The sequence below is a fragment of the Giraffa tippelskirchi genome, chromosome 2 (genome assembly GCF_054371585.1).
Source record: "Giraffa tippelskirchi isolate mGirTip1 chromosome 2, T2T-mGirTip1v1.2.pri, whole genome shotgun sequence".
Lineage (NCBI taxonomy): Eukaryota > Metazoa > Chordata > Mammalia > Artiodactyla > Giraffidae > Giraffa > Giraffa tippelskirchi.
Window position 1 is genome coordinate 147,141,464 of NC_137276.1, and position 576,716 is coordinate 147,718,179.

At 39.3% G+C, this 576,716-nt stretch overlaps 1 protein-coding gene and 1 pseudogene across 2 annotated transcripts; both read left to right on the forward strand.

Annotated features, from left to right (window-relative positions):
• The first annotated feature begins 33,383 nt into the window (after nucleotides 1–33,383).
• On the forward strand, nucleotides 33,384–34,211 carry LOC145526744 (basic immunoglobulin-like variable motif-containing protein pseudogene; annotated as a pseudogene).
• A 167,056-nt stretch (nucleotides 34,212–201,267) lies between these two features.
• KCNMB2 (potassium calcium-activated channel subfamily M regulatory beta subunit 2) lies at nucleotides 201,268–484,385 on the forward strand. Of its 2 annotated transcripts, XM_081570990.1 has the most exons (7): nucleotides 201,307–201,482; nucleotides 382,575–382,618; nucleotides 440,305–440,387; nucleotides 449,406–449,528; nucleotides 465,817–465,987; nucleotides 468,895–469,090; nucleotides 483,321–484,385. In XM_081570990.1, coding segments are annotated over exons 3-7 (777 nt in total). In that variant the 5' UTR covers nucleotides 201,307–201,482; nucleotides 382,575–382,618; nucleotides 440,305–440,385; the 3' UTR covers nucleotides 483,606–484,385. The 2 variants fall into 2 exon arrangements, with proteins under 2 accessions (XP_081427115.1, XP_081427116.1); XM_081570989.1 differs by lacking the exon at nucleotides 382,575–382,618 and having other exon boundaries at nucleotides 201,268–201,482.
• Nucleotides 484,386–576,716: the final 92,331 nt, after the last annotated feature.

Here is a 576,716-nt window from a genome sequence, read left to right on the forward strand (position 1 = left end):
TGACAAACTAGATGTGTCCCACAAATCTGCACTGGACAAGAGTTTGGATCTTCCTTGCTTCACATAAGCCCAAAGTTTATTTTACAAATTCATAGCAAGGACAGTCTATATCCCCATGAAGTAATTTATCTTCCCACAGACACGCTCGGGCTTTAAGAGCTGATAAAGAGTTGTGGGATAAAGTGAGCATTGGCCATAAATGCTTCCGGTGTTCCTCATTTGGGCACTATCTGACCTCCAGTGGCTTCTGATTCTGTGACTTGAGGTGGAATCACTGCAGGGGCACAGAGAAGGAACCGGAGAGGACATCGCAGTGGCTCTCTGTTCAGCTGATTTGGAATATCAAGAACCCAGGCAGCTAACTGTCCTTGGAGGATCTCTCACATGCCTGCTCACTTGACACACCTATACAATCACTAAAGGGAGAAAAGGATAAGATGGGGTGTGGCCTCCAGCTGACCAGAGGTGGGATGCTCACAGCTATCTGACCCTTGCTGACAGATAAGATAGTTCAGTTCAGTCGCTCAGTCGCGTCTGACTCTTTGCAATCCCATGGACTGCAGCACGCCAGGCTTCCCTGTCCATCACCAACTCCCGGAGTTTACTCAAACTCATGACCATTGAGTCAGTGATGCCATCCAACCATCTCATCCTCTCTCGCCCCCTTCTCATCCAGCCTTTAATCTTTCCCATCATCAGGAACTTTTCTAATGAGTCAGTTCTTTGCATCAGGTGGCCAAAGTATTGGAGTTTCAGCCTCAACATCAGTCCTTCCAATGAATATTCAGGACTGATTTCCTTTAGGATGGATTTGTTGGATCTCCTTGCAGTCCAAGGGACTCTCAAGAGCCTTCTCCAACACCACAGTTCAAAAGCATCAATTCTTCAGCACTCAGCTTTCTTTATAGTCCAACTCTCACATCCATACATGACTACCGGAAAAACCATAGCCTTGACTAGATGGATTTTGTTGGCAAAATAATGTCTCTGCTTTTTAATATGCTATCTAGGTTGACCATAACTTTTCTTCCAAGAAGCAAGTGTCTTTTAATTTCATGGCTGCAGTTACCATCTGCAGTGATTTTGGAGCCCCCCAAAATAAAGTCTCTCACTGTTTCCATTGTTTCCCTATCTATTTGCCATGAACTGATGGGACCAGATGCCATGATCTTAATTTTCTGAATGTTGAGTTTTAAGCCAAATTTTCACTCTCCTCTTTCACTTTCATCAAGAGGTTCTTTAGTTCTTCTTTGCTTTCTGCCATGAGGGTGGTGTCATCCGCGTATCTGAGGTTATTGATATTTCTCCCGGCAATCTTGATTCCAGCTTGTGCTTTATCCAGCCCACTGTTTCTCGTGATGTACTCTGCATATAAGTTAAATAAGCAGAGTGACAATACACAGCCTTGACATATTCCTTCCTAATTTGGAACCAGTCTGTTGTCCTATGTCCAGTTCTAACTGTTGTTTCCTGACCTGCATACAGATTTCTCAAGATAAGGATCACAAAAATAAGAGTATACTTTCCTGCCTAAGAGTGGCATAGTTTGCATAGCATTTTCAGATCTTCCTTAAGACCCCGTGAGGGGAGCAGGGCATGGGTTATTATCTCCATTTGTCAGATGAAGAAACAGGTTGATCAGCATTCTGTGGCTCTCTCAGAGTTGTACAGGTGCTTAGTGGTTGATGGATGGATGGATGGATGGAACAGGAGGATGGAACTTCAGAAGTTCCAACAGCTCCATCTTTTTTCTGTGCCCAAGCATGTTTATGCAATTAGCTGTTCATCCTGTTCTAGTCTTCAAATCACAGCAGCCTGTGCTCAGTCAAATGAGAGAGAGAGAGAGAGATCTAAATGATATCTTGGGATCCTTCCAGTGCCAGATATCCATCACCACACTGGTGCCATAGCCCTCTGAGAACCAATCCAAGAATTTAGGAAATGTATTTTCACATTCCTACCATATTACTTTGATAGGAGCAACAATTACAGCCTTTTAGTGGGGACCAAGACATCATACAGGCTTGCCAGGTGGTTCATTGGTAAAGAATCAACCACAATGCAGGAGACTCAAGTTCAGTCTCGGAGTCAGGAAGATCCCGTGCAGAAGGAAATGGCAACCCACTCCAGTATTTTGTCTGGGAAATCCCATGGACAGAGGAGCCTGGCAGCCTGCAGTCCCTGGGGTCTCAAAAGAGTCGGACACAGCTTACTGACTAAAACAACCACAACAACAACAAGACATCATACTCCATGAGGAATCATGAATTGTCATAACACTCAATATTTATGCATTTATTCACGTATGAATAATATATGCCAAGAGTGAGGCGCTCACAATATAACAGGGAAGACAAGCACTAAATGAATAAATGCACAATGATTTAACTCCAAACAATGATATTTAATAAATAACAATGCCATGGATACTGGCCAATATGGGATGAACTTCTTATCAATAAACAAACCCCAAGTTGTAGGAGGAAATCATAGAAGAAAATAAAGTCCCTTTTGTAGATAATGATTTCCACTATTTGTGGCTGCTGCTGCTGCTAAGTCGCTTCAGTCTTGTCCGACTCTGTGTGACCCCATAGACAGCAGCCCACCACGCTCCCCCGTCCCTCAGATTCTCCAGGCAAGAACACTGGAGTGAGTTGCCATTTCCTTCTCCAATGCATGAAAGTGAAAAGTGAAAGTGAAGTCATTCAGTTGTGTCCGACTCTTCGCGACCCCATGGACTGCAGCCTACCTAGCTCCTCCATCCATAGGATTTTCCAGGCAAGAGTACTGGAGTGGGGTTCCATTGCCTTCTCTGACTATTTGTGGAGCTGTCAGAAAAAAAAAAAATACTTAGGAGAGGCTACAATCTATTTTCAAAATCTTAAAAACGACCCTGTGGGCTCCATGCCACTTGGCCCTAAGCAATTAAGGGTTTCTCCAGACCCTTCTGTCACTCTGGACAGGTGACTGACTTACAGCTCAGGTGTGCATTTGCCTGCTTAAATCTGCCACTGTTCCAAACAGCTTGCCGTGCTCTATATATAGAGATGACTTCACCCTCTGTTGGAACTCAGCAGCTGTTCAGCAGTGCACACTGATATGCTACAAAGACTTGGGCCATATCTAATTGAGCACTTCAATACTGCAGAGATAGGCACCTTGGAAATATTTAGATAAAATGCCTTTAGCTAGATGGAAGCTGGCCAGGACACCAGGATAAAATCTTCCTCTCACAGAGCTGCCAGTACATCCTGATGGGGAGGGAGATCAAGAGAGATGCTCCATCAAGAGAGATGCTGCCGTGTCCCACCCACCCCTTCTGCTGTAAACATGACATAAAGAATAACAGGGGATGGGAGAAATTGGCACTTCGCGGTTTCCTCCTCTCTCCATGGCCGACCAAACAGAGCCTACCCTCTGTGAAAACAATCTGAATGGTGATAGTGCCCAGTTTTAAGATTTCCCCCACAAGAATGCCCCTCTCCCCCCACCCCCCGCGCCGCTTCCAGCTCACAGATTTCTAGCCCTGGAAGTTAATTGGTGAATATTGTTAGATCAGGTGTTGCCATCCCACTGTTTCTAAATGAATTAGTTGTTCAAAATACAAACTTATTTTTAAAGCTTAACAATACCAGAAAACATGTCAAAAAGTGATAAAGATTGAAATTAGTTTTTAAAAGGTGAAAGAAAATCCTTCAAACTAGGCAAAAAATTACTGTTGACCATTTGAACATCTTAAACCAAAAATGAAGCTGTAAAGTTTCACAGGAACTTTTTTTTTTTTTCACATCCCGTAAATCATTAAGTATTTTCCAAAGAAACAAGAGAACGCTACAAGATGAAACACATGAACAAAAAGAGCAAAACCTACTGTCGGTTAAAGAAAACATAATGGGGTTAATTATACTTAAAAGATCTTGTTATTGACACTACAGGAGGATGGACATTTATTCTTTCCATCACAGACTACCATTTGAGGTAAGACAAAAATAACTGAGAGGTGGATTTTCAATTATTAGGAACATATTTTGTGTCCACATATCCTCATGTATTAACTTTCAATTCTCACCAACACACTGAGGGATAGATATTATCAGATCCACTTAAAAGTCAGGGAAAACTCAGAAAGGTTAAATGGTTTATTCAAAGTCCTGGCATTTATTGTAGAGTCTAGATTTAATTCCAGACCACTTGATTCCAATATCCACCTGCCCACTGTCTATTTTTGTACAGCTGAATAGATTAGGCATTTTTTTTACCTTTTTATATAGTTGAAAGAATCATAAGAGGAATAATATTTTGTGACAAAAAATTATACGAAACTCAAATTTTAGTATTTATAAATCAAATTTTACTGGAACAGAGCCACTCTAATTGTTTTTACATATCTTCAATGACTACTTTTGTATAAGGGCAGAACTAAGTAGTTATGATAGATACTGAACAATGCAAGAAAGAAACAAAGAAAATAAGCATCTTCTTGGCTCAATCAAATATGGGCTTAATAAATGCAACATAATTAGTTCTTTATTTTTCAGAAAGGAAGAGTAGATGAGATCTAGAATACTTAGAACATCATAACAGTAATGACAAAGATGGATTCTATACTCAAGCCATAGCCATATGTTATTATAGGAAGAAAGTTCCCCAAAGAACACCCAATGCTTAAATAAAAGATTTCCTGCACTAAATTGGATAGATTGGCATGATTCACTATATCTTACTACCTTATCTCACCCAAACATTCAGAGATTTAATTTGTCCAAGCAAAAATTGTGATCCCTTGTCCGAGTTTGAGTAAACACACATGAACATGAAGGTGTGTGCATGCTCAGTTGCTTCAGTCATGTCCGACTCTTTGCGACCCCATGGACTGTAGCTAGCCAGGCTCCTCTGTCCATGGGATTCTCCAGTCAAGAATACTGGAGTGAGTTGCCATGCCCTCCTCCAGGGGATCTTCCTGACCCAGGGATCCAACCCATTTCTCTGTTTCTCCTACACTGCAGGCAGATTCTTTACCTCAGAGCTACCAGGGAAGCCTCAGCACTAAGGTAGATTAGTATAAACACTAGAACTGTAATAACTATATTCGTTTGTTGTTATCTATTTTCATTTTACAAACAGCTATTATTTTATGCACAAGTGACTATTTCAGGCAAGACATCAGATTATGACATGTGTGCTGCGCCATGCTAGGGGGCCTGATTTTATCTGACAGTGATGAAGAATGATTGAAGACTTTCAAATATGGGAATGACTTGGGGATTCTAGTAGGACAGTGGTCAGCAGATGAAGACCAGTCCACAAAGGCTCTAAGTATACAGGTAGAAGAGATAAATCAAATGCCATCAGAGAAAATGGATTAGAAAGTTCAAGAGGCAGAATAATAATAAGTGAAGTGAAGTCGCTCAGTCGTGTCCAACTCTTTGCGACCCCATGGACTGTAGCCTACCAGGCTCCTCTGTCCATGGAATTTTCCAGGCAAGAGTACTGGAGTGGGTTGCCATTTCCTTCTCCAGGGGATCTTCCCAACCCAGGGATCGAACCCAGATCTCCCACATTGCAGGCAGATGCTTTACCATGTGAGCCACCAGGAAATAATAATATGTAGTATCAAATGTAGCAGAAAAATCTGTAAGGCAAGAACTGAAAAATATCCATTGGATCAGTCACTTAGAAGGTCATTGGTGACTTGCGAAGGCTAGTTCCAGAGGAATGGTGAGGCCAAACTTTAGACTGCAAAAGATGAAACAGCGACTTAGAGGATATCACAGATTATTTTTACCAGAGTTTTGGAAGACCATAGAAGAGAGATCCGACAGTTCCTTAATGAAGATGCAAAGACAAGGGTTTTTCTTGTTTCATTTTCTTTTCTTTTCACTTTCTTATAAGAAATGCTCATGTTTATAGGCTGAGGAGGATAAGCCAAAAAAAAAAAGAAAACAGGAGATTAAAAGTATCAATTGAAGAAGCTGAATGTCTAATGTAGCATGTTGTACTACAAGTGGGTAAAGCTGGGGCCATAAACACTGACAGAATTTAGATCTAAACAAAGAGTAGGGTATCCTTTCTTCTGATACTAGACTGAGGAAGTGATTTTGATGGCAGATGCAAATTAGCCTGTAAAGGCTTTATATGAGAAGGACTCAAGAGTTATGGCTTTGGTTTTCTAGATGAAGGAGGCAGGTTCACTGACTGAAAATAAGACATGGGAGTTGAATGGGGGTTTGAGACAACTGGTGATTCCTGTAAAGAGCAGATGCTGCCAATATAAAGGCAAATATTTCCTTCCTTTAGTTTCCGGTCACTATCATTTGAACATTATGTTAGCATCCAAGAATTTCAAAAGTGACTTTCTGTCGGTGACCTTAAATATTTGTTCCTATTTTATCTGATGTTTCCTCATGACTTTCTTTTGTTTTGTCCTTTTTTACATTAGTTTCCACCTCCTGCTTATCATATATTGTTGTTCCCAAGATTATATAACTTTAGGGAATTATTTTCTTCATGTAATTCAGTTACCAATTTCAATCACTGCTTAATTGTCCCTGGACATTCTGTTTTGGATTATCTTCATTTTACAAGTGGCTTTTTGTGGTTAGAGTTCCTTTTTTCAGCTTTATGCAAGATTTAAATTTAAACACCTTGTTTTTAAGATCTAATCATAAAAAATAAAGACTTTCATTTTTAACATTATACTGACCTCTAGAGTACAAAAGCTTGAATATCAGTAACAGAAAAAAATAGCAAGATAATTGACATGGAAACCCTTATTTTTAAAACTCTTGTAAATCTTATTAGAAGTTTTCCACGTGGCTCAGTGGTAAAGAATCTGCTTGACGATGTAGGAAACTCAGGAGACATGAGTTCAGTCCTGAGTGGGTCAGGATTGTGGGTCAGGAAGATCCTCTGGAGGAGAACACGGCAATCCACTCCAGTATTCTTGTCTGAAGAATCCCATAGACAGAGGAAACTGGCAGGCTGCAGTCCACAAAGTCATGAAGAGTTGGACACAACTAAGCACATACTCATGCACAGTAACCCTTATTAGGGGAGTTTACATTCAGGAGAAAACTGTTTTTACTTAAATGCATAACTTAAATAATTGAATTTTCATACATAGTCACATAGGAAACATACCAAGAAAATCTCTACACCGACTTAGCCACAACGTAATATTTTGGAACAGGATTGACTTAGAAATATACAGCATAGCATTCTACTTCACATTTATACAGTGTCTTTTCTCTAAAGAAGTCAAGGGATTTCTCTGGTGATCTAGTGGTAAAGACTTCACCTTCCAGTGCAGAAGGTATGGGTTTAATCCCTGGTTTGGGAGCCAGACTTGGATTACTGTTAATGAATGGTTTGCCTTGGAAATGAACAGAGATCATTCTGTCGTTTTGAGATTGCATCCAAGTACTGCATTTTGGACTCTTTTGTTGACTGTGTGGCTACTCCATTTCTTACAAGGGATTCTTGCCCACAGTAGTAGATATAAGGGTCATCTGAGTTAAATTCACCCATTCCAGTCCGTTTTAGTTCACTGATTCCTAAAACGTCGATATTCTCTCTTGCCATCTCCTGTTTGACCACTTCAAATTTGCCTTGATTCATGGATCTAAAATTCCAGGTTTCTATGCAATATTGCTCTTTATAGCATCAGACTTTACTTCCATCATCTGTCACATCCACTGGGAAAAAAAGACTAGGGATCTCTTCAAGAAAATTAGAGATACCAAGGGAACATTTCATGCAAAGATGAGCACAATAAAGGACAGAAATAGTATGGACCTAACAGAAGCAGAAGATATTAAAAAGAGGTGGCAAGAATACACAGAAGAACTATACAGACCTTCATGACCCAGATAACCACGATGGTATGTTCACTCACCTAGAGCCAGACCTCCTGGAATGCAAAGTCAAGTGAGCCTTAGGAAGCATCACAACAAACAAAGCTAGTGCAGGTGATGGAATTCCAGTTGAGCTATTTCAAATCCTAAAAGATGATGCTGTGAAAGTGCTGCACTCTATATGCCAGCAAATATGGAAAACTCAGCAGTGGCCACAGGACTGCAAAAGGTCAGTTTTCATTGCAATACCAAAGAAAGGCAATGTCAAAGAATACTCAAACTACCCCACAATTGTACTCATCTCACACGCTAACAAATAATGCTCAAAATTCTCCAAGCGAGGCTTCAACAGTACATGAACCATGAATTTCCAGATGTTCAAGTTAGATTTAGAAAAGGCAGAGGAACCATAGATCAAATTCCCAACATCTGTTGGATCATCGAAAAAGCAAGACAGTTCCAGAAAAAAACATCTACTTCTGCTTTATTTGACTACGCCAAAGCCTTTGACTGTGTGGATCACAACAAACTGTGGAAAATTCTTCAAGAGATGGGAATATCAGACCAGCTGACCTGCCTCCTGAAGCAGGTCATGAAGCAACAGTTAGAACTGGACATGGAACAACAGACTGGTTCCACATCAGGAAAGGAGTACGTCAAGGCTGTATATTGTCACCCTGCTTATTTAACTTATATGCAGAGTATATCATGAGAAACGCTGGGCTGGAAGAAGCACAAGCTGAAATCAAGATTGCCAGGAGAAATATCAGTAATCTCAGATATGCAGATGACACCATCCTTATGGCAGAAAGTGAAGAACTAAAGAGCCTCTTAATGAAAATGAAGGAGGAGAGTGAAAAGTTGGCTTAAATCTCAACATTCAGAAAACTAAGATCATGGCATTTGGTCCCATCACTTCATGGCAAATAGATGGAGAAACAGTGGAAACAGTGGCTGACTTTATTTTTGGGGGTTCCAAAATCACTGCAGATGGTGACTGCAGCCATGAAATTAAAAGACACTTACTCCTTGGAAGGAAAGGTATGACCAACCTAGACAGCATATTAAAAAGCAGAGACATTACTTTGCCAACAAAGGTCCATTTAGTCAAGGCTATGGTTTTTCCAGTAGTCATGTACAGATGTGAGAGTTGGACTATAAAGAAAGCTGAGTGCCAAAGAATTGATGCTTTTGAACTGTGGTGTTGGAGAAGACTCTTGAGAGTCCCTTGGACTGCAAGGAGATTCAACCAGTCCATCCTAAAGCAGATCACTCCTGGGTGTTCATTGGAAGGACTGATGTTGAAGCTGAAACTCCAATACTTCGCCCATCTGATGCAAAGAATAGACTCATTTGAAAAAACCCTGATGCTGTGAAGGATTGAAGGTGGGAGGAAAAGGGGACAACAGAGGATGAGATGGTTGGATGGCATCACCAATGCGATGGACATGAGCTGAGTAAGCTCCAGGAGTTGGTGGTGGACAGGGAAGCCTGGCTGCAGTCCATGGGGTTGCAGAGTTGGACATGACTGAGTGACTGAACTGATCTGACCTGGGGAGCTAAGACCCCACATACCTTGCCAGAACAAAACCAAAACATAAAACAGAAGCAACATTGTAAAAACTTCAATAAGCCTTTTAAAAAATAAATAAATAAAGGAAGTCAAGATCTTAAAAAGCAAAACAAGAAAGGAAGAAAATTGCCTAATTTTATAGAGATATGAAGAATGGTAAAGGAGTTAGGACTGTCACATGAAATCAAGATTGAATAAAAGAAAAAGAGAGCTAAAAACTAAATTGGAGAACATTCTCTGTTACCATTTTTCTCCATCCTTCATTTTGTAAATAAAAATTTAGAGGCCCAGAGAGGAATTTTGTGATTTACAAAATAAGATCTCATAGCTTCTGGTTCAATATTTCCCTCATGTAATACAGCCTTCCCTACTAGAAGGAGAATTGGGAGGAGAACCACATAGTTTACCATTGACAACAAAAGGTAGTCCCAGTGATAATGAGAAGGTGTATATACATCCAGCTTAAGCTTCATGGTGCTCTGGGAAAATACTACTAAATGTAAAACTAGGGTGAACCATATGCTTTCTGAACTCTGCTGCCCAACAAAGCCCTTTTGCTCAGGGAGCCCCAAGGCCATGAAGAGATCATAGAAACAGCTTATATACTTCTACACAAGATGCTTCTGAAACAAACCAGAAAATTTCAGGTGCCATTTAGCGAAAAAAGTGAAAACATAGCATCTTGGTATACAAGCATGTACTTGTTTAATTTAGCCTTCTCAACAATCAAAAAGCTAAACAGCGATATCCCTGTTTTACAAATGAAAGTTTCAAGGAGTTAAATAATACAGGTTTCATACTGGCTTGAAATGGTTAAACTGGCATTTGAAGCCTGGCTATCTCATTTTAAGTTTCATCTACCCACTCTTCCTTTAGCAGGGAATACCTCATTGAGAGTATTTCAGCACTCTGGCAAGACATGATTAATGATGACCTGTTTAGTGGTAAGTTCTGTTGCTTTTCTGAACAATCTTTCATATTTACTAGGTTTGAAATCAGCCACTAGAAGAACTCTTAAACCACTGGGTCATTTATTGGCCTTGATGGGATACAGGGATTACTATTAGCATGAAGCAGTTTCCCATGAGTATACCCCAAGGCTGTTCCAGGAGCTTGGCAGTAGGAAGGCTGTTTCTCAAAATGCTGTCAGTTTCAAAGTGAGACATCACTTTAAAGTATATCTGATTTCAGTAAAACCACATACTGATCTTACTCTTTTCTTTCACTTCAACCATCAAATACCACACAGTTCACATCCCAGCACCCATACTCCCCTTCCCCAACATATATACCTTGAAATCACTCACTACATCCTCAGACTGGGAAACCATGAGCACAGGGTCAACCCTAGGCATGACCTGAGGTGGGAGACATGTTTATCTTCACCCTCTCTAACCTACATTTTCTCTCTTTTTCTTCCATATCATACCATCCAAGGTCTCATAAACCAATGCATTCTTATTCTGATCCCTATAAATTCATCTCACCAAAGTTTAAAATTATGTCAAAATATAAACGGCAGACAAGATCATCAGCTATTATCAACCCAAAATCTATATCTTACAGGTCCAAATTATTTCAGGCAAAAGGGAAAAAAATCCATAATAGTGATTGTGGCTTTTTTTATAGAGATGACAAGCTTTTATGTCATCTTCTACAGGAGAGCCTCTGTACAATGATCTCAGTGATTCCAGTGGGACACAAGAGGTCTATCCTCAAAATAGTGTCCAAAAGGAAAAAAAAAAAGATCTTGTTTTTTAAACTTAGAGAAGACAGAGGAAAGACAAGAATCCCTTACATTTGCCCTATATACTTCAGGGGGGAAAAGAGCAACCCAGTATTTATTGGGTAACCATAATAAGTCGCTCACTCTAATAATGCTCCCGTATGTGCTATCTGATTTATCTCATTTCACTTTTCCTTCAAATTCTATAATAGAGGTAATTTATCCCATTGTAATTTTTCAGAACCATGCAGGTTTTGAATATCAGAATTGAAAATGGAATTCAAAATGTTTGTCAACTCTCTTTTCACTAATGCCACCTATAAGTGAACTAATGGCAGAGTCAGACACAACTGAGCCCACAGCACACAAGGGAGCTAGTGGGTTTCTCTGTTGATAGCCTTGCATCTGAGAATCTCAGCACTATCTTCCAGAGTATTGGTTCTAGGCTCAAGCTGCCTAGGTCCAACCCGAGCTAAACTGGCATGACTCTGGGTGAGATACTTAACCTCTTTGAGCCCTAGACATCTTTTTTTTTTTTTTCATAGCAAAAGAGTGATACTTGTACCTACTTACAGGATTGTAGTGAGGATTAATTGCAATAAATCACATGAAATGATTAGCATGGAGGCTCAATATCTTAGCTTTTGTGACCATTACCCCCTGGTCGGATGATCTGTAGGCTTTTTCACATGCTTAGTCTTACTGAGTGGAGTGGCTGCAGAAACTTTGTGATAAGAATTCACAGGAGGCCTCAGGAGAAAGAGACCTGTGCCTGATTCTGCCCTCCGAGCAGGAAGGGGGTTGAAGACACCAAGTGTTCAACAAAGAGGCTGTCCAGGACATAGGTGATGACTATCTCTCCTAGTGTTTTGCACAGAATGGTGCCATGAAAATGACTCAATCAAATAAATAGATAAATAAACTAGAGAATCACTAGAAGACCTCCTAATATGGATCCTATATTAGCTGTAAGTGTTAATCACTCAGTCATGTCCAAATCTTTGTGACCCTATGAAAAACAGCCTGCCAGTCTCCTCTGTCCATGGAATTCTCCAGGCAAGAACACTGAAGTGGTTAGCTATTCCCTTCTCCAGGGAATCTTCCTGACTCACGGATTGAACCTGGGTCTCCTGAATTGGCATCCAGATTCTTTACTGTCTGAGCCACCAAGGAAGCTCTATATTAGCTAAACTTAGTTTCAAATTTCCTGACTCCTATTTCTCAGTTTTCTAACAAACTCTTTCTCTAAAACTTCAGTAGATCTCAGGGGAAAGGCATCTTTAAAATGCAATGTCTTTCTTAGCATACAGTGTGATAGGCCAAGTGGACTTTTGGCCAGCCCTAAAACCCCATGACTCTAAGGTTGGAACATGTTCTGCTTTAATCAGTCACTCCAAATGGAACATATTTGTGGGATGTTGGACGTGGCATTGTGCATAGCAGCAGAGCCATGTAATTCACTTTTAGAACATCAAACATGTGGCTTGTCCACAGTAAGTTCAAGCCAGAGTATTAAGTTTTCAATACAAAAATAAAAATCATCTTTTCTAGTCTTTGAGCTTTGTCTGCCACCTCTGAAAGGCTGCCAAGTTAGTTTCAGAAGCAGGTATATATTTTTAAAAGAGAAAAAAGATCTTTACTCAGAAGATGTATAAGTTTCAGACTCATGATGTAAACAAAGACCTTAGATTGAAGGGACTTGGGAAAGTCAAAAAGTTAGAAAAGTCGCTTATGAGCAACATTAGAGACAATTATTGACAATGCTATAAAAAACAAATCCAGCATTAAACAGCTGTTTCAATAAGAAAAGAATCAATAGACTAGAGCTTTAGTTGCTCTTTTTATTTCCTTTTCCAAGACTAGGAAAAACCAAATTGTTTCATATTGTTGTTGGTGTTCAGTCACTAACCATGTCTGACTCTGAGACCACATGGACTGCAACATGCCAGGTTCCTCTGTCCTCCACTATCTCCTAGAGTTTTCTCAAATTCATGTCCATTGAGTAGAGGATGCTATCTAAACATCTCACCCTCTGCCACCCTCTTCTTCTTTGCCTTCAATCTTTCCCAGCATCAGGATCTTTTTCAATGAGTTGGCTCTTCAGATTGGTGGCCAAAATATTGGAGCTTCAGCTTCAGCATAATTCCTTCCAATGAATATTCAGGGTTGATTTCCTTTCAGATTGACTGGTTTGATCCCCTTGCAGTCCAAGGGACTCTCAAGAATATTCTCCAACTCCACAGTTCAAAACCATCAAATTCTTTGGTGCTCAGTCTTCTTTATGGTCCAACTCTTAACATCCATACATGACTACTGGAAAAAACATAGCTTTGACTAGATGGACCTTTGTCAGCAAAGTGATGTCTCTGCTTTTGAATGCACTGTCTGGGTTTGTCATAGCTTTCCTCCCAAAGAGCAGGAGTCTTTAACTTCATGGCTGCAGTCACTGTCCACAGTGATTTTGGAGCCCAAGAAAATAAAATCTGTTATTTTTTTTCCACTTTTTCCCCTTCTACTTGCCATGAAGTGATGGGACTGGATACCATGACCTTAGTTTTTTGAATGTTGAGTTTTAAGCCAGCTTTTTCACTCTCCTCTTTTACCTTCATCAAGAGGCTTTTTAGTTCCTCTTCACTTTCTGCCTTTAGAGTGGTATCTTCTGCATATCTGAGGTTGATATTTCTCCTAGCAATCCTGATTCCAGTTTGTGATTCATTCAGCCTGGTGTTTCGTATGCTGTACTCTGCATATAGGGCTTCCCCAGGTGGTGCTAGTGATAAAGAACCTGCCTGCCAATGGAGGAGACATAAGAGACGTGGGTTCAGTCCCTGAATTGGGAAGATCTCCTGGAGGAGGGCATAGCAATCCACTCCAGTATTCTTGCCTGGAGAATCCCATGGACAGAGGAGTCTGGTGGGCTACAGTCTATAGTTCCGCAAACAGCAGAACATGACTGAAGTGACTTAGCACACGTGCACTCTGCGTATAAGTTAAATAAGCAGGGTGACAATATACAGCCTATACTGACAATATACAGTATACAATCATACTCCTTTCCCAATTTTGAACCCATCAGTTGTTCCATTTTTTTTCTAACTGTTGCTTCTTGACCTGCACACAGGCTTTTCAGGAGACAGGTAAGGTAGTTTGGTACTACCATCTCTTTAAGAATTTTCCACAGTTTGTTGTGATCCACACAGTCAAATACTTTTGTGTAGTCAATGAAGTAGAAGTAAATGTTTTTCTGAAACTGTTTTCTGGAATTGTTTTATATTCATTATTATTCCTTATACTTCGTGTGTACACCTAGAGGTGCCATGGTGTATGCTGAAGTTCAAGAGAGAAAAAGGTAAAGAGTAAATCAGATGGAAGTTAATCCAGGAAACATTCAGGAAAGACAACATATATACTTCTGTAATTGGAGTTGATACAAACAGATATTACTGTGCCTACAAAGGTCCATATAGTCAAGACTATGGTCTTCCCAGCAGTCATGTACAAGTTGTGAGAGCTGGGCCATAAAGAAGGCAGAACACCAAAGAATTGATGCCTTTGAACTGTGGTGCAGGAGAAGACTCCTGAGAGTCCCTTGGACAGCAAAGAGATCAAACCAGTCAATCTTAAGGGAGATCAACCCTGAGTATTCACTGGAAAAACTGAAGCTGAAGCTCCAGTATTTTGGTCATCTGATGAAAACAGACAACTCATTGGAAAAGCCCCTGATGCTGGGAAAGATTGGGGGCAGAAGGAGAAGAGGGCATCAGAGGATGAGATCGCTGGATGGCATCACCAATGCAATGAACGTGAACTTGGGCAGACTCCGGGAGATGGTGAGGGACAGGGAGGCCTGGTGTACTGCAGTCCATGGGGTCATGAAGAATTGGAAATGACTGAGCAACTGAACAACAACAAAGAGATATAGTTTCAGAACTATGTTGCAGAACTGTGAGCATCACAAAACAGAAAATTATGAGCCGTAACTCATTATTGACCAAGAAGAGCATCTGACAAGGCTCAGTGAGTCTACTGGAATAAATAAGTGTTCCTTCAAAGATCTAAAGCCCACTTTTCAGAGAATCTCTGTGGCATTAGTTTTCTATAGAGCACACTTTGGGAACCACTGATATATTTCTATATGAATATGATATTAAATTTCTATTGATATGTGAGGATAAAAATTATTATTTATATGCTTTTAGGGCTTATCACTCATTTTCAAGTGATTTTGTCATTTAATTTTCAAAATTACACTATTAGTTCAATATTAAAATATTAATTTCAAAGATACAGAAAGAAAATCTAAAAAAGATTAAACAATTTGCCCAAAATCTTTTGGGCAAAGTAATCATAGACAGAACCAAGACTCAGGGCTAGGCCTTTAGGATTAAATCCTGTGCTATTTCCAGCAATGACAGCAGTGACAAAGCAGGAAAAGAAAGTTTTGGGAATATATAGCAGCTTTCTCCTAAAGAGTATAACTATGTTATGTGCACAGTCTCATCACTCTCAATAGTTCAGAAGGAAGACAAATGATCACATTTTCATTTTGCAGCAGTCTTTCTTCTGTTTCCCTTCACATTAGACTCCAAACAATATTTGCTGTTCCTTAAAGAAAGTACATTCTACAGATCCAATTAAACTGAATGATCCTTTTGTCCACTGTTTATGGATTAAACCGGATGCCCCTGAAAGGTTGAAACAAGCAGTGAACAAATTGGTCACCCATGCTGATATTATTGACAACATTCACCAGCTGAATGGATGTATCTCTGACCTGCTTTAATTACTTGGAGTTAGATCCTGCTTCTGTTGTCAAAGTTCTCCAGCAGGAGAAAGAAATCACTAGGTTGAGTGTCAAATGACTTTAAATAAGAACAACTGTAATCTTTTTAAAATGGGTAACAAGGTAAGGCTTTTAGGAAAATAAAACCCAAACAGAATTAGTCCAGAAACATTTGAGGATTCTGTAACTGATGACCGGGTGTGCAACAAAAACCAATTAGAATGACCATTTCAAGTATTTGAGCAAACTGTTTCTCATCTCTGAATCCAGTTTCCCCTCTTTAAAACACAGGTCCTGATGTTGATTTACCTTGTGGAGTAGCAAAGATTAAGTGAAAGCATATATGGTACCCAGTAAATGTCCAGGACTCTCTTTGTTTCATTTTTCTTAATACATGGGCTCATCATTTGAGGATATTGTCATTGAATTTCAGGCAAATGCCTTGATGTGATGATGGGTTTTGCCTCCAACAGAAACTGAATGCTCTAAAATACTGCATGCTGGGGATGGAGGTGGGGAGTAGGGAAATGAAATGGGATTTTACATTGTTTGTGACGATACTTTTTCATTCTGATTTTGGAGTAGAGACTGTGGCATCCGCAAAGATTTTATAATCTGTTATTTCTTTGTGTCTAAGGTTCTTTGGATCTTTGAAAGCCATGAGTGTTTATATCTAAATAAGAATCTAAAGCTAGCCTGGAGAATCTGAAGCAGAAGGAATCAGTTTTCTGCTATTTAGTCTCCAGTGGGAACAGAGGAGCCCAGCAAACCTTTGCAGAATATTCTCTTTCCCTGATAGTGCAAAAAAGCAGAAAAATCAGTAACATGATCTTGAAACCTGAACAGTGACCTTTAGGAAATGTCAAAGTGAGTATGGCACAGTGACTATGGAAAGAGGGATACTCTTGTGAATGAGGTTTTTTCCCAGAAAGCATTACTTTGAAAGCATGAGGTTAAAGCAATGAGTTTTGTGATCACAAAATAAAATGTTTATGCCATGAGCACAGCATTAAAGGATAGACATGCTGAGAATACAGGAAATTTCAAAATATTATCCTATGTTTCTTAGTTATTAAGATACATGAATATGCATCTGATTACATAGAGGGTATAATTTCAAAATGCCTATAAAATGGATTCCATACAATTTATTTCCAAGCTTCAAAATTTTATATTTTTGCTAATTAAAAAATGAAAATGTAGGTGAAGATACATAACAGGTATGATTGTGGGGCTTGCTGTGACATATTATGCATATTTAACTCACTTTCAAACACAGCAAATTCCTCAGCTCAAAGTAATAGGATCCTACATAGATCCCAAAGTAGACCATTTTCTGTTTGTTTAGAAATGTTAGAGGTCAATTCATAGCTAGAATTAATGAATAAAGAGTTCTTTTACTTTTTATTTATATATTATTCAGTTCTTACGTATAGAGTAAGCATTGCTGTTTCTGCCTACCTTATCCCCTACAAATAAAGCTTCAAATATTACAAAACATTTCAAAATAAAAATGTAGATTTGTCAATTTGCAGAGTTATTGCTTTGGTGATAATAGATTCTTATTAAACTTCAAACCAGCCATCTCATTTCTGACAAAAGCCTCTGGCAATTATAGAGTATAAATCTCTGAAGGGGAAGAGAAAATACAGAGAAAGGGCTTCAAACCCAGTAGAAAAGGAAAGAGAGTGCAATGCCCATTATATCCTTTTTTTTTCTTTCTCATTTTAACTCAATTCCTCTTTGGTCAAAGGTTAAAGACATTTTCTTTGGGTGTTTAGGGTTTCTAAAATAAAGAATGATGAGTTAATTCTCTTACTTTTAATTATCACAGTGTATAAGTGCACATTCACAGTGATCTTACATGGTCAAAAGCCAGAGAAAGCACTGTTGATGTATAAGTATTTACTGTAAGTAAATTCAAAAAGTCTTATTTCTGTGTGCCTTGGATCTTACTTTCGAGTTAAAAGAATTTCAAGTAAATAAAATGTATATCCCTAATTAAAATTTCATATTAATGAGAGAATAGGACCTGCTCTGTTCCCTCCAGAACCCAGGACCAAAGCCTCCCACTGGGAATGTGGGCTGAGTTTCAAGACCATCACTGGGCTGTGAAGATCAAGATGGCAGAGAGAGCTCAGTTCCTCCCAAGACACATAAAAAATCCATCTGTTGATACATGTGAGAAACTTACAGAAAACAAACTGAAAACTGGCAGAAAGTCTCTTCTACAACAAAAGAAAGATCACAGAGGAAAGATCTATGAGGAAAGATCACAGAGTCAGTTAGAAGGGAAGAGAAATACCAGGTCAGAACTTGCACATTGCCCACCCCCCCAGGAGGGGACTCACAAGAGGAGAGGAATTACAAAGACTCCAAGATCCTCCCTGGGGAGTGAGGGGTTTGCCTCAGATGTTGGGATCCCATCCTGGTAATCCAACACCAGGATGGTGAGTCCCACTAGCTGGTATGAAAACCAGTGAGATTTACAGGGGGCTGGAAGATACCCAGGCTCCATTTATGAAGAGTGTACATGCACCCTCCCCATCCACCCCCCACATACATGTGTCTCTACAGTGTTCTCAAACAAATATTTTGTATTTTGTCCAGTTTTTTGTTTAATTTCAATAAGTGGCTTGGAAAGACCTCCACAGTCTGCCATACTGGAAGACATCAAAAGTTGCATGATTTGTTAAGCTTATATTGCAACCCCATGGACTGTAGCCTGCCAGGCTCCTCTGTCATGGGATTTCCCAGACAAGAATACTGGAGTGGGTTGCCATTCCCTTCTCCAGGGGATATTCCCCACTCAGGATCGACCCCGCTGGGTCTCCTGCATTGCAGGCAGATTCTTTACCAACTGAGCCACCAGACAAGCCCTAAATTTATACGAGCACAATATAATATTTAACTATAGTATTACCATTCAATGGTTAATTCCAGAAAGTCAGAGAGACAATCAAATAAAATATTACCTATTCTAATCAAATTAATTATATCATACACCTCAGTACAGCTTTTATTATTTTGACATATATATTAATTATGATTCTCATAAGAAAAGATATTTTCCAAAGCATTATATATAAATACTAGAGAGAAATTTTTAATGTAGATGTATCACAACCTACCCCTAGTATCCAACCTACATATGTTATGTATGTACTCTCATACATGAATTGTTATTAGATTTGCTAAAAGCTTGTTGTATAGATTTTTTTTTTCTGTCTTGTAGAAAAATGGCTCTTGTAATAACAAAGTCAGCATATTTCTATTGCTCTGTTCTTGTTAGTTTATACTTTTATCATTATTATTATGATCTTTTTGTTTTTCCATAAGTTTGAATTATTTTTTCTAATGTTGAGTCTTAACTGTTTGATTCACATATATTTACTTTTTAAATTTATATAAAAATTTTAATGCCTCAAACTAGTCATGATCACATCATGTCCATATCGTTAATTCCTAAAATAATTCATCATATTGTATGTTATATCTTACTTTTATATATTCTTTTCTAAATATTCTACAGTGATAATTGTGTTTGGTTTACTTTGTAATACGTGGTTAGGTTAAATTTAGAGTGAATATATTTTCCTCATTTTTCAGGCTCAACTTAAATATATAAGTTACTTTCTGACGGGCTATTGAAAACAATATTCTTCACATTCTGACACTCCCGACCCATGACTAAATGAGATTTACGATTATCATCTGGAAGTAGATGCATCATTTTGTTTAGCGGGTAAAATGTTTAGTTCAACCTTTCACCCTCAATGGCTATTTTTATTTTCCTCTTTTCTATTGCTTGCTCTTGGGGAAACCAGTGCCATGTTGTAAGTGAGCTTAGAAGTGGATCTGAGACCTTCCAATAGACAAAAAAGTGAGCTTGAAAATGGATCCTCTTTCATTTGAACCTTGAGATGACTGCAGACCTGACCAACACCTAAATTACTACCTTGTCTGAAACCGTGCACTGAGACCACTCAGCTAAACCAGTAAGGATTACTGACCCACACAATCTATGAGATAAAAAAATGTTTGCTTCTTCAAGTCACTTCATTCTTAGAGCAACTTGTTACATAGAAATAGATAACTAGTACATCTTCCATTTCTTTTTAATCAATATCAAATAAAAAAAATCCCAAGTGAGACAGCAATGTATGGGGAAAAGAGAATACGACTAAACCAAGTACAGTTAAAGCAAAATTGTGGTCAACTCTCAACTGTCTTTAAGTAGAGAAATCAGAGATGCTCGTCTCCTAAGAGAAGGTGATTAAGAACCCTGGCTACCAGTACCTCTGATTAGGAAGAGACAATCCAATGCTAGGAACTAGAAGAGATGAATGGAGTTAAGTGTATAGTCTATGGCCCCAAAACACTGCTCTACACATGAACGAAATCCACGGCCATAGCCTCACCTCCACAATCCTACATCTCCTTGAGCTGTCTCATGGAAGTGTCTCTGGCTTACTTACAGACTGTTGATTGACATCTGCTCTCAGTTGAGCTTCAGGTTCATGGTAATGCTCTGTGTTCCAATCAGTTCTGTCCTTACATGTATTTGGCACAAGGAATTATAGTTTTAATTGGATCTAAAAGCTGAAATTCTTGAGAAGGATATTTAGTTAAAACCACAAAAGAAATGCTATCAAATCCTTTGGGAAGAATTCTCAGGAGAATTACATTTCCCGTCATGTGCTTTATCTCTTTCACAATATAAAAGATGAGATTTTTTTTTTTTTTCCCTTCTGGAGTGTTTTAAGATCTCTGACATCTAGTTTAAAAGTGATGAACGTGCAACTCCAGTCATATCTTGCTTTAGTCGTGGGAAACATCAATTGAGGGAGCTACGCCTGTGATGTTCACACTAGTGCACTCTATCATAGCCATATTTTTCCTGTTAAAATTTGGATTTGGTCCTGTCACTTGACTTGTGGAAAATAGGTTATCTTGTTTCAAAAATATCTTTGCCGACTATCAGTCACCATTAGTGGAAACATCTTTTTTTTTCTTCCTGTTTCATCCTGTCTAATAATTCAATAAGCATACTTTCTCAATCACATCTTTGTTGTCTTTTCTTGGCTTATTCTGCTTCGCTCCAATTTTTCATCTTAGTGTAGTTGCTCCCAATGCTGGTGCCTTTTGAAAAATTGATATAAAGCTTCCTCCCCTCTCTGCTTTCATTCTCTTCACTTGCTAAGTCAGGAATCCTGGAGCCCAGAATAGATACCTTTATTTCCATTTGTAAAAGACCACCTATGAATATCTAGAGACGTATGATTATAAATAAGAGAGGTACTTGGGGAAATGTCCATCAGTCAGTTGCTCTCAAAAGGCAGTCGGGCAGGCTATTATGTAACAGCTCAGGTTTTGCCATGAGTGGACCTGGGTTTTCACTGTAATTTTGCTATTTAATAGTGTGGCCTTAGGGAAAATTTCAAATGCTTTCTGGGTATGAGATTCCTTACATATTAAACAGTATTTACCTAGATATTGCTTTGAGTTTTACATGCTCTAATGTATGTTAAGTGCTTTTAAAAGAGTCTGAAATATAATAAATGCTCAGTAAGTATCAGCCCTGCCTCCCTCCAGACAAGTTGGTTTGCCAGGTATGCTGTTATATTATAGGCTTTTCTGTAATAATGAGATAGATATTTTCTCTGTCGATAAATATACAAGGATGGAATTTAGCCTGTAAGACAAACATATTTAGGAAATTATGAAGCTCTTTTTACAGGATTTACTTCAGGTATTTGTGGACACACAGTTGGCTGATGAATAATGTACAACCACCTGTTATTAAATGTGTGCTCTATTATCAAGAAATGTATAATGTCTGATAGGTAGATAGTTAGATGATAGCTAGATAGATGGATAAAATCATAAGATCACAGAATTTGAAAAATTAGAAAGATCTGAGAAAATTAGTAATGCAACCCCTAAAGTTACAGATGGAGAGGGGAGGGATGAGGCTGAATTTACAAGAACACAGTTCTCCCAAATTCCATTCCTGTACTATTTCCACTATGCCAGTAGGTGGTCTGTAGATGTTTCCACAGAATCCTGCAATCAAATAACACCAAAGAATTTATAATCCTTTGCAACTATTTGTACAACAAAAAAACATTTAAAGAACTTGAATTTGTAAGTCTACTTACAGGAGATCATTACAGATTAGCTGCTTTTTTGATACAGCAAAGGATTTTGCCTGAACTATATACACTACTCATTTGACTCCTTTTGATCATTGTGGGTAGGACAATAAGTGGCCTTTGGAGATAAAAATGGATTTCCTACTTGAATCATTCAACCACACACAATCAAAATGTGTTGAAAGCAATAAATTCACTTATCAAGTAAAATTCCCAAAGTGTATAACCTTCTCTAGGCCAGTATGCTAAGCCTTTTGGCAAAGTTTATTAGCATTTTAAAAACACTAGAATGAAAAAAGAAAAGTCTCCCTGATTTCAGATTCAAGTAAAATGTACTGAATATCAACTATGTTTCAGGGACTTTAAGGGACACTTTTTACACACATAATTTTAATTAATTTTATAACTCTATGGAGCCAGTGGAATTTATATTTAACTATTGATGAAACTGATGTTCACAAAATTATTTATCTAGAATTACAGATATTCAAGTGAGAGAGCTAGGTTTCCAACCTGAATTTCAATTCCAAGTGCAATGTATTGTACTATAATTGCCCCATAAAGCCTCTTGGGATTTTTGTGTTTGTTTTTACCAAGAAAAAACAATATTAAAAATGTTCAGCAAAATAAAAACAAATCAAATACAATCCTATTACTCTGGTATACCTTTTCTGTGTTTTTGAGTGTATTTCCAAGTGATATTTATCCAAAAGCATTCATAATTTTATGCAGGTCTAATCCCAATGTCTGCTCATTTTTATTATCATTCTGACTTTTGAGCATGTCACTATGTTTTTGAAAGTGTTTTTTTACTATTTTTATGAGTGTATATTTAATCACTTTGTTGGACAATGATTTATTCTATATTCCATTAATATTGAATATTTAATACATTAATGAACAATTTGTGAATATAGTTTTTTCCTTTTGCTTGAATAATTTTTATGATAAATTTCCACTAATTAGAATCCTGAGTTTAAGAATATGGATTTTTTTCTCTTTATATTTATTGACATATTTTTGTTGTGCTGTTCAGTCCCTTAAGTTGTGTCTGACTCTTTGCAACCCCATGGACTGCAACATGTCAGGCTTCTCTGTCCTCCACTATCTCCCAGAGTTTACTCAAACTCATGTACATTGAGTTGGTGATGCTATCTGACCATCTCATGCTCTGCCACCCCCTTCTCCTTTTGCCTTCAACCTTTCCTAGCATCAGAATCTTTTCCAATGAGACAACTCTTCACATTAGGTGGCCAAAGTATTGGAGCTTCAGCTTCAGCTTCAGCATCAGTTCTTTCAGTGAATATTCAGGGTTGATTTCCTTTAGTATTGACTGGTTCAATCTCCTTGCAGTTCAAGGGACTCTCAAGAGTCTTCTCCAGTACCACAGCTAAGCCTTCTTTATGATTCAACTCTCACATCTATACATGACTACTGGAAAAGCCATAGCTTTGACTATATAGACCTTTGTCAGCAAGGTGATGTCTCTGCTTTTTAAAAAAAATTTATATAAATTAACAGAAGCAGAAGATATTAAGAAGAGGTGGCAAGAATACACAGAAGAACTGTACAAAAAAGATCTTCATGACCCAGATAATCATGATGGGTGTGATCACTCACCTAGAGCCAGACATCCTGGAATGTGAAGTCACATGAGCCTTAGAAAGCATCACTACGAACAAAGCTAGTGGAGGTGATGGAATTCCAGTTGAGCTATTTCAAGTCCTGAAAGATGATGCTGTGAAAGTGCTGCACTCAATATGCCAGCAAATTTGGAAAACTCAGCAGTGGCCACAGGACTGGAAAAGGTCAGTTTTCATTCCAATCCCAAAGAAAGGCAATGCCAAAGAAGGCTCAAACTACCGCACAATTGCACTCATCTCACATGCTAGTAAAGTAATGCTAAAATTCTCCAAGCCAGGCTTCAACAATACGTGAACCGTGAACTTCCAGATGTTCAAGCTGGATTTAGAAAAGGCAGAGGAACCAGAGATCATATTGCCAACATCAGCTGGATCATCAAAAAAGCAAGAGAGTTCCAGAAAAACATCTATTTCTGCTTTATTGACTATGCCAAAGCCTTTGACTGTGTGGATCACAATAAACTGTGGAAAATTCTGAAAGAGATGGGAATACTAGATCATCTGACCTGTCTCTTGAGAAACCTGTATGCAGGTCAGGAAGCAACAGGTAGAACTGGACATGGGACAACAGACTGGTTCCAAATAGGAAAAGGAGGACGCCAAGGCTGTATATTGTCACCCTGCTTATTTAACTTCTATGCAGAGTACATCATGAGAAACGCTGGGCTGGAAGAAACACAAGCTGGAATCAAGATTGCCGGGAGAAATATCAATAACCTCAGATATGCAGATGACACCATCCTTATGGCAGAAAGTGAAGAAGAACTAAAGAACCTCTTGATGAAAGTGAAAGAGGAGAGTGAAAAAGTTGGCTTAAAGCTCAACGTTCAGAAAACTAAGATCATAGATCTGGTCCCATCACTTCATGGGAAATAGATGGGGAAACAGTGAAAACAGTGTCAGACTTTATTTTTGGGGGATCCAAAATCACTGCAGATGGTGATTGCAGCCATGAAATTAAAAGACGCTTACTCCTTGGAAGGAAGGTTATGGCCAACCTAGATAGCATATTTAAAAGCAGAGACATTACTTTGCCAACAAAGGTCCGTCCAGTCAAGGCTATGGTTTTTCCAGTGGTCGTGTATGGATGTGAGAGTTGGACAGTGAAGAAAGCTGAGCGCCAAAGAATCGATGCTTTTGAACTGTGGTGTTGGAGAAGACTCTTGAAAATCCCTTGGACAGCAAGGAGATCCAACCAGTCCATCCTAAAGGAGATCAGTCCTGGGTGTTCATTGGAAGGACTGATGTTGAGGCTGAAACTCCAATACTTTGGCCACCTCATGCAAAGAGTTGACTCATTGGAAAAGACTCTAATGCTGGGAAGGATTGGGGGCAGGAGGAGAAGGGGACAACAGAGGATGAGATGGTTGGATAGCATCACCAACTCGATGGACATGGGTTTGGGTAAGCTCTGGGAGTTGGTGATGGACAGGGAGGCCTCGCGTGCTGTGATTCATGGGGTCGCAGAGAGTCGGACACGACTGAGCGACTGAACTGAACTGATACTTTATTATTGACCAATCTTGCTCTAATATCTACAAGGCTGGACGAATAAAAAATAAACAAAGAATAGAATGAAAATATCTACTCATTTATGGCAGTTGACACATGGAAGACCGCATACCCAGAAGGTTCAGGTGCTTGGTTTAATACTCCGCTGTTAATATCTTCAAAGTTTTAACAATTTCATTTTTGACCTTGTGATTTGAAAGTGAAGCCCAATGAGACAATAAAGCAAAAGAAATAGGATCAAAAGATGATAGCATGTCCGCAGTTCCTTGGCCCCTCATTTGCACATAGCAGCACATAGCATTCCCCATGTCCTATGATCACAAGGTTGTGATGCACCTACAATGTGTGGGAGCTACGTGAAATTCAAATAAAGGTAAGCCTGCTAAGCTTATGCCTGAGTGGGGATATTAACAGCCCTGAGAAATCACATCTTTTCAATCAAATCAGAATTTGCTTCAAATGCAGAAGAAGGCAGTAGATTTTAAGAAAGATGAGCCACCTAGGAACTCTATCATATCATTTCTTATCAGTGTTCCTTTCCTGTAATAGCCAACCATATGCACTGAAAATGATGATGGTAAGAAAATGAAAGAGACGTCAACCCACAGTTCTTTCCTTCCTTAGGTGTAAATAAGCTGAAGATGGTGTTGATAGAATGTGCAAATGTCAAGAAATGAAAAAAAAAGTTGCTTAGGGTTGTACATCATATTCATTCTCTTGGTAAAAACAATAAAAAATTGCAGGTATGAACTATGGAAATACAAATTGTGCAATTTTCATGAGCTGCGTATGAATCAAATGTTTTTATATTTATATATAAATGGTGAAATTCATGCTAACAACTTACAGTTTTTAATTTTCCATACTTAGAACAGCATGAAGTAGCAAATAAAAAAAGAGAGATGCTTTCTATTTTAGTACACTCAATGTCATTTTTTCCTGCTTTTTGAACCAGGAGCTCTGTATTTTCCCTTAGCACTGAGGCCTGCAAATTATGTAGCCAGTCCTGTCTTTAAGTATTGAGAAGCTGTCAAGTTTATGGTAGCGGATACATGTTTTCAAAATTCTGATTTTAACTTGAAAGCTCAATTTTTATCATTGGCCACAAATACTGCCAGTTTCTTGCCTTGAAGTGACAGGCTCACTTCATTCTTTTTTGAGAAAATGTCTGCCAAATACTCAAGTCTGAATAACCATAGCTTCTTTCAAGCAAGAACAGTATTTCGTTTTGAAATAAAGGGGAGAGTTCAGCTCTCAACAATTGCACAATGAAATAGCCATCACCTTTGGTATACAGCAGAGCTGCTTTATACATATTTTTTCACAACAATATTAAAAAGACTTGTACTCAAAAATTGAGATTGAATAAAAATTAGTAATTTTTACTGCTCCATCCAAGGCCTTTTCCCCCCTTTCCTGTATATGTATGACAATGAAGAAATGTCTACCAGTATTGTTTATTGCTACTACTTTGATTCCAAGTAAGACTACTACTTTGGTTCCAGGTAAACAGTGTATCCTCCCATGGTATTTGCATCATCTGTGTAAATGTCAACACATTTTTTTTAAGTACATGATTTTTTAGTATTATTATGAAAATTTTGATAACATGACCTCCAGAAAGAGCATCTCTGGGGCCTTCAGAGGTTTACAAACCACACCAAGAATAACTCTGCTAGTTGATTTGTTATAAAGGGGAAAATATCATATGTTATTTGAAATGTATTTTGTACTTAAATAAGAAAGTAAGCTTCACTAAATCTTTAATCTGCAAATGGACACCAGAACCCTCATTTTTGCATGTCAAATGAATATCTATCCCACATAAAAGGTAAAATATACTAAGGGAAGAATGAGATTTCCTCAGTCCAAAGAGCTTGACAGTGATAACCTTACTCTTTTGTTCTTTTAATAACCTTACTCTTTTGTTCTTTTACTCTTTCTATTTTGACTTATGATGTCAAGAGTGTTTGTCTATTCCGTTATGCTTTTGAGCTGGCTAATCCCCACAAAAATGGTCAAAGACCTTGAAATATTTCTGCCAAGAAATAAGAAGGTAAAACTAATAAAGAAAACCAAAGCAAACCGAAACGATAGAGCTGGCACTCCCACTCCTTAAGTGAGCTTGTCATTTGTCATGATATTAGGTTAAAATCCATGATGAACTAATCAAATATGATAAGAAGTCAGTCAAAGTGTTCCAAAGTATCAAAAAAACTATTTGATAGTGAAGGATGATCAAGCTAACCCTAAAATGTATATACTCTATTTGAAACTTCAAAGATATATGTATATATATAACACCTATATATAATTATGAGTGTTTTCACTTATAAAAATTAGATAAATTAAATAAAATTATGTAAATACAAGTAAAAAGATTATCAGTGATGTAGTGCATTAGGATCTAAGGATTATTATTGAATCAGTTCTACACACATGAAGTTCATAGAGAAGAAAGAAGAGTACACCAAGAAAAAAAAAGAAAACAAAAATCTAGTATAATAATACCAATATTAGACAAAATAGAATTTAAGAAAAATTATTAATAGAAGAACATAAAATCCTGATAAAAGAACAACTCATAAAGAAATACAATAATCATGAATGTGTATCACTAAAACTATAATCTTGAAATATATGAAGCAAAATCAACACGATAGAGAAATTGACAAATCCACAAAATGGGAAAATTTTTATATCTCTCTTTCTGAAACTGATAGATAAAACAAATTAAAAATAATCAACAACATTTGGAAAATGACCAACACTGTTAATAAGCAAGTGTTAATAAACTTGGTAAGGTCTAATAAAATTTGACATACAGTCGACCCTTGAACAATGTGGGGTTAGGGGTGCTGACCCTTTGAGCAGTTGAAAATACACTTATATTATAGTCAGTCCTCTGCACCTGTGGTTCTTCCAACCCCTTGGATCCAATACCTACACACCATGTAGGACTGTAGTATTTACAACTGAAAAAAATCTACTTAAAAGTGGGCCCTCACACAGTTCAAACCCATGTTGTTCAAGGGTCAAGTTTATTCATAGTTTTCTACCCAGCACTATGAAATGGGTATTCCTTTAACTATTACAACAAAAAAATTAAAACAATCTAAATGTTCACTAAAAAGAAACAAGATAAAAAAATACATTCAACCATTAAAAATAAATTTATATTGTTTCAATATTTTTAAGTGAAGAAAAAATGAAGACGGAACAATGCATATAGTTTAACGTGCATGTGTGTGTCTGAGCGTGTACTAAGTTGCTTCAGTCGTGTCCGACTCTTTGCGACCCTATGGACTGTAACCCACTAGGCTCCTCTGTCCATGGGATTCTCTAGGCAAGAATACTGGAGTGGATTGCCATGGCCTCCTCCAGGGGATCTTCCCAACCCAGGGATCAAACCCATGTATCTTACATCTCCTGCATTGACAGGTGGGTTCTTTACCACTAGTGCCACCTGGGAAGCCCATAATTTAACATGTGCATGTAAAAAAATATCACACATATCAACAAAATATGTTTGAAAATAAAAATAAATTTATGACAGGTGCTAATTAAACTATTGATAATAATTACCCTTGAGAAAAGACAAAGAAAAAGATTTACATTTTAATCACTTGCGTAAGCATTGTTTGAAATTTTTATGACAAGTATGTAAATATAACAGGTATAATAGAGACAGAGAAGAAGAAAATGTAGCTTTCCCTATCCTTTGGTAATGGTAGGATGCTGCAGCAGAAAGCAAGCTCTGTATTGGCAAGACTGTGGAGAAAGAGGTGTTCTCATAATGTGAAAATGTAAACTGATATAAGAGAAGGAAATTTGTTAGTATTAATAATCACTGACATCATCTAAATGTTTTCTGGTTAACAGTTGCATATTGAGCTGTGTTAAATCCAACTCATTCCTGATAGTCACAGAAATAAAAATCAATTTATAAAAAGTTACAATTGATGTCAGTAAAACAAAGAGGGTTTGTACAATTAGTAAATACATATAAGTTCTATCATAAATGTATTTTGAAGGAGCAGGGTAGGGAATGGTTCTACTGAGAAAAGGAATATCTCTGACATCATGCTATACAAATCTGATGAAATCTGGAATGATTATGCTTTATTTTCTCTGTAAATACTCTTTTAGCAGAAAGTCTTCATTGTTTCAAAACCATTACTCTCTTGGGCTCCAAAACCACTGTGGATGGTGACTGTAGCCATGAAATTAAAAGACACTTGTTCCTTGGAAGAAAAGCTATGACAAACCTAGACTGCATATTAAAAAGCAGAGACATCACTTTGCCCACAAAGGTCCACATAGTCCAAGTCATGCTTTTTCCAGTAATCATGTATGGATGTGAGATTTGGACCATAAAGAAATCTGACCACTGAAGAATTGATGCTTTTGAATTGTGGTGTTGGAGAAGACTCTTGAGATTACCTTGGACTGCAAGGAGATCAAACCAGTTGGTCCTAAAGGAAATCAACCTTAAAATACATGAAAAGATCTTTAGGAGAGTTGTGACAAACAGTGGTCCAGAGAAAAAAAATTGTAATATCACTAACATTAACCTGGCTTCAATTCAGTATTATTTCATTTAAAACATGATAAACTGGCAGCAAAGAGCTAGTTAATTAATTGGTCGATATTACACTAAAATAACTTTATAAATGTTTGAATCTGTATTTGAGGACTGTTAGAAAATAATCTTAAAGAAAACATCAAAGATATTTTGAGAAAAGGATTGAAAAGTGTGAGAAAATAAAATAATTATTTGCCTTTATAAATAGAGCAGAAAAAAAAGTTAATGAACATAAATCATAAAAAAAGAAAATAAGTTCCAGTACATCCACATAAGCCAAAGTCGTTCAAACAAACCGAAATTTCAAAGAACATTCACAGACCAAATATCAACTTTAGGAAAGATAATGAAATGTAATGACAACTAGCATGTGAAAAAAAAAGAACACCTTATTTTCCATATATAATGTCAGTTTAATCCCAATATATCCTAATATTTAAGAAACAAAACCTGTGAGCTTTTAAAAATAAAGATATGTAAAAGAAAATCTAAATGATACTTGGGAAAATTTTATTTTATATTATCAACAGGAGATGACACATTAGAACTTCATTTCAAGGAAACAGATTCTAATTTCATGCACAGATGTTTTGGAAAAATCAGTAGGTCACAAGCTGTTATTTGACTAAATTGGCCCTTTCTTTGAATTGAAAACCAACTGTTTGCCTGCCAGAAAGGAGGACTCTTCATAAATGAATAAATAAATAAATGGAAAAAGTAAGAATGGATGAATGTATGAAAATGAATATATTTTCAAGTTCAATTAGATATTAAATATAGTGGTCATTAAAAATAATGAAATTTTTTGAAATTGAAATAATAAAAACCTGTTTCTCTGATAAAAGTCCCTAAATAAGAACCAAAATATAGTTGGGAATACACAGATGGTACAGGGTATTAATGAAGTATACAAATAAATAGAGCAAAGAAAAGAAGTGATTTAAATATAAGGAGAGATTAACAGTTAGGCCATTACACAAAATAAAGGACACCGAGTTTGTAATCAACCCAAATCTATTTTCTTCTATTTAAATTCCAAACTAATTGAGAGTTAGGACTTCTGATGCAGTAATTGATGAACACAGATCAAAAGGATTTATAAGTAATGGGACAGTTCTGAGAGCCCAAAATGACAGCTGAATATGACAGAGAAGCCAAAGGAAAAAGCTCAAATTTCTTGCATCTCTAAACACTGAAATGGCTGACTGTTTCCTTCTCAACATGAGCATGTTTAGATGTCTGAGAATTCATTTCACAGATAGAAATATAATCCTTTTTTTTTCAGTTGGCATTAAGCAAGGGAGAATCTGTCATATAGAGCCAATTCTAATTTTTTAATCTCAAGGCAATGAGTCTTAATTATTTCCTGTAAATTAATTATTTGAGAAAAAAATAGCACGCACTAGTGTGGGCCACAGTCACTAGACACTGGGAAAAGTTAATGGGCAGCTGGCCTGTTACCAGTGAAGGAGGAAAGCCTTTGGCCTGAGTCTTTAAACTTTATGCAACTCACTTGTTAGATCCCGTTTAAAAAAAATCAGAGAAGCATGGAAATTATGTAGTACATGCAAAGGAAATATTTATGATACAGTAAAATTTCAAAACTAGTATATACACTATGATGACAAGCATTCAAGGACATCATAAAGGTGAAAAAAAAGACGAGAAGGAATTACAGAAAACTTGTTAACAAATGGACTGGGTTAGTAGGATTATGCAACTTTTTTCCTTTGCAGTACTTACCAAACTTTTTTGATGATGCAATGTCATTATTAAAGATTTGAATTTAATGAAAAAATCATTTTAAGATTATTTAGATTGAAGGAGACTATTTCTTGTTCATTAAAAAAATACCAGGGTGCAACTTGAATTCTCCCCAAAGGGTTTACGTTTTAAAACAGTTAGACAAAGCTAACAAGTGCATGTTTCCAACCAACAAATGACAGGATCTTGACCTGCTACCTGTAATATTATTCACATTGTTTAAAATAAAAATTAGTCAGAGTTACAGTTATTTTGTTTCAGCTTTTTATTTTGTCTTGCTGCAAAGCTAGAGATGCTAGACAAACTGGTAGACATCATAATTTCTTACCCATATAGAGGTATTAGAATAAAAGTCATAAAATAATAGCAAGCAAAGTGCTAAGCCTTGCAGTCCCACTGGAGAATAACACAGTAGCAAAGCTTCTTTGGGGCTCCCCAGGTGGCTCAGTGGTAAAGAATCTGCCTGCCGATGCTGAGATGTGAGTTTGATCCCCAGGTCTGGAACATACCTTGGACAAGGAAATGGCAACCTACTCCACTATTCTTGCCTGGAAAATCCCACAGACAGAGAAGCCTGGAGGGTTACAGTCCATGGGGTCGCAAAGAGTCAGACATGACTTAGTGACTAAACAACAACAATACAAAAAGTTTCTTTCACAGACTCTTTATCTATTAATTCCCATAGATCTGAGTGCCAGGGCAACTATGTCCATCACCAATAGATGCCTATGAAGTTGTGCCTAATCATTTTCATCTGTGTATTTATTTATCTAATGGCCTATAACACTTGCTGTGTTTGTGTTTATTTTGGGTGGTGTGTTACAAACATCACTAACTTTATTATAAGTTACACTAACTACTGTGCATAAAAAAAATAAGCTACAAAGATAGATTGTGCAGCACAAGAAATATAGCCAGTATTTTATAACTATGAAAGGAGACTATAAAGTTTTGAATCACTATGATGTACACCTGAAACTAGCATAATATTGTAACTCAACTATACATCAGTTTTTAAAAGGTGGTAAAAATATTGTAAGTTGTAGGAGGTGGTACTGATGGTGCTGTTACGATTTAGTAAATGGATTTGTGAATAGCCTTTCAGATAACCATCTATTAATAATAGAAAGACCTAATTAGATAGTATAGTTACTCAGTGAAAAAGGAATTAGAGAAAGGTAAGCTATGGCCTGGGAAAAACGGGAGATATGAGAGACAGAAAATAAGCTGGGGAAGTTAAATTCACACATGTAGGGTAATGAGAGAGGAAGACAGTAAAATCAGGGGGAGACCTATCTGAAAGTGCATTGAGCTTTTTCATTCACTCCAAGCATCGTATTTATAGGAGGACTGGTGATATGGAGAAATGGAGCATTTTTAAGGACAAACTGAGAAGTTTGTTTAAAGTCACACTGAATTTTTCAGTTTTGAAGAAACTTCCAGAGAAGCTTTCTTGTAGGATGTTTGAACTAAAGGGCTGGAGCTTGATGGAGAGATTTGGCAAAAGATTAGGATTTAGGAGCAACTGATTATAGATGAAGATTTAAAACAAAAATAGAGGACAGCAGCTTCTACAATGTGAAGTTTTAGAACAGAAGGTCAAGGGATAAAATCGGAATCTTCTGATTGTTGACAGACTGGAGGAGAACGAGGAGCTAGAGATAGTGGAAAGGAGTAGAAGAAAAAGTGAGGAGCAGGGTAAAAGGGAGTTTGGGAAGGACTGAATCTGTCAACAGAACAACAGCACTGAGCTATCAAGGAATATACAGCACAAGAATTATATAGCACAATGGGAGCTGGAAATCTTCCAGCCATCACCCAAGAAGAAGCTTTACATATTTAGGGCTTTCAACCTCCATTTGAAGATATCAGGTTCGGCCCCTTCACTGGAAATTCGATGCTTATGAGGTGGTTTAGACAAATTAATGACCACTTCCATGTAAAAGGATGTGCATATGTTCTATATAAGCCTCATGGGAAGAATAAACAGCTGGAGAATTTGCTTCCGGGGCCTTGTCGAAGTTAACTCATGGATTGAAAGATGAATCATTAGCTTATATCTATCATTGCCAAAATCATTATTTTTGTTCAATTGGCTTTGAAACAACCCCTGTTAAGGTGAATAAAGCATTTAGCAGGGGTCCCCTTATACCACAGGAAGCAGAATATTGGATCTTAATTGGAGAATCAAGCAGAAAAATCCTGCTATTCACTGTACAAAATGGGCAGATACTGTTACTGATCTATACACTCAAAATCCAGAATATTTAGATATCTGGCACCTAGAGAAGGGACTGCAGTATCAAAAGACAAAGAAGGCTGGAGGAAATTTGCATTGCATCCTAGCATTCCAGAGACTTGGCTGGCAAAGATTTGGCCTTTGGAACTTTCCATTTGGAACCATTAGACAGGAATCACAGCCTCTAACACATGCCCAGGGAATTGCCAAATCTGAGAGTGAAGACAATATCTCCAAGAAGCAGCACAGGTGCCTGGGCCAGTCTTTTCAGTGCTAGTTTCCATCAGGACTCGACATGGAAAAAGATGTTCAGTGTCCACAAGAGAAGGAACAGTGGCTACCTACCATGGTTACAGTGATTACGATGGGAATGATTGACCACGCTGGATACCTACAATGGGTGTCATATACACAGCTGGTCTATGCAGGACTGCGTTAAGGCAGTATGAGATTTTAAGTCTACGTTAAATAGGAACAGATCTTGTGGTGCAAAACATAACCTTGTAGTTCCTCCAGTAAATAAACTTGTGTGTATGATTGTGCTGTGCTGTGCTTAGTCGCTCAGTCATGTCTGACTCTTCGTGACCCCATGGACTGTAACTCATCAGGCTCCTCTGACATGGGGATCCTCCAGGTAAGAATACTGGAGTGGGTTGCCATGCCCTCCTGCAGGGGATCTTCCCAACCCAGGGATCGAATCCAGGTCTCCTGCACTGCAGGCAGATTCTTTACCATCTGAGCCACTAGGGTGATTTCAGACATATAAACAGATAAGCACAGATATTTTTGTCCTTTTAAAGTTAACAATATTAAACATTCTGGACAGTTTTGCAAAGTCCAATAAAATTACATATAAACAAATCAGCCACAGTTTCACTCAATACCATCACGATTTGAAATACTTAAGCATGAAGTGTTTTCTTATGACTAGACCCCCAGATATTTGTTGCAGTTCTATTCCTAAGCTCAGAATTTAAGGTTCTAACTCTCTGCCCTTAAAAAAAAAATTGGGCCTGTTGACTTCTAGTTTTTCTCTTGTGGTTAAAGCCCATTTAAAACAATTTAGTGAGTCTAGAAACTCTTTTTACTTGTAGCAGTATCTTGCCTGCCTTATATTTTTCCTTATTAACTTTGTCAATAAGAGGCAAAAGAGAAAAGACTCCAGGCACTGATCTTTTCTGCTGGTGCAGATGGGTGACTTAGTGCATCAATTCAGGTTTTCTGGACTTTCTTGGTATGTTGTTGTTACATATTGACAAGAACTTTAGGTCTTGACTTCTGTAAGCCTACAATAAACCTTGGTTTAGGGGTAGAGTAAACAAAAAAGTGGCTTTCCCTAGTGGCCCAGTGGTAAAGAACCAACCTGTCAATGCAAGAGACGTGGGTTCGATCCCTGGGTTGGGAAGATTCCCCTGGAGAAGGAAATGGCAACCCACTCCAGTATTCTTGCCTGGAAAGTCCCTTGGACAGAGGAGGCTGGCAGGCTACAGTCCATAGGGTCACAAAGAGTTGGATGCAACTTAGCGACTAAAACGACAAAAAGAACATCAAGGAATAAGGGGTTTCCCTGATGACTCAGTGGGTAAAGAATCTGCCTGCAATGCAGTAGACACAGGAAACATAGATTCAATCCTGGGTCCAGAAGATCCCCTGGAGGAGGGCATGGCAACCCACTCCAGCATTTTTGCCTAGAGAATCCCATGGACAGAGGAGCCTGGTGGGCTACAGTCCATAGGGTCGCAAAGAGTCAGACTTGACTGAAGTGACTTAGCATGCATGCACGCAAGGAATTCAGTGTGGCTGCAGCATAAAGTATGTGTCAGAAAATGTATCTGACAAAGAAAGCAAATGCCACCTTCCTCAAAAGGATTCTAGGCTAACGGCAGGAATAACTTTTGTTATTCACCCTAGTAATAGCTTCTGTGAGAGCGAAATCACTTTGCATGCTTCAAGACATGGTCCTGTATTCCTCTGCAGGCACCCCTCCCCCTCCACTGCACATGCTTGATGTGTATTGACAAAAATTAAGTAGAATTGAATCTTGACACAGCTGGCTGGGTGTAAAGTGCTTTCTATTATGCAAACTTCTCCCTGCCAGTGTTTACCCACCTAACATAAATTGAAGCTCTAGTTAAGCACTTATGTAACAAACAGAAGTCAACCAAGGCAATTCTGAATCTCTTTTTTAAAATATTTTTTAAACTAAAGGATAGCCTTATTATAATTATTTGGAGAAGTGTTCTCCAGCTTACACTTTCCTTTTAAATATATAATAAGGTGCCAAAGAGTCTTCTCTTGCAGATAAAATCAATGCTTCTAGCTATAAGATATGAAAGGTAAAGTTATTTTATTTTCTGTGAATACATTTGAAAGTACTGATACTTGCTGGAAATATTTGTTTACCAAGTCTCTTGCCAATTCATGTATATATTCATTCAACAACATTTTACTATATATTATACCACCTAAGTACCAGGAACCATGCAATATACCTGACATAACAGGCAGTGAAAACAGAAACAATCCCTAATCACGTTGAGCTCAAAGTTAAATAACACAAATAAATATATAGATAAACACTGAAGTCTATTGTAGAAAAGGAAAATGTGATTTTATGAGAGCATAACACATATATTAAAAAAAATTAACCTGATTTGGAGACTGGTGAAAGCTTTCCTTAAAAATTATATTTAAGTTATAATATAAATACCGAGTAAGCATTAACTTGAAGGAGAAATAAGACTCTTCCAGACCAAGTCTACTGGGAATTTGCTAAGACAGATTCCAGGTGCTCTCACCACACACAAAAACAGATAACTATATGAGGAACGAGATATTAATTAGCAATCATTTCATTGGGTGCTCAGGTGCTTCAGCACTGACTCTTTGCAGTCCTAAGGACTGCAGACCACCAGGCTCCTCTGTGCATGGGATTCTCCAGGCAAGAATACTGGAGTGGGTTGCCGTGCCCTCCTCCAGGGGATCTTCCCAACCCAGGGATCAAACCCACGTCTCCTGTATTGCAGGCAGATTATTTAGTGCTGAACCACTGGGGGAGCCCAATCATTTCATTATATATATGTAAATCAAACCATCACGATGTACACCTTATGTGTATACAATTTTCATTTTAAAAAGATTAAGTGGGGAGATGCTGTGGCTACAGGAAACTGGCAATGTTGTCTTTATGTACCTATCTTCATCATACGCCCTTGTAATTGGAGTGCAGAAGGATGTGGTAGAACTCCCTGCGGTCTTCTAAGAACGATATAAATCAGAGATCATAGGATAAATAGGCTTCACCTTGAGAAAGGAGTCAGATTACTTCCTGCCAGTAGATCAAGGGAGAGCTATCTTTCTTTAAGGAATTCTGTAAGGGGCCCTCTACCAACTCTGTTCCCTTGAAGTCTGCATTCTCAGAAAAGGAATGGATCTAGCAAAAGTCTCCCACCAGGACACAGAGAGCAGGAAGATTTCTTTGGCGGTTTCCAAAAAGGAAGATGTTAGTATGAGACCACATCAAATGACTGGTTTTAAACATCTAAAAAAAAAAAAAAAATAACCTTGTCCTAGACTAAATAAAAATGAGGCAGCATAAGGCCGTAAAAATACTTAACTTCCTCAGGTTTATGAATGAAGATTCAGAGCAAGAGAAGCAATGAACAGCCACAAAGATGTAGTCTAGGCCTTTTTATGCCAGGAGAACTCAGGCACAAGGAAACATATTATCCTTTCCTTGAGAGTGACAGAGAATGATATTTTCTGACTGCCTATTGAGTTTATTTCATTTTCTTAATGTAGCATCTCTCAGTACATGGTTTCACATTTGTTTACTCTCATGTAGCCAACTGTGTATTTTTACAGAAAGAGATCCGAGCTTTGAAAAAGAAGCAACATTTTTCACCAAAATGTAAATTCGTGAACAGATCGCTCTTCCCTGAAATATAAAATGTGAATAACAATTTTTCTTTTAACAATTTGTAAAAGCCTTGTAATGGTTATCTCTCAAGCAGCTAAACCCAAACAAGGTTCTCTCTACAGATCAAATCACTTTAATGAGCCAAGCAGGGCAACAGAAATGTCAGTAATTGCTATCCTTTTATCTGAAGTCCTGTCTTGATGCGTTTAAAAAAAAAAAAAAACATAGTAAATCAAACTAGTCTCCAAAATTTCGTCAAAGAAAATCAATCAAATGTGGTAGCCAAAATGGTATTACAGAATCTGCATTTTCATTTTTGATTAAAGTTTACATAAAGCTATTCAGAATCCAGACTTACTGCTGTCTAAAATTTTAAATCATCCAAATGCTGTTGTGTGCTAAGAGTGTGCTTGCACACAGATGGACAGTCCAAAAGAGCCATATTCCCTCTGACAACTTGATTCGATGAATTCTTGAATGATCACAAAGGAGAATTTTTGTTGCTGTCCCTGTGGCTCAAACCTCTACTGTGTGAGCACCCCATGGATTTGCAGCAATCAACTAGCCAAGTAAACCCCTGTAAAGCGTTCTATCATTTCTCAGAGTTTTCTTCTCCCTCACAGTTTTTTCCACTATTGTTTGATATCGAGAGTTTTTACGTCATTAATAGCTCACATTCAATTCTCATGCTCCTTTTGGTTAAGATTCTCTTGCATCAAGGCTGTTAGAAGGAATGGTACACATCAGGCAATGCCTGCTTCATTTCCTGTGAGCATCAAACAACTGTCATTCTGCTAAATGAGTTGTCATTAGCAGGCAGAGTTGTCTGGAGCCACATAGAAAGAAATCTAACTGAAGTAATGACTGTTGCAGGGGCCCTGATAGAGTTTAGAGGCTAGGGGTCCCCTTCCCCTACTTCCCTATCCAGTACCTTAAGCAGTCTTTCTAGAGTGGGGATGCTTGTCCTGAGACTGGTGACCTCACATTATCTCTGAAATGTGGCACAGTACTTCACCTCTAGCATGAATATTCCCTCCTCTCAGCCAGCATTATTGGCAGGCACCTCATACACTGCCAAGCATGTACCAGAGCTGGGAATGATGAATAAGTTAGGATGACTTGCAAATATAAATTAGTGATGGTTTCCTTAATTCACTTTAGAATTTCTGTGGGAAATTAGGGCCTCAGCTTCCTTGGTCTTCTTTTATATTTTTATTATGGTAATTGCAATATTAACCCCCAATTCAGACTTTATCGTACTAATTAATGTTCAACCCCCAGACACCTGTCTCTATTTCTTTCTTTCATATAAATGGTACATCCTCATATGCCCATATTTCATTTTCTCATGTCAAAACTTACATTTGGTGATTTATTGCTTTCCTATTGAACTCCTAAATTTGGACAAAATTTAAAAATAGTCATATTTGTGAAGTAATTGAACTTTTCTAGAGATGAAAAGGTTATCACGCATTGATTCAAAAAAGCATTAATTATTAATAGATCCCTCTGAGAGCAGTTGTTCCCCACTTGAAGTCTCTCATTACTTAGAGGCTCACAAAGATATTAATGGAAATCTTCAAATTACTTTAAATATTTCAAAAGTTAGTACTTATGTACTTGCCCAAAACAAGACTGCCTATAATGGACTAACTAAAATGTCAAGTTTCTTTCTTTTGGCTGGAGTTATATCATTCCTTCAACATTCCCAAGGTGATCTCAGCAATTTTACCATTCCTCCCCATGGATATATTATTGTATATAATATCTATTGATATGCTATTGTTGTTGTCATTTAGTCGCTAAGTCCTGTCCAGTTCTTTTGTGACCCCATGGACCATAGCCTGCCAAGCTCCCCTGTCCATGGGATTTCCCAGGCAAGAATATTGGCGTGTGAGCCATTTCCTTCTCCAGGGGATCTTCCTGGCCCAGTGATGGAACCTGCGTCTCCTGCTTGGCTGGTGGATTCTTTACCACTGGAGCCGCCTAGGAAACCCACTGATATGCTCTATATCATAACTAAATGAATCCTTGATTATAGCTATCTGCATTAATTTTCACATAATACCTAATAAACTCTAAACTTCATTACATAGCATAGTCAGGATGAGAACATTAACCTTGAATATAGAGGAATTTGTGAAAAAACAAAGTTTGCAATCCCTTTACAAGAGTCATCAGCTAGTTAATGAAGAGCAGAGAGCAGCAGTGCTGCCTGGAGATGAGGAGTTGGGCTGTCACCCCAGCTCCCCTGCCAGCCCCTTCATCAATTTCTCAATATTTATCAACTTCACAATATTCAATGCAAATATAAATCTAGGTAAAGTGACAGTCACTATGTCAGGTATCTTTATGAACGTTTATATCAGACTGGTGATAAGCTCTTACTGGCATTCACACTTTTTAAAAGAAAAGTGAGGAAATAAATTATATTAAATAAATGTAACTTGTTGAACAAAATCTTTCAGAGTATAAACTCCATTGATGAGGGATTAAGAATAACAAAAGGGGTCTTGGAAGGTAGAAAGCGTGAGATTCAGCATTCTAATCTATTTACTCATGACCATTTTTGTTTTTTATTGAGATATAATTGGCATGTAACATTGTATTAGTTTTATGTGTACAACATAATGATTTCATATATGTATATATTACAAAATGATTATTTTTGCATATTTTTTTAAACCAGACTACTTTAGCTAGCAAAACTTGCTTGCAGGTGCATAATAGATCTTAAATATTGTGGTTATGCATTACCACAATAGTTAACATTCATTTATCAGTTGTAATAGTTACAATTATTTTTCTTATGATGAAAACATTTAAGTTCTATTTTCTTAATAACTTACAAATGTACAATACAGTATCATTAACTACAGTCATCATGCTGTATATTACATACTCAGAACTTACTTACAACTGGAAGTTTGTACCTTTTTGACCACCATGGGATGAGTGAAGGTGGTTAATGATCATTTTTATCTTTAACTTTTGTTCTTGATAAGGTGGAGAAAATGCAGAAAACTACAGAGAGGAATATAACAGCCTATATTTAAACCCTCACTGAATTAATGGATGTTTATCTTTTGTCATTTTTTGCTTAACATATTTTATAAAATAATAAAGTTTTTTAAGTTAACATGAAAACCCTTTTTGATCTCTTCTTCAATCCCAGTTCCCACATTTCTTCTCCAAACTCAACCATTGCCATGAATTTATATCTTCCTAATGAAGTCACAAAGAGTCAGACATGACTTAGCAGCTAAACGACAATAATCTGTGTTTTGAAGCTTTTGTTGAATATATTCGTGTGTCCTTAAATAGTATATATTATTGCTTTATGTGAATTTTAAATTTTACTCAAATGCGATTATACTTTAGATATTACTTGGGACCTTGCTTTTATTAAACCCAACATTGTGTTTTAAATCACTTAGGTTTAGTTTTATTTTATTATTGAACACTAATTATACCACAATTTATCCTAATGTTCTTACTAATGGACATTCAAGTTATTTACTATTTTTCGTGGTTACCAACAATACTGCACTAAAAATAGTTATGTGTGTCTCCTGACACACATGTCTAGGAGACAAAATTCTTAGGCAAAAATACAACAAACTGAAAGTTTTCCAATGGTTCTAGGATAAAAATCCACAGGGTTTAGATGATAAAAAGAGCTCATTAAAGCAAGCATGGGAGGGAAACAAAAGGATCTCTTTTGGTAACAGAACGCTGTCTTGATGAGGAGGTTAATATGTTTTAGATGATGTCTTTACAAAATATATTTAAACAGAACTAAGAAAAAATACATTTAATTTTTGATTACAGAATACCACTCCTTTCTGTGAGAGAAAATCCTTCAAAGCAGCTAAAGTGATTACAGACATATTCGGTTTCTGACAAGAGAGTGTTCTCACCCCTGCATCCTCCCTTCTGGATCTGACCTGAGTTCTGAATCTTCAGCATCACCTCTCTCCAGCGTAGTCCCTCCACTCTAGCCAAACCGCCCCACTTACCACACTCTAAACAAAACTTCTATTGATATTTCATCTCTTCCGTGCCTTTGCTCCTGGTGCGCCCAGCCGGGAGAGCCCCTGCTCTGGTTCATGGTGTTTTTTCTTTCCTCTCCATTCCTGTAATCTTTGTCTGAACATCTCACTCATACTTAATCACTGGCATCCTTGTTGCAAGTGACATATGTTTTGACATAATGCAAATCAGGTCTTCAAGATCTCAGCCAAGCAGTTTTCAGATTCTGCTGCCTTCAAGTTAAAGGGTTGTATAACAATGATACATTTATCCTAGTCTTTTTCCTCAGAGGTGGAACTTTTCTTTCAAGGTTTTGTGAGTCATAACAATAGTACCCATGTTAATGAGACTACTGTATTATAATAAACATAACCAGCATTTGTGAATAGTTTCCTATGGATCCAGGTCTGTGCTAAATATTTGATATGTACTATCTCATCAATCCTTAAATGGCTCTGAAGAAATGAAAGGCGCAGAGAGATTAAATAAGTTGCTTTAGGTCACACAGCTGGTAGGCAGTTGAGTCAGGCTTCAAACACAAGTCTGTCTCAGTTCACAGCCTGATCACTTTACATTGCCTTCCACGTTAATAATTAAAGAAATATGTTCCCTTTCTCTACAGAAAGCTATAGTGCAATAGCTTTAGTGCAATAGCTTAAAAACTGCAATATCCAAGGGAGGAAAAGCAGTAAGGAGGAGTAAAAAGAGTGTTGAATCTGGATCCACTTCACCTTGAATTTAAATTCTACCTGTATTATTTACTAGCAGCATGGAAAGTTATTGCTTACAGTCCTAGTTTCTTTAAGATAGAATGTCCCCCAAGATCCTTGTCTATTGATACACAAATAATATGCAGTCTTTGTAGATTTTCTTATTCTGTGTTGTCATAGAATTTGTTGCATTTATTTCTCTGTTTCAGTAGCTACATTATATCATTCTTCTGCATATTTTTTATTATATCCATTTTTTACCTATTTGATATGTTGGGGGCTTCCCAGGTGGCACAGTGGTAAAGAATCTGCCTACCTAAGAATAAAACCACCATATGACCCAACAATACCACTTTTAGGCAAATACCCTGAGGAAACCAGAACTGCAAAAGACACATGTACTCCAATGTTCATGGCAGCATTATATACAGTAGCTAGGACATGGAAGCAACCTAGGTGTCCATCAGCAGATGAATGGGTAAAGAAACTATGGTACAGATACACAATGGAATACTACTCAGCCTTAAAAAGGAAGGCATTTGAGTCAGTTCTAATGAGGTGGATGAATCCAGAGCCTATTATACAGGGTGAGATAAGTCAGAAAGAGAAAAACAAATCTCATATATTAATGTATATATATGGAATCTAGAAAGATGATACTGATGAACCTATTTGTAGAGCAGCAATGAAGATGCAGACATAGGCAACAGACTTAAGGACAAAGGTGGGAGGGAGGAAGGAGAGGGTGAGATGAATGGAGAAAGTATCATGGAAGCATTTACACTACCATGTGCAAAATAGATAGCCAGTGGAAATTTGCTGTGTGACTCAGGAAATTCAAACTAGGGCTACAACCTAGAGGGGTGGGTAAGAGTGGGAGGTAGGAGGGAGATTAAAGACGGAGGGGATATGTGTACACCCATGGCTAATTCATGCTGATGTATGGCAGAAATCAAACCAATATTATAAAGCAATCATCCTTCAATTAAAAATAAATATATAAAAAAAGAATCTGCCTGCCAATGCAGGAGACACAGCAGGTGCAGCTTCAACCCCTGAGTCGAGAAGATCTCCTGGAGAAAGAAATGGCAACCCATTCCAGTATTCTTGCCTAGAAAATTCCATGGACAGAGGAGCCTGGTAGGCTCAAGTTCATGGGGTCACAAAGAGTCAGACATGACTAAGCATGCATGTGTGCACAATGCCAGGTACATGAACACAATGGTGAAATTCACACAATAGCCCTGCTCTCATAGAACTTAGATTCCAACAGAGAATGAGAGAGATAGTAAAATAAGAACAGATTTTTTAAAAATACCTTTATAAAAATATAAAGCTAGATAAATTCTATATAAAGAGCTAAAATCTGGGTGACAGAGAGCAATTTCTTAGCTATTTTAGACTGAGGAATAAGGAAAGACATCTCTGAGAGAGTGAAATTTAAGCTACTAAATGAATCACAAGAAGGATTTTAGCCTTGCAAATATTGGGTGAGAGGAAGTCTCAAGTAGAGGAAAGAGCTAGTACAAAGAACCAAGGTTCTTGCCCTACTAGACCATGAGCTGCACCCACTTTTATGTGTTTCTGATTGCCTCCCTATGGTGTATTTTAGCATGATGCTCTATTCTTTGTGTATTAATCAACCGCTGCTGAAATAATGTGTGCAATAAATCATATAATTTCTCTGCTTAAAATCTTTCAGTGACTTCTTATTGGATACAGAATAAAGTCCAAAACTGTAATGTGAAAGCTTTAAGAAAATAAGAATCACATATGTCTGGTTTGCCCTATCTCCAAGCCCTGGCATGAAGTAAATGCTGTATTCATCGAATAACAATAAACAAACATGCAAAAGAACCTGAGCTCTGTATCCCAGTCCTTCAGTTCCCCTCAAGGGATTATGACTCACTTTCCTGTTTATATTTTAAACCACTCACTTACCAGTGCTGGCCCTTTGCCATTCAGCATATGCATTTTTTTCTACCTGAAAAACAAAACCAACTGACAGTAACAACAAAAAATATTTCCATTAGCTGGCACATTCTTCCTTCCTAAGTGAAACAAGTTCACTTGTCATTCACACTTGGAATGTTGTTTCTATCCACATTTGTAAGTTGTCCTAACATACCGAGTGGTGAACTGGTAAAGAATCTGCCTTCAGTGCAAGAGACATGGGTTCAATATCTGGGTTAGGAAGATCCCCTGGAGGAGGAAATGGCAACCCACTCCAGTATTCTTGCCTGGAAAATTCCATGGAGAGAGGAGCCTGGTAGGCTGCAGTCCAAGAAGTTGTAGAGTCAGACATGACTGAGCAACTGAGCAGCCACATATAACACACATAACCACCTAAATCAATGAACATATTTTTTTCTCACCTTACTAGACTACTGGACTTCCTCTGATGCTGCCAATCTCATGTTCCTGTATTTCACAAAGCATTGCTTCTGATCAAGAAACTCACTTCACAGCAAAAGAAGCATGCAATAGGCCTATGGTCATGGAGTTCACCATTATATCTTACTATGATCTTCACCTCCCTGAAGCAGCTGGTTTAAGAGAATGGTGAAATGGACTTATTACAGTGCCAGTTAGGTGGCAATTCTTTGCAAGGCTGGCGCAAAGTTCTCTAGAAGGTTGTATATGCTTTGAATCAGCATCCAATATATGGTATTATACCTCCAATAGCCAGGATGCAGGGGTCCAGAAATCAAAGAATAGAAATGGGAGAAGACCATTCATTAATACCCCTAGTGACCCACCAGTAACATTTTTGCTTCCTGTTCCTGTGACTTTATGCTCTGCAGGCCTAGAGAGCTTAGTTCCAGAGAGACGAATGCTTCTACCAGGAGACACAACAATGATCCATTGAACTAGAAGTTAAGACTGCTCCCTGGCCATTTTGGAGCCCCCCTCCAAATAAAGTCTGTCACTGTCTCCATTGTTTCCCCATCTATTGGCCATAAACTGGTGGGACCAGATGCCATGATCTTAGTATTCTGAATGTAGAGTTTTAAGCCAGCTTTTCACTCTCCTCTTTCACTTTCATCAAGAGGCTCTTTAATTCTTCTTCACTTTCTGCCATAAGGGTGGTGTCATGTGCATATCTGAGGTTATTGTTATTTCTCCCAGCAATATTGATTCCAGCTTGTGCTTCATCCAGCCCAGCATTTCTCATGATGTACTCTGCATATAAGTTAAATAAGCAGGATGACAATATACAGCCTTGACATTCTCCTTTCCCGATATGGAACCAGTCTGTTGTTCCATGTCCAGTTCTGTTTCTTCTTGACCTGCATATAGATTTCTCAGGAGGCAGGTCAGGTGGTCTGGTATTCCCATCTCTTTCAGAATTTTCCACAGTTTGTTGCAATCCACACAGTCAAAGGCTTTGGAGTAGTCGATAAAGCGAAGTAGATGTTTTTCTGGAACTCTCTTGCTTTTTTGATGATCCAATGGATGTTGGCAATTTGATCTCTGGTTCCTCTGCCTTTTCTAAATCCAGCTTGAACATGTGAAAGTTCATGGTTCACGTATTGTTGAAGCCTGGCTTGGAGAATTTTGAGCATTACTTTGCTAGCATGTGAGATGGGTGCAATTGTGCAATAGTTTGAGCATTCTTTGGCATTGTCTTTCTTTGGGACTGGAATGAAAACTGATTATTTTGGGGGGCTCCAAAATCACTATAGATGGTGACTGCAGTGATGAAATTAAAAGACACTTGCTCCTTGGAAGAAAAACTATGACTAACCTAGACAGCATATTCAAAAGCAAAGACATTACTTTGCCAACAAAGATCCGTCTAGTCAAAGCTATGGTTTTTCCAGTAGTCATGTATAGATGTGAGAGTTGGACTAGAAAGAAAGCTGAGTGCCAAAGAATTGATGCTTTTGAACTGTGGTGTTGGAGAAGACTCTTTAGAGTCCCTTGGGCAGCAAGGAGATCCATGGACTGGGCAACCAGTCCATCCTAAAGGAAATCTATCCTGAATATTCATTGGAAGGACTGATGCTGAAGCTGAAACTCTAATATTTTGGCCACCTGATGCAAAGAACTGACTCATTTGAAAAGACCCTGATCCTGGGAAAGATTGAAGGTGGGAGGAGAAGGGGACAACAGAGGATGAGATGGTTGGATGGCATCACTGACTCAATGGACATGAGTTTGAATAAGCTTTGAGAGTTGGTGATGGACAGGGAAGCCTAGCGTGCTGCAGTTCATGAAGTCACAAAGAGTCGGACAAAACTGAGCAACTAAACTGAACTGAACTGGCCATTTTGAGTTCCTTATGCTTATAAACCAACAGGCAAATAAGAGTCATGGTGTTGGCTGGTGTGATTATTCCTGAATACTACAAAGAAATTACTGTTACTCCATCATGGAGATAGGGAAGAGTGCACGTGGAATCAATACAAAAGATCCCTTAGGACATCTCCTAGTATTAACATGCTCTGTAATTAAGGTGAATGGAAACCACAGCAACCTGATCCAGGAAGGACTGCAAATGGAGCACACCCTTCAGGATTGAAGATTAGAATCACCCTATCAGGTGAAGAAGCATGTTAGTTGAGGTGTTTGCTGAAGGCAAAGGGAATATAGAATGGGTAGTAAAGTTATAAACACCAGCTAGACTACGTGACCGGTCATGGAAATGAGAACTATAATTGTCATGAGTATTTCCTCCTTATTTTCCTATGCATATGCTTGCATGTGTGTATGTATGTATATATATACATATATGTATATGGCTTTCTTGGTGACTGTATGTATATGGCTTTCCTGGTGACTCAGACAGTGAAGAATCTGCCTGCAATGTGTAAGACACAAGTTTGATCCTTTGGTTGGGAAGATCCCCTGGAAGGGAATGGCAACCCACTCCAGTATTCTTACCCGGAGAACTCCATAACAGAGACTACAGTCCATGGGGTTCCAAAGAGTTGGACATGACTGAGCAACTGACACACTTATTCTATTTCTCTGGAAAATCCTAACATACTCCTTCTTTCCTAAACTTTCGATTTTCCTTTTATTTCTCCAGTTACCCATTAATCTTCCTCATAACTTGTTTGCTCCTCACTTTCCTGCCCTAAGTAATTTATGCTCACCTCTTTGTTCTTTTTCATTTATGCATAATACCTGAAGAAATAAACCCAAACTCATAGCAACACCTAATGCGTATATAACTATGATACTCATATCTTACTGTTAGCCTAGATATTGCCTGCATGTCACAGACCTGTATAATAATGGTCATTATTTACTGATTGCTTATCACAATATAGGAACTGAGCTTAAACTTTACATATGTTGTTTATTTCTCCAAACTTCTGAAGTAGAGGAATAATTATTTTCATTTTACACAGGAGGAAACAAGGGCTTTGATAGGTTAACTGTTTTGCCCAAGACTATACAAATAGTGACAAATCTGGTCTTTGAATCCAAGTTGCCTGACTTTAGAGTCCATGGTTTTAAACACCATATTACATTGCTTTATATTCAAGGGTTATTTAAGTTAAATTCTTTCATGCATCTTAATTGCAAATTGTGTTGAATATAATTCATAAGGATCCAAACTGAATATCATGTATTCAGAAAAGATTTTCCTAAAAATATGCTTCTGCCTAAGGAAACCTTATGTTTTACTGTTCTATTTGTTTAAAATTGCTTATCTGTGCATTTCTTCATGAAGCTTTTCTTGGAAGAAGAACCTTCGGGATAAAACAAAAGCTATTAAAGCACAGAATGTATCTGCTTTGATCAATGGTTCAAGGATAAAATTTCCAGCCTGGATTTTTGTTTTGTTTAGTTTTGTTTTACTTTGCTCTTGGTTAATGCTCTAGTGGGCTCTTTACACCAGGAAATGGTGGATAATCAGTTTATTAATGAATGGATTTCTTTTCTCTAAGGAAGTCGATGAGACAGTCATATGGAGAAGAGATGCTTAACCAGGTTACTAGACAAATGGATCAAGCATTCAAGTGTTCAAAGTCAAAGCAAAATGCTGAAACAGAGAGTGGGTAAGGGCGTGGGGCTGCAATTAGATATGAGTTCCGCAGCCACCTTGAAATTTGACCATGGGAAATCATTTACACAAGGTTGCTCTATATTTGCATGTGTCATATTCCTCATATATAATGATAGTAATAACTACCACTTAAGATTCTTGTAAGTGGTAATAAGATCTGCTGTGGGTAAGATAGTGCCTTGAAAAGTGAAAGTGTTAGTCACTCAGTCATGTAGACTCTTTGTGACCCCACAAACTGTAGCCTGCCAGGCTCCTCTGTCCATGGAATTCTCCAGGCAAGAATACAGGAGAAGAACCCCTTCTCTAGGGGATCTTCCCAACCCAGGGATGGAACCCAGGTTTCCCTCATTGCAGGCAGATTTCTTTACCTTCTGAGCCACCAAGGAAGCCTTACACACAGTAAATATTCAACCAAAGTTGGCTGGGTTATTATTACCTATGCTTTCTTAACATCCACCTACACGGAATGCTCTACCAGGAGATCACATGCCAGGCAGTCATGGCTGCTGTCCATAGTGTTGTAGTGTGTTCTATCAAACATGCCATCTGGTTTAGAGAAAGACATTAGTATATGTCTCTAATTCCACCTTTAAAGAGCAAGCATGCTAGTGAGCCATGACTGCTTAATGACAAGAAAACCACCTGGAATCCCTACACACTTAGCAAGGTGTTGCAACATTAACAGTTTGTGTGAAATAGAGAAAAATTAGACTTTATCTTCTATCAGTCTCATACCTGATTTAATCAAACTGTCTGAATATATTAACAGCATGAAGATTGAAAAGCAAGCCCAGGGAAATCTAGAGAAATATTTTGTATTTTTACATAGACTGTTTAATGGGCTTCCCAGGTGGCGCTAGTGGTAAAGAATCCGCCTGCCAATGAAGGAGACATAAGAGACTCCGGTTCCAGAAGACACCCGGAGGAGGGTGTGGCAACCCACTCCAGCATTCTTGCCTGGAGAATCCCCATGGACAGAGAAGCCTGGGGGGCTACAGTACATAGGGTTGCACAGAGTCAGACACAACTGAAGCAACTTAGCACACACACTTGCATGGTAAAAATAGTCATCCAAATTTATCTACAATAATTATATTTCACATCTGTATTTACTGTGCATGGTACTTTTTTCTGTACATAGTAGTAAATTTGATCCTTATAAAAATACTGTAGATTAAAGAAGCTATTATTTACCTATCACCATTTTATATGTTCTAAATATTTTCCTTCTTGGAAATTTGGTATAAATTTTCTGATTCCACGGTTAGTGTGCCACAAAGAGCATTCGCCCCAAAGTTTCCTCATTTAAGAGACTATGACTTTCTCCCAGGATACTTTTATGCTATAATAAAGTCCTCATTAATGGATTTATCCATTTACTGTATAATAATGATGACAACATTAAGTTATGCAAATCCAAGAGCTTTGTATTATTGAGAGTCAGCATGTATTTTCCTATTCTGTCCTACATTCTCCAGCCCCAAAACACTTTCAGTCATGAGCTTCACTATTAAAACATGATCTCTCAGGAAGTGCTTGCAAAACGTAAAAGGGAGGCACAGAAGGAGGAAAGAGGTAATTGATGGCTCAGGGGAAAATTGCCTAACTTCCCTTTCTCCTGTTGCACCATTCTTCCCATTTTTCCCTACAGAGGCCCTCATGTTTCCGAACCAGGTTCCTTTTGCCCAACACACAGCAAGAAGCCAAAATACTAAGATGCCGGGTTTGTAGCAAAAGAGGGTTTATTCACAAGGCAGCTAAGTGAGGAGATAGCAGTATACGTCAGAGACTTGGGGTATTTGTGAGATGGAGAATAAAGAAGCAGGGTGTCTGAGGTATGACGAGCATGGGAAAAGGTGATCAGAAAAGGTGCAGACTCTTGGTTCTACACAGGCATACCTAGGGACAGGCCCCTGCACATTCAATAGATCACTGTGCACACAACACATGCCCTGTTGAAGGGTCAGTGGTGCCATCAGCATTAACCAGCTCAGCTCAAACAAGACACAGCTGACTAACTCCAAGTTCCCAGGAAAACAACTCAGGCAAGCGTCCTGTTTAGGCTGTGTGCTGCTTGAAGGACATACGTGTCTTTTGTAGCAACAATTAAAACCACCTTGATTAGTGAAGGCAGGTTAAAGGTGAAATGGGTTTGACTAATGATTACCTGTGGTTTTACTCAAGCTGCCAGCATTCTAGCCATTCTCCTAGACCTGACCCTCCTTTAGCTGAAATATAAGATGCCCCTAAGTACAGAGTACGCATCACTGATTCCATGCAGTTCTGTAGAAACAGCTGACTAGGGACCATTTGGCAGGATTGTTGAAGATGCTCTTGGCAACGTGTTTGATATCTCGTCCCGGGAGCCCCCAGGTAGGTCTCTCTGGCCTGTGACATCCTCTTTCAATGCAGCTACGGCTCTGTGTCTCCCTTGGGGAAGAAGCACCTCACAACCAGCTGTTCCCTCAGTGCATCTCTGACCTTGATCTGGGTCACAGATCAGTGAACCAATCTTGCATCCCTCAGTGCCTCTAAGTTCCATGCACCCACACAAAATCAGGAAGAGAACTCAGTGTTCTTTCACATATTTTGAATAAAAATAAAACCCTCAACTTTGTACATAGCAAAAATAATGCAAATCTTCCCCAAATCTAATAAATGCAAATCTTTCTCAATCTAGTAAACCTATATTTGAGAGAACAAGTAAGTTCATCCAAATGGATGTTTATTTTCAAATCACTGAATGCACATGTAAAAATCATCATTTTTCCACACATCCTCTAGAAAATTCTATGATTAATATTATCAACATCATTGGGAATTCAAGTTTACTAATATGCTCCTTACTCTTGCACAAAAACTCAAAGTCCCATTCTAACAAGGTTGGAATTGCTTCTTTTGTAGAAGAGATTAATTATATTTACATAAGGAAAAAGAAAACAACATTAGCATGACATTTTTCCCTCTACTTTGAAGACTCACTTTTCATACAACTGTGACTGTCTCCTTTTAGGGGTCAGTGCAATTCTAAAAGATTTCAGCTGACTCAGAAAAAAAAGGTGTCATTGGGTTCAATCAAGATATGTTCAAATTAGCACACTTCTTTTCTTATCTCACTCTGTGTAATATGCTAATGAGTAACCCTGTGGGCTTTGGAAGGAAGTTCCATTTCTGGTTGTCCTCCTGCCATCACTATTGTTCGTACTATGTGTCTGGAAGTAAATGGAAGGGGGAGAAATAATAATAATAATAGAGAGAAACTGTTCTCATTCTAACTTCCAGACCAAGTACCCCCAGGGCATCAAATTCTGATTCCCTGAGAGTGACCCCACAGCCTCTGCCTTTAGGAAAGCAATGCTGGTTCAAAACTCAAGGAACCCATTCACCCACCTTAACTAATAAAACTGGCACATGTATAGCACTTTCACACAAATAGCTTTCACGTATATTATGTGAAATCTGTCCCCAAACCTAATGAAGTGGATATTTTAAACATTAAAAGTCTCTTACTATATGTCCAAGAAAGTAAATCGTGAAGGTGACTTATCAAGTCAGACAGCACATTAGTAGTGGAGATAGGATTCAAAGCCAGACATTCAGACTAAAGGAAAGGCCATCTTGCTATGGCCCTGCCCCCCTCCCTCTTTTAGAGTAATAACTTGCCTGAATGTAACCTATCATATCACTCTGTGTACTGATATTAAGTATTAGTCACTCAGTCATGCCCGAATTTTTGCTACCCCATGGACTGTAGCCCGCCAGGCTCCTCTGTCCATGGGATTCTCTAGGCAAAAATACTGGAGTGGGTTGCCATTTCCTCCTCCAGGGGACCTTCCCAACTGTACATAAAGGAGACTTCATTAATGTGCATTAGAGGATACCCCAGGTTAACCTGTTATAGAAAACTGTCTCTGTGTACTGGTTTATTATATCATTACGTACCTGCACGCCTGTGAAGTAGTGGATCATCAGATCTTCTGTGCAGAGAAACATGCATACATGCAAGCACAGACACACACACATTTGGGTATGTCCTTTAAATGTGCGTAATGCATGCACATATACATACCACACAAAATTCTACCACAAGATTCACTTTCTAAGAAGCAGTTTTCTTACAGATTGTTATTTGTATTATTATGAGATTTTTTATTGAATAGTGACCACAGTATGTGTGGTCAAACAACGTTTATGTTAAGTTTGTGCTAAGGAACCACCATCAGTAAATCTAGATCCCCCCTCCATATACCAACTACCCTTCCATTAACTGTACTGATCCAATTAAAGAATGTATTGAATGGAACTGAATCATATACAGTCAGTGGAGCATTTCTTTCACTTTCAAAAAGTGAAAGTTTTTATATTTTTCAGATCATTGTATCATTTTCATTGTTTCCTTGTGGGAAGAGAAAAAATAGTATTTGTTTAACATGTTCTAATATAAAGAGAACTTTAATGAGAAGGGAGGTGGGAGGGGGTTTCAGGATGGGGAACACATGTAAACCCATGGCTGATTCATATCAATGTATGGCAAAAACCACTACAATATTATAAAGTAATTAGCCTTCAACTAAAATAAATAAATTAATTTAAAAAAAGAGAGAACTTTAGCACACAATATCTGGTTCAATCTTCCCACTCACCAACAAAATTAAAAAGTAGCTGTTTTTTGTTTTTAATCCCATTTCCCAGATGAGGCCCAGATATCCTAAATAAATGGCCCATGTCCTCATACTGATAGGTGCCACAGTCTGAATCCCAACACAGGCATCGACTCTTGAGCTAATGTGTCTTTCTTCTCACCACCCCACATGCCAGGAGCATCCCAGAAGGAGCGAAAGGGCAGGAAGCTAAGCTGAGGGAATTGAGGAAGGCAGGCTTGACTTGTGCAAATCCAGAGCCAAAGCAAAACCTAGATTCCTGAGTTCTCATTTCTACTGTTGGGCTGTCTTTGCCCACCCTAACCTTGTCACAAAACAAGGGGAAGCAGATCCTGGAGAAGGAATAAAATGAAGGGAGATACCAAGTACTCAAGAGGGTGCTCTCTTAAATGATTTACTGTCTGGAACGAAGGCACAGAGTGGTGGATTAGCTAAAGCTGCTTCAGTTACCACGGTCATCTTTATCACCTCTTGCCCTCAACAAAGACTTCCCTGGTGGCTCAGACAGTAAAGTGTCTGCCTACAATGCAGGAGACCCAGGTTCAATCCCTGGGTTGGGAAGATCTCCTAGAGGAGGAAATGGCAACCCACTCCAGTGTTCTCGCCTGGAAAATCCCATGGACAGAGGAGCCTGGTATGCTACAGGCCATGGGGTTGCAAAGAGTCGGACATGACTGAGGGACTTCACTTTCCCCTCAACAAAAATACAATCTTTATTGTAGAAAATTTGCTTTATATTCAAAAACAGTTTCAATACAATCTTCTAGCCACACCCTTCCTCCAGTGCTTTCAATCAAATTATTACCCCTAAACTTCTTGCTATAGAAATGTGAGGCCATCACTTGTTCCTTTATATTGCAGCTAATTCTTCTTTATTTCCTAGGGAGGTGATCCACCCCACCCTGGTATAACCCACAGTATGCTATGTGGGTAGCTATGAGAGAGTGCAAGACAGAGATTCAATTCTCAGTTATGGACAAAGGAAAGTTGATACAAAAATTAGACTAAGAAGCTGAAGTAAGAAGTGGGGAGGAGAGTAGAGGAGAATCAGAGGAGTTATGGAATATTAATAGAAATATTCCTAATAAAACTCAAGCACAGATGTACAAGGTCAGATTTCAGAGGGAAAAATCACTACGAAAAAGTAAATAGTTTGAGGGGAAAAAAAGTTTAAAAATGGCTTCATTACAGTGACAATTTGGGGCAAAAATAAAATCAGAAGAGGAAGAGAGCTATCAGGTCTTCATACACTACAAAGCCTAAATTAGCTTCAGTGTGGGAGAAAGTACACTGACAGATGCCAGGTTCAACCGAAACGCCTCTGGCAAAGGCAGAAACACTAACAGAGGCAACCTGCAGCTGAGGAACAAATGGCTGGACATTAAACAAAGAGGCCCGTCCCCTCACACCAGCTCCTTCAAAAAGACTGATGTCTGTGCACTGGGACATCACAGGAACTTTCCACACGTAATGTGCCTTCATGAGATCCAGAGAGCTGCCACAAACCAAGCCTCTGTTCTACATCCTAGAACTATAAAAAATAAGATAAAATTTATATAGCACTCAAAGTACCTAAGCAAAATTTAAGCTTAAAATTTATTTAACCTGCCCTAGGATGATTTTTCCTACACACTTCAAGGAACAGGGGAATCTGCGCACAAGAATTTTGTACTGGTAAGAAAACACAACCTCAAAAACAACAGAATGAGTCAATCTTAAAGTAAATCAACCCTGAATACTCATTGGAAGGACTGATGCTGAAGATGAAGCTCCAATACTTTGGCCACCTGATGTGAAGAGCCAACTCATTAGAAAAGACCCAGATGCTGGAAAAGATTGAGGGTAGGAGGAAAAGGGGATGACAGAGGATGAGATGGTTGGACAGCATCACTGATGCAATGGACATGAACTTGGGCAAACTCCAGGAGGTGGTGAGGGACAGGGAGGCCTGGCATGCTGCAGTCCATGGGGTTGCAAAGAGTCTGACACCACTTGGCGACTGAACAACAAAGAAAACACAACCTATTCAGTAAAATTGTTACAATGGTCATAAAAAGAATCAAGTGTCTCATCCATTCATTTATGCCTTCAAATATTCAATAAACACCTACCTTGTACCTGTTGGGCTCTGTGCTAGGCACTGGAAATACAGAAACAAATATATCTGATTTTTCAAATGATTCCTCTCAGTAGACTCTATACTGACTGAATCTGACTCAGAATCTGCTTTTGATTTGGAGGCCCAGGTTCTGATAGACCAGAGAGGGAACCAAGAAAGTTTTGAGAATAGCATCTTGGGAGAACCGGTTGCAGGAATAGGAATGGGCAGCTTGGGTATCCTGTAGGCACTTGATCTCTTCAAACATTTAAAGAGCTAACTTGTCACATAGAGAGTAGGTGTGTACTGTCAGGTCCAGAGGACAGAACCACAGAAGTCATAGGGATATTTTGACCTAATAAAAACAAGGAGCAGACAGGAATTCCCTGGTGGTCCAGTGATTAAGGCTCCATGCTTTCACTGCCGAGAGTACGGTTCAATCCCTGGGTGAGGAGCAACTAAGATCTTGTGAGCTCACAAGGTAGACAACAACAGCAACAATAACAACAACACAGCTAAACGATCTAAGACAATAACAATAAATAAGGAGCAGAATGAGCTGCCTTAGAAAAGTGTGAACTTACTGACTCTGAAAACACTCAAATAGAAGCTGAATAACCATCTAATTAGAAATATCCTAAGGAGGCTTCCAGCTCTTGTATAAGGCTAGATTAAATCTATTAATCTCTGTTAGATTTTGGAAGAATCTATCTTATTCTTTTTATATTGACTGTCATAAGATTAGCATTTCATAACTTTAAAATTATGCTTTATTATCTATATTGGGAATTTTTTACTGATATGATTATAAAATTGTGGACTCAGGAAGCAATAAATACACTCACCTTTGTGGATCAGGAGGGAGTAGGTGTCTTTAGTTCTCTAAGCTCCTGGTGAAACCCAGGTCTCAGAAATTTCTTTAAAATCTGTTTCTCCTATTTTCACCATGAGTTTCACACTGAAAAAATAGCAAGGGTATCAATGGTACTTCCTCAAAGTGCAAGCTTAAGCATTCTTACAATAAGTGCAAGCTTAAGCATTCTTACAATTATGGACCACTTGGTCACTGCTTTTTAGACGGAAATAGCTCATTATCACTGGTTGGTCAAGAAATACACATTTTAAGTACTTTATGGCCAAGTATGCATCATTTGTATGAATGTTACCTAATTTAATTGAATGTCTGGCCAGCCAGTTGTTATTTTGGTCCTGGTATTATAAGCCGTCTTGATGGAGGCTATCAAATTGCTTTCCAAATCTGTTGAACTGGCAGTTGTTATAGGATTAACTGGATCAACAGAGTCTAGAGAATCTGAAGTTGAATCAGAATTGGATTCCTCTGCTAGATAATCTTTATCCTCTTTGGAATCATCCAAAAAATCTTTGATACTCCTGTTTCTCCTTATAAAAGTCAATTCTTTAACACTAAGAAATTTTTACTGTTTTGTTGGAGGTTTTCTGAACATTTTAGTCTCCTCCTATAATTGGATAAATAAAGAACACAAGGAAATGGCAGCCCACTCCAGTATTCTTGCCTGGAGAATCCCAGGGATGGCAGAGCCTGATGGGCTGCCGTCTATGGGGTCGCACAGAGTCGGACACGACTGAAGCGACTTAGCAGTAGCAGCAGCAGCATCCGTGTGCTCAGTCATGTCTGACTCTTTGAGACCCCTGGTATGCAGCCCACCAGGCTCCTTTGTCCATGGGATTCTCCAGGCAAGAATACTGGAGTGGGTAGCCATTTTTCTCCTCCAAGGATCTTCCCGACCGAGGGATCAAATCCTCATCGCCTACATTGGCAAGTCAATTCTTTACCACTGAGCTATCTGAGAAGCCCAAAAAGTACAGTAGAAACATATAAAAATGGGTAATGGGGTGACAGAGTATGTGTCAAATATTAATGTAGTTTAGAACTATAATATTTGGAAGGGTGATGTCAATCATAAGAACAGACTAGTCTGAAACAAACGTATGTGGAAAAGTTTAGAATATAATCAAAAGGTACCCCAATTAATGGTATTGGTAGCTTGGGGGAAACCTAGATTTCTACTTTTTGCCATTATAAATTTTATCAAGATTTTAAAAATTATATATAAATAGAGTAAGCCATATTGATAGTAGGAGAATATAAATTTTTCTTTTAAATAACATCATGGTGGAGAAAGTCTCTCTGGGCATGACACCAAAAGCAGAAGCCAAAAGTAAAAGACTGATAAATGCAATTACCTAAAAATTAGGTAAAATTATCCCACATAACGACAAAGATAATAATTAAATACAAACATAAACTGGGAAAAGTATTTGCAACATATTTGAGGTGAATACATAAGTAGTTCTTAAAATGAATATGAAAAAGAGAAAAAAGTAACCCCCCAAATGGCCTTAGGACATGAAGAAGCAGCTAGTAAAGAAGAAATAAAAATGGCCCATGTTTTAAAAGCTGATTCATTAATAATCAAATAAATAAAAATTATGAAGACAATAAAATGTAATATTTATCTATTAGAGTGGAGGATAAAAGGATAATATCCAAGAGGTAAAGAAATAGGAACTTTGATACTCTGCTGGTGGGAGTATAATTTTTAAAACATTAATCACTCAAACAATTAATTTAAATGTTTTAAAACCTTTCTTGCATGCAGATTGCAGAGTATATTGAATCAATTAATATATCCTTGACACAGAAATTCTCTTTCTAGGAACTTATCCTAAGGGAAAAAAATTAGATGTATGTAAAAGCATAAAGTGAAATGGCATCCATTAAGGATTACGATGTAAGCTTACACTATTTTCACAGAGAGGTATTTATGTGATTTCCAATAATTTCTTGTTTTAAAAGATACTGCCATAAATTTCCTTCTGTATATATTGATATAGTTATTCACAATGAGAGAGTTTCTTCCTCAGGTGAGATTAGCCATCCCACACCCTTACCTTCTCTAGGCATAGCTGTCTCATTTGTCTCACACAAATTCCAGATCTTCTCCCTTTGAATCTGTCATTGAATCTGTCTCTCTCTCTCTTTTTCATCTAAAACCTGGAATTAATGGTATGATCAGTGTGTTATTGCCCACCCTGTGCCATAGCCATCAGATAAAGAATAGTATTAGCTTTTGGATCAACAAATCCATTAAACCACATGCATAAACACAGGAGAAACACTTCTACCATTATGTCTACCTTTACTTTGGATCATGTAAGAGGCAAGTTGGGAACATAACTCCAATCCCCTAACTAAATAACCAATCCTCAGAGCCTTCCAGATGAGTTGTTGCAGTTCCTGGAGGTAGCTCAATGATAAAGAACCCTCCTGCCAATGCAGGAGACACAGAAGATGTGGGTTCAATCCCTGGGTCAAGACAATCCCCTGGAGGAGAAAATGGCAACCCACTCCAGTATTCTTGCCTGGAGAATCCCACGGACAGAGGAGCCTGGCAGGCTACAGTCCACGGGGTCGCAAAGAGTTGGACATGACTCAGTGACTGAACACACATAATGAGACATCATCCCTTAAGATTTTCATGTGTAAGAATCAGCCCCTTAATTCCTTACCTTCAGGTGTAATTTTCTCTGTCATTGGTAGAGGGACTTGGAGGACTTGAGGAAAGTTTAAAAAGTGGGAAGAGGGTGTTCCCTGGTGGCTTGATGGTAAAGAATCCACCTGCCAATGCAGGAGACACTGGTTTGATTCCCTGGCCCAGGAAGATCCCACAAGTGGCAGGGCAACTGAGACCGTGAACCACAACTTTTGAGCCTGTGCACTAGAGTCCAGGGGCTGCAACTACTGAGTACACGTGCTGCAGCTATTGAAGCCTGGGCACCCTGGAGCCTATGCTCCACAACCAGAGACACCACTAAGTGAGAAGCCCATGCACCACAGCTAAAGAGTAGCCCCTGCTTTCCACAACAAGAGAAAAGCCTGCACAGCAATAAAGACCCAGCACAGACAAAAATAAATAAATAAATAAAATTATTTTTTAAAAAGTGGGAAAAGATGATAAAAAGCTTACTCACCTTTCCACACTATCCATACAACATCTCAGTGCCTAGATTTAAGTCACCTACTGCCACTCTTCCTTTACCTCTAACCTCTGCTTTACCCACCTGTGTCTTCCTAGTAGTGAGAACTTTTATACCTGCATCTTTATTATCTTTGCCAAACACCTTAACCACCTCATGTTTTCTTTGAAGACAAAGTCCTGTCTCCTAGTGTTTCCTTACTTGCTGGCTAAAGAATGTTCCTTCTATATCCTACCACTTGGAAGACTTTGGAAAAGTCACATTTAAGAGTAAGGAGACATATAAGATATATCATAATCTCATGCCTTCCTATTAATAATGAGTTTTGCCATGGGAAAAAACAAGTATGAGGACAAAATGGAGCTTTTCTGGGGTGTCTTTTCTATAATACTATGTTAGCCACTCAGTTGTGGCCAACTCTTTGCGACACTATGGACTGTAGCCCACCAGGCTCCTCCATCCACAGAATTCTCCAGTAAAGAATACTGGAGTGGTTAGCCTTTCCCTTCTCTGGGGATCTTTCCAACCCAGGGATCAAATCTGGATTGCAGGCAGATTGTTTACCATGTGAGCCAAGAAGCTTAGGATAAACCAAACAAGGCACAAATGCATATGAATCTTAAAGCTCAGCAGCTGGGGTCCCCATTCCCACAAATTTATCAGGTAAAATTGTCTTTCTCTGAAATCGTCATTCTACTGTTCATCTATGATAGACAGAATTCTTGTCACACTTTTTAAGTCCAGACCCTACACAGACCCTGACATGCAATATGCACTTCATAAGGTTTAATGAATTAATTAATACAAAGTAATAATCTAAGCTCTCTCTCTTCTTTTAGGTCTCATGAGAGGAAATACATCCAATTTTGTACATATAAATATAAAATTTGTATATCTGGTAAAAAGTTCAGTTGTATCTAGAATCTAGCTTCCTTTCTCTGAAGCTGAAAGGCATCTGTTCAAGACCCAGGTGCCTAAATTTATATTAGATCCTATGTGTGGGTGCTCAGTCACTTTAGTTCAGTTCAGTTGCTCAGTTATATCCGATTCTTTGCGACCCCTTGGACTGCAGCACTCCAGGCCTCCCTGTCCATCACCAACTTTCGGAGCTTGCTCAGACTCGTGTCCATTGAATCAGTGATGCCATCCAACCATATCATTTTAGGAATCAGTGAACTAAAACGGACTGGAATGGGTGAATTTAATTCAGATGACTATTATATCTACTACTGTGGGCAAGAATCCCTTAGGAAAAGTGGATTAGCCTTCATAGTTAACGAAAGGGTCCAAAATGCAGTTCTTGGGTGCAATATCAAAAATGACAGAATGATCTCTGCTCATTTTCAAGGCAAACCATTCAGTATCACAGTAATCCAAGTCTATGCCCCAACCACTAACGTGGAAGAAGCTGAAGTTGAACAGTTCTATGATAACCTACAAGACCTTCTAGAACTAACACCAAAGAAAGATGCCCTTTTCATCATAGGGGAGTGGAATGCAAAAGTAGGAAGTCAAGAGATACCTGGAGTAACAGGCAAGTTTGGCCTTGGAGTACAAAATGAAGCAGGGCAAAGGCTAATAGAGTTTTGCCAAGAGAATGCACTGGTCATAGCAAAGACTCTCTTCCAACAACACAAGAGAAGACTCTACACGTGGACATCACCAGATGGTCTACACCAAAATCAGATTGATTATATACTTTGCAGCCAAAGATGGAGAAGTTCTAAACAGTCAGCAAAAACAAGACCAGGAGCAGACTGTGGCTCAGATCATGAACTCCTTATTGCCAAATTCAGACTGAAATTGAAGTAGGGAAAACAACTAGACCATTCAGGTATGACCTAAATCAAATCCCTTACAATTATACAGCAGAAGTGACAAATAGATTCAAGGGATTAGATCTGATAGACAGAGTGCCTGAAGAACTATGGACAGAGGTCCGTGACATTGTACAGGAAGCAGTGATCAAGACCAGCCCCAAGAAAAAGAAATGCAAGAAGGCAAAATGGTTGTCTGAGGAGGCCTTACAAATAGCTGAGAAAAGAGAAGCTAAAGCAAAAGAGAAAAGGAAAGATATACCCATTTGAATGCAGAGTTCCAAAGAATAGCAAGGAGAGATAAGAAAGTGTTCCTCAGTGATCAATGCAAAGAAATAGAGGAAAACAATAGAATGAAAAAGACTAGAGATCAGTTCAAGAAAATTAGGGAACATTTCATGCAATGATGGGCACAATAATGGACAGAAATGTTATGGACCTAAAAGAAGCAGAAGATATTAAGAAGAGTGGGCAAGAATACACAGAAGAACTATCCAAAAAAGACTTGAATGACCCAGATAACCATGATGGTGTGATCACTCACCTAGAGCCAAACATCCTGGAATGCAAAGTCAAGTGGGCCTCAGGAAGCATCACTATGAACAGAGCTTGTGGAGGTGATGGAATTCCAGTTGAGCTATTTCAAATCCTAAAAGATAATGCTATTTAAGCGCTGTACTCAGTATACCAGCAAATTTGGAAAACTCAGCAGTGGCCACAGGACTGGAAAAGGTCAGTTTTCATTGCAATCCCAAAGAAAGGCAATGCCAAACAATGTTCAAACTAACACACAATTGCAGTCGTGTCCAACTCTTTGAGATCCCATGGACTGTAGCCTGCCAGGCTCCTCTGTCTGTGGGATTTCCCAGGCAAGAATACTGGAGTGGGTTTTCATTTTCTTCTCCAGGGGAATCTTTCCAACCCAGGGATCCAACCTGGGTCTCCTACATAGCAGGTGAATTCTTTACCACTGAATTCTGAACCACTGAGGAAGCCCCATGAGAACCTATAGGGAGTTTCAAAGATAATAATAGACTATGTCTAGGAAAAGATGATAATCTACTAAGAGACAAGTGAACTTTAAAGACATACATGACACTGACATAAACTGAATAAAGAATATAGAGAAATATGCACATTCAAATTTAAAAGGAGGTTGCTGGAAAGATCAGGAAAGCTGATAGATGGTAGGCTGGAGCTAGTTCACACTTTGTATCTCTCCAGGCCCTGCTGCTTGGCTATTTTCCACCACAATTAGTTATCTGGCAATCTTGCAAGATCTTAATAAAAATAACTCATAAAATTTAGTCATATCAGGAAGGTCATCAAAATGAGTGATCATAAATGTTTTGAAAGGGTCACAAGCTAAGTCAGCATTTAGGACATTTAGGATATACTTTGGGAAAAAAAAAATGTCTTATCTCCTTCATCTCCAAGGAAAACATTAGAGGGATACTGTTAGAATCTTGGCACTCTTATTCTATCCTCAACCCCCAAATCTATTAATAGCACATTGTGAAATTTGTGCCATTGCCAGGGGGTTGATCAAATCCCACAGCATTTCTTTTTTCCTTTCTCAGAATACATTTTCTCTAATACTGTTCCACACATTGTCAGGCTTTCTAACCTAGTTCATACTGTAAATATTTTACCTGCAATTACTTCAGTTTTCATGACCCAGAGGACTTTAAAAAGACATAACTACAACATTTGTATTAAAAATTACACTCCAGAGATTGTGTCAAGCACCTCACAGTTCACAAAACCCATTTGAACTTAGTTGTCATGGCTTTAAACTTAAAACCACCCCATGACTTGTATGGGCAAATCATGGGATTTTTTTTTTTTTCCATTGTAAGGAGGAAAAAAAATTGCAGTTTAGAAAGGTTAAGGCAAATTCTCTAGGTTAACATAGCATAAATGATAAAGTGATTCTTGAAAATAGAGTGCCTGCCTCCAAAATTATGATCAGCTATATCTGTATATAGGATGCTCACCTGGAGAAGAGGAAAGCAATAGCAGAAACTTTCCAGCACCCCTAAGTTGCAGGTCCAGAGGTCAAAGATTTACTAAACTCAGCATACTCTCACAAAAAGAACTCCATTAATCACCTTTTCCTTGTTATTCTACCTTTCCCACCAGGAATGGAATGTCTCAGGTAAGACCAATTACATAACTGGGGGGACAAATGCCCTGTTCTTAAGGTCTTCCCAATGCAAAATGGAAAAAGATTGGAAAATAATTTTCGGAGATTTTATTATTAACACAATGTATCCTACTTAGTTCAGGGATATTTCTGTTCACCTCATACATCCAGACTTCCACTGTTACCTTGGGCTCTTACCATCCAGAACAACCCATCAGATCCACCTTCTCCAGGAAGAACCTTACACACTTTTCTGCCATCTTTCCCATGACACTAAAAGGAGGCAAATAAACGACTCACAATAAGACATTAATGGTAGTTATATGATGAATGGATTTCTCTTCTGATGGCAAAAGTATTTCTTTTGTGAATCCCTAATAAACTCACATCAGACATCAGTGACCAGCCACAGGGGGAAAAGGAGGAAATATACAGAAACAGTCTTACTAGCAATTCTAGCTTTAAGCCTCACCATGACTATAAATCTGGTATTCTCAAGTCTACAATCCTAGGTTTATATAAATACCTTATCCACATTGCTTTTAAATGAAATAATTACATTTCTAAATGTTTAAACTATCACACTGAAATACTGTCTCAATAAAAATAATGAACTGTCATTCACAAATACATGCTTTCACTGTCAACATGTTGTAAGAGAAAACTGTGAAAGAATAAAAGGATCAAATTCTGTGGAAGTCCCCCAATGGATCTTCCAAGATAAATAAAATGTCCTCTTTTCTCTGAGCCATTTTAAGCCTTGATTACATTAACCTTAAAAAAATGCACAGAGGAAATGCTATTTTAGAGAAGGTTCTGAAATTGCCATGTTTTTTTGGAACTCTGGTACCTCACGGATGACAGCATATGTCACTGTTAACCTTGTGTTATATTTCTGAACCAGTGTCCAGCACAGCTTCTGAGGCCATCTGCTTTCTATAGTTGTCAGCCTTGAAAATAACATGAGATGGCTGAATCCCTGAGACATTTTTCCTACTGTTTTGATTAGAAAAGCACTTCCACCCTCATCAGTCTCTCTATTTTAACTCAAGCAAGTATTTGACAAACTTACTAGGTTTGATTCCTTAGTATATATGGTAGAATTTAAGCTCCCATGGTGGCATTTGACTTTGGGGACATTTCGGTGCACATGAAACAGAATGCTAGTTACATTTGCTCTGCTGTCTGTTCATGGGAAGAAGAACCTGTGCTAAATAAAACCGTGAGAGTAGGGATATTAGGAAGCCCATGTCTTGGTATTTTCCTTAACACTTTAACCACCCTCCTTACTCATTTAGATGCTTCCAGTTACATAATTTTCCAATATCTATTATGATTTCTTGCCTCTCTGGAGAGCTCTCTAGATGGCTCTCCTACCTGTGTCTGATGATAGAGGCACACCATCTAAAACGTGTGCTCTAATGGTGAAAACAGAACATCTGAAAATGCAGGACTATTTCATGCAGATTTATGATTCACATAGGATCATCTTCGTCCCAGTTAGGCATGACTGCTTGAAAGATGGCTAAAGCACTGTATTTTATAATGAGAGTTTTTTTTTAATGTCCCAAATAGAGCAAAATGAAAAAAGAACATGGGGGAGATGCAGGAAGAACATTACTTACTAAAGTCATTGCATTTAGTAATCTTGGAGACACGTATTAAATTGCTTTGTTTCTGAATGCAATGGAGCTCTGCAGAAATCCTCCTGTGACTTCTTTCACTGCCTTCGTTCAATTTTAGGTTGTTTTGAAGGTCCAGGCAGAGAGGATATGTAATTGGACATTTGGTGAATGCAGAGGAGTGAAATTGTGTCCAAAGCTATTAGCTTATCTTTGTTTGACGGGCAAGAACATTTTATTTCATCTAACTTTTTATAGCAATCAATTAATCGTTTGCTTCAAGGATGACAACAGAATGCCTTTATTCATTCTCACAGAAACACTGACATCTAGTGGATCGCAGCATTAATGCAGGGCAGCTCGAAGGCTGGGGAAAAGACTCCCAGTGCTGGGATTGTTACAGCGTTCCCTTCATAGATCACAGACTTGTGGCGAAGGGGCTTGAGTAACTCAATGAAGCTCTGAGTCAAGCTGTATAGGGCACCCCAAGACGGATGGGTCATAAAGAAGAGTTCTGACAAAACGTGGTCCACTGCAGGAGGAAAAGGCAACCCTCTCCAGTATTGCCTCGAGAACCCCATGAACACTATGAAAAAACCAGACACCAGAAATGAGACACCAGAAAATGAGCCCCTCAGGTCAGAAGGTGTCCAATATGATACTGGGGAAGAGCAAAGAGCAATAACTAATAGCTCCAGAAAGAACGAAGCATTGGGGCCAAAGCGGAAACAATGCTCAGTGGTGGATGTGTCTGGTGGCAAAAGTAAAGTCCAGTGCTATAAAGAACAATATTGCAAAGGAATCTGGAAAGTTAGGACCATTAAAAAAATAGTTTTGGAATAGTCAATGCTTTATGCTCTCTTTGATTAACTCATTTGGCCCACTTACCTCTCTAGCTGGACTCTGCTTATAATTGTTGATAAAAATAATAATAATGCAAAGAAAGTTATAGAAAACACACAACACATCTAACCAAGAGCTTTCAAACACCCTGTAAATACATTCTTAAGGATTATTTTAGTTGAAGTTTTAATTATTATTCATATGAGCCAAAATTAGCAATAGTTCACTAAGCTTTAGTAATGAGAGAAGCTAACACTTAGTATTTAGAGACCTATTTAGTCTGTCACAGTAGTTCCTAAACTCTTTTTTTTTCAGAGATATAAAAAGAAACTTCTTTTTCAGAAATAGAAAGGAAGCTTTTTATTTTGGACATGATTTTGATTTTTTATTTCAAAGATGATTTTAGTACTCTGCCCTTCCCCAAAAAATAATTCTGTGTAAGTAGCCACACTAAGTTGTGTATACAATTTCAAGGGGTTCATAGAATCAGTGAACTCCTAAACTATTAATAAAGGTTGAAAAATTTCATATAGCTTTTACTAAGAAGAGAGGCAAAAAAGCAAAGGAGAAAAGGAAAGATATTCCCATTTAAATGCAGAGTTGCAAAGAATAGCAAGGAGAGATAAGAAAGCCTTCCTCAGCAATCAGTGCAAAGAAATAGAGGAAAACAATCGAATGGGAAAGACTAGAGATCTCTTCAAGAAAATTAGAGATACCAAGGGACTATTTCATGCAAAGATGGGATCAGTAAAGGACAGAAATGGTATGGACCTAAGAGAAGCAGAAGATATTAAAAAGAGGTGGCAAGAATACACAAAAGAACTGTACAAAAAAGATCTTCACGACCCAGATAATCACAATGGTATGATCACTCACCTAGAGCCAGACATCCTGGAATGTGAAGTCAAGTGGGCCTTAGAAAGCATCACTACGAACAAAGCTAGTGGAGGTGATGAAATTCCATTTGAGCTATTTCAAATCCTAAAAGATGATGCTGTGAAAGTGCTACACTCAATATGCCAGCAAATTTGGAGAACTCAGCAGTGGCCACAGGACTGGAAAAGGTCAGTTTTTGTTCCAATCCCAAAGAAAGGCAATGCCAAAGAATGCTCAAACTACCACACAATTGCACTCATCTCACACGCTAGTAAAGTAATGCTCAAAATTCTCCAACCCAGGCTTCAGCAATACGTGAACCGTGAACTTCCAGATGTTCAAGCTGGATTTAGAAAAGGCAGAGGAACCAGAGATCAAATTGCCAACATCTGCTGGATCATCGAAAAAGCAAGAGAGTTCCAGAAAAACATCTACTTCTGCTTTATTGACTATGCCAAAGCCTTTGACTGTGTGGATCACAATAAACTGTGGAAAATTCTGAAAGAGATGGGAATACCAGACCACCTGACCTGCCTCTTGAGAAACCTGTATGCAGGTCAGGAAGGAATGGTTAGAACTGGACATGGAACAACAGACTGGTTCCAAATAGGAAGAGGAGTACATCAAGACTGTATATTGTCACCCTGCTTATTCAACTTATATGCATAGTACATCATGAGAAACACTGGGCTGGATGAAGCACAAGCTGGAATCAAGATTGCCAGGAGAAATATCAATAACCTCAGATATGGAGATGACACCACCCTTATGGAAGAAAGTGAAGAATAACTAAAGAGCCTCTTGATGAAAGCAAAAGAGGAGAGTGAAAAAGTTGGCTTAAAACTCAACATTCATAAAACTAAGATCATGGCATCCTGTCCCATCACTTCATGGCAAATAGATGTGGAAACAGCGGCTGACTTTATTTTGGGGGGCTCCAAAATCACTGCAAATGGTGATTGCAGCCATGAACTTAAAAGACGCTTACTCCTTAGAAGGAAAGTTATGACCAACCTAGACAGCATATTAAAAAATAAACAGAGACATTACTTTGTCAACAAAGGTCTGTCTAGTCAAGGCTATGGTTTTTCCAGTAGTCACGTATGGATGTGAGAGTTGAACTCTAAAAAAGCTGAGTGCTGAAGAATTGATGCTTCTGAACTGTGGTGTTGGAGAAGACTCTTGAGAGTCCCTTGGACTGCAAGGAGATCCAATCAGCCCATCCTAAAGGAGATCAGTCCTAGGTGTTCATTGGAAGTACTGATGTTGAAGCTGCAACTCCAGTACTTCGGCCACCTGATGCAAAGAGCTGACTCATTTGAAAATACCCTGATGCTGGGAAAGATTGAGAGCATGAGGAGAAGGGGACGACAGAGGATGAGATGTTTGGATGGCATCACCGACTCGATGGACACGAGTTTGGGTGAACTCCAGGAGTTGGTGATGGACAGGGAGGCCTGGCGTGCTGAAGTTCATGGGGTCTCAAAGAGTTGGACATGACTGAGCGAGTGAACTGACTGATGTGCCAGACAGATACTGTTCCAAGTTCTGTTAATATATTAACTCATTTAATTGTCACACACAGCTCTTCTAAGTAGATATTATTATTAATCTTTCCTTTCCTCAAGGAAAGGGAAACACAGAGAGATAAAAATATTTGCCCAAAGCTACATAGGCACTAGTAGGTGTAATTAAGATTCCAAGCCAGGGAAGCTGATCTCAGAGACCAAGCTCTGTTCCTCTGCGTGGGGCCTCTCACAGAAAGGGCACTGCAGAGATGGCTAGCTGGACAGACAGAAACCTTACATGATGCTCTCAGCATGGCCAATCTCTTTAAGCTGTCTCTCCAGACTTCTTACTTTACACTCCTGGGTTGCTCAGAGTTGCATCACAATGCATAAATATGTACTACATAAGTGGGGAAGAAGGAGGCAGATGGAGAAATAAGATAATATGCCTTGGAGCCTTTAAAAGGGTGATGTAGTACAAGTCTCTAAGACCTTCAGGTCTCAGAGTGCTGGGCTGACAGCGGTGGGGCATATATAAGATTATATGTGATACTGTCAGTTCTGGGAGCTAGAGAGCTGATAGATCCTCTTGGTCCTATATGACCTTTAACCTTTGTACTCCATAAAGCTCCTTCAAAACAAACTATCTGGATTAACTTTCCTGTGTTCAAATGAGGAGAGAAGGGCTTCAACATCTGCTCCCTAGTATGCAATTCTGCTGGAAAGCAATGAGCTTATGAATCAGGGTGTATGTGCTGGATTCCCATCCTCCAAAATGTCCCTTAATCCAGCCCAGGACCATCCTACTGTAAGCAACCAGGACCTTTCTCCCATATCCTCTGCTTTAGCTCCTCTCTGAAGTACCTAAGTAATAGTATTTGATACAAATTTCCTGAGTTGTTTTGCAGATGCGAAAAACCCCCACCAACAAGAAGATATTAACTACTTGATGACCGTAAGCACAGAGCACGCAGCTTCCTGGAGCCTGAGGATTGATCATATTAACCCCTGTGACCTCACTCTGATGTAACCTCATCATCAATCAATCAGAGAGTTGTGCATGATCTGATCACATACATGGCAACCCCCACCTCTCTCACCTGGCTTTTAAAAAATGATTTGCTGAGGGACTTCCTTGGTGGTTCAGTGGTTTAGATTTAGCCTTTCAATGCTGGTGGTGTGGATTCGATGCCCAGTCAGGGAGCTAAGATCCCATGTGTCTTGTGGCCAAAAAACCAAAACATAAAAAACAATATTGGCAATATTGTTACAAATTCAAGAGAGACTTTAAATATAGTCCACATCAAAGAAGTCTTAAAAAAAAAAAGTTTTGTTTGAACCCTTCAAGGAGCTGGAGGCTTTTTAGGGCTTGAGCCTCCTTGTTTCCTTGCATGCGTGCTTAGTCACTCAGTTGTGTCCGACTCTTTGCGACCCCATGGACTGTAGCCTGCTCTGTCCAAGGCTCCTCTGTCCTTGGGAGGGATGGGATTCTCCAGGCAAGAATACTGGAGTGGATTGCCATTTTCTCCTCCAGGGGATCTTCCCAAACCAGGGGTTGAATTCACATGTCCTGTGTCTCCTTGCATGACCTTCCAATAAACCTTTCTCTGCTCCAGACTCTGAGGGTTCAGCTTGCTTGGCCTCACTCTGCATTGGGCACAGAACTTGTGTTAACACTACCTGCATCCTTTTCCAGAGTTTGCTAGGAGATGAGGGGAAGATGTTGGTGGAAGACAATAAACCTGCTTCACTAGAGCCCTCATTCCACACCTCAGAGCATTCAGTTGTCACTTGGAATCCATTTTCAGGTGGTAAGAGAGGGAGGTCTTCGAAAAAATCTGCCTGTTTCCAATGCATTAACAAAGTAACCTCCCTAGTTCTTTGAACTCATCACACATCTTTCCTTTGAAATGGAAACAGTGAAGACTTTAAAAACTTTGTCTCCTCTTCTAGAGAGTTTTCCCTTTTCCACCTTTGGCCCAAACACAACCCAAGTTAGAAAAAGGGACTGCATCACACAAATGCGAGGTCTTCCCTGGTGGCTCAGTGGTAAAGAATTCACCTGCTAAGCAGGAGACACAGGTTTGATCCCTGGGTCGGGAAGATCACCTGGAGGAGGAAATGGCAACCCGCTCCAGTATTTTTGCCTGGGAAATCCCATGGACAGAGAAGCCTGGTGGGCTACAGTCCAGGGGGTTACAAAGAGTCGACCACAACTCAGCAACTAAGGAACACACATGCAACTGGGTTTGTTAACAGAGAACTTCTAATGCAGGTAAAGAGGAGCAGATGTGAATGTCCATGGATGGTAGAATGTTTTCTCCGGGGTATCCTGATGAAGGTAAAAGAAAGGCACACATGTTTTCCAATTAAGAAAATGCCTGCCCAGCAATGGGAAATGCCATATGCCTAAGCCTCTTAAATGAAAATGAATGGCCAAAAGCTTTTTGATTAAAATAAAGAATTTTTCGTAATTGTGGCCTGGTATTCTGAACTTCCAAAATATCACCCTTGCATTTCGGCCATCTCCACTATTATCTTAAGTGTGCTTGGACTATTTGATAATGTTGTCTAATTCTACAATTAATTAATCTAGGAATATTTACCCTTATCTACTTGTCTTTAAAAACACCATTTTCTCACTTAAAGAGAGAACTTAGTGGATTTCCTGTACAGTTTTAAGTAGGTTTTAATATTCAGTGATAAAGGTCCACTGGACTATCAATTTTTCCTCACAAATTCCTGAGGGATCAAATCAAAAAGCTTTTGAAAAATCAGAATAAATTCCATCTACTAACTCACCTTTTCCTTAATCTTTTCTGAGAAATTTGAAAGACTTTCTCAATAAATATTAAAAAAATAATAATAAAGGTCAGAGAAAGTTCACAGTTAATTGCTAAGAGGAACATTTTCTGAAGTCCATCAAACTGGAATTTTCTAACTATAGGGGAAATAAGTAGCCTCATTAAGAGAGAATTCTGGTTTCATTTGTCCAGCCCAGAATTCTCTCTTAATGAGGCTACTTATTTCCCCTATAGTTAGAAAATTCCAGTTTGATGGACTTCAGAAAATGTTCCTCTTAGAAAGTAATTGTGCAAAAAAAAAAAAAAAGATAGAATAATTCATTGCAAAGAACTGAAACTTGAAATATAATGATAACCAGGCACAGATTATGACACATAGGACATGACTTATAAAGAATATTAGATTAGTTCTGAGACTGAATCCCTCTTTATTAGAGACCAGTGAAGCTCCTTTACCACTGAGATTAAGGGACTGAGCTCCCTTGGGGTCTCATTCCAACTCCCTCGGTGCTATAGGGCTATTGTTCCACTAGGGCTTTTGTTAAAATCTTTAAAATTCAGTTTGAGCTTTGCTTATGTACTTGCTAAACTAATAAAAACAATCTACAATGTTATAGTGTGTATATATCTATATATATGATTTTATAGTAAATGTAATATATATGTAATATCATCCATTCAGGTTTTACTTTCTAAGTGTCCTACCAAACATTGCATTTTTATTTCATTTAGTTCTCCTTTGGTAAAACATAAACCCCATAATGGCAGGGACATTTTTTTCCTATTCATCACTGTATCACCAGTGACTGAAATAGTGCCTGCTATGTAATTTGTCAAATGAATGTATGAATGTTGAAAATATTATGGTAAATATGAAGCTCCTTTACTTGTGAAAGAACTTAAAGCTCAGCAATATTACCTTGGCACAAAGCTATCAAAGAACAAGTCTCTTATCCAAGGTCAAATTTTTGAGGCTGAAGTATAACAAACACAGTTTTATCTGACTTCAAAAGCCAAAAGATATATTTCAGAGTATTAAGTCTACTGTTATAAAAAGAATTGCTTTTCTCCACATGATGAGAATTGTTAACCTTGTCCCACTAACCTGAGTGGGAGACTTGGTTTCTTGGTGTATTTTATAGGGGCTCCATTCTCTCCTCTGACATTAGGATAGGAAGCATTAAAGCCCTTTGTCAGAATACTATTCCTTCTTGATGCCCAGCTAAAAAGTGTTCTCCCACATGTGCAGGAAGGTGATACTTCCCACACACCACCATTATACACCACCTCACAGCAAGAGCTCAAGACAGTATATAATTTGTAATGCCAAATATCATGTAGCTTGTATTGGGTCCCTCCCCATTCTCTTGGTCACTTTCTGTTTCACACTGGATTTTTTTAATTAATTAATTAATTTTAATTGGAGGCTAATGACTTTACAACACTGTGGTGGGTTTTGCCATACATTGACATCAATCAGCCACGGGTGTACATATGTCCTCCCATCCCAGACCCCCTTCCCACCTCCCTCCCCATGCCATCCCTCTGGGTTGTCCCAGTGTACTGGCTTTGGGTGCCCTGTCTCATGCATTGAACTTGGACTGGTCATCTGTTTCACACATGGTAATATACATGTTTCAATGCTATTCTCTCAAACCATCCCACCCTTGCCTTCTCCCACAGAGCCCAAAAGTCTGTCCTTCATATCTGTGTCTCTTTTGGTGTCTCACATATAGGCTCATTGTTACCATCTTTCTAAATTCCATATATATGTGTTAATATACTATACTGGTGTTTTTCTTTCTGACTTACTTCACTTTGCATAATAGGCTCCAGTTTCATACACTTCATTAGAACTAACTCAAATGTGTTCTTTTTAATAGCTGAGTAATATTCCATTGAGTGTATGTACCACAACTTTCACACCGGATCTTTACAGTTTTCCTGCTCTTTTCCTAGAGAAAAATCTAGCTTCCTATCCTCAATTTTTAAAAACACAGGCTGCATTCAGAAACTGAATGATATTCATATTAGAATCTTGTGTTCAAGATTGAGCAAAAAACCAGGAAACAGTAGGACATGGATGGACCTTGAGGTATTATGCTGGGCAAAATAAGTCAGATGGAGGAAGACAAATACCGTATGATTTCACTCATATAGAAATATATAACACAAACAAAATAAAACACAAAATAAATGAACAAACCAAACAAAAACAAACACATAGATACAAAGAACATAGTAGTGGTTACCAGAGGGGAAGGGGTAGGGAGGAGGATGAAATAGATGAAGGGAGTCAATGGGTGGAACTGAAGTGAAGTGAAGTGAAAGTCGTTCAGTCATGTCCGACTCTTTGTGACCCCTATTCTACTGTCCATAGAATTCTCCAGGCCAGAATACTGGAATGGATAGCCTTTCCCTTCTCCAGGGGATCTTCCCAACTTAGGGATTGAACCCAGGTCTACCGCATTGCAAGCGAATTCTTTACCACCTGAGCCACAAGGGAAGTGAAGGAAACGATTTTTGCTGGTGAGCGTGGCCTTTCCAGGTGGCACTAATGATAAAGAACCTACCTGCCAATGCAGGAGACATAAGAGATGCGGGTTCAGTCCCTGGGTCAGGAGGATCCCCTGGAGGAGGGCATGGCAACCCTCTCCAGTATTCTTGTCGCCGAGAATCCCATGAACAGAGGAGCCTGGTGGGGGACAGTCCATGGAGCACGACAGCGACTGACACCCTGAACACCCTATGCGGCAGTGAATACAGAAGTAGGGACTTAATGTGGTAAGAATGAAACTTTTATAATGTTACAAATCAGTTACCTCAATAAAAAATAAAACAAATGAATAAAATTAGTGTTAAAAAAAGTGCTTCCTGGACTAAGTTTGTTTGTGGGTCCTTTGTACCCCATTCCTTGAGGAACACTCTGGTTGAAGGAGTTAGGGCAGGTGTTTTATCCTCAAAGCTTTAATTTCCTTAACGTCTAAATCTCAGGATTAGTTAAAACCTAACTTAAAGGCTGTTATTTGATCACTGAAAATTTTTAATTTGTTGTTGTACTCTGCAGGTAATAGTATCAGCACATGTTACAAAATTCAAGAATACAAACAATATTTAGTAAAAAGTAAATGTCCCACCCACCTTTGTCTTCCAACTCTGAAACTAAGAACTATTTCTTATGAGTCCTGCAGGAGAAATCCTTTGCATATTCAAGCAAATGTAATTTTTTATTAATTTTTAAACAGTACACCTGGTGTTTTGTCTTTTTTAAACCTACCAATATTTATTTAAGGCCTTTCCCAACTGGAGAGTTCACCAAAAGCTTACTTATAGTTTTGAAAAGCTGTGTGGAATTATTTCAGTACCTTAAAAAAAATTATCTTTCAAATGATATGGAAGAACAAACAGGTAAAAACATTCAAGGCATTTTGAAAAGAGAATAATAGTAAAGAGAGAATTGGCATACCCAGCTATCTAAAGGTTGAAATAAATTCTGAAACAATAAGTAATGCAGTGCAGTACTCAAGCAAAACAGACCACAAACAGAAAGACTATTAAAAAGACCTAGCATATATTAAAAAAATGGTATATGAAAAAAGCTATGCAATAAACTGGACATTTGGAAAAAGTTAAGTTATATAATTATAATGTCCCATATATATCCAAATGGATTGAAGAGTTAAATATAAAAGAAAAAAATGAAACCATAAAAGAAGTAAAAGAACATGTAGGTAAACATCTATTTAATTTTGATCAAATATATATCAGATCAAACTATAGCAAAGATCAAACTATAGCAAAATCAACTGTACCAAAGAAATTATAGCAGAATCAAAAGAAGAAACTATAAAGAAAAATGATATATTTCTATCATTTCTATTTCTATAAGTTTAATTATATGTATAGCAAAAATTTCATTACATGAAAAAAATTAAAAAGAAAATTATAAACAAATATTTTGGAACATCTATGACAGACAAATGGCTAACAATCTTTATATTGAAAGAGGTCTAACCAATAGTAAGAAAAATAAAAACCACCCAATATAACTGTAAGCAAAGTACATAAGGTGGCAATCCATTAAAGAAAAGCTTATATTACACAATGGCCAATAAACATTTTTAACCTATATATAACTTACCAATAATACAAAATGGTAAATAATGCTACATGAACAATGAAGTGCTTTTTTTTGCCATCTGTGAAGTTGAGAAAGATAAATGCACAATTCTCAGTACTAGCAAATGCTCAGTGAAATTGATGCCATCATAATGAAGGGTAAATTGGTATGTTATTCAAAAGCCTTAAAGTTGTGAGTATTTTGTGTTGTATTTCTTAAGTTATTCTGATAAAATGATCATATGTGTACAAAAAGATTTATGATTTAGAATGTCTATAGAACATGGTGAAAAGTTTCAAACAAATTATATCGCCATCAGTGATGTGTTATATATACATATTTTGCTACACTGGGTAAATATTAAATTTACATTTTATAGAAAATGTAATGAGAATAAAGTTCTTGATAAATACAGTTAAATGAAAAAAAAGATTATAAAAGTTTGTATCCAGTCCATTTAAAACATGTGTACATAAACATATACACACGTGTATATATGTTCTACAAAAAGATAAAGTTTTATATGAACTGCTACTTCTCTAAGAGAACAGGTAAAGAATAATTTTTAAAATTTTGTACAGAAAAGTATTATCTTTAGAATCAGAAAAAGTAAAACAATGTTATTTTTAAAATCAGAATCAGAGCAAACATCTTTGACTTATATCTATAATTGTGTCACAATATCTGTATCAGACCTTTCTGGGTGTTTCTTGAATATGCGTTTTCTTTAAAAAATAAAAACATGCAAACAAATAAATGTTATTTCAGATCATCTTCAGGAAGTCTCTCAGCTCTAAAATTAAAGTCCAAAACATCCCCTGGGAGGCTGTAAATACTATTAAAATATTTTTTATCTTTTATGTTTCTGCTTTGTGTTGAGGCCATTATTTAGATAAAAGTACTCATGTACACAAACACTGTTCAAACCTAATTAAGAAACTAAAATTCCAGTAAGTGTGACAATGTAGGTTGAAGGACTAGGATGGTTCCTGTTGTTATCTGTAGGCATCAGCCATGGAATCTGCAAAGATAAGTCTGCCTTAGCCAGCAAAAGCTATGATATCATATGTTCAAGTTCCAATATTGGCACATAAAACAAGGATGAGGCTGGTAATCTAGGCCAAAAATTCATTTCTGAACGAATCACAATTTTTTGTGCATGATTTGCCAACAATTTTTCAGTTTCTTTCATGGTTTTCTGAGAAAGTCCAAAGCCATGATTTAGCTACATCATTTGAATTGGCAACAAAGCTAGTCATGCACGAGACAATCATTCCTAATGTGTTTTAGCACTCTTCAACTTATTTCTGTTTCACTTTTCCCATGTTATTAGGACAATCAGCTCCACTCTACTGTTCCAGTACTTCTAACCAGGGTTCATTTCCCCAAGTCAAATGAAACTGAGGTCTCCTTTAATTATATAAAGGTCTTCCTTTCCAGATCTGCTGATGCTCAGTTACCCAAAACTAAGTCAGTACTAAGGGCAGAAATACTTGCAAGTCCACTTTACAATAAGTATTTCTTATCTGGCATTTCTTGAACTGATTAATAGCTGATATATAGCAATATCTATCAATCCAAAATTGACTGTGGCAGAGTTTTACTTCCCAGGTGGTGCTAGTGGTAAAGAGCCTGCCTGCTAAGGCAAGAGATCCCTGGGTCAGGAAGATCCCCTGGAGGAAGACATGGCAATCCACTCCAGTATTCTTGCCTGGAAAATCTCATAAACAGAGAAGCCTGGCAGTCTATGGTCCATAGGGTCACAAAGAGTTGGACACGACTGAAGCAACTTAACAGGAACAGCAGATTTCTACTTAAAAATGGGAATAAATGGGTTTTGGCACACTAATACTGCCACTGAGAACAAGAAGAAAAACCGAAAGATAGTAATCATCTGTTTGAAGTCAGCAGACTGCAGCAACAGAGAAGAGAACTGGAAGAGCCATATACCAGAGAGAGAAATGGACTTCTGCAGTCACTTTTACCCGAGAGGCATTTATATAAGATTACAACCCTGATCTTATTGATCTCATTCCATGGGTTTTTCTACCACACACTTTTCATATTTATGGTTTCTGTTCCTATAGTCAAAACTTTCAATTTTGGATATTTGTGCTGAATCTTTCAATGAAAAGGAACTTTTTACTTCAACAGAGATGCTTCATATTCATCTTTACTACTGCTTTTATCCAGGCCTATCATATTTGTCACTTTACTTCTAGCACACATTTCTATTCTAGGCAGACTTCAGGATTTCATCATTTGAGGTTCATTCTTTTATCAAAATCAGAGGAAAGCAAAACTTTTATAATTAAATAATCTGGCCAATAGGTCTTGCTATTCTCTACTTGAATTTGAAGTTCAGAAATTAGAAGACTGAGGCTGGGTTTTAAGTTAGTTAGCTAGTCATCTTATAGCGCAAATAAATATGGCCATTGTCATGGAGCTGGAAACAGGATCCAGATAGGAGGAAATGGGGACAGGAGAACTAGTGATGGGGCATATTACCCTACAAAAGGACAAAGCCCCGAGGGATAGTGGTAACAGCACAGAATACAATAAAATAAAATAAGTGTTGTCTGAAGTTTTTCCCAGACTTAACTGCTTTCCTTCTATTCTTTGTTTATATTTTATAGACTTCTGATGGACTGCTTCTTGAAGGAGAAGAGTTAAACAGAACTTGATAGTAAATAATTTTAGTAATTTCTTAAAAAATAGTTAGTTACAGAACAAAATTTCAATCAGGTTGTCTAACCCTGTCTATAGGAGGGGTCAGCAAAGTAAGACCCACAGACTAAATTTGACCTTCCACTTGTTTTCATAAATAAAGTCATATTGTCACACAGTCATTTCAACTTCATCCTTCTCATGCTTCCATAGAGATATTTTAAGCCACAAATTTAATCTTATACTTCTTACTAAAAACCTTATAAAGGCTTCCTGTTGCTCTAAAAATCCTCTATATAGCATATAAATCTATTCCTAATATGACCCCTGCTTACCGAAACAGACGCCACATGTATCACTCTCTCCCGTCTCATAGTCTGCATTTCAGCTGTGTGTTTACTGTATTTACTCTCTTGCCTCTGGGCCTCTGCACATATTTATCTTTGGCCTCAATTGACTCATCCCATTTCATTCTTCTGGTCCCATCATAGACATCATCATTTCCTGGAAAAGACTCAGACATCCCGAAGTTCCATATGTTTCCATAGAACCCAGAAAATCTGCTACCAAAAGAGATCGTGTTGTCGACTATTTTGTTTGTGGTATGTTATATATCAGGGGTTTGTAAAACTACAGCCCATAAGCTGAATCCAGACTGCTGTCTTCTTGTACAGTCCATGAGCTAAGAATAGTTTTCACTTTCTAAAATTGTTTTTAAAAACTCAAGAGTGATACTTCATGATACGCCAAAAAGTTGTATGAAATTAAAATTTCATTGTCCATACATACAATCTTATTGGAACTCAGCTATACTCATTTATTTACACAGTGCCATTCACTGGGGAAGGTGTTACAGACATAAGGATGAAAGAGAAAATATTATCTCAGGCCTCCCAGCCTTCAGCAGCCGCAATACCTTTCCCAGTGTGTGGCCCACAGAAAGCATTTAATAATTATTTATGGCTTTAATACTGGGTGAATAAGTAAAACTATTTTGCCTGGGAATCAACTGCAATTAAGCATAGAATCCAGTCAGAGTTTTCAGTTCCTAGCAAAATATTCTCTTCTACTAGGTCCATCTTCTTTCCCTATGATTTTAGAGCAATATTATTCTTAGAGTGGTCATGGAATTAAAATTCCTTCCAATTTCCACATAGTCTTGGATTGTCCCTAGAACTACAGGTTCTAATATGCTCAAGTTTCCTAAGAAAACCTCCCCTGTTATGCCCACAAAGAGCAAATAATGACAGAAGAACACTTCTGCTCCGAGCTCCTCTTATTTAAAGCAGCATTTTGATAAGCTCAGGCACACATCAAAAACACAGTTTATATGGGAAAAGTATATAAAAGCAAGCACCGTGATTAACCATATCCAGATGGGAGAAAAATGTGTTGACATTTCAGCAAGAACAGTTCAAATCAAGCCCCCCCCCAAGAAAAAACTCTATTTACACTTTCTAGTCAGCCAAAATTTCCAGCTGCATGGATTCTCTGGTGAACAAATAGGCCAGCACACAAAATAAGGTCACTGAAGAAAGTGCCAGTAATCACAGACTGTAATTAAACAGTAATGACCTCAACCTGACGCTTTCTTCAGGATTAATGAATACCTGAGAAGCCAGTGGCCTGAGGCAGCCCTCATTCCATCCAGAATGCACTGGGATAAAATAAGCACGAGCACTAGAAACAAAATGTGTTTCCAGCCTAAATCTTTCCCCAGGGTTACCTTTCCCATGGTTATGTCACAAGAGTTGGATTTTTTTTATGACATTCATTTTGAAAAAAAAGGCCAAGTTTAATCAAGAAGAGAGAAAGACGAGTTTGGAATTCAAAAACAGTAGGGGATTTCTTTGGAGTGGGGAGATGGAGGTGAGTGTGAACTATATTTAGTATTTGTTGTTCAGTTGCTAAGTCATGTCCCACTCTTTGCGACCACAATATTTAGTATATTCAGCCTCAATTTTCAGCTAATTCTGAATCATAGGGATAAGAATATTAATTATGTTTCAGATGATGTCCATGAATTTAGCACTTTAGTAAACATGAAGTGAAATAATGATTCATGTCAATAACTTGGCTTTATGTCTGGGCTTAACTAGTAGGAAGAGAAGGAACAAGCAGACTATGAGGTTAGTAGGTGACCATCAAAACATCAGCCATGTTTTACGTGCTACTTACTCTATGGCAGGCACTTAATGGCTTTCTCTCTCTTCCCTTAGAGGTTGAACATCATTACCTCCTTTTCATAAATAATGAATCTGAGAATCAGTGAGGTTAAGTGGCTTGTCCTAGGTCATTTAATCAGTGTAGTGGTTAGGATTCAAGCCTAGTTTTCTCTTACTCCAAGACTGGAACCTGAAATGACTGTGTGCTATGAGCTTGCTGATCTGAAAATTCTGTCAATCATTTAGAATAGGTTTATCAAGATAAGAATGTTCGTGGGGAAAGTGAACTGTGGTAGAAGATCAAAGTCATTAACAAGCTTCTGAAAGGCCCCTTTGAGCTTCTCTGGTGGCTCAGAGGGTAAAGAATCTGCTTGCCAATGCAGGAGATGAGGGTTTGATCCCTGGGTCAGGAAGATCCCTTAGAGAAGGAAATGGCAACTCACTCCAGTATTCTTGCCTGGGAAATCCCATGGACAGAGGAGCCTGGCAGGCCACAGTCCATGGGATCACAAAAGAGTTGGACACAACTTAGCAACTAAACAACAACAACAAAAGGCCTTTTTATGTGTATAGGGAATCTTAGTTGGGAAAAGCTCAAGAGCGATAGGCATTTTAATGCTGGAGTCTGCTCTTTCTACCATCCTCAGGGCTTGTTAGTGCTTCCAGGTCTGATATGAATGTAGGAGCCCCATTGTGACCATAGGTTCCCAAAAATACCCTTTAACCACACTAGCCCACCCCAGTCCACCAGTCTGAAATTTCTTCAGTAGAAGACTAAAGTTTTTGTTTTTTTTTAATGAGAGACTTAGTGTGTAAATATGCCTGAGAGAGTCACCCATTGTGACTTGATTTTATTCTGAGATGGAGAAAACTGCTGTTGGTAGTTTTCTTAAAGGAAAGAGCAGGAAGCTAGTCTTACAGCTTGAGGAATTAAGTACTGTATTATAAAAAAAAAAATCCTTTATGCCAATACTAAACTAAGGGAGAGGAGTTTTGGGAAAGGGCATATTTATTTGTCTGCTACAGATGAACATGGAAAAGATAAAGTAACCAGATACCTATGTCCCTATCCTCACCTCCTGGTCCCAAACTGGATATCCAGGGGTTTATTTTCCTTAGGATGGATGGGTCTGATGACAGAGAAGACATGAAAGGTGTTTTGGACAACTAGTTGACTGCACCAAACCTTTACTTTCAGGTATGTCTTATTCTTTTAGGAAAAATGAAACCACAGAGCCTCCTCCAAAGACACAAAATGTGACACATCTATTCTACTCAAGGACTGTTCCTCAGTGTGAGAAGCAGAACTGATCCTAGTGGTCCCTTTCTTCCTTGGTGTTACATCATTATGAGCTCAACTAACCTAGATAACTTAGGAAGACAACCCTTGGCAACATTCAAGCAAACAAATCTTTCTAGCCAGGTCTCAGATACTAAGGTAAAATTATGTTTGGACTATAATATGTTTTAAGCCAAAACATACTTAGGTCTTAAACAAAACTTTATATAAACTTCGTCTTACTTCTTGCAAAGGGAGAAGAATTTAAGACTATTTAGGAAGAAGGTCTTGATACTTGGAGGATATTGCTTTACTGTTCCTCATTTTCAAGGTCAGGTAATCACAAACACAACTAGAAACATCTCCCATTTGGCTATGATCTACCAGATCCAGAGAGTAAATTATAGTGAACAGAAAGAGAAGAGTGAAAAAAATCTATGAACATGGATGACTGCTGCTGCTGCTGCTAAGTCGCTTCAGTCATGTCCGACACTGTGCGACCCCATAGACAGAAGCCCACCAGGCTCCACCGTCCCTAGGATTCTCCAGGCAAGAATACTGGAGTGGGTTGACATTTCCTTCTCCGGTGCATGAAAGGGAAAAGTGAAAGTGAAGTCGCTCAGTCGTGTCCGACTCTTAGCAACCCCATGGACTGTAGCCTACCAGGCTCCTCTGTCCATGGGATTTTCCAGGCAAGAGTACTGGAGTGGGTGACTACCTTTACTTAATTTGCAATAAATATAAGCCTGGCAAACTTTTCAAAGTAACTAATTATCTTACATTCAAACACAATGGCAAGACTGGGACAGAAGAGTATCGACTTCTGAATGAGTAAAAAACCCGTTTGCAAACTGATGTGGAGGCAATAATTAGAGGAGAGGAGAAGGTGAAGAAGAAAAGAGTGTGTGTGTGTGTGTGTGTGTGTGCACGTGAGAGGAAGAGAGAGAAAGAGATGGGGGCTGAGAAAGGAAAAGTTACTGAATAAAGGGTTCAATAGAGAGTCACTAAATTTGACAACTTTTCTAAATGATGAATGATTTACATTCTAAAGTCTAGTCCTATTCAAGTCTAGTCTGAGCTCCCTGGTACAAAATGAGTGTTGAAAGAGGCAATGAAAAGGAGATAATAAAGTGCTTTCTCAGCTTCTGGTTATAGAATATAGAGGAAGAGAATTACAATGATTCTAGGCCTCTCTGCTGATATTGTTACCTAAAAGACATTTCCCTCACCCATAGCTGGTTAGCTGTTAGTTTTCGAAATAGCAAAAGACCCCAGTTGGGAATTAATTAGCTAGTTTTCCAGAGGACTCAGTAAGTAGATATTTTGTCATTTTTGCATTTGTAGGCAATTATTACATCCCACTTAACTTCATTCTCTAAGCTACTTCATCAAGCTACTTGGTGACTCTCAATCAGGAGTTTGCATTTGAACCATCTGTAAAACTTAAAAAAAGAAATGTATATCCTCTCCTCATTCCAGATCCAAGGAGTAAGAGTCCTGAGGAGGAAGGGTACCCATATGTGTATTGATTAAGATGTTGAGAGCATGGTATCAAAGCTATTTCAGATGAACTAAGTAATCACTTAACACTTTACCTCTTTCTAAAGTGAGAGGTCAATAAAAGAATTCATAAGAAAAAATAGGCATTAATAACTTGGACACTCCACAGGTCAGAATCACAGAATCATTTTATCCTCTGTGATATATCCTCTTGATGTGTGATGTTTCTCCTTTATAAAAAGTCATGCTAGAAAGATTTTATAGCTCTTAAGAGGAAATAGTTATGAGATTTACTATCATGAACCAGTTTATATCAGAGCCCTACTGAAACTATGCGTCAGTAATTTATTATTGAATTAAAGTAAAAATGATGCCACAGACCTTAATTTTCACCCATCCATCTGTTCAATCATTGGATAATTACAGAACACTGTGCATCAGAAAGGCAGCATCCTAGGCATGGAAAACAAAGTGATGACCAAGATAAACCTATTCCCTTACTTCAAAGAGCTAACAGTCAAATAGAGAAGACATATATTAAAGGACAAATAATTTAAAAATTATCCTATCTGGACTACTAAGAAATCCTTCTACATTATAACCCATTACTTTGACACTATTTGATAAGAAGTATCTTGTAAACATTGTTGATTTTCAAAATGTTTGTGGGAATGTAAAGAAACTAAAATTGTCTTAGGAGAGCACATCCTGGATGCTAAGGTGACTTGAAGTCATGCTGTATGAAGAACAAGAAAAAGAATAGATACGATTAATCTAGAGAAGATAGATATTTTAGTAATAATCAGATCTCTGATTGTCAACATATGGTAAAGAGAAATAATCTGGTTCACAGGGTCTTCAGGAGTTGAACAGAGAACAATGGATAAAAACAAGAGAAGGTAGATTCTATCTCAAAATGAAGAAATTTCTTTACTTGATTTTCCTAATCAGAATTATATCAAGATCCAATGGGCTTTTCAAGAAACGATGAGATTTCCATTAGGCACATTGTTTCATTTCTTAGCAATGAAATTGATCTCTGTTTTCTCTGCCTTTTCTAAATCCAGCTTGAAGACTAGCAGAAAAGATTTTCCACAACTACAGATATAAAAAAGAACCACAAGAAGACAGGTAGGAGGAGAAGAGACATACATTCATACCCCTTAATAAGTGACCCACAAACAGAAAGATAATCACAATTGCAAAGATTCTTTGCAAGCAGAGAGAGGTGACAGCCCCATAAAGGGATCTTCACCCTGGCGGTCCTGCATGGGAAAAATGATCTCAAAGAATATCTGGCTTAAGGCCAGCAGGGCTTGCATATGGGAGAGTCAGAGGACTGTAGGAACAGAGACTCTGAAAGGGTACCAACAAAACCACACACATTCCAAGACCCAGAAAATAGGCAGTAATTTGAAAGGGGCCTAGATTGGACCCACTGGCTTATTTGGAGAGCCTCCTGGAGAGGGAGGAGGCGACTGAGACTCCCCTTTGGAAACATATATGCTAGTGCAGGCATTTGGGGGACCTTTTCTAAGACAGGGACGTTGGTGCTGGCAATTACCATTTTGGAGTCCTGCTTCTGGCCTAATTGTGCTTCTCTAGTGGTTCAGATGGTAAAGAATCTTCATGCAATGCAGGAGACCCAGAATCGATCCCTGGATCTGAAAGATTCCCTGGGGAGGGGAATGGCAACCCACTCCAGTTATTTTGCCTGGAAAATCCCTTGGACAGAGGAGCCTGGAGCCTACTGTCCACAGGGTCACAAAGAGTTGGACACAACTGAGTGACTAACACTTTCACTTTCACTTTCCTAGCCTATTAGTGCCAAAGGCTTACCCATTCACCAGTGAGCCAACACCGGTCCTGGGTCCCCTAGGTTCCACAGTCAGCTGTTCCAGGACCACCAGTGGGACCACCATTAGCCCAGCAGCAACCCTTGAAAATCAGGCACCACTGCCAGCCACTCTAGGACCTGTTCACTAATGGGCCAACAGCCTCCACACAAGAAAGAGCCAGGCAGCCAACTGGGTCAGAGACCAGTCTTGCCTATCACTGGCTCCACAGTAGTAAGCCCTGACCACACAGCCAACATAGTGGGCACTGTATTATGATTGTATAAGTTGTCAACATTAGGAAAAACTGGGTGACATTTATATAGGAACTCTCTGCTATCTTTGCAAATCTTTTACATGCATAAAAAATTTTTAAATAAAAAAAATTTTTAAACTTCTATGTGCCCATAGAATATGGCAGGCAAAATATAAAATAAGCCTGAAGTATTCTGTAGTGCTAGAAATGTAGCTTAAAATAAATTGATACAGGACCCAATCTGAAAGAACTTCCAACAGCCACAACTTGAACATGATGAATAACAAAAAGTTGAATTACAAGCCAATGGATGAAATAAATGTCTATGTGCCAATACTAATATAAAGAAATGATTGGATTGATAACTAAATGGGGTTTATAGAAGAATTCCAAACAATAAATATAGAATAAACTGGGAAAATGGAAAACCACGAGAGCACCATATGACAATTGCTACAGACAATATTCACTGGCAAATGTTTATATTAGTGTTTACATCTCCAAGGAGAAACAGGATATTTTCATACCTGCAAAGTAGCTCCACAAAAATATTTTTAAATTACTATTATGGTTTTAACATATATCCACCAATTGTACTTTCCCTCTGAGGCTGGAATATGATTATTCTTCATTTGAGTGTGGCTAGAATTTATTTACTTTTAATATATAGCATATGAAGGTGGAGAGGGAAGTAACTTCATAGTGGAGAAACCTAGAAGAAACTATCTTAGCCAAGAGATCAAGTTTATAACATCAGTTATGTCATGTTGATATCATATACTTCCAATCTGACACAATGAGAAAGCATGTCAGGTCTGTGATATTTTTTCCAAAAATCTATAACTTAGTCCAATCATGAAAAAGCATCAGAAAAACCCAAAACAAGGGACAGTCTACAATATTCTTCAGAAGTTTCAGGGTCATGGGGAAAAAAAACAAAGATTGGACAAACAGCTAACACATTTGATTGGAAGAGATTAAGGAGACAGGTTCTGGATTGGAGGTTGCACCAGAAAAAGTAATATTAGTGGAAAACCTGGCAAAATCTGAATAAAGTCTATAGTTCAGTGAATAACATTATACCAATTTTAAGTTCCTAGTTTCAGTGAATGTACCATTATCATGTGAAATGCTGACAAGCGAGAGGCTGAGTGAAAAGTAGATGGGAACCTTCTGCTCTGTCTTCAGTTCAGTCAGTACAGTTCAGTCGCTCAGTCGTGTCCAATTCTTTGCGACCCCATGGACTGCAGAACGCCAGACCTCCCAATCCATCACCAACTCCGGGAGTCTACTCAAACTCATATCCATTGAGTCGGTGATGCCATCCAACCATCTCATCCTCTGTCGTCCCCTTCTCCTCTCACGTTCAATCTTTCCCAGGATCAGGGTCTTTTCAAATGAGTCAGTTCTTCGCATCAGGTGGCCAAAGTATTGGAGTTTCAGCTTCAACATCAATCCTTCCAATGAATATTCAGGACTGATTTCTTTTAGGATGGACTAGTTGTATCTCCTTGCAATCCAAGGGACTCTCAAGAGTCTTCTCCAACACCATAGTTCAAAAGCATCAATTCTTCGGCTCTCAGCTTTCTTTATAGTTCAACTCTCACATCCATACATGACTACTGGAAAAACCATAGCCTTGACTAGACAGACCTTTGTTGGCAAAGAAATGTCTCTGCTTTTTGATATGCTGTCTAGGTTGGTCATAACTTTCCTTCCAAGGAGTAAGCGTCTTTTAATTTCATGGCTGCAGTCACCATCTACAGTGATTTTGGAGCCCCCCAAAATAAAGTCTGCCACTGTTTCCACTGTTGCCCCATCTATTTCCCATGAAGTGATGGGACCAGATGCCATGATCTTAACTTTCTGAATGTTGAGTTTTAAGCCAACTTTTTCACTCTCCTCTTTCACTTGCATCAAGAGGCTCTTTAGTTCTTCACTTTCTGCCATAAGGGTGGTGTCATCTGCATATCTGAGGTTACTGATATTTCTCCCAGCAATCTTGATTCCAGCTTGTGCTTCATCTAGCCCATTGTTTCTCATGATGTACTATGAATATAAGTTAAATAAGCAGGGTGACAATATACAGCCTTGATGTACTCCTTTTCCTATTTAGAACCAGTCTGTTTTTCCATGTCCAGTTCTAACTGTTGCTTCCTGACCTGCATACAGGTTTCTCAAGAGGCAGATCAGGTGGTCTGGTATTCCCATCTCTTTCAGAATTTTCCACAGTTTATTGTGATCCACACAGTCAAAGACTTTAGCATAGTCAATAAAGCAGGAATAGATGTTTTTCTGGAAATCTCTTGCTTTTTCAATGATCCAGCAGATGTTGGCAATTTGATCTCCGGTTCCTCTGCCTTTTCTAAAACCAGTTTGAACATCTGGAAGTTCACGGTTCATGTATTGCTGAAGCCTGGGTTGGAGAATTTTGAGCATTACTTTACTAATGTGTGAGACGAGTGCAGTTGTGCAGTAGTTTGAGCATTCTTTGGCATTGGTATGTTTGAACATACTTCTGTTAATCTCCATTTTTTTTTCAAAATTATAAAATAATTTTAGGTATCCCCAGTCAAAAGACATTAATAAAATTTCATAGAAAATAAAAATAAAGGTAAATTGTCCAGTAACAAAACAGATTAACACCACTTATAGTAAGAGGAAACCAAATTAAAATTACCCAGAGATATCATTACAGTTGACCTTTGATCAACAGGGGTTGAACTGAGTGGGTCCACTAATATGCAGATTTTCTTCAAGAAATTCATGCACTAATACACAGTCTGTGTTTGGTTAAATCTGTAGATGTGGAAGTGCCAACACAGTGTGTTGACTAGGTACTTAGGCAACCATGGATTCTGATATCTGCAGTTGGTCCTAGAACCAACATCCCCACAGACACTGATGGTCAACTGTAGCTTACCTATGGAAACTCACATAAATGATGAAATTTAGCATCCTTAATAATGGAAACTTTTTACCTTATATGCCTCCTCGTGTAATGCAATATGAAGAACACCATACCTATAAAATGTTTTGCCAGTGTTTAATCTGAATTTAATCAAGACTTTAACTTCCAGTTTATTAATGATAAAGGAAAAAGAGAAACTAGTTAATGACCCAAAGAAGAAACAACCAGACAAATCCAGAATTGACGGCATTCTAAGAAAAAATTGCTAGGACTCAAAAACTCTACGTAATGGTGGGGGGTTGGGGAGGAAGTGAGGGGACCCTTTTAGTTTAAAAGATTCTAAGGAGATCAAATAAATACATTGCAAATTTTATTTGAGTCCTAGTTTGAAAAAAAAATAACTTAAAAAGACATTTTTGGTATAATACAATTTGAGTAAATGTGTATAGAGACTAAGCATTAACTACTACCATGTTAGTGTTATTTTTCTGAGGTTAGATAATGGCGTTACGGTTGAGGAGACTGTCATTATTTGGGGGAGATTCATGCTGAAATATTTAGGGGTAAAATCTATTGATGCTTGCAACTTAATATAAAATGGTTAAGCCACAGAAAAAGAGAGAAAGAGAAAGAAACAATGCAAAAATTGGCTAAATGTTAACTACTATAATCCAGGTCTGGATATTTGGATGAAAATGAAAGTGTTAGTTGCTCAGTCATGTCTGACTCTTTGCGACCGCCAGGCTCCTCTGCCCGTGGGATTTCCCAGACAAGACTACTGAAGTGGATTGCCATTCCTTCTCCAGGGGATCTTCCTGACCCAGGGACTGAAACCCAGTCTCCTGCATTGCAGGTAGATTCTTTACCATCTGAGCCACCAGAGGCTCCAGGTCTAGATATTTGGATATTTTTGTACTATTTTTCTCTCAACTTCTCTGTATATTTGAAAATTCTCAAAACTTGGGAAGAAATACACTAAACCTGAGGCTGGGAAAGAACAAAAATGAAGGGTTCAAATCATATATTCCCAATTTTTTAAGTTATAAATCATGCCAGCAAAATGTTGGGCAAATTATACACTATCATCCTACTTTAACAAGTGGTTCTTTATATATTTTCAAGGCCAGATTTGTATTTAAAATTCTCTGACTCCTTGGAGTTGTGCACTTGTAAGTTGTAGGTAGAAGTAGCCTTCTACCTTGACCTCTAGTTCCCTGTCTCACCTGCCTTCTCTTCTCAAGTTTGCATGGGAAGGAACCTCCCAGGAATACGCACTAACATTCCAGCCCAGTCCTTGTCTCTATGACTTTTACAAACAGCCACTCCTTTTCAAGCACCTTTTCAAGCCCACTTAGTGGTCCTGAGAAAAGACCCACATGAGTCCTGGAAGCAAACCTGGGGACATTTAGAAAGGTACTTACGGGTCCTGGGAAATGGAGGCATAACCTAAAAGTGAGGCTACATGTCAAAGCACTTGCCTTTGGCCTTATGAAATCATCATCTAGGAACTACATTCTTGTTTTATGCCAGGGTTGAAGGGAGGTATTCTGCTCAATTTCCAACAACTAGCAAGCAGTAGAATGATAGTCTAGAAGTGAGATCCCCAGACTTGTAGAAGACCAAGGGCCCTCATGACTGGGGGGAGTGGCTTTCACGTTGTGTGCATATACCCACTTTTTAGCTCTTACGTCTCTGGAAGTCACCCTCTTTGGGAGTGAAGCACAAAGTAGCATCCACTAACCTGGTTAACTCCTACAACCTGGTTCACTCCTACAACCTGGTTAACTCCTACAACCAAACTTCCACCTCCAAGAACACCAAGGACTCCTGTGCATATCAAAGAATGCAAATGGGCCAGTATCTTTCTGATAGCGTATACTTATTGGTCTTTGGGGGAGGAGGAAGATAGAATGCAATTTAAAATCTAGAAAAAAAATTAAATGAACGTATTATGTGGTGGATTTTTTTTCATTTATTTCCAGGCATATTATGTCACATTAACAAAACAATTTTGAGAGTCTTTCTGTTTAAAATAACATGAACAGAAATAAATCCAAAATAGCAAAATATCATTTCCTTTTTAAAAGTTAAAACATTGCTTTTTCATCTTATTGTACATGGATGTAGACATAAAACATGCCAATCATTTCAAAGCAATGAAACTGGTTCAAGTTTTCCTGACTGTGTAAGCTCTTCTCAGAACCAACTACCTTGCCTATATGATCTTTTTCGAGGCCTTTCAGCCAGAAATTGTTATAAAAGTAGGCTTTTAAAACAGCAAGTCTGTTTTATAACTTGAGCTGAAAACCAAACCAAACCATTTCCAACAGTCACTAAAACAAATAGCAGGTTACATTTTTATGCCCTTTATACTACACTATATAATTCAGAGATGTCAACAGCTATTTTCTATGCACAGTGTATGCTGCGTTGGGGTATAAGTATATCATGTGCATTATTTATGCAGGCAAAAAAAACCCCAAAAACAAAACTGGTTTCAGTACATCTCTGGGCTTAAGTAAGCATTTCAACATCTAAAAAGCATGCCTGTCTGTGAGCTCTATATGCCAACACAGATTGGAAATCAGGTGAAACTACAGAGGAAGAGGCCTACCTCTCTCTGTTGCCATTAGCACTGGTCTTCAGGGCATATCTTCTCTCCTGGGTTTCTATGTTTGTTTTACTGCCTGCTCTCCTGTTCCTCTGCTTAAGCCAGTTTTATGAATAAGCCAGAAAACGCTCAGCACAGAAGTCTCCCTACCACCTGAAAAATGGGCTTTAATTTTGAACATCACACAGATACAGTAAGGTAAGTCATTTTTAAAAAATGATCAGCAGGATGATTTTTAAAAGAACTAGCGTTACTGTGTTATACTTCTATTGGGATATTGGCTAACTTTTCCCATTTCCCAACAGGGAAATATAACTTAACTATAGTATGAAAACAAAAAACGGTGTGTGAGCATTTGGTGAAGTTCACAAAAGTACTTTTTCTCCTTTATTTATGTAACAAAAGTAAAAATGATAAGAAAACTTAAAAGCAATTAATGTGTTAATTATTTAAGCCTCAAACTTACAAGTTAGACTTGTAACATTTTACTTACTGTTACATTAGGTAAAATTGCTATTTGATAAGAAAAGTTGAATTTTTATTCTGAGGTCTTGGTTTTTGTATCCCATCATTTAATATTAGCAATAATCAGGTACTAGAACCAAAAATGACCCACATTATTAAGGAAGTGGCTACCTATTCTAGTGATGTCCAACCATGGCAAATAAATTCAGAATAGGTTTACTTGATCAAACTTTCTTTAAAAACATTGTCCTATGATTTATCTTGAATAACATTTGAAACAGTATTGAGAAGTTAGGGAAATAAATGTATTCAGTTAGAATTCACCATGAAAATTCAGGTAAATAAGCCCCAAACCAAAATTATGTCTCATTTTCAAGTCTTAAGACTGCATGAATGTAAATAAGGGCCTCACCCCCAAACAAATGAAAAGGCTTTTATTCAGTTTCTCCAGGGCAACGGAGAAGATCACCCCATTATTAACCTCCTTCACCATAAAACCCAGCAGGTGAACAAATAAGAATGGTCATTGTGGAAGAGCAAATGATAGATAAAAATGTATATTTTTGAAATGTGTATGCATATTGAAAATGTATATTTAGAATTGTCTCCAGTCTCCTAATAATTCATATCTAATATACTGCTGACAATATTCAGATGAGTTTACTTATGAAATTATGTGATGCCAGTGGGTCATAATACTAGACTTCAGTATCCATAATATTATAATTTGGATCCCTCCTTTATACAATGTTAGAGGCCACTTCTCCTTTATAACCCATATTCAAAGCAGCTTCCTGACATATAGATTCTTTGGGCAATCTTAAAATAATATGATACACAGTGAAACTAAGAAATTATCTACTGAATTTTAATAAATATTTTCTCTTTTCTGAAGCTAGATGTTGTTTCTTTATAACTTAGAGATGTTTTGCATAGAACATGATGTTATTTTCTGTAATAGTGTAAAACTGCTAAATGAGCTTTTTAAATTTATTTCTTAACTCTAATAAGAAGCCTACTAAAGAAATCATTTATAAATGTAAATCCCCAAATTGGCAACCCATAGAGTATAAATCCATCCTACTAAATTTTTGCTAGTGATAATCCACAATGAATCTTGATATAACTGTTTATACAGACAAAATTCGTACATTCTCAAATGCCTTCAAAGTATTTTGTAAAACATAGCAATGGTATTCTGCTTTAGTTTTACTTATGAATTCTTTCCTGAAAAAGCGAAAGAAATGCCCAATGCTAACACTTCAAAATATAACTAGACACACATTTTTTGAAATGGTAGTCTGGGTTGTTAAACTGGGCATTTAATTTAAAAAAATCCAAGTCTAGACTAATTGAGTTTTTGCTGGATTGAATTTCCCTAAATTGCAAATTGAGTCAGCTTTAAATAGTTAATTTATTCTTAAGCATGCACACTTCTTCTGTTATAAAGCCCCCCATCTTTGTTCATCTGTATATTTTGTTTTAAATAAGTGAAATAGAAATAATCATAGCTCAAGCTTCCTTTGTGTACCTCCAGAAGAAGAAAGGGGAACATTATGGTGCCAGTCTGGTAATAAATGATGAAAAAATAATCAAGAAAGAGCAGACACCTGTATTTGTTCAAGGAAACCTGATCCTACTAAGCAATATTTTATAGCCCTGAAGTCCCACTTACGGATTAAAAAAATCAATATACATTCCACCCAGCATGTTTGCTGTAAAACACTGCATATATTGTGGATAATGTACCATCACTTCCTCTTGCCTGCAGTGCTTGTTTCAAATATGTGTACATTTCTCTCTGAGCACTAAATAACAGAATCATTACCATCATAATAATCAGGTTAGGATTTGCTGCATGTAACCTGAATTATTTAGTAGCACATCCTCCAATAACTGTACTTTAATAGAGAGCATTCTTTTCTCCGAAAAATTCATTTTTAACATCAGAACTTGTAGTCACTAATGTGTGACAGCACATATATGACTTTTAATTATGAAAATTAGCATGTACACGAAGGATCAAAAGAAATCTTTCAGTAAACATGGATTTAGTTTCTGCATCTGGAGATGGATACTAAAATGTATCTAAATGTAAAGCATGATCCCCACTGTGAAGGAGTTTGTGATCTAGCTTGAGGAACTGAGGAAAACATATACAAAACAGTGAATAACAGGTTATGATAATGTCAGAACAAGAGATAACAACAGGAGTTTCAAAGGAGTTTTATAAAGTGCTGCACCTTAGGCATTTAGACACATTGCACCATCGGATAAATGCCTGAACAGAATCTGGAAAGACTGAGGAGAAGAGAATCTGTGCAAATGTCACCTTCACTTTCTAGTCTTTCCTGACTGCCTTGGACACAGCTATAGCTTCTTTATGTTCCCAACAAACACTTTGTAAGCAGTGACACTTATTTCATTGCATCATAATTAATTACTTATTTGTTCCCCCTCCTTAACTGCCTTTGAGCTAATAAGAGTAAAGCAGGATCTTCCTCATTTTTATATTCTCTTTCCTTGTAAGTGCCTAGTAAGTGTTCATTGAATGCATTCTTTGCATGACTGGGATGCCATACGAGCAAAGGTGGAGGGCAGAAATAAGCACAGCATGTCCAGGTTTTATTGAGAGAACTGGCTGTATAGAGGAAGGATGTTTTTTTGTTGCTTGTTTTGTTTTATGTTGAATAAAACATCAGTCTAAATAATTAGAGAGAAGACCTAGGAGGGACTTCCTTGGTCTGCATGCGTGCATGCTGAATCACTTCAGCCATGTCCAACTCTTTGTGACCCATGGACTGTGGCCCTCCAGGCTCCTCTGTCCATGGAATTCTCCAGGCAAGAATACTTGAGTGGGTCGTCATGCCCTCCTCCAGAGGATCTTCCCAATCCAGGGATTGAACCCATGTCTCTTACATCTCCTGCACTGGCAGGCAGGTTCTTTACCACTAGCATCAGATGGGAAGCCCTGGCATTATCTTCTCTTGGCTGGTCTCACAATCCTAGTTTCTCTTGGTGAAATAGGCTCATCATTGCCCAGCCCTCTGTGATTAAAAGACAGCACTAACCAGACTTGAGATCCTTCTAGGCCTTAGAGTTCATTCTTCCCAATACTGAGCCTGCACCATATACAAAAAATTAATTTTATAAGCATTAAGCCAGATGAGTACAAGATGAATTAGAGGACTAAGAGACCATTGAAAAATTCCTGACTAGAAAAAAATACCAGAGGAGGTTTAAAGGAAAATACACTGGAGAAGAATGATGGAAAAAAATTGGTATTGATACACTGTGAGGGAAGATGTTGGGGAAAGGGGAGGGATTAAGTATGACTCCACATTTCTGAAGGTAACTGCACTGTTGAAAGAAGTAAACCTAGGGAGTAACCTATAATGGGTTTGTTACAGGGAAAAGACGGTTTATGTAAGACATGTTGGGGGTGATGGTGAGATACGTGCTGAGATTATCTCAGAAATATGAGAGAGGACTTCTGGAAATTCAATGGCAATCTGAAAGCAGGGATAGTTGATGCTGTGAGTATGGAAAAGATTTCAAAGGCAGAAGAGAGCTCTGGACAAGGACTTGGAAAATATCTGGGTGTCTTAGAGTAAGTCACTCAATCTTTTCCCTTCTGCAAAGGAGGATAATACCTGGCTCTTTACTGCATGGGGAAGAAGTAAAGGAGGATAAGACTGCTAAGTGGTTTTGAAGACATAAGGCATTATGCAAACATATATTGTTATTTATCTCTACATTTTATTTCCTGTCCTCTAATCATTTTTCATAATAAAAATAAATCAACATATGATACAGTAGTAATTTTAACAACTAAATAATCACACAAGAAAACTCATGTACGTTACTGATGGGAAGAATTACTCTAATTTATGTTCTACCCTGTATCACAGAGACAGTGTAAGAAGAAATATGAAGCAATGTAATAAAAAGCATATAATTTTATTTCTGTAGTTTATTCTGTGCCAGTGTTGTGCACTGAGAATCAATGTGGGATATCTGACACAGAGCATTTAAGGAACTGTTCTATGGTTCACATAGCTAGCACCACATCATCTAATGTGAGATGACAGTACCATTATTGTTTTATCTCCCACTCATAGAGGACAAAAATGCAGCCAATTAAACTACAGTATTTCATCAATTCCAATTTGGGCTCCAATTTCACAGATGTTAAAGCACACGGGAAAGAGTACATCTTGTAATTGATGAAACACTGAAAGTGACAGATACTAAATGCTTTTTTTTTTCTAACCACTGTGCAATACCACCACTCATAGGAAAGGTGATTTATAAATCCCTGTTGCAGGGGCATCACCATTTCTCTATTGTGCAGTAGCACACTCAGTTAGGTTTGGAGTATGGGCCTATAAGTTTAAAGGCAAACAAGAAAGGAAAGAAATACTGCTTTCCAGCTATTCCCTGCTCCTTTCCGTGGTCTTTCCCATTAGGAAGAATCATGGCAGGATCTGAGGACCTTCAAGTTACCCTAAACGTAGGACCACTGCTGACATCACTCAGTGTTTGGCACTATAGCCTGGACAGGCTACTGTGATAAGAAATAACTAAGTGTTCTGGAGATTTTCAAGAGACTGGAAATTCTTCTTCACACGGAAGAGAGACCATAAAATCCAAATCAGCTGTAAAACAGACTGTCTAGTGGGCCTCGTTGAAAGTCTTGATCAATGAGAATTCAAGATGCATTTTATTGCCTTGCTAATATAAGTTTGACTCTACCAACATCCCCTCAAATAGAGTAAGTACCTAAATACTACAAGACATATTGTATTTGGTTCCACAATGTGTACTCAAAATTACTTCTGCTGTTTCACCCATATGTATCTCTTTAATTCAATGTTATTCCTCAAATTAATTAATAAATATAATACTGAAACCACTTATGAAACATGTTTTTCAAACCAGAAATTGCAGTTTCAGTAGCTAACAAAACACTCTTTTAAATGCATTAATTATCTTCTGTTCTCTAATGCCATTCCCAACCTCCAGTACTAAAGCCCTCTCTAAGGCCATATATCAGCATTCATATGATTAGCAGAGGCAAGTGTCACCTAAGAAGCCACCATTGAGCCCAATCCACTTTCAGTCCTTTGGATTTGAACCCCAAAATGCTATGTGACAAACCAGCAACCAAAGGTAAAGTGAAGGGAAACACATTCATCACAGTTTTTTGCACTGAGTTTAAAATTTTCAGATAGAGTTTTCAGTTCAGTTCAGTTCAATCGCTCAGTCGTGTCTGACTCTTTGCAACCCCATGAATCGCAGCACGCCAGGCCTCCCTGTCCATCACCAACTCCCGGAGTTTACCCCAACCCACATCCATCAAGTCGGTGATGCCATCCAACCATCTCATCCTCTGTCGTCCCCTTCTCCTCCTGCCCCCAATCCCACCCAGCATTAGGGTCTTTTCCAATGAGTCAACTCTTCGCATGAGGTGGCCAAAGTATTGGAGTTTCAGCTTCAACATCAGTCCTTCCAATGAACACCCAGGACTGATCTCCTTTAGGATGGACTGGTTGGATCTTCTTGCAGTCCAAGGGATTCTCAAGAGTCTAGTGGTTATTTTCACTAGTGGTTATCTGAGATAGTGAACCCATGAGGGCAGTGCTGGAACTCACTCATCTTTGTATTCCCAGAGCTTACCTTTGGAGCTGACACAATAAATGTTGAATGGATGAATGAACAAATGAAAAAAAAAAATGACAAATTAGTGTTTCTCCATAGTGTATTAGACATCTACCCAAGTTAATTAACCTGTGTCACACCTGGATCAGCTCTGGGGCAGTGTGTGTGCATGTGCTTAGTCGACTAAGGACTTTTCAGGTGGGACTGAGGAGGATAAATATACCATGCAGAAAGCCTAGCCTGTTCAAATCAGACATCATTATCCCCATTTACTAAGAGCTTGATGCCTAGTCAGTACATGATAGAGCTTGAAACTACTTCTGATTTTTAAGTTCTGTGTTATTTCCACTACTGTCTACTGTTTCTCTGGCTAACAGGGGGCTAAACAATCAGTCAGAATATCCTAAAAAATAGAAGCTGTAAAACAGCTACAAGTTTCCTAAGAAATAACTCCCTGGGTTTTAAGAGTAATATCTTTAAAAGCTAGAAATCCAAAGATAAGTGAAAATGAATCTGGAACACAACAGGAAATAAGGACCCAGCATCCGAGGCAACCAGCTGAAAAAGAAAGGAAACCTAGCACCCGATAGATGCCCTGAGCAAACATAGTAACAGTAATGATCCCCACAAGAATAAAAACACTTTATCTCCCACATTGGAACACATCCCAGAAGATTAAATTGGTCACCATGAAAACAGATCGTTTCTGATGCCACTAAAAGGAAACAAAAAGAAAACAAAGCAAGCCAGATAAATAACTATTTAAAAAGTAAAATAAAAAGAGGAAGCTGAATAAGACTAAAGAGGAAATTAGTACCTTAGAATCCTCTCTTCCAAAACGGTAAGAAACAATTTCAGACAGACTCATACTAGTTGCTGACTATAGCTGTGTAGAGGCCACAGGTAAGTGGAACAGTCCTACTTGCCGCGATAAGTGAAACTCGTATGTGCAAGTTGCAATGAAAACCTGTGTTCTAGAGGCCCAGGTCTAAAAATTAGAGCCCTTTGGCAATGACAATACCCTGTATGATATTGTAATGATGGATACATGTCATTATATGCATATGTCAAAACCCATACCGTGTACAACGCCGAGTGAACCTTAATGTAAATGATAGGCTTTAGCTAATAATAATGTAAAAATTGGCACATCGGTTGTAATGAATGTAGCACATTAATGCAATATGTTAATACAAGGAGAAACTGTTACAGGGGAGGGTACAAAAATTCTATAGTTGCTGCCCATTTCTCCATTAAAAATGGAGAAATTCTCCATTTTTAAAAATTCTCCTAAAACTGCTCTAAGAAATAAAACCTATTGATTTTAAAAATTAGGGCCAATTTAAGATTGTTGTGGGCCCTAAGGCTATATCTCACATTATGTCAAACTTATTAAAATGTCCCCACAACCTACAGTAAATATTATTTTTGCTATGAAATATTTTCAGAAAACATTTTATAATTTTTATAGCATTTTCATTAAATTACTTGAGCATGACTAACTCATTTATGATCTGCAATAATCTAGCAATCATGACACATACTCAAGTATTCTTGTGAAGAAATTTAACCTACTAATTGTTCAAATATAATAAATATTTATGAATATTAATTAACTATGAGTCTTGTTTATATAATGTTACTTTTTGAGACAATTAAATATTTTAAGTTTAATTTACCAAGATTTTTCATATTTGAGGGCCAATAAATTTTATCTTTCAACTCCTAAACATTTTGTAGACCCTAAAAAGCCACAGTCCCTGGCGTTTTATCTAAATATCCATACTGCTCAGAGAATAAAATGAACCTGCTTAAAGGATATATGTATATGTATATATAGTGTATAAATTTAAAGTAATAAGGCTAAATTACAGGCCCTGGTGCATAATATATTCTTCTATGTTATTATACTTCATTTATATTTATTATATTTAATCTTTATATTTTGCCTGCTCTCAGTAAGAAGTTTCTAATCTTAAGAAAAACAGCAACCAGGCATGTTACTGCAGCTACTTTTCCTATGGTATGTAACATTTTCAAACCTAGACTTGATCTTTTGTTATTTACATAACTGTACATAGGGATCATATGAAACATACAATGAGACCTGTCTTATTGATGCTTCCTAGCACAAACTGTTGGGAATTTAAGCAGCTTTAAAGTGGAGGTGATGGAATTCCAGTTGAGCTATTTCAAATCCTCAAAGGTGATGCTGTGAAAGTGCTGCACTCGATATGCCAGCAAATTTGGAAAACTCAGCGGTGGCCACAGGACTGGAAAAGGTCAGTTTTCATTCCAATCCCAAAGAAAGGCAATGCCAAAGAATGCTCAAACTACCTCACAATTGCACTCATCTCACATGCTAGTAAAGTAATGCTCAAAATTCTTCAAGCCAGGCTTCAGCAATACATGAACCATGAACTTCCAGATGTTCAAGCTGGTTTTAGAAAAGGCAGAGGAACCAGAGATCAAATTGCCAACATCCGATGGATCATCGGAAAAGCAAGAGAGTTCCAGAAAAATATCTATTTCTGCTTTATTGACTATGCCAAAGCCTTTGACTGTGTGGATCACAATAAACTGTGGAAAATTCTGAAAGAGATGGGAATACCAGACCACCTGACCTGTCTCTTGAGAAACCTGTATGCAGGTCAGGAAGCAACGGTTAGAACTGGACATAGAACAACAGACTGGTTCCAAATAGGAAAAGGAGTACATCAAGGCTGTATATTGTCACCCTGCTTATTTAACTTATATGCAGAGTACATCATGAGAAACGCTGGGCTGGAAGAAACACAAGCTGGCATCAAGATTGCCAGGAGAAATATCAATAACCTCAGATATGTGAATGACACCACCCTTATGGCAGAAAGCAAGGAAGAACTAAAGAGCCTCTTGATGAAAGTGAAAGAGGAGAGTGAGAAAGTTGGCTTAAAGCTCAACATTCAGAAAACTAAGATCATGGCATCTGGTCCCATCACTTCATGGGAAATAGATGGGGAAACATTGGAAACAGTGGCAGATTTTATTTTGGGGGGCTCCAAAATCACTGCTGATGGTGATTGCAGCCATGAAATTAAAAGACGCTTACTCCTTGAAAGGAAGGTTATGGCCAAACTAGATAGCATATTAAAAAGCAGAGACATTACTTTGCCAACAAAGGTCCGTCTAGTCAAGGCTATGGTTTTTCCAGTGATCATGTATGGATGTGAGAGTTGGATGGTGAAGAAAGCTGATCGCCGAAGAATTGATGCTTTTGAACTGTGGTGTTGGAGAAGACTCTTGAGAGTCCCTTGGACTGCAAGGAGATCCAATCAATCCATCCTAAAAGAGATCAATCCTGGGTGTTCATTGGAAGGACTGATGTTGAAGCTGAAACTCCAATACTTTGGCCACCTCATGCGAAGAGTTGACTCATTGGAAAAGACCCTAATGCTGGGTGGGATTGGGGGCAGGAGGAGAAGGGGACGACAGAGGATGAGATGATTGGATGGAATCACCATCTCGATGGACATGGGTTTGGGTAGACTCTGGGAGTTGGTGATGGACAGAGAGGCCTGGCATGCTGCGATTCATGGGGTTGCAAAGAGTTGGACACGACTGAGCGACTGAACTGAACTGAACTGAAAGTGCTCATTTAAAAAAAATATTAAATAAGATGAAACAAAGTAAAGTGAAATAAGAAAGGCAATCATTTTATATTTTCCAAACAATAGTCTGTTAGTAATCTTTCCTCCAGCCTTCGCCAATAGCTTTCTTCCAGAAGCACAAGGTAGGAGACTTTAACATAAGAAGGGAATTTAATCCAACTGTAAATGAAACTAAGTCTCACACCTCATTACACATCTGAGCATATTTTATGAAGGAGGAGGAGCTTTTCTCAAGGAAATACCTTATTCAGAGAATGAAGATGTTCAAGTTTGAATACTTTAGTGTCCTCAGTTTAAGCTAAAAAGCCAATTCTTATAAAACACCCAGGAAATCACTGTGTAGACAGGCATCAACCTAGTTATTTTATTTTCCTTCTAACTCTGTCTGATCAAAAATGAAACAACAAAGAAGTGGCTTGTCTGGGTAAATCTTTCCATCAGGCTTGTGTTGGAGCCCTGTAAGGTGATATGGGGATAAGGAATAAGAATTCAACATAGGTGATAATGGCTTGATTAGTAAATATTCATCTATTTGTCCATTTATTGCACATTGATTATAAGAATGTGCTCCATTCTTGACTCTAAGGATACAGAGATAAAAAGGGGACATCTTTGCTCTAAAGAAGCTCAAAATCAAGTAAAAAGCTATGAATAATTTTTTTATAAAATGTATATCAATATATTACAATAAAGAATCATGACTCGCAAACATTTGGCCCACACCAAAATGTCCTTGATTTTTGATTTTGATCAAACCATTAGGCATGGACCAAATATGCTCATAGATGTTTTTGATCGGACCAAATTTCAAGAACTTTTAGACATGGATCAAATGTTTTATGGACCAAATGTCTTGTGGACATTTTGAAAAGGCCTAAACATCCTACAAGGGAGAGGGATAAATATAAAGTAGAAGTATGTACAAAGTAAAGTGGCAGACCAGAGAAGGAAGAGACTAGTAACATTTGTAGAGAGTTAAGAGAATTGCTGGAGAGGGGATATTTGTGCTGGGTTTTCACAGATGAGTAAGAGTTTGCCAGATTGGAGAAAGTTCATTCCAGGTAGAAATAAAGAAGAGCATGTGTAAAGGCATGGGAATCAAAACAAAAGTCTTATATTGGGGAACTTATGCAGAGCTTGAGACTCCTGGAACTGGGAATACATGTGTCTATTGAGCACTTGAAATATGTGTAGTGTCAAATGCTAAAATGATAATATTCTGGGTTACCTGTTGTTGTTATGGGGTATTTTGTTCATTTGTTTGGTTTATTTGTTTTTCCTTTTTTAATGTGGCTACTAGAAAGTTTAAAATTATATATTTCTATTGGACAATGTTGCTTACTCTGTTGAAAACAAAGAATTAACTATAAGAGATAAGACTGGATAAATCTTCAGGGTCTAAGTCATAAAGAATATTTTGTGACATAGAAAATAGTCTTGACATGCCCTTTAGAAAAACCCCATCCAAATACAGCAGCTTCCCACTAGCTATCTATTTTATACATGGTAGTATATACATGAGGCTCCCAGGTAGCTCAGTGATAAAGAATCCGCCCGCCAATACAAGAGACACAGGTTCGATCCCTGGGTCAGGAAGATCCTCTGCAGAAGGAAAGGGCAACCCACTCCAATATTCCTGCTCAGGAAATCCCATGGACAGAGGAGCCTGGCAGGCTACAGTCCATGGGGTGGCAAAAGAGTTGGACATGACCTAGCAACTAAACAACAAAAACAGCAACAGTGTATATATGTCATTTCCACTCTCTCATTTTATTCCACCCTCTCCTTCCCACCCCCTGTATCCACAAGTCCATTCTCTATGTCTGTGTCTCTATTCCTGCCCTGCAAATGGCAATCTATTTTTCTAGATTCCATATAGACACATTAATAGCTCAGTGCTCTGTGATGACCTAGATGGGTGGGGTGGGATGGGAAGGAGGCTCAAGAAGGAGGAGATATATGTATACATATAGCTGACTGCATATTGTTGTACAGCATAAACTAACACAACATGTAAAGCAATTATACTCCAATTTTTAAAACAGAAAACAGAAAAAAGAAGAAAAAGCTCATATAATAATGAAGAGCAATCTTTGGAGGTGATGTGGTGGCAACTATAGGGAACACTGCAGGCCCAGGAAAAAGTGAGAATTCTCTTGGGGAGGAGAAAGGTGAGACTCCATTGCTAACCACCTTCACTGAGGTGAGACTCCAAAGCTAACCAGAATCCAAAGTCACTGTGGCAAAGCATAGAGCTGGACCAAAGAGAAATCTAATGATGTAGGAGGTTGGATCTACACTGGTGAGAAGAGGAAGATGGGTTCAACAGAACAACCAACAACCCAGAGCACAGCATACATTGTTTTTCAGTGGCTTGCATCACAAGCTCCCAACAACAAACTGGTTTCCAAAGGAGGCAGGAAATAGTGTCTGGCTGCCTCCTACACTGTAAATACAGGCTGCCCTGGACGTGGTAACTTGGCAATGTGACCTCACTTAAGGAGCACTCTTCCTGTCATTTAATACCCAACCTGGGGCAGAGCCTACCTTGGCCGGTATCTGATCCTGCTCTCTGGGAACAGCGGCAAAAATTTCAGTAAGTAATATATTCAAGGCAGCAGATGGCACTCTCCTATGCCTCAGTACTGAAAGTTTTAATGATAAGAGAATCTGTCTTTTAGAGAGACTTAAATAGTTAAAGACTACAGCTTTTTGCAGGAAAGTTAGGGGTACTTAATTCTAAAGCCTAATCTACATAGAAATGTTCATACCCAATTCTAGAAAATTATCCTAAGGAAATAGGATAGATAATAGATAAGGAGGAAGTAGGAAATATATGGGCAGAGATGCACATTGCAACATCATTTATAAAATTAGAAGCAATCTAAATGTTCACAGGATAATGAGGAGAATTTTGTCTATCCAATCTATAGAATATCATTCAATGATCAAAATGATAGATGTGGAAAATGCTTCTTGCTTAAGATTCAGTGGAAATAATGTAATTTAGGCAGGAGGTAGAGCCCCCTCCCTCCCTCCGCAGGTAAAGTGATAGGGGATTTATTCTATGAACACTGAAGCTTCAAGACAAGAATAGCAAGACAATTAAAGTAGGAGGCTGGACCCTGCCCCAGTCACATATTATTCATTCTCAAAGTCAAGAGACCTCCATGACCACACATGCACAGAAAGACTCCTTGGGGGTCAAAGGGGAGTGATGTCAAATGATATTAGGCTACCCACAGGTCTTTGCAATAGGACTCACCTTGGCTAAGAGATCCACGCACACACATGGGAGGATCCTGAGATATACCAAATACAAACGGTGAACCAGGCAAATCAAAGTGATGGGCCAAAGGAATCCCAGAAGAACTGTCCCATGAAAGAAATTCAAATGCCCGCAAGGGTGCGACTCAGGGACTCTGTCTCCAAGTCTGCCCATGTGTCTATCCACGTGTACTGTACATTTTTCCTCCCAATAAATACTTGCTTTACTACTTTCCGTCTTTCTGAAAATTCTTTTCTGCAAAGCTGAAGGGCCAAGGCCCTTGTCACTGACCACTGGTCTAGGGCTAGGATCTTGTGTTTTTGCTCCCATGACCTGGCCTCAGTCTCTGCCTGGGAACCCAAGCTCTGCTTCCGGCCGAGGCTACCAGAAATCATCATGGACAGTATGTCCATAATACAATCTTTGCTCTGTAAAATACATATAAATATATATGTAGACTAGAAATTCTGTACCAAAAACAACGTTGCTTTAGGGTGCTAGGATTAATAATATCTGTGCCTGTTTTTTACATTTTAAGTAAACTATCATTGTCTAGGGCTTCCCAGGTGGCACGGTAGTAAAGAATCTGCCTGCCAAAGCAGTAGATGCAGGAGAAAAGAGTTTGATCCCTGGGTTGGGAAGATTCCCTGGAGAAGGAAATGGCAAACCACTCCAGTAATCTTGCTTGGAAAATTCTGTGCACAGAGGAGTCTGATGGGCTACAGTCCATGGGATCGCAAAGGTTTGGACACGACTGAGCACGCATGTAGGCAGCATAATTGTCTAAGTAAGATATGACAGTTTCCCTTCCTAAGAGAGCCTTACCCAGAAATCTCCTGGGTAGCCTGTGCTTTGGCTAATTTTGAAATAAGGAAAGAGGGTTGAGGTAGCTTAAGACTCCCCAAAGCTCTGCCTGGTGGTCTGGCATTGGGAAATTTTACCTATTGTATTCTTTAGAGCCTATTTATTTTCCTAAACTTTTTCTCTGACACAGCATTCCTTATCTTCCTGAAAGTGAAAGTCGATCAGTCGTGTCTGACTCTTTGTGACTCCATGGACTACAGTCCATGGAATTTTCCAGGCCAGAATATGGGAGTGGGTAACCTTTCCCTTCTCCAGGGAATCTTCCCAACCCAGGGATTGAACCCAGGTCTCCCGCATTGCAGGCAGATTCTTTACCAGCTGAGCCACAAGGACTGGTCACTCTGAAGTGAGATGCTGGTGTTGGAATTCCAGACTTGTACCAAGAGCACAGGAGGTTGTAATGATGGCTGGCTGTTTGAATAGTCTTTTTCTCCCTGGTCCCTGCAGAGGGAGTTGTGACTCTGCAGTCGGAAGAGAGATGGTTGCTTTGCTCTCCACGGCTGGGCTGCAGAGTGACTCAAGAAAGAATCTGCTGCAGCAATTCCCTTTAGGAAAGACATGACATAGTCTCTATGATGCCATCAGGTTTCTTATCTTGTTTTAGTTGCTAAGTCACGTCTGACTCTTTTACAACCCCATGGACTGTGGCCCGCCAGGCTCCCTTGTCCATAGGCGTTCCCAGGCAAGAATACCAGAGTGGGTTGCCATTTCCTTCTCCCTTTAAAAAGATTAATTCTGTTAAAATGAGATTATTAGGGTGGACTCTAATCCAATATGACTGATGTCCTTTTAAAAAAGGGAAATTTGGACACAAAGATAGAGGGATAGTCACGTGAAGACACAGAGAGAAGCAGTACCTTAAAGTCAAGGAAAGAGGCTACAGAGAAATCAACCTGCCAACAGGTTGATCTCAGACTCCTAGCCTCCAGGACTGTGAGGAAACACATTTCTGTTGTTTAAACCACCCAATCTGTGGTACATTGTTACAGAAGCCTTAGCAAACTAATGCAACTATTTCCACTTTTCTTACGCCCTTAAAATAATTCGATAAGGAAAATTGATATCATTGTTATTTTTAATGATATACAAAACATGGCCTGAGAAGAAAAAACGGAGGCACTTGGGAGTCCCAAAAACATTTAGGTTAGTTTTTATAAAACAAGAGGATTATATGATGTCAGAGAACAAACCTTCATTCTAAATTTGATTCTTTCTTCTCTCTGAGGCTATGCCAAGCAAAATATCTTTAAAGCAGAATCACAGAATATTAGAGAATGCTGTTTGAGATTATCCTCTCATTTTATAGATGAATAAATAAAAGCCTGAGGAGAATATTTTTGTGTCTGTTGTACCAGGATTTATTCCTTCCTGCAATGCAACTGAAGGAACTATAAATCAGCAAGTATTGGCAGCTATATAGCTAATTAGCTAATTAGTTGTAGTACAACTCTTACATACTTCGCTGTAAACAGAATGGTCTTATTGTTTTCTATACTGAAAAAAATAAACATTAAAATCAAAATGCTATTCTTGTGTTATAATAAAAACTATTGGTCCATTACCCCCCCAATTCACAAAGAAGCACAAGGGTTTATAAGATCTTTGCAGAACCCTCAGGATCATCTTTTAAAATACTTAAATCTTCTACTGTGATTTTTTTCTATTATGTCCAGTAGGTGGCACCACTTTAACCACACAAAATGAGAGCTGTGAAAAAGCCACAATGCTTGTGATACAGATCAGTGATTCTCAAATCTTGGTCTCTAGACCTGCAGCATCAACATTGCCTGGGAACTTGACAGAAATGCAGATTCCTGTTCCCACCCAATTGAATTATATAATCTCTAAGGGTGGGGCCTGGAAATCTGTGTTTTTAACAAGTCATTCAGTGATTCTGTTGACACTATATTGTGAGTGAAAAGAAAAGTGACAGAAAGTGTTAGTGATATCTGACTCTCTGTGACCCCATTAACTGTGGCCTGTCAGGCTCCTTTGTCCATGGAATTTTCCAAGCAAGGATACTATAGTGGGTTGCACTCCCACTTCCAAGGGGTCTTCCCAACCTAGGGATCAAACTTGCATCTTTTACCCTGCCTTGAAAGGTGGATTCTTTACCACTAGCGCCACCTGGGAAGCCCTATCTATCCTCAATTAAGCATGAGTAATATATTTTCACCTGTTTGGTTTTAAGTAAAAAACTTTTTCTGCTTCAATAAATATTTACCTGCTGTATTATTTTGCTCTTTGACATTAATTTACACTTGGCTTAGCTTCACCTGTAGCTCAGACGGTAAAGAATCTGCCTGCAATGCAGGAGACCTGGGTTCAATCCCTAGGTCAGGAAGACTTCCTGGAGAAGGAAATGGCTACTCACTTCATTATTTTCGCCTGGGGAATTCCATGGACAGAGGAGCCTGGTGGGCTACAGAGTATGGAGTCTCGAAGAGTCAGACACGACTGAGTGACTAACACTTTCACTTTTCACTTTAGAAAGAAGTACTTTATTAAATATTAACTGTGACTCTTAAGAAACGGATTTCCAAATTACTAGTAATATCAAAAAAATGTATACTACCATGTCTTCATATCTGGGGGGCTTCCCTGGTGGCTCAGTGGTAAAGAAGCTGCCTGACAACGCAGGAGCCCCAAGAGATGCCAATTCAACCTCTCGGTTGGGAAGATCCCCTGGAGGAGGGCAGGGCAACCCATTCCAGTATTCTTACCTGGAGATCCCATGGACTGAGGAGCCTGGCGGGCTACAGTCTATGCGGTTGTAAACAGTCAGACACCACTGAAGCGGTTGAGTAAGTACATAGCACTTCGTATTTGGCCCACAGAGGTTCCCATTATGAAAAGAGTTTAGTGATTTCTTTATTCGCAGATCCCCAGGTGCTATTTTTCATAAATTAAATACTGAACAAATGTATGTTGCACTATTTCACTGAGTCTACAAGGTTATTAAAATGCATATTTATTCCCCAAACAATAATCCAGGCTTAAGTACTTGCATAAGCATCCCTCAGGGACCTCTCTCTCCTTTGTGCAATGGGAAGCACCTACGATAGGGGTGAGTCAGCATGAGTGCCTGTCTGGAAGGAATAGACAGCCGCTTATGCTAAGTCTTGGGGGATTTTTGGTCATTTTGTGCTATGCTGCCAGGACTCTTCAACACCAGTGGAGTCTTCAATGTCTTAGTGCCTCTCTGGAGGAGTTTAAGACTATTTAAAGAGACATGAGGGGTGGGGGAGTTAGGGACACACCATGCCATTCGACTCACTCCTCTACCAGGTTATTAACCATAGTAGTCCCCACTCTGGGCTGAGACGTGGACTAGATACTTAATATTTTGTCATTTTTTCCCTTACAAACCTACCTAAAAATATGTGTGATAAATCTCCATTTGACAGAGGAAAATAAAACCCAAGGTTAGTGGATGGAAAGGGGTATGTAACCCAGATATGTCTAAGCTAAAGTCAGTTCTGTGTTCACCAAAATGCACTACACTTCCCTATTCCATGTAAAAATGTATGTGTGTGTGTGTTTTAATCAATAGCAAAAGCACATGTAGAAGGAAGAGAAGAAGACTACAGTGTGTGGACAACTTTGGGCCTGAGTGTGGAGCAGTGTGGAGCTCAGAGCAAAGTCAGGCCCACCGGCAGTTTACATAAATGAAAAATGTATTTCTGCCTGTGCAGGTTAGTCTCTATTTGCACTGGGTGGGAGGCAGGGCCATTCTCTACCAGTCCTATGACAGCTTTTGTACAGAGTGATCTTCTCAACGACGTGTACACAGCAAATAGCCTTGGAAGGCAGAGACAGTGTCCCCCTCCAAGGCAGAGAGAAGGCTTGTTTTCTGACTAGGACAATGCCTATCATGTCTTCCTTGAGCATGCTGCTGGCATCCTCCGAGGGGTTTCCTGAGGTTGTTGTTCCTCAGCAGTGGCATAGCTCCGGTATCCACCAGGACCTGCTCCCACATGGCCCTCGTGGAACTTGGGACAAGGGTACTGATGCAGACAAAGCTCACACTGTCTGTAATGCCCTGAGTAATCAACTGTCTATCTGCACTTCTTGCTTCCTTACCAAGCAAATCCACACAGCTGTGCTGCCCACTGCTGCTGCTGTCACCATCTGTTCCTGCACCCCGTCCATTCTCCACACTCCTCTGTCCTGGTCTAATAACTGTATCCCCACCCCCACCTCCCATGCCTCTGGCTTCCTGTTTAGGATTGGCCAATGGGAGGTGCCAGAGGAGGTTGGATACAGGTCAGAGTATTAATTTCCTTACTCCTTCTCTGCCTCTCTGGCTATGGCTTCTGTTGGCAGTCTCTCTTTCATAGCCACATAGGGCTCTCCCTTCACCCTCAGACCGAAGGAGGTAAAGAGTGTGCCACTCTTGCTAGACCTTGAGCATGTCACCATCTCTTACTGGATCCTTAGAGCCTAAACCTATGGCTCAGATGATAAAGAATCTGCCTACAATGTGGGAAACCTGGGATCGGTCCCTGGGTTGGGAAGATCCCCTGGACAAGGGAACAGCTACCCACTCCAGTATTCTTGCCTGGAGAATTCCATGGACAGAGGAGCCTGACGGGCTACAGTCCATGGGGTCACAAAGAGTCAGACATGACTGAGCAACTTTCACACACACACACACACACACACACACACACACACACAGAGCCTGCCCAAGTCTCTGTAAACAGACTGCAGGAAAGCTATCTGCAGTTATACTCTTTTGAATGTGCCATTTTGCTTTCAAAAGTAATTCAAGGCAGTTTTTTTTAATGAATATAGAAAACATGTTATATATATTTACACACAAGACTACATTTTAACCTTAACTTACCTCTTCTTCCACATCTTACCAAGTCACTGAGCTACCTTGAACTTAGAGCAGCCAGGGACTTCTATAAAGGCAAAGATGTTTGCCTTGATTTCCAGCATTCTAAGAATGGTTCCAACTGAACGGTGTTACAAATGCCTCTTTTCCTATTCCTAGCTATATTGCTTTGACATAGAAGTGCTGTGGATGGGCATATTGGTAGACACTATAGAGATGTTCTCTTTGCCAGTATGTTCTCTTTGCCACTGCCCATCTTCTGGCAATAGTTATCATTCCCAGTGTGTATTTAATATACTCTAAGCTTTGGTTTAGTTAAATAAAACCACAACATAAAACCAGATCATTTGGGGAACTTCGGATCACAGTTTCTAGTTGGAAGAGCTTGTTAAAGATTTTAACAAAATTCTTTCATTTGATAGTCCATTTAATTCTGGAAAAAAATATTGTTTAAATTCATTTTAATTTCCTTCAAAATTCATTTTGCCTTTTTAAGTATTATTTCTACAACTCATCAGGAAAAAAAAGCTACAAGAACAGTTCTAAAATTCCAAACCAGTGGAAGAGTATATTATCCCAGTACCACATATAAGGAGAAACTTAGTAAATAAACTATTTCCTTCGGGTAATAATAATGATGACCTTGACTGAACTAGGAAGCTATGTTTGCTCTTTGTCTTCAAGTATGGGCAGGTGTTAGGCAGGAGGATGGGCTGTGCAAGAACAACTCAGGCAGAGGAGACAACCCAGGCCAAGGCCTGGAGCTGAGAGAGAAGTTAATGAAGCTCCTGGGAGCTGTATCCTGGCAGTTCAGAGTTAAAGGAGCAAAAAGGGTAAGCTAGAACTAGGAAAAACAGAGGAGAGAATGAAATTATCTGCTTCCAGCTGCACACCTTGGCTCTTCTCACTATAAATGTCAACCAGCTCAGGGCTGGAGAACAGCCATACTCAATGAAATTTAGGTTCCAATTGACCAAACAATCATGATCAACCATTTGGGGATCCTTGTCTCCATTTAGTCAAGAGTAATTTAGCATCTGTTATGTGCTAAGGACAATGATAAGTGATCCTATCAAAATCCTAAGTAATTTTAAGTCTAATTAAGTGGTCATTATGAACCAAGGTCAATGCATCTATTGAACCATCTCCACCACTGCTGTCCCTTCCAAGAACTGGTTTTTGATTCTCTTCCAGGAAGTCTAAATCCACAAAGCATCTAGAGCAATACAGTTCAAGGTAAAACTGGGCTCCACGCTGATGAATGTGAATCTAAACAAGGGATTACTGGCAGACAATTTAGCCCTTCCATTATCTACATCCAGTCCCATCACTTCATGGCAAATAGATGGAAAAACAATGGAAACAGTGACAGACTTTATTTTCTTGGGCTCCAAAATCACTACAGATGGTGACTGCAGCCATGAAATTAAAAGACGCTTGCTCTTTGGAAGAAAAGCTATTACCAATCTAGACAGCATATTAAAAATCAGAGACATTACTTTGCCGATGAAAGTCCATCTAGTCAAAGCTATGGTTTTTCCAGTAGTTATGTATGGGTGAGAGTTGAACCATAAAGAAAAGCTGAGCACCGAAGAATTGATCCTTTTGAAAACTGTGGTGTTGGGTAAGACTCTTGAGAGTCCCTTGGACAGCAAGGAAATCCAACCAGTCAATCCTAAAGGAAATCAGCCCTAATTATTCATTGGAAGGACTGATGCTGAAGCTGAAACTCCAATACTTTGACCACCTGATGTGAAGAAGTGACTCATTGGAAAAGACCCTAATGCTGGGAAAGATTGAAGGCAGGAGGAGAAGAGGAAGACAGAGGATGAGATGATTGGATGGCATCACCAACTCAATGGACATGAGTTTGAGCAAGCTCTGGGAGTTGGTGATGGACAAGGAAGTCTGGCGTGCTACAGTCCATGGGGTCGCAAAGAGTTGAACACGACTGAGCGACTGAACTGAACTGATCTACATCAGAATCTCCCCCCACCTCTCCTCCAAATAACCAACCACACAGGTAAGTAGAAACAGAATGCTTTTTATGCCATCACAATTTCAAGACCATCACCTATCACTCAACACAGTCAGACTGTCTTCTCTAAGCTTCATCTACATGGAAATGCTACCTAAGTATAATTTCTGCCTAAAATGTTGTTTTATTTCTAATGTGGAAGCTTTGAGGATGGGAAAATGGTCTCAGAAATTGGAATAAAGGTAAGAAAGAAAAAAAAAAGATGTTTCTGCTAGCCAAGAATTTATATTACAACTAGATACATTATTTTTAACAGTACTTAATAAGAGACAGTCATACAGGGCCCGTAGAAGGGCCACTTTTGGTTTAATGCACTACTGTCACCATTTTGAAACAGTTAATGATTTTTGAACAAAGGATCCAATTCCTCTTCAACTGGGCTCCATGAATTATGTAGCTGCTCTTGACTATACGTAACATAGAATCCTTAGTGAAGTGATCACTGAGTGCACAGTTGATCAGGGAAAGCAAATGGAATAAGACTTATACCAGGCTTAGAGTAATATTTAGGAGTCAAGTAATTCAGATAATATTCTTTCTGGGAAAACACTAAATAAATAAATAGTACAGATAAATTAAAATTAAATTCTGAAATAATCTCCCAAGATGGTTCCAAAAAATTAAATTAACCTGCTTTTGCTCTGCCCATTCTTCTTTGACTTACTGCTACTGCTGCTAAGTCGCTTCAGTCGTGTCTGACTCTGTGCGACCCCATAGACAGCAGCCCACCAGGCTCCGCCGTCCCTGGGATTCTCCAGGCAAGAATACTGGAGTGGGTTGCCATTTCCTTCTCCAGTGCATGAAAGGGAAAAGTGAAAGTGAAGTCGCTCAGTCATGTCTGACTCCTAGCGACCCCATGGGTCTGCAGCCTACCAGGCTCCTCCACCCATGGGATTTTCCAGGCAAGAGTACTGGAGTGGGGTGCCATTGCTTTCTCCGTCTTTGACTTAAGTAGCTGGTAAATTACCCTTAATCTATGTCTCTGGTTCAGCCTCTAGAAAGATTTAGTACCATAGAGAAACCAAGAAATAAGTGCCTAGTTGTCTGAGAATTCCACAAGGTGTCATCCTTGAGCTAAAATTATAAATCCAATACTGGAAGACAGTTTTCATTTAAAAATTGAAGATTCCAAGCCTCCATTTTGAACTCTGTGGGTTTGGCTCTACAGTCATACAGCAAGTCCCCCTTATTGAGTACTTAGTATGTGCTAGGCTCTTAACATACATTATTTCTAATCTTTTAAATAACCTTGTATTGATTTAAGCTGGCATTTTACAGTGGGAAAAGCCAAGATTTATAGATGTTAAGTCAGTTTCCCAAGGCACACATCTAATAAGTGCCAGAGTCAATATTCAAAGATAGAACTAGCTGACCCCGAATTCTGTTCAATTTCTGCTTAACTATACGGTCTCAAAGGATCAAAGAAAATAGGCAAAGGAGTTCAATGAATGAACAAACAAACAAATTCAGGAATCTCCCTCCTGTCCAGGCTCTATTCTACACCAGCTCAGTAGCAGCCGGCGTGCTGCATGGGCATTGACCAAGCAGGTGCCCTCTCCTGAGTTTGTGGGCACAACAGGAGCCCTCACCAGGACCAAACCCAGGGATATAAAGCCCTGAAAATGGGTGTTCCAGTACACCCCCACATGTTTTGACCATCATCTATTATTGTTACATAATGTCAGAGGTGATGTTCAGAATAAGCTATGGACATTAAAACTACTATTGCCTCCAGATGTTCCTAAGTGGGAAATCATCTGCATGGCTTCCTGCTGTCAGGAGCCTCTCAACATGTACAAACTCCACCCCCCCCCCGCCCCGCCCCAAAGCTCTGGGGCCATCTTCCATTACTAGCAAGATGATGCAGCATTCAGTTCACTCTGCTGGCTGTTCTGGTCAGCCCTGTAGCTGAGCCTTATCCCCAAGGCAAAAACTCCTCTTTATATCAGGTTCTTGTCATTTATATCCAGTGCCTTGTTGTCCTGAACCTGAGCCTCTTTCCTTAGGAAGGCAGTAAAAAGCACAAGGAAAAATATCTCGGGCTCCGAGTTTGCATCCTTGTACCATCACTTTTAGGGTGACCAACTATCCTGTTCTGCTTGGAACTGTCCTGGTTTTAGCAACAAAAATCCAGTGTCCCAGGAAATCATCAGTCAAGGGTGAACTCAGATGGCTAGTCACCTAAAATCCCTTCCTAACTTAGCCATTTTGAACAAGTTATCTAACCTCTCAACACCTGACGTGGAGAATGGGCAAATTACTAACATTTACCCCATCAGGTCATTGTGAAGATCAAATGAGGTATGTGTGCAGTACTTAGCACAAAATAATCATGTAAGATACCTTAGCTGATATTACTACTCTTGACCTACTCAGCCCATAATTCTTCTGGAGTATCCAAGACTATAGGGCTGCTCTGATCTTACATATCTCCTCCCAAAGACAGAATTCCTGCTCCAGAGCCTGAGACCTGGGCCCTTCCAGATCTCACCATCTCTTGCTTTTTCCATATTGCTTGTCCCTGCACCATCAGCCATCCTACTTAAAAAGCCTCTGAGATCTCCTAGTTTTTAAGCATCAGTAACCACTCTGACAGCTCACACTCCCAAATTCTCAGTGACCATGAGAATGTCCCTCTCAAGGAGGTACAGCCAGTGATCAACGGGACAGTAAGGAAGGTCTACCCTGTGTGTGCCTAAACCTTGAGTGTGACTGAAAGTACACCCTTGTTTTCATTCACTCGTATAACATGGATCTATCCTTGAGAATAATTTTTGTTGATTTGGCCAATAATTCTTTGCAATCCAACTGTATCTAATGTCCTGTGTAATTAAAGATCTTTCTCCAACCAGGCATTTAATGGCTGTCATGTTTGACTACACTTTGACACATATATCTTCATCATCCTTGCAAAGATTGTTTTTCACTACTTTGTAGAAGCACTGTGCATAATTAAATTCTGTTTAATATTATAAAATACATTTTTCTTTGCAACAAGATAAAAGAAAATATGGTTAAACACATTGCTTACTGTATTTTCTTTTTCTATCTTGTGTACACTCATGTTTATGTTCAAACACGTTAAAAAACACGTACCTATTGCCTTACTTTAGGACAGCCTGCCAAGACATTCAGGCCCTGTTACCTACCACCACTCATGAAATCATAACCAAGAATCTACAACCGAAAATGATATGCTTCATTTCTATCTTCTAGAGAGATACTAAGAGGTTATATATCATTTTCATAGGATACCATCTTCTAAATTTTTAGACTTCGCCATTTTAAGTAAAATCAATACCTTGAGACAATAATATCTGTATTCGTCCTTTGTCTTCTCATCCAAAACGTCTTAGTCATCAGCTAAATGCCTGATTTTCACAGGAGAGCTAGTCTGGATGATTTTTATTGTGGATTTCTGTGAAACTCAAGTATACCCTCTTCACAGAGCTTGACTGGTGTTCTCACAAGACTACACAGTAGACTTCATTCTCCCACTCCAGCCCAATCTCTAATCCCTCTCTGGAAGAGGAATACAAAACAGTACCTCTGAGAGCTGCAGTCCTCACTGACTTTGGGGGAGGGACATCCCCTGTCTACACAGCAGCTAGGCCTGTTCTCCCAGCTAGTTGCGTAGACCCAGTTGGAAGGAGCACCTGGGGGCTGGGGTATTAGTGAGTTCAGTTGTTGAGGCTTCAACTGAAGTGTGTACCTCTGGTGAAGCATCTGAATCTGGATTCCCAGTCCACATGTCACACAATTTAACAGAAACTCTCAGAAAATTAAGGTATTGCAATCTATCTCCCTATTAACTTCCAGCCTTCAGATTTTATGACACAGTAGTTTAAGTAGAGTGGACTAAACTAGCTAAATAACAATAGGCATGGTGAAGAATAGGTTTGTAACACTGCAATTATTTTACAATTAGGCTCTGGTTTTTGGAAGAGTCAATCAGGAAACTGCATAGCAAAGATAATGATGACATGAGCTTGAGGGTGAGGTGAAGGAAGAGGACTTCCAGCTCCTTCCCTTTGACATATTCCAAGCTGACTCTCTCAGTATAAATCAGCAGTTAAGATTGCCAATGCACTGTCAAGAAGACCAGAGGCAATAGAAAGTACCCACCCAGTGGAATACAGGCTTATAGTCTGATTCTAAGTCAGCCAATCAGTCAATCCATTAATTAAAGAATCCTATAAAAGTGATTTATCAACATCATATCAAGGTATATTTTCCTTGTTGTGAACATGCAGTATTTAGATATCTATGGAAATGAAGCTTCCTGGGATACAGAATTCTAGACCTTTAGAATATCAGAGCTAAGGACATCAGGTAAATCACTTGTGCAGCCCTCTCATTTTAAAGATGAGAATACAGTAAAAATTGTGAAATGCAGGTGTACCAGATAGGCCTTAACCTCTCCAGCAGGTTTCAGAAATAGAAGTCTTCATTATTAGAAAGAAGAGAGGAAGGACTTCATAGGCTTTAAATGTGATCAGCATCAGAAAAAATAAATATCCATTGCTCTTGATCTCTGAATTATTGGACCAGTTCCAATTAACAGAGGTCATATCATTAAGTTTGAACTTAAACCCAAAAGGGACAAAGAAAGCTACATGATCTCTAAAGAGAAATACATGAAAAATTTTCTAGCTCATCATGCATGACTTTTTGTGCCATTACACATTCACAAATCCTAATTTCACTCTTGTGACCTGTATCAGCACACTCCATTTGAAGTAACTCTCTTTACTAGCCTAGATCCAGCAGAGAGTGCCTATCATGCCTCTATTTCTAGAGGACATGGAAACTTTCTGAATGTCAGAAAGTTTTGTGCAATCTCACATTTGTCCATTAACATCGTTTCAACATCAGGGAGCCAGATGCAGGAAATTTACGATGTTTATATGTACAAATAGCTCCCTAATAGTCTCTTTGACTAGATAGCATGAAAAAAAAAAAAAAACCAAACACTTATTTATTGCCTAGCACCATCTTGCATGTGTGTCTGCTAAGTCACTTTAGTCATGTCCAGCTTTTCAGGACTCTATGGATCATAGCCTCCCAGGTTCCTCTCTCCATGGGATTCTCCAGGCAAGAATACTGGATTGGGTTGTCATGCTCTCCTCCAAGGGATCTTCACGACCCATGGATCAAACCCATGTCTCTTATATCTCCTACATTGGCAGGGGGGTTCTTTACTACTAGTGTCACTTGGGAAGCCCCAGCACCATCTTATCAATACTCAGAGGAGTTTCAACTTCTTTAAACTATTGCTCACAAGTGTTGTTATCCTGCCTATAGTTTCTTTCCTGAAGAAATTCCATTCCATTTATTCAGAAATTCTAACACTTTCATATACTCAATCTTAAACTCACCTCTGCTGGGAATAATTATTTAATAAGAAAATTAATTGATGACTCTGAAGAATAGCTTAAGAGTCTGGCAACACCAATTTTAACCGGTATCCCAAACTCTAACTCCATGGATTAATCACTATCAGAAAGAAACACAATCCCACACTGAATAACATGTAACTAACAATGATATAATCATGGTATAGATCTTTGTATAAACTTATTCCATTTTCAGATTTGTTATATGACTTATTGTCAAATCTCTGCCCACAAAATCAAAGTTGATAGCTTGCCCTCCAAAATAAGAACATCAAAAAAGCATTGGATCCTTCAAGGGTATTTATGAAATAAGTTCATGTACAGTAGAACTCCCTGATGCCTCAGTGGTAAAGAATCTACCTGCAATGCAGGAGACACAGGAGATGCAATTTCGATCCTTGGGTCAGGAAGATCCTCTGGAGGAGAAAATGGCAACCCTCTCCAGTATTCTTGCCTGAAAAATCCCGCAGACAGAGGAGTCTAGCAGGCTATAGTCCAAAGGGTCGCATAGAGTCAGACATGACTGAGTGATTGAACACAAGCACAGAGCAAAAAAAACCAAAAAATCAAAACTTACCCCCATTTGACTTAGAAGAAATTTTTACTTCCAGGCACCCATTTATTCATTGTTTAATTCATTTAACAAACTTTTAGTGATCACCTCCTCGATTCCAGGCACTGGGTCAATATTGGGAATTCAGACAAATGAGGTACATTCCTTCTCTCAAGAAGTTCATCATCAAACAGGTTAACAAATAATTACATTGCTTTACTCACATCTAAGGAGATCCAACCAGTCCATCCTAAAGGAGATCAGTTCTGGGTATTCATTGGTAGGACTGATGTTGAAGCTGAAACTTCAATACTTTGGCCACCTGATGCGAAGAGCTGACTCATGGGAAAAGACCCTGATGCTGGGAAGGATTGGGGGCAGGAGGAGAAGGGGACGACAGAGGATGAGATGGTTGGATGGCATCACCGACTCAATGGACATGGGTTTGGGTGAACTCCGGGAGTTGGTGATGGACAGGGAGGCCTGGCGTGCTGCAGTTCCTGGGGTTGCAAAGAGTTGGATACGACTGAGTAACTGAACTGAACTGAACTGAACTCACATCTATAACCTACGGTAAATGCACTGATGACTTCAACCTAGATCAACCTTCAACCCTTTCAGTAATTAGTGAATTGGTATTATAATCTTTGCATATCTTCTCAAAGTCTAACAACTTCACACTTTAGATGATTCTTTCAATAGCATCTAGCCTTTTATTAAAATAATCACCCCCTTACCACAAAAGTGCCCAAATTTATTGATCATCCAATTTCACATCTTACAGGAATTTATAACCCACCTCCCTTAACACACATCCATCTCTACACACACACACACACACACACACACACACACACACACACACACACACACACACACACACCGCCTTTGTCTCATAGCCTGTCTAGTGAGTGACTCTCTCGAGTGCTCAGATTCCTCCAGTCTTCAGTCACCACACTAACAAGAGTAACAGGCAATGAGTTCACTTTTCACTCTACACCCCCAGTATACTTTAGAAATGTCAGCTAAGCCTGATGACCTCAAGAAAACTGATAATAGTTAAACCAAACCCCAGCCATAGGACTGGGGTTTAGAGGCATGAATCTTTTACTTGTAGAGATGTTATAAGATCTAGGAAATAGTTATTGAGATCTTATTATGTGCCACACACCATGTGCTGAGTATTTAGCAGGCATTATTTAAACCTCACAAAAAAGCTACTATCCCCATTTTACAGATAAGATAACTGAGGCCAAGCGACTTGCCCAAGGCTGCTGCTGCTGCTGCTAAGTAGCTTCAGTCGTGTCCGACTCTGTGTGACCCCATACATGGCAGCCCACTAGGTTCTTCTGTCCCTGGGATTCTCCAGGCAAGAATACTGGAGTGGGTTGCCATTTCCTTCTCCAATGCATGCATGCATGCTAAGTCGCTTCAGTTGTGTCCGACTCTGTGCGACCTTATGGACAGCAGCCCACCAGGTTCCTCTGTCCATGGGACTCTCTAGGCAAGAATACTGGAGTGGGTTGCTATTTCCTTCTCCTGCACAAGGCTACACAGTAGCAAGTGGTGAGACCTTGACCAAAATTCTAACAAGCTGACTTCAAAGCCACTCTGTAAGAGGAGAGAGAAACTGCCATCCAAGATCTTAAGATGTCACTGACTTAAGATACCTGAATATTGAACTTAATACATTTCCTTTGAGGACAAGATTGTCCATAGACTGTGGTGAAAGCCTAGCATTATGGGAAATATTCATTAGTCACACTCTTTTGTCTTTGCCTTAGTAGAGCCTGATTTGCACAGACAGTCTGCTTCCAAATTCTGCTCTTTCTGCTGTACCATGATGCCTGTTTATAAAACATACCTGCATCACAGGTATAGAAGAGAGTAAAGAGTTATGAAAGGATTGGACTATAAAAATGAAGTAAAAAATAGATGTTCAAGTTTCATCATCACTGGCTTATTAAAGTTAACCAATTGCCTTCAACTAAATGTAGAATGTCTGTCTGGTTGCATTGGAAGAACATTTTTATTCAACTTCTGAAACTTGTAATATCTTGTCTATTAATGAGGATATCGTTCTGAGTGCCTCATGTTCAGGCTGGTACAGATCCCCATTCATTACCCTGAATTTCCACTAAAGTGAAGCCAAAGCTCACCATCTTTAGCATCCAGAAATGAGCCTCAGAGACACATAGAACTGTGTCTAACTGAGAGCTGTGTGTCAGACAGCCATGGGGCCCCACTATGATTAATGACACCAATATGAAGTCTCATGTCTGTCATTTGGGGGAAATGTTTGTGATGATAGCACATTCCTCCTTTCAATTCTCACTTTCCTCTTAAGGAAGACTGATCATTTATATCCTCTGAGGATGCTCCTTACAAGATGGATGTACCATCATATGTTTAAGGAGGGAGAAAAAAAGGCAATCGCAGGAGTTCAAGAAAAAAATGAAAGCTGAATCATTCCCGGTAATCTCCCAAATTTATATCCCTCAGTATCACAAACCAAATTACTCCTATAAACATTAGTTTAGAAAACCAACTTTTCTCTTACAGCTGCATGGTGAAGTGCCACATCACATCCATATAGTAAGGATTTTATTTTCAATCTAATGTGCCAATGGCAGTTTCCAATGGAAAAAAGCAATTTGTTAGTCTAGCCAATTACGATTTGTCCTTGGATGAAGATAACAGCAAAGTCTGTGCCTCTAGTTCATTGAAAACATCAGAAAGATATCCCCAGTACTCAGTTTGGTTCTCCATGAAGTTAAGCATTAAGGAGGTGATTAAAATTCAGTTTAACTTTGGCAGCAAATCAAAGGAAAGGCATTGCTATCTGATGGTAGGAGCCGGTTTTCAGAACAGTCCAAAACAGCAGTGGCCTGCATTTTAATTATGAGGACAATATTGAAGCTCTGTGCCTCCAGTTACATCCTCACTATGACACCTTTATTCTGTACCCTGAGGGTATTAGGACTACTTGAAGTATTCACACTACCACATATGGGTGTATTTAAACAGATAACCCTTGTTTTGCTTGATACCTCTGTTATCAAAAGATGACCCATGACTATGAATGAGAGGTTTGGAAAAATAAAACTCCTGACTATGCCATTGATTTCCTATGTCATGATCAGAAAATCATTTTCCTTCTTTTCACCCAAGCCATAATGTTAGAACACATCAGAGAGCTGATTTGTAAGGTTGTTATGATGATAGAATCAGATTTTAAAAAGCAGATCTGGGATATTTGCCATTAATATGCTTTTAAAGATGAGAAAACTGAACAACTCTTGAATAATTAATTATCCAAGTCAACACTTTTGAAGTTCATCTTCAGCTCTACCAGGTCATTAGTGTGAGGATATGGGAAATTTTGCTTGATAATTAAAGACCTTTCCTATATCCTGGCCCTGGATTGATGAACAGAATGTTAAACCTAAATTATCTCCTCCAGTTCAAGCATCAGACAAAAGTCCTGGGGAGAAGCATGATCTGGTCATTCATTTACTAATGTAGCAAATCTCCATTGGATGTTTACTCTCTCTGGCTCAGTTGCTCTAGAGGAACAAAGATGAGTAAGACTTGGTTCCTGCCTCAAAGGATTTACAGAAGAGTGAAGTGGATTTACCTGCTCTCAATGCCCTAAATGCCTGTACCCTCATTTGGACACTCACTCTCCATATGCCTGTCTACCAGCTTTCTGTGCTGGTCTCTCTGGCAGACCTACTCTATCTCATTCTTTACCTAAGTCACTTCTATTCATCATTTTAGCTTTATGCCTGGCACATGGTATTTTCTCAGTAAGGATTACTGAATTCATTATCATACAATATGAGAAATTCTTAAATAGAGGAGGAAGCAAAACATCTCTGGGACACAGAGACCATGGTAAGGGTGCCAAGGAATGTTTCACAGAAGGCTTTTGGGTTGGTGATACTTGAGATAGGTTTGAAGCATGAGTACAGGTTAACGGAGAATAGCGACAACATGAGAAAAGAGCTGCAAAGTGGTGAATCAGCATTAAGGAAAATCATACCAGACAAAGGGAACATCATCTGTACCTGCATGAAGATACTAACGAGGATGCAATGTTTGCAGTTTTCAAACTCAACGTAGATAACATTGAGTAAAGCACAGAACGGAAGGTACATTTGAGCTTCATGTCAAAGACCTTACATGTCATGGTTAGAAGTATAGATTTTTTTTTCCTGAGGTGATAGGCAGTTACTGAAGGTTTATTGGCAGGTGTGTCAAATGAGATTTAGAGGGAAGGTAAACACACACAGAAATAGTAAACACTCTAGTTTAAAGTGATAAAAAATAATTTATTAAACAATGTTAAGTAGAGCAGAGACATTCTGGAAGGCACAGAGAGTCCAAACTTGCAGGCTTTACCCAAGACCTCTCACCTCCACTGAGTACTTACTCCAGCAGCCACATCAATGACCCTGGGCACTAGTTGACCAAACCTCCACAAATCCTTTCAAGAAAGTCTGTGACCTTGGACAGAACTGAATTCCACACAACACTTCCCTTCTTACATTGTTGTCTTTCAAACCAAAGTCTCACACATATTCTTCTGAATGATGTAGCCCAAGTCACGTGCCAGCACCATATCTGCAAGGGAGACTGGAAAAATGAATTTCTAGCTTCCATCTGGGCGGGAAGGACCCATAATGTGGGAAATGCCCAAACATAGAAAAGATGTTCTAAAACGGCTTAGAGACCACAAATCATGAAACTGTCCCTACCATAGGGAAGAACATAATTAGACTTACATCATAAAAAAATTTCTCAGTGTTGACAGTGGACAGAACAGAGTAAACAGATAGGATATAAAATTCTAGAGAGCAAGGACTTGGTCTGCCTTTTAATTGCAGAAATAATAATGATCCCTTCCACATAGAAGGTACTCAACAAATTATTTTCTCTTTGTAAAATTAAGAAAAATTTACATATAGTAGATTTCACCTTGTTTGCAAATTTTGACAAGTGCATCCTATAGTATAACCATTACCACAATCAAGATATAGACTGGTTCCATCACTCCCCGAATTTTCTCATGCTGCTCCTCTATAGTCAGTCTCTCCACCCCAACTCCTGGCAACCATATACATGCAGTATGTAGCCTTCTGTGTCTGGCTTCTTTCACTTAGTGTAATACACTTGCAATTCATGCATGTTGTATATATCAGTAGTCCTTTTTATTGCTGAGTGGTAAGCTCAACATTCAGAAAACTAAGATCATGGCATCTGGTCCCATCACTCCATGGGAAATAGATGGAGAAACAGTGGAAACAGTGTCAGACTTTATTTTGGGGGGCTCCAAGATCACTGCTGATGGTGATTGCAGCCATGAAATTAAAAGACGCTTACTCCTTGGAAGGAAGGTTATGGCCAACCTAGATAGCATATTTAAAAGCAGAGACATTACTTTGCCAACAAAAGTCCATCTAGTCAAGGCTATGGTTTTTCCAGTGGTCATGTATGGATGTGAGAGTTGGACGGTGAAGAAAGCTGAGCGCTGAAGAATTGATGCTTTTGAACTATGGTGTTGGAGAAGACTCTTGAGAGTCCCTTGGACTGCAAGGAGATCCAATCAATCCATCCTAAAGGAGATCAGTCCTGGGTGTTCATTGGAAGGACTGATGTTGAAGCTGAAACTCCAATACTTTGACCACCTCATGCGAAGAGTTGACTCATTGGAAAAGACCCTAATGCTGAGTAGGATTGGGGGCAGGAGGAGAAGGGGACGACAGAGGATGAGATGGTTGGATGGCATCACCGACTCGATGGACATGGGTTTGGGTAGACTCCGGGAGTTGGTGATGGACAGGGAGGCCTGGCATGCTGCAATTCATGGGGTCGCAAAGAGTCAGACACGACTGAACGACTGAACTGAGCTGATTCCATGGTATGGGTGTACCAAAGTTTATCGATGCCCCAGGTAAAAAAATATTAGAGTTGTTTCCAGTTTGAGGGGTTACTAATCATGCATATTTTTGCATGAAGATAATTTTTCAATTCATTTGGATAAATACATAGGAGTCGGAGTGCTGAGTCACATGATAAGTACATGCTTAACAATAAAAAATTGAAAAACTCCTTTTCTAGTTTTATATCTACATTCTACATTCCCATCAGAAATGTATGAGAGTTGCAGGTGCTCCACACCCTCATAAGCCCTTGGTATTGTTATTTTTTAAAGCCATTCTAAGAAGTGTCTACTATTAATAGTACCTTATTGTGGTTTTCATTTAATTTTCCTAAATGTTAGTGACATAGAACATCTTTTCATATTCTTATTTGCCTTTAAGATATCTTTTTTGTTAAAATGTTCAAATATCTTGCCTATTATTTTTCAATAAATGTTTAATTAATTTATGAATAAACTGATTTAGAAATATTTAGAAAAATAAATTTATAAAGAGCTTCCCCAGTGGTTCAGCGGTAAAGAATCTACCTGCCATGCAGGAGGTGCTGGAGATGCAGATTCGATCCCTGGGTCAGGAAGATGCCCTGGAGAAGGGCATGGCAACCTACTCCAGTATTCTTGCCTGGAGAATCCCATGGACAGAAGAGTCTGTCAGGCTACAGTCCATAGGTTCACAAAGAGTCCATCGGGTCGCAAAGAGCTGGACACGACTGAAATGATTGAGCACAGAAAAATAAAATATCCTCCACCTGGTATAACTGGACATTGCTAATGAGATAGAAGGACTTCTCAGGTGGCACTGGGGTTAAAGAACCCACCTGCCAATTCCCACTTAAGAGATGTGGACTCAATCCCTGGGCTGGGAAGATCCCCTGGAGGAGGGCATGGCAACCCACTCCAATATTCTTGGCCGGAGAATCCGACAGGCTACAATCCATATAGTCACAAAGAGGCAGACACAACCAAAGTGACAGCACACAGTGAGATAGAAAGGAGGCATTGAGGATGATACCAAACTTTTAAGGTCAATATTGGTTAAAAAAGTTTAACTGACTGACTTAGCAATCATAATCAAAGGTGATTATTTCAATGCCCTCCAATTTGGGAGGACATTGAAATAGACGGTAAAGAATCTGCCTGCAGATGGAGGCTCAGACAGTAAAGAATCTGCCTGCAATGCAGGAGACTTGGGTTTGATCCCTGGGTCCAGAAGATCCCCTGGAGAAGGAAATGGCAACCCACTCCAGCATTCTTGCCTGGAAAATCCCATGGACAGAGGAGCCTAGTGGGCTATAGTTCTTCGGATTGCAAAGAATCAGACAACTTAGCAACTAACACTTTATAGGCTTCCCTGGTAGCTCAGCTGGTAAAGAATTGGCCTGCAATGTAGGAGACCCTGGTTCGATTCTTGGTTGGTAAGATCCCCTGGAGAAGGAAACAGCTACCCACTCCAGTATCCTAGCCTGGATAATTCTATGGGCTGTATAGTCCACGGGGTCCCAAAAAGTTGGACATGACTGAGTGACTTACTTTCTTCAATTAATTTTTGTCTTTCAATAATTTGCAGTCAAATCTAAAATACACAGAATAATGTTCTTAAGTTTTTGGCATCTGCGAAAACAAGTAAACCTCAATTGTTTTTTATCTTTTGCTTGTAAGAGAAATAAATAAATCTCAAAACCCAATCCTGTATTATCCCCCAGGAAATCCTGGAAGTGGCTCATTATTTCCCCCTTCGGAAAGAGTTCTAACTTAAATACCAAACCAAGAGAAAAAGGAATGTGAAACAGGAAGCTGTGGGCCCTGGAAGATAATTAAATGGCTGATCCTTTGTAATCACCTTCTCTACAGTGAAGAATGCTGAAAAGCAAGGTTGAGAGATGGTACTATTTTGCCTCCTGAATCACAGAAGGACCAAAGTCTCTTAGACAGTAGTGGGTAGCTGGTAGCTGATAGAGGAAGAGTTCCTTTCTTTCCATGCAACTGCCAGATTGTGAAAATAAAACTGTGAGTTGCATCTGAGCCAAGACAAATCAACACTCCATGGGGCCAGTTGCTCCTGCAGGGGTAAAGCTCACCCAATGGACAGAGCAGGTGACAGACTAGGGAAGCTGGAGCCAAAGGGTGCGCATAGATCTGCCAGGATTAGGGGACTTCCTCAAGGATCAACTAACCTTGGTCTCCAGTTCACATGGTTCTGATAGAACTTTAGACACCAGGGCAAACCAAGAGAAGAAAACAAGTTATGGAATAAGCAACAGAACATTACTTTAGAGAAAAACATTGGCCTAAAGAAACACACTGTGCCTTGAATAAGCCCAAGAAATACTATGAAAAAGCTGGTGGGTATAAATTCTCTCCATTCTCAAGTGATTCTTCCACTGGGGGAAACAATACTGAGAGGACCTCATTGATTCCAGCCTCCACCCCCTCAAAAATACAAATGACATAAGGTCATAGACAGGATTTATGACTCCCCCATACATGGGAAGTTGCTTAGTGGCATCACTGGCATTAGAACTTAGATCTGGTGATTCTACTCAGGCACTCTGTCAGCAATGTCAGCTGGGAAGAATGAAGCCTCAGCAGAGGTTCCAAGTCTGGCACTTCCCAAAATTTTGTTCAGGGCTTTTGATGAGGCTTTTGCTTTACCCCAACACCATCTCCGCTACCAAAAAATAAATGTTATCAAAGAAGTTATTTAATAATTTTTTAAATTTTGTTTATTTAATTGAAGGATAATTGCTTTACAGAATTTTGTTGTTTTCTGTCAAGCCTCAACATGAATTCAGCCATAGGTATAAAATGCATTTTATACTTAGTATGATGAAAGTTCTATCAATATTTAGTACTAAGGGAAGAGAAAAGAAAGAGAAGAAACAAAATTAATGGAAAAGAATCTCTATAGCACTGTCAGGCGCTACACTGTACACTGTACACTACAGTGTACAGAATCTCTGTGCACTGTAACACTGTAGCACAAATGACTGCTTGTGTCCGAGATTTGCCATATGTCAGCTCATGAACTTTGGAAAATTATTTACTCTTGCTGAGGTTCAACTGGTTTGCTTCTAAAATTGATGTAATAGTGGGCTTCCCAGGTAGCTCGGTAGTAAAGAATCCGCCTGACAATGCAAGAGGTGCAAGAGATGAAGGTTTAATCCCTGAGTCAGGAAGATCCCCGAGAGTAGGAAATGGCAGCCCGCTCCAGTATTCTTGCCTGTAGAATCTCAAGGACAGAAAGCCTGGCAGGCTCCAGTACAAAGGATCACAAAGAGTCAGACACGACTGGGTGACAAAGCACACATACACACACTAGGGCTGTTTGATGGCTTCTCTGAATCTCCAGGATGCAGAGGGCCATACCATCTGAGCATAGCATCAGAAGCCACTGCAAGAGAGAAAGTTCTCTCTACTCGGACCATCTGTTTTATTTTATATTAAGTAACTTTAATTATGATGATATATCAAAATAAATACACAGATAATGGATAAAAATGCAAAATTCAGAAGAATTTTGTAAATTATAGGATTTTCAAAAATTTGGAGGTCATAGCAAGTCACTTAGATTATGCCCTCAGACATACTCACTCTCCAACAACAGCAAAAAAAAATCACATTCCAGTGGAGTGTTGGTGGCTATTTAGTGAAAGGTTTTGGGAAAGGAAATGATTTGCTTAGCATGTGGCATCCATATGGTTTCTTTCCATCCTCTTGCAAGTTGTTCTAATGTGGGGGACTAGATGTCATGCATGAATTTGACACTGCTTGGAAATTATACAATTCATCAAAATTTCAAAATGACAGCATGAATGGAATGACAGGCCATCAGAGAGCCACAGAGGTGAGTGGGTGCCGTGGGGCCAGGACCAACTGAGAGAGAAGTGTGGTGAGCTTTCCGGCTGTTTTCAGACTGCACTGGGGACAGAATACACAGAGAGAAGCCCATACTTGGTACAGAAATGACAGTTTAAAGATCTACAACAGCTCCCTGTTACTGAGAGGGCACAGTTTCATATTCACAAGGGCTTGTCCCTGAACTAGATAACTGTCCACATTATTCTTCTTCAGTAAATCAAAGCCATCAATTACCACCTCCTAGTGCAGCTGCCTCAGGTGCTGTAGGACAGACAGGGCTGAAAAGGAAAATCACTGACCACGCGTGGCTCCTTCTGGAATTGTTTGCTGCCAGTGATGGTGTCAGACAACTGCTGAAGGCGCTGTTTAATTCCTGCCCTGTCCCGAGCTGGGACCCCAACCGAGCGCTGTCCGGGGCCTGCCATTCATCACTCGGCCACAGGCGTCTGGACCCAGAAGACCTCTGCAAAGCCTTCATGGAGGTGCACAAACAGGATTCCCTTGACCTCCTGCTGGCTTTGCAATAATTAAAGCTTCATTCACTACTTCCCCCATTAGTCTCTTGGTTTTAATGATACTACAAACACAGGTAGGTGTAATGACCAAACTCGGAGTATATGGGCTCCTACAAGCCCCAAAGGACCCAGATTAAGCTAGAAATTTCTAGAAGATAATTATGCAATGAAAGATTTAAAAGATATAGCTTTGTAAGTAGAGGTTTGAATTATTTACAAATAGTTTTTAATAACTATTAGAAATCATTTATTCAGACAATAAGTATTGGTTACTACTTTAATTCAGGCTTCCTGGCTTCTCTGGTGGCTCTGACGGTAAAGACTCTGCTTGAAACGCGCGAGACTGGGGTTAGATCCCTGGGTGGGGAAGACCCCCTGGAGAAGGAAATGGCTACCCACTCCAATATTCTTGCCTGGGGAATCCCATGGACAGAGGAGCCTGGCGGGCTGCCGTCCATGGGGTGGCAAAGAGTGGGACACGACTGAGTGACTAACACTTTCACTTTCACTTGAGTCAGGCACGTTTCTAACCTACACCCCAACACTCTTTGAAGATTATGTGTGGGGATTGAACCTGAAAGAATAAGTTTTATAAGTAAGCAATTTGTACATGCATGTAAAGAATAGGTACAAAATACTTGAGAAAATGAAAAGTATGTCTTTCCCATGACCATCACTCCCATCCCACCATTAGTAATCTATTAATTCTCCAGTAAATTTTCTCTGTGTGTGAAATGTGTGTTTAAATATAAACTAAGTGATATTTTTCCTTTTGACAAAATATTGTTACACATTTACTTAAGTTTTTCATTTAATACTATATTGTGGACATTTGTCCATAAATCATATACATCTTTTTGATTCTTTTATAACTATATGATGTTACAGTAAATTAATTTAGCATATTCAATTTCAGTTTCCTCTATCAATGCAAATTTTAGCTGCTTCCAATTTTTCTCTATTACAAATAAGCCATCCATGAGCACCTTGTATTTATAACTTGTGCACTTGTAAGACTATCTCTGCTTGATGGTTTCTAGAAGTGAAGTTGTTGAGACCATGAGTATACATAATTTAAAATTATTTTGAAATGTTATACAAAGAGTTCTAAATTGTCCCACCAAATATCATACCAATTTATACTCTGACTAATGTTACATGGAACAGTTCAATTCCTCCCACCCATTTTAACATTGGACATTATTCATTTTGTGAAAATTTTGTCAGTCAAAAATTATTTTAAAATACATGTCTTAATAAGCATTTTTGTTGTCCTAAATAATATTTTCTAATCACTATTGGAGGCTGATCGTTCTTGCATTTTGTAGGCCATTCTTATGTTTGTTCTATAAATTGTCAATCCATAAAATTTACTTAGCTCTTCCACTGGGCCCAGCTCCAAAGAACAAAGCTTTATCTTTTCACATTGATTTGTAGGAGCTTTTCATAGAAATATTTACCCTTAATCTTCCAAACATCTTTCACATGCTAGTTTTTCTTGTTTCCCCTATTAATTCATTTTCTTCTTATTCTCTCTTCCATGTTGTGTACTTTCAATAATGCTTGCTCATCATTGACTGTTCTTATTTCAAAACAAGTCATTTAAAACCAACTAGAAGCTCCAGGGGCTTCCCTGGTGGCTCAGTTGGTAAAGAATCAGCCTGTAATGTGGGAGACCTGGGTTTGATCCCTGGGTGGGGAAGATCCCCTGGAGAAGGAAATGAGTACCCACTCCAGTATTCTGGCCTGGAGAATTCAATGGATTTTCCATGGGGTCACACAGAGTCAGAGGATACAGAGGAATGGACTTCACTGTGTCAGAGGATACAGAGGAATGGACTTCACTGTGAGATCCTAAGGAAAGCTGCTTAGGAGAATCCCAAAATGTCAGTGCCTTCAGACCTTTTCTCTGAAGCTGCCCAGTTTTTCCAGAAAACAGTCTGTCTCTGCCTGAAAGAATGGGTGAGATCAAAGATTTTCACAAGTATCCTGGAAGCCCATCCAGAGAAGTGGGCTTGAGATTTTACTTTTCAGTATTCAGATTTTCATCTAATTCCCCTGTTTTCAGCCTAGGATCTCACCACTTACGGATCTCCCTAAATCAAGGGGCTCTCTGGTCTGTTCCTCCTTAAGGCCACCGTCTCCTACTGAACTGGGGAGGTGTATTCATCTGACTTCAAAGATGAGGGGTGGGAAGCTGGGGGTCTGACTATCCTGTTGGGGCCCTTCAATAAAATCTCTAGGATTCAGCCCACAATTCCTCTAACCAATATGGTCCCTGATGCCTTATTGCAGAATGGTTATAACATTTTTCAAGATGAATTCCCGTGGGTGTTGCCGCAACCTATTCTGAAAACACCTCCGTTTTTACCACTCTCCCAGCTGTCTTTCCATCTTCTGAACACTTACTAAAATGTCATGTCCACTGTTGTTGCCTCTTCTGATTCTTTCTGTTTTCATGAGTTTATGCCTTTTAAAATCCTCTACTGTTGTCTTAGTAAAATAAGGCAGGAAAAAAATGTTACAGCTCTGTGTCCAACCTTCCCTGTCTAACCGGAATTTCTCCATATGACTTGTCTTAAAAGCAGAAGTTCCTGAGAGTCTTTACTCAACAGAAGTCAAAAGCAATTCTCTTTAGTTCATTTAACTCATTAATTAATGTGGTTATTTTTCTCTTTGCTTTTTATTGAAGAATAACTGACTTCAATATTATATTAGTTTTGGACATATAATGATTTTATATTTTTAGACATTACAAAATATTCACCATGATAAGTCTTGCTACCATGTTTTACTATACAGAGTTATTAGAATATTATTGACTATATTCCCTATGTCCTATGCTATATTTCCATGACTTATTTACTTTATAACTGGGAAGTTTGTATCCCTTAATCTCCCTCATCTATTTCACTCATTCCCTTTCTCTGGCAACCACTAGTTTGTTCTATGACTCTGTTTCAGTTTTGTTATGTGTGTTCATTTGTTTTATCTTTTAGATTCAACATATGAGTGAAATCATATGATATCTGTCTTCATCTGACGTTTCACTCAGCATAATACCCTCCAAGTCCACCCATGTTGTGTGACAACTTTTCTTAAGGAATATTTAATAAATGAACAGAAACATTGGGACCAACAGAAAAAACTCTAAACTAGATTCAATATACAGGCTTTGATTTTGATTCTGCCAATAATTAGCCCGTATTTTTAAAGATGCCTCTTACAGTGTTTCTGCTTCAACAAAAATGGAGTTTAATTCCACAAGCACTTAGGTGATGGATATCGAATGAAAGATGTTGAGACTGGCGGCAGGATGTTTCTAGAACACAGGGCAGTTTTCACAGAAGGAAGGAACTCACAGGGCACTGCCATTTAGGATGCTGCTTCATAAGGAGGCAATACAATGCAGTAGAATTTGGGAATTTGTAATCACAGAGCCGTGTGTTTAAATCCTTCATTCATAAAATACGGCTGTGTAATAGTTATGCAACTCCTGACAATCTCATTTTCCTCACCTTAAAATGTAATTATAATATTTTATAGGAATGTTATGTAGATTAAGGATCAAAATATCTGACACATAGTATATAATTGGTAACAGTGGTTTGTTTATGTTTAATGTATCCTTGCTGATTGCCACTTGGAATTCTCCCTATAGCTACTTCTGAACAACTTTTCTGATACACCTCTGCTATCTGAAGCCTGAGATTCTCTCTCTGTGGCCTGATGCACAGAAATCCAACCTAACTCAAGTTGGGAGCTTGGTTGCAAGGTATGCTGGGGTGGGGGTGGGGGGGCGGGAAACAGCAAGTCTGTTGGCCTGGAGGTAAAGAAATGGATCTGGTGATAGAGCTGCCCACTTAGGGTCAGCATCCGAAGGCCTTGGCCAACCTGATTGTTCTTCTGTCAGCATTGAAAGGTCCAGTTCACTAGGTGAGGCACAACTGCAGAGGTACAGATGATGCATGAGCTATGGAATCACAGCAGAGACTTGGAGTAGGCAAGGCTATTTGGAGTAGTATAAGTCTTTCTCCTAATGTCGTGACTAGGGATTAAAAAAGCAATGCCTGAAGAGAGAGCAAGCAAGAACAAGGCAGAAGGCCAGGTCCCAGCCAAGTATGCTGAGGCTATGAAGACAGGGTTGTGGTTGTGACAGGAACTTAGAAGTTCAATAAAATAAACTGAGGCAGAAAGCCAGCCAATCAGGGTGGGCATACAAGACTGGGTTAAAAGAAGATGATGGCACATTATCCTTCCATGTGTCCAGGGCACCCAGCAGATCCATTTCATAGGGAACACGCAGCCAGGATTAAATGCAGCTTCCTCTGGGTTCAGTGCACCACCTGCCTGGCCCAGGATATTTCATTCGCAGCACAGGGCTGTATCACCTGGACGGCTGGGCTCGGCTGTGCCAGGCAAAGGACAGACAGAACCATTACACCTGTACTGATGTTCCTGCTCAAAGAGAGCTCTGTGCTGTGCTTAGTCACTTATTTGTGTTCGACTCTTTGCAACCCTATGGACCACAGCCCGCCAGGCTCCTCTGTCCATGGGGATTCTCTGGGCAAGAATACTGGAGTGGGTTACTATGCCTTCCTCCAAGGGATCTTCCCATCCCAGGGATGGAACCCAGGTCTCCTGCATTGCAGGTGGATTCTTTACCAACTGAATCACCAGAGAAGCCCAAAGATACTGAAGTGGATAGCCTCTCCCTGCTCCAGGGGATCTTCCTGACCCAGGAATCAAACCAGGGTCTCCTGCATTGCAGGTGGATTCTTTACCAGCTGAGCTACCAGTGAAGACCCAAAGAGAGCACAGCAATAGGTAATTGTACTTTACCAGAAACTGAGGGAGGACCCTGAGAAAGGACTGTGACTCTTTCAGATGTTGCACAACATACTTGAAAGAAAAATTGTTACAGGAGACTTCTTCATACTTATCTCTTGCCTAGTAATTCTCTTCTCAGAAAGAGAAGTAGCTAAATAAAGAAAATAGCTAGCTCGGTGTACTGAATAAGAAAATCTCAGAATTTGATATTCAGAGAATTTCTTGGAAGGCCATGATCCCTGGCTCTTTGAGTTCACGGAGTCTAAGCTCAGAAGCAGCCTGTCTGTCTGGGACCTTATCACAGGCTCCAAACATTTAGTTTTGTGGGCATCAGGCTTTCAATGGAAACAGAAAAGGGCACCTTTTTAAAAAAAAAAAAAAAAAGAAAGTTTCTTTTAATGTTGGTAATCAAGTTTATTAACATTCTCAAAGTTCATTTAACAATGGAATTTCAAAGAGCTGCTTCTTTTTCAATTACTCAAGCTGACAGGCCCATTTTTGACGTGTCATTTCTGATGGATTAGGTCAGTCAAATTGCGTTAGATTTTGAGTGTGGCTCAGCACAGCATTAGTCATATAATTGAACAGGACATACATATCAGTGATGAGTATACCAGAAATGCTGTTTTTCTGGAAGACTTATGCATCTAGATATCTATTTCTCATCTCTGATTGTTTTTCTCAAACTTCGTTTTCTCTGAGGTTTGCTTTTTCTCATATTTCTCTTAGCTTCTTGGGAGCATTTCCTGCATACTTGGCTTCCTCTAGTTTGTCCACCCTTCAGAGAGAACTGATTAGGGAAAAAGCTTCTTTTCTTGGCTTACCTTGCTCAGGCTCCATGTGAACACTGCAGTAGAAGAGGGCATACATGTGTGGCTTACCTTGTCAAAACTTTAATAGCATGATTGGAGTTTCCAGAATTTCTACTGCTAATCAACTTCACTTAAGGTTATTTCCCTTTAAACAACAAAAACTGATTCTGGCACTTCTTTTAAAGAAAAACTTAATGGTATAATATGGGCTACTTCACAGCATTGAAAGGACAACTAAAGAATCAGTCTTCAAAAAGAACAAAAGATCTCTTGCGGGGAAATTGACTCCCATTGTGGGGATGTGACTCTCATAAGAACTCAAGCATTTTCAGGTGTTGTGTTTTCTGCTCTATGTACTAATTCCAGAGGGAGGTCTGGTGGTCTTAGTGGGTCTTTTCCCATCATTTGGCTAAGGGTGAAAAAAGCTTCTTGATTCATCATCCTACCAAGTCTGTACTCATTGGAGGACAGGTGGTTCCCAAAGTGGTTGAGACAAGATGCTTGATCTGCAAACTCCCAGCTATTCACTGCAGCCCCAAAGGAGCTGATTCCCATGAAGCCAGATCTGGTAAACAAAATGTGCTAGAATCACAGTAGTGTTGTCACATGAAGCCAGTGAAGCCATTATTAAAAGTACTAAGTGATAAGAGAAGCTGAGGATGAGAATCAAGTCACAAACACCAAATGAGGACGATAACAACACCTACTTTTATAGAGGACATGTGAGGAATACATGAGATAATGCCAGCATGGTGCACACTGTAACACCCGATACTTAGTAAGCAGTCATGTGTGCTATCCTCTTTGATACAGTCCCCAGATCGTCAAGTGGACATTATTTCCCTACAGCTTATTCCTTTCTGATATTCTTATGTTCTTAATCTATCTCTTCTAGCATGGAAGTTTTTCTGCATAAGAGAAGATGTACTCAGAAGACACTGTTAGACATCTGCATAGTTAGGGTTGGAAAATAAAAGCAACAAAATGGTTTACTTTGCCCCCTCTACAGAAAACCTGACCATCACCATGCTAAATATACTTCCCTCCTGTCTGTCTTCACTCTGGACTTCAGGGCACCATATAGAGTAAAAATGTGAAATAAACATTTGAGTGAAATGGGAAGAGGGACAGGAGAAGAGGAGAAGAAAAGTGGATGAGATCAGGAGTGACATGCATGATGAAGCTGTTTGCGAGTCTGCAGATTCTTAGAAGCCAAGAGGGAAAATAAACCTACTCAAGAGCGCCCCTCACCCACAATCCTTAAGAGTCTAGCATCCTACGGTCAGGTGTTTTTTAGTGAGCAATTGTCATTGAAGGCATCAGACTTATAGGACCAAGACATATGGAGCTTCCTTGCTGCCCAATTTCAGTCTAAAAACTCTGCAGAAACACTTGGCTCCTCAGCTCCAATTAGCTTCAGGCTGTTAAAATTCTCTCTCTGCTGATTGGAGAACTGCTAACAACTTTCTCTTCTCCAAAGGCCATTTAAGCTTTTAGGAGGTTGTTTTTCTACCAGGTGAATATTAATTGGAGCTGGTGCTGACACCTGTAGATATCGGAGTGACAGGCATTGAAATGACTCCTGGTCTTCCTTCTGATCTTATCCAGAAACATCTTTCCCTTGTGACTAACAGTTCTTACCTTCTCTTTCTCTATGAATGATTATAAAATTTAGCTCATTAATTGTGTTATATGGTACTATAAAATATCTGGGGAGAAAGTTCATATTATAGTTTGTCTGAAACCCAAAGAATATAAAGCACTGTTACTGGCAGAGGAGAGATACAATTATAGTGACTGAATTCAGGAGACAGCATGTTTTTCATAGCCTAGGGAGAGAGTACAATCTTAGGCTTTATGAAATTTTAATTAAATGAATATATAGGAGCAAATAATATATAGCAGACACAAAGCATGCAGACTTAAAATTGATCCCCACTGAATTTTCTGTTCTTGAGATGACAGAAAGGGAAATACTTGACAGATGGGCCATCTATGCAACACATGAGGCTGATACCCTCAATTTGTTTTACATACTACAGGAAAGTTGAATCTTTAACTATAGTTATATGGATGTAATTGACTATGCATAAATTTATTTAAACAATATGTTTACATAATCAAGCGAACCCTAAACATAAGGCAGTTTTTAGACCTAAATTCCTTTGTCCAGGATTTAATGTTCAGCTTAATTCATAATAACGTTGCTATTTGAACACTTTTGGTAACCTATTTCATAGGCTGCATCTTATAACTGAATTGTAGATATCAAAACTTGGCAACTGTTATATCTAAACAAAGTCTCTAAATGAGGATCAATTCCCTTACCAATAAGAAAATTGGATTTTCCCCAAATTTATATAGGCTACCTGAAATCTTTCAGAAGGTTGACTTTAATAATTAATTAGACATTATGAAGGCAATCTAGTCTACAGAGCAACAAATATTAAACTCTAGAAATACTAAAGACACTGCTTATTAATCACTATCATTAATCCTCCTGCTTGAAAATGAAAGACATAGCCATATGTTCTAGAAACCCTATTGCTTCCAAACAGGGGCTTATCAAAACAGTATCTGGACTACTGAAAATTTCACCTTTTGTCCTAATATTTTGGCACTAGAAAGATAACCTCACATAATATACTCTGCAACTGCATCAACCCTGCCTCATTTCAGAAAGAGTATTTGTTCAGAAGTTTGGAGCCCCACTCAGTCATAGCTCTGACTTCCACTCCCAGTCACTTTGGATAAATTAATACTCCTCATCTAGGCCCTGCTTCCTTCAGCTCTGAAGGGAGATAATAGTACCTCCTCTGCTAATCTGATTTATGGTGTATGAGCCAATAGTACCTCCTCTGCTAATCTGATTTATGGTGTATGAGCCAAAAGTGATCATAGATGGAAAAGCACCTGACAGTGATTGCAGGCTGTAAAGCAAATGAATCTATTATACATTTGCAACCACAATTCCTAGCTGTTGCAAATCTCTCCAAATTGTCTGGCTACCCTATTACCATCCAATAGTGAGTGTAAAGCCTTTTGGTTTGAAAATCTCTTATGGTTTTTCATTTTCTCAAGAGATAATCTCTCCAGTCTTCTTGGTATGTCTAACCAATGGAATTATGACATTTCCTGGTATGAAGACAGTGTACCAAGTTTTATAAGGTTGTCTCCCAAACAACATTGACTTCTTTGCATCTTGCTCCTCCAGGCCCTGGCCCTCCTTCCTCTCAAATATCAATAGAACCTCATAATTCTCCGAGATGGAAAGCTGTCAGTGCTTTGCAATAGTTCAGGAGTCACAGTCACTTTATGTGTCAATGTGACATGTCTAGACATAACTGGCTTTATTGTTTGGATCTACCTTGGAGATGGGGCGTTGAGCGCCTTCCGGACAGGTGGTAGGTGTTAATGAATGAGATGGTTGCCATACAGATAAACTAGGCTGGCAGGGAGAACAATTAAAATGATCTTGCTGCAATGCCAATGTTATTTTAAAATTTAATCATGCTGTAGGGTGGCTTAATGGGAATTTCTTTTCCATAATAAAGAAACCAAGCCAGATGCCAGTGCTGTGAATGAGCATCTATCCACATGACACAAAGCAAAATGTTGTTTTGGTGATGAATCATGTTAATTCATAAATGTAGACAGTAAAGCAGCATAATTCAGAACCCAAGGTTGGGTTTTCTCACTCTGATTTAAGTTTGTACTTTAGCGAAGCCAACCCAGTAATTACGAAATGTCTTCACTTTTACTGTACAGACTCAGCCTAAAGAGGATTATACAAGGGTGAAAGAGATACAAACACGTGGGAGAACTCTAAGAAACCAACTGAGCAACTTTTAACTTCGAACCAAAAGAAAATAGTCCTAATAAGCAGTAACTTCTGATCATAGTAATTAGCGTGGTCCTAAGTGGAATAAGGGTTTCCCAGCTGGCTCAGTGGTAAAGAATTCGCTTGCAGTGTGGGAGATGCGGGTTCAATCCATGGGTCAGGAAGATCCCTGGAGAAGGAAATGGCAACCCACTCCAGTAGTCTTACCTGAAAAATCCCATGGACAGAGGAGCCTGGCAGGCTACAGTCCATGGGGTTACAAAAGAGCTGGACACAACTTAGTGACTAAACAACAACAAAGTAGAATAAAAATTAGTTATCTTTATTAGGTAACACAGTTAGTATAAGACTAACTGATTTTTCACTTTTCAGTCTGTGCAAATGAGTAGGAGCACAGAGGCTAGGATCTTTCCCTATAGAACAGGAGTCCACAATCTGTGTATGGCCTGAGGGCCAAGTGTGGCCTGCTGATTGTTTTTATACAGTCCATATGTTTAAAATAATTACTACATTTTAAAATGGCTTTTAAAAATCAAAACTAAATAATATCTTGTGACAGGTGAAAATTACATAAAATTCAAAGTTGAGTCTGTAAATAACAGTTTATTATAAAATAGCCACACCCATTCATTTATCTCCTTACTGTCTGGGGCTGCTTTTGCACTATAGCCGTTGAGTTGAGTAGCTGCAACAGAGACCACATGGCCAGCAAAGCCTAAAATATTTACCATCGGAAGAATTATGTAAATAGTTGCTAAACCAGTGCCCTAAAACCATCCTGCATATTGGCATGCGTTCTCAGTTGTGTCTGACTCTTTGCGACCCCATGGACTATAGCCCACCAGGCTCCTCTGTCCATGGGATTCCTCCAGGCAAGAATACTGGAGTGAGTTGCCATGGATTCCTTACCACTGTGCCACCTGGGAAGCCCTAAAACTATTCTGCTGAGGTTCAAAACCTGCTCTCCACTGATCGGGTGGGTATTCTTGGGCAAGTTAGACTTCCTATTCCTTAACTTCCTCATCTGTAAAATGAGAATTACATTCATGCTGCATAAGTTATTTGTGAGAACTAAGTAATTCAAAGGTGTAAAATGTGCTTAACATAGTAAGAATTCTATAATAGTTATTTGTCATTGCTATTACATTTTGTCTTCTACAAAGTTCAATGATTACATACTATGCAGGTCTGGAAATTGTTAGGAAAAGTCTTTATTAAGTGAGTAAATAATTGAAAATATGAAATTGATTATAAACATACTGTTTTACATAAGTTCCTCAAATAATAATGCATAGGAAAAAATAGTACATGTGTGTTTATTATTCATGCCATCACCCAGCAATGTTCTTAGCCAAAAATCCTAGTGTAATTCTGAAGACCATTGATCAAGACTGAAAATATAGTTAGGCAAAAACAGTTGCATTGGTGCATTGGCTATATTCCTTAAAGATAGGATTAAGGCTCCTGGAATTATTTCCCTAATAAAATACAAAATTAGGTATTGATTACTTGGCTAAAACACCAGCTGCAATTTAAACAGTTATGATCAGTTGTGTCCTCCCACTGTGTTACCTTAAATATTATAAAATATAGAACAAGTGCCTTGAAAACTAAATATATTTTAATTTCAAAATTTTGCACTAGAAGTCTTTAAACAAACACTGTTCTATCTTGAAGCAAATTTAATATAGGTTGAAAATATACATGTTTAAGAGAAAATAGCAAAGCAAAGGTGATGATAGAATGTAATGGTCCACATAAATAAGTCCTTTGAGATTATTAATGAATGGAAAGTTAAAACTGGATAGAGAATATGAATATAAATGTTAAGAAAGAATGCAAATGATAAATCAATAAAGAACATAAGTGGTAAATAAATGAAAAATAACTGCTTGAATGATTAAATTAATTCAGATTAACATATGAGATATTTGCTTATGGACTGGAAAATATCTTTCCTAAGTGATGATAATGCTGGGTACAATAATTACACAAAAGATCGATGCAATGTTTCCTGGAGACCGTATTGTCTTCTATATGTTTTATACATATCAACTCAAGTCAAGCTCAGAACAACCACCTAAATTCTGTATTATTATTAAAGATATTCTAACACTATTTTACTAAAATAAAAATAAGGGCCCCAAATCATATACCTAGTTGGAGACAGAGCTGGCATTTGAGCCCAAGCTGTCTGGCTCCACAGTTGTTGCTTCAAACCACTATGCTATTGGTGAAATGATATGGATACGCTCATACTTTTTCAGAGAAAAAAATATATACATTGTGAGCTAAGGACAGGTAAAGAGGGGAAAAGATGGTCTCCATTGATTTCCTCTTCAACTTAACCCCTTCTAAGAGAATATGTGTTCTTAATTTACAGTTTGTCCTGGGTCAATGGTAAATATGTTTTCAATTATATTTTTAAGACTATATAGCAAAAGTCTTGCCAAGACATATAGTAGTAGTTTCTGTCAAGTCAGACATGCTACACAAATATGCTCAGGTTTGGGGTCAGAAGAGCAATCATAAATTAAAGTTACAGAAGAGTGTTTTGTGTGTTGATATGCAAAAGATTGGAGGGACAAATATTTTTGGAGGATTTGTCAAGTTCTAAGAGCTTAATATGTGTTGACTTATGGTAATCTCATAACTCCATGAATTGAGTTATTATCTTCACTTAAAAAAAGACAGCTCAGATTAGCTGAGTTATTTAAACTTAACTAAGTTCACACAGCTAGAAAGTGTTATAACCTGGTTGATCTGAACCTAAGATCTCTGTTCTTTCTGGACACAGCATTTCTTCCTCTCTAACGATTATTATCTCAGTTTAATCTCTATACCATGAGGAAGTGGAATTCTGATGTGTGTTGTTGGGAGCTGGGGTATAAAACCAGGAGAGTGTGAAAGGAAGAACAAATGCAAGAGCTGGAAAGAGCATTGGAACAGAAAAGGGAGAAGAGGGCCTGGATAAACCCTGGGGTCAGGAAATAGAGCTCATAGTTGGCTTTACATGTTCCTTTAGCATGACATGTGAATAGAGAAGATCAAAAGGTTGAAGACAAGATACATTGCCTAAAATTTGTCATTAATATGTTGGGAAGCAGCATAGAGTGATTCCTAACATTTGAACCACTCTATAGCTGAAAGTTGATGAAAATATAAGTTAAAAACACCTATAAAAGAGAATGGAAATAAACACCCAGCCACTAGACAGAGCCACAAATAGGAGAGGGATGCAAATTTTCAAGAAGGGGCAAGACCCCAGCATGTGGTCAGAGATGGCTCATTAGTAAATCAGGCTAATGTTGGGAATCCTGCCTAGTCAGTACAATGGGGAGGTAGGCCCAACCAGCAATCAACACCAGAGAACCTGCTATGAGTGGCCAGGATCCCATGGTGGCAAGAATTTGGATCCAGATAACAGAACAAGAAGAGCTAACTCATTGAAAAAGACCTTGATGCTGGGAAAGATTGAAGGCAAGAAGAGAAGTGGGTGACAGATGATGAGATGGTTGAATGGCATCACTGACTCAATGGATATGAGTTTGAGCAAGCTCCAGGAGATGGTGAAGGAGCGGGAAGCCTGGTGTGCTGTAGTCCATGGGGTCTCAAAGAGTCAGACACAGCTTAGTGATTGAACAATAAGAGGTAAATGAAATTACAGGCTGATTGTTACAACTCTCTTAAGACACTTTAATAAGCTCTGTCCATGTACAATGATGTGTCTGGACACATCTCTCCCACTAGACTAGGAACTCTTAGAAAGCAGATGCTATGATTTATCCATCTTTAAGTAACCAGACCCTGACACTGTAGATTTTATATAAATATTTTATGGAGAATGGGGAGATGAATGAAAAGAATTAATTATATGAATTTGATGGAAAACCATTTACTATGATTGAGTCACAGAATCCAGAATAGTCTTAGCAGTCAGGCTGGCTGGTTGCTGAATCATAAGAGCTACCAAACCAGACCTCTTAAGGGTCTGTTGACTAGGGTCAGAGCTGTTGCAATGGCCTTGCAAGGGCTGGGTCCTCAAGTGGGGCAAGTGGGGCTACTGGGCCATACTAGTAGGATAGGAGGGCCCTGGAGGTGGGGAATCAGCATGTGGAATTTTGCCAGTTAAAGCCATTGCTGTTAACTGTAGATTAACAAAATAAACTGGAGCAAGTTCAGAGAAGTGAGGGCACAGTGGTGAGGGCACAGGAACCCATACTGGGATTAGGATAATGAAAAAGCTAGGGCCATATCTCTAAAAGATAGAATAATTTGTGGAGATAGTATAGCTCACTTCAAGAAGATTTTTTTTTCTGACTAATATTCTAGGGCATACCTGAGACCAGTAAGTGGCAAACAGACAGGTTGACTTCACTTGCTGTTAGCATGCATAAGCCTATAGCAGGGAAATTACAGGTGTCATTCCTAAGTGGACAAGAATTGGTGACATTTGCTTGTGGAACCACATGGCCTCTGAGGTCTTTTCTTATCCAGGGTTCTGTACCTCTGATTTCTCATGTTTTGAGGAAGCTCATCAAAATCTCAGAAAGACAAAAATCATGTTTCGGAACAACTGGAAAGAGAGAGGGAGAGTGGGAGGCAGAGAGAGACAAGAAAAAAAGAGAGAAGTATATGGCACCCAGAGCTGGTGTGTTTTTCTGCAGTTTTTAACCTGGATTCAATGTATATTAATAAGGCTCTCATTCTAAACAAGGTAAGCTTTCCAGAGCTTTGTGCTACTTCACTGAAGTAACAAGTTGCTGGTCAACATGTCCCTTATGCTACTCTTTAACTCTAAAAAATTCTGAATCTCAAATTTCATCCATCCATGTAGTAGTCATACTTTCATTTTCGAAATACTAATTTGCTATAATGATCCTACTCTTTACTCCCTTATATCTATAAAATACTATGTCATACAAATTAATTAGCTGATTCCCCATTGACAAATATTATCCCTCCCTCTCAATTTCAAAGCTAATTTTAATTGTCCAGAGTCACACTGAGTCAGCGGCAGACCCAGTACATAAACTTAGAACTCTGACATCCAAAATGGGTGCCCTGCCATTTAAGTGTAAGGATGATGCCAGGGTCTGCTGACAGCAGGATGTGACTTGATGACTTTTGTTTTCTTTAGATAATGAAGCTGTATATAATCAGCAGCACTCTATGACCCAATTCATTCATTCATTTATCCACTATGCTCGGCAAGTACAAGAGGAAAACAGTCTTCAGTTCAGTTCAGTTGCTCAGTCGTGTCCAACTCTTTGCAAACCCATGGACCACAGCACGCCAGGCCTCCCTGTCCATCACCAACTCCTGGTGTTTACTCAAATTCATGTCCGTTGAGTCGGTGATGCCATCCAACCATCTCATTCTCTGTCCTCCCCTTCTCCTCCTGCCTTCAATATTTCCCAGCATCAGGGCCTTTTCAAATGAGTCAGCTCTTCACATCAGGGGGCCAAAGTATTGGAGTTTCAGCTTCAACATCAGTCCTTCCAATGAACACTCAGAATTGATTTCCTTTAGGGTGGATTGGTTGGATCTCCTTGCAGTCCAAGGGATTCTCAAGAGTCTTCTTCAACACCACAGTTCAAAAGCATCAATTCTTCAGTGCTCAGCTTTCTTTATAGTCCAACTGTCACATCCATACATGACCACTGGAAAAACCATTGCCTTGACGAGATGGACCTTTGTTGGCAAAGTAATGTCTCTGCTTTTTAATATGCTGTCTAGGTTGGTCAGAACTTTCCTTCCAAGGAGTAAGCGTCTTTTGATTTCATGGCTGCAGTCACCATCTGCAGTGATTTTGGAGCCCAGAGAAATAAAGTTAGCCACTGTTTCTACTGTTTCCCCATCTATTTGCCATGAAGTGATGAGACCAGATGCCATGATCTTAGTTTTCTGAATGTTGAGCTTTAAGCCAACTTTTTCACTCTCTTCTTTCACTTTCCTCAAGAGGCTCTTTAGTTCTTCTTTGCTTTCTGCCATAAGGGTGGTGTCATCTGCATATCTGAGGTTATTGATATTTCTCCCAGCAATCTTGATTCCAGCTTGTGTTTCATTCAGCCCAGCATTTCTCATGTTTTCTGTATATAAGTTAAATAAGCAGGGTGACAACATACAGCCTTGATGTACTCCTTTCCCAATTTGGAACCAGTCTTCTGTTCCATATTCAGTTCTAACTGTTGCTTCCTGACCTGCATACAGATTTCTCAAGAGGCAGATCAGATGGTCTGGTATTCCCATCTCTTTCAGAATTTTCCACAGTTTATTGTGATCCTCACAGTCAAAGGCTTTGGCATAGTCAATAAAGCAGAAATAGATGCTTTTCTGGAACTCTCTTGCTTTTTCAATGATCCAGCAGATGTTGGCAATTTGATCTCTGGTTCCTCTGCCTTTTCTAAATCCAACTTGAACATCTGGAAGTTCACGGTTCACATATTGCTGAAGCCTGGCTTGGAGAATTTTGAGCATTACTTTACTAGCGTGTGAGATGAGTGCAGTTGTGCAGTAGTTTGTGCATTCCTTGGCATTGCCTTTCTTTGGGATTGGAATGAAAACTGACCTTTTCCAGTCCTGTGGCCACTGCTGAGTTTTCCAAATTTGCTGGCACATTGAATGTAGCACTTTCACAACATCATCTTTTAGGATTTGAAACAGCTCAACTGGAATTCCATCTCCTCCACTAGCTTTGTTCATAGTGATGCTTCCTAAGGCCTACTTGACTTCACATTCCAGGATATCTGGCTCTAGGTGAGTAATCACACCATCGTGATTATCTGGGTTGTGAAGATCTTTTTTGTACAGTTCTTCTGTGTATTCTTGCCACCTCTTTTTAATATCTTCTGCTTCTGTTAGGTCCATACCATTTCTGTCCTTTATTGAGCCCATCTTTGAATGAAATATTTCCTTGGTATCTCTAATTTTCTTGAAGAGATCTCTAGTCTTTCCCATTCTATTGTTTTCCTCTATTTCTTTGAACTGATTGCTGAGGAAGGCTTTCTTATCTCTCCTTGCTATTCTTTGGAACTCTGCATTCAAATGGGTATATCTTTCCTTTTCTCTTTTGCTTTTTGCTTCTCTTCTTTTCACAGCTTTTTGTAAGGCCTCCTCAGACAGTCTTAGGCCCTACTTTCCCTGAGCCCAAAAATGTTTCCCAATATTTAGAAAAGATGTCCAAGATCATAAGTTGAAACATGAGTAAAAAGACTTTTCTAGTTGGTGGAAGATTTAGCACATAACTAGATACATTTGACAAAATGTCTAGCTTTTGTGGCAAGGCATTTGTGTTATTGCTCAGTCCCTTATAATAAGACACAACTCTTTGTGACCCCATGGACTGCAGCTCACCAGGCTTCCCTGTCCTTCAATATTTACCAGAGTTTGCTTAAATTCATGTCCACTGAGTCAGTGATGTCATCCAACCATTTCATCTTCTGTTGCCCCCCTCTCCTCCTGCCCTCAATCTTTCCCAGAATCAGGATCTTTACCAATGAGTTGGTTCTTCAAAACAGGTGGGCAAAGTATTGGAGCTTCAGCTTTGGCATCAGTCCTTCCAATGAGTATTCATGGTTGATTTCCTTTAGGACTGACTGGTTTGATTTTCTTGCTGTGCAAGGAACTCTCAAGAGCCTTCTCTAGAACCATAGTTTGAAAGCATCAATTCTTTAGTACTCAGCCAAGACATTGTGATGATGCTAAATGGAGCTCAGGTTGAAGAGTGGTTTAATTGCCCCAGCACATTCTGAATCACTAAAAATTTAAAGGCCTTTAAACTGCATGGGTGGAGAAGGCAAAGGCACCCCACTCCAGTACTCTTGCCTGAAAATCCCATGAACGGAGGAGCCTGGTAGGCTACAGTCCACGGAGTCGCTAAGAGTCGGACATGACTGAGCAACTTCACTTTCACTTTTCCCTTTCATGCACTGGAGAAGGAAATGGCAACCCACTCCAGTATTCTTGCCTGGAGAATCCCAGGGACGGCGGAGCCTGGTGGGCTGCCATCTAGGGGGTCGCACAGAGTCGGACACAACTGAAGCGACTTAGCAGCAGCAGCAGCAAAGTGCATGGGAGCTCAAATTCTTAAGCCTTCACGACACAACTTTTTTCGTTTTTAATTATTTATTTATTTATTTTTGGCTGTGCTGGGTCTTCGTTGCTATGCTGGCTTTTTCTCTAGTTGTGGCAAGAGGTAGCAAGTAGTTCTCTACTCTTTGTTGCAGTGTGTGGCCTTCTCATTGTGGTGGCTTCTTTTGTTGTGGAGCACGGGCTCTAGGCTCTCGGGCTTCAATAGTTGTGTTACACAGGCTCAGTAGTTGCAGCTCCCAGGCTCTAGAGCTCAGGCTCTAGACTCAGTAGTTGTGGAGCATGGGCTTAGTTGCTCCTCGGCATGTGGGATCTTCCCGGACCAGGGACCGAACTCACATACCCTGCATTGGCAGGTGGATTCTTTACCTCTGAGCCATCAGGGAAGCCCCATGGCACAACTTTTCAGTTCAAACTACTTTTGAGTTTTTAGCGTATGACAGGAAAATTTGCATGAGTACTGCACTATATCCCCAAATAACCCACAAGCAATGTACGTACAGCCAAGAATCTCTCAGACTCCAAAAGGCAAGAACAAACTGACAGAGGTAGGATGGAACCCAGAGCTCTTGGGTTTCAAAATCCATGGCTTCTTCACTTCTCCCAGGGACTCTCCTTATACCAGGTTAACTACAATTGAAGTGGGCAAAGTACGTCTCCTGAAGTACTTGGCTTTAATGCTGTCTGATTGTAGTGGTTAATGTGGTTAATTCTGGAGGCCCACTGGGAGTGTGCTCAGAGCTTTGGGGCCACTCTAGGGGAGTGGATCTGTGTGCTGTTGTCACAGCAGCCAGGTTCTACTAACAGCTGGAGGAGAAGCAGACTAGGAAGTTGTTTACTTTGTGTTGGTACATAGGAGACAGAGGCATCCAACACCTTTACAGTAATCTACATTCAAAGGGGACATGTTCGAAGGGGATGTGATCTAATTAATATCTTTGAGTTTTGTAAGACAGCTGGACCCTGTGGAAAGGGTGAGAGTGGGTCCAGGGGAGCAGGCTAAGCCAGCAGTTGATGACCTAGGTTTAAGTCAAGCTCTGCTGGGATGCCAGTCAGTTGTGGGCTGGTTCCTTATCCATCCCTGTGCTTCTGCTCAGGGAAGCCACTCGACTGCATTATGCTTTGGGTTACACAGTGGACTTAAATGCATGGGAATGATCTGATGGCACCTTGAAATAAATGTAAACAATGCAAAAGCACTACACAAACCCTGGAGCATTATTTTTCCTTTAATATTTTAAGATTGTCTGTCAGATAGGCTTGTTAGATAGCAGCTCAGGAGGGTTTATTATCCATCCCAGATCCAAGCATGTGCTGTAGTCTGTACTGCAGCCCACCTGTGCATGCATGCTAAGTTGCTTCAGTCCTGTCTGACTCTTTGAGACCCCATGGACTGTAGCCTGCCAGGCTTCTCTGTCCATGGGATTCTCCAGGCAAGAATACTGGAGTGGGTTGCCATGCCCACCTCCAGGGGATCTTCCTGACCTAGGGATCGAACCCTCATCTTTTATGTCTCCTGTATTGGCAGGCAGTTTTTTTTTTTACCACTAGCACCACCTGGGAAGCCCATCTACCTCCAAATATGCATAGCTCATAACTAAGAATAAGACTTAGTTATCAGTATTTTCCATCTGACTGCATAATTATAAGAATTGATTAGAAAGTCTCTTTTTAGTTCATTCATATCCCCAGGGTAGACGGAGACAGGCAACCATAATTGCAAAGGCTAGAGAAAGCATGAGGCTTTGAATTGGTGTATATAAAATAAAATAAAAAGTTGTCCAGTTACATTACTGTGAGTTTTTATTCACTTGTTTTTGATTCTCTATTACAGCCTTGGAGGCTCATAAACAAATTTTCATGTAATCTACTTTCTCTCTTTCTCTCCACATGTGCATAAGGATGAAATTGTTATAAGGATGGAATTTCACAAACCAAGATTAATCTCCTAATATGTATTTATTCCTAATGCAATAACTGGCTAGAACATTAGAAGATTATTTGAGCCATACAGTGTGATCAAATGAATATGCAGAGACCTAAATATGCAGAAATGAAATCTTGATGTCTAGAAACTTCCTTCAAGATGTAGCTTCAAGAATGAATCATGGCCCAAGAAGCATAGAGAGTCCTAAGTATGTGGCAGAATTTGACCCTATTTTATTCTTGCTCATACCCTGTAGATTAAAATAGTATTTTAACTTGAAATAAACAAATACATGTATCTTCTTTATTTATCCCTACCCCCCAAAAGATAAGAGCAAAATAAAGTTATCTTTAGTCTGCAGCTGCTACCAGAACCATCAAAAGATAGCACCGGTAAATAATGCAGCCCATAAAATGCTTTGAAGTCCACAAAAATGTTCTTCCTTTGCAAGAGGTGGGGCAGCAGCATTAAGTGAACAGAATGAGAAACAATAAAGCCCATCATTTCTAGTGACGGTCTATGCATCTATCCACAACACAAGGTTCTTAGAAATGTGAGTCCCATTATTTTAGTTGCTCTGCTCACTAATAAATCATTAATTTAGCAAATACAAATGGGGTTTTACCCTGAACTAGATAGGTGGGTTTTAATAGCAATATGAGCACAGGGAAAGCAAGTATGTCTATCCAGGTAAGTCAGGGGTTTCTTAAAGGAAGTGATGTTTTATGTGAGCCTGATGATCAAGTAAACAAATGTGGACACATGTTCCAAGGAGAGGAGGCAACATGAGTAAAGTCTTTTCCAAAAATATTTATTTGTTTATTTATTCGGCTGTGCTGGGTCTTTGTTTCAGCACACAAGATCTTTAGTTGTGGCATGTGGATTCTTTAGTTGTGGCATGTGGGATCTAGTTCCCTGACCAGGGATCGAACCTGGGGCCCCCTGCATTGAGAATGTGGAGTCTCAGCTACTAGACCACCAGGGAAGTCCCAACATGAGTAAAGCCTTAAAGATATACAAGTGCATGGAAGACTAAAGTAATGGGTAAAAAAACTCCAGTGTAGCTGGAGCATAAGGTACTTAGCAGGGAAGGGTAGAAGATGGTGCTGGAGAAATACATGGGGATAGAAAAGTTCATATTGGAAGCTAAGGAATTTAAGCTTTAACTTGAAAGCTGTGGACAACCATTGGAGGTTTCTATACCTGAGGGTGACATGATCAAAACAGTGGGAGTTTTGTTTATTTTATAAATTGTGTTGAAGTACAATATAGATAAACTATAGATTATAGAGTAAGTGTACACTTGTAGGATTGCACAAAATGAATGCAGCCCTGCGACACAGTCCCGGTAACCAGTAACTATCTAACTAGTAACCAAATAACCAGTAATCCGGTCAAGACACAGAATACTGTCAGCTCCACAGAAGACTCCCCACATTCTCTTCCTATCATTGATAGCCCCTCCCCCTCCAAAGGTCACCACCATTCTCCTAACTTCTAATATTATTGATTAACTTTGTTGGCTTTTGAACTCCATATCAGTGGAACACCATGGTACATGCATTTGATTCCTTTTCCTCACTATTTGTGAGATTTATACATGTTGTGGCAGAATTGCAGTTCATTCATTTATGTTGTTGTACTGTATCCCATGCTACTAACATGCCACAAATTAACACTTGCAATATTGAGAGAACCATTTGGGCTATTTCCAAATTGAAACTATTAACAACGCTGTTATGAGCATCTCACACATCTTTCGGTATATGCATTCTTTCTGTTGAGTACAGGAGTGCATTTACTGGGGCAAATTGTATGCCATTAATCAGCTCTAGTAGATACTGCTGAACATTTGCCCAAGACCTATTCCAATTCACACTCCCCCCAGCAGTCTATGTAAATGCCCAGTTGCTCCACTACCTCACCAATCTTGGTGTTGTCTTTTTCATTTCAGCTTTCATCCATGTGTATGGTAGTATCCTGCAGTGTATTTTGAACAGTGTGATAGTGGAGAGAGACTAGCGGTAACCAGTTAGAGAACTGTGGAAGAAAACCAGGAATGAAGTATTGCAAGCGTGGACCCAGGACAGTGCCAGTAAGAAAGTCACATCCCCTTTTGTCACCTGTCATGCACACCCAGATGAAAGAGTATGTGCAGTAACTCCACGATTCTGTGTGAAATGCTTCTCACCATCTCATACATATCTGCATTTTCTACCTTCAATAAGATAATTTCCATTTATATGAGATCCTTAATCCCAAAGCCCTTTCAAATGAAGCAAAAGAAATGCAGCCCAGTCCATGTCAGTTAGCAGAAGAGAGAAAATAAAAGGCCCAGGTGTGCTTTTCCCACCAGCCTGGTCAGGGGCCAGGATGCAAAGCTTGCCAGGTTGGGGAGCGCCTGCCTGCACCCTCCCTTTGCTTGCCTGCACCCCAGGCAGGCTTGTGCCCAAGTGCCAGCCCTTCATCAGACATCCAGGAGGGTGGCAGAGAGCTTGTGGGGAGACTTAGGAGAGAAACTGCACCCAGCTAAGCCCCTTCACCAGGGCAACTGGCTGAGGACAAGGTGAATTCAGTCAAGGCACCTGACTTGAGACAGGGGATGTCACTGTCCTCTGAGTAACTTGACTAATGATGATCACTCGCTATGGCAACAGAAAGGGTTTTGTTTGTGAGTTTTAACCTTCAGTCCTTGGTGCTTTAAGAAAGTTTTCAGGAAGTTGTCAGGCCATAGAAATTAGAAAACCACTTCAGAGGCCAGGGTCTAAGAGGTGTCAGAGAGGCAGTCTGCTCTTGGACCGCACCCTGGGCTCCTGGGCCAGAGCAAGGCAGCACCCCCTCCTGTCAGTTCACTGTTCAATAATTTCCCCACCATCAGCTTCAGAAACCAGTTCTGCTGGGGCACATTTCTTTACCACCCACACAGAGGAGCATTTCCTGAGCTGATACCTGACACTCAGTGTCCTGCAGGGGGTCTCCTTAGGAAGGTCTCAAAGCCAGGCCCCTCTGGAATTGGAATAGTGAAGGACGTTCATAAAGGTCTTTCCTACTGGACCATCTTACTGAACTGAAGGGTATTCTTTTTTTAGATGCATGTAAAAGTAAGCTTCTTCTCTCTTCCTTTTTTTTTTTTGTTAACTTCTTTCAAAATGTATCTCTCAGTCCCTCAATGTGTTTTTAGCTTTCCTTGTGATCCCTAAGTAATTTGAACTCTCAAGTCTATACCTTATATTCTCTCAGCAAATCATCTCCTTTCTCAAATCTGCTGCTTTTCCTTCTGGGTTGCATTTCCTATCTCTACTAATAGCATCATTTTTGCCACCAGTCACTGACTCAGAACCTTGGGGCATCTTTAATTCCTGCTTCTACCTCCACCGCTGCCCACATGTTCCATCCAAGTCCTATCACTTCCACTTCTCACATCACATCTTACCTTCCTGCTTCTACCCTCCTGTCTCAGGTCCTCCTGCCTGGGAAGCTTGCTAGTCCCCAGACTGGAATGTTCACCTCCAATGTCACCATTCTGATTGTCTCACTGAAAGTTCAACCTTCCATATACATGTATAATTTATTTTCAGATTCTTATATTTATAAATGTCAAAGGTTCTTCAATGCTTCCAGAATAAAATGCAAACTCTGTTACATTATCTTCAAAGCCTTCTGAGTAAATGCTCTAACTCACCCTTCCCACATTTTCCACTTCTCCTCATAGGTACTTTAGAGTCTAGTCCAATAGACTTCAAATTATATATGTTTTTGGAACCCTAGTGTTTACCTAAATGCTATAGAATCCATGTCAGGAACTAACAGTGGGGAAGGAGATGCTGAACAGCTAAACTTCTGTCTCTAATTTTATTATATTTATTAAATTTAATATTTATATTATACTTAATGCATACAACTATTATACTTAACTCTTACATACAAAAGTTCCACTGTTTTAAAAACTAGTAATGAGTTGTAAACCACCACTCTCCTGTAACTGCAAACTTTTCAGAGAGAGCTCTGAACATCTGACCCCATGTAACCATCTTTCCCCACTGTGCTCTCCAGAACTGCCTGAACTGCCCTTCATTCTCCCCTCTGTTCCATATCCCCACATCAGCATCTCTTCTAAACCCATCTTAAATGCCTATCTTCCACCACTAATGCCAGAGAGCCCCTTTCGGTTTCCACTCTGGAGCCCTGAAGGAGAGGCTGCAGAAAAGCTCTGTATGTTGGCAGGTTTCTATTATGGTACACACAGGGATCACAGGCAGGCAGGCTGGAGAATCCCCCCAAAAAGACAAGAAAGGGAAAACCTCTTTGAAGCACTCTGCCTCTTCACTGAGGCCTCTCTACTTCTTTCAAATGACATTCTTAATGTTATCAACAGAGAGGCAAACTCTGTGGTCAGAAGGCTCACTCATGTGGCCATTTAGGAGACAGATTTCCAGCCAATCACCTTAATTTCTATCCATCACTCTACTTTAACTCCTCATACCCATCACCCTTTGGGGGGAGCATCCCTTGAAAAGAGATTCTTACCCTTATTATAAACTTTCCCTCCCTGTATGTGCTCTTGGCTATGGCTCTCCCCACCTATTTATCCAGCCATCTTTCCCACCTATCTTCCATAAATTCACCCAGAACCCTCCGTCTCAGTGTTTTGAACTAGAAATCTTCACATTTGATAGAATTCATGTTTTTGATGAAATAATTTCGAAGACTCAAGTATCAAATTGAATTAGGGAAGATATCTGAGGTCCAAACGGGTCAAGAGTTAAGGAAATTCAACAGATAGAAAGGACTGAGTAGGAAACTAAATGAAGAGCCAAAAGGAAGTGAATCAAACCTGTGTTGGACAAAATTGAAGACAAAGCAAGCAAAAACCCTAGGTATTCTGGAAGCCAAGACAGTAGCATGAGACATTAAAGACAAATATCTGAGCCTGATGTTAAAATGGAGGCAGCCCAGTCTCAGTCTTTTTCATGATTCTTCTGGGAATGAGCAGTTCTTACCAACAGATGTTAAAAGGAATGGCAAGGACTTAACCTGGTGTAACACCAAGTGTGGTAGCAGCAGGAAGTTCTATAATTCTTACACTACTTAAGTGAAAAAAAATATTTCCCACAGAGGCAGCATAGATGTCATTAACTTACTTCATTCAGAAAGATTGTGTTCAGATGTTATTAGTCTCTTTATACAACCACAAAAATAATGAGAAAGGCAAAGATATTTTCAACATGCAGCTGAAGTCTTGTCTGTATACCCAAACCAATGTGATGACTTTAATTGATAATCAGTTGAAGTCTAGGGAGGAAAAATGGTCACTTCATTCAACAAGCATGCACTAATCAATTAAGTGATGCATTAAAAAATAATTCCATAAAAAATGGTTGACATTGTGCCTGTCTTGCTGTATGTTTGTGTATGTATTCAACCAAAACTAGGAAATGTCAATAAAATAACAAGCCTTTGGCTATCATGGCCAGCCAGAATGCACTTAGATGCTCTTATCTATGACTTCTAAGGGCCTTTGGTCTTAAAAACAATGGAGCAGAGGAGAGATTTGTTTCTAAATCCACTCTTAGGAAAAATAATGAAAATAACACAGTCTAGAATAGATGAAGCTCTATGTGTGCATACGTGTGTGTACACTTGTCCCATTAGGGGTGAAAGGACACCAGAGCTCAGAAATGAATCAACACACCACCTCTAGAACCGAAGCACCTGCAGCCACTGAGTCTTTCTTTCCGTGGAAATGAGACAGTTCATCCACGCACAGAAATTAAAGTGTACAGGGGAGGAAAGTGCTAAACACAATATGAATTGCAATAGAATCTAAAATGCCAGTGGTTCTATTATTGTATGCTTTATGCAATCATGAGGCAAACCAGTCTGGGTAACGGCAGGTCACAACAGCTAAAAATCGGACCACTAATGGCTCAAATGCACTGGTGGGAAGCAGTGATCTCAGTAAAATGCAGCACCAGTGGAAACAGTCCCATCTGGAAAAGGCTGACATCTGTATTATAGGAAAATGGAGAGAAATAGAGAAATCTTCTCAGAAATCTATTGTTTCAGCAAAGAATGCCCTTTTTAAATCAGTAGTGAAATTTCTGCTACAAGAACTTGTGTCTAAATCTCCTTCTACATAGACTCTAATCTGACTTTCCATTGAGTGAATCAGCCAGCTGTGTCTGTGCCATTCTTGGGTATGGCGAATGTGATCAGCATGGCCACAAAATGAGAGGCTGTGGTTAAGTAGTGTGCAGGATGCCTGCTGAGGAAGAAAAGATGGCTCAAGTTAGGGCCAACCATTACCTAAAGCTTTAAAAATATTCAATATTACCTAAGGATCCCTGGTTCTCCCCGCATAGCCTGCATATACTCAGAGTGAGGCTAAAAAAGATTAGAGGGACTTTTCATGAAGACAACTTATTATTCTGAGGACCCTGAGGAGAACTGGGTTTAAGTAGGAGATGCCATGACTCCATGGAGACTTGGGAAGATCACTCAAGTGGGTTGGATGGCTTGCAATAGGAAAAGAAAAGACAGAGAGAGTTCAGGTAATTAGTGTATGTGTCCCTGCTCCCTTTCTACATAACACCAGAAAACAAAACTCTCCTGTTGCCCTCTGGCTCCTCAGACCCAGTTCTGTGGTCCTCTGCCTCCTCTGGACTAAGCATCAGACTTTGGTTCAAAACTGGGGATCATAAATTACAACTCTACAACAGTGATTGGAAACCAAGTGTGATCAGGCATGGGGATTATGTTTGCAAGGGAGCACAGGAATTTCTTAGCAAGGAGATTTCAAATTATATCAGCAACTGACTGGGCCCCCCACCTCCTCTGCACATCCCCTACACACACCTGGAATTCTGAAACGTCCTCTTGGAGAAGCCTGTATCTTCTTCACCACCCTCACAAGGAGGATTCAGGCCGTGACCAGCTGTAAGGATGATGGGAGTGTCGTTGGCTCAGGTGTGACTGGAGGCAGACGAAGACTGAAAATCAGTCAGCTGAATGTGAGGTGGTGTTGCTCTGCTCCCTGTTTCGAAGCCCAGAGAATAACTTATTCCACGTGGGCTATTGTCTCTCCCCCATTTTGAAAAGAGCGTTTTAGGATTTGAGGAAGAGGAGTCAAAGGATGGTTATCACTGGTTAACCAGTGAATTCTATTAAGAGAGGTATTTAATCCTGATTGTGTTGCCTTTCAATAGCTTGTGGAAACAACAGGGGAGCTAAGAGAGTAATTCACAAAACTAATTTGCCTGCTTTGACTAAACCCACCTGACTTCTATTTCTTCCTTTCAGGTATTCCTTCCATCTCTTAATCTCATCTTTCTCTTCATCTCTACCTATTCTTCACAACGACTTGCCTCTTCACCCAACTAATAACCATTTAAATAGTAAAGCAATAACTAAAATTTCTCTTTATGTGAAATTATCAGGTGAAAATATCATTCAAATTTAGACTCCAGAACATTCTGTGTGCTGATATGGAGATGAACTGCATATGTATACAAATTCTCACTGTCAACCAGAAGAAAATAAGAAAGAAAGAGAAGACTTTATCTGGGGTCCTAAGAATTGCAATTCAGGGATTCCCCTGGTGGTCCAGTGGTTAACTGGACCTTCACCTTCCAAAACAGAGGATGCAGGCTTGATCCCTGGTTGAGGAGCAAAGATCCCATATGCTCTTGGCCAAAAAACCAAAAACCACGAAAGCAACATTGCAACAAATTCAATAAAGACTTAAACAAAAAAGAATTGCAATCCAGGATACACAGATTTGTGTAAAACCGAAAAGAGTGTTCCAGGGAAGAGACAGGGTCAGGGGCTTATAAAGGCAAAAGCCAGGAAGCTATGCTCTGACACAGGAAAGAAAATATTTGTCTTTAAGGGATGGCTGTCAGGAGTTTTTTTAGGGTAAGTTCCAATAGGTATCTTGAGTTCCTGGCAGATGTCCTGGATGCCTTTTTTCGGAAAATATGAGGTCAAAAGGACAGATTCCATCCAGGCTGAGACTGCAGAAATCACACTTTCTCAAGGGCCTCCTGGCTCCATTTTAGAGAGTTCCCTTAGCAATACCAACTTCATTTTTATTTTATTTTCACATCACAAAGAACAGATGACTGAGTAAGAAATGAGTATACTGCCCATTCCCAGTATGATTCCACAAATGGCAGAATCCAGGAGATGGAAGGATCCATTCTCTTTTTACTTCCTAAATACATGTTCTTCTCTATTCTCTGTGTGCTCCTGTGTATATTTCACCATATTTAAAAAATTCTTATTTCCCATTCCCCTTTCAACTTACCATCATATATATTTCAGCAATTTTGATATATGGTAACATTTTACTGTTCAATTCACCATCTTTCTCCTGTGTGGAGATCATCATACTGAGTTACAGGGCATAATTTTTTACAAGTTTAGACTCTGATAAAAGTCTTCTCTGTCCTCTGCAAGATATAGCTTCCCTTCCCTCCCTCATTCTGTCCTGTCAACGTCCTTGCCATTATTCAAGACCTAGCTCAAATCACACATTCTCTAAGAAATGTCCCTAAATCTTTGAGTCAAAATTAATCTTTTCTTTCTATTTATTTTTATAGCACTATGGGCTTATATTTTTTACTCTCCCTTTCATCCAATCAGTCATGCATTCACTCACTGTTATGAACTGAATCGTGTCTCCTTCAGATTCACACATTGAAGCTCCCATTGTGATTACATTTGAAGACAGAACCTTTACGGAGGTAATGAAGGTGAAAAAAGGTCATAAGGGCAGGGCTCTAATTCTATAGGACTGGTGTCTTCATAAGAAGAGGGAGAAATACGGGGTGGGCAGGCCATGCGCATAGAGAACGTGGTCATCTGCTAGCCTAGGAGAGAAGCCTCAGGAGAAACCAAATCTACCAACACCCTGACCTTGAACTTCCAGCCTCCAGACTGTGAGAAAATGAATTTCTGTTGTTTTAGCCACCGAGGATGTGGTGTTTTGTTATGGCAGACCTAGCAAACTAATAGGATTACCCATCGTTCACTGTGAGCTTAGTGTATGTGAGGCGTCTTCATCATGGCCCCTAGAGGACACAGCCTGCTCTGCAGGAGTTATACTGATGCAGGAGACTTCTCTCCCCTGCCCAAAAAGAAGCTCTTTGTGGATAGGTCTGACTCAGAGCTGAGCACAGCCCTGTGGTAGACTAGAGCCTTACTCATCTGCTGAGTTCAGATAAAACCAGGCTCAACATCCACATCGGCTCTGGGGAAGAGCCAGGCATTCAGTTTGATAGATGACATTCTCTTTCCTTGGGGCGTGTCTCAGCCCCTTCTCTGAGCAGTCACACCGCACACTCCTATCTGACATTTTTTGCCTGAGCCCTCCCGACACCTGAACTAAGAAGTTTCTGAGCTCAGGGAGTACAGTTCACAATGAGCTTTCTGGCCATGGCCACAATTACTAGCTTTGCCTCCCACCCAGTTCACTGTCAGCCGAAGAAAGGCAACAGTGTTTTATGTCCACTACTTTTCCTCTCACGCACACCTTGCTTTCCTTTGTACTAATTCAGTTTTTCTCATTTGAAAAAGAAGAAACAAGATGTATAAAAACCCTCTCTCTCTTCACCCCTTTTGGCTCTTTACAGTTGACTGTGAAAGACTGTCCAAGTTCAGGAAAATTGATTTTTGCCATTTAAATAATCTAATCTTCACAAACCTTTTAGCACTCAAACAAAAACCATTTAAGGCACAGCAAGATAATTAATATTGAAAATAGTCTCCACAGGGGATCTGCATACTTACCCGCCCACACTTTGCATTTGGAGGAAGTATCCAGTTGTAGTTTTAAGTTTACGGAAAGGTTTGTCTCACCAACATGAATTCTATTTCAATAGAACTTTCTTTCCACGTACTTTACAAATTGATTAGTTTAACTGGCCAAATACTAATTAAAAATGCATTAGGAAACGGTTTGTATTCAACAACTTTGCTAATATTCCTGTTAATGTTTTCAAAGCCCATTGAGTCAGAAAATCAACACCATGGAGTCTATTGCTCGGCCGCAGCCTCCTGCACACACTGTACAAACTCAATGGTGCTGATGGGAACTGCACTGGGAGACGAGAGCCGAGCCAGGAGGAGGGGAGAAGTCATTATCTAAAGGCCAAATGTCACTGTAAGCATTACAAGCAAATTCAAGATGCATACAAGCATAAAAATATCCCTTCCCCTAGTATTCACCTTGACTTCCACAAATTGAGAGCTTTCAATGGAACTGGAGCAAGACTGATAAAAAAACCCTGCCTAGTAGGAACCCCCTGCCTCCCCCATCCTACAAACACTGTTCCTCCCCTACCTCTCTCTGTGCCAAAACCTTTTTTTCTGCCAGAGAGACAGTTCCAATTCATCTGTCCCTAAGACAGAAGTTCTTACTCTGAAGTTCATGAGCAGGCTTGTGCAAATCTATGAACTTCCAGAACTGGAAATGTATGAACATATTTCTGGAAAGAGGATGCATAGCTCTCAACAGACCTTTAAACATATCTATGACCTTAGAAACATCAGAAATAAGAAGAATCTCTTCACCCCACAGGGTGCTCTTTTCTCCCTTACTACGCTCCAGTTAAACTGGCTTATTGCCTTTCATAGACAAGGCAGTGCCTTCTCCCCATCGAGTCTCTGTACATGTGTGTCCTACACCTAGAATATTCTCCACATCCACTGTCTAATTCTCTTACTCATCCTTTGGATGTTTGCGTAACTATCAGTCTGACTGCCTCCTCCTCCACATTACTTCCCCTCTTTTCTTTCAAGACACTTATCACAGTCTATAACTTAATATCTGTGTAATTATATGACTACCATTTTGTCTCACATTAGACTGTAAGCTCCATAAGGATAAGAATCATGCCTGTCTCCTTCAACATTTTATCAGAACTTGGAACATTGTATACAACTCATAATATCTTCTGCGTGTATGGAAAATGCATAAATAATAAATGAATTAATAAGTATCACAAGCCCTACTTTTCACAAAGCCTCCTACATCTAAATTGGCTTATACAATCCTCTTAATTTTATGAAATTCTAAGTTCTCAAGCACATTGAGAGTGACACCATTTATTTGAACACTGTTTCTTGTTACCTGCTCTCTCATCTAAGTAAGTGTACTCAGCTGACCTAAGAGCTCTTTGGGGTGGAGATGGGCCTTACTCTCCTTTCATGGCTCCCATCTCACTTGGCTCATTGTTGAGAACATACTAGCAAATAATCAGATGTTGTCTGATACCCCAAAGTAAGTCAGCCAACTGTAGTTCAGCCAGTTCCACACTAATTTACAGTAATGATAAAGAAAACATGAGACTTGCCTCCCCGATGATCATCAGCTTCCTGAGAGCCTGGCTTTTCCTTCTCCCCTAGAACATACAGAGTGGTACAGGATCCTCAGCACATTCAGCCAGCTCTACAGAGACCGTAACAGGCAGCACAGGACTAAGCAGTTGGTAGACCTATTTTCCAGAGACCTTAAAAAAAGTTTAAATAGGAAAAATATTAAGACCAGTCTGAGTTTTCTTACCTCCTTTGCTTTTCCTGAGTTGCAACTTCGCCACTTCACTTCCCTGGTGGCTCAGTGGTAAAGCATCTGCCTGCAGTGCAGGAAACCCAGGTTTGATCCCTGGATCAGGAAGATCTCCTGGAGAAGGAAATGGCACTCCAGTTCTCTTGGCTGGAGAATCCCATGGAGAGAGGAGCCTGGTGGGCTACAGTCCACGGGGTTGCAAAAGAGTTGGGCATAACTTAGTGGCTAAACAACAAACTTTTCCACTCAGGAGACTGAAGAACATCACAATACCCCCCACTGGGCGACCTGACTGGGGATCCTTTGGGGCTCCTGGCCCCATGTCTTACAGCTATATTTGACTCAGTTAATTTGTATCACTCAGTCCTGGTGCCCCAACAATGTGTTCTTCTCAGTTAGAAGCCTGCAATATGAACTACAGGAATAGTCCATATCTTTCTCATTTACATCCCAGCTTCTGTTCATGTTCAGAACAAACCTATATACTTAATCTGGCAGTAGACTGACTGATGGGTAAATTCTGGACAGGTTAGGAAGAGAAGGATCAAGATGGATTACTGTGCCTGGATGCCCAGAGACTCAGGCAATGGGTATATTTCATAACTCAATCAACAAAGACCTGAAGGCAGCATTTGTTCTGTATCATTATTTATGATCAAGAAAGCAGGAGCAAAATGCACAGAGTTTGTGAACCAGAAGAGACCCTGTTAAATACCCTGAAAAGATATTAAGATATTATAGCAACTATAAAGTCGGGATTGTTCTTGTGCCTTGGGATATACCATGCACTCAGAATTAGAACAGGCAATGGTACACCTCCTTTGGGAGGTCACCATATTAAACTGTGTGTCTTTTTATTAAGGTTGGCCACATTTCTATCTAGGAGAGCAAATAGTAGCACCAATTTCCAGGTAGAACATCAAACATAAAAATTCTGCAAGTAGCGTACTATGTTTTGTCACAAAATTGCCTTAGTGTAAACCCCATGTATTAATTTGCTTGCACTGCCAGAACAAGATGCCACAGATGAGAAGACTTGAACAACAGAAATATATTTTCTCACAAGTCTAGAGAAACTATGACTTGGACTATGAGCTCAAGATCAAGGTGTCAACAAGTTTGGCTTCTGAGGCCCCTCTCCTTGGGTTGCAGATGGCCACCATCTCACTATGTTCTCACATGATTCTCGCCTTGGCCTACATGTTGTCTGTGTCCTAATCTCTTCTTCTTATAAGGACATCAGTCATGTTGGATTAGGCCCCACCCACAAGACCTCATTTTACCTTAATTACATCTTTAAAACCCCTGCCTTGAAATACTCACATTCTGAGGCATTGAGGCTAGAAATTCAACGCATGAATTTGGGAGAGACACAGTTCAGCCCATAGCACCCTTCTTCCTTGGACTAACATCTTCTCCTAACCAGTCTCTCCCACACCTTCAATCCCTTCCCCATCAAAGTCATACTGTGGTCAGAAATCCTTCTTAAACACAGTTCTGACCTCCTCATGCCCCTGCTTAAAAAGAAATTAAAAACAAATTGCCTGAAGACAATGGAATGAAGTCCACCCTCTAGCTAACTACACAGAGTTCTTTCTGGTTCCAGTCTCATGTGTGTCTCTTCCATTCCCAAACTAATTGAAAACCCCTCCTTCTTCTCTGTACAGGTCTCTCACTTTACAGCTTGTGGGCAGGTCCTTTGATCTAGATTTCTTTCTACCTGTAATACCCTGCCTCCCTCCACCTCCATCCGAGACAAATCTACCCCAAACATCCTCCACTACCACCACCTTCCAGCATCATTATCATCCATGCCATCTTTCTAAGTCCAAGTTCAGTTCATTTTTAGAAGAATTCTCAAATTCTTCTTTCTGAAGGTATTCTCAAATACCTTCTCCCAGGTTAATATTGTATATCTTGATACCTCCAATAGAAAGCAATGTCTCCTTCCAAACTCCTATTCTAATCAAATTAAGGCAACAATAGAATATAGAAAAAAAAATATGTTCTCTTCCTTGAAGACAGGATCTGTATTAATTTCCTGAGGCTTCCATAACAAATTACTACAAATTTGATAGTGTAAACAACATAAATTTATGTTGTTCTGGAGGCAAGAATTTTGAAACAAAGGTAATGGCAGGGCAGTGCTCTCTCTTGAGAAATTAGATAGAATTAGTTTCCTTCCTTTTCCAACATCTGAGGCTGTTAGCATGCCCCGACCTGTGTCCACATCATTCCAATCCCAGCCTCCTCTGCTCTCTCCCTCTGTCTGTCAAATCTCCCTCTGACTTTCTCTCATAAAGACTGTTAGTGGGTTTAGGGCCCACATGAATAACCCAGGATTCTCTCCTCTTTACAGAATTCTTAACTGTATCTGCAAAAATAATGTCACCGATTTGGGGAGTTAGGATATGGACATTTCTTTGGGGGGTCATCATTCAAACTACTATAGAATTCTCAAATCTGATCCCATCTCTATATCTAAACTGTGTCTAACAGTGTCTTATATAATAGAAGTGCAACAAATACTTATGGTGTGGATGAATAACCTGTAATTAACATGTTAGTTCAATCTTAACCATCGACAAATTGTTCATTGAATGAACAAACCATTAGTCTGAAATAACACAATCAGTGGATTGATTTAGTGCTGCCAAGATAAAGCTATTAAGCATCCCTGATGCAGCACTGAAGAATTGATGCTTTTGAACCATGGTGTTTGAGAAGACTCTTGAGAGTCCCTTGGACTACAAGGAGATCCAACCAGTCAATCCTAAAGGAAATCAGTCCTGAATATTCATTGGAAGGACTGATGCTGAAGCTGAAACTCCAATACTTTGGTCACCTGATGCAAAGAACTGACTCATTGGAAAAGACCCTGAAAATGGGAAAGATTGAAGGCAGGAGGAGAAGCGGACGACAGAGGATGAGATGGCTGGATGGCATCACTGACTCGATGGACATGAGTTTGAGTAAGTTCCGGGAGTTGGTGATGTATAGGGAAGCCTGGCATGCTGGCCCGCGGGGTCACAAAGAGTCAGACACAACTGAGCAACTGAACCAAACTGAACTGATGCAAAAAGGAAACGAAAATAATTGGTGGATCCTTGGTACAAATCTCTAAGTCAGATAAATTACTTATTGATAATTTTTACCTCCTTTTAAATTTTTCATCTAGACACTTTTTAATCAAAGAGAATTTTTTGTATGTTTTCATTACTGTTTCAGTGTATTCTAAACACTTTAGTGCCAAGAATCCTGAAATGTCTGATAACATTATTCTTATACAAAACAAAATAAAATTGACTCATATTGTTTTAATTCCTCATGTTTATGAACATTTCTTACAGAGCACCAGATTTGTATATTCCAATAGTAAAGTACAGATCATTAAAAATTTAAAATACAGCATCATTTTGCATGAAATCATCATTCATTTTGTAGGCAGATATTATAAATAGCATATATTGCAGCTTATAGTGGATATTTTAAAAAATAAATAAACTTTTCTTTTTATTTTAGCATATCTACATTTTTGCAATATAGAAAAAATCTTTTTGAAACAATGCCTTATGAGTGGGCAACACTTTATACCCTTCAACTATATTCCTGTGCTAATTTATCCCACTAAATCACTTAACAATCCTGAAAGGAAATTACAACTCACTTTATTCAAATACCTAATCACTGACAAGGTTCCTTTTAGATTGTAGTCTTGTAATAATAAAATCCCTTTCACAGAGAAGAAATATTCATCAGAACAATAAAGATAAAGAAAAATTTTTCTAGAGTTTCTTAAAATCCAAGATCTCTCCATTCTGTCCCAAGATAAAAAGACATGTGACTCAGAAAAAAATCAGTGGAAAAGATACATCTTTGGCATAACTAAATAACGACTTGTAGAGTTTCTGAAAGAGTCTTGGGAAACCGAAGAGCTCAGACTTAGTTGTATCTCTAAGGGGCTAAGTGACTTTTCCAAAGTCACAGGGTTCTTGGAGAATCAGAACCACAATTGGAATCATCTGATTTCCAGTCCCACGAGCACACAAGGACAGTCAGAATCTGCCATAGACTTCAAGGTACATCATCGGTATACCGCAGGGAACAGCCAGAAGATGAGATTGTATAGCTCTTGTGTGTTACTTGGGTTCAGGAAGAGAAGAAATGAAGGTGTGCTGAAGGTGGCTCCTATCAGCTGCAATAGTCCCTCGTTAGTATCTTCTCAGTTCTGTGTTCACTGATGTCAGATTGGTAGACTGAGTGGTCAGAGTGGGAGAATTTATACCATGAGAATCAACCAGTGCTACAGATTAAGCCTTTATTGGGGAAGAGGAAGAGGCTAACCACTTGTTAAGTTTTATCAATTCACCACTGCTAAACGCTCTCTTTCCCACCTCTATAAGAGCAGTGTGTACCTTTGTTTCCCTGGCACCACATGCATCCAGCCTGGAATGCCATTGTGTTACTTTTGCTACTGTTAGCCTGGTATATTGCTATTCATCTCCCAAGTCTCAGCTCAAAAAAGTCCTCTCCGTGTCTCTCCCTCACACACATACACACGCCCTCCAGTGTAGTCTTCTTATCCTCCCTACACTCCATAAATACTTCCACAAGGTCAAGAAAGATTGGATTGCAAACATGTTATATATCTTTCCCTTCTTACACACACACACCAGACTGTGAGCCCTTTGAGGGCATAGACACAGGAGTTTCTTCCCTATGATCTCGGCACCTCATAGAGGTAAACATCTCTTGTCTTAGTGGGTAGGTCTAGAGTCAGGCCATACCTGTTTCCTCCTGTGCACCTGCTCTGGGTTGATAACTGGAACTGGTCAGATGATAGAACAGCTTGGAGGGAACTTATGAAGGAACAAAGGAAAATAGATATTCAGGGCAGCAGAGGATCACATTTTACACATTGCACTCTATTCCATCAGGCATCAAGGAGGCAAGAAATTGCATGAAAGAGTATCTACTTGCTCCTATGTTAACAGTTATTATGCTGTCTTGTAATTTAATTATCTCTTTATTAAATCATAGTCTTTATGGGGTTTAGGACTGTGTGCTATTTTGTTTTGTGTTCCCAGATCCATCTCAATATCTAGCCTTAGAATGAGTCCTGAGCCATTGATGGCTCCAGCTAAGAGTCACTCTCCACTTTCTGTCACCATCCTGCAGTTACCCCACCTCCCCCAAGGAATTAGAGGGAGATGTATCAGGAGGCTTTGGGGAAGAGGTATTATGGACTGACTGAAGTGTGCCCCAAAGTGGGCCCTGTGCACCCCCTGAGACTTAAACTCCAGAAATGGCTGACCTTTTATCTCTGGTCAGCATCTGGAAATTTATCTTTGATTTTAAGGAGGGCACTGCATCTTGAAAAAGAGATCTGCCACCTTCAGAATTCTCAGGTTTCTACTGGGACAGGAGGGTAGCACAAGGGATGGGACAATCTAAGACATCACCTAAAAGGAAAGAATATTTGGCTCATCTCCCAACTTCAAAAAAAACACAAAATCCATCAGCCTAAAGAAACTTTAGAAGTTTATGATGCAGAAATAAGTAGCTTGTGTGTGACACATTTCCAACTTACGGCAAGGCAGCTATTAGAATGGAACGCTCTCCAATGGAGGGGACCAGATTAGACTCCATTGCTACCAGCCAAACACGGCTTGGGAAGATTGGCAATTGCATGCAAATGTGAAGTGATTAGTATTACCTCTGCTATTAGACTCTTCCCAATGGGAAGGTGACAGAGCATTCATTCGCAATAGACTATTAGAAAAAGCAGACATGTGTCTGGGCTTTCTTTTAAAGATGTCACTTTTTCTCTGCATCTTTTCCTGGATAGTGTTAGATTATTGTTTCATCATTTATTCAGCAACATTAACTGACCATCCCCCAGTCTCAAGCTAAGTGCTTTACCCTGTAACTCAAAAATAAATAAGATACTTACCCTCAAGGAGTTTACAGACTAGGAAAATAAGAGTAAATAAGCAATAGAAAATTACAGTAATGGAGGTATGCTCAGATGTTAGAAAGCAAAAAAGACAAGACCAGCTAAATCAGACTTTGCTCTTAGCAGGGAATGTAGAGGAGAAGTGTCCAGTGAGGTAGATAAGGTGTATGGTTTCTGGTGGAATCTGTTATTATGGTGAGTCCTGAAGTATATGCAAGAATTAGACAGGCAAAGGGAGGTTGGTACACCAAGGTGTGAAGGTGAGAGAGGGTCAGGCTACAGGCAAACCATAGCTCTTCAGATAGGATAGGGGAAGAGAAAAGGCATGAGCAGGGGAAAGGCAAGGATGAGGTGGCTCCATAATTCAATCCCCAGAAAATCTGAAGTGATTCTGCCCAGCTGAGAGTTTATTTTAACCTAAAGACAAAGGTAGTACTTGAAGTATATATTAACAATCTATTATCAATCTGAATGTGGAATTTGTATCTGAGGGGATGTAGTCTATTTTTCTTTGCTTGCTTTGTTTTTGTTGGGGAGAAGGAAAATAGATAGATACTATTTATAATCCCCTCCAGTATCAGTGTTTCTCATCTCTTGGGTATCAGAACTTCAAGGGACCTTAAAGATTGTTTAACTCAATCTTTCTCCTTATTTTACAGATGAGGAAACTGATCTCTACAAAGGTCAAAAGACTTACTCAAGGTCACATAAATAATGATAGCAATAGAATCCATTTCTCTTTCATCTCAAATCCTTTGAATCTGTGAGAAAAATTTAGAAACCAGCCTGATTCTTTGAGTGAGCCTCACTTCTCAAGAAGTTAACCTCTTCCGTTAACTCTCCATTTATCAGCTTTCACTTCAGGTGCTGCCCTTGACCTACATGTTTCTCCATATTCCATACTCCATGTTCCTTTAGTAGGTTATGAAGCATTTCCTTCCTGCCCTCACTCTGTCAGATCCACTTGGCATACAGAAAGCACAGAAATAAATCCTTATCTACTAGGCATGGCTCAAAGAGGCAGGTTGCCAAGATGTGGGGGTGATATGGCTATATGTGCTTCAGCCCTCATTAAATCATTTGGATGGGTCTTTTAATAAAATTTAAGTAATCATCTCTGATTTAAACATTCTCTGGAAATAGGAGACTACCAGACCAAGATCTCTGAACTGTTTCCAGCACCACTCAGGGATCTTATCCTTTTCTTTGGCCCTCACGGCTTTCAAACAAGAGGTTCAGTCTAGTAAAATGCAAATATTTCTTGATCTAGTTTCTTCATTTCACAACTTTGAGGACATCCTTATAGTCTTTGTAAAGTTTGGTTCTCTACCATGCTCATCATTAAAAGTGAATCAAAATACTTTTTAAAACAAATTTGTAAGCTAGGTGGAGCAGTGGTAAAGAATCTGCCTGCCGAAGCAGGCGATGTGGGTTTGATCCCTGGGTCAGGAAGATGTCCTGGAGGAGGGCATGGCAACCTACTCCAGTATTCTTGCCTAAAAAATCCCATGGACAGAGGAGCCTGGCAGGCTACAGTCCATGGGGTCAGAAAGAGTCAGACATGGCTGAGCTACTGAGCATAGCAAGCTATATTTTAAGGAAGTGATTCAGATAATGGAAAATTTCAGCTAGGTTGGCTTCCTTTGACAAATCTCATATCAGAACAGTGTTCAATAATAAAATCTAAAAGAAACCCTCTTGGAATGATGTGGAAGTGTCCTTGTTTCTTTCAAGATAAATGGCCAGAACTCTGGTATATGCATCACTTTTAAGATGGCAGCTGTGAACTTGACCATCAAAACCGGACTATAGCCTGCCCCACTTCATCCCAGCTAGTGAAGGCTGGAGAAAGTAGAATAGTTATCTATGCTTATATAGCAAGTTCAGTTATTTCTTCAAAGTTTATCTAACACATAGTAAGACTGTAAAATAAAGGAAATGAAGAATAAGAAGGAAACTCACCAGGCTTGAATCATCCTGACACGGAGGTATACTTATAAGCCTAGCATTACAAATGTGTCCCTTGGAAAATATATTTATGTAAAACATGTATCTTGAGATCTGGGAGTAAAATTGTTGCCATGAACTTCTCATCATGAACTTCAGATGCCAGAGTCAAACATTTGTGGTGGAAACTACACAGATGTTTTTAGGCCTGTTGCCCACAACGTCCCATAAGAGAAAATGTTATGCTGAGAGTCTGTGCACTCATGCTCTTTACCACTGAGACTTGGATCCCTGCTTTTATAAAATTCTCCAGGGAAAGCATTTGCTAGCTCCTTGGATTGGTTAATAAAATGGAGTACTTTAGGATTTTTCCCTTGGGCACTGTGTTCAAGAAACCAGGTACTGATTTGGTGGTTATTTTAGAAATGTGATTTCCAAAATTCTCAATGGGGAAGTAATATCTTGCCTGCTGCTGCTGCTGTTAAGTCGCTTCAGTCGTGTCTGACTCTGTGCGACCCCATAGACGGCAGCCCACCAGGCTCCACCGTCCCTGGGATTCTCCAGGCAAGAATACTGGAGTGGGTTGCCACTTCCTTCTCCAGTGCATGAAAGGGAAAAGTGAAAGTGAAGTTGCTCAGTCGTGTCTGACTCTTAGCGACCCCATGGACTGTAGTCTACAGGCTCCTCCGTCCATGGGATTTTCCAGGCCTAGGAGATGTTAATTTTTTCCACTGATACCTGGATTTAAATCTCGTCTAAGATCCAAGCTTCCTACCAAGGTAGAGACACTCTCAGGTCATTCTAAAATTAAAATAATGTAATTGTGCATGGTGACACAGAAAGATACAATTTAACATAGGGTAGCAATGAATACAGTGCCACATATTATGGAGTACTTATGGATATTTGTAGGGAGTATGGGTGGGGTTGGAAAGATGGTGAATGATACTACTGAAACATCAGACTGGGGCAAGAGCACAAAGGCCCTTGAAACCCATAAAGAATCTAGGATCAACTACTCCTGCCTTCATACTCAGTCTGTTCTGTAGTCAATGTCATCAGTGTATTTGGAGCACTTTATTGCTCTCATTTATTTATGTTTGTCTTTTTCCTACTAGACAGTAAGCAACATGAAGGCAGAGCCTGTATCCAAGTTGTCTTTTCTTCTCCAGTGCTAGCAAAGTGAGCAAGGTAACCATCCATAAACATTACCTAGTATCAATATTTCTGTTATAGAGATGCAAACCAAGGTTGTTTTAAGAACATATTTATTAGATAAATTAAGGTATGCTTTATCATTAAAAATGAATGCAAATAGATGCATGGGGAGAGAAAAAACTGGGAAAAAAAACCCAGGTATATCCATTTTTGAACTGGAGATTTAGTTAATAATGTATCCAAAAGTTTTTTAAGTTTTGAACTATTACTTCCCCAAAATCAAAGATTTAATTTTCAAAAGTAAAAAGTTGCCTACAAGAAATTTTAAAAGAAACTAAGTAGGGAAACTTTGAGAGGGTGGAGGTATTATCCCAGTGCCCTTGTGTCGGAAATATGAATAAAATTTAAGTTAATAAGCAAAAAATGAGAGGGAGAGAGAGAGTGAGTGCAGAGTCTGAGTACCTGCTGTGTTGGGGGTCGGGGGGAGTATCTGACGGGGTGGGACAAGTTTAAGCGTTTCTCACAACACCACCGCAGTATACATTGCTCTACAAAAGTGGATCAGAAAGGAAATTTTCACTGAACTCAGGCTACCTTGGTCACCATAGTAGTTCACTTTAGTCATGTGGGATGTACAGCAAAATTCCATACAGTAAAATCTCTTTGCTCATTGACTTTTACATTAAAAGTAGATTAAAAGGGGAGTTAATGGATTCTGCTGTGCTGCTTGTACTAACCAGCTCCTGGAGAGTGTCATTTAGGCAGATTAATCATATGGCTCAGTATAAAGTAAATCCATATAACATTCTAAACTGAATTTTACTCTATATACCGATACAAGATTCTCCTCAACCTTATGAAGTAAAAGCAGAACTTATAGACTCTCTCCCTTACAGGAAATGTTTCATTCTTAACTCAGCCAAAACAGAAAGAGTTAAGTTCTTTGACTTTTCCATATTTGGGATCTTTGCTAACAACAAACAAATAATAATAAAATAACAAAAACAACGATGATGTTTTTGTTCAGTCACTAAGTCGTGTCTGACTCTTTGCGACTCTATGCACTGTAATATGTCAGGTTCTTCTGTCCTTCACTATCTCCTGGAGATGGCTCAAATTCAAGTCCACTGAATTTGATGATGCTATCTAATCATTTCATCCTCCACCACCCCCTCTCCTCCTGCCTTCAATCTTTCCCAACATCAGGGCCTTTTCCAGTGAGTCGGCTCTTTGAAGCAGGTGGCCAAAATACTGGAGCTTCAGCAGCAGCATCAATCCTTCCAATGAATATTCAGGACTGATTTTCTTTAGTATTGATCGGTTTGATCTCCTTGCAGTCCAAGGGACTCTTAAGAGTCTTCCCCAGCACCACAATTTGAAAGCTTCAGTTCTTCAGGACTCAGGATTCTTTATGGTCCAACTCTCACATCCATACATGACTACTGGAAAAACCATAGTTTTGACTATATGAACCTTTGTTGGTAAAGTTAATACAGTCTAGGTTTGTCATAGCTTTCCTTCCAAAGAGCAAGCATCTTTTACTTTCATGGCTGCAGTCACAATTCGAAGTGATTTTGGAGCCCAAGAAAATAAAATCTGTCGTTGTTTCCATTTTTCCCCCTTCTATTTGCCATGAAGTTATGGGACTGATGCCATGATCTTGGCTTTTTTAATATTGAGTTTTAAGCCAGTTTAGTCACAATCACAACCACTTTCGAGCACCTGTTATGCATCAGGAACTTTGCTAGGTGCTACTCAATAAGAATATTATTCCTGTTTTCCAGTTAGGGAAGATGAGTCAAAACAAGTTAAAAGTATTTGCATAAGATCAGCTAGTAAATGACAGAACCAGGAGTAAATGCCTTGGTCAGTCTGGTTCCAAGCTTGAACTCTATCCATTATGGTACTTCCATTGTTGCACCCTTTTATGTCCTTTGTAACAAAGGGTTCTATTCAAGTCAACAAATATGGCCAGTATTTAATACAGGTCCAATCCCAATGAAGATACAGGAAAATTCACAAGCCACTGGCAGCAAGGATCTTGGTATGAGGAGTGAGCATGTTTGGGGTGATATTATGATAATCTTAGTTAGTCATTTGGCTTTATTGAATGTATAGGGGAGAAGGAGTTCATGAGAAACAAACCAGCACGGGGGAAAGCACAGGTGATTTCTTTGGCCTTGCCTATAATTTCAAAGACCATGATACCATCAAAAGGAAAAATAAAACTACCAATACATACAAGATAAATGGCAACCTGAGAGTATGTATGTCCTATGATAAGCTCTAATATACTTCCCCCAACAGATGGAGAATAGGGATTAGAACTGGGGGGAAACAGAGAAGTGTGTGAAAACGTGGTTATTATAAAGTGTGATAGGTTCCTGACTGATTAAATAAATGAAAAGGTAATTAAACAAAACAAACATTTGTCCATCATAAAGTAATATACAACATAAGGGACTATTTGTTATTTATTGTTTACTATGGGAGACATTAATCATGCCCAGCTTAGAAATATCTGTCTCTCATTCAATAAAATGATTTAAGTGACACTGTAAATCATTCATGAGGATTCCAACATCATCAAAACATTAGCTGAAAGTCAAAATTAAAATATAAAAGTATGCCTACTTTTTTGGTGCTGCATGTTTTAGAAATTCTTCTGCTACCCACTAGATATAATTATTTTTAATGAATTCTCAAGATATTTATCAAACAGTGATCAGAATTTAGATTCATTGTCTTTAAAGTAATAGGAAAACATTTAACTGTAAGCTAAAAACTGAAATTCTTCAGTTTTTAACTGCCTAAATAAAATGAAATTTGAAAGGGAGATAGTACAGGATGATATTTAAAGCATATGATTTAAAGGATATCAAAGAAGCCTCAACCCATCCATTTGTCCTCACCCGATGGCATCACTGACTCAATGGACATGAGTCTGAGCAAACTCAGGGAGATAGTGAAGGACAGGGAATCCTGACATGCTGCAGTCCATGGGGTCACAAAGAGTCAGACATGACTTAATGACTGAACAAATTTTCTCTCCTACTCTGATAACTTTTTACTGTCAGCAAGTTCTTGTTTTTCGTTAAATATTGTGCTACACCATAGTTTTCTTGCATTTTTAAAAATTACTGGGGAGACTCACATTACAACGTATGAAAACAAGCTGGAAAGAGACAACCAGCCGATTGACAAGAGATGACAACTTGTTTGTAACTAGCACTTAGGCTCAGACAGTAAAGCGTCTGCCTACAATACAGGAGACTCGGGTTCAATCCCTGGGTCGGGAAGATTTCCTGGAGAAGGAAATGGCAATCCACTCCAGTATTCTTGCCTGGAAAACCCAATGGATGGAGGAGCCTGGTAGGCTACAGTCCATGGGGTCGCAAAGAGTCGGACACGACTGAGCAACTTCCCTTTCTTTCACTTTGAATTGAAAAAGACAATAAAGCCAGACACTGGTTCTGTGGGCCCTAGATCCATGCCTGATCCATACCATCCATGACAAAAGAGAGGGGTGCACTTGTCAAGAGTCCCTCTCCCCATTCCAATACGCTCAGGTGAGAACACCTCAGCCTAGACTAACAATGGTTTGCTTCATGCCCCTCAGCCAACCTGGAGACTTGACAAGGACATTAAAAGCAAAAAAACATGGAGCTTTTTAAGCGGCAAGCACAACATTCTTTTACCTCTAATATATTTGATTTCATCTTATTACACCAATTATTTTTTGACCATATGAACAGAGACACTACGTAGTGGAAAGAGGTGAGGGGAAAATTGTAAAACCTCTGAAGTTTTGGGCAAATGGTTCTGTCTATAGTTGGTTGGCCCAAACTCATTATAACAGACTTTATTTCAAAAAGAAAACAATGAGACCCCAAAACACTGTGAACCCTAAGACAAACATATAAACTATAGGTGCCCGTGGAACATCATATTCTGAAATTATGGGGCAGTCTGTACAAGCAATCTAAGTAAATACAAAAAACCATTCTTAAGGCATTTCCCAGAAAACTGACCTATGGGATAAGCAGAAAATAAGTGGGAAATATTGCATGCCTCTGCTGCGTTGTCAAAGATGAAACATATGAGAGGAAAGTGTTATGAGGAAAAAGGGGGGGGGAAGAGGGGGGACCCTATCTCTGAGTTTAAAAAAAATAGTTTATTATTGATGTACACATAAAGGTCTCATATCCAACTTCTGTGCATGATTAGGTACATTAGCTGATTTTGCAAGATAGACTCCCATATCCCACTGTTGAGAATCAATTGACTCGTCTGATTTATTTAACAATAGCAATACACTTAATCATCTACAGGACTGACTCAGAGCTTTTCTAAGAGGCACACATTTATCCTGATTTAGAAAATCACAAGTCCTCAATTTTCAAATAGTGCTTTGTTTGCCTCCCAAAACTATTCCTAAGACTATCTAAAAATAAAAGCTGGCCCCCGTGAAGATGTTTGATTCATACATCCATGCACCAACCCTGAGTAATAAGTGACACAGAAAGAGGGGCCTTCAAACGCCCTTCTACAGGACATGCCCCAAGCGTGGCATGTTCAAACTGGTCACCTGGACAGGACAAATGCTGATGGGATACCCCAGGGCCAGTGCTTTGTTTACCTTCCAGAGGGGGGCCTTTATAAGAACAAAGACGATATTGACAAGAAGGAAAAAACTAAATTCTCAAATGTAATATGTCCCCACAATCTTTTAGAATGTAAGTATAAGCATTGCAAACATAGCAACATGCCTAATATGAGTATTTAATTTGAAGTATTAAGTGAAGAACAAATTACAATCATATCATAGCTTGACAGAGGAGAAACTTCAGTTCAGTCACTCAGTCGTGTCCGACTCTTTGCGACCCCATGAATTGCAACACGCCAGGCCTCTCTGTCTATCAGCAACTCCCGGAGTCTACCCAAACCCACGTTCATTGAGTCGGTGATGCCATCGAACCATCTCATCCTCTGTCATCCCCTTCTCCTCCCGCCCACAATCCTACCCACCATTAGGGTCTTTTCCAATGAGTCAACCCTTCGCATGAGGTGGCCAAAGTATTGGAGTTTCAGCTTCAACATCAGACCTTCCAATGAACACCCAGGATTGATCTCTTTTAGGATGGATTGATTGGATCTCCTTGCAGTCCAAGGGACTCTCGAGAGTCTTTTCCAACACCACAGTTCAAAAGCATCAATTCTGCGGCTCTCAGCTTTCTTCACCGTCCAACTCTCACATCCATACATGACCACTGGAAAAACCATAGCCTTGACTACACGGACTTTTGTTGGCAAAGTAATGTCTCTGCTTTTTAATATGCTATCTAGGTTGGCCATAACCTTCCTTCCAAGGAGTAAGCGTCTTTTAATTTCATGGCTGCAGTCACCATCAGCAGTGATTCTGGAGCCCAAAAAAATAAAGTCTGACACTGTTTCCACTGTTGCCCCATCTATTTCCCATGGAGTGATGGGACCAGATGCCATGATCTTAGTTTTCTGAACGTTGAGCTTTAAGCCAACTTTTTCACTCTCCTCCTTCACCTTCATCAAGAGGCTCTTTAGTTCTTCTTCACTCTCTGCCATAAGGGTGGTGTCATCCGCATATCTGAGGTTATTGATATTTCTCCCGGCAATCTTGATTCCAGCTTGTGTTTCTTCCAGCCCAGCGTTTCTCATGATGTACTCTGCATATAAGTTAAATAAGCAGGGTGACAATATATAGCCTTGACGTACTCCTTTTCCTATTTGGAACCAGTCTGTTGTTCCATGTCCAGTTCTAACTGTTGCTTCCTGACCTGCATACAGGTTTCTCAAGAGACAGGTCAGATGGTCTGGTATTCTCATCTCTTTCAGAATTTTCCACAGTTTATTGTGATCCACACACTCAAAGGCTTTGGCATAGTCAATAAAGCAGAAATAGATGTTTTTCTGGAACTCTCTTGCTTTTTCGATGATCCAGCGGATATTGGCAATTTGATCTCTGGTTCCTCTGCCTTTTCTAAAACCAGCTTGAACATCTGGAAGTTCACGGTTCATGTATTGCTGAAGCCTGGCTTGGAGAATTTTGAGCATTACTTTACTAGCATGTGAGATGAGTGCAATTGTGCGGTAGTTGGAGCATTCTTGGCATTGCCTTTCTTTGGGATTGGGACGAAAACTGAGCTTTTCCAGTCCTGTGGCCACTGCTGAGTTTTCCAAATTTGCTGGCATATTGAGTGCAGCACTTTCACAGCATCACCTTTGAGGATTTGAAATAGCTCAACTGGAATTCCATCACCTCCACTAGCTTTGTTCGTAGTGATGCTTTCTAAGGCCCACTTCACTTCACATTCCAGGATGTCTGGCTCTAGGTGAGTGATCACACCATCGTGATTATCTGGGTCATGAAGATCTTTTTTGTACAGTTCTTCTGTGTATTCTTGCCACCTCTTCTTAATATCTTCTGCTTCTGTTAGGTCCATACCATTTCTGTCCTTTATCGAGCCTATCTTTGCATGAAATGTTCCTTTGGTATCTCTAATTTTCTTGAAGAGATCTCTAGTCTTTCCCAATCTGTTGTTTTCCTCTATTTCTTTGCACTGATCTCTGAGGAAGGCTTTCTTATGGCTTTTATAGCAAATTACGGACATAAATCCAGGTTCAGTCACTCGCTATGTGAATGCAGGTTTACTGCTCTCAAATTCCATGAGACTATTTAGCCTCTATAATATCTACCAAGCTAGGTGCAGAAATAATATTTGTATAATACATGGATAATGGTCAGTGCTAAATGAATGGACATTATTATTGTCATTATGATTGCATAGACTATGCTAAAGCCTTTGTGTGGATCACAACAAACTGTGAAAAATTCTTCAAGAGATGGGAATACTAGACCACCTTACTTGCCTCCTGAGAAATCAGTATGCAGGTCAAGAAGCAACAGTTAGAACTAGACATGGAACAATGGACTGGTTCCAAATTGGGAAAGGAGTTTGTCAAGGCTGTATATTGTCACCCTGCTTATTTAACTTATATGCAGTGTTCAGTTCAGCTCAGTTCAGTTCAGTCACTAAGTTGTGTCTGACTCTTTGCGACGCCATGGACCAGCACCCCAGGCCTCCCTGTCCATCACCAACTCCCGGAGTTTACTCAAACTCATGTCCATTCAGTCAGTGATGCCATCCATCCCATCCTCTGTTGTCCCCTTCTCCTCCCACCTTCAATCGTTCCCAGCATCAGGCTCTTTTCAAATGAGTCAGTTCTTCGCATCAGGTGGCCAAAGTATTGGAGTTTCAGCTTCAACATCAGTCCTTCCAATGAATATTCAGAACTGATTTCCTTTAGGATGGATTGGTTGGATATCCTTGCAGTCCAAGGGACTCTCAAGAGTCTTCTCTAACACCATAGTTCAAAAGCATCAATTCTTTGGGGCTCAACTTTCTTTATAGTCCAACTCTCACATCCATACATGACTACTGGAAATACCATAGCTTTGACTAGATGGACCTTTGTTGGTAAAGGAACGTCTCTGCTTTTTAATATGCTGTCTAGGTTGGTCACAACTTTCCTTCCAGGGAGTAAGCGTCTTTTAATTTCATGGCTGCAGTCACCATCTGCATTGATTTTGGAGCCCCCAAAAATTAAGTCTGCCACTGTTGCCACTGTTTCTCCATCTATTTGCCAGGAAGTGATGGGACAGGATGCCATGATCTTAGTTTTCTGAATGTTGAGCTTTAAGCCAACTTTTTCACTCTCCTCTTTCACTTTCATCAAGAGGTTCTTTAGTTCTTCTTCACTTTCTGCTGTAAAGGTAGTGTCATCTGCATATCTGAGGTTATTGATATTTCTCCCAGCAATCTTGATTCCAGCTTGTGCTTCATTCAGCCCAGCATTTCTCATGATGTATTCTGCATATAAGTTAAATAAGCAGAGTGACAATATACAGCCTTGACATACTCCTTTTCCTATTTGGAAGCAGTCTGTTGTTCCATGTCCAGCTCTAAGTTGCTTCCTGATCTGCATACAGATTTCTCAAGAGGCAGGTCAGGTGGTGTGGTATTCCCATCTCATTCAGAATTTTCCACAGTTTATTGTGATCCACACAGTCAAAATTTTGGCATAGTCAATAAAGCAGAAATAGATGTTTTTCTGGAACATATGCAGAGTACATCATGTGTACATATATAGAGTACATATACACAAAGTACATCGTGTGAAATGCCGAACTGGATAAAGCACAAGCTGGAATCAAGACTGCAGGGAGAAATATCAATAACCTCAGATGTGCAGATGACACACCCTTATAGTAGAAAGCAAAGACGAATTAAAGAGCCTCTTGATGAAAGTAGAAGAGGAGAGTGAAAAAGCTGGCTTAAAACTTAACATTCAAAAAACTAAGATCATGGCATCTGGTCCCATCACTTCATGGCAAATAGATGGAGAAACAATGGAAACAGTGAGAGACTTTATTTTTGGGGGCTCCAAAATCACTGCAGATGGTGACTGCAGCCATGAATTAAAAGACGCTTGCTCCTTGGAAGAAAAATTATGACCAATCTAGACAACATATTAAAAAGCAGAGACATTACTTTGCTGACAAGGGTCCATCTAGTCAAAGCTATGATATTTTCAGTAGTCATGTATGGATATGAGAGTTGGAGTATAAAGAAAGCTGATCACCAAAAAACTGATGCTTTTAAACTGTGGTATTGGAGAAGACTCTTGAGAGTCCGTTGGACAGCAAGGAGATCAAAGCAGTCCATCCTAAAGGAAATCAGTCTTGAATTTTCATTGGAAGGACTGATGCTGAAGCTGCAACTCCAGGACTTTGGCCACCTGATGCAAAGAACCGACTCATTTGAAAAGACTCTGATGCTGGGAAAGATCGAAGGCAGGAGGAGAAGGGGACAACAGAGGATGAGATGGTTGGATGGCATCACCAATTCTATGAACATGAGTTTGAACAAGCTCTGGGAGTTGGTGATGGACAGGGAGGCCTGGCAGGCTACAGTCCATAGGGTCACAAAGAGTATTACACGACTGAGCGACTGAACTGAACTGACTGATTACTGCAGTAGGATGCCAGTGTTCATATCCATTTCTACAGGACAGAGGCGGGTCTGCATTCATCTTGATACAGTAGGACACTTTCATTCTTTTCTTATCCTCTTCTTGAGTTGAATGGACCCCTTTCTCAGCCTTGATCTGACATAGTTTGGAATTCAATCTTTGCAGCTAAGCAATGTTTGATTTCAACTGTACAACTGCATTTCTATTTTCAGCAACTTTAGCTGCAGGTATATTTAAAAAAAAAAAAAACCCTCAGTAATATAAAAGTAATATAAAACAAAGTAGTGCTGTAATCCCATGGATGGAGGAGCCTGGTAGGCTGCAGTCCATGGGGTCGCTAGGAGTCGGACACGACTGAGAGACTTCACTTTCACTTTTCACTTTCATGCCATGGAGGAGGAAATGGCAACCCACTCCAGTACTCTTGCCTGGAGAACCCCAGGGACGGGGGAGCCTGGTGGGCGGCCGTCTCTGGGGTCTCACAGAGTCAGACACGACTGAAGCGACTTAGCAGCAGCAGCAGTAGTGCTGTTGTCCAGGAAGTCTCCTCAAGCCTATCTTGCTCTATTCAGTGTTCTCTAAGACACAGGCAGAACCCCCAGTACTTTCTGAATTATGTCCAGTAGTTTTCAGCAAAGGAGGTAGTGACCCCCAGGGCCATTTGGAAATGTGCACAGGCCCTGATGGCTGAAACAGTGGTGGGTGGGGACACTATTGTCAGTGGGCGGGGAATGAAGAAGGCAAACATCTTGCAAAGTGAGAGATGTTACCCCCAACACAGGGGACGATCACTTCCCATCTGCCATTAACCCCGGCACTGAGAAAGCTCCTCACACTTGCCCTTCTTCTCATTCTTGCCAAGAACCCCACAAAGTAGATGAATCATTCTTGCAACACTTTCCACATGGTGCCCCCTACTCAGCTCTGCTTTAGGATGAGGACTGTTGTGTTTTTCCTTGGCTTCAACCTGGAACAAAAGACTGTATTCTAGGGCAAGTACCACCTACCTATAAGGCTCTTGTAGTCTCAAAATTGTGATAGCTAAAGCAGGGCCAAGCAGAAGTCTGAGAGAAATGATTTAGCTTTTTCCCAAGGTGACACACATCAGATGGAGGACCTAGATCTATTGGGCTCCCAAGACCATTTTTCTACACTCCAACAAACCACCTCTCAAGCAGATGATATTAATCTCTGTGTAACAACAGATGCTCCATTCTAAGCACTATGAAAAATTCAGAATAAAATGAAGGTACAGTCTCTGCTCATAGGAAGCTTACATTCTGGTTGGGCCTATGAGACTACAATTCTGACACAAGTTCCAATGTGGGTTTTTTCCCCCCACACTAAGTGATCTTTGGACACCAGTTGAATGTCCTATTATTCAACCCTCTTCTGACAGTATCTACCCAGAGACAACATTGCCTAGCAATACACAGTGTACGCCTGTTGTCACCTATGCTTCTGGACCATTGGCTTTAGATTGGAGGTTTTATAGCCTTCCCTGGGAAGGGGACAAGACTCTCCCCTGTCCTCCTCCCTGCACTTGATTAGTTTACTAGAGCAGTTCACAGCACTCAGAGAAACACTTTACTTACTAATTTTACTTACTAACTTAATGGTTTATTATAAATGTATATAACTCAGGAACAGCCAAATGCTAGGCATGTGGAAAGGAGAGAAAGCTTCCATGTTCTCTGGGCTCAACACTCCCCACAGCTCCATGAGCTCTGCAAACAGGAAGCCTTCTGAATCCCAAATTTACATATTGACACCCTTACCGCTACTACTTAAGAATGTGACCTTGTTTGGAAATAGAATCATTGCAGATATAACTAGTTAATATTGGGTCACCCTGAAGTAGGGCAGGCTTTAATCCAACGTGCCTGGTGGACTTATAAAAGGGGAAACTTGGACACAGACATGCAGACAGGCAGCAGGCTCTATGAAGATGAAGGCGGAAATTGGGGTGATATTATCACAAGCCAAGGAAAGGCCAAAGATTACCAGCAAATGAGCAGAGCTAGGGGAGAGACCTAGAACAGATCGTCCCCTTCAGCCCTGAGAAGGAACCAACCCTGCCTCACCTTGATCTTGGACTTCCCATCTCCAGAAGGTAATACGTTTCTGTCCTTTAAGCCATCCAGTCTGTGGCACTTTGCTAGGGCCATGCTAGGAAACTGATACATATCCCAAACTTCATCTCAGTGTTTACTGCCAGAGGAAAAAAATCTGTGACAATATTATTTTAATAAAAAATTAGACTGAAAATGTTCAACAATACTGTGGCATTCCCCAAAGAGTAAAAAAACAATCTTAAACAAGGTTTCATGTGGACTTTTACATTAATACATCATGTAAAACACCTTCAGATTACTTTTCATTTACATAATGAAAGATATTGGTAAGTATGTTTTTTAAAAGAAAACAAGTAAAACATAAACAGAGGCCAAAACAAAAATAGAGGAGCAGATGCAAGAATGTGGGAGGATAATCAGAAGCAGAATGACAATATTTTCCTAAAATATCAAAACTATGGGTTAATTAGGTAACGTGAAATTGCAGATTGTGCTAAGTATTCATAATGTAAAGAGAAAATAAATGTTCTAGGTAAGAAATTATGCTTTGGTCTATCTTTATGTAGAAACCACTGAGTTCCAAATTGTTTAATATATTCACATTATGAACTTCCTACTAAGCTTTTTCTGCTAGAGACAGTAATGAAGATGCTTTCTTTGTTCTAAAATGCTTAGACAAAACATAATGCAACCATAATGCAAAACATAATGCAATATATGGATTTTTCCATATATATATAGGCAATTTCTTCAAAAGTTTTATTTGTGACACATACTTGTGGTTCTGTTACCTGGCAATGATAAAATCTGGTAATCTGGTATTACCAACCAAACTGCTCCAAAGGTCTGAGTCTACCCTACTGTCACCCAAGCAGATCAAGGGTTAAAGTAGATGAAAGAAGTAAGAAAGAGAGTATGGCATTTAAATATGACTATCTGGATTCTATCTCAAGTCAACCTTGAAGATGAACACCTTACCTTAAGTAAGTTACTTCTTCTCCCTGAGTGTTCATCGTCTCATTTGTAAAATTGAGGCTTGAACCAGATAACCTCTAAATGTTGGTGGTTGTAAGATTTAGTAACAGTGGACAGTGAGCACAAAAAAATAAAAAATACACATACAGAATTTAAGGGAAATGCTTGCAGAGGACCAGTGTACAGCTGGAAGTCCCTCCACAGCCCATCACAAATCCTCATGCTCCAGCAGGAGAAGACCCACCCTCTGCATGCTCTGAGTAAACTAGATTGCTGATCTCACATTCCTTCTCATCCTCCAGCGGTCAAGTTATCTCCTTCAAAGAGAACCTAATGGACAATACACAACCCTTTAGGTAAATAAATCTGGGCTTGTGTAGTGCTTTTACCATAAACAAGAGGTTCCTTTGAGCATATGACACAAATTGTGTAAGATTTTTAATCCTTGTTGCTAAAAAGAAGATGACAGTCTGAATAATATCTCAGTAAAGCTAATTTTCTTTTTAAAAAGATGACAATGCCTACCTTAAAAGGTCACTGTGAAGAGTGATCATGATAGGTATAGAGAAGCTGAACCTAGAAGATAGTCAACAAATCAGCAGCTACCAAGAGTCTCCTCATGATAACATATGTTAACACTGGCATTTTAGATTTTTTAATTCTTTCACTAGCATTTGCTTACTTAATTTTCTCAACAGAATCAGTGTAGAAAGCAAATAATAAAGCTAGGGAGAATTCCAAATTATACCCACAGAGCACATAAAATCAGGAAAGTAGCTTCTCTTTCTCTCTCATGCCTCAGCTGATTGGGGAAATAAATAAATCTTCAGTAAATATTTCTGGTATCAGATGATATTTCCAAGCATTGTATTATGGCTTCAAATGCCTAAGTTAATTATGTTCATGAATATTGGTAATTATTTGGAAAGTGTGATCCTGAATCTATTTGTAGCAACAATGGGGACTCAATCAGGAGGGCAACAGTCTATTTGTACTCAAAATGGATCTGAAATAAGTTGTCTGCTCTATATGCACCCTAATTTCACATGAAAACAGGGTGATTGGTAGAAGGCACGGGTTTATGTTAGTGAAGGGTTTTGAGGTGTTTTAAAAACCATTGAGTATTAGACCTGGGAGAAAATATAGAAGTATAGTAATTTAGTTGACTCATTTTTATTTGAAGTCACTGGGTCACATGGTGTGGGGATGGGGGGGTTAAATGATTTATCCAAGGCCACATCTTTGTGGTGGTGCAACTGGACTAAAATCTTCACGGCCTAACTTCCCAATTTGTCTCTTTTCCACATACTACCTTGCTTCACCATGACAAAATAAAAGGAAAAAAATTACACCTTCTTCATGTTTTAGGGCCACATTAACATCTGGATGCATAATCTTATTGTTGTTGTTGTTCAGTCACTAAGTTATGTCCGATTCTTTGAGACTGTAGCCTGCCAAGCTCCTCTACCCATAGGCTCTCCAGAAAAGAATACTGGAGTGGGTTACCATTTCCTTCTCCAGAGTTATCTTCCCAGACCAGGGATCAAACCTGCATCTCCTGCATTAGCAGGCAGATTCTTTACCACTGAGCCACCAGGGAAGCACATAATCTTATCACATAACTATGTGTATTTCCTCTCACCTTCACTTTGATGCTAAGGAAAATGAGGACAGCCCAAAAGATATAGGCATGCCCTAAAGAACTATGCCATACCATGGGAAGAGACTGGGCTTTGGCTTCAGAAAGAATTGAGTTTAAATTATAGCTCAGTGCAACTCTGAGCAAGTTACTCAACCACTATGATCCTCAGTCCCCTATGGTTCCAATGGAATGAAGACAATACCTATCTTGAGGGCTTTACAAGGGGGCAGAGATTGCACATGTAAGGATCCTGACACGTAGTAGGCACTCAATAAATAGTTATCTCTGAGGTCTTTTCATGTTCAGCCATTTGGTTCCCCAGTGCCCCCACAAGGCAACGTGGAAAAGATTGAGAATATCAAATCGAGAAAAACCTTCGGCTCAGGTCCAACTGCCACCAGCTGTCACAGTTAAGAGATGGTGGGCTCTAGTCTTGACTCCTGTCTGTCAATAGGAGCTAAATTCCACCATCTCCAACAGGTTCTAAGCTATCTGGGAGATGCTATTGTTTCCCCAGTGCCTGTTCCAGGGGCTTACAAGAGTCGTCGATCTCTGAGTGATACAAGAAGAACACAGTGGAGCCCAGGGCAGAGGAGAACTGCTGTCCCGTATCTCCCTTCTATTCCTGGAAGGCTCCTCAAGGAGGCGTTCTCATAACCACCTTGAAGACCCCTACTCTGAGATATCAGGAATGTTACTGTCTTTGCATTGCTCCATTTCAAACTCATGCACCTGACACAGAATCCCACCACCCTCATGTGTCCAAAGTCATGTGAAAAAGTTAGGTTTTTCTCAAGAAAACCAAGTTCATGTGCTTATGCAATAAAAATACCTTCCTTGTTTACTCATTTCCTCCTCCATTTCCAAGCCCCATATTGCATTTCTTGGTTTGATTTGCAAAAGCTGTTCTCAACAACTCCTCCTCCTGACATCTCTTCATTCAAAATACAGCATGACATTAGTAACCAAAAACACATCTGCCATCTGGTGAAGTCCTATTTTTACTGCCAAGGAACCTAAAATATTAATTACCTTAAAATAGCAACACCTTTTTAAAATTTTTACTGATCCTCTTTATCCTTTTTTGTAAATTTCTCTAAAATATAATTATTTGTCAGAAAATGTGTTGGCATGGTATTTAAGACTAAGAGGTCACCCAAACACAAATGGCTGTGGATATTCCTGCAATTTAATTATCACCCAAGTGTTTACATAAAATAAAGGCCCAAGACACGTATTTAGACATTCAGAAAATAAAGGATAAATACACTGTCTAGATTTACATAGATGGGCTTTCTATCCTTAATGCTGTTATTAGAAAGCCTAAACAGTGAAGCTTTCAGCTGTTTTTTGCTTGTCGAAAAATTTGAAAATTAACACTGTGAAAGACTGCAATTGTTCCCATCCGAAGAGTTGGAATTTGTTTTTATGAATAAGGATTTGAGTTCACCAATCAAGGAATGTGCCTGTCCAGATGAACCCTACCAGCTGAAAAATTTTATTCTCAATTCCTTCATTGTCATCATTTACCAAGAATTTACCATGATTCTAAAATTGTACTGAGTCTTACTTGTAGTGACATTTAATTTCGACAATAACTCTACAAAGGAGATAACATCAACCTTATTTCATAAATGGGGAAGCTGAGGCACAGAGCGGCTTCTTCCCCAGTCATGAAGCTAGAACACTGCAGTTGTTGCTGTTCAGTCCCTAAATCATGTCCAGCTCTTTGCGACACCATGGACTGCAGCACGCCAGGCCTCCCTGTCCTTCACTGTCTCCTGAAGTTTGCTCAAACTCATGTCCATCGAGTCAGTGATGCCATCCAACCATCTCATCCTCTGTTGCCCCCTTCTCCTCTTGCCCTTAATCTTTCCCAGCATCAGGGTCTTTTCCAATGAGTTGGCTCTTCACATCAGGTGGCCAAAGTGCTGGAACTTCAACTTCAGCATCAATCCTTCCAAAGAATATTCAGCGTTGATTTCCTTTGGGATTGACTAGTTTGATCTCCTTGCAATCCAAGGGACTCTCAAGAGTCTATCTTCTTTAGCACTATGATTCATGTCAATGTATGGCAAAACCCACTACAATATTGTAAAGTAATTAGCCTTCAATTAAAATAAATTAATTAATTAAAATAGAGGGGAAATAAAACACATAAGTTCTTTGGTGCTCAGCCTTCTTTATGGCTCAGCTCTCACAACCATGCATGACTACTGGAAAAACCATAGCTTTGACTTTATGGACCTTTATCAGCAAAGTGAACATGGCGGAGCCCAATTCATATTCAGGTAAGCCTGGCTCCCAAGCTCACGCTCTCACCACTACCAGATCCCTGACTGGGAGCTTGATATCTGTGACTGATATCTTCTAGACTGTTAAGAAATCAGCTATATATTGAAATATCCATAATTCGTTTGTTAACCAAAGTACTAATAAAATGATGAGGCATTGTAAAAATCATGACATTTTTAGATACACAATTAAATCATAACACTAATAAACTTGTTGTGAGTCTAAGGCTCTTTTAAAAAATTAACTAATAAGTACTTTTTAAACTCACTGCTTGGAGGGGAGTCTTCTCTAACTGTCAGGGGCTAGAGATTCCCTGCTGCTGATGTTTGCTAACACCCCAGCCAGCCTGTTAGGAACATGTTGACAACATTAAAGACAGCTGAATGTACTCATGGAAAGATTAATATTAAAAACAAGCTGGAGGGAAAGAGGGGGGCTTTCTGCTGTTGTTTTTAACACAAGCCATTAGGCAAATGATGCAGTTTTCTGTTGCTCTGTTTGCTTCTGAAACAAAAATGGTGGTGGATGGAGGGAGTCACATCTCAGAGATCAGCAGCTTCAGTGTTGGTAACAGATCATTAAAATCCTCAACAGGCATCACATGCTTCACTCAAAGGACAGAAACAGAACATGGGGAGACAATGCTATGGTAAAGATTTTTTCTGTTTCCCTCTGATCAAACTTTCCATGAGAAAAGAGACTTATAGAATCAAAAGAACACATTTGTGCATTGTAGCCTTCAAAAATACAAGTGCTAGCTTCACAATCATCTCCATTGTAAATATGTGACAATATGAAAATTTCATCACTCGTTCAACTTTTGGACCATTTCAACAGAGGAAGCCTCTTGCAGGTTGCTCAAGGTGGAATTGTGCCCTTCAGGCTGATTCTGTCTCCATCATACATCCTCAGTGCACTGATCCAAGCAAAAGAAAAGTAAGTGCTGGGGCTTAGCATGAGACAACAAAGGATCTTAAGGTTGAGAGGGACTGTCTAGCTACTACCCTGTAGGTGAAGGGAGGAAAGGATATGCCTAGTTGTTACTAGCAAAGACTTCTTCCTTATAGTTCACTGGAAACCCTTAAAATTTAGCTGAAAATATAATACCCTGTGTACCTGTGTGGTACACACTAGGGAATGCACAAATTTGGAGGTTCTTTTTTGAGTTAAATGCCAGGATTTTTGTTTTAACCTATCCACAATAAGTCTTGTTCTTATGTATTTACCTTCATTCACTCCTTCATTTAATCATTTAATAAGTATTTATTGAGCACACATCATGTGCCAGGTACCTTTCTGGGTGATGACGATACAAAGATAAATAAGATTTTATCCATACCTTCAGGAAGCTCATATTCCAAATCTATCCACTGTGATTAATGAACCTCTAACAAGGGAATGTACAAGATGCGGCAGAGGCAAGCACAAAGGATGTAACTCTTCCCAGGAAGGTCAAAAAGGGCTTCACCCAGGAGTGGGGCTTGAGCTGAGACCTGAAGGATGAGGCGCAGCTTGGCAGTAAAACAAAAGGCAGTGGGCCTGTCTGGGAAGGGAGTGAGTTTAGACAAAACAGCTGGTCTCTTATGCATAGTACCCTAATGAATGAAACTTAGGGAATTCTTTATACAAGAGATGATAGGGGTTGAAAATTAGGGTACCCTAAAATAGTTTGCAAATTTCTAAATAAATCACAAATAATTTTTTAATAAAAAGGTAAGATGGTTGGGAGGAGTGGTGGTATAGCATTCACCTTTCAGATAACTGCACTCTCCCATGTGTAATTCATCCCTCTAGCACCCATCTTAACCCTCTGCAGAAGTAATCAGGGGAGGTATCCTAAACAAATACTTTCAGGTATTTAATCAGAGACAGAATTCTGAGTTGAGAAGACCAAAAGGCTCCCCAAATGAACCATCCAATGTGGCCTGCCCAGTTCTCCCTCTAAGAAGAGCTGCACCCTCGGCTTTTGCTCCATGCCACCTTCCTGCCTTGCCCTGCAGCACTCAGCTCTCTTTCTCACTGCAGTGCCGCATTGCTGACTCACAGCACTCTGTAACAACCCAGAACCTCACTCTCTCTTTCTGCTTCCTCACACATAGCCTGGTCTTTTCCCCATAAATATGGGCACATCTGGGCCTTCTTTTCATCCTGCGTCTACCTCTGCACCTAGTTGGACAAAACTTTATTGAGTCTTTTTCCAATCTCTTTTCTAAACCACCAAGGTCATTCTGAATTTATCTTTCATCAAAGTAGCAGAACCCAGTTCATACAATCTTGTCACTGGAATACTTAAATAACTTAGTCTCACTGAACTCTTTGTGTGTCATTGATTGAAACTTACCTTGGTGAGTTACCCTGGTTCCAAGACTTCTTCCCATTGAACATCACTTGTTACTTACCTCCCTGGACCACCATTTATTTTTAAGGACCATTCTCAGATTATGTTTCCAACCAGGTGTTAGAAACACACTAAGGAACTGTATGTGCTCTCAGTCATACTCCCATAAGGGTTGATACTGTGCAACAAAGCTCCATTTAGAAACATTGCCAAGGTCAAGGGAAATGACATCTACAGGAAGCAAAATTGTCCTCCTGCTCTAAATGAGATTGGATTTTTGTTTGACAGGATTTGCTCCTGATAAGCAATAACCATAATGCTAACTAACTAGCATTTGTATGATGCTTTAGAGTATTAAAAAAAAAAAACTTTCAAATAACTTAACCTAATGACATCCCTGTGAGGTAGGTGTTATAAGTCCCATTTAATTGATGAAGCTGAAGTTCCAATATTTTGGTTACCTGATGTGAATAGCTGACTCATTGGAGAAGACCCTGATGCTGGGAAAGACTGAAGGTAAAAAGAGAAGTGGGCAGCAGAGAATAAGATGATTAGATAGCATCACTGACTCAATGGATATGAATTTGAGCAAACTCCAGGAGATAGTGGAGGCCTGAGGAGCCTGGCAAGCTGCAGTCCATGGGGTCACAAAGATTGAGACACAACTTTGTGACTGAACAGCAACAATTGATGAGAAAACTGAAACACGTGGAAATTAAAGAGTTTTCCCTGATTTGCATAAGAGCAAATGGCAAACCTCAGATTCAAAGACAAGTATTCTTAGGTCAGATTCTATATCAGCTTTAGGGTTCTGGAAACATAAATTGTATGATGGTTTTCTCCACTAAACATGAGGATCACATGCCTATAATTTGCCATTTAATCTCAAGCATGTTTCCAGACTTCTATTAATTTCATTAATTGAGCTACTATCCCATCAACAGCAGCAGGCAACTATTTTATTGTCCTGGAATGTAAGCCAGCACAGCTTCTCAGACAAGAAACAAGACCAGAAAGTGATCCTTAAAAGTAAATGCTAGCCTAGGTTCATAGCAAGTGATGTTCAGTAGAATGAAGTCTTGTGACCTGGGTAAGTAATATTTGAATCAATGACATCTCAAAGAATTTAGTGAAGAAATCTGCAACATTTTTACAAATCTTTCTCTGGGCTCATCTTTACTGCATTTTTGTTTCTGCCCTCCAGTCTCTTCTGTCTGTCCATTTTCAAAGAACTGGTCTGTACTATTTTATCATATTCAGTTTTTAATATGTTGGTTTTAAAACACCAACTAACAATGATTTTAAAATGGCAATAAGGAGATGAGATCAAAGGAAGTGAACCAGATCTTGAATCTTTTTTTTAAGATAAAAGAAATAAATTAGTCCCTCATACTTGGATAAGTGCAGCTAGTTGGCATGCATGTGTGTGCTAAGTCACTTCAGGCATGTCCGACTCTGTGTGATCCTATGGACTGCAGCCTGCCAGCCTCCTCTGTCCATGCGATTCCCCAGGCAAGAATACTGGAACAGATTGCCATGCACATCTCCATGGGGATCTTCCTAACTTAGGGATTGAACCCGCATCTCTTAAGGCTCCTACATTGGCTGGTGTGTTCTTTACCACTAGTGCCACCAGGGAATCCCACCAGCTGGCATAAAACTAATTTAAGGTCATAGACAAAAATATCTGTCCTAGGTGATGAAGAAAGAAGTTCAGAGACCTGATAAAGACCCTGTGTACCATATTTTCTAGAACAGAGGTGGATAATTCAGTCTCTAAGTAGTTTTTGATTACCCCTACAAAAGAACAGTGGTAATAGCAATTGAATGGTTTTGAAGGAATTAGCCAAGTGAGGGTAGTAATTGTGAGACTTCCAAATGAAAGTAAAATTTGAAGTTTTCTAAGTCACTCTAGGCCCTCTCAGAGAAATAGGGCTTGATTAGTAAGCCATCATTAACAAATGAAAGGCCAGAAGGCATCCATAAAACTGGGCAGAATATACAGATGGAGGAGACACTGAAGCAATCTCCCAGTAGCCACATCACTCTGTTTGAAGCCAAGTGAATTGTGTGACCTCATATCAAGGAGGACAAGAGTGTGAAATTCCCTTGGAATTACTCAATAAATGTCTTACCTAGGTAGCCTGATTTGGTCAGATGCCTCCTGTGTATGTGAATATAAGGAATTCCATTTAGTCTCAGATAAAAGATAAAGAGAGAGTCAGCAACTAGTTTTGCAGAAAGATGCTCCAATTGTTTATTTGTGTTTCACTTTTTATAGCCTGCCATATTTTCATCTTTGGACTTTTCTAAGGCCTTGGCTAGGCTTAGAAGGCAAAATCACTCTCATAGTCTCCTTTGAAGTCTGAATACACTTTGTGTGATACATCATTTTTTAAAATAGTATTTAAAAAATTAAAATATCATATGACCTATGTAAGTGCATTGAATATGTCAAAATGAGAAGAAGCACCTTCAACAGCTCTCTTCTGCATATTGCTTGAAGTTTTATCAAATGTCCTTTTACTCGGTTCTCACAAAACCTGTATGAGGTGGCCATGACATATTAGTATTTTCATGTTATGGATGGGAAAGTTGAATGTACATGACTTTCCCAAAGGACACATAGGTCAAAAATGGTAGCCATGAAACCCAGATTTTCCAACTACAAATCCAGTGTCTTTGCCTCTAAACCAAGCTTCTAAAGGATTACTGGAAGTATCTTATCAGGATATTCCCTCCCACTGGTTTTCTGTATTTTTTAAGGACGCACAAGGATGGTTATGAAGAGTCAACTATTGTAGCTGGTTGGTCAGGCTATATGCCTTTACTTAACATGTGCTAATTTCTAAGCACTTGCTAATTGTGCTAATAAATGAGGTTACAAAGTAAAAAGACATATCCAACCCAGCTTCACCGCTTAGTAAATGAGATAAAAATAACTATAATAAAATATGTCACATTTAAAATACTGACATAAGTAGAAGAGGAAATCCTGACTTATGCTAGATGGAGTCAGGCAAGACTTCCCAGAAAACATGATACTTGAAATGAGTTTTATAGTTGGAAGAGTATGATGTAGATTTCCATATGGTACATTTTACATGCCCAAATAAACTGGACAATTGAGTAAATTACATAAATTATTAAAAATTGTGCACGTTGAATTAGGAGAAAGCAATTAAACCCGAGTTAATGACTACAAAGCACATTAGCTATTTCTCATTCCCCTTGGAGAAGTAGCATCTGGAGCAGATGTTTTGAGGAATGGTCAGTCAAACCATCAACAATTCAATAACTAATGACCAGATAAATAAAAGGGATGGCAAAGCCATGTTTACAGGAGAACAAGAAAATCTTGCACACCTGTGCTACGTTACAATGGCAGATGGCAGAAGCTAGAATGGGAGACCAAAGAAATTACAAGAAGTGGCAAATTCCAGCAGCTGAAAAATCAGGCTCACCGACTGAACTCTTCTGAATCCATTCAGGGTCAATTTCCCCCTACACAGCCTTGGGGAGGTAGTTAAAGCACTAAGATGCCTACTCTACAAGCAATGGTTGTCAAAATGTCCAATGAGTTGTTAGCCAAGAAAAGCACCCCAGCAGGACACTAGAAAATTTATATGAAACACCATCTGCAGGGTAAAGAGTTTTTCTGGGTCACTTAGCAGAGCTTCTGAAACATCTCTTCTGCCCTAACCCTCACCCCCTCAAACTGTCAGCACACTGTGGTGAAAACAAAGAAGCAGGCAAAAAAACTTAGCAGATATGGACACAATTGGCACTTCATGAAGCAGAAGGCAAGTAAAATGCATTAACAGCATCATTTGCCAAGTATGCATATGGATCATAAAACAAAAGAGAATTCATCTATACACAAAGAGACAAGTATCAACATGAGTGAGTCTCTCAGTAGGAAGTCACACCATCACTGTTACTAGGAAGAATAAAACCAAAGGAAGCAAGGCAGCAGTAGTCGCAGTGTTCATGGATTTGTTCATCTCTTCACACGTTAATTCACTTAACTTTTATTACATGCATTCTATGTGTCAGGCACAGTGTTAGACAATGGCTGAACAGAAGAAAACAGGACCCCATTTTTGTGCTCAAGCAGCATTTCTCCAGAGCAACACCGGAGAAATACAAGGGCATATATGGGAGGGTGGGAACTGAGTCTCAATGATGAGGACTTGCTCAGATGAAGATGAGAAGATAGGGATAAGCAGGCACCAAGGCAAAAAGAAGGCAGTCTGAGAAAAATCAAAGAAATATGAAACAACATCCTTTCGGGAGGAACTAGATGCTGATGTGGATGGTGATGACCTATCTATAAATTAAGGATAGGAAATAAAACTTAAAGAAGTAGGCAGAAGTCACACAGGAGCGACTTCATATATCAAGAATTTTAAACGGAGAATCCCTAATTCCTTATTTTATTTGAAATGACTTGAGTTTCACATTTAGGATATCTACTGTTAGATTTTGATAAATAGTCTTTTTATATTTAAGTAGTTTTCTTCTCTTCCCATTTTACTTCGAATTTTACTGGCTGGCTGATTACTTTTATCAAGTGTCTTTCAATATCTTTCAGTAAGATCATATGGCTTGTTTTCCTTGAATTTGTCTTAGGCTTATGTTAATAGATTGATAGTATGTTGCATTTCTTTAATAAAGCCGACTTTGTCACAATATATTTTGATATCTTGCTGTATTTTATTTTCTAATATTTTATTTAGAACCTTGAATCATGTTCATTAATGATCCCTGATCATTCACTCCCTCTTTGCATAGTTTTTGTTTCCTTTTTTTTCCAGAAATGGCATTATTCTGGTTTGGTATTAAATTATATTTACCTTATAATATCAAATCAAATGATTTACTCATTCTCCTATGATCTGGATTAGAAACAGCTTTAGAATGACCTGTTCTTTAAGGTTGAGATAAAATTTCAGCAATGAACATGTGTTTCTGGGCTTTCTACATACCTAGATATCTAATCTCTGGTCTGATTCCTTCTATGATGATTGCTTTATCAAATTTTTTGTTTTATTTTTGAGTCAGCCTTACCAACTTATATTTGATAGCAAATCATCCATTTCATTGGGCTTCCCTCATAGCCCAGTTGGTAAATCATCTGCCTGCAATGCGGGAGACCCGGGTTTGATCCCTGAGTGGGGAAGATCCCCTGGAGAAAGAAATGGCAACCCACTCCAATATTCTTCCCTGGAGAATTCCATGGACAGAGGAGCCTGACAGGCTACAGTCCACAGGATCTCAAGAGGCAGACACAACTTAGCAACTAAACCACCACCACCACATCCATTTCATTTGTTTTCAAATATTTTGTTTCCTTTAATTATTTTAATCTTATATATTTATAGTTATATCTTTCTCCTCATTTATATCTTACACATCTTTATTTACTTTGTTCTCCTTAATCATCTCATAACAGAAAAATCTATCCCGTTAGATATTTAAGGTTTTGAATTTAGCCTTCCTCCATTTCTTATTTTCCATCTTACTAATTTCTGCTTTTATCTTTAATTTCTGCTTCTTGCTTTTTAAAATTGCCTTTCTAGTCTCTTCAGATGCATACAATTTGCTTTACTGTTTCATCATTCTTCTTCAATAGTAAAGACGTTTAAAACTGTGCATCTTTAGAGTGGCAGGGTATGGCATCTAGAGTCCTTGGTATTCTCTACGTAGTAACAATTTCCATTTCACTCTCCCTTGATCCAGTGATAATTCAAGACTGCTGTTGGTTTGTTTGTTTTGTTTGTTTTTTTCATTTTATCATCAGTGTATTATTTATTTCTAATTTTATTTGTAAGTGATAGAAGAATGTGGCTCATAGAAAATCTAATTTTTAAACATGTATAAGGTTTTCTATGTAGCTAAGTACCTTGTTATTATTGCTATCATTATTATTATTATTTGACTGTCATTATTTTTAATTTTAATCCTCTATTTCAAAGATGGAAGCATTTTAAAAACACTTACTGATGTGTGATACTGCTCATCTATGATTTTGCTTATTTTTTTGTATGTTTATTCTGTCAAATTCTTAGCAATATCACTGGCTTAAAATAATATTACTTATTATAATATTTTAAAGTTCTTTTCTGATTTCTAGTAGTTTTTGCTTTATGTATTTATTGATTTATTTTTTAATTCATGGGAGAGTGAATATAGGCTTATGACTATTATAGCTATTTCAGAAATTATCAATTTTACCATTACATAATGCTTATTTTTATCCTCTATGGTACTTTTAAGTTTAAATATATTGACTCCGGTTAATATTGCAAACTTTGCTTTTCTTTATCCTGTATTTTCTTGGTATCTCTTTTTCTACTTCTTCATTTTCAATCTTTATCACTTTCACTTTATTTTTCTATCAATAGTGTAATATATACATGAGTTAAATTTGTTTTCAACCCAATTTGATAGTCTCAGTCTTTTAAAGGGAAAATTCTATTTGCAAATTATAAAATAAAAGTGTTTGTAATTTATGTCCTTTCCACTTTATCTTATTTATTTTATATTATTTTTTCTTCTTTTTCCTTTTTCCTAGTTTTGCTAGTTTAATCATGGTATCCAGTGTGGTGGGCTGTTTTTTTGTTTGTTTGTTAGCTTGGAAATTCTCTGGCACTATTTCATTACATCAGAATATGTTTCCTGTCCCCATACCCACTACTCTTAAACACTGCTTTCCCACTGGAACACTGTTTCCACAACCAAGATGCTGTATTTCTCATTAACTTATCCCCTTCCTTGTCCTCTATAATATGAGATTTAAAATACTTGTTCTTCTCTTCTTTTCCCTGAGAAGCGGTCCTCTGGAATGCTTGTACTCGTTCTGTCCCTCTCTGTCCCAGGCTTTTACCAGCATCCCTCTTTCAGTGTGACCGATCTGCTTCTGATGACCTCACAGGGCATTTTCACAGCCTGGCGCCAGTCAGCCCGTCCCCATCCAGCCTGTGTGTGACTGTGTGAGGTGAGTGTGGATGAAGCGTCACTGCTTCCGAAGTCTTCTCTTCTTCTGCCTGCATTGCTTGTTTGTTTTATTCAGTAAATATTCACAGAGCAAACAAAGATCTATTGGGTACTGCTATTTTAAGACAATGATGAGAAAATAATGTGAGTTCTCCCTGAAATCAACGGATTTCAGATCTTTTTTCTGATCACAAAAAGCAATTTCTTGGTATCTTTTAAAACTTATTGCCTCTTTGTCAAATTTTCCTTCTTCTGCCTCTGCAACACCTGTTTTTACCTGTTTGATTTTCTGCATTAAATCCCCATGTCTTTTATCTTTTCAGCCTCTTTATTAATATATTTTCATCCTGCACCTTGAAATATATCTTATACTTGACTTTCCATGTTAACAGTGACCAGCCCAGCCACTTCAATACCCAATAAAATAGTTTAGTTGAAATATCATGTGTTTAGTGGGCTTTCTCTCTCTCTCTCTCTTTCTCTCTCTCTCTCTCTCTCTCTCTCTATATATATATATATATATATGTATATATATGTATGTATGTATATAATGTGAATATGTAATCAGGAATTATCAAATATGTCAAAATTATTAACATCCAAGCTATCATGAAAATATGAAGAAAAGAGTAGGGTTAATTTCAGCCTTCTTAAAACAAATTTGGCAGCATGATTTTTGCCCATGCTACCTCTTCTTGGTTCAGACATGCCAAACCTCTGTGTGTAGTCACGCAGATTTTCTACTCTGTAATTCTGGGGCCATAATTTATTTCCTAGATATGAGAATTTTTTCCTACTTATTGGGACAATTTCTTAGGAGGTGGTTCATAAATGTTCTGATGAAGAGGTAGTTTTTTTCTAATTTTCACAAAGTCACCATCTGGCCATGCTTATAGTTAAGATTTCACCAAATTATCTTCTATTTCGTCCTCCAAAAGAAATGGAAAAGATAACATTTTGAACTTGAAGATAATGTCAAGCTGTTTTGACTGACTTGCTTGACTTTTATAATGCAATGTATTATTGTAAATCTACCTAAGACTTTTTCTTTTTGGTTGATAAAATTCTGGGGACTTTTTTCTTCAAAACCTGTATGATTAGTTTTCAAATTTCCCTGCAGAAGTGATGGCTTTGTGGAATCCTTATCCAGTATTTTCCATTCTGTAATGTTAATTTTCCATCTCCATAATAACAAACCCATAATTTAAAAAATATTGGGGGACACTTAACAGGTTTTTGATTGACTGCTTCTCATTACATATTTACTAGACATAGTTGAGTCACACTATCAACTTCGTTGCTACCAAGTGCTTTGTGGCAAGTTTGGGGAATGTCAGTTCTGACACATGTCTTGATGATTTCAGGTTATTCTGCATTTCCTTCCTTCCTTGAACATTTTCTGATATTTCAAGCTCACTTCAAAAGAGCATTTTGTTTTAACTATCAGTCAGTGATCCCAGCTGAAAACATAATTTTAGAATTAGGATAGTTTAAAAAGACAAAATAGCAATGCAATTGAAGTCTCTTTCTCTCTCTCTCTGTCTCTCTGTCTCCCTTTCTCTCTCTCTCTCTCTCACACACACACACAATTGGAGTTACTTCACTAGCATGAATTAAAATAAAACATGGACTCCTGTGCAAATTAACATTTGAGTGCAATTCTGACAGGATGTTGATCTTACTTGTGTGTGGGTGATTTCTGAGTGTGTGGCATATAAAAATCACCAAATCTTAGAAAGATTACAAACTTCTTTATAAAACAAGTGACACAGGTCTCTTCTAACTTGTCAGGAAATTTTCCCCACCATTCGTATTAGCATCACTAGGTCTCACTGAAGACATGTTCTCTATTCATTTTGATGAAAGCCGTAAGAATTCCTTGAAGAGAAAAAATGTTCCAAATTTCTAATGATTTCTAGTTCATAAAAATGTTCTGTTTGTTGAGCTTATCTGGACAAATCTCAGGTTTAATGATGTTAGGAAAGCAATTCTAGTGGTTTATGTATGTGATAAAAACATTGCAAAACACAAAAATGCAAAACTCCTGCTCCCAAAATCATTAAGCAAATTGGTTTTCGAGAAAGACACACCGTATTTAACTTGCGGATTTATGAATCCTTGGCATACAACAGAATCCTCTGAGAGTAGGCATATCCCAGGTTTCAAAGGACACGGTTGGGGAGGGAGACTGCTCTGAGCCATAGGAACACTGTGAATGGTGAATGCAAGCTCCAGGCTCTGTAGCCAGTCTTTACTTCTCTCCTCTCACAACGGAAATAAAGACATTTCCACTTCAAGAAACCAAAACAAAAATTCCAACATTAGTAACCATCTTTGTTTGCCTTTCTCTCCCCTCTTGTTCTATGACTCTTGACTTCCCTTCAGTCCCCAAAGCAAAAAGAAAGTGAAATAAACCTCTTTGTGTGAAAGAGAGGAACAAGGCATCTTTTCCCATCACAGTGAATACCCTGCCCTGGGCAGGTCAGACAGACCCCACTGGTCGAATTTGGAAATGGTACAGCCCTTCAAGAGAGAAGCTTCAAAATACATACCAAGAGCCTTTGGAATAGTCATACATTTCAGGCCAGTGGTCCAGATATGAAACTCTACCTTAAATAAATATAATCAGAGATGTAGACAAAGATTTATGTAAAAAGACCTTCAGCAGAGCACTGTGCTAATGGAAAATAAAAATCACCTGGGTGCTCAACAATGGATTTCTTAAATAATTTTGGGAAGGTTCATATGATAAAATATTATGTATGCAACCATTAAAAATTTTGCAGATTTTTTTAATAAAATAACATGAAAAACATGTTATAACATTAAGGAGAAAATTAACATATAAAACCACATATGCAATATAATTCCAGTTTTTTAATTTTGATAATACATATTAATATAAGTTACTGTAGCATCTCAGGAGACTTTTGTTCATATTTTCTACATACTCCAATTTTTTAATCATGAGCAAGTGTCACTTTTATAATCAGAATTAAACAGTGTTTTGTTTTGGGGGGTTAAACAGGGCATGTACCACCATGTCTAACCTATACTTGACAAAAGTAACTTTACAGACACTTTTCAGTATACAAAACATATTTGTTTATATCCATTTTGCTGATTCTGTCCCTAAGTAAATTATGAAATGTAGAAATATTTATTAACATGTTCCTAGATGTCTAGCATTGTGTAAACACTTGGAAATTCTCCAACTAACAAAGAAGAGATTTTGCTGCCATTTTGCAAAACAGGACCTTTTACCATGAATACTCATACACTTGCTACAAAGCATTTTGTTTGTTAAATGATTCTTCTTCCACCCTAAGAATCTAGCAATGGTTAGTGAGTTATTAAAATATACACATGAACATAAGCGACAACAAATAAGTCCTTATTCTCTGTACCCAACCTTGGAAACTTCTGCATACCAGGGACTTTTGTTTTGAAGACAGAAGTCTTTAATTAACTGATATTGAAAGCAGCAGATATCAAAACTAATGCTATAGTATGCAGCAGGTACATATTACTGAAGCACCATAAGTCGTAACAGTAATAATAGCAACCAGAAATCACCTTCTCCTTGATTGCTCGTAGATATCCCAAGCCTGGAGTGTCACATTGGTATAGTGAGTGCCTGTTTCCAGGAAGCAGAAAGATTGCACTTAGGCTCCAGGAAGTAAGAGAAACCAAATGAAATAAAACTCCAACAACTGTCATGGCTCTATTTTAAGTTTTATTTTAAGGCTGATTTATGTCCAATCCCCTGACAGGCTTCAGAAGGATGGAAATGCAGTCTCAATAAGCTGTCTGCCAAAGACAGTGGCTCAGCCAAAGAATGGAAAGTTGGTTAAACTATCTGTGCCAGTGCTCTTTCATGGGCAGCCAGGCAAGGACTCAGGCATCTTTATCTGTGCTTGGTGGTGGGAGTAGGGATGTTGAAGAGGATGTTTCTCCTCTCCCAAAAATTCACCTAAGTCAATTAACATGAATAGTATATTATGATCTACCTCCTATTCTCATTTCAATCACATGCATATAGAATGGTAACTCTCTGAAACCTGCTGATAGGACTAACTACTGACGAAAGGGGTGGTTCCCTGCAGAATTTCTCTCCTAATTTTTATGAAAACAGACAGAAATACAATCAAAGAATCCAAGAAAGTGATCCAAGTCATGACCTCACTAGATAGGCTTGGAGCCTATGGAGAGCCCCATACAGCTGCCATAATTAGTATAGAATTACATTGTGTTGAATCTGTAATCAGAAGAATTCTGAAAACCTATAGTTTATCTTTTAAAAAGTTTACCAACTCTACCTTAAAAACATGAAGAGCTGCAAAACCAAAGATTTAACAACAACAACAAAAAACAGGCATGAATATTTGACAGACGGGAAGAGAAAAAAAAATATGCTGGTAAGCTCCAATTTTTGCCTTTTAGATTTTATAATTTAAAAAAAAATTCACCTGGTGCTCAAATTTCTAGATATTTCCAGGAGAAATATTAGGAGGCAATTGCAAAGTTTCATGAAATAAATATAATGCTGAATTATGAGTTAGAAAACATAGGCTATGTGATCTTGAAGAAATCCTGTAACTTCTCTCATCCTCAATTTGTCCAGATGGAATGGAACTACTAATACTTGCCCTGCCTCTAAGTCACTTTGTTCTAAGAATCAAATGTGATGTGTGTGAATATATTCTATAAATGCAAAGTTTTAGAAATTCTCATTCCATTAGTAAACTTTTAAAACTGTCCAGTGAGAAGGAAAATCTTTGTGAAAAGTGTGATAGACAAATGAAAGGCACTTCATTCTGTCTTGGAAATTAGACACTATTTTAAATATCAGATTTTCGTCAACTGTTTTCTTTTAACTACTTTCTAGGCCTAAAATTTTACATTTATGCTAGAGAATGCCACTTTTGTGGATCTAAACTGGGACTTCAGAGTGAGTCATCTTTCACAGGAATATAACAGGAAGGAAGCAGTTCCTAAGCTAACTTTTCTATTGTTCCTAGAAAAATAGTCACAACAGAGCAAAAGCAGTTACTCTCTGTATTATTCAGAGCATAAATTATATACTCCAAAATATAATTAGCACTTGTATCTCTAACATATAACTACACTTTCTGGTATGTATCTATCAAATTTTCATCTTAATAGTGGTGACTTATAATAAAATTATGCATTCATCATTCCATTCATTAAACCACTTAACTTGCAGACTGTGCATGTAAACTGCAAATTCTCTGTGGGTCTGACAGCATCACTCTCACCCAGGCTCCAGTTCTCAACGTAGTATTTGTTAACATACACATATTCTTTCCAGAACAAGTGTTTTTTAATGTGCATTCAGAGAGCAGATGCCGTCAGAACTGTTATCAAGTCATGCATGCAGCGAGTACTCACGCTGAATGTTTTGGTAATGTAGTTCTGAAATATCACTTTAGTTCCTGCCTTCTGCTGCCCCAAACTTCATTCTCCAGAGAACCATCCAAAAAAGCAATGCTACGAGTAACTAAATTCAGTCCTCAGATCAGCTGTTTATGAAATGGTAGAACACGCTTTTAACAAATCCAGCATAGGTTCTCTCTTGTTGAAGGAGGTGTAAGCGCCAAAGATACTTTATCATCTGAAACTTCTAGGGAGGAACTAAGGGGACAGTTATTAGAATGTGATCCAGAAAGCAAAACAAAAGCAAGAAATTCTACCTTTTATAATCCAACAAGAGAGATTCTTCTCGCTCCACACTCCCTCCGTTTTCTCTAGCCAGGCTACCTTTTCTGCCCACTTTCTTTTCTCCTCTTTTGTATCATACCTCCTACCTCCTCCAGTGACGGGACCAGATCGTGACAACCAGTCCCATCACTTCATGGCAAATAGATGGGGAAACAGTGACAGACTTTATTTTCTTGGGCTCCAAAATCACTGAATATGGTGACTACAGCCATGAAATTAAAAGACGCTTGCTCCTTGGAAGAAAAGCTATGACCAACTGAGACAGTATTAAAAAGCAGAGACATTATTTTGCCTACAAAGGTCCGTCTAGTCAAAGTTATGGTTTTTCCAGTAGTCATGTACAGATGTGAAAGCTGGACAATAAAAAAAAAGTTTGAATGCCAAAGAACTGGTGCCTTCAAACTGTGGTATTGGAGAAGACTCTTGAGAATCCATTGGACAGCAAGGAGATCAAACCAGTCAATCCTAAAGGAAGTCAGCCCTGAATATTAGTTGGAAAGACTGATGCTGAAGCTGAAGCTCCAATACTTTGGCCACCTGATGTGAAGAACTGACTCATTGGAAAGGAGCCTAATACTGGGAAAGATTGAAGACAGGAGGAGAAAGGGACGACAGAGGATAAGATGGTTGGATGGCATCACCGACTTGATGGACATGAGTTTAAGCAAGTTCCAGGAGATGGTAATGGACAGGAAAGCCTGGCGTGCTGCAGTCCATGGGGTCACAAAGAGTTGGACACGACTGAGCGACTGAACAATGATGCTGCTAAGTCGCTTCAGTCGTGTCCGACTCTGTGTGACCCCATAGACGGCAGCCCACCAGACTCCGCCGTCCCTGGGATTCTCCAGGCAAGAACACTGGAGTGGGTTGCCATTTCCTTCTCCAATGCATGAAAGGAAAAAGTGGAAGTGAAGTCGCTCAGTCATGTCCGACTCTTAGCGACCCCATGGACTGTAGCCTACCAGGCTCCTCCATCCATGGGATTTTCCAGGCAAGAGTACTGGAGTGGGGTGCCATTGCCTTCTCCGGAACAATGATGACCTCCTCTCTAATCATTTATCTTCATCAATAAAAACCAGCACTTATTTTAGTATTTCTGTTCACAGGAACTACTCCTCCCTTTCTATGTACCCTGTCTCATTATCACCGAGTCTTACAATAGTCATTCTTGATCACCCCATTTTACAGGGGACGCTAACGGAGCCAAGTTTCAAAACCAGGCATCCTATTTCATAGCCTATATCCTCTTCCAGTACCATGCTACCTCCAGAAAGTCTTTCCTTCCTTCTTAAAGATCTCCTTCTCTCTTCCTTCCCTCCCTTCAGCTTCCCTTCCTCATCTCCTGCTCTTTCTCCATTACCTCAACAAGCCATCTTTCACCCCATCCCACTCCCATCTGAACTGCCTTTTCTGGAAACCTGCTTCATCCTCAGAGAGGTCAAGTGATCTTTGCTCCTCCGGAGACAGAGCCTCTCTAAAGCATCACTAACTATCTCTGCCCCAGTCCCATCTTCTTCATCCAAGGATCAACGTCCTATCCATATCTCTTACATTATAAACAGCTATTTCCTAAAACGATCACACATAAGACTGGAGAGAAGTATCCAACTGGGGAAGGGAGTTTCTCTCTCTTTCTCTCTCTCCCCACAAATCAGATATGACACTGTTAAAGGTTTTTAAATTGTCATTTAAACACTTCCTTACATTAAAAAAAAATTATTTGAGATATGCAATTTATATTACTCTTGTCATTTTTTAAAGAGAATATCATAAATTCATTTTCCATGAAATAATGTTTCTTCCATTACAAAACTTCTAAATGAGATGCTTGCCTATTTTAAAAAAATCCACTGAATTTTTATTAAATGCTGAAGAATAATCTCTCAACAATTTCATTTTGGAATTTTCAGGCTCTTCCTTCAGTGGTGTGAGTTACTCCAATTACAAACTGAAAATGAGGTACTAAGGACAATAATTTTGTATTCCCCAGACTCCTTAAAACTGTGAAATTTAATTACTTGGCTAAGAAACAGTTTCTCTTGCATGATCCTGAGGCTAGTGAAAGGTTTTGGACAAAATACCAAAAAACTACTTTTTTTCTACTTTAAGAACTGAAAATTTGAAAAAGCCTTTTTGTCCTACCAACATAATGGGAGCAGAATTAGTTTTTGAAATTTAAATTATAATATTTTCTGATTTTGCCCCAGGGAAATCACTGTAAGAATACTTAATCAGAATGAAATGTGTTTATAGTATGTGATACAAGGAGATTTTCTCACTAAGTCCCACTTTATTCTTGAAAAGAAATTGTGACCAGTCAAATAGCAGCTAAAATTCACATACAATTAGGGCAGAATAAAACCAACAACCAGAAGTTTAGGAAAGGAAAAAAAAGAGAGAAAGGGAAAATATGTCTTTTAAAAAAAATCAGATATCTGAGCAATTCAGATATTCAGTTCTTGCATATAATAAATAATGGATGCTATAATCATAACAATACTTCCAGATAACAAAAATACCAGTAATTAAATAGTGTTGATCTGCAATCATCTCCTTTAAGATTTTGTTTTGCAGTAGTTTGCTTGTTAATCCCACGTCATTTTCACTTCTAAAGGCCAGTATAGTAGAGTTCCCTTCATATTCCATCTGCTGCTTTCTCTAAGCCCCTCCCCTGGAGCAGACCACTTGGTTTCCATAGTAACCAGTATAAAACTACTGCTCCTGGGGTAGCAGGAGGGGAGAAAGAAGAACAGAAGGAAAGGACTAAACCTGAGTAGTGGAAGCAGAACACATCCTCTGCGTTACTGTGAGCCACCAAGAACTTTCTTCTGCTTCCCTACTTGGAGAAGTACATAGAACTTTTCAGAGTAGCACTTCTAGCAAGTAATTACCGTCTTCTCTGACCAATGGTAAGAAATCCCTCTTCCACCTTCCATGATCACAACTGTCCAAAGTGGATCAAGGTAATATACACTTCCCCATCCCTTGCACCCATCATTCATTCTTTTTATTTGGACAGTAGAGCCGGGCACATGACTGCTTCAAACTGGAACATAGAGCTTTGTAAATTAGTATGAAATAATAGATGTGCTCATTGATCCTTTCAATCCCTTTGATAACTAATTTGAAATTTCATGTAAATGTATGCCCTGAACCCTACCTCCTCGGTAATGATGAGAACGTTTCCTATGGGGACTGATTCTTTTACCTATCTCCAGAGAATTCTTATTTTTGTAACTGAGAAGGGAAGGATTCCCTTGCTGGGAGTGAGAATTGTTTGGGGAATCCTAGAATGTTTATTCTCAACTTCTCTTTCCATGTAAAAACACCAATTTGCAAAAGAAATTCTCTCTCCTATAGTTAAAAAGAATTTGGCAATATGATCCAGTAGGCAGGGTGGTGTCGATCTCAGTCTCGGTAAGGAAGTCTGAGCCCTCTCTCTCTCTTTTAATATGAGAATTTGAAAGCAGTGGGGAACTGATGTTGGACCTATCACAGCATTGCTAACAGACAGCCTATTACAGTATTTAATAAAAACAGAAACAGCGTGCCCATCATAGGCTAATAAATCCTACCTCCTGCACGCTTTAAAAACAGTAAGAAGCAGCTTTAACGGAGCTTCAGATAACTAATTTCAAGCATGGCTGTCTAGCGTGCCTGTCACTCCTATTGTCCTTCCAAACTCTTTCAGACATTTTGAGCAGGGAGTATTAAAGCTATGAGTTAACAAGGGTTGTGACACTAATGGTCCTGAAAGGCTTTAGGCACAAGAGGTAATGATGATTACCGGTGGCTATTTGGAGGACTGCACTGGATCGCTGTCATTAAAAATTAAGCGTGGCTTTTGAGGAAGATGTGACAACTACCGGAGGTAGGATTTGCATGTAAAACAAAGGAATCTGTTGCTGTTTCGTGCTTTTTTGTTTGCTCTGTGCTGTATGGGTCGTGAATTGCAGGCAGGTGCAGAGTGAGAAGCAGGAAGGGGAGAGAGGGAGTGGGAGACCGATCTGCTTAAAGCAAAACACTGTGGATACTGTTATGTTTTATGGCAGCAATGCCTCGAGGACAAACTGGCTCTAGACTCTTAGCCTGCTGAGTGTGCATTCCACGTTGCTTTTCCCGTGGAGTAGAATGCTTAGAGGTCACGGAGAAAACAGTTTGCTTCTTCTCTGTGGTGCCAGCTGGGCTGCTGTAGGGTTGAGCGAAGACTTTGGTGGGTGGGAGGCATAAAGGTCCGAGAAAAAAAAAAAAAGAGGAAGCTGTCCGTAAGACTTGAAACCTGTTAGATAAATATTTTATTCCTATGGTCGGTGTGTTTTGATAGCCAGAGACTAATTTTTTAAAAGGGAAATTAGAAGATTACAGTGGATTTCCCTGATAAAACTACTTTGAATTTAATCTATTATAAAAGAAAATTGGGTACCTTCGTCCATTTTGCATATTGAAAGGCTGATCCACACTGTATAAATGGTTTGGTTAAAGCAGATCAAGAGTTTTGCACTAAAGAAGGGGCTTGCTCTCTGTTCCTGCTCTTGCTTTTAAACAACTGCCAGGGCTGCAGATGGAAATGGTGATTCGTTAGAGGTTATAGACTTGGTTCAGCTTTTTTTTCCTTTTTTGTTTTTTTTTAAAAGAACAGCATAAGAGCACAGTCCTCCTTGTGAGATGAGAGGGGCATTTGGGTTCCAAAGTCCAGTGGATAATGAGTGGATTTGCAGGGGGAACTTACACTGCTTTGTACTTTATTATGGAATTGGTATAGCTCAATCAGAAAAGGAAATGTCAGGAAATCATAAGCTATTTATTTTCTTTTTAGCAAAAATGCAACGATCAGAAACCAGTGTCTCTCCAACTTGATGTATGGTGCAAGTTTCAGTATTTGTCATTGCATGTGACCCTCAATGTGAAGTGGCAGAAACGTAGTGACTGAATTGCTCCGTGCTATTGTGTTATTTCTCTCTTAGACTTCACAAACTCCAAGATGCAAAGATGTTACTTTAGATTTTGAAAAACTATATTCTGATGCATTGTTTTGGTGATAATGAATGGTGAAGATACACAGAATACTTGTATATTCATAAAAGAATGTAATATTTTTCAGTATATCTCAAACTTCTATATTAATGTAGTATTAAGTAGAAATAAAAGTGAAAGACAATTATAGTATGTTTTCAGCTAAATACTGGAATCAAGGCTAAGTGGGGCTTTTTCTCTTCTATGATGCAGTTGAGTTTGCAAATTTGTGAGCTTCTGTGTACATAGTGCCATTCACAAACATACAAAGTTGAAATCATTGCCCTGTAGTATGTAGCATCTATGCTTAAAGTTGTGTGTTCCTTTATCCTAATAGTGTGATGATTGTTATTGAACCAGTCAAACTCCCTTGGCTAGTCTTTATGTGATCAATAGCACATGTCCAAGAAACAATCATCAGAATTTCTAGTGTAATTGATGGGTATGACATTGTTTTCTACTTCTACGTGGCTAGCGGAATGTGTGACCTTGACCTTGTAAAGTCTCATCTCTAGCCAATTATGTTCACCAATCAAGAATCATATACAGAATATACACCAATCATATACAGAAAAAGAGAGCTCATAATACATAAACAGAAACACACACATTTAGTCACTACTGTCAGATTACAACTGAATATTGTTTCTGTTGTTTTCATTAATTGTATTCATTTGAAAAGAACTTTCACTGGTTCTGGTTTTACCAATATCTTCTGAATCTCATCTAATTAGGCATTTATTTTAGAGGCATTCTAAGACATCAAAGTTGTCACCAGAAGAAATTATTTTGCAGTGGTCATACCCATAACATTTTACTGATCAACTAAAATCATTTTTCATAATTTTTACAGATTTGTGGGAAAAGTCTCTATATAATATTTTGGTGGTGTATTTGTTTATACTGAAATCCCTACAACATGAAAAATACAGGGGAAATATGATGATTTTTTTTCTTTCTCTGGTAGGGAAAGCCAAACCAAGTAATTTAGTCAAAATAACCTACTTTGAGTCACAAGTTAATTTCATTACCTGTTTACATAAATAGATATCAACCAAAACATTTCCAAATATCCTTTCCTTTTAATTTCTGCTACATCTAGTAATGAAAAAGCAACAATGCTCCAGATATAGAGAAAGCAAGTGTGGAATCTACCCTGACATAAAAAAATAAGCAAAGCTTTGGTCAGTCTTTTTTTCTCAGTCCCCACGGGTAGCCCAGCCCTTGTATCAGTCACTAAGACACAAGTTACCAAGGCCAGTATCATCATCTTTGTTCTCTGTTTCTCTCATTTACACACCCAGTCATCATTCTACTTTATCAATAGATATCCGACCAGACATTTCTCAAACTAGCACAATCTTCTCTTTGATCATCTCTCTCCTTGTACCAAAATATGAAAATTAAATCTAAAAATATTCCTGCTATTATATAAAATAAAACAGAAGACCACAATAATGTACATATAATCCTGATTTTAATATATATGTGTGTATGATAGAAAACTAGAAAAAAGCTGCATCAAAATGTGGGCAGTAGTTATCTCAGTTGGTATTATTGATATATTTTATTCTTTTTAATTATTTGTTGCTAAGATTTTTAGAGTTCTTAATATTTTTTCAAAAAGAAGATATTATATTAATAGTCACAAGATTAACATCAAAATTTATCCATGTTTCTTTTCCAACCATGCTGCCATCTTTTCTCATTATCATACATTATATCACACACTATGTCTTCACCCTAAATTCCAAAGTAATTTTTTGATCCAAGCAAGACTGAGGAGAAGTTCTATTTCCTATTAGACACCTTCCTCCTGGGTTTCTTGTTACATCATGAAAAATTCAGCATCACCCTTTCTCAGAGACTGATTCCTACCTCAACTTAGATTTCTTAGAAAAGGAGAATGTGTGTGTGTGTGTGTGTGTGTGTGTGTATAATTCTATAGATAGAGTAATTTTTTTCTAGTATCCATCATTTACTTGTTCCTCATTATCTCCTAAATGTTTAAATGTTGGACTGATTTGTGACTCAGTTATAAATCTCTTTTTTATCTATATTGTTGTTCAGTTGCTAAGTTGTATTTGACACCTTGCAGCCCCACAGACTGCAATATACCAGGCTTCTCTGTCTTTTGTCTATATATTTACTCCCTAAATGAGTCTCAAGTCCTTAGAAATTATAAACATCTCACAAATTCTAATTCCTAACCTAGACTTTTCCCCTAACCTCCAAACTTACATATTCAATTTCTTACAAAACTTAAATGCCTTATAAGCACCTTATACTTAACATCCTGAAAGTCAAATTTCTGAATGTTCTCCTCCCATATTTCCCCCATGTGTGTAAGTGGAAACTCTATCCTTCTACTTACTTGAGTCCTATTTGAATCCTCTCTTCCCTTGACACATCACAAATAATCCCATTGCCTCTACCTTAAAGTGTACCTAGAATTCAACTACTTCAATATTCCCACTCTAACCACTCTGGGCAAGTTATCCCCAACTCTTAGATCACTACAATGTTTTCACCATTGATCTTTAGCTTCGTCCTCTCTGTGCTCCCATGTACCTATTCTATTCTGTACCCAACATTAGTGGACATTTCAAAATTGGTTATATCATAATATCTTTTCCTCAAAAGCCTCCGATATCTTCCCATCCGACTACAGATAAAAGCCAAATCCTTCCAATGGCACACAGGCCACGCATGATCAGCAGCTGGATTCCTCTCTGGGCCCTTCTCCTATGACTGTACTTTTAGCCCTTCATTTCAGCCATACTGCTGCTGCTGCTGCTGCTGCTAAGTCGCTTCAGTCTTGTCCGACTCTGTGCGACCCCATAGACGGCAGCCCACCACGCTCCACCGTCCCCGGGATTCTCCAGGCAAGAATACTGGAGTAGGTTGCCATTTCCTTCTCCAGTGCATGAAAGAGAAAAGTGAAAGTGAAGTTGCTCAGTCGGGTCCTCCTGGCTATTCTTCAAACAGGCCACACATTCAAACCCCAGAGCCTTTAACTTTTCTGTGCCTGCAAAATTCTTCCCTCCATAGCCACTGGATTAAGTTTCTCACTTTCTTCTGGTCTCAGCCAAATGCCACTTTGTCAGAGAAGACTTCCCTGAAAACCTTGTTTCAAATCACACCCCTTGCACAGTTCTGATTCCTAGTCCCTGCTTTTTCTCTATAGTATACCAAATAATCCCTCAAAATATTGTACACTGAGTTTTTATTGCCTGTCTCTCTCCTATTAGAATGTAAACGCAATGAGAGTAAGGACTTTGTTTTGTTCCCTGATGTATCCTATAGCACCAATAGTCAAGTGGATGAATAAACTGTTGAATGTAGGAACTGAATGTTTTCCCCCATCAAAATCTATTGCGTTAGGCTCCACACAGAAGTTTTTCAACCCCAGGGTCTAATCTTTATGTCATATCATCTTTTCTTTAACAACAAAAAAAAGATACTGAACACCTTGAAGAAAGTCAAGGAGATTTATCAAGATGATTTTCTTTCTCCTTCCTACATAGGAAGGAAAATAATCACATCACTGATCCCAATCTATGTCAAAGCAAATAAAAATTCAATTTGCCTCAATTTGATCTTATCCAAAAGCTGACTTCTATTTCAAAAAGGCATCTTCACAGATCTACATAAATGACTGAGGACATAGACGCATCCTATGTTTCCTGTGCTCTTCTGGTCATGGGGGAAGGGATGGCAAACTACATTGAAAGGTACAGTTGGAATCAATATGCCTCTCTGAGCCTACAAGGCCCAGTATCCCGTGTGGCAATTGGAATCAATCAATAACAATCAACAACTGTACTATTCACTTACATTCATTTCTTTCTCTCAAAATCACCATGATCAGTCTCCTGGTCTGGTTAACAGTGATCTCTTTACCACTCACAAGGTACACATTTTCAAATAAATAAGCTGTAATAAAAGAATCTTATTTTCCAAAATGAGTACAAATAATAATTCCTAATATTTCTATATTGAAGAGAAGTGTAATCTGAAAAGGATATAAAATCTGAGACAAACACGGGCTTTAGGAATAGACAGGTTTGGTCTGAAACTTACCTTTTTCACTTCATAGCTGTGTGACCAGATTTTAATCTTAACAAGTCTCAGTTTCCTCACTGGTAAATGGTGATAATAATATCTACTTCTTTGGGTTAAAGATTAAATGTGATAATGTATGCCAGTGCCCCCATTAGAGTGCTGGGCACAGAGGAGATGCTTAAAAAGTAATAGTGTTTTCATTGTCATTTAATCTTTACAGTGTGTCAGAGTAGCAAATATACTTTTCATTGAACAGTTAAGAAAACCAAGGTGTAGATAATTTAATCATTAAAACTGCTCAAGGTCAAAGAACTAGTAAGCTATTGAAATTTACTCTCCCTTCAGCCATAGAGACTCCTAATAAATAGAATGTCAGATTAACTATCTTTAATATATCTAGTGAGTAAAGGCTGCTAGTGATTAGGGAAATTTTTTTTAAAAGGGAGGACCTGAAGAAAAGATTTTTCTCTCCTCTATGAACATGTGTATGCCTCATGGATTCCTTCCTTAAACAAAAAGTAGACTCAAACTGCAGTGAAACTACTTAAATGAATGCTAACTTGCTTCTCAAGAAAAACATTAGTCTCTAGAATGCAGTATAATGGAGCATGGAAACACCAGTTTCACAGCCATGAAGACCTTAGTTTGGATCCCAGATCTGCTCATTCCTGTTATTTAAACTTAGTTTGAGCTCCTTTTCCTCAGCAGAAGTGCAGATAGTCATAGTACACACTGGGGTCATGAGGATTAAATGAGATAATCTATGCATAGCTGTTAGCCGTGTGCTTGGCACAAATTAAGTACATAATACATATTACCTATCACCACTTTAACTATCATTACCTACAATGAACTTTAAACATTATATGTATTATGCCATGGGCTTTCCAGATGGTGCAGGGTAAAGAATCTGCCTGCCAGTGCAGGAGACGCAGGAGACTCTGGTTCAATCCATGGATCAGGAAGATCTCCTGGAGGAGGAAATGGCAACCCACTCTATATGCTTGCCTGAAAAATTCCATGGACAGAGGAGCCTGGTGGCCTACAGTCCATGGGGTCTCAAAGAGTCGGACACAACTGAGAGACTGAGCATGCATGTATTATGACACTGAGAGTTTTGATTTCAAATATCTCTTTAGTTCTTATTTCTTGCTTCTACATTCCTCTAAGCTCATTCAGTAGTTATCATTTAAGAGTCATTTAAGCATTTAGACATCATATAAGAATTCAAGGTGTTTGAGCATCTGGTCAGCACTAGAAACAGAATTTCCTGAAATGTATGACATTTGCTCATCTCTTATTAGAACCAAAATGAGAGATGCAAATTTGGAAAAATCAAGAAACTATCTGCTTTCTGAGATATGAAACCAAATTTTATAGATTTGTTTTAAAAGGACCTTAACCAAGGGTCTTTCTTCAGCCTTGTTGAGCTCCAGTTTCTACATTTCCTGTCTTCACTGCTTACGGCTGTATGGGCTGACTTACTGGTAAACTGAACGCATCATCATCCAATAGGACTTTTGTGCAGGAAGTGCATGAAATTGGCAATTAGCATCATCAATTATTCTAGATTTATATTACTAAATTATTTATGTATAGCAATTTAACTTCATTCAATTGCTCAATAGAAATCAGCACCACCAATTAAACTATTGGGAAACTCAAATACTAATCTACTACATAGGCTAAACTTTAATCAGTTCTGAACTTCATCCTGCACCAAACAACTTCTCAGAATTCATATTCTTGAAGGTTGCTTTGGGCCAGTAAGTACTGTATTTGTGTGGGTGTTTCCTTTAGTATTTTGTCATTTCTCAAATCCACATGCTTAAGTGCAACTGGTCCCAACAGTGATAGATCTCTCCAAAAATGGAGACATGCCATTGTCCTAAAGATGTCATAGATTTTCACGGTTTGATTTTTTAAAAAATCTTCAAAAGAAATTGCTCCTTTTTGCTCTAAAATACTCTGTACATATTTCTACCATGGCCCTTAGCACACTGTGCTGTAATCTTTGGTTCACTTATCTGCTTGCCTCCTCCTCAGTGAAATTCTAAGTCCCTAGAGGTTAAGGACTGGGTCATAGTCATGATAATATTTCCAGTGCCTAGTAGAGCTCCTGGCAGCAGTTAATGCTCAATAAGTATTTCTTGAATAAAGGAATCAATTATGTCTATATTAGATTTCTTTCTTGAATAAATGAGTCAGTTATGTCTATACTTATGGCAAAAAGTGAAGAAGAACTAAAGAACCTCTTTATGAAAGTGAAAGAGGAGAGTGAAAAAGTTGGCTTAAAACTCAGCATTCAGAAAACTAAGATTATGGCAACTGGCCCCATCACTTCATGGCAAATAGATGGGGAAACAATGGAAACAGTGACAGACTTTATTTTTGGGGGCTCCAAAGTCACTGCAGATGGTGACTGCAGCCATGAAGTTAAAGGATGCTTGCTCCTTGGAAGAAAAGTTATGACCGACCTAGACAGCATATTAAAAAGCAGAGACATTACTTTGCCAACAAAGGTCCGTCTAGTCCAGGCTGTGGTTTTTCCAGTAGTCATGTATGGATGTGAGAGTTGGACTGTGAAGAAAGCTGAGCACCAAATAATTGATGTTTTTGAACGGTAGTGTTGGAGAAGACTCTTGAGAGTCCCTTGGACTGCAAGGAGATCCAACCAATCCATCCTAAAGGAAATCAGTCCTAGATATTCATTGGAAGGACTGATGCTGAAGCTGAAACTCATATACTTTGGCCACCTGATGTGAAGAACTGACTCATTTGGAAAGACCCTGATGCTAGGAAAGATTGATGGTGGGTGGAGAAGGGGCAACAGAGGATGAGATGGTTGGATGGCATCACCGACTCAATGGACATGAGTCTGAGTAAACTCCGAGAGTTGGTGATGGACAGGGAGGCCTGGTGTGCTGCAGTCCATGGGGTCACAAAGAGTCTAACACAACTGAGCAACTGAACTGAGCTAAACTGAACTGATGTCTACACTAGGTTTCTTAGTATCCATTTTGACCCAAGGAGGGTAAATGACCAAGTGGACAACTCAGTCATGCACCTCAGAAACAGAGTGCTTCATGGAAGGAACTATTTTTTTAATAATGAAGCCTGGACCTTGCCTGCTCTTACTCACTTCTTGTTCACCTGTGGTCTCACCTGTCTTTACTCTTAGGTCCTTCAGGTGCATTAGAGACTGTTTTCCCGTCCTTTCCTTGCTACTGTCTATCCACAGTCACTACCCGATCTTGTGAAGAGTATGATGGGACTTCCATTCGAAGCCAGCTTGGAGTTTGACAGCCTCAGACAGCAATTTCCTAAATTCCCCCTCATCAAAGCCAGGGTGACAGATGAGCCTGGGTGAGAATTTCAGCTCACAGGGAGGGGAGGGAATAAATCAGTTGTCAAAATGCCAAGCCTGTGGACTTCTTATGAAAGAAAGAGAAGATGCTTATATTACTAGACAGGAAGGCTTTGGTTTACATTTGCCAGCATTTGTACTAAATGAGGAAAATGTCAGATGAATCCCACATGCAGGTTCCTTGTCACCTTGGTGTTTTCCTGGGTGAAATTAAAACTCCAGAACTCTCTGGACATAAGAGCTCATTTTCAGTGTTCAATAAATCCACTTAATATGTAAAAAAGAATAGTTAGGCAAGTAGTAAAATATATAACTACATTTTAAAGTATAATTTTAGACTAGATAATTAGGTTGCAAACTCCTTGAGAGCAGACACTATATTTTTTATAATTCTCAGGTGAATAGAACTGTATTAAATATATATCATATTTTTAAAGTAACTTTGTGACTGACACACACTCCCCTCTTCATGCTATCCCCTGTTGTTCAGTCACTCAGTCATATTCGACTCTTTGTGACACCATAGACTGCAGCATGCCAGGCTTCCCTGTTCCCTGAGGTAAAGCCATATTACAGAAGTTATATTACCATGATAAGAATTTAACATCTTATCATTATTTACCAGGCTGCTGGACTGGACATTTAGGGTTCTAGAAACTACACAAGTCTTAATTCCACTGAATCCTCTTCGTGAACTATGGTGTAGACAAGGCTCTTATGGAAGAGGAAGGAAAGAAGGGCTTGTGAATCCTGAGGTTGCCTGTTATTCACAGAATTGTAATTCACAGGCATTTACAATTGGAAATGATTTACAAAACCAACCCATGTAGGCTTCTACCGAAGGAGGATTCAATTTGGAACTTGGTCAAAACAAAGCCTTTACAACACTATGCAAGTCTGGGGGATTCCACTGTATTTTGTGACATAGTTCAGGACTTTAAAAATAATTAGGTTGGTTTTTTCAGACTAATTTATTATTATTATTATTATTGTTTAATTTTTTTAACTAGGAAGCTGGTTAAAGTCATGTGCCTGACTCCATAATTCTTATCTACAAAAGTAAAATATCTTTCAAAGTGAAACTCAGAAAGTTGAAAAATAGGCAGCAATTCAAATGCAAATCTAGAACTTTTCTTGCTCTGCATCAGATGCAGACGATCACTGTGGCCATGCTGCATAAAGCACTTTATGAGAAGGAGAAAGAAACCCTTGGTAAATCTTGCCCATGACATAATTTTTGAGTTTGGTTGTGTATGAGCATCCAAAAATGTCTGACCATAGAAAGAATTTGTAGTTCTATCAAGCTGAACTATAATTTTCTCAAAAGGATTATACTTCTAAGTAAATCTGGGACCACTGATTTTCTCTGGATATTTTTTAATTTTCCAGTTTATTCCAAATGAAGAAACTGGAGGCAGGAGGGGGACGGGGCAACAAGCTGAGATCCAGAAGAAAATAAAACCTAACTTTAGACAAAATTGCAACAGGACTGGTCCAGTTTCTTCCTCTCTGTGAGGATGATCAATGACTGGTTTAACTTCACTTCCTGGTGGTTTTTTTTGATCCTGTGTGGTGCTTGGGAACAGCCATGTGGGGCTCTCTGTGTAGACAACTCAAGGTAACTATTTGCTTTAAAAACATAAAAATAGAACAGCACAGACTCAATTCTCTGCTGGAATGAATCAAAAGAAAAGAGAGAGGGAAATAAAGTTCATATCAAAAGGAAAAGGAAGGCCTAGATAATATGTTACCAAATTTGATAAAATCTTTCCAGGTGTATAAAAGACAACAATAGCCCTGATGTGGAGAAAAGTGGCTAGAGAGTATCTATTACGACCTGCTTCTCAATCTTCTAGGCCTATTTCCTCATTGACAAGTGGATTTATTATCTGCTAAACTGGAACTGAAAAAAGAAAAAAAATGGTGCAAAGAAAATAGAAGATGATTCATGTCTATATGAAAAGTTGCCTGTGTGTAATTTTGATTTCAGATAGTTTAGTAGAAGATTCTCCCCTGTGGCCTATGAATATGTTCAGGTGTCCATGTTCGTACTTTAAAAAAAAAAAAATCTGTTCTCCATCTTCCCACTGCTTATCAATCCTCATTTTATATCTGCATTCCTGCAAGTATTCATTCATTTATTTAACAAATCTGAATTGAACTTTCACTGTGGACTAAACACTGTGATGGGTTTGGGGGTTACGACATTGAGCCAAATCAAAATGAACCCCTTCCCCCCAACCATGGAGGTGACAGTCCTGAATGAGAAAGACAGTATTCATATGGTCCCACAAATAAACATACAATTACAAAGGTAATAAACACTAAGAGATTATTTAATTGGAGACATTAGGGTAGTCAAGGATGTCAGGGAAAGCTTCTCTGAGAAAGTGACGACTGAGTTGTTTAATGAAGAAGCATAAAAGTGAAAGAAAAAGAGCAAGTGTAAAAGCAGCAGGGATGAGAAGAGAAGCTTTCTAGGCAGAGAGAAAGCATGAGCAAAGGCTAACCCATGGCTGTTAACCTACACAACATCGACCAAGCGCTAAGTGTGTGTGTGGGGGGTGGGCATGGAGAGAGGGGGAATTTCTGGCCCTTATGGAGCTTGTTGTTGTTCAGTTGCTAAGTAGTGTCTGACTCTTTGTGATCCCATGGACTGCAGCACGCCAGGCTTCCCTGTCCTTCACTCTCTCCCAGAGTTTGCTAAAATTCATGTCCATTGAGTTGGTGATGCCATCCAACCACCTCATCCTCTGTTGCCCACTTCTCCTCCTGCCCTCAATCTTTGCCAGATTCAGAGTCTTTTCCAATGAGTCAGCTGTTCACATCAGGTAGTTATATTCTAGTGAAAATTAGTAAATTAAAAAATTAGTAAATAGATAAAAAGGAAGCCTGTTAGAGAGAGTAGATGAGGACTGTGCCTCTAATAGATGGCCAGAATGGCTGGAGGGCAGGAATCAAGCAACATCTGGTTAAAGATAAGGCTGGAAAGGCAGGAAGAGCTTGGCTAGTTAGGACCTTGCAGGCCATGTTAAGTGTTTGCTGCTCTTTATTCTAAGAGCAGGGGAAAAGTATCCACAATGTTAAACTGGGGGCTGACTAGATATTTGTGCTTTGCAAAGGTATCTCTGCTGCAATGTGATGATCAAAAGGGAGAAGATCAGGAGTGGACACAGAGAAGCCAGTTGAAAGGCTGTAGTGTAATCCGTATGATGGTAGCCTGGACCAGGAGGCAGCATGATGGCAGAAAAGTGGACAGAAGGAGATGTGTGTAGGCAGTCACATCATGGAGTTGGTGAGGGGCTGATTTTGAGAGTAGATGGGTGAAGAAGGGGGTGTCAAGGATAATGTTAGATTTCTGGCTTGAATAACTGGATAGATGGTGAGGTTATGGAACACTGGAAAGTGACTAGAGTTTTCTTTCGTCAAAAAACATTTTGAAATTGTGGTTTGTACTTACTATCTCCACTTTATTGCTCCTCTTTTATTTTTAAGGCACCAGTGCATCATTTCTGACCACACTGCTTTCCTGTGACTGCCCTCTTCACCCTTTCTAAGAATCCTTTATCATCCAATTTGTTGACCTTTCCACAACCCCCAGGATTCTTGATCACTCTACAGCATTCAAAACTGTGGACTATCCTCTCTGTTTCTCTTTCTCTCTCTCTGGCTCTCTCTCTATTTCTTTTTTCTCCCTTGAAATCCTTTCTTCCCTTGACTTTAATCATGTTTAACTTCCCAGGTCCCCTCCTGCCTTACAATTTTTTCCTATCTTTCCTCTTTACTGAGTCTTCTTTTTCCTTTTCTATCTTTTTACATTCTTTCAGTAATTGAAAGTATTATCTGTCTACACCTATAGCTTAAACCATCTCTCTAAGTGTGACCTGGCCCCTAAGTCAAGTCCTATGTTGCCTGCTGCCTGGTAGACATTTCCCTGTGGCTGCCATTTTACACTGCAAAATTTTGGCAAAATTAAACTCATGTTAAGACCTGATAAACCCACTCTGCCTCATGTTTCTATTCACTGTGCCACTTTTGGCCAGGTTTTGAAACCAACCATGGTCTTTGAATCCTCCTCTAACTGTAGACCTAACCAACCTGAGTCCTATTGATTCTTCCTACAAAATATCTTTTACATCTGTGCCTTTTATACCTCCCTATGCAAATGAGAACCTTCATTCTCACACCTTGGTTATGAGGATAGTTTGCTAGCCAACCTCCTTGCTCCTAGTCTGATTTTTCAAAGTGCTGTCCTTAAATCACCTACACAAGAATGACCAGGGAAGGTTTTTTTTTTTAAAAAAATATCAATTTGTGTGGCTTATGTTTAATCAGAATATTTTGGGGTGAGACCTGAAAGTTTATCGAACACCCAAAGTAGATCTATTACACATAAATTTTGAGAAAAACTGCTCAACCCTTTCCCAGCCTATTTTCTTCTACATAGATCTTCCTGTGCTTTAGCATAGTTACAGAGTGTGACCTTGGAGCTTCCCTAATCACAGCCCTTCCACGACTCTTGTTTAATCAAGCAAATAAAGTCTTCTCCCAGGACTGGAAATCAAGATTCTCCAATTTCTGGTATCCTGATAAGTTTCCCGCCTAATCTTTACCTTGCTCCTCTCACTCTGTGTTACAACTTTGCTCCTTGGCCTAATGCATTTCTGACATCCAGGGACGGTCTCTCACCCCCTTCACTTTCACCTGTCAAACTCCTACCAGCTCTCAAATGGTCCCTTCTGGATATAACCTTCTCTCATTCCTTTTCCATCTCCTTTACCTTTTGCATTCCTTGCCCTCCAATCTAGAAGGCACTTCTCTCCAGTCTTTGAACTCTTTCAGCAGATTTTACCTTTGGCTGGTTCCTATCACACAGTTATACATCATTTTTATTGTTTATATTATTCAATTTATAAATTTTATAAAGAGGGGAACTGTATTTTATAAAAAGAAAGACTTAAGGAATAAAATAAAAGGTGTCTTGAGTTTGAATACCATCTAGTATGTGTCCTCTGGCAAATCATTTAACTTCTCTGAACTTTGTCTCTATTAGTTAAGTGGGATAGTATCACATACATTACAAGATTTTGTTCAATATAACAAGGTGTCTTTAAAACATTGAGCCATGTGAAATTTCCTATATTCAGTTATTTTATTTTCACCTACAGAAAAATGGCCATTTTATTAGTAGTAGTCGTCTCTATTTTAGTATGTGCTGTGCTGTGCTTAGTCACTCAGTTGTGTCCGCCTCTTTGCAACCCCATGGACTGTAGCCTGCCAGGCTCCTCTGTCCATGGGAATTCTCCAGGTAAGAATACTGGAATGGGTTTCCATGCCCTCCTCCAGGGGATCTTCCCGACCCAGGGATCGAACCCGAGTCTCCCACATTGCAGGCAAATTTTTTACCATTTGAGTCTCCAGGGAAGCCCAAGAATACTGGAGTGGGTAGCCTATATCCCTTCTCCAGGGGATCTTCCCGACCCAGGAATCAAACCAGGGTCTCCTACATTGCAGGAGGATTCTTTACCAGCTGAGTTTCCAGAGAAGCCTATATTTTAGTATACTTTTCTTTAAAATATTGGTGTGTCCCATATTACGCTTTGCATCCACTTCATACATCATCCCCTTGCCCACTGAATATGTATATATAACCCCTTGCCCACTGAAAGTATCTAACTATTGTTGTTTAGTTGCTCAGTCATGTCTGACTCTTTTGAGACCCTATGGACTGTAGCCTGCCAGGCTTCTCTGTCCATGGGATTTCCCCAGGCAAGAATATTGGAGTGGGTTGCCATTTCCTTCTCCAGGGGATCTTACTGACCCAGGGATCAAACCTGCATCTCCTGCTTGGCAGGCAGATTCTTTACCACTGAGCCATCAGGGAAGCCCTATCTATCTGTTTATCTTTGTTATTGGCCTAAAGAGATAGAAAGAAAAGAACATTGCACAACATGAAGCAGGCAAACTATTAATCTACCTCAGTGGTTGCCCTTGCCTGTTCCTTTTTCAAAGCAGGTGAACAAACAGCAATGTTAACAATAAGCTAAAGAAAGCTCTTTTCTAATGAGAGAGTTCTGTTAAATAAAGGTCAGCAGGAAAAGTAACAACACTCATTGTCTCTTGTTTACGGTCCATCTGGGCATCACACAAACTTGCTCAAATTTCTCTCCGGAGCATTACCTAACCTAGAGTTTATCTAATTCACATTACACTCCACCCTGGCTGGGATTCTTTACCATTAATCCATTAATCAGAACAGCAATGATGTTTTCAGATGCAACCTCTAAGGAAAATATGCACATTTTATCTCTTAAGCTATCTTTCTCTACCCCTGCAATACTATGAAAAAGTCTCTGGACCAGTTAACCCAAAGGAAACTCTTAGTTTGAGAAAATCACAGTTACATTGGTTATAAAGGTAAATGAACAATGAAGGAAGGAGTTGATGTTGTTTTTATGTTCTTACTTAGTGGTGATTCTTTAGACTTACAAGCCCAAAGAGGATTTTCTGTCTAATGTTCCCTTCATAGAAAAATAATTTGTTTCAACAAGGCATTATGCTAAAAGAGGTCCTCCAGGAGATCACAAATTTATCAGAAATTATTTCAAGTTGCAGGAGTTAAGAATGAGACAAATGCCTTAAGAAATGAACAGAGTACTTTGAGTATTTTGATAGAGAAATACTACAAATAGAAGCTAGTGTAAGTGAAAGAAAATGAAAGTTGCTCAGTCGTGTCCAACTCTTTGTGACCCCATGGACTATAGTGCATGGAATTCTCCAGGCCAGAATACTGGAGTGGGTAGCCTTTCCCTTCTCCAGGGGATCTTCGCAACCCAGGAATCTAACCGGGATCCTGCATTGCAGGGGGATTCCGTATCAACTGAGCTATGAGGGAAGCCCCAAATAGAAGCTAGGAAAAAGAAAAAACCCCAAGAAGAAACTGCAGTGTTAACAGGGTTCCAATCTCTCTACAGCAATTATGTGACAGTTGACTTACACTAAGCAAGTTAATTCACATATATGTGCCCAGTTTCCTCTTCCATAAAACAGGGCCATAATACACCTAGAGGTTTTGTGTAAGTTACACAACATCACAATGCAAGGGAGCTAGCCCAGTACCACACTCAGTGGCCTCTCAAGAAATGGTCCCTCTTGCTTTTATTAATGTGAGAGTAAGTCATCATGTCAAATATTACAGAGTTCAAAGAGGAAGAAGGGCTTTGGATTCTGTGATTTGGGATTGTGAAGTAGGAGATCATTTTCCAAAACAAAGGTAAAGCATTAAAGTCAGTTTCAATGGCATTAAAAGACTGAGCAGATGGTAAGGAAGCAGACCATTCTTTAAAGGAAATTTTCCCCCCAAAGGAAAGCAGGAGTGAGAGCAGCTGACAAAGAGCCAATAAGGACATAGGTTCTTTCTTTTGACAGGCTGGCCATGAGGACCTCTTGGTAGTTGATGAACTAGCATCTTATCTTAATTTGCAGGTAACATGTTGAATTCACACTGAATTCATCTGCTAGAAGTCCTATAACTCTGGGCAGTGGGCATTATCACTCTCTTTTTAAGACAGGGAAACCGAAGTCCAAAGACATTGAAAGTCCTGCCCCAAGCCCCATAGCAAATAATGGCAGAACCAGCATTCCAGCCAGTTCCTCTGACTCTAACCTCCGGGCCTTATTGCCTGCCTAAATATGGACCCATCACCTCTGCCTCTGGAGCCTGTTTCACCAATCACAGACATTTCCAGAGAAGACTGGGAGACAATAACCATGGAGGAATATCAGCTCATTTTTGATATGGTCACTGCTAACAAGACCTTAAAAATGTCCACAATGATACACACCATTTATTGAGCACTTTGTAGATGGCAGGCCCTTTACACAACATCGACTGTAGCTTGTGAGCCCATAGTAAGTTCAAGGCATTGTGCTAAGCATTTGACACACATTCTCTCATGCATAATCAGAACAGCCCCAGGAAATGAGTGCTCATAGTATTCCATTTTATGCTTGAGAAAACTGAGGCTCAGAGAGAAGTGGGCTTGCCCAAGGCAATACAACTTATAAGGAGTGAAGCTGAGGTTCAAGATGAATCAGGCTGTCTCCCAAATTTTCAGGCATTTTATTTAACATCCACTGGCCATTTGACACATTTGCTACCCTGGTGCCAACGTGCACAAGCTCCCGTGTGCAAGATGGACTGTGAGGTCCCAAGAAGACCATGCCCAGGGTTCAAGGAAAACAGAGGGAAGCATAGGACTCGTGCACAAAGGTCTTGCTAGCAGCTGACCCAGGCAATCTGCTTTCCTGTGGATTAACATCTATCTCTGCTCTCTCCTTACCCACTAAGTAAACCCCTAATGCATGGTGCTGGCCCTCAGCCAGATGCTAACCAAGGTTTACAGATATGATTCTAAATGATAACTGTTGAGGAATGATTTAACAGCACTTACACCACCAGCTTCGACACTGAGAAGTAAGTAAAGGTGCGAAATGATTCATAACAGATTTTACATTTTTTTTAACATATCATCAAATGATTTTTATATTTTTTCCTTAATCTTATCTTTTGAATAACAAAACAACAAAATAATTCTATTCTGCCAACCAACCTCCAAGCTAATTCAGGTTGACAACCCATTTCAGATACAATATAAATTATGTCCCAATTCTCTTTACCTAATACTTTCTATAACCTAATACATATCAGTGGCATCATAAGCTTTATTTCCTTCCCATCCCATTTTCCCAAAATTGACCTTGACCTTATCAGTGTAGTGCATGAGCTGCTTCCCTGTAAAATTACCTTTCCTCAGTCTAAGTAGAATTTGGATCACAGGTCCTTCCACTTCTATTATTGTTTTGTAACTGTTTTACTCAAGCAAATATAATAATTATCCTTGCTTTTCCTTATAGAAATTTAAACACTCTAATACCCTGAAATTATTATAATTTGTATTCAAAAGTAATGACCTAATAAGCTATACATTTTAAGCCTCAGTAGTCTGCTGGATTTGTGAATAAATGCCACAGTCAATTCTAACAGCACCCTCAATAGTGCTTAGATTTCCTCCTTCTTTGCTAGGTAGTACAGTTTGATGTTATCTGTATTTCAAAGGCATATTAAGAGCTAAGGATTTCTTACTGGTATCTCCTCAATAAAGATTAACAAGAAAAAAAAAAACTACTTTATGCCAAAGTGTTATCTTAGCTGGATTTTTATCACTGCTTGTCAACAAATTTCCTCTAAAATGATATTGAATTAATTCATATTCACAAAAGCAAATCAGTTTTAATAAAATATTAAAATGAAATTCAAATTGAACCTTCACCTGAAACATGAATTTCTAAAGTGTTATTCAACAAAAGTCAGTTATGATTTATGACAAATATATGACATGTGAGGAAGAAAACAGATTTTCTTTATTATCCTACCTAAGTACCATCTGGCATCATGCTAAAAAAAATAAACCAAAAAATTTGATTTGGGGCTAGCCTTGGTCTGGATGTGTTTACAAGATTAGATGAAAAATTTTTGAAAGACTTACTAGATATTGGCCAACATAAATTTTTAAGGATGCCTGTGGAGAACAAAATTAAAAAGCAGATACATGGACAAGCCACTTGAGTGCAAGAAATGAGGGGGAGTGTGCCCCAGAGACAGAAATGGGCAGAGTATGGGGCTGAGGACAGGAAGGTCACGTAGCACTGGGCATTTGTTGGCTGGTTAACTTCAGAGATTCTTACACCAGGGATTGTTCATATTGGCTTTCCTGAACATAAACTCAAGATATGTGATGGTAGACAGAAAAGAGAGAGTAGATAATTGAAATAAATCATTGCAAAAGAATATCCCAGGACCAAACTGTTCTAGCAAAAAATATTAAAATTAATAGCTAACATTTATTGACCAGACAGAATGTAAACCACAATCACAGAAAACTAACCAATCTGATCAGTCTAACTCAATGAAACTTGTCTAACTTAATGAAACTATGAGCATGCCATGTAGGGCCACCCAGGATGGGTGGGTCATAGTGGAGAGTTCTGACAAAATGTGGTCCAGTGGAGAAGGGAATGGCAAACCTCTTCAGTATTCTTGCCTTGAGAACCCTATGAACAGTATGAAAAGGCAAAAAGATAGGACACTGAAAGATGAACTCCCCAGGTCAGTAGATGCTCAATATGCTACTGGAGATCAGTGGAGAAACAACTCCAGAAAGAATGAAGAGACAGAGCCAAAGCAAAAACAACACCCAGTTGTGGATGTGACTGGTGATGGAAGTAAAGTCTGATGCTGTAAAGAGCAACATTGTGTAGGAACATGGAATGTTAGGTCCATGAATTAAGGCAAATTAGAAGTGATCAAAGAGGAGATGGCAAGAGTGAGTACTGACATTTTAGGAATCAATGAACTAAAATGGACTGGAATGGGTGAATTTAACCGAGATGACCATTACATCTACTACTGTGAGCAAGAATCCTTTAGAAGAAAGGGAGTAGCCACCATAGTAAAGAAAAGAGTCCAAAATGCAGTACTTGGATGCAATCTCAAAAATGATGGAATGATCTCTGATAGTTTCCAAAAACCATTCAATTTCACAGCAATCCAAATCTATGCCCCAACCAATAATGCTGAAGAAGATGAAGATGAACGGTTCTATGAAGACCTACAAGACCTTCTAGAAATAACACCCAAAAAAAGATGTCCTTTTTTTTTTTTATAGGGGGACTGTAGTGCAAAAGTAGGAAGTCACGAAATACCTGGAGTAACGGGCAAATTTTGCCCTGAGTACAGAATGAAGCAGGGCAAAGGCTAGTAGAGTTTTGCCAAGAGAACGCACTGGTTATAGCAAACACCCTCTTCCAACAATACAAGAGAAGACTCTACACATGGACATCACCAAATGGTCAATACTGAAATCAGATTGATTATATTCTTTGCAGCCAAAGATGGAGAAGCTCTATGCAGTCAACAAAAACAAGACCGGGAGCTGACTGTGGCTCAGATCATGAACTCCTTATTGCCAAATTCAGACTTAAATTGAAGAAAGTAGGGAAAACCACTAGACCATTCAGGTATGAGCTAAATCAAACCCCTTACGATTATACAGTGGAAGTGACAAATAGATTCAAGGGATTAGATCTTATAGACAGAGTGCCTACATAGACGGAGGTTCGTGACACTATACAGGAGGCAGGGATCAAGACTATCCCCAAGAAAAAGAAATGCAAAAAGGCAAAATGGTTGTCTGAGGAGGCCTTACAAATAGCTGAGAATATAAGAGAAGTGAAAGGCAAAGGAGAAAAGGAAAGATATTCTCATTTGAATGCAAAGTTCCAAAGAATAGCAGGGAGAGATAAGAAAGCATTCCTCAGTGATCAATGCAAAGAAATAGAGAAAAACAATAGAATGGGAAAGACTAGAGATCTCTTCAAAAAAATTAGAGATACCAAGAGAACATTTCATGCAAAGATGGGCACAATAGAGGACAGAAATTGTATGGACCTAACAGAAGCAGAAGATATTACGAAGAGGTGGCAAGAATACACAGAAGAACTGTACAAAAAAGATCTTCATGATCCAAATAATCAGGATGGTGTGATCACTCACCTAGAACCAGACATCCTGGAATGTGAAGTCAGGTGGGCCTTAGGAAGCATCACTATGAACAAAGCTAAGGGAGATGATGGAATTCCAGTTGAGCTATTTCAAATCCTGAAAGATGATGCTGTGAAAGTGCTGTACTCAATATGCCAGCAAATTTGGAAAATGCAGCAGTGGCCTCAGGACTGGAAAAGGTCAATTTTAATTCCAATCCCAAAGAAAGGCAATGCCAAAGAATGCTCAAACTACCACACAATTGCACTCATCTCACACACTAGCAAAGTAATGCTCAAAATTCTCCAGGCCAGGCTTCAACAGTATGTGAACCGTGAACTTCCAGATGTTCAAGCTGGATTTAGAAAAGGCAGAGGAACCAGAGATCAAATTGCCAGCATCCGTTGGATCAACGAAAAAGCAAGAATTCCAGAAAATCATCTCCTTCTGCTTTATTGACTATACCAAAGCCAAACTGTGGAAAATTTCTGAGATGGGAATACCAGACCACCTGATCTGCCTCCTGAGAAATCTGTATGCAGATCAAGAAGCAACAGTTAGAAATGGACATGTAACAACAGACTGGTTCCAAATCGGGAAAGGAGTACATCAAGGCTGTATATTATCCCCCTGCTTATTTAACTTGTATGCAGAGTGCTGCTGCTGCTGCTAAGTCGCTTCAGTCGTGTCCGACCCTGTGCGACCCCATAGACGGCAGCCCACCAGGCTCCGCCATCCCTGGGATTCTCCAGGCAAGAATACTGGAGTGGGTTGCCATTTCCTTCTCCAGTGCATGAAACGGAAAAGTGAAAGTGAAGTTGCTCAGTAGTGTCCGACTCTTAGCGACCCCATGGACTGCAGCCTACCAGGCTCCTCTGTCCATGGGATTTTCCAGGCAAGAATACTGGAGTGGGGTGCCATTTCCTTCTCCGTATATGCAGAGTACATCATGAGAAATGCTGGACTGGATGAAGCACAAGCTGGAATCAAGATTGCCAGGAGAAATATCAATAACCTCAGATATGCAGATGACACCACCCTTTTGAAAGAAAGTGAAGAAGAACTAAAGAGCTTCTTGGTGAAAGTGAAAGAGGAGAGTGAAAAAGTTGGCTTAAAACTCAACATTCAAAAAACGAAGATCATGGCATCTGGTCCCATCACTTCAGGGGAAACAATGGAAACAGTGGCTGATTTTATTTTGGGGGGCTCCAAAATCACTGCAGATGGTGACTGCAGCCATGAAATTAAAGGACGCTTGCTCCTGGAAGAAAAATTACGACTAACCTAGACAGCATACTAAAAAGCAGAGACATTACTTTGCCAACAAAGGTCCGTCTAGTCAAAGATATGGTTTTTCCTGTAGTCATGTATGGATGTGAGAGTTGGACTATAAAGAAAGCTGAGCATCGAAGAATTGATGCTTTTGAACTCTGGTGTTGGAAAAGACTCTTCAGAGCCCCTTGAACAGCAAGGAGATACAACCAGTCCAACCTAAAGGAAATCAATCCTTAATCTTCATTGAAAGGACTGATGCTGAAGCTAAAACTCCAATAATTTGGCCCCTGATGGGAAGAATGGGAAAATTCTGAAAGAGATGGGAATACCAGACCATCTGACCTGTCTCTTGAGAAACTTGTATGCAGGTCAGGAAGCAACAGTTAAAACTGGACATGGAACAACAGACGGGTTCCAAATAGGAAAAGGAGGACGTCAAGGCTGTATATTGTCACCCTGCTAATTTAACTTATATGCAGAGTACATTATGAGAAACGCTGGGCTGGAAGAAACACAAGCTGGAATCAAGATTGCCGGGAGAAATATCAATAACCTCAGATATGCAGATGACACCACCCTTATGGCAGAAAGTGAAGAAGAACTAAAAAGCCTCTTGATGAAAGGGAAAGAGGAGAGTGAAAAAGTTGGCTTAAAGCTCAACGTTCAGAAAACTAAGATCATGGCATCCGGTCCCATCACTTAATGGGAAGTAGATGGGGAAACAGTGGAAATAGTGTCAGACTTTATTTTGGGGGGCTCCAAAATCACTGCTGATGGTGATTGCAGCCATCAAATTAAAAGACACTTACTCCTTGGAAGGAAGGTTATGACCAACCTAGATAGCATATTTAAAAGCAGAGACATTACTTTGCCAACAAAGGTCCGTTTAGTCAAGGCTATGGTTTTTCCAGTGGTCATGTATGGATGTGAGAGTTGAACTATAAAGAAAGCTGAGTGCCGAAGAACTGATGCTTTTGAACTGTGGTGTTGGAGAAGACTGTTGAGAGTCCCTTGGACTGCAAGAATATCCAACAAGTCCATCCTAAAGGAAATCAGTCCTGGTTGTTCATTGGAAGGACTGATGTTGAAGCTGAAACCCCAATACTTTGGCCACCTCATGCGAAGAGTTGACTCATTGGAAAAGACCCTAATGCTGGGAAGGATTGAGGGCAGGAGGAGAAGGGGACGACAGAGGATGAGATGGTTGGATGGCATCACTGACTCAATGGACATGGGTTTGAGTGGACTCCGGGAGTTGGTGATGGACAGGGAGGCCTGGCGTGCTGCAGTCCATGAGGTTGCAAAGAGTCGGACACAACTGAGTGACTGAACTGACTGACTGATGGGAATAACTGACTCATTTGAAAGGATCCTGTTGCTGGGAATGATTGAAGGCAGGAGGAGAAGGGGACGACCGAGTATGAGATAGTTGGATGGCATCACCAACTCAATGGACATGAGTTTGAGTAGGCTCTGGGAGTTGGTGATGGACAGGGAAGCCTGGTGTGTTGCACTCCATGGGATCACAAAGTGTCAGACACAACTGAGTAACTGAACTGAATTGAACATATTTATTACTGATTTATGTGTCAGGATCCACGCTGAACCATATCATCTCATTCTGATGATAAACCTATGAATAGGTTTTCATATCATCTCTGTTTTTCTGATAAACTGAGGCACAGAAAAATCCAGAAACTCAGCCAAAGATATAGAGTTAATGTGAGTCAAGACTTTGATTCAATCTCAGATGATCCAATCCTGATTCCAAAGTCCTTACTCTTAATCAACATTTCCAAGAAATTCCAAAAAAACTGTGTTTAAAATAATAACTTTAAGATGATATGGTTATAAGTAAATCTGAATGAATTTCTAATAAAGATTCAAAACAAATACTTACTAGATTTTAAATCTTTAAACTTCAATTGGTAGCAAAGCACTATGCCTATTCCCCACTTGTCATTAGAGAAAGTAACTTAAAATCACAGTGAGATTTAGAGAGTACATAAGCAATTTATATTTAAAGAAACAATGTTTGTTCTCTCATCAGAATCACCTACAATCATATTAGAAAAGATATCAACAAAAAGAAAAGACAATCACCTCGTTTTTATCTGATATAGAAAAAGTCACCCAATGGTAAATCAATTTAATTGAGTCCTTTGTCGCAATTATTGGACCCTTTTCAAGACAAAGCACTTATGCTTTTGCTTCTCTTTCAAAAAGCTCAAATTCACACTACTTCTATTAAATTAGTATAATTTAAATTCAGAAGCAGTAGCCTAGTAAGATACCAAAATAGATAAAAAGATTAGAATACACTTCTCTGACCTCAAGTTGTAAGCAAAATAGTATTAATTACTACTCAGAAAAAAGTACTATCTGTGTTACCAAAAGCATATGGGCGTTGTGTAAGGACATAGGTCCCTGCACATGACTTTATCATGGGTAGGAAGATCAAGGGAGGACTTCACAAGGTTGTCAAACTCTCCCTCAATTGTTAGCTGATAAGAATATATGACCAAGTCCAAAGTCCATGTTACTTTAACCTGGATTTCTCAAAGACAGTGCTTTAGGATGAAAAGAGAGACGATATAAAGGGTGGACCTACAGACTACAGGAGCTGGTATCTTAGAAGAGCATCCTCCCGCACTGCAACTGAAAGCCCCCACACTACCTCCTCAATTGGAAAGCTGCAAGAACGATGAGAGTCCAGAGGAAGAACGCACAAAACATTTTTACTGTTTTTCAGCAATAAAACAGCTCTTCACCATCCACAAAACTTTCCCTACCAAAGGGTCTGCTTCCCTGTCTATCAACTCCCTGTGTATAAGAGCAAATGATATGATTTAATCTAATGGAATAGAACAGGGTTATGAACATAAGATTCATCTTTTTTTAAATCTCTTGGCCACACTGTATGGCATGTGGGATCTTAGTTCCCCCCTGACATCAACCTGTGCCCCTGCATTTGCAGCTCAGAATCCTGGCCAATGGACGACCAGCAGAGTCTTACGAGGATGAGCTTTTTCATCTGAATTTGACCTCTGCTCCAGTCCATCCTAAAGTAGATCAGTCCTGGGTGTTCATTGGAAGGACTGATGTTAAAGCTGAAACTCCGATACTTTGGCCACCTGATGCGAAGAGCTGACTCATTGGAAAAGACCTTGATGCTGGGAAACATTGAAGGCAGGAGGAGAAGGGGACGACAGAGGATGAGATGGCTGGATGACATCATCGACTCGATGGACATGGGTTTGGGTGGACTCAGGGAGTTGGTGATGGACAGGGAGGCCTGGCGTACTGCGGTTCATGGGATCGCAAAGAGTCAGACATGACTGAGCGACTGAACTGAACTTCCATTACTAGCTGTGTCACCTTGGGGAAGTCACTTCATGTTTTCAGTACCAGTTTCTGAATCTATAAAATGGATTCTCATAATACTGACCTTGGAGGGTCTGGGGAAGTTTGCACAAAATAACATTTAATCTAATGGAATAGAACAGGGTTATGAACATAAGGTTTATCTTGTTTTAAATCTCTTGGCCACACTGTATGGCGTGTGGGATCTTAGTTCCCCCCTGACATCAACCTGTGCCCCTGCATTTGCAGCTCAGAATCCTGGCCAATGGAATATATAGAATATGTGCTGGTATGATGGGTGATCAATCCAAACTTGTCAGGATTATAAATGTATCACTTATTTTCATGAAGACCTCTTTCACCGTTACACTTAATGGGCATAACCATCTCCAATGTATTGTAATTGTGGGGTGTGCATGTGTATGTGTTATGAAGTATAGTTAAGTTACAATGTGTTAATATCTGCTATACAGCAAATTGATTCAGTTATATATATATATATATATATATATATATATATATATATATACTGTACTTAGTTGCTCAGGTATGTCCAACTCTTTGCAACTCTATGGACTGTAGCCAGTCTGGTTACTTTGTCCATGGGGATTCTCCAGGCAAGAATACTGGAGTGGGTTGACATGCCCTCCTCCAGAGGATCCTCTCAACCCAGGGATCAAACCCAGTTCTCCTGCATTGCAGGCAGATTCTTTACCATCTGAGCCACCAGGGAAGCCCAAGAATACTGGAGTGGGTAGCCTATATCCTTTCTCCAGGGGATCTTTCTGATCCAGGAATTGAACAGGGGTCTCCTGCATTGCAGGTGTATATATATATTTCCATTCTTCTTTATATTCTTTTCCATTATGGTTTATCACAGGATATTGAATATAGTTCCCTGCACTATACAGTAAGACCTTGTTGTTTACCCATTCTACATTTAATAGTTTGCATCTGCTAATCCCCAACTCCTACTCAATCCCTCTCCCAACCTCTCTCCCCTTGTCAACCAGAAGTCTGCTCTCTATATCTGTGAGTCTGTTTCTGTTTCTTATACACTTTCATTGGCGTCACATTTTAGATCCCATATATAAGTAATATATGATATTTTTCTCCTTCTGACTTACTTCACTTAGTATGATAATCTCTAGTACCATCCATGTTACTGCAAATGACATTATTTCATTCTTTTTTATAGCTGAGTAGCCACATTTTGTTTATCCATTCATGTATTGATGTTTAGGTTGTTTCCATGTCTTGACTATTATGAATAGTGCTGATATGAATATAGGGGTGCATGTATCTTTTTGAACTACAGTTTTGTCTGGATATATGCCCAGGAGTGGGATTTCTGAATCATATGGTAATTCTAGTTTTAGTTTCTTGAGGAACCTCCATACTGTTTTCTATAGTGGCTGTGCCAGCTTTATGTGTATTTTTGTTTACTCAGACACATTGTCTCTTGTTCTTAATACTAACTCTATCCAGAAAAAAAAAAAAAAAAAGAATATGGTCTCTGAGATCAAGGGGTTTTGCAATTAAGTAATGAAAATTGTACAAGTGGTAATACATTAAAAAGTAGAATTGCCAAATCTTGTACAAGACCCATGAAGTACTTTGGGACCACTAAGAACGAGAATGTGAATTCTGTTTGGAATGATTATGATATGCTATACCATAGAAGATTGAATATTTTATCTTTGGCCTAAAACAAGGGTTTGAATAAAAATCAGCAGTGAAAAATAAAAAATAGATGTCCTAAAAACTAAAAAGTTGAAAATAGATACAACTGGGGGATTCAAGGGACATAGGGAATAAATAGAGAAAAACTGACAGATAACCAGAATTTTAAAGCTCAGGAAATGGGGGAAACAGTGTTGGGCAGAGTTCCTTGGGGGATCACAGAGAAGGAGTGGAACTGGTAGAAGATGGCCCTGGTTTGGAACATTTGGAGTTGAGATAGAGAAAGGATGTCCAGATGAGACTGTCCCCCTGTGAGGGTAACTTGCTCCTCAGGAGCCGGATGTAGATTTCAGAGCCATTTTTCATGGATGTAATCACTTAAACTTAAGCAATCACTTTGCTAGAGAGAAAAAATCAAAAATTTAAGAACAATTAGAATGAATCTGTGAGAAGTGGCTACCTCTTTTGGACTCACAGAGATCTAATATTAAAGTGTTGGGGGAATGTGTAATTTCCTTGGTTTTGTCTCGTTGCAGCAAAAATTTGAAGTGATGGACAGACCAGTGTTATAGCTCAGTTTTATTAGGAAAAACAAAGGATAGTACACTCTCGAGGAGTGAGCGTAGACCGACCCAAAACACGCGAAGAGAAGAGAAGCCTGCAGGTCAATTTTGGCTCCTCTTTTTATATGTTTTTTCTCCTCCCCCTGAATCTGCTCTATATAAACTGGGCTATCCAGAAGAGCTGCTTGTTTTACCTGAGGTCCTCACTCCAGTCCTTGGCCCTTCCTTTGTTCTATTTTTGTGGACTTTTCCTTTCTTTGTCTTTTAGCCACCACCAGTTTGGACTTCTTTTTCCTATTCTACCTACCTAATATTCCCCCCTCAAGGGATGGGAAGCCCAACAGAATTGGCTACTTCCTGCTGAACTAGTCTGGCAAGGGACATTTGGCCTCCCCCTCCTGCTAGTCTCAAGCCTCAGAGTCCTTATAGTGGTGTCCATCTAAGGGTGAGTGATATTTTCGGTGGTCAGCTGTAGCTTTATATATCCTCGTTGACCTGGCACTGCATGTTGTAGCTTGTTGACCTGGGCAGAGACAAAATGGGTTAGACAATTGATAATACATGGAGCAATCATAAGCAGCATCAATACGGTGATAACAGGATTAGTAGGGGCATTAGCCAACTCCAAATTGCCCATAGCCAGGAGAAGGATCCCCCAAAGACAGACTGTATCTACCCTGAGAAATCTCCAGCTCATTCTTTGAGATCCAGTAGGATCTGAGTGTTTTTCTTGAGGACTGTGAGGGCCTTCTCCCCTAAATGAGCGGTGGCATGTAAGGAGTTAACCAACTTCCACTGGAGGTTCCCGAGCAGAAAAAGTTTCTCCTTTTGGAAGCACCCCTTATTATCTTCTTGAAAGCCCTCACTCTTAGCTTTAAGTGTCTCACCTTCAGTAAATGAAGGAGTTTCTGGCAAATTAGTCTGTGGAACTAAGGTGGCAACCCCTAATTAGGTGATTGTTCTGTAATGCTGCTCTCTTAGCTGCCTGATTGGCTGCTTGATTCCCTCATGCCACTTCCGTGCTCCGTTTTTGGTGTCCTTTACAATGGGAGATTGAAACCTCAGCAGGCAGATGAACTGCCTCTAAGAGCCTAAGGATTTGATCACCATATTTGATTGGGGGCCCTCGGGTGGTCAATGGCCTCTTTCTTTCCAAATAGCAGCAAGTGCATGTAGCACCAGAAAGGCATAATTGGAGTCTAGGTAAATGGCTACTCTTTTTCCTTTTCCCAGGTCTAGAGCTTGAGTCAGGACTATACTGCTGCTGCTGCTGCTGCTGCTGCTGCTCAGTCGCTTCAGTCGTGTCCGACTCTGTGCGACCCCATAGACGGCAGCCTACCAGGCTCCACCATCCCTGGGATTCTCCAGGCAAGAACACTGGAGTGGGTTGCCATTTCCTTCTCCGTCAGGACTATGAGTTCAGCCAATTTCAGCCAACTGGGCTGAAGTACTTGGTGGCAAAGGTTTAGCTTCTGTGGTCTCAGAATTGGAGACTACTGCATATCCAGCTCTTCTTTTTCCATCCAAGACAAAGCTGCTTCCATCAGTGTACCATATTCCCTCAGGATTGGTCAGAGGATCTTCTGACAATCCTTCTTGGGGTTTTGTCCAATGGTCCAAAGTTTCTAGGCGAGAGTGAAAGGGGAGAGAGCCCTCGGGTGTAGGCAGGAGGGTAGCTGGGTTAAGAACCTCACAAGGGGATGTAGTCAGGCCTGGATTATCCATCACCACTACTTGATATCTGAGGATCCTTTGATCAGACATCCATAAATGGCCTCTCCCATTCAGTTGTTTCACTTGGTGGCTGGTAAAAATAGTTTGCCCCCAAGAGAGAGTTTTAAAGCATTTTCTATCAAGTTTCCAATAGCTGCAAGATTTCATGGCAGGGAAAGATCTCATCCCAATAAGGGAGCTGGACACTCTGGGACCACCCAAAACTGATGGGAAAATATTTGTCCATCCTAGCAATGAAGAAGTGCTTGGGTGAATCTTTTGTAATTGTTTTTCTTGTAGCACCCAAAATGGTACAAGTTTGGGAGTAGAAGGCTCTAGAGTAGGAGGTCAGGACAGAGTAGGTAGCCCCTGTGCAAACCAAGAAATTCTTGGACCTACCTGCCACACCCAGTTGCACCCTTGGCTCCAGACCCATAATGGTTATCTGTGACAGGTGGGCTGGCTAGAGTGGGTGACTTCAGTCAGTCCTGTTGAACCATGGTGAGGGAAGGCTTGGCGCTTGACCTTGAGGCTCCGAGGGCAGAGTGCCAATCAATGTTCCAATTGATGGTATTTGTAGCAAGCTATTTTAGGAGATTTGTCACGGTTTGAACACTCTTTGCCCCAATGTTCCACCTATCTACAGATTAGGCATTTGCCTCCTGCCTTGTCCTTTAAAGACTCGGGGTTTGCCATAGGACTTCCTTGGAGGGTGGCCAGCATCTGAGCATGCCTTGTCTCTTTCCTTTTCTCCCTTTCCTGGGCTTTGGCCTCCCTCTCCTGTTCTCTGTTATAAAAGATATTGGTGGCTGTCTGGACCATCTCATCTAAAGAGGCAGCAGGGTCTTGCTGCTGGAGCTGTTGTAACTTTATCCTAATGTCTGATGCACATTGGGACAAGAATTTGTCCCTTAAAATCACCTGTCCCTCATAGGTGTCTGAGTCCAGATTGGTAAACTTTTGGAGGGCTTCTTTTAACCTTTCCAGAAAAGCAATGGGGTTCTCATTGGGCTCCTGAGTTATTGCTGAAACCGGGCACAGTCCCACAACTAATAGGCTTCCTTTTATTTTTATGGGTGGATTTCCTTAGGGGTGAGTCTTTCTGAAGCTTATCCTACCCAGTACTGTTGCAACCGGAGAACCAGACATCCTCAGGTCAGCGTGCCGATCCCCAGGCAGGTTGAGTCATGACAACCTCCTGGAGATCGAATCCCTGGGCAGGTCGAGGCATGTCAGCCTCCTGAGAATTGGGTCCCTTGGCAGGTCGAGGCATGTTGACCTCCTAGGACCCCTGGACTTGCAGATCCCCAAGCAGGTTGAGGCGTGACAACCTCTTGAGGGCCATATCCCTAGGCAGGTCGAGGCAGGTCAACCTCCTAGGACCCCCAGACTGGAATTGGTCGTCCCCAAGGTCTCCAGTGTGACCAATGCTGGGTAGGATTAAGGGGTTATAATTGTAACTAATTGCTGGTTTGTCCACCAGGATGGGAATAGATATCATGATGTAAAGCAATCCAAGCCTATGCCCTGAGACTGGGAACCTAGTGAAACAGCTGTAAGCCTTATCCTCTTATTGCTCTGAGGGAATATAAGTCACTGATTTCCTCCCCTAGTCTTCCATAAGAGCAGTTTAGGGTGTTTCCAATGGTAAACATTTCATTGTCATAGACCCACTCTGGGTAATAACAGAAGTAATGACAAAGGAGTGGGTTATCTGGTCCTGTTAGGGACATTAAGAGTATTTTAATAGTTAAGCGAGGTGGAGCAATGTTGCCTACAAGGGGGCAGGGTCCTGATTGTAGGAGTTAGTGAGTAGCTTAAAGACAAGGCAACAGACAGACGTTCCATAAAAGCAGAGTGGAGATTTGATTTGGGGGTATGTTTGTAACTTTAGGAGAAGTGTGGTAACAGTTTGGGCCCAAACGTCCTGCAGGGCTAACTCCCAAAGTGGCAAACATTATCCCTGGAAGCCCAATTGCTCTTGAAGGGATGCCACCCACAAATGGACTTCTAGCAGGCATTGTGTGCCTGTCACCTGACCTAGCAGGTTCACTGAGAGATGCTGTTGTTGCACTTGTTGTAGGAAACATGGAAGATGAGGCCTAAGTATTTAGAAGGATTGGACATTATACAGTATTTCTCTCCCAAGGGCCAGCTATTTTCTGGTCATCCCTCCAGCAGATTGTAGAGGCAACATTGTGGGCCTGGACAGGGCTCAGGAGAAGAGCATGAAACAGGAGGGAAGGGAGCAGGGCACAACTTTTGAAAGAATGACATAGCCCAAGGGCATAACATAAACCTATTAATATCAAATGGGGTCCAAGATGACAAGTCAAATTCAACTAAACCTTGTTCCTCAATCTGCAAGATAAATGACACACCCAGAGGTGCCAGGACAGTTCCAAGTCACTGTCAAAAGATTGAGGAGTGGGTGTTTCCCCAGTTGTTGGAATGATCCTCTGGCTCATTAGCATATGAAATCACCCAGTCCCCAAATAATCGCATCACATTCCATGGCCACTCCCCTCTGTGACTGCCCACACTCTTGGAGTGTGCTTCGCTCTGAATCAGAACAAATCCACCTCTCACCTATCGCTGTGTCTCTCACTAAATTTTTTTCAATGAAACATCAAGAACCTGAGCTCCATTAGGTCCTGAAACCAGGCACCATGGATTTTGGCTGGGCTCAAGCCCCGGGAGAGAGGAGCTGAAGGACGGAAGGAAAAAAGCAGGGAGGAAAACATGCCAAGGAATCCCCTTCATAACCTGCCAGAAAATCTGCTAAATACCTGACCTGTGCTCACAGTTTTCATTGGCCTGATCCTCAGCACAAAGAAGATTAAGGACAGAAGAACCCCCACCTGCTTGGGCAACAGCTACTAAGTAGCTCCTGCCAAAGTCCCTCGTTGCACCCACTGCCACTAGCCTGTTCACGGGGGGTTAGAGGAAACAAGAAATGAGAGACTGTAAAGGAATTAAGATTTTTGTTAGCCATATGTCCTTTCAGCCATAGGGGCGAGGACTTCCTACCCCAACCGGCGGTCTTCTGGAATCTGAAAATGAGCCGTGTGAGCTTTCTGCCAAGTTTGTTTTTGCTGTCCTGGTTTCCAACACGCTGGGCTTCTTGTCACTTCCACTGTGCTGGGTTTTCTTCACGTTCAGCTTCCACCATGGGAGCTTTCACCAAGCTGGGCTTCTGCTGTGTTTGGCCTCCGCCTCGTGGGGGCTGAGCTGAGGTTGTTTGAACCAGGTTAAATCCGAGTTACAACACCATATATGTCAGAGGAGTGTGTAATTTCCTTAGTTCTGTCTCACCGCAGCAAAAATTTGAAGTGACAGACGGGCCAGTGTTATAGCTCAGTTTTATTAGGAAAAACAAAGGATAGTACACCCTCGAGGAGTGAGGGTGGGCTGACTCAAAACACACGAAGAGAAGCCTGCAGCTCAATTTTGGCTCCTCTTTTTATATGTTTTTTTCTCCTCCCCCTATGCCTGCCCTATGTAAATTGGGCTAGCCAGGAGGGCTGCTTGTTTTACCTGATGTCCTTACTCCGGTCCTTGGACCTTCCTTTGTTCTTTTTTGGCAGGCTTTTCTATCTTTGTCTATTAGCCACCGCCATTTTGGACTCCTTTTTTTCTATTCTAACTACCTCACAGTAGGAATCTTTGGGGGCCTGGAGAAAGAAGCCAAGAGTATGTGGATTCTCCAACGGGAGAGAGAATTTCACCGAGGCTGTGATGATGGGGAATGTCATCCTGCAGAGAGCCTGGGGAGGATGAAGGCATGTGGTAACCCCAGAGAAAGTCACATCAGGGCTGGCCTGGAGTGGAACTGTAGAGAGGGAAAACTAGGAGGGAAGACAATGCAGGGAATAGTAAGCTTGAGGGACAAGGGAAGGTGTTTTATTAAGATAACAGAATGTTGAGCACATTTGTGGATTGATGAGAAGGAGCCAGTAAAACGGATTAAAGTTGAAGAATAAACAAAGATTAATTAATAGTCCAAGACCCCAGAGCCTTGGTTATCAACCCCTTCTGAATACTAGGCTCACCTAGGACCCTTAAAATAATGCTAATGTCTAGTCCTGATCTGCAGAGATTCTGATTAAATTGTTTTCAGGTAGGTCAGGCTCATCTATTATTAATTAGTTCTCTCAAGTAATTTTAATATATATTCAGGTGAGGGAACCACCAACTTATAAGAATTGGGCACTGGATTAAAGCCACAATAGAGGATCACTTTGGATGACAAAGGTACTCTTCTTCCTCTAATATTGGGGTGGGGAATAAAGAAAGGATGAATTAAGAGCAGAAGAAAAAATACTGAAAGAATTCATGATGCATGATTTTAGTCTAAGAAAGGAGGTGAGATGCTTCAAATAAGGGGGAAGGAGTGACATTGAGTAATAAAAGAAATTAAAATGTCCTGAACAACTACCACGATTCCACCAGGAATAAATAAGGTAATTATCTATTTCCTCCTTCATTCTCTCCACCCTTATTTGTGAGCCAATCCCTGACAGAAAAGGCATTACTGTCTTTCTGGTTCCTCTTCAGAAAAAGAGAAGAAAAAGAAAATTTATAAACAAGGAAGATCTAGAAAAATTAAATTATAGAGCCTCAGTGAATGATGGCTCAGCAGTGAAGAATCCAACTGCCAATGCAGGAGACTCGGGTTCCATCCCTGGTTCAGGAAGATCCCCTGGAGAAGGAAATGGCAACCTACTCCAGTAATCTTACCTGCGAATCCTATGGACAGAGGAGCCTGGCAGCCTACAGTCCATGGGGTCACAAAAGAGTTGGACCCAACTTAGCAACTAAGCAATAACAGTAAGCAAGAGGGAGAACATGTAAGTTGCAGACTCAGATCTCTGTGAAATCACTTTGATTTCGTCCACGGAGGCATCTTGAGATCATCTCATTCAACTCCTCCCATGTCAATGATGAGTAAACTGAGATGTAGAGAGATTCTGTGATTCAACCAGAACAAATAGCAAGGAAGTGCCACCAAGACCCCTTGAAATAAAATCTTCTGATTCCCATTCCGGTGCCCACAATTCCTGTACACACTCAGCCTCATGACCTCTGTGGTTGAGTTTCCAGTAAGCAAAATGGCAATAGCTCCTCAGGGAGGATTAGTAAGAAATCTGTAAATTGTTTTTAGCTCATTGCAAAGGAAAAAAAAATGTTCAATTTCTTCTTTATTACTATTATTATGTGAACCAGATTGAACTGCTGCAGCTCTTAAGAGTTTCTTACGACAGTGTGAAGTTTCCCATTTTAACCCAAGCCAATTTTAAATTGCTTATAAAATACACAGATAACTGTAATAATTCAGTTGCCTCATTCAGTACATCATATGAAATACAGTCAAAGGGAAAGAGGAAAACTTGCAAGCATAGAGAAGCAGCAAGGTAGAGCCTGGAAAATTATAAAAAACAAACAAACAAAATAAACACATTCCAGGTAATTAAGAAAGAGCAGTGTGTGGTGACAAGATCAGTGTGTCTCCTGCACTGCCTAGCTGCAGTTCATGGACAGAAGCTTTCACCCACTGAGCCTGGGTTTTATCTGGAAAGCAAGATGAATGAGCTATCTGTCAGATCTTTTCTATTTTTGACTGTCTGTATTTTAATTTTTGCCATAATCCTCCACAAAAGTGTTCTGAAATAGTTTAAAACAAACTACATAGAGTATCTCATGGATCATATTTCCAGTTCTTTTTAAATTATAAATAAATTTATGTGTCAACTGCAGATTTCTTATCTGTAAAGTAAAAGAGTCCTGGGTCAACAGTCTCACCTCTCAGCTCTGTGCTTCCATGGCCTTTTCACTACTGTCAGTTAGTTGCACCAGGCACAAGGTTAGTTGCTATTTACCTTACATGGTTGAATGCTCTGTTCCCTCCTCCCACACAGCCAGAGAGTGCACTGACCAATGAGTACTGTATTTTGATACAAAGGTCCCCGGGCACCTTGCTCTTTTCCTGTTTTTCTTCTATCCTATTCAAGTGTTCAGTACACTCTTGGGTCTTCTGAGGAGCCCTGTGGGCACGCTGAAAAGAACTGAGAGAAAGAAGCGAACCATAGAGTGATATGACAGGGTGACACGCACTATAGGTAAGCTGACTCTCCCAGAGAACTGTGTTATTTTTACATTCATCTGCTTGAATTAGTCAAGGAATTGGTGGTGGTTGCTATTCTGCAAGAAGCTACAATTAAAGAGAAAGGGACTGGTTTCAATGTTTCAGAAAATGGCTAGAAGATAGAAAACTAGAGAATGCCATGTTTCCTGCCTCTGGAACTAACTGTGTGACGGCAGACTTGCTGTTGAGGGAGATGATAACTCATGGGAATGCCTCTTAGGGAAGGGATTTGCCTTCTCTCAGTTGGATTTAGGGTTGTTTCTTGATTCTTATGTGTATGAGAAATATTTTCAAAAATGGAGTGTTGTTAATTTATAAGTTGCAGGTTTCAACTATAATAAACTCTCAGTCTTTCACATTCTCAATTATTTTACTGTCAGAATTTTCTTCTGTTTGATCAAATTTTCTGAAAGAATCTCTGTCTAGACAAGCAAACTGACTTGGAGAAAGAATACAAGCATCTAGATGACTAGAAAAATATCCTAATGGGTGGTTGTAGGCAACAAGTCTTTGATCTTTACTAATATCAATTATTCAGTTATGTGTTTAGATCTCTAATTGGTTTTGCACACACAGAAATTTTCTCACACAAACATATGTAACAACAGTGTTATTTTACAGGAGATTTTCTTCCTCTGAAAACTAGAGCACAGTAATTTTAGTTATGAGAAAATATTAATATATACAAATTCAAACTGACAGCAGTTCACGGATCCCTAATATCCCAATATGCTCTGCTATATGTCACCCGCTTTGCAAAATGATTATTAATAGCCTGACTGCAAAGTTGCTTAAGAAATATTTCATTTCAAATTAGGCATAATTTTTTTTTCTTTTAGATTATACAGATGCATTGTTGAGGTCATTTTCCTTCCCTGTATTTGGTTTATTTTCCTTGTTTATGAAAAAAAGGAATATATATATATATGTGTGTGTGTATATATATATATATAGAGAGAGAGAGAGAGAGAGAATATATATATACATACACCAAAAAAAAAAAACGTGGAAAGAAAGGGGGAATGAAGGAAAGGAAGAAAAGAGGGGGGAGGAAGAAAAGAAAGGAAAAAAGGTTTGGCAAGTAATTAGTTCTTTTGATTATTTCACATCACCAAACAGAATACTTCAGGTCTTTCTAAAGCCTATGTACCGTTTGTTTCAAATGCTTCACTCTGAGGGGCAGATTTATTAGCAACAACTGAGAGTAGCAGCGATAAGGCAGCATGGAAACCCAAGTAACTGACAACCAATCAGGAGGCCTTTGTCCGAGAACCCAAGATGAACAGGAAATGCTGACAGGCAAAGGGACAGAGACTTCTATCTGGAGGACATTTCTCACAAGGCCAAATAATTCAAAATTAAACTGAAGATAACCCCCCAGTGAAGCGATTGCTATCCCAAATTTACCCTTAGGATTCTTCTTTGAAACTTGAGATCACTGTGGTGGGCAAACAAGCTACTCTGAGCCATACAACAGAACTCAATCAAACAGTGGTCAGTCAATCAATAAAATGTAGATATTTCAGAGCCAAAGCCAAAGTTTTCTTCCTCTAAATGTACTGAGATAATTGGCTTTTCTCTTTTTCAAAGAACATTAGACTTAACTGACATAAAATCGTAAGGGTTTTAAACATTAGGTAACATTTTTGAGCACTACAAGTCAGACATATGCTAAGTGATTGCTGTCTTGTCTTTTAACAGAATCTTTGAAATTACTCTATGAAGTGCTATTTTTAATCCTCAGATAAGGACACTGCAACTTGACTAAAGTTACCCAAGATACCACAGCTAGTAAATAGAGGAACCAGGATGCAAACCTAACACTGCCTGACTTCAAAGTCCATACTGTCACCCATTACACCATTCCACTCCTTAGAGACAACTCCTTAGACAACACTGCCTTGTTTTCCAGATGTTCCTGGACACACAGAAGCCCACAATAGAATATTCTCTGAGGCTAAAAGTCCTGCCACATATTTCCTCTGAATTCCCAGAAATGTCAAGGATAATAAATACTAGGCATACAGTAGGTACTTGAAAAATGATTCTTGAATTGAATTCACAAATGAAAACTCTATTCTCATGCTTTATTCTCTCACTGTGCTATGAAACAGTATGAATTCATAAAATTTTAGTCATAAAGATAATGTTATTTGAAGAGGAACAAGATGGCATTATGAATAATAGATTTCAATCTATTAAGCACAGAGCTGCAGCTGCAGTTTAACAGGATAATGCAAGGATTATTATAAAATCTTAAGAGATTACTATAAGTGGCACATGATCCACTTTGCTATCAATAAACACAAAGCAATGCTGAGAACTAGGCTTTCTTGTTTATTTGTTTTTATGTGAAAGCTCTAATGGAGTGTGCAACTACACTAGAGTTGGAACAGCCAGCTTCCAGTTTCGGTTCCAAAATTCAGTGGCTCTTTGACACAAAGCACAAAACTGATCCCTTTGAGCCTAAATCTCCTCATGGTTAAAAGTAGAGGTGGATCAGACTAGATGATTTATAAAGTTCTTCCTACTCTAACATGCCATCATTCTATAATATTGCTGCGTTAGATTCCAGTGTTAGCATACCTGGAAATGCCCACTTTGTAATTTTTTACCTTTTGCAAAAGGTCTCCGTCAGGAGATCCAAAAGGCACTTTATGCTGCAACTTAGTAGGAAAAGAAATACAGCAGCCTTTTAGCCACAAAGCTGTGATGTAGCAGCGATAGTGTGTAGGTAAGGGGGCAGGAAATTCAGTTGTCTGATTTGGTATGTGTGTGTGTATATGTGTGAGCCGCTCAGTCATGTCCGACTCTTTGTGACTCCATGGACTGTAGCCCACCAGCCTCCTCTGTCCACAGAATTCTCCAGGCAAGAATACTGGAATGGGTTGCCTTTCCCTTCCCCAGGGCATCTTTCCGACCCAGGTATTGAATCTGCATCTCATTATGTCTCCTGCATTGGCAAGTGGGTTCTTTACAACTAGCGCTACCTGGAAAGCCCTCTGCTTTAGTGTAGTCAAGGCCAAATCTCAAATAATATCACTAAGACTTAGCATACTTGGAATTAGTATAAATACAGTTTCTAGTAACATCATACATAACACAATTTTATAGGGAGACACCTAGGAAGTACCAGTGATGCCTTCTATGCCTACCACTCTGATCATTATCTTAAGTAACTGATGTAACCTTTCTGAATCTGGGTTTCTCCATGAGAAAGAAGAAAGAGCTGGGGTGGATAAGTTGCCTAGCTCTAGAACAAGGAGCATTACTGTGCTAGGAAAAAAATATGTTTGGATTTTGATGATTACTTGTTGCCTTCTATGTGTAGTGGTTCCTGATAAATGAGGCTCTGCTGTTGACTGAGCAGATGACAGCTATGACCACTAGCATAGCTAGACCAGGGCTAAACTGCTCTGGATAATTAGGGGAAAAGACTGAGAAACCCCCCCAGAGAGGATTCTGGGAAAGGAATTAGTAAAGATAAGTGTTGGCATCAAAGAGGGGTAAAGGAATAGAAAAACCCAAGAAATAAAAGGCTAAGAAAAGAGACCTGGGGGAAAATGCTAGGCTTTATAAATTCTCTCTTTTGCCTCTAATTTTAAGATGTCAATAAAGTGTACACTCTTCAGTAATGCTTTGGTGCAAATGAATTCTTTATTCAGAAAGTAAAAATTATTAATAAAAATTATTAAGTCCAACTTCAGAGGCTATATGGAGGAATGGCTGATGTATGACTTAAAAAACATGCCAAGGACATGTACCATTATCTGTTGATGAATTTGCAATACTGATAGCAACATAGAACAAAAGATCTCCTCAACTGAGCTGTAGCCATACTGCATCTAGGTTCAGTTCTAGATAAGACATTTCAGCAGGGGTCTCAAGCCTTTAGAGGCCTCTAGAGGCCACGTCCAGTGACGCTGTATTTCAGACAATAGGTACTGACGGGAGCTTGGAGCTAGAGAACACATGCCTGTGGAAAGGCATTCACATTCCTTTTGCTTTTTATTTTTTGTTTAAAAACAAAACAAATAAAAAAGACATTGTGCCAAGCAAAACACATCTGTGGACCAGAACCGGGCAGCTTGCAGTCTCTGAAAGAGTCATTATCAAATCAAAGGATATTCAGAGGAGAATGGTCAGGATATGAAATAACACACAATCGTGCAGTATATGAAACAACTCAGTAAACTGGATTCTTTAATTTGAAAAAAAAGCAGCCCCTGGGGAACTTAGTGATTGCCTTCAGAGTATTCAAAGACTGTACACAAAGCAAGTGTTTAAGTGTTTTATATTCCCTTAAGGTGCAGAACCAAAAAATAGGGGGCAACCATTAAGGATTAAATGAGCTAATATATGTAAAGCACTCAGAACAGTGTCTGCACAAAGTTAGCACTGTACAGATATCTAAATGCACTTGGAAGTCAGAGTTGTTCAAGGTTTCAATGGGTTCTGTGATGGGTGATGGGAGGGTACCTCATGGGATGGTTGGGGGACAATATTCTGAAGAATAGAAAGGCCACTCACTCTTGGATACAGTGTCCAGATCTGGCTGGTTCTCTAAGGTAATCTGTAAATTTGGGTTCCACTGAATGGGCATAAAGTAAACAAAGTGAAAGACATTACTCCTACTGAATGGTCTTGCATCACATTTCCCTTCTCAAGTAAGCCTCATCCCAGCTTTTAAATGGTAACCAATTGAAGCTGTACATTAAGTCCCCATGAAAAATAAACTATGGGGGTGGTATATACAACCATAGAAAGTAAGAGTGGTCTCAATGGACATGTGGGGACTGTGGAAAGGAACTGTCAGAGTGACCCCAGAGTCCTCCAGCTAAGAACTGGCTGGTACAGGCACAGTGGTAAAAACATCAGCATTTAGCTTCTCTAAATTTTTCAGAGCCTCCCTTATAACATTTTGTCAGACCAAGTTGATATTGGATCATTCAAACACAAATCCTTTGTCTGACCAAGTTGATATTGGATCATTCAAAATACAAATCCAAGTCTCAAAACTCCAAAACTATGAAAACTAATAGTCACAACAAAAAGACTAAGATGTCTACAAAGTACTATACTTGTAAAATATTGAAATTCTGATAATGATGGGTACCATGTATCACAGACTGGTTCCAAATAGGAAAAGGAGTACGTCAAGGCTGTATATTGTCACCCTCCTTATTTAACTTATATGCAGAGTACAGCATAAGAAATGCTGGGCTGGAGGAAGCACAAGCTGGAATCAAGATTGCCGGGAGAAATATCAATAACCTCAGATATGCAGATGACACCACCCTTATAGCAGAAAGTGAAGAAGAACTAAAGAGCCTCTTGATGAAAGTGAAAGAGGAGAGTGAAAAAGTTGGCTTAAAGCTCAACATTCAGAAAACTAAGATCATGGCATCCGGTCCCATCACTTCATGGCAAATAGATGGGGGGAAACAGTGGAAACAGTGTCAGACTTTATTTTTTTGGGCTCCAAAATCACTGCAGATTGTGATTGCAGCCATGAAATTAAAAGACACTTACTCCTTGGAAGGAAAGTTATGACCAACCTAGACAGCATATTGAAAAGCAGAGATAGTACTTTGTCAACAAAGGTCCATCTAGTCAAGGCTATGGTTTTTCCAGTGGTCATGTATGGATGTGAGAGTTGAACTATAAAGAAAGCTGAGTGCCAAAGAATCGATGCTTTTGAACTATGGTTTTAGAGAAGACTCTTGAGAGTCCCTGGACTGCAAGGAGATCCAACCAATCCATCCTAAAGGAGATCAGTCCTGGATGTTCATTGGTAGGACTGATTTTGAAGCTGAAGCTCCAATACTTTGGCTACCTGATGCGAAGAGCTGACTCATATGAAAAGACCCTGATGCTGGGAAAGATTGAGGGCAGGAGGAGAAGGGGACGACAGAGGATGAGATGGTTGGATGGCATCACTGACTCAATGGACATGGGTGTGGGTGGACTCCGGGAGTTGGTGATGGACAGGGAGGCCTGGTGTGCTGCAGTTCATGGGGTCGCAAAGAGTCAGACATGACTGAGTGACTGAACTGAATGTATCACAGAAAGATAATGATCACTATAAGGACAACAGTGTCCAGAAGTAACTTAAGAAACTCAGTACTGATGTAGGTGTAGATAATGAACTGCTGAGAACACTGTATGTAATCTGGGGGGAGGGGCAGGAACTGGATCCAAATAATAATTGCTGCATTGTTGCTTTGTGTAAAGTGGAGCAGTTGGAGAAGTAAAACGCTGGGAATAAGGATTTATCAAAGTGCCCACTTTTGATCAGGTACCATGCTGGATGCTTCACAAGCATTACTTTATCTAATCTTCACATTAACCTGGAGAAAAAGATAATTTGCCCCATGCTATACATAAGAAAATTAGAGCTCAACTTAATAAACTTGCTCAGCTCTTATACACTTTCGATGGATTATAAATCAATAAAAACTCTTTGGAAAGTAATTCAGCAGAACTTATCAAAAATTTTAAGGAGCAAAATTATTGCCTCAGCAATTCCATTTGTAGTCATGGATTCCTTGAAAAGACTTTCACAAGTGTGTAAGGGCATTACGTGCAGTTGCTTCCACTGCAGCATTATTTGAAATATTGAAAATCTGGAGACAACCTAAAGGTTCTTCAGTAAAATAGCTAGTATATGTCTATATTCTAGCATACTTGGAATCCAATAAAAATATTGAAAGAGATGAAGTCAAAAGTAAAAATATTACATGTAGCAAATCAACTTTTATTGATAGTATATATACTTCTGTATATACATAATAAAAGACCTGGACTAGAACTTGCCAAGTGATTGATAGTAGTTATATCTAGAGAATTAAAGTGAGAAGCTGGAGTGGAAGAGATCACTTACTACCTTCTACTCTTCTGTATTATTTAAACTGTTAAGCAAACATGTGCTGTCCCATTTAAAAAAAAAAAGATGGAAATTCACACTGAACACAAGATCACATAGTCACTAGCAGTCACAACTCTGCACAGTGCTTCCTCCAGGATCTACTTCTATGTTTACCGTTTGGGAATTCTCCCCTCATGAATTGTGTATACGCTATCTAGGACAGCAAATGGTGTAAAGTAAAACTACCTGAGAGAGAAGGCAAAAACTTTCTAAGGAAAATCAATTAAAGCATGGACAGAGGCCATGGCAGCCACCATAAACACATTTTCCTGCCAAAAAAATGAATACACATTTCTAGACATGAAGCTTTATACAAAACAGTGCTGTGTCACATGAGTTTGTTTTCCCCAAGAGTGCAGCTCTTTATAGCATTTCCAACTGTTAAATCACCCTGGCAGGCATGACCAGGTCCACGTAGTTGTCACTGATTACCCCACTTCCATGTACTCTATTTATCAAGTGTTTATATCTCCAAATTTAAACCTTTAGCATCTCCTCTGGCTTTTCTCAGATAGTATCATGCTGAAATTCAGGATTCTAATAAATCAAATTGTCACAGTGTAAATCTCATGGCTGGCAGAAGAGTTAGCTTTTTAGAAATACTACAATATTTAACAACACTGATGATTATAATCATTAATGAGGTACAGAACCCTGGAACAAGGCAAACCAGACAGACTAGAACATGAGTGTAAGAAGCTAAAAGATATTCCCAAAGTTCCAAGAATAGTGAGAGTGGATTAAACAATGTAACAATGAATTATCACTTCAAAGCAGGGTGGACACTTACTGGCAGGGAATATCATGATGCTAAATTGAAGCATCCAAAGATTGTCCAACTAGATGCCCTTTAAGGGTCTCTCTCCCCTTATGTGCATTTCCCCTAAAACATGCAAATAATAATACATTGAGTCTTGCCATGTTTCTTGGGTGAAGATATTTCAGCAAAAAATAATTTACTAAAGATACATTTACAATTCAAACTTTTCAAAAAGTTGTCAAGCAGCTTGGGGCTTTAAAATGTGTATTCATATTCTACAGATTAACCACCTAATGGCTCCAAAGGAATAATTACAGCAAAACACATTGGTGTTAGGATAATTGAGAAGCGTTCATTTAAAGATAAACTTTCTATCTTTTGTAGCTCTAGGTACTGAGGATATATAATAATGTATAATCATATGAATTAATGAGATGCTTTCATATTTTTCAGCATTTAAAAAGTAGTTAAATCATTTCCCAAGCAGAACATGGTGACTCTATTGAAAGTGTCCTTGGCATATCATTTTATTCTGGGTTTTCTCAGTACCATATTTACCCTTGCCAATATTTGATCCAAGGCAAAAAGGCTCATGTGAGTAATTAGAGTTCCTGAGTGTCCATATATGTGACTATAAATACACATAACATATATGTAATATGTCTAAGTACCTCACTTATCATCTGTTTGAAATTTACCTGAAATCTAGAAAATAAGGGGCCAAAGTCCTGAGTAACCAACAGAAATGTCTAAAATGAGGAGTAAGGAGACCACATGTGTAACACACATCTATAGACCACATCTGGTGGTTTATAGAAGATATTCAACAAATAATCACTATATTATTGTCATCATTATTGCTTCCACATGGCTTCAAAAAGGACATGAAATAACTTATCCTAGAAAACCTATTTAGATTTAAAGCAGCTAAAAATCAATCTATTGAAATGGAGGATACATTTTGCTACAGCTAGGCCTACTTACAACAGCAAAGTTACAGTTAACATTCTGACAACAAGGGGAAAAATATTGAGGAAACTATAAAAGGCAGACATAGTTCAAAAGAAAGAGCAATATAAAGCCACTTGCACCAAGACAAATGGTTTGGAGTAATTGAAGCCAGGGAGAGCATCATTTGATCTTTGCAAGGCACATGCTTTGTGTTCTTAATGATGATACTATGGAATAGCAGCCATGGAGTCAGATAGGTCCGAGCTTAAGTCCCCGCTCCACCTCCATGTCTGTGATCTTGGCTAAGTTACTTAACCATCCTGATCCTCAATTTACTCCTCTCTTAAATGAGGATCATAGTGTATCTCTTCCCTCACAGGAGTAGCTCTAAAAGAAAGGTTTTATGTAAATGGCTAACACAGAGACCACCATATGGAATCCACTTAATGGATAAATAGCAGCTTTATTATTATAATAATGCTTCACTTAAGAAAATATGGAAACAGATAATGCATTTTAAAGGAACTTTCCTACACTGTTGATGGGAATGTAAATTGGTACAGTGTTACTATGGAAAACAGTATGGAGGTTCCTTAAAAAAAAACTAAAAATAGAGTTACCAAATGATCCTGCATGCCCACTCCTGGGCTATATCCTGATAAAACTCGAATTCAAAAAGATACATGGACCCCAGTGTTCATAGTAGCACTATTTACAATAGCCAAGACATATATATGAAGTAGAATATTACTTAGCCATAAAAACGAATGAAATAATTCCATTTGCAAAAACACGGATGGACCTAGAGATTTTCACATAAAGTGAAGTAAGTCAGACAAATACAGATTATCACACGATATCACTTAAATGTAGAATCTTAAAAAAAGAAAATAATACAAATGAAGTTGTTTACAGAACAGAAATAAACTCACAGACAGAAGACAAACTTATGATTACCAAAGGGGATAGATGGGGTAGGAAGGAGAGATCAGTTAAGAGTTTGGGATTAACGTATACACACTACTATATATAAAACAGGTAAACAACAAGGATCTACTGTATGGCAGGGAGAACTCTACTCAGTATCCTGTAATAACCTATAATGGAAAAGAATCTGAAAATATATATATGTGTGTACATAACTGAATCATAGTGCTGTACATTTGAAACTAACACAACATTGAAAATTAATTATACGTCAATAAAAATAAATTTTAAATAAATAAAAGATCTCTTTATTTTTTTTTTAAGTTTTTTTTTTTTTTATAAATTTATTTATTTTAGTTGGGGGCTAATTACTTTACAATATTGTAATAGTTTTTGCCATACATTGACATGAATCAGCCATGGGTTTACATGTGTTCCCCTTCCTGGACCCCCCACCCACCTCCCTCCCCATCCCATCCCTCTGAGTCATCCCATTGCCCCGGCCCTGAGCCCTTGTCTCATGCATCGAGCATGGAATGGTGTTTTGTTTCACATATGATAATATACATGTTTCAATGCTATTCTCCCAGAACGTCCCACCCTCACCTTCTCCCTCAGAGTCCATAAAATTGTTCTATGCATCTGTGTCTCTTATTCTGTCTCGCATATAGGGTTATTGTTACCATCTTTCAAATTCCATATATATGCATTAGTATACTGTATTGGTGTTTTTCTTTCTGGCTTACTTCACTCTGTATAATGGGCTCCAGTTTCATCCATCTCAGTAGAACCGATTCAAATGTATTTTTTTTTAATGGCTGAGTAATATTCCATTGTGTATATGTACCACAGCTTCCTTATCCATTCGTCTGCTGATGGACATCTAGGTTGCTTCCATGTCCTGGCTATTGTAAACAGTGCTGCGATGAACATTGGGGTACACGCGTCTCTTTCAATTCTGGTTTCCTCGGTGTATATGCCCAGCAGTGGGATTGCTGGGTCATATGGCAGTTCTATTCCCAGTTTTTTAAGGAATCTCCATAAAAGATCTCTTTAAATAGTTTAATAATATAAAGCAACTTGTCACTTAACAGAGCAATTTTCAGTTATCTAGAAAATTAACATATAGATAGCCTAATTCCCATATGATCCCACCATGAATATGAAGATTCAGTTTATAATACAATATATAATCAGACACAGGTAGATGAAAAGATGTATCATCAAAATGCAAAAAAGAAAGAAGAAAGAATACTGTCTTTTTCTCCCCCTTTATATGAGTCAAAGCAAGTTTACAAATGTCTCAGCCGTAAAAGACTGTTGAATTGTTGAAACTAGAACAGTCACTATACTTCTGTAAGTGTAATTACACTTGCTTGGAAGTATATTTCTGCTGCTCCTTTCATGACAGTTCTCTGTTTATCCATTTAAAGTCACAGACAAAATGTGAATGCCTCCAAATATACACATACAAATGCCAGTGATATTTTGTACATCCAATGTGAGAAGAAGGAATTGTTTTTTGAAACAACACAAAATCTTCTGATGACATTCATGCTATGATCATGGGGATATTCAATCAGTTTCATATTCACAGTATTTCACAGCTTTTAAGTAGAGTAGTAAAAGGAAAGAAGAGAAGAACAGAATAGCCAGTGCCTCTCCAGTGCTTGGAAGGCACTATGGAACTAATAAATGTATTTATCCTACCTGGAATGGTCAGTGAAATCCTTCAGATGATAGGTAGATAAAATTAGGACTTGGTTCTAAAGAACTGAGTCTCTCTATTACTCAGAACTCTGCATTTAAATGGCAGAAAACAACTCAAACACATCCAAGCAAATATGAATTGTATGGGCTTATTAAGCAAAAATGTCAGGAGTTGCCTAGCTTTGGCATGGCTAGATACAACTGCTCAAAAATGTCCTCTCCTCACTTCTTGGCTGTTTTTCTTATGGACTGGCTATATCTTTCAGAAGTGACTCTCCATGTCTTAAAGAGTAGATAGATATCAGCAGCTTCAGACTTATATAAACTTTGTCCTCAGACAGACTTTGCCCTCTCTTTAAACACCCAAATAATTACCTCAAAGAATAGCAAGGAGAGATAAGAAAGCCTTCCCCAGTAATCAGTGCACAGAAATAGAGGAAAACAATAGAATGGGAAAGACTAGAGATCTCTTCAAGAAAACTAGAGATACCAAGGGAACATTTCATGCAAAGATGGGCTCAATAAAGGACAGAAATGGTATGGCCTAAAAGAAGCAGAAGATATTAAGAAGAGGTGGCAAGAATACACAGAAGAACTGTACAAAAAAGATCTTCACGACCCAGATAATTATGATGGTGTGATCACTCACCTAGAGCCAGACATCCTGGAATGTGAAGTCAAGTGGACCTTAGGAAGCCTCACTACAAACAAAGCTAGTGGAGGTGATAGAATTCCAGTTGAGCTATTTCAAACCCTAAAAGATAATGCTGCGAAAGTGTTGCACTCAATATGCCAGCAAATTTGGAAAATGCAGCAGTGGCCACAGGACTGGAAAAGGTCAGTTTTCATTCCAATCCCAAAGAAAGGCAATGCTAAAGTATGCTCAAACTACCACACAATTGCCCTCGTATCACATGCTAGCAAAGTAATGCTCAAGATTCTCCAAGCTAGGCTTCAACAGTACGTGAATCAAGAACTTCCAGATGCTCAAGCTGGATTTAGGAACGGGAGAGGAACCAGAGATCAAATTGCCAACATCCACTGAATCATCAAAAAAGCAAGAGTTCCAGAAAAACATCTACTTCTGCTGTATTGACTACACCAAAGCCAAACGGTAGAAAATTCTTCAAGAGATGGGAATACCAGAACACTTGACCTGCCTCCTGAGAAATCTGTATGCAGGTCAAGAAGCAACAGTTAGAACTGGACATGGAACAACAGACTGGTTCCAAATCGGGCAAGGAGTACATCAAGGCTGTATATTGTCACCGTGCTTATTTAACTTATATGCAGAGAACATCATGAAAAAAACTGAGCTGGATGAAGCACTAGCTGGAATCAAGATTGCCAGGAGAAATATCAATAACCTCAGATATGCACAGCGAAGAAGAACTAAAGAGCCTCTTGATGAAAGTGAAACAGGAGAGTGAAAAAGTTGGCTCAACATTCAGAAAACTAAGATCATGGCATCTGGTCCCATCACTTCATGGCAAATAGATGGGAAAACAATGGAAATAGTGACAGGACTTTATTTTGGGGGGCTCCAAAGTCACTGCAGATTGTGACTGCAGCCATGAAATTAAAAGACGTTTGCTCCTTGGAAGAAAAGTTATGACCAACCTAGACAGCCTATTAAAAAGCAAAGACACTACTTTGCCAACAAAGGTCAGTCTAGTCAAAGGTCTGTTTTTTCCAGTAGTCATATATGGATATGAGATTTGGATTAGAAAGAAAACTGAGTGCTGAAGAATTGATGCTTTTGAACTGTGGTGTTGAAGAAGACTCTTGAGAGTCCCTTGGACAACAAAGAGATCCAGCTAGTCCATCCTAAAGGAAATCAGTCCTGAATATTCATTGGAAGGACTGATGTTTAAGCTGAAACTCCAATACTTTGGCTCCCTGATGCAAAGAATAGATTCATTTGAAAAGACCGTGATGCTGGGAAAGATTGAAGGCAGGAAGAAAAGGGGACGACAGAGGATGAGATGGTTGGATGGCGCCGACTCAATGGACATGAGTTTGAGTAAACTCCGGGAGTTGGTGGTGGACAGGGAAGCCTGGCATACTGCAGTCCATGAAGTAGCAAAGAGTGGGACACGACTGAGTGACTCTACTGAACTGAATTACCTCAAAAGAACTCCAGTAAACCTTGCTTGAATTAACTGGTCTTGCATTGATCACAGTGACCAATCACAGTGGATAGAAGGGAAGGTTATTGTGATTTGCTACCTTGGCTCATGTGACTACATCTGTAGGGCAAGTGAGAGGAGTGCCCTTTAATTGATATTCTTACCAGAATTCCATAATTAGAGAAAGGAGCAGTTTCTAAAAGAGAAGGATGTAGGAAAAACAAAATAATAAATGTCAACCACAATTCCCTACCATGATTATTTTCATTCTCTGTTGGTTCCCTCCATGAGCCTCTAAAAATTATAGTCAGTTATTTACATACCCCAGACCTCTGAATTTACACTTTCAGAGGTAGGGGTATGGAATGTGTTTTCCTCACAATGTGAATCATTGAACATTGTAGGCACTCTCTAATTTAAAGGAATAATTTAAACAAAAATACTTTGTAAATTGTAACGGATGATACAAATATAAACATTTAAGGAATACATTTAACTGTCTTCAACCTTCTGAGACAGTTGAAAGCATTGGAATTTCTGTCTCAAAATTCAGTGATCCTAGGAGATCAAGCAGGACTGTTTCTGCCAGTGGCTTTTGTAACTATGCTTCCTTCAACTCATATCTTTTTACTGCTTGCCTTTTTCCTGATTTATATCATAAAGGAGCTGAAAATAAAATAATTATGTTACTACCTGGAAGTATAACTCTTATAACACCCATTGTAAAATTGTTCCTGGCAGTGAGCAAAATACCTGGAGTGCAGCCATACCTACTTTCCTTTTTGTTAGTTATCACATCTAACCTGGTCTGCACTGGTTCTTTCTCCTATAGATGATGTTTCTCTTAATACTCAGGATGAATTGGTTTGTGACTAATACTCTCAAAATATTTTCAGCACCTTACAAGTCGTTGCCACCTTGAAAGTTTCATCTATCACCTATTTTCCTAGAATTTTATTTCTAAGCTTCTCTCTTAAGGCTTTCTGATTATCATGCATTTACAATTACATTAGGGAGAAAATTCCAGGAGACAGTGGAGGACAGAGGAGCCTGGTGTGCTGCAGTCCACAGGGTTGCAGAGTTGGACAGGACTTAGTGACTGAACAACAACAACAGGGAGACAAATTATAACTCTCTAAAGGAGGGCCATGCTTTACACATCGTTTTGAAACCATTCACCATGCCCTGCCACACACACACACACAAAATTGCCCTAAAAGTGAATTTTTATTTAACCTGAGAAAGGAAAAAGTAAGCAGAGAAAATGTGAAAAATTTCAGTAAAGATAAGATTATAAAGTCAAGTCTCATTAAAATGAACATTACAGCAATAGTAGCTCACTGTAATTAAAATATTTCCAAGCTCTCTCTGGTCAGTGATCAATAGTTATGATGCCTTTTGCTCTTGCTAAAATAAGTTTCCTTTATTCAAACTCAGCATAGCAAAGGCTTTATCTCTCAGTTCTTGTCCACTTAATTGTCAAGAGCCTTTGTGGAGGGAAAGAGCCTGAACACTTGATTCTAAGGCAAAAAATAAGTGGAAAGAGAGCAGAAAACACTAATTACAACAGCAAAAACCTTCTCACAAAGAAATGCTGTCAAGAGAAATATGAAACATGGTAGTTTTATTCTTTAGCAAAGGAGGAGGAAATAAGTAATAGAATCCATGGACTCTGCCAAGAAAAAAAAGGGACTTTGACCAAAAAGACATGCTATCTTACATAACAAGTTACACAAAAGTTTTACCTATATCATCTGACAAGGTGTAACTGTTCAACAAATTTATAAAGTAGATATTATATTATATTTTTATCACTTTGCAGATTGAGAAACTGAAATACAGACTACAAGTGATTTTTCCAAGAGAGAAAGCTAGCTGGCTTCTGATTTAAACATTTTGTGCTGTTTCCATAACACCACATCTCTTCTGTTGCCCTCCACAAATTAACCACATATATTTAAAACACTGAGGCTCTGTGTGCCTTTTGAATATAATCTCAAATTTATTACAATTTCTTTCTTTCTACTTTTTTTTAGTTGTCCCACATATATGTGTGTATATTATGGTTTTACTCCTCAAGTATTTTTTTTTCTGTAGCTCTCCTTTCAACTAGCATCATCTCAAAGGTAGATGACATCTAATAATTTAGGTCATGTGTTGGAATAAGATATTAATTATGGTTATAAAATAAAATAACCACAGCTTTTTTCTTATGGTAGATGCTTGATAGTATTAAATAAGAAGAATTGGAAAGCATGTTATGCAGTGAAACAAGTCAGCATTGGCTACAATCAAATAATTGAGATCTAACACTGGCTTTATCATCAATTTGCAGCATTGATGAGGAAATAAGGGCAGAAGGAAAACTCTATGTAAATGTGTAGGCATGAAAAGAGGCCTTAGCGAGGTTGTATTCTAATTATAATGACAAGGAAGATCCACTTACAACATTCATTTTGTCTCTCCAGTCAAGTTTACATAACTGAGGAGGAAATGGCCTCAAGAACTCAAGTTCCATCACTTCTATCATCTTTATGATACAGGCTACTCAGAACCTCTCAATTCAGTACATTGGACAGCATCTTGACTTGAGGGGAAAAAAAAAGAGAGAGAGAGAGCCATCTACTGGCCAGGAACCTGAGTGGTCTTGGTACAGAATTGGTTGGAGTAACTCAGCTGGTAAAGAATCTGGCCACAATGTGGGAGACCTGGGTTTGATCCCTGGGTTGGGAAGATCCCCTGGTAAAGGGAAAGGCTACCCACTCCAGTATTCTGGCCTGGAGAATCCCATGGACTACACAGACCATGGGGTTGCAAAGAGTGGAAAACAACTGAGTAACTTCCACTTTCATTTTTTTTTTCCCCAAATCTTTAGATTCTAAAATGAAGGAGAAAAATACAGTTCCTTTTTCATCACATGTTTCTCATCATAGTGAGATCTACAGATACCCATTTCCATTCCTCAAGTAGGAGAAGCCAGTTCATACAGCCCTGGACAAAGGTAACTGACTGGGGCACAACAGTTCTATTGGGCTCTAGTCAGTTCTAAGGGCTTCCCAGATGGCTCAGTGGTAAAGAATCTGCCTGCCAGTGCAAGAGAGGCCAGAGACGTGGGTTCGATCCCTGGGTTGGGAAGATCCCCTGGAGAAGGGAATGGCAACCTACTCTAGTATTCTTGCTTTGGAGAGCCCATGGACAGAGGAGCTCAGCAGGCTGTGGTCCAGGGGGTCGCAAAGAGTCAGGCACAACTGAGCATGAACACATGAAAGACTAGTGAGTTCTGTATGATCTTGCCATGCTAATTACTTTGCAGATAAAAAGAGCACAAAAAAATGGCTAAGCTTTCGACTTTGCCAGCTTTTCAAATGCTTTGAAGTTTTACCGGAAATGCTTTGAAGTTCCAATTCTGATGTTGCTAATGTATCTTGCCAAGCAATCTCTGATAACATGTTACTTGGTGACTGAATATTGAAGGAATATTTGTAAGTGGGGTGAACTGTGTGGATATGTGAATCTACATTTTCCCTGTGGATATAATTTCATAGCCTAATTAAGCCAGTTAAATGAACAAGAGATATGATTTCACTTGAAATTCTCTTTCCTCTGCACAAAAGTATTTCCCTTTTTTAAAAAGTAATTAAACTTTGTGTCTTGACCCAGCTACCCTTCCTTAGTATATATTCCATGCAGCTAGTCCTAGAAAATGTCCTAGTTGCTTGAAAAAATAATCATGGTAACATTCATAATGGTAAAATTTTTACCACCATTCATAAAAATTAATTCTTACATTTGTACATCAATGTATAGAGGGAAAACAGATAAGAAAGAGGGCAAAGCTAAGATAATAAGTTAGTTTCTAGAGCAGATACTTATACTTAAGCATTTTGAAGAAAGATTCTCCTGTAATATTTATGATCTCTAGCTATTGATAGTCTTCAAGAATACCTAGTTTTGAAAGCATGCATAAATTAAGCACTTCTAACACTGAAGACATTGTCTCCATGGATTATTACAGTGACCATCTAAAATAGTTAAAGCAGGAATCAGTTACCCCATTTTAAGGATGAACAAACTGAAACTGAAACTCAGAGAAATCAATTAATTTCTGTAAGTCACATAACTAGTGTGTACAAGGGCTGGTCTCAAACCCAGCTCCACCAATTCAAGCACTAATCTACACCACTATTTCTCATGTACCTATGGACATACATATAGGACCCCTCCTCCATGAAGGTAGATAATAATCCACTTGCCTCTGTTTTCACGTGTTCATATATCCTTCAGTGCATCTTCACTTTATTTTCCAGTGCTGATGTGAAAATAAGGATAATAAGTAGGTGGACAAGTAGACATAATGTGCTTTTTGGAATAGTATTTAATCATGTGTGCAAACTTGTTTGAGCCAATAATGCTTAATTTTTGAACTTTAAAATTGCTATATATATGAACAACAATAATAGCAATTTATAGTGAAATACTAGTTTACTTGCAATCTTTTCTCTAAAATGCTCTGACAACACATATCAACTTGAGGAATCATCTCCCTATCCCAGTTTTCCCCCACCAAGTTAAATTTCACATTGTGAAGCTCTGGCCTTGTTTTCCATTTTTAAAACCTCCTAATGGCTCTCTATTGTCCTCAAGATAAAGAATAAACTCCTTAGGATGATGTTCCATCCATCCGTGAACTAATCATCATTTCCTCTCCAAACTCCTCCAACACTTTCCTTTCTCTTTCCAACTAAAATGAACAACTTTGCAGTTATCCAAAATAGCCCAAGTCATTCTATATCATCATGCCTTTGCCTATAGTCAACCTTCTTTCTGAAAGGTCTCTTCACACCTTTCGGGTACCCCAAAACTCTACTCTTTCTTCAAAGCCAGTTCAAGCATCTGTCTGTAAAACTCCTGGAGCATCTTCCTGCTCCTCCACAAAGCAGGGTTGATGATTCTCTTCTTTGTGCATAACTAGATTCAAGTGAACTGTTAGGTTCTATGTTGGCACCTATCACAGGATTTTGTAATCAGTTGTTTGTATGTATCCTTCCATGTTTTATCTTATTGCCCCTGTTCCTGGCACAATATACAGAGAGATATAGTAGGTTCTCCATAAATGTTTGGGCTTCCCTGTTGGCTCAGACAGTAAAGAATCCACCTGCAATGAGGGAGACCTGGGCTTGATCCCTGGGTTGGGAAGATATCCTGGAGGAGGGCATAGCAACCCACTCCAGTATTCTTGCCTGGAGAATCCCATGGACAAGAGAAGCCTGGCAGGCTACAGTACATGGGGTCTCAAAGAGTCAGACATGACTGAGTGACTAAGCACACATACCATAAATGTGTACCATATGATCAATGAATGCATGAATACCCATTTAACAGATGGGGATTATAAGCAAACATGTTGTTAGTCACTCAGTCATGTCCGACTCTTTGCGACCCCACGGACTGTAGCATCTCAGGCTCCTCTGTCCATGGGATTCTCCAGGCAAGAATACTGGAGTGGGTGCCATTTCCTTCTCCATATAAGCAAATGTATGGGTAACTAATAAAACAGAAATTCACTGATTTTTCTCAAGGTCACAACCATCTGAAGATAAAATATTATCTTGTCTGGTCCTTCTTATACCCTATTCTAAATAATATTAATGTAAGATTATCAAAGATCTCAAACATATGATCTTGGTATTTAATAACAGAGTTGTTTAGGACCTTATGCTTAATGAGAATAAAAAGGAGATTTATTCATCTTAGCAAAATTCTAGTGCCATCTCTTCTGCACTCGAGCAAGACTTGTGATCTTGCACGTTCTAGTTGTTGGTACGCTTTGCATCCCCCCTCTTCAGTCCTGCATCTTTAAAAATAAAATAGCAAGATGAAACAAAGGGAAATTCCAGTGTTTTTGAGGCAAATATGGATCCTTTGGATAATGAACAACCTTAATCACTCCAGACTCAGTCCTCTGAACACCACCTACATAGTAAGAAATGCAATCACCAAATCTAAAGAACTTTGTTGAGACATGGAATGAAATGCTACGATTTTGAAGAATAAAATCTAAACAAAGGCTTGAAAAAAGAACTAAAAAATGGATCTGGCACCTAGTTCACTAATTTTATAATTGAATGCCTGTCTTAAGTGTTATTTTTGATTATTTATTCACAAATTCATACAACAATATGGGAGGTTCTTCAAAAACTGCTGTGGACATTTTGTGGGTTATAATGAAAATATATGTACAGATAGAAATATTTTTAAACAAATATATTTGAAGAAAGAAATATTTTAATAACAACTCCCAAGTTTATAATTTAAGGTCTCATTCATTAGTATAGATAAGTACAATCAGAGTTCATGGAATTGCCTCACATTCAGTCTTAAAATCAGTTCAATATTGAAATAAAGATTTTATTTTGTAACAATGCTGTGAGGCATCATAAACACTGTGAGTAATGCAATAACAGGATTTAGCTGCTGCCTTCTAGATGCTTAGTGTCTAATAGCAACGGTAAAACATTTATACAAATAATGCCTATGATTCATGCTAAAGGAGAGATCAACATGATAAAGTACATAGAGAAATTCCCCACCTAGAGGAAATCAAGGGCTTCCCTGATTGCTCAGTTGGTAAAGAATCTGCCTGCAACGCAGGAGACCCTGGTTCAATTCCTGGGTCAGGAAGAGCCCCTGGAGAAGGGACAGGCTACCCACTCCAGTATTCTTGGGCTTCCCTCGTGGCTCAGCTGGTAAAGAATCCACCTGCAATGTGGGAGACCAGGGTTCGATCACTGGGTTGGGAAGATCCCCTAGAAAAGGGAAAGGCTACTCACTCCAGTATCCTGGCCTAGAGAATTCCACGGACTGTATAGTCCATGGGGTCGCAAAGAGTCGGACACGACTGAGTGACTTTCACTTTCACTTCAGAGGATATCAAGAACCACTTTATGGAGAGGAGTTGCTTTCAGGAACAAACAGCAAAATATATATATTAAACCACTTTGAAACCACAAAATCCTGCTCCAACATTAGATGATTTTTTTTCCAAGAGCCGAATGGAACAGGTTGCACTCTAAAGTACGCATCAAGGATAGCTGGATTAGGCACTTTTAGAGGTAAAAACGCAGGTCCACTAAGGGCACCCAAATCAAGAAAATACGCATTACACTCCAGACAAAGAGATGCCAGGCGGAGCAGGTCCTCCTGGAGGAAGAGCTGCGAGCAGAAACTAGTTTGGAGACCAGAGTTGCACTGAGGCCCGAAGCAGCAAGACTTGTACTTTGTCTCCACCCCTTTAACTTGACTCTTCTCGGGGCCCCTCTGCCTCTCACTACAGAACCTCATGAGCTTTCTTTTTACCTGGCATTTGTTTTCTCTCTCTGCTCTGTGAGTATTTCTCCTTCATATTCTACTTGTCCTTACCCAACTTGGTCTTAGACTCTACCTTAGGGCTGCCCTCTCTACATATATCTTTTTCATACGAGGTCATGTCAAATATCCCTGTGGAGCTTAAGGATGGGCTGCCCTAGAGTGAGGTGCCCAACCATTGTGCAATCAGGTTTGATCAAAGGGAAAGGGTCAAGTGGCTCAAAATATGACTGTTTGGTCTTTCTCTTCCATTCACACATTTATTTATTCACTCTTCACCTGTTGTTTCATGTATTAGATGATACAATGTGAACAAGACTTCTTGTTAAAAAAAGTCCCTGTCTTTATCATGCTTTCATTCTTATTTGGAGAGACAATAATAAAAATAAGAAAACAAACAAGCAAGATAAATTCAGCTGGTGATAAATGCTACAGAAATACTACTAATAATATAATACTAAATAAGAATGACTGGAAGAGGGGGAAGAAGAGATGCTAATTTTGGCTAGGTGGTTACATAAGGAAGTGGTATTCAATAAGTAAAGGAATAGAATGAGTAGTGTGGTTCAGTAATGGGTTATTTTATAACCACCAGTAACATGTATCTGCTAAGTCATCATACCAGTTCTCCTCCCAACCAAGATTAAAATGAATATATCAAGCTTAAAATGTACATACTAGTTATTATAAGCACTGAAGAATCAACTTACAAACATGTAGAAGCACAAATCCAAGACAATACAGAGACATTCTAGTGATAGTAAGAAATAATGGCAATCGGCTAAGATTCCTATTCCACAGGATTGTTAACAGGTTAAAAGCCAGTATGATATCAAGCATGTAAAAGCAATTTTAGATATGTGGGATCACAATCTTTACTATTAATAAAGTAGAATGAAGGGAAGGACACTGAATCCCAAGCCAATAGATACCACCAATTCCACTTTTTAGAAATTCTGAGTAATCCAAAAATGCTTATAATATTTCCCTGGTGGCTCAGACAGTAAAGAATCTACCTGCAATGTGGGAGACCTGGGTTAAATCCCTGGATTGGGAAGATCCCCTGGAGAAGGGAATGGCCACCCACTCCAGTATTCTGGCCTGGAGAATTCCATGGACAGGGGCAGGCTACAGTCCATGGGATTGCAAAGAGTCAGACATAACTGAGTGATTAAGCACAGCACAGCAGTAAGTTATCTAACTTTTCTAAAACTCAGTTTTTTTCAATGGTAAAATTTATGATTGAAAGAGATGGTATATATAAAATTTGGGGCACAAAATAAGAACTCAGTGATCTCAGTCCTCTTTAAAGACAGAATAATTTTCTATACTTACAATTGATTACAGTAGAAACAGAAATAATGTGCTTTAAGTTCAGTATAATTTATGGTTTAGAACTTTAAGCAAACAGACTAGGTGCACATTATTTACTTGATGTGTGAAACGGCTGCCTTAGAGTTATTAATATATTTTAAAATACATGTTTCAGAAATAAAAAAGCTATTATAAAAATTGCTATTATACTGACAGGATAATTGACTGTTTAAAATATGATCCATCTGCTATTTGCATTTCACAAAGTAATGTAAGCAATTACATTATATTCATTGGCTAATCCTATTCCAATTATTGGCTAAATCTCATTTTCTCATCTACACCAGAATTAAGTTATACAAATACAAAAAGGAAACTCAATAATGTCAAGTTTCAGTCTCTTTTTGGCTGAGAACTTGTGATAAATATTATTTAATTCAGTAGTTGGAGATGGTATTCTGTGACCATAAAGAGGTAGTTCAGAAAATTGAATATTATTTTCAAATATGACTGAGTCACAAAATGTTAGAACCATAATGACTTGCCTTTGATTAGAACTTACACCATGATGACCTCAAGAAGATAAAATTTGGAAGCAGAAAATTCCTTCCTAAGACTAAAATTTAAGGGCTTCCCTTGTGGCTCAGATGGTAAATAATTTGCCCGGAATGTGGGAGACCTGGGTTTGATTCCTGGGCTGGGAAGATCCCCTGGAGAAGGAAATGGCAACCCACTCCAGTATTCTTACCTGGAGAATTCCATGGACAGAGAGCCTGGCAGACTATAGTCCATGGGGTTGCAAAGAGTCAGACATGACTGAGCGACTAACAACAAATCTAAAATTTACTAGCTGTGTAATCCTGGAAAGCTACCTAAACTTTCTGAGCCTCAGAACTCTCATTTATAAAAAATGTCTTCCCTAGTCTTCACAGGGCTATTCTGAGGAACAAATGAGATAATGTACATAGAAGCATTCAGAAAATTCTGAAACATTAAAAGAGAAAGGAAGAAACAAGGCAGAGATAGTGGCTCCTTTATTTGAGCTCCCATAGAAGGCTATTCACTGCAGTCATAGTATTGTAATCACCTGTCCTCATAGTCTGAAAGGGATCCTATAGCAGCAGGAGAGTAGAAACCTGCAGTCTGTGCAGCTCTGGACTAAACCATCTGCTCTCAGCAGCCAGGAAAACCTGGGTTGAAATCAATTATTTAACCAGAAACAGTGTTATCTGGTGATGTTCTGTCTTGTCCAACTTCTACAAGAAAACTCACAAAGGAGATATACAGAAAGAAAAGAGCAGCTAACAAAGAGGTTCTCCTGGCTGAGGGGGTTAACATCTCTGCTTCAAGAAGGCGATGAAAGGGGTAAGCTTGTAGTTTTTCCATCCCAGCCAACAGACAAGTTTAATGGCTCCAGAGTAGTCCATTTTTCACTATAAAAATCCTGAACAAGAATGAGAAATTGGTCCAAGGTTCCAGTAGTAAAGAACTCTTACATTTATAGGCTAAGATAAATTGGTCAGGCTTATTGGGAGATGTTGCCCCCAAGCAATATGTGTTCTGATGTTACAGAATAGTCTGTTCAACCTCATATAAGTCCTCTCTTCCCACTTCCTTCTCCAAGAACCAAAGTTTGTATTGAAAACTCATCCCTATTTCTTGATTTGAGACCAAATAGTCAGATTTCTATGGTATTAATATCAAGTAAGCAGGACCTACTCAAATGCACTCTCTTGATGAAAGGGCAAGTTAATTATTACACCTGTTGTTTTGCACCGGCAAAAGATTTCAAATATCGTCCTCCATTCGACTCAAAAAACAAACAGAAACCATCTGAGGCAGAGCCACTGTTTATATACTGCATTTGTGTGCACCCTTCACTGTTCGTACTTCTAACAAGAAATGTTTGTCTGCCAACATTTTCAGATTCAGCAGCAAGGCTCTTCTTGACAGACTATGAGAAGGGTCCACAGAGGAAATGCATCATCTGATCAGGCTAACGGGCAAATGAAAACTCTCTGGGCAGGATCCTCTTTCCTTCACTTAGATTTCACTGAACAGAAAGCAGATTATCCCTCCATGCAATTAGCAACTCTAAAAGTGTTTGTGGTTTTAAGACTTTGGCAGAACTTGATGAAAACATCATCATCATCGTAATACACTTGTACGAGGTCTAATTTCAGTGGCTCTTTTGTCCCACATGATGCATGATGAAATTTATGAAGGTCTGTTTTCCCCCCTCAGGTTCATTTCTTTTTTTTTTTTTTCCACAGAGCCAATCTGCATCACTTAAATCCAAACTATTATATTAGCCATCCTTTTCACTAGACTAGAGAACTTCTTTTTCATTGTCCATATCATGGCCACCATGCATCAAAGGTAGGATCATTATTTTCCACTTACTTTCTCTTCTAGAGACCCAAATTCGTATAGGAAGAGTTTTTAGGTTTAGGAAGAGGAGACAGTCAGAGACCGGGAGCAGATTTCATCAGCAGCAATTTGATCTGGGTCTTTGACTAAACCAAGCCTGGGACACTTCATATAATACCATATTCAGGGTTCAGTCTGACTTGTTTTCCTTACTTACATAGGCTGGATTAAATGGGACCTGATCTAGAGACTTGGGCATCCAAGGAAAGTTGCCTGAATAATTTTGCATTTTTGTTATTAAAGCAATATAACGTTAGTTTTCTGGGGCACTGTAGTCTCACTTAAAACATGTATAAAGTGCTTTATTGAAGATTATAGCACTACTGGGAGAGAGAGCAAAAGCGATCATTTATATGATAATTTGAGCTGATAATTTAGGAATGATTCATTCTCATAAATGTTCCACACTGTGTGTAAGTTTATTACTTACAGAGGTCCCATCCAGAAAGTAATGCCTTTTATGAAGCAATCTTTAACTTCCTTTTGTGTTTTCTATATTGGTAGAGTGGCATATAAAAGAGGTGTGAGGACTGCCATAGCTCCCTTTCCTGCTGTTTCTCTGCTCCATGCTCTTTGCAGACTGGGGTAACTGGCATGGGCACATTACTGGAGCAAGAGGGGATTCTTTGGAGGGAATTCAAGTGTGGAATGGGGGTCTGACTAGATGAATTCTAACTTTCCTTCCCACACTGACTTTCTCCTGCCCTAAACAGGAGTTGTAAATAATTTCTGGCTGTAAAGATCTGCAGAGATCCAAATCAAAACAGAATTTTGTGGTATGTCATTGGACAGAAAAAAAGATAATGACTGTGGCTATAGGTCAAACAGGAAGGCTAAGGATATACTATTTTAGTCAACATTTTATTTCAGCTTAAAATAAATCCTGGGTCTTTGACAGTCAGTTTTTGAAGGCAGTCTCTTATGTTATAGTATTTCTCAGAAGATGAGGGGAAGGCAGGAGTTCCTATAATCATGTAACCAAAGATGAAAATAACAATCCCTACTAATAAGATAAGTAGAGGGCTGATAAAATGTAAAATTGGTACAAGGTAAAGGTGGCTAAAGATCTTATCCTTTTTTTTTCAGGTAGGTAGATAAAAATATATTTTCTCTAAACATTTTTCTTCTCAATGTTTTTCTAGTAGCCCAAGTTATATGTAATTGCATGCCCCTTACCTTCGCAAAAGATAACAATTGCTAAGATGTTATTGAATATTATTTTGTTTGTATATATATTTTGTGTTAGAGTTTTTAATTTTTGTAGTCAAATATGCCAGTCTTTTCCCTTATCATTTCCCGTATGGTTTCAGGGTTAGATGTCAAGATTATAAAATTATTCTCCTAAACTATTTCTATGACAGTATTGTTTTTTTGCATTTAGAATTTTAATCTACCTAAAATTGGTTTTGGATTATATAAAAGAAATATTCTTTTTTTTCCAAATGAGTATAATAAAAGAGCCTCTTCTTCCTTACTGATTTGAAATGCCATGATTATTATATAAACATAATATTGGGATGAAGGATATTTGTATTTGTATATACAGGATATACAGAATTTGTATCCTATTCTGTTCCATTGGTCTATTTATCTTTTCTTCTACTGATCCTGTATGGGTGTTAATTTCTGGGGATATTGTAGTATTTTTTCTGTCTACTAGGGAAAATTTTTAACCATTCTTGACAGATAACTCCTAGTAAATTTTCCAGCAGAGATGAACTATCCCAGGTTGAGCCAAAGCCTGAGAAGTGTTAGAAAATAGAAGGCAGAAAAAGGAGCCCTGGGGTCCAAGGCTCTTTCTTAATAAACAGAATTTGGTGGGTTGACCATATTTTCCAGTGATCGTTCTGTGGGAGGTGTCAAGGGAGTTTACCTGACACGCTAGGAGATAGCAGGTGGCAGAGCACCTGCTCGGGCAGGAAAGTATTCCGGACCAGACTCAGTCCCTGCCTCCCAGGGCACACAGCATAGCAGGGAAAGGCACCTGGAGAGGAGGGGTCTCATTCCATCCGGAAGCTGAATGAGAGGTTAAAAGCCCGGCCACTACCACCTGAGGTTAAAAACAAAAGAGCTTTATCAACAAATAAATCATTTAACTAATGGGCTGAATGATTTTCAGGAAACTGTGAGCAGAGAGATGGCAGAAAGTAACTAGAACTCTGTCAGTGGAGTATGTTAGCAAACTGCAAATGAAGCCTCTTCATTTACTTCTCACCACATAGGACTTTATAAAAGCAAAATTTTGGTATTTGTGGAAAGGGATCCTTGTTAAAAATAATGTTATTTATTAAATGTTTATTATGTACAAGAAACACACAACATAAGTGTGTGAGTACATATATTTATTTTAGAATTTATAATTTTACTTTACATATCTATATATTGTATGTGTGTGTGTGTATACCCCTTCATTTATTCATGATAAGCACCCTGGGAGGTAGCTACAATTGAAGATGCTGAGGTTCAGCAACCCAGCATCATCACACTATTTAGAGGACTTTAGGTCATTACTGCACTCCTCCAAACCTCAGGCTTCTCACAGAGAAAACAAGCATCTACGCAAAGCACTGTCACAAGTAATTTATGAGATAATGGATACAAAACATGTGGCACAGAGCCTGGCACACAAAAAAGAGCTCAACAGCTAATAACTGTTCCGGTCACACAACTATTAGATGACCACACAGAGTCTATGTGAGTAAAATGATTCCCTCTTGGGCTCACATCAAACACTAAATACTTATTAGGTTGGGATTTTTAACCATCTCCTGTAGAATAAAAAAGGTACTGTAGTAGAAAGAAAGGTAAATATTTACCTAAAAAGAAAATTATTTAAAATATAAGCTCATTATGAAACACATGTAATAGGTTTTTACTCCAACATTTCAACAGCTCAGCTTTCATCTTCCAAGCCCTCCAGTCAGGTGAGCAGATTTTCAGACCCCAGATTTCTGACAGGAGCACTAAAAATTTTTCAATTTTGCCCGTCTTGGTTCCACCCAAGGCTACATTCACACTCGGAAGCCTGTGGTGATTCAAAGGGATACTGTCTCTGCACCCCACAGAGCAACCCTGTCTCTTTCCAGATGGACCATGGTGATGGCTCAGAGGTGGCCCGTACATTCCAGAGCTCAGACACAGCTCTTTCAGCTAACCCAGCCAGGACCCATTTGCACCTGTAAAGGGTCTGTGTGAGGCCATCTGGAAGGGTCTGAGCTGGTCATGTCAGAACATTCTAGTAGGCATTCAGTAAGCACTGGCTGGTTAACTGATTGAAATGGCAGGGCAAGGCGAAAGCTTGGGCTCAGAATTTCATTCTGCCATTCTCTAAAGCAAGAGGCCTAGAGAAATTCCAAACACTTCGAATTATTTGTTTTGAGCTGTGAATCTTTCTAATGACCTTCTTGGCTAAAGCCACAAAGAGATGGGATCCAGTCAGATCTGTTTGCATATCAGCACACTAAAAATGACTGGCCCAAAAGAGTGATAGTGAGAGGAAAGGCTTGGCAAGAGATTAAAATGATTGAGATTTAGGAAGTTTTCAGAGAGAAATTGCATCTACCCGTTTTCTTTCTTCCTCTTCTCTCTCTCATTTAGTGCTAGGTCATAATGACAGATGAGAGGAAAGAAGGGAGAATGGAGTTTTCAAAAAGACTTGGTGTGACAATTTTATCTGTCCTTTCGTCCCTCCCCTCTTTTCTCCCGCTCATAGTAAACACATTATGCTACTTAAGTGGAACATTAATTTGGTTAACATTGGGTTTAAGAAAAGGAGGAGTTTTAAAATATTCAATTTTCAAAAAGGGATACTTTTCTATGTTTTATATCTATAACTTTAGTTTCTGTCATAACAAAACAGATAACATAATCACATGAAAATTTGTTTTGGAAAATTAAAAGAATTGCCCACTGTCCCACTACTTAGACATAAGAGCTGACATTTATTGAGAACTTTCTACATGCCAGGCACTTCAGCAAGAGCTTTATGCATTAGCTTGTTTAATTCTCACAACAACACCGTGAAGTGGGCACTGTTATCTCCCATCTACAGTTGAAATTAAGGCACAGAGTAGTTGAGTAACTTGCCCAGAGTCACACAGCTTGTATTGGTAAAAACAATACTCAAGCCCAGAAGTCTGATTCTGATGCCCATACTCTCAGTCACCCTACTTTCATCTAATACTTTAATTATGCTTTCAAATAAAGTTAAACCCATACTACACTTAAAATTTTGAAGCAGGACTCATACGCTTATTTCCCTAAAACAAGGGAGATTTCCTAGTCCCTATTTGAATGAAAGAAAAAGCATATCTATTAACTTTATTTCCAAATTTCTATGATGTTGCATGAGTCACTATAAAACAAAGAACATAAGATTAGTAACTGAAAGTAAATTACTTCAAAATTTTGCCTAGGAAACATTAAAAAGTGGTATGGTCTAGAATGAAGAAGAGGCTGATGTCTCATAAATACCTTTCTGATGGGACTTTTTAATTTTAATTTTATTCTTTAAATTGCATGATTGCAGGATTTCACTGTTTTACCTTCTTCAGAGCTCACTTCTTTTCTAGAATCATCAGCTATACCCAGGGAGCTCTAAGGTATGCAAATGGAGCTTATGGACTCTGCTTCCTCCAAAAATGTTTCCTGTGCTCAGCCCTGAACCTCCCTTGGGGGAGGAAGCATTCCCTATCCTCCTTGCTTTAGACCAATTTTCCCAAGGAAACTCACTATGAAGAAAGCAGCCCTCAGCCAGAGCTTCCCATGAGGAGTACAAAGAGGCCACCCAGCATGCATTTATATAGTAGACCCTTGGATCCACATGTAACTTATAGTCAGCCTTCCTTATCCGAGGTTGCTCCACACTCCCAGGTTCAATCAACCACGGACCATGTATTAATAGTATCATATTTACTATTGAAAAATACCCACAGATAAGTGGATCCACCACAGTTCCAACCCCTGCTTTCAAGAATCAACTATAATCCAATGTCTGTATCAAAGGCTGAAGGGCAGCTTGGCCTCGGGAGGAGAATGCTGGTACCTGGGTTCTAAGTTTGACTTTAAGGCACCAGCCATTCCCTGCTATAGGCAAACCCTTTAACTTCTTTGGTCATAATCATTATTCTCAAAAATGAAGGCATGGACTCAAACAGTGCTTTCCTGTGACACTCAGGGCTCTGATGTATAGGATCAAGTGCCAGTCAACAGGCTGACAAAATCAGACCTAGCCTTTCCCAATGTCCTAGCTTCATTCAGAGCAATTCTACCTTTATCTTTTTATATTTGGGAATTCTATATAAACTTTGCTTGAAAAAAGATTCTGCAGCTCAATTTTTTTTTCATAAAAATTACTGGATTACATTATTCCTAAAGTCTGTTTCAGCCCTATGCGATTTTTTGAAATAATAACCCAATTGAAGTTTGTTTATTTCTGTGCAAGACCAAGAGAGTGTGTCACCATCACATCTGTAGCATATATTGTATTCTAGAAACCTCTTTTTTTTTTTTTTTTTTTTGCCTTTTGCTTTCACTGGCCATATTTATGAAGGGTCTGAATTATCTTAATCACGCCAGCAGCTATAGATCTGGTTCAGGCTACATAATGTATGATCTCTTACTCCTTGCCCTCAAGTAAAGCATTTCCAAAGGCATAGTTAGACCGCATTATTTCAGACTCTGGAAAACCAGGAGTTCTAAGTGGAATACAAAGGTAGTACTGATGAGCCTCTTCCTCCCCCAAAGGGCTGATCACATCTAGTTTCCTAGACAGACGTTCACTGAGGACACAGACATCATTTAAAGTTTATGTTTATCTCAGACTCTCCTAAGAAATGATACAGATGTGAAATGCATCAAAATGAGGAGAACTTGATACTCAAATTGCTGGAAAAGGATGGTTGAATTTATAATTATCATGTTATGCTGGCATCAGCCATGGAATATTCCATGATGGTCTGTATTTTTCATAAAAACAGATATTTAGTAGGGAAGAACTTTTTAAAAAGTGTAATGTTTGTCAGCCTAAGATCTGGGAAATACTATCGTCTATTTGTAATCTATATGCTTTTTTTTCTTTTTATTTGGTAAATTCATTGTTCATGCCTACATATTTTGTTTCAGTTAAGTCACTCCCAAATTGTGGTACATAGATTAGTATCATGGCGGAGAGGCACTTTAAAAAAGTGGAGGTTTATGGTGAATCAGAACCTTGGCAAGAAGAAACTGTATTGTTAGCATGTTTTCTGAGGCTTCTAAAGCACAGTAAAGCTCTTTTACTTTGTGCATGATTCTTTTGCTGTAATATGGCCTCAGAATATATCATTTGTATATTCCAAATGTTTTGGCCACCAAAGGTATGAGGTTGGCAAGTCCCTTGGCCATTTAATTTCATTTTTTAATGAATTAGGGACAGTGGAGTAGGGTTGAGGTGGAGGTGCTACAAACCTCTAAGGTCCCTGCCAATTCAAACATGCTACTCTTGATGCTGTTAATATTTGGGATCTCTTCAAGAAAATTAGAGATACCAAAGGAACATTTCATGCAAAGATGGGCACAATAAAGACAGAAATGGTATGGACCTAACAGAAGCAGAAGATATTAAGAAGAGGTGGCAAGAATACACTGAAGAACTGTACAAAAAAGATCTTCATGATGCAGATAATCATGATGGTGTGATCACTCACCTAGAGCCAGCCATGCTGGAATGTGAAGTCAAGTGGGCCTTAGGAGGCATCACTATGAACAAAGCTAGTGGAGGTGATGGAATTCCAGTTGAGCTTTTCAAATCCTAAAAGATGATGCTGTGAAAGTGCTGCACCCAATATGCCAGCAAATTTGGAAAACTCAGCAGTGGCCACAGGACAGGAAAATGTCAGTGTTCATTCCAATCCCAAAGAAAGGCAATGCCAAAGAATTCCCAAACTACCATACAATTGCACTCATCTCACACACTAGCAAAGTAATGCTCAAAATTCTCCAAACCAGGCTTCAACAGTATGTGAACCTCAAACTTCTAGATATTCAAGCTGAATATAGAAAAGGCAGAGGAACCAGAGATCAAATTGCTAACATCCATTGGATCATTGAAAAAGCAAGAGAGTTCCAGAAAAACGTCTACTTTTGTTTTATTGACTATGCCAAAGCCTTTGACTGTGTGGATCACAACAAACTGGGGAAAATTCTTAACAGATGAGAATGCCAGACCACTTGACCAGCATCCTGAGAAACCTGTATGCAGGTCAGGAAGCAACAGTTAGAACTGGACATGGAACAACAGACTGGTTCCAAATCGGGCAAGGAGTATGTCAAGGCTATGTATTGTCACCCTGCTTATTTAACTTATATGCAGTGTACATCATAAGAAAGGCTGGGCTGGATGAAGCACAAGCTGGAATCAAGATTGCTGGGAGAAATATCATTAACCTCAGATATGCAGATTACACCACCCTTATGGCAGAAAGCAAAGAAGAACTAAAGAGCTTCTTGATGAAAGTGAAAAAGTTGGCTTAAAACTCAATATTCAGAAAACTAAGATCATGGTGTCTTGTCCCATCACTTCATGGCCAATAGATGGGGAAACAGTGGAAATAGTGATAGACTTTATTTTGGGGGGCTCCAAAATCACTGCAGATGGTGATTGCAGCCATGAAATTAAAAGACACTTGCTCCTTGGAGGAAAAGTTATGACCAACCTAGAAAGCATATCAAAAAGCAGAGACATTACTTTGCCAACAAAGGTCCATCTATCAAAGCTCTGGTTTTTCCAGTAGTCATATATGGATGCAAGAGTTGGAAAGTTAGAAAGTTAGAAAGAAAGCTGAACGCTGAAGGATTGATGTTTTTGAACTGTGGTGTTGGATAAGACTCTTGAGAGTCTCTTGGACTCCAAGGAGATCCAACCAGTCCATCCTAAAGAAAATCAGTCCTGAATATTCATTGGAAGGACTGATGCTGAAGCTGAAACTCCGATACTTTGGCCACCTAATGAGAAGAACTGACTTATTGAAAAAGACCCTGATGCTGGGAATGATTGAAGGCAGGAGGAGAAGGGGACGATAGAGGATGAGATGGTTGGATGGCATCACCGACTCAATGGACGTGAGTTTGAGTAAACTCCAGGAGTTGGAGATGAACAGGGAAGCCTGTGTGCTGCAGTCCATGGGGTCACAAAGAGTCAGACACAGCTGAACTGAACTTATGCTTAGAGGCCAGAGCAGCTTATTACTTTAGTTACTTTTCAGTTAGAGCTAATAGCCATTAAATTGCACATATTCAACCTGGATAAACAGAAACTTTTAAAATATTTATGTACATATTTATGATGTGTGAAATAGAAAATGATACATCTGGGAACAAGTTCCAGAAATGAGAAAGTATCTAATAAAGTAAGTGAAACTGCTTCCCTTGTGGCTCAGCTGGTCAAGATTCCACCTGCAGTGCAGGAGACCTGGGTTTGATCCCTGGGTTGGGAAGATCTCCTGGAGAAGGGAAAGGCTACCCACTCCAGTATTCTGACCTAGAGAATTCCATGAACTGTATAGTACATGGGGTCGCAAAGAGTCGGACACAACTGAACGACTTTCACATAAGAATTCCTATATCACTCGACTCCTAGAGAGACAATCAAATGAGATGCCTTGAAATTCACATTTAAGAGATACTGTGGAGTCTAGCCAGAGAATACCCTATCAAAAGACATGATTTGGTCCTTTATAAGTCTGCATTATTATTGGATCAGTTAAGGTTTCTGAACTTGTCCTTAAGTAGTTTTTGTTTTTTGTTTTGTTTTGTTTTGTTTGAGTCACTGATCTGAATTTCCCCTCTGATATTTTCTCTAAAACTAGATGGTGACAAACTTTTATTGATTTTTACCAATAGTTATTCCATGTTTATAGTGTGTCATGTTCTACTTCCTGAAATACTTTTAATCATCTTCTTTTTCTAGTGTCCCAGCCAAAGACCTGTTGTACCAATGCCTGTGCCATTGCCATGTCCTCCCAAGGGGTTACCCTGTTTCAATACATCTTCCTCTCTAAAGTTCTAAAATGTAAATCTGATTGTCACTCTTCTGCCTAAAACTCTTTATGGGCTACTCATTCCCTGTTGGGATAAAGTCTAATGTCTTGAACATGACATGCTGGACCATTCATTACCTGGCTAAGCCTATATCTTTTGTACAGACTTATCCCTAGAGGCACTGAAATTCCAGTCATGCTAAGTTTTTAGATAACTATGAATTTGAAGATGCTGTTCCTTCCTTTTGGGATGCTGTCCTCCTTATGTACCCAATATGCCTGGCATGTTTGATCAATAGTAGGAAGACCACTGAGGCAAGAGCAAAGTATGCAAGGGGAAGACTATTAGGAGATAAGTTGGGAGATAGGAAATAGAGAACATCATACAGCATCTTATACTCAGAGTGAGATGGAATATCATTGGAAGGATTATAGCAAAAAAGTAGCATCATCTGTTTTGTATTTTAACACTGAGTTCACTATGGCTGCTGTGGTGAGAATGGTCAGCGGGAGTGGGGAAATGTGATAACAGCAGAAGCAGAGAGATCACTTAGGAAGAATTACACTAATTGGAACAAGAAATTAGTGTAGAAACAGTGGAGATAGTGGGAAGTTATCAGACTGGATATATTGTGAGACTAGAGCCTAGTATTTGCTGATGAATTCATGTAGAGTGTGGCAAAAGGAAGAAATCAAGGATGATCCCCAAATTTCGGGTCAGAGCAGTTGGAAAATGGAGTATTCATTTTTTGAAACACAACAAGTGCAACACATTTGCAGGAGATGGTAGCAAAATTATAAGTTCAGTCTTGAGGGTTTTGAATTTGAGGTGGCTATAAGACAGCCAAGTGGGAACGCACTATAGGCAGTTGGATGTACGAGTCTGGAAATTAAGGGGGGTGGTGGGGGTGGTGTATCTGAAGAAATTAATTTGGAAGTTGTCAACATACATTATTTATTAGTGAGTATATATATAAGAAAGGAATGTTAGCACATAAAAACACTGAAAAAGTGAGATAAATGAATAAATAAATGAATGAGTTATACTGATTGAGATGCCAACTTGCAGAGAAAAGTAAATAGTATAAAAGTCTCATATAAGTAACATTCACAGGATTTCATTCTTTACCTTCTTTTCTAATGGAAAACTTGTTGGCAACTCTCATTTTCTAGAACATACCACTAATGAATACAGACATAGTGAATACAAATATCTTTTTTAATATATTGAATTACTGGTGTCTTCTTATTCTGTACTTTAGTGGCATATATTTGCAAAAAGAAACAAATCAATACATCAATATGATGAGGCTGTTGAGTTTTACATGTGGATATAGCAGCTTCCCGGTGTAAAGACTCTGCCTGCAATGCAGGAGACCCGGGTTCAATCCCTGGGTCAGGAAGATATCCTGGAGGTAGAAATGGCAACCTATTCCAGTATTCTTGCCTGGAGAATCCCATGGACAGAGACACTTGGAGGGCTACAGTCCACGGGTCACAAGGAGTAGGACACGACTGAGTGACTATCACTTCCACTTCACTTTCATCACAGCTACAAGAGATGTTTGAGCACATTAAAAATTCCTCACATCCTCACATGATGGTTTCTAGTTTACAATGTGCTTTACCTTCATCACCTCTGACTTTGAGTCTCATGACATCCATACGTTTGGCATATGGGCAATATTGCCCCCTACTTAAATATGAACAAACTCGGGCTCAGGAGGCAAAGTCATTTGTGTGCTTGGATGAGTGAGTCCTCCTGTCTTGAATCCTGGTGGTCCAATGAGTGCCCCATTCCATTTCTGCATGTCACCTTCACGAGGATCTCAAGGTCTGCCCCATCCTTAGCTGCAGCCCAATAAAACTTTCACAGGGTGGGAAGAGGCATAATCCCACTTCCATTTCATAGAAAAGACAGAAAATAACTGGTCTTCAGTGGATACCATTTAGCAGCTCAGTTGCTCTGCATATGTCATGGAACTGGGTTGAATCACCTGAAACACCCTCAGGCATAGGATCCTAGGCTTTCCAAAACAGTGCTGGGAAGGAGAATGAAAGTGAAAGTGAAGTCACTCAGTCATGTCTGACTCTGTGCAACCCCGTGGACTGTAGCCTACCGGGCTCCTCCGTCCATGGGATTTTCCAGGCAAGAGTACTGGGATGGGTTGCCATTTCTTTCTCCAGAGGATCTTCCCAACCCAGGGATCGAACCCAGGTCTCCCGCATTGTAAGCAAGACGCTTTACTGTCTGAGCCACCAAGTGACCCTGAAACGTGTCTGGATTCACCAGCTACTTAACCACCTCACTCCCGTCCCTTTGTCTCCTTCATGCTTGGATTTGAACCCTCAGACACCGAAACATACATCTGTCCCCCACTCAGATCTGATGTCTCTCCAGCATTAGCCTCCCATCTTGGACGCTTTCCCTTTAGAAACAAAGTTTCTAAGTCCTACCTACACATTCCCCCGCATCCAGATACAGATGACCTATTCTAACAACTCCTCAACAACAATGCAGAATAAGGGCATAAACCACTGCTTTTACACTTGCTACACCCTTAGCCCTTACCCATGTTATCTACGCTGCATGACAGTCCTAAGCAGAAAGACATTGTTTTACAAATGAGGAAACAAACTCAGAATGACATGACCAAACTCCTACAGTCAGATATCTGCTATTAATTGGAAGAATTAAGATGTGAGTCTAAGTCTTCTTTACTCCAAAATCCAAACTCTTATATCTGCTATTAATTGGAAGAATTAAGATGTGAGTCTAAGTCTTCTTTACTCCAAAATCCAAACTCTTTCCTTAATCCTTAATTCTGCACTACTTCCTCCTCTCATTAGAACCCTGTTTCATTCTCTGTAAGACAACATCAACACAGTCTAAATTATATCTCTTTTTGCCCTTTGGATGAGGTTAATTGTTTCTTGATTCTACCTTAAACAATCCAACAAAATTTTCCATGGTCCTCTCCCTTCTTTATCTCCACATCCCCACTACCACCACCTTGGGAGGTGTTAAAACTTTGTTAGAATTGGTGAAGCCCAGGAATGAACCAAGCATCTTTACAACAGCCAGACTGAAAGGAACTTCCATACGTCTAAAAGACAGAAAATTCAATTTTGTATCAGGCTCCAATCTGTTTCTCAAACAGCTCCTATAAATCTGTACTAAAATCAAAGGAAATGATTTATAACAGAAGCTTTTTCAGTTAACACCTTCATCCCATTGTTTGCTTTACACCAAGGTTTCTGTGTGGCATATGGCTGGAAAGGAGAGAAGAGCGTCAGTGGGGTTTCTATCCTGAGGCTCAGCCTTCCCAGGTGTGCCTGCTGTTACTCTCTACACAGACACCAGACATCATGGGGGCACATATAAAGAAACAGGGTTAGTCACACAGTCTCAAGCTACTTGCCTTAAGTGGGCATCATGGGGAGGAGTTTAAGTCACTAGCTGACATTCTCATGCTTTTTGCCCATTATGCACTTTTATCACATCATAAAGGAGCTCCTCAGCCAGGTGGAAATCATCGCCTGCTGAATCAATTATGATTACAGGGCACTCTGGAATGTTCTGTTGATTGTGATGTTAATAGGTACAAAGGTACACAATGTGCAGCTCAATAACCATTCCATTAACGTCAAGTTTAAAGTTTATTTCCAATATCATCATTACGAAGGAGAAAATGACCCTTAGGACACATTACTGGGAAAAGTATGCAGGCATCTGAAAGCCACTTGCCTCTCTCCAGCTTCATTCCTCACGAAATGAGCACGACACTGAGTTTGCACAGTCAGGCGCACTGAATAATCAAAGGGAAAGTTTTGACTGAAATAAAATTGACATGCAAAGCATGAAAGTGAGGACAAAGTCACATTGTCATTTCTATTACCGACACAGTGATAAAACAAACACACTGTTCACCGTGAGTCGCATTAAGACTCCCAAAGCAGAAATACTGGAGGTGCTGGAATACTACCGTGTCGGGAACTTCACATAAATTTGTTTGAATAAATTCATTTTCTGGACTGCCATGATTCTGTTTTACATGGTTATGGCTAAGGTATTTCAACACTGGTTTTCATCTTTCCCTCTCTGCCTGAGCTACACTAACTGACCCTGTAGATAATCTCCCTGGCTGCAATCCCCTCTTTTGTGTTGGCTCTGCAATTTTCCAAAGTTAAAACCTGGGGGGAAAGGGAATGACAGGAAAATCAAATAATGAAGCCTTAACAAGAACTCAGATGCCTAAATTCTAAAGGGATGGTAGTTTGATGACAAGAAATCTGTAGAAATATAAAGACAAGGTATAAAGACCTCAAGTTTTTAATTACAGTTTAGCACCAGCCTCAAAGTCTCTACAGAGTACACAGTCATGAGCTCAGATTATTTGACCTTTTAGCTACACTCTCTTCATCTGAACTCAGAGAACAGTTCCAGGTAAAAAAGGGTTTGGTGAGCTGAGATTGAGATTTATACAGGACTCTGCATTAGAGTACAGTCAAGTTACTGTACTGATAACTACTTATGGGCACTTTTCTGAGATGCAAATTATAGATAATTAACATCCATAAAGCATTACAGAATATAAATTGTTAAACAGAGGTAGAGTGATCAGTCTTCTTAGGGATCTGATAGATGTTCTCTTTATTCATTTATTTGTTCCTTCATTCATTCAAGTAAGGAAACCTATCCAGGGGATACACATCAATAATAAGCCAAACAGCTGGTGAGGCAGAGATGAAAAGAAAAAGCAATGGTTACAGTAGTTTGTTCATTGATCAGAAGAGAGAAGAGGGGAAGGGGTAAAGGAAGGGACCAAAATGAAACTGGTGATATGTGGACTGTGTTTTCAACGTGTATTGTCAATCTGTCAAGGGGTAGAATGGAAAAGGCTAGAGTCAGAGGGAGCATCCTGAACAGAGAGATGGGGTAGAGTGAGCATGTGCCCAGGGAATCTCATCTGATCTGAGAAATTCAGGGCTATGTTGAAGTTAAGCACTGAGGAAAGACATCATCCTGAAGGTCTTGTGAGGCGTGGTAAGGAAGGTGTACACTTTCCCCTAAGTCAGTTCTTTTCAATTCTGGCTGTACCTCACACTCGAGGAGCTTCTGAAATATACACTCAGATCCCATTCTGTGGATTTGGGGAAGGTCTTGAAGACATGATTTTCAATGCTAATCAGGTGTAGCTGGAGCTGAGCACCACACTACAGGGATAAAGTTACGCTGAGAATGTTTGAGCAGAGAAATGTCAAGGTCGGTTCTATGTTTTAGAAAGGTGAGTCTAGCAGATGTGGGGAGAGGTGATGGAGAGAGGTGGAAACAAAGTAGGAATCTAGCATAGTCTCTTAGAGCAGTGGTGTTCAAACCATGGTTCATCAAAACTTTAAGATTTTATGGAGTTTCTGCAAGAGGTAAAAAACACTTGCCTTCAACTTTTTAAACAAGCATTTAATTACTGTCAAAAAGAATAAAAAACGTCAGAGTAAAACTACCAAAGGAGGCAAAAGACCTGTACTCCAAAAACTGTAAGACACAGATGAAAGAAATCAAAGATGACACAAACATGGAAAGATAAATCACGTTCTTGGATTGGAAGGATCAATGACTGTAACACCCAAGGCAGTCTACGATTCAATATAATTTCTGAGATCTTTAATAGGTGAACAGCCTGGGATTATATGGCAAGCTGTTTTTTAAAAAAAAAAAAAAAAGGCGAGGGGGTGAAGGAAAACGTCACCAGGCTACAGGACTTTTTTAATACTATACAACCAAACCAGAACACACATTGAATGTTAAAAATGAATGGCCACCCATGACCCCAAATTTCCTTTTTTTTTTTTCCTTTTTGGCTGTCATGTGGCTTGTGGGATCTCAGTTCTCCAACTAGGGATTGAACCCAGGCCATGGCAGTGAGAGCCAGAGTCCTAACCACTAGGCCATCAGGGAACTCCCCCAAATTTCAAATATTTGTGTTCCTCAAACTCTTTATCATACATTGACTTTTTTTCTTGCACATTTTTTTTAAGTTGTGCCAAAATACATATAAATAAAATTTACCATTTTAACCATTTTTCACTGTACAATTTGGTGCTGTTAAGTATATTCTCATTGTTGTGCAGCCAGTCTCTGGAGCTTTTTCATTTTGCAACTGACACTCTATTCCCATTAAACAACAACTCCGTCCCCTGGCACCCACCACGCTTTCTGTTTCTGTGAGCTTGGCTACTCTAGATATCTCATTAAAGTGGTATCATACAAAATTCGCCTTCTTGAGTCTAGACTATTTCACTTAACATAACGTCCTTGAGGTTTACTCGTGTTACAGCATATGTCAGAATTACCTTTCTTGTTAAGGCTGAATAATAATATACACATACATAAACATTTCATCATCCATTTGTCTGTCGATGGGCATCTGGGTTGCTTTCACCTCTTGTCTATTGTAAACAGTGCTGCTTCGAACATGAAGATATCCACTTCCAGTTCTTTGGGATATATATCCTGAAGTGGGATTGCAGGATTATATGGTAATTCTATTTTTACTCTTTTGAGGAATACATTGAATTTTAATAAGTTAAAGCTGCACATTGGGAAATAAATGTATCCTTTATAAAAAAGCAGCTTTATCTATTTTACAAAATAAAGTTCTACCTAAGAATTTATTGAAAAATTGAAGAGGGGGTAACTTGCTGCCTTGGACACAGAGAGGGAGCAAGAGGGAGAGGAGGAACCACAGGACAGCAGCTCCGGTAAATTTGGCCTTTGCCTAAAAGTTACACATCAATAGAGAAGGCTCCTATCAGAAGTGGAGAACTGACAGTGGCACTAGCAAGCAATTAGTTGGGACCAGAAAAGAACAAAGGCAACAAAAGGAAGCCATTATGCAAATATCTGGCCAGTAACTGCCAACCTTGAGTAGGCCTGGCAAAGAATAGAGGTGAGTAACTGACTTGAAGCTACTTGAATTCTGCCAGACTGAATTGTTAGGCCTCTCTATAATTGACAACAGACTTCTGCATAACTTTTCCTCACCAGGGCTATTGTGTGTCTTGATCTGGTTGGAGAAAGAGGGTGTGAGAAGGAAGGATCAAGGATAATATCCTAGTCACCAGCTCAGATGAATTAGCTGATATGGCAGAGGCCTGGGAGTGGAAGTGTTAGCCATTCAGTCGTGTCTGACTCTTTGTGACCTCATGGACTATAGCCTGTCAGGCTCCTCTGTCCATGGGATTCTCCAAGCAAGAATACTGGAGTGAGTAACCATTCCCTTCTCCAGGGGATCTTCCTGATGCAGGGATCAAACCCGGTACTCCTGCAGTGAAGGCAGATTCTTCACCATCTGAACCACCATGGAAGCCTGGCAGAGGCCTGGTGTACAAGGCAAAAAGCAGGTTTAGCCAATCTGGAATAGGTTCAATGTGTAGCCGTAGGGCAACATGAAGCTGGAATGAAACATGCTTCAAGCTAGAATCATTTGTCCAAACCTTGTTTTGTGTAGATCTCCTGCTATGTGTCTGAAATAGGTCTAGTTGATGGGAAAGCTTTAGTGAATAGAACAAACATGATCCAAATCCTTAGGGAGTTACTAGAGGATGTGACAGGAAAGTAACCAGCAATTATGACAATGAAGGGTCAACAAAAAGTCTATGTTGGTACCCTGTGGGACACTGAGGACAGCCCCTGCTTGAGCTCTGGGTACTGGGGGAGGCCTTCCAGGGGACACAGAGCCTCACTAGAGCCTGAGGGATGAGGAGTCAGCCAGGGGACGAGGAGGAACTAGCATGCACAAAGCCCCTGTGGCTGTAGAGAGGCTGGTGTGGTGGGTAAATGACAGTAGTTCAGTAGGATGAACATGAAGTGACTTGGACAATGAAGCTGGTGAGGCTGTCACACCAGTGAGCACCAAAGCCACCTGGAGGACTTATTAAATCTTGGAGAACTAGGCCCATCCCCAGAGTTTATGATGTTTAAGCTCTAGAGGATTTGCATTTCAAACAAGCTCCCATGTGATGCTGATGAAGCTGGCCTAGGGACCTACTGACAACCACTAACATGGTGGAGTTGGGGACAGGAGCACACCCCCAAAGTGGCCATTATAGTAAGAGATGTCAGCAGCCTGAACTAGAGGGGTATGAGTGGTGAAGGAGTGATGTGGAGACTGCAGAACTGACAACTCTCAATGACCCAGTGCGGATGGAAGGCAATGATGTGTTCTGAGTGTGGAGTCAGAAAAGTGTGCTATTCCCTGAGATGGGAAAAGGAGGAAATGACTGGTGCAGAAAATGACATTTGGTTCTTGAGGGTAGTGCTAATGGGTCAGAGGTAGGAAGTAATAATCAAATGGATGTTACTTCGAATGCATGTATCAAATGTATGTTGTTGTATTTAGGAGCTAAAGGAAATTTTTCAATAGGTTGGAGATGCTGGCCAAGGTCCTAGGAAGGTATAACCTAAGGATCAGAGACAGAGATTGAAGCTGTAGAAATGGCTCAGAGAGAACATGTAGATAAGAAGAAGCTGAGAGCAAAATCCTAAAAGGAAAACAAAATAAAACAAAGCAAACAAAAAATAAACAATCAAATGATAATTTGAGGAATGGGCAAAGAGAAAAGCCAAAAAGGGAGATGAAAATTGTCAGAGAAGTATTACCCAAGAAATGCACAGAAGAGAGAGTTTATAGAAGGAGGAAGTGAAGTGAAAGTCATTCAGTCATGTCCAACTCTTTGCAACCCCATGGACTATACAGTCCATAGAATTCTCCAGGCCAGAATACTGGAGTGGGTAGCCCTTCCCTTCTACAGGGGATCTTCCCAACCCAGGGATCAAACCCAGGTCTCCCACACTGAAGGCGGATTCTTTACTAGCTGAGCCACAAGGGAAGCCCAAAGAAGGAGAAAGTGCCTCTGTAAATAGGACAGAGAAGAAAAGGGCATAGGCAGTTACTAGCCTTAGAAACAAGAAGTGTTGTGAATTTATGAGGGAGTTTATGTGAGTTTATGCTTTAGTTGCATGACAAGAGGGGTAACTGGATGTAGTACCAGGCTGATGAGACCATATTCTATGCAGTGAAAATTCTGTTGTGAATTGGAAATTCTACTGCTGATTATCTAGTTTAAGCACCTTAGTTCTAGGTTCAGAGACATTTGAAAATGTTGTGTCTATGAGAAAGTAAATTCGAATGCTGATAAGTGAAACTGATGTTGCACATATATTGGTCTGAAAAGAAGAGAGTACCTGTAACATAGTTCAGAGCCCCAGAACAAGAGTCCTCGCATGGAGGAGACCCAGAGTCATTTCAAGGCGGCTGTGATAGCCTTTTTCTAGAGAAGCTCAGCTGGCTGGCTTGATGGCTATGACTCTGCTCACTTCCTCCCTGAGGAGCATCTTGTTTCTGCTCTTTTTCTCTCATCGTCTCATCCTCAACACACCCTTATCTCTGACAACCCCTCTCTAATAGTCTCACCCTTCTGGGGCAAAGCGAACAGGAGTGCTGTTCCCTACTAAGTGTAATAACTATCTGGGGGCGAGAGGATTAGACCACAGGAGAGTCATGAAGCTGGAGAAGAATGTGCAAGTAGTGAGTGGAAACAAGACAGACTATGTCAGTTGTGACCCAGAGAAATTACAAAATTAATTACAAAACACAAAAGACAATGCCACAAACAAAGTTTAACTGAATTCTCATTCAATACAGAAGCATGTGGAAAGAAGAGATTAAACCTGGGGAAAAACACAATATAACACAGAACCATGAATATTTTGTAGCACATATCCAACAGCATTTTGAAATGTCTGAAATCCACATTACTCTTGCCTCATAACCTAAGTTTACCCTATGGTTTTAGTTCAGAAATTCAAGTATAAGTTTAAAAAAAATGAAGTAAAAAGTGTAAGTGAAATTCACAAGTTTGGGCTGTCAATATTTGACTTTTAAACTTAAGGAAATCCAGAAAATCTCATTTTAACTAATACCTGCTAGCATTCTCCTTACTAAATCGTTCCTCTGATGATGATATTCATTTCGAAGTTATTGGCCTTATTAGAAAGTCCAGAATCTGGTCCTGTTGTTGGATGACTTATGTGATGCCAATTAATCCATCAGTCTCCTAGTTAGTAAAATTGCTCAGTTTAGTTAGATGATCTCTAAGGTCCTGCCTAGCCTGAGAACTCAGTTATGGCACATTACTGATCACTCTCATACAATAGGTGACCAGCAGAATTATAAGGTTGACAAAAGCTCAGACGTTATCAGACTCAACCCACTGTTTTTACTGATCAACAACAAAAGAGGGCCTAAAAGATTTAATACCTTGACTACTGTCAAGTAGCTTTCTAAGACAAGATCCAGAACCATATTTAGGACCAGTACTATTTCCGCTGCAGCATATGGTTCTTGCAGGGAGGTGAAGATGACACCAAGGATTTAACATGAAAACTCAATGGTGAGTCAGGTGTAAGAAAAGGGACTGTATGGTGACAAATGGGATAGATTTTCCTGGAGAAAGACCTTTTGACTAAGTTCTAAAGAATCTGAAATGTATGGAATGGCTGAGGGGAAATAGAAAATAAATTAAGAAATCCAAAAGACAAGAAGAATTGTGGGTGGGATACATTATTGCATGCTTAAAACTAATGTTTGTGTGTTTCAAATATCTTCAAACTCCTTTAAACCTCTAGTTACAACAGCTTGTTCACTTGTTTTTAAAGGGTCCACATTTCAGGGCTATAATTAGTGCTGTTTGTTTCTCATTTTCAGCAACGGAAATATATTATTTTAGTTGAGAATTTATATATAGGATCACCAAGGTGGAGACGAAAGTAAATGTCATTATCACTTCAGTTAGCATTAGTCCTTCAAAGTTTGTGCAGAAAATGTGTGGGCATCTTCATATGTGTCAGGTTTGCAAGTTGACTTATCAACAAATACTGAAAACAAAGAAACTATTCATAATTGCTGAGGTTAAACCAGGGAAAATCTAACATGAATAATTTCCTTCTGTGCTCTGGTATCTTGTAAATACAATCCTTTAAAACCATACTTTCTTTTAAAGTTTTAATAAAAAGAGTGGGTCAGCATTCACGGGATTCATGTTGCTACTCAGCTTGCAGGAATGTCATTTCTGTGGTGGTTCCTGGGTTCTCCTTTAAATAAAATTTAAATGTGGAGGTGGTAGGAGACCCGGAGAACACAAAGGGAATAGAACTTAAAAATATGGGTTTATATTATAAAAAACTCTAAACAAATGTGTTGAAAATGTATTTTGAGGAGAAATAAAATTATAGATAATCACAGAATATGGAGGCTCAAAGGGAAGTCAGAGTGAAATAGACAAGATAAGAAAATTAAATTCAAACTTCTAAAGGAAAACAACAAAGAGCATAAATGCTCTGGAACAAATAGGACTTCCAAGAGATTTTTAACCCAAGAAAGATTTTACAGTTTCACCCACAGGCTGGTAAAAAATCATTTCATCTTTCAAGACATAGTGTTAAAGTTGAAATGCTCAAACTTTTCTTATTCACTTGTTAAAACAACCCTAAACTTTATGTAGGGTTGGTTTCATAATCCCCATTTCAGAGATGGAAAAGTGGAAGAAGAGAGTAAGCTCTCATGATATGCCTATAGATTTATATCAAATCATTTGTGAAAACAATTTGATATAATCATTCCTTCAACCCATTCCTTTCTCACTAGACCAGGCTGAAATGAATGACCAGAAAAATAATTGTTTTCTTTCCTAGAAATATTTTAGAACTAGACAGACATCTATTTCTCCCACTAGGGAAATGTGGCATGGGGCAGGGCTGGTAGTCATGTTTTATTTTTTTGTTTGCTTAGATATCAGCACTCTTTAATTTGATTCTTAGTGTGCATGTTATATCCTAAAAGGAATATAAAAACAAATAAGAATTATCCAAATTCTTAAGCTGCAAAATTATTACTAGGATTTTGGACTATTTGCTTCTAATAGTGTTTGTTTTTAAAAATCACCATGTTATTCTAAAGAAATGTTGTTACCATTTTTTAATTATACGTTTTAAAAAATGCAAGAGTGAAAGTTTTAAAGTAACTTGAAAGGAAATCCATTGTCAAGTAGAAATTATCCTTGATTTTTAAGAAAACATCACTCGTGGTAAGAAAAATCAGATAGGTTTTTCAATAAAATTACCATCATTTTATAGATAGTATTTGTAAGTAAAAATAATAAATTTCATTTTATTTCCTATAGGTAACAAGTAAGGAAACATAGGAAAATTTTTTAATCAATATCAAATTATGTTTCTATAAGTTTAAATTCTTTTCAACCTTAAAAAGTCACCTTAAACTTGAGTTATATACATTAAATATATATAGCTTTTTGTATGTCAATCACACCTCAATAAAGTGGTTTTAAAAAATCAACATAAGTAATACAATTTTTTTACTTGTTTTGGTGGGGCTTTGCATCTAACCACCTCCACCACACCGTCATCGTCATCACCAGTCATTATCATAACTGTTGTTATTATGTGGGGCCCACTGTGTTTCAGATCCTATACTAAGATTTTCTCTATATGAATTATTTAATTCTATCCTCAGAACCCATCTGACCACATATGTATGCTGAACCATACTCCCTAATGCTATTCTGCGTGTGTGTGTGCTAAGTCGCTTCGGTCATGTCCAATTCTTTACAGCCCCATGGACTGTAACCTCCCAGGCCCCTCTGTCCATGTGATTCTCTAGGCAATAATACTGGAGCAAGTTGCCATGCCCTCCTCCAGGGGATCTTCCTGAACCAGGGATCGAACTCATGTCTTTTGTCTCCTGCATTGGCAAATGGGTGGTGGTTTAGTTGCTAAGTCATGTCCAACTCTTGTGACCCCATGGACTGTAGCCTGCCAGGTTCTTCCATCCATGGGATTCTTCAGGCAAGAAAACTGGAGTGGGTTGCCATTTCCTTCCCCAGGAGATCTTCCCTACCCAGGAATCTAACCTGGATATCCTGCATTGCAGGTGGATTCTTTACCAACTGAGCTACAAGGGAAGCCCTGGAAAGTTGGCTCTTTACCACTAGTGCCATCTGGGAAGTCCCAATGCTATTCTAACCTCGTCCTATTTCTAGAGAAAGACAGACCAAAAACACAGCTAACAAGACTTGTCTTGCAATGAGGGAGTGTCATTTTTGCATTCAGAAAACAAGCATGGAGAGTTCTGACATTTTCCCTCACTCTCTTCATGCCTCTTTCTCACTTGAAACTCCCACCTGAGAAATAGGGAGGTTAAGAGAAGGTAATCTGTCTGACTGACAAACAGAAATCTCTTTTTGTAAAATTAAAATTAGTGAAAGAAAATAAAAAAGAGGTTTGGAACAATCTCAATTCCCCTGCCACTTTCTGATCTTCCTAATGTTTTATAGCCTTTCCTTTACATATTTTTGTTTTCTTATGAATTTTTACTTTCAGATAGAGATGAGGCAAAGAGAATGAAAAGTGTAATTTGAATTGAGATGTCTCCAAAAATTAAAAAAAAAAAAGATGTCTCTTTATTGTATGTGTGCTATGTGGCAAACACTTTCACACATACTATTTCCTTTAGATTTTTGGTGAGGTAAGAGTTATTTTCCCCACAGTTTGTTTAAGAAATTGGGGCTAGGAAGGATAAATGATTTGTCTAGGAATACATAGCCAATGATGAGCTGAACTGGGATTAAACCCAAACTCTGTTTGATTCTAAAGCTCATGTCTTAAAAAGTTTCTGTAACTAATAGAGTGAAAATGCAATAGTCATCGTTAATTAATTCTGTCATCTAATACTTATTGCAAAGCTACCACGTATCAGACTCAGGTTAGGTGTGAGGATAAAGAGTAAATAAAGAGTAAAGCATTCCATGGCCTCTAGCTTCAAAGAGTTTGAGGTCTTGTGAAGGAAGGAAGCAAGGTTAGATGGCCTCATATACTACCCTCCATCCCCTGCAGGTATTACAGATATATTTAAAATATGGAATTGCTCATATTTTTTAGAAATAAAAGGCAGAAGTCACATGGATATCAAAATGCAGAGAACATAAGTATCCTCAAACAGCCTGCTCAGTTGTGGTCAAGGGGATAGAAGCCTAAAGAAACACCCAAAGGACTAAAAGTGTCATCTTGGCTAAAGATCTCTACCAGGTGGCATTATCAAAGATTTATAGTCTCTGAATACCAAGAGGGATGCAAAAGCACTTGAACTTGCAATCAAGTTGGGAGTAATGCAATAAATAAGACCACCTCTAAGACATTTCATTATGAAGATTTATTAGCGTATAAAAAAATAGGCCCAAAGGTACCTCCACTTGCAAAAATCAAGCAAGGAAAGTCTAAAGTCAATTCACAACTGTATATGGAAATAAGTGAATTTAATCACTATCATCTCCAAACCACATCTTTTTGTGTGTGTGTGTGTGTTCCAAGAGTCATTTTATTATCATCTTTAATTAATTTATTTTAATTGGAGGCTAATTACAATATTGTAGTGGTTTCTGCCATACATTGACATGAATCAGCCATAGGTGTACATGTGTTCCCCATCCTGAACCCCCCTTCCACCTTCCTCCCCATCCCATCACTCAGGGTCATCCCAGTGTACCAGCCCTGAAAACCCTGTCTCATGCATCGAACCTGGGCTGGCAATCTGTTTCACATATGATAATAAACATGTTTCAATGCCATTCTCCCAAATCATCCCACCCTTGCCTTCTCCCACAGAGTCCAAAAGACTGTTCTTTACATCTGTGTCTCTTTTGATGTCTCACATATAGGGTCATTGTTACCATCTTTCTAAATTCCATATATATGCGTTAGTATACTGTATTGGTGTTTTTCTTTGTGACTTACTTCACTCTGTATAATAGGCTCCAGTTTCATCCACCTCATCAGAACTGATTCAAATGCATTCTTTTTGATTACTGAGTAATATTCCATTGTGTATATGTACCACAGTTTTATTATCCATTAGTCTGCCAATGGACATCTAGGTTGCTTCCATGTCTTGGCTATTGTAAACAGTGCTGTGATGAACATTGGGGTACACATGTCTCTTTCAATTCTGTCCAAACCACATCTTTTCTAGAGCTTCTATCCTCTTTAGTTGATCCAACAAACTGCTAAGAATACAAATTTGCATTTCTTGGATAATTTCACTGAGTCTAAGAGTCATTTTCTTGTGGGAGAAGTGGGTGCCTTCTGTTTTTCATAGGCAGAACCATTTTTCTTTGAGGGGCACATGGAAGCCCCTTATATAAGAGAGTCCTCTTTCTCCCCACTGCATGTTCTATCTCTCATCTGAGAGCAGATGAACCCTGAGGAAATTTTCTGACAAAATAAAAGGAACTATGGTCATCATTCACTGAGTATGAACACATTCTAGGTACTGTGATAAGGGCTTTAATATATGTATCATTCAGTCTTCACAGTAACCCTAGGATAAAGGTATTCTCATTGACTCTTTTTGTAGATAAAGAAATTGAACCTCCCATAGGGGAATGGTTACATAGGCTATGGTATATTCCTACATTTGAATATTATGCAGCCCTTAAAATGAGATTTTCAAAAAATTTTATGGACATGAGATTTTTTTAAATATAATTTTTATTTATTTATTTATGGCTGCACTGGGTCTTCGTTGTTGCACACAGGTTTTCCACCCATTTTTCTTAAAGTTTTTCCCTTTTTAAAAAAAAAATATTTATTTTAATGGGAGGCTAATTACTTTGCAATATTGTGGTGGTTTTTGCCATACACTGAAATGAATCAGCCATGGTGTACATATATTCCCATCCCAAACCTGCCTCCCACCTCCCTCCCCATCCCATCACTCAGGGTTGTCCCAGTGCACCAGCTTTGAGTGTCCTGTTTCATGCATCAAACTTGGACTGGTCATCTATATCACATATGGTAGTATACATGTTTCAATGCTATTCTCTCAAATCATCCCACCCTTGCCTTCTCCCACAGAGTCCAAAAATCTGTTTTTTATGTCTGTGTCTCTTTTGCTGTCTCAAATATAAGGTCGTCATTACCATCTTTCTAAATTCCATATATATATATATCAATATACTGCATTGGTGTTTTTTTTTTTTCTGACTTACTTCACTCTGTATAATAGGCTCCAGTTTCATCCACCTCATTAGAACTGATTCAAATGCATTCTTTTCAATACCTGAGTAATTTCCATTGTGTATATGTACCACAGCTTTCTTATCTATTCATCTGCCAATGGACATCTAGGTTGCTTCCATGTACTGGCTATTGTAAACAGTGCTGTGATGAACATTGGGGTACATGTGTCTCTTTCAATTCTGCTTTCCTCGGTGTATATGCCCAGCAGTGGGATTGCTGGGTCGTATGGCAGTTCTATTTCCAGCTTTTTAAGGAATCTCCACACTGTTCTCCATAGTGGCTGTACTAGTTTGCATTCCCACCAACAGTGTTAGAGGGTTCCCTTTTCTCCATGCCCTCTCCAGCATTTATTGCTTGTAGACTTTTGGATAGCAGCCATTCTGACCGGCTTGAGATGCTACCTCATTGTGGTTTTGATTTGCATTTCTCTGATAATGAGTGATGTTGAGCATCTTTTCAGGTGTTTGTTAGCTATCTGTATGTCTTCTTTGCAGAAATGTCTGTTTAGTTCTTTGGCCCATTTTTTGATTGGGTCATTTATTTTTCTGGTATTGAGCTGCATGAGCTGCTTGTATATTTTTGAGATTAATTCTTTGTAATTTGCTTCATTTGCTATTATTTTCTCCCATTCTGAAGATTGTCTTTTCACCTTGCTTATAGTTTCCTTTGCTGTGCAAAAGCTTTTAAGTTTAATTAGGTCCCATTTTTTTATTTTTGCTTTTATTTCCATTACTCTAGGAGGTGGATGATAGAGGATCTTGTGGTGATTTATGTCAGAGAGTGTTTTCCCTATCTTTTCCTCTAGGAGTTTTATAGTTTCTGGTCTTACATTTAGATCTTTAATCCATTTTGAGTTTATTTTTGTGTATGGTGTTAGAAAGTGTTCTAGTTTCATTATTTTACAGGTGGTTGACCAGTTTTCCCAGCACCACTTGTTAAAGAGATTGTCTTTTCTCCATTGTATGTTTTTGCCTCCTTTGTCAAAGATAAGGAGTCCATAGGTGCGTGGATTCATCTCTGGGCTTTCTATTTTGTTCCATTGATCTGTATTTCTGTCTTTGTGCCAGTACCATACTGTCTTGATGACTGTAGCTTTGTAGGATAGTCTGAATTCAGGAAGGTTGATTCCTCCAGTTCCATCCTTCTCCTCAAGATTGCTTGGGTTAGTCGAGGTTTTTTGTATTTCTATACAAATTGTGAAATTATTTGTTCTAGTTCTTTGAACAATACCGTTTGTAACTTGACAGGGATTGCTTGAATCTATAGATTGCTTTGGGTAGTATGCTCATTTTCACTATATTGATTCTTCCGATCCATCAACATGGTATATTTCTCCATCTATTTGTGTCATCTTTGATTTCTTCCATCAGTGTTTTATAGTTTTCTATTGATAGGTCTTTTGTTTCTTTAGGTAGATTTATTCCCAAGTACATATTCTTTTCGTCGCAATGGTGAATGGGATTGCTTCCTTAGTTTCTCTTTCTGTTTTCTCATTGTTAATGTATAGGAATGCAAGGGATTTCTGTGTGTTAATTTTATATCCTGCAGCTTTACTATATTCATTGATTAGCTCTAGTAATTTTCTGGTGGTGTCTTTAGGGTTTCCTATGTAGAGGATCATGTCATCTGCAAACAGTGAGTGTTTAACATCTTCTTTTTCAATCTGGATTTATTTTATTTATTTTTCTTCTCTGATTGCTGTGGCTAAAACTTCCAAAGCTATGTTGAATAGTAGTCGTGAGAGTGGGCACCCTTGTCTTGTTCCTGACTTTAGGGGAAATGCTTTCAATTTTTCACAATTGAGGATAATGTTTTCTGTGGGTTTATCATATATGGCTTTTATTATGTTCAGGTATGTTCCTTCTATACCTGCTTTCTGGAGAGTTTTTATCATAAATGGATGTTGAATTTTGTCAAAGGCTTTCTCTGTATCTATTGAGATAATCATATGGTTTTTATCTTTCAATTTGTTAATGTGATGTATCACATTGATTGATTTGCAAATATTGAAGAATACTTGCATCCCTGGGATAAAGCCCACTTGGTCATGATGTATGATCTTTTTAATAAGTTGTTGGATTCCGTTTGCTAGAATTTTATTGAGAATTTTTGCATCTATGTTTGTCAGTGATAATGGCCTGTAGTTTTCTTTTTTTGAGGCATCTTTGTCTGGTTTTGGTATTAGGGTGATGGTGGCCTCATAGAATGAGTTTGTGAGTTTACCTTCCTCTTCAACTTTCTGGAAGAGTTTGAGTAGGATAGGTTTTAGCTCTTCTCTAAATTTTTGGTAGAGTTCACCTGTGAAGCCATGTGGTCTTGGGCTTTTCTTTGTTGGAAGATTTTTGATTACAGTTTTGATTTCATGCTTCTGATGGGCCTGTTAAGATTTTCTATTTCTTCCTGTTCCAGTTTTGGAACGTTATACTTTTCTAAGAATTTGTCCTTTTCTTCCAAGTTGTCCATTTTATTGGCATATAGTTGCTTATAGTAGTCTCTTATGATCCTTTGTATTTGTGATTTCTCCATTTTCATTTCTAATTTTGTTGGTTTGATTCTTCTCCCTTTTTTTTCTTGATGAGTCTGGCTAATGGTTTGTCTATTTCGTTTATCTTCCCAAGGAACCAGCTTTTAATTTTGTTGATTTTTGCTATAGTCTACTTTGTTTCTTTTTCACTTATTTCTGCTCTAATTTTTATTATTTCTTTCCTTCTACTAACCCTGGAGTTCTTCATTTCTTCTTTTTCTAGTTGCTTTAGGTGTAAAGTTAGGGTATTTATTTGATTTGTTTCTTGAGGTAAGCTTGTGTTGCTATGAACCCTCCCCTTAGCACTGCTTTTACTGAATCCCACAGGTTTTGGGTTGTCGTGTTTTCATTTTCATTTGTTTCTATGCTTATTTTTATTTCCTTTTTGATATCTTCGGTGATTTGTTGCTTATTTAGAAGTGTGTTGTTTAGCCTCCATATGTTTGTATTTTTAGTAGTATTTTTTTCCTGTAGTCGACATCTAATCTTACTGCACTGTGATCAGAAATGATGCTTGAAATTTCAATTTTTTTGAATTTACCAATGCTAGATTTATGGCCCAGGATGTGATCTATCCTGGAGAATGTTCTGTGTGCACCTGAGAAAAAGGTGGAATTCATTGTTTTGGGGTCAAATATCCTAAAGATATCAATTAGGTCTAATTGGTCCATTGTATCATTTAAAATTTGTGTTTATTTGCTAATTTTCTGTTTGGCTGATCTACCCATAAGTGTCAGTGGGGTATTAAAGTCTCCCACTATTATTGTGTTACTGTTAATTTCCTCTTTCATACTTGTTAGCATTTACCTTACTTACAGAGGTTCTCCTATGTTGGGTGCACATATGTGTATGTGTGTGTGTGTGTGTGTATAATTGTTATATCTTCTTGGATTGATCCTTTGATTATTATGTAGTGTCCTCCTTTGTCTCTTTTCACAGCCTTTATTTCAAAGTCTATTTTATCTGATATGAGTATTGCTACTCCTGCTTTCTTTTGGTCTCCATTTGCATGAAATATCTTTTTCCAGCTCTTCACTTTCAGTCTGTATGTGTCCCTTGGCTTGAGGTGGGTCTCTTGTACATGGCATATATAAGGGTCATGTTTTTCTATCCATTCAGCAAGTCTTTGTCTTTTGGTTGGGGCATTCAACCCATTTACATTTAAGGTAATTATTGATAAGTATGATCTCATTGCCATTTACTTTGTTGTTTTGGGTTCGAGCTTATATACCTTTTCTGTGTTTCCTGTCTAGAGAAGATCCTTTAGCATTTGTTGAAGATCTGGTTTGGTGGTGCTGACTTCTCTGAGCTTTGCTTGTCTGTAAAGCTTTTGATTTCTCCTTCATATTTGAATGAGATCCTTACTGGGTATAGTAATGTGGGTTGTAGGTTTTTCTCTTTCATCACTTTATGTCCTGCCATTCCTTTCTGGCCTGAAGAGTTTCTATTGAAAGATCAGCTGTTTTCCTTGTGGGGATTCCCTTGTGTGTTATTTGTTGCTTTTCCCTTGCTGCTTTTAACATTTGCTCTTTGTGTTTGATCATCGTTAGTTTGATTAATATGTGTCTTGTGGTGTTTCACCTTGGGTTTATCCTGTTTGGGTCTCGCTGAGTTTCTTGGACTTGGGTGGCTATTTCTTTCCCCATTTTAGGGAAGTTTTCAACTATTATCTCTTCAAGTATTTTCTCATGCCCTTTCTTTTTGTCTTCTTCTGGGACTCCTATGATTCTAAGGAGGTGTTTAACATTGCCCCAGAAGTCTCTGAGGTTGTCCTCATTTCTTTTAATTCTTTTTCCTTGTTTCCCCTCTGCTTCATTTACTTCCACCATTCTTTCTTCCACCTTACTTAGCCTATGTTCTGCCTCAGTTATTCTACTGTTGATTCCCTCCAGAGTGCTTTTGATCTCAGTTATTGCATTATTCATTATTGATTGACTCTTCTTTATTTCTTCTAGGTCCTTGTTTAACATTTCTTGCATCTTCTCAATCCTTGTCTCTAGTCTATTTATCTGTAACTCTATTTTGTTTTCAAGATTTTGGATCATCTTTACTATCATTATTCTGAATTCTTTTTCAGGTAGACTCCCTATATCCTCCTCTTTTATTTGGTTTGGTGGGCATTTATCATGTTCCTTTACCTGCTGAATATTTCTCTGCCTTTTCATTTTGTTTAGATTGCTGTGTTTGGGGTGCCCTTTCTGTAGGCTGGAAGTTCATGGTTCCACTGTATTGTGGAGCCTGCTCCCTGTGGGTGGGGTTGGATAGTGGCTTGTCAAGGTTTCCTATTTCCTATCTAGGGGAGATTGTGCCTGTGTTCTGGTGGGTGGATCTGGATCTCTTCTCTATGAAGTGCAGTGAAATACCCAGTAGTGAGTGTTGGGGTGTCTATGGGTTTGGCATGGCTTTGGGCAGCCTGTCTTTTAATGCTCAAGGCTGTGTTCCTGCTTTTCTGGAGAACTAGCATGGTATGTCTTGCTGTGGAACTTGTTGGCTCTTGGGTGGAGCCTGGTTTCAGTGTAGGTGTGAAGGCTTTTGGGTGAGCTCATGTCTATTAATGTTCACTGGAATCAGGGGTTCTCTGATGTTCTCAAGTTTTGGAGTTAAGCTTCTTGCCTCTAGCTTTCAGTCTTATTCTTGTAGTAGCCTCAAGACTTCTCCAGCCATACAGCACAGATGATAAAACATCTAGGTTAATGGTGAAACAATTCTCCACTGCAAGGGACACCCAGAGAGGTTCACAGAATTACATGGAGAAGAGAAGAGGGAGGAGGGATATAGAGGTGACCAGGAGGAGAGGAGGGGGAGTCAAAAGAGGAGAGAGCAATCTAGCCAGTAATCAATCCCCTAAGTGTTCTCCACAGCCCGGAACACTGAAAGAGATTCACAGAGTTAAGTAGAGAAGAGAAGCGGGAGGGAGGAGATAGAGGTGACCTGGTGGAGAAAAGGGAGAGTCAAAAGGGGAGAGTGCAATCAAGCCAGCAATCACACCTCTAAGTGAAAATGGATACCGAAGATTAGATTCTTAAAGGTACAAAATTGATAACAAATAGCAAAAAGCAAAGTTAAAAATCTAGAGTAGAGGTTAGACTCTCAGAAATACAATATTAAAAATACAAAACAAAATCAATCACAAAAATTATAAAAAATGTATATATGAAATTTGCTTTTAAAATATGGTCTTTTTTTTTTTGCAAGGTAATAGGTTATAAAAATGAAAATTAAAGGAGTAATAAAGGACTTAAATTAAAAAATTAAAAAGTCATAATAGTAAAAATATATCCAGGAATTTCTCTGGAGCTGTTCTGGGCAATGTGGCGTCAGTTCCATTTTGGATAGTTCCTTGTTCCAGCTTGTACTTGTTCTCAAGGTCTATAAGCCCCCTCCAGTGCTTAGTCAATGTTAACTACAGGGTTTTAATCTGTTGCACCTGTCACTTCCAGAGCAGTTCCCTTGTTTATTTCAGCTTCCTCTGTTTGCAAGTCTCTTCAGTGTCTAATTTCTGCCCTGACAGAAGAGGGCAAAGGTGGTCACTTATTTAGGCTCACTTGTTCACTTGTGTTCTAGGGAGGGAGGGACACTGCAAACAAATATCATTGGCATGTGTGGGGAGTGCTCGCAGTGTATGGACCACACTGCGTTTGCCCCAGCTCAAGGTGGTGTGTGCATCCCAGATCTACACTGTTCAGGCTCCAAGGTGCTCTGCAGGGGCACTGTCCAAAGCAGGCCCTGCATTTCCTGCACTTCCCAGGTCTAAGCCACTCAGGTTCTCAGGAACTCTGCAAGGGCACAGACTCGGTTGGGCATGTGTTTTGTGTCCTTCCAAGGTCCAAGCAGCTTGGGTGACCAGGTGATTGGCAAGTACACTGTCCCAGGTGAGCCATGCATCTTAATCACCTTCTCCTCCCCGGTTCCAGCCGCTCATTTTCTCAAATGTGCCACAAGAGTACTGTCTCGGGTGTGCCAAGTGTCTCTTCTGGGGAGTTGACCTCAGGCTGTGACCCTCCTGGCAGATGTCAACTGTCCAGGATTCCAGGAAGACGTGGTTAGCAACTGGGGGCCTGCTCAGAGTTTGGTGGAGGATGCTAGTCTCTGAGGCCAAGATTGCAGCAGCCCCTTGCCTTCCAGCTCTGGTTGTCACACGCCTGCCTCCCTGCTTCCTAGGGGGGTGGGGGTGAGGGGTGCAGGACTGTACACAGCCTGCTAGCTCTCCTTTGGTATTCGCTCAATCCTTTGTTCTGTGAGCAGGCCAGGCTGCATGTTAGAGCCTTTCATGGGAAAGTTCTCTTTTTTTCCCCTCTCTCTGGCGATCCCACAGTTTGGGCTGCTATCTCGCATTAGCTCCCTCAGATTGTCCTCAGGGCATTCAGGCCTGGTCCTTATCCTAAGCACCGATTATGCAGCTTGCGCCTCCCTGTCCATCCCCTGCTCACTGACATCAGATGTGAGCCTCTGGGCTACCTCTCCAACTGACAGTTGCGGTTAGCGCATATTCTGTGGGGGGTTTTTTTCTCCTAGTTATGTTGCCCTCTGAGATCCCAAAACTCCCCACAGACCCACCTGTGAGAGGCTTTCCTACTGTTTGGAAATTTCTTCATGACTCCCTCCCTAGGATGGGTCTCTGTCCCTAACTCTTTTGTCTCTCTTTTTGTCTTTTGTATTTTGTCCTACCTCCTTTCAAAGAGAATGGGCTGCCTTTCTGGGTGCCTGGTGTCCTCCACAAGCCTTCAAAAGTTGTTTTGTGGAAGTTGCTCAGCATTCAAATTAACTTTTAATTTGTGGGGGAGAATGTGGTCTCCCCATCCTATTCCTCCACCATCTTGGGACCGCCCCCCTGGACATGAGATTATAATGGAAGTTTTATAAGAATTAAGTTCATACTCTCCAATGTGCCACTAGAAAAAAAATCTAAAAATGCTAACTGTTGTTTAGCAATTTAGACCTAGATTGGGTAAGAAAATTTTGAATGATTTTTCATACTTTTCTACATGTAGTTTTTTAAAATTAAAAAAATATTTTTAATTTATTTTTTATTGAAGGATAATTGCTTTACAGAATTTTGTTGTTTTCTGTCAAACCTCAACATGAATCAGCCATAGGTATACATATATCCCCTCCCTTTTGAACCTCCCTCCAATCTCCCTCCCCATCCCACCCCTCTAGTTTGATACAGAGCCCTTGTTTGAGTTTCCTGGGCCATACAGCACATTCCTGTTAGCTATCTATTTTACATATGGTAATGTAAGTTTCCATGTTACTCTTTCCATACATCTCACCCTCTCCTCCCCTCTCCCCATATCCATAAGTCTATTCTCTATGTCTGTTTCTCCATTGCTATCCTGTAAATAAATTCTTCAGTACCATTTTTCTAGATTCTGTATATATGCGTTAGGATATGATATACCCCACTGTTCATTGCAGCACTATTTACAACAACTAGAACATGGAAGCAACCTAGATGTCCATCAACAGATGAATGGATAAAGAAGTGTGGTACATATACACAATGGATTATTACTCAGCCATAAAAAGGAATGAATTTGAGTCAGTTCTGATGAGGTGAATGAACCTAGAACCTATTATGCAGAGTGAAGTGAGTTAGAAAGAGAAAGATAAACATTTTATTTTTTACAGGGAAAATTTACACCTAGGGAATAGAACCAAAAAGATTTAACATTATAAATACAAGAATATAACTTCTGGCTGGCATAATCTCGGTTGTTTTCCTGGAAGAGATGACATTTGATAGACATTGATAGATAGGACTTACATGAGTCCATACTCCAAACAAAGGGAAGAAAGGTACATTCCAGGTAGAGAAGTATGGAGCAAAATTGATAAAAGTTTTGCACAAATTGTGTATGGGGGGGGGGAGACCCCAAACAGGTAAAATTCAGTTTGAAAATGCCATTGCATGTTTGGTTAAGGAGTTTGGAGTTTGATAGACAATGGCAAACTTTTGAGGTCTTTGGTAGGGCAGTGCTATGATCAAAGTAATGTTCTAGGCCCTTATTCTGCCAGGTACCTGCACAATGAGTGAAAGATATAAGAGAGTACAGACAGGAAGAATACTTGCAAAGTCACAAAACTAATTTAGACCTGAGATAATAGGCTTGAATTCACATGACGGTGGTGGAAATTACAAGGGAAGAACTAATGGAGGAGAAGTTCCCCTCTCCACTTCTCCAGCCTAACTCCCCATTCCTTCATTCCTTCCTCCATCCATTTCAGCCACTCTGGCTTACTCTCTGTTCCTAGAAGGAGCTAAAGACCTTCTTGTCCAGTGTACTTTCACACCCAGCTCCTTGGCCTTTCTCCTTCTGACTCCTTTGTTCTTATTTCATCCTTTGGGTCTCAGCTTAAATATTTCTTCCAGGGCTATTATCCTGCTCCTTTCAGCCAATCTAGATTAGGTCTTCCTGTTTTACTTCCTGGTAGGACCCTGCAATTTTTTTTCATTGCTTTTATTATAATCAATAGCTAAAATGAATATTTATTGTAGGTTTACGATGTCAGTTACTTGTTGAGTCCTTTACAAGTATTATCTTGTAAAGGAAATAAATACTTATCCGAAAGTAAGTATTAATATTATCCCCTATTTCCAGAGCAGTAGTTAAATGTGGAATCCCAATGGTTGCTCTCACCCACCAGATGTACTTGGTCATAGGTGGGGGATAACTTGATATGTGATCATCAGCATGAGCATGGAATCTAGAGTCAGACTGATCACATTACTTTCTTGGCTCTGGCACTTACTAGCTGTGAAACCCCGTAACAAACTGTTTAATCCCTATGGACCTCAATTTCCCCATCTGTAAAATGTGGGGCTATTAATGCCTCACTCACAGAGTTATTATAAGGATTAAATGATGACGACTTAGAATAAGATCGACACTTAGTAAGTATAATATATATGAAAACTATTATTACTTGTGTAATAATTTGGTTAACAACTGCCTCCCCCATCTATTCTGCAGGGGCAGAATCTGTCCCTCAGAGGCAGAGATTGGGTTTATCATTGTACTACCAACTTCCTAGTACCTGGTCATAGTGGATGCTTGGTAAATATTTGAATGAATGAAAGACAAAGATCTTCCACCACCACAGTGCACATTAGAATTTATGATGTTTCATTATTTTTTATTTAATTCTAACCACAAACTCAAAGAAGTCAAGGAAGGAACTACTAATACTATTCTCAATGTTGAGTCTCAAAATATTTGAGTTTGCTCAAGTTCATATAACTAATAAATGGTAAAGCCAAAGGAAGAACCTAGCTCTCTGATTGCCATGGGGTACTTTTAAGACAATCCGGGTGAGACTCACCACACGAAGGGTGGAACCAATCACCATGACTGACCATGCTCTCCTGAGCTGCCAAGGTCTGAGCCCTGGCCTTGCTATGACTCCTGAAAACCTCTCTAACTGCTGCTTCAACTTTGCTCTGTACCCGTGTCTGAGGCACCTGCTGGCCCTTCCTTGTCTCATGACCTCTTACTAACCCCACTCCTCATACCAAATCTGAGTAAAGTATTACAGACCAAGCCTGACACCAACCTAGACCACATTAATTGGTCTGTAACAAGGTCAGACATTGATTCTTTCTGGTTGGATATGAGAAGAAAGGAATGAAATCAGTTAACTGGGTTATAAGCCTGGTTAACTAGAAGAATAGTGGCCCAACTAACAAATGGTCAATATAGAAGGAGTTGGTTTGAGGAAATATGGAATCAATTCAACATTAGACTAATATTTGGGATCCTAGTAAGGACTCTAAGTGAACAATGGATATCTAGCCATCGGAAGTGGAATTAGTATTCAGGAAAGATATTAAGAACTGTAGGAATTGTCTATGACAAAGGAATGATTGAAGTCAAAGAACCCAAATCCTGCACAATATTTAGTATGGGGCTTTTCAAACTGTGTTCCGTGGTACGCTGGTATTCCTTATAGAGGCATCAGAGAGAGTCCAGCTGTCCGTCATCAACTCCTAGAGTTTATTCAAGCCTCAGGCCCTGCTTCAAACAGCTTAGAACGACATCTATATGATTCATATTGAATTTCAGTGTCAAATGTTGTTTAATAAAATTGTGCACACAATATTTAGTATGGGGCTTTTCAAACTGTGTTCCGTGGTACGCTGGTATTCCTTATAGAGGCATCAGAGAGAGTCCAGCTGTCCGTCATCAACTCCTAGAGTTTATTCAAGCCTCAGGCCCTGCTTCAAACAGCTTAGAACGACATCTATATGATTCATATTGAATTTCAGTGTCAAATGTTGTTTAATAAAATTGTGCAGCTTAGAAAAAAATGTTGGAACCCCTGATTTATCAGGTATTCTCTCTGCCTGTCCTACAGCCTCTGCCCCTTACAGCATCTCTGTCCACAAATGGACAGATACCTGGTGGGGAAATATCATTAAGCTGAATTTAGTTCTGATACTGAACAAGCACTTGGCACTGGGGACTCTATAAAGTGAGTAATATTCAGGTGGCTCACATGTGATTTAGTAAATATTTTGATGTTTTAGTCTGGTTCCACTTCAATGAATTAGTTACAGGTTCAAACCAGTTTACCAGGGTTTAGTAAAAGAAAACTTTAATTTTTTAGTTCAGTAGAAATTAAAAACAATAGTGTTTTTATGTGCTTTCAGTTCAATTTAGTTGATCAGTAGAGTCCGACTCTTTGTGACCTGGAGGACTGCAGCACACCAGGCCTCCCTGTCCATCACCAACTCCCGGAGTTTACTCAAACTCATGTCCATTGAGTCGGTGATGCCATCCAACCATCTCATTCTCTGTCATCTCCTTTTCCTCCCACCTTCAATCTTTCCCAGCATCAGGGTCTTTTCAAATGAGTCAGTTATTCACATCAGGTGGCCAAAGTATCAGAGTTTAGGCTTCAGCATCAGTCCTTCCAATGAATATTCAGGACTGATTTCCTTCAGGATGGACTGGCTGGATCTCCTTGCAGTCCAAGGAACTCTCAAGAATCTTGTCCAACACCACAGTTCAAAAGCATCAATTCTTCAGCAGTCACTTTCCTTATAGTCGAACTCTCACATCCATACATGACCACTGGAAAAACCAGAGCTTTGACTAGATGGACCTTTGTTGGCAAAGTAATGTCTCTGCTTTTTAATATGTTGTCTAGGTTGGTCATAACTTTTCTTCCAAGGAGCGAGTGTCTTTTAATTTCATGGCTGCAGTCACCATCTGCAGTGATTTGGGAGCCCAAAAAAATAAAGTCTGTCACTGTTTCCATTGTTTCCCCATCTATTTGACATGAAGTGGTGGGACAAGACACCATGATCTTAGTTTTCTGAATGTTGAGTTTTAATCCACCTTTTTCACTCTCCTCTTTCACTTTCATCAAGAGGCTCTTTAGTTCTTCTTCACTTTCTGCCATAAGGGTGGTGTCATCTGCATATCTGAGGTTATTGATATTTCTCCCTGCAATCTTGATTCCAGCTTGTGCTTCATCCAGTTCAGCATTTCTCATGATGTACTCTTCATGAAAGTTAAATAAGCAGGGTGATAATATACAGCCTTGATGTACTCCTTTCCCGATTTAGAACCAGTCTGTTGTTCCATATCCAGTTCTAACTGTTGATTCTTGACCTGCATATAAATTTCTCAGGAGGCAGGTCAGGTAGTCTGGCATTCTCATCTGTTTAAGATTTTCCACAGTTTGTTGTAATCCACACAGTCAAAGGTTTTGGCATAGTCAATAAAGCAGAAGTAGATGTTTTTCTGGAACTCTCTTGCTTTTTCGATGATCCCATGGATGTTGGCAATTTGACCTCTGGTTCCTCTGCCTTTTCTAAATCCAGCTAGAATATCTGTGAGTTCATGGTTCACATACTGCTGAAGCCTGGCTTGGAGAATTTTGAGCATTACTTTGCTAGTGTGTGAGATGAGTGCAATTGTACTGTAGTTTGAGCATTCTTTGGCATTGCCTTTCTTTGGGATTGGAATGAAAACTGACCTTTTCCAGTCCTGTAGCCACTGCTGGATTTTACAAATTTGCTGGCATATTGAGCTCAGCACTTTCACAGCATCATCTTTTGGATTTGAAATAGCTCAACTGGAATTCCATCACTCCATTAGCTTTGTTCATAGTGATGCTTCCTAAGGCCCACTTGACTTCACATTCCAGGATGTCTGGCTCTAGGTGAGTGATCACACTATTGTGATTATCTGTGTCATGAAGATCTTTTTTGAATAGTTCTTCTATGTATTCTTGCCACCTCTTCTTAATATCTTCTGCTTCTGTTAGGTTCATACCATATCTGTCCTTTATTGTGCCCATCTTTGCATGAAACGTTCCCTTAGTACCTCTAATTTTCTTGAAGAGATCTCTAGTCGTTCCCATTCTCTTGTTTTCCTCTATTTTTTTGGATTGATCACTGAAGAAGTCTTTCTTATCTCTCATTGCTATTCTTTGGAACTCTGCATTCAAATGGGTATACCTTTCCTTTTCTCCTTTGCCTTTCACTTATCTTCTTTTCATAGCTATTTGTAAGGCCTCCTCAGACAACCATTTTGCCTTTTTGCATTTCTGCCCCTTGGGGATGGTGTTGATCACTGCCTCCTGTATAGTGTCATGAACCTCTGTCCATAGTTCTTCAGGCACTCTGTCTATCAGATCTAATCCCTTGAATCTATTTGTCACTTCCACTGTATAATCGTAAGGGATTTGATTTAGGTCATACCTCAATGGTCTATAGTCATACCTGAATGGTTTTCCCTACTTTCTTCAATATAAGTTTGAATTTGGCAATAAGGAGTTCATGATCTGAGCCACAGACAGCTCCCAGTCTTGTTTTTGCTGACTGCATAGAGCTTCTCCATCTTTGGCTGCAAAGAATATAATCAATCTGATTTTTGTATTGACCGTCTGGTGATGTCCATGTGTAGAGTCTTCTCTTGTATTATTGGAAGAGAGTGTTTGCTATGACCAGTGCGTTCTCTTGGCAAAACTCTATTAGCCTTTGCCCTGCTTCATTCTGTACTCCACAGTTGCCTGTTACTCCAGGTATTTCTCGACTTCCTACTTTTGTATTCCAGTCCCCTATAATAAAAACGATATCTTTTTGTGGTATTAGTTCTAGAAGGTCTTGCAGGTCTTCATAGAACTGTTCAACGTCAACTTCTTCAGAATTACTGGTCAGGGTATAGACTTGGATTACTGTGATATTGAATGGTTTGCCTTGGAAACAGAGATCATTCTGTCGTTTTTGAGATTGCATCCAAGTACTGCATTATGGACTCTCTTGTTGACTATGATAGCTACTCCCTTTCTTCTAAGGGATTCTTGCCCATAGTTTTAGATATGATGGTCATCTGAGTTTAATTCACCCATTCCAGTCCATTTTAGTTCGCTGATTCCTAAAATGTTGATCTTCGCTCTTGCCATCTCCTGTTTGACCACTTTCCTTGATTCATGGACCTAACATTCCAGGTTCCTATGCAATATTGCTCTTTACAGCATTGGACCTTGCTTCTATCACCAGTCACATCCACAACTGGGTGTTGTTTTTGCTTTGGCTCTGTCTCCTCATTCTTTCTGGAGTTATTTCTCCACTGTTCTCCAGTAGCAAATTGGGCACCTACTAACCTGGGGAGTTCATCTTTCAGTGTCCTATCTTTTTGCCTTTTCACACTGTTCATGGGGTTCTCAAGGCAAGAATACTAAAGTGGTTTGCCATTCCCTTTCCAGTGGACCATGTTTTGTCAAAACTCTCCACCACGACCTGTCCATCTCGGGTGGCCCTACACGGCATGGCTCATAGTTTCATTGAGTTAGACAAGTTTCATTGAGTTAGTCTAATCAGATTGGTTAGTCTTCTCTGATTATGGTTTTCAGTCTGTCTGCTCTCTGATGGAAGAGGATAACAGGCTTATGGAAACTTCCTGATGGGAGAGACTGACTGAAAGGGAAACTGGGTCTTGTTCTGATGGGCTGGGCCATGCTCAGTAAATCTTCAATGCAATTTTCTGTTTATGTGATTTAAGGTTTAGCAAATTTATGTAATTCATTCCAAGTTTTCCCTCATGGTTTGCCTCTGCATTGACTACAGGGGAAAATGCCCTGTAAATATCTACAAATCAATACTGGTGGACTGTATTCAAGGCCTCCACTTAAAATGACATGTCAGAGCCATCCATGATATCATGGGTAAAGCCCAACTAGCCCTTTCCTTGAATTCTGGGCAGGACTTAGGTCTAATTTCATAGGGAAAGCACCTGCCCAGCTCTCCTGAGAGAAGGTCACAGATCACAGGATACCCAAAGAACAATTGCACTACAGGGATGAGAAATTACATCAGACACAGCTGCCCACTTCAGAGCCTTGAGTTCCACGTGGATTAGCACCTACTTGTTATTTCTGTCTGGGCCCAATTCCCAGATCTCTTAGTTCACCCAAGTCCCCTTATCCATATGAGACTTGAATCATGCCAGCGCAAGTTTGAACTGCTACAAGCATTCAAGTAAGGGCAGATTCTCACTTTCCTTTAATCAAGCATCAGAAAACTAAAAACAAACCAAAACTTGCTTCCAGTGTATCTATTTCTTTTTATCCCTTGATTCATTGATACCCAGCCCACGAACAGCTCAGTTTTTAAAAAATGTTTCTCATTATTGCCTTGGCTTTTTGAAAACACACAAATTCATTTTTGCAGCTGCAGAATGTCTCCTAACTAAAGAAACTAAAGAAAATAGCTAAATTCCACTGCAGAAAATGTATAATGTTGCCTAGAGTCAATTTCTCCCTTTTACACATACTCATTGAGAAGATACATCATTTATTCAGTATGATCCATCTTACCTCTATGTTACTAATTTTTGTAATACCTTGAACTGGGCAATGGGGAGGCCTCTCAGAAAAAGTCAAATAGTTTTCCATTTCTAACCTATACCAATAGCTCTTTCAGAACATAGAGAACAGGTTGCTACAAAGGAGGCTGTACTCTATTACGATGCCTAGAACAGTGTGAAATAGGGGAAGGGAGGTCGGGCCAGGGGCCAGACTGCCTTGGGTTCAGATCTCAGCTCTTCACCTACTTTATATGCAAACTTGGGCAAGTCACTTAATTTTTTTGATCCTGCCTCCTCTGCAAATGGACTATCATATGGATTAAAAGAAATACTGTGCCTACCAACCTAGCACATAGAATATGCTCAGTGCATCTCTGTTCACTTGCCTACCCTGCTCAGATAAATTAGGGGTCATCTGTTCATGTCTATCCAGGTGCATTAGCTGCAAAAGGTAAAACCTTGACAGGAAGTAGCCTACAAAGTGAGACTTGAATTTATCCTAGGGTACCACTGTGGAAAATGGAAAATAGTAGGAAATGTTTCTGTAAACTTCTGTTGCTCTCAGTGTTCACTCAGGCAATATAAAAGATCTTGCAAAAAAGCAAAAGGGACCTGGAATCAGAGACTTGAATCTGAACATCAGTTCTGCCACTGATTAAATGTCAGACTGGAGCAAATTATTTAATATCTCTGAGCATTTGTTCTTTATCTGTAAAGTTAAAATTATAATAAACACTTCCATACAACTCTGAGATGGAAGGATTAAATAAAACAAAGTGCTAGTCACATGGTAAGCATTCAACAAATGATCATTATTACTAAAACTATGTTACCACACACTAGCTAATGGTGCAGTCCAAGATTATAAAAGCAATTTATAAATTCTTATGTCTCCTTTGTAAAATAATAAAGTACTATTAATACCATCTTGTTGATTGCCTCATTGAGGTTTAAGGGCTTGAGTCAGCTAGATTACTGACAAACTTTGAGATTTATTTTATTCTCTTTATTAAAAGCCTAAGCTTCTGCAGTGACCAGAAAGGAAAGTTGAAGTTCTTTATGTTCATTCATTATTGCCCCAAATTTTTTGGTTATCTGGTAAACTTTTTCTTAAATGTACTTTGAAGAAAACACCAAGATCAATTTATACCATGTCATTTCATTAATTTTGCCTTTGAAACTAGTTTGAAGTCTGACTGCATGACTTTGAATATCCATCTAGGAATTATAATGGAATGTCCCGGGAGGACATTTTTATGTTCCAGTCCAGATCTTTATCTTCAAACTGATGTTGAAACCCAAAGCTCCTAGTCTTTTTAAAGGAACTTTCAGATTTGTTCTAAGTGCATCAGAAAAATATCTCACTTTGACTTATCTGACTTTTATAATAACATTCTCCAGGAAATAATTTTTCCCAAAAATGTTGAGATAGCTCCTCAACTTTGTCCCTGAAAACCTTTTGTTAACTTGCTCTCATCAGGGTGACCATTTGATTTACAGTCACAGGTGGAAAAGAACAGACCACAGCTGCTGATTATGCTGCTCTATTTCCACCTGTATTTTATGAGCCGTTTCAACCCTGATTATGCTAATCGGATAACATTGTTATTTGAATAAGTTGTTGCTTCTCAAAGACTAAGAACCACATTACAGAGATAGTAACCAGAGCAATCAAATATCCTGCTCTTGTGTTTCAGTCACCGGTTTTCATAAGGAAAGCCAAGAATATAAATTTTGATAGAGGAACAAAAGCAAAATTTGAAATCCAGAAAATGCTAGAGGCCAGCTGTAATTGTGTGGAAACAACCAGTGTTAATCTTCTGGCCAATGTCTATGAGTGCAAAATAACAATTTAGCTAGTGTTAATTAAGTAAACAGTTTAGCCCTAATTTAACTATATATAAGATCTTGATCCATATTTTTACATTTTTGAAATACATTCATACCCATACTTTCAATGTGAATGATTTTAGAGACAGGTTACTATGTGACTCATACAGCAACCACCCCCCTTGCCCTGCCCCCATCCTTCTAACATCCTCCTCCTTAAACATCCCTTTGTTGGATTCTGCACCAATATTTAATGTTGAAAGGAAGATTAAACACAAGAGCATTGGGCTTTCCTCTGTGAATACCAAACTCTATTCCCACTTGATATCATAAATGAATATTTCTTGCCAAGAAAACCTGCAAAAGGAAAAATAGTGATTCTGGTTTCCACCAATTAAACTGCATTTAACTTCCTATAACACAGAACATAAAACATTTATTCAGAGAATAAATGTGGTCAAATATGGGTGTGTCAGTCATCATTTCTGAGATTAGAGAATGAAGTTTGATGTTTGGTGACCTAGCAATATACTCAGTGAATTACAGTCTGAAACTATAGAAAAAATTGATGAGTTTTTGTAAGTGCCCAGCTCAGGTTATAATTCAAATGAATTGAAGAACCATTATTGAAAGATGCAATTGCAAAAAAGACCCTCAAGGAACAAATATAATTGACTCTGCTGTGAGAGGCCATTTTCTGACTTTTGTATTAAGGAACACTATATGGTCTCCTGGGATTTGGTAAAGGGAAAAGCAAATGAGAAAGGCGGATGCTCAAATGCCTATGTCTTTTATAGAATTCTAGTTGGGTTGCCCTGAATAGAATATTTCCAACTGTGTGTGTTTTTTCACTATTACATTTATATCTAAGAAAACATACTCAGTTTCAAATTGCTCATAGCCCAAAAATATGGACTACTTTCACTATGAGATCTCTTCTACTTAAATACCTTCTCCTGACACAATCTCAGAAATACAATAATCACTTGTCTGACATAAATTTAATTGAGTTTAATGCATGTAATGAATATTTTTATTCAGAACATTTCATTTTACTAATATTGTTTAAATCGTTTCATTATCTATATCATAATCCCAAACTCCTTATTCCATGTCCTAGTTAACTCTCCAAACTTCAATTCTTTGACTTCCTGCATTTTCAACACTAGCCATATTGAATTACTCACTGTTCACTATAGAATGTCCTAAATTTTCCTGCTGCTGCTGCTACATTTGTACATATATTCATTCCACCTTCTCTCCCTAGATTTGTTTCTTTCTCATAAATAGTGGGTTCTGCAGTATAGAGGAAGCAAGGATGAACTGAAAGCAATTCTGTAGGGAAAATTAACAAGGGTAGAAGAAATAATCTCTCTTAGGGAAAAGGGCAAATTCTCTATCAAAAGTCCAAGGGGCTGGTCAAGTTCAAAGTCAAGACCTGATCTGTAGGGTCTGATTTGGTTGGGGTGAGGATGTGAGGTTTGAGGAGGATAAGAGACATTGTAATCACATTAGGACTCTCCGCCATGAATCGGAGAGGTCCATAAAAACATAAATAGGATCCTGCTCTGAGGAATATGGCACTAATATTCTATGATTACCATCATCTTTGTACTTTGTTATGAAACATTTGTTGAGCACCTGTTACGTGAAAAGTGTTGACAAAAATTAATTAGTCTGAGCTAAGCAAGAGATGGAAAATTTTATTCAAGCCAAATTTGAGGATTATAACCCAGGAAAAAAATCTCAGAAAGCTCTGAGAACTGGTCTGCCCATGAGAAGTCAAGGCACAGTTATATAAGTTTTTGAGACAGAGGGCTGTACATTAAATGATGTATTAATATCATTTGACAATTTACATAATCCATATCTATGGCTCCTTAAAAGATCAAGAAAGAAAGTTATCTTTTAAGGAGTTGTCTTATTGATGCTAGGAAAATGTTGCTATCTACAGTTGAGCAGGTATTTCTGCCAATGGGGACATTTTGGCCAATGCATAACACAGATACACAATGCACAGTGAGGCGAGAAGGGAGGCCAAAGGGCAGAGGAAATTTTTTATGTTTAAATTTTTCTTGTTTTGACATAAAATATGAATTTTTACTTCAGAAAAGCTTTGAGCCAGCCACTGATAGATACAAAGATCAGTAAGACAAACTCTTCAACCTCAAAGAAATATGCCAAGAACACAAATAATTCAAGAAGTGAGTGAAAGGCTAAGGAGGAGAAGTGGTGAGGTTCCAAATTGAACCTCCTCAGGAAGTTTAGACCCATGTAGAGTAGTAAAATGTTCTTCTGAACTTCTGTACCCTTCAAGGGCAGTTCTGTATTACAAACCAGTACACAGTAACCTGGATATACGAGTAAAGGTTCTGAGAAATTTAAAACAGTGAGATAATGTTTAATATATTTCCAATGCTAACAGGCATTACCAACAGAGTCACATTTATAGTTATACTCAAATATAGTTCTGAATCTCCATGCTAAGGGAAGATCTCACCCTATCCCAGGGTCCACTATATTGCTTCTCTCCTGACCTTACTTCCATATATGAATGATCACAAAGTCCACTTCCCTGAAGTTGCTTTAAAATACCCTCTGCTACCATTAATCCATTTCGGTTCATGTGAGGACCATAGCAAGCAAGGTGGTCTCAAGGGATAATCTGAGTAGGCTGTCGTTCCCTCCTTCCCTGACAATTTCCATCAATGCTCTCCTAGAATCTACTGCCAACTAAATCTACAATCTAAGTTCAAATGTGTGTTTCAAGACAAAATCAATATCAAAATAAGTGTTTTAGCACTCCCTTCCAATAAGATTGCCACCCCTGTAGCGCTCCCCTGTAAAGTCACCATTAAAGCCAAGATTACGGACTATTGAGGTCTTTTGATTACAGTCACAGAGAAAATGACACCTTCCATAACTCGTTGCTATGCTTTTTCAGCTGGACCCTAACCAGACTCAGGTTGGGTCTGGAATATCACAAATTCTTTTTTGAAAACAGTTGTGCTGGCCTCTGGTCCGTATAGCTATACTATGGGCTTCCGATGCCAGTTCACAATAAGTACAAGGGAGTGACAGGGTAACAGACACAACACCACTTCCTCCATCCTTCTCCTTCCCTTCTCTTTCTTATTTTCCTTCTCAAATACACAAAAGAATATACTATAGGTATCAGTAGATACAAACCGATGTGGAGGATAGGGGCCTGAGCTTAAGATCCGCCAAGAAATACGTTCCTTAACATTAGTGAGCTCAACTCTTAAGGTCAAAAATGCTGGAGTAGTTTTTAGGAATATTTCCATGAAAGACTAACTAGCTTTAGTATCTTAAGAAGCAAATTAAAAGTACCTGGAACACCTTATTTGTTGGTAGTGCTCAAAATGTGAGGCATGACTTATAAGCAAAAAACCAAAAGGGAAAAAAAAAAGCAAACAAAACAAAAACACTCAGTAAAACTGCACAGCACCTCTAAGACAGTGGAAACTGTCTCCTAATGGAAACTTAGCTCTCAAAAGAATCTGGATAACTGAACCTCAAGAAAGACTGAGACCCCTTCTACTCTTCCTGACATGGTCTTTGGAGGTGAAAATTACTTCTCACTACCCAACCCTCTTGGCTGTCTTCCCACTTGAGTTTTGTCCCTCTGTGTGACTGATAAACCTCTCAGTGCTTTCTGAGACTGCTGTTAAGACATCATTCACAGGAGTGCTTCCCACCTAAAAAGAGTCAAAGAGGGGCTGACAAGTTATTAGTGTCATCAATCATGGTTACACTGGGAAAACAGGCCAGGGCACCCAAGCTTCTTAGCCAGAGGAGCCTACGTGCATTCACCCCATAATGCCCAACAAACCAACAAAACTTCTCAGCTTCTGCCTGTCCAGCTGGCATTCCCTTTTGCTGCTATGTTTAGGCAAAAATAGCACGTGGTAGTTTGCTAACCAAGAATTCCAAGGGCAGAGACACCTGGTTGAGGCAGGAAAAAAAAAGGCATTTATTTAGGGTTTCTTAGGACTGCAGCACAGGAGACACAGTTCCAAGAAGCACTTGAATTGTGTTCCACTGGACTACAAAATGCAGTAAGATTATAAAGGCAAAAGAACACAAGGTTATATAAAGTATTAATTGTTCGTCAGGAAGTAAGATTGGAACTGACTAGAAAAAGTAAGTGTATTTGTTAAGCAGAGATTGGTTGGTGTTCAAAATGTTTACAGAGTTGTGAAGCTAGGAGGTGAGGGCTTTGAAACCACAAGGTTGCAACTAACAGCAGCTAGGAGATACTTTTTGAAAACAGCTGGTGGTGTCCTTGAGTTGGATGCAGTTGAGAAAATTCAAGTTCTCAGCAATGTGGGGACGTGTCTGAAACCTCATCCACAATGGCCACCCAGCTCCATATTGGATGCCTGAACCATGTGTACTGAGTGACTACTCAGTTGTGTCCAACTTGTTGAGACCCCATGGACTATAGCCCACCAGGCTCCTCTGTCCATTGACTTCTCCAGACAAGAATACTGGAGTGGGTTGTCATTTACTTCTCCAGGGGATCTCCCCAACCCAGGGGTCAAACTTGTATCTCCTGTGGCTCCAGCATTGCAGGTGGACTCTTTACCACAGAGCCACCAGGGAAGCCCACACATAAAACATAGTTACTCCATTTTTTTTAATGTTTGCAGAATATTTTTTTATTTTTTAAATTTATTTTTAATTGGAGGATAATTGCTTCACAATATTGTATTGGTTTCTGCCATATATCGACATGAATCTGACATTTTAAATTATCTAAAGTATACCATCAGTGGAAGATGGATGGATGGATGGATGGATAATGACCCCCGACTAGAGCCAGGGTATTTAAAGAATGAGAAAGGAAACTCACATTCATATGTGCTGTTTCTTGCAATTCAAATTAAAAGGTTTTATGATAGAAGGTGGGACTAGAACTACTGACTAAAAGTCAGCTTACAGATTTCAGCTTCTCTTGCCACTCCTTTAGCTAATTTGAGTTTTACTAAGACTTAATCACTTTAATATTATTCTCAATCCATACAAGCGTACCTAGCCTACTGGATCTAATTGTTAATTCTCCTATGGAAAAAATAGTGATTCTAGCTACATCTTCATGTCACGCATGGTTTCCAGCTTTTCCTGGAAAATGTTTGCCTTTATAATAAAAATACTGCCTACTTAGTTGGCATTCACTGCAACAGGTTGACAGTGCAACAGGTTTGGGAGCAGTTTAATTGAAATCATGAATTATTCTGTATTATCTGGGAGGCAAGACCATGTTATTCTGATGTTTTTATTTCCTTTGGAAACAAAATAGCGCGATGCCTCAGGCCATGTACACATCTCAAAACAGAGGCTCAAAACACAGGTGCCTGATGGTGGGTGTGTCCTTCTGCCTTTATCCCCATAACAAGCAACAGCGTTGTGGCACAGAGTGCCTAGATCAAGGGACAAAGGCAGCACACAGAGCATATTCTTAAACCCCTCAGATCAAACTAAGACCCAGAATTTGGTCCACTGTTGTAAAGCCCAGTGCTAGACTCGAAGGCCAAATTGCACAGCTGCCATCTTTCTGATACAGGATCTTAGGGAGAAATGTTTAAGATGACAGGATGGGGATAACTGAGATTGAATTCACAGAGCATCTATGAGTCCATAGGCCTCTGTTTATTTGAATCAGTGAAGTCTAATGAAGCGGCCTTTGAGGTGGAAGGCCTTGGTTTTGCCAGGCCTGGGGTGAAACAAGGAGATGGAGGCAATGGAGGACACAGTGGTGCACGTCTAAGCCCAGAGGAGACGAAAAGCCCATGTGGAGTCAGCTGAGGCTCCTGGACTGTGGAGATCAAAGGGAACTGTTCTGTTCTGGTGTATGATTCTTCAACTTTGGAACATAGCAGGAGATAGCACCTTAGACAAGGCAGTGCTCTGCTTCAGGAGGAAGCCTGGAGGAAGGCCAACAGTGCCCGTGGACAAAGGTGCTTTTGAACAAATGCTCAACAGTCTGGGAGACAGCCAAAATACCTGCCAGGGGAGGATCCTTTACCAGCGTGCTCAGCCTGGGGAGAGCTAACAGCCAGCACAATTTGGAGACAAACACTGATTTTTTTCTGCTCCCTACAAATAGGCTAGTGAGACCTGGGGGCATACAGGTTGCTAAGACAAGTCTCCAACAGAGGATTCCACTTTTCAATTGTTATGATATCCTTTACACAAGCAAATAAATAAAAACATATACACACATATAACAACATAAGTCTTCACAATGAGTTCAGTTTTCACGTAAGACAGAAGTAAAAGACATCTTTAAATGCAGCAGCAGTAAAACAGCTCTGAGGCTCCATTTCACAGATTTCTATGAATTAACAGAAATATCATTTGGCATCCTGCAATCCTCTCCATACCAGGTTCTCATTCCTCGCAATATAGCTCTGCCTGGTCTCCTTCTGCACAATTCCTTTCTTAGTCAGGCTATGTGGTCAGTTCAGACAGATGGTAAATTTTACATTCAGATACACATTCTGTTTCTTTCACACACATATCATTCATCCTTGAGTTCATAAGGCCACATTTAAACATTTATATTTTGGTGTAAAATTATTTTTTAGTTGATTATCATTGTAAAAATCACTGGTAAATGTTCTATTATAATAAAATACTTTGGTTTTAGCTCATTACCTACTCATTCATAGTAATTAGTATCAGAAACAATTATTATTGCTAGGGTTTCATAATTTTGTTGATATTGTTGTTTAATTTTTTTTATATTGGAGTATAGTTGATTAGCAATGTAGTGATAATTTCAACTGAACAGTGAAGAGACTCGGCCATACATATACATGTGTCCATTCTCCCCCAAACTCCCCTCCCATCCTGGCTGCTATTTATCACTGAGCAGAGCTCCCTGTGCTCTACAGCAGGACCTTGTTGGTTATCCATTTTAAATATTGCAGAGTGTACATATAGATCCCGAACGCCTTATCTCTTCCCCTCATTCTTTCCCTTTGGCAACCATAAGTTTTTTCTTTAAGGTCTGTGAGTCTGTTTTGCAAATAAGTTTATCTGTATGGTTTCTTTTTAGATTCTTCATATAAGGGAGTTGACATCACTGTCTTTGAGTTACAAAAAGGATATTCTGTTTGTACACCTCATGTAGTTTGTAGTTTGTTCATTTTTACTGAACTACAGTAATACTGGACTTCAGGCTTAAAAGTAGATATAATTCATTGTTTGAGTATTTTTCATGATCAGAATCTGTGAGTCAGATATGACAATAAATCTGTCTCATTTCTTCCCAATTCTCCAACCCCAAGCTAGAGTCACAGCAAATTACTTGTCACACATTATGTCCCTTCAATTTAAATGAAATACGTTTTTCAGAGGTATCGTTTAAAAGACAAATAGAGGGACCTATTAATTAATTGCTGTATGAGATCACTGTCAGGGACCTAAAAATATACATGATCAGAAAGAAAAACTGTACTCCCTCAGCCTCTTGGTACCTGACGCTTCCAGTGTTGTATTCAATTTCAAGTGGAACAAGTATGCAAAACTTGCCTAGTTCAGTTCACTCACTCAGTCGTGTCTGACTTTTTGTGACCCCATGGACTGCAGCACGCCAGGTTTGCCTGTCCATGACCAACTCCCAGAGTTTACTCAAATTCATGTCCATTGAGTTGGTGATGCCATCCAACCATCTCATCCTCTGTCGTCCCCTTCTCCTCCCGCCTTCAATCTTTCCCAGCATCAGGGTCTTTTCAAATGAGTCAGTTCTTTGCATCAGGTGGCCAAAGTATTGGAGCTTCAGCTTCAGCAGCAGTCCTTCCAATGAATATTCAGGACCGATTTCCTTCAGGATGGACTGGTTTGATCTCCTTGCTGTCCAAGGACTCTCAAAAGTCTTCTCCAATACCACAGTTCAAAAGCATCAGATCTTCGGCACTCAGCTTTCTTTATAGTCCAACTTTCACATCCATACATGACTACTGGAAAAACCACAGCTTTGATTAGATGGAACTTTGTTGGCAAAGTAATGTCTCTGCTTTTTAATATGCTGTCTAGGTTGGTCATAGCTTTTCTTCCAAGGAGCAAGTGTCTTTTAATTTCATGGCTGCAATCACCATCTGCAGTGATTTTGGAGCCCAAGAAAATCAAGTCACTGTTTCTACTGTTTCCCCATCTATTTGCCATGAAGTGATGGGACCGGATGCCATGATATTAGTTTTCTAAATGTTGAGTTTTAAGCCAACTTTTTCACTCTCCTCTTTCACTTTCATCAAGAGGCTCTTTAATTCTTCTTTGTTTTCTGCCATAAATGTGGTGTCATCTGCATATCTGAGGTTATTGATATTTCTCCCAGCAATCTTGATTCCAGTTTGTGCTTCATCCAGCCCAGCATTTCTCATGATGTTCTCTGCATATAAGTTAAATAAGTATGGTAACAATAAACAGACTGGACGTACTTCTTTCCCAATTTGGAACCAGTCTGTTGTTCCACGTCCAGTTCTAACTGTTGCTTCCTGACCTGAATACAGATTTCTCAGGAGGCAGGTCAGGTGGTCTGGTATTCCCATCTCTTTAAGAACCTGAGGGAATCATCTGGGGCCTCTGTCCAAACACCATCTTTGTCTATCATTAGGGTCTCTTCTGAGCATTGTTTTTTCTTTTCTTTAGGACAAGATTTTCTTGTGACATGCCGGTTATTGTTCAGTTGCTAAGTCGTGTCCAATTCTTTGCGACCCCGTGGACTGCAGCATACTAGCCTTCCCTGTCCTTTACCATCTCCTGAGTTTGCTCATACGGGTGGGCAGAAGTATATTATGATACAAGCATAGTATGGAGAGAGGTATCTCATGACACAGCAGAACTGTCACTGGAAGAGGACAGGGGAACATGTTCTTCATCAATATCTAATAACATTTAAAGGTTACTCAGTGACATTGGGAGAAGAAAATGGCAACCCGCTCCAGTGTTCTTGCCTGGAGAATCCCAGGGACAGAGGAGCCCGGTGGGCTGCCACCTCTGGAGTCGCACGGAGTTGGACACGACTGAAGCAACTTAGCAGCAGCAGCAGCAGCAGTGACATTGATCTTTAGTTTCTTCATCTCAGTGATGAAACTACAGAAGTAGAAAATGTCTGAGATTCCACACCACCTGATTCTAATAGTCTTTGGGCCGGTGAATGTGAATAATTTAACATAAGTAAAATGAAGGTAACACAGGGAGTGTTTATAAAGAAACAATTAACAAATTCATAGCCAGAAACTGGGGACACTATTCAGTCACAATGTTGATAGAAGAACCCCAAGGCTCATATGAACCCTGCATGTGGTAATTATTTTCCATCTCTGATAAAGCATTATTCCCCCTTTCTAACATCTTATGGGATTTTCTACTTGGAAGTTCTATAAAATGGACTTTAAATTTGTGATGTCCCACAGTGCTTTCGGTATTTCTGTCAATTCTGCTCCTCCTACGGTCTCTGTTTCTAAAGAGGGTTCTTTAGTGACACAGCTTTGAAATATACTAGACTCCTCTCTGTCCCTGAAAATTCATCCAAACATGGCATGATCCTGTCAGTTTTACTCCACAGGTCATTACAGGGGTGCCATTTGCACCATCAGCAGCTTATTACAGCCCTCATTGTGGATTTCCACAACACCTAACTTAACTCTTCATCACTTCCCTTTCTCTTGCAGCGCAGTCTGTAAATGGCCACCAGAGTTATTTTCCAAAGGGCAGGTCAGAGCCTATTATTCTTAAATACACTCAACTGTACCCTTTAGCCTCCACATAAAATTCAAACTCCCTAGACTGGTTTTGATTCCCACAAACTGATTTCAACAAAACTTTGTTTGTTTGTTTTTCATTGTCATCCCTTTATATTTGTCCTGTTCTTATTCCCCTCTAGATTGCCTTCACCATTATCTCTACACACCTAAATCTACTCTTAGGTCAAGGCACAAATCAAGTGCCACCTCTCCTCTAAAGCTTTTCCATATCCTCCTGCTGGAAGCAATCTTTTCTACCTCCAAACACCTACAGGGTTTAATCTAACCTCTCTTATAGCACTTCTCACTTTTATGTTAAAATATTAAAAAAAAAAAAAAAACCACTTCTGACAAGAATGTAAAACTCCTTGAGCCACTAATGTAGTGCCTTGTATATGTTATGGCCCCAATTCACATGTAGATTTAAGTTAAGTGTTTTATTGGAGGAGACAGATACCAAAAAAGTTACATTTCATCTTGGAAGTATATTGGAAAGAACATATGAATTAGAGAGACAGTTTAGATGGGCTATTCTCTTAAAGACTAACAATTGTAGAACACCTCCCATACAAGCCTTCTAAAATGAGACCGCTTGGTCATTTATTTATGGCCCTTTCCAAGCTTGGAGTTCTTGTTGAGATTTTTTTTTTAATGTCTGTGAATCCAAGTAGCATCTTACAATATTCTTTCCTCATTATGACAGAGCAAAGTCATGTTAGAATAATTCTGACTGATGTGTATTGATCCTTTATTGCGTACCATATAATATATTAAAATCTTATTATGTTTATTTAATTCTCACAGCAATCTGACGAGATCAGATGATTTTCACTATTTTTCATATGGGAATTTTGAGACACAGATATGGTGAATGAATTGTACAGGGTCAAACAGCTAATGGGGGTTTCCCCAGTGGCTCAGCAGGTAAAGAACCTGCCTACAATGCAGGAAACAGAGGAGACATAGATCGACTCCTGGGTCAGGAAAATCCCTGGGAGGAGGAAATGGCAAGCCACTCCAATGTTCCTTGCCTGAAAAACCCCATGGACAGAAGAACTTGGCAGGCTACAGTCCAAAGGATCTCAAAGAGTCCAGCATAACTGTGCAGACATGACTGGCTGACTGACTGAAACAGCTAATAAATGGAAATCCCAGAAGTGAGCCAAAGTAACTTGACACTGGAGTCTATCCATTAAATCATTATACTGTGCTGCCTCTGGTAGAGAAGAAAGAATACTGGGTTGGAGTCAGATGGCTATTTAATCCTGTTATTTACCACTGGTTCTGTGATTTTGAAAAATAAGCACTTATCCTGTTTGAGACTCACTTCATTGTCTATAAAATGGTTAAAATAACACCTACTTGGCAGAGTTCTTAATAGAAATAAAGAAAACATCTCTGTAACCCAGCTCCAGGTTCCTCACCCTCAGAAGTAGCATTGCCCTTTGGGAAAAAGAGCCTCTTCTCAACCTAATCCTAAATTGTCCATTTTCCTGCTTCATGTTCCTTCCTAACTCCCACTGTTGTGAGTCATCACTAACATCTAAGGCCTCCTGGAACATTAAAAAAAATGGGACTCACTATAGCACCTTCATAGCTATATCTACCACTTAGTTCTATAAAGTATCAGAAGAACCTTTGAAACTAAAGTTTTTCACTACTTTCTGATCAAATTCTTTGTGTATCCTACAGAATGTTCTCCTATTATTTCTGTATGAAATGAGGGATGGAGTCAGTGAACAGTATGAAGATACATTAACCTCACAGCTAAGATTTCCTCTTGCAATTTTATATTTCAGTGTCTAGTATGATGCCAACACAGAACAGATGTTCAATCAATATCAATTTCCTTGGCTTGCCCTAGAAGGAAAATGTACCATGTAATACTGAAATATTAAAAAGGAAAAAAATCACCACACACTTGTTGACTTTGTATATTGCAATTTATTACAATCCAATGAAACGGGCACAAGATGCAACTGTTGTTGATAACCCTCAAATGGCTTGAAAGTTTTTTCCTTTCCTTGATAAGATATATTTGAAAATTCATTTGGATTAAGGTTTTAATATTACTTACAACCAAAAATTAATTCCCAACTCACAAAGCCAAAGTGCTCATTCTTCAAAATAAAACAACATATTAGTTTTCCCTTTATGGATTGCTCTTTGGGTGCTGTAACTAAAAACTTCTCACTAAATACAAGGTCACCTAGGTTTTCTCCTATGTTTTCTTCTGGAAGTTTTTTAGCTTTGGGTTTTACATTTAATCTATGATTCACTTTGAGTTAATTTTTGTGAAAGATATAAAATCTGGGTCTAGGTTTATTTCTCTGCATGTGAATGTTCAGTTTGTCCAGCAGTATTTATTGAAAAGACTACCTTTTCTCCATTGAATTGTCTTTGCTCTTTTGTCAAAAATCAATTGACTATATTTGTTTAAGTCTATTTCTGGACTCTCACTGTATATATAGATATCTAGATATATCTATTATTTCACCAGTATCACACTGTCTTGATTACTTTATAGTGAGTCTTGAAATCAAACAGTGAAAGTCCTGTTCTTCAGTACTGTGTTAGTGATTCTAGGTTTTTTGTCTTCTCTTATAAACTCTTGTCAATATCTACAAAATAGCTTGCTGGGATTTTGACTGGTATTTTATTAAAGCTATAGATGAAATTGGGAAGAACTCATATCAATACTGAGTCTTCTAATCCTTGAACGTGGAATATCTGAATGATTTTCTTTAATTTATTTCATCAGGGTTTTGTAGTTTTCCACATACAGTTTCTGCATATATTGTGTTAGAGTTATATCTAAGCATTTCTCTTTTTTTGGTTGAATATTAACTAGTATGAGTTTTCTATACTTTTAAATTAATTTGTTTATTGCTGGCATATAGGAGATAATTGATTTTTGTGTATTAACCTTCTATATGCAACTTGGCTATGATCACTTATTAGCTTCAGGAGGTTTTTGGACAATTCTTTGGGATATTCTGCATAGACAATCATATCATCTGCAAAGAAAGTTTTATTTTTTCCTTCCTAGACCTTCCTATTTTTCCTTCCATCCTAAACTCTAGACCTTTAATTCTTTTTCAGGTCTTATTTCAGTACCTAGGACTTTTCAGTAAAATGTTGAATAAGAGTGGTGAAAGAAAATTCTACCCTTGCTCCTGATCCTAGAGGGAAAGCAACTGATTTCTTATCATTAAGTATGATATCATATATTTTCTGTATATATATCTTAGCAAGTTGAGGAAATTCTCCTCTATTCCCAGTTTACTGAAAGTTTTTTTCATGAGTGAAAAGATATTTTTAAATACTCAAACTTCTCTCTTATTTTTTCATCTCTGTATGTTTCCAAATTGTGCTTACTTATCCATTTTTATTTTTATACCCTTGGTTTCTAAAATGGTATAATCAAGCCATCTGGAGATTTTTTTTTTTATACAACTCAATAGCTGGGATTTTGCCCCAGGTAAAATAAATTACTGAAATCATGTATAATAATATACAGTAGTTTACTCTAAGTATCTCTAAGATTTGTTTGAGGAAAATCGATCAAGATGGAGCTTCCGGTTTTTACAAGTATGATTTTCAGCAAGTCAACGCTGTAGAAATACATACATGGGATAACTTTGACGTTGAGATTGTGAGAGTCAAATGATGAAAATAGTCTCCAAGTCAAAAAGAAAAGATTTCTCCTTTTTAAAAAGAGTTTACTTATACATGAGAAATAGCAGTCTAACAGGTTGAATGTAGAATTAAAATCAGAGTTGGGACTTTCCTGGCAGTTCAGAGGTTAAGACTCTGTACTTCTACCGAAGGAGGCATGAGTTCCATCTCTAGTTGGGAAACTAGTGTTCCATATGCCCCATGGCCACAAAAAAAATATTAAAAAAATAAAGTAAAATCAGAGTTTTAGTCAGATTCATTCATTAAGCAGTTGTAAAAGCTTGGACAAATCATCTGACATCTCTTGGGTTCTGTGGTCTCATTTGTCAAGTGCAATGACAATAACATGTACCACCAACCACCACTGTGTGCTTCTACCTCACAGCATCACCTCAGGGCTAAAGGAGGTGGGTGTGAAACTGCCTTTTTGTAATGTTCAAGCACAGCAGAAAGGGAAAGCATTATTATTATTTTAAGTGTAAATTAGGAAGAAGGAGTTCTGACATTCTCTTATCAAATTTTTACACTTAAATTCCATCATTAATACAGTTACACTTACTAGGATTTCAAGTTTTTAGGTGAACTTCGCTGCTAGGGTAAAAATTATTCAGGGTGATCAAGACACTAAAGGTTGAAGTTTTCAAAGTGAAAGTCACTCACTTTCTTTGCAACGACTTTCTTTGCGTCACTGACTCTGGGACGCCATGGACTATACAATCCATGGAACTCTCCAGGCCAAAATACTGAAATGGGTAGCCTTTCCCTTCTCCAGGGGATCTTATCAACCCAGGAATCGAACCCAGGTCTCCTGCATTACAGGCAGATTCTTTACCAGCTGAGCCACAGGGGAAGTTTTCAAATGTATTATCGATTACAAGCCTGGGCAGATCAGATTGGCATGCAAATTTCAATTTGTGTCAGTTTGTCTTATTTGATCTACTTTTTCTCCAGTCAAATGAGGTGACTATTCATTTAGAAGAACTCGCCGTGGTAGGTTTAAGTCAGAAGGTCAGAAATTTGGCTGTGCTAAATGGTGTGGCAATAAACTGCTTTAGCTTCTCCCACTCATGCAAGGCATTTGACACAGCAAGTTATTTGCAGAGTCAGTTATCCCTTCACACAGTTGACACTGAGCTCCAACCACGTGCCGGGTACCATGCAGGAAATACAGAAATACAAAGACAAGGTCTCCCTGTACATATATATCATGAAATATAACTCAGAAATAAAAAGGTAAAAACTACTGCAGGCAACAACCTGGATGAACCTCAAGGAAATCATGCTCAGTGAAAAAATGCCAGTATCCAAAGGGTATATACTACATGATTTCATGGAATAACATTCATGAAAAAAATGTAATTACAGAGCTGGAGAATGTATTAGTGGTTGCTAGGGGATGGGAATGGGAATGGAAGGGACGGAGTGACTATAAAAAGGTCACATGAGAGGGTCTTATGATGGTGGTACATTTAAGTATCTTGATTGGGATGGTAGTTACACAAAAGTGATAAAGTTATGTAGGCTATATAAACACATCCATGGGTACATACATCAGAGAAGGAAATGGCAACCCACTCCAGTGTTCTTGCCTGGAGAACCCCAGGGACGGGGGAGCCTGGTGGGCTGCCGTCTATGGGGTTGCACAGAGTCGGACACGACTGAAGCGACTTAGCAGCAACAGCAGCAGCAGGGTACATACATACACAAGTGCATGTATAACTGATGGAAACTGAATCAACTCTAGGGATTGTACCAATGTCAATTTCTTGGTTTTTATATTGAACTATATATAAAATGTATAAAATGCTAACATTAGGAGAGACTGGGGGAAGGGTGCATAGGACTTCCCTGGACCTTTCTTTGCATTTTCTTGTGAATTTATAATTATTTCGAAGTTTTAAGTTCAAAAAAGAGAAGATCCCTTTAAAACACACAATACCAACAGTGAACCATAATATAAACTATGAATTTGGGGTATTTATGATGTGTCCATGTAGATTTATCATTTGTAACAAATGTACCACTTTAGTGGGGGATGTTTACAATGAGGGAGGTTGTATAATGTGTAGGGGTAGGGGATAGTTAGGAAATCTCTGGTACTTTCCTCTCAATTTTACTGTGACTCTAAAACTGCTCTTTGTTGTTATTCAGTAGCTCAATCATGTCCAGCTCTGTGATCCCATGGACTGCAATGCTCTAGGCTTCCCTGTCCTTCACTATCTCTCAGAGTTTGCTCAAACTCACGCCCACTGAGTCAATGATGCCATTCAACCATCTCATCCTCTGTCGCCCTCTTCTCCTTCTGCCCTCAATCTTTCCCAGCATCAGGGTCATTTCCAATGAGTCGACTCTTAAAAAGGCTCAATTTTTAAAAACATCAAAAGGAGAATAGCATTTTGTGATGTGAAAATTACGGGAAATTTAAATGTTAGCAACCATAATAAAGTTTTATTGGAACACACACACATACACATTCAAAGAGACAAAGGTCCCTCCCCTCCAGGAGTTAAAAGTCAGCTCTCATCAATCTCCATGGCTGGTAGGAACCAAAAAGTTCCAGTAACAGATAAGGCTCAAATTTTCAATCCCTCCAGCCTCACCCTCTCTGGGTCATACCATGCTATTTCTGAGAGCCCTTCAAGGACTCCTCACATGTGCTCCCTTCTCCCTTAGCAATCTCCATTGCTTATCGAATTACCACTGACTAGTTCTCAGATCTAAGTGCCATCGTCTCTGAAGAGCTCAGACTTTGTCCATGGACCTACTAGCAGGACAGGCTACTGTCTTCACACCCCGCACCTCTACACATCCAAGCAATAGCCTTCTCACAGACTACTTCCCCCAGTCCACACCAGCATGTAACATACACCCCCAAGTGTCCACCAATTCCACCACTTCGCTGACTGCATCTGATTGTCAGTTTTTTAGGGTCTGAGAGGAATGATAGTACCCAAAGTGAAAACAAGTACTTAACTAGAGTACCCAATCAGGGAAGCCATCCAAGAAGACAGAGCTTGACTGAGACATTCAGGTAAAGGAGAAACTCTTCAGGGAGAAAGGAGGCAGGAAAGAATTTCAGGCAAAGGGAACCTGTGTGATTAGACACTGAGAAAGCACACCGTGGCCATGAAAGGGACATGGTGCATCATTGGATTATTGATGCTGGGGGAGCCCAGGTAGAGATGAGGACTAAAACTCAGCCCTGGTGATTTCCAAGGCCCATGTCCCCTGCGTTGCCATGTGACTGAGGAGCATGTTCAGACACAACTACACGAGTACCACTGTACTCTGTCATACCTAGGACTTACATCCAAACTGAGAAGTCACATCCATCTAGATCCATTCTAACCAGCCTAATACGGCAGCCTATCCTCAGCAGGAGAGCCGCAGTGAGAGTACTGAGGCTGAGAAGAGACCGCTTTCACCCCAGCGCACTCACAAGCTGTCGTTAAACTAAATGCATGTGTACGTATGCACCACCAGCTTTACCTCTTGACTTTCTGTTGGTTTCTGCTGTGGATCCACCCTTCTTTGTACATTCTATTCAAAGCAGAGCAGCAGACAAACATGGTGTTATATAGGCCTTGGAACCAGATGATCTTAGTATGAACCAAGATTCTACATCCCTTACAAGCTATGTGCATTTAGTAAGTTCATTTTACTGGGCTTTATTTTACCCATCTGTAAGATGGGGATAAGAATCTGTCACACAGGACTCTCCTTAAATTAAATGAAATACTATAAGTGAAAATGCCTTTCGTGGGGCTTTGTCCCCTAAGAGAGATGGTCTCATTTTTTTAGAATTTTGCTTTTCTTTTTCTTTATTGTTCCTGTTTTGAACGTAGCATTATTTACTCACTGTCCAAAGAAATTCCTCTTGAATTTCTATGTATAACAGAATATGTACATGTTTAGGTTCACAAGCAAAGGACAGGCTAAAATAAATGTTTATTGAGCACTTACTCTGTGCCTGTACGTTGCCTGGTCAACCAGAACCACCCTCTGAGATCACAGTCACAGTCACTCTCACAGAGAGGATTGAGAGCTCAGAGGACCATAGAGATACTGTGGATGTTGCTTAGCTTGCCCTGTGGGCAGATTGCTTTTCTTTTTCTAATGATAGTTCCTCTCCCTCCAAAGGCAAGCTAAGCAACATCCACAGTACTTCTATGTCCTCTGAGCTCTCATTCCTTTCCTATGAGGGTGAAAATAACAGTGATCTCAGGGGGTGGTGCTGGGACTTCCCTAGTAGCTCAGATGGTAAAGAATCTGCCTGCAATACAGGAGATCTGGGTTTGATTCCTGAGTGGGAAGATCCCCTGGAGAAGGGAATGGCAACCCACTTCATTATTCTTGCCTGGAGAATTCCACAGACTGAGGAGCCTAGTGGGCTACAGTCCATGGAGTCGCAAAGAGTCGAACACAACTGAGTGACTAATACTTTCACTTTTACTTCCTTGCTCAAGATCCAAGATTCTCACATGTTCCCTTACGACAGTTCATATTTGAAATACTCCTAAAGCAAACCTCTGAGAAGATGGCTCTAGTGACAGTTGTCTCTTTGGGGGGGAAGAATACCTGTGGGGTGGGGGAAAGCTAATTAAGACTGGCAAGGAAAAGCAGCCAGTGAAGGGGCAACATCAAGCTAGCTACCTCTTTAGATCACTGGTGTAGAGTCACACCAGAAAAACCCTAGAAGCCAGTAAAGAAGAACACTTCAGAGAAAGAAGGAATTTTTATCCAGTCACTGGTTAAGGGTGCGCCTACTAGAGTAAAATGTCACTTCTTAATGGAACTTCTGTCCTGCTGAGCAGGCCTAAGAAAGCCCATAGGGAAAACACAGTTGCTCACAGCAAGCAGTTGGAAGTTGTGCCCTGAAAGGGTAAGAGAGGGGATAAGGGTGAAGCATTAAGCATGAAAGGGTCTGAAAAACAAACGCGTGTCATGGTAATAAGTCTTCATGTGTATATTTACCTTCCACAAGAAGAAAACTCAGTATATATTTAACAACTCTAACAGCAGATTTTCTGGCACATTTGAGCTGGGGAGAACAGGTGTTTTATGGGGTCCTCCTGGAACCACATCATGAGGACACATATTTTTTTCCAGTAGAAGTAAGGCAGGCCTCCATCTGTGGCATCCATCTGCATGCATTAACCTGCATTCAAAGTTATCATCACTTTCAAAAGAGACTTTCTGATAGGAACACAAGAAAATGTGGCTTGTATCACAAAAGGTGACAATGTCCAGAGAAGTGGGTCTGGGAACATTTGTTTCCTGAGGGCATCTGTCTCCCTGCCTAGATGATAGTCCTGGAGAGACAGTTTCAAGATCACAGGGAAATCAAACAGCTGTAGGGCAGAGCCCAAGGCACATTACCACCTGTGCTGGGCTATAGTCTCTATTAAGAATCTGAAAACAGAAACGGATCTGGCAGTAGCTCTGTGTCTGTGACACAAGTTGTAATGAATAATCACACACATTAATTTTTTCCTCCAAATTATAAAGCTTGGTTTAACTCCTGGCTTCATTTTGGCCCAGATGTAGCATAATTTAGCTGCACAGGTCAGAGAAGAGTAGACTGAGTCTCTGAGGGGCCGATGGCATCTGTTCTTCTGACTTAAAGGAGAGTGAGAAGGAAGCAGTTTGGGGATGATGGGGTGTAGTTCAGGGAAATAGTAACATTCGCCTTAAAGAAGTCAGGATCTGCTATTGTGCTTCAGCAGCTCCTGCAGGCCAGCAGATCGGAGCATTAATCAGATAGGACTGCAGAAGAGAGGGTGGAGGGAGCACTCTCTGGAATCCATCTCCCAAGCCACGACTCTAGATAGTAAGCTAACCGCGAGTCAGGCTGTTAATGAACTTGGTCTGGCCATGGTGACAAGAGTTCATTACAGAACATTTATCCTCCACTCAAGAAGGAGAAAAATGACTTCAATAAAAACTATGCCAGGGCCACAGATACATGATCTTTATTAAAAAGGCATTCTCAGTAGTAAAATTCATTACACAGTCACATAAGTAGTCTGGATCCATATTATTGTTGGAAAATGCTAGTAAGTCTTAAGGAAAACAAATAAGATCCTACAGCTGTACTATAATTGAAAATAGAGGTAATAAAAAAGACAACAATAAAGTGTGTTTATATTTTGATTCTTCTGGGTCAATTTATAATCTATCCAGATCAAAGTCAAGGCCCATCCTGTCTTCTGATGAATTGTTCTACACTGTATGTATACTGATGCCCATGGAAGAATAAACTAAAAGGAGAAGATTCTTCTCAGGCAACTAAAGTTTGTAACTTATATGCTTTTTCTATCTTTCCCTTTTTATATTCTAGAAATAGACTCAAGGCAAAATTTGGAAAAGAAAATGAATGAGAAAATAAGAGTACATCAGGATCTGGCAATGTCTTGTAGAATCAAAACAATCTGAGTTAAAATCTTAGTCCTACCTCTTTTAAGTGTAGAAAAATTGTTTAAACTTTCTGAAGCCAAGTTTAATCCATTTATGAGACACAAATGAGAAACCTCACATCAAAGTGTTTTGAGGATTAATTGAAAATATATATTATTCACCTATAGTATGTTTTCGGCTTCTCTGGTGGCTCAGATGGTAAGGAATTCACCTGCAACGTGGGAGACCTGGGTTTGATCCCTGGGTTGGGAAGATCCCCTGGAGGAGCACACGGCAACCCACTCCAGTATTCTTGCCTGGAGAATCTCCATGGACAGAGGAGCTTGGCGGGCTATAATCCATGGGGTAGCAAAGAGTCACGGAGAAGGCAATGGCACCCCACTCCAGTACTCTTTTGCCTGGAGAATCCCATGGACGGAGGAGCCTGGCAGGCTTCAGTCCATGGGGTCGCTAAGGGTCGGACACGACTTCACTTTCACTTTCACTTTTCCCTTTCATGCACTGGAAAAGGAAATGGCAACCCATTCCAGTATTCTTGCTTGGAGAATCCCAGGGACGGCGGAGCCTGGTGGGCTGCCGTCTATGGGGTCGCACAGAGTCAGACACGACTGAAGCGACTTAGCAGCAGCAGCAGCAGCAAAGAGTCAGACACTACTGAGTGACTAAGCACAGCACAGCATAGTACGTTCAGTGCCAATACTTTGGCCGCCTGATGCAAAGAACTGACTCATTGGAAAAGACCCTGATGCTGGGAAAGATTGAAAGCGGGAGGAGAAGGGGACGACAGAGGATGAGATGGTTGGATGACATCACCGACTCGATGGACATGAGTTTGAGCAAGCTCCGGGAGTTGGTGATGGACAAGGAAGCCTGGCATGCTGCAGTCCATAGGGTCGCAAAGAGTCGGACATGACTGAGCACACTGTGTTTAGTGCTTAAAGACAGTTAAGTAGGCTTCACTTCATGTTGTTTTGGATGACCTAGTCAGTTTATTTATTCAAATAAGCTTTACTGGACATCTAGCATGTAAAGTTTTAGGTTCTGGGGATATAGAGTTGAACAGTGTGGACATGATCCTGTCTGCCTTAAAGTAGGGAAGATAGTCATTGAGAAAATATTTACTAACAATTTATGAAGAATAAGCATCTTGTTTTAAGCCAAATGATTAAAGATATAGTGACCTATTATTATTTTCAGACATAGAAGTATCAGTAATGCTTTAACACAATAATATATTAAAATAACTAATTCCATTTATACAGTATACATTATTTTTTCTTGTCTTTGTTTTCCTTTTTTCCTTTTTGACTTCAAATGTACAAAACTGAATTAATCATGTTTCTCAGTTCATGACACATTCTAAGTACATAACAAGAATCTGTTTTTTCACTTAACCTCTATCAATACTCCCATTCCTCTCTTCATCATAGGCACTCACTCTAAATCATTTAATATGTGTCCTTTCACGCTATTTCTACACATTCAATTATAAATATATGTATTCTTAAAATATATTGGGTTGGCCTAAAAGTTCATTAACAGTTTCCATAACATCTTATGGAAAAACTCAAACAAAATTTTAGGCCAAATCAATACATAGGGTTTTTCATATGTGATATACATAAAAAGTATTGTTAAAAATAAGTTGTTTCTTTGTCCACTTAACACTCTTCTAAAGAGAAGTATTCCTGTTTTCACATTAATCTAACTTACTACCAAGTGCTGCTTAGTATTCCATAGTATGCATAGATCACATTTTATTGATCTATTTCCCTAGCAGTGGGCATCTGAGTTGCTTTCCCTCCTTGTTGTTATAAGCAATTTGACAAATAAACATCATCACATCATATATCCTTATGAATCTGTTAAAGAGTTTCTTGGTACAGACACATTTCCAGGTATCAGATTTTGCACACTTAGTGTCATGGATGGATTGCTGTATCATTTTCCAATTCTCCATATCCTTGCCAAAGCATTGCATTATTTGATGTGCTAATATTTATGTTATCTGATGGATATAGAGTTGTATTTTATTGCTTTTTAAATTTGCATTTCTCTAAGTAGTTGTAATATTGCTCACATCTTATCAGGTAAATTATATCCCTCATTTCATAGCACATAGTTATCCCACTCTCTGAACAACATTGCTCACACTTCTAAGAGATTTCCTGCCATTTCTGACTAACCTGTAATTACTTATGTGGTTTAGATGTTGGTATTCCTTGTCTATTTTACACTTTGAAAATCACTGCTCTTGCTTGTCATCTTCTGATAATTTTGCCTATGGATTATATTCATTAAAAATAACCCATGTTATGATATAAGTAAACCTTTCCCCTTTCCCCTTTATGTTTTAAGCTCCAGTCTTGTTCAAGACATTCTTCCCCCCTAAAAATAAACACAGAATATCTGTATATTCTCAAACATTGTCATATAAAATACTTTTATATTTTTACTGCTTGTATTTGGAACTTATTTCAAACAGAGGTGTTTTTACATATGATGTAGGTAGGGACCTAACTTTTTTTCCATTATAATGAGCTAATTCTCCCAACATCAGCTATAAAATCTGAGATAATCTATGAGATTAGTTAGAAAATTTTCCCTTTTATTCTATTTTCTAAAAATATTTCCATAAGTTAGAAACTACCTCTTTCTTGTAAGTTTTGTCCCATTTGTGAAATAAGCCGAACCTACAGGCTTATAGGTTATAGGTCGAGACAAATCTCTTTTTTCTTAGGTCAATTTTAGAATTACATACTTTTCTAGAAATGCATCCATTTCCTTTCATTTGACTTTATTGGCATGCAATGATTCAGTATATACTTTTTATTTATTTTTAATTTATCTTTTGTCCTGATTTTTGAACTTCAAGTATTTTTATCTTCTTTAACAATTAGTCTTACCATAGGTTGATGTCTCTTATTTGTCTTTTCAGTGGTCTTTTTTAAGCATGCTTATAAAGTACTTTAAACTGAAAGACAGTAAAAGTATCTCATGTCAACATATGAAGGACACAGCTAAAACAGTATTTATAGGAAATCTTATCATTTGTAATATATTTATCATAAAAAAGAAGGACTGAAAATTTAAATTGAACATTTCAACTCAAGGGAATAATTGAAGGATTATTATTATACTGTAATAATGTACATAATGTACATAATAATACATAATGTACATAATAATATACATAATAATACATAATGTACATAATAATGTATAGAAGACTCAAAGAAATAGGAGGAAAGAAACAATAAAAACTAACAACAAAAACCAATGGATATAGAAAGACAACAAGAAATAGTGAAAATCAACAATTTATACTTTTTAAAATGCTTTTACATATATGATATTTCTTGAGACATGACTTTAAACTGTAGACCTGCAGTTGGACTTAAAAAAAAACTCAGATTTGTTATTTGCCTTCACTGTTTTGTTTTTTAAAATATTGAGCATTTAGTTGAGGAAAACCATAGAGGCAAAGATACTTCAATCAGCAAAAAGTAAAGTAAAGCTTTCTTACTATTCTTATTGAAAGATGGTATGAAAGTGAAAGTGTTAGTCGTTCACTCATGTCCAATTCTTTGCAACCCTATGGACAGTAGCCCACCAGGCTCTTCTGTCCATGGAATTCTCCAAGCAAGAATACTGGAGTGGGTCGCCATTCCCTTCTGCAGGGGATCCTCCCAACTCATGGATCGAACCTGGGTCTCCTGCATTGCAGACAGATTCTTTACTGTCTGAGCCAACAGGGAAGCCCCTAGGAGATGAATACTTATTTAAAAGACTTGGCTCTTTGTTCCATCCTATGTTTGGTTCTGTCATGTCTTCGCTGTGTAATCTCAGGCTCTTTAAGTCTCAGATTTCTCATTTGCAACATGAAGAGGGTAATGGTTTCTACCTCAGAGAGTACTTATAAGAATTACATAAAATTTAAAAAGTAGTATACAAAGTGCTTAGCATAATGTTCAATAAATGTTAGCTCTTTGTGGGTCTTAGCAAACTGTATTATATTTAAATACCCTCTTCCATGAAAAAGAAAATCTTGGACAAACTAAGAATGTATACTTGAGTATTAATTTTAATTCTCTCATAAATGTGATCACACTGTGTAAATAAGAATATACCCACATCCAGTCTTCAAGTGGTGTAAAGCAGCCTCAAACCATTGGTGAGAAATTCAATGACAAAGAGCTGATGCAGCATAAGTGTCAACCACAGGTAGACAGCTGAATGAGAAATAACACGTCCCAGCTTCAGTCCACATGAAGTGGTAAGAAACTGAAAGGGACCGCTTTTTAGAGCAATTGGAAAAGAACCACATACCTACAAAGGCAAGTAGAAACCTTCCCTTGATTGATTTTCCATTAAGTTTCTGCAGTGTTTTCTAGAGTAGTCTTAGGAAAAGACAGAACAAGAAGAGAGAAATGGGGAAATGAGACAGCCCCACAAAAGAGGTGACAGTGTTGTTGTTTACCGGTCCAAGGACTGGGGTTTCCAGAGAGGCAGAGAGGTTCAGTCCCCGGGATCCCGGCAGTACCAGCTAAGAACGCCCTGCTGAGTGACCCTCAGCCCCAGAAGGCATGTTTAGAAGCAGATGCTTCAGTTCTCTGAGACTCTCCCGCAGAGCCCCATGCTGGAGAGTTATTTCTATAAAGCACGAGGAGCCTAGACTTCTCGAATTTCACAACCTGCCATCAGAATTCACTTTCTTTACTGGGAAACAAGGTCTGCATCCCAACAGCTGTCAGTCCCCTTTAACAGCAGATAGAACAGTCACTAAACCTAGCGGGACTGGCACATTCTCCACAAAGGAGCCCACAAAAGGCATACTCTTACCTTTGTGAACATGGCAAGAAGCGTCTCATATCCAGACATGTAAATATACTACAAAAATGATAAAAGGTTTGCATGTAAACATGACCTAGAAAGTGCCAACTAAGACCTCTATTATATTACATTAATATAAATGGGAATCTCTGTATAATTTCTTCTGAGATATCTTTGTGGTCAACTAAATGTGAATGAAACTCTATTTCTGACAACTACGCTCCAGCAGGAATGAAAGTTAAGAGTTTCAGAATTGTTCTCCAGGAACAGGCAAGTTCTTTTTTTTAGTAGGTTAATGAGCATTAATGCTAATAAATGCGGAATTAAAATGATATTCCTATAAAGTGAAATTACCTGAGAATTCATCTGAATAATGGCATTATATAATAGCATATGTCAAAAATGTGTTAATCAGTCTAATAGAAAAGGTGACAGAGTGTTCTCACAACTATCTCAAGCAATGCTGTAGTCAGCGAATATTCTAAGTCTCATGTGTGAAGCTAAAATAGCATATATCAAAATGATTAAAACATGCCTTCCTTGAAGTAAGAGAGACAAGAAGCAGGCACAGCTGGGAAAAAATTAAAAAGTACTCAGTGAAATCCCAATGCAGACTTTACCTAGTTTACGCTAAGCATCTACTGTGCACTGGCCCTCTGCTTGTCTGCCACATGCTGTCCGTCTCTTGGTCCCTCACCCATCACTCCATCCCTGCAAAATGCAAAAAATAAGGCTCCCAGTGGGGAAGCAACTTGCCCAAGCCACACAGCCAGGACATGGCAAGGCACTTACTGATTCCAAGGCCTATCTACCTTCCCTCTGCTATGCTGCCCCCAAAAGGGCCCACAGCACACATGACAGGCCTGTGAATTCACTTGTCTAGACTCCCAGGTTTCACAGCTCAGTGCTCTGCATCCTTTGTAAGATGACATAAGAGTTGTTTTAGATGCTAGTCCTTAGTCACTCCAGCTTGGATTCACGGTCTCTAGCTCTCAGCCTAGGGCTTAACCTTTGGAGTTGGACTGTTGTTGTTGTCCAGTCGCCCAGTTGTGTCTCTTTGTGATCCCATGAACTGCAGCATGCCAGGCCTCCCTGTCCCTCACCATCTCCTGGAGTTTGTCCAAGTTCATGTGCATCTGTGATGCATACTTGCATCTGTGATGCCGTCCAGCCATCTCATCTTCTGACACCTTCTTCTCCTTCTGCCCTTGATCTTTCCCAGCATCAAGAACTTTTCCAGTGAGTCATCTGTTCACATCAGATTACCAAAATACTGGATTTTCAGCTTCAGCATCAGTCCTTCCAGTGACTATTCAAGGTTGATCTCCCTTAAGATTGACTTGTTTGATCCCCTGCTATCCATGTGACTTTCAGGACTCTTCTCCAGCACCACAGTTCAAAGGCATCAATTCTTTGGTGCTCTGCCTTCTTTACAGTCCAGCTCTCACAACTGTACATGACCACTGGGAAGACCATAGCCTTGACTATATGGACCTATATGGACCTTTGCTGGTAGAGTGATGTCTCAGCTTTCCAACACACTGTCTTGGCTTGTCATAGCTTTCCTGCCAAAAAGTAATCATATTCTGATTTCATGGCTGCGGTCCCCACACATAGTGATTTTGGAGCCCAAGAAGAGGTAATCTGTCACTACTTCCACCTTTTCCTCTTCTATTTGCTATGCAGTAATGGGAGAAGATGCCATGATCTTAGTTTTTTTAATATTTAGTCGTAAGCCAGCTCTTTCACTCTTCTCCTTCACCCTCATCAAGAGGCTCTTTAGTTCCTCTTCGCTTTCTGCCATTAGAGTGGTATCATCCACATATCTGACGTTATTGATGTTTCTCCTGCCTATCTTGGTGGACTGACCTGGGAACAAACCCCACCCCTCACCCATGTGATGTTGTTTAAGCCATATCATCTCTCTAAGCTTTGGGCTTTCACCATGAAATGGAGACAGCAACACCTACCTCATAGGAGTCCATTTTAAAATGAGGTAACTTAGCACACAGCAAGCTTTCCATCAATGCATGAAGGAGGCCATTATGATGGTGGCCTGTCATCAGCTATGCTTTTGCTCATAATTAACATTTTGTTCCATACTTTCCCAAGTTGCTGACCTTGGCCTGGCCCCATTTTACCATTACTTCCGTCTTGGAACTGGTACTTTTAGAATTCAGTTCTAAAAGTCCAGGAAAGAGAAATCAGTAAAGCAAGAGAAGAAAAATAAGAGGATGGGAAGAGAAACAGCCATTACTGGCTTCAAAACCTGAGATCTTGTACCAAAATGCCACTTTTCTGGCCCATTTCTCAAACTTCCAAAGTGTGCATTCTAACAAATAGGTTTTCCTCCTAACATCATCAGTAAGTTGCTAGCCTTTTCATCACTGAGGAGCTTAGTCAAAGCCATCTGTTCACGAGTGATAAGTAGACCTTTCTTATTGAATCAGGATAAAGTTACCCTTTCTTTATAGCCTTCTCCCCTTTTCTCAGGCACCCAACTGGAAAGTCCACCTTATCAATTACTTCAGAGGACTTTTCTAGTGCTTGTGCTGATCCCTTTCTTCCATTGTTTTCCCTTTTCCCTGAACATTCGTCTAACGTTCTCCAGTAATGATTTAAAAGCTGAATTACTTCACTGATTAAGTGGTGTATGGTTGGTTGCAGGCCAATCTAGATGGAATGCATGCCAGCCAATGAAAGGAAAGCCCAGGGGGCCATGCCTTCTGTTTTCATTACTTCACCCCAAGCCTCCTATAGCTAGTACATAGCGTGAACATACTATATTACTCAGTAAATGATGCTCAAAACAGTAATAAACCTAAAGGACTGTTCAGACAACTATACCAAAGGCTTATGATATGCCCAGAGGTTATCCTCTTGAATTAGGATAACCTCACTAAGTCAGGTGTGCACAGCGCTGAGTGAATAGGAATCGTGCTTGGCAGACAGCTCCCACCCCATCAGACCATTGCAAACACCACGTTACTTCTTCAGATGCATGAGTCTGGGCCTCAGTGGAAATCTAATAGTGAAATCAAGGACCTTCAAAAGTCATATATTTCCCTCTGGTCCCTCTTCCTGCTAAAGGAGCTTTGCAAAGCAATGAGCTAAACCTTAACATTTCAAATAGCAAAGTCAGTTCATCCGTGAAGCACTCACTCTGGAATTCTGTGCGTTTCCAGCATGGAGGCCAGATCCAATGTGACAACTGCCAGGTGAAAATCACAGTAGCATAATATTATACAATTTGATTTCAAGGCAGAATGTTCTGAATCCTCAGGTTGTCAGCCAGACAAAACATCTGTGAGGAATAAACCCACATTGAGACACGGAGCTCTCTCACCTTTAAATATTTGGATGAATGTTATGAACTCTGAAAGTTAAAGCTTTCAACATATTCCTAAAAACTATCATTCTTTAAAGTTTAAATTTCTCCAAATAGCAATGCTAGTTGTTTGACGTAAATTTCATAGAATCTTACAACACTAGATCTAGTATATTAATGAGATATTATTTGATGAAACTCCCTTTGTTTACAGTAAAGATATTAAAACTTAGAGAAACATAATTTATCCAAGTTCATCCAGTTAGCCAATATCAGAGCGAAGATGTGGTTCCAAGCTGGTCAGTCCCTGTGTTCCATAGCTCAGCAGATCCACACATAATGTAAACCATATGGGCTTTGTGAACAAGCTACTCAACTTCTATGGGGATGAGTAACTCCTATTTCATAGGGAAATTATGTTAATTAAGTGAGACAGTGGAAGTAGCACATGGCCCATCATAGTACTTTATAAATGGTAGTTGTTGTTATCATCATTATCATTACAGTTATTATCCAACCTACAATTTAAGTCTCACACAATTTCCTGTCATGAGCAAGCCTGGTTGTATTTTTAGGAGACCCCTTTTGAGCAGTGAATGGAGCCTGGAATTTATGTTCCCACAATTATCTAGAGTTCCAACAGGTCTTGCACTAATCTCTTACCAAGCTGCAGCCCTCCTCCTAGCCTACATGAGAGCCTCCTGGCCTCAAGAAAGACCCTGAGGTCTTTCTTGAATCAGAGAGCTCTGAGTCTTAAATCCAATTCTGTCACTTATTACATGGTAGACCTTGGATTAATTACTTAATTTTATGAGCCTCAGTTTTCTCCTTTTTTAAGTTAAGAAATTTGCATTATAGAGTGTGTAAAGAAGACTAAATAAAATAATATAATGATATCACCAATAGGACAAAGTAGATCATTCCTAACTTTATTCCCCCTCACAAGAAAAACCAACAATTATTCAAGTACAATACAATCCTAATCACAGGGGTGAGGGTGAAGCACCCCCGGCCACACAGAGACCAGCAGAGACTACACCAGGAGGGTAAAACCAGCAGCCACATGGTGACTAGATTGCCCCTCCCCCAGGCCACCACAGCACCCCATGGAGAGATCGCCCCTGAGCCTCTGGTTCCTCTAGTGGGAAAAGAGAACTCAGGGGGAACAACCAGCCTTGGGGTCAGTTGCTGGGAGCCCCTATTTTGATTTCACATCACAGGGATTGCAAAGAATCTTCAGGCTCATTCTCCAGGAATCTGACTGTGAGTGAGAAGGGTAGAGGCGCTTACAACAACCAACACATGGATTTTGGCTGAGTTCACACCTGCAATGCACAAGTAGTAATCCCAGTCAGTGACTTTGCTCATCTGCAGAACCAAACCAAGGACACACTCTAATCAGGAAATTTGGCAGGATGCTGATCTGCCTTATTCAGATCCTCAAAGGGAGAGTTTAGCCAGCCCTGGAGCCTGGCTCGCCTTTTCATACTGTTCATGGAGTTCTCAAAACAAGGGCCAACTCATTGGAAAAGATGCCGATGCTGGGAAAGATTGAGGGAAGGAGGAGAAGCAGGGTGACAGAGGATGAGATGGTTGGATGGCATCCCCAACTCAATGGACTTGAGTTTGAGCAAACTCCGGGAGTCAGTGGAGGACAGGGAAGCCTGGCATGCTGCAGTCCATGGAGTCACAAATAGGACATAACTTAGTGACTGAACAACAACACAAGAGCCTGGTTTGCCCACATCCAGACAAAGAAGCAGAGACAGAACCTCACCCACTGTGGAGAATGTCTTCTAGCCCCTTATGACCAGAAGGGCTGGTGGCAACTCCTGGAAGCTATGTGGCCCAGTGGTGTTCCAGCCAAAGGTGGCAGGCAGAGCTGATAGCCCCCCAAGCAAAGCCAGTACCGAGGTGGAGGGTTCACATGCTATGCACAGGACTAATTCATAGCCAAGTCTAGCCAAGGCTGAATGTAGCTCCTGGAAGCTTTCCCACCCAAAGAGCCTATTGGAAATTGAGAGCAACCTGGAGCAGCCCCTTCCCTTTGTGCCCTGGCTGAGATACAGTCCCACTGCTGCGAAGAATGTCTTCAGGGCCCCTTAGACCAAAAGAGCAGCAACTCCTGGAAGCTGTTCAGTCAAGTTCTTCTCAAGACTAGAGAAAGTCAGGAAAGCTGATAATTTGCAAAGAAAAGCCAGTGGCTCTATTCACCCAGGGAACCTGAGATGTAGGTCAGCTTGAGTTAAGATAACAAAGAGATTTACAGGCTTTAGAGCTGCCTCCCTCATTGTGCTCAGGCGGGGAACTTGTGGCCCCACTGGTTGCTCAATACAGCTTTCAGCCTGTCTGACCTAGAACCAAACCAGAACACACAGGAAACTGTGTAGCATATTCAACAGCCCTACATACAGTGGCATTTGAACAGAGAGCACAGTCTATGGCCTCCCTCACCTGCAGAGCAAAATCAGTGGCCTCACCTGACTAGGAAATTCAGTACACACTCAGGTCCAATTTGGTTCCCCAAACAATGAGCTATACAGGACCTGGGTCCTGTCCTGCTGCCCTTCCAGGGAAGCAAAGCTAATTCACATCCCATCTGCTACTAAGCATAGTACTCCAGCCCCAACCATCTAATACACCTGACCAGAGAATCCAGACTACTAAAAAGCACATTGTCCAGCGTGACTTGGGTAGGGAACAAACCAGCAAGTCTGTCCAGCTTCTGTTAGCCAGAGGCACACCCACGGTACCTGTCCTTAGAGCTCAAACAACGGTCTCTTCTCAAAACAGACAATAATAGTAGGTCCCACCTGCCTAAGGATATTACCAGCAGATATACCCAGGACTACAAACTGTATTGACTGGTGAAGAACAATCTCTGCCAAAGCATTTGTGCCAAGTCTGGAAGAAGAGACTGATATATCAAATGCACAGATAACAACATGAGTAATTAAGGATGAACACAAAAAATTAGGTAAATATGACACCGCCAAAGGAAACTAATAAAGCTCCACCAGCTGCCCCTAAAGAAATGAAGGTCTATGAACTGTTCAACAAAGAATTTAGAATAATCCTTTTAAGGAAGTTTAGTAAACTATAAGAAAACACAGACAATTAAATGAAATTGGGAAAACAATGCATGAACAAAATGAAAGTTTGACAAGAAAATAGCAGCCATCAAAAAATAAATAAATAAAATAAACAAGCAACAAAAAAACCCCCAGAAATCCTAGAGGTGAAAAAGACAATAACTGAACAGAAGAATTTAATAGAGGGTTTCAAAAGTAAGCAACAAAAAAACCCCCAGAAATCCTAGAGGTGAAAAAGACAATAACTGAACAGAAGAATTTAATAGAGGGTTTCAAAAGTAGACTTGACAATGCAAAAGGAGGAATCAGCAATTTGGAGAATAGGAATTAGAAATTGTCCAGGCAGAGGAGCAAAAAGAAAAAAAAGAGTGAAAAAGAGTAAAGAAAGTCTATGAGAATTATAGGACACAATGAAAAGAAATAATGTTCACATTATGTGAATTCCAGAAGGAGAAGACAAAGAGAATGAAACAGAAAGTATATTTAAAACAATTATGGGTGAAAACTCCCCAAACCTGGGGAGAGAAATGGACATCCAGATCCCTAAGGCCCAAAAGATCCCAAATAGGCTGAACTCAAATAAGGCTACACCCAAATAAGCCTACACTGAGACACATTATAATTAACTAGTTATAATTAAATAGACACATTATAATTAAATGGTTAAATATAATTAAATATTTAATTATAATTAGTTAACTATTTAAATAGTTAAATAGGCTACATTGAGACACATTATAATTAAATAGTTAAAAAGTCAAAGACAAAGAAAGAATTTTAAGAGAAAAGAGAGGTTATATAAAAGGGAACCCCATACAATTATCAGAAAATTCTCAACAGAAACTTTTCAGTCCAGGAAAGAATTAAATGGTATACCCAAAATATTGAAAGAAAATAACTGTCATCCAAGAATTCCACACCCACTGAATCTATCCTTCAGAAACACTAATTAAAATCTTCCTGAACAAACAAAAGCTGAGGGAGTTCATTATCACCATACCTACCTTACAAGGAGTGCTAAAAGGAGTTCTTTGAAAGGAAAATAAGAAAAAACTGAGCCCAAAATTAGCAGTAGGAAGTAAATAATAATGATTAGAGCAGAAATAAATGAAACAGAGAGTAGAAAAACAATAGAAAAGATAGTCTCTTCAATAAATAATTCTGGAATAATTAGATATTCATATATAAAAGAATAAAAAAATATTTATATCTTACCACTCACAAAAAGTAATTCAAAGTGGATTCAAGACTTGGATGTAATATCTGAAACCATGAAACTTCTAGAATAAAGCATAGGAATAAAGCTTCTTGGCTTGGGTCTTGGTAATGATTTTTTGGATATGACACCTAAAGCACAAGCAACAAAATAAAAAATAAGCAAATGGGACTCATCAAACTAAAAAGCTTCTGCCCAAAAGAAACAAATACAAAATGAAAAAAAAACCTCCAGAATGGGAAAAGACATTTGCAAACCATATACCTGATAAGGAGTTAATATTCAAAATATATAATAAACATACAATTCCAAAGCTAATAATGATAATGATAATAATAATAACCAAATTAAAAATGGGCAAAGGATCTGAATAGACATGTCTCCAAAGAAGATATACAAAAGGCCAACAGGTACATAAAAAAGATGCTCAGCATCACTAGCCATTAGGGAAATACAAATTAAAACCACAATGAGATATCACCTCATAGACTGTCCATTATCAAAAAGATAAGAATTAACAAACATTGGTATAGATCTGGAGGAAAGAGAATGCTTGTGCACTGCTTACTAGCAGTTGTAAATTGGGTTGTAAATTGGTATAGCCACTATGGGATACATTCTGGAGGCTCCTCAAAAAATTAAAAATATAATTACCATATGATTCAGCAATCCCACTTCTGGGAATACATCCAAAGGAAACAAAAACACTAGCTTGAAGAGATATCTGCACCCCCATGTTCATAACAGCATTATTTACACTAGCCAAAACGTGGAAAAACCTAAATACCCACTGAAATTGTGGTATCTAGACACAATGAATTATTTTTTAATGTATTTATTTTTAACTGAAAGATAATTGCTTTACAATATTGTGTGGTTTCTGCCATACATCAACATGATGTATGAATCAGACATAGGTTATACATATGTCCTCTCCCTCTTAAACCTCCCTCCCACCTCCCATTTCATTCTATCCCTCTAATTGTCACAGAGCCTGGGTTTGAGTTCCCTGAGTCATACAGCAAATTCCAACTGGTTATCTATTTTACATATGGTAGTGTATATGTTTCCATGCTACTCTCTGCATTCATCCCACCTTCTCCTTCTCCCCACCCCAGGTGCATAAGTCTGTTCTCTATGTCTGCATCTCCACTGCTTCCCTGCAGATAGGTTCATCAGTACCATCTTACTAAAGTCCATATATATATATATGTGTATATATATATATATATATACACATATATATATATATACATTAATATACAATATTTGTTTTTCTCTTTCTGACTTACTTCACTCTGTATAATACACTGTAGGTTCATCCACCTCATTAGCACTGACTCAAATGTGTTCATTTTCATGGCTGAGTAATATTCTAACTAGATAAAATGGATTATTATTAAGCCATAAAAGACAAGGAAATACTATCATTTACAACATGAATGGACCCTGAAGCCATTATATTAAGTGAAATAAGTCAGACAGAGAAAGACAAATACTGTAAGATCTCACTTAGGTGTGAGACTTATAAAAAGAAAAAAAGAACCAAACTCATACAGAAAGGGATCAGACTTGTGGTTACCAGCAGCAGACGGTTGAGGGAAGGAGAACTGGAAGAAGGTGGTCAAAAGATATGAACTGCCAGTTATAAGATGAACAGGTTCTAGGGATGTAATGTACAACAAGATGAAGATAGCTAACACAGATGCATAAGAGATAGGAAAGCTGGTGCATGTAAATTCTAAGTATTCTCATCACAAGGAGAACTTTTTTCCTTTTTTCTTTCTTCTTTCTTTTTCTAAATGGGAAGATGTATGTTTGCTAAACCTATTATGGTTATCTTTCTACTATATATATATTATAGATAGATAGATATCAAACCAACATGTTATATGCTTTAAACATAAACAGTGATGTATGTTCATTATTTCTCAATAAAACTGAGGGAGAAAAGAAAATAATAATAATGTATGCAAAATGCTTAGTAAAATAGTTCACAATGGTGGGCACTCAATTAAATCACCATGATTTTTATTATTATGGACCTTCTCTATCACTGTAATAAGACTTCTGTCTTGGGTTCTGAGTTTTACAATCATGACTGGAGCTCTGATGTGAAGCCTCATCCACATGTCTAAGTCTAAGCTCTCATCAGGGCTGGCTTTTTCTCAAGAAGGACGATGTAGAACCAGGAAACAGTTACCCACATGACTCAGAATAATAAAAGCTGTGAATTCTAGCAGCCATGTCTCTCACAGCTTACAAAACTCTCTCCTCTTGGCCAATGTAGTAGTAACAGTTTCTTAGCCCATTCAGGCTGCTATAACAAAATACCATAGACTAGGTGGCTTATAAACAACAAAATGTTGTTTCGTCCAATTCTAGAGGCTGGAAGGCCCTCTTCTGGGCTACAGACTTCTCGTTGTGTCCTCACGTGGCAGAACAGTCCAAGGAACACTTCACAGGCTCTTTTATAAGGGCACTAATCCCAATCTTAAGGATAGAGCCCTCATGACCTAAACATCTCCCCATATCACTGTTATTTTCTACTCTGTAGCAGGTTAAGTGTTAAATATCTTTGTTACATAATCACATTCTCTAAAGGAACCCATGAGCTGGTTTGATGAATTCCATTTTATTGATGAGCAAACTGAGGCTCAAAGAAGTTATAACAACTTGCTCAAGGTCACAGCAGTAGTAACTAGTAACTGGCAGGGCCAAGACTCTAAAGCCTGCTCACTTGTCATCAGGCCTGTTGCCTCCTATATATATATATATATAGTGCCTGACACTCATGGATCAAGTCACATCCATTCCCAACATCTTGCACTCCCTATACTGAGGCCCCCATGAGATCCATTATAGTAATCTGATTCCTCAGACAGATCATTCCATCATCCTCTAACAGCATTACATCATCCGCACAAGATATTATGAACTTACAGAGCTCTATATCAGGGGTCAGTGATCTTTTTCTGTAAAGAGCCAGACATTAAATATTTTAAGCTATGTGGGCTACACAGTCTCTGTAGCAACCACTCTACTCTGCCACAGAGACGATATATACACAGATGAGCATGGCTGTGGTCCAGTAAAACTTGACTTACAAAAACAGGCAGCTGGCTGGATTTGGCCTGCAGGCTGCAATTTACTGACCTCTGCTTTCTATGCTTAGTGTCTCTGGACCATTAGCACCAGCATCTTGTGGGAGCTCATTGAAAATGCAGAATATCAGATATCACCCCAAATCTATGGAGTCAGAATCTGACTTTTCAGAAGATCCCCAGGTGAATCACATGTACATTAAAGTTTGAGAAGTTCTGCTCTATTTGTCATCAGCTCACTGAGTACCTCCTATAGTCCAAGCACTGTTCCAGTTGCAATCTACACTTGCTCTAAAACGCTCACAGCATGGCAAGGTGGCTACTACTGTCCCAATTTACAGATGAGGAAACAAAAGTTCAGAGAAATTAAATAAATCAAGAAGACAACAGATGACACTGAGATTTATCTAGAAATTAATTTGTTATTGATATTCATCTCAAAAATCGTCATACAGAAAATTTCAGAGACGCAAACTCTGAATTTGAATAAATATTGTTTTCATGATTACAGTCACAGGTGTTTTTATTCTAAGGGATGGAAAATAACACATACTCACAGAAATAATTTTCCAGTCTTATAGATAATCCTTAAAATAGCATACACTTTAGCAAACTATTCCCTTCACCTACTGCCCTTTACTCAACTTTATCTAACACCCTAAACTCTTCAAAGGGCCATGTCTACTTAGGTAGTATTTTATGTATTTTTATATTGATTCTTTTTTCTAATGTCTCGAATTTTAAAACGAATTTGAGCTAACTTAGAGACACAGATAAAATACAAGATAAAAAACGAAGTAAATGATGATGCAGATTATTGAGGGCTGTAAAATATACCCAAGGATGAAGACTGTGTACAAAATGCATACCATAAGGCCCTGTACATTTTCCATGGTATTTTACTAAAAGAAAAGTGTAACCAAGCTTTATCATCTGTTCCATAATACAAAGAGGCTAAACTTGGAAACACTAGCCTATCAAGCTTATCATTTAATTTCTATTTGCTCACATATTAAAAGCGGATAATAATATCTCAGAGAAAGATATCAAAGAAGAAACATAAAAACATTGTATTATTTCACTCCAAATTTTAGTGACTTTTTAATCCTTATAATAGTTACTGATATAAAATAGAATATCAAAATAACTAAGACTTATTGGTTTACTTATTGTGTTAAGATCTCTGAATGATCTCTTTGAATCATCACAATAATCCTAAATTACAAAAATTAGCTTTATTTAAAAATGATAAAATGGGCCTAAGAAAAGTAACTTGGTCTTCCAGTGTATCAGGAAGGTATTGCTGTGTATAACACCACCCCAAAACATAGTGGTTAAAAACAACAATTATTTGTTCCCAGTTCTTTGGGTCAGTGATTTGGGCTGGGCTCATCTGGGATGGTTCACATCTGCCCCATGTGGTCTGGATGAAAATAAAAGTGAAAGTGTTAGTCGCTCAGTCTTGTCCAACACTTTGCGACCCCATGGACTATAATCTGGCTGGGCTCCCTGGTATATATCTAGGCTAAGTGGGACAATAGAGCCTCTCTCCATGTGGTCCACGTGGCCTCTCATCTTCAGGCAGGCTAGTCCAGATGTCTCCACTTCACAGCAAAAGGGGTCATAGTGAGCAGCCCCAAAGTCTCAATGAATAAGCAGTCTTCCAACCTCGTTTATATCACCGATGTCCCAAGCCTACGGTGAATATGGGATAGAACTCACAAGGGTATGCACACAAGAGGCATGATTCCTTGAGAGTCGTTACTGTAATAGGCTACCTTTGTCGTTGTTCAGTCGCCCAGTTATGTCTGACTCTTTGCAACCCCATGGACTGCAGCACACTGGTCCTCCGTCCCTCACCATCTCCCAGAATTTGCCCAGGTTCATGTCAATTGAATCAGTGATGCCATCCAGCCATCTCATTCTCTGCCACCCTCTTCTCCTCCTGTCCTCAATCTTTCCCAGGATCAGGTTCTTTTCCAATGAGTCAGTCAGCTGTTTGAATCAGGTGGCCAAAGTACTGGAGCTTTAGTTTCAGCATTAGTCCTTCCAATGAATATTCAACATTGATTTCCCTAAGGATTGACTGGTTTGATCTCCTTGCTGTCCAAGGGACGCTCAAGAATAAAAAAGGCTGCCTTAGGCAGCAAATAAATGAGTGTTCTGTGTGTGGACCTGAGACACCGTAAATTCACATCCCCTGTTTTTAACCACCCCACCACGCTTGCCTTCAAGAAAATTCCCCCTCATATTCTCTAGATGATGTCAAAGTGTTTATTAATTCCTAAGCTGCCACCTCCTGCAACATGAAGACCTAGCTGATCTCACCTCTAAGTGATTTCTTTCTGACAGAGCTTCCATGAACTTCACTGTAAGTTTCACAAAGTACAAATTAAAGATAAATTATTTTTCACTCAAGTCATTATTAGAAAGTAAATTCAACATAATTGCTCTCTAGGGACCTAGCTCATGCCAAAAGTGGCATCAGTGCATTAAAAGACAACAGTATTACCTCACTTTGTGGAACATTTTAACTGTCAACCCAGGACTTTCAGAGAGAAAGTGCTTTGGGGCTTTCCATATTGGAATCAGGAATGCTGGCCACGTGAGAGGATGGTCAAGTTTGGAAAGTCACTCTGGAAACAGGGTATGGAGATATGCCACACTAAGGACTTGGGGAACTTTAATGGCAGTAAAGAATGAATGACACCATCAAATTGGTATTTGAGGAAGATAGCTCAGGCAACAGAGGGGAAGGTGGATTCCAGTGAGCAGAGACAAGCAGGGAAAACGATTGAGAGGTTTTACAGTCATCTGGGTGAACCCCTGTAAACACTCAAGTCCAAGTGACAGAGGGGATGGCTCTGATGTCAGCCAACCTAGCCATACACTCCCTGTTTGCTGCAGATGCGGTTTTTTAAATTAGGAATGGCTGGATAACAGAATCATGGTAGTGGGGTGGAGAGGAAGAATACAAAGATTGATCTGTTTGCTCCATAACTATTAGGAATCCTTTGCACCCAGAGGATTGAGAAAGGACTCTCCATACCCTGAAATTTATGTCCTCTACTGCCCTTAATATAAATCTCCCACAGTTAAAATTAAAAAAAAAAGAAATTGCATTGTCATGTAAACAATAGGGGCATCCTTCTTGGAGAAAAATAACGGAAGAAAATTAATGTAGCATTAGATTAAGCTCTGTGAGTGTAATTATACAGCAGCTGTCCTAAAAAGATATGTCACGCAGACAATCTTTATTGTCACAGAGGACAATCTACACAAAAAGAACAAAGGAATAATTTTAATGAAACATTTTGCCCTGAGCAAGAAATGTGCTTCATGTATCATACATGAGAAAGCATAGTTTGATGTTAAATGGAACTGTGACCTTGCCTAAAAGGGTGCTCATTACTTAATGCTACAGAAAGTAAATTAGTGGACTTTCAAAAGATTTAAAATTCATTCTGCTTTGTGGCACTTATTTGCTTACAGGGGAGTTTAAGAGCAATCTTTTCATGTGATTATTTAAACAAAGAGCTTCAAGGAATTCTTAGCAACCTTTCGAGTTTCACCAAAGGGCATTTCTTACAAAAGGATTCATCTGAGCGGAAAGACCCACCTTTGAAAGAGTTTATTAACAAGGAAATATGGGTTCATGTGCCACCTACAAATTCAATAATTTATGCTATAGCTATCTTCTTTTAGGTTTCTCTAATCAAATTCAACATTTGTTTGTTTGTTTGTTTAAAAAAAAAAAAGGAAGCTGAGTTGTGAGCTGGCAACCCAGGAAGTGTATTGATTCTTTTGAAGCTCTAATTTGTACTTTCCCAAGTCTAAACACCGTGTGTGACATTAAAGCTCTTCTTTATATATGTCTCCTTACCTTGTTTCCTGTCAGTCAAAACCACATCATCTTATAGTTGCTTACGTTATTCTCATAGGCCATTTTACCACTTATAATTGCGTTTACATCTCATTAGATGTTCTCAATGACCTTGAGGTTAGGAAGAACAAATACTGGTATTTTCATTTGACATATGACCAATTTTAGCTTCAAAGTATCTAAGTGGGTTGCTTAGTATCAGGAACTTATCTGATTGCTAGCAATAGAGCAGCAAGCAAGACAGGCAAAGTTCTTGCCCTCAGGGAGTTTGCCTTCTAGAGTGAGAGTACACATAAATATATGAATAAATAAATATGTAATATAATGTCAGGAGAATTATAACTGGCAAGAATGAGACTACACGAGTCATCTGTCTCAGGCCTGAGCTTTTCTTAGCATCCATCTCTGTGTGCATGCATAGTCACTCAGTTGTGTCCAACTCTTTGCGACCCCATGGACTATAACCCACCTGGCTCCTTTGTCCATGGAATTTTCCAAGCAAAAATACTTGAGTGAGTTGCCATTTCCTACCCCAGGGGATCTTCCCAATACAAGGATCAAATGCATGTCTCCTGTGTCTCTTGCATTGGCAGAAGGATTCTTTACCTAGGAAGCCCAGCATCAATCTATCATTAGAAAAACTATAGAGTGACTGTCCTAGCACAATATTCACTATTAAGCATTTCTAGTATGACTCCAGCTAACCCCACTGCCCAGGGGGCAGCTATGTAGCCCTCTACATTTTAGCCCTACTTGTCTATTCAATGTGGATGGTTATATGTCATCAGGGAGCTGCAGACCAGGGAAGTAGATGTCAGTGTTCCAGAAAGTTTACTTAAAACGTGGTTTGTGGACACTAGAGAATGACAATTATGAGGCGTCAGTATGGTTCACTGAGAACAAGTCAGACAAGCCAGATCCACACTACTTGCACTTGCAGTAAAGTCTTGAAATAAGTAAGTAAAGATGAAACTAGAGACGTGCTGTGTCTACATTATAAGACTCACCCCAAAGTCCTTTTTTAGGAATCAGGTTGATGATAAACATGTAAATGAAAATTTCGTGAAGACCCTTGGTGAAATAAGTGTGTAAATGAAACATTTTTGTGGAGAAATGTGCCTTGCATGGCAATATAGTTAGATGGGTTTAAAATTAGCTAAATAAACCTACCTAAAAATCATGGTCCAATGCTCAACTCACAGGGGGGCTGCACAAGGGAAGGTGGCAATCCTTGATCACAGTGTTTTCAGTAATTATTTAAGTGAGAATGTCAACATAAATGACATAAAAAAAGGTTGAGAGGGAAAGCTTATGCTCATGTTGAAAGGAAATAATCAGAATCTTATTCCAGTGCTAAGTGGAGATTGTCACTCCATTCCAAAACATGTTTTAAATGCCACCAGGACTTAGTTAGTGTGAAGGACAGCAGAGGTGAGGCATGACCCCTGCCCTTGGGGGCTCCTGCGAGCAGCCACTGCTGTCCCACCGCTGTCCCCACTACCACCCTTCATGGGCTGCTTGTGTCCTCCCCCAAAATTCACATGCTGAAGTTCTAACCCCCAGCACCTCAGGATGTGGCTGTATTTGAAAACAGGACCTTTAAAGAGATAATCACATTAAAATGAGGTCATCAGGGTGGGCCCTAATCCAATCTGACTGGCATCCTTGTAAGAGGAAATTAGGACACAGACACACACAGAGGGAAGATGGGAAAACACCTAGAAGATGACTGTCTACAAACCAAGGAGAGAGACTTCAAAGGAAAACACCCTGCCAACACCTTGATTTCAGACACCCAGCTTCCAGAATTGTAAATTTCTCACAATTGTTTAAGCCACCCAGTCTGTGCTTATTATACCAACCCTAGAAAACTAGATACCAAAGCTCCATCAGAACCTCCACCATCCCAGGCCTCTGTCCTCAGAGCCTCACTCCTGAATATCAAATTTCCTGCCCAAACTTCCATTCCCCTGCCTGCTCCAGTGTTTCTGTTTCCCTGGCTGATAGAGCAGCTGCCTCCTGGGAAATAATTACTGTAAGGATTATCAATGAAGAAGGGCCCTCCTTTGCTCCTGGGATCTTTTAAGGAAACAAAGAATATATCTGTTTTCATATAAAAGCAATACTATACACAGATTAGTCATGCTGAGGTCAACTAACTTATAAACATCGATAACATAATACAGCCCATTCGGAAAATTTGCAAACTCAGTTGTCTGTTCATTCCCTCAACATGTGTTTACGGATCCCTTGCTCTGCACCAAGCCATTTGCTAGTCCTTTTCACATTTATCACATCATAGAAGGAAGTGTAAGGGCGTGTCAAGAGGAAATGCGGACAGGCCGAGCCTTCCAGAAATGGGAAGCTGGGTCAAAGTCACAGAAGGGTCCCAGCATCTTCAAAGAGGAGAAAGAAGTTTGCTGCAGCTGGAGTAAAACATGTACTGAATACGGGAGCAGGACAGGAGGTCAAGAGATATACTGGTGTGGTGTACCAGAGCTTTTTCTGCCACACTACGTGGTTTTGGATCCCATTCTGTACATAATGAAGAATCAATAGATATATTTAAAGGAACACAGGACGTGATTACCTTTAAAATTATAACCCTAGCAGAAGTGAGGTGAAATGGAGGTAGAGAAGTGTCAGGGGGCTAAGTTCTCAAGTTCTTTAGAAACTGAAATAATGAATCTCATTACTACGAGGTCCTAAAGTTATGAATTTGTGCATCGATCTAATAGAATTGCTTCAGTATATGCATCTGAACCACAACTTCTACATATATATGTGTGGTCATTTTGTCTATTTATGAGCTGACCTGACCTTAATTCAATTCATCAGCACCAAAAATAAAGCTATAATTGCTTTTAGCAACTTACTGCAATTGTCCCTGTCTTCTGTTCTTCAATAGCAAGTGATTATAACATTAAATGGTTTATATATTACTATGATTTTAAAAATACTTAAGACTTTATAAAATAGAGCATTTCCATTACCAAATCACAGGGGCAGAAGGTTCATTTTTCCTTCATAATGAAGCTCTCATCTCTAGAGGCCCAATTCATAAAAAGACATTTACACAGTTTAGTGAGGCTTTTTTCTCTTTCTTCTGTTTTTTTTATGAGAAGAAAGGAGGATTAGGGAAGGAATCAAAATCAAATGGAAAATTAAAGCCAAGGCAAAAATAAAATGAAAATCTTTAATGATTGGTATAGTGAATTGGGTGAGTGTGCGGTAGAAAAAAAGGAAATCACAGGGTCTTGTAGGAAAAACCTCTTTCAAACATAAATGAAGATGGATGGGCACGTGACCCACAGGGGACTTCAGTCCCACTTCTTATTTTATAAATAGTAGCTGTCACCTTTTGTTGCATTCCCAAAATAGCTTGTATGTCGCTAACAGAAGAGAAGAGACAAGCAAAGTGTATCCTGGCAGATTTTGTCAATGAAAATAATTAACCTTCAACAAAAAAAAAGAGAGAGAGAGGAGAGGAGGGAAAGAGGGGAGAAGAGTGTGGAGGTTGTGAAGGTGATAACTAAGAATATTAAAACAGCAATCCTAGCGCAAGCTGAGGGATGTTATAGGCCACTGCAGTGACCATGTGGGGGTACAGTTTAGTCATGGGGACAACACTGTAACTTAACAAATGTGACTGAGCCCTCCCTGTGCGCAAAATTCTACACAGATGAATAAGAGGCAATTCCTGCCTTCCAGGGACTCATCATTGAGGATGAGTGATTATACAAGAATATCGACACCTATAATACAACAGGATATGGGATGCATCATGAGACACAAAAGCATAGGATTCTAGAAGTCAGAGGTAAAAAGGAAACACTCAGATGATTTGGTAAAGTATCAGGGAAGGAGTCTTGCACAAGTACTTTCCTACTTAAGAGGATGAGTAGGACTTTAATACAGAAGCTGAAGGGGCTGAGCCGTACAGGGAAGCAACATCCCAGGCAGAGGATCAAGTATGAAGAGGAGCAAACCCAGAGATAAGAAAACCAAAGCAGATACAGCCAAGGAAATTCTTATTTGTAGGTAGCTAGAGTAGATCTTGCTGATTTTTTTAGATTAGAAAAAAAAAAGTATTACTTTGGAGGAGAAGAATGAAGTTAAGCTTTCCCACAGAAAAGTGAAGTACAAAATGGGCAACCACCTGCCTCCATCCCCACACACGGAGCCAGTAGCATCACTACTGCCAGTACACACTAATTTGGCAAAGGAAAAGAAAACAAATCTCCAAGATATTCTCAAAATAGTGTTTAAAATCCTTCTCCCTCCCTTTGAGGCAGAGTCATTCTTCACTGGTGGAAAGAAGCACTATCCTGTTCCCTGTAGGATGCCTAACAACACCTCTGGGCTCTACCCACTGGACACTGACACCAGGGCAACAATCAAAGAACTTCCAGAAGGGAGGGGGACTAAAGAAGTCAGTGATAATAAATAAACAAAGGGAAAATTTTAAACTAAAAGATTCCTTGGAGGTATAATGATAACAACAACAACTAACAGTTCTGGTGATATATGCCAGTATTTTAAAGTCTTTACTCTATTAATATGGTGTGTTAGTTGCTCAGTCATGTCTGACTCTTTGCCACCCCATGGACTGTAGCCAGCCAGGCTCCTCTGTCCATGGGATTCTACAGGCAAGAATATTGGAGTGGGTTGCCATTCCCTTCTCCAGGGGATCTTCTCGACCCAGGGATCAAACCTCAGTCTCCCACATTGTGGGCAGTTTCTTTACCTCCTGAGCCACCAGGGAAGCCCAGGTGAATTTAAAATTAGTTGAATAAACCTACTAAGATTGTGGCCCAGGGTTCAACTCATGGGAGGGATGTACTACAGAAGGCCTCAATTGTTATAAAGTAGATACAATTAGCATCCCCATTTTACAGGTGATAAAATTAAGGACCAATGCCATATACTTCGTAAGTTCTGAATCTAAGATTTGAACCAGATCATCTGATTTCTAGCCAAAAAGTTTAATCTCTCTGCTACATTGCTTCCACTGTAAAGCAGCTGAGACTTGAGGAGGTGATGAGGTTTGCCCCAAGTCACCCACTTGGTAATAACTGTTGTGTGGCTAAAAGCTAGGTCTTCTGACTCACTCTTCAATGTTTTTCTACTGAAAAAGTGCTCCAGTGATGTGCTCACAGGAGATTGCTTCCTCCTCCTGGGAGACCTGGGGTGTAGGAGACGATGGGACCAGTAACAGGTAACAAAGGAATGGCCTCTGGAACAGAAAGCAGTTTCAGATTCAATCTGAACCCATATTAAAAGAATTGACTCCTGGAAGTACCCCCCACACACACACACACATGCAAACACACAGGCTACAAGGAAATACAGCACATGTTTGATACTGGTTTGAACTTGTAGAAATCTAAAGAGCTCTAGCAAGAGTCAAAATGCCCATATTATTTCTCAAAAACATTTAAACCCATTGAAAGTAAACATTTTCGTGATTAAAGTTTCCAATTCAGGGTAATGCTACTAAAATTCCAATCTAAAATATAAAAAGAAGCACTTTCAGGGATGTCAGTTGAGGGATGACATAGATGTTTTGACTCTCCCTTAATTGTGCAACCTTGTGACATTTAGAAAGAGAAAGAGGGCCGAAACACACCACCACTGCCCAACCTCTGGAGAGGCAGGCTACCTGCACCTGACAGGCTCCCAACTGCCAGGCAGAGAAAACGAGTGGCCTAGACTCATTATCTTAGCCCTCAGTGTCTCAGAGCAGCAAGCTCCGAGTGTCGGGAGAAAACACAGAATACAGACAGAATGTGAAACTGATGATCCGCAGCACAGTTTTCTGGTCAATCAAAAGATAGAGGCTTAATGAGCAGCAGAAAAGGGCTGCATTGCATGAGAAACTGTACATTTTAGTTCACTTCACCCTGTTCTGCGTATATCCTTGTTTCCCTTAAAAACCTAGAGCCTTGGAACAGTTAAGCGCACCTTTATGAAACAATTGTTTCTTGCTTATGAGCATCTATCATATCTGTGTGCTCTGGTTTAATCAATGTGTGATGTAATAGTGTAATCACTGACAACAGCAGCAGGAATTGGCAACATAACTTCAGCTCATTGGGTAACTAGGGAGACGAAGACATTGCATTTCATGAGCCACAAGTACAGAGGGGCAGGACAGAGGAGCCTGGCGGGCTGCAGTCCACAGGGTCGCGAAAGAGTCCTTCACAACTTAGCAACTTAACAACATAAAAAAGTATTACTGCTGTCCCATTTCATAGATGAGGAAATGGGCTCAAGTGTCTCTTCCAGGGATGCATGGCTAATACGAGTCAACTGGGATTAGAACCCAGGTGTGTCAGACTTCAGAATCAGTGTTCTTAGCCATTGTATGCTGCATGTAATACCTATTGAGCATCTGTATAGCTGTGGTGCCACCCTCTGAGACTACTGTGAGTAGTGATAATGCCTTTGTCCTTAAAGAGGTAGTTGGGTTAGGAAGACAGATAAGTAAAAGAATGACTGCAATCTACTGCTAACTTCATAGAGCACAGAAGATCTTACAGAAGTATAGAGAAGAGGTACCTGATATGCACAAAGGTCTGTTCTAACATTCTTGTTGTTGTTCAGTTGCTCAGTCGTGTCAGACTCTTTGCAACCCCATGGACTGCAGCACATCAGTCTTCCCTATCCTTCACTATCTCCCAGAGCTTGCTCAAATTCATGTCCATTGAGTTAGTGATACCATCCAACCATCTCGTTGGTCACATGATTTCATGTACCCATAGTAACCTACCACAGTGAACATTTGCTTTCTGCATGCTGAGGAAGCTGAGACTGTATTCTAACCTAATGTTTTCCATATCTTTACTTAAGTTTGGAGAATTCTTTAAATTCTTAGCAATATTCGGTTTCTGAAACTCCTCTCCTCCAATGATGTCCACCTTCCTGTCTCAGCTACTCACTCCCAGGTCACACCTCCAGTCATATCCTTAGCAAAACTGCAACCCATAATCTAAACTTGAAGCATCCTACTGTCTGACTGCCAACTCCTGTCTGTCTAGCTCATTTCCTCTTGCACTGTGCTAAAAACCATTGGTGGCACCAATATCTACAGTCCATTGTTCATACTGCCCTTTCCTTGTCTCTTGCCTCCTTCCTGTCCTTAGTTTACCTTCTCTCTTGCCCAGCTTAAAGTCCACAACACATTAGTTTTCATCCTTCCCTTGCATGCATACTCAATCCCCTGCCCTCACATACTTCATCAGTCTTGGCACAACCTCAACCCTGGTTAAATTCAGCTCTCCACTTATTTTGCACTTGTACCATGCCCTTGAAAATAGCTGGATACAAACATACAACCATGGAGAATTGTCTCACTTTGTATTCACAACCATGAACCTCAAGTGTGTCTAAGGATGAGCATATTTGGTTTCCCTAGCCTATTACCAAGTATAATACTCTTTTATTTCATATTTTATTATTTCTCATATCTTCAGCCACTACTCCTGCATTTACACTCTCAGCTCATGATTTTAATTCCTGCTTCAATAGAAAACAGAAGCAACCAAGGACTTTCCTGGTGGTCTAGTGGCTAAGACTCCATACTCTCAATGCTGGGGACCCAGGTTTGATCCCTGGTCAGGGAACTAGATCCCTCATGCCACAACTAAGACCTGGCACAGCCAAATATATAAATTACATGTTTTTTTTTTAAAAACAAAACAAAAAGAGAACCAACCATGAGAAAACTCCTTCAAGTTCGTACTTAGCATCTGTGGTCCTAAGTCCAGCCTTCTATCTTCTTACTATAGATTAACTGTCTGAATTCCTAAGAGAGGCCCTCATTTGGGCACTAGATTCCATGCCCACCCAAGATAGTGCTGCAACACTGCATCAATAAGTTTTTCTGCTGCACAGAACCTTTACCATCAGCCTAAAGGTGAGCTACTCTCCTTCAATCCTTCAAGAGTTCTGCCCTGATTCCACCTCCCTAAAGCATCTGCCTTACTTTTCTGTCTTTCTTTACTATACAGTTTCTTTTAAAGTCTGTCTGTCCACTCTCTCCAATTCTTCTCTTTCCTTTCTTTCTTAAATTCACTTCAATGAGACTTTTGCCCACATAACTCCACCAACCGTTTTCATCAAGTTAACCCAAACCTCTATTTGTTAGATCAAAATATCCATTCTCAGGCCTCACTTTATTTCCATCTCAGAAGCATGTAACACAGTTGATTTCATCCCTCCCTCCTCTTTTCTTCACTTGCTTCAGAACACCATGCTCTTCTGATTTTCTTTTTACTCCATTAAGCACTCAGTCTCATTTATTTATTCCTCATCTCTCCTACCTCTTTATTTTCTCTTTCTACACTCACTCCCTGGATGCCTTAACCCTATGTCATGGCTTTAAACATCTTTTATATACTCGCAACTCCTTATATTTCTATCCCAGACTCCAGACTCATAGATCCAGTATGACACCTCCACTTGGGTATCTTATATCTTAAACTAAACATTTTGATTTGAAGACCTGATTTTCCTCCAAACCTATTTCACCTACACTTATTGCTTCTTAATTAATGGTAACTTCTCAGTTGCCCAAGTCAAAAGTTTAGGAGAGCTACTTGCTTCCTCTTTCTCATTTCCTTCACCTAATCCATCATGAAGTTTGATTGACTTTACCTTCAAAATATAGCCAGAATCTAACACCACTGTTTCCACCACACTAATCCAAACTGCCTTTATCTCTCACCTCAATTACTGCAGGTCTTTTTGCTTCTACCTTTTCCCGCTATAATCTCTCCCCAACAGGGCATTCGGAATGACCCTGCTAAAGGGCAAGGCAGGCTCCACTGTTCATGGGATTCTCCAGGCAAGATACTGGAGTGGGTTGCCATGCCCTCCTCTAGGGGATCTTCCTGACTCAGGGATAGAACGTTTATCTCTTACGTCTCCTGCATTGGCAGGGGGATTCTTTACCACTAGCACCACTTGAAAAGCCCCAGCTCATGACACTACTCCTCAAAATGCACCTCTCCCAAAATAGAAGCCCAAGTCTTTATGATGGCCTTCCAGACCCTTCACAATCTGGCCACCACAACTTAACCTCATCTACTGCTCTCTCCTTGCTCGTTCCAGTTCAGCCACCAGGACCTCCTTGTTGTTCCTAGAACAGGGTGGACATGCTCCTGCCTTGGGGCCTCTTTTGCCTGCTGCTTTCCTTGCCTAGAAAGCTCTTCTCCCAGAATTCCACATGGCTCACTCTCCATTCTCAGCAAAGCTTTCTGACTACTGTAAGTATACTTGCAACTCCTGCACTTCCTATCCTCCTTTCCTACCTAATGTCTCCTTAGAACACTTATAACCTTCAACTTTAACATATAACTTGTGTATTTCCTTTAATAATCGTTAAGACGGAAGGGAAGCTCCAAGAGAGCAGAGATTTATATTGTTTTGAGTTCTTGGCATCACAGGTCTGGCACAGATATTCAGCAGATATATTTTAAATATGTTGAATGAAGGATAACATAACTTGAAATAAGATTTTGATTAATTTTTAATTCACTCATCAGCATGTCCTATTATAAATGTCATTGGTATTTAAAAGCCTAATGAGCCTTTTAATAAGCGGTGGTGAAAAGTCTAGTGAATTTAAATTACAGAGAAGTAAACACCACCTAAAACTTGTAGAAACTGATGAGATTTAAAATAATAGAGTTATTCCTCTAAGTTCAATTGAGCTAGTTACCAGGAACCACGTCTCTGAGGGCACTCTAAGAAGAACAAGGCAAAGTCAAGTTTAGAAGGCTGAACTGCCAGTTTCCCACCAGGGTTTTCTGTAGATGTAAGGATTTCTGACACACTTCCTTGGAGTAGAGTCAGGGCAAAACCCAAGCAAAGGCAAACTCGGTAAGTCAAGATTGAAGGTTAGCACTGGAGCACTTTTTCCTTAGGTATTAAAAAAACATGTCCGCTTTGATAAATACAGGAAAGCCTTGATCAGAGTTCACACATTTTCTTGGAAAAACATATCTAAAATTGAGACTATCTACTCTGCTCTAGACCATTTCTGGAGACAAGAGAATAGTCTCAGTTTTAGGCATCCCATGAATAGTAGAGACAAGAGTATAAACCAGAGAGTCCACAGCATAATTAGGGAACAAAGACTGATACTGAAACTTTCATACCAAGTGGCTGGAGGAGTCTCTGACCTCCTGTCAGGCAGGTAGCAGCATGCTGGTTCTCAGGACCCTCTCCATGTAGAATAACCATAATAATCATAATATTAACCATTTATTAACTACATATTATGTGTCAGGTCCATTAAGTACTTATATTTTCCCATAAATGTTCAAAACATATATTATTTCCATTCTAAAGATAACAATACCGAGGCTTAAAAAAGATAATCAGCAGCCTAAACTCACCCAGCTAATCTGAGAGGAGATGAAGATCCAAACTCAAGTCTCCAACTGCAGGTCTGTGCTCCTACACTAGGCTGGAACAGGGGTTTCGAGAAAGCACTCCATCCAATGAAGAGGAGCAGGTTAGAGAAGTAGGCTGGCACTGTGACAGGACTCAGGTCCCAGTAAGGAACAGGAGGCCACCTAGAGTGCAAGTCCAGTCTGAGCGCCTGAACACACTTAGTGGTTCTAGTGACAAAACTAGTTGGGTGAGAACAAATGACCAAGGCTGCAGGCCAGTTTTTGGCAGACAGAGAGGGGGCCAGGCCATGGAGACACAGATACACACAGAGATGGATAGAGTAGGTGGGGACCAACAGGAAGGTTCCTTGATTGCCCTCCTCTCTCCTTAACCTTCAAATTCTGCCTTCACATCCTCCTCACCATTCATTTTTCTCCTCCAGCTTCAGCCACTCCCTCCAGGCTCACCCCATTGCTTCTGCAAAAAAGAGGGTCTTGGGCTATTTGGTTTGATTGTACCATCTCCCTCCTCCTTAGGAGATCTCTAGGCCTCCCTGACTTCATCAAATATTATACCCTAAGCTTCAAATTTTCCACTGGTGCCCAGGTAACAATAACCCACAAACAGGCAGAATATATCCACTTGAGGGAAAAGTAACCTCTCACAGCAGATGTCTTGAAGGCAGTCCCTGAGGCCTGGCACACAGATCTGAGGCAGCAGAGTCCATATGTTTATACCATAAGCAATTTCCTCATGTTTTGCCTGGCACTCACTTATTCCTCACCTTTCCACACCAGGGATAGGTAATACCTCTCATTTGTTTAGCATTTTACAGGTTACAAAACATTTTCAGCTGCATCACCTCACTGAATCCTTCCACGAGTGCTGGAGACATTATCCCCCAGGTGAGATGAAGAAATGGAGATTCAGAAAAAGGTGAGAGGCCTGCCCTGGTCAGCCTCAGGCCGCAGTCAGAGCCCAGAGCCAACTGCCCCCTTTGCCACAGCCAAGAGAATGGCTCAACCCGTCAGAGAAGAGAAGGCTTCTTCAGTCTAATGTCCATTTCCTCATGACATAACTTTTTCCCCATCAGTATAAGCAAAACCAAGTTAAATGAAACAGTTGCTAGAACTCTGGGAGTGGGAAATCAAACTCTCCTTGGCTGACATTAATTCACAATCCGTGGCTCAGGGATTTCTCTCTATCCTCCATTTATTTGTAATAGTTTTATAAATGATATTGCTTTTGTTGTGTAAAAACACTGGGAGCCATAAGAAGAAAATTTACATGAAGGACAACTTTAGACTCTGAAAAACAAAGAAATCGCAAGAGTGAGGACAATGAGAGGGACGAGACATAAGAAGACAGAGGAAGGAGCTCACACGCAGAAAGCCCAGACCTGCAGGAAGCCGGGGCAGGACGTGGCCCTCTCTGTTCTTGGGAAGCAATCTGTGTTGGCCCAAACGAAGCACCACAGTCTCCCTTCCCCATCCCTGGCTTCCCGTGCTTTGTCTTCCAACCAGTAGCTCTGAGCTTCATTTCTCAGCCTTCTCCTGAAACTCCTGGCCTGTGGTCTATACACCACATAGAGAAAACAAGAGTCAGAAATTAGCCAAAAAAGGCATAGAAAGAAGAAGAAGGTAGGAAAAAAAAAATGATGAATATGTATATTCTTAAAAGAACTTAAAACTGAAAACAGAACTTCTTTTTGTCTGTCTTCATGGAATAGGAATGGCTGATCAAACTAGGGTTGCCTTGGGAAATGTTTAAAGCAGGCTGATCTTCTCATTCCTGACATAAGCCCACAACACATGGTCACCAGCATATGAAGACACGGAAGACCTTCCCCACTGGGATTCTTCTGACTGTATCAGAAAAAGAAAGGGCAGAAATATATGCAAACATACTTTGTGTTTTATGTGCAGGCACTTGAGTGGGGGAGGTGGGAGGAAGAGGAGACCCACATGTCCTAGAATAATGTAGGTCTGTTACCCTAGGCTTCCCTCAGTCACTGGCATGACTGTGACTTTCTCATCACCTTACAAGGCTCATTTTAAATAAGACCTATCGACCTTTCTTGATCCCCTTTCTAAAATAGATCCTTCCATCATTCTCTGCACAGCACCATGTCTACACCTTTCTTAACAATTAACAATAAGCTGTAATGGTTTTGCTCATATATCAGTGTGTCTGTTTGTTGGCTTGCTCCCCCAAAAGATGTAAGCTACATTAGCACGTCTACTTTCATTACTAATGTGAGGTATTATTAAGTAAGGGCTCATTTTATACCAGCGGAATGAATGAATATTAAAATCTCTAGCACAGTGCCTGATTTTCAGTAGATATTCCATAAACCCAAGTTTTCCTCTCAGAGCCTACAGTCTATTTGGGTGTATGGACACAAGGAAATATAATTCCACACAAGACAGACTGAATATCATGCTGCTTTAGATCTAACCTAAGTGGCCCAGTGGTAAAGAATCCACCTGCAGGAGACGCAAGAGATGAGGGTAAGATGCCTGAGTCAGGAAGATCCCTGGGGTAGGAAATAGCAACCTACTCCAGTACTCTTGCCTGGAAAATTCCAAGGACAGAGAAGCCTGGAGAGCTCCAGTCCATGAGTTGCAAAGAGTCAGACATGACTGAGCACACACAAACACTTTGATACTGAAAAGAAAAGAGTTGGTGGTGCAGATTATATTCAAGGAGGTCTCAGGGAGTGGCAGGAGAGGCAACAGGCACATTTCAGGATCTCTGGAAACAGAGGGAAGCCGTACCCAAGTTCATACCCACCTGCTCTGCCCATTTGACCTCTGCAGTTGACAGGCAAAACAGTGATGGCCAGAAATTAAAACAAAGGGACCAAGAATTACCTACAAAAATGTTAAGATCTGAAAACTTCTTGGTGCAGTAAATCCTGGGCTGTACGCTCACTATTCCAGGGCTCCCAGTGTTCTATTTTGGTGTATATTTCCTTCATTTGTTTCCTACAAGGAATTGAGGCAAGGTGGCTTCAAATGCCCCAATTCATAAGGTGCTCTGCCCTTAGAAACATCATCTAAAGATACAGCCTCCCCAAGTATCTGGAGGAGAGTGTAGAGTCCGCCCTGGTCATGCATCAGTGAGGAAAGAAGGATAGGACCCACTCCAGGCTGCAGGAGACCCCGAGGATCCCTGAGGCATCCCCCTGCGCACAACTTAGCAGCTGACTGTTTCTGCTCCCCGCTCTCTCTCTTTCTGAAGTGAGACTGTGCCTCTTCCCCACTCCCAATAAAGTTGAGGCAAAGCCTGTGGGAGAGAGATAAGGTCAGAGGGACCTAGAGATGATGTGCCTTTCCTATTAATCTGACTCTGCCAGCGCCTGCCTAGTGAGGCCCCAAAGGTCTCTTTAAGGCCTGTCTGGCTAAAGCCCATTTACTCCAGAGCGGTCCATGTCTTCCAGCTGTGTTGACAGCTTCTCCACATCCCAGCTGGGCTGTCTGGAGGCGGGCTGTCACTCACTTGGGCTGTTCCTTATCCAAATGTTTTTTTTTTCTGTAAGAGATTTGTTTTGTTTTTAATGATTTGGGGAGTTGAAAAGGCAAGAAAACAGAAATAACTAAAATATTTTACATTTTACTGAAAAAAGAAATATTAGAACCCAGTTCCAATACCAGTAATTTTTTATTTCTTTTGACTCTTAAAGCTACTGAGGCTGTTTCTCTGACACCTTTCCCGTCTGTGCTGGCATTTATACGTATCCAATATAGGCATCCAAAATTCTCCCAGTTTTGCTCACTCCTCATTTAGCTATTTTACCAGTGATTCATTCTGTAATTCTCACCTTTCCATTCTCTTGGCAAAAGAAAAAAGTGGTTCAAGGAAGAAAGCAATAACAGAGTGGGAGTCTAAAAACTTTGTTAGACTATCTCTTGGGAAGGGGGCTCAGATGCCTTCTACAGGTAATCTAAGAATCCTTGAACAGTCTAAATGACTGTCACTGAAAAATGTTTAGGCTGCCTAGTATTCCTGGGGATAGGATTGAGCCAAATCAGTAAAAGGTCCTCAAAGCAGATTTGGGCTATCCTAACAGTTAGAGCTCCCAGCTGCCTCATAAGACAACACTTATCCCAAAGATGTTCAAGAGCTTGCTAGAGCAGTGGTTCCTGAACTTTCATCCCTATTGCAAGCTCTAGGAAGTTTTAAAAACTATACAAACACTACTGTGATACCCTACTTCAGACACAGGTCAAGATTCTGGAAGTTAGAGGCAAGGGCAAAGAACTCTGTGTGAGAGAGAACATAGATTTAAGGCCTCTTACTTAATAAGAGAGTTTATTAATAAGAGAGTTACCAAAACTCAGAGCTTTGGTTTTTTTAATTAGGAAAATGGAACTAATAATGCCAACCTTACAGAGTTGTTTTAAGAAGTAATAATGAGCTATATGTGGCTCAATAGATGTTACTTTTAAAAATAGCTAATTCAGTTGATGGAATTCACATATAGATGCTACTAGGGATGAGTCAAAAGCCTGACTACATCTGTAGATTTAACAAAGGTCCCCAAGAAACAATGGTCCTTTACTTGTCTAACCCAGTAACAGCTGATAAATGTATTTTCAAGTCAACTACAGCACTTCACAATTCATATGGCATACACATGGTTTCATTTGGATTTTGGCCCTTACAATAGCCATGAAAGGTAGGAAAGATAATGTTATGCTAACTTTACACAGATAAAAAAACTGAATATTAGAAGAACTAAGCAATTTTTACAAGGTCACACTGCTAGTCATCCAGAGATCCTGGGTGAGAAGGAATTTATACCTCCCAACGCCCAGGCAGGGGCTTTTGTCTCCATTACCCCAGGCTTTGTTACCAGTCAGTGGTTTCAGAGGCTTATTTCTTGCCCTCTGAAGCAGACAAGAGACTAGAAGCTGTATTTTATGATTCATTATGCCTCCCATGTTGCTTGTTTTACATACAGCAGAAGCACAATTAATATATGTTATTGGAATTAATTCACAGATTGGGTTTGAAGAGAGTAGTGCTTTTTCCTGGGGATAACCCCCAACGTGGGACTTGAGACCCTATCTCACCTCCCTCTATATCTCCAGGGCTTCTGATTCGAAGGTTGGTTTAAGTCTCTTTTTTCCTTAACCATTTACACTGGTCTCATCTCAAGACTTGCTCATTCTTCCACTGTAGCACTTGCTAGGTGTCTCCCATCTCCAGAGTTGTCTCTAGAAGCTCTTCCCATTCTTCTCCATTGCTCTGGTCAAGTGAAAGGAAAGGGAACAGATCTGTGTTTGAATTCCTAATCTTCCCTCATTAAGTTAATTTGGGGCAAATTACTTGGCAGCTTTAAACCTCAATTCTCTCATCTGTGAAATAATATTTATATATCAAGGTGGTTGTGAGGATTAAGAAAGATACTGGACCAGTGTGCCTGGCAAAAATCAGGGCACGATAATGATTATCAGGTATCTCTTCCTCTCTTCTGGTGGTTTCTGCCTGGAAATTTTTCTAGGCTGTGAAAGCCACAAAAACACAATCCTCAAGTACAATTTTCATTTTATCACTTACCTATTTAGACCTTTCTTTCTGCATCTCCTAAGTAATAGTCCCCTCAAGTTCAATCTTTAAAGCAACATTGTCAAATAGAAGTATAACTAATGCAGGCCATAAATGTAATATATATGTAATTTTATATTTAAAGATTTGTAAGTAAATTTTCTAATAGCCACAATAAAGGAAAATAGAAATAGCTGTGACTAATTTTTATTATTTTATTTAATATAATATATCTAAAATATTATCATTTTAACTTATAATCATATAAAATTCTTAATGAAATAATTTAAATTATTTTATACTAAGTATTCAAATGTGGGTATGCGTTTTACACATACAGCATATCTGCATACAAACTAGCCACATTTCAAGTGATTAATAGCCATAGGTGACTACTGGCTATTAGACAGTGTAGCCTAAACTTTAGTTTAACTTTTGTGCACTAGCTGCTTTCTCTTTGCTAATGACCCTGATTTCACAGTCTTATTTATTTATCTGCCTGACATGATATATTTATTTATTTATTTATTATATATTTATCTGCCTGACATGATGTATACATAGAAAATCCTAATGATGCTGCCAGAAAACTACTAGAGCTCATCAATGGATTCAGTGAAGTTGATGGATACAAAATTAATACACAGAAATCTGTTGCATTTCTATAAACTAACAAAAATATCAGAAAGAGAAATTAATGAAACAATTACATTTACCATCACATCAAAAAGAATAAAATACACAGGAACAAACCTACCAAAGGAGGTGAAAGATCTGTACTCCACAAACTATAAGATGGTGATGAAAAAAATTTTTTAAACTACAAATAGATGGAAAGGCATATTGTGTTCTTGAATTAGAAAAATAAGTATTGTTAAAATGACCATACTATCCAAAAAAATCTACCGATTCAATGCAATCCCTATTAAACTACCAATGGCATTTTTCACAGAACTAGAAAACAATGTTGTTGTTGTTTTTAATTTGTATGAAAACACGAAAAGTTACAAATAGCCAAAACAATGTTGAGAGAGAAGAATGGAGCTTGAGGAATCATGCTCCCTGAATTCAGACTATGCTACAAAGCCACAGTAATCAAAACAGTATGGTATATGCACAAAAACAGGCATATAGATCAATGGAACAGCCCAGAAGCCCATGCACTTATGGTCAATTAATCCATGACAAAAGAAGAAAGGATAAACAATGGAGAAGAGATAGTCTCTTCAGTGAGTGGTGCTGGGAAAATTGGACAGCTACATGTAAAAGAATTAAATTAAAACATTCTCTAACACCATATACAAAAAAAAAAAACCCTCAAAATGGATTAAAGAACTAAGTGGAAGACCAAATATTATAAAACTCATAGAGGAAATCATAGGCAGAACACTCTTCGGCATAAATTGCAGCAATATCTTTTTGGATCCACTTCCCAGAGTAATGAAAATCAAAACAAGAACTAACAAATGGCACCTAATTAAACTTAAAAGCTTTTGCACAGCAAAGGAAACCATAAAGAAAATTAAAAGACAATCCACAGGATGGGAGAAAATATTTGCAAGCAATGTGACTAACAAGAGATTAATTTCCAAAATATATAAACAACTCATACAGCTTAATATCAAAAAACAAACAACCCAATAAAAAAAAGTGGGCATAAGACCTAAATAGACATTTATCCAAAGAAGATAAATAGATGGCCAGCAGGCACATGAAAAAAAGCTCAATGTCACTAATTATTAGAGAAATGCAAATCAAAACTACTACAATGAGGTATCACCTCACACTGGTCAGAATGACTATCATTAAAAAATCTATAAATAGTAAATGCTGGAGAGGATGTGAAGAAAAGGAAACCCTCCTACACTTTTTGTGGGAATGTAAATTAGTGAAGCCATGATGGAAAACAATTGGAGATTCCTTACAAAACTAAAAATAGAGCTATCATATGATCTTGCAGTTGCATTCCTGAGCATATATCTGGAGAAAATTCTAATTAAAAAAGATACAAGCACTCCATTATTTATAGCAGCACTATTTATAGTAGCCAAGACATGGAAGCAACCTAAATGTCCACCAACAGACAAATGGATAAAGAAGATGTGGTGTGTGTGTATACACACACACACACACACACACACACACACACACACACACACACACACACAGGACTATTACTCAGCCATAAAAAGAATGAAATTTTGCCATTTGCAGCAACATGGATGGACCTAGAGATTATCATATTAAGTGAAGTAAATCAGACAGAGAAGGACAAGCATTGTATGATGCTACTTACATGTGGAATCTTAAATAATGATACAGATGAACTTATTTACAGAACAGAGACAGACTCATAGATGTGGAGAGCAAAGCTGTGGTGGCCAGTGGGGGAGGAGGGGTGAAGGAGATAGACAAATTAGGAGTTTTGGATTAACATATACACACTGCTATGGGCTTCCCTGATGGCTCAGCAGTAAAGAATCTGCCTGCCAATACAGGAGACATAGGTTTAACCCTTGGGTCAAGAAGATCCATTGGAGAAGGAAATGGCAAATTACTCCAGTATTCTTGCCCGGGAAATCCCATGGACAGAGAAGTCTGGTGGGCTACAGTCTACGGGATGGAAAAGAGTCGGACACGACTTAGTAACTAAACAACAACAATGAATAGGATAGATAAGCAACAAGAATCTGTTGTGTAGCACAGGGAACTATATTCTATGTCTTGTAGTAAAGTATAAAGGAAAAGGATCTGAAAAATAATATATATATATATGTATATTCAGGTATACATATATATTTATAACTGAATCACTTTGCTGTACACTTGAAATGAGCATAACATTGTAGATTAACTATACTTCAAATTAAAAAACACTCATCTGCCACATTCTCCCTTTCTTACCTAAATAAATATACAAATCCTTTGCCCATCTGAATGGAGCTTTCTCCTTCCACTTATACTTTTGCAGTACCTTGAATGATACTCTAGTTTAGCCCAATAAACTCATACTTGAGAATGCTTTTTCCATCAACTCTATGGAGTAACTATTGTCTTGTGACATTGAGGCATAGGGCTAGTAGTACAATATTAGCTTGTGAGTGGTAGTACCATGAAAAAGCAGCTGGAGATCAAAGCAGCTATTGCTCATCCTCATGGAACCAGCCAGTCACATTAACACCGGTTCCTTTTTTAAATTAAAAAATTAATATTTAATACTTCAGCCACCTTGCTTTTGCTAAACATCATCACATTACCTCACAGGGCTGTTGGAATGCAGGTGGGAAGATTTCTGACTGGAAGTTATTAACTCCAAATCTGAGTAGTCTTTCATTCCTTCAGAGTGAAGTTTATCAATAATGTCCCCATAATCTGGCAAGTACTGCCACTTTTAAATAGCATCAGTTTGAAGAAATAAGCCAAGATACATAGAAAGCAAGAGAAGAAAACCTAGTTAAGCATTTAATAGCTCAGTCAATATTTTCTACATAATCTATCCTTTACCTTTTTAAATCAGAGATAAGTGCCACCCAAGTTGCAAATTCTGGTTAAAGTGGAAACTCCCCCAGGCTTCTTGGAAAAGTACTGACTATCATGACTCTATGTTCTTTTGAGCTTATTATTATGATATATTATTTAGAAACATAATTTTTAAAGCACATTACCTTTAACTAATGTTCTCCCATAATCCATTCCTAAGCATTTAATCATGTTAGAGACAGAGAGAGACCTTGATATTCCCATGCTTCTGCAAATAGGAAACAGTCACTTCTTAGTAATACTTCTTTCTGTAAGTCCCAGTTCCATGTTTGTATAGGGTGTACAACTTTTAATTTGTTCATCTTTAATTCAAAGAACTTTCTTAAAGCACAAATTATCAAAAAGATAAAGCTAGGGACCAGGGAGATTCCCTCATGAATCAGAGTGATATCTAGAAACACTATATCTATTTACTTCGGGAAACCTTATATTTAAAAGAGAAGTAAAGCATATCCCAACCAACTGTGGATCATGAATTTCTATTGTAAAGAAGTATAGAGAGCTTTTATTTAATTTCTTAACCATGGAAGCAAATTAGCAAGTGCTCCTTACATGGAGTCTGTGAATAGATTTGGATGCATGGGAATATCTCTTAAGTGTGTTTGATTTGGAAAACAAATACCATCCAAGGACAAAGTGGCCCAGTGGAGGTGGCTAAGGATGCCAAATGCCAAAAAGCTTGGCATTTCCACCCGGGAATCTGCACAAGGATGCTCTTAGAAATGGGAACTAAAGAGACCTTTATATCTTTGGCTGCAATTGTGGCATTTTCCAAAATAAAGGCAATGACACTAAAAAAGGGGTGACTCCTGATTCTCCTCTGGATGATGAGATTTAACTGCATGGCTAATTTGGAAAGTCAGATCAGATTTTCTGGTTTATGGCCTGATAAAACGAAGATTAATGTTCCTATCCAAAAGTTTCTTCATTGATTCTCATCATACTTCTGTAATAAGCTTTGGTGTGTTTGTTAGTCTGGAATTTCTACATGGCTGCACAGTGGGAATCAAGTAGCTATTACAAAAGAAAGACTTTTGCAAAAATAACATGAAAGGTAAGACCGTATCCAGTGGCATGCTGAAGCTCCTGCTGTTTGTAGAAATTAGAATAATGCTTAGGAATCATATGAGTAAAATAATTAGAGGAGGAGGAACAAATAATACTGCATAACAGGGAAGAAGCTTCAAACGCTGTGGAAGTAACCATCTGTTTGTAAAATAAAATTTGACTGCAGAACCTCAATATTTATTATTTACTTTGATGACTGCTGTTTTTATTCCTGAGCAGCCAACACAGAATATTAGGAAAATATAATTTTGGAATTTTTAGTATTCTCATTAAATTACTTTTGTCTCATCTGAAAATACCCTTAAAGGGAAAACCCCACAAACCCTTGGAAATAGAAGATTTCTATCAACTACTTATTTTTAAATAAACCTTCTTCCTAAAGTGGAAATTATTAATACAGATGAATATAATTGGAATGAAAAATATCTTTGCCTGACACAAATGAAATCTTACTGAGACCTTTGTGTCTACTATTGATTGCTAACAGAACTCAATCAATTAAAGTTTGGGTAATATTCCTGAACTTATTAATAAAATATGAAAGAGGGAAAAGGATTAAGTTTAGGGTGAGAAAGATTGGGAATTAAGAACTAAGTGGGTTACAGAAACTCTCTCCTTTGCTTTTCACATTACAGATAAGAATTCTCAGAGCTTAGCAGTTTTGAATGATGAAGAAACTAATGAGATTCTGAGTACTCAGGTGAAAGATATTTTACAGGACAACAATTTGAAATTTAAAGTTATGACACAAATTTTGCTACTTTATTTCTAGAATAAATAAAATTGACGGCAGCAGCTAAACTCTGAATTTTTAAAATTCTAGTACAGAATCACATCTTTCTGACAACTTTATGGAATTTGTCATCAAATCTTATTGATCTATATGACCTCAGGCATCAAATTAAGTGAGAACACAGTAAATAACATTATTTTAATGAAAAAAAATATGATGATGATGATTTATAGTGGGAAGAACACATAGAAATAGAACTTGCACAACTTGTATAGCATAAAAACAAGTAAATGTGTTAACTGTGAGGCTTAAAACTCCCTAACAATGCTTTTTCATTTATAACTTGTTCTATTATATCTCAAGAGTACATATCTCAGAGATCTGTAATTATATTGTCCTAATTACAGGGACAATAAAAAGAAACCAAAAAAGCTACCCAAAGATGGAATTTGGAATGTTTAATTTTGTTTTTTACTATTGAACTTGTAGCTCAAATTTTGTCTTTATAAGATTGATTTATTTACATTTGCATAGTCTTTGATTCTTGTGGAAGGGACAAAAATTGTTGAATATGAGAAAAATCGAGTAACACAAGTACATCTGGTGAACTCCCTTCATATTCTTATCAAAAAAATGTGAATATTATGTACATTAGCTTTGCTTTCAGTGTATATCCTTATTTGAAGAGCAAATGTTTCAGTCTTCCGCATGTAAAAAAAATACTCTGTAGGATTTTAAAATAAAAGAAACAGAAAAAAGGAACCTTTAACTCATCATCAGTTTTGGCTTAAGTCAAACAAAAGTATTCAGAATATTATATTATTGCCTATTACAAGGCTTTAAATGAAGTAACATTCAGAAAATCCTAAGAGTATGAAGAAAAATATATAAATATAAAGAAAAAAGTATATAGAAGAGTATTAAGTATATAAAAGAGTATAAAGGAAATACTTTGTGGCATATTACAGAGTACAGGATGGGCTGGATGAAGCACAAGCTGGAATCAAGATTGCCAGGAGAAATACAATAACCTCAGATATGCAGACACCACCCTTATGGCAGAAAGCGAAGAGGAACTAAAGAGTCTCTTGATGAAGGTGAAAGAGGAGAGTGAAAAAGCTGGCTTAAAATTCAACATTCAGAAAACTAAGACCATGGCATCTCGTCCCGTCACTTCATGTCAAATAGATGGAGAACAATGGAAACAGTGACAGACTATTTTCTTGGGCTCCAAAATCACTATAGATAGTGACTGCAGCCATGAAATTAAAAGACACTTGCTTCTTAGAAGAAAAGCTATGACAAACCTAGACAGCATATTAAAAAGTAGAGACATTACTTTGCTGACAAATGTCCATCTAGTCAAAGCTATGGTTTTTCCAATAGTCATGTGAGAGTTGCGCCATAACGAAGGCTGAGCATCAAAAATTGATGCTTTTTAACTGTGGTATTGTAGAAGACTGTTGGAGAGTCCCTAGGACTGCAAGAAGATCCAACCAGTTAATCCTAAAGGAAATCAACCCTGAATATTTATTGGAAGGATTCATGGTGAAGCTGAAGCGCCAATACTTTGGCCACCTGATGCAAAGAGCTGACTCACTGGAAAAGACCCTGATGCTGGGGAAGATTGAAAGCAGGAGGAGAAGGGGATGATAGAGGATGAGATGGTTGGATGGCATCACTGACTCAATGGACTTGAATTTGAGCAAGCTCTGGGAGATGGTGAAGGACAGGCATGCCTGGCGTGCTGAAGTCCATCGGGTCACAAAGGGTTGGACACAGCTGAGCAACTGAACAGCAACAAGAGTTCCTTTGGGCTTCCCAGGTGGCACTAGTGGTAAAGAATGAACTTGGCAATGCAAGAAACATAAGAGACTTGGGCTGGATCCCTGGGTAGGGAAGATCCCCTAAAGGAGGGCATGGCAACCCACTCCAGTATTTTTGCCTGGAGAATCCCATGGACAGAGGACTCTGGTGGGCTACAGTCCATAGGGTCTCAAAGAGCTGGACACGACTGAAGCAACTTAGCATGCACTCATAATGTACATGTATATTGTTATAGTGAATTTGTGACATTTTCTCCTCCAAAATGGTAGTAAAAAATAAATATAGATTGACGTGATAATGGTAAGTATCTTGGTAATCACAGATTTTTAAGAAATATCATTTTTTCTCATTTATTGTGCTTTGAGTAGTGTCCAAAGAAGATACGCTTTACCAGTAACAATATCTTGGCATTTGTATTGTAAACCACTTTAAAAGTTAAAGAACGTAGTCATCCAAATGATCTTATTTGACACCCAATGCCCTAGGAAATACTTATTTCCCTCTTCCTTTGTCTGAAGAAAGATGTGTAGACTGAATGATTGTGTCTTTCCAAGGACTTAAAGCTACTGAGTAGTGGGACTACAACTTAAACTTGCATCTTCTTGCTCCAGTCATATGCTCCTATCAGTAGTCTACAATGAAATATTACTATGGAAACCAAAGGAAGAAAGGATGCATTAGGGGCTCCAGTAGAGGTTGAACCATTAGCTGAAGTGTAGCTGGACCCTATAAAGAAAACTCATATGTTGAAAAAAGTTGAAAATATCTATTTATTCAAGTGTTTTCATTTTTTATTGCTTTCTTATAGGCTGCTGCACTGTCATTTTTAAAGTCTTAAGCTTAGCTACCTAGGTTTCCACGAATAAATTTTGATAGACAATAGGGAAAGCCCCTATTGTAAGAGTGGTAAGCACATGCTACTTAAAATGTAGTGTCATTTGCATTTTGTGCATGTCTAGATTACACAAATTTGAAATACTGTGACACAGAGAATATTAGTGAAGTTACTTTATTTACAAAATTGCATATAATGAAAATCTATATTTTAAAAAATCTAGAACCACACAATTTCAAATTTAGCAAGCCAAGTGAATTATAGGCTTATTAAGCTGTCACCAAATGGCATTAATAATTGATATTCTTTGCCAGAATCATGTGAACCATGTTCCTGTATGCATTAAAACTTAGCTAGATAATTCTGGTGACTATTTGGCTGTTATTTTAACATTCACTGTTATGATTATATGATTCTTTTTTATATACTATAACAATGTTTCAATCATTCATCAAATCACAGTGTTAGTGCAATAAAAAACAAAAACATAATAAATCACTTTGAAAGAAAGGTCAGGTATGCTAAAGCTCTTTAAAGAAGCACAAGCAAAGAGCCAAGGAATAATAAGCTGCTCATTTAGGAGAGAGAGATCAAATAACAGATACTTATATATCTAGATATATAAAAGCAATTATGAAGGGGAAGGAGGAGTGGGAGAGGAAGAAGAGGAAGAGGAGGAAAATGCAGAGGACAAAGAACAACAGTAAAGCAGGAAGAGGAAAACAAGGGAGAAGGAGGAAGGAAAGAGGAAGTAAGGGAGGAAATGCATAATAGTTGTAGATTTCTGTGCTTTGACAATGCACTCTCCTTCTTTACACTTAATAATTTGAGAAAATTAGCCTTGTATGATTCAAATCATGTATTATGCAAAGTCTTTAAGAACATGCCACTCATAAAATATGATTTCCCTTTGTAAAATAATTCTATCATATTCAGCCCTATGGATAGTTCACCCACAGAAAGATTTAATCCTCACATGATAGACTGAAGGACAGAACGAAACTTAAAGGTCATCTGCTTCAACCAACCTTTGGGCAGTATACGGAATCTCCTCTAAAACATACCCCCAAAGTGATCAAAGCAATCCAAAATCTACAGGGTCTACTAAAAGCCTTTGAATTTGCAAAGTATTTTCACGTGCATAAACTCATTTAATTGTCACAATTATTCTGTATAGTCATAATTACATTAATTTTACAATTAAAAAAAACTAGGCTCAAAGGCCCAAAGAGTTTGTATTTGTTGCTTGTGGATACAAATCAGCTAGAAAAAGACCAGGTTTTCTGACACCAAATTCAATACTTAGCTCCTGTCAATTAAATAATTCCACTTCACTGTCTAAAACATTTATCAAATTTCTTTTAAACTCCATTTTATGCCTCAACCTTAACTGGGAAACAAATTTTTTTTTGAAAGTATATGGATGATCTCTCTTCCAGCTTATCATCCTCTAATCTGCGTGGTTAATTGCATCACCTGACTCCTGGAATTTAAACGTTCATTGAGAAAAAGTTATACAGCTATACAGTACTACCCCAATGCCCTCCTTTCTCAAAAAGGAAACATAGTTTCAAAGAGGTGAAGAAAATTTTTTTCAGTGTCTTCACATGATGTTTCCTCCCAGAACATAAGAATTCACAATATTCTTCCATATCCAATGGGACAGATTTAGGAAGGGACGTAGATACCTCCAGCTAATGGCACTCCCAATACAGAAACAAGAGCTCCTTTCTTTTTCCACCTCATTCTCAACCACAGCATCCTCTTAATGAGTAGAGTTTCAAAAAAAAAAGAAACCTAAGAAATTGTTCAATTTTTAAAATACTCAGAATAAAATCTTAAAGCTGTAGAGAGTTTGCTTGGTTGAGTGTGACATTGAGTCCCGCTAAGCTGTATTATAAGGGCCAAAGGTTCTCCCTCTAGGGTTTTACTGTGACAGCCAATCTAAGCTCACTCAATTAATGCTCCTTACATTCTAGGTGGATTTTTTCAAAGCAAAAATAGATTTAGTCTGATGATTTTTCTTTTAAATTCTAATAGCATTGATTTCTAAATAAGTACCAAAAAGTACTGAGAAGTGTTAATCAAGGACTATAAACCTAGCCAGAGTGCATCATTGTCTAATCTCTGTGCATGGAAGCAGCTGGATTTAGCGAACACCGAGCACATATTCCTTCCTTGCTGAATGAATCTAATTCCAGTGCCTGATATAAAGTGGGTGCTTGGTCATTTTTATTCTTGCTTTCAGTTTTACCCTACAACTTTATCTATTTAAATATATATATAGAGAGAAAGAGAGACAGAGATAAACAGATATAGATCAGTAGGGATGACCAAAGATTTGTAGACTAAAGAAAAGAAGGTAGACAAAGAAGAAAGAATGAAGAGAAGGTAGACAAAGGTTGTTACTTATACATACAGCCTTATCCCGTTAAAGTTTTAAGGTTGCCAAGAAGAATATGAAAAAGGATGACTCAACAGAAAAGGAAGAAGGAAAATGAGGAAACAAAAGGGATAGAGGATCAGATAATAAATAAAAGAGACAAAGACAATGAAGTGTGGCCAATAATAACCATTTATTAAAGGGTTCTTGTTTGCTAGGTACTGAATACCCTACGTTCTTACCTCTACAGATATTTCTATTCTCATTTTGTGCAAGAGGACAGCGGAGTTGGGCACAAGGTCACAGAACGCTAATGTTTTTGGAGTTGGGATTTGCCTATGTGCTTTCCACCATTCCACTATTCCCAAAGCTTTTAGGAAAACAAATAAGTGGTTGGAAGAAAAGAAATAATGGAAGAATAGGAAGATATCTAGTTCTCTATTTGTGCCCCTTTTGTTTCCAGATGATCATTTCAGTCCAATGATTATGTAGGGACCCCAGTAAGTCCCCCTCAGGTGCCCTGAAAAAAACAGCAGCTGTTCAGCCCATTATTCATGTTGAAATTTACAAAGAAAACAAAGATTTTAGTCCCAGAGGGAAAACCTGTTATTTTTTACCTAATGGTAATCAGTTAACATTGGGCCAAAATTGTGGGAAAAAAAATAAGCAAAAGCTATGAGTCACGTGAATATATAAACATTCTCCATAGGTCTTGTTCATATAAACATGTATCTACTCACATGAGGGCATATATCTTGTCTCTTCCACGTAGACCATTGCTAGCTGTAGACCCAAGCTCTTTCTAAATAATGAATACTTCAAAAATAATTAATCTATGAGTAATTCCAAGCTTAAGATGTTAAAGTAAAGAATAGAGTGGTTTGAATGTGACATAAATTAACACAAATTTCCAGAGTTTTAAGCCCAAAGAACATTATTTGGTAGCTCTCTGGTGTATTGCTAAGCAATAAGGGAAATGCTTTCCTTTATAGACCAATGGACATTATGTTCTGAAGAAGAGAGTCTTCTCAATTTATAATGTTAGAATTTGAAAAATGTTTCTTTAGTCACTCATGAAGTGCTTTTATATTTAATTTTATTTAAAATCTCCATCTTTCATAGAAAACAACTGAGTTTCAAGTGTCATGCTAAAAAGTGACATGCCTCATGCTTAATTTGCTATGTAAATTACACTCTCAAGCAAATATTCTCTCACAGTTCAAAACAGTGGTGGCAGTCCCCAGGGAGAGAAAGCAACTAATAAGAGAGAGTCTCTTTCCTGTTTTATGCTATTTATAAAATATTTTGGGCATCACCCCATGCAAACATTCCAAATTGAGAAGCATAGTCTGTTTCAAAGCTATCTAGGCCAGAACTGTCAATATGATGGTCATTAGCCACCTAAGGCTGAAGTAATTAAATTAATTTTATTTCACTTAAGGTTCTGTAGCCTAGTCTCATTAGCCATGGTTTAAGTGCTCAGTTCAGTTCAGTTCAGTTCAGTTCAGTCTCTCAGTCGTGTCTGACTCTTTGCGACCCCATGAACCGCAGCATGCCAGGCCTCCCTGTCCATCACCAACTGCCGGAGTCCACCCAAAACTATGTCCATTGAGTCGGGATGCCATCCAACCATCTCATCCTCTGTCGTCCCCTTCTCCTCCTGCCCTCAATCTTTCCCAGCATCAGGGTCTTTTCCAGTGAGTCAGCTCTTCGCATCAGGTGGCCAAAGTATTGGAGTTTCAGCTTCAACATCAGTCCTTCCAGTGAACACCCAGGACCGATCTCCTTGCAGTCCAAAGGACTCTCAAGAGTCTTCTTCAACACCACAGTTCAAAAGCATCAATTCTTCTGTGCTCAGCTTTCTTTGTAGTCCAACTCTCACATCCATACATGACCACTGGAAAAACCATAGCCTTGACTAGAAGGACCTTTGTTGGCAAAGTAATGTCTCTGCTTTTTAATATGCTGTCTAGGTTGGTCATAACTTTCCTTCCAAGGAGTAAGTGTCTTTTAATTTCATGGCTGCAGTCACCACCTGCAGTGATTTTGGAGCCCAGAAAAATAAAGTCTGACACTGTTTCCACTGTTTCCCCATCTATTTGCCATGAAGTGATGGGACCAGATGTCATGATCTTAGTTTTCTGAATGTTGAGCTTTAAGCCAACTTTTTCACTTTCCTCTTTCACTTTCATCAAGAGGCTCTTCAGTTCTTCTTCACTTTCTGCCATAAGGGTGGTGTCATCTGCATATCTAAGGTTATTGATATTTCTTCCAGCAATCTTGATTCCAGCTTGTGCTTCTTCCAGCCCAGCGTTTCTCATGATGTACTCTGCATATAAGTTAAATAAGCAGAGTGACGATATCCAGCCTTGATGTACTCCTTTCCTATTTGTAACCAGTCTGTTGTTCCATGTCCAGTTCTAACTGTTGCTTCCTGACCTGTATACAGGTTTCTCAAGAGGCAGGTCAGGTGGTCTGGTATTCCCATCTCTTGAAGAATTTTCCACAGTTTGTTGTGTTCCACACAGTCAAAGGCTTTGGCATAGTCAATAAAGTGGAAATAGATGTTATCCTGGAACTCTCTTGCTTTTTCAATGATCCATCGGATGTTGGCAATTTGATCTCTGGTTCCTCTGCCTTTTCTAAAACCAGTTTGAACATCTGGAAATTCACGGTTCACGTACTGCTGAAGCCTGGCTTGGAGAATTTTAAGCATTACTTTACTAGCATGTGAGATGAGTGCAATTGTGCAGTAGTTTGAGCATTCTTTGGGATTGGAATGAAAACTGACCTTTTCCTGAGCCAAATGTGGCTAGTGTCTACCATATCAGTCAGTGCAGGGTCACAGAACACTTTCATCATTGCAGAAAATGTATCCTGGACAGTGCCACTCTAAATAAATATCCTCCCTTCACAAAGGTGAAAACTTTTTTTAATGGTACCTTTTCAGAAGGGAGAACAAAAAAATCTCACTTTTCCTCCTTTCCAAGAATTTAAGAACACAAGACTCAAACGTTTAATGGACTTTCTCAAGGTCACAATACCAGTTCATGAGAGAACCAAGACTCAAGTCCACCTCTCTTGCATCATGTTCAGTCCCAATCCATTCACAAGACCTTTTCATTTAGGCTAGGAATAAATGGTTCTTTTGAGTGGCTACAAAAATTTCCAACCTCCATCAGTTCCTGACTTCTATGAAACAAAATTTTCACAAGTCTCCAGCCTCCTTCATTACTATTCTCACCTCCCTGGGCACCTACCACCACCATCCTTCCTCCCCTCTTCAAACTCAAATCCAAGCTGGCACAAAGTCTCCTTTGATCTCCTTTCAGGCTTCTCTGGTGGCTCAGACAGTAAAGAATCTGCCTGCAATGTGGGAGACCTGGGTTCGATCCCTGGGTTGTAAAGATCCCCTGGAGGAAGGCATAGAAACCCACTCCAGTGTTCTTGACTGGAGAATTCCATGGGCAGAGAAGTCTTGCAGGCTACAATCTATGGGGTCACAAAAAGTCAGACATGACTGACTAAGCACAGCACCAATGTTCTCTAAGCCAAAAAGCTATGCCCTTTTCCATAAATCCATGGTCCCAGGTCTCAGAAGAGATCCAAGCTTCCAACCCCAGCCCTCAAGCTGAAGTGCTCATCCAATCTTATCTGGGGAACCCATTCACATAGTACATCCCCATACAGCCCCTCTGGTACCAACCAACTCTAAAGCAGAGATGTGCCCTGAGTCCTTGGCCCTTCCCCTAGCAGTATCCATATAGAGAAGTTTCCTTGGACATATTCTTAGCCCCATGACAGCCATGTTGTCACTGTGCAGAAGCTTCTTGGGAGTGGGAAATATTATCCTGCTGTTGGCAGAAACCTGTCAATAACCAAGCTGGACTCATCCTTCAGGCCATCCTATAGGCTAGGAGTGGCCTAGCCTAGAGTCCGTATCAGGATGGTGAATTCTGGATAGTATGTCATTGTCTACTTTCAAGTAATATAAATAAGACAGTGGATTTTATTTTTATGAAATTTATGACTTAAGAAATGTTCAAATTAATCACACAAGGAAGAAGGTCTGAAAGTAAGCCCCAGATGCACGTACCCGCAAAAATATACATATACCACAGAAGAGTTACAATGTTTATATTGGGGGAAAAACCAAAAAAGAATGCTTTTTATAATTGTCTATAACATTTTTTTTGCTAACAAAACCTTTCAGTTTATGTCATTCATTCCTATGTTCTTTGAATTATTATTTAGATTTAGCACACCTGAAATAATTATAGCTAAAAAGAAACACAAAAATCAGAGTCAAAGCCATATCCTCTTCCAGAAAATAGAATGTCAAGTACCTTGGAAGCAATGTTAAGAGGTAAAGAATCCCACCTCCCTTCTTTCATAAAGAGTTTACATAGACTATAAACAGAGACAGAGGCGGAGAAGTACAAACGTGGAAGACATGCTTTGACCTTGGTTCTACCAAGTCCCTTCTTCCACCACCCACGTGTCAGGCCACAGGAGACATGTTTAAGTGTCTGGGGGGAGGGGGGAATGTTGGCTCACTTGTCAGATCTCTCAGTCAGTTGTCTGTGGTTGAATAGGAATATCTACTCCAAGATACTCACCAGTCAGCCGCCTCCCTGCCTTTAATGTTGACGGCTACAGTCAGGAGGCATTTGCCTAGTTCTCAAATCACCAGCTGCTTGATCTTCAGCCAAATACTCATAGTACTGGAGATTCAATGCTCTTATTTGTAGCAAGATCATGATAATTCCAACCTCATAGGATTTTTCAGTAATTAAGTGAAATAATGTATGCAAACTGCCTGGCACACAGTGGGGCCTCCACAACAACAGCTGCTGTTCCTTTTGTGATTCCATGCTGCCCTTTATATGGAGACATCAGCAAACCTCACCAGCCTGGTTTTTTTAAGTGCTCGGAAACAACCATATTTAGAAGGTCTACACTATTTCCAAATGGGTGCAGATGAAAATTGCCTAGAAACGAGTCTAGCCTTGTCTCCCTTGTCTTTCTAATATCACAGCCTTCTACTCCCAATCCAGAACAGCACTACTGTGCCTGAGGGAACTTCCATAAAGGATGAGGTTGTTATTTTCTGGCTTGTGGTCCCTATGCCAAGCCCAGACTTCTTCCCTTAATGAACAAGAACAAATCTCTAAAGAACCCCAAATCCTGCCCAGCTCTAATGGCTAACTTGCTTTCCCTACCTCGCAACTCCCCCCCACCTTCCAGCGCTCTGCATGTTCACACTAAGGTCCACATAAATGCTGCTGCATCCCCAGGGAGACTCCAGGCTTCTCTCCACCCAAGAGGCCTCACTGTTTACAGTCATTGAGTATTACAGAGCGAGCACACCTAGCTTTTTCTATTTGCAAGCAGAGATACAAGGAGAAAGACCTGACCGAGAAGGTTACTGGCAAGTATTCTGGATTTCCAGTGACCAATCTCAGGGTCTCTGGTATGAAGTGATAGCTTAGAGCTGAGTTGAGGATTGCTGAGATGAGTATGAAATGATAAATTAGAAGCACTTGGCACAGCGCTTGGCACATAGTAAGTTCCAAATAAATGACTGCAGTTGCTCTCAGTATTAAGTATTACTGCTGTACTACTACTACCTGGAAAAATCAGAGGAATTGCTACTGTCACAGTTACTATACTGGAATGCTCATGGCCAAGTAGAGATGGCAAAGATAAGAACCTCGTAGCTCCTCCCAAACACTTGTGCCAATTCTGCAGTAAATATGATCAGCATCAACACTTAGCTGCATATTAAAATCATCCAAGAGCTTTAGAAAATCTTGGTGCCAAGGTTATATGCCCCATACCAATTGTCAGAAACTCTAGAAAGGGAACCCGGACATCAGTGACTTTTAAAGGTGATTCTAATGTGTAGCCAAGTTGAAAACCATAGTTCTAATGGCTGCCTTAGGAGAGTAATACCCTTATTGGAATTTCTACAGACTTGTGTTTATAACTCTATTATCATACTAGTCCCTTTCTAGGTAAATACTTTAAGGTGCTCCAGTGAATACCTGTAGCCCCACAAGACTACTCAAAACCAGGGACTGTGATTTATTCATCTCTGTAACTCTATAGGCAATGATGCATAATCATAATAACGGTGGTATTCAGCTTTCGTGGTGCACTAACCCTACATGCCTCACATTGGGCTATAGTCTTCGCAAACATTTTCTCATTTAATTCTCACAACACCTATGGGGTAAAATGCTATTGTTAGCCTCAGTTTACACCTAAGAAAATTGAGCCACTCATGGGTTAAGCAACTTGTTTGAATGGGTAGTCCGACGTCAGAGGCTATGCTCTTTCCCATTAAGTTACAGAAACATTAGCATCACAAAGTGGGCATTTACCAACAAAATAACAACATTAGTAACAGTATCACCCACAACTTATTGAGAGCTCCCTCTGTACCTTGAACTACTTTGATGCCTTTAACTACTTTATTTCATTTAAGTCTCAAACACACACACACACTGTAAGACAGATCCTACTATTATTCTCTTCTATGAGGAGGAAATGGAGACTCGGTAAGAAGTTAAATAATTTCAAATGAGCTCATTCAGAATAAGGTAGGGATTTGAACTCAAATGTGTCTGATTTCTGGCTCTTATTGACTAAACAATACTGCATTTATTTGTTAATTCACCAACAGATGAATGAAAGAAAAAGTGAATAAGTGAATGAATGAATGATCTTCTTAAGTCTCTCTCTATTCTTGCCTTCTTTATCAACATTCTCAGCAAGCATACCTGATTTATGAGAAGCTTAACTCCTCTTATAGGTTAAAGGAGGAAAAAAAGCAGTGTACTAGTTCTATCTGAGGGAGGAGGAAAGGGAAATCAACACAGAGGAAATGAGTCTCTGCAAATTCCCAAAGATTTGGAGCAGAAGCCAATTTGTTAGTTTGCAAATGAAAGTGCAGTCTCCGCTTCTCACTACTCTGTTTCATGCCTTTAAAATTTAAACAGGAGGCTGAACATCTGCTATGTGTATTGGAAAATCAGGAGGGCTGCGAACACTAAACAGAAGATGTACTGGATATTTTCAAATGTTTCCAGTTGCTAAGCAACACATTTCCTGCTTTCCAGGCACCTTAGTTAAGTCACCTGCGCTTCAGCTCTGAGGATGTCTTGAATTAAACTTCCAGCCACAGGCTGTGATACACGAAGTATTGAAACAGAACCACAATAGAGGGCATTTGATTTTATACCATTTTTCTGACACTTGTCGCTAGCAGCTATCACTGTCAGTGCTGGATCAATAGCAAAAGACAGGTTAACACAATGTTGTGTTTTTTTTTTTTTTTTAGAAACTCAGTTTTTTATACAGTAAAACTCCCTAACGCAATGAAATACCAGGAAGGGCACTCCTGAAGTAGTTTAAATATAAATTTCGGAATACTTTTAAATAATAGAACTGTGTTCCTTTGGTCAAGTTCATTCATTTCAAATGAAATGACAGAATTGTGAAGTAAAAATTGAATTTTGGTGAAAGTTGAGAATTTTTTTAAATTAACACATTAACAACCAGTCTAAGCAGTCTAGTACTTGTTTACCGGTCGCCTCAGGATTTTATTTGTACTGTCATTCAAGCAATGCATGTAGATCTTATTCCATCTTCACTACAATTCTGCGAGAAAATATTTCACCATTTTTACAGACAAGATAGCTAAGACTATGTAGATAAGATCCCTGTCCAGAATTCATAGTTGGGTCCCAAAGACTTTTAAAGGAGCTGAGAATAAAAAGCAATTTCTGCCCTGTGCTTCAATCCTAGTCTACGCCCTGAAAACACAGTTACCTTTTCTGGTGCCTGAAGCCTGCCCAGAGCCACAAGACCCCAATCAGCCCAAACCAGTCACCTGGGCCTTGTCAATGCTTTGCCTGTTCAGTTTCCCAGCCCTAGTATATGCCCCCAAGGATCTGAAGTAATATAGTTAAACCAAAAATACCATTGGCATGAATTATGTGAACTCGATGACACCTTCAGGCCATAGGAATAAAGTTGGGGCCAGCTCCACCTTGTTCACGGAGCTAGATTTTCACAGATCCCTGGATTCCAAATTATAATCACTTCTGAACTTCTCATTTCTTCCTTTCCCCATCACAGTCCCTTAGCCACTGGAATCCAGATTGGGGAAGGAGACAGAGCCTAGTCAGGGACTTTGGGGAGAACCTTATCAGATGGACATGATTCTCAGGTTCCTCATTGCAAACCTCAATATTGTACATTCTAGATTTACATGCCAACAGGAAGAAATCTACCCTGAGTTTCTCCCTTGTTTATATAGAGTGTTATAACTGGGCCCAAGACCAGGAGACAGATTGTTTTCACAGAGTTCCTAATGCAATTAATTGTGTGTGTGTGTGTGTGTGTGTGTGTGTGTGTGTGTGTGTGATTAAAGCAACAAAGAAAAGCCATTTTGCATATGAAAGCTATTCAAAACATTAAAATTTTTCCTGGTACTAAATGCAGTAGGGAGCAAAGTTTGAAAGTGTTCAGTCTTTTCTGAAGATCTTGCTTATTTTATTTTAATATTTAGACCTCCTTTTAGGTATTATAATTTAGTCTCTTATGTCTCTGCTGAGGCCCTGGCCTTCAGCTGCTTCCTCTGTTATATCCATTATGTTTTCACTTATTTGACCCACATTTGATATTTGTTGAGTACCTACATTGCACAAGGAGTTGGGGCCCAGTGATGAACTAAATGGACCTGGATTCTGCCCTCACAGAGATTGCCATCGAGGGGACATTAATTGAACACCACTTACTGTTTACCAAGAACGATGCTAATTGCATTATATCATTAGCTTATTGAGTTTTCATTGCATTCAGTCCTCACAATAACCACATGAAGTAGATATTATGATTAATCTCTTCTTACAGAACAGAAAACTGAGTCTCTGAGAGGTGAGGAAATGCCACTTGTCAATAGTTAAGTCAAAATTCAAACCTAGGTCTTTCAGAGCACAGACACTTAATCACCAGGCCATTATGCCTCTATGTGTATGGCAAATAGTTGTACATATTTTAATTGTGAAAGTTAAAAACCATATTACCAAAAAAACCCTCTTAACATCATGCCTGGCATATAGTCTGCAACAGTTATTTTTATTCTCTCATCTTGCACAGAGAGAATGTAACTAATCTTGAGCTCCCCCAAACTTATATCACAGCCATGTCATGTCCTCTTGCTAAGTCCCAGACAGTCTCCCTTTTGGCCTGGCCCTGCTTCTCCTCTCAAAACAGATCCCCTACTTCAGACCTGCTAGTATTCTAGTATTTGGTCCTACACTGGACATAAGCTACATTCCTTGCCTGGAGGGGTTCACTAGGGATGTAGACCCTCAAACAGGTATATCATAAGTGCTCCTCTAGACTCTAGACTCGACCCTTGTGCTCACAGGGTAGTGGGGCAGTGGAGAGAGCAGCTATTTCTTTCTAAGACAACTGGGGAAGGCTTCAGAGAAGGAGTAACTTTGAACTAGGTCTTGGAGGACCAGTGGGTATTTGCCAAGTGAAGACAGAGGAGGCCACTTGGGACATAAGGAAAAGTATGTGTAAGGATGCAGACAAGGGAGAAGGCGTGATGTGGTTATGAAGGAGGACCAGTGAGCAGGAGTGAGTAAACCAAGTTTGAAAAGGTAGGTTGTTGCAATGCTATCAAGAAGGGTCTTTGGGGTCAGACGAAAGAGTTTGTACTTGTTAACCTGCAGGTGGGCAGTGTCGCTCCAGTGGAGGCGTCTCAGCAGCAGTGACCAGATAAGATCCATTTTACTAACATCTAATGTCTGTCAGCATGTGGCAAAGCTTTCGCACTAGAGGCAGAGCACCTCTCTTTTTGAGAGACTGAGAAGAGATTGGCCATGGACATCACAGCCGAACTAGAGTCTTCTGTCTAGAAATAACTGCTGCTTTCTGAAATTCTTCATCTCTGATTCTGAAATTCTGTATGTCTGCCCTGGCATTTCTATAACACTGAAGATAAAAAAGTATTTGACCACTTTATTTATTTTGGATGTAAATTACAGAGATTTTTGAAGGTTCCAACCTACTGTTTCAGTTTGAGAATTTAAAAAAGAGAGAGTTTGGGGCTGATCTGAATAACGACTTGTGTTCCCAAGAGTGTTGTGCTTTGGTAAGCAATGTTGGCTGATTATTGCCTCATGTGTTTCTGGAACAGCTGCCTGTCTCCTTTTAGAGCTCTATTCTAGGGGGATTGCAAGAGCCACAGAAGAGAATTTAACTCCTGAATACTCAGTTCATTTGGATAGAAAAGAGATGAAAGAGCAGTGGTACAGTTGTGATTATTCATTTCAGAAAGTTGGTGGTTTTTTGAGGCAAACAGTAAAAGCTCCTTCTGTGGACTCAAATGAAAGTTTTGTGTGAGCAATTCCTCTGAAGTCCACCTGCTCAATATTTTGATGTATGTCTGCCAGTGTCTTTGAGCCAATTTGATTTTCAGCGAGGATTCAGTATTTATTTCAAGGAAGGACAAGTTAAGGCCTGCATCACTGAGCTGTCTTTCTGTTTTCTGGGTCCTGCTATAAATCTAGTTTATTTGGAAAACCACACCATGCTCCTGTGGTTGGATTTATTGCCACATCCTATAAGAAACCAGCTTTCACTCATTTAGAGATTATTAAACACTACATATTTGGCTTTCTTTAGATGTTCTGTGTATTTAATCAATGTAATTTAGTTTCCTACCCACTTCTAATTTTAATCACATGATATAATAAAGGGCTCTAGACTTAGTAAACTTCCCTTTCATGGTCAGATGACAACTAAACAGGACTGACCAGGACTCTGCATGAACAGAAGCTAAGATTTTGCAGGAAGCAAGACAGAGGTTGACAGCAGTCCTATGGCCCTGACTGAAGTCTGGAAGGGATGTTGGAATTATCTTCCCCTCTCCCATGCTATGGGCTTCCCAGGTGGTGCTGGTGGTAAAGAACCCACCTGCCAATGCAGGAGATATGAGAGATGTGGGTTTGATCCTTGGGTTGGGAAGATCCCCTGGAGGAAGGCATGGCAACCCACTCCAGTCTTCTTGTCTGGAGAATCCCATGGACAGAGGAGACTGACGGGCTACAGCCCATAGTGTCCCAAAGAGTCAGGCACGACTGAAGAGACTTATGCCTTATAACCACACTCCGCTGCCTTATAACCATTCTCTGCAGTCCTCCTCTCCCTGTTTAGGTGTCTGCTCTTAGTGCCAGTCGTTCTCAGCTGAATGCACACATCCCTCCTCCCCAAATTTACAATTCAACCAGCTCCCAGTGGTTCTTCTGAATTAACCATGGACTGCTCATTCCCAAAGGATGGAGCAGATCATTTTTCAGCTTTCACTCACGTACTTTGGCAATGATCTTGGCATTTCTTCTACATTTGATATTTCTGGCATTGCTGAATGTTTAGATAACAAGCAAAAGAACAATAGTATCAAATATTTATGGAGTACTTATTACATGGGCTTCCTTGGTGGCTCAGATGGTAAAGAATTTGCCTACAATGCAGGAGACCTGGGTTCTCTCCCTGGGTCAGGAAGATCCCCTGGAGAAGGGAATGGCTACCCACTCTAGTATTCTTGCCTGGAGAATTCCATGGACAGAGGAGCCTGGCAGGCTACAGTCCATGGGGTTGCAAAGAGTTGGACATGGCTGAGTGAACAACACTATTACATGTAAAAGGCATGCTAAATATTCACATGCTATCACATTTATTTCCCTCACAACAAACTTACAAGCTAAATACTGTTATTCTCCCCCATTTTATTGGTGAGAAAACTTAGAGAAGTGATTCACTGATGGTCACAGAACAGGTAAGAGTCAGAACCAAAATTAGAACTTATATTTCTTAATACCACAGCACGTGGGATCATCTCAGAGATGAGAGAGGTTTTCCCAACACTTGCATTTTAGTTACTACAGGGAGTTAGCTCTCTCTGGACCAGGTTGTATTTTGATCAAGTCAGAGGCTAAAGAGTTTGCTCCCAGGCACATACATGCCCTCTCCCTTCAGGCCTGGCTCATAGAAAGAGAGGAGCTCATACTCACAGAGAGTAGTAGAGTTAGTGTTTTTCTGTAGGCATTGCTTTTAAAAACACAAAACACTACTTTTTTGGAAGTTAAATGATTAGCTTGTCAGACTCACGTTGATGTTTTGGGGCAAATTTCAGTAACTTAAAAAAGATGAGCTATTCAAGTTCCAACATGTCTAACCTAATACACACACACGTGTGTGTGTATGTACGCAAACATTAAGATACATTCAGATATAAACGGAAAGTTGAAGGGAAGAAAACTAGTGTGTTTCTACTGTGCTTTTTATCCTTGAGTCTAGTTTGACCTGGGCTTTTACACTGAGCACCCCTCCCAGGGCGTGGTTTCCTGCACCACTGCTCCAGGGCAATTTACCTTCCTGCTACCTGGCACCCCATTTCTTACATACCTCTAACCTCCTCAAATCCTTCTCAGGCCTTCTCATGCTTACCTTGAGTCCTTTTCTTGATCATGTTTCTCTCAAACTGACGTTGGTTTCCTTCCTTGGCTATTATTTGCTGGATGTTTACTCCTGTGCCCTCTAGATAATACAACCTCTATATAGGGACCCTACCCAGGAGCTAAATACTGTTATTCTCCCCCATTTTATAGGTAAGAAAACTTAGAGAAGTGATTCACTGATGGTCACAGAACAGGTAAGAGGCAGAGCCAAAATTAGGACTTATATTTCTTATATAAAATTAATATATTTCTTAATATAAATATTATATTTCTTAATATAAGAAATATATATTTCTTAATATTTTTCACACTCCCTGGAGTTTGCTTCAACTAACTCCCCCAGCCAAAATTGGACAAGTGAGATTAAGATTCCCTTCTCTTCACATTAGGCAAGATAACTGGCTTCCATGCTTGGGAGATAAGACTGCTTCATGGAGGCAGCCTTTCAACAAATACAGTAAACCCTCATACTGATGTGTCCCTTCAGGTCTTACAAAGTCAGCATTATCAACTTATTCAGCAAGAATTTATTGAGTGTCTGCTGTATGTCAGGCATTCTTCTCCACTAAGGGGTACAAAGATGAACAAGAAAGCCTTTGTCAAGGGACAAAGGAGGTTAGTGATGGGAACTTACCAGGAATCTAAAGGAGAGTGAGAAGTTTTGTCAGCTCTTTGGTTACAAAAGAGGCAACTAGATCTTTGATGACACCCGAGGATCAGAGGTGAGAGCATTACTCCCCAAGCCCTCCATCTTCCAGCGACTGCTTGTTCCACTTCCACCACTTGTTTATCACCAATAAACGAATATGTCCCATCCTTTATTTAAGTAAAGCTTGCCTATACCTTTTTCCTTCAGGATTACCTTTATTGTTTCTAATTGTCTGCCTTTCTAACTGCAGTCTGTATTGTGAGCTCCTCTATGAAAGCCACTCTCTTTCTCTTTTCTGGATGTGCTAGATCAGAGCAACCTCTGGCCAGTTACCACTCATGTACACGGGATATAATAGTGTCTTATTGGGTTGTGCCTGGGAAGGGATGTTTTCCTATTATTTCCTCTCTTGCTTGTAGGTGTAGTTTTATTGCACTGTGTTATATTAAGGTAAAAGAAAAATAGCCTTGTCAAGTACCTGAGATTTTGTCTGCCTGTTTATCTATCTATCTATCTATCTAACCTACCTAATTTTCCCCCACGAGAAAGCAAAGTTTTCCCTCATAAATTAGATAGGCCTATAAGATTAGGAATATTTTTTTTTTTAATCTGTTGCCTCACTCTGGAGTTAAAAGATCAGCATTAAAGCCAGCGTGAGCATTAACGACTGTGCTGCCTAAGGCAACTCATTCAGTCTTTCCCGGCCTCAGTTCTGGGTCTGAGACACAGGATTGAGTGAGTTCTAAATTGGAATACAATAGACAATTGTTTCAGGCCACAGGTCTGAAGTTGGGACAACACCATGGCTTAGAAAAGGCCCCAGGGTTTATCCTCTGCCCCACACCACCAGAGAAAGCTCACCAGAAAATTGTCAGTATACTTTAGTCTGATATGCTTCTCTGTATCACTTGGGCATTTTGCTGACCTAACCAAATAAATGGTCCTACAGACATCATGGGCTTCCCTGGTGGCTCAGAGGTTAAAAGAATTCACCTGCAATGCAGGAGATACAGGAGAAGTGAGATCAATTCTTGGGTCGGGAAGATCCCCTGGAGGACGAAATGGCTACCCCCTCCAGTATTCTTGCCTGGACAATCCCTTGAACAGAGGAGCCTGACGGGCTACAGTAAATGGGGTCACACACAGTTAGGTGGGCACGACTGAAGGGACTCAGCACACATGCACGCACAGACATTACAGGGACACAAATTTCTTCCTGCCTCGTGCTAAACTCATAGACACGGATGTGGAGTCCTGAGTGTTATGAGACCTGTCCCTTCACAGAGAGAGCCAGGCCTCCAAATGGCAGTTCAACTTGAGCTATGGACCTCCAGAGGCAGGGGAGGGTCCCTGAGCTGAGGGGCTCTCACAGCTTCCAGCCCCACCCATGACTGTCAGAAGCATCACTGCACTAGGCTGGGCCGAAGCAGCTCTTTCCAGATCAGGACCGCTTATGGAGCACAGCGTGTTACAGCTTAGCCCAGTTTCTCACATGTTCAACACTTGCTTTATTCCTTCCCTTACAATTCTTGAGTGTCAACACACTCTGCTTTCAGCATACCAAATCCTACATGAGGGAGGGCTGGTGTTGTTCCAAGCAGGCCAAAGTCATGCGTTCTCTCTCACTGATGTCTTTTAACCACAAGGGAGTTGCAGGATCTTTGAACATTCCTGTGGATGTATTTCAAGATTCTTCTCTTCAGGCTCTGGCGATTCCACAGTTTACCTTGATCCCTGGTGAACAGGTTGGGAGAGCCTGTCATTATGACTCTTACATGATGCTCTGGGCTTCTGAGCCCCTTCACAAGTGATTAACGCTGTTCTCCAAGGGCAGCCGGTGGCATTTGTCTTCACTGTGCACTTTCTCCAAATTTGATTTCTTTTTCTTTTTGACTCTTTTTTTGCTTCTAAAACATGTTTTCCTCCAGTGACTTGGGGACGTGTATGATTTTCAAACAGAACAAGTTCACAGTTTTTGTTTTCTTCTGTTCAACATCAAAAACACCATTGTAAACTGGAGACATAAAGCAGATTTATCAGCTTCTACAGTCTTTATGTCCAAATATTTCTCTTTTTTCCTGTTTTAAAATCATCAGATAGTAAAATTGACTCTATTTTTTTTTTTTTTGGTGAATTTTATCACATCTATTTAATTCATGTGGGCTTCCCAGGTGGCACTAGTAGTAAAGAACCCACCTCCCAATGCAGGAGACATAAGAGATGCAGGTTTGATCCCTGGGTCAGGAATCCCTATAGCAGGCTACAGTTCATAGAGTCACAAAGAGTCGGACATAACTGAAGCGCACACACACACACACACACACTGATTCATGTCACTACCATCATAATCAAGACAGAGTTTCCTTAACCTGTTACACTTTTATTCTCAAATCTTTCCCACACCTCTAGCTCCTGACAACCACCATCATATAGGATCAGCTTTCCCAAATGACGTACAAATGAAATTGTATAGCATATAATCTCCTGAATCTGACATTTCCATTAGCACAATGCATTTGAGATCCATTCACTTTGTAGTATGTTTAAAGAGTTTATTCCCTTTTACAGCTGTGTAGTATTCCATTGTATGAGTGTACAATAGATGTTTATCCATTACCTTCTGAAGGATATTTGGGTAGCTTCCAGTTTGTGGTAATTATAAATAATTTACTACACAAATTTGTGTATAGGTCTTTGTGTGAACGTGTGTTCATTTTTTCTGGGATAAATGCCCCAGAACACAATTAATCAGATCACATGGTAAATCACATGGTAACTTTATAAGGAATTGTCATACTAAAGAAAAGAGTGACTATACCATTTAGCACTTATACTAATAGTTCACAAGATTTCCAATTTTTCCACATCCTTTCAAGCACTGAGTATTACTGTCAGTATGTTTCAATTTTAGCCATTTTAATAGATGTGTAGCGCTTTCTCACCTTGGTTTTAATTCACATTTCCCAAATGGCTAATGATGCTGAATATCTTTTCATGTGTTAGCCTTCCATCTTTATATATACTTTGGTCAAATATCTGTTAAAGCCTTTTGCCCATTTTAAAAATTAAGTTGTTTATTTTCTTACTGTTGAACTTTGAAAGTTGTTCATAAATTCTGAATGCAAGTCCTTTGTCAGATATGTGATTTGCAAATATTTTCTCACAGTTCATAGCTTTTACTTTCATTCTCTTAAAAGAGTCTTTGCAAAGCAAAAACACTGAATTTTGATGAAGTGCAACTTACCAATTTTGGTGTCACGTCTAATAACTCCTTGTTTACTTCTAGGTTACAAAGATTTTCTTATGTTTTTTTTTCTGAAAGTTGATAGTTTAATGCCGTGAGTTTAGATTTATCATTCATTGGAAGTTAATTTTTGTATAGAGGGAATGAGGTTTAAATTTAGTTTCCTTTTTCTGCATGTATACATCTAATTGTTTTAATGCGTTGGTTGAAAAGACTATCCTTTCTTCACTGTCTTTGCTTTTTTGCAAAAAAAAAAAAATCAGTTGGCCATGTGGATTGATTACTGAATTCTCTACTCAGTTAGTTCCACCTGTCTATGTATCTATCCTTTCACTAATACCACACTGTCTTATTACTATAGCTTTATGGTGAGTCTTAAATTTCTCTAATTTCGTTTTTCACCTTTATAATTGTTTCGGATATTCTAATTCCTTTGCCTATTTACATAACATTTAGAATCAGATTGTTTATATAGTTAAGATATTCCGCTATGATTTTGACTGGAATTACACTATGTATCAATTTGGAGGTAATTGACATCTTTACTATATCGAGTATTCATTAACACATATGTCACTCCATTTATTTTTGTCTTCTTTGATTTCTTTCATCAATTTTTTGTATTTTGCAGCATACAGAACAGGTATATGGTATTTAGGAGAGTGTTTCTAGTTTCCAAGAGTTTGGAGATTTTTCTGATATCTTTCCAGTATTGATTTCTAGTTTAATTCTGTTTTGGTCAGAGAACATACTTTGTATTATTTCAATTCCTTTCAACTTGTTAACGTTTGTTTTGACCAACAATATGGTCTATATTGGTGAATTTCTCATGGGCACTTAAGAAAGAATATTTCATATGCAATCACCAGGTAGAATATCTTATATATGTCAATTAAATGTAGTTGGTGGATAACACTGTTTAGGTCTTTTATGTCCTTGCTGATTTTTTGTCTACTATGTCTATGGATTACTGAGAGAGAAATTTGGAAATCTCAAATAAGAATTGTGGATTTGTCTGCTTCTCCTTTAAGTTATATTACTTTTCATTTCATGTGTTTTGTAGCTTCTGGATAAGTGCATCATCACATTTAGAGCCACTATTTCCTCTCAGTAAACTGGCCCTTTAATCATGATGTCATGCACTTCTCTTTAGCCCTGGTAATTTATTCTGCTCAAAGGTTTACACTGTCAGATATTCAAATAACCACCCCCATTTTTTTTGATTAGTGTTTAGATGGCATATCATTTCCCACTGTTTTATTTTTAACCTCCCTACATCATTTTGTTTAAAGTAAGTTTCATATAAACATCATGTAGTTTGTTCATTATTTTTTAACCCATCCTGACAATCTCTGTCTTTTAATTGGTGTATTTACAACTTTTGAATTTAATATAATCATAGTAAAATTAAGGATACCATTTTATCATTTGTTTTTTGTTCATTTCCACTATTACTCATTTATTTTTTCCATTCCCTGACTTCGAGTTATTTAAACATTTCTAGTGTTTAATTCATCTAATGTGTTTTTATTATATCTCAGTATAATTTTTTAGTGGTTATTCTAGGGATTATAATATACGTACTTCTTGTAGTCTATATAGAATCAACTTTACCACTTCAAGTGGGATGTAAAAATCTTACTACCATAGAAATCTCTCTATCCTTCCCCTTTCTAACTGTTTTATATATTATATCTACACTCACTAAAAACTTCAGTGACAATATTCTAGTTTCTACTTTCTAGCATCAAGCATATTTAAAGAACTCAGAAAGAGAAGAATAGTCTTATATATTTACCATTTTTGTTGCACTTTCCTCATTCCTTATGTCCCAAGTTTCCTTCTGGTATCATTTCTCTTCTGCATCTATAGAATTTCTTTTCATCCTTTCAGAGTAGATCTGCTACCAATAAGTTCTTTCTTTTTCCTGAAAATGTTTTTATTTCACCTGATTTCATTCCTGAAGGATATTTTCAGTAGTTATAGAATTCTAGGTTCACAGATTTTTTCCCTCAAATATTTCTTTAGATAGTCTCTGTGAATGTGTGTGCGTGCATGCACATGCCCAGCCACTTCAGTCATGTCTGACTCTTTGCGACCATATGGACTATAGCCCACCAGCCTCCTCTGTCCATAGGATTCTCCAGGCAAGAATGCTGGAGTAGATTGCCATTTCCTCCTCCAGAGGATTTTCCAGAACCAGGGATAGAACCCACGTCTCCTGCATCTCCTGCATTGCGGCATATTCTTTACCACTGAGCCCCCAGGGAAGCCCAGATAGTCTCTGCTGCTGCTAAGTCGCTTCAGTCGTGTCTGACTCTGTGCGACCCCATAGATGGCAGCCCACCAGGCTCCCCCGTCCCTGGGATTCTCCAAGCAAGAACACTGGAGTGGGTTGCCATTTCCTTTCCCAATGCATGAAAGTGAAAAGTGAAAGTGAAGTCTCTGTCGAGTCTGACTCTTCACGACCCCATGGACTATAGCCCACCAGGCTCCTCCATCCATGGGATTTTCCAGGCAAGAATTCCAAGAAAAAGAATTGCCATGCCTTTCTCCATGGAATCTTCCTGATCCAGGGATCAAACCCAGGTCTTCCACATTGTGGGCAGATTCTTTACCATCTGAGCCACCAAGGAAGTCCTATAGGGATATACTCTACCTTTAAAAAATAATATATACACTTCAGACTTGGCATCTCACCCTTTATTAAACTGAGAACACTCCTGGAAAGTTACCCAGGAATGTAATTCCGATTTCATCATTTGCACCTATCTCATTCTCCTGCAAGCTTACCTAATCTCCTATTTTCAGCCTTGAGAATCAAGAAATCAAATATATAGTCCTGGTTAACTCTTTCAAAGAGAGGTTCATGTGTTACTCTGGCTTATCACATAATTTTCCAGAAAGGAAACATAGGTATCTGTTTGGTGCTAGGTTATAAAACCTTTCACAAACACTGCAAAAGGAAACAAATTCTGGTCAGATTTGTTAATCAAGGGGACACTAAGACATGAGGGAGGGAAAAAAAAATCCCTTGGTACTGTATTTTTATCGAAGCTGACTCCAATGTGGCACAAAGTGAGTGAGTGAGTCAGGCCAAATATATCATGGTGTCTAGGTCTCATCAACTCCTCCCAGACTGTTTCGTGTACTGTACAATTTGGTCCTGGCTCGCAGTATTGATTAGGAAGGTGGCTGAAATGATTGTATCTTCCAGACTCAGTCTCAGCAACTGCAAGCAGACCAAAATCCAGTCAGGTATTTCATTAATTCTCTACCTTTTTCTTCTACATTTTTTTTTATTTGTTTAATCTCCAGCACCACCCATGATCTTGAAATCCCTTATCTCTTTCTCTGTCTGGGTTCCTGCTGTCTTGACTTATATTTTACATGGTAAGATTTTCAATTAGCCCAGTGCTGGACTGAAGTCAGCCAGGTCAAAGGTTCTTTCAAAAACTCCTTTCCCTAATAAATAGACTGATAAAAATACCACTCTTGGAAGAATATTACATTTTTAATCCCATGTCCAGGCATATTTTACACCTTTTTTATCCCAACTTGTTAACATATTTGTCTCAAAGGCTGTGGAGACCATTTCTAAATTGTGGTCATCCCCAGACACTTCCTGGAAGATGGCTTGGTTTTTCCATCTTAAAGATTTTGCCCTTTGTGCCATGTAGCAATCATAATGAAGTAGATTATGCTGCAGTTTTTTAAAAACCTAAAATCAGAGTGTTTTATAAGAACAGGGATTTATTACTCACTCATGCTACATGCCTCTTGCTGGTTGACCATGAAGGGCTCTCACTGTAGTCACTGAAGGCAAAACCCAGGCTGACAGAGTAGTCACCATCTCATCATTACAGTGGAAAGGAGACCTCTAGCGTGTCACACAGACACATATCAAATGCTCCAGGCCTGTGTGACACATATCACTTCCATTCACAACTTACTGGCTTCAACCAACCACAAAGAAATGAGGAAGCACATTCTACCCTTCCCAGTAAGTTAGAGACTGAAAATATTTGACAATGCTAATGACAATCATGTGCTGCTGTAAGAATCTGTGCTTTGATGTAGCCACTATCAAATGCATACTTTGCCCATTATACAAGTACTTATTATCATAATAACTTTCAAGACCTCTTAGGTAATTGCATATGTTGTCAGAATATATGTTTCTGTTTTTTCATATTTAAACCACCTCTCTCTTTCTCCATTGTCACTCTTCCCAACACATACACACACACATACACACCTCACCCCATCTAACCTTCAACTAACTGCAAGAGATTCCTAACTAGTCTCCTTGTTTTCATCTTTGTCCTCCAAAGGCCGCTTCCTCACATAGCACTTGAGTGTTTCTTTTCACTATATAAATCAGATCAAGTCTTCTACTTAAGACCTTCTAATCTCTTCCCATCAAACAACACAATACAAACTCTACCACGGCCAATGAGAGCTCCACCCTGCCTACCTCTTCAGCTTCACCTTTCACCATTTCTCCTTGCCAATCTGCTCCAGCCACAATAGTCTTCTTTTTGATCCTCAAATAAGCCAAACTACTTTGTGCATCCAAACCTTTGCATTAAGACTTCCTTCTGTTTAGAATGCTCTCTCCCCAGTTCTTCACATGGCCGACACCTCTTGCCACTCAGATCTTATATCAATGTATCACCTACAGAGACTATCCCTGATCACACAATCTAAAATAGTACTCCCTCCAATCAGTCACTATTATTCATTCAGTTAATCAATAATTAAGCGTCAACTATGTGCCAGATAATATTTTAGATACTTAGATATATTCATGAAGAGAAAACAAACAAGCATGCTTTCTCCAGTGGGGCGGGGGCAATACATAATATATAGTAAATATATTAAATAAGTATGTCATCTATTTTATTAAAAGATTGGAGAAAGGGTGGAAAGGGAGGAAAGAGGGAGAAAGAGAGACAGAGGGAGGAAAGGTGGGGAGGAAGGAAGGAAGGAAAACAGACCAAGGCAGGAACATACTTGAATAGGCTCCTGCTGGCCAAAGACAGAAAAATATTGAACACCACTGTGTTTAAATTCTGCCACTTCAATATGATTTATACCTCAGGGTAATCCAAGTTTATAATTAAACTGCGAGAAGTTTCTCCCTATAAAAATACTTCAGCTAATCAATAAAGCAGGAATGATAGAATTTGAGTGTCACCCTGCTCCAGCGTTTTGGTCTGAATCTTTGTTGTGGGAGCTGTCTTGTGCCTTATGCAATATTTAGCAGCTTTTCTGGCTCTACTCACCAGATGCTGATAATTGTCTCCAGACATTGCCAAATGTTCCCTGCAAGGAAAAATCACCCTGCCTGAGAACCACTGGTCTAGGAAACAAGTATCAGAGGCAGTTTACATGACAAAATGAGAGACAGACAGACATTATGTGCTTTCTAATGGAAGTACAAGATAAAACCTATAAAATAATCTTTGTTGTTAGACACTAAAACACAATCTCATTATTTATAGATTCCAATTTATAATTTCGCCTACTCACAAAAATGTGTTTGTAACCCCAAATCAAATTAATGTTTTTGCAGTTATTCATGGACACTCGCAGAGTGGCAAAGTATTTGAGTCACCTAACACAGAAGATCCAGCTGAGGTTAGACAAGACAGTGGTCTGCTTTCTTGTTTCAGTTTTCATGACTGTGAACAAGAGTCCTTTCCATGGTCAATTTAGTGTCACATTTTCATACTTTTTTGTGGGTGATTTTCCTATTTAAAACAGCCCACAAGTATAGTGCTGATGTGACTTATTGAGAAAATACATTTGTTAGATATGCTTCATTCAGGCCTGACTTATAGTATTAATAGCTGTTGGCCATGAGTTCAATGCTAATGAATCAACAACATTTATTAAATAAGATGCCTTTAAATAGAAACACACATAAACAAGGTTATGTATTGACTAGTTGATGAAAATCTTATGACCAGAGGCTCACAGAATCCTAACTCAATCAGGCATTTCCCTGAGGAGATATGATTCAGTGGTTATTAATTCAGTGTTCACAGCAACTTTATAGAACAAAACTACCCAAATAATGAGAACCGACTGTATAACAAATGTAATTATATGATTTTGTATTTCCACACTTTGATCTTGTAGAAAATAATTTTCCAGTCGGCACTTAATGTTATCCTTAAATAGCTATCTAATCCATGTGTATAAAATGCATCATACATGCACTTATAAATGTATATGTAATACTTACAAAACAAGTTATTCTAAATCATAAAGAAACAACAATTTACTGAATAACAAAGTTATATGACTCTGGGCTTGCTTCAGAATAATCTGGGGAGGTGAGCAGTGGATACGGATAGATGAAACAAGACTGGTTATAGTTGAAAACCATTGAAATTGGGTGATGATATATGGAGCTTCGTTATATTCTACTCTTGTAAATGTTTAAAATTTTTCCATAATAAAAAAGTTATAAAAAATAGACCAAAAATAAAATACGGATTTGGGGAGACAGTCATCAGAAGTTAACAATTTTGATTAAGATGGTCAGGATAGGTCATGTTGAGAAGATGGTATTTTTTTTAAAAATGAGAAAGTTGCCCATATAGAGAGTTGGAACAAATGCAATTTCAGCAGAAGAAACAGTCAGTGCAAAGGCTGTGAGGCAAAGTATATCCTATATATTCAAGGCGTTGCAAATAAACCAATGACCAGTGAGTGGAGTAGAGTGAGCAGAAGGAGATGACACTGGAGAGGTGATGAGACGTCAAACCAGTCCTTGTAAGGGCTTTGACTTTTATTTTGGGCTGGCTAGGCAGTCACTGGAGGATCTTACGCTCATCTGGCCTCTGTTCATTCTAAACTCTAGACTGTGAGGAATCTGAAATAAAAGCAAAGAGACCCAAAACATTGCAGTAATCCAAGTAAGAAATGATGGTAACTAGGGCCATGGGTGGTAGCAGTGGAAGTAGTAATAAGTGGTTGATTCTAGATATATTTTGAAAATAGAGTTAACAAGAGGACCAAACAACCAAGTGTGGGAGATACGAAAAAGAAAGGATCAAGATTTTAGACCTCAAAAACTGCACTTGGGGGCCATTTTAAACAGCAAAATCACCCAAGAAAAGTACAAAAATGTGACATTCATAAACTCATGTGGAGAGGAAAATATTTGCAAAACACTGATGTATCCACCGTTAGAGATGATTTAATTATGTCCAGTAAAATATTTGCATGAGTATAAATAAAATCTGCCATTTGTTCCATATATGCTACACACATGACACGTGTGACACATTCCTTTCAATACTTGCAGCATATCTGAGGCTCAGGGGGTCAAGAGGCTTGTCCTGAGACACAAGGCAACTCAAGTACAGAGCTTGGCTGCAAAACCAACATTTCTCTGGGCACCAAGCAAATGCCTTTTCCAGAATAACTCATTTGTTTGAAAATCAGTATTTTAAGTATGACAAAGAAGATAACTTTCAATTAATAAAAACAATTAAATAGGAATACCCATCTCATGCCAAATAAGAGGGCTCAGTGTTACTTAAAAGATAGCTTATTTAAAAGAGTTAACCATTTATATGCCACAGGGCCACATTGAATGTTGACTTTGGACATTAAAAGGGCCTGCTTTGATTCCTGCACTTGTTTTGCGAGCTTAATACTCACACATTCATGCCCACTCAGGCTTGCTTGTCTTTCTCATCAGAGAACAGCCTGTACTCTCCTTTCTGGACCTTGCCACTCTGCAGCTAAAGACAAATGTCTAAGACCAAGCCCCGTGAGCTGCAGAAGCACTTGATACAATACCAGCGGCTCATCCACCTCTGCCCGTGGGAGGGCTTGATGGATGGCTCTGTATGACATTCAGAATGGGCACCAGCTCTCAGAAAAAGAGTTTTGAACAGAGCCTCTTGGATACACAGACTAGGCAAGTTCCTGGTGGATTTACATCAGTTGTCAAGAATAAGTTGGAAGCTCTGGGAAAGGAATAACACTAACAAAGTATTAAAAGAAAAAAAAACTAACCAAGAAAATTTAATATTTTAAATTAATTAATGTATTGGTACCAGACAATAAACTGTGATGCTTGAAATGTCCCTAACCAGGTAATTAGAAAAGAAGTTTGTAAAATGATGACAGAAAGACTGTCAGCTATTACCAAAGGATGGTAGGAGCTGAGGTAAGACCCAGCCCAGTTTATTCCCCTCTTCAAATCTGTTACCAAATATTGTTACAGTAATAGCATTATGGCAAAATTTAGCTCCAACTCAGTATTCTTGCCTGGAGAATCCCAGGTACGGGGGAGCCTGGTGGGCTGCCATCTATGGGGTTGCACAGAGTTGGCCACGACTTAAGCGACTTAGCAGCAGCAGCTGCTGCTCCCAAATCAGGTACCCAATGGTTCTAAGCATTTTGCATTTCAGAATGCAGAACACTAAAATAGCTTTTCTTTACACTGTAATGAACTGCTCTCTAAAAGACTTCAATTTAGGTTTCAAACTTCAATTTAGGTCTCAAACTTCCTTATCACAACTTTCTAGGAAATGTTTCTACAGTCATTACAGTACATTGTTAGGGGGGCAAAAATGAGACTAACGAATGACAATTTTAAAACTTGCCTGTGACATAAAACATTCACTCAACAATCATTTGCTGCCTAAATCCCACGTGCTGGGCATATTCTGGACACCTAAACAACAAATATGACTGTGACATGGTCCTTGCTCTCAAGAAGTTTCCAAAGTTGTGGTGGAAACAAAAAATTACAATTTCATATGAAAAGAACTACAATCGATTTAGGCATAGTGGTTTAAGGAAGCTGCACAGAAAGTGTGAGTTGAGAGTGATGCGGATGTTGGAGATGATAGGATTATTCAGGATTAAATTATAATTCTTCTACTAGGTACATCTACAGTCCCATGACTTTTGCCAATGAAACCCAAGATATTCACATTGAGGAGGGCTGTGTAGTATGAAATATCCACATTTGCTGATAAAACTGATAGTAAAAACTCAGGTAAATGCTTACTGATTGAATTGCTACAAACTGGCAATAACATCTTCCCACCAAGAAATCAGAGGACACTGGTGATTCTATTGATCAGTAAAAGTCAAACCACTGGCATTAACTCCTTAGTATCTAATCTCTCCTTCCCAACAAATGCTCCCCTCCACCATTCCTTATCTCGATGAATGATACCTCCACCACCCAAGACAAAAACCTAGGAGTAATATGGACAGTCTCCCTCTCAGTCTTTGTCTCTAATCCAATACCAAGTCTGCCCTCCAATTTCACTCCCCACCTCTTGGTCCCAGCCACCAGGACCACTGGCTTATAACCTGTCCACATCCACTATTGGTACTCCTCCATCAGTCTATTCTACTTTCTAAAATCAGTAAAACTGATGTTTTCAAAATTTAAATCTGATCTAACTGCTCACTTGCTTAAAACTATGACTAACTCCCCATTGCTTTCAGAATACTGTCCAAGGCCTTCAACATAGTCCCAAAGTCCTATGTGATCTGGCAGCTTCAAGTTGTACCACCTCCTTCATTGTTTGCGCTGTAACCCACTGGTATTCTCCAGCTTCTCCAATAATCCAAACTTAACCCTGCCGCAGGGCCTTTTCACAACCTCTTTCCTCTGTCTAGAACTGCTGCTGCTGCTGCTAAGTCACTTCAGCCATGTCCGACTCTGTGAGACGCCATAGACAGCAGCCCACCAGGCTCCTCTGTCCCTGGGATTTTCCAGGCAAGAATACTGGAGTGGGTTGGCATTTCCTTCTCCAATGCACGTATGCATGCTAAGTCGCTTCAGCGTGTCCAACTCTGTGTGATGCTATAGACAGCAGCCCACCAGGCTCCTCTGTCCACAGGATTCTCCAGGCAAGAATACTGGAGTGGGCTGCCATTTCCTTCTCCTATCTAAACCCAGCCCTACTTTAGACCTCAAGTCCCATTTCATTTCCTAAGAAATTTTCTCTGGCTCTTCCTTGTAGATCTGCCCTTCCTACTCCCTAATTCTTTCCCTCTCACAACTCTCAGTACCTTCCCTTCACTGGAATATAATGTCTATATGGTCCATCAATTACAGCTTCTAATTTTACACTTTGTGATTATTTGAATAATATCTGTCCCCCGTTCTCCCCAGACTGTAAGCATCATGAAGTCAGGGACCACATCTAGCCCATGGTATGCCTACAATAAATATTTACTGAACCACTATATCTCTCAACATATGGAAGGTGATGAAAGCTCATAGCAAGTTTACATACACAATTTCCAGTGGTCAACTAATATGCAGTAAGTAAAATGTCGTAAGGTATATGGTGTGTGCATGAGGGGGCCTCTTGATTAGAAAAATGTCCTTAGGTAACAGAAAAAAAGTTATACATGCATGCATGTTGGGGAAGAGGAGTGTAAAAGAACTGAGAGCCAGCTACTTCTATAGCCTATGAGCTGGGTGACTTTAGGATATGTCACTTAACCTCTCAATCACCTTTCTCATCTATAAAACTAGAAGTAAAAACACTTCCCTGCCCACCTCACATGACATGTTGAAGGAGAAGCTTCTATGTCAAAGGAAAAGATCTCTACAAAAGTAAGAGGCCATTATCATAAAGCAATGGAAATATTATCTTATTTTCACTGTTTGAATGTTTCAAACCAGTTGCCTCTGGGGATAACTCCAGATATTTTTCCCTTGAAGAGCTAATGACTTGTCCTGTTGGACAGTCTGGGTCTGACCAAATTTTCCAGTGAATCACTGTGGCTGGTGGAAGCTCTCCATAGGGCAGGTGCCACTTCACAGGACATTACCCTTTCCAAGCATTCAAGAGTGATTGGTGAATACAGTTTCTGAAGGTGGAGAAGCTAAATCTTTCTGACCTCCAAACTCATGCATCCTTTGGAAAGAAGAGTGCTATTGAAACAAAGTCAAGAGGAATAAAATGTTCTTAAAAAGAAATCAAATTCAAATGCTTATAGAGACAGGCAGATAAAGGTGAAAGGCAATCTGGGTTAGGGGCTAAAGACACTACAGCACACTGGATAAGAGGGGACTACATAAAATATTGTCCAAACCAAAGAGAAGAGGGATGTTATCCATAATTATGCTAAGAAAATTGGAATCAACCAGGCTGTGCCAGGCAAACCAGTACATGCAGTCACTCTGACTAGGCAACAGGACTGCTCGGCTCCAGTTAACATCGAAACTCCAAACTACTATCGACAACTATTCCCATTTTTTCAAAAGAATTTGTTTCTTTCTTTTGGAAGTCTAACTTTTAGAAGGTGGATTGTTGTGTAAATTTTTCTGATTTCAAATGTTGATTGATAACAATTTGGTTTTTTAACACTAAGTATACCACACAAAACATCTATTTACGCAGCCAACTGATGACCTCTGTCTGTATTTTCTTCATCATTATTCACCATCATCACCACTCTATTGTTCTACAAAGAGAACCGTGTCTGTATCACTTTCTGTTGCAGAGAGAATCTTTGATGAACACATTAATGAGCAGGAATCTGAAAAGCACCTCCCAGCCACCCAACAGATGCTCTCATAAGTACTACCTCACTTAAACTATCCAACATTGTTGGGTAGGGATTCTTAATATCCTCTACTTAACAAGAGACAAATCAGAGGCTTGATGTAACAAAATGATTTATATTTCTCAAAGAGCAGACCTGGGATATAAAGTCATCAATTTTTCATAACTAACAAGTTTAGAAGAACTTAAAAGGATAAGAAGCAGAAGGCTAGAGAAGAGTAGTGTTAAAACTACAAGAAAGGAGTGAGAGAGAGGTAATTTTGACTGTCAGGCAAATAACTGGGTCTTAGAATGAATGAATGAACATGCTTGTAAATTTTCAATTTCAGTGCTGGCATCTGTCAAGTGAAAGAAAATGTATTTGAAGTTAGATCACTTATATTTGCACATCATCTTCACTGTGTTACTAGAATGTGAATTTTGGTAGCTATTTAACATTTCCAGCCTCCATCCTTCACCTATGAAATGGATATAGCATCTACTTAGAGGATTGTTTTAAGACATAATTGGAACAGTATTTATTAAATGATTTGCATAGTGTATGGCACATAGGGGAAAAGTCAATGGCTGTTTCCTTTCTCCTAGTCCTCTTGGGAGGAAAGAAGACATCCCTTGTTTTTCTTTTCCGATTGATTTTATTAGTTTTGTAAAAGCACCACTTACCTCCATCAAGTGTGAATGCATGCATGCATGCTAAGTCACTTCAGTCATGTCCAACTCTTTGTGACCCTATGGGCTGCAGTTCTCCAGGCTCCTCTGTCCAGGGGATTTTCCAGGCAGGAATACTGGAGTGGGTTGCCAAGCCCTCCTCCAGGGGATCTTCCAACCCAGGGATCGAACCCACATCTCATATCTCCTGCATTGGCAGGCACGTTCTTTCACCACTAGTGCCACCTGGTGAGTCTCCATCAAGTGTAACTCTATCCAAATCTTTTGGTATTTACTTTCTTCCCTTTAACTGAATCTGGTTTGCCCCTAACAGGGCTTCCCTCTCTGCCTTCTTCCATGAAGGCTTTTTGCCTCTGGGCTGGATGTGAGCGGGTAGGAGGTTAATATTCTCCAGGCTCCCCATTGCTGATTTCAGATGAAGAGTACACATTCTTCATTCATCTATGAGACTGCAAGCCCTTCAAGAGCTAGACTGTATCCTACTGATGGTCCAACACCCCACTCTGGGATGGGGCAAGGGAGAGTTTTGCCATCAGTAGACCATCAGTAGATGTGTGCTGAGTGACTGAACTTGTCTTACAAACTATTTAAATCCTTCTCTTATAAATCCCAAGGATAGGCTAGATTTAGAGTTGTCCATTAATTATAGAGAAGTTCAATATTAGTGGGTAATTAATAAGCACCGTCCAGTTCTTAAGCTTATTATGTGGAAGAATAAACGTATGTTTTAAGAAATTCATCTTTCTTAATTATTGTAGATGCACTGATTTATGGATATGATGGGCATAAAGAGTCTAACCAACTGTTAATATCCATCATAAAAATACATTTTACTAAGGAATAATAGCGTTGAAAGTCATAGAACACCTTATAAAGGCAATTTCACTGTCAGTACGTATTTCAGAGAGTATAGCCATTAAAACTATTCTGCAGTGAATGATTAGGGAGATCAGTTATATTAATTTTGGAAGATTCAAATGCTACTCACATTCAAAACCTCTAATGGAAGAGCACATTCTTCCAACAAGGCGGGGTCATTATCAGAAGGGTTTAGCACCTGCACACCCAGGTCTCACAGTGGAACTGCTCTCATCTGATGCTCATTCCATGCTTGTAGAGTCAAGACGGTGACAAAGCAAATCACTCTCATGACAGTGGTTGCTCCTCAAAATGTACTCCCATTTGGCCCCTAACATATCACTACCCTACCCAGGGGAATAATGATCATTTTCTGATCAAGGTGAAAATGAAAGCAAAATTTTATATGGCTGCTTTGTTTAGATTTTCTGAGATTGGAGCAAGGATGCCACTAAAGCCCTATTCAGGCAGGTCTGTCACCAGCATAATTAACATCTTCCAGTTGATAACAGAGGCTCATTCTCAGACCCTCCCTGCACAGCAACAAGGCAGTCAATGAAATGCCCTTGTCGATGGAGCAAATGGGAGTATAACGGAGACTGTCAAAAATATCCCTGAGGTGATACAGGAAGACAAACATAGCTGAGGTACTCAGCATATGGCTGGGGAAGAGAGAATCCCTGAAAGGGTTTTGAGCTGATGGCCTTGCGATATTTTTTTCAATATGGGTGTGAGGTGCCATCTCCCATCACTGTGCTCTGGGATATGCTAGCCAAGAAGTATCCAATCCCAACCTGGCACAGGGGACTGGGCAGTTGGGAGGAAGCCCTGGGCTTTGTGCAGATGTGTCTCACCTATGTTGAACCTGTGTGGCATTCAGGGAAGGGTACACTGCATGATTTTTGGAACCAGGGGTTCTTACAAGAAATAGCCTTTCAAGGGACTACTAGGACCAAGCCTGGTCTGCAGATTGAGTGGTATTCCTCGAGGGAAAGTAAAGGGAAGATAAAACTTCAGATGTGACTACTGTGTGCTCCACAGAGGTGCAGCAGAGTGTGCAGAAAGGCAGTCCGGGTGGCTGTGGCCATATATGGCACAGTGTTCTTCCTCTCAGCACATGCCCTAGCCCCAGATTTCCAGCCCCTGCTAAGGAGTTACAAGTGTCTAAATACATTAGCATAATAAACCAACTTTAGAATTAAAAACATAAATGCATACAGTCATTATCAATATAAAAACAAACAAAAATTATAACAGTAAACTGTCAAAGCCACATCAGCTTATTGGATGATATTCACTCCCCCACATCTCCACTCCAACACTCCCTCCCCATCCTCTCTTTATAGCTCCATCCTCCAAGGTTACAGAGGCTCAGCAACTCAGAGCAGCAGAGCTTTCTCATCTTCTGAAATTTCCCCAAGAAAAAACAAACATAGACTGTCAAGTGCTACTACAAGTGACAGGAATCCCTAGGCTCCTGCTGTGTTAACAAAATTCTGCAGGCACAAATGGCCTTGGTCAGAGAGGGCCCTGGTTACTGTAATTCTTTAATAGTGACATATTCCAATCACAGCATCGTAGAGATCACCAAATTCCTCTGACAGGAGACCATTCTGACAGCAAACTGTTTAAGTCACCCCCAGAGTGAGGAGGGGGAAACAAACACAAAACACAAAAGCCTGCACAACAATACAGCCTGAAAGCCTGGCTTTTCATTTACTTCTCTCTCTGGAGCTCATGGTGCTATAAGCTTCGGCATTAAATTTTAAGCATTTAATGCCTGAAGATCAAGGGAAAGCCAGAGAAGTGTTCAGAGTCATCGACCACTGGTCTTGCTGTGAATTTTCAGCAAGGAAAAGAGGGGCATTGCTTGAAGAGAATGCAACATTGGTCAGAATGTAAAGCATCTATTTCTGGAAATTTGTGAAATGATATCAACTGATTTTAGTTTGGAGTGTACAGACATGTGACCCTTGAGAAGGTCAATATTCACCAGAATATGATTTGCTGTAGTGATAGAAGTTAAATCTTATTTTAACTACCAGCAGAGATGGAGAGAGACTGTGATCTCTTTGAAATTACTATGGTTAGAATGAAATACACTTAATATAGCAAGTTAATAACACAGTATTTCACATGAAATGAAGCTCTAATGGGTCTTTTATGGTTAGGCATTGTGCCTGATAAGTTGTTGATATGATAAATATAGAATAATAACCTTAAATGTCTTTTTGCTGTCTTAGTCCTTCAAGTGAAAGCAATCTAAATGACTTAGTTTTGTGACTATCATACACATTTTTGGTTTTCTAGCAGGAGGTCCTTTTCTGTAACTGTATAGACTAGTACACAAAGAACTAGTCTTTGAAAGAAAGAGAATAGTTACATCAGTCAGAAGAAAGCAATGATACTTTATATTTCTCCAATGTTTCACATCTTTTCAGTCATTCATTCACTGAGTATTTCAGGAACTCTTTACTATGTGCTATGCTAAATGTTAGATGGGTGGTGGTGATCGAAGTAAACTCGACTTTACTTCCATGTAACAAAAACCTTTCACGTGTCCCAGAGAAAAAAATAGAACAAGAGTTGACACCCCTTGGATCAGTCTCATCGACTCCTGTTTTTTGGTGTTGTGCTTAGAACAGAGGCTCCTCAGAGTCCTGTTATGAAAGGGACTAATTCCTGGAAGGATACAGGGATTTTGTGGGATCCCAAGAACAGGGGTCACAAAGAGTCAGACATGACTAAGCCACACATGCATGTGCATACACACACACACACACACAGGAGCATGTACAGTCAGGCTTCCTAGGACCTATAATTGGACCCAGGGCAACCATGAATCTCCACGAGCTTATTTTGCTCTTTCGTTGTAACATGTGTCAGCCACTTCTAGGACTCAGCCACTCGGCTCCTCTGCTCTGTTCTCCTTTTGTTGGGACACATCAATCATGGAAGGCAGTAGAAGGTAGTGATCCACAAGTCCAACAGCCCGAGTTTCAATGCCAGCTCGGCTACTTACTAGCTGTGTGATAGTGAAGATATCAATTAACCTCTCTGTGCCTTAGTTTCCTCATCTGTAAAGGGGAGATATTGATAGAATCTATATAAAGTTGTTGATTGTTTACTGACATATATCTCATAAAGCACTTAGTACAGTGCTTCTCATTATATAAAAGTTGTGACAATAAACACTAACTTAGGATTTAGTCAGACATGACTGAGTAATTAAGCACAGCACATAGGATTTAGTGAAGTACCAAGCACTGTTTTTAGGGTTTTCCATGTGTTAATTTATGTAATCCTCACAGCAACCTTATGGAATACTACCATTATCTTCATTTTACTGACAAGAAACCAGAGCCTTAGAGCTGACAAGAGTCCACATCTATTTCATTCCAAAACCCGGGCTCTTAATGACTGTGCTAACGTAGTAGCAAGACTAAGAGTCTTGTCCTTGAATCTATAAAATATTTTCCTCATCTCAATGTTGCTTGATTGAGGAGCTCCTAACTTCTACTCACCTTGACTTCTCTTGGCCCTGATTCTATTTAAGGGCTCTACTCCATGTTACCTATTTCTGCTCATCTTTTCACGACAAATCCCCTCGAGATTTGTTAAACCACCATCTGTCAGTGTTTATCCTGGGCCCGTTGGCTCTGACTGTAGGCAGTGAGGTTACTTGGTTCAAAGAGGACCAGATAGAAGGGGCTGTGGGCATGGTATGACTGACATTTCTAATGTACTCATTCTATGGATACAATAAAAAGGGTTTTTAAAAGTCTGAGACTAACTCGAGTTAGTCTGTTAATTATCACCAGAAGTAGGACTCCAATCTGGGATGTTTTGACTCCAAGACCAGTGAACCTTCCATGATTCCTCTGGGACATGTCTCTCTGTGTATATGGAGGCCTAATTCTGCCTAGTTAGGAGCCATCATTTTACTCAAACGTGACTTCAGCCAAAATGATGTTCAACAACAGCAAGTAAAAAGAGAAAAAACAACAAATATTTCAGTTATTTTCGTACACTGGAGCTTAGTCCCCTGTAAAAGTACATTGCTCACCTAATACAATAAATTGTCTCTGGTAAATATTTGTTCTTTTTCCCTTATGATTCCTATATCAAGATTTTCTGCTTAGGTACTAAGGAGAGAAAAACTTTTTATAGCTCTATCAACACACAATTCTTGCCAGCTCAAACATTGCCAGATGCCATTTTGGGGAGGGCAGGGAAGCTAGAGGGATACTAAGAATCCCAGAATAATCTGCACAAATTCAAAGTTTAGAAAATAAAAATGATGGCTTATGAGTGGGAGTAGGGAGTTGGGCAGTGTGGAGTACAATCTGTTTTCCTAGTCCTCAGTAGAGAGTTTGTTTATAATGACTGACTCTCCATAAAGAGATTGGACTTTAGTGTATACACTTTCTCCCAGACCTGAAATGTTTTGATCTTTATGCTTTTAAGAGTTTTGGATTAATGTCCACAAACAGAAGCTATCTATTAAAACTGAGAATGGAGTATCATACTCGAAGTTACCCTGGAACACAAAACTATTCCTTAGCTATCCTGAGGCCTTGTGTCTTGGTGACACCATGTCCATTATACTGAAATATTGACTGAGACTTGTCCTCTGCTGGGAGAGGTGAGACAAGTACGTATTCTTAAGAAACTCAACAACCTAATTGTTGCTAACAAGAAATAATGCTTGCAACAAACCAGGAAGACCTCAGTTTAACCAACAGATGGTTCCCTGTGACCTCAAGGATAACAATAAGAACTTTATTAATGACTTTCCTAGTGGTGGAATCCTGTTTATCAAATTACCACAGGGTGTGCGTGCATGCATGCGTGCTCAGCCACTCAGTCGTGTCTGACTCTGCGACCCCATGGACTCTAGCCCACCATGCTCTTCTGTCGATGGGATTTCCAGGGAAAAATACTGGAGTGATTTGCCATTTCCTTCTCTCAGGGCTCTTTCAAACCCAAGGATCGAACCTGCATCTCCTGCTTGGCAGGTGGATTCTTTACCACTAAACCACTTGGGAAGCCCCACCACAGAGGCAGTATGTCTAATGAAAAAAGCACGGCCCCAGAGTCTGATAAGCCCGAGTTCAAATCCTCCCTTTGGCATGGTTCTTCCTCTGACTTAGTTTTCCTTTCTGAGTTTTAGCTTCTTTATCTGTAACAATAGAGATGTTAATACCTATCACACTTGTCCTGGAAAATACATATATTAGAATGCCTCGAGAGAAAAAGAAAGTAAATAAAGGTTATTTCTTCCCTTCTTTCCTTCAAGAGAAACTCCTTATAAAACAAATTTCCACTACAACAGGGCAATTTAGCATCATTATATCTAATCTCAATTTGTAATACCTAGCACAGAGCTCTAAGAAATTTGTCCTAAGAGGATTTCTACAATGACAGTTCTAATTCAACTTACTCAAAAGCTGGTTGCAACTTGCCCTCCAACCTTTCTATATTTTCAACAAGGTAAGTGAGGATGTTTCTAAACACCTGTCTGCTGGTTGAGAGTGAAAACATCATCTAGATACTTTCTGTACCATCTGGTCATTTGGTACCCACAATGCTCACCTCTCACTTCTCAGAACAGTCCTGTGGAGGGAGGAGACTGAAGTCTTTGAAGATCCGATGCTGGCACTCACTAAAAATGTTCATAATTTGCATCTAGAAAATGCTTAAAGCCATAAACTTGGGTAATTAACTAACTTGGCATTGCTCAAAGTTCTGAGTGCAGAGAATTAATTAAAAGCAGCATTTCAAGTGTTTGCAAGGGGTAAATTGGGATGAAATTGTGACAGCCGATTTGAACAGATTGGAATATAGATGTGTCAGAGCAGAGGTGTCTGAGAATTATTTCTAACCTCTGGAAAGCTGATAAAATTTACCATCTCAGCATTTTCTTCTGCCTTTAATTTGATAATGACACCCAGAGTGACTATGTAAGCCTGCAGAGTGGGGCTCTGTCCCACGACCATAGGCGTGAAAGTCACAGTGGACTATAGTAGAGCTTCCTCTGAATTCAACGCGTGTCTTCAAGAGGCAATGACTCTTAGCCCCAGGACATGTGTCTTAAGAAGCATTCAAATAATATTAGCTGTTAAACTTTTAAATGCCAACCAATCAACAAACATGCATCAAAGAACTAGTATTGTTGGGCATGGAGGCAGAGACACAAAGAGAAGATTAGACACATCTTTATGAAAGAATAAGTAGGAAGACGTTGTTATTGTTCAGTTGCTAAGTGCACTCTAGGTTTTTGTGACCCCATGGACTGCAGCATTCCAGGTTCCTCTGACCTCCACTATCTCCTGGAGTTTGCTCAGATTCATGTCCATTGAATCAGTGATGCTATCAACCATCTTAATCTATACTAAATTGGTACTGAGAGATACATCCATTATATACTTTTAGAGCCCAGAGGTGGGTACACTTACTCACAGCTGAGGAAGTCACCTGGAAAAGAGGTCAAATGGGAATTAAAATTCTCCATTCACTTTGCTATTAAGATTCCATGGTCTTATTAGTTGATGACCTTGACTCAAAAAAAAAAAAAAAAATTGGAAAAATAGGGCATGGCAATGTAGGGAACTTAAGAAGGGAAGGAAAAGGAGATAGTTTTGGTATTATTTTTTCCAAAAAAGAAGACGAAGTAGGTGATTATGTTATAACCTCATGGCATTATGAGATTATTATTATATTATAATCATATGGCATTATGTCAGCCATAATGCAGCATATGGTGGCAGCCATCTGCAAAACACCCACTGCTCAGTCAACTCAGCTTCTAAACACTTTCCACTGATGGGGGCAATAGAATGACCCATTAGCCATCACAGTCTGAAGGGGAAATCCAACAGCACCTTATTCCAGGGTCTGATACAGGAAAGCGTTTACTCACAAACCTTGCCCCCCATTGGCTCGACGTGGGTTTCAGGAGTCACTGTGGAGGGTCTCCTTGTCATTTGACATGCACTGCCCAGAAGGTGCCATTAATGGCTTTCAACAGGAAAGGATATTATCAGATATGCATTTTATAAACATAAGTTACAGAATGGAAAACTGGAGGAAAGACGGGGGGAAATACAGGTCATAGACTGGGATGCCAGTTAGGAACCTACTACAGTGATGTTATCTGAGATACTAAAGTTAATGGCAGTCAGAGTAGAAGGGAGAGGATATCATTGAGAAGCACTTAATGGGCAAGATTTAACCACAAATTGAAGGAGAAACTGAAGATGAACCTGTGCTATTTAGCCTAGGTAGTAGACAGAGTTTAATGACAGTGAAGATAAAGTCCATGAAGGATCAGCTTGGGGCACGAAAGGTAACAGATACATAGTCTTTTGGGGAAGAGATCACAGTGGGCTGAGCCAGCAGTCAGAAGACATCCAGAACTGGCCTAAATGCTGTGACCCCATGAATGAGGGCAAGAAATCAGGGACGTTTTGTTCTAGTTCTCCTACAACTGAACTTACATTTTATATTAAGTCTGATCAACTCTGGTCAGGTGCTTGCTCCCTCTCTGCTACTGAACTCCAAGATCAAAAGAAGAATCTTTAGATTTCTTTCCCCCAATATGCTGTAGAGTGTCCACTGTAATCCTATAGTAATAGTTATGCCTGCAGCAAATGTAGTAATGACTTAAACTTATAAAGTACTTTACACATTTAAAACATTTGAATGTTCATCACTTGTTCATTCAACAGTCTACCACGGGAAGTGACCATGGGGATCAAAAGTATGTCCTCTGGAGTCAAGCTGCCTGTGTCAGGCTCTGCCACACATTCACTGTGTGACCTTAGGCAGGTTACTTAACTCCTCTGTGCCATTCTCTCATCTCATCTGTAAAATGTGTATGATAGTAATGTGATGATGACTGAATGAGTTAACTCATATAAAGCATTTAGAAGAATGCGTGGCACTAGTGAATGTTGACTGTCGTCATTTTCCATAGGGCATGCTGATGAATGCTTTGAATAGCCAAGGAGTTTTTCAAGGCAGAGACTCCATCACGAAGGAGTATAGAAATTGTGGGGAGAGAATCAGAATATAGCTAATCTGTAAATCACCTCAAGAACTTACTTATCTTTGTATCTGATTCTAATACACCGCTGCATTCATCATCACTGAAATACTTAGAATATTTACGTTGAACAAAATACTTTGAATAAAATGGACACATCTAATAAATACTCACTAACGAATTTATTATATTTTCAAAGAGAGAAATGCTCATAAAATGCCAGTAGAATTTAAAAATAATGATTACTCTTTTGAGGACTACAAAGGAGGCTGCATGTGTGCTGGGCTCTGATGAGTGAGCTTTGATATTATGTCACATGTTCCCAAAACAGTCAGGGGCTATAGATAGAGTACATTCTATAATCTGAAGTTGACAGATGACATTTTGCTGTGACAAAGCATGAAGGTGAAGTGACTGGCCCAAGGTCATACCATCACGAAGCACCCAGCTTCCTGGTCGGTTCCATCTATTCGGGCCTGCCTAAACAGCCACAGCAGCCTGATGAGCAGGTCTGGCCCTCATCCTGCATTATGGGCTACAATCAGACTGACCAAAGTTCCTCTCCCACGGCCTCTGCGTAGATGGCCATTGCGTACCCTGTGCTCAAGCAACTGCTTTGCAGCCATCTCTGGTGATGAAATTAAAGCCCAGCACAGAGCAGATGGACCATTTTTCCATTCTGGCTGGCACACATTAGGCTCCCTCTGCATCCCAGAGATGCTAATGCCAACAGCAAGGAAAGGAAGCATGACCAATGGCTCAAAGAACACCACTGCTGCACACTCACAGGCAATGTCAGCAGCTCCTCCACCAGCGAGGCAGCGACAGGAGATGTGCCTGAGTGCATGCAAAGCAGGGGCACCCAGTAAGTGCTCCATGACAGAGTCTGACATTTAGACAAGAAAAAGATTCAAAATAGGCGTGATAAATACCATATAGTGAATTTCTTCACACTTGTTTTTCAGGTTAGCATTATTTTTCTTCTCTATTATATATCTGGGCTGGAAAGCACAATCACCTGTCAGGTTTGGACCCTCTAAAAGTCATAATGTTTGAATTTTTGTTTAGAGTTTAATGTGGAATTGAAAAATGCATATTGGTATCTTATAAATATTTTGTCTTTTGTTTGTGGTCATTTTAATAATAAAACATCAAATATCTTTACCCTCAGTTAGATTACAACCACCTTTATATATCAAGCAAGAACAACAAAATGTCAGTGTTGTTGCTGTGCTATTTTTGGTTTTGTCCAAAGTACTTCAAAAATTGATTAATTTACAACTACAACACAACCTCCTTCCAAGTTTCATTCCACACTGTTGTTAAAACTAGAGGAAGTCCTCAAAATTAGCCTCATGCCTAAAGCATCATATTTCAAAATTTTAACTGCCATTCATTCTGAGTAGTAGCTTGTCTTTCTTCCTCTGTTTTCCTCTGTACATACCAGTATTTGCTAAAGTTTCTTCTGTAAGAAGAAAATAAATTTAAGAAAAAGAGAGAAACAAAGACACTGGAAGGAAGAGTACAGAAACTAAGCAAGGATGGGTGAAACTGGCTATTGTGCTATGCTGCTTTAAATAGCAGATATAATTTCTAAATAAAAATATTTTTAATCCAAACACTTCCTTAGAGACATGTAACAAGTAGGAAAAATATGCAAATACGGGCCATCAAATAAAAAGATGCTTATAAAAAAGATATTTAGAGTTTACTTTTTTATTGCTCATACCATTTTCTGATCAATGTATCATCTAACAACCTGACCCACTAATTAGGATGTACACAAGTTGCAATTCTGTGCTTTAGAGCCTTGGCCTTAAGACATTGGGTGATTTCTTCAATCTTCTGAATTTAATGAAAAAGGGAAGGTATGAGACCTTCAAGGTAGTATACCTTCAGATAATTAAACTGAGATGTAGGCACTTTTTCTAGATCTGTATTAACCCTGAGTCTGAATGCCCTTTGACTTGCTTTTAAAGAAAATTTTCAAGTTTAGACAGAGAATCTAGAACCAAATCATGGTGAGTGAGACCCTCGAGTGATGCTCTTTGATTCTCTTTCCTCGCCCCTATGTATGAGAGCTTTAAGGTCATTTCCTGTGGTGCTAGCGCACTATCATGTATGCTGCTCAAGCCACCATCTAGAATACATAATAGAAGTCCAATATTATGTTTTTAAAATCACAGAAGAAATAAAAGTATGTTCATCCTATACAATGCCATTTCCCCATAAACCTTTCTTAACGGTATTATTTACCTGAGTCAACATTTCCAAACAGTCTAGCCACATCACATGAGTTCTAGTTTTGATTCTGCAAAGCAAGATAGCTCTTCATGTGGGCAAGAGAGCCATTGCAGGGCAAATATAGTCAATATGGCTTATCATTACAACTGTTTTTTTTTTAACCCAATACACATCACTTGTGTCATTGATCTGTTAAAGTAATTCTGCCCATCTGTGAAGAGTAAAATGTGTTAACCAGCCCAGCACAATGGACAGTTTGACTTCGTTACATTTATACATTCATTCAACAAGCATTTTTACTGACAGCCTACTAGATGTGGGGAAGAAAACGAGCACTGAAGAAAAGCTGTAAAAAGTATATTGACTCTCTGGTTGAAAAAGTGTAAGTCACTCAGTCATGTCTGATTTTTTTGTGACCCCTTGAACTGTAGCCTGCCAGGCTCCTCTGTCCATGGAGTTTTCCAGGCAAAACTACTAGAATGGGTTGCCATTCCCTTCCCCAGGGGATTTTCCCAACTCAGGGATCAGACACAGGTCTTCCACATTGCAGGTAAATTCTTTACCATCAGAGCAACCAGGGAACCCCAATTTATGTTTTGAGAAGGACTATCAAGAAAAAAATTTAATGGTAGAAAGCAATTTGGGGAAGAGAGGAAAAGCAAACGGTCTCTTAGAGGTGTGGTGACTCAAAGCTTCCCCAGGGACATGATATTGATCTGAATACAAAAAGACAAGAAGGATTAAACCAAGTTAAGAGCCAGGGATGGAGCAATCCAGGCAGAGAGGACAATATGTGCAAAGGCTCTGGGGAGGCTTGGCATGTCCAGCAGACTGGATAGAGAAGAAGAGTGGGACATGATAATGGTAGAGAGACCACACAGGGCCTATCAGTTCAGTCCTTCAGTCGTGTCCGACTCTTTGCGACTCCATGAATTGCAGCACGCCAGGCCTCTCTGTCCATCACCAACTCCCGGAGTCCACCCAAACCCATGTCCATTGAGTCGGTTATGCCATCCAACCATCTCATCCTCTGTCGTCCACTTCTCCTTCCGCCCCCAATCCTACCCAGCATTAGGGTCTTTCCCAATGAGTCAACCCTTCGCATGAGGTGGCCAAAGCATTGGAGTTTCAGCTTCAACATCAGACCTTCCAATGAACACCCAGGATTGATCTCCTTTAGGATGGATTGATTGGATCTCCTTGCAGTCCAAGGGACTCTCAAGAGTCTTCTCCAACACCACAGTTCAAAAGCATCAATTCTTTGGCGCTCAGCTTTCTTCACCGTCCAACTCTCACATACGTACATGACCACTGGAAAAACCATAGCCTTGACTAGACGGACTTTTGTTGGCAAAGTAATGTCTCTACTTTTAAGTATGCTATCTAGGTTGGCCATAACCTTCCTTCCAAGGAGTAAGCGTCTTTTAATTTCATGGCTGCAATCACCATCTGCAGTGATTTTGGAGCCCAAAAAAATAAAGTCTGACACTGTTTCCACTGTTTCCCCATCTATTTGCCATGAAGTGATGGGACTGGATGCCATGATCTTAGTTTTCTGAACGTTGAGCTTTAAGCCAACTTTTTCACTCTCCTCTTTCACCTTCATCAAGAGGCTCTTTAGTTCTTCTTCACTTTCTGCCATAAGGGTGGTGTCATCCGCATATCTGAGGTTATTGATATTTCTCCTGGCAATCTTGATTCCAGCTTGTGTTTCTTCCAGCCCAGCATTTCTCATGATGTACTCTGCATAGAAGTTAAATAAGCAGGGTGACAATATACAGCCTTGATGTACTCCTTTTCCTATTTGGAACCAGTCTGTTGTTCCATGTCCAGTCCTAACTGTTGCTTCCTGACCTGCATACAGGTTTCTCAAGAGACAGGTCAGATGGTCTGGTATGCCCATCTCTTTCAGAATTTTCCACAGTTTATTGTGATCCACACACTCAAAGGCTTTACTGGCATAGTCAATAAAGCAGAAATAGATGTTTTTCTGGAACTCTCTTGCTTTTTCGATGATCCAGCGGATACTGGCAATTTGATCTCTGGTTCCTCTGCCTTTTCTAAAACCAGCTTGAACATCTGGAAGTTCATGGTTCACGTATTGCTGAAGCCTGGCTTGGAGAATTTTGAGCATTACTTGACTAGCATGTGAGATGAGTGCAATTGTGCGGTAGTTTGAGCATTCTTTGGCATTGCCTTTCTTTGGGATTGGAACAAAGACTGACCTCTTCCAGTCCTGTGGCCACTGCTGAATTTTCCAAATTTGCTGGCATATCAAGTGCAGCACTTTCACAGCACCATCTTTGAGGATTTGAAATAGCTCAACTGGAATTCCATCACCTCCACTAGCTTTGTTCATAGTGATGCTTTCTAAGGCCCACTTGACTTCACATTCCAGGATGTCTGGCTCTAGGTGAGTGATCACACCATCGTGATTATCTGGGTGATGAAGATCTTTTTTGTACAGTTCTTCTGTGTATTCTTGCCACCTCTTCTTAATATCTTCTGCTTCTGTTAGGTCCATACCATTTCTGTCCTTTATTGAGCCTATCTTTGCATGAAATGTTCCTTTGGTATCTCTAATTTTCTTGAAAAAAATCCCTAGTCTTTCCCAACCTGTTGTTTTCCTCTATTTCTTTGCACTGATCGCTGAGGAAGGCTTTCTTATCTCGCCTTGCTATTCTTTGGAACTCTGCATTCAGATGGGAATATCTTTCCTTTTCTCCTTTGGTTTTCGCTTCTCTTCTCTTCCCAGCTATCTGTAAGGCCTCCTCAGACAGCCATTTTGCTTTTTTGCATTTCTTTTCCATGGGGATTTTCTTGATCCCTGTCTCCTGTACAATGTCACAAACCTCTGTCCATAGTTCATCAGGCACTCTGTCTATCAGGTCTAGTCCCTTAAATCTATTTGTCACTTCCACTGTATACTCATAAGGGATTTGATCTAGGTCATACCTGAATGGTCCAGTGGTTTTCCCTACTTTCTTCAATTTAAGTCTGAATTTGGCAATAAGCAGTTCATGATCTGAGCCACAGTCTGCTCCCGGTCTTGTTTTTGCTGACTGTATAGAGCTTCTCCATCTTTGGCTGCAAAGAATATACTCAATCTGATTTCGGTGTTGACCATCTGGTGATGTCCATGTGTAGAGTCTTCTCTTGTGTTGTTGGAAGAGGGTGTTTGCTATGACCAGTGTGTTCTCGTGGCAAAACTCTATTAGCCTTTGCCCTGCTTCATTCTGTACTCCAAGGCCAAACTTGCCTGCTATGCCAGGTGTTTCTTGACTTCCTACTTTTGCATTCCAGTCCCCTATAATGAAAAGGACATCTTTTTTGGGTGTTAGTTCTAGAAGGTCTTGTAGGTCTTCATAGAACCGTTCAACTTCAGCTTCTTTGGCGTTACTGGTTGGGGCACAGACTTGGATTACCGTGATATTGAATGGTTTGCCTTGGAAACGAACAGAGATCATTCTATCGTTTTTGAGATTGCATCCAAGTACTGCATTTTGGACTCTTTTGTTGACCATGATGGCTACTCCATTTCTTCTAAGGGATTCTTCCCCACAGTAGTAGATATAATGGTCATCTGAGTTAAATTCACCCATTCCAGTCCATCTTAGTTCGCTGATTCCTAGAATGTCGACGTTCACTCTTGCCATCTCCTGTTTGACCACTTCCAATTTGCCTTGATTCATGTACCTAACATTCCAGGTTCCTATGCAATATTGCTCTTTACAGCATCGGACTTTGCGTCTATCACCAGTCACATCCACAGTTGGGTATCGTTTTTGCTTTGGCTCTATCCCATCATTCTTTCTGGAGTTATTTCTCCACTGATCTCCATTAGTATATTGGGCACCTACTGACCTGGGGAGTTCATCTTTCAGTGTCCTATCTTTTTGCCTTTTCATACTGTTCATGGGGTTCTCAAGGCAAGAATACTGAAGTGGTTTGCCATGCCCTTCTCCAGTGGACCACAATCTGTCAGACCTCTCCACCATGACCCATCCGTCTTGGGTGGCCCCACACGGCATGGCTTAGTTTCATTGAGATAGACAAGGCTGTGGTCCGTGTGATCAGATTAGCTAGTTTTTTGTAATTCTAGTTTCAGTGTGTCTGCCCTTTGATGCCCTCTCGCAACACTTACCGTCTTACTTGGGTTTCTCTTCACAAGGCCTATAGCGAGTTCAAATTCAAGACCAATGGAAAACTATTTGCAGATTTAAAACAAGAAAAGGCCTATTCTAATTTCCCCTCGTAAAATATCTTTCTAACTGCTCTAAGGTGTAGATGATAAGAGGAACATCAAAAAGCAGAGACACCAGCAATGAAGTTATTACTGCAGTCCAGTTAAGATAAATGTTAATAGCTTAAACCATGATTATAGTAGTAGTAACAGAAGAAAACTGGTTAAAAAGATACACTGACGATAGAAACAATAGAATGTGGAGATTATCTGGATATGGGAAAGCATGGTAGAGTAGAGAAAGGAATCAAATGTTATTCTTAAATTTTGACTTGAGAAACTAGAGTCTGGAGCTCAGGAGATAAATCTAGAGATATAAATTTGGGAGTCACTTAGCTATAGATGGCATTTAAAGCTGTAGAACTGGATAAGGTCATCTAGGAAGCAAAGACTGAAAAGCCATTTCAACATTTGGAGAACAGATGGAGACTGAACAGCCACCTAAGAAAACTGAGAAGAAACAATCAGATGGAAAAAAAACTGAGTGTGGTGTTATGGGATCCAAAAGAAGAGAATTGCTCCAGAAATAAATACGGTACTCAACTGTGTTGAGTGCTGATAAGAGCTCAAGTGAATTTAGAATAAAAGCTTGTACATTGGATCTGGCACCTTTATTATTATTATTTATTTATTATTCTTTATTATTATTATTACTTCTAATAATAATTAGAAATTATTATTGACATTGACAAGAAGTTTCAGTGAGAGATGGGAATTAATATCCAATTGGAGTAGATGAAGACTGAATGGGAAATGAAGAAGAGAAAACCATAGGTCTACCCATTTCATTTGAAAAGTTTTACTGTGAAGATGAACAGAAATAAGGAGTTAATTAATGGGAGTTAGAGAACCAAGAAATAATTTTTTAATATGGAAGATTCCAAACTCCTGCTGATTGGAGTGAGCAAGTAAGAGGAAGGGAGGTGGAGAATAACTGAAGGAGAGAACTCGTTCAAAAATAGGAGAGAAGAGGATCTTGAGTGAGAATAAAGGGGAAAATCTTGAATGGTAGCAGGGCAAACGTTCCGTGAAGAAACAGGAAAGGTGAGAACAGATGCCAGCAGATGTGTAGAGAAGGGGGAAAAGGCAAGGTCATCAGTTAGGGAACTGGAAACTGGGAAGTCTGACAAGGGAGGTGACGATCTGAATTGTTTCTAAGAGAGAGAAATTGAACTCACTAGGGAACTGTAGGTGGTGGTTGATGCTGTTTGAAATTTAGTCATTATTTAATGTGAAACCAGTACATCAGCCTTTGTGATTTTCTTTAGTCAAGTTTGCTGTCACCGCACAGAAACAGAAAAAAATGGATGGCTGTTTTCACTTAACACTGGAGTTTAGTCTGACAAATATAATGAAGGAAAAGTGAGGCAAAGGAGTTAAGGAGTTCTACGGGGAAGGGGTATGGCCTCCTAGGTGGCGCTAGTGGTCAAGAACCTGCCTGCCAGTGCGAGAAACGTAAGAAGTGTGGGCTCGATCCCTGGGTGGAGAAGATACCCTGGTGAAGGAAATGGCAACCCACTCCAGTATTCTTGTCTACAGAATCCCCATGGACAGAGGAGACTGGCGGGCTACAGTCCATACGGTCAAAAAGAGTTAGACAGGAGTGGAGACTGAGCATGCATGCATGGGGAGAGGACATGGTAAAAGACCATGAAATCGATTTAGGTGACTACAGAGGTAAAGGGAAGAGATGAGAGGTTGATGGATAATGAACAAAGGCAGTGTCACTGGATGAGGGACTCAGTAAGATGAAAAGAATTTGTTGCAGAGAGAATCTTAGAATAAATAAGCTTCAAAACAGTACTTATTGACCAGGGAGTAGGATTCTCAAAGTCAAGATTTCTAAGATGGTACAATTACTGGTGATGATAAAAAATTAAGGGTGTGACCATGAGAGTCAGTGGCTGAGGTGGAGAAGGAGACAAGATTATACCTTTTGTTCTCAGCAATTTCTTATAAGGGAATCAAGCCAAAAACCCCACTGGGGAATGGTGGAGAATATCTTCTGTTTGGAAGTAGGACTCTAGGGATCATGTTATACTTCTATATTCTAGCACCATTACTTGGAAATCCCCTTAGTGCCTCAGTTTTATCATCTGAAAAATGGAACTAATCACGACTAAGTTGACATTCACAAGGTTATTTTCACTTTTAAGTAGAGTAACAGATATCAAACTCACTTTAAACTATGGGATCACTGTAAAATGCAAGTCATCATTTGGGTTATTTTATAGGTAAGGAAACCAGGCCTCAAGAAAACTAAATGATCAAGGTTAGACAGTAAATGAAGAATTAAATTCCCACTATTTGACTCATAGTCTAGTGCTCTTTCCATCAAACCATTTTGCCAAACTCAAAATCTAACTCCCATTTGCTAAAAACAAATGATTTTTGCATATTTGAATCTTTGTGTAAATAAATTTACTGAATTACAAACTGATTTTTCATTAACTGTCACCCAAAGCACAGACATCCTTAATACCCTACGATCACAACATGTCACCTCTTGGTCAAGGAATGAGGATCAAAGCACTATCTTGAGTATTAATGTGCAATGTAGATCATCATAAGGCTGAAGTGAATGCAAGAGCAATCCACATTATCAATGCTGGGAGTCTTCCTGGGTTTGCCTTACCCAGAATGACATGCATATATTGAAGCTAAACTTTAACAAAAAACAACATTAGCCATAGGATAAAATGGACATAGAAGCAAAGCATATATAAATAACTATTTAACTCAGATAACTGAACCAGTCTAAGTTAACCATAATACTCCATGTGACTCCATGAAAATCAATCAATGGGAAGAATAAACTAAATTTAGAACAGCAAGAAAAAGAAAGAGTATATTTATTGCTCTTCTCTCACACCTGGAATGAATAATGTAGTACGGGATTCCTGACTAAATTACAGTGTGTGTACATCCAACTAAAATTGTACTCTACTGCTTACAAATAACCCTTTGCTAATCAGGTAATGGTGGTCGTGCCCTCTTATAAAGTAAGCACCAAAGAAAAATAATCATCCCAGAGTGTGAGACCAGGGATTTACCTCTGGAGTCCATTTTTTTGTTTCCCAAAGTACACTTCTGTGGCTACTAAGACCCTCACAAGTGTTATCAAATATACACTGGAAAGAGATGCCTGGCATCTACTAACTACTGTAGCCACATCCTTAAGAGATGGGCTGAGTGGAGATGTGTCACAACCTTGCTCATTTTCTGTTTTATAAAAGAAACCCGCCTCCCATTTCTTGTTGACTTTTTACATTCTATCTTTTTTTATTTTTCTAAAGGGAGCATGAGGCGTGATAAGAAAAGGACACTCACTTTAGCAAACAAGATTCAACTTGCTTCCTCCACAACCTGTCGCCAATTTTCCACCTACAACTCCACCCACTTCCTCTTCAGCAAAAGAAGCCTGAGTCAGGCTTCTAGACCTGCTCTGCTAGAATCTGGGTGGGTGGGTGGGTGTGTGTGTGTGTGCGTGCACACGTGTGGAGGCAAGGCTGAAGTTGTACTCTTTCTGGTTTTATACAAGGAAATGCTTTCATTAATCACTTGTCTGTTCCCTATTCCCCAGAGAGAGCCCCTCAAAACTTTCTATTCTATACCTTCTCTCTGTTCATCAAACCCTCAATCCCACCTCTGCTCCTCTCATGTCTAAATGCCCTTTCCCCTATTTCTACTGAGAAGATGGCAATTCTAAGACACAAACTGCCCTTATCTTTCCTATCCAAATATTCTTTACCTTCTGTCCTCTTCTCCTTCCTTCCTTCCCTCCCCAGCACAACATCCCTACAATACACCTAGGCTTTTCTTCCTTTCCACATCTACCCCTGTATATCATCACTCGTTTCTTCCTCTCCAAATGTTATTGAACCATAAAGTTTCATCTCAAATCCCACCTCCTATATAATATCTCCCTTACCTTCCCTGATATCTCCCTCTTCCAGATTCCAATGAAAAGTATGTTTTATAATAGTGATTTGGCAATTAATTTAACTGCTTTGTGACAATTGCACTGTTATCATTGATTGTTGTATTTCTATATTTATTATTTTATTTTTGCCATGTCTCTCCATATATTGCAAAAAGAAGCACACACCAAAATCTTAAAAGTAATTATTTGTGTAAAACTCAAAGAAATGTCAAAGGTAGGAACTTACTGTACAAGGAACCAGTGCCTGAAATATCCTCTTCATCTATCTACAATCCTTGTAAGTAGGACTAGAGATTAGGTCTTATTTTTAGATTCAGGATCAGGGGCCACAGCTAGGACCACTGTTCCCTATGCACCTTCTCCTCCTCCTCACTCACAAAATCTCAGTCAAGACAAAACTGATATCTATGATCCAATGCCTGAGGTTGTATGCAGGTCTATGTCTCTTTAGCCTAGAGAAGACACATACATACACACTTCACATTGGGCCAATCCATCAGACAAGACTTTTTTTGTCCAGACATTTCTCCTTTGATCTGATAATTTGCTTCACCTCAGGCTGCAGTATCTGCGTTCACTTTGGCTGATGCTCAGTCTGGCTCCTGCCAAGTCTCTTTTCTCAGGAAGTATAATCCCCCATTATCCACTGCATGCAGATAGGAATCTAAGTACAGACAGATTAACCCAGAACAGTTTATTCAAAGATTTTTCAGAAACCCTTTATTAAGCACCTGCTCTGTCTTGGACCTCAAACCTTGGTGCCTGGGTCATCTGCTTCCCCACAACAGTGGTAGCCCCTCCCCTAAGCCCAGTTTGCCCCAGTCACTATTCGAGTGCTGCACTCAATATGACAGCAAACTTGGAAAACTCAGCAGTGGCCACAGGAATGGAAAAGGTCAGTTTTCACTGCAATCCCAAAGAAAGGCAATGCCAAAGAATGTTCAAACTACTGGGCAACTGCACTCATCCCACACGCTAGCAAAGTAATGCTCAAAATTCTCCAAGCAAGGCTTCAATAGTACATGAACTGAGAACTTCCAGACATTCAAGCTGGATTTAGAAAAGGCAGAGGAACCAGAGATCAAATTGCCAACAACATCTGTTGGATCACAAAAAAAGCAAGAGAATTCCAGAAAAACATCTACTTCTGCTTTATTGACTACGCCAAAGCCTTTGACTGTGTACATCACAATAAACTGTGGAAAATTCTGCAAGTGATGAGAATATCAGACCACCTTACCTGCTTCCTGAGAAATCTGTATGCAGGTAAAGAAGCAATAGTTAGAACTGGACATGGAACAACGAACTGGTTCCAAACTGGGAAAGGAGTACATCAAGGCAGTATATTGTCACCCTGTTTATTTGACCAATATGCAGAATACATCATGCGAAATGCCAGGCTGGATGAAGCACAAGCTGGAATCAGGATTGCCGGGAGAAATATCAATAACCTCAGATGTACAAATGATACCACCCTTATGGCAGAAAGCAAAGAGAAACTGAAGAGCCTCTTGATGAAAGTGAAAGAGGAAAGTGAAAAAGTTGGCTTAAAACCAGAATTTATTTTCTTGGGCTCCAAAATCACTGAAGATGGTGACTGCAGCCATGAAATTAAAAGATGCTTGCCTCTTGGGAGAAAAGCTGTGACAAACCTAGAGAGCGTATTAAAAAGCAGAGACAATACTTTGCCAACAAAGGTCCATATAATCAAAGCTATTGTTTTTCCAGTAGTCATGTATGGATGTGAGAGTTGGATCATAAAGAAAGCTGAATCCAAAGAATTGATGCTTTTGAACTATGGTGTTGGAGAAGACTCTTGAGAGTCCCTTGGACAGCAAGGAGATCAAAAGGAAATCAGTCCTGAATATTCATTGGAAGGACTGATGTTGAAGCTGCAAGGAGATCCAACCAGTCCATCCTAAAGGAGATCAGTCCTCAGTGTTCATTGGAAGAACTGATGCTGAAGCTGAAACTCCAATACTTTGGCCGCCTGATGTGAAGAACTGACTCATTGGAAAAGACCCTGATGCAGGAAAGATTGAAGGTGGGACGAGAAGGGGATGACAGAGGATGAGATGGATGGATGGCATCACCGACTCGATTGAGTTTGAGCAAGCTCCGTGAGTTGGTGATGGACAGGGAAGCCTGGCGTGCTACAGTCCATGGGGTCACAAAGAGCCGGACACAACTGAGTGACTGAACTGAACTGGGCTGCCTTAGTTCATGAGTTTCTGCCTGACCCTACTTCCTGTCCTTCCCCATCTCCATAGACTGAGACCATCACAGACATCCCCGACTCGTTTGCTCCCCACTATGTTTTCCATCATGAAAACTGCAGCACCCTTAAGAATTTTGAAGTCATAAAATCTTCCAAGCAGTTGGCAGACTACATACTGCACTCTAAACACTGACCTCTAATCAAAGAAAGAATATACAAATGGTTTGAAAAAGAATGTATATTCAGTATTTTTTTGTTTTCTGTAATATGCATCATCAAAAGTAAAACTTGACAGAATTTTCTAGGTTGGCAAGGTGTTTTGGGTTCCTGGACTCAATTTCCAAATAGGGAGTGTGTGTATGGTGGGGGTGGGGAGGTCTTGGGGAGGTCCCCACACAATGCTAAGCAGTTTTGGACATCAGCAAGGTGTCCTACAATTCAACTCAATTATGACTTTATCTACCTGGAGACTGCATCAGATCCCACAGGTTCAGAGTTAGTCCTACAGACTGTCTCTCACACTCAGATGCCATTCACAAGCTTGTGCTTCTGACAGACCAGCTATAGAAGGGAGGTTCCAGCAACCTCCTGGTTGGCAACTCAGTACAGATGCCAGCTACAAACTCAGGCTGTCACCTGTCTTTCTGACCAACTGGTTATAAATCAGGGATTCCCAAGATCCCTTTTGTGGATTCATCACAGAAACATTTTGCTTACTAGATCACTGGTTTATTGTAAAAGGACATCAGGAACAGCCAGATGGAAGAGATGAATAGGGCAAGGTATGCAGAAAGGGGACAGAGCTTCTATGGCCTCTCCAGGCACCACTGTCCCCAGTCTCCATGTTCACCAATCCAGAAGTTCTCCAAACCCCATACTTTTGGGTTTTTTATAGCAACTTCATTACATCAGCATGATTGATTAAACCATTAGTAGTAGTATTAGTCACTCAGTCATGTCTGACTTTTTTCCACCCCATGGACTATGTAGCCTGCCAGGCTCCTCTCTGAACTAAAATGTACTGGAATGGGTGAATTTAACTCAGATGACCATTATATCTACTACTGTGGGCAAGAATCCCTTAGAAGAAAGGGAATAGCCATCATAGTCAACAAAAGAAACTGAAATGTAGTACTTGAATGCAGTCTCAAAAATGACAGAGTGATCTCTGTTCATTTCCAAGGCAAACCATTCAGTATCACAGTAAACCAAGTCTATACCCCAACCAGTAATGCTAAAGAAGCTGAAGTTGAATGGTTCTATGAAGACCTACAAGACCTTCTAGAACTAACACCCCCCAAAAAAGATGTCATTTTCATTATAGGGGACTGGAATGCAAAATTACAAAGTCATGAAACAACTGGAGTAACAGGCAAGTTTGGCCTTGGAGTCCAGAATGAAGCAGGGCAAAGGCTAACAGTTTTGCCAAGAGAACACAGTGGTCATAGCAACCTCTTCCAACAATGCAAGAGAAGACTCTACACATGGACATCACAAGATGGTCATTACTGAAATCAGATTCATTATATTCCTTGCATCAAAGATGGAGAAGCTCTATATAGTCAGCAAAAACAAGACCGGGAGCTGACTATGGCTCAGATCATGAACTTCTTATTGCCAAATTCAGACTTAAATTGAAGAAAGTAGGGAAAACCACTAGACCATTTAGGTATGACCTAAGTCAAATCCCTTACGATTATATAGTAGAAGTGACAAATAGATTCAAGGGATTAGATATGATAGAGTGCCTGAAGAACTATGGATGGAGGTTTGTGACATTGTACAGGAGGCAGTGATCAAGACCATCCCCAAGAAAAAGAAATGCAAAAAGGCAAAATGGTTGTCTTAAAAATAGCTGAGAAAAGAAGAGAAGCTGAAGGCAAAGGAAAAAAGGAAAGATACACCCATTTGAATGCAGAGTTCCAAAGAATAGTACGGAGATATAAGAAAGCCTTCCTCAGTGATCAGTGCAAAGAAATAGAGGAAAACAATAGAATGGGAAACACTAGAGATCTCTTCAAGAAAATAAGAGATACCAAGGCAACATTTCATGCAAAGATGGGCACAATAAAATACAGAAATGGTATGTACCTAACAGAAGCAGAAGATATTAAAAGAGGTGGCAAGAATACACAGGAAAACTATACAAAAAGATCTGAATGACCCAGATAACCACTATGGTGTGATTACTTACCTAGAGCCAGACATCCTGGAATGCAAAGTCAAGTGGGCCTTAGGAAGCATCACTACAAACAAAGCTAGTGGAGGTGATGGAATTCCAGTTGAGCTTTTTCAAATCTTAAAAGATGATGCTGTGAAAGTGCTGCATGCAGTATGACAGCAAATTTGGAAAACTCAGCAGTGGCCACAGGACTGGAAAAGGTCGTTCTCATTCCAATCCCAAAGAAAGGCAATGCCAAAGAATGCTCTAATTACCGCACATCTGCACTCATCTCACATGCTAGTAAACTAATGCCAAAAATTCTCCAAGCCAGGCTTCAACAGGACATGAACCGTGAACGTTCAGATGTTCAAGCTGCATTTAGAAAAGGCAGAGGAACCAGAGATCAAATTGCCAACATCCATTGGATCATTGAAAAAGAGAATTCCAGAAAAACATCTACTTCTGCTTTACTGATTATGCCAAAGCCTTTGACTGTGTGCATCACAACAAACTGTGGAAAATTCTTCAAGAAATGGGAATACCAGACCATCTGACCTGTCTCTTGAGAAACCTGTATGCAGGTCAGGAAGCAACAGTTAGAACTGGACACAGAACAACAGACTGGTTCCAAATCAGGAAGGGAGTACGTCAAGGCTGTATATTATCACCCTGCTTATTTAACTTATATGCAGAATACATCATGAGAAATGCTGGGCTGCATGAAGCACAAGCGGGAATCAAGATTGCCAGGAGAAATATCAATAACCTCAGATATGCAGGTGACACCACCCTTATGGCAGAAAGTGAAGAGGAACTAAAAAGCCTCTTGATGAAAGTGAAAGAGGAGAGTAAAAAAGTTGGCTTAAAACTCAACATTCAGAAAACTAAGATCATGGCACCTGGTCCCATCACTTCATGTCAAGTAGATGGGGAAACAATGGAAACAGTGACAGACTTTATTTCTTTGGGCTCCCAAATCACTGCAGATGGTGACTGAAGCCATGAAATTAAAATACACTTACTCCTTGGAAGAAAAGTTATGACCAACCTAGACAACATAAGCAATGGCACCCCACTCCAGTACTCTTGCCTGGAAAATCCCATGGACAGAAGAGCCTGATAGGCTGCAGTCCATGTGGTCGCAAAGAGTCGGACACGACTGCGCGACTTCACTTTCACTTTTCACTTTTATGCATTGGAGAAGGAAATGGCAACCCACTCCAGTGTTCTTGCCTGGAGAATCCCAGGGACGGGGGAACCTGGTGGGCTGCCATCTCTGGGGTCGCACGGAGTCGGACACAACTGAAGTGACAGCAGCAGCAGCAGCAGCAGACAGCATATTAAAAAGCAGAGACATTACTTTGCCAACAATGGTCTGTCTAGTCAAAGATATGGTTTTTCCAGTAGTCATGTGTGGATGTGAGAGGTGGACTATAAAGAAAGCTGAGCACTGAAGAACTGATGCTTTTGAACTGTGGTTTTGAAGAAGCCTCTTGAGAGTCCCTCGGACTGCAAGGAGATCCAACCAGTCCATCCTAAAGAAAAGCAGTCCTGAATATTCTTTAGAACAAATGAAGCCAAAGTTGAAACTCCAATATTTTGGCCACCTGATGGGAAGAACTGACTTATTTGAAATGACCCTGATGCTGGGAAAGATTGAAGGTGGGAGGAGAAGGAGACGACAGAGGGTGAGATGGTTGGATGGCATCATTGACTCAATGGACATGAGTTTGAGTAAGCTCTGGGAGTTGGTGATGGACAAGGAAGCCTGGCGTGCTGCAGTCCATGGGGTCGCAAAGAGTCGGACACGACTGAGCGACTGAACTGAGCTGAACTGAGGCTCCTCTGACCATGCAATTCTCTAGGCAAGAATACTGGAGTGGGTTGCCATTCCCTTTTCTGGAGGATTTTCTCCACCCAGGCAGATTCTTTAGCATCTGAGCCACCAGAGAAGCCCAATTGGTCACTGGCAATTGATCCAACTTTTAATCTCCTCTCCTGGGAGGTAAGGGGGGTAAGTCTGAAATTTCCACACCTCTAATGGAAGAGCTGTGTCCCTATCCTTAACCAGTCCCTATTCTTAGGTGTGTGCCAGTCCCTATCCTTAGGTGTGTGCCAAAAGTCACCTCATTAACATAACAAAAGACAGCTTTACTACTCTGTCACTTAGGAAATTCAATGGTTTTGGAGTTCAATGCCAGAGGGGAAGAAGATCAAATATCTACTTTATATTACAAATCACAATATCACACAACACTAGTCAGAAACAGAATGAAAAGCACTGTGGGAGGCATGGATTTTAAAAGGTCAAGAAGCTTTACCCTCCGGATACCTGCTTTGCCATTTTACTTCTCTAAACGGAGCTCTACCTTTACTAGGGAGATACAATGAGTATGTATTAATATTTCTCACGCAGTAGTTCTGCATTTTCCCTCATTTATCCACTGACCTGTGTCTTGGTGGTAGTTTACTTGCTAAGTCATGTCCACCTCTGCAACTCTATGGTCTGTAGCCTGCCAGTTTCCTCTGTCCATTGAAATTCTCAGACAAGAATACTGGAATCCCCCTCATATAAACAAGGGGACTATAAAAGGGTCCCATCTCTAGCTCACAGAGCAAATAAAAAACTAACCCAGACTCATCAAATTTAGTGTTTCTAATTTTCACACATTTATTTTCACACAAATGAAGCCTGAAAGGGAAGGATGCCCAGTGATGTACTAACATTGAACAGCAAAGTGATAGCAATATCCAAAGTTTCCCAGAGGGACTCTCTAATGTTCAAAGTAAAACAAACCCAACAACACCATGGATCCCTTCCCTAAGGAAGCAATGGTTACATTTACACGATCTGTGAACATTAAACAGACCTTCAGGAAAATGTTGAAATGTAACCTGCCACTTGCAGTGCAAAGTCTCCTTCAGTTTTCCAAATTTGCCTTCCTTAATTGACCTTATCAATTTAACTTTTCACCCCTGGCATGTGTGGCCTCTAATGTATTTTGAATGCCTTGGAACCATTTGATTTTTTGACTATTATTTTCCCATTACAGAATATATCATGTAAATGCATTTTCGGGTTCACTACAAGTAGAAAAGGCTTGCATGGCTTAATGAAAGTATATTTTATCATGTCTTGCATTTGTCCTTGAATATCCACTTCTTTTATCAGCTCACAGAGAAACGGAGAAGACCAGGACCTCCTTGCTGCAGGTGGTGGTAGGGGAGAGTAGAAACAGGGTCTGACCCAGTGGAAGGCCTGCAAGATGGTACAGTTTATGCAAGCCATGAGACCCAGTATGTAGTGAAAATAATAACTATGGGGAGAGGCAACAAGTACAACAACTAGGATATCCCAAAATGTGAACAGAGTATGTGAATCACAAATCCATGGTTAGCGATGATACTTTGAAGCCCAGGCAGAAAGGCAGAAAGTACAGAAACATTTGATTTGGTAAAAAAGGTGATTCTCCCCAAATTAGTCCAAAAATTCAGAGAAATTGCCATCAAAACCCTAAGATTTTTAAAACATAAATTTAGCAAGCTGCTTCTAAGCTTCATCTGGAAGGATAAATACCAAAGAATAAATAGCCAAGACATTTTTGGTGGGGAAAAAAATGATGCACTAGTTCTCTCACATATAAAAATATACCATAAAGGTAGTTATCAAAACTTTATTGAAGCCGGAATAAGAAAATTACATAAATGGACTAGAGTACAATTTAGAAACAGATCCATGTATTATATAACATTAGTCTCTGATAAATTAGCATTTAACAGAAAAACATCTGTCTGTAACTCACTGGGTAGGTTATACAATTTATTGTCCAAATCAGGACAATTTGAGAGGGAAAGGAAGTGGCTGGGACGACCACCAAACATTGGACTAGTGAAAGTTGCTCAGTCATGTCTGACTCTTTGTGACCCCATGGACTGTACAGTCCATGGAATTCTCCAGGCCAGAATACTGGAGTGGGTAGCCTTTCCCTTCTCCAAGGGATCTTCCCAACCCAGGGATCGAACCCAGGTCTCCCACATTGCAGGTGATTCTTTACCAGCTGAGCCATAAGGGAAGGCCATTGTGGACTGGACTGCCCTATGCAAATCCAGACACATGGTTATGGAATTAAAGATAAAGTTGTCCCTGCATAATTATTAATAGCTCCACAATTCACACTCAAAGGTGTTCCAATTTGGGCAGTAAATCCTATGGTTGCTCTAGTAATAGGGTCCTGGTCACCAGGCAGGTATTCAAGAACCAAGCTCCAGGCTCTGAAAGAAGCTATGACAAGAAGAAAGCAAGTCCCCAGTTCACATACTGGAACAAATGGTAATATTTAGGTTACATCTATGGGAACTGGGAGAGAGCAATCAAGGCAGAATCCTAGTTTTGAAGACTTAGCAATACAGGAGACAGAACACCAAGGATACTTGATATTGAATACCAAAGTTCTGATCAGGGGAGGCTGCCTCAAGTCAGGAGAAACTAGAAGGTAAAGACCAAGATTGGCACTGTGTAGGGGCAAGGAACCAGATAGGGCCTAGCACAGCTTTTACTTTATTACTTTTATTTACCTTATAAGTATTACAAAATTTTAGTGAAATTTTTGAGACAGACTGGCCATTATTTTTCATCAATATTTTTAAAAGCCACCGTAAACTGTTTCTCAGTATAAAAGTGACAGAGGTTAAAATAAGGTAAAATATGTAAATGTGTTGCAGAGGACTGCTAAGACTGCCAGTACTGACCATATATGTGTTATTATCACTGAAATCTACATGCAATATTTATTGCTAGACAATTTTACATACATTATGGTATTTAACCATAACCACCACTCCAGGTTGGTTTTGTTAGCTTCATCAAGCAGAGTAAGCTAAGTCTTCCAGAAAAGATGCCTTATACCATTGTTCAGTGGCAGAGCCAGAACCCAGGTCTGACTCTTAGCATTCATGTCTTGCTGGTATCAAGATTACTCTTTGTGTAGATGAATAGAGATGCATAAAAACACAGGGTAAGTTCAACAGACACACTTGGGAAAAACAATTACAAAAAAGCTAGTCAGAGATTTTAAGAGCCTACATACTCATTAAATTATAATTATCTGTTTGCTTGATAATTTATGTGTTTACCTCATATGAGAAAAACTGCATATTAATCAGCCTCATCCTTGCCTCCTCGTGTTTTCACACACTCCACAATCAACTCGCAGCAAATCCTGTCAGCTCTACCTTCACAGTGTGCTCAGCACCTCCACCACTACCATACAGCTCCGTGAGTCTGCCATCTCTTGTCTTGACTGTTTCCACAACATCCATACAGGACTCCCTGCTTCAATCCTTGCCCTCTGCAGTCGTTCTCAGCACATCAGGCAGAGTGATTCCAGCAACATCTACATGAACCATGTCTCTCCGATGCTCAAAGTCCTGTAACGACTCCCCCTCTCACTCAGAGTGAAAGCCAAGGCCTGCCCACTGCCCACTAGCCCCGCAGTGATCTGTTGCCTCTTAACTTTCTAACTCACCTCCAACTACATCCTCCAAACTCACTTTGCTGCCATGCTGTTCCTCAAAAATAACAGTACATGATCATCTCGGCATGTTTACACTTGCGATTCTTCTGCCTTGAATGTGACATCTCTTTATTTTTTGTGTGCTTGCATGCTAAGTAGCTTCAGTCCTGTTTGACTCTGTGTGACCCTATGGTTTGTAGCCCGCCAGACTCCTCTGTCCATGGGATTCTCCGGGCAAGAATATTGGAGTGGGTTACCATGCCCTCCTCCAGGGGATCTTCCTGACCCAGGGATTGAACCCGCATCTCTTATGTCTCCTGCATTGGAAGGAGGGTTCTTTACCACTGGTGTCACCTGGGAAGCCTCTCTTTATCTCCTAAACCACTGGCTAAATAATTTATCACCTCAAGTCTGTACCAGCACATCAGCTTATCATCAAGGTTTCCCTGACTGCTGTAAATAAGTTATCAATCTCCTCCTCCCATAGCATCACCCGTCTCACCCTGTGGAACATTCTCCCAGGCACTCACCACCAACTGACATGATATATGTACAATCTTATTTATCTTAACTCTTTATCTGCATTTGAATGTGTTAGGTTGAGCCATGTGAAATTATCATTTGCACAGGTCAAAAATGATCAACTATCTACAATTTCATTTGGTTTAATAATATCTTTGTATGTGTGCGTATGTGTGTGCGTGCAGTCAGTCATAGCCACCTCTTTGCAGCCCCATGAACTGTAAGCAACCAGGCTCCTCTGTCCATGGAATTTTCCAGGCATGAATATTAGAGTGGGTTGTCATTTTCTCCTCTAGGGGATCTTCCCAACCCAGGGATCAAACCTGTGTCTCTTGTATTTTCTACATTGGCAGGTGGATTCTTTACCACTAGCTTCACCTGGGAAGCCCAGTCTGTTTTATTCTCTGCTAAATCCCCTTACACAGATAACAATGCCTTACATACACATAACATGTGCTCAAAAAATACTTATCAAAAAATTATGTGTTTGAGGCAAATTGTAAAGAATTATAGCATACAGGAGTAGTCAAGTATCTTATCTAACTGGTAGGAATCACTTTCCATCTCAGCTCAGTTTGGTCCTTGGTTATCATCTCCTGTGCCCACTCAAATGAGGGTGCTGGTCTGCCTGGAACCCTTTTGTGGTCTCTTGGGAACTCAAAGCCAGAGGCAACCATACCATATGTCTCTATCACTTTGAAGGCTTCAAAGCTCTGGGTCCTGTTGACATTTTCAGAAAATCTGTTACTTTTTGCTGCTGGTTCTCCTTGCATGTTCCATACATGCAAAAGGGAAACCTGGCACAGGCAAGGGCATCTTCAGGCCTTGGGCAGGCTCCAGCTCCACCAGTCATGCCTCTCTTCTGAGTGAGGCCTAGGAGCAGGAGAAAAGGCCTAGGGTCTTCCCTTTCTGCTCCCTTCACTCAGGCTTAGAGAGTCCTGGTTTCCAGTCTTAATACTTGTGAAACACATTTTATTTTCTTATTTTATTTATTCTTAGCTATTTACTCCTCTCTTTGCTTTCTTATAATCAATATGATCTTTCCATATTTGCATGAGTGATCACATCTTTATAGTAGTAAAAGCTCAATGATCTCAGGCCACTATTCCCCACTTTTTGAATTTGAGTTCAGAATAATTAAATAGGCTTCAGCCCTTTGTTCAGCCAAGTGTGTTGTGTTGTTTTTTTTTTTTAACAGAACACTCTTACCTTCAGAAAAGTGTACATGATTATTACTGGATGCAGGGAGGAGAATGTACATGTCATGGAAATGACTACAATGCATGTTTACTGCCTCTTCCTCCTCACTCTTCTCACTAATTCATTCTCCAGATCAATTTCCCCACTGGGGACTCTAGATATTCACTGGGCACATTCACCCGGAAGTTTATGATACCTCATTTTCCTTTACTGAAATAATTGCTGAGTTGCATGAGGTAAAGGGTTCCCCATTTTCCGGGTCTCACTTACAGAGAGAAAGTCATTAAATCTTCATTTCCACTACAAAGCAAATGTTCAGAGTGCCTCTATTCAAAAATATTAACTCAACTTTTTTTAGGATAGGATTTTCTGCTTCTGTTAGTCTGAGCTTTCACTGCCACACCTTTCTTCACACTAAGCCTTGGGAAGAGAGAAAGTAAAAGAAGCAAGGATGAGCAGGATAGGAAACAGACCTCCAGAGCTCTTACTATGTCTGTCTTAGTCCATTCAGGCTGGTATAATAGAATACCACAGACTGGGTGGCTCATAAAGAACAGAAATGTATTTATAACAGTTCTAGAGGCTGGGAAGCCCAAGATCAAGGTGCCAACAGACTGGGTGTCTTGTGAAGATCCACTTCCTGATTCACAGATGGGCCATCTTCTCACTGTGTCCCCCCACGGCAGAAGAGTTGAGGGAGTCCTCTAGGGTTTCTTTTGTAAGGGAACTAATCCCATTCCCAAGGTTCCCACCCTATGACTGAATCATCTCTCAAAGGTCCTGTCTCCTAATATCATCACCTTTGGGATTAGGATTTCAAGGTAAATTATAGGGGGACACAAACAGTCAATCCACAACAATGTCTTGGGTCCTTGTTCCTAGATCCCCTTGTTTCCATCTCATGGTCTTGAGACATTGGTTAGATCTGGAGAGTCTGAGGAGGAAAAGATCTGAGGTTCAAGGAATAAGGTGATTCAAGAGGGCAGCTCTGTGAGAAGTTACACAGAAAGGAGCTCTGATCCACTGTGGAATTATAAACCCTCTGCTCTCATTTATGTCCAGGAGAGATGTAGGCAAGAACTGATTCTAGAAGTACGGGACCTTCCTTTTCTCCATTCAAACTTGGAGCAGCTTTACTATCCCTTTTCTCCCTCATTGTCATTAGAGTGTTACTTGTGCAGTCACATCCCACTCTTTGCCCCTCATGGTCTATCACGGAATTTTCCAGGCAAGAATACTGGAGTGGTTTGCCATTCCCTTTTCCAGGGGATCTTCCTGACCCAAGGATCGAACTCAGGTCTCCTGCCTCACAGGCAGATTCTTTACCATCTAAGCCACCAGGGAAGCCCTATTGTCTTTAAGGGTATATCCAAAATGAGCAAAAAGTAGGGATTATAGCTCAAAACTACACAAACATTTTATTGTCATTTTAAAACTTAGGACAATTTTAAAGGTCAAAAGTGTATTCCTTCTGTCTTCCATCTCAGTATTTTCCTTGTCTCTTTGGCCTTAATGTTGCCTAGAAGCCCTTCTCTAAGGTAGAAAGATTTCAACTTCCAGAGGCTAACAGGTCTTCCAGAACCATCCTCAAACAAATGCAGGTAATAGAACTGCTTTCTGAACCAGGCTCACTTTTGTCTCTGACACATAATACTTGCAGCCTGATTCCAGAAATGCATCCAAAGTTCAGAGACATAGCATCTTTGACTTTTTGGATCAAGAACTAATACGTAATTCACACAAGAACAAGCAGGTTATTAAAGATGGTCAGAAGCTCACCAATTACTATTTCTTGCCAATTCACCAAGTTCACTGTTATGCCTATGCACTTGATTTTTTTAAGACTTCCCATGTTCCTGATACTGGCCAAAAACAGGAAATTAAGCCTTCACCTATAGCGTAATAACTGATACCTGGTATATTCTTAACAAATATTACATAAATGAAGGGTGCAATAAATGAAAAACCTACAAAACTTGTTTAAAAGATAAAGAGAATACATTTTTTAGAAATGGTATTGAAGAGGAATGATCTAAGACTCGCATACTAAATAAAATAGAACTTTAACACCTACTTTACTGAAACCTAAATTTCCTGTATTTCATACTAAAAATATTGGATTCTTAAAACAGACATTCTTTTTCTTGAGAGGTAATCACTTACCATCATCAGACATATCATTTATATCAAATGGTCACCCTGCTAGAGTATGTGGGGAACATTTTGAAATGATGAATAAGGCTCTTGTCAAACATGTTATTCCTTATGTAAATACAAATTCATTTATAACTGACAAGGCGATGAAGAAAATTAGAATCATTTTGCTTGAGTTTTGACACAGGCAGACATCAAGGGCAGCTCAGGAACTTATCCTCTTGTCTACACCTGCCCTTCCTTCTGAGTTTCTGCATACATCCACCACCTGTTTCCCTTTCTCCTGGGTGTTGTACTTGGTGTTTTCTTTATCATTCTCAGTATTTCCTCACTTTCCCCCCAAGTCCATTCACCCCACCCCTGTCCCAGAGCACCACTCCTTTCACTATATTCCCCATTGCAGTTAACGATGCTACCATCCACACACACCCCAGTGAGAAACCTCAATATTGTTTTTAAACCCTCTTACCATCACTTTTTCTCTCTTTCATCCAATCAGCCACCAAATCCTGACCTTACACCTTACAAACACTGCCTGGATCTCTTAACTCTCTGTTGTCCCAACTTCCTTCAGCTCTGGCTTGGGTGATTGTCATCACCATTTAATGTCCTGCTTATTATTTCACTCTGCTTCATTTAACCTCAACACTACCTTCAGAGTGATGCTTCCTAAGGCCCACTTGACTTCACATTCCAGGATGTCTGGCTCTAGGTGAGTGATCACACCATCAAAATTATCTGGGTCGTGAAGATCTTTTTTGTACAGTTCTTCCATGTGTTCTTACCACCTCATCTTAATATCTTCTGCTTCAATTAGGTCCATACAATTTCTGTCCTTTATTGTGCCCATCTTTGCATGAAATGTTCCCTTGGTATCTCTAATTATCTTGAAAAGATCCCCAGTCTTTCTCATTCTACTATTTTCCTTTATTTCTTTGCACTGATCACTGAGGAAAGCTTTCTTATCTCTCCTTACCATTCTTTGAAAATCTGCATTCAAATGGGTATATCTTTCCTTCTCTCCTTTGCTTTTTGCTTCTCTTCTTTTCACAGCTATTTGTAAGGCCTCCTCAGACAGCCATTTTGCTTTTCTACATTTCTTTTTCTGGGGATGGTCTTGATTCCTGTCTCCTGTAAATGTCATGAACATCCATCCATAGTTCATCAGGTACTCTATCAGAGCTAGTCCCTTAAATCTATTTTTCACTTCCACTGTATAATCATAAGAGATTTGATTTAGGTCATACCTGAATGGTCTAGTAGTTATCCCCACTTTCTTCAATTTAAGTCTGAATTTGCCAGTAAGGACTTCATGATCTGAGCCACAATCAGCTCCTGGTCTTGTTTTTGCTGCCTTTATAGAGCTTCTCCATCTTTGGCTGCAAAGAATATAATCAATCTGATTTTGGTGTTGACCATCTGTGATGTCCATGTGTAGAGTCCTCTCTTGTGTTGTTGGAAGAGGGTGTTTGCTAGACATCCTGGAATGTGAAGTCAAATGGGCCTTAGGAAGCATCACTACAAACAAAGCTAGTGGAGGTGATGGAATTCCACTTGAGCTATTTCAAATCCTAAAAGATGATGCTGTGAAAGTGCTGCACTCAATATGCCAGCAAATTTGGAAAGCTCAGCAGTGGCCACAGGCCTGGAAAAGGTAAGTTTTCATTACAATCCCAAAGAAAGGCAATGCCAAAGAATGCTCAAACTCCTGCACAGCTTCACTCATCTCACACGCTAGTAAAGTAATGCTCAAAATTCTCCAAGCCAGGCTTCAGCAATATGTGAACCACGAACTTCCAGATGTTCAAGCTGGTTTTAGAAAAGGCAGAGGAACCAGAGATCAAAATGCCAACATCTGCTGGATCATCGAAAAAGCCAGAGAGTTCCAGAAAAACATCTATTTCTGCATTATTGACTATGCCAAAGCCTTTGACTCTGTGGATCACAATAAACTGTGGAAAATTCTTCAAGAGATGGGAATACCAGACCACCTGACCTGCCTCTTGAGAAACCTGTATGCAGGTTAGGAAGCAACAGTCAGAACTGGACGTGGAACAACAGACTGGTTCCAAATAGGAAAAGGAGTACGTCAAGGCTGTATATTGTCACCCTGCTTATTTAACTTATATGCAGAGTACATCATGAGAAATGCTGGGTTGGATGAAGCACAAGCTGGAATCAAGATTGCCAGTAGAAATATCAATAACCTCAGGTATGCTTCAGATGACACCACTTCTATGTCAGAAAGCGAAGAACTAAAGCGCCTCTTGATGAAAGTGGAAGAGGAGAGTGAAAAAGTTGGCTTAAAGCTCAACATTCAGAAAACTAAGATCATGGCATCTGGTCCCATCATTTCTTGGCAAATAGATGGGTAAACAGTGGATGACTTTATTTTGGGGGGCTCCAAAATCACTGCAGATGGTGACTGCAGCCATGAAATTAAAAGACGCTTACTCCTTGGAAGAAAAGTTATGACCAACCTAGACAGCATATTAAAAAGCAGAGACATTACTTTGCCAACAAAGGTCCATCTAGTCAAGGCTATGGTTTTTCCAGTAGTCATGTATGGATATGACAGCTGGACTATAAAGAAAGCTGAGTGCCAAAGAATTGATGCTTTTGAACTGTGGTGTTGGTGAAAACCCTAGAGAGTCCTTTGGACTGCAAGGAGATTCAACCAGTCCATCCTAAAGAAGGTCAGTCTTGAGTGTTCATTGGAAGGACTGATGTTGAACCTGAAACTCCAATACTTTGGCCACCTGATGCAAAGAGCTGACTTATTTGAAAAGACCCTGATGCTGGGAAAGATTGAGGGCAGGGGAGAAGGGGACGACAGAGTGTGAGACGGTTGGATGGCATCACCGACTCGATGGACATGAGTTTAGGTAAATTCCAGGAGTTGGTGATGGACAGGGAGGCCTGGCATGCTGTGGTCCATGGGTTCCCAAAGACTAGGACATGACTGAGTGACTAAACTGAACTAGAGTGAAACTTCAGAGTAATATTTCAAGTATATAAATATGATCATGTTGCTTGCTCTCATGTAAAAAATGTGTCATGAATTTCAAAATAAAGTTTTTTGAAATGCATAGTAGGACTCCATCATCTTCAAGATGAAGCCCAGGACCTCTTCCTGGCCTTTGCAAAGCAGGATCTAACTCTTGACTTTTGATTTCCTATATGTACCAACAAACAACCATCCCAGCGAAAAATTTTAATGTGTTCTCAGGATATACAAATAGAAGGAGCTTATAGTTTTGCCATCCTCAACACTAACCAGGTGACACTATATTCAGAAAAACAGAATTTTACATTGTTTAAGAGGGAAACCTCTGAATGTCAGCTGCTGGAATTCATATCCTGTCTCCTCTACTTTCCAGCTCTGTGACTTTGAGCAAGTTATTTAACGTCCTTATGTTTTAGTTTCCTCATCAACAGATAGGAATAAGATTATCTGTCTTTTTTGTAGCAACTAAATTAATCAAGATATACAGAGCACTATTAAATAATAAATTTTGGTATTCTGATGTCTGTGGTACTTTAGGAGAAACATTAACTAATGGAGCATAGCCTGGGAAGGTGACTAGAATAAAAAAAGACATTGAGTCATGTTATGTGTAGAACAGTTAAATAAAATACAGTGCCTAGTGAAGAAGTGTTGGCAGGATAATACAGCTGTACTAAAACATCTGGAAAACAATCCAGAGCGTAGACTCAGGAACAATAGTGGAACTCTATGAAAATAGACTCCAAAATTACAGAAACACTTTCCATTAGATACAAATGTCCACCAATGGGAGGGGTTTTCTCCAGAGAAAATGGGTTCCCCACCACTAGAGTTGTTTTGTTTAATCAATAATTAGATAACTCCTTATTTAGAATATTCTAAATGGATTGAAGCACTAGATAGAAGGGAGAAGAATAACTTCTAAAGGTCTTATGAGTCTCAGATCACAAGAGCTTAACCTATCAGTTGATAGTAAGTAGGTGTTTCTAGAAATTGATTATTTTTGGTCAATTGTATAAAGTGTAAATATCACTAACATCAGCTTAAACGTTGCTCTTTGGGGTCGCAAAGAATCAGACACAAAAGAGCAACTGAACTGACCATCAGCTTAGGTTGATTTATCATCCAGTTTCCCTCAATAAGGGCTTCCCAGGTGGCTCAGTAGTAAAGAATCTGCCTGCTAACGCAGGAGGTGTGGGTTCCATCCCTGGGTCAGGAAGATCCCCTGGAGGAGGAAATAGCAACCCACTCCAGTATTCTTGCTGGGAAAACCCCTTAACAAAGGAGTCTGGAGGGCCAGTCCATAGGGTCATAAAGAGTGGGACATAACTGAGTGACTGAGCATGTTAGCATGTTACCTCAACAAATAGTGCTGTGTAAACTCAAGGTCTAGCACATACCCCAGCATCTGAGACAATCTCCCTGGCCCAAGATTCATAAAGGGCAACTCTAGCCAGATGTCCTCAAGTGGCAGCTATCTCTAGCTATCGCAGCTGCATTTCCCTTTATTTCTTACAAAGTTCCTTAAGAGAAACAATGACAATTTTCCTTTGCTACTACTGGCTTGCCATGCTTATTTTCATTCATTGACATGTTCTGAAAGCAATATGGCAAAAGTAAGTTTGAGAAGAGCTTTACTTTGACATTATGTATCAGTTTAAATAGAATGAGGAACTTCAGAAACAAAGAAGTGAGTCATCTCTTGACCCTGACACAACTTGAAGCTTTGAGATAAGTCCATTAAGAAGAGCTACTTGAGTTCCTTCCATGTGCTCAGTTGCTTCAGTCATGTCTGGCTCTTTGCGACCCCATGAACTAGCCCAGGTTCCTCTGTCCATGGGATTTCCCAGGCAAGAATACTGGAGTGGGTTGCATTTCCTTCTCCAGGGGATCTTTCTGACCCAGAGATTGAACCCAGGTCTTCCGCATTGCAGGCAGACTCTCTACCATCTGAGCCACCAAGGAAGCTCAATAATTTCATTTTAAAAATAAAGAAACAAGTTAAGTTATGCTTAATTGCCAGCTCAAAGCCACATGGTCAATAAGGAAGAAGGCAGAGAGTCACACAGTGACCAATAAAAATGGAATGCTCTTGCCTCCTGGTGTGTCTCAGTTGTGCCACAAACGTCTCCTTACTTGTTCCGTGCTCTCTCTCTGTATCGTCAAGCCAAAGAAGCCTCAAATTATCTCAAATCTTTAGAGTAGGGGAGGCCTGCTTGTTGTTCCCCATGGTCTCAAACCACCTTTCTTTCTCAGAAACACACCAAGGCCAGTCCCTAAATCTGAGTATAAACCTTGATGTTAGAGTTGGTACTTGTACTTCATTCTTTGACCTGGATTTGTCTGGACTAGCAAGTTAGGATGTCTCCCCTATGTAGCTAGCACTCAAACTCAACTCCTGGTCCCTGACACTGGACTCTTCCTTACCAATGCCAGCACAAGAGAGATGCTATAATTTAATCATTAGTTTTCAGCCGGCATGACAAGGCACACTGTGCTGTAATTGATTGTGAATGGCACAGCATCAAAGTTAGTACATAACTGGGAGTCTATGCTGCAACTTGACTTCAGAACTTGGTATTGCCCATGCAGTGGAGTCCAAGAAAATTAATGTCATGAAGGGAGTAGGACCAAGAATCACTACTTTAAAAGAGAGGCTCATCTTATATTGATACTTAAGAAGCAAAAGGCAAGGGCAATGATGAACCCAAGTGCACCAATTATCAACTCCTCCCAGACTTGGTTTTCATAGCTCTTCACACTATAGTTAGAGAACATGAACTCTCCACTTCAAGAACTTCTGACCTCTCACCCAGCCACCACACACTATCCTCACATCAATGAGCCTATTCAATTGCCCTTTTCAGAAAGTCTTCCACTTCTTTGGCTTTCAACTCCCCCTGCCTCCAATTGTTGGAGGTAGGTATCACAACCTTCATTTTTTACAGATAGGGAAGTTGAGGTTCAGAGATGTTGGTTAACTCATTCTATGTCACAGAGCAAGGAAGGAAGGAATGAAAGTGAGAGGTAAAAGCAATTCCATCTGCCTCCCTGTTCCTTGCTGCCTCTTTCCAATTTAGGGATAGGCAGGTGGGTTGAAGAAATAGGATTCCAAATTCTGTCAGTCACTCATTTTCTTAGGTGGTTTATCTTAGTCCCATGGGTTCTTAGTGCATAACGCAGAACCCAAGATCTTATATGCTACAAAACATAGGCAATGGGAGGCTTTAATCAAACTTCTTCAAGGTATTTATATTATTTATGGGGCTTACTCGGTAACTAAATTATCATGACAACAGGCATTTTCCAGACAATGGTGAAAACTTAGGTTTAAAAGAGGACTAAATATTTAGTTTAATATTTGTAAGAGTCTCACCACAGAATCCAAGCAGTTAGAATAGGCTTTTCTTCAACCTGTATCCATCAAAAAAGAGTCACTATTCCTATTGCTGAAAGGTTTTTTTTTTCCTTTTATCTTTAAATACAGGCCTTTCCACTAGGTCAAAGGAGGATTTAGAATTTAAAATATATTTTCCTTTGCCTGCTTAGTGCCTTTTGCATTGTAAAACTTTCTTTTACAATTGGATCCATTTGCCTTTTACCTGCAGCTTAAAAAACTATCCAAGAAAACTAAAATAACCAAGTCTCAATATTGACATGTGGCCTAGAATATCTCTGATAGCTCTTTCAACTTTAAAAGGCCAGTATTCAATGACTTCTCTGAATTTTGTCTCAAATCCCTTCAGTGAAAATAATGGTCTTAATTTGGCATATTAGATATATTAGAATATTTAAGTAAATAAACATTTATATACATATAAATAAATGGCTGCCAATAGTGCCAGATTACTTATTTTAATTAATCCTCACACAACAAATTTTGATGGTTGCATTAGTATTTCCACTTTATAGATAAAGAGATCGAGATTCAAAGAAGGTAATTAGCTTGTATCCACTTCAATATTAATAGGAAAAGAGCAGAAATGGAGTTTGAACTCAGTTTCTTCTGCTTCCAGAGTTAATGATTTCTTTTTAAAATTTGCTTTATAGTCTTTTATTTTTTTAATTTTTATTGGATTTCAGTTGATTTATAATCTTATGTTGCTTTCAAGTGTATAGCAAAGTGAATCAGTTATGCATATACATATATCCACTCCTCTTTTCTTCTGAATTTTTAATCATTTTTAATGGATAAAATACTTATTACCCAAAATTTTGAAAAGTATCAGTACAGAGCAGTACACAATGAAAAGTACCCCCAGCCCACAACTCTCATCCCAGCCACTCAATTCTCCTCAGAATCAGTGATCAATTTCCAGTATATTCTTCCACACATATTTTTATACAAATGCAAACAAATGTTTTATATTTTCCTTTTAATTCAAATTAAAATTAGTATTCTAGTACTAGAATTATATTAATCTAGCATTCAAATATTAATATTAAGCACATAAAGCTTGGAAGCAAATCTTAAACACATATTTAAAAAAAAAAAGCAATGAAATAACCCTATCTCAAATTGCTATCATATCAGTGCAGAGAAAGGAGAAGAAATTTCACTAACTTATGAACCCAGTGTATTCTGACCCTATACCCTTAGGGAGATAGGTTTTAAGGATAAAAAGAACTGTAAAGAAATCTGAATTTTACTTATTTGTTTCTTGTTGGTAGTGGAGCAGGGTAGTTGTCCCAAAACTATTTTGAGTATATTGTAGGATAGAGAAAAATAAACTAATGTAATTGGAAATCATAGGTTATCATGTAAGAGAAGGAGACATAGATATGAGAAAAGTGGGAAAGAAAACCCTGTGCTGCTGGATTAGAATATTATGGACTGAACATTTGTATCCCCCCCATTTATATGTTAAAGCCCTAACATTCAAAGTGATGGTATTTGGAAAACTTCCCTGGTGGCTCAGACAGTGAAGCGTCTGCCTACAATGCAGGAGACCCATGTTCAATCCCTGGGTTGGGAAGATCTCCTGGAGAAGGAAATGGCAACCCACTCCAGTGTTCTTGCCTGGAAAATCCCATGGACAGAGGAGCCTGGTAGGCTACAGTCCATGGGGTTGCAAAGAGTCAGACACGCCTGAGCAACTTCACTTTCACTCTTTTTTTAGATTATTTTCTCACATAGATCATTACAGAGTATTGAGTTCCTTGTGCTATACAGTGGGTTCTTATTAGTTATCTATTTTATATGTAGTAGTGTGTATATGTCAATCTCAATCTCCCAATTTATCCCTCCCCCCGCTTACACCCTAGTAACCATAGTTTGTCTTCTACATCTGTGACTCTATTTTGTAAATAGGTTGATTTGTACCATGTTTTCAGATGAGAGCATGAGTTTTGGAGTTGGACAGACTTGGGTTGAAATTCTGACTCCACCACTTAATAGCTATGTGACCTCAGAAATTTACCTCCTTTTCCGAATATCAGTTTCCTCTCCTGGTAAATAGAAAGAGCTCTCATAAGGGTTACTGTCAGAATTAAATAAAGCAATGCATATAAATGCATTATTTATATGGATCTGAAGAAATACTTCACACCTTTGTGTTTATTATTATCATTTCTAGTTTTTCTCTATTAAAAGCTCCTATTATAGTTTATCCTCCTTGATTTTTGCCTGAAATAGAGCAAGAATTGAACCACATTCACCAAGAAGAGATGGATGGTTTCAGCATAAATCTGTCATTTGTACCAATCTAGCAGACACATGTGAGTTGTGAGCAGGTTTTCTTACCTCAACTGTGTATGTGTGGTGCCTGATAGAATGTTTAGCAATTAAAACTGGTTTTAAATATGTAGCATGAAGAGAATCAAACTGAACATCAGTGGTTATCCACTCGAAAAGCTCATTAAGAAATGAATTTTTGTGTAGTGGACTAATTAACACCACGGAGAAATGTGTTTTCCATTTCTGCATAGATTTTTTCAAAAAATGAATTAAACGGAAGGGCCATTGATTAGTATGGCCAATTCAGGGGAAAAAAAATTTTTTTTCTCTGATTTCCTCCAAATGGAAAACACTATTTGCTGAGTGTCTACTCAATCCCATTCAGGATTTTAAATCAGCTGTATTGCAATTCTACATGATATTTGTTACTACTTCGATTTCCTTGAAGAGAAAAAATGAGGCTCAGGGAAGTTTAACAATCTATTTAGGTTATATAATTAGTACATCGTAGAGCTGTAGTGATTATGGAGGGATTTCAACCTGAAACTGATTTCAAATTTCTTTCAATTAAGCCCTCAGATCATCATTTCTGATAGCTGTTATGACTGTAAATGGGATGCAAAACTTATTGCATTGCATGACCTGCATAACAATCTTATACTAAACCCCATATCCACACTTGTCTGACTAGTCTGTCTCCTCACCTAGATACACCATAAGCTCCATAGAGAAGGGTCATGCAATTGTGTTCATCACTATATCCCCAACACCCAGGTTCAGTGCCTGCCACAGGGTTACATCTTCAATAAATATTTGTTGAATGAGGAAATGAATGCTGATATAACTGGAAGAATAGAGCGCAGCCCCACAGTCATCCTTTCACAGATGGCACCCTAAAGGTTGGGGAGCGCAAGAGCGGAGTATTTCGTCTGCACTTAATCAGTTAGTGATAGAATGAAATGTTAGAAGCCCAGAGCCTCCAGATGGCTGAGCTCAATGAGCCAAGCTACTAGCAGGTTAAAGAACAGGTACATTTTTTAACTTGAGCTGTGTCCTCCTGAAACAGAAATCAAGCGCATCACAATTACATGAATAAAAGTTGGTCCACGTGCGTGACAGAAGTCATAAGTGACTCCCACACCCATCTCCAGGCAGAGGAGTCCATACGTGGTCAACCCAGCTATTAAGAAGCAGTCTGCACTAACAATTCAGAGAGTCATTCCTATCTGATCCTTTTCAAAGAAGCTACAATGTTCAGTGATAAACCTCTTTACCTCTACAGATGAAGAGCAAGTGGAACTATCCACTCAGTCTTCCAGACATCAAATGGGGGAGAAAGATCTTTACATTCCTGTTGTGAGGCATTGTCAAGAGGCTATTCAGTAGCACTTGCTAGTCCTTCAGATGGTAACATTTAAGGTGTGAACAGAGAAATAGGAACCCAACAAAGAAATGGAATAAGCAACTGGAGAGTAAGAAAGAGAACCAAGAGAGCATTGCTCTTTAAGTCAAGGTGGTAACACATTTTTAGAAGGAAACAACCAAAAATATCAAAGTAGTTCACTTTGGAAGAAAACATTTCAAAGATATTTAAAACTGCTCTTAATAAGTAGTACCAATGTTTTCTAAATTAAATCACTAGGTCTAAAATTATCACCCTTCATTTGGCTTCTCCCTCCAAAGGCCCTGGAGCCAAAACAACTCAATTCCTGGGGAGAACATATAATTTGCCGTCTGCAAGAGATAAAGTCTCATGCATTAGAAGCATTCCTAAATTTCTGTACTTCAAGTGACCTTTTAAGTTGCTGCTGTGATGTCATTAGTGTTACAATTTTACACAAGATTAGACATGTAATTAGGTGTTAAATAGTTCCACTGGCTCCTGCTTGCTATTTAATAAAGCAGAATGCATTAAGAGCACCCCATATGCATAGCTCAAGGCCACTGACACTAAAAAACTGCATCCAGTTTGCTCTTTCCCTGCCTTGTATGCCACTTGTCCTTGCAGCTGTCACCTCGAGGCTTCAGTGCTGACAGGAAATGAGAAGCACAGTATCACTCATAGAGCTGTTAGTCTCCAGCTGAAAGGGGAGTCTCCATAAAGAACTCAGGTGAAACCAGAACCTGAGAATTTTTAGCAGAGTTTCCCACCTTGGCTGCACATCAGAGTCACCTAGAAAGCTTTTTTAAAAATTCTGATGCCAGGGACCCACCCCTAGAGATTCTCACTGGTCTGGTTTGAGATCTATTCACCAGGATTTTTTTAATTCCTCCCAATGATTATATTGTTTAGCCAGTGTTCAGAGTCACTGCATTTATGCTCCTCTGGTTCGAGATGGGTATCAAGGTGAATGAGGAAGTATAATACTTCAGATTTCATTATCTCAATATCTCAGAAAACTGTTTTCTCTCTGCCTCTGACCTGTAAGAAAAAGAAAATCAATAGTCTCAATGTACAAGTACAAGGCTCCTTAATTAGATTTTTTACAAAAAGATAAATCTAATTCACTGCTCTTAAAATTATGAACAAGGGGGAAAAGAAGTAAACTAATGTTCAGCATGCGCCTTGATTTACTCAAGGTACTTTTGCATCTGTTAACTTACTAATCTTCCAAGCAACCAGAAAGATAAATATTATTATTCCCATTTTTACAACTGGGGGAACTAAGACACAGAAATGTTAAACTGACTTGTTCCAAGTCACACGGTTGGTAGGTGGTGATGCCAAGAGGAAAACAAACACCTGACTCTCCTGCTCACATTTTCATTAGAATATGCTGCCATTTCTAAAGAAAACCTTACTGACCGATAGTTCAGCAAGTAATAGAAACTTTCTGTCCAAGTCAACAAAAGAGACAGAGGGAGGGGCTCCCCTGGTGGCTCATGGTAAAGAATCCACCTGCAAATGCAGAAAACATGGGTTCCATCTCTGGTCCAGGAAGATTCCGCATGCCTCAGACCAACTAAACCCATGTGCCACAAATCTAAGCCTGAGCTCTAGAGCCCAGGAGCTGCAACTATTAATGCCTGAGCTCTTAGAGTCTGTGCTCTGCAACAAAAGAAGCCACCGCTATGAGAAACCCACGCACCACAACTAGTGTAGCCCCAGCTCACTGCAACTAGAGAAAGCCCACGCACAGCAACGAAGACCTAGCCAAATCAAAAATAAATATATTTAAAAAAAGAGAGAGAGAGAGGTAGAAGGAGCAGTACAATCAGGAGAAGGAAAGCGAGGAGGTAGGGAATGGGAAAAAGGAACAACATTCTGAGCTTGGGAAGGAGACAGCAGCTCGTCCAGCAATAGGGAGCCACAACACAGGAGGCCAACGTCAGAACCTATGGTCTTGTTACCAAGCAAGGGCCCATACAATGACACCAGCTTTTGAGAAAAGAAAGCGCTTTGTTGTGAGGTTGACCAGCAAGAAGACAGGAGGCAGGGCTCTCAAATCTGTCTCCGAAATCCAGGGATCAAGGTGGATTTTAAAGGGTTAGGAGAATTGCAAACTTGGAAGCTGACTGGCTATTCTCCAATCAGTCTATATAAACTACTAGCACTGCTGGAAGCCAAGTTTTCTTTGTTGAAGGACTTCTTGCTTCATAAAGGGCTCTTGTGGCAACATTTTTATTTTCTGAGTTCCAGAGACTGAAGATTCTTGGCCCAGGGTCATCTTGAAGACCAAAGCTTCCATCCTGCACATGCACAATGCTATCTCTATAAAATAAGGTTTGATTAATCAACAACCTGCTTTAAGGAAGCAAAGCCAGTTTAAGCTGGTCAGTCTTTCATGTGCTGTTTTGGTCATACTTTTGAATAATAGATACTTAGATGGTCAAGGCAGGCAGCGAACATGACCAGGGCATCACTGTGTCCTGCATCATGCCAAAAGAGGGCATAAGCCACAGCCCTGCCCTGGAATGCCCACAGCATTGCTCTACCAGAGGCAGGTACCAAGAACTGGGAGCCGGGCTGAGGAAGCTGTTTGTGGGTGTGAGAAAAAGCTTCACAGAAGAGATGACACCTGAGATGGCCTTGGAAAGAGAGGAACTCATTCACCTGGCAGGAAAGGGAGGCAGAGAGAAAATGTGAGCTGAGTCAGAGAGGTAGAAACTCACCAAGGTGTATGCCTGAGAAATGGAAAGAGGCCCTCTATAAATTCCTGAGGCAAAGAAATTGTTACATTCTCCCTGACTCCTGCTTTCATTCAAAGCTGAGATTATGTCTTTTAGGGCATCTGGTTTTCAGACCATACTTATCTGCAATCATACAGTTGAGGCTCAGCCAGGTTCACCCCAGTTCCTGGTCTTTTGATGACAGAATTCTTTCCAGGTTTCCTCCCCCTGCCCTCGGCCCCAAGCATCCACCATTACAGGTCTCTTTTCCATACTAGGATTCCAAATTACAAAATTTTATAAAGTGGTTTCTTTGTCTCCATATCAGTTTTCTAATCACAATTCAAGTGAGGTGTTCCTTGTCTTATAAAGTGAACAGAGTTAATTACTTGAGACATTCAGGAGAGCTGCATTTGAGCTGAGGGACCCACCAAACAACTCCCGTTAACATATTCTGGGTGTTTCTTTGAAGCCTGGAACTTTTTCAACCTCCGCAGAACTTTATACTGTTGTCCTTAAAGCTACTCATTTAATTTTAACTAACAACAAACTTAGCAGGTTTTAAATAACAGTTTGTAAAAGAAAACTGGGGTGGAGAAACTCCAAATCCACTTCTTAGGATAAGCTGAGGAATCATTAAGTCCTTTCCAACAATCGTTAGACAGTTAATTAGAATAAGTATAACTTTCATCTCTTCCCTTCTGTATCATCTTCAAACAGCAGAGCAAGGGTGCAATGCTGAAATGACACACAGTCTGAAGAGCACTGTTAAGTATATTAAAATAACCACAGCCCCTTTCACTTGGAATGATTTTAAATCATTTATAATATGGATGGTGTGTCTACTAAAGCCTGGCTTATAACTAGTCACAGGATGGTGGGAGCTCAGCAATTTATTGCTTTACCTGAATTCAAAGTGTGCCCCTACTTTTGTCTGCTCCAACACAACCCTTGAGGAGTGACTAAAAAGATCAGAAGATTCCACCAGAGTCAGTGTTGAAATACCTGCCTGAAGGTTTAAGCCAATCTTCATTCTTATAAAGTAGGTCATTTAGCTTACATGGTGGCTCAGGTGGTAAAGAATCTGCCTGCAATGCAAGTAGACCCGAGTTCAATCTCTGTGTCAGGAATATCCCCTAGAGAAGGGAATGGCAACTCATTCCAGTATTCTTACCTGGAGAACTCTATGGACAGAGGAACCTGGTAGGCTATAGTCCATGAGGTCGCAAAGAGTCAGACGCGACTGAGCATCTAAAACACACACACACACACAAAATCATTCTTATTTCCTAAAGACTGTCTGGGCTTTCCTAATGGCTCAAAGGTTAAAGAATCTGCCTGCAATGCGGGAGACCCAGGTTCAATCTCTGGGCTGGGAAGATCCCCTGGAGAAGGAAATGGCAACCCACTCTAGTACTCTTGCCTGGAAAATGGCATGGAAAGAGGAGCCTGACAGGCTACAGTCCATGGGGTCGCAAAGAGTCGGACACGACAGAGCGACTAACACTTTCACTTTCAAAGACTGTCTAGTTCTAATAACAAATTTAATTCCTATTCTATCTTATGTGTTTTAAAGATGTTCAAAAGGAAACTTAAATAACTTTAAATATCCCAGATACCAGAGCTAAGCAGATTCAACTTCTAAATCTTTTTGCAACTGTCCAGGGCACCCATTCAGGTGTATCTTTTCATTCCTGTCATTCATCCTGAGAGACCAAGGGTAGAAGGATTATATCTTGCATCTATACTGGTTGTCAAACCCCAAGCACTTCCCATGGCCTCTACTCCTTCTATCTCTGATACTGACCCAAGGGTTACAGAATGAGATCTATTCCCAGACCTATTTCCAGGAAGTCAGTACACAATGATTTAAATACACTTTAATTCATCCTTCAATGTACCGAGTCACAAAATTTTGGAGCTGAGAAGGATCTCAGTTCAGTTCAGTTGCTCAGTCATGTCCAACTCTTTGCGACCCCATGAATCGCAGCATGCCAGGCCTCCCTGTCCATCACCAACTCCCGGAGTTTACCCAAACGCATGTCCATCGAGTCGGTGATGCCATCCAACCATCTCATCCTCTGTCGTCCCCTTCTCCTCCTGTCCCCAATCCTTCCCAGCAATAGGGTCTTTTCCAATGAGTCAACTCTTTGCATGAGGTGGCCAAAGTATTGGAGTTTCAGCTTCAACATCAGTCCTTCCAATGAACACCCAGGATTGATCTCCTTTAGGATGGACTGGTTGGACCTTCTTGCAGTCCAAGGGATTCTCAAGAGTCTTCTCCAACACCACAGTTCAAAAGCATCAATTCTTCGGCGCTCAGCTTTCTTCACCGTCCAACTCTCACACCCATACATGACCACTGGAAAAACCATAGCCTTGACTAGACAGACCTTTGTTGGCAAAGTAATGTCTCTACTTTTAAATATGCTATCTAGGTTGGTCATAACCTTCCTTCCAAGGAGTAAGCATCTTTTAATCTCATGGCTGCAATCACCATCAGTAGTGATTTTGGAGCCCCAAAAAATAAAGTCTGACACTGTTTCCACTGTTTCTCCATCTATTTCCCATGAAGTGATGGGACCAGATGCCATGATCTTAGTTTTCTGAACATTGAGCTTTAAGCCAACTTTTTCACTCTCCTCTTTCACTTTCATCAGGAGGCTCTTTAGTTCTTCTTCGCTTTCTGCCATAAGGGTGTTGTCATCTGCATATCTGAGGTTATTGATATTTCTCCTGGCAATCTTGATTCCAGCTTGTGTTTCTTCCAGTCCAGCATTTCTCATGATGTAGTCTGCATATAAGTTAAATAAGCAGGGTGACAATATACAGCCTTGACATACTCCTTTTCCTATTTGGAACCAGTCTGTTGTTCCACGTCCAGTTCTAACTGTTGCTTCCTGACCTGCATACAGGTTTCTCAAGGATCTCAGAGGTTATCAATTTCAAACTTTCCATGTTACAGATTTAAAACAACTAAGCCCCTGCAAAGATAAGTGCCTTTCTCAAGGCCACACTGCTAATTAGTAAAAAAAAAAAAAATTAGGCCAAAAACAACCACTGATTCTGAGTACATGCTCTGAGTCCTCGTGTTTCCTCCAGCAATATCAGCATCATCAAGAGCGTGCTAGAAATGCAAAATCTTGGGCTCCCTCCCTAGACTCACTGAATCAGAATCTGCATGGTCACAAGATCTCCAGGTAAATCCTATGTACATTGAGAATCACTGGGCTATACTATAACGTATCTTTCTCCAGAAAGCACAAGGATTGGAGACAAGCAGACATGGCTCCACCTTTTCTAAATGTGAGCAAATAGCTCAGTCTCCTTAAAGCATCATTTGTAGCCTAGAAATAATAGCATTATCTACCTTGAATGGTTTTCATAATATAAGTATCACAGAGATATAGATAGACACATTTCATGACACATACATAGATAATATATGCAAATTTCCTGGCATGTAGTAGCGAATATAGTGTGTGCATGTTCAGTCACTTCAGTCATGTCTGACTCTTTGCAACCCTATGAACTGTAGCCTGCCAAGCTCCTCTATCCATGAGATTCCTCCAGGCAAGAATATTGGATGAGTTGCCATGCCCTCCTCCAAGGGGTCTTTCCAACCTAGGGGTGGAACCCAAGCCTCCTGTGTCTCCTGCATTGCAGGTGGGTTCTTTACCCGCTGAGCCACTGGGGAAGCCCAGATATAGTATATAGTACTCAATATCATTTCCAATCGCATGCTTACCAATAATATTACTCTCAACCTAAAGGAAATCCATGAGTGACCACGCATCCATGAAGGAATCACCTTTTTTCCTTTTCTCTATTTGTTAAATATCATTTTAACTTTTATATTTGTGACTAAGATTGTTATGATATTTCATATTTCTAACTTCAAGATGAAAGAACGAATTCCCAAACCATGTCATAACCAAAAGAACACAACAGTCTTCTAACATCTTGACTCTGGATCCTATAAACCTGGCCCTTAGGAGCAGTGAACATCTTCTACCACTGATGCCATGATTTTCTCAGAGGCTCAACTGCAAGGGATGAACCTTTAGCTCTGGGAACAGTTGAACACATTTAAAAGATGATCTGTCGTCACTAACATGTCACATCTGTCAGCATCAAGGAAAACAGCTTGAAGAGGAACAGAGGAATAGAATCAACCCTGAACCAAAACTTTGGAAAAATATAGAATGCTAAACTGGACTAAATATAGAGAGTTCCCTGGTCATCCAGTGGTTAGGACTTGGCACTTCCACTGCAGGGGACACAGGTTCAATCCCTGGTCGGGGAACTAAGATCCCACATGCTGCACAGAGCAGCTAATAGATAAGTAAAACTCTACCAAATTATATTTTTGGAGGAGATATCTTGGAGGGAGTATGATAATAACATCAGTTAGAAAACATGCTTCCCTAAAGCAGTGCCTCTTCTTCCTAGCAATGCATTAGAAACAACTATGAAGCTTTAAAAAAAAAAAAAAAAAACTGAATGCACATTTTTGAGGGAGAGAACCAGGCTTCAGTATTTTTTAAGATTCCCATTTGACTTAAATGTGAAGCCAAGGTTGAGAACTGCTGCCCTACAGCAAAAGAAACCTGGTCTTATTTAAGATGGTCAATCCACCAAGATTTATTGGTGGCTATTGATACAGAGGAACTACCTAAGTGACACTAGTGGTAAAGAATCTGCCTGTCAATGCAGAAGACATAACAGACATGGGTTCAATCCCTGAGTTGAGAAGATCCCTTGGAGGAAGGCACAGCAACCCACTCCAGTATTCTTGCCTGGAGAATGCCATGGACAGAGGAATCTGGCAGGCTACAGTCCAGGGTGTTGCAAAAAGTCAGACAGGACTGAAGCGACTGAACAGGCGTTGATACCGAGTTCCCCAAACTTGAAGTAATGGCTTTAACTTCAGTCTGTATATCTTCTAGGTCTTTTCGCCTCTCCTCCAGGACTTCCACCATAAGGAAAGGAGCCCCTGGACCAACATCCTCTAAGATGTTTATATGGACCAGTGGCCGGACTTCTTCATCTTACAGACATGATGAGAAAAGGTAAATCACTGGGACTCGGGGGTGCTCTTTGGAATCATTTAACCAGAATACACAGAGAACCCATCTAAGAGAAAGCATTAGGCAACTGAGCTTTCTATTTTGTGAGTGTTAGGTAGGATGGGCTCTGTGTTGAAGGAACAGGGTTTCAGACACTTGGCCTTCTCCTCCTTACACTCTCCATGCTCACTCCTATTACATAGCTTTGCAAAAGCTGTTGCCTATCAGAAAGGCCCTTTGGTGGTGGTGGTTTGTGGTGGTTTAGTTGCTAAGTCATGTCTGACTCTTGCGACCCCATGGACTGTAGCCCATCAGGCTCCTCTGTCCATGGGATTTTCCAGACAAGAATACTGGAGTGGGTTGCCATTTCCTTCTCCAGGGGATCTTCCTGACCCGGGAATAAAACTCGGATTTCCTACATTGCAGGCAGAGTCTCTACCAACTGAGCTATGAGGGAAGCCTAAAATGCCCTTTACCTCTGCACTTATACAGACACTGGTCTCCTGGCTACTTCTATCTCTGTCTTCGGATACCCATTCAATCGAACCTCCTCTTGACCAGCACAGAATTTGTGTTTTAGTCTCCCTTGAATTTTCACCTCCTACTGCCATACCTAGCACATAGTAGGTGCTCAATAAATACTGAGCTGAAATGATGAAAATTCTTCAAGGCACTGGACATATGGCAGGGAAGGGAAGCAAAAACTAAGAGAGAATGAAAAAAGGATGGACAAATCCGGGGAACCCTCAAACTCCTTGGAAAAGTAGCCTGGCACTGGGGAGAAATGGGGAGGGGGATAAGAAAAAAGATTAAAGGGCAAAGGCAGTGTTAATGAAAGACAAAATGACAGTTATTCAGTCCAACCCAGTCTTCTGTCCTGGAAATAAATGCATTCACAAACTTCTCTAGCCATTTTGAACATTTGATTTCTCTTTTTTCTTCTGTGTCTTTTTCTTATTGACCTGGTGCTGTTTCTTGGGTTTAGTGAAGCTAAATTTTAAACACAACTGCCCATACGAATATATTGCAACATAAGCAAGACTCATTTGCCTGCAGAATCTGATAAAAATTGATAAATGGCATCGGGCACAAGAAAAAGGACCTGTAGGAGGTTTACTTGGGTATAAATTCTAATAACTGGTACTTATATTTTTCCTTTTAAAAATATATATTTCCCTACAAATAAAATCCTTTTAAAATTTTAAAAGCAAAATTTCTCCTCACAATAATTTTGTATTATAGCAAAAGTTTGGAAGCAACTTTAATATTCACAATAGAAAATTTGTTAAATAAATCATAGAATGTAATCTGTCACTTAGCAGCTCAAATTGTTTGAGCATAATATTAACTGACAATTCAAGTTGAGAAATTGCATACAAACTGTAATTGCAGCCACAAAAAAAATATACATGGGAAAAAGCCTGGAAGTAAAAGCATGTTTTCTATTCCTCCATTTTACAAGTGCTTTTTAATGTTATATTATCTTAATTATGGAAAACATAATGACACAATGTTTAAGTAAAATTACAGCTCAGAAGGCAACTAGTGTTTGATCAAAGTCAAGAGAGAAGCAGACCAACTGAAAATTTACTGTCTTTGTTCATCACTAGGTTTTCACATGCTTTTTCTCAGTGCTTAATCAAGTTATTTTTCATTTGCTTTCAGGAAGCTTAGCTGAATCATCTTTCAGCGAGACCTTTACTATAAGACTGAAATTTTATATATTATTTTTAAATTCCATATTTTGTATAAAATTTCCTCATTTCTTAAAAAAAAAATGTCACTACCAGTGATGGTGTGGAAGGCAGAGTTTTCGGTGCCCTATAGGAATGCTGTGAGTGTCACAGCCAGTCCTCAGATTTTCAGGGTTTTATCAGAGCAGGTGGAAGCATGATGCATTTGTTTCACCTTTCATTTATTCTCATTGAGTAACTTAATTAAATACATTTTGCTGTCTGTATAAATTTTACAAGCAAAAGTATTACTATTTAAGAAGCAATTACTCTGCACTACATGTTTTCATAAACTGTCTCTTCTAATTTATAAGATAAGGATTATTATGCCCATTTTACAATTGAGGAAGCTCAAGATAAGAGAGTTTAAGCAAACTTCCAAGAGTCCAACAACTAGCCAGTGATTGAATCAATATTTAAACCCAAGGTTGTACTCTGTCCCCTTCACCCTATGGCTTACCTAGGCCCTTGTCAAACATGGGACAGTCAGAGCAGCAGTGAACAGCCAAGCCCATAGGGGAGAACAGTGTCAAAATAGAGTTGAAAATTGTGTATCAAAGGAGACAATAAATATGCTAACATGATATACTGGCTATATTTGTGGAATTAAAAGGAGCAAATAATTAGCTTCATATTCTGCACAAATAAGATTCTATAAAGCTCTTAAATCACTACTTTCATAGTTTTATTTCCAAAGCATGATTTCAATAACCATGGGATTTAAAATAATTAAAATATTGACTATAAGTAAATCATTTTCAGCAAGCTTTATTTATGGGATGAGGATGTCAAGGTTTATGAAATCAATCTGAATGACCTTGGCTTACAAAGTCAAAGACAAATGGAACAACAGCCAAAGAATACAGCAATAGAATCTGGTACTATGCCAGTATCCTTAGTTTGATGTTGGTTCATTTGTCTGTACCTCTTTCTTGATCACATCTCCATCTTCACTGCCTAATTCACAGACTCTTGTAGGACAAGACTTAAACAGCATGACTTTAAACAGCAGCTATTGCTCTGCTTAATTCTCTTGGCAGCAGTAGTCATGGTGATAAGAAAAGGTAATGATGGCTGATCATATATCTAGATAATTAAGGTCCTCAAGTTAATTATTTGGAAATAAATTATCTGGAACTACTGCCCATAACTGCTTGTAATAATTCCACCCTCAGTTTCTTATCCTGCAAACCTGGCCTCTATATGTCCAGCTTCTCCAGCTGTGTTCCCCCAACAATCCCAGGGGCCAGGAACTCCACACTGCCTGTTTTGAGACCAGAGCCAAACCTATCAGGATATCAGCTTCCCTAGGATTCCTCAAGAGATAGAACATCAAGAAACAAGCTCATAGGCAGGCAGAGCAACTAAGTGAAAGGAAAAGTCCACTGAAAATTTTGAAGCCTAATTTTTATGGTTCAAAGGAATCGAAGACAACTTTATATTTTTTTCTAAAATGTAAATTTTTTGAATTATTTTAATTCAAAGCCAGTCCTGTTTTTGTGATCATCTGCTATATGCAAAATACTGGTTTCTATCCTTCTGCTCCATTTCACATACCCAGCAATGTGAAGGAATACTTTTCCTTCTTTGATCAAATTTCTTTGTTAGGTGAGCCAATGTTATTCTCTAAATTGCAGGAAGCAAAATAAAGCTACAGCAATAATAACTATTAGAGAGAGGTTATTGACTAAGGATATTACCACTGAGTTCATAAAATATTCTTTGGATTGTTTCTATTAAATGCTCAATTAATATAAAGTAACATTTATCACATGTTAACATACAGAGAGGGCTTTCCAGGTATCACTAGTGGTAAAGAACCTGCCGGCTAATGCAGGAGACATACGAGACGTGGGTTCAATCCCTGGGTCATGAAGATCCCCTGGAGGGAGGAGGGTATGGCAGAAGAATCTGCCTGCAATGCAGGAGCCACAGGAAATGCAGGTTCAACCCCTGGGTCAAGAGGATCCCCTGGAGGAGGGCTTGGCAACCCACTCCAGTATTCTTGCCTAGAAAATCCCAAGTACAGAGGAGCCTGGTGGGCTACAGTCCACAGGTTTGCAAACAGCTGGACACAAATGAAGTGACTGAGCATGCATGTACATACATAAACTATTAAAAACTTTTGTTAAGTCTCTATTAACATTTTGTCTGTTTATTGTGTACAAATAGCTTCTTCCAGTTTACTTGTATTTTCACTTTATGATATCCTTTCACAGACAAAAGCTCTTAATTTTAGTATGATCTCAGTTAGCAATTTTCTGAACATTCTGAAATCCCTTCCTATCCCAAGTTCAAAAGGGTAGGCTCCAGTACAGGTAATTTACGTACAGCCATAGGTTTGCCTTTCACAACTAAGTCTTTAATCACCTGAAGTTGATTTTTGTTTGTGGTGTAAAATAGGCACCTCTTTTTTTCTGTATGGAAAACCAATTGCTCAGCACCTTTCACTGAATAGTTTTTCCTTTCCACAATGATCTAAAAGTACACATGTATCATGTATTAGGTTTCCACACATGCATGGATATGTTTCTGAATCTCTATTCTGTCCCACCAGTCGTTTTGTCTACCTCAGACAAACACCACACCTGAGCTTACCAACTTTAGCATTATAATGCATCTTGATTTCTGGAACAAAAGTCACCCACCTTGTTCTTTTGTAATCAGGATTATATTTGCTATCCTTAGATGTTTGCACTCCCATATAAGTTTTTAGAATTAGCTTGTCCAATCATGCCTACCCTACTTCCCCAAAATACTCATGATTTTTTATTGAAATTTTATGAAAGCTATTAATCAATTTGTGGTAAATTTCTGTCTTTATGTCACCAAGTCTTTCTCTGAATATGATTCTCCAAATCATTTTTACAATATAGGTAGAAATTACCTATAAATCCTCAGTGCCTGGTATTTCCATTTTGAGGCTATTTTTAATTGATTCAATTTTTTAATGATTTAGAACTATGTAGATTTTCTAGTTATTTCAAAGCAGTGTCAATAAGCCATAAGTTTGTAAGAATTTCCTATATATTTGAGTAAATTATATATCAAAGTTTTTAAATATCCTGCTATAAAGTTGTTTTTTATATGCTCTATCATCTTTCTAATTCATTCTGTATCTGTATTTTTGGTTTTTAAATGTCTGATATTTGAGTCTTTTCTAGTTTTTTATTCTCATCAGAGGTTTGTCCATTTCATTAGTCTTTTCAAAAATTAACCTTTGATTTCATTGATTCTTTAATATAATGCATCTTTTATTCCATTTATTTTAACTCATGTTTATTTTCTTCCTTAAACTTTCTTTTAATAGATTCTATTAATCTTTTAATATCTCCTTATGTTGGATGCCTAGCACATTAATTTGCAAGCTCTCTTCTTATCTAATATAAACATTTAAGATTATGTAGTTCTATCTATGTTTTGCTTTAGCTGTAGCGCACTAGTTGCTCTATATAGGTTTTCTTCTCATTCAATTCTAAATGTATCCTAATTTCTATCATGCTTTATTTTATGATCCATAAGTTCTTTGGAACTATATTTTTATAATATTTTAATATTTAATTTTAATTTTAAAAATTAAATATTTAAAATATTTAATATTTTTATTTCCATATGTAGAGTCATTCTAGCTATTTTTAAAATTATTTCTACCACTGTTGCACTAGAGCCAAATAATGTGGTCAATACAAAGGCTCTTCTCAAAGGCTCTTTAGGTTACAAGGATACCCTATCATATCTGAATGATTCACATAATTTTCTATTCCTTCTATATTTTTCACTAAAGAATTTTATCAAATGTAATATGTTAATGGATCAGGTAAAAAGAAATGAGGATTAAATATTAAAGTATCATTGGGAAATTGGTCTGGTAATTTAAAGGCAGGAGTAAAAACAAAGAACTTATACTTTTGTTTCCATAATTTTACTCTCATCATTATTCTCTTATCCATAGACTAATAAGACTTCCTGTGAATTAATAAGCTTACAATAATAACATTAGGTTCATAGACAAAACCTCTTATGTTAATTTTTATGACTTTATTAAGCATGACTGTCATTTGCTCCCATGAGCACATTTCTCCCTAAGGAACATATACTTTAAAAGATTGAAAACAGAATAATAATTAATCAAATTGGACCATATAAATATATACCTACTAGTTCAAAGGAAAAAAAAAAAAAAACCATGAGATCTGGAACTAGTAGAAGATGAGGATATACATACATCTCAAAAACACAGAAGACTTTGGTGGGCAGAAGGCAGAACAATAGCTGTTTTAACCCAAATAGATTTAAGGGACTAGATCTGATAGACAGAGTGCCTGATAAACCATGGATGGAGGTTCGTGACATTGTACAAGAGACAGAAATCAAGATCATCCCCAAGAAAAAGAAATGCAAAAAAGGAAAATGGCTGTCTGGGGAGGCCTTACAAATAGCTGTGAAAAGAAGGGAAGCGAAAGCAAAGGAGAAAAGGAAAGATATACCCATTTGAATGCAGAGTTCCAAAGAATAGCAAGGAGAGATAAGAAAGCCTTCCTCAGTGATCAATGCAAAGAAATAGAGGAAAACAACAGGTTGGGAAAGACTAGAGATCTCTTCAAGAAAACTAGAGATACCAAGGGAACATTTCATGCAAAGATGGGCTCAATAATGGACAGAAATGGTATGGACCTAACAGAAGCAGAAGATATTAAGAAGAGGTGGCAAGAATACACAGAAGAACTGTACAAAAAAGATCTACATGACCTAGATAATCACAATGGTGTGATCACTCACCTTGAGCCAGACATCCTGAAATGTGAAGTCAAATGGGCCTTAGGAAGCATCTCTATGAACAAAGCTAGTGGAGGTGATGGAATTCCACTTGAGCTATTTCAAATCCTGAAAGGTGACGCTGTGAAAGTGCTGTACTCAATATGCCAGCAAATTTGGAAAACTCAGCAGTGGCCACAGGACTGGAAAAGGTCAGTTTTCATTCCAATCCCAAAGAAAGGCAATGCCAAAGAATGCTCAAACTACCGCACAATTGCACTCATCTCACACACTAGTAAAGTAATGCTCAAAATTCTCCAAGCCAGGCTTCAGCAATACATGAACCGAGAACTTCCAGATGTTCAAGCTGGTTTTAGAAAAGGCGGAGGAACCAGAGATCAAATTGCCAACATCCGCTGGATTATCGAAAAAGCAAGAGAGTTCCAGAAAAACATCTATTTCTGCTTTATTGACTATGCCAAAGCCTTTGACTGTGTGGATCACAATAAACTGTGGAAAATTCTTCAAGAGATGGGAATACCAGACCACCTGACCTGCCTCTTGAGAAATCTGTATGCAGGTCAGGAAGCAACAGTTAGAACTGGACATGGAACAACAGACTGGTTCCAAATAGGAAAAGGAGTACGTCAGGGCTGTATATTGTCACCCTGCTTATTTAACTTATATGCAGAGTACATCATGAGAAACGCTGGGCTGGAGGAAGCACAAGCTGGACTCAAGATTGCCAGGAGAAATATCAATAACCTCAGATATGTAGATGACACCACCCTTATGGAAGAAAGTGAAGAAGAACTAAAGAGCCTCTTGATGAAAGTGGAAGAGGAGAGTGAAGAAGTTGGCTTAAAGCTCAACGTTCAGAAAGCTAAGATCATGGTATCTGGTCCCATCACTTCATGGCAAATAGATGGGAAACCAGTGGAAATAGTGGCTGACTTTATTTTTCTGGGCTCTAAAATCACTGCAGATGGTGATTGCAGCAATGAAATTAAAAGACGCTTACTCCTTGGAAGGAAAGTTATGACCAACCTAGACAGCATATTAAAAAGCAGAGCCATTACTTTGCCAACAAAGGTCCTCTAGTCAAGGCTATGGTTTTTCCAGTAGTCATGGGTGGATGTGAGAGTTGGACTATAAAGAAAGCTGAGCACCGAAGAATTGATGCTTTTGAACTGTGGTGTTGGACAAGATTCTTGAGAGTCCCTTGGACTGCAAGGAGATCCAACCAGTCCATCCTAAAGGAGATCAGTCCTGGGTGTTCATTGGAAGGAGTGATGTTGAAGCTGAAACTCCAATACTTTGGCCACCTGATGCAAAGAGCTGACTCATTTGAAAAGACCTTGATGCTGGGAAAGATTGAGGGCAGGAGGAGAAGGGGACGACAGAGGATGAGATGGTTGGATGGCATCACTGACTTGATGGGCATGGGTTTGGGTGGACTCTGGGAGTTGGTGATGGACAGGGAGGCCTGGCGTGCTGCAGCTGAACTGAACTGAACTGAACCCCCAGCTCGACCATGTGAGATGACAGACTGAGTGCTCTTGGGGCAGAGGTACACAGCAACTCTGCTTCTTTCAGCTCAGCTGGCATTCAGTAATCCATTTCCCCACAGATTCACTTCATAGTATCTAACAGAAGGCACTTTTCCTTGAAGTCTGGAAACTAAAGCTCTCAGTGCCATTGAAGCTTGACATTTTCTAGAAGGAATACTAAATACATTAGCAGTAAAATGCAGTGGGCGCTGATAGGAAGAGAAAAGCCAGGAGTCTCTTCTAGCCATGGTTCTCTGATTTATTTGGTTTCACTTGGCCATGGAGCCTCCCTGCATTGGCTGCCTCACAACCTAAGCATATTGAAGCCATTTCTAGCCCACATAAAAGGAAAATACTTTGTGAGTATAATAAATGCAAGAGACTGAGCCTACAAAGGTGAATGCATTCTGGCTCTCACTCTTGAGCAGCTCAATATTCACTGGGCCAGAGAGGCATAGATATAAATAGTGTGTTAAGTACTACAGTTATTATGGTTAGGTTTCTGAAGGGCCTCCCTCAAATACACATAATTCTTTATTCACACCTTCCTTCCTTCTCTTTCCAAAGCCTTCCAGTGCCCCTCACCTCTCTGACTGCTTTGTGACCCTTGGCAGACCTGTCTTCTTCCCCTTCCCTAGTTCCAGTATACTAGCTAGGTTTTGTTTCTCTGACAACCTAGAGAGTCTCATTAAAATCCACAGTTCATGGTTATACAAATGACGTCCGGATCTAAACTTTCGTCTCCTCTACCACCTCTTTATATTTTTCAACTCCTCTTTATCTAACATCAGAAATGCTGGGAGAGTTTCAGAACCAGTCTCTTAGCCTCCAGGTATAAACCATCCCAAACAGTCAACTACACTAACATGAGCCATCTTTCTAAAGAAGCAGATCCCAACCTCTTTGGCACCAGGGACTGGTTTCTTGGAAGACAATTTCTCCAAGGACTGGGTAGGTGGGGATGGCTTGGGGATGATTCAAGAGCATTACATTTATTGTACACTTTATTTCTAATCTAATGTCGCCGCTGGTCTGTCGGAGGTACAGGTCTGCAGCCTAGAGGGTGGGGACCCTTGTTCTAAAGTGCAACCTAATTATATCACTTTCTTGCTTAAATTGTTCTAGTGGCTCCTCTAACTTCAAAAGACATATAAGACCCTTTATCTCTGAACCCTGCTTATCTAATGAGTTCACCACCTGCCGTCCTCCACCCACTGGATGCTGGAATCCAACCACATTCAGCTACCCTATTCTCTCACATTCTGTCTGGATACTATTCACCTTATCAGTTGTTTGTTCACTGGAGACTTAATCCAGTCTCTTACTGGATGCTTTAACCATCACCACTTAAACCAAGTCATGGCCACCTTGGTTTTATTAAACATAAATTAAAACCATTTATACTCATAAATCACAGTCCTGAGTCAATAAATCCATCACCAATCCACCGGTTCAAGGAATGCCCAGTACAATGATAGCCATTTTGCCAAATATTAATCCATTTGCAAATTGACTTTTTTGATGAATTTATCAAATTTAGTTATATACCAAAAACACAGTTATATGGATTAGCAGGGACTAAAAAGTCTTCAGGGAACCCAGATTTGGGGCCTTCAGACCCTCTGTCTCTCAGTCTCTGCAACAATTGTCCCTCTGTCTCTCTGTCTCTCTGACCTTCCCTCTCTGTGTTCCAGACACCCTCTGCCTCTGGGCTCCCCTGTTCTCGGGTCTTCCTCCCCTTTCTCCCCCCACAGCCGTGCCCTACTGCTCTCTGTGTTCTTGGTTGCCTTTCCTCTCTGCCCCTGGGTTTCCCTCTCTCTAGGATCAGCAAGTTCGACTGCATTATGCTGATTCTGCTCTTCATTTTACCCCCAGCAGAGGGTCCCACCAGCCTTATCCAGATCCCTCCTGTTTCAATAACAGGACAAGAGCAGAGACAAATAAACATTTTGTTATAAGGACAAAACTGTTGTTGTTGTTCAGTTGCTACATCATGTCCAACCCTTTTCAGCCCCATGAACTGCAGCACACCAGGCTTCCCAGTCCTTCACTGTCTCCTGGAGTTTGTTCAAACTCATATCCATTGCGTCAGTGAAACCATCCAATCATCTCATCCTCTGTCTCCCCCTTCTCCTCTTGCCCTCAATCTTTCCCAGCATCAGGGTCTTTTCCAAAGCACAAAATAAAACTGTACAAATAAAACAACAGAAACTTCAAAAAGATATTAAAAATTCCCACCAAAATCAATGAGTGTACTCTTATGAATAGTTAAAAGAAACAAATTTTTGTTAATTGATAAACTTGCCAAATCTCTCAAAATAGTCAATGTGAAACTTGCCACAAGAATCTCAGTGATGCTAAAATGTTAGCAAAGCAGCAAATGACTCTAAAAAGGACTTGAAAAAAAATCATTATAAATGGAAAGGTTCCCAAGTGAAATGCTAAACTTTCGCTATATCTATTAGAAGAATATATTCATACACAGATTCAAAAAGATACATCTATGAATATATTCATAAGAATATGTTTATAAAGAGACTAAACCTCCCTAGGAAACTTACTTAGCTTTAAAAAAAACATCAAACAGATCTTAAAATACTGTTGAAAAGAACATATTCATAAGAAGAATATAATTGAATGTACTTTTAAAATATCATTTAAAAATATTCATAAGAAAATATAGTCATATTAATTTACTATACTTAAAACAATGCTCATTAAAATGTCTTTTTCAAGTCTGTGATTAAGTGGGCAAATTATTCACTTAGCAAAATGATCCTTCAATAAACTGGCAAATGGGTTAATCTTGGTACATTAGCCATTCAGTAACCAAAACTTCATCAAACTGGCCCCTAGCATATTGACTTGCTTCCCTTCTGTACTCACTATATAATAAGTCTCCTTACAATGCATTGTAATGATTGTATCTCACCCAACTCCCTCAGGATATCTTATTCACTTTGTATTCCCAGAACTTGGCAGAGCATGTTTCATCCTATGAAGACTAAAATGTTGACAAATGAGTAAACAAATGAATTAATAAATGACCTTTACCCTGCCTTAACCTGAATAGTTGTCTTCCTGCAAGCTAAATACCAAGGGAATCTGAATTTAAATGGGTAAGCCCAATGAGAAAAAATTTTTTTGCACATTTCACTTTTTATGTCCATGTTTGTAGATGCACAGCCTCATGAATAATTTGCTTATGAATCATAGGAATAATATCAAGCTTTAAGCTTCTAGTCAAATACGGAACTTGAAATAAAATCATATTGTGTTGACTATTGCTTGGGGTAAAAATATAGCTTTATTGGACAATCAAAATTTGTATGCAAAATATTTTGTTATACTTGAATTTGCCTTGCAGTTTTACGAATAACTCACATTCTCCAAAAGGATTTGGACAAGATGCTCCAGGTATATGTAAAAAAGACTGCACATATGTACTATTCGTTGTTGCAAACATGTTTAAGTGTTGCTTTGTTTCCACCATATTGATTCATGGTTCATGATGAACCATGAAGGTACAACTGCTCCAAGAGAGCTTAAACATACTGCCTTTCCAGGACATCCAAGGTTAGATCTCCTTCAGACTAACAAATTCAAATTCCTGCTCTGTATCTACTGTTGCATATCCCTCATATGTGAAACTGATTTTGTAGTCGTGCCCCATACTCATCATTCCTCCTTAGAGGTCTATTTCAGTGAACTATACTAACCTTCCCTTATTTCTCCCCCTAACCCCTTGTAAGTAGATTCACAGAGAATAGACACAAAGGGTCAAAGAGAGATGAATTATCCACTCTGCTAGTAGAGGCAGCCTGTGCATGTATGCTAAGTCACTTCAGTCATGTCCAACTCTGTGCAACCCTGTAGACTGTAGCCCACTAGGCTCCTCTGTCCATGGCATTCTCCAGGCAAGAGTAGTGGAGCAGGTTGCCATTCCCTTCTCCAGGGGATCTTCCCAACTCAGGGATCAAACCCGCGTCTCCTGCAGCTCCTGCATTACAGGCAGATTCTTTACTGCTGAGCCTCCTGGGAAGCCCCCATAGTGGCAGAGTAACCCCCAATGTACAAGGCTTCCTTGTATGAAGCATGATGTTTAGGCCTGATACCAAAAATATAACATCATGTTCCTTCCCCCAGCTTTGAAGACAACTTGGCATGGGAGGGGAACTTCACTAACCCACTTAGTTCAGACAGTGGACACTCCCTCCCCAACCTGGGGCTTATAGAAGGCCACTTATACCAGGCCTGAACAAAGGCAAGTGCAAAATGATAGGGAAAAGATTGTGCCACACATAAACAGTGATCTTCAAACTTACCCAAAATGTAGACAGGGCCTCTTACAGTCAGGATCTGATCTATCTCACCAATCAGATCAGTCACTCCTCACCTGAACTCAGGACCCTATGTCTGTCAGGGAGAAAATCTATAAATGAACAATCAGCCTCTCCCTTCTTAGCCAAGGCAGCAAAAGTCCCCTCTTTAGAAGTCTGAAGAATAGGGAAATAAGGACCCCTGCTGTAACACCCTCTACCATTTCCCCAATCATTCAAGCCAAGTTCTTGAGTATAAATCTAACTATACCCTTTTTTTCACTTCCTCGTCATCCCCTATATTTTATCAGTCACCAAGTCCTAAAGTTTTATCTCCTAGATATTTCTCCATACATCCTTTTCTCTCCATCTCTCCCATCTGATTCCTACATTGTGCCCTCATCATCCTTTGCCAGCACTACAATAACAATCCCCTAATTCTTCTTTCTGATTTAAGTCTGGTTCTGTCTTTAATCTAATCTCCGCTCTTCAGCCAGAGTGATCATTCTGAAACTCAGTTCTGATCATGTCACCCTCTACCAGCTTCCTATTAACTAAAGGATAAAAGACAAGCTCCTTAAATGAGCTACAAAAGTTCTTCATAACCTACTACCTTTCCAAAATTACTTGCCCCATTTTCGCTCTCCCATACTCATCCTACTAATAGTAAAACTGATATGGTTTCTTGACAGTCAGCATGTAGTTGTAAATCTCCACCCTTTGTTCATGTGACTCCTTCTGTCTGAAATGCCCTTGATTTCATGTCTCATTGGGTTAACTCTGATTCAATCTTGAATATTCTGTTTAAGGCATTTCTCCTCCAGCATGGCTTCCCTGACCTCAATCCTTGCTCCCTGTCCTCATCCCTCAGGCTGGGAAAATTATTCCTCTTCTACACTCACTCTGTGAATGGCTCTGGCACTGAGTTTACTACCCTGTGTTGATTTCTTTTCATGTCGGTCTTCCTGTTGGGTCATGGCCATATTCCCAGTAATTAGAGATTACTAGCACTCAAAGTAAGTTTGTGAACTATGTATTTTCTATTCCTTCAAATCATTCATTCATTCTTTAACTTATCCATTAATTCAATTATCACTTACTGATGGATTTCATGAGTATGTCCCATCTCACTCACCCACTTTCATTTTGCTGAGTAATATCCTGATTTCCCAGATGTGTTTAGCCTGTGTGGAAACCAATCATTTTCCCTCTTCTCTACACATTCCAAAGAATGTGAAGAACATTTGTTAACTATTTCCAAATTGTGATTTGTTTTTAAATTACCCATTTGAATCATTTTTATATGCTTCTTGTTCTAGTGACAGAACCGACTGATTACTCTGTGTCTTTTTATGGGTAGAGACTGCCATAAGTGATGCAGTGTAACAGCTTACTATTCTGTATCTGAGACTGTGCTCCCTCCTTTCTGGCTTCCACCTGCAGGAAATTCAAGTCTCAGTGTAGTCATTAGAATTAAATACATGTTGATAAATAACAACAGGGAAGTAACATCAGTCTATTATTTTACAGCAGGTCTTTGAAGCCACTCAGACTGCCTTTTCTTGTTTCAGAAGTCTGGCTTTAGATGAATGGGCACTGATTTTTTTTATTCAGGTTCATAGGGGATAAAGTTTAAGAGCTTTCATATACATCTTATATTTTCCAAATAAAATCTCAGAAAAGAATGGGGAAACTAAGGGAATGGGTGGTGGCCAGTCTGTGGAAGTCAAAGGCAGGGCAAACCAGCTTGTCCAGAAGCACTAGGCTTGGGAGCTGAAGAGTAATGAAAGTGACAGGCTCTCCGAGCATCTTCCTCATCCTCTTGATGAGGAGAAAGAATGGCCAAGAGTGACTGAGAGTAGAGAGGAGCCAGGAAGGCATGGCCAGGAAAAGATGAGGAACAAAGGCCTGTATTCAGCTGATTCTCCTACTACAAACGACCCACTCCTCAAGGAAAAAGTTTGTATAAACTATATCATGAAGAAATCTTTTAAATAATAATGACAATAAGCTAATTGGTTAAATTTTTACTCCAATAACCAGATTAATGTGTGTGTGTGTGTGTGTTAGTCACTCAATCGTGTGTGTTAGTCACTCAATCGTGTCTGACTCTTTGCTACCCCATGCACTGCAGCAAACCAGGCTCCTCTGGCCATGGAATTCTCCAGGCAAGAATACTTGGGTGGGTTGCCATTTCCTTCTCCAGGGGATCTTCCTGACCCAGGGATCAAACCCAGGTCTCCTGCATTGCAGGCAGATTGTTTACTATCTAAGCCACCAAAGATTAATATATACTCTTCCTTAAAAACTTTTGGAAATATGCTATGTGTGTGCTCTCACCCTTCTGTAGGGAATCAAAATATCTTAACAACCAGCCCAGAATGAACATGCCCCCCAGAATGTATGCCTGCTGTTGACACCAGTAAGGCCATCCTGGAGCATGAAGCTGAATAGAAGCCCCAAATATACATACAATTATATAAATAACAGATATCTCTATCCTCCTCTGCAAAGTTCCACATTGGATTCTAGTTCTTTTTCAAGCAACGAGAGTGACTTGTCATGAAAATTTGAAAGGAAAATCTGAAATCTGTCTTGTGCATGTTGACTTTTTGTCTGAAGATTAAAATAAAAATGGCATAAGAGTTTTTTTCCTCCATTTTCATCATTCTATCTGTCCTCCTCTCTGTTCCCAGGCCCTGAAAACTGGCCACTCCCCACCAAATTCAGTCCTGCACCCTACAATCCAAAGCTCCCTTCTCAAAACAGAAACTGGAGAAGATCCCCATGGCTCCTTGGTCTCCTGCCTTCCCAGAATCCCCGCCTTCCTGCCCATACTTCTCACATCTCTCTCCCACCAGCCAGCATCTCCAGCAATTCTTCACTTCTTTTCTGCCTTCTCCTTCAGACCTAGTTTCAAATTCAACCCTCCACTCAGAAGATTTTTACATCATTCACTCCTTTGCCATTCTGTCTTTTAGGAATTCTTTGGAGAAGAACAGCAATTTTGGATGTTCTGATGCCCATGTCATAAAGCTGTAGCTCCCAACACCCTTTTTAAATGGGAACATTTGTTAAATACTTCAAGTCAGTCATTCTCCACCTACTTACGTCATCTCATTTAACCGTAACAGTATAGTTACACATTATATCCACTTTTCAAGGAACTAGGAATTAGACAGGATAAGGAAGTTGCAGAGCTCACACAGCTAGTAAGCCATGAAATCAGGTTTTGAACTAGGAGACAGTGACTCCAATCTGTTTTGTTTTTTTAATCATTGAAAAAGTTTACAGATAGTAATAAAACTATCCAAACTTATGGAATCTGGCCTTAATCTGACTGACATTTTTGTAAACTTGCTCAAATGTTTACCATACAAGAAAAGAAGGCTGGGTCACCACTGGATGTCTCCACATTTCTTACAAATCTCAAGTCAACAGAGCTCTAAGCAACCCTATGCTTAAGAATGTTAACCAGAATAAATTCTATTACTACTGAGGGAAAGTAAAACATTAAGTTGATAGTTTCCTGATATATGTTGCCATTTATTTGAATCAATGCTCCATTAGGTACTATGGGCTATAGAAAGATCCACGATGATCAGCTGGGGGTTGGCAAAGGAAACAAACCCAAAGCATTATCTAAACAACTGAGGGCATTGCTTTCTTTCTTCAGACTTAGAAAAAAAGAAAAAGTATTGACAGCTAGACATGCACTTCAAGTAAAGATGGGAGACTTGTTTCTGCTCAGGGTTGGGTGTGTGTGTGTGTCGGGATGCAGTGGTCACGTGCTGGGGTCCAACTGTACTCAGGCAGGTTTGGAGGGCCCCTCTCGATCTCTCTGCCTTGGGAAGGCCTGTGCAGAGACTTATTCTTTAGGGCTGTGCTGACTAACTGTGAACTTCATGTAAAACTGTATTATTTTCAACCTCAGAAATATTTACCAAAAAATCAGGGACCACGACCTCCTGGACAAAAGGAAAACTGTCACAGCACTGAAAGCAGGAGAGGACCGGGCCATTCTCCTGGGATTGGCCATGATGGTGTGCTCCATCATGATGTACTTTCTGCTGGGAATCACACTCCTGCGCTCATACATGCAGAGGTAACACCCCTGGGTGCTTGGGATGCTGTCTTTTGTCTTCCTTCTCCATCCTCCCACACAGCTTAGCAATTCTGAGGTCCTCTTTCTTACCTTCTTGCTATGAAGCACTTAGAGCAGTGCCTGGCACATACTACTGTCAATGATGTTATCTAATAATAACGATAAAAACAGCTCTAAGTGTCAGCTACCTACTATGTACCAGGGACTTGCCATACATTACTTTTTTAATTTTCACAACTGTTCTATAAGGTAAGTATATATATACTCATAAAATTAGCAAAATTGAGGTTCAAGAAAGATCTAATAAGCAGTGTCATTACTGTTGCTGTTCAGTCACTAAGTCATGTCCAGTTCTTGCAACCCCATGGACTGGAGCCTGCCAGGTTCCTCTGTCCATGGGATTTCTCAGGCTAGAATACCTGAGTGGATGGTCATTTCCTTCTCCAGAGGATATTCCTGACCCAGGGATCAAACCCGTTGTCTCTAGCACTAGCAGGCAGATTCTTTACTAGTGAGCCAGCTTTAGTATTTGGCAGGAAGAGCCAGATTCAAACCTACATCCTGTTAATTTCAGAATCCCTGTTCTTGGCTCTTAACACCTCTGTCCATTCTCCACCCGCGTTCCTTTTCCTCCACAGCCCTCTCTTCCATCACCCCACACACTAGCAGTTCTCAGATGCACATTTCAACTTCCTGAGAATCTTTTAAAAATACTGACACCCAGGCCCCACCACCATCATTCCATAATGTCAGATTTAATTGGTTTGGAGTGGGACCCATTCACCAGTAACTTTTAAAGTTCCCCAGGTGATTCTAACAGGCTGAAAAACACTGCTATGCACTTTTTAAAAATTAATTATTTAGTTTTAATTGGAGGATAATTGCTTTACAATATTGTGTTGGTTTCTTCCATATATCAACATGAATCAACCATAGGTATATGTACGTCCCCTCCCTCTTAAATCTCCCTCCCACCTCCTACCCCATCCCACCCCTCTATATTATCGCAAGGAGCTCAAATCTGGTGCTCTTTGCACTTTTTAACATAACAGATTTTGAACTTTTCTTATTTAAGTATTTGCTCTGGGTTTACTGAATAGATACAGAGACAAACACTGAGCTGGCAAGTGTGTTCCCCTTTAGTAAGCCACGGAACTCCCCAGCGTTTCTAGCTGTTGTCCATATCGCACACTCTGAGCATGGGAAAGCCCAGCATTGCTTTAACTAATCAAGAAAGTCCCATGATGCTTCAGTTAAAGAAATGAGGCCCTTTCAAATGAAAAACTGAGGTTTCAATCCAAAAGAGAATGAAACCATTTTGTGGCATTCATTTCCCCACTTAAATTAATACTTTCATTTTAGAAGCAAAATCTACTTGAAACACAGTAATTTGCTAAAATTAAGGCATCATCTTTCCCATTTATGGCTGCTCTACTCCTTCTGAGTAAAAGCATGGATGCCTCAGGCCGCAGAGTTCGTTGATTCCAAAACCACTTTCCAATACTCACAATACTTAGCATCATCTAAGACTTTTTTTTCTTCCTTGTATAAGCAAAATCTGACCACTCAAGTCCCCAGAAAATCTGCCACACCAGAGGGAGTCAGGGCTTGAATCCTGGCTCTGTACAAAATTGGACATGAAAAGGGGGGCCCTATTAACACACGTCCAGCAAAAAGAAGAGCTATTAATCTGCAAAGGAACATGCTATTTTCTAACCACTCTGGTAATCAGTTTATATCCAGAAGCGAAACATCGATTCTGGGTACATTACTTCCTAATCACAAATATTACTCTTGATCATAAAATTATAAATATTTTAGAATGAAAAACTGACCAATGGGCAGCTCAAAGGGTTTTCTTTGTTTAATCTTTCTAACTGAGAGGTCTGAGGACATGGATAGGAGTCCATTAATCTCATATAATAGCCTCTTTTCCACTGTGTAGAAGCAGTGCAGTACCACACAATGAGCCTGGGCTTTAGAGAAATACAGGACTGGGTGAAGTCACAATTTCCACCACCTACTAGCTATGTTTCTTTGCATGCATTTGACTTCTCTGATTGTCAATTCACTCACCTTTAAAAGAATTTCATATCCAACATATAAGACAAAGAAGACAATGTATGTAAAGCATCAATTAGGATGAAGGGGGTACAATAACTGATGGCTCTTGGTATAATCAAAAGGTGAAGTTATCTTTTCTCCATTTTTAGGAAGACCTTAAAGAAATGCATCATTGTCCTTTCACCTATCACACCAGACCTTAAGCCCCTTCACTGTTTCATCATCTGTCCTCCCCTTCTCCCTTACATCTTCTCTGCTTGCAAAGTAGGCAGACATTGTGAAGTGAGGACCAAGGCATGACAGGAAGCAGGCTACAACATAGAAATGCAATGTGGTTACAGGCTCTGATGTAAAAAGATGCTGCCTTACCTTTACTGGTGAATTTTATAAGGAAACAAATTAATTTAAATCAAGCATTGGAAAAGGTGATACTATATTTGATAGAAATCATTGGAAAAGTTCTCAGATGCCAGGCAAATTTTATCTATGTTTATATTGTAGTTAGCTTGTGGCTCAGTTGGTAAAGAATTCACCTGCAATGTGGGAGACCTAGGTTCGATCCCTGGGTTGGGAAGATTCTCTGGAGAAGGGAAAGGCTACCCACTCCAGATTCTGACCTGGACAATTCTATGGACTGTATAGTCCATCGAGTCGCAAAGAGTTGGACATGACTGAGCAACTTTCACTTTGACAAAGCTGCTCTATGCAAAGTCATACACATTACAAGTAGATTGTATTATAGATTTGGAAGATTCTTCAGGTCAAGGAACTGACAAATGATCTCCTCTGCTTTCAGTTTCTGTGCCTTTGGCATCTGTGCTTACTCTTCTCCTCTCTATGTAGTGTGTGGACCGAGGAGGCTCAGTGCACTTTGCTGAATGCATCCATCACAGAAACATTTAACTGCTCCTTCAGTTGTGGTCCGGACTGCTGGAAACTCTCTCAGTATCCCTGCCTACAGGTGTATGTTAACCTGACTTCTTCCGGTGAAAAGCTCCTTCTCTACCACACAGAAGAGACAATAAAAATCAATCAGAAGGTAGGAGCTTGGCACACACTGCATCTCATTCGCCCACATGTAGCTCCACACCAGTGCATCTCTCTCTGTCTGTAGCTCCTCTGTGACAGCATTTCAAAGCAAACATGCCACTACAATGTAGACCCTGCTTCATCCAGCTACAGAGTTCATTGCACTACTTGATTCTTGCTTGAGAAACATTTATCTTCTGTGCAAGTCGTGGTCAAATCAGTCCTCATTTTGTAGCAGTGAATATTTAGCCTTTATTTCCATTTAGAAGGGTAAACTTCATATCCTTATTGATACACAAATAGATTAAATTTTTCAAAGCAAATTTGAAGCTTAATCAGAGTTATATAAGCCAAAAAAAAAAAAAGAAACCCAACAGGTATTTGTCATATACCTGGGAACCATGGGGTTAAACTGTATTTTGCTTTTCCAAGGTCACTGTCACTTAGTTCTGTGGTCTTGGAGATGTAACTTAACCTCCCTGAGCCCCAGTATCTTCTTCTCTAAAAAGGTAATAACAATGACCATCTTGCAAAGTCATTGTGAGAATAAGAACAGAGTATAGAGAGTGCCCAGCAAAGCAAAGGCAAGATCTTCAACCCATGGTCATAGTATGTGTGCCTGTGCCTATTTTTTCATATATGTTAGGTTCATTGAGGCTGAATTTTCCAGCACTAATATATTCAAGTGCACCTGTTAAATGTTTAGTATCATTGTATTAAAGCTGCAAATAAAATTTGCATTTAAAAGGTCTGGGATAACCAGTAAAGTGTCAGCAGAATCAACCTGCCATTATCAATTTTAAGTTAAATACATTGTGTTTTTGATTTATGGCAACAGTTTAGATGGCCAGAGTACTTTCATATGCCAAGACAGTCTGATGCCATTCTCTAATAGGACAATTGGCCCTCGTCACCAGGATACAACTCTCACAACTCTAGTCTTTCTTGTAAAAACTCTACAATTATCAGCAGTTAAATGATACAGATTATATGTATTGAAAAAACTCAATAGCTGTGAAGCTTGATACTAGAACATAGGATTTGCTTTCTGACATATTAACACAAATAAGGAAACCCTTGCCTTTTGGTTACATTAACTTACAAGAAGTCTTGCAAATATCTCTGAAGACACAAGGTCTGCTCTGATTTCCTTTCATTTGTGGAAAAGAACACAAACAATACCAGTCTTAATCCTAGTCTACAAATATACATAGCTAGTTCTCCCACAAAATGTGTGTTTTTCAAGATCCCTCAAGTCAAGTTATTAAATCAAAACAGGCCTGTAAATATGGATACTTATAAAACTCTCAAATCTCCAAGAAATTGAAAATTGGCCAAAATTGAACAGACATGAAAAACTGAGACATATTTCCATTTTCTTGTCTTGATGTTTTATTCGTACAGCCCTGTGAATGCAATATGTAAGCTATAAACTGGGAGTGAAACTACCATAGAAAGTCTCCGTTAAAATTTTAGAACCAGTATTTTGTCTGCTGTCAGCATGATACTAGGTCATTGTTTAGTTTATTAACCTTGTTTTTAACTGTGAGATACGAGAAATGAAAAAGTGCAGCTTAAGCACCTATCGAGATCCCCCACGTAATTACTATGAAAGCGAAGAAATAAAACATGTCCTGCACTGCAAGAAATCAGAACCTTTCAGTTCTGATGATTAATGCCATCAAGTACCTTTTCATTCATTTATTGGCATTTTCAATATCTTTTTTTGTATAATGTCTGTTCAAGTCCCTTGTTTTCTATTGAATTGATTCCATTGGATTGCTTCTTCTTAGTATTCATTATAGGAATTCTTTAAATCTAGATGCAAGCCTTCCTTGATTGTTGTGTTGCAAATATCTTCTCTGGATATGAAATGTTGTCTTTTCACTCTCTTAATGATGAATTTGAATGAAAGAAGTTTCTAAGTTTAGTGCAACCAAATCTTGTCCTTGTCAATTTTTATTTTTCTTTTCTTTTTTCCTTTCTCTCTTGTTTCTCTTCCTCTTTCTTTCTCTCCTTTTCTTTCTATTTTTTCATTTGACTGTCCTGCTGTCTGTTTAAAAAGTCTTTGCCTATCCAGAAGTCATGAAGCCATTCTCCCAAATTATCTTCTGGAAATGTTATTTTTTTTTCTTTCACATTTTGAGTACAATCTGCCTGGAATTGATTTTTATGCAAAAGTCAAGTTTCTAGATTTTCTTTTTATTCATATGAACAATCATTTGCCCAAGTCCATTTATGAAAAGACCACCCTTTCTTCACTGGATTATTTTTATGATTCCATTTTCCCCTCTATTTTCTTGGAAGTTATCTGTTCTGTTACTGTTCTTTTAGTGTTTAACCAGTCATTACAACTTGAAATCTTGACTAATCAAGGATATTAAAACATTTTACCTTCATTTATTCTCTTCTCAAGTTACATATTATCATTTTTATTCTATATGTACCTTAGGCCCATGTAGACATTATATTGCTTTTGTATATAGTAGTTTCTATTTAGATGTGCCCCATCATTTTCCATTTCCTTATTCTTCATTCCTTCTTTTATCTTTGGTCTTCTATCTGGATCATTTTTTTCTACTTCCTGAAGAACATTCTTTAATATTTAGTACAATATCTTCTCTAAAGAAATCTCTGAAAGTATTCATTTGTCTGAAAATATTTTCTTTTCATTCTCAAAGAATCTATTCATTGAGTTTATAATTCTAACTTGGCTGTTTCTTTGTTCCTGTACGTTGAAAACATTCCATTGTCTTCTGGTAAGAATTATAACTATTTGGAAATCAGCTCTCAGTCTAATTGCTACTTCTTTGACAGTAATCTTGGTCTGCTTTAAAGATTATTTTCTTTAATTCTTCACAGTTGAACTACTGCTATGTGCCAAAGTGAACATTTATTTCTATCTGCTTAGTGTTCCAAGGGCCTCTCCCGCTGTTCCTTGATGTTCTTTGACAGTTTTAGGGGGTCTTCAGTCATTATCTCATCAAATATTTCCTCTGCTCTCATTCTTTCCTGCTTCTCCTTTTTAGACTCCAATGGACCATGTTAGGCATTCTCATTGTATCCCCTGTATATCTCCCTGTCTCTTTAGTATTTTCCCTCCTTTTGTCTCTCTGTGCTTCTTTCTAGATATTGACCTATCTTCTGATTTGCAATTCTTTCCTCAGCTCTGACAAATCTATCATTAAACCCATAATCCATTGAGCTCTTAATTTCTTACTGTATTTTTCATTTCTAGAATACCCGTTTCAATCTTATTTTATACTTTCTAGTTTTCTGCAATATTTTAATTTTTGTCTTTTAAATTCTTCAGCATGGAAAGTAAAATTGTGGTTATTTTAAAGTTTATTTTGATGACTTAAGGAAATCTGAAGACCCTATGGGCCTCTTCTATTTTTTGTTTCTTGATTGTTTTCATGCTGCATTGTAATGTCTGGCTATTTTTTACTAGACGTCAGACATCGTACCTGAAAAATTATTTATAAAAACAATTTTAAGCCTAGGTTCATGTCATAATTTCATCTTTTCCAAAACTTATTTCCATTTGCTTCTGCAAGGCCCCTAGGTACAAATCATGATCACCTCATTCTGACTACATAAACTGAAATATTCAAGTTTGAGCGGAAGTCCCTGTGAGGATCTATCTTCTTCAGCTTGACTGTCACTTCTAGGATGCAGCCTTGAAGTGTCCCAACCCAAAGTGAATATGGGCCCACATTTGATAGGCTGTAATGATAATTCCTGCCCCTAGCTCTACAAGGCTATCAAAAATTCCATCCAGCCTTCTGGGATATCAGCCCCTTTTAGAATCAGCAGATGCTCCAAGGGGAAAGGTAACACCAAACAGTAGGCTCACCTTCTTGGCCCAGTGATTCTTCACTCTCTGGTTAGCTGTCCTCTGCTTCTAATCAGAAGTATAATACGTACATTGAAAATACAGTTATTACCGTGTCAAAAGGTCACTAAACCATGATCTTAAGGTAGCATGAGAAACATACAGAACATTTCTGGGGAGAAAATTAAAATATTCTCTATCTTCACCTCTCCTTCCTACTACTATTCCCCAAGCCCATCAAAAATAGTAACCTTTCCTATAGTTACTAACGAATGGGCATGGTTTTACTGATACATAAGGCACACAACTGACAATGTTTGATTTGAGACAACAGGAGGCAAAGAGATATCAGTCAAGCTTTCTGCTTCTTTATAGAATGAGATACAAAAGGATTTTACTTTTAAATTTTCACACTCTCTCATATATTCTTTTTCTTTAGCTTTTAAACTCAGTGACCAACCTCTTGCCACTAGTACAACTGAAGCTGCTTAAGCTGGTAAGCTGGCATGCTCTGGTGGAGCAACTGACTGACTAACAATCTCTAGGAGCTGCAAGTAGGTTCAAGGGCCCCTGCCTCTCCTGGCAACAAGGCTGTCACTGGGATCATAAAAGTGGCTGAGTATTGATTCACTGCGGTTGTTAAACTTCTCAATGCTGATCTCCTTTGAGAGGTTAAAACTTTGTTTACCTACCAGGGATTCCCCAAAGTGCCCATCTGGTTTAAGAGAATATTTCAAATGAATTTTTGTGCAAAACCAGAAAATATACCCATTTTTGATATTTCATATAATACTATATGGGCTTCCCAGGTGGCACTAGTGGTAAAGAATCCACCTGCCAATGCAGGAGATGTAACAGATGGGGATTCTATCCCTGGGTCAGGAAGATCCCATGGAGAAGGAAACGGCAACCCACTCCAGTATTCTTGCCTGGGAAATCCCATGGACAGAGGAGCCTGGAGGGCTACTTTAAGGTCTATAGGGTCGCAAAGAGTCAGACATGACTGAAGCAACTTAGCACACACACAAGCACAATACATATATATATATATATAATTATAATAAGAAGACAGCTATTCTGAGTGGAGAATAACTTGTATGAATTAGCCAATTACTTAAAGCTCCAAACTCAACATCACCCCTCATTCTGTCACCCACTCTGAAGCTTTCTGGTTTCCCCACATGCAGAGAGTATACATATTTGGACCAGAATTTCTCAACCTCAGGACTATTAACATCTGGGGTGGAATATTACTTTGCTGTCTGTGAGAGAAGGGTGGAGACCTGATCTGTAGGTTGTAGGATATTTAGCAGCATCCCTGACTTTTACCCACTAGAAGACTAACATCATCCTCCTCCATGTGTGACGACTCAAACCGTCTCCAAACAGTGGCAGAACCACTGCTTTTGATTTCGTTTAGCTTTTATCTTGAATGCTGGGAGATTCTAAAATTTTAATCAAAGCTTGTAAGCACTGAGTTCCTCTGCACAGCATTTAGTAGGATAAGGATAAAAGGGAAGAAAATAAAGTGAGGTTGAGAATCTAAATGAGAGAAAAAGAGGGACCCACATTTACTAAGTGTCTATGATATACTAAGTGCCAGCACTAGGCTAAGAACTTTATAAAAATCACCTCATTTAATCCTGACTAAAACCCTACTCCTAAAGTAATAATAGCCATATTTTATCAAGAGCTTACAATGTGCCAGGCACTGTATAAGACTAAATATTTTATATGAACTCACTTGTTAAATGCAGCAGCAATCCCACATATTAGGTACCACTACTATCACCACTTCACAAATGAAGCTGAACTCAGAAAATGAAATAATTTGCCCAAAGTCACACATTCACAACTTAGGTCTAAATTAAAACTAAATCTCTTTACCTCAACATATCTCTTAAAAAGCAAAACATCACATTCTCTTGAGAGAGTAAAGATAAGCGCTTTAAAAATTATAAATTCTATGAAATATTTACCCTTCTGATGGTACATTTTAGTGAATAGGTGAGAATCCATGCCATCCCATCATATGCCAAGAGGTGCTTAGGATCAAGTAAAAGCCCATGAGCAAGGAATAGAACTATCTGTGTTCCATAGGGACAAAGTTGTATATTCAACACCAGTTTACACAGAATGGATATTAGACAGAAGTGCACCCTGAAAAGAGAGGGGGGAAATGTGCCTGGAAATTTGACATACGACATCCCCATAATTAGGACCTTAAACTTAGGAATATTTATTGGATATTTGCTGAAGCTGCCTATGGACCATAGATTCAGAAATGATTCTGTGATTGACAAAGTTTAGTTACTACTCACCAAAAGTGAATTGTGGCACAGCTAAGGGCATCTTTATGCAGAAATGGAGGGAAGAATATTCCCCCAAACAGCTTGCACTGAGCATCAAGAAGAAAAACCTGGAAAATGAACCTAATTCTTTCCATTGCTGAGAAAGAGGAGCAAGGTGAAGGGCAAGGTCAGATTTGATATCTGACTTTATCAAGGCCTAATTGGACACATCATGGATGTGAATGCTCCCTGGTTCAATCTACTGTGGTTACTGACTAATCCTGAGGCTCCACATGGCTCCTATTAGTGTATTTCCTGGGTCTTTTAAGCTTCCCCTCTACTCTACATCAAGCAGAAATGCCATAACAAATGTGAAAGCTCCAGGAAACACAGAAAAGGAAAACCTCTCTTGAGGGATCTGTATCTCAATGCTGCAGGAAACCATATCACATAGCAGACTGAATACTGTTTTCCTCTCCTCTACGAAACATTTCAAACAGCCCCACTTGCCAAAATCAAGCAGATATTACAAGTGCAATCTTAAAGTCTAAACTAGATTTTGTGAGATTCACTTTTTTAAAAGTGATGGTAAGGAGCAAGAAGTCTCAAACGGGAATGAAAATAACATCCCAGTTTACTCTTTCATCTCCTCTGTCCATCACTAGGGTTCAAAGAACTCAAAAGTTCAGAATATCCCTGTGGGCCAGAGTGTTCTAAGACAGTTGGGCATCTCTACATCACTTTAATGTAGGGATTATGTCTACTTCTCCAGCACAGAACACAAAGCCTGGCACACCATGTGTGTTTAATAAACATGGATACAACACTCACTGTTTTAGGACACTGAAGAAGTCCTATCTGACTTCGGAACCAAGAATATTTATGTTTCACATGAGCAATGCGTTTGTTTATATCTCATAGGCATTGTGAACTAGGATACCCTAGACACCACAGAGTTCTGAGAGCAAATTTGTGGCCCACCTCTGTGAAGTGTAGGGTCTCCCTTAGTGGCTCAGAGGGTAAAGAATCTGCCTGCAATGCAGGAGACCCACGTTCAATCCCTGGGTGAAGATCCCTTGGAGAAGGGAAAGGCTACCCACTCCAGTATTCTTGCCGGAGAATTTGATGGACAGAGGAGCCTGGTGGGCTACAGTCTATGGGGTCAAAGAGAGTCAGACATGACTGAATGACTTTCACTTTCATGTCACCTTCTGTGACATGTAGAGTTTTTACTGAGAGGCTTTTCAGCCTCATTGCTGTCCCATTTCATCCCTCCTGCCTTTGTCCTATTTCTCTCTAATGATCTGTTTCAAATTGTTTATGTTTTTCATGCCTATGCCCAGCACTCAACCTGGTACTTTAGAGATACTCAAAGAGTATTCATTAGATTTCATTCAACTTAACTCCTCTCCAAAATAAGACACTGCCTTTTTATTTTTTTTTGTCTTTTTTTTTTTTTTAATAAAAGAACAAATGGAGAACAAACCCTTTCCCTGAGGTGATCTTGAGAATTGACAGCTCCCTTCCTACTGTCATAAGGAAAAGGAGGCTGACCAGTGAGGTTATCCAGCCAAACATCCCCCTCCTACTGCCCACGCTCATCCCCATGGCTTTCATTTTTGGGTTGAAGGCCTGTCACTTTTTGCTTCACACTTGCCTAGTGAAGCATGTCTAAGCAAACACCCAACAGGTACTCTCTCAAAACTTCTGTCCATCATAAGAATAAAAATAACTCTATACGTGTGAAAGATTCTGGAAGGGAGGCTAAGAAACAAAAACTTTCAGTTCTTTTCCAAAGAACCGAAGAGAAGATGCAGTTGCTGGATCTTTGTTGGAAGGGAAAGGACAGTCAGAAGAAGGTGACAGGACCCAGGTTTCCTCAGCTGGAAGATGAAAGGTCATGCTGTGGGGCCATCTCTGTATTTTCAATACTAAATAGAATTTAAGAGATTGGGGAAAGCACAAATTTTACTAACAGAATTCAGGATTGAGAAGAATATATGAGTCTAAATCTTCCCCTGAATGGCTGCCTCAGAGTTTTGCTAGGTTTCAAAGGAAATGGCAACCCACTCCAGTATTCTTGCCTGGAAAATCCCATGGATGGAGAAACCTAGTAGGCTACAGTCCATGGGGTCGCAAAGAGTCGGACACGACTGAGCGACTTCACTTCACTTCACTTCACTTCTATAGTCATACTGTTAGTTGCTCAGTTGTCTCCAACTCTTTGCAATCCCATGGACTGTATAGCCCAACAGGCTCCTCTTTCCATCGAATTCTCCAGGCAAGAATACCGGAGTGGGTATCCCTTCCCTTCTCCAGAGGATCTTCCCGCCCCAGGGATGGAACCCAGGTCTCCTGGCATTACATGCAGCTTCTTTACCATGTGAGCCACCAGGGAAGCCCCTCTATAGTCATACGTTAGCCACAAAAGAAGGGCCTATAGCCATGTTAAAGGAAAAAATAACAAGAAAGAAAGAAATATATATATATATATATATATATATGAACAAATTTTAAGTGGTATGCAAGTGTCTTCACTTCAGTTCAGTCGCTCAGTCATGTCCTACTCTTTGCGAACGCATGGACTACAGCATGCCAGGCCTCCCTGTCCATCACCAACTCCCAGAGTTTATTCAATTCATGCCCATTGAGTCGGTGTTGCCATCCAACCATCTCATCCTCTGTCGTCCCCTTCTCCTCCCACCTTCAATCTTTCCCAGCATCAGAGTCTTTTCAAATGAGTCAGTTCTTCACATCAGGTGGCCAAAGTATTGGAGCTTCAGCTTCAACATCAGTCCTTCCAATGAATATTCAGGATTGATTTCCTTTAGGATGGACTGGTTGGACCTCCTTGCAGTTCAAAGGCCTCTCAAGAGTCTTCTCCAACACCACAGTTCAAAAGCATCAATTCTTCGGTGCTTAGCTTTCTTTATAGTCCAATTCTCACATCCGTACATGGCTACTGGAAAAACTGTAGCTTTGACCAGACAGACTTATGTTGGCAAAGAAACGTCTCTGCTTTTTAATATGCTGTCTAGGTTGGTCATAACTTTTCTTCCAAGGAGCAAGCATCTTTTAATTTCATGGCTGCAGTCATTGATACATCTGCAGTGATTTTCGAGCCCCAAAAAATAAAGTCTGTCACTGTTTCCATTGTTTCCCCATCTATTTGCCATGAAGTGATGGGACCAGAGGCCATGATCTTAGTTTTCTGAATGTTGAAGTTTTAAGCCAACTTTTTCACTCTCTTCTTCCACTTTCATCAAGAGGCTCTTCAGTTCTTCTTCACTTTCTGCCATAAGGGTGGTGTCATCTGCATATCGGAGGCTATTGATATTTCTCCCAGCAATCTTGATTCCAGCTTGTGCTCCATCCAGTCCAGTATTTCTCATGATATACTCTTCATATAAGTTAAATAAGCAGGGTGACAATATACAGCCTTGACGTACTCCTTTTCCTATTTGCTACCAGTCTGCTGTTCTATGTCCAGTTCTAACTGTTGCTTCCTGACCTGCATACAGGTTTCTCAAGAGTCAGGTCAGATGGTCTGGTATTCCCATCTCTTGAAGAATTTTCCAGTTTGCTGTGATCCACACAGTCAAAGGCTTTGGCATAGTCAATAAAGCAGAAATAGATGTTTTTCTGGAATGCTCTTGCTTTTTCGATGATACAAAAATGTTGGCAATTTTATCTCTGGTTCCTCTGCCTTTTCTAAATCTAGCTTGAACATCTGGAAAGTTCACAGTTCATGTACTGTTGAAGCCTGGCTTGGAGAATTTTGAGCATTACTTTGCTAAACATGTGAGATGAGTGCAACTGTGTGGTAGTTTGAACATTCTTTGGCATTGCCTTTCTTTGGGATTGGAATGAAAACTGACCTTTTCCAGTCCTGTGGCCACTTCTGAGTCTTCCAAATTTGCTGGCATATTGAGTGCAGCACTTTAACAGCATCATCTTTTAGGATTTGAAATAGCTCGACTGGAATTCCATCATCTCCACTAGCTTTGTTCATAGTGATGCTTCCTAAGGCCCACTTGACTTCACATTCCAGGATGTCTGGTTCTAGGTGAGTGATCACACCATCATGATTATCTGGGTCATGAAGATCTTTTTTGTATAGTTCTTCTGTGTATTCTGCAAGTGTCTTATGTATATAAAATTATTATTCCTATGTTCCTTTGTGTTATATATCATGCACCCTAAAATAAAATTTTTCCTAGACCACACTTCCCATCAAAAAAGAATGATTAAAGAACTCCAGGATTTTTACCTTTTCAATCTACATTACATTTTTCCAACTAAGCATAGATCACTTACTCAAATTTTCATTTCTTGAAATGCATTCTACATACTCTAAACTAATCACATAAAGGATGAAATCATAAGATCACTAAATCCTTACCCCAAATTCATACCAGTCTTAGAAACAAACACATGGCTATACTGTGAAGCAGAAATCTAGAATCCTAATGTAAGGTTTAGCATAATGTCAGATCTCTTTGAACACAAAAACAAGCAACACGTGACAAGAGTTATCAAACAAGTCTGTTCCTGTGAAATCCATATAACTAGTCATTTTACCATCCTTAAAGTTTTTGTACTTTAGTGTGGGGCATGTGGTTAAAGACTTTATCGATCATACAGACAAATGGGACATTTCAATAAAAAATTTATTAGTAAAAACTTATTGAGGCTTTATGCATATTCATAATTTAACCCTCACACACTCCTGCCAGGAAGGCTCCTGGCATAAATATATACAATAATTAATTCTATATAACATTAATTAATAGCTTAATATATATATTATATATATAATATAACCACATTATACAGATAAAGAAGTTGATTCTGAGGCATCAACAAGCCAAGTAACTTGCTTGTGGAAACACAGTAACACAGTAACTAGATCTCCTGATGACATGTCAGGGGCTTGTTATACTACCTCATACATTCACAAGCACAAAAGAAGGTCTCACCAATAATAAAAACAAATGAATGATTGACATATGGTAGAATTATCAGGGATAATATTAGTCTAGTGGGAGGCAGTTTATGAGTGTTGAAAGGTGGAGGGTGGCATGGTTAGAAAAAGCTAAAAGCACAAGAGCAGAGGAATCTTTTCTCCACTAATAACATGGAGCTGCATTTCTAAGTGCCACTGGCCATAAGGACCCACATCCAGCCATATGGGACATGCCTCATCTGGCTAGTCCAAACATGCATTTGAGATCTTGATGGCTTCAAACTTTAATAAAGCAACTTCTGTATTACAGCCTTGCTAAATGGTCTCAAAAGTAATTTATATCTCATTGTATCTGGAAGACTCTTATGTAGTGACAAAATTATTGTCATTGGCTGATAAACATTTATCCAAAAAAAAATTTAAGTCAATTCACATGAGCATGAGAAATGAAAAAACTCTATTTTAAATGGAATGCCATTTTTATTGAGATCATTTCAATAACTTAGTATTGTTAGCCACTAAAACTACTACTATAAACTCTCTTGGCACCAAAATATAAAGAAGCCTGATGCATTTATATTCTAAAGTGGCTCATTTTTAATTCAACCACAAATGTCTTTAAATTTTTTTAATGCTTTCTGAATCAAAGCATTAAAAATAAATTATAGACATGATCTGGGCAGCTCTGAAGGAGGAAAAATATAAAGGTATCCCCTTATTACTTTAAACCCTTTTGATTCAGAAAGCATCCAACTGGTAGAAAATTGTTTCACGGCAGTCATAGGCCAATTTTCATACTAAGTTATAACTCACTGAGAAATTCTGCTTTCTTGGGGACACTTTCAGACCCCTTAATGTTGTGCTAGTACCAGGTCTCTGCAGTACTCACATTTATGAATGTACTCACATTTATTCTTAGCTGATTAAATCTGAAAGTATCAACCAGCCCTTGTATGAGAGCATTAAGCCTTGTTTACGATAAATATCAGTATGCGCATCCTCCTTTCTTAACTAATTGCAGAATCTTCCTGATGTCTAAAGAGAAATAATCCAATCATTATTGCACAGTAAAAAAGAAATTTGAGGTGCCAGAATACCCACTTAATCAGGGGAAAGAGTCATTCAAACATACTCCATTAGCAAAACTCATTCCATTTCTTTTCTATTTCCTTTCTGTGAGATATACAAGTCTAAATTGGTGTCTGGAATTCCAGAATCCTGCCCCAAAACTTCCATCAGCGTCCCTCAAAGTTCACCAACAGCTCACTTCATCTGTGTCTCTTTATGCAGTCCTATGAGTTGTGTACAGTACTGTACAATCCTAGGAGTGCCAGTGACACTGTAAAAGTCATGGTTGTCAATATTTAAATCACATCTTATAAACTGGTAATATCAGTAAGATATATGGGTTTTTTTCATGAAGTCATTGTAGTATGACAATTTTTCAACAGAGAATAACTGTTTTAATGATGTGGCATAATTTTCTAATTAACATTAAAATATCAGTTTATCAGCAATCTTGTCACTAACCATCTTAATTCAGATAAATCAATTAAATTAACCATTTTATAATGTGTATAACAAGGAATAGGAATTTTTTTCCTATTGGGAGGCAATAAAAACCCTTTCCTACCATAAAGAGGGTAAAGACTTAACCAAGGCCCATGTATCTCCCAGAGAAGCGCCTTAAATCACTTTTTTCCTAACTTTTTTAAAAAATAGATTCATCATTATATCAGTTTTTTTCACTGCTCATCTACAGACCAAGGAAGAGGGTCACAGAGATTTCATCTCCTTAGAGACTGCTTTTTTTTTTAAATTGGAGTATAGTTAATTTACAATATTGTATTACTTTCTGTTGTATGGTAAAGTGAATGAGTTATACATATATCTACTCTTTTTTAAGGTCCTTTTCCCATATACATCCTTATAGAGTATTGAGTAGAGTTCCCTGTGCTATATAGTAGGTCCTTATAAGTTATCTGTTTTCTATATAGTAGTGTATATATTTCAGTCCCAACCTCCCAATTTATTTCCCTCCTTCTTCCTCCCTGGTAATCATAAGATGGTTTCCTACATCTGTAACTCTACTTCTGTTTTATAAATCAGTTCATTTATACCATTTTTTAGATTCCACATATAAGCAATATCATACAATATTTTTCCTTCTCTGTCTGACTTATTTCACTCAGTATGCTTTTTAATTTAGGAAAATATATGCAAAAACATATCTATAAATAGTAAGAAAAACTACAAAGTTCCTTATTCCTTCTGTACCCAAAGAAGGAGAGAGAGGAGAAGGAGAAAGAACAGGAAGAGGGAATAGAGGGGAACAATATCATCGGGAGGGGACAGGGCGGAAAAAGCAAAGAGAGATACAAAGAAAGAAATCAAAGGATATAATTACATAGGAAAGAAAAGAGAGGCATATAGAAGAGAGACAGCAAGAGTGATAACAGGTGAAAAGATCAAAGAAAAGATATTTTAAATTCTCAGATGAGTGCTAGTTTAAGAGTAAATTGAATTAATTCTGCTTTATTTTTCCTTGCTTTATGGAAAAAGTTACTTTGTCAGTGCTAACTAGGCATGAACCATTTATCACAGCTCTTCAACTATTCAATATCCCTACACTTTCCAAGATTCATTTTTAGCAGCTCATCAGGGGTATAGCTGTCTTCTCGGCCAAGGTAATTTGATTGAAAATAATCAAGCCAAGCCAAAAAAGACAAGAGTAAACTACCTTCCCTGAGAGAACTGGCAGCTTTTGATATTACATGGACAGTTGTGGACAGATACGATGAAAGGTTGACACTCTGTTCTGTGGAAAAGTATGTTCAATGGAGAATAACACCATGCTTAGCTGTGGCAAAATGAATGCACTTGAGTTATTTGATTTTAATCAATATTTAAACCATATGAATGAGCTATCAAAGTACATCTTGGTCAAATACCTAAAAGCATTGTTTTAATCAGTGTGTGAGTTCTTAATTAGAGTTTCTGGAGGCACTAGTTTGAATATATATTTTTTTTAAATCATGGTTATTTCACATATCATTAAGTTGGCCTCTACACTCCTCCTTGTACCAGATACATACACACACACACACACACAGTATTTTTTGGTGACAGTTTATCTCATTTTCCACAGTGCTCCTATATACCTAAGTGTGGAAAAAATTTTGAAGAATCCATGTCCCTGGTGAATGTTGTCATGGAAAACTTCAGGAAGTACCAACACTTCTCCTGTTACTCTGACCCAGAAGGAAATCAGAAGAGTGTCATCCTAACCAAACTCTACAGTTCCAACGTGCTGTTCCATTCACTCTTTTGGCCAACATGTATGATGGCTGGGGGCGTGGCAATTGTTGCCATGGTGAAACTCACACAGTATCTTTCCCTGCTCTGTGAAAGGATCCAACGGATCAACAGATAAAATCAAAGTGGATGAGATCATTTTCTTTAAAGCTCAAATACTGTTTTCTTTCATTCTTCACCAAAGAACCTTAAGTTTGTAATGTGTAGTCTGTTATGAGTTCCTTAATATATTCTTATACATAGAGCAATAATGCAAAAGCTGTTCTATATGCAAACATGATGTCTTTATTATTCAGGAAAAGAAATAACTGTTTTTTGTTGGTTGGGTTTTTTCTTAATCTTGGTTCAATGCTGGAACTAGTACTTCCTTCTCTCCTTCCGCCAAAATCGGGCTCAGTTATTTATTTGCCAAGCTTTATGGAGGAATATAGGCAATGTCAACGTGACAAGGTCTGTGCTCAGAGCTGTCAGATCTCTTGATATTTCTGCAATATTTTTTGTCATTCATTGTTTACTAAAGCTGCAGCCAAAAATATTTTTTCTTTCCTTACTCTAAACTGAGCCCTGTAGCAAGTGAAGGGACCAGATTTCCTAACTAAAGGATGTTGTGCGTTTTCCTTGTATTTCTACCATATCACTGTAAAGAAGAGGGGAATCCCAACAGCTATTTTTTCTTTTATTACTTTATACTCATAACTTTAGATTTTTTAACTGATTTCCAAAAAATAAGCTGTTTTCATTAACCAATTCTATAATCTCTTCCTGTGATTTAATAGAAAATGAACAGAGCCTTTTTCCATGTAAGACCCTGCTACTGTGTGAGAAGCTAACATTTACCAGGAGTTTCATTACCTGTGAACTGACAATGTTGAATACAATCCAGAAAAGTCTATGTTACTAAGATATTTGTGTGAAAATCTTTATTCCATTTCAATTGAACTGTTAAAATTAAGATCTTACTTGCTGGTCAAGACTGGTGGACTGATTTCAATGGATAAATCTATCATGGTAAATTAACATGTTGGAATATTGCTTTTGAGAATTCATGTTTAAATTAATGAGTATGTAGTCTCTCTTTCTGACAAGTATACCCCATTGGGATTTTAAAATTATAGCACAGAATATTTGTCTCATCTACATGCTTTACTTTTCTATTTACAATTCTCTTTTTTGTTGTTAGGTTTTATACACAATTTTTTCCCTAACACACACTTGGACTGAATAACAGATTTAAAGGAAGCTTTTGTTCACACTGCCATTCATATTGTGTTTAGAATGGGGAGGGTGAAGGAAAATGAGGAACTGGTTTTAGACAAAAACATTCCATCTTTTATTTAACATCAACATCAGAAGAAGAACAAATACCTATCTTTCTCATCTATATTTAAGTACCTTTTTATATATAAGTACCTTTTATAATCAAGGTTTTCTAGGTATTGCAGAATTTTACAAATCATATGTGTGGAATGAATAGTGAAACTAACCTGATGAAATAGAAAGGATTCTGTGATATTGTAATTCTTAGTTTGATTTTCAAAAACAAATAAATCCATAGGGTATAATCAGGACTTCAAATGTGTAACTAAAACTTAAAAAAAAATCTGTTACCTTGGAAAGATTTCACTACCTCTTGCATTCTAAGTTGATAAGCCCAAGGTAGTCCAAAAACCTATCATTCACTATTTTTAAAGTTATTTTGACTTCCCTGATGACTCAGCAGTAAAGAATCTGCCTGCAATGCCGAAGACCTGGGTTCAAACCCTGGGTTCGGAAGATCCCCTGGAGAAGGAATGCAACCCACTCCAGTATTCTTGCCTGGGAAATCCCATGATCAGAGAAGCCTGGTGGGCTACATTGATCCATGGGATCACAAAGAGTCAGACATGACTGAGAGATTGAGCAAAGAGATTATAAAGAACATTCCCTTTTTAACTCTCAAGCACATACACATGATATTATAAATACCTGGAAAATATTATGGAAAACTCAGTTCCGAGTTCATCTTAAAAACTTAATTCTGAAGATAATAGAGAAATCTTTGTGACTACAGAGCTAAAAATTTATAACCTTTAATGTATCTTGGGCTCCCTTCAAGTGATCCAAGAGGGAAACACATGCAAGTAAAATTATTAGGTGAGTTAATTTTTCTTTCCCTTTGGGTTTTTTATTAAAAATTCCCAACTGATGTATCAGATAAGATTGTAGAAATCTCAAAATAACGACACCCGAAAGAAGTTAACTAGTGCCTTCTTGAATTCCAATAAAGAAACAACCTCTTAGAGTAATTTAAATATATACAAAACTAAATACTCATTATTAAATGAGAAAGAACTGAGGCTGATAATGTTTTAAATGCTTTGCATGTGTTAGATAACTTAATCTTTATAACAATCCAATTAAGAGAACACTATTATTGTCCCATCCTACAGATGAGAATGTTGAAGCACAGAGATGTTTTAAGTAACTTCCCCAACAGATACTAAGATGAGAAGTGAGAAAATACCGAGCTTGTAGCTTTTGCATTGTGGCACTCATTCCCGTGGCGTTGGAGTTTTTCAGATAACACTTACGAGGTTTGGAAGGGAAGCAGGACTGAGCAGACAATTTTTAAGCTGTACCTGTTCTACCCTTTCACATTTGCAGCAACTATAAGGAATACTACAAAGTATACCACTGACTTCTCTCTTAAGAATGAATTTATAATCTACTGGAAGGACCAAGATAATAGATACAAAAAAACAAAACAAAACAGAAAACAGGTCTTTAATCCATATCAGTTTGGATAATATTAATATCTACAGAGGGTTGGTATGAAGCTTAATCAAGGGAGGTATAAATAAGATGCTTAGCACTGTATATAATATATAATAGATGCCCACCAAATGGCAATTATTACTATTAATAGTAAAATGAAAAAGTCATTTAATAGTATAACCTTTAGTAGTATATGGTCTCTTGAAGTTGTTGTTGTTCAGTCGCTAAGTCGTATCCAACTCTTTGTGACCCCATGAACTGCAGCACACCAGGCTTCCCTGTCCTTCACTATTTCCCTGAGTTTGCTCAAACTCATGTCCATTGAGTCAGTGATACCATCCAACCATCTCATCCTCTCTCATCCCCTTCTCCTCTTGCCCTCAACCTTTCCCAGCATCAGGGTCTTTTCCAATGAGTTGGCTCTTCGCATCAAATGACCAAACTATTGGAGCTTCAGCTTTAGCACCAGTCCTTCCAGTGAATATTCAGGGTTGATTTCCTTTAGGATTGACTGGAGTTAGACTTGCTTAAAATGTCATTATGCCCAAAAGTCACACTAATGCATAATCCTTAGCAGGGATTCTAATCCTTAGCAGGGATCATCTAGCAATAGGGACAGTTACTACTTGAATCCTACCAGAAATGAGATAGGTTACCAGCTAATAAAACAATGCTAAATGTTCTTCTGATAACTTTTTTGAAATCTGCCTCCCTGTTTCTACTCACTAAATCCACCCAAAACCAGATCAACACTGCTATCACTAACTTATTCTACTAGTATTATTTTATTTAAAAATGGAGGGAGGGTAGGAAAGAGCAACTTCTATTTACTTAGAATATAAGATCATGGAAAATAATTCAGCCAGAATTATGACATAAATAAAAATTTATAAATGTAGCATAAATGATGGAGAAGGCAATGGCAACCCACTCCAGTACTCTAGCGTGGAAAATCCCATGGACGGAGGAGCCTGGTAGGCTGCAGTCCATGGGGCCTCTAAGAGTCAGACACAACTGAGTGACTTCACTTTCACTTTTCACTTTCATGCATTGGAGAAGGAAATGGCAACCCACTCCAGTGTTCTTGCCTGGAGAATCCCAGGGACGGGGGAGCCTGGTGGGCTGCCGTCTATGAGGTCACACAGAGTCGGACACGACTGAAGCGACAGCAGCAGCAGCATAAATGACATCAATTTTAAAAGGTTAATGATATAATCATTAGAACCTAAACATTCACAAATAACTTAAATTGATAAGCTAGTTAAACCCTTTAATGCCCATGTGAATATTATTCTTACAGTGCCTCTCAAGTATGATTAGGCCTTCTGAAAATTAGCACTATCTGAAATTTTACATTGTGTCCTTATTCAACTGTGTGACAACCAAACTAAGTTATCTAAGTAACCAGATTACTTAGGAGAATAGATGTTTTCCTAACAAAATGTTGCTACAATTACACCATGGGTTCGGCTTGGCTAGGGTGTCATTCTCCAGTGCAATGCCAACAAATTGAAAGGAAACGTCGACCTCTGAATTTTTGATAATAACTTTATGAGCAAATGTTTCATTTAGGTAGGAAGAGAATTTGTTCTCTCAAACAATACAATCACTTAATTAGGGCTTCCAAACCTATTCTTTAGCCAAGTTCTAAAATTTAATCCCCAAACTCTTGCAAGTTGTAATATGACATGGTTCCAACATAGTATGAGATCAGACTGTAGAGGAAGTTTCAAGGTCCTCTGCACAATCCCACCATCTATTAGCACAATTAGTAGTATCAGAAATTTTTGCAGGTAGAAGTCACAATGTCTCTTCATAAACATCTCTCCCTCACACTACCTCTGTCTCTCACTATTTGGCTCCCTCTCTTTCTCTCTCCCCACCTTCCCCATTCTCTCAGCTCTATTTCTTCTCTTGTTTAATCTCTATACACAGCAAAGATGACCCCCTGCAATTACATGTTCACAAAATCCCTTGTGGTTATAATCAAAAAAGGAGAACCATGCTCAAATTTTACTTCGCAATTTTTCTATGAATCTTCCAGTTATCTCATAAATTATTTTTAATTCTAATTTTCACTCAATGAGAGATACGGAAATATTTTGGCTTCTGAGAGGTTCTCTTAGGGGCAACTGATATCATCCTAAGAGGAAAGAATTGACAGGAAATAGAAACTAGTTTAAAAGAAAGGATATGGGGAAAGAATATTTGGAATTAGAAAATCTAATGTAAGCAACTATCACTATTCATCAGTTACTAAAGAATTTCTCTGTGTTTTTCTTAAGGGCCTTATGTTTCGGGGCTGATGAATACTCATTTAGACTAGCACAGATTCTGTTGCCCCATTTATTGCTTGTTTTGGAATAAATTCATTCAAGGAGCATATGAAGAGACACAGAGACAGGTTCTCCCTACCCCTTGGGTTTCTCACACATCATAACGTTTAAGCAAACAGTTCCTTTTCAGACCGTGCAGTGAAAGAGCTGGCCACAGAGACATCAATAGGAAGCTTCACTCACCATCTGCAATACTACGGTAAATTCAACATCTAGACATTCATGTAACACCCTCAACTTAGGTCTGCCCCAATTCATCTACCTTCTCCATTAGAGTGTCATCAAAGCTCAGCTGTTTTATTTGCTGTGCTAAAAACCCAGCAGTTTGTGAGGCAGCTGCAAGCCCTGACACTTAGCTCCTTCCCATGGTGAGCAAACAAACAGACTGTTCTGGTACCATCCTTGAGCATGACAGAGGCATCATTTCAAAACAATTAACAGTGTCTGTCTCAACCAAAAGCATTCATCCGCTGTGGCTGACATCTAACAAATGCTGAGAAGAAAGCCACATTCAGATTAGGGACTCAGACTTACATGTAAAATATACTCTTTCCTTTCCAACAGTTGTGACAGACACAGAATTTGGTGCAATTGCTACACCTAGGTCCATCTCTAGAAAGTCATAATTAGCTGGGAAATTTCGACTTCCTAGAAAAAGAGAGCACCCTAAATACAGCTTGGGCGACTGTTGATGGAAATTTTAGGAGCCAGGTCCAGCTCAGCTAGTCAAGGCCACTCAGAGCAAACCAGTTTTGTGTTGTGTGCATGCTCAATCACTTCAGTCATGTCCAACTCTTTGCAACCCTATGGACTGTAGCCCTCCAGGCTCCTTTGTCCACGGGATTTCCCAGGCAAGAATCCTGGAGTGGGTTGCCATGCCCTTCTCTAAGGACTCTTCCCAATCCAGGGGTTAAAACCACATCTCTTACATCTCCTGCACTGGCAGGTGAGTTTTTTACCATTAGCACTACCTGGGAAGCCACCTGGGTTTTGTGCTAACACCAACAAAAAAAAGCCTTCCAATTCTCAATTTCTTTGAAAATGTCATGATATCTGACTGAATAAATGACACTTTGAATACTAACAACCCTCAAGTTACCCTGGCAAACATTCAAAACTATTTAGAAGATTCTACTTTGTATTTGTGAGAAGTCACATGTCCAAATCATCCAACAGTGGAAATCAGCAACTCTCTCCGCTTTTAAGAATGAAGTATTTTAATAGTTGAGTAGCCTCAGAAACCGCCAGCATTTACCACTAAACTCAATTAAAAAAAAAAAAAACACCCATGGATATTGGAACAAAGGGGCCTTTGGAAGATCAGGTAGAGCCAGCAGTTTACTTTACCTCTGATATCAGTGAAGTTTGTGATCCCTGAAGAGCAGCCACTGGGCAAACTACAACCTACCTTCACATGGGCATTCCTCCCATTTCCACTTCTATTTTGTGTAAAGTAGGAAATCAAACCCAGACCAGCCCTGACATTGACAGGCATCAAGGCCTGGTAAGAGGAAGGGGTTTTCATTCAACAATAGCATATAGACCAGCGTGAGGTTCTGCTTTTACTTAGGAAAATTTATATCCCAAGACCTAGGGATGTTACAGACAAGTTTGCTACTGTAAATGACAGGGATCATGGAGTGAAATGACCTTTTAAGTCTGTTTCCCACTGTCATCCCCACACCTCTTATGCTTCAGCCATCTAATCAGTGTTCATCCCTAAGGTTCCAAATTCTTTCACACCTCTGGGCTTTTGCATTTAACTGTCTCCTCTGTCTGAGACTCCCCTCTCTGATCTCTCTTCTTTCTATCCATCTGGCTAACTAATAATTACTCTTCAAGATTTATCTCAAACTTCATCTGTACCAGGTGATTCAAGCCCAGGGTAGGTGCTTATTTTCTATGCTTCAATAATATCCCACTGCACCCCTCTATAAAAGCACTTATCACACCACATGATAGTCATAGTTTATTTTTCTATTACCCCTACAAGATTCTTGAAGACATGGATTTATTTTACTCATCTTCATTTTATTTTGAGTGTATATTCTCAGCCTCGAGTCTAATATAATTCCTGGCATACAGGAGGGTGCAATAAATGTCACTTAAATGAATAAACAAGTAATTGAATTATTATTGAATAATAAAAAGTAGGCAAATTAAGCAGATTTCTCTGTATTGTGACTTGAAAATCTTCCCATCAAAAAAAAAAAGAAAAACCCTGAAGAGCCACCACTAGAAATCAGTATGTTTAACTGTAGATTCTTATGACCTGGCAATAAAATTGCAGATGGCCCTGAACAACGCTGTCTTTCTCAAAAATTCCTCATCACACTGAAGTACCCTAGAATCATCTATCACCCCAGAAACCTAAGAGCAGGGCTATGGAAGAAAATAAAAGGTAAGTTCTGATAAGAGATAATTAGAGTCTTAAATTTACAGAATGGAATAATACCCAAGAGGGGGAAGGTCCAAATAAATGATTAGCACTCAAGCTTTGGGAACATTCAGACCTGAGTTTGAATCCTGGTTCTATGAGATTTGGGGAAATGTATTTACCTTACTCATGCATCAGTTTCTTCACCTGGAAAACAGCAATAGTAACATAAGGTAGTAGCGTAATCAAATCGTAAGATTAAATGAGATATATGTAAAATGCTTATCAAAATGTCTAGCACATAATAAACATTCATAAAATGACAGCAATTGTTTTATGATGATTATTAATAAAAGGTAGAGACTATTATCATTGTTATGACTGGCACTGGAAATTTTGAGGCAAAGGATCAAAAAATGGATGCAAGTTAAGTAATGAATATTAAGACAAGCTTCATCTCACAATTCTCCCAGGACTACAATTGTTCCTCACCACTCCCAAGTGAAACCTCATAACTAAGGTAAGTTCCTGGGAGATCTGAAAGCTTTCCTGTCAACAGAGGAATGTGGATGGGGAGTCAGAGATTGATTTGAGATGTTATATCACATGCTCCTCATCTTCTTTGGAGGATAAATCTCTGTAGAAGATTCCTGTTCACCCTCCGTAAGTGGTAAGAAAAGGAATTCAGTCCTCATATTGAACCTCATCTAGATAGTGTGTGAAATTCCAGAAAACTTTGAAATACAGGCATAAGTGGCTGAGCAAGTAAGCATGAGTTTAAGGGCTCCAGAGAACTACCCATAAAGAAAACGCGGGTTTCAGGGAGAGATGCAGAGGAGGAGGAGACTTTGAATGTATACACTTAAACCAGAGGCACTAGTAACAAGACCATATTCAAGGAGTTGAATCCCAGTTCCTGTCTCTTCCTAGAAAAGAATGGAGAACTTGGCTCTAATTAACCACACACTTATCCAAGTATATTGACATTTTTGCACAAAAGATTACCAGGCACTTACTTTAACTTGAGACTAAAGACAAAAATGTGAAACATCAACTCAGAAAATGAAAATGTTGTTTATTCCTTACTTCTGTCCCTAATTTCCAGCAAACTGGAAAGAGTGAGAAGAAAATGACATAATATGTGGCTAATAGCATCACACTGGAAACATTTTTATCCCTCCCCCTAACCCCACACAAAAAAAGGATGTTTATAAGTAGAACACTTCCTGCCCTCATAAAAAATAACTTGTGGATTTCCCTGGTGATCCAGCAATTGAAACTCCATGTTTCCACTGCAGGGGGTGCAGGTTTGATCCCTGGTCCAGAAACTAAGATTCCTCATGCATCAGGGCCAAAAAGTAAATTAATTAATTAAATTATTTTAAAATAGTATACTCAGGAGGTCTGGTGTGGCAGGAAAGGACCACAGTGCTTAAGATGTCTATATACAGATACACACTTCACCATTCTGAAAGAAATAGCTTATTCAAGTTTTACCAGTTAGGGCTCATCTGCTTCCTAATAAGTCACTATCATGTAGTGACTCTAATCTAGCCATTTTATTTATTTATTTTTTATTTATTTATTTGGGGGGGCACATCCACATGGCCTGTGGGATCTTAGTTCCTGCCCAGGGATCAAACCCATGCCCCCTGCAGTGGAAGTGTAGAGTCTTAACCACTGAACCACCAGGGAAGTCACCTGTTCTAGGCATTTTAAGGAAGGAAATCAAGGAGAAGGTAGAGGACAGAAGTTCCAGAAACTGTTTCTTCTCACAAATAAGTCATCATCTGATTCTATCACAATTAAACCAGAATAGCAAACTCTGGTAGTCAAAGAAAAGGTGATGGGTTTCTCTGCCTAAAATAAAACCACTAATATACTCAGACATCAGCAAAACTGACTGGAAATTAGTTAAAACAGCATAAAACTGAAAAAACACAACACAGAGGGTGTGCTGCCATCATCTGGGATCATTTTTCTCCCACCCCTTACCATATGTTTAAAGATCTTGGAAAGCATATTGCCAACCACAGCAGAACACGACAAGACCCCTTATGCTCTCTGTCCATGAGCTGCTCCTTCAGTCTGTTCAGCTAACTTCTGGCTGCGACGGCCCCAGGGATTTTACAAGGGCTTGACTCATCTATCCGTGTGTCACATTGTCAGGATTTTCCCCAGATAGGTAAAATATACTACAAATCATGTAATAAAATATGCCACAGTCCGTCACATTTGCAACATTTCCAAATGTCAGTGTCATCTCCCTCACAAATAAGAGAGGGAAGTATGTTTTTTCAAATCTAGCCAAGGATGGTTGTGTTTTCTGGGACTTCCCCAGTGGTCCAGAGGTTAAGACTCCATGCTTCTACTGCAAGGGGTGTGGGTTCAATCCCTGGTCAGGGAAATAAGATCCTACATACTGTGCAGCATGGTCAAAAAAAAAAAAGGAATGGTTGTGCTCTCTGTATTCAAAGGCTGTTCTGTAGCAGGATCCTTTCCTGGCATGACTTACAATACTATTTTGGGAACGCTCTCCCCAGAGCATAAAAGCAGGAAGAGAAACCTCAGGAAGATTTGCTGTGGGCATTGAAGATGTCCAGTGAATAAAGGTGAATTATGACTGCCTAAAACTTAATTTTACAGAGGTTGGATGCTTAGCACATGGTCAAAGTTAATGAAAAAGGAGACAATCATCATGACAGGTGACGCAGGAATGAATGGACCAAGAAAAATGACCATGCGGTAGCCGAGCCTAAGAATTCACCTGCAAAGCAAGCACTGCTTTGACAAATGGGATTTGATGTCATCTATGCCTGTGTCCAATCACTATGTTAAATATTTGTCCCATTATCAGTAAAGCAGTACAAAATACAGAAAAGAACATTATACATCATGATTTGACATATGTCAGATTTCCACAATGTAACAAATATATATATAACAGGAAGAAGATACAATCCCCTCTTTTTAAAAAACCCTTTGTGGAGAGGCCCTGTATCACTTGATATAGACATACAGATACATTTGGGAGGTTCAGTGTGGTATGATAAGAGAAGCACTGGACGTGGAGCCAAAGGACCTATTCCTTGCCACCGTTCTTCCTCTTTCCAGCTAAGAGAGAAGCCACCCAGCCTCTCTCTGTGTCTTGATTTGCTTCCTTACAAGGTGTTGATGAAAAAAAAAATCCCTTTCCTCTTCACCTCAGATGGTTATTATGAAGATCGAATGAGATAATGTGTGTGAAAACATTTCATATACTTGACACGGCCTTTCCCCCCCCCTTTTCCCAAGAAATTCCATCCATGCTGATGGCTTTACAATCTTCAAACATGAATGAATATTCCAAAATTTGCATACTTAGTTATGGGCTCTTTCCTAAGTCTCAAAGCTCTGTCTTTATTTGGCTCTGGATATCTCCACCCAGGGAGTCTTCAAGCATTTACAATTCCGTATGTCCAGGGGAAATGGCCCTCTTTCTAAACCCCCACAGACACTCCTGCTCAGCGTGCCCCAGTCCTTCCTGCCATTCACGCTGTACCTCTTGGTCTTTTTGGCACATGACCTCACCACACTGTTACCATGTTGTGCTGACCCTATGTGCTAAGCATCTGTCAGGTCAGCCCCTTCTTCTCTGTCCACACTGACACTATCTTGGTAGTTGCAGCCTCAGAATCAGTCTTCCTACCACCAGTCTCTCCACTGCCCCCACCTCACCTTCTTTACACCAGAAGAAACTTTTACAAGTGGGTATCTGATTACATCCCAGCCTGAGCAGAACTGTGTTATGACTTCCCGCCACCTTTGTGATAAAGGTCAAATACCATAACTTGACCTGCAAGTGGTTCGTGAATTCATCCCAGGTTGCATTTCCATCCTCATCTTTCCCTACCCACATTCCACTCCCCAAGCCATCCTGTTCTAGCCATATTGAGCTATTTCTTCAAACCCACCAAACTTTCTCAAGCCTCTGTGCCTTTTTCCTTGCTCTCTGCCTAGCCTTCCTCCTAGTGTCAGGGATTGGTAAGAGCATGGACTCTGGAAACTGAATGCCTGAATTCATACCCTATCTCTGCCCTGGGCATGATACTTGTCTTACTTGGGATTCAGCCACAAGCAGACTCAGAGACAAAGAGACAGCAATTTATTTTGAGGCTCAGAAAATACCAATAGGGGAGTGAGGAAGTGAGAAAAGGAAAACAGGTCTCCTTAATAAAGGGAATGCTATCAAACCAGCTACTTCGGTACATGGCTTATATCTTATCCTACAGGGACCCTCTGAGAAATAGTGAAGAACTCTTACCAGTCCCATCACTGAATAAATTCCCTTATCTTTCCTCTCTGTACCTTCTTTTTGCCCAGGAGCTTTGCCAGTGCTAGTCTCTGCATGGTTAGGCTGATGTGAGACAGAGGCAGTCTCTGCATGGTTAGGCTGATGTGAGACAGAGGCATAGATTAAAGTCGCGTGACAAATCAAGGACTGCCAGCAGCCACTAGAAACAAGAAGAGGCAAAAAAACAAAACAAAACAGATTCTCCTCGAGTCTCCAGAGGAGTACAACCCTGCCAACACTTTGATTTTGTTCCAGTGATAACTGATTTTAAACTTCCAGCCTCTAGAATTGTGAGGGAATACATTTTTGTTGTTTTGAGCCATCAAGTTTTTGGTAATGCTATAGTGGCCAAGGACTCTAACATGCATGCACATATTCATACAGTACTTGTATTTGTTGTTTTTTAGTTGCTAAGCTGTGTCCGACTCTTTCCAACTCCATGGACTACATCACACCAGGCTTCCCTCTCCTCTGCTATCTCCCAGAGTTTGCTCAGATTCATGTCCATTGACTCGGTGATGCTATCTATGCATCTCATCCTCTGCTGCCCCCTCTCCTTTTGCCTTCAACCTTTCCCAGCATCAGAGTCTTTTCCAATGAGTCAGCTCTTCACATCAGCTGTATAAAAAAATATAAAACTCAAAGAAATTATTTTAGGACTAGAGAATTGGTCATGGGATCACAGAAAGAGTGGGATCTTTGAATTCAGGCCAACTTGAGCTCTAATTCATGCTAATCACAAGCTACATGACTTCAGAAAAATCACTTAAATGCTGAGTCTCAGTTTCCTCATCCATAAAATGGAGTAATAATTCCTACTGTGGTAGGCAAAGCAATGGCTCCCAAGATGTCTATATCTTAAACCTGTAACCTGTGAATATGCTATAGTATGTGCAATGGGAACTTTGCAAATGAGATTAAGTAAAGGATTATGAAATGAAAAGATGTTCCTAGATTTTCCTGATGGGCCCAGGGTAATCACACATTTCCTTAAAAGAGAGAGGCAGAAGGGTCAGAGTCACAAAATTATGACAATGGAAATAGGTCAGAGAGACTGAGATTTGAAGTCGCTGTGTTATCGGCTTTAAAATTTGAGGGACAGGCCCCCAGACAAGGAATGCCAGCAGTCTTTGGAAGCAGGAAAAGGCAAGGAAGTGGGGTTCTGCTCTGGAGTGTACAAAAGAAATTAAGCCCTGCTGATGTCTTGATTTTTAGCCTGGTGAAACCCTGTTCAGACTTCTAACCACCAAAGCTGTAAGCTATCCATGTTGTTTTAAACTGCAAATGTGTGTGTGGTATTTGTTACAGGAGATATGGGGAAATAATATACCTCTCTATCAGAGTTATGAGGATTAAAAATGTTCTTTTAATTATGGTAATATTTATTAATAGAAGTGACTATTTTTAAAAATAATTTTGGGAAGTAACTTATCTATACATAAACTGTCTCTATAAACCAAAAATACTTCTATTCAACTGTTCAGATTTTCAAAAAGCCAAAAGCACAGAGTTCATTTTTGTGCATTCAATTCTCCATATGTAGAGTAGATTTCCTTTCCATGTGTCTCCAGAGGGTTAGATATAGTACTCAAAAAATATTTTAATTTCCTGGATTCCTGACCTTGAAGTCCATATTCAAGGAAGGTCTTTGGCCAAGAAAATTGACCTCTGTGCATATTTTAGTTTTTATCAAACGGAGACAGACCCAAAGCTTTTTTTTTTTTCCTGAAGGTTTGCCAAGTTTTCTTTGAATGTAAAAATTATCTTCATTTTGTTCAAGAAGCCATTATCTCTCAAGTTTCATGTAAATGAATGTACATTCTAGAAAGATGCAGTAAAATATCCATCTGACTTCTACCTACACTTAACCTTCCATCCCCTAGTCTCTTTGGCCATCAGTATATTTCTAGCATTCCGTGGCTTATTTTGCACCTGTACCCAATGTATCAGTCATCAACAGAGCTCTGATTTCCCCTCTTCTCTAGACCCTCTGCCAAACTTTATTGCCAGTCCAAACTCTGGATAAACTTCCCCACCTTCTCTCTCTGTTCCTTCTCTTTGCCCAGGAGCTTTGCCAGTGTTATTCTCTGCAGGTTCAGGCTGGCTGTCCTCTTGATCTCTCTTCATCCCCTGCTCCACCAGCCCCTGCTTCACTCACATGACTATCCATCCAATAAACTGCTGATGTCTCTGTCACTGTCTCTAGGCTCTTATTTTTAATCTCCAGACTGGGCAACTACAAGGCTTGCAGGATTGAGGGGTGCAACCCAACAATCTCCTAACTGGCCATTTAGATGCTTGGTCCACCATAAAATCGCCCTGTCATAAGCCTGGCCTGTGGGGCTCAGATATTTATCTTGTCTTGTGCTCATCTTCCATAGCATGTGCTATGGCAACTGTTCCAAGTCTATTTTCCTCTACTAAGTGGTTGAACACTCATCATTTCATTCTCCCAGAAAGCAAATTTACCTCTGAGTCTTATTCTGCAGATTACAGTAATCTAGTTGCTAGATTTTTCATGCCTGAAAAGGCATGCTTGATCAAGGGCCTTTTCTCTTCATCATTTTGTCTTCACTCTCCTCTAACATCTCCATTAATCATCCTTTATTCCAGCACCAATATTTTAATTTTCAGTTACTGTTTTATTTGGCAAATAAATATTCTCAAGTGTTTCCTATTCTTCAATCAGCCTTCCCTTCTTTCTCAAAAATATCTAAATTTACTATTTTTTTTCCAGAGTTCAAGCAAACATCCAGTTCTCTTCATAGGGATGCAAGGAGATCCAACCAGTCCATCCTAAAGGAAATCAGTCCTGAATATTCATTGGAAGGACTGATGCTGAAGCTGAAACTCCAATACTTTGGCCACCTGATGCGAAGAACTGATTCATTGGAAAAGACCCTGATGCTAGGAAAGATTGAAGGTGGGAGAAGAAGGGGATGACAGAGGATGAGATGGTTGAATGGCATCACTGACTCAATGGACAAGAGTTTGAGTAAGCTCCAGGAGCTGGTGATGGATAGGGAAGCCTGGCATGCTACAGTCCATGGGGTCGCAAAGAGTCTGACATGACTGAGCAACTGAACTGAACTAAATTGTGTAGCACTACAAAAATATGTCATCTGAGAGATTTAAGGAGGTTCCCAGTACTATAGGAGGGTATTAAAAAAAACAACTTTCAATAATTAAAAATGAATTAGTTCAATCAAGTTACACTATCATCCTTCAGCTTAAGGTGCTCCGATATTAACTAATGTGGCAGCAAACGTGATCCTGAAAAGGAATCCCGCCACCAATCATCCTGCCTCTTCAATACAATGAGAATGAACACAGAAGAGAGTTCCATTTAACAACAGCTCTCACCTCAAGTCCTATCCACCTCCGTGGCCTGTGACATTCTCCCCCCAGGAGAGATGTTGGGATTTGATGAGATTCTGTCTCAACTGGGACAAAAAATGAGTAATATGGAAAACATTCTAATATCGGGTTATTAACAATGAAATTACCTGAAGAATCTCAGTTGTTTAGTTTCTCAGTCATGTCTGACTCTTTGCAACCCCATAGACTATAGCCCACCAGGCTCCTCTGTCCATGGGATTTCCCAGGCAAGAATACTGGAGTGGGTTGCCATTTCCTCCTTCAAAAACTTACTGCCTATTTTTAACAGCTAATATTTGTGAATGCTTCTTGCGGGCCCAGTACTATACTAAGCATTAATATGCATTTTCACATTTATTCATTCTGAGGTTGGTACTGCTTTTAGTTCATCTGTACAAACAGGAAAACTATCTTGGAAAGTTTAGCTCATCAGAAACACAAAACTAATAAACAGGGAATGTGGATTTGAACAAGAACTAGCTAACTGAAACGGAGAAGGCAATGGCAACCCACTCCAGTACTCTTGCCTGGAAAATCCCATGGATGGAGGAGCCTGGTAGGCTGCAGTCCATGGGGTCGCGAAGAGTCGGACACGACTGAGCGACTTCACTTTCACTTTTCACTTCCATGCATTGGAGAAGGAAATGGCAGCCCACTCCAGTACTCTTGCCTGGAGAATCCCAGGGACGGCAGACCCTAGTGGGCTGCCGTCTATGGGGTCGCACAGAGTCGGACACGAATGACGCGACTTAGCAGCAGCAGCAGCAGCTAACTGAAAATGCCTGTGCTGAACCACGCAGAGCCTCTTCCTCTGACTGCCCTTCCTCTTTTCAGCCCACTTCAGCAGCATGTGAGAAGTCCAGAGTATGATCTATGCATAACAAATATGTAAACCATAAAAGAAACAAATGTTCAAACAGCCAGCACCAAGTATAATGCACCTATTCAAACTAATTAGCCCTTGTTACTGACAAAATTACTTGTACAATGTAAATTTCTGTCTGGTTCTTCTCTGAGTTTATGTTTATGTTGAATGTGGCAGATATTTTCTGTGCTCTCACTTTAAGCAAGCCTAGTTAAAACTGTTTTCCTGCCTAATGTCTCAGATAAGACCCAACGGACTGACCCCAACAAATTGTTGTTTTTGTTCAGTCACTAAGTCCTGTCTGACTCTTTGCAGTCCCATAGACTGCAGCACACCAGGCTCCTCTGTCTTCCACTATCTCCTGGAGTTTGCTCAAATTCATGTTCATCGAGTCAGTGATGCTATCTAATCATCTCACCCTCTACCTCCCCCTTCTCCTTTTGCCGTCAATCTTTCCCAGCATCAGGGCCTTTTCCAATGAGTCGGCTCTTTGCATCCAATGGCCAAAGTATAGGAGCTTCAGCTTCAGCATCAGTCCTTCCAATGAATAGTCGGGGTTGATTTCCTTTAGGATTGACTGGTTTGATCTCCATGCAGTCCAAGGAACTCTCAATAGTCTTTTCCAGCACCACAGTTAGAAAGCATCAATTCTTCGGCACTCAGCTTTCTATACAGTCTAACTCTCACATCCATATATGACTATTGGAAAAACCATAGCTTTGACTGGCAAAGCATCTTTGTTGGCAAAGTGATGTCTCTGTTTAGGTTTGTCATAGCTTTTCTTCCAAGGAGCAAGCATCTTTTAATTTCATGGCTCCAGTCACTGTCCACAGTGATTTTGGAGCCCAAGAAAAGAAAATCCGTCACTGTTTCCACTTTTTCTCCTCCTATTTGTCATGAAGTGATGGGACTAAATGCCATGATTTTAGTTTTTTGAATGTTGAGTTTAAAGTCAGCTTTTTCACTTTCCTCTCTCACACTCGTCAAGAGGCTCTTCAGTTCCTCTTTACTTTCTGCTATTAGAGTCGTATCATCTGCATATCTGAGGTTGTTGATATTTCTCCCGGCAATCTTGATTCCAGCTTGTGATTCATCCAGCGCAGCATTTCGCATGATACACTCTGCATATAAGTTAAATAAGCAAGGTGACAATATACAACCTTGACATACTCCTTTCCTAATTTTATATTAAGCCAAACTGTAATAATCCAGGAGATAGTGAAGCTCAGGGAAGCCTGGCATGCTGCAGTCCATGGGGTTGTAGAGTAGGACACAGCTTAGCAACTGAACAACAACAACACTGTAATAAAGTGATGTTTATTAAGTTGGTGAGCAGTTTTATCTGCTCATTTTTTATTAAAGGGCTTACATTCTCCTGCTCTGGTTCAGGAGAAAAGAAACATACCCTCCTGAGCCATGGACAGAAACACAATCCTCGGCACATTATCCAACAATATTCGCAAAATTATCAGGGCTCTTGTTCCCAAGACCCTCCCTCAGCTGTCACTGGGATTCTCACAGCTGTGGTGCCAGTGTTGGCCACCAAAAAGAACCAAGTGAAGAAAGTCACAGGAATGCATATTTAATTAAGCTTTATCTGCCCCATCCTTTCCAAACTTCAGCAATGTCCCCTTTGATAACCAGATGAAATTATAATATTTAACTTTACTTTTGTGTATTTGATAACCTTAAATTGTGGAAAAAGAAATATAGAAACCAACATAGCCACCAACTGTGTTTTTTTTTTCCCCTGTAGATGTAGGTACCATGGGTAAATGTGTTCATAGGTAATTTTCCCACACACACTATAAACCTGGAAATCAAAAAATTCAGGTCACTTTCTGAAAGTTCGTCTAGTTAAATCAACACATAATGGGAGGAGACAGAAAATCTCTATCCCTATAAAGAGAGTTGCTCTTCTAAAAACAGTTATCTAAAAGTTTTGGTAGTAAGAATATATCTAAACAAAGAAGACACTAACAGAAGTCAGTGGTGAGCAGAAAAATGCTGGTTCCAGAAGGCAAATCTGGAAGCCTGTGTTTAATACTAGCCAGGAAAAAGAAAACTGCTCAGGCAGAACATTCTGTACCTTGAAGAAATGTTTGCTATCTGTTTAGGATTTGAGAAAATTCAATTCCAATATGACCCAACTGAAATAAACTCCAAGACCATTGATCTGCCTGCTTCCCCAGAAAATTTTTCATTGTTCATTTTACTTCCCAGCTACCCCAAAATAAAGAATGTGAGTGCCTTGGATTCTTGGATTGAGATATAAGATCATTCCCATTCATACAAAGGGATGAAGCTTCACAGTATATTAATAAATTTCCATTCTGTTTTATTCATTATGCCCCTGCTAGTGTGATGTTTATCCATCTGTGGGGGTATATAACTGTAAGACTGAGGTTCACAACCTAAGAGACCTCCAAGGTGGTTGGCCAGTTAGCTGCCACCCTGCCTGGCTCCCAGGCTACCTGCTTTCCCCTTTAAAACACCAGCAATGGGCTCACATAGAAGAAACAACAATCAAGTTTGGTAGGTGGTCATTACCAAACAATGTAAAAAAGCCATGGTTCTTATTTATACCAACTATACCTAGTGATAAAACATATAGAAAAATATCCCTTTCCCAGTGACAAAAAAGATAAGCATATAGCAAGTATAAAGAAAATGATAAAATTTAACCAACAGACATAAAACAGTTTATTAAAGAAAGACTACATTCTTGAACGAAAAGATTTATTAGAAAGGAGTCTCAATAAATTAATCTGTAGACTTAATCCAATTTCCATCAAACTCAAAAGAATTTGGGGGAACTTGACCATATAATTCTGAACTTCTTATGAAAGAATAAACTAAAAAAACTATTCAAGAGAAATTTTAAAGGAAAAATAATACCAGAAGGCTGACCTTACCAGATGGTAAAGATGCAGCAATTAACCAGCATAGTACCAGAGCAGAAAGAAAAATAAGTGAAACAATACAAAGTCCAAGAACACACCAAATATTCAACAGAGATGGTAATATAAATTAATAAAGAATAATGATTTTAATGAATGGCATTGGGATAACTAGCTATCAATTTTAGGAAAGGTTATACAGTTAAATCACCATTTCAAGACTTTAAATAAGTTCTAAATGGATCCACAATTTAAATAAAACTATAAAAGTATCTGAATAAAATTGTTTTAATTTTATTTTATTGCCATAAGAACACTTAATATGAAGCCTACCCTCTTTACAAATTTTTAGGGGTATAACTCACTGTATGTTAACTACAAGTACAATGTTGTGCAGCTGATCTCTAGAATTAACCCATCTTACTTAACTGAAACTTTATGCCCATTGATTAGTAACTCCACATTTCCCCCTCCTCCTAGCCCCTGACAACCACCATTCCACTCTTTGACTCTATGAATTTGTCTGTTTTAGGTGCCTCATATAAGTGGACTAGGGGAGTGTTTGTTTTTCTGTGACTACTCGTTTCACTTAGAAGAATGTCCTCACCATTCATCATGTTGTCATATATTACAGTTTCCTTTTTTAAGGTTAAAGAGTATTCTATTGTATATACATACCACATTTTCTTTATCCAGTCACCTGTCAATGGACACGTGGGTTGTTTCCATTTCTTGGCACTTAAAAATTTACACTGCAATGTACATGGGAGTGTTATCTCTTCAAGATCCTGATTACAATTCTTTTTGGATAAATATCCAGATTTTGATTTGCATTTCCCTCAAGCAGTTAATGACACTGAGCATTTTGTCATATAGCTGTTAGCCATTTGTATGTCTTCTTTGGAGAAATGCCTATTCCAGTCTCTACTTCCATTTTCTAATTGGGTTTTTAGGTTTTTTGCTATTGAATTGTATGAGTTTCTTATGTATTTTTTAGATCTTAGCCCTTTATCACATATATGGTTTGCAAATATTTTCCCTCAACCCACAGGTTGTCTGTTCACTCTGTTGATTCTTTTCTTTGCTGTGCAAAAGATGTTTAGTTTGATATCAAGCTCAGTCACTCAGTTATGTCTGACTCTCTGTGACCCCATGGACTGTAGCCCGCCAGGCTCCTCTGTCCATGGGACTATCCCAGCAAGAATACTGGATCAGGTTGCCATTTCCTCCTCCAGGGGATCTTCCAGACCCAAGGATCAAACCTGCTGACTTGGATCTCCTGCAGCTCCTGCATTGGCAGGTGGATTCTTTATCACTGAGCCACCTGGGAAGCCCCTTAGTTTGATGTGGTCCCATTTATTTTGTCTTTTTGCCTGTGCTTTTGATGTCATATTGTCATTGGCACAACCAATGTCTTTTCTCCTATTTTTTTAGGAAAAAAATCAACTTAATATACCAAATGCCATTATACAAATACAATATTCTATATTTGTCTGTATTTTTACCTTTACCAACAAGTTTCTTATGCTATAATGTTGCTGTTTTGCATTCTTTTATTTCAACTTGAAGAACCCCCTCTTGGAAGGTAGGTCTAGTGGTAAAGAACTCCTTAGCTTTTGTTTCTCTGAGAAAATCTCTCTCTCCTTCCTTAGAAAGTGAATAAGCATCCATAATGAGCAATTATTAATAATTTTGTCTAAGCTTTTGCAAGAATGGATATACGATAAGATCCTCAAGGAGCTTACTCCATACTTTATCACACAATCAAGTTCTTCACTTTATTTAATTTAATTCACATATCTCTTCTTTTCATTTAAGCTCTTCTTCCTCTTTCTGTCTTCTGATGACATTAAGTTCAACTGGTCAGCATCTTCATAAACACCCTTATTGAAGCCAAGTGCCAAATCACCTCCTTGAAGCCACTTGATTGTCTCAAAAATAAAGTTTTAAGTTTAAATAAAAAGGGGACAATGGAAGGAGTTCTTCATTAATAATATGTAGAAATTAAATCAATTTAACGTTTACTACACAACTACAATACATGATCAGGACACTACGCTCCTGATTTTAGAGGTCCATCCAGAGTTTACGAAATACGTTCATGACTAAAGTGTGTGTCAAAAATAGGCATTAAATGGTATCTATTAATTATTAACATGATTTGAATTAATTCTTTCCCAAGAATATTACCTTGAACAGTGCTTTATGCATACTAACAATTCATTAAATATTTAAAGATTAAAGTTAGGGAAGGGGGGAAATCAGAAAAAATAAAACAAAGGCAATTTTTGCCTTAGACATGAGCTTCCCAGAAAACAAGTACAACAAACCACCTCCCATGCTGAAACCTAGTTTTTTATAAAAAAAAGGGTAATCAGTTCAGTTCAGGCGCTCAGTTGTGTCTGACTCTTTGCGACCCCATGAATTGCAGCACGCCAGGCCTCTCTGTCCATCACCAACTCCCGGAGTCTACCCAAACCCATGTTCATCGAGTCGGTGATGCCATCCAACCATCTCATCCTCTGTCGTCCCCTTCTCCTCTCGCCCCCAATCCTACCCAGCATTAGGGTGTTTTCCAATGATTCAACCCTTCGTATGAGGTGGCCAAAGTATTGGAGTTTCAGCTTCAACATCAGACCTTCCAATGAACACCCAGGATTGATCTCTTTTAGGATGGATTGATTGGATCTCCTTGCAGTCCAAGGGACTCTCAAGAGTCTTCTCCAACACCACAGTTCAAAAGCATCAATTCTTCGGTGCTCAGCTTTCTTCACCGTCCAACTCTCACATCCATACATGACCACTGGAAAAACCATAGCCTTGACTAGACGGACTTTTGTTGGCAAAGTAATGTCTCTGCTTTTAAATATGCTATCTAGGTTGGCCATAACCTTCCTTCCAAGGAGTAAGCATCTTTTAATTTCATGGCTGCAATCACCATCAGCAGTGATTTTGGAGCCCAAAAAAATAAAGTCTGACACTGTTTCCACTGTTTCCCCATCTATTTCCCATGAAGTGATGGGACCAGATGCCATGATCTTAGTTTTCTGAACGTTGAGCTTTAAGCCAACTTTTTCACTCTCCTCTTTCACCTTCATCAAGAGGCTCTATAGTTCTTCTTCACTTTCTGCCATAAGGGTGGTGTCATCCGCATATCTGAGGTTATTGATACTTCTCCCGGCAATCTTGATTCCAGCTTGTGTTTCTTCCAGCCCAGCGTGTCTCATGATGTACCCTGCATATAAGTTAAATAAGCAGGATGACAATATACAGCCTTGACGTACTCCTTTTCCTATTTGGAACCAGTCTGTTGTTCCATGTCCAGTTCTAACTGTTGCTTCCTGACCTGCATACAGATTTCTCAAGAGGCAGGTCAGATGGTCTGGTATTCCCATCTCTTTCAGAATTTTCCACAGTTTATTGTGATCCACACACTCAAAGGCTTTGGCATAGTCAATAAAGCAGAAATAGATGTTTTTCTGGAACTCTCTTGCTTTTTCGATGATCCAGTGGATATTGGCAATTTGATCTCTGGTTCCTCTGCCTTTTCTAAAACCAGCTTGAACATCTGGAAGTTCATGGTTCACATATTGCTGAAGCCTGGCTTGGAGAATTTTGAGCATTACTTTACTAGCATGTGAGATGAGTGCAATTGTGTGGTAGTTTGAGCATTCTTTGGCATTGCCTTTCTTTGGGATTGGAACGAAGACTGACCTCTTCCAGTCCTGTGGCCACTGCTGAGTTTTCCACATTTGCTGGCATATCGAGTGCAGCACTTTCACAGCATCACCTTTGAGGATTTGAAATAGCTCAACTGGAATTCCATCACCTCCACTAGCTTTGTTCGTAGTGATGCTTTCTAAGGCCCACTTGACTTCACATTCCAGGATGTCTGGCTCTAGGTGAGTGATCACACCATCGTGATTATCTGGGTCGTGAAGATCTTTTTTGTACAGTTCTTCTGTGTATTCTTGCCACCTCTTTTTAATATCTTCTGCTTCTGTTAGGTCCATACCATTTCTGTCTTTTATCGAGCCCATCTTTTCATGAAATGTTCCTTTGGTATCTCTAATTTTCTTGGAGATCTCTAGTCTTTCCCAATCTGTTGTGTTCCTCTATTTCTTTGCACTGATCTCTGAGGAAGGCCTTCTTATCTCTCCTTGCTATTCTTTGGAACTCTGCATTCAGATGGGAATATCATAAAGGGTAATATGATCATCAAATTTGAATTCCCTGTACCACCTCTAAGAATATGTCTCATTGAGTGACAAGTCAAGCTTTAGGATTATGTACTCAGGAAAAATCATTAAATAGGATATCAGAAATCAAGTTTATGTAATTAAAAGAATTATTTGTCTCACTTTATTAGAGAAAGAAAAATTAAGTATTAAAAATGAAAATGATCATGCACACAAGTTGACCCCTCTCCTGGTATCATTTTAATGTATTCTTAGTTAAGTTTATTCACAGTCTGAATTGTAAGGTTCAGCAAACTACAGAAAATGGTACACTGGAGAAAATTCAAAAAGAGGTGGGACAAAGGTAATCACTTCAACCAAATTGTCTTAAACTTGCTGAGCTTTGTCCCAGTCATGAAAGCTAGATTTATGTAAAATGGATCTCACTGAGAGCTCTTTCTTTCGCTTGCATTTTTTGTCCTGCCACCTAATTTGTTAACATACAGTCTGATTATTGGACGGTTTGTGCCTAGGAACTCAAAAATATGTTACATATAAGAAAAACAGAATGGCTGTGATCTTGATGCAGAACATGTTGCCATCTATTGTTTGTCAGAGGGAAAGGGATGCAAAATTCAGAATCTAACTGAATAAGATGAATTAGTATCTGAGTGGCATTTCCCTCATAAACACTCTAGTAGAAACAGGGAAACAAGACAATCCATCAAGATTTTTTAAAAAGAGGAAAAAAATGTAGTTAAACAAAAATTATTTATAACCATAGAAGTTTCTGGATAGGTTTCATTTGAAATGAGAGATTTAAGGATAGAGATGTTTAAGGCTTCTGGCTTTTTTAGTGTTTGGTGGAAATTGCTTTTTAGCAAGTGCTGAAAACCAGAGAAATTAAATTAGACCTTACAGTTTATGACAAACCCTCCAAAATGCTTCAAGAGAACCCCAGCAAAGACAGAGAATATAAGCTCCATGGGGACAGAGGGTCATATACCTTTTTCATCCACTGTATCCCCAGTGCCTAGAACCATGACTAGAAGAGAGGAGGTATTCAACAAATTCTGTTTAATTTTTATAAGATTTAATATTACATAGCAGGAGTAAATTTAAGGTTCCTTGGTCCAAAAGCAAAAAGAAAGGAATGAATGAAGAGGGGATGAAGGGAAAGAGGAAAAGAAGGAAGAAGAGGGATGGAAAGAAGGACATTTCTCTCACTGAACAAAAGAAATAAGTTAAATACTGTGCAGTTCATAAAAATACCATCATATCACCTTATTGACTCAGTAAACTCTTCAGGAATTAATTCTACCTCAGTCATCATGGCTACTACAGTGTCTGACAGCTCTAATATGTTTTGAATTATGTAATAAACTGCAACACAGTAAGAAAAATAAGACAGTGGCATATAAATCTTTTCTAGTTGTAATACTTTCAAACTGAAATATGTTTTGAAGTATTTATTTCATTATTTCATCTTAACTATAGTGCATAAGCTAATTTTCCATGAATTCTAAGTTGGTAATATGTATATCTAATACACCATGGAGAGAAGTCAATAAATTACATCTTTTAAATAAATGTAACACTTTCACATATGTTTTCCAAATTTAAAAAGCATCATGGAAAAACACAAAGTAATTTATCTGGTAGACTCAGTTACATCTAGTTCAATTTAAGGAGAGAGTTGAAGATTTTTGTGTCAGTATATGAAGAACTTGTTTTCAGCATTAGTTGTCTTAGATTTGTAACCCCTGGCTACCACATTCTTCTTGTCGTCAGTGATGGCCATCAAAAAAAAAAAAAGGTGACCCTCTCAAAAAAAAATTGTTTTTTTCTTGTACAAGTGGTGTTTCTTGACTTCCTACTTTTGTATTCCAGTCCCCTATCATGAAAAGGACATCTTTTTGGGGTGTTAGTTGTAGAAAGTCTTGTAGGTCTTCATAGAACCAACCAACTTCAGCTTCTTCAGTGTTATTGGTTGGGGCATAGACTTGGATTACCGTGATAATAAACGGCTTGCCTTGGAAACGAACAGAGATCATTCTGTCATTTTTGAGATTGCATCCAAGTACTGCATTTCGGACTTTTTTGCTGATCATGATGGCTACTCCATTTCTTCTAAGGGATTCCTGCCCACAGGAGTAGATATAATGGTCATCTGAGTTAAATTCACCCATTCCAGTCCATCTTAGTTCACTGATTCCTAGAATGTCGATGTTCACTCTTGTCATCTCCTGTTTGACCACTTCCAATTTGCCTTGATTCATGGACCTAACATTCCAGGTTCCTGTGCAATATTGCTCTTTACAGCATCGGACCTTGCTTCTATCACCAGTCCCATCCACAAATGGGTGTTGTTTTTGCTCTGTTTCCACCCCTTCATTCTTTCTGGAGTTATTTCCCCACTAATCTCCAGTAGCATATTGGGCACCTACCAATCAGAGGAGTTCATCTTTCACTGTCCTATCATTTTGCCTTTTCATAGTGTTCATGGGGTTCTCAAGGCAAGAATACTGAAGTGGTTTGCCATTCCTTTCTCCAGTGGACCATATTCTGTCAGACTGGTTCCAAATAGGAAAAGGAGTAGGTCAAGGCTGTATACTGTCACCCTGCTTATTTAACTTACATGCAGAGTAGATCATGAGAAATGCTGGGCTGGAGGAAGCACAAGCTGGAATCAAGATTGCCGGGAGAAATATCAATAACCTCAGATAGGCAGATGACATCACCCTTATGGAAGAAAGTGAAGAGGAACTACAGAGCCTCTTGATGAAAGTGAAAGAGGAGAGTGAAAAAGTTGGCTTAAAGCTCAACATTCAGAAAACTAAGATCATGGCATCTGGTCCCATCACTTCACGGCAAATAGATGGGGAAACAGTAGAAATAGTAGCTTACTTTATTCATGGGGGCTCCAAAATCACTGCAGATGGTGACTGCACCCATGAAATTAAAAGACGCTTACTCCTTTAAAGGAAAGTTATGACTAACCTAGACAGCATATTAAAAAGCAGAGACATTACTTTGCCAACAAAGTTCCATCTAGTCAAGGCTATGGTTTTTCCAGTGGTCATGTATGGATGTGAGATTTGGACTATAAAGAAAACTGAGTGCAGAAGAATTGATGCTTTTGAACTGTGGTGTTGGGGAAGACTCTTGAGAGTCCCTTGGGCTGCAAGGAGATCCAACCCGTCCATCCTAAGGGAGATTGGGTGTTCATTGGAAGAACTGATGTTGAAGTTGAAACTCCAATACTTTGGCCACCTGATATGAAGAGCTGACTCATTTGAAAAGACCCTGATAGTGGGAAAGATTGAGGGCAGGAGGAGAAGGGGATGACAGAGGATGAGATGGTTGGATAGCATCACCAACTCAATGGACATGAGTTTGGGTAGGCTCTGGGAGTTGGTGATGGATAGGGAGGCCTGGTGTGCTACGGTTCATGGGGTCGCAAAGATTCGGACATGACTGAGTGACTGAACTGACTGTACAAGTGGAATATTCACCTTAAAAGACTTCCTTTGAGTGCTAACATCCTGAAATCAGCTTCTTTATCCTAGAATCAGAAGTCCACATTCAATATATCCTCCTTGTAGAGTTGCTCTCTGGCTATCAATAATTGCAAGAATCAATTAAAAGCAGAATTGAAAAAGTATGCTTGTTTCTAGTACAAGTTCTTCATCAGACACTGGTAGTCACTCATCAACAGGCTTCCCAGCTGGGGCTAGTGTTAAAGAACCAGTCTGTCAATGTAAGAGACATAAGAGACGCGGGTTCAATCCCAAGGTCCGGAAGATTCCCTGGAGGAGGGCATGGCAACCTGCTCCAGCATTCTTGCCTGGAGAATCCCATGGACAGAGGAACCTGGCAGGCTACAGTCCACTGGGTCGAAAAGAGTCAGACACGACTGAAGCGACTTAGCACGTATGCAATCATTCATTACCTCATCCTGTTATCCCAAGTCCCCACAGTGTAGGTGGTTTGCTGACATGGAAACAGGGGTGAAGAGTTGATAGATTTCTCCCAGAGGCAAAGGTGCATATTGCCCTAACGAATGCAATCTCTAGGTAGACTGAATCCACCTCTTGTTTTCAATTTGGCTACCAAAAATAATGGACTCCCACACTGAGCCTTTCTTCTAACCTTCCAGAAGTCACCTTTTCTTCACAATATGAGGCTTCTCTCCATGATAAAGAGCCTAGGGATATTGCAAGAGTAATTACATCAGAACCATGCCACCTGTGGAAGGGGAAATCTGAGAGGTCAAACAATGCTTCACCTTTTGGGCCTCCTCCCAGGCTTACCCAGATCTACAGGAAAAATAGAGGTCTGGCCCTGAGGATATTTTTAGGGAGCCCTCTGAAAGGGCTATACCTCTCCCACAATGCACTTCACACCCCCAAAAAAGCTTCTTCTCATGAACTGCCAATAACTAAATTTCTTTGATGAAGAAAAAAATAGGAAAGAAAGCTAATATTTAGTATGTGTTCTATGGCAGGTACTGTATACCCTCCCACATCAATCCTTATAATAACATGAAGTAGACATTCATTGTCTTCATTTTACAGCACAGGAGATGGACACTCCAAAAGAACTGAATACCTTCCCAGGTTCACATGGCTGGTAGGGGTAGAGTCAAATTTCTTCATCTAGACTTACTGTGTAATTCCACCCTATCCCATAGGGTAAGCTAACATGATCTGTCCATGTTAAGAAAGAAATGACTGAAAAAAAAAAAAAAGAAAGAAATGACTAATACATCATTTTTCCTTAAGAGCAGGTCTTAATAAGATTAAAAAAAAAAAAAAGAAATAATACTTGGTGACCATATTTTAGCTCAGACTCAGACATCAAAGGACTCTTGGAGCCCTAGGACAAACTTCCCCTGTTTTCCATAAATACATCTGTAGTCTTGGATATAGATACAAACAGAATTGTGTTGAAAGAACATATTCTGTTGCCAAGTGGCACTAGAGTATAAGGATAAAGCATGAATCATACTCAAGTAAGACAGGTAAATTCTAGGGTCAAGGTTTTATTTGCTTCAGAAAAGACCAAAAACTTGGTCAGTTCAGTGTACTTGGGATTGTCCTAGGCCTAAATTAAAGGGTTAGGGTGAGGCAGAGGAAGTGAACACAGACCATCCTGGCCCTCTGGGTCCTCACAGAGCTGTCCAGTGGAACTTTCTGATGCGAATGAACTGTCTGTGTTAGCCAATAAAGTAGCCGCTAGTCACATGTGGCTACTGAGTACTTGAAACTAGCACAGTGAGAAAATGAATCTTTAATTGTATTTAACTTGAAATTATTGAAATTGGAGTAGCCCTATATGGATAGTGGGCACCATATTGGGCATGTTAGCTCTCACAGTCACATGGACCCTTGCCTCCTCATGGCATCCTTCCTGATCTATTGATCATCCATCTTCAACCCAAGCAAGACTCAGACCCAAAAGACTGGCCTGGGCTGGACCAAGGTTGGCAAGTATCACTAAAAGGGAAAGATGTGGAAAAAGGAAAAGCAAAGGAAGCATCAACAATCTCTGCTTCATTGTCTTTCTTCAAGTCCCTAAAATTGTCAATTCAGTTTGACATTTTTTGAGCAAAATTTCAGTCAGTGCAGGAATGAGCAGGACACAGTGCTGGCCCTGTGGATAACAGCCTAGCAGTGGCAAAACCGATACTTGAGTCAAGAGATGCTAGCCAGGCAAGGAAGGCTGGAAAAGACCCACATGTGAAAAGTCAAGAAGTGAAAGCAAGCAAGGCCTAGATGAAGAGTTGAGAGTAGATTAGCAAGACCAGAGCATGAGTATTGCTGTGGGCCGAATTGGGTCCCTCTAAAGTTTACACATTGACATTTTCATCCTTATACCTCAGAATGTGACTATATTTGGAGACAGCATCTTTAAAGAGGTAATTAGGTTGAAATGCAGTCATTGGTAATGGCCCTAATTTGATATGACAGGTTTCTTTATAATAAAAGGAATTTGGACACAGAGGGAACACCATGAGAAGACATCTCCAACTACAAGGCAAGGAGAGAGGCCTCAGAAAAAACCATCACAGCTGGACATGTCATTCTTGTACTTCTGGCCTTCAAAACTGTGAGAAAGTAAGTTTCTGTTGTGGCAGTCCCCCAGTCTGTGGGATTTGTGATGGAAGCCCTAGCGCACTAGCATGGGCATTTGCACAGAGAATAAGCCTAAGAAGTCAGTCTTGGACCACTTCATGACTTTACGTCATGCTAAAGAACTGAAGATTTATCCTGAAGCAACTGAAGGCTTTTTTAAACAGGCAAGTGACCTGATCTGGCTTCCACTTTTTAAGTTTATTGTGTGTGTTGAGTTTAAACCTGCTATGACCCTAATCATTTGCTGATATTTGGCTTGCTAGCTTCCAGCCTCAATTCTGGTTTGACTTGAAACATTCTACAACAGCAGATACAGCTGCGATAAAACAGTTATTCTTTTACTCTCTAATATTTGTCACAGGTCAGGAGACAGCCCTATCTTAATATGTTTTAAAAGCCTGTACTTGCTGCACCTGGGTCAGACAAGATTATTTCATATCCACTGAATAAAATTCCCTAAGTGCCTAAGTGACTCTGAGGTAGAAGGAGTTCAGCAAAAGGGGAGGCACATTAACTCTTTCAGGTCATTAGGCTACCATTTAATGCATTATTGTAAATGCACTCTCAAATAAATAACAGGTTGTAAGAGGCATTGAGACAATTAGCCTCCTTAAGCTGACTTTAAAAATAAGGATGACAGGCAGTTCTGAGCCATATGCTGGATGACTATGATGTAAGGAGGCTTTAACATAAAAATAGACTGGAAAATTTATATGCAAATGAGTACTGTCATCTTGGGAGTCAATTTGCTTATTCCAAAAACCCTTCTGGTTACTTAAAATACTTTAGAAACCCTTCTTCTGGTCATGCCTTCAGAACTGGGTGCTGAGACCTCTAGTTCTCAGGTCTCACTAGAGATCCATCTAGAGTCAACATAAGGGAAAATTTGCTCCATCTGGGAAACAGAAGATTCACCCTGGGCTTCCTGGGAGCAGAGTCATCCTGAGCTAGCACAGCCATGCTTTTAAGGGGATGGTTGCACCTGTATGTGGAAACTGGGCAGAGATCCCTTAAAGAATAAGGAGCCTCAGTGTTTACTTGGCATCTTCCACTATGTGTTGCTTTTTAAATTTTCACAATAACCATGCCTTCGGGAAGGCCAGGTGCTGAGAAAGAGATAGGAGGATATAAAGAGGTTTCCTGAACAACAGGACCATGGCTATACCATGGCATGGCTGTGCCTGATGGGAGAGAAAATACTACCTGAATCCCTAACTGCTAGCCAATGAACAGAACCCACTGTTTCCAACTCATGCTTTTCCTGTTCCTTGACTTACCCCCTTACAGGTTCCTCCAAATATGATTGTCCTCCTTTCTGTGCATGCTTACAACCTGTTTCTTCTCTCAGATCATGCCAAGTGCTATTTCCTTTATTAAGTCATCTCTGAACCCCCAATCAAGAAACACTGCAGCCTTTCTCTAAATTCCCCTAGCCTCTCTTTTGTCCTTACAGTATGGTCTTTCATAGTCTTCTACCAAAGAATGAGCTTCCTAAAGTCAGGATCTCTGTGCCATTAATTTTGGTATCCCCAACTCCTAAAGCAATGCCTAGAACAGAACATGAAAACTTCTCAATCAATGAAGCAAGAAAAAAATTCATAGTAGTGTCAGTGTCTTAGTTCAGTCTATGATTAAAAAAAAAAATACCATGGATTGGGTTGGTTAAGCAATAGAAATCTATTTCTCACAACTCTGTAGCCTTGAGAGTTTGAGATCAGGGTGTCAATATTGCCAGATTCTGGTGCGAGCCTCTTCCTCGTCTGCAGGAGGCCACTTCCTGCTGAGTCCCTGCAGAGCAGAGAGAGATTTTCTTCTTTTGACTGTTGGATTAGTTTCCCAGTCATGTCTGGCTCTTTGCAACCCCATGGACTGTATTCCTCAGGCTCCTCTGTCCATGGAATTCTCCAGGCAAGAATACTGGAGTGGGTAGCCATTCCCTTCTCTAGGCGATCTTTCCAACCCAGGGGTCAAAGCTAGGTCTCCTGCATTGCAGGCAGATTCTTTACCATCTGACCCACTAGGGAATCTCTTCTTCTCAGGGCACTAATCCCATTCTTGAGGGTTCAACCCTCATGACCTAATTACCTGCCAAAGACTTCATATCCTAATATTAACACAATGGGATTATGCTCCATTATACAATTTGGGGGGGGGGGGAGGACACAAATATTCAGTCAAGTTAATACTCTCCAATTATTAGCATGAAGGATATGAACAGACTATGATAACATAAGATTAAGACCCAGAAGGACAGAAGCAAAGGGGCAGATCAAGCAAAAATGCCTTGAAGCCAAAATAGTATGACACAGATTCTGAATCAAAGAACCAGGCATATGCCAAGACATGCCCAAACCAGGACTGACCAACAACAGAGTGCAGAACACAGATACCAAGGAAACTTTAAGGACAAAGTGAATTTCTACTTCAGGATCCAAGCTCCTTTGTCAGCTGAAAGACATATAGGAGTTAGCTGTTCCCCAAATGTCACCTTTATACAATGGTTATTTAGAACTTAGAATATTATTTTCCCATAGAAATAATGCTAACATGGAAAAAATGTACCTAGACAGCCTGAATTTCTATTTAATTCATAACACACATGAAGGACCCAACAAATAGAACTATTTCAACTACAACTGGCCACCAACTAAAGGATAATAAATGCTCTGAAAAATAAGGGGAAGTTTCCAGTTTGGACTAACATGGAAAAAGTCCATTGTTTCTTTCATGAGTTACAACTAAAAACTCTGGAAAGAAATCATAAAGCAATTATCTAAACACTGAAACATTAATAGCATATTAAATGAGCAGGGAAATCAAAATTTGAAGAATGATTAATATGGTTGTGAGTTTCCTAACGTTTTCTTTTCTTTTGCTTTATCTCCTTATTTAAACACTAAGACAGCCTGAATCAAAGGACTTCATAGCAAGTTTAAACAGAAAGATCTCCAAGAGAAACCTCTTTCTGGCTAGAGGACAGTGGATGAAGCTGTTGTTATTGTTTAGTCGCTAAGTCGTGTCCAAATCTTTGCAACCCCATTGACTGTGGACTGCAGCATGCCAGGCTTCCCCGTCCTTCACAAACTCCTGGGGTTTGCTCAAACTCATGTCCATTGAGTCAATGATGCTATCTAACCATCTCATCCTCTGCCACACCCTTCTCCTCTTGCCCTCTATCTTTCCCAGCATCAGGGTCTTTCCCAATGAGTTGGCTCTTTGCATCAGATGGCCAAAGTATTGGAGCTTCAGCTTCAGCATCAGTTATTCCAATGAATATTCAGGGTTGATTTCCTTTAGGATTGGATGTGGGAGCCTATATGACAGAGCATGCAGGCTAAGTAGCTTTAGTGATATCGAACTCTTTGTGACCCTAAGAACTGTAACCCGTCAGGCTCCTCTGTCCATGGAATTCTCCACACTAAAATACTGCAGTGAATTGTCATGGCCTCCTCCAGGGGATCTTCCTCACCCAGGGATCAAACCCACATCTCTTATGTCTCCTGCATTGACAGGCAGGTTCTTCACTGCTAGCACCACCTGGGAAGCCCATATGACAGAGAGTGTAGGGAAAATCCCCATTTTTTCTTTCTCTCAACTCCTGGCCCTTCCATAAAGCAAATCCAGACACAGGCAGCACCCTCGTGGCAGGCGCAGTGTACAGGCACCTAAAACTCTAAGAGAAAATATTCTCTTTGACTGGAGAAACTTGGAAATAAGGTTGATGTGCTCTGAATAGTATAGGGAGAATACATGTCATTTTTCTTTTCTTTTCTTTTTTTCCTCTTGCTATTTCACCTCTAAGGCAGATTTGGTTGAGGGAAATGTGTAATAGTGCAGGGAAGAAAAAGTCCCAGCTTTGCATCCAGGAAATTTTGATGAAGGGTATCTTAGAACTGGAGGATTTGGGGTCTGGAGAAAAGAGAGAGGACCGTCCCTACCCCCTAGCCTATGCACAATGTTCTGGCCTCATGCATGAACTGTGCATGTGTGGAACTGATCCAAAGCAGAATAGCAAAGGCTTTGAGAATGCACCTACACTGGCTAGGTCCCACACTGGCTCCTTGATGGAACTCAAGCAGAACTTACTTAGGGCTCCTTCTCCTACATCTGCCGGGGTTGGGAACACTGGAAAGGCTCTGAAAACTAAGCTGACATCAGATTCACAGCCCACAGAAGATGGATTGGGACAGGCTGTCTAAACTAAACTGAACCAGGTTGACTGTTGACTTTCTCCAGAGAATTTTAATAGAACCCAAAGACCCAGAGTCTCATAATACAATATTCAAAATGTCCAGGACACAATACAACATTATTCAAAATCTCAGCAACTCTCAAAGCAAAAGATAATCAACAGATGGCAATCCATGATGATGATATTGGAATTACCAAACAAAGGCTTTAAAGCAGCTATTCTATGTTCCATGAAGGAAGGGCAAGCTCTCAAATGAATGGGAAGACAGAAGTGTTCACCAAAGAAATAGAAACTATAACAAGAAAAATAAATGCAAATTTTGAATTAAAGAATACATTAACTAAAATCAAATATTAGTGAGATGGACTCAATAACAAAACAGAAAAATAAAGAATGAGGGAACTTTAATATAAATTGATAGAAATTATCCAATCTAAACAACTGACAGTAAAGAAAAGAGAGAATGTGGGAAAATGAACAGAGCTTCAGAAATTTGTCAAATCATATCAGATTTCTAGTATTCAGGTCATTGGAGTAACAAAACGAAGAAAAAGAAAGAATGAAGAAAAATATTTTCAGAAATAACGGCTAAATTTTTCCTAAATTTGGTGAAAGAAACTATATAATCAAGAAGATCAGTGAACCCCAACAGGATAAACTCAAAGAATAACAATCCTGGATACATCATAATCAAATTGTTGAAGACTAATTTTTTTTCAAGAAAAAAACATTTGAAACAGCCAAAGTAAAAAGGGTTAAATACAGGGAAACAATGAGCCAAATGACTAAAAATTTCTCATCAGAAATCAAGGGGGACAAAATACAATGGAACATTTTTAAAGTAAAAGAACTACCAACCAAAGAAAATATCCTTCACAAATGAAGGGAGGATGAGAGACATTCTCAGATGAAGGAAAACAAAGAGAATTCATCAGTAGCACATCTGCTATAAAAAGAAGCACTAAAAGAAGATTTTCAGGCAACAGGGAAATCATAATAGAAAGAAATTTGGAATTTAAGAAATAAAGAAAAAATTACATAAGTGGTAGATACCTAGGCAAAAAAATAAACTACACTTCTTTTACGTTCTTTAATATATCTATGAGCATTGAAAGCAAAACTGACAACATTTGCCTGGTGGGGTTTAGAATTATGTAGATGTCACACATATATCATCTACAACATAAAGAATTCAAATAATCCAAAAGAAGTCAGGAAAGGAAAAATAGAAAAATGAAAAATAGAAGGGACACACACAAATGAAAACCTAGCAGATCTAATCCAACCATATCAATAATTACATTGAAAGTACATTGTCTAAATATACTAATTAAGATACAGAGATTATCAGAGTAGTTAAAATATAAGACCTATAGGGTAAAAGTAAAATGATGGGGAAAGATCTATCACAGAAACACTATTTAAAAGAAAGCCAGAGAGGCTATAATAATAGACAAAAACAAAATTTTAGAACATGGAACATTATCAGGGACAAAGAAGGTCATTATATAATGATAATAGAGTCAATTCATACAAATAAGACACAGCAACCCTAAATTTCTATGCAACTGAATAAATACTTTGAAAATAGCCAAAACAAAAACTGACAGAATTGAACGGAGAACTAGATAAATCCACATTACATTTAAAGTCTTCAACATTTCTCTCCCAACAATCAACAGAACTAAAAGAAAAATCAGGAAAAAGTATGGAAGAACTGAACACACTACTAGACTGATTTAACTGACATTTATCAAACATTACACTCAACAGAACATGAAACATTCACCAATATAGACCATTTTCTAACTTGTAACATGAAATGTAAGAAATGTAAAAGAACTGAAATTATACAAAATATGTTCCCTTACACAATGGAATTAAACTATAAATCATAACATAGATATTTGAAAAAAAAATCCCCAAGTATTTGGAAGTTAAACAGTATACTTTTAAATAATCCATGGTCAAATAAGAAGTCTCAAAGAGGGGCGGTCCTAAGATGGTGGAGGAATAGGACGGGGAGACCACTTTCTCCCCCACAAATTTATCAAAAGAACATTTGAATGCTGAGCAAATTCCACAAAACAACTTCTGAATGCTGGCAGAGGACATCAGGCACACAGAAAGGCAGCCCATTGTCTTTGAAAGGAGGTAGGAAAAAATATAAAAGATAAAAATAGAGACAAAAGAGATAGGGACAGAGATGCGTCCTGGGAAAGGAGTCTTAAAAAAGAGATATTTCCAAACACCAGGAAACACTCTCACCAGCGAGTCTGTGGCGAGCCTTGGAACCTCAGAGGGCAACATAACCAGGAGGAAAAATAAATAAATAATTAAAACCCACAGATTACGTGCCTAACAGCAACTCCCAATGGAGAAGCAGCACAGACGCTCGCATCTGCCACTAGCAAGTGGGGACTGGACAGGGAGGCGCGGGCTGCATTGCTTAGGGCAAGAACCCAGCCTGAATGCCCCGAGGGCAATCTGAGGGAACTAATTAGAGATAGCAACCCAGGCTGTGGGATAGCTATCCCGCAAAAAGCCCTAACCTAAGACACCGCCAGGCCCACTCACAGAATAAAGGACTGAGCAGAGCTAGCTGGCTGTGGACCAGCCCATCCCCTGCCAGAGACATGCAGGCAGGGGCAGCCAGAGCCAGAAGGGGGCAATCGCGGCCCCAGAGAGGCATCATCTACCAAACTGCAAGCAGGCTTCATTGCTAACCAAGACTTCTTGGGATTCTGAACGGTCGATATCCGCCAGGAGGGTCGCAGCCAGAGATCAGCTCCCCAGGAGAGACACACAGCACACCTGAGAAGGCGCGCCAGTTGTACACCCAGAAAACTGAGCGGCAGGGATGGGGGAGGCAATAAGTCACAGCCCCCAACTGGGGGCGACTGCATTCGCCAAGCACCTGGTCACCTGAGCTGCTCGGACCTGGGAAGGGCACAAATCACAGGCCCAACCAAGTCTGTGCCTTTATGGAGTACCGGAGAACCTGAACGGCTTAGACCTGGGAATTGTGTGCAACCCAGGGCCCGCCTCAGACTGTTCCTGGCAGAGCAACCTAGAGCCTGAATAGTGTAGACTGGGAAAGCACACACACCGTGAGCAGGGGCAAACCCAGTGCAGCCGAGACACTGAGAGCACTCCCTACACATGCCAGTGAGATTTGTTTGCAGTGTTCCTCCCTCCCCACAGCATGATTGAACAAGTAAGCCTAAAAAAGTGACCACCATCGCCCTCTTGTGTCAGGGTGGAAATTAGACACTGAAGAGGTCAGCAAACAGAAGAAGCTAAAATAAACAGAGGGAACGACTTTGGAAATGACAGGTGCAATAGATTAAAACCCTGCAGTTAGCACCAACTACATAGGAAGGGGCCTATAGATCTTGAGAAGTATAAGCCAGATCAAGGAACTATCTGAAAATGAACTGACCCCACACTGTCCACAAAAACACCAGAGAAAGTCGTAGATATATTTTTACTATTATCATTTTTTTTATTTTTTTGTTTTTAAGTCCTCTATTACTCCTTTAACTTTCATTTTTATAACCTACTATTACTGTGCAAAAAAAAAAAAAGACCCTATTTTTAAAGCAAATTTCGTATATATATATTTTATAATTTTTGTGACTTTGTTTTTTTCTTTAATATTGTATTTTTGAGAATCCAACCTCTACTCTAGATTTTTAATCTTTGCTTTTTGGTTTTTTTTTTTTTATCAATTTTGTACCTTTAAGAATCCAATCTTCAGAACCCATTTTTACTTGGGAGCAAGATTACTGGCTGGATTGCTCTCTCCCCCTTTGGACTCTCCTTTTTCTCCACCAGGTTGCCTCTACCTCCTCCCTCCCCCTTCTCTTCTCTACCCAACTATGTGAATCTCTTTGTGTGTTCCGGGCTGTGGAGAACACTTAGGGAACTGATTACTGGCTAGATCAGTCTCTCTCCTTTTCATTCCCCCTTTTTATCCTCCTGGCCACCTCTGTCTCTTTCCTCCCTCTCCTCTTCTCTGTATAACTCCGTGAACATCTCTGAGGGATCTAGACTCTGGAGAGCACACAGGGAAGTGATTGCTGGCTAGCTTGCTCTCTTCCCTTTTGATTTCCCCTCTTCTCTTCCTGGTCACCTCTATCTCCCTCCTCCCTCTTCTCTTCTCCATGTAACTCTGTGTACCTCTCCGGGTGTCCTTCACTGTGGAGAAACTTTTCATCATTAACCTAGATGTTTTATCATTGGTGCTGTATAGATGGAGAAGTTTTGAGGCTACTGTAAGAATAGGACTGAAAACCAGAGGCAGGAGGCTTAAGTCCAAATCCTGAGAACACCAGAGAACTCCTGACTCCAGGGAACATTAATCGATAGGAGCTCATCATACCTACACTGAAACCAAGCACCACCCAAGGGCTAAAAAGTTCCAGAGCAAGACATACCATGCAAATTCTCCAGCAACACAGGGACATAGCCCTGAGCTTCAATATACAGGCTGCCCAAAGTCACACCAAACCCACTGACATCTCAAAACACAATACTGGACACTTTATTGCACTCCAGAGAGAAGAAATCCAGCTCCACCCACCAGAACACCAACACAAGCTTCCCTAACCAAGAAACCTTGACAAGCCACCCATCCAACCACACCAACAGAGAGGAACCTTCACAATAAAGAGGAACCACAAACTGCCAGAATATGGAAAGGCCACCCAAAACACAGCAATATAAACAAGATAAAAAGGAAGAGAAATACCTAGCGGATAAAGGACCAGGATAAATGCTCACCGAACCAAACAAAAGAGGAAGAGATAGGGAATCTACCTGATAAAGAATTCCGAATAATGACAGTGAAAATGATCCAAAATCTTGAAAACAAAATGGAGTTACAGATAAATAGCCTGGAGACAAGGATCGAGAAGATGCAAGAAAGATTTAACAAGGACCTAGAAGAAATAAAAAAGAGTCAATATATAATGTATAATGTAATAAATGAGATCAAAAACACTCTGGAGGGAACCAACAGTAGAATAACGGAGGCAGAAGATAGGATAAGTGAGGCAGAAGATAGAATGGTAGAAATAAATGAAACTGAGAGGAAAAAAGAAAAAAAAATTAAAAGAAATGAGGACAACCTCAGAGACGTCTGGGACAATGTTAAATGCCCCAACATTTGAATCATAGGAGTCCCAGAAGAAGAAGAAGACAAAAAAACAGACCATGAGAAAATACGTGAGGAGATAATAGTTGAAAACTTCCCTAAAATGGGGAAGGAAATAATCACCCAAGTCCGAGAAACCCAAAGAGTCCCAAACAGGATAAATCCAAGGCAAAACACCCCAAGACACATATTAATCAAATTAACAAAGATCAAACACAAAGAACAAATATTAAAGGCAGCAAGGAAAAAACAACAAATAACACACAAGGGGATTCCCGTAAGGATAACAGCCGATCTTTCAATAGAAACTCTTCAGGCCAGAAGGGGGAATGGCAGGACATACTTAAAGTGATGAAGGAAAAAAACCTACAGCCCAGATTACTGTATCCAGCAAGGATCTCATTAAAATATGAAGGAGAAATCAAAAGCTTTACACACAAGCAAAAGCTCAGAGAATTCAGCACCACAAAACCAGCTCTCCAACAAATGCTAAAGGATCTTCTCTAGACAGGAAACACAGAAAGGGTGTATAAACTCGAACCCAAAACAACAAAGTGAATGGCAACAGGATCATACTTATCAATAATTACCTTAAATGTAAATGAGTTGAATGCACCAACCAAAAGACAAAGACAGGCTGAATGGATACAAAAACAAGACCCCTATATATGTTGTCTACAAGAGACATACCTCGAAACAAGGGACACATACAGACTGAAAGTGAAGGGCTGGAAAAAGATATTCCACACAACAGGAGACCAAAAGAAAGCAGGAGTAGCAATACTCATATCAGATAAAATAGACTTTAAAACAAAGGCTGTGAAAAGAGACAAAGAAGGACATTACATAATGATCAAAGGATCAATCCAAGAAGAAGATACAACAATTATAAATATATATGCACCCAACATAGGAGCACCGCAATATGTAAAGCAAATGCTAACAAGTATGCTGCTGCTGCTGCTAAGTCGCTTCAGTCGTGTCCGACTCTGTGTGACCCCATAGACGGCAGCCCACCAGGCTCCACCATCCCTGGGATTCTCCAGGCAAGAACACAGTATGAAAGGGGAATTAAAAACAACACAATATTAGTAGGAGGCTTTAATACCCCACTCACACCTATGGATAGATCAACTAAACAGAAAATTAACAAGGAAACACAAACTTTAAATGATACAATAGACCACTGATATCTAATTGATATCTATAGGACGTTTAACCCCAAAACAATGAATTTCACCTTTTTCTCAAGCGCACATGGAACTTTCTACAGGATAGATCACATCCTGGGCCATAAATCTAGCCTTGGCAAATTCAAAACAAATTAAATCATTCCAAGCATCTTTTCTGACCACAATGCAGTAAGATTAGCTGTCAATTACAGGAGAAAAACTATTAAAAATTCCAACATATGGAGGCTGAACAACATGCTGCTGAATAACCAACAAATCACAGAAGAAATCAAAAAAGACATTAAAATATACATAGAAATGAATGAAAATGAAAACACAACAACCCAAAACCTATGGGACACTGTAAAAGCATTGCTTAGGGGAAGGTTCATAGCAATACAGGCGCACCTCAAGAAACAAGAAAAAAGTCAAATAAATAACCTAACTTTACACCTAAAGCAACTAGAAGAGGAAGAAATGAAGAACCCCGGGGTTAGTAGAAGGAAAGAAATCTTAAAAATTAGGGCAGAAATAAATACAAAAGAAACAAAAGAGACCATAGCAAAAATCAACAAAGCCAAAAGCTGGTTCTTTGAGAAGATAAATAAAATTGACAAACCGTTAGCCAGACTCATCAAGAAACAAAGGGAGAAAAATCAAATCAACAAAATTAGAAATGAAAATGGAGAGATCACAACAGACAACACAGAAATACAAAGGATCATAAGAGACTACTATCAGCAACTATATGCCATTAAAATGGACAACTTGGAAGAAATGGACAAATTCTTAGAAAATTACAACTTTCCAAAATTGAACCAGGAAGAAATAGAAAATCTTAACAGACCCATCACAAGCACTGAAATTGAAACTGTAATTGGAAATCTTCCAGCAAACAAAAGCCCAGGACCAGACGGCTTCTCAGCTGAATTCTACCAAAAATTTAGAGAAGAGCTAACACCTATCCTACTCAAACTCTTCCAGAAAATTGCAGACGAAGGTAAACTTCCAAACTCATTCTATGAGGCCACCATCACCCTAATTCCAAAAGCTGACCAAGATGCCACAAAAAAAGAAAACTACAGGCCAATATCACTGATGAACATAGATGCAAAAATCCTTAACAAAATCCTAGCAAACAGAATCCAACAACATATTAAAAAGATCATACATCATGACCAAGTGGGCTTTATCTCAGGGATGCAAGGATTCTTCAATATCTGCAAATCAATCAATGTAATACACCAAATTAGCAAATTGAAAAATAAAAATGATATGATTATCTCAATAGATGCAGAAAAGTCTTTGACAAAATTCAACATCCATTTATGATAAAAACCCTCCAGGAAGCAGGAATAGAAGAAACATACCTCAACATAACAAAAGCTATATATGACAAACCCACAGCAAACATTATCCTCAATGGTGAAAAATTGAAACCATTTCCCCTAAAGTCAGGAAAAGACAAGGGTGCCCATTCTCACCACTACTATTCAACATAGTTTTGGAAGTTTTGGCCACAGCAATCAGAGCAGAAAAAGAAATAAAAGGAATACAGATAGGAAAAGAAAAAGTAAAACTCTCACTGTTTGCAGATGACATGATCCTCTACATAGAAAACCCTAAAGACTCCACCAGAAGATTACTACAGCTAATCAATGAATATAGTAAAGTTGCAGGATATAAAATCACCACACAGAAATCCCTTGCATTTCTATACTCTAATAATGAGAAAGCAGAAAGAGAAATGAAGGAAACAATTCCATTAACCATTGCAATGAAAAGAATAAAATACTTATGAATATATCTACCTAAAGAAACAAAAGATCTATATATAGAAAACTATAAAACACTGATGAAAGAAATCAAAGAGGACACAAATAGATGGAGAAATATACCGTGTTCATGGATCATAAGAATCAATATAGTGAAAATGAGTATACCACCCAAAGCAATCTATAGATTCAATGCAATCCCTATCAAGCTACCAACGGTATTCTTCAGAGAACTAGAACAAGTAATTTCACAATTTTTATGGAAATACAAAAAACCTCGACTAGCCAAACCAATCTTGAGAAAGAAGAATGGAACTAGAGGAATCAACCTGCCTGACTTCAGGCTATACTACAAAGCCACAGTCATCAAGACAGTATGGTATTGGCACAAAGACAGCAATATAGATCAATGGAACAAAATAGAAAGCCCAGAGATAAATCCACGAACCTATGGACACCTTATCTTTGAAGGAGGCAAGAATATACAATGGAGAAAACACAATCTCTTTAACAAGTGGTGCTGGGAAAACTGGTCAACCACTTGTAAAAGAATGAAACTAGAACACTTTCTAACACCATACACAAAAATAAACTCAAAATGGATTAAAGATCTAAATGTAAGACCAGAAACTATAAAACTCCTAGAGGAAAACATAGGCAAAACACTCTCCGACATAAATCACAGCAGGATCCTCTATGACCCACCTCCCAGAATAATGGAAATAAAAGCAAAAATAAACAAATGGGACCTAATTAAACTTAAAAGCTTTTGCACAACGAAGGAAACTATAAGCAAGGTGAAAAGACAGCCTTCAGAATGGGAGAAAATAATAGCAAACGAAGCAACTGACAATCTCAAAAATATACAAGCAACTCCTGCAGCTCAATTCTAGAAAAATAAACGACCCAGTCAAAAAATTGGCCAAAGAACTAAAAAGACAATTCTCCAAAGAAGACATACAGATGGCTAACAAACACATGAAAAGATGCTCAACATCACTCATTATTAGAGAAATGCAAATCAAAACCACAATGAGGTACCATCTCATGCCAGTCAGAATGGCTGCTATCCAAAAGTCCACAAGCAATAAATGCTGGAAAGGGTGTGGAGGAAAGGGAACCCTCTTACACTGTTGGTCGGAATGCAAACTAGTACAGCCACTATGGAGAACAGTGTGGAGATTCCTTAAAAAACTGGAAATAGAACTGCCATATTACCCAGCAATCCCACTGCTGGGCATACACACCGAGGAAACCGGAATTGAAAGAGACACATGTACCCTCAATGTTCATCACAGCATTTTTTTTTATAATAGCCAGGACATGGAAGCAACCTAGATGTCCATCAGCAGACGAATGGATAAGGAAGCTTTGGTACATATACACAATGGAATATTACTCTGCGATTAAAAAGAATACATTTGAATCAGTTCTAATGAGGTGGATGAAACTGGAGCCTATTATACAGAGCAAAGTAAGCCAGAAAGAAAAACACCAATACAGTATACTAACACATATATATGGAATTTAGAAAGATGGTAATAATAACCCTGTATGTGAGACAGAAAAAGAGACACAGATGTATAGAACAATCTTTTGGACTCTGTGGGAGAAGGCGAGGGTGAGATGGTTTGGGAGAATGGCATTGAAACATGTATATTATCATATGTGAAACGGATCACCAGTCCAGGTTGGATGCCTGAATACAGGGTGCTCAGGGCTAGTGCACTGGGATGACCCAGAGGGATGTAATGGGGAGGGAGGTGGGGGGGGTGCTCAGGATGGGGAACACATGTACACCCATGCGGATTCATGTCAATGTATACCAAAACCAATACAATATTGTAAAGTAATTAGCCTCCAATTAAAATAAGTAAATTTATATAAAAAAAGAAGTCTCAAAGAAAATTACAATAAATTTTGAATTAAATGAAAATACAACTCATCAAAATTTGAGGCATACAGCTAAAACAGTACTTAGAAGGGAAATTTATAGTATTAAATAAATTTAATATAGTATTAAATAGAATTAAATATTAATAATAAATTAATATTCGAAAAGGACAAAGATCTCCAATCAATAAAGTATACTTCCACTTAAAAATTAGAAAATAAGAACTAACCAAAACCAAAGCAGGTAGAAGAAGAGATTACAATACCAGAAATCAATGAAAGTGAAAAAGGAAAATTAATGAAACCAAAAGTTGGTTCTATAAAGAAATCAATTCAATTGCTAAGTATCTAACTAGATGTTAATAGATCAATTTTAAAAAAGAAAAGGTACTAATTATTTACATCGTGAATATAAAAGGATGTTTCACTATAAACCTGAGAGACATTAAAAGAAAAATAAAGGAATATTAAAAACAACTCTATAGCTGTAAGTTCAATATCAAAAAAATCAACGCAATTCCTTGAAAGATTCAAATGACCCAAAACCTACTCAAAAAGAAAGAAATAACCTGAATATCCTTACATCTACTAAAGAAACTGAATTGGTATTTAAAATCCTCCTTACAAAGAAAACTCCAGATCCAAATACTTTTACTAGCTAATTCTACCAATTGATTTTTTTCAAAAGATACAAAGGAAAATTCAATGGAGAATAATCTTCACCACAAACTGTGCTTTAACAATAGACATACATATTAAAAAAAAAAAAGAGGAAACTTGACCTATATTTCACACTTTAATGCAAAAATTAACTCAATGTACATCATAGATCTAAATGTAAATCAGAAAACTGTAACACTTTTGAAGAAAACACAGGAAAAAAATTTTTATGACCTTGGCTTACACAAAGAGTTTTTAGATACATCACCAAAATAATGATCCATTTAAAAAAAAGTGATTAATTAGTCTTCATCAAAACCAAAAACTTTTGCTCAGTAAAAGACACTATCAGGAGAATGAAAATATAAGATACACACTTGGAGAAAATATTTCCATATCACATACATAACAATGGACTTGTTTTGAGAATACATAAAGAACACCAAAAATTCAACAAGAAATAAGCATAAGATTTGGACATTTCAGAAAAGATGTAAAAATGGCACACACACAAAAAAGCAAATAAAAAGATGCGCAACATCATTAGACATAAGGGAAATGCAAACTAAAACCACCCAAAAATAACTACACTTCTAAGAGGATGATATGTTTTTTTTTTTAGGCAACTGGAACTCTCATATACTGCTGATGGGAATGTAAAATGGTGTAGTTACTTGGGAAAACAATTTGGCAGTTTCTCATAAAGTTAAACATATACTTACCATATGACTCAAGTCAGAAATTCTACTCCTAGTATTTACACAAGAAAGCTGAAAACTTACTTTCAAAACAGAAAAAAAAAAAAGAAAAGAAAAGAAAAAACCACCTTTAATACACAGTTTTGAATGTTTTTAAAAGTTTTAAAGAGTTTTAATACATGATGCAGCAGGAGGGAATTTGGTAGGACAAGAGAACTTTTCTATGTCCTGCTTATGATGGTGTGGGGGTGTGGGGGTGTGGAGGTGTGTGTGTGCGCTCAGTCATGTCCAACTGTTTGCAACCCCATGGTTGGAGCCCACCAGGTTCCTCTGTCCATAGAATTTTCCAGGTAAGAATACTGGAGTGGGTTGCCATTTCCTATTCCAAGGAATCTTCTCAACCCAGGGATTGAACCCACGTCTCTTCCATCTCCTGCATTGGCAGGCAGATTCTTTACCACTGCGTCATCCAGGAAGCCTAGGTATGTGATTTTTCTAAATTCTTTAATTAAAAATTAAAATACTATGCAATAAAAACAAAGGGAAATAAACTTCAAATGGAACAGATCCTCTACTTCTCTCATCCTCACTTACTTCAGCATTAACAATTTTCAGAAACAGATTTGAACATCATTTTAGAAAGAGGGTCAGGATAGGGAAGGACTGATCTGGCCTTTCTGAACTCGACATCTCTATATTGTTATAATAAAAGATCTCTCCAGCTCATTTACTCTTTTTCTTAATAGTCCTTAAATGAGGACCAGAGGGCCACTATGTCCAAAAGGGAATGAAGAAGAAAAGCTGACCTTGTTTGCATGGGCAAATCCTTCCTAAATTGGCTATTTTTAAATCAAGTATATATGACAAACTGTATTTCTTTCACTGTACCTGGAAAAGCTTGACACCATCTAAATAAAAATGAAAAAGATCTATTGCTTCTTAATTCTCTCCTCTCATGTTGGTCCCAAATTGAATAGAAATGCTTCTGTTTATTTTTCAACCTATTGTATTTTTGTGTTATTTTTTCTTTGAATGAGTAGGATAACTGTTTTTTGGCTTTAATTACTTGCTCTTTGTGTTAAAAAGTCATTTGTGTGCCTTCAATCTACAAATCAATCAGAAGCACCTTGGGTCAGATTATATCACCTTTGCCTTATTTCTTGCAAAACCACACAGCTGATACACTGTAAAACAGACCTTAAAAAAATACAATAGAAGTTATCTCACCTGACATTAACTAAGCAGCAAAACCTAGAGGGAAAAATAAAATCTCTCCCTAAACCTCACACAGATATGAAAGATAATGCTTCAAATTTATAAGACATGAAGACATTGGCTCAAAAATAACTATCGATTTAGAATGTAGAAAGCCATTACTAGCACTGAAAAACAATCGGATATACTGGGAAATAGTTGGAGAAAAAAGTACATAACAGAAATTGCCACTAAATCTTTCTTTTTTTATTAACATACTAAGCTTAGTTCAGTTCAGTTACTCAGTCATGTCCAACTCTTTGTGACCCCATGAACTGCAGCATGCCAGGCCTCCCTGTCCATCACCAACTCCCAGAGCCTACCCAAACTCATATCCATCGAGTCAGTGATGCCATCCAACCATCTCATCCTCTGTCATCCCCTTCTCCTCCTGCCCTCAATCTTTCCCAGCATCAGGGACTTTTCAAATGAGTTAGCTCTTCATATCAGGTGGCCAAAGTATTGGAGTTTCAGCTTCAACATCAGTCCTTCCAATGAACACCCAGGACTGACCTCCTTTAGGATGGACTGGTTGGATCTCCTTGCAGTCCAAGGGAGTCCAAAGAGTCTTCTCCAACACCACAGTTTAAAAGCATCAATTCTTCAGCACTCAGCTTTCTTCAGAGTCCGACTCTCACATCCATACATGACCACTGGAAAAACCATAGCCTTGACTAGATGGAACTTTGTTGGCAAAGTAATGTATCTGCTTTTTAATATGCTGTCTAGGTTGGTCAGAACTTTCCTTCCAAGGAGAAAGCGTCTTTTAATTTCATGGGTGCAATCACCATCTGCAGTGATTTTGGAGCCCAAAAAAATTAAGTCAGCCACTGTTTCCACTGTTTCCCCATCTATTTGCCATGAAGTGATGGGACCAGATGCCATGATCTTAGCTTTCTGAATGTTGAGCTTTAAGCCAACTTTTTCACTCTCCTCTTCCACTTTCATCAAGAGGCTCTTTAGTTCTTCACTTTCTGCCATAACGGTGGTGTCATCTGCATACGTGAGGTTATTGATATTTCTCCCAGCAATCTTGATTCCAGCTTGTGCTTCCTCCAGCCCAGCATTTCTCATGATGTACTCTGCATGTAAGTTAAATAAGCAGAGTGACAATATATAGCTCTAGACGTACTCCTTTCCTGATTTGGAACCAGTCTGTTGTTCCATGTCCAGTTCTAACTGTTGCTTCCTGACCTGCATACAGGTTTCTCAAGAGGCAGGTCAGGTGGTCTGGTATTCCCATCTCTTTCAGAATTTTCCAGTTTACTGTGATCCACACAGTCAAAGGCTTTGGCATAGTCAATAAAGCACAAGTAGATGTTTTTCTGGAACTCTCTTGCTTTTTCAATGATCCAGCGGATGTTGGCCATTTGATCTCTGGTTCCTCTGTCTTTTCTAAAACCAGCTTGAACATCTGGAATTTCACAGTTTACGCATTGCTGAAGCCTGGCTTGGAGAATTTTGAGCATTACTTTACTAGTGTGTGAGACGAGTGCAATTGTGTGGTAGCTGAGCATTCTTTGCATTGCCTTTCTTTGGGATTGGAATGAAAACTGACCTTTTCCAGTCCTGTGGCCACTGCTGAGTTTTCCAAATTTGCTGGCATATTGAGTGCAGCACTTTAACAGCATCATGTTTTAGGATTTGAAATAGCTCAACTGGGATTCCATCAACTCCACTAGCTTTGTTCATAGTGATGATTTCTAAGGCCCACTTGACTTCACATTCCAGGATGTCTGGCTCTAGGTGAGTGATCACACCATTGTGATTAACTGGGTCATGAAGATCTTTTTTGTACAGTTCTTCTGTGTATTCTTGTCACCTCTTAATATCTTCTGCTTCTGTCAGGTCCATACCATTTCTGTCCTTTATTGAGCCCATCTTTGCATGGAATGTTCCCTTGGTATCTCTAATTTTCTTGAAGAGATCTCTAGTCTTTCTCATTTTATTGTTTTCCTCTATTTCTTTGCACTGATCACTGAGGAACACTTTCTTATCTCTCCTTGCTATTTTTTGGAACTCTGCATTCAAATGGGTATATCTTTCTTTTTCTCCTTTGCTTTTTGCTTCTCTTCTTTTCACAGCTATTTGTAAGGCCTCCTCAGACAGCCATTTTGCTTTTTTGCATTTCTTTTTCTTGAGGATGGTCTTGATCCTGTCTCCTATACAATGTCACAAACCTCTGTACTAAGCTTAGAGATGAATTGATTCTTTCCCTAAATCAAAGCAACAGATTGAAAGGCTATTCTTTTTCAGAAGTCTTTGAGAACTGACAGGCAGGAAGGTCAAAGGCAAAGCACTTGCTAACTTTCTGTCCCCTCACTCTGCCCTCCTGATTCCGCTTTGGACATGTTATCCTTCTTTGTGTCATCACCTCAACCTCAGGATGTGCTCAGAAATCAGTTCTTTTGTTGCCCTGTTACTCTGACAGGTTCTTCAATTACCTCACTGCATATCCATATAAAGCATGATGTTCAATTATTAAAAATAATATAACACAACAACTACCACTCAGAAACAGCTATTTATTCATTCACTAATTGAACAAACAAGTTTTGAGCTGGTTTTATGTACGTCACCTCTGCAAAGAGCTAGCGATATGAGGATGAAGAAGATGGGGGTAATTTATGTTCTCATAGACTATAAAGTCTGGTATGTAAAAGGTGCTTTTAAAAACTGCACAAATAGTTGTTAGTTGTGACATACATTCTGAAAGAAAAGTGCAGGGTGAACTGAGTCTATAACAAAGGACTCCTCTGTCCGAGAAAGCTAACAATTCCCTAAAGAAATAACATTCAACAAAGTGTTAACTATACTGTGACCTGAAGAAGGAGACAGGTAGAAGGAGGAGGTGAGCACAGATCAGGGGAGGAGGAAGCAGCGGGAACTAAGTATCAAGAAGTTGACCTCTGTTATCTTACTGAATATGCAGAATGAGAGTTTGATGCTATAGTCATAAGAAATAGGTTTCTGACCCAGCTGTGCCACTTAGCTGACATATGATCCTGGTAATTCACTTAATCTTTCTTATCTTCAGTATATTCATCTATAAAGTGTGGATAATAGCTGTCCTATAAATTTCACAATGTTTAAAATACCTTCACTTAGCATATCAACTGGCACAGAAAATAAATTCCACAATTTTTTAATGAGTTCAGTTATAATTCCTGCCAACTTTTGTATAGGCAGGAGGGCATAGAGCATAAAAAAGCTAGGCATATAGCTTTTACTTATTGCATTCAATTGGTTCCAGGCTTCCATAAAGGGCAGGAGTTCCCAATCTTTTTGGCACCAGGGACTGTTTTCATGGAAAACAATTTTTTCACAGACCAGGAGTTGGGGGTGGGGGGAGGTGATTTCAGGATGATTCAAGAGCATTACATTTATTGTGAATTTTATTTCTGTTATTATTGCATCAGCTCCACCTCATATCATCAGGCACTAGGTCCCAGAGGTTGGGGACCCCTGATATAGGGTATCCTTCAGCTTGGAGCTAATTCACCTTTAAACCTTTCTCCTTTCTTCTTAGGTGGTGATTAATACTTTTAAAATGAAGACAGGACCAAAGAACTGTCATGAAAGAGAGGTATTTAAAGAAAGTAGACTTCTCTCTAAAAAATATGTATAGTATAATTTTAGATTGTCCCATGGCCAGGACACTATAATTTTAGATTGTTCCAGGGCTTCCCAGGTGTCGCCAGTGGTAAAGAACCCACTTGTCAATGCAAGAGACATAAGAGATGTGGGTCAGTCCCTGGGTTGGGAAGATCCCCTGGAGAAGGGCATGGCAACCCACTCCAGTATTCTTGCCTGGAGAATCCCACTGACAGAGGAGCCTGGCGGACTATGGTCCACAGGGCCACAAAGAGTCAGACATGACTAAAGTGACAGGACGTACGCATGCGAGGCCAGGAAGCCTTATGTGTCCAAATTATTCTGAATCTCGAGTATTAGAGACTATCTGGGAAAAAAAAATGGTAGAAGTCACGCATTCTATAATTCACATGTTTTCTAGATTTAGGTTGATGATGCAAATCAAGGAACACTAGTTAAGTACCAAACACCAGATCTGGGGTAGTGATAAACTTAAGAAGCTTCAGCTGTGGCCTTGACACAAGAAGATACACTTATGGATTAATGTTCCTCCATCCAAATATTGATTGAAAAAGCTCACAATAATTATGACAAGACTAAATAACACATTTACCTGCCCATGGGCCAAGCTTCCAAAAGACCAGAGGACACAGCCAACAATTCAGAGTAACCACCATTACAAGAATGAGACAATGAAAAAGCTACTAGTTTTCTAAGGCAGAAGTATCCTTTTTACCTCACCTCAGTAACAGCATTAAGCTTTTTGCTTTGAATAAAAGATTCAAAATTGCTTTCTGAGTAACTGTCTATTTCACCAAAATTCCAGAAAGATAAGCCTTTTACCTCTAGCTGCCCAGCCTGAATCAGTATGCCTGAAATTTACTACCATTTAAAAGCCAAGTGTTGACCTGTGTGAAATGAAAGGTTACAGAATATAATGCCACACAGGCAGGTTTCAACATCTCAGGGTGACATTTGAGTCAACGATGCAATAGAACAGCTAGAAGGAATGCAGAGGGTTAAATTGCCCTGACTGGGTATTTATTTTTAAAACAAATACCAGAAAGAAATTTAACAGGCCATAATTACACACTAGATGAACGGAGGATCATTTGATGTTTCAGAGACCACATGACTCACTCTCCGGGCAGCAGCTGTGCCTAGCTTTGTAAAATGCTTAATGCATGAGACCCCCTATGCACAAATATGCTCATGTATGCTCGCTCTTATACACACACACCAACCCAGAGAACCCAGTTGCTCTTTTCTTCCTAGTGACTCATTCCTTTTTCTTAAGATCCTCTCTCACTTGTAACATTCTGACTCTTCTGAACTATAAGAGTGACCTTTCAGCTATTATATTACAAAGAAGAATGAATCAAGAAAAACAAGAAAACTCAAGACCCATCTTGATCATTTCATTATCCTCTTGAAAGGGGGCTTCTACCTCCACATTGTTCCTCTGCATCAAAGGACCCTGATGCTTATCTCAATAGGTGGGAGCCGCTAGAGAGAAAGGCTGGTAGAATCTTGTCACGGCAAAGCCCATTAACAATTCCCAGGAAATAAAAAGAGAGTATGGGTAATAAAGTCTAACCTTTTCCCTTTCTTCTGTGCTTCCTCTATTTCCACTTGCTCAGAGGGAAGTGCCTGCAGAAGCCTCACATAGGGCACTTCAGACTAGAGGTCCTCGTCAGAGAGCTCTGAGCCCAACTTCCCAGCTGGGGGAGCCGTGCGCAGAAGTGCTGCACACGACACCATGAAGACCACAGCGGCAAGCAGTGTGCAGAGAGGCTGTGCGGGACACCTCAGTCCCGAGCTTGTGGGTCACATGCAGGAGCGCTGAGCACAGCACCGGGGTTCAAGATGGTGGCCGTATGCGCTGACGCTGCGCCCAGCACTGCAACTGGAGCCCTGAGCAGCACACCTGCACTCACTTCTTCAGACTCTATAAAGCAACCCCATCCCACCACCGGTGCGGGAGAGCCTGTGATCTAGAGCAGGAGCCTCCACCTCTCCATTCCCCATTCTCTCTCCATTCTCCAGTCTCCATTCTCTGATCAAAGGCTTTCCTTTGCTTCAGAACCAAACACAGGCTTGTTCTACTTGCACGAGTGACACCAGGCAGGAGGATCCTTGTTGGCATGGGACTCAAAAATGTCGGTAACTCCTTAGCCGATTGGAAAGCACTGAACTAGCAATACGTTCAGGCTCACCCCTGTTTCAATGAAATTGCTTTTTGAATGAAAATACTCCACTAGATGATATCCTTGGGCCTGATACTGTCATTGCTTAAACTGTAGTTTGACATACAGTCACTGGCTGAGGACAGTGAGTTTTTCCCCCCCGACCTCGTCCCCATCCTATATTCTAAGACCTCTGAAATCTCCACCTTCCTCAGAGCTTATCCAACTCCAGGATGCCAGCCTTGGGTACCCAGCCCTCTGCATTACAATTCAAGCTTTTCACTTTTCATTCATTGCATCACTCCCATGCTCAAAGAAGTTCGATAGTCCCTATCGATTTTTACTAGATCAAGCTTAATTTTACTGACTTTCAAGGGCTTTCATAAATGATGTCATCCCACCTGGTAGCCTGCTTTATCACAATTTGAACGGCTCTAGTCCAGCCCATCACTTCACAGTCTATACAGCTACCCTGGTTCCTAAGATTTTTCAAATCTGTATCCAGAGCAATGCTGAATGTGTTTCTCGTGGACTGGTATATTCCAGGCAGAAAACTTTGTAGTGATGTTTCAGTAATGGAGATAATAATTATAAGTCATTTTAGAGTTATTGTTTGACATGTGAATCAAGGAGAATAATTTGACTATTTAAAAGTAATTAGTCTAATTAGTTGTAAGAGGATGTTTCTTTTTAGATAACATAATAACCACCAGAATGAGTTTATTATTTGAAATATATGCTGATGAGAATTAAATAACCACAAGTAATCTTTAACATGACAGATTTCAAACTTTAGTCAATATCAGAATCTCTTGGATGGCTTGTTAAAACACAAATTGCCAGGCCCCCTTCCCCACAGAGTTTGTGAATCAGTAACTCTATAGTGGGAACAGAGAATTTCCATATTTAACAAGCCCCCAGGTGACACTGATGGCTTCTAGTCAAGGGCCCACACTTTGAGAACTACTATGTGTGTGTGCATGCTAAGTCACTTCAGTTGTGTCCGACTCTCTGCGACCCCGTGGACTATAGCCTGCCAGGCTCCTCTGTCCGTGGGGATTCTCCAGGCGAGAATACTGAAGTGGGTTGCCATGCCCTCCTCCAGGGGATCTTCCCAACCCAAGGATCAGACTCAGGTCTCCTAAACTGCAGGCGGATTCTTTACCATCTGAGCCATCAGGGAATCCTAAGTAAACATCTTCTATATTGTTTACTTATATGATTTCATAGTTACAATGAAAACCTAAGAGGCTGGCATTACTAATGTATGTATTCTACAGATTAAAAGGGTAAGTAACTTTCCCAGAGACATGGCTAGTAAGCAGTGGAGAAAGCATTCTAAACTAGGCAATCAGTTTCAGTCCTGCATGTTTCATTGCAAGCATTTTATATGTATTGATTCTGAAAGTAAGTAATAAGTAAACAGATGGGTTCCTTCTATGGACACAGTATCTGTCTCTGGGATAAATCAGGGACAACATTGAAGCCAGCATTAAAGGGGACACATTATTCAAACAAAAATAGAACAGTTACCTAGAGCAGATACATGAGGATTAGTCACCAGCATCTTGCTAAAGGAAAAAAAAAAAAAAAGCCCAGCTTCCCTCCACTCTGAAGCTCTTTGGAAGGCAACCCTACATCCTCAGAGGCTAGCGATGACTTGGACATTTTTGCTACAAAGAAATAAACCCTCTCCACACAACCGTCCCCCCACCCCCAAAAGAACTGACCTCTGCACACTTTTCCAGGCTTCAGTAGTTTTTAAAGCTTCCCAGGTGATTCTAATGCACAGTCAAGTTTGATATCAGCACTACAAAGCACCTGCTGTATCTCTCCAGCTCAACTTGTTGATCTCTCTGGAAATAAAGTTTTGATCAGTTCATTCCATCAGTCCTCTATGAACCACTGATTCTGCTGAACCCTCTGAGCCAGCCTCTGTTTAGTTCACACAGATATCAGTTTTCTCTCCTAGTCCATATGCCCCTCTCCAACACTTCCGGCCTTGTATAGGATGTAGTGGGTCTCTGATTTTGAGGACCTATGTCAGTTCAGTTCAGTTCAGTCGCTCAGTCGTGTCCAACTCTTTGCTACCCCGTGGACTGCAGCACACCAGGCTGTCTATCACCAACTCCCGGAGTTTACCCAAACTCAAATACATTGAGTCCATGATGCCATCCAACCATCTCATCCTCTGTCATCCCCTTCTCCTCCCACCTTCAATCTTTCCCAGCATCAGGGTCTTTTTCAGTGAATCAGTTCTTTGCATCAGGTGGCCTAAGTATTGGAGTTTCAGCTTCAACATCAGTCCTTCCAATGAACACTCAGGACTGATCTCCTTTAGGATGGACTGGTTGGATCTCCTTGCAGTCCAGGGACTCCAAAGAGTCGTCTCCAACACCATAGTTCAAAAGCATCAATTCTTTGACGTTCAGCTTTCTTTACAGTCCAACTCTCACATCCATATATGACTACTGGAAACACCATAGCCTTGATTAGACGGACCTTTGTTGGCAAAGTAATGTCTCTGCTTTTTAATATGCTGTCTAGGTTGGTCATAGCTTTTCTTCCAAGGAGCAAGCATCTTTTAATTTCATGGGTGCAATCACCATCAGCAGTGATTTTGGAGCCCAAAAAAATAAAGTCTGTCACTGTCTCTGATGTTTCCCCATCTATTTGCCATGAAGTGATGGGAGTGGATGCCATGATCTTAGTTTTCTGAATGTTGAGCTTTAAGCCAACTTTTTCACTCTCCTCTTCCACTTTCATCAAGAGGCTCTTTAGTTCTTCTTCGCTTTCTGCCATAAGTGTGGTGTCATCTGCATATCTGAGGTTATTAATATTTCTCCCAGCAATCTGATTCCAGCTTGTGCTTCATTTAGCCCAGCATTTCTCATGAGGTACTCTGCATGTAAGTTAAATAAGCAGGGTGACAATATACAGCCTTGATGTACTCCTTTCCCTATTTGGAACCAGTCTGTTGTTCCATGTCCAGTTCTAACTGTTGCTTCCTGACCTGCATACAGGTTTCTCAAGAGGCAGGTCAGGTGGTCTGGTATTCCCATCTCTTTCAGAATTTTCCACAGTTTATTGTGATCCACACAGTCAAAGGCTTTGGCATAGTCAATAAAGCACAAGTAGATGTTTTTCTGGAACGCTCTTGCTTTTTAAATGATCCAGTGGATGTTGGCAATTTTATCTCCGGTTCCTCTGGCTTTTCTAAAACCAGCTTGAACATCTGGAAGTTCACGGTTCACGTATTGTCGAAGCCTGGCTTGGAGAATTTTGAGCATTACTTCACTAGTATATGAGACGAATGCAATTGTGCAGTAGTTTGAGCATTCTTTGGCATTGCCTTTCTTTTGGATTGGAATGAAAACTGACCTTTTCCAGTCCTGTGGCCACTGCTGAGTTTTCCAAATTTGCTGGCATATTGAGTGCAGCACTTTAACAGCATCATGTTTTAGGATTTGAAATAGCTCAACTGGAATTCCATCACCTCCACTAGGTTTGTTCATAGTGATGATTCCTAAGGCCCACTTGACTTCACATTCCAGGATGTCTGGCTCTAGGTGAGTGATCACACCATCGTGGTTATCTGGGTCATGAAAATTTTTTTGTACAGTTCTTCTGTGTATTGTTGCCACCTCTTGTTCATATCTTCTGCTTCTGTCAGGTCATACCATTTCTGTCCTTTATTGATCCCATCTTTGCATAAAATATTCCCTTGGTATCTCTAATTTTCTTGAAGAGATCTCTAGTCTTTCCCATTTTATTGTTTTCCTCTATTTCTTTGCACTGATCATTGAGTAAGGCTTTCTTATCTCTCCTTCATATTCTTTGGAACTCTGCATTCAAATGGGTGTATCTTTCCTTTTCTCCTTTGTTTTTTGCTTCTCTTCTTTTCACAACTATTTGTAAGTCCTCCTCAGAGAGCCATTTTACTTATTTGCATTTCTTTTTCTTGGGTGAAAAGACAGGTCTTGATCCCTGTCTCCTGTACAATGTCACGAAACTCTGTCCATAGTTCATCAGGCACTCTCTATCAGATCTAGTCCCTTAAATCTATTTCCCACTTCCACTGTATAATCATAAGGGATTTGATTTAGGTCACACCTGAATCGGAGAAGGCAATGGCACCCCACTCCAGTATTCTTGCCTGGAAAATCCCATGGACAGAGGAGCCTGGTAGGCTGCAGACCATGGGGTCGCTAACAGTCAGACAGGACTGAATGACTTCACTTTCACTTTTCACTTTTCACTTTCATGCATTGGAGAAGGAAATGGCAACCCACTCCAGTGTTCTTGCCTGGAGAATCCCAGGGATGGGGGAGCCTGGTGGGCTGCCGTCTATTGTGTCGCACAGAGTCGGACACAACTGAAGTGATTTAGCAGCAGCAGCAGCAGCAGCATACCTGAATGGTCTAATGTTTTTCCCTACTTTTTTCAATTTAAGTCTGAATTTGGCAATAAGGAGTTCATGATCTGAACCACAGTCAGTTCCTGGTCTTGTTTTTGCTGACTGTATAGAGCATCTCCATCTTTGTACCATTATACAATTATTTCTATTTATCATGGTAACTGGGTGAGACTGGAAAAGGGAGTCAGAGTATTTATTCCATAAAAACTATCCCAGTAGAGAAGAACTCTACTTAATACGAAAACGCTAAGTCTATGACACCCAGCCTTGTTTTAAGCCACATTTACTATTTTATATTAAATGTCTCCTTATGATAGAGCCTGATTCTCTAGTATGGAGCTTAAAATATTCAAAAATATGCATGAAATGCCTAGAGTTTCATCTATTAATGGCACCTAGCCTTCATTTTTATATACCAAGTATATAACATATAGACTCTGCCCTTTTCTAAAAATAATTTGAAGAAATATGGAAAGATGTATGTGAAGCCAAACAGCTTAAATTGACATAAAGAAATGATCGTTAATCATGTTAAAAAGATGAGATAAAAGTCAGCTAGGAATTATGAATAAGTGACTTAATTTCTGTAACTGAGTGTTAAATTTAGTTCTGAGTTTTATGGCAAACAATAAAAAAATAGAGAAATATTTGCTAATACTAATTTCACTATACAGAAGAAGAGAAGGAGGAAGGGAAAGAAGAAGGGAGAAAGCACATATGAAAAGACAATATCTTGGAATTAAGTTCTGGATAAATTAATAAATTAAATTTATCATTGGTCTGTGATCCTCACTCAGGAGACACTTTGTCCCATAACAATCGACATGTTTTTCAACTTTAGCTCCAACCTCTTTGGACTGTCACTCATGGCCTGTGATGACTATGCAAACCATCTTATCTAAAGCACAGAGGATGATTAATTAGCTAATCATCCTTCCACACTGCCAAACATCAGCAAATATTATGGTTTTCAGTACATTAATATTTATTGTATATGACTATAAATTAATGCGGCCAATTCAGTAAAAATTAGTCATATCTCTATGTTCCCAACTAGGAACTAGAAGTATGTTTTCCTGGTCTCTTTCTCTAACAATTGATTACAAAAGAGGCATATTTAAAGTACATCAGGGCTCTATGGAATTCCTCAGTTGAAGGAAAAAAATCCTTAGTTTTAGAATAGTCAGTGAATGAAAATCTTTGACATACTGAATTGAAAGTCAGTTCCAAAGAAATAATGAGTGAAAATTGTTCTCTGTAACAATATGAAACATGATCAACTTCAATGTAATGTCTACCTGGCACATAACAGATACTTAATATGTCAGTTCATTTCAGTCGCTCAGTCGTGTCTGATGCTTTGCAACCCCATGGACTGCAGCACACCAGGCCTCCCTGTCCATTACCAACTCCTGGAGTTTACCCAACCTCATGTCCATTGAGTTGGTGATGCCATCCAACCATCTCATCCTCTGTCGTCCCCTTCTCCTCCTGCCTTCAATCTTTCCCAGCATCCAGGTCTTTTCAAATGAGTCAGCTCTTCGCATCAGGTGACCAAAGTATTGGAGCTTCAGCTTCAACATCAGTCCTTCCAATGAATATTCAGGACTGATCTCCTTTAGGATGGACTGGTTGGATCTCCTCACAGCACAAGGGACTCTCAAGAGTCTTCTCCAACACCACAGTTCGAAAGCATCAATTCTTCGGTGCTCAGCTTTCTTTATAGTCCAACTCTCACATCAATACATGACTACTGGAAACCCCATAGGCTTGACTAAACAGACCTTTGTTGTACTCACATTAAAAAATTTTAAATGTCTGATTAAGTTATTCCAGGCTAACCCTAATACTAATATCTTATGCAAAAGACACCAGGATGCCAATACTTGTGGCTGGACAGCAAAGCAACAGCATCACCCCAGTAGCCAAATTCTAACAAAATAGTATATGTATTATATATTTGAACCAATCTTTTATCACTTAGTAAATAGAGTAAGCCCCAAACACCTAGCAGTGACATCAGCTGATTATTAACTTCATTGTGCTGTTAATGTAGTAGTAATATTGGCAATGCCACATCTGAAAGATAATGTTTTGGTAAAGTTCTGGAAGGAGTATGCTGTTTAAGACCAGCATGAATGCCCTGTGCTAGGACTCACAGCTAAAACTTCTAATTTATAATACTAAAATATATTCTCATGTTAGGCAGCAGGTGCTTCCATCCTTTAACCTGCTCTGTGAAAAATGTTCCATGGTCAAATAGGCATATACTATAGGCTCCTCGTAGATATTTACGATACTCATTAGCTTTGATGTTTAAAAGCATTAACACAGCGTTTTCTCATTTCATTTACCCTGAAACCTTCCACACACCAACACCAACCCATCAGCATTCCACAGACCTGCAGAACCAACACTGGGGAAAATGTTTGCCTCCTGATATATTTTTTTAACCTACTTATCCTGGCACTGTCACTCAGAGCTGTGTACGGAATACATGAAACCCTCCTCCACTTGAACTTTCAAGTAACTGAAGATGGCTCCCACACTCCTCCAGAACCCTCCAGAGGCTGGCTGCATGTAAGCTGACCATTCTTTTCTGAAGGAAGGTGACAATGTGGGTATAAATGAAAGAAAAATTAAGTGGAACCCCTAGTGATTTTAGAGGCACAAGTGATGTTTAAATCCTTGGATCTCTCTGGCACACCCAGAGAGATTCACAAAAGATGACACCACAAAGAGAAGTCTTCAGAGTCAGTTGGAGGTCCTATAAGAAGCCCACTGAAAAATAGAGCAATCCTCTGGAAGAAGGAGGGCTGAGGACACTCCTAACAGTGGTTTTGCAGATTAATTTATTGCCTCTGGAAAAAACAGTTTGGGAGGCAGCACCTGTTACCTTCTATACTCTGAAGACCCAAGCCAAAAGAGAAAGGAAAGGAGAACCTGATTGATATTCAAGTTGGGTTGAACATTTCCAATGGTTGTTTAATGAAGAGGAATGTTTCAAAGAAGGGTGAACCAGCTGGCGGGCTAAAAGCTTTTATTCAGTATTAATGAAAAGAAACGTTGAATTGCATGGCATGAGCTAAACAAAAATGTGTTTGGGGAAAAAAAAAAATCTGCCAGGGTTTTCTTCTGTCTTTGTAGATTTTTGCCCTAGCTGCTCTGAGAAATTTTTAAAACCACGTGTAGCTTTGCTACTTTTCAAGGAGGTGCAAAGCAAGAAGGAAAAAAAAAAAACACAAGTTTTATAAATGAAGGAAATGTTTAGATAGGAAATACAGCTTAGAATTATAATTGGAGACACTCTCCAGACCTGTGCAGGGCTTTTACAAAGCTCTTGATGGATTAGTTCTATAGGTCACATAATTTAAAACACATAAGGTAGGGCATATGATAGTAAAATTTCTTGAAATAACTTTGTGTCTGAAGGCAGGATTCTTTCATTTGAGAATAACAAGAAGTGCAAGTGAACTGTAAAAATAAAAGACCATTTGGAGTTCTTTTAGACTTTACCCTGCAGCAAACCAAATAAAATTAAATATTTAATGAAATCTCAGTCTAAGCCCAACCAAGGCAAGCAGAAAAATGCCAAGATGGTTTCTAAACTTAATCCTTAACCCTGGGTCACTTACCCAGGGATATTGCTGATGGTGTGACAAGTGAAGCAGAGGAAAAACTAAATTCTGGGGCCATCCAGCTCATGCATACTTAAGGCTACAGTACTGCATCAAATACATTTTAACCCATCACAGACTACATTGGCCAGAAAAGGCTGACTGATGCAGTGGATGGGTGGAGACAAAGCAGTATATTGGATTTCTACCATGAATTATTAGTATGAGAAGTTCTCACTTTTTTTCACGTTGTGCTTTTGAGGCAAGTATTAAAATTAAAATAACAGAAAAGCAAAACAACTTAAAAAAAAAACCTCATACCCATTCAAAACCCAATAAACAGAAGGGAGGGGGAGAGTAGGCATTATTAATGGCCCCCTATAGAAAGCTCTCATGTGATTTTTCCCTTTGGGGTAATGAAAGAGCCTTGTTCACCAGACTCCTTACCAACGCTCCAGTCTGATGTAATCCATCTTTTACACCACAGTTGGTGTGATCTTATAAACCTCAACATAATCACTTCCTTGTCTAAAGATCCTTGTTGACTTCACTGCCAAGGAGTCAAGTACCAACTTACTATTTTGGCATTAAAGTCCTTCTCAGTTTTCCCTTGTCCCAATTCTCCAGCCTGGACACTTGCCACGTTGCCCTCTCCCACATCCTCACCATTCATCCAATGCTCTATGCATATGAACTTCTTAGCTCATGTCTCATACCCGAGCTTTTGTATCCATCTTTCTCTCTTCTTAGATTGCACTCCCTCCAAGCCCTCCCCTGGAAATTCATTCATTGATCCAAATTCTGTTCAAGTGTCATCATTTCTTTGGAGCTTTTCCTGGCCCTCCTGAGCCAAATTAATTGCTTCCTTCCTGTGCCCCAGGGCACCCTTGTCCTAAATAGTAATAGATGAAAATCATGAAGTACTTACTAGAGGCAAGGCACTGTTCTAATCACTTTTACTCACTTTAACTCTTGTTTAATCTTCACAGTCCTAGGAAGCCAATATTATTATTACTATCTGCATTTTCCAAATGAAAAAAACTGAGGCACAAGAGGCTGAGGATTTTGACTAAGGTCATGCAGATGACCTTATAAAGTAAGGTTGGAGTAGCCAACACAGGATTCTGACACAGGTAGCCAAGGCATTCAATCTTGAAAGCGCCACCATGTCACCAGCAAGACTAAGGATCCTGGTATCAAGCTGGGAGCAAGTCAAGGGCTCAGACAAGCCAAAGGTGTTCCCTGAGGCAGGAGCAAATTAAGATTGCTTCTCATCAAACCTGAGAAAATAAGCAGGACCAAGAATTGAGGGGAAAAGGCAAGCCAAAGGAGAGATTTACAAGTTCTTCAAACAAAGGGCAAAGTGCAAAGGGCAGAAACTGAACTCTAAAATCAGAGCCAGGAAGCAGCTTGATTCAGAAGCAGGGAAATGTTTATTCACCTTTTGTCCCCACAGCTAAGCCCTGTGAACTTCTTTTGTTGGAAAAGGTAAAAATAAATCTAGCTGCTAGTGTGCTTCAAACTTTCTGTGGGAGAACCAGGCTCCTCCTTAGAGGGTTGCTTCATCCCCCAGCTCATATTTTGGAAGTCAAATCCTGAGGTGGTCTTAACTCAGAGGAGCATGGATCACCCAGCCTCTTAGTAAGACCCTCAAAATAGTGTAACCAGGACTGAAGTCTTTTTGCTTTAGAAAGTACAGACTACTGACGTGTAACTACACTAGCTTATTCATCATTTGCTCATAATCCATTTTTCATTTCAGGTCAGAACACACTGAAATATCCTCAGCACTAATTTTTCTTCCCTCTATTGCCCCAGTCTCTGCAAGACTGCTTTTTTCCTCCGGGGGGCTTAAAGCAAACAGAAAAAATTTTTTCAGAACCCAACCCAAACACTGTTTTCACATTGAAATTTTCCTTCTTCCTTCCTTAGAAATGAGTTCTCTCTCCTCTTATCTCCTAGTATATATTCTTTGTACAAATTCAAGTCCTGACTGGTTGTAATAATATTCATTAGTGGTAGCTACCACTAATATTAGCAGCTATCATTTTTTTCCTAAAGAACTTGCTAAATGTCTTTACACATATTATCTCATTTAATGTGGTATGAAAGAGGTAGTCTGTTCCCCATCATACAAATGAAGAAACTGAGGCATAGAAATGTTTATACACTAGTATGAAACAGAGGGTTTCCCTGGTAGCTCAGCTGGTGAAGAATTTGCCTGCGACGTAGGAGATGCCAATTTGATTCCTGAGTTGGGAAGATCCCCTAGAGGGGCGCATAGCAACCCACTCCAGTATTCTTGCCTGAAGAAGCGGCATGGACAGAGGAGCCTGGTGGGATACAGTCCACGGTGTCACGAAGAGTTGGACATGGCTGAGCAACCAAGCACAGCACAGCACAGCATAGCAAAAAACAGAACTATTGAACACTTGAGCTGGCTGTACTGAGTAGTAGTATTACCCTACAATCCTCAGCCTCTGTGCAGTTAGCCAGTGAGCTATGTGCAGAAAGTGCTTCCCAGGTGGTACTAGTGGTAAAGAATCTGCCTGCCAAGCAAGAGATGTGGGTTCAAGCCCTGGGTCAGGAAGATCCCCTGGAGAAGGGAATGGCAACCCACTCCAGTATCCCTGCCTGGAGAATCCCATGGACAGAGGAGCCTGGCGGGCTACAGTCCATGGGATCGCAAAGAGTCAGACATGACTGAAGTGACTTAGCACGCATGCACACATGAGCAGCAAAGATTATGAGCAGATGACAATGATGTGTGTCACTTCCGAGCTGAGTGAGGCATATAAGAGTGGCAACCCTGGCAGCCACAAGTTGAGGGGAGATGACAGAATCTCAAAAGAGGGAAATCCTAGATTCAGATGGCACTACATAAAAGAGAGTTACTGTGAGGTGTCCTGAGACAAGCACTAAACTTTCTGAATGCAAAAAACAAACTTTAGTGTGTTAATCCCCCTAAGACTCCAGAGATTTTGTGGGTTTGTTGTTGTTGCCATAACCTTGATTAATACAGACTCCAAATCCTATATTCACAACCCTAAAACTCTGTCCCTAACTTCTAAACCCTAACTACTTCCACCTTACCTTTTCAGAGCACTTATCAATGTGAAGCAGAGGAGAGAGACGAGGAAATAAACACATCTAAAGGCACCCTTTCTTCAGTAGAGGCATGGGAATAAAATGCTTGTGAAGCAGCTAAAAGGAAACCATGAGGAACTCGTGGACAACTTCACAACACAACAACAAACCAGTGTTATGAAGGATTTCACAGACTGATGTGAAACAAGAGAAGAAATAGATGAACTGCGAAAGAGCTGTGACATTATTCTGCTCCAATAAAATCTTTCCCCTTCTTGACACTCAATCTAAATTTACATCTTGGATGCAACTTTAATAAATGTCATGATACATCAAAGATTGCCATACACTGGAATACCAGCCTCCCTAACAAAGATTTTATAGGGCCACAAAACAGCCTTTAGAGGAAGCATGTGTTTGCTCATCTATTTCAGGTAGGTTTGATTTATTCTTGGTAGATTAGAAAAGTGAATTTCCTTCTCTCAGTCCTTTTGAAATCAGTCGTCTTCCTCTCCACATCTTTCCAATGTATTAGCCAAAATGATCAGTATTCTCTCCTTCTAGCAATATTAAAGATGGAAATAGCAAATGTGCTTACCTTCTGCCCAGCAATTTCAACCTAGTAATTTACACTGTGGCACTAGTGGTAAAGAACCCACCTGCCAATGCAGGAGACATAAAAGATGCAGGTTCAATCCCTGAGTAGGGAAGATCCCCTGGAGGAGGGCATGGCAACCCACTCCAGTATTCTTGCCTGGAAAATCCCATGGACAGAAGAGTCTGGTGAGTTACAGTCCATGGGGTCACAAAGAGTCAGACACAACTGAAGCAACTTAGCACATACACACAGTTTACACTACTCACACACATTCAAATATATATACATATATGCTCATGGCAGTATTCTTTATAATAGTGAAAAACTGAAAACAACCTGAATGTCTATCAACCGCAGACTGGTTATATTACAATATTTTCCTGCAAAGGAATTTAGTCTTTAAAGTGATTTTGTAGCTCTAGATGTATTTACAAGCAGATATCTATGTCAGCTTTGTGAGTGAAAATTTAGATTATAAAAATACCTGTATTGTGATTCTGTTTATGCAGAACTGTCTGCCTCTGTGTGTGTGTGTGTGTGTATATATTTATTTTGTTTGTTAACAGAGAAGGCTTAAGGACTTTCCCAATGACTCAGCAGTAAAGAATCTACCTACAATACAGGAGACAAGGAGACCTCTACATTCAATCCCTGGGTTGGGAAGATTCCCTGGAGGAGGGCATGGCAACCCACTCCAGTGTTCTTGCCTGTAGAATCACATGGATTGAAGAGCCTGGCAGTCTACAGGCCATTGGGTCGCAAAGAGTCAGAAACGACTGAAATGACTGAGCACGCATGCACAGAGAAGGCTTAAAGGATATACTCCAAAATGCTAATAAAGTTCTCTCTTCTTAGTAGGTTTTGCAGTATTCTTCTACTCTTTTATGCTTTTCCACACTGCTTCAATTGTTAAATGTTCACCTAGATTATTTATAACATTAAAAATTATAAAAACTGCTTTTATTTGGAGGAAAATGTTAAGACCTTCCAACTCACCTTAAAGCACAAAGTGATACTAATTCAGAGCAACAGTTTGCTTTCCAGAGATTAGGTCTGCCTACAGTTTCCAAACTAAGAATGGTACCCTATCATTACTCTGACACTGTTATGACTTAAATGTGCATTGGAAGTTAATTTATTATTTGACAAGTGTTCACATCAGAATCTCACATTCAAATGTGAAAGTGGATTTGACAGAGAAAAGACATATAAATTCATTTCAATAAAAACTTTAGGTTTTTAACTTCTTGTGGCAGATCTGAAATTCCCAAAGTGATAAAGGTATTCAGGCTCTGCACAGATCTCCAGTACTTATGGGTAGATGTCTTGGCATTATTAAATCACTGGCTGTCAGATAAAGGAAAAATAAAAGAAGCCCTAAACTGTATCTGTCAATACCCCCAAAACTATTTCAGGCAAGATACTGTGAGTTATGATTTTCTTATTTTAAGCCTCTCTGACCTGGTTAGTAGAAGTTTTGTCAAAAAGGAATTTCATAAAAGGCAGTCAAAATATACTGTCAACTCTCCTATTTACAAATCTGACACAAGGACCAGAATTTAATAATAAAGATCCAAAGAGTGGGAAGGTGACAGTAAATGGTGTAGGGCTTCAAAATTTTAATAAAAATTTTTAATAAAAATTATTTCTAGATAATAAAAATCTGTTGGATCAATGCTGTCATGGACATATTCCACCAGGAGATGCTATTAAGAAAAGTTAATGTTCAAGCCCACCTCTTGAACATATTATATTCTCAATGAAAGTTTGCTGAATGATTGAATAAGTGTTCTGTATAGGTCAGCTATGCTGCTATAATAAATGCATCCTAAAATTTCAATGGTTAATACAACAAAGATTCATTTCTCTCTCAAGTCATGGTTCAATGTGGTTGAGGGACAATTCTGAAAAGTTCTCATCCTAATAATGACTCAGTGATCCAGGATTCTTCCATACCGTGGCTCTTCATTTGAGCTGTACAGCCTCCAAGATTGCCACAGAAGAAGAGAAGATGGGAAATCAAAAGCAGGGTTTATGGATAGACTAGAAGTGGTATATACCATTTATACTCATGTTTGTTAGACTAGAACTCAGTGGCTTGTTTTCCACTTGCTGCAAGGAAGGCTGGGAAATGTAGTCTTTCTGTTTGCCCAGGAAGATATAGCAAATTTGTGAGCATGCCATATGCTGACATTTTTTACGTTAATTATTTTGATGATAGTCTTTTTAGAATATATTTATTCTAGCTTGTTATCTTAAAAGCAATAAACATTACACTTTCATTTTATGCCAAGTTTATAATTGCAAGCATTACTCACTGTTGTGAGCTAACATACACACGTGGAAGTTGCAGTCTTTCTTTTCCTTTCTCAGTGTTCCCAGTTAGTCATTCACGTGTGAACTTGATAATGCCTCACGCATTCAGCCTTTGCTTGGATTCCCTACATCATCAATCACCCAGTCTGAATCCTCATCCACAGTCTCCAGGAGATCTCTCTGATTGCACCCTGACCTGACCTGACCAACAACTAAACCATTCCATACACTGCCACCAAATGAATGGTTCTAGAACATGCTTCAACCACCACTGAAACAATAGCCTTCATTATCCTGAGGCATAACACTTTCTCCCTTTACCTTTCCAATTGCTCCCTTGGCAATAAAGTCAGGTCCAAAAGCAGAGGTGGCTACCTAACTCTCTGATCACCTTCTTTAACATTCTATTTCAGCCAATTGTTTTACATTTATTTCCTCATGACATTGCTCATTCCATCCTTCCCATCTGAGGTACCCTCAGCATCTTATATAATTACCTCTGTTCTACACATCCATTAACATTCTGTTTTAGTCTCACATTCTGTGCTCATTAGGTAACATAAGCAGCCGTGACAGGAAAACACCAAAGTCTCAATGGTTTAACACAACGAATGTTTATTTCTTGCTCTCATTAAGTCCAAACTGAGTGTTGTCAGGTGGCTCCCCTCCAAGCAAGGATTCAAAAACCTAGGAACTCAGGCTCCTTACATCTGATTTTTCTGCCATCTTTGACACTTGGCTTCCAGTGTTTAGCGCTACAGAAAGAGAAAGCACATGGAGTGTCATATTTAGAGGCTCTATGGACAGGTACCGACAATGGCACCCATCATGGCTGTTAATATCCCACTGGCTGAAACTCATTTAAGGGGCTTCCTGGGTGGCTCAGTGGTAAAGAATCCACTTGCCAGTGCAGGAGGTGCGGGTTCCATCCTGAGTCAGGACGATCCCCTGGAGAAGGAAATGGTAACCCATTCCAGTATATTTGCCTGGAAAAATCCTATAGACAGAGGAGCCTGGCCAGCTGCAGTCCATGGAGTCACAAAGAGTAGGACACAACTGAGCAACTGAGCACACATGCAAAAACTCATGGACATGGCCACAGCTAAAACTGCAAGAGTTCGTGGGCCCAGGAATAAGAGAAGATGGATTTGATAAAGAGCCATTAGTATCTGTTTTATTTGCTTAGACTTCTCTCCTGGAAAATCCAATTCTCTCCATAATTCCTCCTTCCTCTGAACTTTTCTATTACTTTCTGGTTCCATATAGACTGTGGTAAATTGCGCAGGTTTCTTTCACTTTTGACGTATTTCCTTTCCATATCAACTAAACTTAATGGCAGAATCTCTGCTAAGTATTTTTTTAGTATCCCGGCTATTAGAACAGTGCCCAGCACACTATCTTAAGACTTCAACAGTGTTGAATGGTGACAATGACATTAGTGCCCTCAGGAGCTACTAAGATAAGCAAGTCATTTCCCTCTACACTAAATGGCCCAGACTGCTATGCATAGGAAGGTCCTGGCCCATTCTTTTTTCTTTCCTTTTCCCTATAGAACCTGTCTGCCAATGCAGGAGACTTAAGAGACGCAAATGTGATCCCTGGGTCAGGAAGATCCCCAGGAGGAGGGCGTGGCAACCCACTCCAGTATTCTTGCCTGGAGAACCCCTTGGACAGAGGAGCCTGGTGAGCTATAGTCCATGAGGTCAGAAAGAGTCAGACACAACTGAAGCGACTTAGCATGCACACATAGTCAATTTTCAGACCCTGTTTTTCATGGCCTCCAGCATATTTGCTTCTGCTAGTCAGCACTCCTTACTCTACTTCTAACTTACTGTCTCCAATCTGCTATACAGAGTGTTTTAAATCTTAGCAATGGGAAACTTTCTACAAATAAAATTATCCATGAAACCATACAAAGGGAAAAATAATAGCCGAACAGTTCAGGTTGTGACAGGCGGGGCACAGGCTCACGTAACAGCTGCCTGGTTTCCAAGGATATGCTCAGTAAACATAAACTCCCCTTCTTCTCCTCTCCTTGTCTTAACACGACTATTTGCTCACTGAAAAGCACTCCAATGGACAAACTTCACTAAGATTTCTTATTAGTGGCACAAAAACTATTAATTTTCTCAGCAATTCACCTTTACCGCATCTCAACCGAAAAAAAAATAGTGAAGAAGACGAATAGGAAAAGAATTTTGAAAGCTCTGTGAATAATAAAACTCGCAGTTGTCATAGACTTACCAGACTTTTCAATAACATCCCTGTTTTCCCCACGGAAATTCTCCATCCCAAGTAGCTCACAAAGCCTCTTCTATATTAAATGTCACATGAAGACAAAGGCATAAAACTTTTTCAAAGTGTCATATGACTAGTCATAAATGTTCATTCAAACAGCCTTCAATATAAGTGCAAACATCTCATCCTAAAAGGAATTTAAAATGGTTGATATATTTTTAAGCAAAAATGATACTATTTCACATGTTAAAAAAAAAGTACAGTGTATGTGAGTTAGTCGCTCAGTCATGTCTGACTCTTTGCAACCCTATGGACCGTAGCCCCCCAGGCTTCTCAGTTCATGGGATTCTCCAGGCAAGAATACTGGAATGGGTTGCCATGCCCTCCTCCAGGGGCTCTTCCCAACCCAGGGCTCAAACTCGTGTCTCCTGTGTCTCCTGCATTACAAATGAATTCTTTACTGATGAGCCAACCGGGGAAGCCCACTAAGGTCTATAGGTTTACTGATAAGTTTCATGTGTCAAAATTGATATGACTATGTGTATTAATGTTTATAGTATATGTAATACTGAGTTAACTTCTGTTCCCCTGGGCCATCATTTTATTGTCATCTTTGATTAAAATGCCTTGAATTAAATGTTAACTGAATATAGTTTAAAACAAAGTTTCTTTAAGCCACACTGACCTCTAGAGACATAAAGAGATTTCAAACATGCTCAAGTAAAACCAAAATCCACCTTCAAAAGATCAGTGTGATATAATAAAAGGATTTATTTTGGGACATAAGGATGGACTATCCTCTGAGCTCTGAGCTACACTCCATTGACTAAGCATACTGCATTGCATGTTATTAAATTTTACTGCAAAGAGGAAAAGAAAGAGACAAAGAGAAAGACTAGAGCTCAAAGGAACTTGAAAACAATTGAAACCATTCAAATGTATGTAATAAAAAAGGCAGTGAACTATGTATCCTGAGTTCTGGTTCTGTTTCATTTTCATAATACCTACGTGACCTTGGGCAAACCACTTCTCTTCCCGAGGCTTCATTTTCCCACCAGTTAAATGAGGGTTTGAGCCAAACTCTATGATACTCTGTGCTAAATGCAAGCTAAGAAATGCTAACAGTTTATTTTCTCATCTTAAAAAATTACCAATCCACCTTAAAAAAAAAAAAAAACACTTTCTATTAATGACTCAGTAATTAGATTGATCAGGGTAGTACATTACTGGTGAAGATTAGTTTCCAAGGGCTGCTGTAACAAAGTACCACAAACTGGACGGCTTAAAAAACAACAGACATTTTTTTTCTCTCACAGTTCTGGAGGCTAAAAAGTCCAAAATCAGGGTCTCAGCTGGGCTATGCTCCCTCTGAAACTCTGAGTAGAATCCTCCCTTCCCTCTTCCTAACTTCTGGTGAGGGTCACCAGTGTTGGCATTCCTTGGCTTGCAGCTGCCTCTCTATTACCTCTTCCCCTCTGGTCATAAGGCATTTTCTCTCCATCTCTCTTCACATCATCTTCCCTTACCTCAAAAAGATGCCGGATGTACTGGATTCGGGGTTAATCCACACTAATCTGGTATGACCTCATTTAACTTAACTAATTACACCTGTAATGATTCTATTTCCAAATAAGATCATGTTCTTATTTGGTATTGAGGTCAGTCCTTCAACATGTCTTTTGAGGCACATAATTCTTTAACAGTAGTGATAGGGAAAATATATAGTCAGAGAAATGACAGCTTTGAAAAAGAAGCAATGTCACTTGCAATTCGGGTCACTTAAAGGACAGGATATGTGTAATGAATTGCTTCCTCCTGAATGATGGTATCTTTACAGAAAAATCCCATGGCAAGAAAATATGTATTCAGTGGAGAAACAACACAACCTAAGTCTAGCAGAATGGCTCAGACAAGATCCTGACATGATATCAGTGAATGTAAGAGTAACACAAGGTGGCTATGCTTCTGTGTAACAGCTCAAACTAGAACCAAGGCATCTGAAGAGTTGTCCTGAAAAGGTTAATACCATGAAGAACCACTGAAATCAAACCTTGCCATTCTGTCAAGAAAATTGTTAAGAAAAGCCTGTATTTTCCTCTTAAATTTTGATAAATGAACAGGAAATATAGAAGATAATCCTAGGAAACCTTGTCATGCCAGATAGCAAGCTCGCTATCAAACACTACTGAGGTCATGTCAACAGAACTCAAGAACCAACATGAAGGAATTTGCCCTGGCCAGAAATGGAAATTGGTGCATCAGTAAGAAAACAGTACAATGGGTTAAAACGCATCAAATTCACTTAAATCCCGTAAGTCCCAATAATTCTTAAGGGAAAAAACTTTTATTGGTCCCCTTGGCCAATGATAGAAAGCCAACTCATTATTTTGAAAACTTGTAAATAAAGGGAAAGAATCAAATATTGATTCTGACTTTATCACTCACTGTTTTAACCAAAGAGTACACAAGAGGGTATTTCTCTTTAGAGAAGTATTCTAGCCAGTAAATGAAAAGGAATGATATAATATCACCACTATGTAACTCCTGATGAACTAAAGAATACTGAGAAGTACAATAAGGACACTGCTTAAAAGTATTTCTAAATATCAATAAATTGTATATGTTCGACATGCCCCACTATCAAAAGGTAAGAAAACACCACAATATTAAGAATGTGAACAGGATGTAAACACTTCAATGCAGCTAAGTGATTAAACATGTTATTTATCTCAGCAGATTGTTCTGAATGAGAAAAAAAAATGACAACCTGTGAGCCACAAACTACTAGCTACACAACATAATTGTGAAAATGGGTTCCTTATACCCAAATGAAAATAAAAATTCACCAGTACTAGCAATTTAAGAAAGGATTCACACACACACACACACACAATTGCTTTCTGTACTTTCTGAAACTCCACTAAAGAAAATACTGCAAAAGTAGCCTCAAAATGGATAGGATGAAGAGGGAAATTAAACAACAGGAAACTATACAAATTACACAAACCTCTAGAAGACATTAAGCACAGGAAAAAAGGGAATTTGAAGGATATAGTCAGAGCCTAGAATATACCAGAACCCAGAGGGTACAAACCATCAAACCAGCAAGAAATATTGATGAAGAACAGACAGCCACCACCCTATGCATTCCCCTGAAGTGAAGCCTGTCAAAGCCCGTCTCCTACCTGTTCTCACAGAGATGCCAGTCAGGATCCCCACTCCAGGATGACTCTCATATCCCAGCAGAGAAACGTGCTGTAGCTACATGGTCGTCAGTCACTGGTGGAATAAGAAATGTAAGTTTAAGAATATTATTTACAGAGACAAAGGTAGCCAATAAGGAACTAAGTAGTATAACTGAGGGAGAAGAGAGAAGCGGTAACAGAGAAGAAAAGAGAATATACTAAGTAGAGAGACAAGTGGAAAACAAGAGAGAAGATGGTTTCTATTTAGGAACTGCAAGGTGTTCAGCAATGTTAGGGTTTATAGTGTAAAGAAGGGATTGATGAGAGATGATGAGTCTAGAGAAGAAAGTAGAGATCAGAGCATTACCTCATACTAAGGAAAGTTTGAGCTTTATTCTGAAAGTTTCAGCTTTCCTGTTGGCTGTGGTAAAAAAAGACAAAAAACAAAAAAACCCTGCCTACCAGTGTAGGAGACATAAGAGATGCAGGTTCGATCCCTGGGTGGGGACGATCCCCTGAAGAAGGAAATGGCAACCCACTCCAGTATTCGTGCTTGGAGAATCCCATGGACAGAGGAGCCTGGCAGGCTACGTAGTCCATAGGGTCACAGAGTCAGACATGATTTATGGACTAAACAACAACTGAAAGTTCCAAGCACTTTTGAACACAACATAACACGGTTCAATTTGTGTTTCAGAAACATGATTCTGGCTTCTGTAGATTTCTGGGGAACAAACCTGGAGAGAGGGAAACCACTTAGGCAGCTGCTGAAATCATTCAGGAATGAAAGATAATCAATTGCTAAACTGAGAAAGTGGCAGTGGGCCTGGAGGAATATTTTTCAACTTCAGAATGCATGCAAATCACCAGGAGGGCTTGTTAAAACACTGGATCCCATGGGGCCTTGGAGTTTCTCATTCAGTGTGCATGAGGTCTGTCTCAAGAATTTGCATTTTTAACAAGTTACCAGGTTATACCAATGCTGCTGGTCCAGGCACCACACTGAAAACAGTATTTGAGAGTAAGTAGGATTTCCAGACCAGACCCCAACGTGTGTGTGTGGTTGGATCCTTCCCCACATCAACAAGCAAATCTCAGGTGCCAGCAGGGTGTCTGAGAATTCAACTCAGTTCCGACTCTCTACCCAGAGATAGAATCAGATTGCACAGGTAAAGGGCTCCGTCCCACAAGACTGCTGTCCCCTTCAGATGACAGTCACAAGTCTATGTTGTTACCTGTACTTCTGACTGACAGGCTATCAATCAGAGGTTCCCATGACCTCAGGTTTAATTAACTTGCTAGAATAACTCAAAGAACTCAGGAAATCTGTTTGCTTACTAGATTACCTATTTCATCTTAAAAGGATAGAAAAGAGCAGGAATCAATAGCTAGATGAAGAGATCAATAGGGCAAGGTCTCAAACAAAGGAGCATCTGTCCTTGTGGAGCTTGGGACCCAGGAGAGTAGCATGCAGAGGCATCCTGGCCCCCTGATGTGGAAGCTCTCCTAAAAAGAGACCAAGACACTTTCCTCTGCAGTTTTTATGGTGGTTTCATTACATAGTCATGATTGACTAAATCCTTGGCCAATGGTGAATGGTTCAACCTCCAGCCCCTCTTTCTTCCCTGTAAATTAAGGGTAAGACTGAAAATCGCAACCCTCTCATTTCTGCTGGTTCTTCCAGCAACCAACCTCACTCCTTAAGTGCTTCTAAAAATCATGGCATTCAAATAACAAAAGACACCTTGTCACTGTTAACACTTAGGAAATTCCAAGGGCTTGGGGAGCTGTGAGCCAGAAACTGTGAACAAAGACCAAACATATATGAAAAATAAACTTTGGTCATCTAAAATGACCAAACAAATAACAACATTACATAGAGCATGTAAGAAGTGGAATCAACAATGCTTGGTGACTGACTGGATGAAGACGTCGAAGAGAGTAGTCATGATTCTTCCCAACTTTCTAGCTTGGGTAACTGGGAGATTGAGGTGTCAGTCATCAACGCGAGAGGACTGCTAATGAAGAACATATATTTGGTGAGAGCATGGGGTCATAAATACAAAGAGATCCATTTGAGCACATATCAAATTTCACATTCATATTGGACATCCCAATGAATTTTAGAACAGGCAATTCATACACAAAAGGACATGAAAAGGAAGATATGAGTTAGAAATACAGATGTAAGAAGCATCAGCATATAGATGATAATTAAAGCCATGAGAATGAATATGATTTGCCATGGTCAATAAATACTGTGAGAAAAGAAGAGGATAAAATCTCGAGGAACCTAAAATTTAAGAAAAAAAGAACTGGCACTACTAAGCCAACTGAGACAAAGAGGTGGAGGATCTGCCATGGCTACATTGTTTGTGATATCAAAAGACTGAAATAATCAAATGCTCATCAATATGGGGCTGGTTAAATAAATCATGACACTCTCTACAGTAGAATTCTTTGCAACTGTAAAAAAATGGAATGAGTAAGTACTTTAGCTAACAATAGAAAATATATATGCATATGTTTTTGGCTTGTGAAAAAAGCAAATTGTAGAATAGTGAGTGTAATGGTGCTATCATTTAGCTGAAATGGGGGGAAATGCATACACATGATTATATAGTTGCTGGCATATTCACAGAATACCTCTGGAAAGATGCACAAGAAATTTGTAACCTAGAGGAAACATAGTGGGGAACCTAGTAATTAGGAGATTGAAGATCCAGGGCAGGATTTCAACCCAAAGGCCCAAATATCCTATAAGCTACCAACTATAGGCCAATTGTAAAGATGGAAGCATCAGAACCTGATGCTATTAAATATTTAAACTATTAATACAAAAATAATTCTCCTTATTTAGATCTTATGATCGTCTAACAACATTCTGAAACTTTTCCCACAGAAAGAGAATTCATTCTGTATATTGCTGAAATTGACTTGACAATCACATATTTTTATACAAATTAATCATTGGTATTCTACTGTGGCTTTCAACACCTATCTCTTGTGCATTTTGTGAACTTGAGGCAATACCCATGGGTTCAATCAGTTGATCACAGACAGATTCTGAGTCTACAGAGCTAAGAACTAAATCCTAGACTCAGGTGAATTAACCAAGGTGTATTCTACCTTATTAAGTTTCTTGACAGTGATTTGTCTCTCCTGGCCACACTCCAACAGCACATGATGTAAAATTCAAATTTTCAGAGGAAACAAATTTGTTTGCAATACTCCTCATCTTATCTTTATGGTACATATTCCATTGACTGATACAAAATTTACCAATCTACCCATGAATTCCATATGGCTGTGGCCTCCAACCTCTGCCAGCAGCATCCATGCCCCTCCCCAATCAAAGTTCATCGGTATCATTCATCAAAATGTTTCTTCCTACCATAAACAAAAATCACATCATTTAAGTAGATTACACTTGCCAGAATCCACTACCAAACCATAAACTTCTGAGGGAAAGATGCTTTATTCCTCTTTGTATTGGATAATTACTAAAAGATAATACAATACCTTGTACATCATAGACATTCAACACATTCACACTGAATTGGATTGAATTCCCTGCTAATATATTACCTGCCCAGATAAGGTAATTACTTAACCACTTAAATCAAGGGTCCTTACAGAATTCTCTTTCAAGTGTGACCTCTAATTTGTAAGGGAGATATTTTTGCCTGGGGGCCTTTTGACACCCTTCAAGTGTAATCATAGGTGAAGCTATTTAACCTACTTATGAAATCTGCTCAGGTAATACACTGCTATCTAGCAAGGTCAGAAAGTGGGTTTTCTCTTCCAGTTAATAGAGAATCTCAACATACATGAAATACAGAATATTTTCCAAATTTAATTTGATTTTTAAAATATGTTACTGTTAAATGATGCCTAGTAAGATGTGAATTTTCTCTGAAACTGTAAGAAGGTGTTTGCAAACACTACACAGGGAAACCAGGCATGGGGAAAGCAGACCCAGGTGGCTAAGTAAGCCAGGTTCAGCCCCTCAACCACAGCAATCCACACAGGTGGCAAAAGAGCTCTACTTTTTTTGCCTAAAATGGTGGTTTCATGTACGTATTCATTTTTAAAAGGCTTCCACGAATTATTTTTTAGTTTGAAAACTCATTTGTTTAAAATAAGACAGTAATTTCATGCTTCCTCAGATCATGATCATAAATGGTTCTCCACTGTATCTACACCAAAGTAATGGAGCAATGGAGTGACTAGCATGTTTGCTGAAAATTCATTACATACAATGTGATTCTTTTATGCTAGTTAGTAATCCCACTTTCTTTTACCTCCTTTCATAGTGGTGACTATGATGGAGAAAAAATGGAAACACTGACAGGCTTTATTTTCTTGGGCTCCCATGTCACTGCAGATGGTGACTGTAGCCATGAAATTAAAAGATGCCTGCTGCTTGGAAGAAAAGTTATGATAAACCTAGACAGCGTATTAAAAAAACAAAGTCATCACTCTGCCTACAAAGGTTCATCTAGTCAAAGCTATGGTTTTTCCAGTAGGCATGTATGGACTTGAGTGCTGGACCATGAAGAAAGGCTGAACACTGAAGAATTCATACTTTTGAACAGTGGCGTTGGAGAAGACTCTTGAGAGTCCCTTGGAAAGCAAGGAGATCAAACTAGTCAATTCTAAAGAAAATCAACCCTGAATATTCATTGAAAGGACTGATGCTAAAGCTGAAGCTCCAATACTTTGGCCACCTGATGGAAAGAGCCAACTTATTGGAAAAGACCCTGATGCTGGGGAAGATTGAGGGCAGGAAGAGAAGAGGGTAATGGAGGATGAGATAGTTGGATGGCATCATTGACTCAATGGACATGAGTTTGAGCAAACTCTGGAAGACGGTGAAGGACAGAGAAGTCTGGTGTGCTGTAGTCCATGGGGTCGCAGAGAGTAGGACATGACTGAGCAACTGAACAACAACAGCAATAGCAATAGCAGTTACTATGTATTCTGGATCATTTATGTTACTCTTCTGTCTTCTAACTGACATCAAGATATAAATAACATTCACAGTATTCTGTAGAACACAGAACCTGGAAAGATCCCCTCTATAGTCTAAACTTATGAAAGGGTAATCCTTCAGCAAAAAAATCTCTGAGCAATTTCTAAGTATTCAAAGCCACTTCTCTTTTGCCAGAAAAATGGAAACTCCAGGTCTATAAGTATTGAATAATATACATTTTTGTATCTTATTCAAATAGATCTAACTCTAGAGAACTAACTGCAAACCTTAAGATGTAAAAGGTTACCTTTTTTTTATTGTGCCCTGCACCATGTGGGATCCTTGTTCCCCAACCAGGGATCAAACCTGGGCTCCCTGCATTGGAAGTGCAGAATCTTACCCACTGGACTGTCAGGGAAGTCCGAGGTCTACATTTTTATGTATGAAAGGAAGTCCAATCATTTCTCACTGGAGATGAAGAAAATACCAGCATACTAAAGCAGAGAATGAAAGAGGAGCCATTATTTGGGAAAAGATGACAGTGACCTGTGGAAGGAGGCAGAGGAGATTTAACAAATCAAATCAGTTCTATCTTAACTACCAAGATTCCAAAATTAATCTGGACACATATTTCTTCTTTTTTTTTTACTTTTTTTTTTCAAATAAATTTATTTATTTTAGTTGGGGGCTAATTACTTTACAATATTTTAGTAGTTTTTGCCATACATTGACATGAATCAGCCATGGGTTTACATGTGTTCCCCTTCCTGGACCCCCCTCGCACCTCCCTCCCCATCCCATCCCTCTGGGCCATCCCATTGCCCCAGCCCTGAGCATTTGTCTCATGCATCGAACATGGAATGGTGTTTTGTTTCACATATGATAATATACATGTTTCAATGCTATTCTCCCAGAACGTCCTACCCTCACCTTCTCCCTCAGAGTCCATAAGACTGTTCTATGCATCTGTGTCTCTTATTCTGTCTCGCCTATAGGGTTATCGTTACCATTTTTCAAATTCCATATATATGCATTAGTATACTGTATTGATGTTTTTCTTTCTGGCTTACTTCACTCTGTATTATGGGCTCCAGTTTCATCCATCTCAATAGAACCGATTCAAATGTATTTTTTTTTAATGGCTGAGTAATATTCCATTGTGTATATGTACCAAGCTTCCTTATCCATTCGTCTGCTGATGGACATCTAGGTTGCTTCCATGTCCTGGCTATTGTAAACAGTGCTGCGATGAACATTGGGGTACATGCGTCTCTTCCAATTCTGGTTTCCTTGGTGTGTATGCCCAGCAGTGGGATTGCTGGGTCATATGGCAGTTCTATTCCCAGTCTTTTAAGCAATCTCCACACTGTTCTCCATAGTGGCTGTACTAGTTTGCATTCCCACCAACAGTGTAAGAGGGTTCCCTTTTCTCCACACCCTCTCCAGCATTTATTGCTTGTAAACTTTTGGATAGCAGCCATTCTGACTGGTGTGAAATGGTACCTCATTGTGGTTTTGATTTGCATTTCTCTAATAATGAGTGATGTTGAGCATCTTTTCATGTGTTTGTTAGCCATCTGTATGTCTTCTTTGGAGAAATGTCTGTTTAGTTCTTTGGCCCATTTTTTGATTGGGTCGTTTATTTTTCTGGAATTCAGCTGCAGAAGTTGCTTGTGTATTTTTGAGATTAATTGTTTGTCTGTTGCTTCGTTTGCTATTATTTTCTCCCATTCTGAAGGCTGTCTTTTCACCTTGCTTATAGTTTCCTTTGTTGTGCAAAAGCTTTTAATTTTAATTAGGTCCCATTTGTTTATTTTTGCTTTTATTTCCAATATTCTGGGAGGTGGGTCATGGAGGATCCTGCAGTGATTTATGTCAGAGAGGGTTTTGCCTATGTTTTCCTCTAGGAGTTTTATAGTTTCTGGTCTTACATTTAGATCTTTAATCCATTTTGAGTTTATTTTTGTGTATGGTGTTAGGAAGTGTTCTAGTTCTTTCTTTTACAAGTGGTTGACCAGTTTTCCCAGCACCACTTGTTAAAGAGATTGTCTTTTCTCCATTGTATATTCTTGCCTCCTTTGTCGAAGATAAGGTGTCCATAGGTGCGTGGATTTATCTCTGGGCTTTCTATTTTGTTCCATTGATCTATATTTCTATTTTTGTGCCAGTGCCATACTGTCTTGATGACTGTGGCTTTGTAGTAGAGCCTGAAGTCAGGCAGGTTGATTCCTCCAGTTCCATTCTTCTTTGTCAAGATTGCTTTGGCTATTCGAGGTTTCTTATATTTCCATACAAATTGTGAAATGATTTGTTCTAGTTCTGTGAAAAATACCATTGGTAGCTTGATAGGGATTGCATTGAATCTATAGATTTCTTTGGGTAGTATACTCATTTTAACTATATTAATTCTTCCAATCCATGAACACGGTATATTTCTCCATCTGTTTGTGTCCTCTTTGATTTCTTTCATCAGTGTCTTATAGTTTTCTATATACAAGTCTTTTGTTTCTTTAGGTAGATATATTCCTAAGTATTTTATTCTTTTTGTTGCAATGGTGAATGGTATTGTTTCCTTAATTTCTCTTTCTGTTTTCTCATTATTGGAGTATAGGAATGCAAGGGATTTCTGTGTGTTAATTTTATATCCTGCAACTTTACTATATTCATTGATTAGCTCTAGTAATTTTCTGGTAGAATCTTTAGGGTTTTCTATGTAGAGAATCATGTCATCTGCAAACAGTGAGAGTTTTACTTCTTCTTTTCCTATCTGTATTCGTTTTATTTCTTTTTCCGCTCTGATTGCTGTGGCCAAAACTTCCAAAACTATGTTGAATAGTAGTGGTGAAAGTGGGCATCCTTGCCTTGTTCCTGACTTTAGGGGAAATGCTTTCAATTTTTCACCATTGAGGATAATGTTTGCTGTGGGTTTGTCATATATAGCTTTTATTATGTTGAGGTATGTTCCTTCTATTCCTGCTTTCTGGAGGGTTTTCATCATAAATGGATGTTGAATTTTGTCAAAGGCTTTTTCTGCATCTATTGAGATAATCATATGGTTTTTATCTTTCAATTTGTTAATGTGGTGTATTACATTGATTGATTTGCGGGTGTTAAAGAAACCTTGCATTCCTAGGATAAAGCCCACTTGGTCATGATGTATGATCTTTTTAATATGATGTTGGATTCTGTTTGGTAGAATTTTATTAAGGATTTTTGCATCTATGTTCATCAGTGATATTGGCCTGTAGTTTTCTTTTTTTGTGGCATCTTTGTCTGGTTTTGGAATTAGGGTGATGGTGGCCTCATAGAATGAGTTTGGAAGTTTACCACCTTCTGCAATTTTCTGGAAGAGTTTGAGTAGGATAGGTGTCAGCTCTTCTCTAAATTTTTGGTAGAATTCAGCTGAGAAGCCGTCTGGTCCTTGGCTTTTGTTTGCTGGAAGATTTCTGACTACAGTTTCAATTTCCGTGCTTGTGATGGGTCTGTTAAGATCTTCTATTTCTTCCTGGTTCAATTTTGGAAAGTTATACTTTTCTAAGAATTTGTCCATTTCTTCCAAGTTGTCCATTTCATTGGCATATAGCTGTTGGTAGTAGTCTCTTATGATCCTTTGTATTTCTGTGGAGTCTGTTGTGATCTCTCCATTTTCATTTCTAACTGTGTTGATCTGATTCTTCTCCCTTTGTTTCTTGATGAGTCTGGCTAATGGCTTGTCAATTTTGTTTATCTTCTCGAAAAACCAGCTTTTAGTTTTGTTGATTTTTGCTATGGTCTCTTTTGTTTCTTTTGCATTTATTTCTGCCCTAATTTTTAAGATTTCTTTCCTTCTACTGACCCTGGGGTTCTTCATTTCTTCCTTCTCTAGTTGCTTTAGGTGTAGAGTTAGTTTATTTATTTGATTTTTTTCTTGTTTTTTGAGGTACACGTGTATTGCTATGAACCTTCCCCTTAGCATTGCTTTTACAGTGTCCCATAGGTTTTGGGTTGTTGTGTTTTCATTTTCATTCGTTTCTATGCATAATTTGATTTCTTTTTTGATTTCTTCTGTGATTTGTTGGTTATTCAGAAGCGTGTTGTTTAGCCTCCATATGTTGGAATTTTTAATAGTTTTTTTCTTGTAATTGAGGTCTAATCTTACTGCATTGTGGTCAGAGAAGATGGCCGGGATGATTTCAATTTTTTGGAATTTACCAAGGCTAGATTTATGGCCCAGGATGTGACCTATCCTGGAGAAAGTTCCATGTGCACTTGAGAAAAAGGTAAAATTGATTGTTTTGGGGTGGAAAGTCCTGTAAATATCAATTAAATCTAATTTGTCTATTGTATCATTTAAAGTTTGTGTTTCCTTGTTAATTTTCTGTTTAGTTGATCTATCCATATGTGTGAGTGGAGTATTAAAGTCTCCCACTATTATTGTGTTATTGTTAATTTCCCCTTTCATACTTGTTAGTATTTGCCTTATATATTGTGGTGCTCCTATGTTGGGTGCATATATATTTATAATTGTTACATCTTCTTCTTGGATTGACCCTTTGATCATTATGTAGTGTCCTTCTTTGTCCCTTTTCACAGCCTGTATTTTAAAGTCTATGTTATCTGAAATGAGTATTGCAACTCCTGCTTTCTTTTGGTCTCCGTTTGCATGAAATATGTTTTTCCATCCCTTCACTTTCAGCCTGTGTGTGTCCCTAGTTTTGAGGTGGGTCTCTTGTAGACAGCATATATAGGGGTCTTGTTTTTGTATCCATTCAGCAAGCCTTTGTCTTTTGGTTGGGGCATTCAACCCATTTACATTTAAGGTAATTATTGATAAGTATGATCCCGTTGCCATTTACTTTGTTGTTTTGAGTTCGTGTTTAAACATCCTTTCTGTGTTTCCTGTTTAGAGAAGATCCTTTAGCATTTGTTGGAGAGCTGGTTTGGTGGTGCTGAATTCCCTCAGCTCTTGCTTGTCTGTAAAGCTTTTGAATTCTCCTTCATATCTGAATGAGATCCTTGCTGGGTACAGTAATCTGGGTTGTAGATTATTCTCTTTCATTACTTTAAGTATGTCCTGCCATTCCCTTCTAGCCTGAAGGGTTTCTATTGAAAGATCAGCTGTTATCCTTATGGGAATCCCCTTGTGTGTTAAGTGTTGTTTTTCCCTTGCTGCTTTTAATATTTGTTCTTTGTGTTTGATCTTTGTTAATTTGATTAATATGTGTCTTGGGGTGTTTCGCCTTGGGTTTATCCTGTTTGGGACTCTCTGGGTTTCTTGGACTTCTGTGACTATTTCCTTCCTCATTTTAGGGAAATTTTCAACTATTATCTCCTCGAGTATTTTTTCATGGCCTTTCCTTTTATCTTCTTCTGGGACTCCTATGATTCGAATGTTGGGGCGTTTCATATTGTCCCAGAGGTCCCGGAGGTTTTCCTCATTTCTTTTGATTCTTTTTTCTTTTTTCCTCTCTGCTTCATTTATTTCCACCATTCTATCTTCTGCCTCACTTATCCTATCTTCTGCCTCCGTTATTCTACTGTTGGCTCCCTCTAGAGTGTCTTTTATCTCCTTTATTTCATTATTCATTATATATTGACTCCTTTTTATTTCTTCTAGGTACTTGGTAAACATTTCTTGCATCTTCTCAATCCTTGTCTCCAGGCTGTTTATCTGTACCTCCATTTTGCTTTCAAGATTTTGGATCATTTTTATTATCATTATTCTAAATTCTTTTTCAGATAGATTCCCTATCTCCTCCTCTTTGGTTTGGTTTGGTGGGCATTTCTCATTTTCCTTTGCTTGCTGAGTATTTCTCTGCCTTTTCATCTTGTTTAGATTGCTGTGTTTGGCGTGGCCTTTCTGTATTCTGGTAGTTTGAAGTTCCTCTTTATTGTGGAGGTTCCTCACTGTGGGTGGGGTTGGATGGGTGGCTTGTCAAGGTTTCCTGGATGAGGGAGCTTGTGTCGGTGTTCTGGTGGGTGGAGCTGGATTTCTTCTCTCTAGAGTGCAATGGAGTGTCTAGTATTGAGTTTTGAGATGTCTATGGATTTGGTGTGCCTCTGGGCAGCCTGTATATTTATGCTCAGGGCTGTGTTCCTGAGTTGCTGGAGAATTTGCGTGGTATGTCTTGCTCTGGAACTTATTGGCTCTTGGGTGGAGCTTGGTTTCAGTGTATACATGGAGGCTGTTGGATGATCTCTTATTAATTAATGTTTCCCCTGGCTTTCAGTCTTATTCTTGCAGTAGCCTCAAGACTTCTCCATCCATACAGCATCAATAATAAAACTTTAAGGTTAATGGTGAAAAGATTCTCCACAGTGAGGGATACCTAGAAAGGTTCACTGAGTTACATGGAGAGGTGAAGTGGGGGGGGGGGGGAATTTGAGGTGACCAGGAGGAGAAGAGGGGAATCAAACGTGGAGAGAGCAGTCTAGCCAGTAAGCACTTCCCTCTGTGCTCTCCACAGTCTGGAACCCTCAGAGCGGTTCACAGAGATACAAAGAGAGGGGGGAGGAAGGTAATAGAGGTGAGCATGAGTAGAAAGGGAGGAATCAAGAGGGGAGAGAGAGATCTGGGCAGTATCCTGTTCCTGAAGTGTTCTCCGGTGCCCAGAACACCCTCAGAGATTCACAGAATTGGGTTGAGAAGAGAAGGAGGAGGGTGGGAGATAGAAGTTCCCTGGTGGAGAAGAAAGAGTGTCAATAGGGGGAGAGAGTAATCAAGCCAGTAATCACACTCCTGAGTAAACATGGGTACTAAAGATTGGATTCTTAAATGTACAAAATTGATATCAAATATGTAAAACAAAGATTAAAAATCTAGAGTAGAGATTAGACTCTTATAAAACATACAATATAAAAAAAGAAAACAGTGTAAAAAGAAAAAAAACAGTAAAACAGTAAAACAAGAAACAGTAAAAAAAAAAGTAAAACAGGAAAGAAACAGTAAAAACAAAGAAAACACAAAAGGTATAAGATATATGTATGCAGTTTGCTTTAAAAATAGGGTTTTTTTTTTGCAAGGTAATAGTGGGTTATGAAAATGAAAATTAAAGGTGTAATAGAGGACTTAAAGAAAAAAGAAAGAAAAAAATTTAAAAAAAAATGGTAATAGTAAAAATATATATCCCGGACTTTCTCTGGGGCTGTTGTGAGCAGTGTGGGGTCTGTTCAGTTTCAGATAGATCCTGGTTCCTGCTTATACTTTTCAAGATCTATAGGCCCCTTTCAATGCAGTCAGTGTTAACTACAGGGATTTTAATCTGTTGGCCTGTCACTTCCAACGCGCTTCCCTCTGCTTATTTGGCTTCTGTTTGGAGGTCTCTTCAGTATCTAATTTCCGCCCTGCCACAAAGGGGCAGAGGTGGTCTCTTTAGGTTCATTTGTTCAGTCGTGCTGTGGGGAGGGAGGAACACTGCAAACCTATATCACTGGCGTGTGTGTGGCGAGCTCGCAGTGTCTCGGCCGCACTGGGTTCGCGCCCGCTCACGGCGTGTGTGCTTTCCCCGTCTACCCTGCTCAGGCTTCAGGTTACTCAGCCGGGGAGCGGGCCCTGAGCTGCGTGCACTTCCCAGGTCCAAGCCGCTCAGGTTCAGGCTCCCGGTTACTCCACAAAGGCGCAGACTCGGTTGCGCCCGCGGTTTGTGCCGTTCCCGGTCGGAGCTGCTCAGGCGGCCAGGAGTTTGGCGAGGGCGCTCTCCCCTGTTGGGGCGGTGCGGCTTATCACCTCCCTGGTCCCCGCCTCGGTTTACGGGCGCGCCCGGCTCCGGTATGCTTTGTGTCGGTTCTGGGGAGCTGGTCTCTGGCTGCGACCCTCCCGGCGGCTGTCGACCCTCCGGGATCTTAGGCAGTCTTTGTTTAGAAACTGGGAGCCTGTTTGCAGTTTGGTAGGGGGTGCCCTCTCTGGGGCCGAGTTTGCCCCTTTCCGGCTCTGGCTGGCCCCGCCTGCCTGCTGTGTCCGGCGGGGGATGGGGCGGTCCGCAGCCGGCTAGCTCTCCTCTGGTATCACTCAGTCCTTTGTTCTGTGAGCGGGCCGGCAGTGCCTTAGAGTTGGGCTTTTTGTGGGATAGTTCTCTCTCTCTGGCTGTCCCACAGTTTAGGTTACTATCTCACGTTAGCTCCCTCAGATTGCCCTCGGGGCACTCGGGCCCGGTCCTTACCCTAGGCAATGCCGCCCGCTCCTCTCCGTTCAGCCCCCACTTGCTGGTGGCGGATGCGAGGGTCTGGGGTTCTTTGCTGGGAGTTGCCTTTAGGCACGTAATCTGTGGGTTTTATTTATTTTTTCTCCCAGTTATGTTGCCCTTCGAGATTCGAAATCTTCCCCCAAACCCGCTGGTGAGAGGGTTTCCTGGTGCTTGGAAATTTCTCCTCTTTTACGACTCCCTCCCCGGGACGGGTCTCCGTCCCTAACTCTTTAGTCTCTCTTTTTATCTTTTATAATTTCTCCTACCTGCTTTCGAAGATAATGCGCTGTCTTTCTGGATGCCTGACGTCCTCTGCCAGCGTTCAGAAGTAGTTTTGTGAAGTTTGCTCAGTGTTCAGATGTTCTTTCTATAAATTTGTGGAGGAGAGAGTGGTCTCCCCGTCCTATTCCTCCGCCATCTTAGCCCCCTCTCTAGACACATATTTCTGAACTCATCCTTAGTGGGATTTCATCTCTGCTCCCCTTTATTTTCACTTGATTGGGACATTACTGTCAGAACATAATAGTCTCATCTGATAAACTATGTTTTAATTATGTCATCATACACTGTTGGAAAAGATTTGCTACTCTGCTTTAGTCATATTCAAATAACTGCCGGTAGTATTTAATACACTGTAAATATTTCAGATCATAACCTTACCCAAATAATCCTTATGCAGCCAGGGAGAGAGGACCGTCACCGAACCATGCTGTGCATATATCAAATACCTTGATAGAGTAATAATGGCCTATTAATCAGAGCACAGGTTAAATGGGCCCTCCACCTGCTCTACATCAACATTAGTATTCTGATAAACTCTTTAAAGAAAGAGAAATGTCACTACCTTCCCACACGAGCTCGAGCTTTCAGAATGAAAGACACTAGGTCAGTTTTCATCTATTTCCATATAGTAATAACAGTCACAGATTTAAATAACTTGAATCCAAACCTAAGTACTAAAATAAATCATGGGCTCCCAGCATTAAAATATTCAGTCCTGTTTTTTAAAAATTAAATCTTTGAATGTCTACATCAGCTGGACAGTGTACAGTTTACTGACTTGTGCCATACTGTGAACATACAGTCAACTATGACCAGTTTTAATCTTTAAAATTTCTCCTGAGAGAAGATATTTGGGTCCTTGAATGCTAATGGGAAAGACATTATACTTAACACACACAGTATTAACAACATTTAAGAACTTTCTTTATAGCTATAATAAAGAAACTAATAATTTATCATTGTAAAAGACTAATTCATGTCTTCAGCTGTGAACATGAACACACAGCATCCCTTCATCCATACAAATGATTCTATCTGGATATCTGTGCTGCGACTAATTCATCAAAAGGTTAAATGGGTTTAAACTTTCAAAAGAAGGATATAGATTTACTCCCTGCATACCTCCTTGATGTTTTAATTATTATTTATACTTATTCAGCAGTATGTATTTAGTGGGACTGAGAATTCAGAATTAGGAGCTATGATCTGATATCTAAAGTTTCTGGATCTGCTTAAAAGTCATAGAATTCCAAATTTGGAGGAAATTCAAGTCTAACTACCTCACTTTAAAGATACACACACACACACATGCGCGCGCGCACGCACACACACATGTGTGCATGCTCACTCAGTCATGTCTGACTCTTCACAACCCCATAGGCTATAGCCCTCCAGGCTCCTCTATCCTTGGCATTTCCCAAGCAAGTATACTGGAGTGGGTTGTCATTTCCTTCTCCAGGGGATCTTCCCAATCTAGGGATGGAACTCACATCTCTTGTATCTCCTGAATTGCCACGTGGGACACATAAATCGGGGAATTAACTGATTTTTCCAATATCCTACAGCTACTAAGTTCAGTGAGGAACTGATCCCAGGCCTTCTAGCTTTTTCCACTAAGGGAAATAAATTCCACAATATATGCAGATAACAAAACTATCTCCAAAATTCTTTCTAGTCTAACTTCCTAGGCTCTCTGGATAGGTTAAAATCTAGATGGTTCACTACCCTACTAAACACAATTAGGCCTTCCACTTTCTGAGTGGAACTGAAAGCAACACTCTATCAATCTGAGTTCTTGGTTGAAAGTAACAAAAGACTTTAGCTGATTTAAGAAGGAAAACAATTTTTTAAGGGTTTCTGGGTAGTTTCTAGAATCACCAGTAAAAGGTGGAGAAACAGGCTAGGAGAGTAGACAGAAACAAGGGAAGTCTGATAGCAGCCAAGACCAAAACAAAAATGAGGTCCTAGACCAGGCTGGTGGGGACAACACCACAGCAACGCTTACACTCTGGACCTGTGTGTTTCTGCCCCTGCTGCCATCACCCTAGACTGGATTCTCTACTGGCTTTGGTTATTTGCTTCAAGAACCCAAGAATAGTGAAAGTGAGGCCCCAGCTACATTACTGGTTGAAGAACATGCATCTGGTCTTTTCAGTTTCTACCATGGAGCTTTGCCACAGGAATTCCCTATATATTGGAAGGGGTCGGGCTTCCCAGGTGGTGCTAGCAGTAAAGAACCTGCCTGCCAATGCAGCAGACCTAAGACACACAGGTTCGATTCCTGGGTCGGGAAGATCCCCTGGAGGAGGGCATGGCAACCCACTCCAGTATTCTTGCCTGGAGAATCCATGTAGAGAAACCTGATGGGCAACAGTCCATAGGGTCACATAGAGTCAGACACGACTGAAGCGACTTAGCACACACAGCACGCACAGGAAGGGGTCAGATCCAGGGAAGCTAGCCAGCTAGCTAGACAGATTGATAGACACAAATAAACTCTTGTTCACAACAAGTGATGTATTTGAGAAACTTAGAGAAACATATCCAAGTCTACAAAAATTAAGGCCCTCTAAAAGTGACTGAAAATGATCACTACACAATATTCCAACTAATCTCAAGAATGTAATAATAGTATAGAGCCAACTTTAGCATTGCTGTTATTGTTATTTAGTTACTAAGTCATATCCTTCTCTTTGTGACCCCATGGACTGCAGCACACTTCACTGTCTCCTGGAATCTGCTCAAACTCATGTCCACTGAGTCAGTGATGCTATCCAACCATCTCGTCCTCTGTCGTCCCTTCTTCTCTTGTCCTCAATCTTTCCCAGCATCAGGGTCTTCCCCATGAGTCAGCTCTTCCCATCAGGTAGACAAAGTATTAGAGCTTCAGCTTCAGCATCAGTCCTTCCAATGAATATTCAGGGTTGATTTCCTATAGGATTGACTGGTTTGATCTCCTTGTAGTCCAAGGGACTCTCAAGAATCTTCTCCAGCACCACTTTAGCATGGTACATATAATATATTCAGGAGGATCCACATTATAACATTTATGCTATTATCTTTGGTGAGAAATGAGCAATTTTGACAAATTTACTCTTAACTAGAGCTTTTAAATTTTTCTGCCATTTGTATGCACTTATGTACATTATGTGTATAACAATTTCTTACCAAAATAATAATTCTAATTCTACTGGTAATTTTAAATGATTCCAGAGACTTAAACAACATATGATGCTTTCTAAGAAAACACATATAGCTTTTTATGACTAAACCAAAAAAAAAAAAAAATCCTTTTAAATGCTAATTTTATTTTTGCAGTTGATTTAGAAACAAAGATTCACATTTTTCCACAAATAATTTCTTTTAAGAGTGGAATCTTTTAAATTACTTTTAAAGGAAGGGGACATGGTTCTGGTTAAGAGGGGATTTTGCCTGTCAAAACACCTGGTATTCTTCTCTTTACTTCATATATTTCCTTTCCTGGCAAGTTTTATGACCCTCAATTGCAGTTGTTTATAACTTTCTACTGCTCTTACTCTTCGAGGGTTAATATATAACATTTGGATTTTTTGGCACTCTTTCTTTCCCTCCCCCAAATACCCAAGCCCTCTACCCCTTAATTTTGTTAGTCGATTTTGTGCCCAGTCACTATTTATAGCTGGGAATAATCCCAGATTTGGGCAGCTGATCTGGTTTGGAGATCTATAATCTCATTTAGTTTTACTACGTATGACTCTAGGCCACAAACACATTAAGGGAATGTATGTGAACTAAGATGTTTAATAAGCATGAAGCATACATGTACAAGGGGCTTTCCTGGAGCTCAGACAGTAAAGAATCTGCCTGCAATACGGAAGACCCAGGTTTGATCCCTGGGTTGGGAAGATTCCCTGGAGAAGGGAATGGAAACCCACTTCAGTATTCTTGCCTGGAGAATCCCATGAACAGAGAAGCCTGGCATGCTACAGACCATGGGGTTGCAAAGAGTTGGACACAACTGAACGACAGATACTTTTACTTTCACTTTTCATACATGCACAAATAGGGGTCCTCTACTGTAAAGTTTGCACATCATACTTCAAGGGAGAAAGGACTTGCAGTACAGCTAAGGATATCTTCGACATTTTTTTCTGCAGAGGCAAAGTTTCCCTTCCAGGCAGGTGGGCTCCTAGCGTCCAATGAGCAGTCCACGCTGTTTCCTATTGTTTCTTTCACTTGGAGCATCCTCATGCTGAACCTCTCCACCAGCCGAAGGCTTACACATCGTTCAACAATCAGTTCAAATTCTGCCTTTTCCCTAAGGGATATACAGATGTGTAGCTAAAAATGAAAAGGGGCAATACAAACCTTAAAGACAGAAATAAATAATAATCATAGGTACCACTGTTACCAAGTACCAGATTTACTCTTCACATCACACCAGTCTTATAAGCATGGATTAATTATAGCTGCTATGTTACAGACACTGTGACCATTTTCTGCCCTTAGAGAATTTTTAGCCTGATTAAATCAAATTTGTGCAAAATATAATTCAACACAAGGGGCTAAGAAAGAATTTGCCTAGAGAATAAGAGTTTATTATAGACTGGGTTTATTATAGTTTATTTTATAGACTTGGAAGCAAGATGGTGGAGTAGAATGACACACACTCATCTTCTCGTGCGAGAACTCCAAAATTACAACTCACTGCTGAACAACCATCAACAGGAAAATGTTGAGTCTCACCAAAAAAATATACCCCACATCCAAGGGCAAAAGAATAGCAGGATGGTAGGAGGGGCAAAATCATGTTTAGAATCAAACCCCATACCCACCAGAGATGCTCAGAGGACTCAAACAAAACCTTGTGTGCACCAGGAGACTCCACAGAGACTGAGCAAGACCTGCCTTTGAGTGTATGAATGTCTCCTGTGGAGGTACAGGTCAGCAGTGGCCTGCTTCAGGGGCACTGGGTGCAGCAGACCTGGGTATGGCATAAGCCCTTTTGGAGGAGGTCACCATTAACTCCACAATAGAGCCACCAGAACTTACACAGGACTGGGAAAACAGACTCTTGGGGTGTACAAACAAAACCTTGTGCACACCAGGACCCAGGAGAAAGGAGCAGTGACCCCACAAGAGACTTATCCAGGCTTGCCCAAGAGTGTCCATGAGTCTCCAGCAGAGGCATGGGTCAGCAGTGGCCTGCTGCAGGGTTGGGGGCATTGAGTACAGCGTGTGTGCACAGGACCTTTTGAAGGAGGTCACAATTATCTTCATTACCTCCACCGTAGTTTGGTCTCAGATCAAACAACAGGGAGGGAACACAGCCCTGCCCATCAACAGAAAATTGGCCTAAAGATTTACTGAGTGTGGCCCTGCCCATCAGAACAAGACCCTTTCCCCCTCAGTCAGTCTTCTCATCAGGAAGCTTCCATAAGCCTCTTATGCTTAGCCATCAAAGGGTGAACAGAATGAAAACCACAATCACAGAAAACTAGCCAAACTGATCACATGGACCACAGCCTTGTTTAACTCAATAAAACCATGAGTCATGCCGTGTAGGGCCATGCAAGACGGACGGGTCATGGTGGAGAGTTCTGACAAAACGTGGTCCACTGGAGAAGGGAATGGCAAACCACTTCAGTATTCTTGCCTTGAGAACCCCATGAACAGTATGAAAAGGCAAAAAGATAGGACACTAGAAGATGAACTATGCAGGTCAGTAGGTGCCCAGTGTGCTACTGGAGAAAACTGGAGAAATAACTCCAGAAAAAACGAAGAGACGGAGCCAAAGCAAAAACAACACCCAGTTGTGGATGTGACTGGTGATAGAAGTAAAGTCTGATGCTGTAAAGAACAATATTGCATAGGAACCTGGAATGTTAGGTCCATGAATCAAGGTAAATTGGAAGTGGTCAAACAGGAGATGGCAAGAGTGAACATAGACATTTTAGGAATCAGTGAACTAAAATGGAATGAAATGAGTGAATTTAACTCAGATGACCATTATATCTAATACTGTGTGCAAGAATCCCTTAGAAGAAAGGGAGTAGCCCTCATAGTTACCAAAAGAGTCCAAAATGCAGGAGTTGGATGCAATCTCAAAAATGACAGAATGATCTCTGTTCATTTCCAAGGCAAACCATTCAATTATCACAGTAATCCAAGTCGATGCCCCAACCAATAATCCTGAAGAAGTTGAAGTTGAACGGTTCTGTGAAAACCTACAAGGCCTTCTAGAACTAATACCAAAAAGATGTCCTTTTCATTGTAGGGGACTGGAATGCAAAAGTAGGAAGTCAAGAGATACCTGAAGTAACAGGCAAACTTGGCCTTGGAGTATAGAATGAAGCAGGTTAAAGGCTAACGGAGTTTTGCAAAGAGAATGCACTGGTCACAGCAAACACCCTCTTCCAACAACACAAGAGAAGACTCTACACATGAACATCACCAGATGGTCAATACTGAAATCAGATTGATTATATTCTTTGCAGCCAGAGATGGAGAAGCTCTATACAGTCAGCAAAAAGACCAGGACCTGACTGTGGCTCAGATCATGAACTCCTTATTGCCAAATTCAGACTTAAATTGAAGAAAGTAGGAAAAACCACTAAACCATTCAGGCATGACCTAAATCAAATCCCTTATGATTATACAGTGGAAGTGACAAATAGATTCAAGGGATTAGATCTAACAGACAGAGTGCCTGAAGAACTACGGACAGAGGTTCGTGACATTGTACAAGAGGCAGTGATCAAGATCATCCCCAAGAAAAAGAAACATGAAAAGGCCAAATGGTTGTCTGAGGAGGCCTAACAAATAGCTGTGAAAAGAAGAGAAGTGAAAGGCAAAGGAAAAAAGGAAAGATATACCCAATTGAATGCAGAGTTCCAAAGAACAGCAAGGAGAGATAAGAAAGCCTTCCTCAGTGATCAATGCAAAGTAGTAGAAGAAAACAATAGAATGGGAAAGACTAGAGATCTCTTCAAGAAAATTAGAGACACCAAGGGAACATTTCATGCAAAGATGGGCACAATAAAGGACAGAAATGGTATGGACCTAATAGACACGGAAGATATTAAGAAGAGGTGGCAAGAATACACAGAAGAACTATACAAAAAAAGGTCTTCATGACCCAGATAACCACGATGGTGTGATCATTCACCTAGAGCCAGACATCCTGGAATGTGAAGTCAAGTGGCCGTTAGGAAGCATTACTACGAACAAAGCTAGTGGAGGTGATGGAATTCCACTTGAGCTATTTCAAATCCTGAACGATGATGCTGTGAAAGTGCTGGACTCAATATGCCAGTAAATTTGGAAAACTCAGCAGTGGCCACAGTCTTGGAAAGGGTCAGTTTTCATTCCAATCCCAAAGAAAGACAATGCCAAAGAATGCTCAAACTACCACACAATTGCACTCATCTCACACACTAGCAAAGTAATGCTCAAAATTCTCCAACCCAGGCTTCAACAGTACGTGAACCGAGAACTTCCAGATGTTCAAGCCGGATTTAGAAAAGACAGAGGAGCCAGAGATCAAATTGCCAACATCCGTTGGGTCATCAAAGAAGCAAGAGAGTTCCAGAAAAACATCTACTTCTGTTTTATTGACCATGCCAAAGCCTTTGACTATGTGGATCACCACAAACTGTGGAAAATTCTTCAAGAGATGAGAATACCAGGCCACCTTACCTGCCTCCTGAGAAATCTGTATGCAGGTCAAGAAGCAACAGTTAGAACTGGACATGGAACAAAAGACTGGTTCCAAATCAGGAAAAGAGTACGTTAAGCCTGTATATTGTTGCCCTGCTTATTTAACTTTTATGCAGAGTACATCATGCGAAATGCCAGGTTGGGTGAAACCCAACCTGGAATCAAGATTGCAGAGAGAAATATCAATAACCTCAGATATGCAGATGACATCACCTTTACGGCAGAAAGTGAAGAAGAGCTAAAGAGCCTCATGATGAAAGTGAGAGAGGAGAGTGAAAAAGTTGGTTTAAAGCTCAACATTTAGAAAACTAAGATCATGGCATCCGTCCCATCACTTCATGGCAAATAGATGAAGAAACAATGGAAACTGTGTGAGAGACTTTATTTTCTTGGACTTCAAAATCGCTGCAGATGGTGACTGCAGCCATGAAGTTAAAAGACGCTTGCTCCTTGGAAGACAAGCTGTGACCAACGTAGACAGCATATTACAAAGCAGAGATGTTACTTTGCCAAGAAATATCTGTCTAGTCAAAGCTATGGTTTTTCCAGTAGACATGAATGGATGTGAGAGTTGGACTATAAAGAAAGCTGAGTGCCAAAAAAGTGATGCTTTTGAACTGTGGTGCTGGAGAAGACTCTTGAGAGTCCCTTGGACTGCAAGGAGATCCAACCAGTCCATCCCAAAGGAAATCAGTCCTGAATATTCATTGGAAGGACGGATGCTGAAACTGAAGCTCCAATACTTTGGTCACCTGATGCGAAGAGGTGACTCACTGGAAAAGACCCTAATGCTGGGAAAGATTGAAGGCAGAGG

Excerpts from the sequence above, each read along its gene's own strand:
- KCNMB2 (XM_081570989.1), top strand. Across the intron at positions 465,988-468,894 it reads CTGCGCTCATACATGCAGAG|TGTGTGGACCGAGGAGGCTC; the intron begins GTAACACCCCTG and ends CTCTCTATGTAG. Across the intron at positions 469,091-483,320 it reads CAATAAAAATCAATCAGAAG|TGCTCCTATATACCTAAGTG; the intron begins GTAGGAGCTTGG and ends CATTTTCCACAG.